The 576,716-nt window shown below is 39.9% G+C and overlaps 4 protein-coding genes and 1 pseudogene across 20 annotated transcripts; 2 read left to right on the forward strand and 3 right to left on the reverse strand.

The window, feature by feature from the left end:
- Positions 1 to 1,210: 1,210 nt before the first annotated feature.
- On the reverse strand, positions 1,211 to 278,355 carry NCOA2 (nuclear receptor coactivator 2). Of its 16 annotated transcripts, XM_081258059.1 has the most exons (25): positions 276,342 to 276,909; positions 275,581 to 275,680; positions 268,371 to 268,598; positions 175,963 to 176,019; positions 97,723 to 97,827; positions 94,934 to 95,106; positions 59,537 to 59,640; positions 55,365 to 55,542; positions 52,612 to 52,800; positions 50,171 to 50,272; positions 49,737 to 49,880; positions 46,162 to 46,309; positions 43,046 to 44,318; positions 35,576 to 35,786; positions 33,029 to 33,235; positions 30,113 to 30,328; positions 27,246 to 27,375; positions 17,806 to 17,971; positions 13,935 to 14,213; positions 12,974 to 13,051; positions 11,332 to 11,566; positions 9,152 to 9,329; positions 8,365 to 8,563; positions 6,512 to 6,601; positions 1,211 to 5,058 (listed from the first exon to the last, which is right to left on the reverse strand). In XM_081258059.1, exons 5-25 carry the CDS (start codon positions 97,806 to 97,808, stop codon positions 5,047 to 5,049), a joined length of 4,398 nt encoding a protein of 1,465 aa, XP_081114185.1. In that variant the 5' UTR covers positions 97,809 to 97,827; positions 175,963 to 176,019; positions 268,371 to 268,598; positions 275,581 to 275,680; positions 276,342 to 276,909; the 3' UTR covers positions 1,211 to 5,046. The 16 variants fall into 16 exon arrangements, with proteins under 16 accessions (XP_081114185.1, XP_081114175.1, XP_081114174.1 ...); XM_081258049.1 differs by lacking the exons at positions 268,371 to 268,598; positions 275,581 to 275,680; positions 276,342 to 276,909 and adding exons at positions 98,557 to 98,605; positions 277,893 to 278,355; XM_081258048.1 differs by lacking the exons at positions 268,371 to 268,598; positions 275,581 to 275,680; positions 276,342 to 276,909 and adding exons at positions 140,036 to 140,188; positions 277,893 to 278,355.
- On the forward strand, positions 20,105 to 24,822 carry LOC308604753 (vacuolar protein sorting-associated protein 29-like; annotated as a pseudogene). The gene is made up of 3 exons: positions 20,105 to 20,231; positions 22,478 to 22,563; positions 22,953 to 24,822. The product of its transcript is annotated as a vacuolar protein sorting-associated protein 29-like (transcript).
- Positions 278,356 to 398,785: 120,430 nt separating the features above from the next.
- Positions 398,786 to 429,083, reverse strand: TRAM1 (translocation associated membrane protein 1). Its single transcript, XM_081258750.1, has 11 exons — positions 428,762 to 429,083; positions 420,281 to 420,344; positions 418,669 to 418,790; positions 418,437 to 418,553; positions 416,980 to 417,038; positions 415,216 to 415,300; positions 408,815 to 408,885; positions 408,604 to 408,708; positions 407,425 to 407,568; positions 406,913 to 407,073; positions 398,786 to 400,359 (listed from the first exon to the last, which is right to left on the reverse strand). Exons 1-11 carry the CDS (start codon positions 428,882 to 428,884, stop codon positions 400,286 to 400,288), a joined length of 1,125 nt encoding a protein of 374 aa, XP_081114876.1. The 5' UTR covers positions 428,885 to 429,083; the 3' UTR covers positions 398,786 to 400,285.
- Positions 429,084 to 442,182: 13,099 nt separating this feature from the next.
- LACTB2 (lactamase beta 2) lies at positions 442,183 to 467,750 on the reverse strand. The gene is made up of 7 exons (XM_081258222.1): positions 467,559 to 467,750; positions 461,022 to 461,185; positions 455,704 to 455,830; positions 450,043 to 450,221; positions 447,743 to 447,891; positions 443,949 to 444,030; positions 442,183 to 443,283 (listed from the first exon to the last, which is right to left on the reverse strand). The coding sequence occupies exons 1-7, from the start codon at positions 467,678 to 467,680 to the stop codon at positions 443,240 to 443,242; spliced, it is 867 nt and encodes a 288-aa protein (XP_081114348.1). The 5' UTR covers positions 467,681 to 467,750; the 3' UTR covers positions 442,183 to 443,239.
- A 3,083-nt stretch (positions 467,751 to 470,833) lies between these two features.
- XKR9 (XK related 9) lies at positions 470,834 to 494,858 on the forward strand (the record flags this gene model as incomplete). Its single annotated transcript, XM_081258270.1, has 4 exons — positions 470,834 to 470,910; positions 475,932 to 476,473; positions 487,787 to 488,007; positions 494,230 to 494,858. The coding sequence occupies exons 2-4, from the start codon at positions 476,202 to 476,204 to the stop codon at positions 494,856 to 494,858; spliced, it is 1,122 nt and encodes a 373-aa protein (XP_081114396.1). The 5' UTR covers positions 470,834 to 470,910; positions 475,932 to 476,201.
- Between the last annotated feature and the right edge of the window lie 81,858 nt (positions 494,859 to 576,716).

Raw genomic sequence — 576,716 nt, forward strand, 5'->3', positions numbered from 1 at the left:
TTTCCATTATTGTACATCTTATCTTCCAAATGCATCCTACTTTTTGGATTTGCACTGGAATTGTAATAATGCGGGGGCAGGAATTGATGTATAATACTGGGCTTTCCTTTTCTAGGTTCATGGCATGCCTCCCCTTTTCCAGGTCTTTTATATCTTTTCGTAAAACTGCAGTTTCTTCACAAACGTCTTTCACACTTCATGTTAGGTATAATCTTACTTTATAATCATTGTTTATTGGTTATTGTAAATGGGGATTTAAAAAAAATTGGGTATTAGTGTGAATGGAAGTTACTGCTTTTTGTATGTTCCAGCCATCTGAGCTTCTTGACTCATTCCAAGAGCTGGGTGGTAGATTCATCTGGGCTTTCCCCATAGGTGGTCAAATTGGCTAAAAATGTTTTACCCCTTCTATTCCACTAGCGATGCCTAAATTCTTAGCACGGGTAGTGGGCCTCCTTAGTTTGTTCTGATTTTAATTCTTTTAATATTTCACCATGAAGTAAGATGTATCACAGTGGGATTGTATCCAATAACTTCAAATAACTTTGGGACGTTTACTCTGCCTAGAGGTTTTACTTTTCCTTGAGGTTTTCTCAAGAATGTGGGCTGAAATTTATCCTATGCAAATTTATCAAACAGCATCTATTAAGTTAATCATGTTTTTTTATTCTTTTACTTTGCTAATATAGTTAGTAGCACAGGTTTTTCTAATCACTCATTTTGTTTCTGGTATACTTTAAAAATTGTATAGTATTGTATTTACTGTAATATTTCATGTAGTTTATGACCTGGGTTTTAAGTATTATACTTGCATTGCTCATCAACTATTAACAAACCAATCTATTAAAACCATCATGATTATTCTAATGCAAAAAGTATAACCTTAATAAGCCAGTCAGGAGTCCACATTAGTCTCGTACATGTTTTTGGAGAAGTGGGGATGAGCAGTGGTGGCATCATTTAGGGCTCACTTAGATCTGGCCTGTGTTTGCCATGGAGTTTGTCAGATAACCTTAAGCAGGACAAACCCCTCTTGGCTTCAAACTGAAAATCTAGAAAATGGGTCATTGAGATGATAAATGTTAACAGGCTGGGAACAGTGTCAACTACTGTATAAACGTTGGAAATTATTAAATTACACATCAGGTAATTTTATATTTAACTGCAATTATGAATGAAGATACAATATAAACACATGAAAATCTCCAAAGCCATGTAAAACCCGAAGGCATTAAAATTTATTAAATGATGCAATAACAACAGAATTCTTTATTTACAATAGCATTATTTAACATCAAATAAGCAAATAGCATCAGCAAAGCAATATTAACTTGCATAAATGTATTTAAAATTTCTCTGAATATATCTACCTTTTGCATAAACTGCTCACACTAGAAATACAAACATCAATGCAGGTGAACAAAGTGATGTTTGGAGTCAACTCCATTTTGAAAATAAATCACAACCTGCAACACTGTAAGCTTTCTCCTGAAGAACCATAGTTAATATATTGCTTAATTTTACCATTGTATAATCTTTTCATATACACACATCTCAGATGCAAGTTCATGAGGAACTGTACAAATAAAACCCACAAATGGCATAAGAAAAAAAAAAGACAGTTAAATGTTTGAAGAAATGTATCATCATCACCATTCGACAACATAAAGGTTAAGTGATGATCCACCTATTCAAAAAATTGTACACAGTTCACTATACAAATATAATACATCGGACAGCTATGTAGGAATATACAAGACTTAAAAACAGATCTAAGGCATTATGCTAGATTTTAGCATTTTGAGGTTCTTGCACATAGCTTTTACCTGTAGTAAGAAACTTAAAAGATTTCGTTTTAGTCTATAAAGAAACACCAGGGAGAAAATTCTAATTAAAATCGAAGCCACTACAGTAATTTTCTTTTGTGCAGAGAATGCTTTGCTCTTAGGCAGCATACTACCATACAAATACTAGAAAATTTTAAATTCACACCAACAATTAATGGCTTAAGTTGCATTTCAAAATTGATTGTGTATCTTTGGGTTCTGCAAGGGGATCTGTGCCACCCATTTCATGTGTTAAGCCCATAGGAACTCCGTTTTTAAACACATTAAAAACTGCATTATATAAACTGCAAAAACATTGCTTTCAATTGTTACGGGCCGTAAGAGATACACGTGGGAGGGGGCATTTTCATCTTCGAGTTCAACGAATTCATTGCAGGAAAACAGCTCACTTCACTTTTTCAACTTACCACATCACATGAACACGTCGATGAGTTTCACAACCAAGTTAATGTATGTATACTTTTCACATTATGTGTTTTTCACATTTAGTAATATAAGTAAAACACTGATTATTTGTTCTATTAAACGAAAACCAGGTACTCAGTCTAACAAGTTTATTGTATACAGCATGAGAAATACTGATCGTGGAGGGACTGATTTGGCTTTTGCTTCTGTCATGATCAATGTGATCAGAGGGTTCCTTCACTGACTTTTCTTCTCTTAATTAGATGTGAAATCCACGACCTGATCTGAGCCATAAGAGAACCGATCATCTCTTTTCCTTCAAAACGGTAATGATCATGAATTATTCCAAATTACCAGTATCACAGGTTTGCAGATTTGTCTGAACTGGGACTGACAGTAGAACACAGTGGGCGGAGGAATAAACAAGAAAAGGTACACAGGTGTTTTTGGACAGTGTTCTAGTGAAAAGGGACTTAAAACTCAAAACGAACAAATCCAGTTTAAGCTCCATTTCCCTTCTGTGTGAAGTTAAAGTCATTCTAATTCACGCGTTTCTAAAGATCAACTTGGAACTGGTCACGTGACACCTTGTATGACATAAGCCTTGTGGTGCCAGTGAGGGCACGGAGTTCAGGGCCAACATCTGCCCGTGTTTTTCGGTCACAGTTGGGCGACCCAATGGTTCGGTTGAGAAAAGCAGAGCCTTTCAAGAGGGACATGTGAACTGGTGGCCCCCAAGAAGTGCTGTTCCTCGGCCACCTCCCTGTAGTGAGACCCCCTCAAGTGGAAAAAAGTAGCGAAATGCAAAATTTTCCAAAAATTTCTTTAGTATGGAGCCACACTTTCAGACTGTCTACTTACCATTCATCTTTGGGCTATACCTCTTTCTATACTTCCATAATCTGTACATATAGAGAGAGATATACGTATAAATAGGGGTAGTTTGTATATTTTTCACCCTGCCACAAATAAGGAATCAAATTTCAAGGAAAAATCTCTCTGTTCCTAAAAAGCCTGGCTAATGAGATATAAAACGCTTTGCTTTTTAGACATCAAAAAGACATCATTCTGAAATTAGGTAAGAAAGTATGTGTATTAGGGGTTGGGGAGAAATTGCTCAAAAAAGGTCACCAGTTTCTTGGTATTACAGTTTTCTGAAACTGATGCCAATTAAGAAAAGATTGTTCCCCTACCAGAGTGGGCAAGAAAAACAACCAGAAAAGTGGCCTGCTTAGTAACACGTAGTCTTCCTAAGGTTCATTAAGAAAGAATATAAACATATAAAAATCAAGAATCGGTTTCTATAGTGGCTGCGTATCCTATAGATTAGATAAATGACTTATGAGCAGAATCACAAGGTTTAGAAAATAAAAAGTCTTTAAGTCTACAAATTAGGTCTAATCGAGGCCGTGACAGCCTTTACAAAACACCTTTAGGAGACACTGCTATGAAGAGATCTAATTTTAATACTGAAGTACCTCATTTTGGAGTCAATTCCACAATATGTATACCTCACAAAAATTATACAATTAAAACACTTAAGTTCTCAACTTAAATTATTGCTTGTTTACATATAAATTGGATTTTATGTACCTTACAAAACGTCGGCTTAGTCAGCACTGCTAAAAAACAAAATAAAAAACACATGGTGGAGGTGAAATCTGTCGTGATGTCTGCTGTCAATTGTAAGCACACTATTGTTTTCTCCTGTTTGGTGGACCGGTGTTGCCGGGGGAGAGAATGAATATGCTTTCAAAGCACGTGTCCAAAGCCTGACGGGTGTCAAGTCCTAACTTGGCTCCTCTCCTTGCCAGTAAATGCTTTTTCCTGAAAGTTTAGAGTCAGCAGTTGGTAAGTGGCTGGCAAAACACGTAAGGAAATAGTAAAGGGCTTACCTGGTTTCTGTTGCTTTTATTTAAAAACAAACAAACAAACATGAGAGTGGGGAGAACTGGGGAAGGCGGAGGGGAAGGGACGAGGCGGGGCCCGATTCAAGAGGAGGTGCGGATTCTAAGTGAATCTGGAAATGAAAACTATTTCTTCTTGAGTCATGATTTGGGTGAACTAGTTTGGTTTGAATCAGAAAAAAAAAGAGGAAAAAGAAGTACTTGTTACTGTTAACAGCCCTCCCACAGGCTCCTTTTCATCCATTCAGTAACTGGAAACGCTTTCCAACATGGTCTTGAGAGCTTTCTACAAAGATACAACTACGATTTCTTGGGTGTCTCTGTACATAGGGTGCGGTCCATGGTCTCCCCTGCTTTTATCCCAAATGAAGGCTTAACTTAAAACATCTGTAGTTTGATTTTTTTTAATTCTTTTCTTCCCCCCAGAAGAAATCTTACTCTTTTGGACTGGACTGGTTAGCCAGGGAAAACAAAGCAAGAAACCAGTGTCTGGAACCAGACAGGAACAGAACAAGAGCATGGGTGTTTTCCTTAAATACATACATTTAGATACATTCAATCTGACACGGGTATGAAGTCTGCCTGTCAACATTTACTTTGCAGGAGAGATCTAAGTTGCACTAAGGTGAATGCAGTGAACAGACTGACAACTGTCCGGACGCGAGCTGCAGACCGTCTGTCAACACAAGAGGCAGCTCCTCCTGCAGCAGCCGAGGGGACTCCACCGGGGGAGCGGGGCCCAGGCCCGTCTGCCCATCTTGCTCTGGCGGGACTGGATGGCAGGTCGGTTGGGTAGAAACAAATAGACGCAGCTCTCCAGACTGGTAAGCATCTTGAGCAAGTGAGCCCAGTCAGCTGAAGAAAGAAGCAACCAGCTCCCTTCAGTGTCAGCAGTATTTCTGTAGGAAAACAGAGAGTGGTGTAATAGCGTGGGATTTTTGGTAAGATCATCATATAAGGCCCATCACAAAAACATCAGACCACCTGGCCGGTTTAAATAATGCCAGTCACAAAGGCTGCATCCGGATGAGTTACGCTTGATTTTGATGCAGATGGCACTGATGCTAACTGAACACAGAGAGTGGTTCCCACAGCTGGCAGATCCTGCACGCTACTCCGAAGGGCACAGACTGCAACGGATTTCCCATCCCTCCTTCTCAGTGACCGCTGCTCTCTTACCAGTGACGCCCGCCTCCGCAACAGAGATCATTGCGGTACCTGTGAGATACCCAGCTGCCGGACTGCCTGCTCTTTGTGTCCAATCCAGAAGGGGTCACTATTTTCTTCATCTCTCCTCAAATCATCCAGTACAAACCCACTTCCTATAAAACGTTCCTTCTTTTTTTTTTTTTGTGGTACACGGGCCTCTCACTGTTGTGGCCTCTCCCATTGCGGAGCACAGGCTCCAGACGCGCAGGCTCAGCGGCCATGGCTCACGGGTCCAGCCGCTCCGTGGCATGTGGGATCCTCCCGGACCGGGGCACGAACCCGTGTCCCCTGCATCGGCAGGCGGACTCCCAACCACTGCGCCACCAGGGAAGCCCCTATGCTTTTACTTTTTGAACTTGAATGCTAATAATACTAACAAAATGATCCAAGATCCACTGTTGTATAGGAAATTCCACATCATCCCTACCTTTTTCTCCACTGAGAGAGGACTTCCGCTTTAGAAGAGAATTACCTGCTGCTCAGGACCGTATCTAGCCCCCCTTCAGAGGGCCCCGTTCACCTGTGCCAGGTGGCTCAGAGCCCTCCCGGTCCCTCTGGCATACCTGCTGCCAGGCTCCCAAGTCAGGTGGCTTCTAAGCACTGATTGTTCTACTGTTTCAAGACTTGGCTGAACACGGTAATATCACTCTTCTTCGAATAAGTGTTTAAGGCAATAAGCAAATGGTGGCCTAACTAAAATGAAATATAGAAAAACACTTAGAGTAAACTTAGACTTAATTAAGGGAGAGAGCGCAACTATAAGTTAGTTCCTCTCCATCCTTCTGAAAAGGCAGACATTATGATTCAGAAAAAGCAAAACTGAATCAGTTTGCCCTCACACGACTAATTCCTTGCTACTTGATTTTCTGCTTGGCTATAATAATTTCACTCCGGGGCAGAATTAGTGTTCTTAATTCACACTCCACCGTCAGCTCAGCTGAAATGAGCTTAGAGAAAAAATTATTCACACAAAAACCACTGTATGTCCGATAAAATTAGAAGACATTAAAAAAAAAAATCACAAGTATTACACAACTCTCTTCAATCTGCTGGCGGACACCACATCCATGCCCATTTTAGTCTACAGAACATCACATTCGCTTTACTACCGCATTCATGGCTTACTTCTCTGCTGTCTCTTACCCGTGGTGCATCTCCCTCCTGCTTAATCATATCCATTCCAGGCAGCTGGCTTGGGAAAAGGCTGCCTCCTCTGAGAGCAGGATCATTAACCTGAGGGCGGCAGGACAGCACAGGGGCTTTATTCAGTGAGACATCCAGAAGCGTATGGGAAATAACCACCCACTAACCTGCTTCTTTGTTTCTTGGAGTAGAATTATGGGGAGAAAGGACTACATAAAAACGGCCACTTCCCTTATCTATTCTTCCATGCATACGTTCTGGGGGGAGTGTGAAGGAACATGAAAATAAATCCTTATAATACACTCGCTGCCTTCACAATTAAATTTTTTTGTGTGTGTTCTGTAGAGAAATTCAACAGAGATGGTTATATTAGAAACATTCTTATGCCTTAACGTGTTCACTTTTTTGAGTGCAAATTAGATCAATGATTCCTGATGTCTGTTACTTTAGGCAAGTTATTGATGAGCAAGAGCAGGTGTGAATACCCCAAACGGGGCAGGATCTTGTGAATCTTTTCTAAGTGAGCTATTCTTGGCATCTGTACATTTCTTTTACAAATTACACTTTCCCTAGAAAGCAAGGCAGGAACTGCTGGTGGTCCACTCTGGTAGAAAATTCAGCATCCACACTATATTTTCTCCATTGAAAAGATGAAAGTCTATTTTTCTTTATTTTGTGTTTAATTTATACACATAAGCATTTAGCCACCAGAGAAGTACAATCAATTCAACCAGAGAAGTGCAAATTATTATTTCACGCATGCATAAAGCCTTCTTACGTTGCAAAGTGCTTATATTTTCTCATGCATCACTTTGCATTTTTATTAATCTTCTTTTTACAGAATAGAACACTGAGGATTGTAAAATTTAGTAAATTTCCCCACAAATTGTCCTTTACCAACATCAGGATTCAGTAGACCTAATTAAACTTTCAATCTTTCACCAGTCTCACAATCATGATCTAATGGAAATTTATGGTGCTGTCAATGACACTTGATTAATTTGTTTAAACTTTCCATGCCTCTATTTCTCCAAATTTGAAATAAGATTCAGGGTCCTTGCCCCATTAACACTTTGCCTGAACTACTGAGGTGGTAGAATGCCCAGCAATTTGTACCCTTTAAAAATAAGGTCTTTAATACAGTTTAAAAATTATTAACCAATATCTTTACCCATCATAGATTTCTGAATCCCAGGCTGGCTACCTACGTATAAAGTGCTTTGAGTCTCTTTGCCAGCAAGTGAAGCTGGCAAGTAATTAGGGATGGCAGGATCATTTCAGTATTATTCAACGCAAAACGGAATTATTTAAAAAAAATACAGACCAAAAAAAAAAAAAAATCATGGTATCCACATCTCAGAGATGACGAAGAGTAGTTTTTGGATACTCTGTGTCAGTCTCCCTGCACACGTGAACTATCATTTAAAGCTAACTGGATGGCAGGTAGTTTGGCCTTTGCTTTTCATCTGGTTTTATGTTTAGGAAAAAAATCGGTTCTTAAAAATCCAAAAATAAAACTATTTAAAAAAACACCTTTCACCACTCCATTTTTCGAGATTCATTTTAGATAGCGCCAAATCCCTCAAATAAGAGAAAAATTCAGAAGACAAGAAAGATAAGAAATATTTTAAAAGATCTTTGAGCAGTCAGGGATCCTTTCATGTTTATTTCGTCATTATCAAGTATTTCTGTTAATCACACCAACACAAGTGACGGTAAGGTGAAAAAAACACTCAAAATCAATGTGGGAGTTGATGGCAGATGTTAAGCACATGGAAAGACACACTTGATGCAAAAAGAGACAAGAAGTTACGATCAGAAGCCCGTGGGGGGCTTCTCCTTGGGGTGCTCACCTGCTCGGGACCCATGGAGGACAGCCCTGACGTAGGCACGGAGGTCACTGAGGTCATGCTGATCTGTCCGGTCATCTGGTTCATGTTGCTCATCCCACCTGTGTTGGTCGCCATGGATACATTGATGTTCATATTGTTATTGTACATGCTGGTGTTTGCTTGCTGTCCGAAGTGTGGAGGGGACTGCTGCGAAAACATGCTAGAAACACAGTGAAAGATGAAAATGTTAGAGCCCTCGGGCAAACAGGCAGGCAGTTTTGAGCACTGGTTTCTCAGGCATTTCCTTCAGAATGAATACATCTAGGCTGAGAGAATCCGGGTGGGACACCAGGAGGTGGTGAGGTCAGAAACAGCGGGGGAAGAAGCCCTTGGCGAAGCTGCAGGGGCCACGGTTCTCTGTCCTTTCCCCCACATTACCGTGAAGGTCTGGAAGGACACGTCCCACTGTCATGTCTGTACCAGACAAGGCTTCTGTTCGCTTTTATTACCTGTACCGATAGAGGGTGGCTTCTAGGCCACTGCCTCCCACAGCGGTTTCTATCATCCATTGGTGGCGGTGCTACCTTCCCAGGGGAGCTCCTTTTTACTCCCAAGGAAAAAAACATTAAGCTAAGGTTTGGTAAATTCTGGTAACTTCTGCCCTAGGAAAAGTAGACTGGCTTACTTAGCAGTTTACTTGGTACTGCTTGCCTGAGCAAAGAAGAAAAATCCAGAAGAGAGACAGGTGGGCTATGGAAAGATTCCCTGGTGATCATTTCTATCAGAAAGACACAGACACGCGGCATACCTGTTTGCGCCCATGCTCCCCTGCGCCCACCCGTTCATGTCCGAGGAGGCCTGGTAGGGTGGGTTCGCCTGGGACTGCTGCAGCATGGGGCTCTGCGTGTGCGCCAGCCGGGGCGACATCAGAGGGCTTTGGGGCGCGGTGGCCCCAGCAAAGCCTGGATCAGGCTGCTGACTTATTCCTTAAAAAACAAAACAGAAATCCAAAGGAGATTGTTAGTTTTATCATTGAGACGGGGGACAGAAAACATTCAAATCAAATACACAAAGAAAATTACTATCAAATACCTGATCATGTGCTGGTAAATTATATACATTTAAAAAAGATTCCAAGATGGAATAAAATGCATGAAGAAAAACTCTCCATACCTTGGTTCTCTATAGTAATTAGAGGGGTGCCTAGGAACGATATTAACCATCACGGCTAGAGGTAGAGAGAGATACTATTCTTTCCCCATATCCCTTGCAAATCAAGAATGAGCCAAATGTGTATATTTCTCTTTGACTGGCAACAGTCTTTCGATGTTTATGTATCACTACAACTGGATTAAGGTTTACTTATATATAAAAAGCCAACACACTTGAATAATTTTTTATTAAATTAAGTTATTCTATGATGCCATAGATGCGTTTTTAAAAATAAGTGACTGTGGGAATTCCGTGGCGGTCCAGTGGTTAGGACTCCGCACTTTCACTGCCGAGGGCCTGGGTTCGATCCCTGGTTGGGGAACTGGGATCTCACAAGCTGTGCGACATGGCCAAAAAATAAAAAAAATTTAGAAAGTAACTGCATTCATGATTAGCTTGTTGTGTATTTATAAAGGGCTCTACCATGCTTTTGCGCGATACAAGATTAGCAAGAATAAGAAAAACAAATTCCATGTAAGCTTCTTGTTCAGTGCAAAGGCAAATGGTGTTTACACTAAAAGGAGAGAAAGAACTTTTAGCAGTCTTTCCTAAATGATCAAAAAGGAAAGAGAGGAAGAGTTGGGAAACAAAGGAGGCGGCTTCTTAGAAAATTTCAGGGATGACATTGAGGTAAGCCCATTTTTGCCTAGAAGATGTGTTAAACATGCATATTTAATTAATGCTTTAATGAGCTATAGAAGAAAAGCTTAAGATCACACAGGAAAAAGCTGCACATTATCTTTCTGTTTCTTTAAAGAAATAGGAGACGTGAGGCTAAGCACCACAAAGACTTGGTAGTTGTTTCTAGAGAACTCTGGCAGAAGATGGGGAAAGTCATTGTGAATATTAACCTTGATGTAAGCCCTTACTTTTATCAATAATTCAACTATTGGGCTTCCCTGGTGGCGCAGTGGTTGAGAGTCCGCCTGCCGATGCAGGGGACACGGGTTCGTGCCCCGGTCCGGGAAGATCCCACATGCCGTGGAGCGGCTGGGCCCGTGAGCCATGGCCGCTGAGCCTGCGCGTCTGGAGCCTGTGCTCCGCAACGGGAGAGGCCACAACAGTGAGAGGCCCACGTACCACACACACACAAAAATAAATAAATAAAATAATAATAATAATAATTCAACTATTAATCGAATATGACATGCACACAAATATTAATGTTTATGACATTGCACGCTTGTCTCTTAAGACTGACATTAAACAACAAATCAATACGAAGAAAATTAAGAGGTCGTCCGCTGTGGTTTCTGTGCAGCGCCCCTCAAGAATGATCAATTCGTTAAAGATCTGGTATAATATTGAGAGCTTTTATTTTTCAAAAGCTGTAGAAAGTCTGTAAAATACTTACAGTGATATATGTCTTTCAACATTTTCTATCTATCGTTTTTAGACTCAGAGGTTTTCAAGTATAAGCATATGCACATGCACCTGTGTTTACAGACACTGACATAAGTGCAGACATTCACACACACTCACACGCATGACTGGCAGAGGCACGCTACGCATGCACACCTACTCCGGTCATTCTTAAAGAAAGACCTGCACTCAGAGCAAAGGTGGCACCTGAGCTGAGAGACTGGAAGGTACCCTGCTGGACCTGGGGACTCCTGACGGGCCCCAGTGGTCCTCCCAGGTTTCCTAGCACCCCCCGGTTAGCCAGGTTCCTCTGGGAGCCATGCAAAGAGCTGCGAGAGAGGAGCTGTGACCCAGGACTGGGGGACACCGGGGAGAAAGGACCGGTGAAAGGCGGCGGCGGCGTAAGTCCCATACCGTAGCTCGGAGGGAAGGGAAACTGCTGTGCATTTGCCTGGGGGACCCGGGGGCTGCTCAGAGTTGCCGGCACACCACTAGGAGCCACCACGCTGGGCGTCATGGTCAGCCCCTGTCCTCTCATCATCAGAGCTCGCTGCTGAACTTGCTGTTGCTGATGCATCTGTCTCTGTCGAAGATGCTGGTTCAGGATTTCCCTCTGTCTCTGGGCCAGCATCTGTGCGTTAATAGGTGCCTGGAACGGGGGGGGGGCAAAACGCGGAGGAAGACATTGGGGGTGGAGACAGATCGAAGAACAACCCGTATGTTAGAAACAGGATAACAAAGGGTACTGTCTTGTGCGGAATTATTTGGCAAACAGAAGAGAACAGTTTAGAGCTGACCAACTGGTGGTTGAGAATGTGAGCTTCTGAATTCTGTAGAGATGATGATTCTGAAACCTTGCAATGACTGACATGCGTTAAGTTTGATGTCAGTATCAAGAAACTTGAGACTCACTGTGAGAGGGCCCAGGTGACGAGGGGAGCCCACGGTAACCCTGGTCCTGTCTGTGAGAGGACTCTGTGCAGAAACCTTGAGGACAGCAGTTCAGAGTCTCATTAAGGGACATTCAAGTCTAAAGGAAAACCAAGTCACTGTGCCAAAAGGTGGCTTTGAAGCACTTCAGAAAAGGCTGAACGGAGGCAGGCAGGCGCGTAGGGAGGCCAGGACAGGACGGGAGGGGCACCCGTGCTTGCTGTCAGTAAGTGGTACCAGGCTGGTTACGGGTCCTGGCAGTATACAGTCGACCTGATTATTCGTGGATTCTGCACTGGTGAGCTTGTCTACCTGCTGACATTTATTGGTCACCCCAGAACCAATACTCACGGCACTGTCATGATTTATGGACACGTGCAGAGCAGCAAAAAACGTGAGAAGACCAACGTGCAGCAAAAAACGTGAGAAGACCGACGTGCCCATTCCCACCTGAGGCTGAAACCAGGCGGCACTGCTTCTTGTTTCAGCTCTCGTACTGCGCGCAAGTGTCCTTTTTGTGGACTATTTAGTTCCACGTTTTTCACATTGTCGTGCTTTTTGTTGGTGACTCTGCTGTTTAAAATGACTCCTGAGAAGTACTGAAGTGCTGCCTAGTGTCCTAAATAGGCACGGGGGGCTGCGATGTGCCTTGTGGGGAAAATCTGGGAGTTCGATGAGCTTCATGCAGGCATGAGTTACAGTGCTGTTGGCTGTGAGTTCAATGTTAATGAATCAACAGTATATATTAAACAAGGTGTCTTCAAACAGAAACACACATTGATTCATGAAAATGTGACCAAGAGGCTCAAAGGAAACGAACCCTTTATTTCTCCTAGGTGCAACGGTTCAATATTCGCTAATTCAGTGTTTGCAGTAACTTTACTGAACACAGCCAGTGTGAATAACGATAATTGACTGTGCCTGGCAATAAACATGGCAGTGATGAGGAGGGAACCACAAAAGCGACACAGACCAGACAAGATAAGCGAACGACACGACATCCACTGTGTGGGTCTGGGTCTATGTGTGGCCTTCTGAGTTACTTTACGTGGGATGTCAAGGGGGAAGAAATGACAAGAGAAGTTAAGCGGATCTAGTAAAAGCTGACGGCTGGTCTGCCTCTTACCTGTGTGGGTACTCCAGGCCTCAGAGTCAGGTTCACGTTTGAAACGTTGCTGATTTGATTCATGAGTGGCTGGCGATTCTAAACGCATACACATGGCAATCAATGTATTTTTCATCAGAATATATTCTATTTCAAATCACTTCCTCAAGAAATTGCCCCTCTCCCCACCAACCCAACATCTGCTTGCTGCTGGACATTGAAACCACGTGGTCTGTACCTGGATCCCCTTGTAAAAGCTAGTTATCATTGAGGTTTCCCATTGCTTATAGCTGAGAAGTTATTCTGGACAGTTTGGAAAACACAGTGTTTGCAAAGGGGCAAGGGAGTAGAATGATCAGAAAAGGAGGCCATGAGGAAGATTAGGAAAAAAGCAGAGGGAAAAAAAGGAGAGGCGATTTAAAAGCCCGCAACACGATTATTTACTACATGAGAGAAATCTGTCCAGGCTTGTTTCAGTGAGAACACACTTTCTGGAGCTAAAATAGGTATTCCATAAGGCGGCACCCTCTGCCACCACTCCACTAAGAGTGATGATTCTGGCCACAAGACAGGACGAATGGCAGGAGCTACGGTTGTCCTGGGAGCTCCCTTTGGGCCAGAAACTGTGCCGGGCCCCACAGACACACACATACTGCCCGAGACTGTACAGCGACCCCATTGTACAGATGTAAACACTGAGGCTCACAGAGCTCAAGGTCAGCCCCTCAGTAAATAATAGAGCTAGGAAACCAAAGAGCTGCTCTACGCTGGAGTGGAGTTAGTGGAGGAGAGAGACAGAAGGGAAGGAGGTGCAGCAGAAGGGAGTCTGGACGTCGTACGGTAACGTGGCAACGCTTTCACCCTCTTGGAAAGGACAGAAGGAGCTTTTAGGGCCTCTAAAAGGACCCCCGGGCTCACGTCCACCTTCCCTGTGCCCCGCCCCCGCACCGCCCCGATGTTCCAGGCGTGGCCAAGAACGCACCTGCTGTGCTTGGAGGCGATGCTGCAGCTGAAGCCTCAGCTGGTTGGGCTGGGTCTGTGCCAGGCCCGTGGGCCTGAGGCCGGGTCTGGGCTGCACACGGAGCGTGGCGTAGCTTGGCCGCTGCCCCATGGTGTGGAAGCTTGGATCCTGCATGGCAGTGTAGCTGCCTTGGGCCATTTGTGCCTGAGATGCGTACGGCTGTGGGAACACGGGGGCCTTCGGCTCCAGCAGGATGTTGGAATCCTGACTCGGGAACTGCTCTGGATCCACCGCTTGGCTCTGAAGAGAAAGCCCCCGGATAACAAACAAATCAATAAAACCACTGAAAACTGCAGAGCGAACAGAAGGCTGTTTCCTCTCGCTGCCCTGTAGTTGAGGCTTCTGCTATTGTACTTACTACACAAAGGGACTTCTACCTCGACTCCACTTGTCTTCCTAGAAAATGCCTCTGTTCCAGAGATCCAGTTACTTGAGGTAAGAAGCAGGGGTCAGGCTTGACTCCCCGCAGCGCTCATTCCGAGGGAAGGGAGACAGGGGCTGTGACTACGGAATGCCTCCTACTCCTGCTGCCAGTTGGAAGAATGCGAACGTCCCCTAGACGCCTCAAGGGGCTTGTTTTTTTTTTTTTTGCCGGCTTGCGGGATCTTAGTTCCCCGAACAGGGGTTAAACCCGGGTCCTGGCAGGAAAGTGCAGAGTCCTAACCACTGGGCCACCAGGGAATTCCCTTGTGTTAAGTGTTCTGATTTGATTAGTCACACTTGTATTAATCACTTTAACTAGACAGCTGCCTTGGTACCTGGCTGGGTTCAGCAGTGCTGGGGTGCCCACCACTATTCGCATTTTGCAGATAACAAAACTGAGACTTGCAGACGTGCAGCAAATTCCAAGAAGCCTGTCTGGCTAGTGAGGAGTGGGTTCCAGTAGAGTCTGTGATGCAGGACCTGAGCTGCTCACCAGTGTGAAGCACCACCTGTATCTGGCTGTTTTCTGTGGTCGTCAGGATCCCCTACACGTCCCACATTCTGCCACCATCTTATTTCCTGCTAGCCGTATTTAACATGTTTGTTGTCCTCGACTTCTTAGGGCTACCCTATCTGGGTCAGAAGGAGACGGCTGCAGACAGTCCAGAACTTCTCCGAGGGGCGCACCCCCGATGTAGGTGGCCCTACAGGACCCTGCGTAGAGCAGGAAGGTGCCCCTGGTTCATTCTCCTCTTCCTTCTGCTACAAACCTCCCAACAGACAGGAGGGAAGGATGCAACAGCAAAATCATCTCTCAGGTTTGCTTTAGCCTAGTAACAGCCTAAGCTTTCCTCAAGCCAGTCTACCCATGTGAGAGCAGGGCTTGGGGCCACCCTGAATCCTGGGCTTAGGTCACACGGACCCGTGAGAACTGGGTCCACTGCCCTGTCCGTAGTAGTTTTAAAAATGTGGATGGAGCCCGCTTGGGGGAAACCATTCACTGTTGCATTACTGCTCTAACTACATCCACAAAACTATCTCAGATCTTTAAATATTTGCCCATCTTCAACAGAGAGAAAGTTTAATATCCATTTTTAAAGAAAACACACAACTCTGATGAGTACAAATAAAGTCCACGTGCATTCTACAGTTCCCGACTCCACCTAATCATTATTTCTATAATTCAGTTTAATATAAGGATGAGGGATTTGATGAGACAAAACAGAAATAACACAAATAAATGAGAAGAAAAAAAGAGACTGAAGATATTAATGAAATGATACCACTTTTGATAAAAACAATGCTCCGAGTCGCTCAGCAACCCCAAGAATCACATCTTTAAATGTCACTTAGACAACTCAGGGATAACAATACTGAATGCTAAATTCTCACCAGCACTAAAGGCAAAGCAAACCAGCCACACAGGAAATACTTCAGCTCCATTTTCCTTTCTCATTTCAGGTTATATCACGTAACCTCAAGTCACTTCTTTCCATTCTGCTGTTCTCAGTATGAACTATATCAAGTCTCAACTCCCACCTATGTCTGCTGAACGTGGGGATTATGACAGGGCTGTTTTGAATACTTCAGAGAGGTCTCCAATGGCTCTGTATCTCCCTTTCCACAGACCCTCACGATACACCCTACGTCCATGAAGCAGAGTGAACCCTGGAAGGTATTTCTTAGCGATAAGAAATAAAGACGATTCACGCTGAGAAAAGAGGAAGACAGCAGTGAGACTCATCGTTTTTTCCAGGTGACTCTACAGGAAACCAGGATGCCTGCTTCACACAAACTGGGCTGCGTAGCCTGATTCAGAAGAGTCCTAAGTTATTTCATGAGACTATGTTAGGTTATTTATTATATTGTTGCTATAAAGTACTCTTGATGTAGTTCATGACTTTATGTCACCAACTAATCACCAGGAGGGGAAGCCCACTAAGATCGGCTAACGTCTTTACATTCCCATCGATATTAAATAGCCCCCATTTGACTGTGGCTAAATCCACACAGAGGGCAAAATGATGAATGAACTGCAGCTACCTTTAAAATGACTTCTGCTGGGACTTCCCTGGTGGCGCAGTGGTTAAGAGTCCTCCTGCCAATGCAGGGGACACGGGTTCAAGCCCTGGTCCAGGAAGATCCCATATGCCATGGACCAACTAAGCCCGTGTGTCACAGCTACTGAGCCTGCACTCTAGAGCCCACGAGCCACAACTACTGAGCCCGTGAGCCACAGCTACTGAAGCCTGTGCGCCTAGAGCCCATGCTCCGCAACAAGAGAAGTCACTGCAATGAGAAGCCCGCCCGCCACAACGAAGAGTAGCCCCCGCTCGCCGCAACTAGAGAAAGCCCGCGTGCAGCAACGAAGACCCAACGCAGCCAAAAAAAAAAAAAGACTTCTGCTAACTTACGTGCAACATATTCTTTTAGCACAAGCAGCTTCCTATCACTAGCCCACAAATGTTAAGATGGAGAGTGACTGAGGATACTAGTTTCTTTTTTTGTGTGTGGTACGCGGGCCTCTCACTGTTGTGGCCTCTCCCGTTGCGGAGCACAGGCTCCGGACGCGCAGGCTCAGCGGCCATGGCTCATGGACCCAGCCGCTCTGCGGCATGTGGGATCTTCCCAGACCGAGGCACGAACCCGTGTCCCCTGCATCGGCAGGCGGACCCTCAACCACTGCGCCATCAGGGAAGCCCAGGATGCTAGTTTTTATTATTTTTTATTATTTTTAATTTTTCATCTTTATTGGAGTATAATTGCTTTACAATGTCGTTAGTTTCTGCTGCACAACAAAGTGAATCAGCTCTATGCATACATATATCCCCATATCCCCTCCCTCTTGCATCTCCCTCCCACCCTCCCTATCCCACCCCTCTAGGTGGACACAAAGCACCGAGCTGACCTCCCCATATTTTACCTTTGGTCATGTGTATATGTCCACGCCACTCTCTCACTTCGTCCCAGCTTCCCCTTCCCCCCACTGTGTCCTCGAGTCCATTCCCTACGTCTGCATCTTTATTCCTGTCCTGCCCCTAGGTTTGTCAGAACCATTTTAAGGATACTACTTTTTAGATGGAAGGTTCTGGATCGCTGGGGCAGCGATGTTCTGTTCTTGGCTTCTCTGCCCCTTGCATGTTCCTCCCTGTCAGTAGATGAGCTGGACTTGAGTTTCTGCCTTTCAGCTCAATTGACCCAAAGTACAGGTCAAACTCGTTCTCAGTATTTTCCATTCTTGATGTGAGAGTAACAAGGAGTGGGGGAGAGAGAAAACAGAGCTTGCTTGTTACGAGGTAGGAAAGCATATTCTAAAAAGCAGACTGCAGACTATCTGCCGACAAAAGAGAACAGATATCTCCGTGCCCACGCCAGTGCTCGGTCCCCACCAGCTTCACCCTGTGCCCACCTGGCTGACCAGCTCGGGTATCCCCAGAGCTCTGTCGATCTCCTCCAGGCCATCGAAGTTCCGCAAGGCCAAGTACAGCTGGTCCAGGAGAGCGCCTTCGTCACTTGGAGACTCCGCCGCAGGGTGTGGACATAGCAAGTCATCTGGAGAGTTGCCAAACGGCTGCCTGTAAAGAGACAAACTTCATCTCAGGCCCACGGAAAAGCGACTTGACTAGAGAACGTTTTTTTCCCCTTAAAGACAAAAGTAGTAAAATACTATACCAGCCAGACACAAACAACCACCCTGAATAATAGATATACTTTATCCAGTGCCTAACAGAGATAAGCCAGACGCACATCTAGGCATCAGATGTTGTGAGCTTTATTTTTATTGCCCCCGCTCTAACGCTGGCAACGCTGAGGCTTGGAGAGCTTGTCAGACAGACCCTGTGGTGGAGATCATACAGGCAGACACTGCAAAGCGGGGATTCAACACCGACCTAGGTGACCACTACATTCCCACAAGTCCACGCTGACTCTTCAAGCATGTATGTATTTACTCTGTACTGAAGTAGTCAAAGGAGTTTCCTGAGTTTTAGCAAGAAGGACCAGTTGCACAGTCTCATTTCACATGAGGTTCTGAAGACCCGTCTGAGGGACACTAGGAGCATAAAAGCTCCATTAACTTTTTGGAACTCAACTGCCATTAGACTGCACGTGGCTGGACTAAGAGGACATTTCTCTGTCATGCATAATTGGGACTTGTAAACATTTACTAAAATCCTCAAGAAGCGCGGTTGTTAGACCTCCTGAGTTAGTCAAGAAAAGTAGACCAGGAACATGCAGATTATGTTTGTTATTATATAAGGTGATGGGTGATAAAACCGTAATACTGTACTCCAAATTCTATGGTATATAAAACTCCTATAATTTAACTTAACTGACAAACTTGGGGAGTTTTAAAAAAGAGCTTCTGAGTTACTATAACACCAAAAGGGGAAATGATACTCTAATCTGTACTCTTAAAGTTACTATATGTTTTGGAGAAAATAAAGTTTACAGGTAAGTTCCCTTATGCTTAAGCAATGATAGATTCACCTAGGGATGAATGACCTATCTAACCGGTTTCATATGCTTTGTGCCACTTTGGCCCAGAATGCTGAAATGCTGAGGATTAAAGCCAAGAGTCAGCTGCAAACAGTTCTAACCCAGTGCGCTGGAAACACTATCCTCTCCATCTAGCCCATGTCACTTGTGAAGAAAATCACCCACTTAAGTGCGCCCTCGACGACCCTGCTCGCCGGCGGTCCGCGGCTCCGAGCCCACGTCCCACGGCCTGCGCGGCGCCGTGAGGGGCACCATCTTGAGCCCAGCGTGTGCGCTACGCTGCCCACCTGGCTCCACCCGAGCGCTCCCGTCGCTAGGGCGCTCGCCGGCGCTGGCAGAGGCCCGTGCTCCCGGCCGGGGCTCTCTCTGCACCTGCCTCCTCTCCCACCATGGCCTCGGTTCCCAGGAAGACGCCAGGCGCTGGAATGGTTCCCCCGATGCCCTCCGCGCTCCCACACTCTCCCAGAGTCAACTTTTTAAACACAGCTGTGACCAGATCACTGCACACTCAGGGAGCAGGAGGAAGGAGCGGACACAGAAAAGCGGCAACAGGGAGGAGGACAGCCACAGGTCTGCGTGTCACGGAAGCAAAGAGAGGAGGGGATTCCCCGAAGAGCGAGGACCCACGTTTAGATGCGGTCAATTTCACGAACGAAGGAGCTCAAGTCAGCCAAGAGTGGATGCTGTCTGTTTACCAAACTCTCTTAGGCCTGAGACCTCATTCCCCAAAGATGCTAGTTACTATTCTCTTCCTCTAGCTTTATTTCACAATTTTCGACTTCTGTTTCTTCCGAAGCTTTTATTCCCACACGACCACAACCCCCATCCCAGATCTCTCTGCTGATGACCGGCTAAGGCGAAGTCGACTCCCTTTTAACCCGAGCAAGGCTGCACGGGCTCCAGGGCAAGGCAGACTGCCCAGCGTGCACCTGCCTGAAACCGAGCGTCAGAAGGAAGAGGCCACTCCGTCTGGTACTCTGGACGACAGCTCCACCCCCGGGAAGAGACATCCACAGGCTTAAAGAACAAGACTACCGATGCGCATGTGCATCTGAACGATCGCATTTTTGTTACGTGCTTTTTCTTTTCTTACTTAAAACCGTTAAGCCGGTGCTTGACCCAGGTTCCCACCTGGGTCCAGGCCCTCCTCAACTCGAGCTGGGACCTTCAAGACACTTCCCGGCTTGCGGTCTCTCTCCGATTCGCCCGATATGATGCTGTTGGGTTCCTTCTCCCGTCACCGAGCTGACTCGCAACGTCTAAGGCCCTGGGACAGGGTGCTGGTGGTGGTGGAATTCAAGGACGCACACACTTTGCTAAAGCCTAACCTTTCCCAACGTAATGCCCACGACTTCCCTGTGGGTCCCAGCCACCCTGGGCAACTGGCCTTTTCCCAGAGGATGCCGCATACCCACCATAATGCCAAGGCTTCCCGTTCCACGTCTCCCGCCCTCTTCTCCAACTGCAACTCTACCTTCCCATCCGGGCTCGCCATGTCTCCTCCACAGCCACTCTGGACCACTCCCACTCTCCTCTCAACTCTATGTGCCACTCACTGCACTATGCTGGCTTGGTGTTGGCATTCATTTAGAAACCTCAACCCTAGACTGTGCCCAGTGAGGCCATCTTCAATCTCTTTGTTGGACCAGTGCTTGAACTGCATAGGTTCAGCAAGCTGGTGAAAATAAAAGGTTCTTGATCTAGCCAGGTTATCATACCTTATACTCAAAGAAATACATTTTTATACTCAAACATACACTGCATTGTGGCTTAGTATTACAAATTTGGGCATACCACGAGTTACATCACTTCCCTTAGAAACATCATAATACACTTGGCTTATAGAAAAAAATATTGACCCAGACTTCCAATCCCAACTTTATAAATGGCTGCCAACATGATGAAGAAATTATTTTCCTACATTTTGGGCAATTACAAATATAGTTACAATCTAGATGGTGGCTGACAAATATATTAAGTCAAGGATAAAATTCAGAGGAATAAAGGGAAGAACACACAGAGGCCCCAAGTTGGCAAGATGGTAGGTAATGAACTAGCAGAAGGTAGTTAATCCATCATCAATAAAAACCTTATTTCTTGAAATCTACACTTTCATTTATTTATAGACTAGCAGGACATTAAAGATGGTGATAAGAAGGGGAATAAGATCAATTCTGAGCTCTTGTTTGAGAAATCATACCATACGATCACTTTTCACGTGTTTTCAAAATTCTGCAAAAAAGTAGCAGCTACTACATGATGAGAAATAGTCAACCAAAGAACCTTTACTCTTAGACACATTACAAACAAGAGAAAACCAAATTACTCAGAGATTTTGAACTTAATGTGAAAGGAAGTCTTTCATGAAAGGCAGATACTTTTCACTTTTATAAATCCAATAGAAATCATCAAAAAATCATCCATAAATTTGGGGCTATATTTTAAACAACTCTTTTACATACCAAATGAATAAAGGAAGAAAAACCACAATGAAACTACAGAAAATGGAAATTCAGCTATAAATAAATGAGTAAGTGAATACATTAGAGATTAAAGGGCTAAACTACTGTCTTTCTGAAATGTGTATATAAACTAATGCTGGGTGCATAGAACATTTAAAAACCTATTCCTAAATAGGTAGGCAGTAAAAATACAAAATATTAATGGTGATACTTATAAAGGGGATTTTAAAAAGGCACTGCTTTTTGTTTATTTCAAAAGAGAGACGTGGTTAGAACTTTTGTTATCCATCATTTCTGGATTTCTATGACAATAAGACTACCATAAAGTTGGTTATAAACTTCTTCCAAATAGAATTATTTCAAATAAAAGAAGAGGGGTAAGTGGCTGGAATAACAGAAATAAATAACTTTAAAAGTGGTGGAAATATTTTGCTTTGTCCATAGCGCTCTTCTACAAAGAAAACTGACAGCAACAAGAGAACAGGGCGGGGCGAGTCACAGAAACGCCCCCAGCAAACTGAACCAGCTGACTCTGTAGCTGGCCTCAGTGTGTACTCGGAATTCTTCCATTTTATTATTATTTGATTTTTGGCTGCGCCGCGTGGCTTGCGGGATCCCAGTCCCCGACCAGGGGTGGAGCCCACGGCCCCTGCAGTGGAAGCGCGGAGCCCCAGTTGCTGGACAGCCGGGGAGGTCCTCATGTTTGCTTTAACAGAACCCTTCCTCTGCTTGGGCAACAGTGAAAATCCTAACGTTGGGCCCAGTTTTCCCTAGAAACTAATATTAGACATTTCATCCAAAACCAACTCTCAGGTGCTGGAGTTAATTGTTCGACTACCTTTTTACTGTGTGCAGGTTTCCATGGAAATGGGTGTGTTTTTTAACATATCCAATAAACATATTTAGAAAACGCGCAATACTCACTGACACCACGAAATCAGACTCAAAGAGCTGGGGGACCCCGAGAAAGTACCACCTCCAAGAAGGATCACAGCGGTTATTTACGCGACACTCTATCCCCAAGAATAGTACTCAGTGACGGAGGCCACACACCGCCCTTGGCAGCTAGTCCAGTAAGAGCCCCACTGGCTGACTGTGGTTCTTGTCTGTTCTTCCACATAGAGTGCGTCGGGGGAGCAGCAGTGCAGGCATCACCTGGGGCCTGTCAGGAACGCAGAATCCTGGGCTCCACCCAGACCTGCCTTTCAGTGAGATCCCAAAGATGGTTCATAGGCACAGCGGGGTTGGAAGACACGAGTTTCCCCCGCTAAGCAAATGGAATACAGCTGGCGAGCACCCTCTCCTCCTTATCTCCCTAAAACAGTTATTAAGCAATTGGCCTAATCATCTTTTCAGTGAAGTAACTAGTTCCCAACTTTTTCGCACACATCCGGTATTGCTGGTCTCATATTCATCTTCTGCTATTTCGATTTTTTAAAACTTCGTTGAATCCTCTGAATCCTTTACCACTCTCTTAAGACATACAAAGGGGTGACTGAGCGGAGCCCAGGGACAGGATGCTGCCCACGTTTACTATGTACTTCAATCCATCTCTGAAGGGATCCCCCTCTAAAGATGAAGATTGTCCTACCTCCAGCTGGCGTTGCTATTAGGAGACCTGCACATCCCACACCGGTGCAACAGTCTGCCAGCTAAATTTTAAAAAACTGCTGGTACCAGGAAAGATTCAGCACATTCTCTGCACTGGAAACCTTCGTACCAAAGAGAGCTATGACTGTCTCAAGACTCTGGCTGGTGATGTTCATACTGTGAGAGGAGACTTCGATGAGAATCTGAGTTATCCAGAACAGACAGTTGTAACTGTTGGGCAGTTCAAAACTGGTTTGATCCATGGACATCAAGTTATTCCATGGGGAGATATGGCCAGCTTAGCCCTGTTGCAGAGGCAGTTTGATATGCATGTCCTTATTTCAGGACACACACATAAATTGGAAGCATGTGAGCATGAAAATAAATTCTACATTAATCCAGGTTCTGCCACTGGAGCATATAATGCCTTGGAAACGAACATTATTCCTTCATGTGTGTTGATGGATATCCAGGCTTCTACAGTTGTCACTTACGTGTATCAGCTAATTGGAGACAACGTGAAAGTAGAACGAATCGAATACAAAAAATCGTAAAGTGAGGCGTGTCCTGATGATGTTTCTGTTGGGTTTTTTTTTTTTCTTCATTCCCCTGTTCAATTCAAGTAATTAAATGTTTAAGAGCCACAAAATTGTATCACTTTTATAATATTTTGCAGTAAAATATAATCTTGTCTTCTGTTAATACAATGTTCTAAGCTTCTTGTAAACTGTAAGATTATATCTAGTTTAAGTATATGATTTCTATGAAAAATGTCCACCACACAGTAAATGGTCGCATGTTAAGAAAGATTTATCCTTCTAAATATCTTCACAGTTGATATTTGGAACTTTATTACCAAAGTAGTGCATGAGGAGAAAGAACCTAGATTTTCTTGTATACATTCGTCTCTTCTCCAGTAATAAACAGTTACTTGTTATATATATATATAAAAAGAAGATATAGAAAGGAAAATGGGCACCACACCACAGTTCTGAGCTATGCAAAAGCATTTTATTCCAGGGTAATAAGAGTCACTATGAAATCTGTATTTTTGTTTTTAAACAAGAAGCTCTGGAAATATTCAACCCTTATAAAATTTCAGAAACCCTGCTTTCATCATTTGTGAATTTGATAAAAGTATTTCATAATTTTAGACTAGAATAATCCCCAAAGGACAAAACGATCTGTCTGGAAGGTCCTCACTGGGCCTCCAACCCAAACCTTCTACATGTGAGCCTCAAGGCCGAATTCCTCCAGTTTGTTTTCTAACATGGTGACTGCCCAGAAAACATCGCCTGCATCATTTAAGTGCCCACACTGACTCCTGCTTAGGCTCCCAACTATCTCTCTGCCTCGGGGCTCTTCGCCCACCCAACTGGCCAAGCAGCACCATCACATAGGCCTCAAGGTCGCCTGCGCAACGTCTGCTTCCAGTGCTTTGCTTAAAAACCATGGGATTATGCATATAACGCGACTGTGATACTGTCTTTGCAGGGAATAATGCAACAAGATCCATCTTTGAGCGAAAACTTGAGCAACACCTAAGCCCCCAGCAACAGGTGTGTTTTATCCTTGAGAGCTGGGGCACTGGGCCACAGCCAAGCGAAAGAGCTGAGCGGAGAGTGCTGGACTGCACTGAGGAGAGTGGTCAGCGGGGACCCTCACCTCCAGCAGAGACCAGTGAAAATTCCCTTGCAAGCAAAGTGTCTTCAACTTTAACCCCCGGCTGGATCATTGACAAAGATCAACTAGGAACTCCCAATGAAAGATTACCAAAATACTCAGGGAAACAGGCCACCACGAGCAAGAGTCAATCACTGGATTTAGAACTGCAAGAAATCCAGATATTGGAATTATCGAATCAAGAAATTTAGAAAGTAATGATGAATGTGATGTTTAATGATATAAAGATGGAATCACAAAAATAAGCAAACAGTAAGAGACTATGAAAAATAACCAGGCAAACAGAACTTTTAGAAATGAAAAATGTAATTGGTTTAAACATAGCCAAAGAGATAATTAATGAAATGAAATACAGATATGGATAAATTATCCCAAATGTAGTACAGAGAGACAGGGAGATGGAAAATACATGGGTTAAGAAGTAAGGAGGGTAGAAGTTTTAAAAAATCTGATGTAGAAAGAGACAGTTAACGTATGTCTTGCCAGAATCCCGGAAAGAAAGAATAGAGAAAATGGTGGAGGGGCAGTACATAAAGAGATAATGACTACAATTCCAGAGCTGATGAATCCACGATAAAATAAGCACAACATACACCAAATACCAAGCAGTATAAATAAATCAATCCACACCTAGACACACTATAGTAAGACTACTGTATAGCAATTCTAAAAATATTTCAAAAGCAATTAGAAAAGATTACCTACAAAGAAACGAAAATGATTAGACTGATAATCAGAATCAAAAAAATTCAATCAAACTTGATCATATACCACTTCCTTTTTCAAAAAACTTCTTCAACGGCTTAATGAAAAAAGGCTGAGGGCCTCCCTGGTGGCGCAGTGGTTGAGAGTCCGCCTGCCGATGCAGGGGATACGGGTTCGTGCCCCGGTCCGGGAGGATCCCATATGCCGCGGAGCGGCTGGGCCCGTGAGCCATGGCCGCTGAGCCTGCGCATCCGGAGCCTGTGCTCCGCAACGGGAGAGGCCACAACAGTGAGAGGCCCGCATACCGCAAAAAAAAAAAAAAAAAAAAAAAAAAAAAAAAAAGGCTGAGGGACTTCCCTGGTGGTCCAGTGGTTAAGACTCCACGCTCCCCATGCAGGGGGCCCGGGTTCCATCCCCGGTCAGGGAACTAGATCCCACATGCTGCAACTAAGAGTTCGTATACTGCAGCTAAAAAGATCCTGCGTGCCTCAGTGAAGATCTTGCACGCGGCAACGAAGATCCTGCATGCTTCAGCTAAGACCCTGCACAGCCAAGTAAATAAATAAATATTAAAAAAAAAAAAGAAAGAAAAAAGGCTGAAGAAGAGTTTGGTATTTAAGACCCTCTATAAATCTATTCCATTACTAATCTACTTTTCAAGCCAAATCTTCTTTTTTTTTTGGCTGCGCCCCGTGACATGCGGGATCTTAGTTCCCTGACCAGGGATCGAACCCAAGCCCTTTGCACTGGAAGCATGGAGTCTTTTTTTTTTTTTTTTTTTTGAATATATCAGTATAGTTTATTTCTTTTATAAGAGGGAAGAAAAATACAGGAGGAAAAAAGTCAACAGCTGTGAATTGAATTATTGAAGAAGAATCCGTGCAAAAATGACTGTCATCATCTCAGCTGCGAGCTATGGGAACACTTTGAAAAAAAATCTTTGGTTTAGTTTTCCTATTAAGCATTAAAAATTAGTAAGATTAAATGTTTATTAAATCATGAAAATTTAAGGTAAATACAGTATATTTTCTTAAGCTGGAAAAAGAGGATTTGTGACTCTACTTGATACAAAATGAATGTATGCAACAGTGTTTTTAAATACAGCAAATTTAAGACCCCAATAATTTTTTGAATGATTTTGGAAAGTATACACAGGTCAAAACATTTTCTTATCTGAATATATTTTAAAGGCTACTTTTTATGAAAATTTAAACATTCAGGCATTTATTTCACTGACACATTTTTGAATTATAGCACTTTGAATGCAACAGCTGAAATGTGCAGTTTTGCTCCATCATTTGCTAGTTTTCCTCCGGAAGCAGGGAGTCTTAACCACTGGACCACCAGGGAAGTCCCTGGCCAAATCTTCTGATACTTTTATTTATTTTTTAATGTGGTAAAATATATGTAACATAAAACTAGACTATTCTCTGTTACCCTAAACATACTGTGTTGCTTCTGTAACCTCCAGGACTCTGATTATTCTGCTTTTGCCAGATGGACTGGCTTCCTGCCATCTCTGCCTCCTGAAATGATACCTTTACTCAAGACTCTGAAGCTTTTCCCCAATCACCCCAATTGGATGATCCCTTGAAATATGGTTTATTTCTCTTAGGGCATATAGTACATACTAGCTCATATTACAGTTATTCATTAGTCTACATATTTTATTTTCCAACTAAATTATAACTTCTTTAAAGGCATGTGCTAGGTCAAACTGACTTTTGGATCCCCCGCCGGCCCCCCGAACCCCTGTACTCCCGGTCCAGTAAATGATATAGTTTGAATACATGAAAACTGGTCAGGCACCAACTGTTTGAAAGGACCAGACTAACTTGTGGCCTAGGTCTGAGATAACTCACGGCGCTCATGAACTCTACTCTCCGGGACCTCCTGAGTGCTCAAGACTCACCTGTTCTGGCTGGCAAACGGTGCCTGTTCTATCGGCAGGATGCTTTCAGGCCAGGGGGCGGTCTGATTTGGAGGCGCTTGTTGTTGGCTATACTGAGGTCCCCCCATGTTCATCTCTAATTCAGATGGCCCTGAAATGGGAGAAGGAAACAATTCCAAAATCTTACAACTTGTAATAAGGGAAGTCATCTGTTTTGGTTATAGAATAGAAAGAGAAATATACAATTTACAGAAAAAGACAGAAGCAATAATAATTAGGTGAAAATAATAAGAGAATTTTTGTTCTGAAATAGAAAAAAAGGCAAGAAATACCAAGGCTAGTCACCCACTTTAGAGACTCTCTAGATCAGCAGTTCCAAGCCCCTTGGACTTAGGAGTCTTTATATTCTTAAAGTACAGCTTTTGTGTATGTGGGTTATATCTCATTGATATTTACTATATTAAATTAAATTAAAACTGGAAAAAGAAAAAATGATTATTAATTCATTTAAAAGTCATCATAATAAATCCACTATGTTAACATAAACAAGATTTTTTTCTTCCAGTCGTATTGAGATGTAATTGACATACAGCACTACAGAAGTTTAAGGTGTACAGCACGATGATTTGACTTAACATACATCATGAAATAATTATCACAGCAAGTTTAGTGAACATCCATCACTTCAAATAGATACAAACTTTTCTTCCCTTGTGATGAGAACTCTCAAGATCTGCTCTCTTAACAGCTTTCATATATAACACACAGCAGTGTTAGTTACATTGACCTTGTTGTAACGTTATGTCCCTAGAACTTATAACTGGGAGTCTGTGCCTTTGGACCGCCTGCATCCAATTTCCCCTCCGCCCACCTCCCCTCTGGTAACCACAAATCTGATCTCTTTTTCTATGACGTTGTTTGTTTGCAACATAAACAAGATTTTTTTAGCCAACTCTATTGTGCATCCATGACAGAATGAGAGTGAAGAAGGTACATAATAATCTCTTAGTATTATTATGAAAATCGTTTTGGCCTGGCAGACGCCCTAAAAGGGCATCGAGGTCCTGGACATACTTTTGAGAAGTGCTGGTCTGAGTAAAGGAGGAGCAGACAGGTGGCCCAGACAACTTAGACGTGCTCTTTCTTAGAAGTTCTCTGTAGAGGATTAAAGCTAATGCATGATATGAGCTCTTTAATGATTTTATTATCACTATCTGTAGACCTGTTTTCCATTACAACAGGTACTTTTCTGTTGAGTTCAGGGCTTTTCGAGCTTATTAAAAATCAGAGAAATTCAGCTACACAGTGAAGCTCACAGAGCCATATTTCAAGCTCAAAAGCCAGGTGCCATTCAGAGAAGACTGAGGCTAAATGAAATTTCTGGATATAAGGGATTTATTATGATGAGTGTGTGTGTGTGTGTGTGCGTGCGCGCGCGCGCGGTACACGGGCCTCTCACTGCTGTGGTCTCTCCCATCGCGGAGCACAGGCTCCGGACGCACAGGCTCAGCGGCCATGGCTCACGGGCCCAGCCGCTCCGTGGCACGTGGGATTCCCCCCGGACCGGGGCACGAACCCGCATCCCCCGCATCGGCAGACAGACTCTCAACCACTGCGCCACCAGGGAAGCCCTATGATGATCTTTAAATGAATGAATTAGCATCTAAAAAATTTCCCAGTTTATTTTTGCATGGAAATCTGGCCATTCTTAGCATTTTCATGTAAGCCTCAAATTATGTGAATTTATGTTTGGGAATCACACGTTATTAGTTTGAAGTACATTCTCTGTAGAAAGGCAACGTGAATGTCATCTCAGAAACAATAGCCAAAATGTGCTGAGCAATTAAACAACTAGAAAAGAAAACCGATGCTGGGGTAGGATGAGCATTCTGCATCATCGTGTCAAAACAATCCTGGCATCTTTCCATTAACGATTTAGCGCTTACTCATCGTGCACCATATCCAAGTATATGAAAAAGTACATGAACGTCAACTTATCTGAATTATGCTAATGTACAAGGTAAGAGGAAGGTTAGTATGTCAATGATTAAGAAAGTCTTGAGGATGAGTTGCATTACTTTTTAAAAAAAATAATGGTTTTATTGAGATATAATTCACATACCATACAATTAGCCCGTGTAAAGTGTACGATTCCGTGGGTGTTAGTGTATCTGCAGAGTTGTAGAACCAGCACAATGATCAATTTTAGGACGTTGTCATTCCCCCCAAAGAAACACCATGACCATCAGGGGTCACCCCCCATTCCCCCCATAGAGCCCCAGCCCTAGGAAACCACTAATCTACTTTCCTTCTCTACAGATTTGCCCATTCTGGACATTTCATATAAATGGTATCAGACAGTGTATCAGATCATTAATTTTAATAACATGTGAACTGTATCCAAATAGAATTCTAGTGATCCCTACATTTTGTGAGATGCCCTCTAAGAGCCTGCACTTTCAGTGAGGAACTGGGAGAGTCTGGTTTAATAGTCTAGGGTAGTGGCCCAGGGATCTGCATTTTAAGGTCCTGATGACCATGCAGAGTTAGGAACCACTGGTGCATCACTGAAATACTTCTTCAAGATATCATCTGTGTAACATTTACAGTGTTACAGTGCAATTCACTCCCTGCAAAGGTTGAAATTAGATAATTTAACGAAAATAAAACATCATAAAGGTAGTGGGTTCTCTTAAGTAACCGGAAAGGCTGCAATTCTATGATCCTATACAGAGTTCCAGCAAATTCCCACTTATGACAGCTTGACACGGGGGGATTACCTAAACCGCAAATTAGCAGCATGTCCTGACAGAACTTATGGAGCTGTTCCCCCTCTTCTTCTAAGAAAGTATAAAAATGAAAAGCAGAGAGCACAGGAACTGCCTTACCTATATTCATGACCTGAGGCTGAAGCATCTGTCTTTGGCCAGGCTGGCTGTTGGGTCTCATGGGGATGCTGGCTGTCGGGTTCCGAATCATACCTCCTTGGATCGGCCGGTTCATGGCACTGGTGGTAGGAGCACAGGTGACTCTCACAGCAGAACTCTGAGGTGCCCATTCCCCAGATGGCAGGGTGGGCCGGGCAGCATTACTACCAATCATGCCTGCAGGCAAGCCAGAGAAAACGGAGGTGCAGTGAATGGAAACACAGTCAGCACGTATGAACACCAGATGATCTTACTCCGGTACGAGACGTTCATTCTCGGTACACGGTCAGCCCAACAGCTCAGGCCCTCACCGGGACAGACGTGGGCCCCTGGCTAAGAAATACGAGGTGGCGATTCCTACGAAGTTTTTCACAACGCAGACCTGCCACTGTTTACAGTTCGGAAAAGCTGTTAAAATTGTTCCCATATGTACTTAGAAACAGGTGCTGTGGCATGTGGATAACCCCAACTTCCTTCCTCAGGAAGTGAATCACATTAGCTGATATACACGTCAATGCTTTACTTTCCAAAAGAGAGGCGAGGCTAAGAGGAGCAAGGTAAAAACTGATAATCAATATTCTAATTAAAAACCCAAATCACAGAGAATATCCCATGAAGCCCCAGCCAGACTTTCCATCCCCAAATCCCTTTCTGAGCATTATAATTTGTTAAGCTTCCAAGCTGACCAAAGCAGCCTCGGAAGCTGGGGGAATGACAGTATCTTTCCACTCCAGTTCTTTCTGGACAAGGCAAGCGAGCGCCACCCACTTCGGTGGACCTGGACCACCACATTCCTGGCGACGTAGGTCTAGGCTGCGCTGGGACAGATTTGTAAAAACCCTTCTATACGTGAGACATTAACAGCTGTGTGACCACACACACCAGTGAGAAGAGCACAACATTGCTGGGCAGATCGTGTGTTTGCTCTCTCTGGCCTGCCCCCCGAGATGCTGGCAATGGCCAGACATGGGCTAAGACTTGATATCCTAAAGGGGAACAGCCCCAACTGAGGACCCTTCATTCTGAAGCGTTTAATAATGGATGTGTAACAGTTCTGCTTTCAGAGACATGGCTTGCTTTCATTTACTTTAATTATGATAAACAACTAAAAATAGGGTTATTATTTCAGAAATGGAGAGAACATGTACTGTGGATGGTTTTTCACTGGTGAAATGAGAATGTGCTACATTAGGATGATTTAGAGTAAAGGGTAATTAGACTGAACAAGTTAGAACAATATTATGTTAATACATATTTTAAAAACCGTTTTAAGGCTAGGTTTGAATTATACAAAGATGTGGGAGAAAAGGCATTTTCTTTTTCAAAAAAATCTATGATCTAATTAATATAACAAGATTATAGAAAGCATAGAAAGCAGGAGGGAAAATAATCCATACTTCGAAATATTAATGCAATTGTAGCCAGGGTAGTCTCTTTCAGGTTTTTTTCATTTTTCTTTTTGAAACAAAGCACAGGCATTGTAGGATCTTCACAGCCTGGATGCCAGTCATCTCCAGGCTGCCCAGATTTGAATATAGGTATATCCCCAAATTCCTAAAGATTCCTCCAAGAACCCAGATCTTCTTGTATTCCAATAAGAAGAAGCCACCTTTCATAAATCATTGGCTCCTTTTCTCTTACAGAATTTTACGTAAGTCAATATTTTACTTATATAAATCAATACTTTATTGTAAAAATAATGTAAAACTAATATGGCATTGTTTCTGCGAATAAATAAATAAGGGATGTAGTCAGTGCCTGGCACGTATAGTAGGCACCTAATAAATACCTGCTGAATGAATAAACTATTTTAATACAACATTCTTCACATTTCCCATGAATTGCTTACCAACAACAGAAAGTTAAAAAAGAAATCCATCTTTTCAACCCTTAGACTGAACTCTTATTTTCTGTTAACTATCTAAATGGCAATGTGTATACAGGGATTACAGATAAGAATTAAAACCCATGAATATAAGTTCTTTTTATAATATCTGTTTCTTTCAATGCCTTTGTCTCCAGCGGTAAACTGTGAGCAGTTCTCCATTAGAAAACCTAGCATCCTAAGGGTACAGAATAACACAGGGTACAGATACCATTGGGTACAGTATACCACAGGGTACAGGACGTGGTGGTAATAGCAATCAATGCTGCAGCAGTGATTCCTAGCCTGAACTGGGTGGAGGTTTGGGAGTACGGTTGCTGCTATGACGGTGACTACCACTTAGGAATATTCACGGGCAACTTGGCAGACACCTTAAGTTACAGCAGGTCAAGGGCCAAACCAGATCACAGGCAACTTCACAGGTCTTTAAAAACGGAGCCCCTGGATCAGCTACTCTTAGGCCAGGCATACTACTATGTAAATTTCATTATTATTATTTTTTAAGTTCGTTATTTTTAATTAATTTTTTTTTGGAATGAGAATTGCTATCGTTACGAGTATAAAAGGTTGGCTGAATTTTAAGCCTTCATTCTGAAATTCGCCCAACACAAGTCATCAACTAACAGGAAGTTCTGGGGTTATCAGCAGATTATCACGACAAGCTAGCAACCACCAAATTATTTTACACATATCACTACAATGTCTGGAATAGTAACTGGAGCAGAAGTGAAATAAGCCTATGCCACAGGATTAATGATTAGAACCCTTGTAAAAACAATGATCACAGAATAAAAGGGTCAGCTTACTCAAATGCTTTCCGATGTTTCATATACCACGGTCGCAGTGAAAATTTGCAGAATTTAGTTACATTCAAATGTTAGTTTCTAGCATAAAAAATTTCACTTGAAAAATTCTACTAGTTTGATGTGGATGAATACATCATTAAGTTAAATAACCCACCAATAAAGTTAACAGCACATTTGAGCCCTTACCTGTGCTACTGTTCCCTAAATTTCCTTGGTTTCCTATCATCCCTTGATTACCCATCATTCCTGGCTGAGGTATCACTGAGTAGGGACTACTGTTTCTGATTGGTGGGAAAGGTCCAGCACCAGTTGGGCTTTGCAATGTGATGTCAAGTGGTAAATTCTGGTTTGGCAATAACCTGCCCAGTTGCCCTGGTCGTGGGTTATTAAAAGCTAAGGAGAAAACAAATGAAAATTTAAGGTTAATATAGGATAATGGAAAATAACAACAGAAGTAGTGTTCAGGGAAAAGGTCGTTTGTAAAATAACAAAGATACGCACGTCAGGGACCAGCTGCCTACATAAAAGACAACTTCACAGACAAAAAAACATGTGGCACGAAAACACAGACTTGCAATCTAATCAACAAGTCTCTAATTTAAATTCCTGACAACCTTGCAAAACAAAAAAGAAGTAAAAGGAAAAAAAAGAACATGTCTATTATTTACCATATATTTTTCTCCCCAATATTAACTTCTAATATTCAACTGTATTTGTTAAGGAAACTACTGATATTTTTTTTTCATATATTATTTGAATTTAGCAATATCGCTTTGTCACAGCTGTGAAGCCATAAACATCTCCTGCATATAGCACCAAACCCAGATACATGTGGTTTGGACATGAGGCTAGCATTTTTTAATTGGACTTTCCTAGGACTAGAATTAGGTGAAAAATGTCTACTCTCATTGGAAGTTAAAATCTTTAAATGTGTGAACTCTGGTACCTGAAGTTAGTATTGAAGCTTTAGGGCCCTGTTAAGTCTTCTAAATACAGCTTCTTTAAATTCCAGATACCTTTATATTTGAAAGGATTCTTATGGTTAGTTCACAAGTTTATTGTGCAGTAAGTACTACACCAGTGCACTATACTATCACACAGACAACCACTGATTTGGTAACAATGTTTCTTCAAGAACAAAGATATTATAAATTACAATTCATAGAGCTAATATATTAAATAATATCAAGGACTTTATTTTCTCTGAATTATATAAACACAGTATGAAATAGAACATTTAAAACACGTTAACGTTCTTAACAATCAATAGCAGAAATAAAATATTTGGAAGAATTAGGGTTTAAATGAAAATGATGTACGTGCTTAAGCTGCCTTCCTCAGGTTTAGTTATCTGGTCAGCATTCAGTAGTCTGGATACCATCAGGAGGTACAGACAGAGGAGAAACCATGAGTTTTCAGGCAGTCCTCCATTAACTCCGCTGGGTCATGAGCATAAACCCGCTACTGTGTTTCTTACTCACTTCTCAACTCTCTGACTTTGTGATCTCTCATAGGCCATAAGCAACCCTCCATTCCCTAAGAAGCAGGCACGTTTGACAGATAACAAGCAAAAACTCTGTGTCGTTTTACCCTTTTCAGAATGATCACGAATCACTCTGAGAAAAGATCTATTAATCAAGGATATTTTGTGATTTGGTTGATGGTTGCCGCCATTTCTGATTTGAGAACAGATGCTAAGCTTTGGGTCAAACTGTATTTGAAGAGGGAAAAATCATTCTGTTCACCAATTTAACACTGAAGAGGTTCTCTGTCTTTCTACAGATCATGTCCCTAGCGCAGGAAAGATATTTTCTTCTGCGCAAAACTATTGGACAACTTTAGCTAACTATCAAGTTTGTAAACTAAGTGGAGAAAGACCTCATCTTAAACTTACAAAAATATAAAATAGGGAATTCCCTGGTGGTCCAGTGGTTAAGACTCTGAACTTCCACTGCAGGGGGCACAGGTTCGATCCCTGGCCGGGGAACTAAGATCCCGCATGCTGCACAGTGCGGCCAAAAAAACCCCCAAAAAACAAAAAAAGCAGGGAACTGAGATCCTGCAAGCCGCACAGTGTGGCCAAATAAATAAATAAATAAATAAATAAATAAAATTTAAAAAATAAAAGTAAGTGATAAAAAATGTCACTTATAAAACAGTCTAAGGTCTTCCAGCTGTATATCCTACTAATTAAACTTAAGATGCACTTAGAAAACATTTATATGATAAATTTCCATGTAAAATGGATATTTATATGAGGATTCCTAAGAGACAGGACAAGATATTTTTAATGTGTGTAGCCCTCTCATGTATGAGTATTTTGATAAAAAAATTTTAGTAGTATATTATTCCTGAAAAGTCAGCATAACTTTCTAAGTTTCTGTCTTTTAAGTATTCAGCCATATATTAAGACACAGAAAATCTATTGTAAACTCCATTTCTGAAGGCAGTAACTGAAATGAAGGGAACTATGACAATCATCCGAAGAACTTTATCAATGCAGGTCGGTCTCACCCCGTGTTGATTATATTAACCACAAGCGCCTGCAGAAAGGCCATGTTTACTCGAATCCACCCTGAATACTGTTTTGAAGGGCTGGGACGGTAGGTGGTGCTATCTGACCATAAAAACCTCGAAGTGACTAAGCTGTTTGCGTCAGATTTTAATAACCCCTGTTTCTGATGGTGATAACATGGGAATTTCTTGGCATAACCATCAATATCTCATACTCACTGCTCTGTGAAATTCGCAATGCTGTTTTCTGGGCTCCAACAGGTGTAACAGGGCTGCTCTCGGCTGTGAGTTGCATGAGGTCATTGATGATGGCTTGCTTGTCAACTGATCCAGCAGGGGCGCCTGGCCTCGTGTCTGGGAAAAGCTGTGGTAATTGACTATTCTGCAAATCATCCAAAATCTCCTCCAAGTTGTCCAGCTCACTGCCAGGCTGCGGTTAACAAACAGAAGAGTTTATCCAGTCCCACGCCAAGAGTGGGCGCCACAGGCCCGGTTTGCAATTACAGACCTAACCGGTGTAAGGCACCAGAGCCAAACAAGAGATGCAGACACACGCGAACCTCAGGCCTAACAAGTTAATTGATCATCTTTAAAAAAAATTAAATCAACAAAGGACAAACAATTTAATCTCTTGCTCCTCAGTTTCCTCATCTGTGAAAAGAGAGATGACTGAATTAGAAAGAAAGCTCTCTTCTAGCACTGTGATTCACTGGTGATTTATAAATTCCCCTTTGTTTTATGCTAATAATTCAATTAATTATGATTATGTGTATTTCTAATTAACCATGGGTGTACTATGACTTACAGTCCAGGCCTAGGTTTTGTGGTTACCTCTCCTGACGAAGTAACAACAACAAAAAATTGGTGGAAAATATGATCCAAATTTACATGAAATCAGTATTTAGTAAATGGTTATTTCCTTTTAGAACTTTGTTTTTCTTTCTTTCTTTTTTTTTTAAGAGCAAGGAGTGAAACGCACGAGGAGCTTGAAGTAACCATGAACAGCTCAGCCCTGCCTTTTCCATTTGAGTGGTGTTTTTTTCCTGCTTACACTTTCAGTTTCGAATGACACTGGCTTTCTCAGTCACTCACCAGCTTTGGTGACAAAGGGAAGCAGGATGAAAACACAGCAGATATTAATTTGACTTTACAGAAGCCACAAAAATATTTCTTACAGCTTTTCCCTTTATTAAAATAATTTCCTTTCAACTACCAACATTAAAATAATAAGGTACATATCACCACTATTTCACACCTAGTGCTTTTCTTCCAGAGAGCTCAACTGAATTTATATTCGTTTAAGTAGAACCTATCTGTGTGCCAAGTATTTAAAATCAGACAGCGCCAACCACGTAAGAAAATGGCTAAGTTAACTCCCAGGATTACTTTCTAGTGAAGAGCGTGGTAAGAATGATTCTCCTGATGTGTAGGTGGAAAAACACAAGTTAGGCAACTTCCCCAAAGTCACTCGATGGACTTTGCATCCTTGACCATGTGACTAACGCTTTTGTCTACACTGGCAATTCAAATGAAAGCATTTACATCTGACATGAGGTATACTTAAAGCAGAATGGCTTACAGTTTTATTCTATACACTAGAAGCTGCATTCACTAAGGTTTTTGCAATTTATGGCAAATGTAAATCTATATAGGAAGTCTTTTCACTGGACATAATTTCTCAAGTTAGGAAGGGTACAATGAAGTGATATTTTACTGGATTCTTTGTTCAGAGTCAACTAGCTTAGCGAGAACTTGCAGGTCCATTTTCCAGGGAATTCCTAATGCACTGTTTGCGCAATTACAAGACCATTTTCGAGTTTTTTAGTTTATCCACCCGTTTCTAACAAAAGAGGGAGGGATCAAACTTGGGAGAGCTACATCTTAGGTAAGGGTTAGGTTCCAAAGTTAGCATTCTAAAGTATAGACAGACACAGACAAGATGATCCTTAGAACGGCTCGGGAAGGAACCTGATTGTATGTCCCCTCCACCAAGGGCAACACAGCCAGTTTTCCCTCCAGAGTGAAAGCACGTCACTGCTTCTTTGGCTGAGTCCGAAATGACGAAGTTTACGTGGAGGCCATTCCGCACTTAAAAAGCCTGTAGCTACATTTCCACACTGCTGGAGCTTCAAGGGAACCAAAACCCAGTTAAGTCTCTTGAACGGTGGGCAAAACTGCTCACGTGACTTAACCATTTAATAGCTCTCTCTCCTTTTCTTTTTTCTTCTTCTGAATATGTATGGACAATTTTGGGTAAGTTAAACATGTGTAAAGTGACTCCGCTGGAAAGCTATCGTTACCATGTTTTGCTGAATATGTAAGATACAAACATCAGTGTAATAAGCACTTACTGCCCTCTGAGGACAGTGCCTGGAACATAGCAATGGACACTCAGTCAACCCGATGAGTTCCTTCAACTATTTTAACCGGTAATGTAAAACATTTCCCAGAATTAACTCAATTTGTCATAGAAATTCCTATCATTTCTATAATTTCTCAGAAAAAAAGTTTCATAAAGATGGATAGGGACTTCTCTGGTGGCACAGTGGTTAAGAATCCGCCTGTCAATGCAGGGGACACGGGTTCAAGCCCTGGTCCAGGAAGATCCCACATGCCGCGGAGCAACTAAGCCCGTGCGCCACAACTCCTGAGCTTGCGCTCTAGAGCCCACGAGCCACAGCTACTGAGCCCGAGAGCCACAACTACTGAAGCCCGCACGCCTAGAGACTGTGCTCCGCAACAAGAGAAGCCACCACAATGAGAAGCCCATGCACTGCAACGAAGAGTAGCCCCCGCTCGCTGCAACTAGAGAAAGCCCGTGCGCAGCAACAAAGACCCAGTGCAGCCGAAAATAAATTTATTTTTAAAAAAAAGATGGATAAATATCCTTATAGTTGTATCATGAAAATAGCTACAGAGGTATTAAGAGGTTCCAATAAACTGTGAAGTTTATTGCTGTCCTAGGAAACCAGGTTTCCCTACTACAGTAATGCTGCCTTGAGTATTTTAAAATTCATTGTTTGTGGAGGGGTGAGAGGGTGGGCCCTAATAATAAGCTACTTCTTGAGAAAGCTTTGCAGATGCCTTGAATGAGAAACGGCCCAAATAAATAGGTTCATATAAACGATAATAAAAATAAAGTATATTACTTTCCTCAATGGATGCTCTTGTATTTGCTCCCAATCCCAGACGTGTGTAAAAGCAAGCTTTTACAATATACATTAATAGTCTGGGTCCAGACTCCCACCTTTCCTTTTTACCTTTATTCTTTTCACACAAATAAAATGATACTTTAAACCATCTTGAATAGAAAAATAACTATCATAGTTTCAAAGAGTTCTAATGATAGGATTCATGATTCTTCCTTTGTGATCTACTCTTGTGTCGAATATGATGAGTTTAAAATATGTCTAGTTAATCTCTCTCTATATACATAGCTATATAAAACATTAATATATTTGGATGGTTTAAACCTGTTTATTAGTTCTTTATTTCAAATAATTAGATAATTTAAAATCCATGATATTCCTTGATTTTTATTTTTAAAAAGCATATATTAAAACTGATTTTCAAACTTTAATCTTTGCCATTTCTAAGAGCTGATCAAATTCAACTGTGTTTCAGTCTAGCTTTGACAAGTAACTAAACTCTTATTTGTCTTAAGAAAGTCATACAGGGACTTCTTGGCATTATATTCAGAAGGAACTGGTTCTTTGGAGAGAAAAAAAAAAAGGGCTTCCCTGGTGGTGCAGTGGTTGAGAGTCCACCTGCCGATGCAGGGGACACGGGTTCGTGCCCTGGTCCGGGAAGATCCCACATGCCGCAGAGCGGCTGGGCCTGTGAGCCATGGCCGCTGAGCCTGCGCGTCCGGAGCCTGTGCTCCGCGACGGGAGAGGCCACAGCAGTGAGAGGCCCACGTACCGCAAAAAAAAAAAAAAAAAAAAAAAAAAAAGGGCTTAACTATAGTGTTCTTAACTATGGACACTATAGTATATGAATTCATTCAGCTTACCATCAGAAAAACGCATTATGAAAATTTCCCCACTAGAGATAATATTGCTTTGCTTGTGTTTATTTCTTGTCAATATCTGGAGTGTGCATTTAAATTAATCTAACTGTCTCAACTTTACTTGAAATGTTCTTTTTCAAGGAGAATACCTCTACACCTTTGGTTGCCTAGGAATAAAATTTGACAACTAGGGGCATTTTCTTCGGTAGTCATGTAAGTCCTGGAAGGGGTGCGATTGATCACATGAAGTTTCTGATCAAACATTTCTGCCCCCTAAGTAAGCTTTATTTCTCATCAAAAGTTCTTCTAGTTCCTATCTAGTTCCTTTCTTAGGCATGATTTCTTCACAAAACAAAAAGATTAATGCCTTCCTTGAAAACGCTTTGCCAAGATACTTCGAAGTTTTGCTTAGGCATCTCTTCGAATGCTCAAATTAGCCACATCAATTTGAAGAGTTGGTTTAAACTATTTCAGGCAGAAAATGAGTCAGAAAGATTTTTGTAAAAGTTTTACAAAATGAAAATTGGACTTGATTTCTGCAATTTTTTCTGGTTTTATGAATTTTTCATGTGTCAAATCAATTTGTTTTCTGAAGGAAATATAAAGAACATATGTATTTTAATACATGTATTCTAATAAATTACAAAACAGTGTTTCAAAAAAATTTTTAAAAACTGTTATTTTACCACATTTGCCTAACATAAAATTGCTTTAAAAAATGGCAACACAATTCTACCACATTTGGAGGGAAATTTTCAGGACACTACCAGTTTAAAATATGGTTTGCTTTTCTAATGGAGCCAAATAACAAGAAGAAATTCTTTACAGACTATTTCTAAACCCTCATCATAAGTGGCCCAGTAGCATTAAGAAAGACCATAAGAGTACCATTTAGTTAGTATCATTTACACATGCTCCATTGTGTAAATAAGTATATAACTTAAAAGTCAGTGAACATATCGGAAATTTTTCTGTCATTGTTTCCTGCTGGTTATGAAACACTGTAGAAACAAATGTTTAAATACTCTACCTAGTGAAGAATGCTATTTTAGGTATAATGGCACCATCGAAGTACTTCCTGCCCTTAATAAGGTAGTGATAGGTTAAACACACACTGGGATAATGGCTCTTTTCTGAGTCAAAATAACAAGACAGTCAACTGTGCAATTCGGGCTCGCTAACAGTTTAACTTACTGAATAAAAATGTGTTGTGTTCCCCTGAAGTGAAAGAAAAACCTTTGATAAATTTGTACAGAAGTCAATAGGAGATACAATCAACCTGTATTTGGGAAAAGTGAAGGAGGGCGGGAAGTGAAAGAATCCCTGTTTTTTTTTTTTTTTTCTTAAAGTAAGTCATTCTAACTTTGATCTAAATTTAGGTAATGCATACTTCCTGTGGTAACCTTTCTTTTCAAGCTGCAATGTTTTTGATGTTAAAATTGCTCTGAAGCAGTACTTTTTTGGTGGAGTTTTAAAATGGGAATAGATGGAGGGTAAAACCAGGAACTGGGTTTCATTAAGAAAAAAATACTGCATGTATGGGTGAGTGTGAGTGTGTGTGTGTGTGTCCACCCAAAATGACAGGTTTGTGCTGACCACACTCTGTGCTTTAAGTTCCCAAAGTAAGATAATGTTGATCAGAAAAAACATTCTTTTAAATACCAATTAGAAACCTGCAAGTGACTCAAGGACTTTAAAAAAACAAATAGAACTTCTTCTGTGTCAGTTTCTCGTATGAAGTTAGTGGAATCGTACAGGTAAATACAGAAATGCCGAACAGCGCCCCCCTTCCCTGACCCTCTAAGTCCCTAGGGCCTCAGGCTTGGGATAGAAATAAATTCTGTTTATGGAGCGGGGGACCAGCCACTTAGCCACTAACCCAAGGGGGACCTCATGAGTCACCATCTTGCCCTCTAGCATGTGTCAAGAGACCTGAGTGACAGTGTCTCTGCCTGCCACTCTGAACGGCCACTAGCTCTGCGTATTCTAATCTAGTAAACCTCAAAAGATTAAAACATCTACAGCTGTCAATATGCTTTTACGCTACACTTTATCCAAGATATTGTTATTAACTTTCCGCTGAGCCCCTGGGTCCCCCATGCAATGATCTTTCAGCATCACAGAGTAGCTGGTGTAGAGAACTCAGCACTAACATCTAAGTTTAAGGATTCATCCTCACCAAAGGTGTTTACACAATTACGCTGTTTCCCTCATGAAGGGCACAGGGAATGGTAGCAGCTGTCCAGACATCAAAGTGAAAGACAGACAGGAAGCTGCGCGCTCAGGACCTGGGAGGAGGCCGGCTGTCCGAGCACGCCTGGCCTCGGCCCCGCCCCCTCCCCCGCCCCCCATCTGTGCTCTCCACCCCAGAGCTGCTGCTGGGTCAGCCTCCACCGGGGAGGTCCAGGGTGACAGGTGACGGCCAGGGGTGCTCCATTCTCGTCTCCCCATGCACACCTAGTCCCTGAAGACAGCGACACCTAAAATGTCCACTTGTAAAACAAGTTTCAAGGCCCTATCAGTGAACCATTTTAGGTAGAGAGGCCTGTGCGGCTTCTTCACTTCTTAACCCATCACAACTTAAGGCGGCGCTCAGGGATGGCAGGGTTGATGAAGCCTTGGACCTTTACCCCACCGGTCGTTGATTCCCCAGAAAACCCCTTATGCCAAGTCATTATTGTCAGCAGTAAATCATTTTTTTTTTTAAATAGGAAAATTTTAAACAGTCTTCCTTTTCCCTCTGTGATGTCACTACCTCAGAGTGTCATCAAGAATGACTCTGAATATCACTTTAGCTATCCTTGATTTTCTCAGGAAATTAATTTTTCACGTAAGAACAACAGATAACGCAACCTATTATTTCAGTTTTGCACTTATATTTGATGGTTCCGCTCTACCAACATCAAGGCCAACTTTACCTCCTCTCTACTCTCCATTTCCCCTTAAATACTTTTTATGCCGATGGTCGAAGAAATTCCTTAGCGTTAAGCAGAAGTCGTGATTGAGAATCAAGAGAGGTAGAATGATCTTCACTGAGTCTGAAAACCAGACAGACTCTGCTCTTAAAAAGGGAAAGGTAAGTAAAAAATAATTTAATTAAGTCTGTTCTGACAAAGCCCACTTTTGAGGAAGTGATTATCTCCAATTTAGGTATCTTCTAATAACAGGGGTCAGTAAACCCCAGCTGGCCTGCGGGCTAAATCCTGCCCACCACCTGTTTTTGTATGGCCCATGCACTAAGAATGGACTTACATTTTCCAATAATTGAAAAAAAAAATCAAAAGAAGAGTATCTTGTGACACGTGAAAATTGTATAAAATTCAAATATCAGTTTGACTGAAACCCAGCACGCTCGTTTGTTCCTGTGTAGTGTCTAGGGCTGTGTTTGCAAGCCAGGGGTGGAACTAAATAGCTGTGGCAGACAGTGTGTGGCCTGCAAAGCCTGAAATATCACCACTCGACCCTTTACAAGATAAAAGTCAGCTCTATAGCGACGTCACTCGTTGCTAGACAGAGTGTTTGGGACACGCGGCCTCGGTGAGAATGAACTCTGTTTCAAGGTAAGGACAAAGGAGAAGACTTATTTTTATCCAGTCACCTGAGGCCTCAGAAGGCCCCTGTGGAGAAACCCCCGATGGCTATGGATCGGTACACCTTGGGGGACACGTGACAAAACTTACCTGGTCGCTGGGCTCAAAGCTCATCCCCTCCTTCTCAGCTTTCATAGTGATTAATTTCGTGTTACTGGCAGGGTCTGTCTTACTGTCCAGTCGCTCCAGTTTGGGGGTGATTTCTGGTAAACCGGTATCTTTAGTATCATCCTTATCGAGCAGGTAGCGAAGCAGTGCATTCTCTTTCTTCTTGGGGCTCACTGGCTCCTGCTTAATAGTCACCTCGGACCCAGGAGCTGTGCTGCTGGCCTCCTGGTTCAGCTCTTTGCCCGTGGCTTCCGCTGTCAGCTTCGCCAAGTCCACGGGGGAACTGCTGTCCTGCAGGAGTCTGTGCAAAATCTTATGCTTCTCCTTGAGCGAGGTTCCGTGCGTCGACCCAGAGCCAGGCAAGCTGCCTGTGGAGTCCTTGTTGCTGTCCGACAGAGCGCCAGGCAAGGGCGAAGGCTCCATCTGGTCGGATTTGGTGGTTAGCAGCTGCAGGAGTTTGGTCTGCCCCTTGCCGTCGTGCAGTCTGCCCTGCCCGTCAGGCCTCTCGCCGCCGCTCCCGGCCTGGGGCAGGCCGGCCTCGCTGGCATCCTTCTGCTCGCCCGGGTGGCAGCTGCTCTCTGCTGGCCCGGCTGGACCTTCCGAGGGCTCCCCGTAAAGTCCGAAACAGTCTTTGGAGTCTAAGCTTCCCATCTTGCTGAGCGGGGGAGGATTCATATTCACCGGGGAGTTTTGCAAGTTGCCCATTTTGAGGTCCGGTGAAGCCAGCGACGACCCCAGTGAGACCCCGTGCCCCTCGCTGAGGGCCTGCAGCGCGTTGAGGGAACTGTTGGTGTAGCTATGGCTATTTCCTGTGCTGCTGCAAACTCCCACGGGGGAATGCAAGCTTCCTGCGGGGGAAAACTGACTGGGGGGGATTCGAGGGCTTCCGGCCACCCCAGGGCTCATGCGATGCCTCGGTGACAGCATGGAGCTGGGCTGTCCTGGATTCAGGCCCGGGCTGCTTTGTGAGGGGCTGTTCATTTTGAGTGCATAGTTACTACCCTGAGGAGCGGTTGCCTGCATGCTCGACACGTGGTTCATTCCCCCGGAACCACCAAACCTGCCCATGGGCATGCCCATTTGTTCCTTTGGGCCGTTCATGGGGAAATTTATATTGCTACTTAGGGTCATGTCCTGACCTGGGTTCCCACTGCACATGGCCTGATGGGCAGGGCTGCTCGAGCTAATTGGATTCAATGGCTTCCCCATCGCTTGTCCAGTCAGATCCGGATTCATTACACACACATTCTGCTCTCTGTAGGATGAGGAAAGAAATATACGATAAAAGGGAAGATACCGAGCAAGTTGTTACTAATTTTCGAAAATGAGGTCGCCTCATTTCTTTAAAAGAATGAACGACACGGAAGGAAAGGATAATACTCTGATGAAACAATCTGCAATTACGGGCAAGACTGAACATGCAGCGCTTTGGACCAAGAGGGATGTTTTTCAGCCCACTCATTAAGACGTCTGTGGTTCTACAGAGGAAGTTGTGTTTAAATTTGACTACTACTATACTGAAAGTATAGCTGCTAGACAAGACATTAGCGGGCTTCCAATTACATAACATACCTTTCTCATTAAACGGTACATTATCACGAATAAACTGAGAGCTTGTACCCTCTGAAAGAAACGACCCAAACGAGTATAGCCGCCTTCAATTATCTGCCCGATTACAATTCCTAACAACAGACCCATCTGTGAGCCTGGAGCTTGACGTGTGCTACTTGGCTCAAATGAAGAGTGAACTTAAGAGGGAAAAAAACTTGCCCCTACCTCTTTGAAACTCTGCAAGTTTTAGAGCCAATGAAGTCACCCAAACTGTTTAGAATTAGATTACCTGTCTAACAGATCCCCCGCCTGGGTCCCCCTGGAAGGCAAAGCAACAGCCTCTCAGCCACATGGAAGGAACTGCAGATCGTCCCGAGTCTGTGATCTTATTCCCCAGCTCGCAGGCAACCCTACTCCGCTCCTGGTCTCAAAGCAGGTTTGCTGAGCTGGATGATTTTCCAAACCCTATGAGCTTTAATTTACAGCTTGGCAGTCACTTGTGAGTTACCAAGCGTGTTCACAAATCCAAACAAAACAGGTTTCACAAATTGTCAAACACCAGCTTTCAGTTAGGGGGGTGAAATGTGGCACATCTGTAATCACTTTCAAATTGTTTCAGTTTGAGGTCGGATTTATTAACAGTTGGCAAACAGGGCTGCTTGGTTTTTTTATTCGTAATAAGAAAATAAATAATTGAGAAATGTAATAAAAGAGAACTCCAGAGCAACTTTAGATATCTGCTGATAGCACCTCATAAAGTTTTACGTAGCACACAGGTAAATATTTGCATAACTTGAAATACAATCATTTCCTTAAATTTGTGCTCTAAAACTATATGGTTATGACACTTTAAAATCAACATTCAATTTTCCTTACTTTTATTTTTTAGGGAAATGTTCACTACCCTTCAATTTAAAGTCTAATGTCAAAAAGTTAATTTAAACCCGAGAATAACAATCTAAAGTATTCCTTCTAAGTAGATGTATATTTGAAAGTTTTAGATTTAAACACACAGGAGCAGAAGTCATTCTATATTCCTGCCCTGCATGTATCACCGCTGGGAACTGATCGATTTTCTTCTCTGATGTAACAGGCAGTCAGTCATGTCAGAGCAAAGTTAGTGCTAGTCTATGTCCTTCCAGCTGGGTTTTAAGATTCACTAGTATTGGGAATTCCCTGGCAGTCCAGTGGTTAGGACTCTGCGGTCTCACTGCCGAGGGCCCAGGTTCGATCCCTGGTTGGGGAACTAAGATCCCACAAGCCACGTGGCACGGCCTAAATAAAATAAAATAAAACAAAATAAAATGAAATAAAATTCACTAATATTAAGGCTAAAATTCAAAGTGTAGCCCTACTTTGAATTTCAGTATCGGGAGTTGTCTTTTAGCCAACAGTTAATAACAATTTAATTTTAACTTAATTTATATTTTACATGCCTGGGGTTGGTCAACAGAAATGTCTACCACACCTGACAAGCTCTGGGATGATTTCCTGCTTTTGGAACCTTTCCTTGGGAAGGGCAGGTGGTGTCTCAGAACAAGGCTTACCTGTGCAGCATATGTAAAGATATCACAAGCTGAGGTTCGTTAGTAGTCTGAGAACGGATGAGCTTGCTCTTCGTTTGTGCAGCCACGAGAGTGCCGTCAGACAAGGAAAAACGATAGATCTGACTGAATGCCAATCCCTGTCTCAGCACTGCAGGCAAGCAAGGAAGCAGAACACATGTTTAGAAACAAAATCAGAAGGTGAGGGCCGGACAAGACATAATAACAGTAATAAACTTCGTTAAGTGTATTATTTTCCTACCAGCAGGTTAAACAGAGTTGTAAGTAATATTTCATGACATTAGAACATTATACATTTTTAGAAGCACATTTATCTTTCATTCAAAGTACCGATAAATTCAATATACTGTTTCCCCCCCACCCCGCACATGAAGCTTGGACCCTTAAACTATGTTCTTTTTAAAATCTTCAGTATCATGGCAAAACAGAGTATAAACAATTTATTAGCTCAAAACAAGCTTTACAATGATTTGTCTAAAATGTTAGGAAACAATGCAATGCATAAACATGATACCTCTACAGGGTACAATTTGCCTTTAATTTCTCTTCAAACTAATACAGTAGTAAATGTTACAGTAAAACTTAGGCCATTGAATATATTCTCCAAATATTCATCTTGAGGTGACGTACTGTTTACTCCATTATCTCACACTACTATTCCCCAATTCTGTTTCTTGGTGTGTAAGAAGTATTATTTCTGTGGTCAGGATAACAGGAAGTAAAAGATAAACAATCACAGGAATCTTTTCAGAGAAAAAAAGGCTAAACAGAAAACTGAAATAATAAAAGTACAAATCTTAGTGACATGGAATTGGTTTAATGTCTGGATAAAGAGTTGTTTTCATTTTCAAGACTAGAGCAGAAAATATAACACTAGGTTAAAATAATTTCTCTTAAAATTTCAGATTTATCTTTAAAACAACTGTATTTTAAAACTGTCAAATACTGCATATTAAAAAAGAACACTTCAATTCAGAAAAAAAGGAGCCATACAGTTTAGTTACCTTCTAAACCATTTTAAGAAGGCTACCATTTTCTACCACATAATCCTCAGCACAAATTTTGCGGGCTGACTAGTTAGTCCCAAAGTGGCCAAGCACATTCATCATTTCACAAAATTACCACGAGAGAGAGAGAGAGAGAGAGAGAGAGAGAGAGAGAGAGACAGACAGACAGACAGACAGACAGACAGACAGAGGTAGGTGCTGACACACAATGGGGATTCCGATTTTTTTGGTAAAATTTCACTTTGAGCAATTTCCCTGATGAACACCCCTGCAGTTCCAGGTACTTAGGGACATGCAGTATTTAGGTATTACTTTCTGCCACCAACTGCTGCATGATTACTCGGAAGTGGCAGTACTGGAAATGAGTTACTGTACATACATGTATCTTGCTTTGTACACCAAGTATGCCACTAAAAGGCGGCATAAATACCATTTTTATAATAGGACCAATATTTCCAATGGCTTATAATTTCAGAATTTTATCCGACCTTGGCTGTGATCCCTCAAGATTTTCCATTTCCATTTGGTCTATATCAAACACCTCTGTTGAGTAGATTTGTGTCAGCAAGCCCCTGAACGCATTCAGGAAGCTCCTCCATGTAAACAAAGCCTTCCAGCAGATTTTTATTCAATGCAGATGATTACCTTCAATCTGACTTACTTCACACATTTGGATGAAATGTATTTTATACACTGAGGAGCTTCCTTTCATTGGGTCCTAACATAGTGCCTAGTACATCTGCGTAAACCCTTTTGTAAGGAATCACGAAGCCACAGGATTAAATGTGGGGCATTGCTACTCAGGGCCCAAGGACACTGAACACGGCTGCTGATGGAGATTTCTTATTCTTTGTTACTATTCTTTTTATTTTAAACCAGATCTAGTGAAATGGCAGGTTAATTATTGAATTGTGTCAAATGTAGCATCTTTATTTCCTCTTACTCTTTCCCACTTACAGAAAAATGCTGGAAGACACAAATTGTTGGATTATGTGCTTATTTATTTCTACGAAATAAGGATGAAGAAGATAAACAGGATGAATAAGATGAGGGAAAAATAAGGGAATGGAAAGAGAGGTCATTTACCATGACTTGTACCTTTTCATAATCAGTCTTAAAAGCATAAAGTTTAAACATACAAACACTCTTGGTAAATGCCAAGGTCATGGATGCACGTTAAACGGAAGATGACCAACTAAAACTTGATTTTCAATAATGAGTTACAAATTTTTTCTGCAAAAATGCAGACGATTTGCCAAACTGAGTTATAAGGCACAGGGCCCCTGTCCCTCACAGGCAGCGTGGCCCCCATAGAATCCACGCCCATAACCAAGTGCCCCTGCCAGGACATGCAGGGTCCACGAGAGGAGAGTCAGAAGACCAGAAGGAAAAAGTGTCTCCCTCCCCCATGGAGTCCTGCTAAAGAAAGGATTTTTTTCTTTGTTCTCACCAATTTAACAAAAACCCAGAATGCACTTGAGAAAAAGTGATGCTGCAGAAAGAACCATGGGAGCAGCGCGGTGGTGAAGTGATGGCCAGGACGGGCCTCAGCTCCAGCTCCGGAGCTGACACTTAAAAAAAAAAAAAAAAAAAAAAATTATTTATTTATTTGGTTGCACTGGGTCTTAGTTGCGGCAGGTGGGCTGCTTAGTGGTGGCTCATGGGCTCCTGAGTTGCAGTACATGGGCCCCTTAGTTGTGGCATGCAAACTCTTAGTTGCGGCGTGCATGTGGGATCTAGTTCCGTGACCAGGGATCAAACCCGGGCCCCCTGCATTGGGAGCGCAGAGTCTTAACCACTGTGCCACCAGGGAAGCCCCAGGAGCTGACACTTTCTAATCGAAGGCTTCCGAGGTCATGTCACCTGTGTCAGCTCCCCACTGACAGCACAAGAGTCAAACGCCCACTTCCTAGGTGGGCTGTGGCGATCAAGGGGCTCACGGAAAGACGGACAATGCCAGGCAAAGGGCAGGTGCTCAAGGAGGGCTGAGTCTTGGGCTTAGTTCCAGGTGTCCTATTAACTAACTGTGCGACCTCAGGCAAGTCACTTCATCTCTTTCTGGAAACATCTGGGCAGTCTTCAGTGGTCGTCATCTGGAAGGAGGGCTTGGGATCCCACTGGTGCCTCTAACAGGAATTCACCTGCTCTTGCAAATTTCCTTTCATTATTATTTCCACAGTGTCCTTCTGATTCAGATGGTATTTCTTTTGCTATTAGAGGGGACCTCAGTACGTTGTTTTACACATCTAGAAGCCGTAGCATCAAAGACAATGATCTCTTTCCCTTTCCTTTCATCTGTCTTTGTGAGATTATCATGCCCAATTCGATTTCCTTCATCACACTCTTAGCCTTACAGGTTCTCCTATTCAATTTCCCTTCAGACGGCGACAATTCTGGGCAAGACGATGCGAGCACATATGAACCCAAAGAGTCACCGGATCCAGGTCCCCGGAGGTGGATTCAGGAATCACTGTTTCCGAGAAAGCTCTCATAAAAAGCAGTAATTTAGCAGGATGAACTTCAAGAAAAGTACCGTTTAGCGATGGTTACCTTCGTGGTGATGCCTCTTGGCGTAAGACACAGACTCCCCTTCGTGCTGCGCGTGGAACTTCTGGATGCACCTCCTCACCAGGTCCTCCCAGCCCGGCTTCATGGCTGCCCGCATGGTGCTCGTGTCCAGGGACGTGATCTTGCCTAGTAAATAACGGCAAGCATTATACCTACGCACTGATCTATTCTTTATAGAAATAAGTACATCTTAAAAAGGTAAAAATTTATTTATTTGGAATAGGGAGCACACGTGCATGGACCGAAAGGGTAGACAGTGAAAAGAAGTGTCCCCCCCGCCCCCGGGTCCAGCTCCTCCAGGCTTCTGCCCCAGCAGCAGCCACTACTGCCGGCTTCTTCATAGTTTTCTAGACCCATTCCTTGCATTTACAAACATGCAGGTATTCTAGAAGGATTTCTTTGGCAAGAAAATTTACCTTGGAGATCTTGGCGAGTAGTGAAACTTTCTGATGAGGGAAGAACTGGTCTCTCCTTCATGGGGACTCTTCTAGCCACACAAATCAAGCAGGACTGCAAATCTTCAATCACATACATTGATGGTTATCATATCAGGCTTTTTTAGTGTTTCAAACAAGATCAAATGCATTTCTGACAGCACAACCTTGTAGATCAATAAGGGAGAGAGCGACGAAACACTATGTACCTCCGCTCCTCCCTGAAGTGGGAAGCAGCTGGGGGCGGATGAGCTCGGGGAGCTGAGGATAAACCGCTGAGGCCACACGACACACGTGATAAAAGCACATCCACCATACTAGAGTCAACCATCTGAAACCATCTCCCCAGTGGTGGAAAAGAATGGAATCCTTTCTTATGAACTGGCTGATAGTAACAGCCAGCTGAATTCATAAAGAAAGCACACAAATGATGAAAACTAAAAGCTGATAGATACTCTGTCAAGGGTCTGTCTGCTCCTTGAGTTTTAGGTTCACCAAGATACAGGAAAACTAGATATACCTTCTACCCAACTATGTCAATGCTCCTACAGTGGCAATATGCAATTTTAAATGAAGTATATAAACAGAGTCTAGACTCAGATTTGGAGAACAAATCCTAGAAAATGCAGTGTGTGCCAAGTTTAGAGTCTCGGCCATGGCTAGGTTCTCACACAGCTCTAAGCATTTATTCCTTACCCCACTTCAACTGTTTTATGTATCTGTGTTCACTTCTGGAGAACAGGGAGGATGTGTTTTATCTTGTAACATGCAGAGCACACTGCAAGCCCTTTCAACTTCAAACATGCTGGGGAAAAGGTTGATTTAAAAAGTCTCTTCATATCTTATGTCGCTGATTTATGATTGTTCACCTTTAAATTCGGGAAAGAAGTTCTTTAAATATATCCAGTAATAGTGAGTATCACAAAAATAAATGTAATCCTTGTCCTCAACATTAATAAAAGCTAAATTTTTGAGCACTTACTATGAGACAGACACCTTTCTAGCTGCTTTATAGGCTACTGATTCATTTAATCCTCTTAACAACTCTATGAGGCAGATACTAGCATTATCTCCATTTAACAGAGGAGAAACCAAAGCACGGAGTTTCAGTAACTTGCCCAACATCACACAAAACTTTGGGGAAGCCAGGATTTGAACGTGAGCGCACCATGCCTCAGAAACCCTACTCTTAGGCTACACTGTGGAAACATGCGGAATCAGATATTAAATGTACAAAAATGTTTAAATAAATATATAGCACAAAATCATGAGTCAGCTCAGCTGTAGAATACGCCTTTAGAATATTATCACAGATGGATGTATTAGCAACACTTACTCTGTGGCATACAGGAGAATAAAATTGCTTGACATTCCATATCTATGTAAAAATTTAATTTTGAAAACTATGTATCATCTGTGACAGCTCTATTAACTTCCTTTCCAATAAAATTTAAATTAAAAATTACTTACATATTTTTTTTAAAGAGGATTAAATATCTAGTATTGAATGCCAATCATGGCTCAGGCATGTTCATTTAATCCTTATTACGCTGTGATACTGGAATGGTTGACTTCACTGGTTAAGAGAGTACACGGATGTTCAGAGTCGAGAAGGTTGCCCAAAGCCAGAGCTGATTTAGGGGCAGGCCTGCCTGATGACAAAGCCCACCATGTTTCCACGGACTGACGGGCCTCAGCTCTTCCCCGTCTGCTACACACGCAGAAGGCGCTCTTCAGCACTGTCCCATGTCACAGACAGTGACACTCAGCGGTGTGGAGTGGCTTGCTCGGAGGGCGTAGTGGGTGGACACTACACCAGCGTCTCTTTAAAGGGGAGAGCCTGTGCGCTTACAGTTTGGAGCCCTTCTCCCCACTCCCGTCTCCATCCTCTCCTACCCTGGACGCAGCATCCACAGACAAACCATATGAAATCCATTAATCCCTTGGAAGTATACGAAAGATGTTATTTGTACCACGTGTGTTTTTCTAAGGCGTGGCTTGGAGCTTGCTGTAGACATTCAGAGGAGCCTAGGATCCCTGAGAGGTTCAACGCTAGTGGACGTGCGCCAGCAGGGTAGCTACTGGCCACACGGGGCTATTTAAATGAAAACTTAATAAAACAGTTTGGTCCCCCAACTGCATTATTGATATTTCAAATGCTCAGTAGCCACATGTAACTAGTGGCGGCTGTGTTGGACACTGAAGACATGTAACACTGTCATCATCACAGCAAATTCTACTGGATCGTGCTGTTTTAAAGACTTAACAATTTTTGTGATAAATTCAATTATTAAGTAGGTGAAAAGAACAAAGAAACTGCCTCTACATTTTTCTTTGTGTGGCCTCTAATTTCAGATTATTAAGTGTGAAAGAAGTAGCACAGGAATACATGATGTAACATATCCCAGAGATGTGGCCCCTACCTTCTCCTTCTTCTTTGATGGACTTTGGTTGAGAGACAGCAAAGCACTGCATAGTTTCATATTTCTGATGTGCTTCCTGGTTTTCATGACCTTCCTCTTCTGAATCAGGTAAAGGTTTTACCAGCATCCGACAATTGAAAGTATGGCTGTTCCGCCTGGGAGGTTCGCCAGACCAAGCTCCCCCGTTCACTGAGCAAAAGGCAAAAGCAACCCGACAGTGTAAAGAAACTAGCGTCAGACTGGCTTCTGCCTAATTATCAGAACGATGTAGGAAACATATGGTTATCTTACTTTTATATATCTTGCTTTTACTTTTATACTTTTCTAAGTAATTTCAAAATCTAAAGGGGAAAAATTATTGGGTTAATTCTTGGGAATTCCAAATGTCTTTTACACACTTCTTACTCTTCACATGACTCTTTCCCTTCAAGTGCAGGCCCTGATTACTGCCCAGCCCCCTCTTACCCATCTAACCAGATCTTTCACGCTGCCCAGCACAAGCCTCCCCGCCATCACCTTCCATACCCAGTCCCACGTGGATATCCTTGCACCTGCTACCTTGTCTAAGAGGTCAGGCTGCCTCTATGTCTCCCATCCACATGTACTCTTGCTCTAAGGCTGAGATCCTTTAGATACTTAACCAACTGCTCTAGGCATCCCACACTGCCTCTTCTTACTGACCTTTCTTTCCTAAAACGTAACTGAAATTTTACTGTATACTCTGTAACTTGGCTGTAGGTTTTTTGTTTTTTTTTTGCTTCATGCATATTTCTTCATAAGACTGGGATGATCTTGAGGATACACTGCTAATGTCATTTCTTTTCAATGAAATACTACTTCACATGTCTTCTATTTTAGTATCAATACTTAGAAACATATATATTAATTCAAGAAAAAGATGAAAGAGAAGAAAGCCCTCTTTTTTGGGGGGAAAATGCATTAGAGAAATCAAAGAGAGAAATAAAATAATGACTAATTTTGAGAATTTAAGGGTGTTTACAGATCACCAGATCAGCCTCCTCATCTACAGACGAGAAAACTGATGTGCAAAGAAATATTCAGCTTCTAAAGAGCTGGAGTCAGAACCGACCCTACCTCTCACTTCGGTGCCCTTTTCTTTACTGTCGCTTGTGTTTTATCTAAAAGATATTAGGACCAGCAGGACGATGAAAGAGGGGACTCAGAAAAAAGGGCCAGCCGTAAGACAAGCAAATGCACTCTCAAAAAGTCACTAGTTAGAAAACGCTTAAAAGGACACCTAGGTGAACACAATGCTAACCCCACAAGCACTGGGCTGTAGAGGAAGAAAGAAGGAAACAAACCCTAGAGAGAAAAAGGAAATATCAAGTGAACTACAGGAGACTGTTTTACAAGGAGGAACCATAGCTAGCTTTATACAGACATTTGAGAAGTTTATTTTACCATCAGCATTCTTAAAAGCTTACTTACATAATGAAGACTACATAGGGTAATCAAAGAAAAAAGTTCTTATTAACTCAGGTTAATACGTAATTTGAAAGTATAAAAAAGTACAATATAAAGTAAGGCAAAGAGCTCTTTAGACAAATGAATTAATAATAGTGAACTAATAAGTATAGGTCTGCTGAGGAAATCATAAAATTACTGAAGAGATTTGAAAATACTAGTTACTTGAAATAAGACATCCCATTTTCTTGTTCATTTACTAGAGAATGTAATAGAAGAACCTCACAGGAATAGAGTAGTAGTTCACAGTCGTATACTTTGTATTACTGTTGCAGTCACTTTGAACAAAGGGCTATCCTATTAAAGAAAAGCTAGCCACAATGGAATATGAAAGGACCTTTTCCTATTTACCGTGGTAACAATGAGACCAGCTAGCATAAACAGTTTTAAGAAAAGGAACAGAAATACTTGCTAACTCAGGACTTGACCTTATTCTCTACTAAAATATGCACTTCTTTTTACCCATGAAGACGTTCTCAGCATCATCAGCTTAAGTGAGAATATAAAAAAAGAGCCACCTAGTAAGTGGGAACAGCAATGCTCCAGAGCAGCCACTGAGGTGGGCCCACGCTGTGCATCACCCGCTTTAAAGTATGGCCCTTCGGAACCACGGACACTACCGGATAGCATCTCCAGGTCGAGATGAGGAAGACAGGAAGGGGAAGCAGGGAGCGGGCGTGGAGGGGCGAGGTGGCGGGGGGGCCTTGCCACCCGCAGAGCCACTGAGGAGTCTGTGAAGCCCCAGAGCCCATTTTGGGCTCCCAGGCTGGGAGCATTCGAACCTCCACACGCCACTTGTTCCTCAGCACTTTATTTTTAGCCTGTCGTATACACCCACATCATACCCTTCACCAGCAGGACTCAAAATAAACTGAATCTCAAGCTCCGCGTGACCTTCTGCGTCTTAGGTTGTCACGGAAAAAGCAGAGCCAACGGGCACTGGATTGGGCGGGAGGCCATCGGCGGCTTCTTAAAAAACAACCAGATACATCCCAACAAAACAGTTGCCGTGTGCCTACTCTCCATCCGCATTATTTTTACTTTCTTGAAATATAGGGTCAAAACGATCATTCATTCAAGACCAGTATCTACAGATGTCCTCTTCTGCCTGACCTCGAAGCTTCCACAGTTAACACAAGCATCTCTAGAAAATTACCCAGTTACTCTTATCCCCAGCGGACAGAATATAGTTCTGCGTTCTGCCCTCTAGCCAAGACACTGTGCGTGTGGGCAGCGGCTGAGGAGAGACCCAGAAGACACTCATTTACCTATGGACTTTGGCAGCAGGTTTTTGACGAATTCAGTGTGGTCCCCAACATGCAGGATGCTATATACGCTTTTGTTCATCAGCTCTTCCTGGTTATACCTTAGGTACTGTGTCACATTCTCTGAAACAAACACAACGTTGCCTTCCAGGTTCACTACAAAGAAGAACCCATCAAGGGCCTAAGGGAAGAGGCACAAATTGTGTTAGAAAGGAGGCGGCATAAACTCACATCCGACTGCTAAGAAGGGAGTGGCCCCTTTAAGGGAGCCACAATTCACGTGTGGGGAGAAGGGTGCGCTCTCTTGCACCACTCCTATCATTCAGAAACAAGGAACACATTTTCTCTTGCTGAAATGAGTCCATCTTAGTAAGTGGGAGAGAGCCTACATCAGGGTTTCTTGTCACAAACTAAATGACACTCACTCTGCTAATTCATCAGGAGATAACTACTGCCGCGTAAAAGTATACGAGCATTTATCTGCATTTTCCAAATGAGACTGATGTACTCCGTAGGGCCGAGAACAACTTTTATGCCAGTGATCCAATACAGAGTCATTTTTTTGGTACAGTTCCTCATGGAATACAATGGGAAGGAGAGGTCACTGATAATTTTCCCTCAGTTTAAGGATAAATGCCAAGGAAAAAAATGAGAAAATTTTACTACCTTTAAAGCTTCCAAGGCTTAAGCGAAAAGAATCGAAGGTGATCTCAGACCTTTTAAGGAACGCCAATCCTTTACTGTTTGGTGTAAAGGGGGAAAGGGTCTGGGAGGTGTGACTCTGATGTGACAAACTAGTCTTCCTGGGGACCACAGGCTGAGATACAGCCGGCACTGCCCTGAGACTACACAGGGCCTTGAGGTTTAGGTCTGTAACAGTGAGGACTGGAAAGGTAACTGATCACGCCTGGCTCTATTACTTGTTCTCCAAGTTGTCAAGATGCAGGCTCCTAAATCACCCAGAGAGCAGTAGCATTTTTCCTGGGATGGGTGCATAGCTCACTTTGCTGTCATCCCAAAACAGATTAGGGAAGGAGATGAAGGACCTAGGATCATTTCAGGAAATAAAGAGGATAATAATAGACATAGACACGTTTACTGAGCCTTAAACACATAGTGTCGCTTTAATATTTACAATTCTGGAAGGCATGCTTTCCCTTTTCCAATTCACAGAGGAGGAAAAAAACTGAGACTCAAAGAGGTTAAGGGATTTGCCCAAGCTCTTGCAATGAGTCAGCTGGGATGCAAATCCAGGTGGATGTGACTCCAAAGCCCATGCTTTCAACTACCAAGCAGCACAGTGTTCTCCAGTATTTACCCAGCCCATCTTCCTATCATGGTCGCCTGGGTGATGCAAAGGCCGGGAACTCAGTGAGTTTCTCTTGGTTCCTCCTCCTTTTTCTTTTGGATCCTCACTTGTCAGAGCTGTTTCATGGATCAGGGGAGTGACAGGACTAGAAGAGCCTTGATACTGATCAGGCAGTCCTTGGACCAGGACCACCCAGTTCATGCCAGTTTCTTCATGCTGTGTAGTTACTACTATTTTAACACGAATGTTACATGGACACACCAGTATAACAAAGTGTATGAATGGGGCATAAAGTGTTTACTTTTTCTCCAGTTTGTTTTTTCCTTAAGTTATTATTTAGCAGGCTCCTATTTTGTGAGCTTTCTTTGAATATATTCCATCTTTAATTCTATTTTCATGACAAAACTAAGCGCTCTCTCAAATTAGAACTGACCATAAGGCACCAATGAAAAGCTCTTAAAAATATATATTAAAAAAAAAACACCATTTGGTTTTAAGTTTTTCTTAAATGTTCAGTCAGGTTTTCCCAATGGTGTAAACAATATGCAGGGCAAAGCAAGACTATGTGTAAACAGCCTTCCACGATAGGTTGGTATCAACTGTTGGAAACCCTGTGTGAGTGTGAGTGTGTGTGTGTGTGTGTGTGTGTAGGACAGGAAGTCAGTTGGTTAGTTATATACCGAATGTCCTTTTAAACGCACTGCTTAAATACACATTCAACAGGGATTGTCATAATTATATTACCTATTGTTCACTTTTGGAAGTGCATGTAGTTTCCTGCTGCTTTGTACCATGCTAAAAAGACTGACTGTGGCATAATAGAACTGAAAGATGAAATTCTTTCATCTTATAAAACTGTTTTTTTAAAGCTCACTATGATATGCTCTGATGAAAAAAGCTGACATTTGGTTTTGTTGCCTAGCAACCACTATGCTATGATGTAAGCATGAGTGTGCATCTATGCCTAGAACGGCTCAACGGGAACAAGTTTTCTCCGTTTAGATTATTACATGCAAACAGGGATAAAGATGCAAATTCAAACCTTAAGTCTCTAGATTCAAAGCGTTACCTCTCACACATTTAGCACTGAAGTCCTGCTGAACAGGTGCTCGCTCAATGCACTGAATTCTCAGAAGGCTATTTTGAAACAGTGAAAATGTGGATTTATTTGATCTTACGAGATAAGGTCCACTGATATCTAGCAATCTGATTTCTGCAATTAGCGAACTTACTCTCAAAAGGCTTGAGTCATAGCCTTGTGGTTACTGAAAGCATTTCTTTTTAGAAGCCTCAAAAATCTCCCCGAGAGTTTCCACCCTACTTTAATTTTCCCCCATATAAGGAATAAGCACAGATATATGGGCATTTCCTAATTATAAAAATTTAGATTACCATCATTTCCAAATGAATTTTGTTTCTAGTTCTTTCATCTAATTCTAAATAAACAGTCCACCTAGTTAAGAGTTTTCTCATCTGCTTCTAAGAACCAAGTGGGAAGTGGCACTCTCTGGCCTTCCACTGCCTTGTGAATTCTGGAAAATCAGGTTAAGTGTTTTTGCTTTTTCCTCTAAAAATTGTGGTTAAATGTTTTCAAGCCAGTGATAAAAGAGATATACGCAAGGGCCAATGTGGGGTCATTTAAAGTCTTTTGGCCAGCAAGGTCAGGCCCAAGGAATGAATTCTGTCATTTCTAAATGTAAAGACCGGGTCAGACAAGCTTTACATTTCTTCTGTGTCCCCCCACCCTCCGATTATATGGTAGATTTTCACAGAATTAGATTTTCTAAAAATAAAAATCATCTTACGCACCAACCACAAAAAAAGGGGCAATTATTGGTCCTCTCTGATTTAAAAATCCTAATTTCTTATATACGTGCAGCTGCTGCAAGTTAAGTGATTCTACAGTGGCAATGCTGCAGAGCTTCTGGCCATGCGGTAATTTCCAATCTCATCGTATCATCAGCAGAGTAAATCATCCTGAGAACTGACATAATTCATGGCTCAGAGTGCCTCTGCTTCTTGTTATATATTCACTGACAGTTTTTCCCTCCTCTTACCATAGCCTACATCTTAAATTTTAATTCTGGAATAGGTACAGCAAAGGACTTGGTGTTTAATACTGTACCGGTTAATAAAGTAAGGAAGCGGGACTTTACAAATTCTAGATAGTAGTCCGGTCATAAAACTTCCTAAAGTTGATAAAGAAAAGGCGGTTACGACAAACCATTACACTTACGAGTTCTGCCTATTCCTTCAATTTTCGTCTTTATGAAATCAATAAACTAGTTGAAGTAACATAAATAAAAAGCGTAAACCTCCTTTTTAAAAAAATTTTTGGCCGCACCATGGGGCACACGGGACCTTAGTTCCCTGACCAGGGATGGAACCTGTGCCCCCTGCGGTGGAAGCGCAGAGTCTTAACCAGTGGACTGCCGGGGAAGTCCCGAGTAAACCTCCTTTTGGTCCTCAAATTTTAACCTGTATATACAGGCATATGTACACGCATATATGAAAATCTGAGAATTCTGGGGACGTTTCAAACCACAACAATATCACAGAATTTAACAGGACTTGTGAACACAGTGTTCCAAAATGAATGCTCAACTGACAGTTAAAGTTGGTCAAATTTGTATTCCAATCCACTTAATTTAATTCTGTATTATCAATTTGAAACGTATTTAAGCTGGAGTCCGGAGTACAATCTAGATACATATTATTAATAGTAAGCTCAAGAGGTCAGCAGTGCTTCAACTTTAAGAGTGAAAATTAAGTGTGGATTCTCCTTAAATTACATTCACTTGAAAATTAAATGGAATAACGGATAAACAACATTGTAAAATACAGAACCAAAATGAGGGTGCACTACCTCAAGCATCATAGGCCCTAGTGCATCCTTGTCGATGACACCCTGCCCGGTAGATGACACGTCTGACTTCTGCACTTCATCTATGTTGGCGGCTGCTGCTTTCTCTGCAACAAACACAAGTGTGAATTCAACGGCAGTGCTATTTCAAGGACAGAGTGACACAGAAACATTTTTATTGTAACGGTTTCAAAAATCTCCAGTGGGATCAGAACCAGCTATAAAAAAGTTAGAGTACATCCCCACCACCACTGCACAGGAGAAGCTGCTGGAAGCCGGAGCCGGAACATTAACTTTTCCCCTCCAGAACCTGTGGCTCAGCCCCTTTCATGATGCCGATAAAATGAGTTTAGGGGTTTCATGCCAGTCCCTGACAAGCATTTTTTCTCTAGATTGCAAAACTGCTCTATACCGCGGCACAATTAGTGCCGCCTGCAGAGATTCCCCGAGCTGGGATGACCCGGGGCCTGTTGTTCAGGCTTTGGGAAAGAAATCAAAGATGCATTTGAAGAAGGAATAAAAACGCGTCCTGACCACTGCGGCTGCTCCCACGTGACACTCCCCTGGCTCTTGTACTGTCCCACCTCTTGTCGCCTTCACACTTAAAGTAACCAGAAAGACTGGCCCCTGTCTGGTGGAAGGTGCTTGACGAGGTAAGGCAGAGAGAGCGGCGCCCTATCAAGCACTCGGAGATTTCAACGGCTGCCCTTTTATCTAGTCCAGAGGTGTGGACTAAAACGTCTCTCTACGAGGCCTGGGAAGACGTTCCATCATGGAAAAGTCTCACGGAGGAAACAGATGCACAGTCATCAATATATATATGCAAACGGGTTATTTCAAGAACACCAAGAAAAGTTTAAAGCACAACAGATACATCCCAACAACTTGCTAGGAAACGACACAAAACAACGCGTCAGCTATTTGTCCTGAATAAATTATACCCTTGTTTACACTGCATGTTATCATTGTAATTAAATGCAAGTAAAGAAAAGTGTAAATCAATTTAGTACTCAGAGTCAACTTGCTTTCATGAACTTAGTAGACTCGGCTTCCTTTTTTTTCATAACAGAAGATTTTACACAGTATTTTGAAAACCTGTCACGTTTAATTTGTACCTGGGAACCTAGAAAGTACTTAGGAATTACACAGGCCCTCCAAATCTTGCTGCTCCCTGATGGAAAACGTCCACATGCATATTTATCAGCGGAAAAGGGAAGAAGGCCTGTGTAGTTCAAGTCTAAGCTCAGCCGCTTAGTACAAGTCAGAGCACGTCACTTCAACTTTTTAAGGCCTTAGGACCTGCTTTCTCGCATCACGGCGAGAGTAAATGGGATGATATGTAAAACACACTTTAAAAACCAGAAAGGAGTTTACAGATGTAACTTACTACTAGCATAGCTGTCTTTTTAAAAATAATCTTTTTTTAATTTTTAAAATTCATTTTTATTTTAAAAAATATTTATTTATTTATTTATTTAGTTGCTCTGGGTCTTAGCTGCGGCATGCGGGATCTTCATTGTGGCATGTGGGATCTAGTTCCCTGACCAGGGATGGAACCCGGGCCCTCCGCATTGGGAGCGCGAAGTCTTAGCCGCTGGACCACCAGGGAAGTCCCCCATCTGCCTTTTTTTTTTTTAAATTGGAGTACAGTTGCTTTACAAAGTTGTGTTAGTTTCTGCTGCACAGCAAAGTGAACCAGCTGTAAGTATACACATATCCCCTTTTCTGGATTTCCTTCCCATTTAGGTCACCACAGAGCACTGAGTAGAGTTCCCTGCGCTATGCAGTAGGTTCTCATTAGCTACCTATTTTATGCATAGTAGTGTCTGTATGTCATTTATTAGCTCTCCCTTACTTAGTTCCAAATGCAGAATTTAAAAGCAGAGAGTATCTGTTTTCTCAATGACTCTGCGACGTTCCTGATTCACCTGCTTAGATCTGAATAATTGTGACCAGCTATAAACAGAGATATAACTCGTCTGATAGCCATTATAACTCAGCACGTGAGGATCGGTTAGGCCTCACTTCGTTTCTTTCCTTGCTGCCCTCCCTAGCTCTTGACTGTAGGTCCCCTACCTTATCTGCTGGCTTGGTCTCAGCCCAGTTCCTCAGCCAGTCTTAACTGAGGCAGGCGGCACCTCAGGTTCTTCAGACAATTACCGCACATGTTCTCCCCATCCTCTCCCCACGCCCCATCTTCCCAGAACCTTTCTCACCACCAAGTAAATGCACATGGGGCAGACCCCCACGCCCCGACCCCCGCTTCTGCTAGTCACTCTGTAAAGCTGTAGATTTCTTTTCAGGGTCTGCTCACTTTCCCACACGAGTCCGGGGACAGGACTGGCACCATCAGCTGCTGCTTCATCTACTTTTCCTCTAATTTAACAGCCCTGCGCTGTCGGGGGTCTGTGCAGGCTTCAGGCCTAAGGATCCCTGAGTTTCCTTAATACTGAATCTTAAAACCCATGGAACAGATATTATAAATGTACGCGGTCCTACTGCATTCTCATTTATTTACTTTTTGTCTGCATTTGGGGTGTAGGAACCATGTGCTAACACGCTGCAGACTGAGTAATTCTCAGCCTTTCCTTGGCCTCCTAACCGTTCACAGGGGCATCGTGCTCCCATCAGCATCTTCGGTGGCAGCAGTGACTCTCAAAGTGGGATGGTGTGCCTGAGAAGACCTCCCCAGAGAAGGTCTATCAGAACCTGCAGATTGAAAGGCCTTCTTTGCACAAGATTCTGCTACATCTTCTTGGAAGGTATCATTTCTCCTCCCCTCCTGCAGTGAGAACCCCAGCCCAGGAAATAGTATACTGTCCCCACCAGGAGTTTCACGAAAGGGGTATCCTTGGTGTATCCTCAGTGGCCAGCACCATCCCTACGTCAGAGTAGGTTTTCACTGAATATTTGGTTGCTGACGGACGAGACCAGACCCACTGCTGGCACTGACCCCCGGGAATGCAGGGGCAACTAGAATCGAGGGTGGTGGGGAAAGGAACTGATTTTCCCTTTCAGGCCCACTGGCCCTCCAGGTGCAGGGGTCAGCAATATGGGGAAAGGGTCTCCTGAGGAGAACTGGGCTTAAATGATGAATCATCTTGTCTTGCCTCAGTCATTAACTTTCAAGGCATCTCACATTCTTGCAGGCTCCCAGGTCCTTCCAATCTTTCCACTGTAACAACAGGTGGTGTTATTCTTCTTAAAGAAAGGACTGGGACTTCCCTGGTGGTGCAGTGGTTAAGAACCCACCTGCCAATGCAGGGGACATGGGTTCGAGCCCTGGTCCGGGAAGATCCCACATGCCGCGGAGCAACTAAGCCCGTGAGCCACAACTACTGAGCCTGCGCTCTAGAGCCCGCAAGCCACAACCACTGAAGCCTGCATGCCTAGAGCCCGTGCTCCGCAACAAAGACAAGCCACTGCAATGAGAAGCCCGCGCACCGCAACGAAGAGTAGCCCCCACTCGCTGCAACTACAGAAAGCCCGCACGCAGCAACAAAGACCCAATGCAGCCAAAAATAAATAAAAATTTAAACAAAGAATGGACTTAATTTAAATTAAGGTGAGGTGGAGTGAGACAGGAGGCAAAAGCTAATCACAAAGGCAGCCCCATACCTATCACTGATCACCGGAAAACATTAGGCTATTTGTCATGTGAGATTCTGACATCACAATAGTAATAAATTATGGTTTTCTGTGGTGTCTATATTAATGCCTCATTTTATGGCAAAATAAATACAAAATAACAATGTATAACCCATTTCTGAGTCCTTTCGTTTTTGTTGGGTTTTTTTGTTGTTTTTTGCGGTACGCAGGCCTCTCACTGCTGTGGCCTCTCCCGTTAGGGAGCACAGGCTCCGGACGCGCAGGCTCAGCGGCCATGGCCCACGGGCCCAGCCACTCCACGGCATGTGGGATCTTCCCGGACTGGGGCACGAACCTGCGTCCCCTGTATCGGCAGGCAGACTCCCAACCACTGCGCCACCAGGGAAGCCCTGAGTCCTTTCTTGTTGTTGGTTTTTTTTTTTTGCGTTACGAGGGCCTCTCACTGCTGTGGCCTCTCCCGCCGCGGAGCACAGGCTCTGGACGCGCAGGCTCAGCGGCCATGGCTCACGGGCCCAGCCGCTCCGCGGCATGTGGGATCTTCCCAGACCGGGGCACGAACCCGTGTCCCCTGCATCGGCAGGTGGACTCTCAACCACTGCGCCACCAGGGAAGCCCTCTGAGTCCTTTCTTTTAAAAAAAAAAATTATAGCTGATTTACAATATTACATCACTTTCAGGTGTACAACATAGTGATTCAATATTTTTATAGATTACACTCCACTTAAAGTTATTATAAAATATTGGCCATACTCCTTGAGCTATACATTACATCCTTGTGTCGTATGTATATTTCCCAAGTCTTTAAAAGACAATCAATATACTTTGTGAGATGTTGGCAGTTTGAGGATCTGATCATCATTCTGAAGACCCCAAAGTTTCCTGAATTCATTAATTAATATTTTGTGGAATTAAAAAGATTCAAACTTGGAAAACTCCATCATGCAGGTTCCTAAACACTGATAAACTTTCAGGTCAGGGTATTCTAAATATTCTAGCGATGTGTTCAGGCACTGAATTTTTGACTTTTATTGGAAAATAAGAATGAGGGACTTCCCTGGTGGCCCAGTGGTTAGGACTCCGCGCTCCCAACGCAGGGGGTGTGGGTTTGATCCCTGGGCAGGGAAGTTCTGCATGCTGCGTGGTGCAGCCAAAAAAAAAAAAAAAAAAAAGAAAATATGAAGAATGAGATTGTATCCGCATAGCATTTTCTTTCATCTTTAGGAATCTACAGATCAGATATAATTTAGGGCAAGGGCCTAAAATTTAATGTAAGAGATGACTTAGAGGGGATAAAACATGTGTTCGGGCTCTACTGTAAAGCCTGGACAAAAATAATTATCATCCTGAAAAACTGTAATAATAAAACATGTCCTTTTTTCCTCTTTATAACATTCAGCTGAAAAATCTTCAAAAGGAGAAAAGCGGCAGCTAACAAGCAGTCACAGAGAATGCGGGGCTGGCATGGGGAAATCGCCCAGTTACACTGTCCACATGTCTGGATGTCTTGCTATGTGTCTCACTCATGTCTGTGGTGTGCAGATGGAGTGAAGGATCCTCGTGGGCTGAGAGCTTACATCCAGCTGCAGGGGCAAAGCACTGACAGCTGAGCCAATTGAGAAGTGAGGGCTGAACTGTGAGGAACTAAGTTCACAGAAGGGGTAAAAAAGGCTGGACGTGGCTGAAAATGCTTCACATCCATGGTAGTCGAATTGGATTCTGCAGGATTTGTGAGCACATGGCAAAAGCAATGGACGTGCGGCATCCCTCCCCGAGCAAATCTCAGCCTGGCCTTTGAAACTAGTATTATGGAATAATGGCAAAGAGATTGTCTAAACTGGAATTCTAGGAATCTGACTCAAAATGAAAACAAGAAAAATGTTTCCCAAGGTCAATCTGAAATTGTGGAACGTGTGCTGGAAAGAAAACTCCAGATGAGACCCATTGATTATTTGCAAGAGAACTTTTAAAATGTTCAATATTTATACAACACTATTCATAGATTTACTAAGAGACTGGGAAATGTTCACGACTCACAGAGTAAATAAATAAGACAACAGGGTGAAGAATTTAGGGCCCTTCACGGCCATCCTCACTAAGTGTTTGTATATATGCATTTTCCTGCTAATTTGTCATCTATTATTCAATTCTGTATTAGATTTGTGCTTTGGCTATTTCTCAGTATTAGAACATCAATAATATGAATTGATAGAAAATACCCAGAAATATGGCTTTACCAATGTAATTGGAATCTAAATTAAACTGGCCATGAATTTATATTATTTGGGTACTTTTCATGAAGTACTACCTCTGTACAATGTTCATTCGGGCTTTGAAATTAAATAGGAGGAAGAAAAGAACTCCTCTGAGATGTACTGTTATGTCAACCGGACATACATTGGTATTTTGATGGAGCATTTCAAGAATGAGTATGCTATTTTTATGTTCCAGATATAAATAAGCTTAAATCCTTAGATATATTTATACTTCTGTAAGAACAGCATTACTATACTAAAACATACTATTTAATATTTTTAAATTAGGCAGTTTTCTCAGCGGTCACAAATTATATTTACTTTTCTATATTTTGCATCCATTAACCATAAAAATATCCTTCAGTAAACTCAACAGTTTACTGAAAGATCATCCTGGAATTTCAAATGATCAAAACCTTATGAAATCTCATTATTACAGATGGAACTTTTAAATCGAAAAAAGAGATGATAAAATTTAATTTTCAGAGCCTACAAAAAGATTTCTCCCCCATGCCCTGACTTCCATTTCTTCCTCCTGCACTTTGACCATTAAAGTTATTCTTTTTAGATAAAAAATATGACCTAAGAGAATAACAATGAAAACAGTAATTCTGTCCTTTTCTTCCTCACTTCCCAAAAGACAAAAATACCAAGAAATAGCTCTGATCTTTTAAACAGCCCAGCTTTACAAATGCAAAGCTTTGACTGGAGAGACTGGCCAAGGATGCCCTGTCATCTCTCTCCTAGGGCCCCCTCCCTCCTGCTCGAGCAGTCCCATCTGGTCCCTTCCCCCATTTGCCTGTGCTCCAGAAATCCAATACCAATTAATTACATTTCCAGTTTCAGAGCAAAGAACAAACCCCATCTCTTCAGGGACCGTGTTAAGATGAATCATACCACAAACTGGGGGAAAATCGTTAATATTATAGGCCATATGCTTTTCTTTATAAGTAGTTATTATTTGTGTTTTCTCTCAGAACACAAGGAAAGGCAACTAGGGAAGTGTTTAATCTCTAGATATTTAAGTGATTTAAAAATACATAGAAAAGTAAAATGTAAGTTTCCTGGTGAGAACAGAAACAAATCAGAAACTGCGATTCTAGCCAAAAATTTATTTATTCTTTAAAAAAGTACACTTAGGGAATTCCCTGGTGGTCCAGTGGTTAGGACTTGGCGCTCTCACTGCTGTGGGCCCGGGGTCTATCGCTGGTCGGGGAAGTAAGATCCCACAGGCTGCGAAGTATGGCCAAAAAAAAAAAGTATACTTAGCTACTTTTAAAGTATAAAGTGTTTTGTTTTTTTTTTAAAGACCTTTACATGTTCTAGAAGAACACCATTTATTGATTTTTGGTAACTTAGTGAATCTTATAATATTAGAAGGTCTTATAATATTAGAAGGCAGGTGAACTGAGAACATACACTCACAGGGCCTTTCTGCCCTGTGACCAGAAACAAGAGTCCTGCATCCTCACAGGGATGCCAGTCGGGGCTCAGGGGGCAGCCACGTAATTGTTCTAATTTCAGCAGCAGTGGTGGCGACCGACCACCAATGACTTAGAAACCTAAATGCTGTTTAATGTCTGCCCGTTGGAGGGACAGGGTGATATGGCCATGATTAAAGAGGTTTATCTTCTTTCTTTTCCTTCTCTTTAAAACAATCATCTGGGGGCTTCCCTGGTGGCGCAGTGGTTGAGAATCCGCCTGCCGATGCAGGGGACACGGGTTCATGCCCCGGTCTGGGAAGATCCCACATGCCGCAGAGCGGCTAGGCCCGTGAGCCATGGCCGCTGAGCCTGAGCATCCGGAGCCTGTGCTCTGCAGCAGGAGAGGCCACAACGGTGAGAGGCCCGCGTACTGCAAAAAAAAAAAAAAAAAAAAAAAAAAAAAAAAAACAATCATCTGAAGAGGCCATGGAAAACTTGTGGAAATTAGTTTATCTTTAAAAAGTCAGAATTTGAACAAATATCAATCATTTACTCTGAAAAATACATCAACTGAAAGATAAAAAAAAAAAAAAGAAAGATAAGCCACAGGGTATTTACATCTATACGTGGAAAAAATTTTAACACTGCCCATGTTTAGACCTCCCTGACATGTAACAGGTAAGAGTTTAAAAGTTGTCTTGATGTTTGGTCAAGCATGAGGCGAGTTGCTTTTATGGACTAAAATGGAACTAAAATGGAACCTGAGACTTTATGCGGGTTTTATAATTAAGTCCACTGCTCCAAAATGAGTAAAATCACTCACCCAGATACCTATCAATTTTTCAGCAGACTGATGTCAAACACAAGTCTAATCACCTCCACAACAAATTTTAAGACGCTAGTGGGAATACATCCACAATTTCCACCCTTTCCTGCATTTAGGAGCTGGATGATTTCAGGTGAAGTGACTGTCAAACCCAGCAGCACTGGGACCCACGCAGAGCAAAGAAGTCACTGAGACGACGACAGGCAGTTTCTGGCCAAGCACTACAGATGAAATATTACAGGGAAAGTGATGCAGCATCTCAAAGGTTCTGGAAGGTAAGACCAGAGAATTATGCATCTGCACCCAACTAAAATTAGAAAAGCTGCCATCTGGCTCTGTGAAGCCAGCAGCACATTCTTATTCATTAGGAAGCATTCTGCTAACATAAAAACACAAGGCCCTTCCTGTGCTCTCCAAATGTGTTTATCTTTTCAACATTAATGCACTATATATCATCGGGCTGCTGAAATCTCCTGCCGTGCATATTAAAGATGCACAGCTGCACTTTCTTTGGGAGTGGGAGGAATCTCAGCTCCAAGGCACCTCCCTCTCTTTCTGACACTGAGCTTGGCATTACCACATCATGGTTTCCCTTCAGCACCAAGAAATGGCAAAATGAACCAGTCTCAAGGCTACCTCCACCCAGCAAAATCCCCACACTCTCTGCTTCGGAGAAAGCAGTGTGCCTGCTTTCGTTTTCATCAATGGTGAGGCATGACTGCTTACACAGAACCAACCACCATGCCACAAGTTTGAAATATGCAGGCCCTACTTTGAAAATTAATGTACTGCACGGATCAAGAGAGAAAACAGTAACCAGCAAAGATTCTGGGTATAACTGGCTAGAAGATGCTTTTGTCTGAAAGAACTATCACCGACTCTGCTATTACCAGTGTACCATTTTATTTAGTACTCCACTATAGTACTTACCTATCAATACTCAGTGTATTGATAGGTAAAACAGACAGTGGATAATGTTTCGTAGTAAGCCATGCATGTATGTAACAATTTGTCCAGAATCTCCTTCTTGTACATAATCTAAATATGTCTATGAGGTAGGAGCTTAAATTTGAAGACAGACCATGGAAGGAAAAAAAAAAAAAATCAGATACACAGTAAACCACATCAACAGTGAAAAGAATCTTGTTTAAATCCATGGAAATACGGCTTTGGAAGTACTGCAAGTGAATCAACCGAAAGGCAACAAGCACATGTCATTAAACCTCGGCTGTCAGGATTCATTCATTCTCCAGTGTGAGCACAGGGGTCTCTGCTTGCATCTTCTCTAGCAATGACTAGTAAGAGATGAGGGCAAAATAAAATATGCGAACTGCTTATTTCAAGTTAAATCTAATTCACTGGGTGCTGCTATCTAAGGTTTTAGGAGTTATCTGAATGAGGAAATGGAGGAATCATAATTTGCTTAGAAGGCTGAAAGGTAAGACTGAGACCACATGAAGGTAGAAAAAAAAATCAATAGGTGAGAGAAATGAGAAGTGAGGTGAAGTTCGAATTCAGCACTCATTCAGAAAATTTAAGGGCAGCCTCTCAAAGGACCAAACTAAAAATGTTTCATTTCTCTCAACTATGTATGTTAACTCAAGCAATGCCAACAAAATTATACCACAGAAGCATGTAAAGTTTCCAATAAACAGGTTAAAATATGGAAATTATATGAAAAGTTGTTTCTAAAATCCTTAAGAAGACTTTGGGCTAAGTCATGTAAATATTCTGTCTTGCAAATCATTATCCTGTTTACCAGCACAGCAGAACTCATCTCCCAACAGCCCTCCCTTACGCCCTGGCAATACTTATTCTCTCTCTCCCCGAATTTCAAGTATTAATAATTTCAAGTATTTTCTGACTGTTCCATCTGCACAAGATACCCTTCCACCCATTCTCTTTGAAAACCCCATCACTGTTCCAGAAGCTCACAACAATCAAGCTAAACCCCTTCCTCTGTTTCTGCGATGCCTGGTGCCTATCTCCCCCTGAACCTGGCGCTGTGAGATGACTGATCTGTTTCCACATCTGTCCCGTTCACAGCATTGCTGCCTTTGGCTACAGGAGAAGTCTTTTTACGCACTGGCTGGCACACAGTGGGTGCTCAGTCATGTCTGTGTTAACACTGAACAGTTTTACAGCTGGAGCTGAAATTCAGGATATGCACTATCTATAAAACCCACAAATGCCTCTTCAGAGGGATCGATCTGGAAGAGCTTCAGTGCACACTTAACTTAACAGAGGTCTAGTCTAAGACTCTGATTTTTGTAGTCAAAGTATGAAGTAGAAAAGGGATGAGAAAGAAGGTCAGACTGTAAGTGCTAAGGACATCAGGACAATTCCCATGGTGGTCAGGCCAATGGAGGCAGCATTAGGTGGGGAGAAAAGTCACTGATGCTCCTTCTACACCTGAGAGATGAAGAAAAGCAAAAAGAGAGCAACTTTATTCATCCAAGTTATCATCTAGGAAGTTTCAACCTGCTCCATAAAGAAAGGGTAGATTGGGCATCATAGGAGTTTTTAATCAGACTCTGGGATTTTCCCAGCCATTCTTAGCTCTTAAGAAACTATAAACCAATCCAGGTAGATGTCTCAGAATCACGTATTTGCCCAGGGATCCAGGATAGAAGGGTGCTTTCATCAGATTTCTTCTTCTTTTTAATTTATTATTTTTTTGGTTGCGTTGGGTCTTCATTGCTGTGCACAGGCTTTCTCTAGTTGCAGTGGGCAGGGGCTACTCTTCGTTGTGGTGCGTGGGCTTCTCATTGCGGTGGCTTCTCTTGTTGCAGAGCACAGGCTCTAGGTGCGCAGGCTTCGGTAGTTGTGGCACGTGGTCTCAGTAGCTATGGCTCGCAGGATCTAGAGCGCAGGCTCGGTAGTTGTGGCGCACGGGCTTAGCTGCTCCGCGACATGTGGGATCTTCCCGGACCAGGGCTTGAACCCGTGTCCCCTGCATCGGCAGGAGGATTCTTAACCACTGCGCCACCAGGGAAGTCCCTAAATACATCTTTAAAGTGAACCTTTAAATACTGTATGGCATGAAATCTCTCCAATTTAAGCAGGAGTGGCACTGAGTCAGCAATCAGCTTTCCACAACTATTTACTGCAGCAGGCAATTAAAAAGAAGATGAGGCTCAGCTTCACGCGGAAACTGACATGCTTCACCAGGCAGCAGGTGTGCAGTGAGGGTCTTAGAAACTTCAGAACGTGCATGTTTGAAAGCCCAGCAAAAGTGTGGACAAGAGGTGACCACAATTTGCATGATGAGGTCAAAGTGAAATGAACAAGGGCTGACATTTACAAAGACCCCTAAATGTGATATCCTGACTACCCTTTCTACAACGGAATCCTCTCCTTTCTTTGTGTATGGTCCTGTAATTCTCCAGTAAAAGTTGTAAGCCAAGGGAAAAAAATTTCGTGATACCGATGGTAATTTAGTAATTCTCTTGGATTTTATATGTTATGTACTCTCAAATACAAAGATTATTTAAAGCAGTCAAATCCACTTGCAAGAGATCTTTAAAAGCCATCTTATTTAAAGTCTTACAGGGATGGCAGTCCAGTGGTTAAGACTCAGCGCTTTTGCTGCTGTGGGCCTGGGTTCAATCCCTGGTCGGGGAGCTCAGATCCCAAAAGCCTCATGCAGCGTGCCCCGCCCCCCAAAAGAAGGAAAGTCTGATAATTTTGTTCTCTAATAAAAGTCATGGAAAAGTCTGAGCCACAACTGAAAGATATACACACAGCGAGTGCCACGGCTATCTCATGGATTAAGAAAAAAAAAACCTAGGAGGTTAATTATGACCATCCATACAGGCCACGGCATATATCAAAATTAACTATCTAATTATAAATATGAAGAAGACATAATAGTAATTAATAGTAATTAAGTTATCAAAGTAACTGGCTTAAATTAGCTTAAAATTACAGTTTTGTTTTACATATATTAGCCGTAAGAGATAAGTTTCCCCACCATTCTACAACCGCTCAAATGATGAACTAAAATCAAGATGTATCCTTCCTGTTTTCAGTTTTAATTATCCTGCTTAAGCTTTCACACGCTAGATGATTTCGTATTATGCCGTCACCAAGACTTCAGTAAAGTCCTACCCAATGGCATTTTGTAACAGGTTTATTAGTGTGAACACAGACGAACAGTTTGAATTCCAGCAATCTGTGTCTGGAAATCCTGCCTGCCGGGTGATGGCGTATAGTGAGGCAGACACATGACAACTGGGCAGGTCCAGTATTGAGAGCAGAGAGCAGAGGGAGCCTTCCTTCCGTAGACCGAAAGCCTGGATTGGAGGAGGATGCTGTACTCATGCCATATGTGATTCACCTGCCTCTGAACTGGCAGGGGCAAGATACTGTCTTGGATTCGCATTTTCAAAAAGTTTTTTAATTGCATCAACGGACAGTGGGTTTCCCAGAGACTAGAATGGTGGCAGTTGTTAGGTCTGTATTGCCAAGGAAAATATTTGGCTGCATGTGGGTTTTCCTGAGAGCAAGTTAGTACATGACCTCAATCTTTTCCAAGCTTATCATAATGCTGTGAGGCTGTGCTGATTCAGCAAAGCAATCCATAATCGCTTGCAAAATGCCCCTGCCTCCCAGGGATGTTATGAGGCTTAATAAGATAATGTATGTGAAGAACTCTGAGCGCCACAGAAGAAAGGTGCTAAGTAATATTATTACTCTGCATTTATAATTACAAGCAGTCTTACAAAGACAAGAATCCAATAAACCTGTTGACAAATTACAAATAAAAAAAGACATTGAATAATGTAATATAAATAACTGTATAACAAAAAGAATGTGAAATCATGCATGTTTAAAAAATGGAAAGGACGGACTTCGTCAGGCTAAGTCAAGTGAAAAGAAATAGAAATGGACAAGTTTCTACTAAAGGAAAGTTACACCCCTTTGTGATAAAACAGAACTGAATCAGAAACTTACAAGAGGGTATTTTATTGAAGTTATCTTGAGACATTGCTCGTTAATGAATTAAATTCAGTATCATTTCTATGGTTTTTCTACCAATAAATTTAAAATTTTTAAAAAATCAATGTCAGTATTAACAGTAATAAAATTTCTTCAGTTATCTATGGTAACAATGAAAACATAAATTTTCACTCTCATTGGGATAAAATATGAGTACTTTACCAAATGTAAATTTCTTTCCTTTTTAAATATTACAATAATGCTGCCTTTTTTTTTTTTTTGGCCAATAGTGTTTGTCTCTTAGAAGGGAAACACCAGTTTTCTGTCTCTCTGGACCAGCCCAAGCAGGGCAACATGACACACGGAAAATCTACTTCAACTGGGGTATTTTCAAAAGAGCAGGCCAGGCATTGCTGGGTTCTTGGGTGCCACTACCTGTACTGGACAGGATTGAGGCCTTCTTGGTCCTTGGTCCCAGGTGTCACTTCCTTCAGGAAATCTTCCTGGAATCTCAGGGGAGCCAAATTTTTACCCTCCGTTCCTCCAAAACACAACCATAATATATATCACTTACTACACCATATGGAAATCATCTGATTTGATCTGGAGCTCCTCAGAATTCCCTAGAGACTGTGGAGTCCTTGAGCCAGGGGCTGTGTTTTTCATTTCTGCATCCCCGTCATCTTTGCTTGGCCCATACTGACCCATGCAGACACTCAATAAGAGTTTAGCTGATCCGTACTCTGGAGAAAACAGTGGAAAGAGCCCTCAAGTGTTCTGGGCAGGTTATAGGGGATCAACTCCAAGCACACAGATGGTATAAGGGATTTTACTTTCTAATTTTTATTTGTAATTTTGTTTTCAAGAAGGTAGTATTTCATGTGTTTAAGGGAAACATAAACACGATATCAGATGGTGAGGATGCAAAGATAAAAAAGATTAGCCTCGCCCTCCTGTGTGTTGGAGGCACACTGCCATGGTGAAGCCGAGTGCTGAAATAGGGTGAGCAGATTGTTTCTTTAAAGTGTTGTGGATTTATGCAATAAAAGAAAAATGAAATTTATAAATCTGTAAGTATTAGGAGGTTTTTAATTTACTTGGCTGGAACACTCAGCTTATTTGGAGAGTAACGTTTAGGATACAGCATTGATCCAGATGCTGAATGAAGAGAGACTCTAATTATCTAAGATTTCACTAAGAATGCTTTCATCACAGACTGAACATGGCAAGAGCTGATTACTTAACTCAAAATAAACTTCCATCAACACACCAGGAACAATGCATACACCTCAGGATGCTAACAGGGCCAAATTAGTTCTCCAAAGTGTAGCAGCTCTAAAGAATTTTGGAAAATAAAAATGGGGAGGTTAACGATCTGTTATATTATCCTCTCAGGATAAACCCAACTGCCAAGGAAATTAGGACTTATAGGTCTCAAAAATTCAGGTTGAGAGCATACTCCACAGGAATAAAAATAAGTTGTCCAATTTTCCAAGTAAACCTGCTGGGTGAACTTAAAAGAGAAAATGCTACAGTCACTTAACCACAAAAGTATCTCTCTGTAAGATGGGTTATGTATCTGTCCTTCCTAAGAAAAGCACGAGTCACTGAGTTAAGGAGTGAAGCGAGAACACACGAGTGTCTAGACCTCTCCTCTTCCTTATCCTAATATGCAAACCAGGAACTCAGCTTTAAAATCTCAATTCCCAAAGGGGAGGATTAAGTCTATAGTACATGGAAAGAACCGAAGGGGCTCCTCAGATTGGTATACAGAAGAGAAGCATTACTAAGGGAGTTATCATAATCAACTATACCTATATAAATATTATAGTACTGTGACTCTGAACAAGAAAACCTGGTATCAGGTCTTTACAGATCCTGGCGCTGGATCCATAATCTTTCAGGTTCATGATGGCCACCTCCCCCTACCTCTACACGCTGAGGGTCAATTTGGAAAAAATATACTGTTCATAATTTGTATTTTTTAAAATATGAAAATAGCGTCATTGTGTCCTGTAGGCAACGGATGGGCAGTGAGTGTAGTCTTACAATTCTGAGTAACTGCTGTATTGAGAAGGTGGTTATTGAGGGTAAATCTGCTATTGCTTTGAAGCCACTAAGTAGGGACCAAAATCTCAGCTGTCCACCTGGTCAGCCAGGTAATGTCAGTCGACTTCAGTACTCACCTCTCCAACTGCACAGGTGGCCTGACCCCCATTTCTCAGCACCCCACTTAGAATATTTCCTCTGAAATACTGATGAGCCATACTTCAACTCTTCATGTAACTTAAGATCCACTGTTTATCTATGTGGTCTTTGTCTCTTCCAATAGAAATTAAGAAAAGGGAAAGAAGAGAGAGAGAGAAGGAGAGAAAGACAAACAGACACAAGCGGGATGGTATGGAAGTTCGGGAGACCCACAAGTACCTCCTGTGGGATCAAAAGAGATAAATTTAGGGCTTTCTAAGGACTGAAGAGGAAATTGGGAAGAAAGACAAAGCCTGAAATAGAGCTTCGTTTATATTTCAAAGAACATCTGGAGCACAATTTATTATGAGTTTTAAAGACCTCCTTGAAAGTTTGTGACTTTCCCTTTGTTACCTTCACTTTATCTGTTTCACTAGCTAAATAATTCCAGAATTGAACATTTGCTTCAAAGACAAGAAATGCACGTAAAAACCTGAATTTTGTGCTGCAGTAGATCAGGGGAAGAGAAAAAAAAAATCCCAGTAGAAATAAAGAGAGTGGTTAATTTAAAGGAAGACAGTGGAATGGGAGGCAGGTGAAGAGAAGGAAAGATAACCCTGGCCCAGCGCCTCCGCTTTACTCTGCCAGCTTGAGTGCCTAGCTTTCAGACTCTCACACACCCAGGCCTGACCCTCCCCATCACCACGGGCCTGCCCTTCTGGAACTCTCTCCTCTCATAAGCGTCTTGGCAAGTGGGGGCCTGGAGGGGGAAGGGTCCAGGAGAGCCTCCCAGGGCAGAAAGGAAGGAAGAGGCAACCATGCTCCAGGCCTCTGGAAGTCCAGGATCCTCCCAGGAAATACATGCGTGTGTTGACTGATTAGCCTCTACAGTACCCTTCACCCTGTAATAAATATCGGGTCAGTGGTTCCCACCTTTTGGGGTAAGAGAGTTCTTTTTTAATATTAATAATGTCCATGGAGCCTCACAGGACAGTTATCTATGCTTGAAATGACATATAACAGAAAGGAAAGGTTACAATAAATTTAGTAATGCTTCTAAAAAAATCTGTACCCTATTTATCACTACACCATCACTATAAATTTAAAACACAGCTGTATATACCTCTCATATATTAAGAACTATTCTAGTTAGAAGCATTATTGGTTACAATAGGCTTTATGGAACTGGTCCAGGAATCTCATCACCAAAACTGTACTGTTTTGATGGAAAATATCCTCCATTCCAAGCAATTAACTTACAAATAAATCTTAGGGGAAAAAAATGGTTTTTAAAGTTTAAAGTTCTGTGTTTCTTTCTTAAGAAACCATGGCAGTAGGGGAAAAAAAAAAGACTCACTAATTCAATCACAAGAGACATACATCCATATAATCAAAAAGACAAAAATAATTTCTTTCACTTCTGACAATTTTAGTTCTCTAATAATATTCCAAATAAAATGTACTATATGTTGGGCTTCCCTGGTGGCACAGTGGTTGAGAGTCCGCCTGCCGATGCAGGGGACACGGGTTCATGCCCCGGTCCGGGAAGGTCCCACGTGCCGTGGAGCGGCTGGGCCCGTGAGCCATGGCCGCTGAGCCTGCGCGTCCGGAGCCTGTGCTCCGCAATGGGAGAGGCCACAACAGTGAGAGGCCCGCGTATCGCAAAAAAATAAATAAATAAAAATAAAATGTACTATACGTTATTTTTTTTTCTAATCTGACAGAAAGGATCTACAAATTGAAGATAGCCTATCAAAAGAAAAAAAAGGTCTTAAGAAGGTGAACTTAATTTGGGCTGGTAAAGAAAACTCATGTCCGTTCCAACAGGGCTTGCTTTTTTGTTCTTCCTTTCCTTTTTCTCCCTCTATCACGTATAACACTTTGAATCTTACAGAATGGTGGTATGCATATACCCGTCTAATGTAGATAGTCTTAAATAAGGAATCACCAGTCTACTGAGAAGTACTTCGGGTCTCCAGAAATAGAAGCTACACACGCCACCAAACGACTCGGGGATTCTGCCACGTCCCCCACCTGGCTCTAATGGGAGTGAAAGGTACCTCGGTCATGAATGTAGTGGAAGAAGCACCACGCCAAATGTCAACATTATGCGTTTCACTTTTCTTCCACAAGGCAAAATGCCTTATTTCCAAAACGGACAGGCCCAAAAGGAGTCTAAGTCTATTACAGGTGATCAAGGTCCTAACACTGTAAGCGCAGAATCCCAGTCCATTTTAATGAACAGTTTTTCTCTCCTGGGTACAATCTTCTACGTGATTGTGTTTGAAAGGGGCTTTCTTTTGTTCAGATTGACAGAAATGAGAAACGTAAGGCTACCAACAGCTACGGATATCTAAAATATTAAGTCTAAATATCTGAAATCGAATAAAATTCATTTTCCAGGGGCAAGTTTGCATTGCACGTTCTTCCTTTTCAGAACCCAAGTTAAAACACACTCTATGTAGTCCTGTAATACAGCTGAGTTCCCTTGTGTGAAACACAGCCCCCGGATCCCGTTCCTTCACTTTCCTTCTGGTCACCAATGCAATGAGTATTGGGGTGGTCACAGTGACTGTCAGTAAGGTCTGTTTTGCTCCCAATACACTCCCTGAAATGGGAGTGGACACCTTAATAGGCCAGAAGTGCTGCTTCTCCAGAGGTTACACTGCACAAATGAGGTGGACAGAGAAAACGAGGAACATTCACTCTGGCACCACAACTCCTCATCTGCTCGCATCAGGGTACAAAATGGATGTTCTGAAACAAGCTTGGTATCCAATTTTCTGGCTAAATACCAGGAAGTCATTTTTGGTCTAGACAGCAACTTTCTATTTTCTTGGGATCTTTTATCATTTTTTTTTTCCTGATAGGAAAAGCAGAACTGCCTTGAACGTGTACATCTTCTTCTGAAATAGGGATGTACAAAAAATATTCTTCCCAGGAACTAAGCCCCGACGTCGCAGGATATCTTAAATTCAACGGATAACATGCTTACCCAATTCCCTCGTCACAACTTCTTCCAAATGGCACAAGAAAGCAAGAGTAAACAGTAGGGCAGCAACACGTTTATTCTATTTTTCAACTCCACTGGGAGACAATGGCTTTGGAGCTCAGTAGAAATCTGGATTTCAATTCTAGTCTCAACTCTTGCACTTAAACCCTAGGTTCCCCTTCTGTAAAATGGAGTTAATAAGTAAACCTACCCTACAGGGTGTTGTGTGGACGAAGTGGGATGATCGTGTATGTAAACAGTAGCTCCCAGCCCAGTCAGCACCCGACATGTGTGAGCCCGCATTTTCATTGTGGATGCTGACCCTTTTGCTTCTGACCTCATATATATTATAAACTTTGCTGGCATATAGGGATAGATCTGTTTTGTAGGACCAGAAGCTGATACAATCAGAGAGAAGGGATTCTCTTTAAGAATACAAAATTAAGTATAATTCTCTTTTTTTTTTTCCTGTGGTACGCAGGCCTCTCACTGTTGTGGCCTCTCCCATTGCGGAGCACAGGCTCTGGACGCGCAGGCTCAGCGGCCACGGCTCACGGGCCCAGTCGCTCCGCGGCATGCAGGATCCTCCCAGACCGGGGCACGGACCCGCGTCCCCTGCACCGGCAGGCGGACTCTCAACCACTGCGCCACCAGGGAAGCCCTCTCATTCTTTTTTATAGACAATGAGAAAAGAAACAGTAGATACTAGAGCTTTGAAGAAGCTTCAGATTTCTTCTTCTGAGATCTCTCTAGACAAATTATCTGAAATGCCTATGAAGAAGTGCTTCCTGACCCAAATGCAGTTTCCTCATCAAGAACGTGACTTCACAAAGGTCAGTGCAGGAAGAGGCCCTGAGTCTTAAGCTTCACTAGCTTAGTGGTAATTCTGCCTCTGAAAGTATACAATGTAAATTCACAACATATTTCCTATGTATTTTATGTTGGTCATCTGCCTCTTGGAAAAATGTGAATGCTCTGAATACAGAGCAACAGTATTCAGAAGAATTTCATGTCTATGAGAGATTCTTTTCTCTGGTCAACAACACCTTAGCATCTTTTTTTCTTTCTTTCTTTTTTTTTTTTTTGGCCGTGCTGCGCAGCCTGTGCGATCTTAGTTCCCCAACCAGGGATTGAACCCGTGCCCCCTGCAATGGAAGTGCAGAGTCCTAACCACTGGACCTCCAGGGAATTCCCAGCATCGTTTTCTTTTCATCCTTTGATGCTGAGATAACTAGAAAAAGACAATATTGAACATATTTATCCAGAATCAAAGAAGCCTGGTTGGAAACGCATAGTGTTTAGAACACACAGGAGCCTGGAGGAGAGGCACTCATAACCCAGAAGGGCCGTTTGTTGTTATAGTTTCTCAACCTACAACGCTTCATAGCCCTTGACTGCAGCCGCCATAAGGTTTAAGATGTTTAATGAAGTCACACCCAATCCCCAATCATCGAAAGCTCTTCTGAGAAGAATACGTGTTAAAACTACCCCTAATGACACAGCAGTACCTATTATAAATCTTTATTTTGGTTTTGAGTGTGCTGCTTTTGGAATCTCTCTGTAGATCAACATTTTCTCTCATAATAAACAAAGGTAAAGGTGAAGACTTGACCACCATTCTCAGAGGTAGGTATGGAACACAGTAGAAAGAGCACAGGCTTCAGAATCACCAGCTTGTCATTTGCTAGGTTTTTTTTTTTTTTTTTTTGCAGTACGCGGGCCTCTCACTATTGTGGCCTCTCCCGTTGCGGAGCACAGGCTCCGGACACGCAGGCCCAGCAGCCATGGCTCACAGGCCCAGCCGCTCCGTGGCATGTGGGATGTTCCCGGACCAGGGGCACAAACCCGTGTCCCCTGCATCGGCAGGCGGACTCTCAACCACTGTGCCACCAGGGAAGCCCCTCATTTGCTAGTTTTAAGGCCTCAACCTTGCTAACTGTTTCTGCAAAGCAGTTTCCTTATCTATAAAATAGACCATGGTATCAACCCTGAAGGAGTCTGGCAATTGGGTAAAGCAGGGATAGAGAAAAGAAAAGAGCAGGCTTCCAGAAGGGATGAAAAGGTAGCTGAAAATAGTATGTATGGATATATTTATATAACGTCTTTAATACTGCTAAAGAAAAAATACAGTAGCCTTCGATATAAAGAATCTGATTCTTAGTATCAACCTTTATCTATCGAAACATTACCTACATGGTAGACTTCAATATATTCTTAGAGATCAAAAAAGTTTTCTTTCCTACCTTCTCTGTTATCCCAGTTTCCCTTAGATCGACATCCATCTACCTGTCATAGTACTTACTGACTTGCTATAATCATTTCTTCTTTTTCTTAGACCCAAATGCCAGCTTTATCACTTATTAAACGTAGGCACAGGCCAGGCTGGATAGCCACAGGTCTCCCTCTAGGGTGAGTTCTCACACCAGGGAGAAGGGAATAAACCTTTGCTGAGGACAAGGTACTCTAAATAGGCCTTAATGATATTCATTAATGAGTCCCTGGATTTAGGGACAGTGTTTTGCTTCTCTTTATATCTCTGGTAACTCGCACAGTATGTGACACATAGTGGGCATCCAGATATAATCGTGAGTTAATAAGAAATCGTCATGTTTAAGTACAGTCGTGGCACGGTCCCTGGTCATTTCCAGACGACACCACTGGAATTTATTTCATGTGGTGCTGTTTCAAACAGACACAGTAGTTAATGATGGTCCTTAACTGCCTTCTATCTTTCTTCCCTCCACTATTCTATTCACACCTTCTTGAAGCATCCGAAGAAAATCTGAATTTCATGTTGCTTTGACATTTTCTCTAAACCCTAGTTTTTGGCAATTATTTTATATAAACACTTATTAAGCATCTCATATGTGCAAGGCTTAGGGGAAGGATATAAAAATGAACAAGCTGGGAATTCCCTGGTGGTCCAGTGGTTAGGACTAGGTGCTTTCACTGCTGAAGGCCTGGGCTCAGTCCCTGCTCAGGGAACTAAGATCTCTCAAGCTCTGCTGCGAGGCAAGAAGAGAAAAGAGAAGAAAAGAGAAGAAAAGGGAAGAAAAGGGAAGAAAAGGGAAGGGAAGGGAAGGAAAGGAAAGAAGGAAGGAAGGAAGGAAAGAGAGAGAGAGAGAGAGAAAGAAAGAAAGAAAGAAAGGAAGAAAGAACGAACAAGCTATGGTTCTTCCATCAAAGTGTTTACATGGTCACAGGGAGTTGTTTTTTTTTTAAGTTTAAACTATTGTATTACATGCCAAAATGAAATACGTATTTTACCGAACAATGAAAACACCAGCTGTGCAGCTTTGGGTTAAAGAGTAATTAAGGCTTCAGGTCTGCCTAGAAGAATGGCTAGACAGGTAATAGCAGGTGACAAACCCAAAATGGTTGAGACCAGATGGTGGAGGGTCTCGAACACCATGTGAAGACATTTTACTTTATTTTGTAGGCAGAAGAGGCTCACCGAAAGTTTTTGGAACAAGAGTTACATATCTAACACATTTTTAGGAAATCAATGTTGGTAGCAATGGGGATGAACTATAGAAGGTAGAGAAGCAGAGATGAGTTAAGGTAACAAAAGATGACTTAAAATAGGGTGCTGAGAATAAAAATGGGAAATATAAGGGGTGGAGATAATCACAGGACACGCTGAGGACCTGACAGAGCTGACTGGCTGGCTGCATATGGTGAAGAGGGAGAGGAGGTCGATGTGACCAGGACCCAGGTTTCTAGCCTAGATGAGCACAAAACAGGTGGTGCTGGCATGGCCTGAGACTGAGCACAGGGAACTGGACACACCATTCTGCTAAGGAGGCAGAGGAGAGACTGAGTTGTCTGGGATATGGGGCACCCAGGGGCGATGCCTACCAGGTGGCTGGAAATCTGGATGCGGGATGAAATGGCAAGGGCTGGGGAGAGGGGACTGGGGAAGGCCCTCACTGGGCATCTGTGCAATGAGAGGCATGGAAAGGCCTGAGATCTGAAGCTGACAGGATGTAGCACAGATGTGAAAGCTGAAGGGTGGAAACAGGTAAAACCGACGAAGGAGGGGATTTAGTTGGGGACAGAAAGAAGGTCAAGAGATAGATGAGGAAGGGAAGCCAGTGAACGAGCATGGAGAGAGTACAGACCAAAAGTAGCAGTGTTTTTGAGGACAGCTGGTCAACAGTGACACAGCTACTTAAGTGTACACTTGAAAGTGGTAACAATTTTATGTTATGTATATTTTACCACAATAAAAAATGGTTAAATTAAAATCAATTCTCAGGTTAAAGTTAATGGGTATCCAGAGTCTTTAATCAATAAGTTATTATAAGCACACCGGCAATTCTTATATTCTGTGACTTATCGTTCACTGTCACATTCTTAGTAAACAAAATAGGATTCAAGATCTGATGTGCTGATAAGATTAACTCTGGAATAAAAGCTAACTAACAACTGTAATAAGCCTCAAAACTGCAGAAGGCCAATTTTCACTCAACTCTGCACTTGAGGGAAAGCATAAGCTGTAAGGGTCTCCATTTCTTACCAACAAAGCTAAGAGGAAGAACATGATCATTCTTTTCCTGGAAGTATTACTTTGAAAACACCAGGCGGGGTGATAGAAAAGATGAGAGGATTAAAAATGGACTCCTACACTTATTAGGAGAGATAAATGACTCAGTAATTAGGAAAAGGTGAACATTTTCTAAGTAGAAATGAACTAAACTATTTCAGAGTGAACAGCAGTCATAAGAGGAGGAAAGAAGTGGGGATTGCCTCGATCTGCTCACCCCACGACTACAGACAACAGATAACAAGTCAGATGGATGAAGGCCATACTTCTTCTTCCTTGCCTGGAACCTATATAAAGAGGTTTAATGTAAAAGGCTTCAGGGAAAGAAACATTCTTTAGGGCAATGTGAGAGCTGGCTAAAGCGAGGGAAAATGTCTAAAAGGGAAATCTCAATGCCATTGTGTTATTTCTCATTTTCTTACTGATTTCAGATTTGCCTCAAGAGATCTTCCTTCTTGTACCTCAGAACCTCCTCCCCATATGCTCAGCTTTTATGGTCATGTTTGGTGCCCTAAACTATTCAGCAATTTATGATACTAAGACACTTGACTATAAAGGCATTCAGCGATGTCATATGGAATTAGATACTTATTCTTTTCAAAGTGTCTCCTTGCAAAAGATACTCAACATCGTTAATCATCAGGGAAATGTAAATCAAAACCACAGTGAGATATCACCTCACACCCATTAGGGTGGCCACTAGCAAAAAACCAGAAAATAACAAGTGCTGGTAAGGATGTGGAGAAATTAAAACACTTCTGCACTATTGGAAGGATTATAAAATGGTGCAGATACTATGGAAAACAGTATGGAAGTTCCTCAAAAATTTAAAAATAGAACTACTATATGACACAGCGACCACCCTGCTGGGTAAATATATTCAAAGGTATAGAAAACAAGATCTCCAAGAGATATTTGTGTATCTACATTCACTATGGCATTATTCACAATGGCCAAGATGTGGCAGGAATCTTAATGTCCATTGATGGATCAATAGGTAAAGAAAATGTGGTATACACATAAAATGGAATATTATTCAGCCTTTGGAAAGAAGAAAATCCTATCATATGGTATAGCATGGATGAACCTTGAGGATACTATGCTAAGTTAAATAAGCCAACCACAAAGACATAAATACTACATGATTCCACTTATTCATGAGGTATCTAAAGTCATCAGAGTTACAGAAACAGAAAGCAGAAGGTGGCTGCCAGCAGTTGTGGGGAGGGGAAATGGCAGCTGGTCAATAGGAATAGAGTTTCCATCACAGAAGACAAAAGATTTCTAAGTCTGTTGTACAACAGTGTGCACACAATTAACAATGCAACAATGTACGCTTAAAAATTGTTAAGAGGGTAAGATTATGTTATATACTTTTTGCCACAATTAAAAACTCATCAAACCAGAAAAAAAAAGTCTCCTTGGAAGGACCTATTAAAACAGTTGCCTGTATAATAATTTATTACTGTATAGTCCATCTCAGTCTGAAAATTAACTGGACCTGAAGCACACAAAGGCGGCCACATTTCCCGCTTCCTCGTGCTACCAGCGCAACAGGTTGGAGAAACAAAGAAAACCCAAAGAACAAAAAAACGAAGAAAAATCTACTTTAAAGCCTACATCAACCAGAGAATGGCAATAAAAAGAAGGGTCAAATAGTGGTATTTAGGCTCTATATTTTTAATCTATTCCTATATTAAAATCACTACACATAAATTTGATTGTATTCAGCCACTTCTAATCTTAAATAGTGAATTATACACACACACACACACACACACACAGAGTGAGTAAGTTATAATTGGAAACTCTTGTTATCTTCTCCTTACAACACTCCAAATATTTAATTCATTTCTCAAAAATTACATCATTATTGCACCCCAATGTTCACAGCAGCACTATTTACAACAGCCAAGACGTGGAAGCAACCTAAATGCCCACTGACAGATGAATGGAAAAAGAAGATACGGTACATATATACAATGGAATACTACTCAGCCATAAAAAAGAATGAAATAATGCCATTTGCAGCAACATGGATGTGCCTAGAGATTATCATACTAAGAGAAGTCAGAAAGAGAAAGACAAATATCATATGATATCACTTATATGTGGAATCTAAAAAAGTGATAAAAATGAACTTATTTACAAAACAGAAATAGACTCACAGACATAGAAAACAAATTTATGGTTAGCAAAGGGGAAGGGGAGGGGTAAATTAGGAGTTTGGGATTAACAAATACACACTACTATATATAAAATAGATAAACAGCAAAGACCTACTGTATAGCACAGGGAACTATATTCAATATCTTGTAATGACCTATAATGGAAAAGAATGTGAAAAAGAATGGATATATCTATCTGTATAACTGAATCACTTTGCTGTACACCTGAAACTAACACAACACTGTAAACTAACACAACAATGTAATTTACACCTGACACTAACACAAAACTGTAATATACTTCAATTTTTAAAATTACATCATTCTTCAAACTAAGAAGAATGAATAGATGTACACTTTAGCTCATGGAAATCTAAACGTATATGACAAAATCTTTAGATATAAGTTGTTTCAAAACCAATATATCCAGTATCTGCACAGCACTAGCATAAAGTGTGACTATGCTTTCTATGTTATATATTCTAGTCGGATACAATACGTCTATTTAAAATCGTTAGGGAACATATTCCACGTTAATTAAAGATCATAATAAAAATCATTATTAAAAAGTATAAAAAAACTCAGCACTCCCTCAGGATTTCAAAGTATACCCTAGGTGACAAGCCATGTAGATCTGTCATCCTTATCTTCTCTTAAGATAAGGAGCTAAACTTAACCAGAGTCTATGAAAGTTAAAAGTTCACCACCCAAATGTTCCTTAAGACACAAGTGCACTTTAAGGAGACAAGCTAAAATACTGTAAATACTATTCGTGGGCTTCCCTGGTGGCGCAGTGGTTAAGAATCCGCCTGCCAATGCAGGGCATACGGGTTCGAGCCCTGGTCCGGGAAGATTCCACATGCCGCGGAGCAACTAAGCCCGTGCACCACAACTACTGAGCCCACGAGCCACAACTACTGAAGCCCGCACGCCTAGAGCCCATGTTCCACAACAAGAGAAGCCACCGCAATGAGAAGCCCATGCACCACAATGAAGAGTAGCCCCCGCTCGCCGCAACTAGAGAAAGCCCGTGCACAGCAACGAAGACCCAACGCAGCCAAAAATAAATAAATAAATAAATTTGTTTAAAAAAATGTATAAAAAGATATTATTTGTTACAAGAGAAGTTGTAATTTATCAACCCTGTATAAGAGAATGTACTCACCCAATTGTTAGAATAAAAACTTCAAGTTCTTTAACTTAGGCTGCTCTTTCCCCCCAATATAAAGCCATTATACAAGGCTAGATGAAGGCTGGCATCAGAAAAATGTGACAGATATTTATTTTATATAAGACAAACACTGTGCTCAGAACTGCGGCAGGTGTGAGTGACGCGTTAGATACAATCTCTGCCATCAAGGAGTCTGTCATTCAACTGGGGAAGAAAAAGAAAAGCCCACAAAAAACCTCATCAGAATAAGATTAGATAGGACAAGAAATGATAGGAGATTCAAAGGACATGAGTCTTATACTGGTTGGGAATTAAGAAGTTCTTTGTTTAAAACAGCAGCCTTTGAGATGGGCCTTGAAGAAGGAACAGTAGGACTCTACTGGGAATAGACAGCAACAGGGAAAGGGAGGCATTCCAGAAAGGCAGGAAAGAGTCCCAGTGACACAAAAGAAGAAACACACAAGTCTGTGGTAGCAACAATTCGCAACAGGGTAGCAGTCTTAGGGTAGACACACTGAAGAGACGGGATACAGGAACACAGCACTGGGCCAGACGGTCAGACGTGGGGTGTTGGTGAAGGGCCCTGGCCACTGGAGGTTCTACCCTCATCCAGCCTGGATGCCTTCTCACGGTGCTCTATAAGCCTACCCCACCCCAGTGGCCTATTAAAGGTGGGTAGTGGTCAACCAGCTGAGGGGGACGAAGAGAGAAGCATTCCAGGCAGCAGGCATGGAGGCCAGGAAATGCGTGCAGTGCACTTGACGGCATACCCTGTAGGTGAGGGGATGGAAGTTCAGGGGGTTTGTAGGGTAGAGCAAGGGGGAGTATGGCACGACCAGAGACAGACCACACAGGGACTTGGATGCTGCGGTGAGGTTCTTCTTTGGGACTTTGTCACAGGCTCCCGGTAGGCAGTGAACCTGGGGCAGGAGGATCAGCTGGCGTCCTTTCAGGGGGGTTTCCTCGAGTATCTTCAGCCGATTCTCGCCGAGGAAAGGCCTGGTATCGCTCCCCCGGGCACAGTGGAAGATGCAGACACTCCCAAGCCCCCGAGCGGTAGCAGAGGCAGCAGGTTGGCAGCGGCGTACTGACGCACCTCCCGTGGACCACTCAGGGGAGGGTCAACGTGGGGGGCGGGCGGGGCGCGCTCAGCCCAAGGGCCCCTATCTACGTGCCCACAGCTGCCAAATGACTCTGCTTTTAAGTCATTAGTGAAAATGCCATAAGAAACTATAAAATTTTATATTTAAAACATGTCTCCACCTTTGTGTTTGGACTTGCACACGCATGCTTCTGAGGATGTTTACCAGCCTTCTCTATCTGCCAGGCTCTCTGTTGGTCTTTGCGGGTCTTACTGCCTTTTTATCTGTCGTTTTTCCCCTTCACTTCTTCCTGCTCCTTTTAAGTCCCCTCAACAAGTTATAAAAATAAATGAAAGGCTTTTAATTTTTTTAAAACATTTTTTGATGTGGACCAATTTTAAAGTCTTTACTGAATTTGTCACAACATTGCTTCTGTTTTATGTTTTGGCTTTTTGGCCCCAAGGCACGTGGGATCTCAGCTCCCCGACCGGGGATGGAACCCGCACCCCCTGCATTGGAAGGCGAAGTCTTAACCACTGGACCGCCAGGGAAGTCCCATGAAAGTCTTTTGAAATAAAGTATTGTTTCTTGTTACAGATGAATGAGACATTTTATTGTTCTCATGTTTTCACTTAGTTTTTCCTTCTTCTTCTTGTTTCTTTAGTTATGTGCCTTCCACTCCCCGCCCCCAGGAATCAGCCGCATTAAAAAAAAAAAAAAAAGTTTCCCCTTCCTAGTACAGGGTATCTCTAGAGTCTGGAGACCATAGTAGGTGACGTCAAGTGAATTCTGCTGTAGATAGTTAGGACTTTCTCATTTTACGTCACCTTCTCCAAATTTCAAAATTGCTTATGGTCCTGCGCTGACTGTCCCATTTGGCTCTGACCTGCCCTCTTCAGCCTCAAATCCAACCAAATGCTTCAAGCCATCTTACTACATCTTACTGTAGCTGAACAGTCCGACTTCGCACACACCGGGGGCCACGGAGGGCTCCTGGGGTTCTCTGCTCCCTGTTGGAAGGTCTCTCTCCTCCCCCCGGCCCCTGCTCTCTCATCTATTAGATCTTACACTTACAGCAAGGCCCACATCAACTTCACTGTCCTCCCTGAAGCCTGTACCAGCATCGGTAATTACACTTATTCCCACTGTCCCTGTGTTCCACAGCTGCCCGCGTACAAGCAGACTTCCCTCCAGATGAGTGAACGCTCCAAGGAAAAGAACCAAGTACTTACTGACTGCTGGATTCCTTCCCCCTTAGTGAATGCATAGTATGCCCTGCATACAGTATTTACTCAGTAAAAATTTTATGGAATGAATGTTTGCTCGAGTGAGATCAATACAGACAGCAGGGTGTCCGAATTTCTTTCCCTAACAGTACAAGGTGAGCAAGAAAACAAGCGATGCCTAACTTCCATTAGAGTGTGGAAGCCAGTTTAAGTCTTGAAATGAGAGCTCATGTCATAAATTGTTAAAATCCTAAAGCATTAGAGCACATTAAATTATTTAAATCCTCTTCATCTGAAAGCTGTTAAATACAAAAAAACTTCCATATACTTAGGGAAGAAAACCAAAAAACCCCAAACCAAGGGGCTCCTAGGAGGAACGAAAGTAAGAATTCCACCCTGCTCACTCATTTTAAGGATTTCATTAATAGTATGAGCCACTAAATCCACATGAAAATACGAAAGTGAACTATATGCATACCAGGGGGAAAGTATTTTATTTTCATTAAAAACTGCAATGTCAAGGACATACTGCTGATCACAGGTGATATTCTCAAACAAGGAAATAAAATTTGCTTTATCTCTAGATGCATGGAACCCTGTAACAGTTTCAAATCTTCAAGAGTAAGCTAGGGGGCTTCCCTGGTGGCGCAGTGGTTGAGAGTCCACCTGCCGATGCAACGGACGCGGGTTCGTGCCCTGGTCTGGGAAGATCCCACTGGGCCTGCGCGTCCGGAGCCTGTGCTCCGCAACGGGAGAGGCCACGACAGTGAGAGGCCCGCGTACCGCAAAAAAAAAAAGAAAAAAAAAAGAAGAATAAGCTAGGGCCGGATTCGTTCCTGTCTTGATGTAAGTAAGGATGAAATGAAAAGTGCCATGACTCCAGCCCTCTTTAGTTCTCCTTAAAGGTTCTTGAAAAATGTCACTCAGGTAACAGGGATGAGAAGGAGCCTACAAGGTGCAGCAGGGGCAACAGAGCCGGGGGAGGGGTGCAGCCAGGGTCACGCCAAGCACATTTTTTTTGGCCATGCCACCCAGCTTGCGGGATGATCTTAGTTACCCGACTGGGGACTGAACCCGGGCCCCGGCAGTGAAAGCACCAAGTTTTAACCACTGGACCACGAGGGAACTCCCCAAGCACTACATTTCTGAGTTCTGTCTCTGAATGGATAGTTTTGATAGCTCTGTTTACTTATTTCTGTATTACAATAAAAAGAATCAACATTGTCAGAATATTAAGGTTTACAACCATAACAGAGAAAACATCCGAAAACGACTTGTTTCCTTATCAATATTGAATCCTTAGCAAGAAAACCTAGATTCATTTGGATGAGGACTCCAAGTCCAGATGTCAGAAACCATGGTGAGAAGAGCAATAACTACTGCTAAGTCTCCTTACCTGCCAAGCACTAGACTAAACCCTCTATAAACACATTGATCACAGTCTCCACACGAGCAATGTGTAGTGGACGTTATCATCCCCTTTTTACAGATTAGGAAGTAAAGGCCCAGAGATGTTGGGCTATTTAGACACTGTGGTGAAGAGAGAGACCGCGTTCATCTGATTTTAAAGAACCCTCGTGCTCTTAATAAGCTCATTATATTGATTAACGTATTCTGCCAACTGAGTTTGGTGCTCGTGCTGGTCTATTACACAATCTACACTGCTGGCCCACTTTTACATCTGGCTGCCTGACTTTGTCCATTTAATTATCGTCAGCACCTTTAGAAGAACAGGATGAAAAAGAAGTTGACAGTTGAAATTTAAACTATATGGAGTGTATAAAGGGCCACTAATTTTTGTTTTTGTTTTTTTTAAACTTAGAACACATATGTCATCGGTCTCCTCCTATTCATTCTCCAACTGATCAAGAGTTAGTACTGTCATAAATACTTGACTGGTGATCCATGACACTGACTTCAGTATGACTGTGTCTACAAGGGCACGCCTACCCTTTCCAGGGCAATGGATGACTCTGCCATCACCCTAAGATTTCATCACATGGAACATAAACAATGTCTGGAAGCATCACCCCAAAGCCTGATTTGCAGACATCCTACCCCTGGAAGGGATCTGATATCGGAGCCCTTCTGCTCACTCTGCTTGGTGACAGCTATTAGTTCACACCTAGGCGTCAGCTTTGAGTAATTGAATTTCCCTCACAAGAACTTCATGTATTTAACATGGGGGGAAAAAAAACTGGAAGGAAAAATATAATCTTAACGGGCTCTACATTTTACTCTTATGTGCTAGAATTAGGTTGTTTCCATTGCTATTCCCTTGAATTTTAAAATAATGAGTTCATGAATTTGACGCACCTTCATTTACAATACAACCTCCTATGCCCACCAGTGGTATACTGGGAAATGCTTAAAAACCAGCTCCTTGGGGGAAAAAATAGTAATGTTGATTACATAATGTTGATTACAAATTTTACTAGTACAAAGTACGTGGAGTATATAATTTACAAATGATAATAAAATATACAACACCCTTTATTGTAAATTCCAGACAGCCAACTGATTCTAATAGAATGTTTGTTGATTTTTTGCCAAACTCTTATCTGTAGCTAACTTATAATTATAGCTGATGAAAGAATATAGTTCTGACATGAATGTTGTTTGAAATTTTCATTTAAGTTAATGAGACAAAAGTGAAATAATGAAAATACATGAAGAAGATATCGAACGTAGAAATTCAATTGTCAGTTTGTAAGTGACTTTTTTGCTGAAGTGGACAATATTTTTTATGTGTGCATGTAATGTCTATCTAATGTTAAAATGTTAGATGTTAATTAGAGATTCACAGTAACCACCACTACCTAGTGTTTCTATCATGTAGACACAAGACACAAAAGGCCGCTAGAGCATAGATAATAGTAAAATGCAGTACAATGATTAGGAAATGATGAGTTTTAGTTTTCCTTACCTTTGTGTTTTTAAATATAATTTAATTGTACGTCTAAACAATTTTTAATAATGGCTGTGCTTATCAAGTGGCTTATAAAGTTCTTGAAATTTAACAATTGGTTCTCGTTGCTTGATAACCAGCTGACTCCAGCACACCACTGCCCCACCCCCTCTCTTAAAATACTTATTTTTTTGATGCTATGTGCAATTGTAGGGGAAATTTACATGTATGAACCAATCCGTAATCCCAATGTTCTCATATGGGCACTACAATCTAAATTAAATCATTAGAATAATCACAATGAGAAACCAGACGATCTTTTAGGTTGCCTGATTCAACAAGGAACCCCGCCCCCCAATCTAGCCTGCACCAATGTGAATTTTTGAAATATACCTTTTCATTCTTATTGCTATTCACGGTCAGAAAAATAATAACAAAAGGGTGAAACCAGTTCTCCACTGACTGATAAGTACATCCTATACTCAAATATGCTGCACTGGGCTTCCCTGGTGGTGCAGCAGTTGGGAACCCGCCTGCCATTGCAGGGGACACGGGTTCGGGCCCTGGTCCGGGAGGATCCCACATGACGCGGAACAACTAAGCCCGTGCGTCACAGCTGCTGTGCCTGAGCTCTGGAGCCCGCGAGCCACCGCAGTGAGAAGCCCGCGCACCACGACGAAGAGTAGCCCCCGTTCGCTGCAACTAGAGAAAGCCCACGTGCAGCAACAAAGACCCAGTGCAGCCAAAAATAAATGATAATAAATAAAATACTATAAAGAAAAAAAATCTTATGAAAAAATATGCTGCACTAAAGAGGCTTTAAATGAAGTGACAAATGTTTTCCAAACAATACAACTCATTTTAGATTATTATTTTAGAAAAAAGAACAAAAAGCGTTGGGGTAATAGAGGAGATACTACCTCAAAGAGGGCAGTAGAAATGTATTAATCATTAGAACTCCCCTCACGTTTCAGTCACTTTATGCTTCAATTTTATTTTTTAAGAGCACAGGAGTCGCCAGGTATTTTCCATAGGAATTTTAAAATTTAAGTTTCTAGCTAAGGAGTGTGAAACTGGACTCACTAATCCATAATTAAATCATTTGTATTTTTCATATTACTTATTATTCTTCTGTGAAATAGAAGCAATATTAGTCTTCCCAGTTAGGAAAAAAGTTTATTCACTACTTATGACTATTCTTTGTAAGTTACAGACGCCAGATGTTTTCCACATTTACCAGCATCATATCACATAGGAAGAAACACCCCACTTCAATATCAAAAAGCTGGTGTCATGGTTGAAGTGCAGACTCTGTGTGCACTTGGTCTGCTACCAAGGTGCACTGCCACGTGACGCTCTTGGAGAGGTAGCGTCTACCAAACACAGGTCTCGGAAAGTGCTACAGACCAGGGAGGTTTCATCATTTAGATAGCTGGTAACCCCCTCCAAAACCCCATCCTTTAGGCCATTTAAAAATATCCATCATCCTCTGCCTTTGTTCCCAAGCCTACGGAAGCGTGAGTAGCAGCTGATGACCGAGCAGACTCGAGTGAAAAAGCCCATCCTGCCTGGCTGAGCTGCCTGAGCTTTGGACGCTGGCGGGTTCCTTTCACAGGAGCCCGCTTTCCCGACTGTGGAGCCTTTAGTTGCACCTCACGCAATCCAGCTTAACTCTTCAGGACAGTTAGGATTTTATTCAGCCTGATAGCTGCGACTGCAATACAAATTAAGTTTGGGTGACGCTGTAAAGATGATGGTTGGATTCTATTTACACTGATTGACAGTTGGGTGGGTGGACACACACAGAGGGAGAAGGAAGGGTTCCGATCCGACCTACGTGCTGCTCTTGAACCTTAGCTGGCTGCCAGCTGCTGAGAGAAACCAAGGTGGCCACACAGAGCTGTTGGTGGATGCGGAGTCCTCTGGCCCCAGAAAAAATGTGACTTTCTTCAAATGACCCTGTAGGGGAGCATATTCATAACCATTTCCCCACCTTTTTTCCCCCTGCTTTCCATCTGAAGGAAGAGCTCACTGTATGAAGATCTGAGCATAGGTGAAGAAAAAAGGTGCCTTCCCACTGAATGTGGGAAAGATATTTACTGAATACGTACTAAACGCTTACTGTGATGAGTACCTGCTGGGAGCATTTACGTAGCTCCTAATTTCTTCAACAGCCGTGCAACCTAGATATGATTGCTAAATTCTATGTGAGGAAACCGAGTCGCAGAGAGAGAAAATAATTTGTCCAGGTTCAAAAAGTCTGTAAGAGACAGAACCAGGATTCATACCCAGCCTCCACCCGATCTGATTCTAAGGTCCCTGTTCTCTCTAAAAAACAATTTATTAAACAAGCAATATTCTTAAAATATTAGATTGGTCGAGAAGTTAAAAGTATACTTGTACTTTCATTTGGGTTTTAACTGCTGCTTCCCTTTTCAAAACGCGTTACTTTTCAAATTAATGGAAACAATATTGTAAGAGGGAGATGGGACAGGGTTTTTATTGTCGCTGCTTCTTGGGTGGTCGTGGTATGGCGGCCTTGATTACACCCACAGAGAAGGTACGGCAGAGTCCCAGTGTGACACATCTTAACGTGTTTTATGGTTTGAAGGGGGGAATAACCAAGGTTTTGCAAAACTGTAAAACCTGTGCAAGATCTTGATAGTAAAATACATACACATATAACTGTTTTCAAGTGTGAAAGTTCTACCTAATGTGGGATGTTCACAAAATCGAATCATTCAAAATCCATAGAAAGGGGCAACAAGAAGCTTAATGATTTCTCCACTGCAACGATACCAGAACCTAGAAATGCAGCAACTTCAAAGCACTGTTACCTTGAACCAGTTATTTCTCCTAAAAATTTTAGGAATATGATTTTATCCATTTGCTGATACCAAATTGAGATTAGACTGAATTGTTAACTAGAGAACCTCAAAAGGAACAAAAGGAATACGAAAGAGATGAAGGCGACTGAGGCATGCAACTGAGAAGAAAGTCCATGAAAGCTGAATGTTACGATGATATAATTTTGATGGAGAAACCAGGAAATACTAATTTTCAGAGCGGGCTGGTGTTAGAAACTGCGTGGTAGATGCTATGTGTATATGTTTCAGTTCTTCGAAGACAGAACTGTACTTGCAAAGTTTTGGGCTCACACAGCTATAGGGACAAAGACATTATTTTTCTAAAATCTGCCTCTTTTAAATGTTATATAAAAGGCAGAGAAAAAAACCGATATGAACTCTAAGAGGACGCATTCAAAAACAGATTACAGGAGATTATTATCTCCTGAAGGAAAGCAGTGTATAAAGACTTCAGGAGCATATACTGGCCCTGGGCACCAAGACGCTGTTTGGACTTGCCTAATACAGATTTTTTTGGCACTACAAAGTCCAATGTGATTTTTAAAACATTATTTTCTTAAATTTTTTTTCTGTAGGCAAAAACATCAAAGAAGAGAGGCAGAAAATGATCTCAGGAAAAAAAAAAAAAAAAGAAAGAAAGAAAAGAAAACCCCAGGAAGAAAGCTGTCATGTTCTGTGTTTCAACTTCACAGAAGAATTCTATCTAGAGGTTGAGCCTTTCCAGTCTATCTCTTGTCACTCAGGATATGAAACTCTAATTTAATGGCATGGCCAGTTGAGGCTCACACTTCAATATGCTGACGAGCTGAAACAGGAGGTGCTTCACTCCCTTACGTCTGGTTTCCATCCTCGGTTGGCTCCTTACTTGCAAATTATGACAGTCGCTTGCTGTGTAAGCTGTAAAAATTCTAAGGCAGGGGAGGAGAATCAGCGGGCACCTAACTGAGTTTCACTAGGTGAAAAGTGACATCACCCTGCCTCACCTCGGCCCCCTCCGTCTTTAGGGAATTGTTGAATTTTATATAAAGCCTATTTATAAACCACTGCAAGTGATACCTGCATTCATCTTGCCCTGTGACATCACCTTCTCATCAATAATTTAAACCTAAGAAATGGATTAAAGGGACTCTGAAGGGATTTCTCACACATGGAAAAAGAGAAACCAACTAAACTCTCCAAAATATTCATTCACTCCTCTTACCTTGTTCTTTGATCTGACGAATTTGCTTCACAGTTTCTTTTAAGATTGCACATTTGTCAGGTTTGAAGTTAAAGTTGTCTATATCGTTAAAATTAGCAAAAATCAGCTCTGCAAGTTCTTCAATATATTTATTTTCCTGTTCACGATTACGTTTCTCAGTGCTCCTCTTGGGGCTATTATGAAAAAGAGAAGCATGTTAACCAAGTTCTAATATAAAGAGAGCAAACAAAAGTTACTTATAGAAACATGGAATACTCTGGTGGAAAAAAACCCTCGAATCTGCCCTAAATGTTGCATGGTTTTTCTTTTGAAATCAAACTTACCCCAGTTGGTAATTACATATTTACTTGTGTGATCATTTGTTCAATGTGTTTCATGTCTCCCACTGGACTTGTAAGCTTCACAATGACAAGGACAGGATGATTTGCTCACCAGTATGCTTAATGCAGTGCTTGGTAACAAAGAGGTATCAAATTCATTGTTGAATAAATAAAGAAGAGTTTTAGAAACATAAGGGAGCTCACGCTTATAAAAATTTATTTAAGACTAATAAAAGAGGGGAAGTTAACCTAGTTAAAATAGGAATAAATAAACTTCAATGATTTTTGATAAAGCACAGCAAAATGATGAAAATAAATCTTTATGATTTCATAGACTTCTTTAGGATGTTCATAATCAAACCTAACGGCCTTTTAAGATAACGTTAAAAACCACAGTACAGCTAGAAACAAAAGCGAAACTGGCCCCAGGGTCTTTGTTAACTGTCCAAGCTGAATGACATGCAAAACGTAAACAAGCGGTCCAAGTTCGACTTGAGTTTGAGAATGTTAATGGAAGGGAGGGAAAAAATAAAAATTGGCAAGATCTCCTCATCTGAATTTGAGGAAATAGCAAACTCAAAAGTTCCCTTTGGTAATTACAGCATACAATTTTTTTCTCAAGTACGGTAGAGTCCACTGGATGACATTCAAACAATACAATAAATAAGAAAAGCAAGTTGTTTAATGCAGCAGCTCTCTGTATCCTTAGTATATAATTATTTGTATGTGATGCCAATTTATAAAATCTTGTAATTTGTAGTAGACATTCATACGTTTGCCTCTAAATGTTAGCTTTATTCTCATGTACTAATAAACCTAAGATAGAACACAATCTCTCCACTTTACAGTGGTTGCATGAGTTGTCCAAGATCACCTAGTGAGTGACTGGTAGAGCAGCGACCGGAATTGGTTTTGCTAAGTCTCGTCTTCACTGCTGGCTTCCACCCTATTAATTCCAGGGAAAGGGAGACAGTGGCTGCCATGCGCAGAAGAGCTAAGTTCCCATTCTGAACCTCTCTACCCCCTTCACCTCCCTCCATCACCCCTGCCCCCCGAAGATGCCAACGAAATGACACATGGGTGGGAAGGAGGGGCTGTGCTCCAAGGCCCGGGGGAGGCAGGCGCTGTGCTCATCCCGAGAACCAGCAGAGCAGTGGTGAGAGAACAGGCTCCATTTACCAGCTGGCCTCCTCAGCCAGGACCGCCGGGCCCTGAAGGCGGTTTGACAGACAGAAGGCTGAGGCTGGCCAGGATGACCCAGGGAACCTAGAGGCCGCACACAGGAAGATGGGGGCTGCGGTGTGGACGGTGGCCATTTACGCGGCTTGTTTTGCTTGGCGACCAGATGGGGAAAATGGAATGGCTTTCTGCTCTTCCTCCTTCTTTCCCTAGTCCTCTTCCCTACTGCTCCTCGTAGGATCTTTCTACTGGCCACGGGACAGAAGTGGCTGTCTAACGTTTAAAAAGCATTTGCACAATTTAAATCATCAAAAGAATGAAGTCTCTCTTCTACCCCTGATTCCCCATTTGCCTAGTCCTCATCCTCCCAAATGAGTAACAACTCTTATGTTTCTTAATTATCCTAAAACAGTATATAGAATTCTTATTCTCCTCCTTTTCTATACAAATGGTAGGACTCCATCAAGATTTTCTGAACCTTGCTTTTTCTCCATAACAATATTCTCAAGAGATATTGATATTGTTAAAATCAATCCATAAAGAGTGTCCTCATCCTTTTTCAGAGCTGTATTGGGTGTATCACAGCTGTTTAGGTTTTTCCTAATCTTTTGTGCTTATAATCAACGCTGAAATGGGCAACCTCATTTTGCATGTGTCAAAGTATATTGTCGGAAAATTCCTAGGAATGGAACTACTAGTTCAAAAGAAGATATGCATTTATAATTTTAACAGAATCTGCTAAATTACCCTGCATGGAGGTTATAACAACTCATACTTCCACCCATAATGATATATGATATGATATGCAACTTGTTTTAAAGTTATTTGTTTTAGTCACTGAAGACGCACAGTCTTTATCACCAACTCAAAAGCAAGGGGATTCAATATTTCATTTCTTGCTCTTAAATATAAAAAAAAAGAAAGAAAGAATAAAAGCCAGTATAAATATAAAAGCAAACTTTTTTACTATGGGTTGTCTTGTCATGACATTCTAAAAGCAAACAGGAGTAAAAATGTGAAAAATTCAAGATTATATAGAATAAACTGGTGTTAAGAGTCAAAGTACACAGGGGACCCAGAAGTATGTAACTTTCCCCTTCTTGTAAAGAATAATAAAATCTGTAACCGATTAGCATATCTAAAATGGAAGCTAAATAATACATAACTGTCCAAAGACTTGACAGTTAGGGAGGAAAAAAAACCACAGAGCATTTGAATCAGGTGTGAAATCAATGTGATAAAATATCAAAGGCTCACACGTGTGGCTTTCATTCTCAGTGAGAATCTAACCTGGGTCCAAGCTGGTCAGGACATTCCTTACGCTTTCTTGTCTCTGCCCTGGATGGGTCAGAGGTATTTTCTCCCATCCCACTCATCGTGAACACATATCAGCAACTGAAACAGAAAACAAGGAGAAAACAAGTGAAGAGAGCTGATGATCAATTTACCAACAATAAAAAAAGCTATGGCTTTAATCAGAAATTTGACAACAGTAATTAACACATTGTTTTGATTTATGTGCATGTATATAATTCCCAATGAAAAGGCATGTATAATTTTTTTTTGTAACTGTGCTTAAGTTAAGCAAATGTAAAGGTAAACAATTAAAAAACAAACAAGCCTACCTGAATGGGCCCACCCTTTGAACAGCAGCACCCTGAACGATACGCTATCTGCTAGTCTTGCGTCTCTGCCGCCAGCCTCCAGTTTCAGGAGCACTCTCGCACCACGTGGGAGCTACAGGTGCCATAAGGGGCCCCTCCCAGACTCTGTTTGGGGTTGGCCAATGTCAAGTCTGTGCTGCAATCACTCACCCATGAAGAACAGCCCCGGGAAGAGGCAGTGCCTCGCCACCAAGCTGAATGTTTCCAAATCTGACCAGGGCGCTCTGACACCCCTGTCCTGGCGAGCAATGCCCCTCAAACAGAGGATCTTCCTGCCTCCCTGGCATCCCCCTGGGGTCTCCTCCTGCATCAGCTGCTCACTGCTCCCTCCTCAGGGCCCTCTCTCCTGGCAGCTCCCTCCCTGAGCAGTGGCTTCCTCTCACATCCTGCCACCCCTGACCCTCCCTCCCTCCCTCAGCTGGTCTTAAGATGCGCTCAAAAGATCAGAAACGTTACTGACCCTAATGGAGGAGGCCAATTACTGGTCCCTGCTCTCTGAGTCCCTTTCCCTAAGAAAATAAAAGGACATATAATAAGAGAATCAGCGTGTTCACGTTGGTCATCATGAGTGCCATCAAAATAACATTTAAATATGCAAATAACAAGAGTGACAGAGGTTTAAGTTCCAAAAGAACTAAGCAAAGGGACTAGAAAAGACTTTGAGGAAGTGGAAGGCAGTGTGACTGAAGGTGCTTAATAACTGCTCAGCAAGAGAAAAACGACGGCCCCAAAAGTTTAAGTCAGCACGTACAAGTCTCTCCCAGAGTTCTAATTCTATGCCATCTCCCCCTGTCTTCCGTCCCCCAGGCTTCAAGAACTGCCTTCGCCCTCCTTCTTTTCCTGCAGTGGCTTTTTATCCTTTCCAGACTGGAAAAATCCGAGGGACGTGCCTTAACAGTAGAAGGTCAAGAACTTATAGAAGATGCCAGAGAGTGACAGTTCATCCAGAGCGAGGACAAAGAGGAAGGTGGGCTAAGAGAGCACCACCCAGCTCCAATGGGCAGCACAGTCACACAGCCGTCCAACCGCCCGGCTGCTCCCCAGGCTGGGATCTGGGCGCTCAGGTGCACTACACTCATTTTTTCTGGCCTCAACTCTGATCCAAGGGGGGACGAGGAGTTAAACTTTTTTTTGAGGAATCCCGTGTAAGGAGGACGAAGAGACACTGTATCAGCTGAGGGAGGTGGTGCCAATCACATTCTATTCAAGAGGTCACATCAGGAGGGGACAATTCTGAAAGGTAGTGCCGGAGCTTCCTGCTGCTGGGAGCTATGTAACTAGTCCCAAGGTCCTGTGCTGTACTCACAAGTTTGGGTTGATAAGTATAATCTGTATCTAGTTACTCTCTGTGCATTTAGCATTTACTCCGCACCAAGCAATGTACAGATATAATTTAATCAGCAAAGACAGACTATGAGAAGCAGGAGAGCAAAGAAGCCAGGACACATATCCAAGCTCCACCAGTTGGTTCGCTGTGGGACCTTAAGAAGAAGTTACCTCTCGTGCCTCGATTACCTCGTCTGTAAAATGGGGATAATCATTAGCATCTATAGCACAAGGCTGTTGAGTGGGATTGACACACTGGCTTACGCACTCTTAACCACAAAGTTATGGCAAGGGGTCGCCTCATCAAAACAGCCATTCTCCCTCTACTCATGGAATCACGGGTCAGATGGGACAAGCAAGATCCGGACTGCCTGGCCCCCATGCTTGACTCCTTCCCCCTCACCTAAATATCATTTGTTCATTCAAAGACTGCCGGCCTGCCACTGTGCGTCAGGCTCAGCGTGTGAGGACCGTGAGAAGGGATGTCTCTCTCTAGAAGGAAACAAGGTGAGGGAGAGAAATTTATGTAGGAAAAACGCCAACAAGGAAAAATAGGTGTACTCTGTACTGTGAGATCCAAGAAGGAACGCTTTGCTGGCGGGGAGGGCACAGGGCCTGAGCGGGGCTGTGCGGCAGGCGTGTGAGTTACAAGGGCATTACAGGAAGTGTAAAAGGACAGATGGTGCAGCAAAAACCCCAACACCAGCGCCCTTCTCCGATGGTACCTCACCAACATTCACTTTCAGTATTTCTCTTGGAACTGCAATGCCCACAGCTTCACTCATGAGCATGTAAAAAAAAAAAACACTTTACTCATCCAATCTGAGTGAGTTCTCAACAAACAACCGAGGGGATTTTCACCCTGGAAGCAGCTTTCTATAAATCAAAAAAATTTAAGTAAATTTTTATCATCAAAATATAGCCCCCGATCTGTAACAAAATACCCTATATAGTAGGTATATGTGATAAGTCTGTTGATAAAAATGGCCACCCCCCCCAAAAAGTATTAAAAAGTATAGTACTGAATACTATCAGAAAGCTCAGAAAGCTACTCAACAGGCAACTAAAATAAGTGACTGTTTTCCTTAAAGTCGTATATACTCAGTTAGGAGTTTAACATGAGCATCAGCATCATCTACTTTTACTTTTCTCAAAGTATATATCTAATAATTGTAACTCTGCATGAAGGGACACCTCTGATGCATTTCAACAAGGGACTGGATGGAAGTGAGGCGTGAAGGCAGGAGCGCCTGGGTTCTGGTCCAAGCGCACTAAAACCATTTGAGCAGACTGTTTATGTTTTACTTGTATCTACCCAAGTCTGGTTCACAAACCACTCCATTTGTAGCTTTAAAACATCATTATTGGGCTTCCTTGGGGGCGTAGTGGTTAAGAACCCCCCTGACAATGCAGGGGACACGGGTTCGAGCCCTGGTCTGTGAAGCTCCCACATGCCGCAGAGCAACCAAGCCCATGCGCCACAACTACGGAGGCTGCGCTCTAGAGCCCGCGTGCCACAACTACTGAGCCCACGTGCCACAACTACTGAAGCCCGTGCGCCTAGAGCCCGTGCTCCGTAACAAGAGGAGCCACCGCAATGAGAAGCCGGCGCACCACAACGAAGAGTAGACCCTGCTCGCCGCAAGTACAGAAAGCCCGTGCACGGCAATGAAGACCCAATGCAGCCAAAAATAAAATAAATAATTTTTTTTTTTTTTTTTTTTTTGCGGTACGCGGGCCTCTCACTGTTGTGGCCTCTCCCGTTGTGGAGCACAGGCTCCGGACGTGCAGGCTCAGCGGCCATGGCTCACGGGCCCAGCCTCTCTGCGGCACGTGGGATCCTCCCAGACCAGGGCACGAACCCGTGTCCCCTGCATCGGCAGGTGGACTCTCAACCACTGAGCCACCGGGGAAGCCCTAAATATTTTTTTTAAAAAAACTATTATTTTCCGCTTGAACTAAGTTATTTAAATGCCAACTTTCCCCTTTTATTTTTATGTGATGGTACCTTAAACACACTTCCTCAAAGCCTAAAAATTTCAGCTTTTCAAACATTCTTGTTTGTTCTTCTGTGTCTGCCCCATATGTCCTCTTTTCTGAGCAACTTTCCTAGGCTATGGATGCCCAGGACACATTGCCAGCCAACCTTTAAACCACCAAAGGGAAGAAAAAGGACTGGGGTGGGGGTGTGGTCTGCAGCCACTGGCCAAGTTGGGGACAGGCGGATGCCCTCTGCCAGCCTCAGCCATCAGGCTGGGGATGCCCTGTCTGAATCACTGCTCATCTCCCAGGGGAAAAAAGGACAGACTCTCAGATGGAGAAAAAAAGGAAAAGGTGGGGGCTTCCCTGGTGGCGCAGTGGTTGAGAGTCTGCCTGCCGATGCAGGGGATACGGGTTCGTGCCCCGGTCTGGGAAGATCCCACATGCCGCGGAGCGGCTGGGCCCGTGAGCCATGGCCGCTGAGCCTGCGCATCCGGAGCCTGTGCTCCTCAACAGGAGAGGCCACAACAGTGAGAGGCCCGCGTACCGCAAAAAAAAAAAAAAAAAAAAAAAAAAGGAAAAGGTGAATTTAGTGCTGGAGCAGGGAGAGGAGGCGGCTGGGGAAGGTGGTGACAGGCAGTGGACGGCTCCTGGCGCCTCCCTCCTGCCTGCCACGGGGCCAGACGTAGATGTGATGTTACAGCAAACGCGTGGGTTTAAGCCCTGCTCCTCAGGGGATGAACCAAACAAATGACAGGAACCTCATCAGTGCGGTATTCAAAGAGAAGAACCGAGGGGCTCTAACCTAGATTGCTCTAACTGATGTTCTTAATGCCCTGTGGAGGCTTGGCTGGCAGCACGTGTTAGCATTTCACGCCCGAGTGTGTGTGTGTGCGCGTGTGCGCTAGGGGAGTCAATTGTTTTCCCACCCAAGTAACACATAAAAACCAGAGACAGATAGACAGATAGATCTGTGGCTTCCAGGGTGCATGTACACATAGAAAAATCATTGAAAATAAAATAAATTGGGGGGAGGGACAGACTGGGAGATTGGGATGGACATATACACACTACTATATATAAAATAGATAACTAATAAGGACCTGCTGTATAGCACAGGGGACTCTATTCTAGCCTCTGTAATGACTTATATGGGAAAAGAATCTAAAAAAGAGTGGATATAGGTATATGTATAACTGATTCACGTTGCTGTACACCTGAAACTAACACAACATTGTAAATCAACTATACTCCAATAAAAATTAATTAAAAAATAAACTGTATAGATAGATGAGTTTTAATGGATGTTTGTAGATCAAAGTTAAATATTAATTTCCAGTGAAGAGGAAGGAGATGGAGCATACAGAAGGGCAGAATTGAAGGCTCAGACATTTTTTTTAAAAATTTTTTTAGACATTTTATTTTGTGAGCAGGTCTAAACTAATGGTTTCTTAAAAGGGCTGCATGTTTTCAACATTCACATGAAATTAACGTTCTGGAGCATTTCACTCTGAATTCTGAAGAGTTCAAGGTAAATCACAAAAACTGAAAATGACACAAGGAAACTCCTGGGTCATATCTGATGGGAAATGACAGTCATGGAGAACGAGCCAGTTTCTACCAGATGCTGGGTGGAGTGGGAAGTGTGTGTGAAAGGACAAGACTGGAAAAGAAGTTCCAATCCGTCCATTCTTGTTATCTAGAACCAAACAACAGCCCTGCCTTCACTGGGACAGCACATCCTCCCTTACATCCTCTGATATCAACTTGTATGAACTAGACAGTTAGAGGAAAGATTTACAGCCACAAGAATTGATGTTTTGATTTTCTTAAAGTAGCAATATTCTGGGCGGGTACGTGTGTGAATAATGCCAGTTAAATCCTTAGCATAATGACAGAAAGCAAAACACAATGTTAACCCTCAATACAGCTAAAAAAGGCACTCCTCTTGCCTGAAATTCACCGAGGCAGCCTATAAGGTAACAAAGCTTTGCTCACAATACAGCCTCATGCCACTAAAACTAGTTAATCATCCAGAATTTATGTAAATGATAATGTGCATTTTATCTTTTATCAGTACTGGCCATCTTCCAAACAAGGCCCGTAAAGCTGTCAGGTTTTTTATATGCTGAACAAATTCAGTTCAAGAAGAAATAAGGATAATACTGTTGCTGAACTGCAACCATAATAAGTGATCAAACATCAGATCTCTATTGCCAGTTTCAAGAAATATTTTTAAAAAGTTAGGCCTGCTCTGAAATTCCTCACTTTGAGATGAAATTTATAATGAAATGACATACAAAGCTGTTGGAACAACTTTTCTTATCAACACCTACGTGAGGAGGAGCTGACTGATAAATCATCCAGCTCTTGATATGAGACCAGAAATGCTTCTATACTTTCTAAGGCCTTCCAGGCTCTTCCAGAACTCTCTTTACAAGAGACAGATGACACTGTGTGTACTCTGTGGTCTGATTCTTCACAAACTTTGCAAGGCTAAGAAATACTCAAGTAATATTAAAAGTGTACATACATCTTCACTTAAGCACTTTTCCATTTCTATTCTATTAAAGTGATTATGAAAGGATAATCTTTTAGGGTCCTCCATCGCTCAGAAGTCCACCTCAAAAGTAAGACGCATGCGTTATTTCTTTATCACAAGTAAAAACATCTGTTCATTCTAAACTGGAAACCATTTCTCCCTCAGAGTATACTGTGTTTCAGGAGGATCCCTTTATGTTACAGAAGCAAAATTTCTGGGTCAGACTCTGATAAGTCTAAAAAAACTCAGTATCTAATTTAAAAATATACACAATGTGCTTTTAGGATATAGATGCCCGAGAAAGGTAGAAAATAGGGAGTGGGCCAATCCTTGGACGTCAGTTAGATGATACAGCAGTGAAGACAAGGGAGGGGAAAAACCACTTTCTAAACAGCGTCAACTAAACAAAATTACCCAAAGCAAACAATATTTTGGCAAGACCCTAACTCTTGGCAAGAGTTAAAAAAATCTTCCATGTAGTAAGTATACAGATTGTATGCAAGGATGTATCGTTGATTCATCCAAACAAGCAAACAAAGAAAGCATCACACATACAAACACAACGTAAGCACAACTTTGAAGATTTACTGAATGCGGGATGAGAGCACACAGAAAAATCAAACTCTTTCTTCCCACTGGCAAGACAAGTAATGCATGAATACAGTGACAGAAGAGGCTATTCAATATTTCAAAAATAAACTTTAGTCAGTAAAACGATATATTATTTTCCCCAAAGTGTTACTTTTTACTGGATCACAGAAACACTTTTAACTTCATCTTTGCATGATATTATTTGGTTCCTTGCTTTTCATATGATAAAGTTTTAGTTTACCCCACACATTATAGTGTGTATTTTCATAAAACTGTACATTAATTCATACAGTGACAAGAGTTAAGTTGCAAAGTTTTAGGAGATTCCCTTCATACAAATCCAGAATAAAGGGCATCTTATGGAAACAAATTCTCAGTTAAACTTCACTACTTTTGAGCAACTTACTGTACACGTGATTTTTTAAATTAACTTCAGTAAGTCAAACACATACTATTATTAGGAGATGATTTTTCCAAAATAAAACACTAACAGTTTCCAGCTGGATACAGGATTTCAGAAAATACCACGGACTACAACTACATCTCTTCTTCTCCAAGTAAAATGGCTTCAACACCTACCTTCTCTTATGCTGTTTCTCACTCCACGGGAACATAATAACTGCGTAGAGACAAATGTTTAAGCTAAAAATTCCTTCCTTTTCAATATGCCCCACTCTCAGGTTTACTTTTGTATAATGGCCTTAAAGTGGTATATTAGACAGTAACTAGAAGACATATTCCATTTTCTGACTGAAAGCCAATAATCCTCATGAATTTTTTAGCTAAAAGACACTTCAGGATGCCATTGGGAAGACTGTAATAAACACATTAGGCTGCAAATGGGCGGCAGCCACTCTTTAACACACGCTGCAATAATCAAATAAATGGCTAAATTCATTTTCGCTGGTTACACAAATATTTTGCTGTAACATTTCCATAATCTCCATCTCTCCTAAAGAAGGAAAAATCCTCTCTGAAAGTCTTATCTTAGCAAAATTCGGTGCAGGATTTGTCAGTAGCAGAGAGCTGTTCTAAACTACCATTACCAACGGGGTGCGGTGGTGGGGGGTGGAGAACGGCTAGCCTGACATCAGTGGCATAAGATGGTTTCCACTTTCTGAATTCTCACAGGCTAAGTTCCTTAATATAGCCAGTCACTGGGCTGCTTCTACACCCAACGACGTCAGCCAGTGCTAATCCAGCCAGGAATAGCAAGACTAGGTTTTAACAAGGCCTCAGATGAGGAAACACCAGGGGAAGAACTGCATTCCTTGCATAATGTAAGCACTTCTCGCCCCTTCAAGTAGGGTGTACTTAGTCCCTATTTAATATCTGGAAAACCAGTTTTCACCAAAGGCTTGGCATTCTGGAAAGAAGTCATCCAACTAAGAACCACAATGTAGTGCTTGTGTTAGAGTTTCATAAACTTGCCCAGATTAAAACTCAATTCTCTTTCTTAATTCTGAAACCCATTTTAAACTTCTTTGAGATTTCAAAAAAACCTTCCTAATTTATGAGGAAAAACTTACAGAAATGTCCAGGGCAAGACAGTCTATACCTACGTAAAAAGTATTTTTGATTATTCCAGCTGTAAAAAGTTTTTAAATAAATAAATGAGAATCTTCTCCCACAGTATAATATGTTGTTTGCTTTTTTTTTTTGCTAACACTTATTGAGCACTTATTAAGTGTTAAGCACTTTTCCTGTTTAAAAACTTACATTTTAATGTTTTTTATATATGTGCATGTACACATTACATTCTCTCTCTCTCTCTCACAAACACACACACACACACACACACACACACACACACACACCCTCACCCCTTACAGATTATCTAACCTCTCTGACCTGTTTCCATAAGTAATTTGCTCAAATTGCTCAGATAATAAATGACAGGTCAGGAGTCACGCTCGAGTGTAATCATAACAGCTATCATTTACTGAGTGCTTACCATCTTGGCAGGTATTCTCTAGGTACTTTACACATAGGTAGACCTTTAGTTCCCATAACAATCTATGATTATCACCAATTTACAGATGAGGAAGCTGAGGTACACAAGAGCTACAGTAACCTGACTGAGGCCACATCGTTAGGAAGTTTTAGAGCTCATAAGTGAATCCAAACACCTCCTCAATTCTTAACCACTGCAACGTGAGCACTGAGGCTCCTATTCTTTAATTACTTTCACTGAAGTGAGAAACGTAAACTTATGTAAATTATAGAAAGCAGCATATTTTAACTTAATTTGATAAACACTGAATATGTAATTTAAAAGTACCTTTTGCCAAAAACATAGTAGTTTCATTGTAAAATGCAAAATACTATAAAAAATGTCTAGAATCATTCATCTATCCATTCAATAAATAATTAATGCACCAGGCACTGTTGTAGACATGGATAGAACCAGGAACAAAACAGACAAAGCCCCTGTCCTGCTGAAGCTCATGTTCTACTGCAGAAAGGAAATCCCACCTCAGCTCATAAGCAATTATTCCCCGAAGAAAAATGAAGCATTACCATTATTACTGAATTTATTATGGAGTTACTGAAGAAATAAAACCAGCTAGGAATTTTCTCTGGCACACCAAGAATGCTGAGTTTCATTCAAAATAGTAAAAGCCTTCTTTTTCCTACAGAATCAGAAGTAGTAACTGGTTAATTTTAAAAGGCAGTTATCAAGAGCAATTACAGAAAATGATACCTACTAGTTAAATCATTTCATTTTAACTTTAAACATCATATATTTGAGTATCAGTCTCCACTGGGGTTTCGTATTGTCTTTCTCACATAAATCAGACCTATCATTAAGGCACTGTCTACTATTTCCAATTTTTGTTTATTTAAAATAGAGCTAGGGGCTTCCCTGGTGGTGCAGTGGTTAAGAATCCGCCTGCCAATGCAGGGGACACAGGTTCGAGCCCTGGTCTGGGAAGATCCCACATGCCGCGGAGCAACTAAGCCCGTGAGCCACAACTACTGAAGCCCGCATGCCTAGAGCCCGTGAGCCACAACTACTGAAGCCCGTGTGCCTAGAGTCCATGCTCCACAACAAAGAGAAGCCACCGCAATGAAGAGTAGCCCCCGTTCGCTGCACCTAGAGAAAGCCTGCGCGCAGCAATGAAGACCCAACACAGCCAAAAATAAAAAATAAATAAATTAAAATAATAATAAAATAAAATAGAGCTAGAACTCACACTTAGAGTTCTTATAAGTGCTTATGAGGTATAGATTTTCATTATTTTTTCCCAGTCTTTTATAGATGTGTTGCGTATACCTATTTGGAAGCAATTTTGGTCCATCTGACTGAGTTTTTCAAAGCATTCATCTTAGTTTTTATAGAAACATATGTACCTTTTCACACTCACAATCAGTTACATAATATTTAATAAAATTATGTGATTACAATAACAAGCACAACTAGCATAAACCAGTCTGGACAAGAAGCCGGCTCTTGGTAGGCATGCAACGGCCCTGCTGAGCAGAAGTGTTGGGTGTTCTTCATTGCCCACCAGCCTGGGGCGCTTGGAGCCTAGCATTCTTGTGATTTACAGAGGGAAATGCAGATCACGTGGTCGTTCCAGCCTTTCAGCCCCAATGAAAGTTGATTATGAAAATAAGAATTTATACAAAGCTAACCTGAAAGCATAGATCATGAAATCCCTCAATAAGTTTAACTGAATATGTATTACATGTCATGCATGGTTCTAGGAATTGGGGGATACAGCAATGAACGAAACAGACCAAGTCTTTTGTCCATAAGAGAAACAGTGAAACAACTCAGGGCTAGGATAGTACAACGTGTCAATAGATGGGGGTGAGTAGTGCCATTTCACTTAGGTGGTCAGGAAAGTTCTCTCTTGATAGAGTGACACCTTTCTAACAGAGCTCTAAGATCCATAATAGAATTTCTTTATTATGCAACCATTAAAACAAAATTCAGGAAAAGTTGTACAACACAATGGCTAAGAGCACATCCTCTGGTGTCAACTCAGGTTTGGAATGCCTGGAATACCACGTATTAGTTGTGCTAATTATGCTAATTAACCCCACTGGACCTAAGTTTCCTCATTTCTAAAACTGTAGAAATCTAATACATACTTTTATAAGTTTGTTGAGAGCATGAAATGTAAAGAGCATAGAACAATGATTGGCACCTAGTAAGGGCTTATTTAATAAATGTAAGATGTTATAGGTTGAATTTAATACCATGTAAATGTTTATGAAACAATCTAAGCTGATGGTGAATTACAGTTAGAGAGAAAAATTAATTTATAGAAAAAAATTAGAAGAAAATTCACCAGTGTATTAGCAGTTAAATTGTTTCAACAAGCACTGTGGGTATAATTTAATGTTTGCATTTTCCAAATTTCCTTTCATTAACACATCAGATTTTGATGAGTTTACCAAAAGGCAAAAAGGAGGAAAGGGAGAGGGAGGGAGGGAGGGAGGGAGGGAAGGAGACCCGGCCGTGCCACTGGAGAAAAACAAAAACAACAAGCAAACCAGAGATTCTTTTAAACAACCAGGCTCTCCAGGATGCAAATTAAAACATACAAATTGTTAACATGCTTATTTTCAGGAAGCATATTGCATAAAATGAGGTAAAGCTACTCTATGGTAAGTGGCACAAAAAATGCCTCAAGTGAATGAAATAAGAAATTGGACCCCCTTTTCCAGGTAAGTATTTGCAATGAAATTTAAAGTATAAATTATTTCCTTTTGCCAATCAAAGGATATTCTGTAACAGTATTCTGTAACTACTGAAACTCTATTACAACCAAATTATATTTTCTCCACATCTACCCCAAGTTCTTCTAAATAAGAAAGATGGAGGCTCTTGGTCATTCTGGACTCCTTACTGTATCCTAGTCTTAACTTTTGTAACTTTCTCATGTTTTCTCTCCCACAGATGCGACTCTTCTAAAGCAAGAACAATGTCCAAATCACAAGAGCCTTCCAGCAAAGGTTACTCAAATCGCACTTCCTCAGGAAAATCTTCTCTTTCAAGTTCAGCTGAAAAGCCATCTTCTTTACGCAGGCCTCATGGATTCCACTAGGAAGAATTAGAGGTTCCCTTCTACTTGTTCCCTGGCCCATAGGACATGCGATTAAGATGACGCTTCTTTCTTCTGCATCCTCAGTTGCCTCCTTCCCAGGCAGGCCCACACTGCTGTCCCCTACACCAGGTTCTGGGCGCCAGAGATGCCACGGAAGACACTCTCTTTCCTTTTCTCGTTCACACTCATTTCACCCCAAGCTTTCCTATGCGTTCTTTGTCTCCAGTCAAACAGAACACAAAGCAGGGGCAAAACTTCTAAGCATGTCCCAGGGACAACGTTTAGGACCCAAATGAAATGTCTGGTTAGAGAAGAGAAAAGGATCACAGTTATACAGCTCCTTGGGGCAGTTTAAATTATGTCTCGCATATAAGAAGTCTTTTTCTGGAATACTTTTTTATGCTCTTTCTCTTTTCTCTTCCACAGAAGTGGAAAGTGAGCAAGGAGGAAAACCCTGGTTTGGTGGGAGGGCCTCTGATTCATTTTTTTCACCACACAAATTCTGACAAACTTTCTTTTCGTCAGATCGTTACAATAACTCCAAACAGTATTTGCTATGAGGCAATGGTTGCCATCAAAAATAGAAAAAGGCAGCTCTGGATCAACAGGTCCCCCTTCCCCCAATCCAATTTGTTCTTACAAAAACAAGCCAAATTAGGCATTTTTATTTGCAAATAACACATACCTACAGAATGATTTACTGAGAATTACTAGAATTTAGAAAGTTATTTACAAGAATTCATTATTTGAAAAGAATTTAAAAATTACCTTGGCACCTGAACTTATAAGCCGAAACACTTACTTTAACCATTTTCTCCACTCTCAAACATTGGATTTTAGTAATTATCGAAACTAACCAGACTTGAGTTTAGGCGGGATTTGTACTTCAGCTTAAGCTTCAAACTTGGAACGCATAAACAGCTCTCGGTGGAAGTGCAATCTTATTGTTAGTATTGCGATTGTACAACGGAGCCCAGTTCTCTGACCTCAGGATCGGGGCGTGGAGAATTAGGGAGCCCTCTCGATTTGCCAGATTTTGTAAGAGCAGAGCTGTCCTGGAGAGCTGTCAGTGGAGGGCTTTCTCCTTCCCACTCTAGATGCAGAGTTCCTGCATTTTGGGGAACTAAAGTTATAACTGGACTCAAGAATGGAGCTTCTTCTCATCACCCTTTGGGTAGTTAATACAACTTTAAACCCAAATGAGCTTAAAGGACGTTAAAAATAATAATTTAATGGACTAGATCAGGGTGGTCTCAAACAGGCACTGAAAAGATTAAAACAACTTCCTCCTATTGGAGAATGTGTCCTTCTGTACCTTTTTTTTTTTTCAATTAGTCCTAAAAATGTGTTTGCACTGAGAGAGTGAAGAATCATTGTTTTTGTAAAACCTACAGCTATGGATAAAGATCTGTAAGGCTGCTGCACCTTATTTAACCATAACTGGCAAGTTAATAAGCATGAAATGAAAACTTGAAAGAAATTAAGGTAATTGCTTGACACACCTCAGATACAGGTAACTATTATATTCCTTTTGCCTGGTATCAGGGAAAAAAAAGAGAACTCATTAAGCTGAAACTCAAACCCTGGCTCCAGTTAGGATAAATGATGTAGAAAAAACTAAGCTCTCAGAGAAATCACAACACATTATATATGTATGTTCATAACACAGGCATATGACTTCTTTAGCTTGGTGTTTTAAGGCAACGTTTCGAAATCCAGAGTAATGACTATTACTTAGGGCAAAAACATATTTGGACCCCGGACAATTAAATTTTATATAAGGTTACGTTCCTAATTAATAAAGATCTCTTCTTGGTATTAAAAATATAACCTAAATTATAGGATTTTAATTTAAAAGTCTATTTGCATTTCTTTCCTTCTGATGTTCAACTGCGCTGATAATTGAGTAGCTGCCGAGAGCAAATTCCTGGGCTCTCTGGACACTGTCATACAATCACGGAGTAAGAAACAGAACTTAACCTCAAGAAATCAAAGATTTAGGAAGAAGAAACAAGTATGGAGTAAACTAACGCGGGATCCAGCACACATGAAAAACACAAAGTGCTCGCGAAGAGAAATCACTTCTTGTCGTGGGGAGCCTCGGCGAAGGTCTGACGAATGGGCCGAGTTGGGTTTTGAAGAAGGGGTACTACATTTCAAAGGGAAGCCGGGGTGGTGGTGAGGGTGTCCGAGGACCCTAGGGTGCCAAAGCGGTGCACTTAACAGAGAGCACGGTCGGGCCAGAGATGCTGGGTGACCGCGCGGCCATGTGACTCGACAGCCGGGGGGCTCTGGGTCTTTCCATCCTCACCCAATCTCTTCTCCCCCCAGGATGCTGTCAGGCCCTGGTTATGGTGCTGGCTGCACCCTACCTCCCCCAGTGCCACCCGGGAGCTGCGGGGAAACGCACCCTCCGGCTCCACCCAGCCGGCCTGAAGGACGCACCCTGGCGGCAGGCGGGGTCTAACAAGCCCGGACGCTGAGGCCTGCTGAGCTTCGCCAACCACTGCCATCAGCTGCAGGGAGAAAGTTTCTTGCCCCATCGGTGACGTGAAATCTGACTAACTCATAGTATTAATAATCTGCTCTGACAAAAAGGGAAAGGGAGAGGTAAGGCAGAGTACATTTTATTCACTGAATTCACGTATTCACCACGTATTTAGTAAGCATCTACTTTGGAGCGTCAGAATATAGAAAACCCTAAACGTAGCAGTCCCTGTTGACTTACTAAACCACAGGCACAGTGGAAAGGTCTCAGCCAGAGGTGGTCAGACCACAGTTAGGGTAGCGGTACCCACCACAGGTTTGGAAGTGTAGGGAGGAGGGGCTGCTAACAGGATACTGCAAACAGCCACATATGGTACAACTGCATTTATAGGAAACATCCAGAATAAGCAAATCCACAGAAACAGAAAGCAGATTAGTGGTTGCCAGGGGCTAAGGGGAAAGGCAGAGGGGGAGTGACTGCTAACGAGCACAGGGTTTCTTTTCGGGTTGATGAAAATGTTCTGAAACTAGATAGTGGTGATGGCTGCACAGCTGGTGAATAAACTAAAAACCACGGAACTGGACACTTTCAAAGGGTGAATTTTACGTTACATGAGTTGTATCTCAAAAAAGCAGTTATTAAAAACAAAAAACCAGAAAACGACAACAAAAAGCCCCACAAGCTATTAGGCCTGATACTGATAACCTGCAGAGTTGTGGAACAGGTAAATGGATGGTTTACAAATATTTAGGAAACAAACTGGCGACTATTAGGAGCAAGAGTGACTTCTCTAATGATTCACCCCACATGAATTGTCCTCCTCCTTTCTGCTAAAGACATAAGAGCAAGAATTTTGTTTTTTAAAGTTTTATTATTTTTTCTTAATAAAAGTAATGCATGCTCGTAGTAGAAAATTTAGAATATAAAATGCTAAAGAATAAATTGCATGTATTCCTATCACACAGAGAATAATCATTAAATTAAAAAAATTTCTGCTCAGCATTGGGAGTTTCGGATTGACATGTACACACTGCTCTATTTAAAAAGGATAACCAGGGGTTCCCTGGTGGCACAGTGGTTGAGAGTCCGCCTGCCAATGCTGGGGACGCGGGTTCGTGCCCCGGTCCGGGAGGATCCCACATGCCGCGGAGCGGCTGGGCCCGTGAGCCATGGCCGCTGAGCCTGCACGTTGGGAGCCTGTGCTCCACAATGGGAGAGGCCACAACAGTGAGAGGCCCGCGTACCGCAAAAAAAAAAAAAAAAAAAAAAAGAAAAAAAAAGGATAACCAACAAGGACCTACTGTATAGCACAGGGAACTCTGCTCAATATTCTGTAATAACCTATATAGGAAAAGAATTTGAAAACTAATAGATACATGTATATGTATAACTGAATCACTTTGCTGTACACCTGAAACTAACACAATATTGTTAATCAACTATACTCCAATATAAAATAAAAATTTGAAAAAAAGTACTGTGTCTGTGTGTGTGTGCCACAAACTGCATGTACAATTTTATAGATGCCCCTATTATTTCTAAGATTTTTCCATGGTATTAAATATGTCTTTATAAACATAATTTTTAATGGCTCTATGATATTCCATCATATGAAAGTACCATAATATATTTAACCATTTTCTATAATCATTTAGTTTGCTTCCATTTTTTACCACCATAAATAACACTGTGATGAATATCTTTTATGTAAGTACTGATCCACATATCTGATTAATTAATAATCAACAGTCAATACAATAGAGTCTCAGAAATGTAATTACCGGATCAAACGGTGTGACCATATTTAAAGCTATTATATTTACTGTCAAATTATTTTCCAGAAAGGCTGTACTAATTTCTAATCACCTCAAGCAGGGTATGTGAGGTCCCATCTTACCAGAATTCACAACAATAATGAATATTATGATTTTAAAAAATGCTTTGCAAATTTGAAGACTATGGCACATTATTTTCTAATTTAAACTGATTACTAATAATTGAGTCTCTTTCAAATGTTTTATAAGCATTTCTTGTTTACTTTGATAAAAGAATGTGGAGTCAGGGATCTGGCATAGACACAGCATATTCAGGTTGGTGAGGCATCTGAGTTACTGCTGTTGTACAGATGAAAGCAGATGTGGCTCATAATGAATCACCTGAGGAACTTTTTAAAAACATGGCTTTCCAGGCTCTACCCCAGACCAACGAAATTAGAACCCCCCCTGCAGAACGACCCCAGGTGATCAGCTGAAGCCTGCCCAGCGCCGCCTGGAAAGGAAGAGCAGCGCTTAGAACTACTGGGCTGGGAGACAATGGCGAGTTAGTCTAGGCTGGTGGAATAACATGCCGGGTGTTAGTTAACTGGTTATTACAAACAAAGAGAGGCTCTCCAGTCTAGCTGATTTTTTAAATCAATGACTCGAAAAAAAAAATTAACCTGTTTATCAGATAGGCAGGTGACACAAAGCATACCTATCATGTTTGATAAGAGTACTTTTATGAACATCTTAACATTAGCAGACTAGAAGAGAATGTCCGACCAGCGCAATGACATTATTTACTCAATGTCTTTGTATTATTAAAACAATGTGAACACCTACAAAAACACAATTAAAAAAAAAGGAAAGGAAAATCCTTCATAATCTTCCTATTTTAATGTGTTCAGTATTTGAATTGGGGCAGAGATGAAACTTCTCTCGCATTTGGTCACCATCTAAACAGTTTTCTTTTTCTGTCTTGTGTTTCTTCCCAAATGCAACCCACAGAAGTTCTACGCCATCCTACCGGTCTTCCTGTGCCTCTCAAGTCTTACTCTGTAGGTAGAAATTCGCCCACATCCTTAACCCAGTAACAGCATAAGGAGCCTTTCGGGTCCCTCCTGACAGGCCCTCCCCACAGTCCATTCCCGTAGACGCTGCCTGTCCTCTCATCACACACGTCCCAGGAACAGGAGGGCGCGACACCCCCTCTGCCTTCCTCAGAGCTGCCACTAGGCCGCTGCTCAATCACAAGGGTGGCCTTGAATCGAAATCTCCGCTCCCTGGAAACCCATGTCTTAAAGCACCCTCTATCCACGATCCGGCCTGAGACGTACCAGTGTGCCACTTAACCTTCCACCTTTACTGAAGATATTGGTATTTGATTAGTTCTTCCTCTCTAGGCCACATCTGGTCGCCACCGGAGTGATCTCACAACCTCTGTGAAATCCTCACAGGCCCTCCTGTCTCGTCACCTCCGACACAGGTCACCTCCACTGAGCTTCGGCCACTGCCCCTACGATCACTCCCGAACCTTGCTGCCACCCAGAACTGGGGCCCCCCGAAAGCCACTTCTGGCCCACAGCTTCCTAGCACGCTAGCTTTCTTACTGTCTTCCTCCCCGGTAACCGGTCTTCATGGATCAAGAACTCTAGTCCCTTGCCCTCCTGCTCATCGCATGTCCCTCCCTACCTCGCTGGATTCACCACCGTCAGGTGGGTCTCACGCATCTCTTCTCACAGAGTTCCTTCCGCAAAACTTAATCCCCAGATTCCTCCACTCCTGTAAGTAGGAGCCCGAGCACCGACGGAGAAAATCCCACAGCTAAGGGCGGGACGGCCCCTCAAGACGTTTCAAGGTTTCGCAACCTGCCTTAGACTCACAGGCCTGCCCGCCCATCCTTTTATTTGTTCTCCAGTCAGCTCCTATTTACCCCAACAATTATTTCCAGCTTCTACCACTTGGGCAAATGGCTGATCAACCTGATTTCATGCGACTTCCCTTCCTTTCACTCACACAGAAATCCACTGCTCTCTTCAACTCACTCCTGGCTTCTCAGGGGATGTGTGATTCCTCCTCTTATCAACACTAACCGCTCCAACCCCATTTCCTATTTCCCTCCCCATCTTCTCTGAGACTTTGCTACAAAGCTTCTCTCTAGCAACTGTTCACGCTTTTTCTTTCTACTTTAACCTACAAGCACACTCAGGTCATTTCCATCCCTTGAGTCTGCATCTTTCTCCAGAGGCCATCCAGTCTCACATCTGTCCTTCACATCCGGACCTGCCCGAAGACTACAGGCCTGTGCTCCCTTACCCCAAACACTAGGGAGCCACAGAATTTAGAATTCAGAGAGATTGACATATTTTAATTTTAGAAAGAGAAAACGTGGCATACGCCATATTTCATAATAACCCCACAGAGCCCTGTGAGTGCATTCTGTAATCAAATTCCATATTATTTCTGCAGTGAAATGTATGAATATTCACACCAGGTGGGACAAGTGAAGATTATAAGCCATTCCATATCCATTCAGGTCAGGTTTTACCGCTAAATGAGTTATAAAAACCTTTCCAGTTCCAGAGTTTGTTGAATTCTGAGATTCAGATAAGGGAGTATAGGCCTGTGGTTTATGCCTGTTCCCTTCCACTCACTTCATGACCCCAAACAATTACACTTCTTCCCCCCTCGCTCCACTGACTCTCCCTCCCTCGTCTTCCGTGACCTTTGAATACCAAGCCTACATAAATTCTGGCAGCCCGTGTTATGTGACTTAGCCCTTCCACTGTGTCTGTCACTGTGATCACGTCCCCCCAGGGATTCCTCCCGGTGTATCTCTGTTCTGAGCCTTCCATGACACCACCCTCTATAGGGTCTCCCCTTAAACTGCATAATTCTTCTTCTTCCATCTCTTTTATGGGACCTTCCTCTTGGGAGTTCTCCAGGCCTCCTCCTCAGCCCAGCCCTCTCCTCGGTTCTCTTCCTTTTTTAAAATTATTTTTAACAGCTTTAGTGGGGTATAAGTCAGAAGCCATACAATTCACTCTTTTCACACATCCATTTCAGCGGTTTTAATCTAATCACAGGATTGTGCAACCATCACCGTATCTAATTCCACAACATTTCACCACCCCAACAGGAAACCCCATGCCCATGAGGCAATGCTTCCTCATTCCCTCCTCTCTCCCACCCTGAACTACTAACACTCTCTGACTTTATGTATGTGCCTAATCTGGACATGTCACATAAATGGAAACATATAACGTGTGGCCTTCTGTTTCTCACTTACGTCAATGAACGTAATGTTTTCAAGGTTCCACAATATTGTAGCATGTATGAGTGCTTCATTCCTTTCTATAGCCAAATATTGCAATGTATATAGGATAGACCACATTTTATTTATCTACTCGTCAGTCGATGGACATCTGGGCTGTTTCTACTTTCTGGCTCTTAGGAATGAATAATGCTGCTATGGACATCTGTGTACAAGTGTACAGATACGCTTTAGTTCTTTTGGATATAAATCTAGAAATGGAATTGGTGAGTCTATAGTACCTTTACATTTAATTTTTTGATGAACTGCCAGACTGCTTTCCAAAGTGAATATACCATTTTATTTTCCCACCAGCAATGTCTGAGGGTTCTGATTTCTCCATATCTTCATCAACACTTATTTAATTTTTTAAAAAAAATTATAGCCATCCTACTGGGCATGAAATGGTGTCTCGTTGGTTTGATCTGCTTTTCCCTAGTAACTATGTTGAGCATCTTTTCAAGTGCTTTTTTGGCCGCTGAATATCTTCTCTGGAGAAATGTCTATTCAAATCTCTGTCTATATTAAATTAGATTCTGCAGTGATTCTTAGCACCATTTTGGAGTTATGAATGGCTTTGAGAATCTGACCAAAGCCCAAAAGTAAAGCTACATAGATAACAAAAGAAGGCATACAATTCTCCTAATATGTCACTAACCCACTGTAAGACCACTTATGGACCTTCCAGATTAAGCAGCCTTGCTGTAAATCATAGGTTCTCAACCCTGGGGCATATCTGAAGATCACCTGGGGAGCTTTTAAAAAACATCACGTAACCATATGACTCAGCATTTCCACGTCTAGGTATAGACTGAAAAGAACCGAAAGCAGGGACTTCAGCAGATATACGGACCCCCGTATTCACAGCAGCATTACTCACAATAGCCAAAAGGTGGAGACAACCCATATGTCCATCAATACATGAATGAACCAAATGTGTATATACATACAACAGAATATTATTCAGCCTTAAACAGGAATGAAATACTGATACATGCTACAACACGGATAAACCTTGAAAACATGATGCTAAGTGAAAGAAGTCAGACACAAAAGGCCATATATTATGATTCTACTCATGTGAGGAACCTAGAGTAGCCAATTTCATAGAAACAGAAAGTAGAATTGTGGTTACCAGGGCCTTGTGGGAAGAGCGGTGAGTACTTATTGTTTAATAGGTTGAGAGTTTCTGTTTAGGATGATGAAAAAGTTCTGGAGATGCACAGCTGTGATAGATGCACAACAATGTGGAGGGGTACTTAATGCCACTTAACTGTACATTTAAAATGGTAAATTTTATGTTAGGTATATTTTACCACAATTATAAAAAAAACACGTTTGTGTACACACACACACACACACACACACACACACATGACCAGGACACCATCAGTATTTTGCTTAAAAGCTCTCCAAGTAATGCAAAGGTTCCAAAAGGCTTAAGAACTGCTGCTTCATGCTCTCCTTGGTGGTATCACCTGTTCCCAAGGCTTCCCAAATCTTTCTTTCCAGCCTTCACCTCTCAAAGCTTCTACCTCAAAAATCCAGCTAGGTTTCAATTCGCAGAATTGAGCTCATCCATTCCTCCTTCTCATCCCCAAACTGCCCCACCTGAAAGAGCGCCATCCACTGAGCATCATCCTTCAACTCCTATATTCTCGCCATAGAATCATCAGTGTGACTCTGCCTCTTAAGTATTCTCAAGCCTCCCCCCTTGTCTTTAAGATGATCATTACTGCTTCTAGCTCGGGCCTTCACCTTACCTGCAATAGCTAACGGAAGCTTCCTTACCTCCAGATAATTAATTTCCGGCTCAAACTCTTTAGTAGACTCCACTCCCTCTGAGATGACGTCACTGCTGCTTCAAATGTTACAGATGATGCCTTATGATCTAGCCCTTGCCTGTCTCTCCAGGCCCATCTGCTGCTGATTCTGCTTGCCCTGGTGATGTATAAACTGCACGGGGTTCCTTACCTACCACACACTAGTTCTCAGCTCTTTTTTTGTGCTTGTTACACATGGAACAAAAAATATATTTTCCCCCTTTTGGCTAATTCCCACTCATCTTTCAAAACCTAGCTCAGATGACCTTCTCCCCAAGGTTAAATTCCCTTCCTCTATCTTTTAATAGCCTATATATATATATAACTACCATTAACCACATATATCTTAATTATGTCTATTTCCTTAGCAAACTTTAAGCTCTGTGAGGGGCAGAAACTAAGCAGGTTTCGTCTTTTTATATTAAGCCCTTACCAGAATGCCTGTCACACAGTACTTAATTCATGTTCATGGAATAAATTGCTTTACAAACTACTATAGAGTTTGAAGCTATTTCATCAAAATAGGAAACATCATTTACTATGCTATATCTGTATTTTATTTGATCTTCACAAAAACCCTATGAAGTCATTACTATTATGAGTCCCTGAAGTACAGAAACATCAAATAACAGGTCCAAGGTCAAACACCACCAGCAGGTGGTAGAAGTGAGACTCCAGAGCCTGAGCCCTGCGTCTTCCCCTCCCCTAGTGGAGATACAGCTCTTCTTACCTGTGTAGGTCTCATCTTCTCAAGGAGCTATTTCCTGCCTTCCAGGATTTTTCTCTATAATTTTTGAAGTTATAATCTTAACATACTATTTTGTATCTTTTAAAAATTAAAAAAGTTTTAGCGTGTTACTACGTGGTCTTCATAACCAGCGTGACTACTCATGAAGACAAAGGTAGATTCTTACAAAGAGGTTGAAACAAACAAAAAAATCAACTGTATGAAGTTCTAAATAGGGGAAGCTGAGGTGATGGCCACTTAGGTGATAATAGCCAGGGGATTTTAGCTGATTGCCAGCTTAATATGAATCAAGCAAATGACTGGATGCTAAAAAATAAGAAATGTACTCTTAGAAATGCAAAAACAAAAGAAAAATTAGAAATCTGCAATTCGAATAGACACATGAAATTCCATGTTGCTCCGGAAGATAAGAGATAATAGGTGCCTGGGGAATTTAGTCAATGAACAGACACTAACCAAGAACTTGTTTAAATAAGCAGGAATATGTATGTATGTATGTATGTATGTATGTATGTATGTATGTATGTATGTGTGTGTGTGTGTTTATATGTGTGTGTACATGGATAAACTACTTGGGGAGATGAAACATACACAGGTACGCAAACACACTACATGTGTTGAAGGGATATTTCACGGAGAAGAAATATCTTAGGCACTTGGTAATTATTAAGTGTTGGACCCTACATTATTTTATCTAATTCTCAGAGCTCTACAAAGCAGATACTGTCCCCTGTTTTACAGAGGAAAAAACAGATTCAAAGACGTTAACTGACTTGTCCAAAGTCTCAAAGCTTACGCGCTATGCCGCTAGGCTTCAAACCAAGCTCTGACTGCTCTTTCTACAATCCTTAACTTTCTACTAAAAACCATTAAATAAGGACCTCAAAATATATAACAGGAGAGTTGTTGATGATGGTACAAGGAAAGGGTCTAGTTAAAACATTAGAAAACAATGAACATATCAGCCTCGAAGTTTGTGGAATGTCCATCCCTGGAGACCTTCAGCTGTAACGTCAAGGGAGGGACAGACAGTTGACACCAGAATTGCCAGGTAAGATCAACATCCCCACATGCAGTTAACCTCCCAATATGACCAGAGGAACCAGAAGCCACTACCTTACAATGCTGTCATATGAAAGCACCTGATTTTCCGTTCTCTCCTCTCAGCATCATCAAGGAAGGATGAGCTGTCCCTTCCCCTGAATTTCCTTTCGAGTCCTCATGTCACCGTTCCATGCTTATTTGTGCGTCATTTCCAGCCCTCAGACTGGTCCCACAACCTCCAGGTTCTGACTGTGACCAACAGTGAATACACTGCATCACTCACCTGAAGCACAAAATTACACTGAACTCAGGTGGCTTAGACGTTTAGGGCTGTACCAGGACCCCAGAAGCTCAATGGCGTCCCCGCTTATCTCCATACCTGCAGCCCAGACCCTCTGTACCAGTGAAACATCTGTTTTTAGTGTCTGGCAATAACTGGATTGATTTCTCTGCCCTTGGAACATTTGGCTCACAGTAACTCTTTGTACAAGAAGCAACTTCCCACTTACATCTGTTACTTTGTCTTTCTCCCTTCTTAATCCTAGGTGTCCTGATAACATTTCCAAGCAAGTACATTAGAAAATTATGCTCTAGAATCTAATTCCAACTGTCTTGAGGTTACCTGGCAATTGAAATAATCTGGAGGTGACAGGAGATCAAACCAGGGAGGACAGAAGAGGCCTCTGGAATGGGCCATTATAGAAACTCTATTTCAACCCTGGCAGAGGGAGCTGTACGTAACTCCACAACGGTTAGCTCTGCTAAACATGTATCCTGGCTTATTATCTAAATGAAAGACTAAACTCGACAAACAACCAAGCAGAAAAGTCAGGGAACTTAAATTGGTCTTCTGCTTTTAAAGGTGAAAAACACAAAAACACAAGAAGCCCCACAGATCTTCTTGGCAAATGCCACACAGTACGAGACTCCACTGCACTCTGTTCTGAACCCAACCATCCATGCCCACAGCCCTTCCTAAGGACCCTCGACGGGCTGTCACGAGGAAGCTTTCACCCAGCTCCTGACACTGAAGACTCCATAGCAATGCTCCCCTGACACCTGATCTAGGCACCCAATGGACAGGCTGCCCAGTGGTCTACTGGGGTGGCTCGGCACAGAAGTTCTATCCAGACACAGACAGAGGTGATGGCCTGAGTCCAGTGGATTCTCAGAGTCTGTGGAATATGTGAGAGAGAGCTGTTCTGTGTGCAGAGAGAGAAGGCGAAAAGACACAGAGGAAGAAACCACGAGAGGATAAGGGACAAGGAGCAATGAACGAGCCAGTTAGGAAGCAGAGAAAAGGTGTGCCCTGAGTGTGAGGGGTCTGCTGAGCTCGTGAGACAGAAGCAGCTGGTGCACACAGAGCACACCTCGGCCACTGCAGTCAACACGCACAGTGCCTCTGTGCCCTTCCTCCCAGTAAGTCAGAGCACATGCTCCCCTAGCCTAGATTTCAATGGTTAGGCTACCAAACAGACACGGAAGCTTTCAATGTGGTAAATGTGTGGCCCACGAGCTATAACCCCACCCCTTCCCAATAAAGGCAGACGTCCCATGGACACCACCGGACCTACTGAACACTACCCCTCACTCGGCCCTGAAGTCACGGAAAGCCTGGCTCAGCCCTTGCTCTCATCATTTACTAGCTGTGCAACATTGGGAAAGGTACTTAACCTTTCTGAGCTTCAGTTTCCATGTCTGTAAAATTCAGAAATAATATTCACTTCACAGGTTTGTGTGAAAATTAAATGAGATCGAGCATAAAAGTACATAGCTTGATATATATAGGCTTCATTCAGGCATGAGTAATAGAGCTTGGCCAAAAGTTCAGTTAATGAGTCAACAATACATATATTAAATAAGGTGTCTTTAAACAGAAACCTACTCAAAATAAGGCTATGTACTGATCCAAGAGCTAAAATGTTATGACCAGAGACTTGTAGGAATCTAACTCTGCATCTCCCCTAGAAGCAATGGCTCGGTATTTGCTAACTCAGCGTCTGCCTTGACTTTATGGCACATAACGCCTGCAAATAACAAGGATCAGCTGTAGTTCATTAAAGGTAGAACATGGGAGTAGGGGAGAATCTGGGGGGCAGGCAGCTAGAAGGGTAGAGCCAGGTCGTGAAAGGGCCTTTTATGTCCTACCAAGGGGTGTGGACTTCATACTGCTTCTAATCTGATTACTGATCAGAAGACTGTGGGCCTGGGAAAGGTCTACAGCTCCCTGCTCCTGAGTGGACCCCTGGTGTCTGGCACAGATGTCTCATCTGCAAGAAAGACTGCTACCCAGTGCCTTACACATGTTGTCCTCTCGGCTCAGAGCCGTAGACAACAGAAGATACTGGGAGCCACCAACCGTCTAGTGGCCACGGTGAATGTCAAAACAAACAGGTGAAATCAAATTTAGTAATGTATTTTAACACATCATATTCAATATAGTTATCTTTTCAACGTGTAATCAATATTCTAAAAATTATTAATGAGCTATTTTACTTTTCTTTGGGGAGGGGGGCACTCCGTCTTCAAAGTCTGAGTGTATTTTGCACTCAATTCAGATAGGCCACATTTCCAATGGTCAAAAGCGACTTGTGACTTGTGGCTCCTAGGCTGGACAGTAAAGGCCTAGGATACCCTATACACCCTCCAGGGCCTGCCAGTCACCTTCTGTTCTCTTTACTTTCTCTGCCAAGTGTCCCCTGATCGATCCTCTCCCCTCCCCAGGGACAGTCAGTTACTCTTCTCCTGTACTAGTGAAGCACCTGACAAAATTTTACAATAAACAGTTGTTAAATAAACAGGAGGATTTAAGTGCAAGAATGAAATTGGCTATCTTTCCATTTTAAAAATAAACCAACCCGTAGGAGGATCCATCACAGGAGACCAAAGATAGATGATAACGCTATATCCATACCTAACTTTCCCACTCATTAGCAAAAATCCAGTTATAAAAATCTCGTGAGGTAAAATTTTTTCCCACCGTGAATACTGACGAGAAAGAGTGACATCACCTAGGAAAAAATACGCTTGTTCACTACTAAAGCCTGAAGAAGTAGAAGGGATCCCTATGTGAAATATTATGTAGACATGAACTCCTCTCTAGGGAATTCGCGTGGCTGTAAAATGACTTACAACAAATCCTAAATCAGTGGCTGGTATTCCAGGGGTGCTCCCAGTGTCTGAAAACAAGCATCTTAATTTGGATTCTCTGTGGTTTTTATACCTGAATGCTCCATCATAGCAATGCAGCGAGTAAAGGACCTTGAAAACAGCAAGGTTTCCATTTGCCAAGAAAAAGGAGAAGGAGCTAAGTGAGAAAATATGTAACAAGCATCCTTCAGATCCCACGGCTTCAGAACTTCTCCCCACCCCATGAGTCTCACGCTAATTCAGGGTCCACTGCTCGCACCAATCTCCGCTCCACATAATAACGCGCTCGCTCCGCTCACCTTTCCCTAAAGCAGATTTCTGAATCAGCTGTGAGTTACTTTTCATGACTATGTTTCTTTTCAGTGCAGACTAAACCTCATTTAAACGAAGCTTTAAGAGGGACCCTGGAGGGGCCTCCCTGGTGGCGCAGTGGTTGAGAGTCCGCCTGCCGATGCAGGGGATACGGGTTCGTGCCCCGGTCTGGAAGGATCCCATATGCCGCGGAGCGGCTGGGCCCGTGAGCCATGGCCGCTGGGCCTGCGCATCCGGAGCCTGTGCTCCGCAACGGGAGAGGCCACAACAGTGAGAGGCCCGCATACCGCAAAAAGAAAAAAAAAAAAAAAAAAAAAAAGAGGGACCCTGGAAAATGTGCTATCTGTTTTGCACAAGTTTCTTTTTTTTTAAAACATCTTTATTGGAGTATAATTGCTTTACAATGGTGTGTTGGTTTCTGCTGTATAACAAAGTGAATCAGCTATACATATACATACATCCCCATATCTCCTCCCTCTTGCATCTCCCTCCCACCCTCCCTATCCCACCCCTCTAGGTGGTCACAGAGCACCGAGTTGATCTCCCTGTGCTATGCGGATGCTTCCCACTAGCTATTTCACGTTTGGTAGTGTATATATGTCAATGCTACTCTCTGACTTCGTCCCAGTTTACCCTTCCCCCTCCCCATGTCCTCAAGTCCATTCTCTATGTCTGCATCTGTATTCCTGTCCTGCCCCTAGGTTCATCAGAACCATTATTTTTTTAGAGTCCATATATATTGCACAAGTTTTTTCACTTCATGAATTTTATATCCCTTTGGTTTCCAAAGAACTAAACTGCATCTATTAAAATATAGCCTAGCACCTTAATCCAGCCTAAATCTTCCCAAACTGACTTTCTCAAAAAACCAAAAACCTCCTAAGAACGTATTTCACTGAGGTTTACAACACTGAGTACTAAGATCACCTTTAATTCCGTCTTTTCTTACCCTATCTTTCCTACAAATTAAAAATCTCTCCAAGAAGCAAACCCCCTCAGCCTGACAAGATCAGACCTGATTATAATTTCTGTGGTTAATTATTGTGGTTGGAATTCTGAAGTGTAGCAGGATTTGCAAGCTAGTCACCTGGCTTGTTTAGACACTACCCTGATGTCAAAATGTGTGTCTTTTAACTCTCATAGAAAGACTGGGGCTCTTCCTCACTCCCCAATCTCTGAAAGTTAAGATATTTTTAGATAACATAACAGATTAATCCTTTTATGAATGTACTTTAAAACTGTACAGGACTGACATTTGATGTCCCAGGAGAAAAACAGCACGATCTGGAACCAAACCTATTCTAGTTTTAAGAGAATGTAAATAAAAAGACTTTTTTTGTTGTTACAATACAAAGGAAATATGAACAGGCACAGATGGAGACCAGTTAAAACTACCATTCAAACATGCTCAGGGAGAAGTCGTTAACCAAGTCATCAGGAATACTCTCTGATTGGCCAAACAAGTTTTACAAAAACCTCTTGACGATATAAAATTCCTATAAGATATAAGATAATTACATTTATTGAGGCCGGGTTCCAGTGCCAGCTGTAAGTTATCTTGTAGGTTTAAATATCTTATTTGCCTTTGTTTTCCCAAAGTGTTTCATAGAGTGCCGTGTAATAATAGTAAGTGCTCAATAAAAACACCTTGAACTACCCCAGAATCCTTGGATCACTTCAAAAGCTTTAGATAAGGCGGCAAAATAAAATTTAAAAGCAAAAACAAAAAAAAACAAAGAAAGCCCAAACCATCTGGCTATAAGAGTTTCATTATTCAATATGATGCTAGTGACTTTTGGGCTGAAACCAGTATGTAATTGTCTTATATCCTACTTACAAGAATGTGGGGAGAGTCCTACAATTAAAAAAAAAAAAAAGATCCCAGAATGATTAAAACCACAGGTAATTAACTGTTTATTTGAAACAAGTTGTCTTTTTGTGTAGGTAGACTAAACGAAGGTGCCAGTTATTTTTTTTTTAAGAAAATCCCATTTAATAAGATTAATGATTTTATTAAACTATATTGTGCTAAAATATAGTTTGTAGATATTATAAGGAAGAGAATCTCTTGCACCTAGTATGATTATGTTTGAGCTGCTCTCACCGTATTTTCTTGGAGAAGATAATAAAAAGAATCAATTCTTTGTAAACTGTCGATACAGTACATAATGGCCAGACAGTTCTTACCTCCATCAGTGTCAATTTCAAAAGGGAGATACACACAATATAATAATACATGTGGTTTGAAACATACACACACCCCAAGTTGGGCACATCTGGTCTAGAAGTTAACTGAAAAACATATTAGTGAATTCACACCTCTGGTAAACACTGTATAATAGTTAACCCTTTTCAGATAAAGCTTATGATTATCTTTCCCCAATCTCAGATTTTTAAGTACTACCCCTTCCAAGGTTGAGAGAAAGGTACAGACTGCTAAGAGAATTAATAGCATTAGCATGAGCGAAAGTGGACAAGCACAGTCTAAAGATTAGCTGCATGTTTTCAGCTTTCTGCATACAGTAGCATAAGGATGTAATGAATCAGAAAAAGTTAGGTACTCTATACAACAAAAGATCATTCATTCAAGGCCTCAGCCAAAATAAGATTTATTACCTAACTAAAATTTAGATAATTTCAAATTCACTGCAAAGCCCTTTTTAAGGCTTGAATTACAAAAGGATATTAAAAATCTTAACAGATACAAATATAAAGCTTATATTTATTCCTTAATGAGTAAGATTTGCATTGGATTCTTCTTTGGAAATTTAGAAGATGCTTACCAATTCATTTCCCAAAACAAGCATGAGACTGTATTTGGCCACATAAAGAAACTGCAAGAAACCTTTAATCGCTAAAGAAACACATAAGAAATAGGGACCACGAAGGAATCAATTTGGATAGCACTGTATGTATCTGTCCCCGAGAACACTATCACTGCCTGGTTGTCATGCTCAGTTTTCCCTCGGCAACACGCACATCCAATCCAGAAGCACACAGAATTCCAAGAACACTGCCAAACGTTAAGTCAGAGCACTTGTGAAACACACCTTGTAATTGTCCACAGCCTTTGCAGTTCAAACCAGAGCTCAGCAGCTTGTCCTTATCTTCACCAGTGATGTACATAAAAATACCATACATCACTCTTCCAAAAGAAAAACCAAAAAACCCCCACAATTAGCAATAAATTTAATGCCTCAGAGATAAATCTCCTGTGTTAACCCAAACCAGCAATCTGCCTTGATGTAAACCTGAGCACATGCTGAGTGCCCTGCTGCTTGCCTCCTCTGTCACTTGCTTCTAACGACAGCTGACAAACTAGCCTCACAAATCCTTTTTTTAGCTGCTGATCAGACAGATCCCCCTTTGACAATCCAGCATGGTGGAACACTCGAAAATTCTTCCTGCTTCTATTCTATTGCTTGCTCTAAAAACCAGTTTCCTTTTCATTGAGATAATAGCCTTTTCTGCAGTCACATGACTCAGAAGCTACATTAGCAGAGCTTTATGATAACAGACTAAGCCTCCACCCCCTCCTGTTATTAAGGGCATGTCTTTCTCTTTCTCTTTCTCTTTCCCTCTCTCTCTCCCTCCCTCTCTCTCTCTCTCACACACACACACAGACACACACACACACGTGCCCATAATACACATGCACTCACATACACGGGTCTAAAATTATTTATTCTTCTTGGAATTATCATAATAAAGAAGTCTATGCTAACATGAAAATACGAAAAATTTCCAGATCTGCCTGCTAAAAATAACTGCTAAAAACAAACATCCTGATGCATGGTCTTCCTTTCAGCAGGATGCAGCACGCTGGCCATGAACACTCCCCAGTGAACAGTGTATGAAGTGGGACAGTCAGAGGGAAATGTGTATTCTCCTGTTCTCTAGAGCTTTGCCCCCAGAGATATAAAGCTGACAAATCTGGCATAACGAACACTGTGGAGACATGATAGTTACTCACACATTGGGAATTAATTAGTTTCACGTATTAGTAAAACACCATGTAAGCATACTTTTTTAACACCAAAATGTATTCTTATTAGGAATACACCCTATGTAATTTATAAGTTATTCCAAGAAGAAGAGATATTACCATGGCCAAAACAATCTTAAAATATAAAAATCAAAAGTTCTTTTGAGCCTGGCCAATTTGATTGATTTCTGATAAACCATCAACTTTCAAAACACGCATGTGGAAACACGAGGTCAGTGCCTGACACACAGTGGTTGCTCCACACTTTTTTTTTTTAATGTCCTTGGTAACAGGTCGAAGTACTAGGCAAAGAGAAAGCAGCGGATTACATTATCTTCTCACTTTGTTTTCGTATCAAAGAATCTTTTAAATCTACCAGACAAGCAATTTGGGGAAGGAGTTTAAGTGTAAGAATGTGCTGAGAAGTGGAAAATGGAGAAAAAGATGGGCTAAGGCGTTGCCCCAGAAGCAAAATCACACTGAAGCATAACACACAACTGGGAGAGCGCTGCCACCAGCAGACTGAAAGCAAGACAGACTGTTCAACTAAGTCAACAGATGAAGCTACAGATTACATGTGTGCGTTTTATTTATTGCCTTGGTTTTCTCATCTCAAAAAGGGAAAACATACCAGATATTTTCATTTTTTAACTTTTCACTGTGCTAAAATACACATAACATTAAAAGTTACCACTTTAAGTGTACAGTTCAGTAGAGATAAGTCTATTCACACTGTTTTGCAACAGCTCTCCCGACCTTTTTCATCTTGCAAAACTGAAACTCTGCACCCATTAAACAACAACTCCCATTTCCCCTTCCCTCCGGGCCCTGGCAAGCACCCATCTACTTTCTGTTTCTATGAATTTAACTACTTTAGATCCCTTGTATAAGTGGCATCAGACAGTACTTGGTGTGTGTGTGCGTGTGAGTGTGTAGATATTTTAAAGAATAATTATTTCAATATCTGGAGATCAAGACAAAATCATTTTACACAAACTGCATTATTCCTAAGTAAACCAAGCCAAAATTATATTCTTTAATACAGAAAACCCAAGAATTGTTATAGATACAACTAGACAGAAGGGATTATTATCATATAAAAGTTATCTACACAAAAACTCTGTAATTTCTCAGAATCCAAAAAATTTGATAATTCTAATTCTGAAACTCCTAGTTTACTCTAATTAACCACTCAACACATAAATAACTCGGGTAGGGTGGAGTGGGTGTTGAATAATTCTCCTCCAGTCACTGGAAGGGACTGTGGCCACTCTGCTGGAACATGGTACCAACACCTCACCAAGCCTCCAGTGACCACAAAGGGGTCCATGAGCACAGCTTCCATGAGGACCTGAGCAGAGAAATTCAGATACCAAGAAACTATACTTAAAACATTTAAATGCCAGCACATGGTGATACTTCATCACAAAAAGCCAAAGCACAAAGAACCTTTAAAAGTTATAATGATCTTAACAGCCACCTAACTATTTTCATTGTGTACTTAAAATCTAAAGTCAATCATCAGCCAGGGCATTATAGGAAATCAATGTGTCATAGGAAACCAATCTCACAGTAGATATGAGAGAACACTTTTTTAAAGAAATAGCCTAAAAACTGTAGGGGGCAGTTGTGTGAAATCCATCCACCTAAGTTTGTCCTTTTTCTGCTCACAACATCATCCGACCATTTCTACAGCGGTCAGGTGAGGTCACAGACACTCTAAAATTACCACCATGTTGTCCTTTATTAATTTCAATGGAGTTCTTACAAATTATTTCTCAGCCAGTCGTGGGCAGCGGCAAAATTTGCTGTGAATTCGCTGATCAAATCCATCACAGGAAGAAAACGTCTCCTGCCAAACACTTCCAAGTAAAATGTCTTACTCCAGATGCTGTGCTTACACGTCAAGATGGATTGCTGTTAGCAAAGCTGCCCCTCTCTCATGTTTTCTGCTGGCAAGCACAAGTAGGTGAAACTGTCTAACCCCCTCCCGAGGGCAGACTGGTGGCTGCAGCAGACTCTGTCATTGCCAACGTTAACCCTTTTTCTTCACTAGGGCAGCAGTGTTTACGACGGAATTAGGTTAGATGATTTGTAAAGATGTTTCTACCTATAAGGCTTCCTGAGAGTGGTGCTTATATATATATAATTGTGATTCATTTCTTAAACCAAAAGTCTGGTGAGAGGTAAAACAAGGATTCAACAGGGTGATGTTTCACTTTTTATAAGTCAAGGTGAAACTTACATTCAGTGCAGTACACAGACCTTAAGGGTAAAGTTTAAGAGTTCCGACCAATGAAAGCACCTACGCAATCCACGCTCCTGCCTAGATATACAGCACTGTCATTGCCCAGCAGAGCTCTCCTGTGCCTACCTGCCCCCCACCAACCATAACTCTTACTTTCTGGTATCGCAGATTAGTTCTGCTTTTTCTAGAACTTCAAACAACGGGAATCATACAGTAAGTACTCTTTATGCTTCTTTCAGCATAACGTTTTTGTGATTCATCTGTGTTATTGCATATATTAACAATTTGTCCCTTTTCAGTGCTAAGGGTAATTCCATTGTGTGAATATACTGCAGTTCATCTATTCTCCTTTGATGGGCATTTGGGTTGTTTCCAATGGGGGCTCGTGGTAAACAAAATTCTAAAATGGCTCTGCAAGATCTCCCCCCACCCCCCACCGTGTACACACCCTTCATAATCCCCAGCACTGTAAATATGGTGGATTTTCACTCTAATGATTAGGTTATGTTACATGGCACTATTGACCTTAAGGCAGGGAGATTATGGAGGTGGGCCTGGCCTAATCATAACGGATTTTCTCCATCTGGCAGCAGCAGAAGTCAAAAGTTTGAAGCCTGAGAAGGATTCTGTATGCCTTTGGTGACGTGAAGATGGGGGAAACCACATGTCGAGGAACGCAGGTGACCTCTAGGAGCTGAGAGTGGCACTCAGCTAACACCCAGCAAGGAGACAGGATCTCAGTTCCACCGCTGTAAGATCCTGAATTTTGCCAACAACGAGAATGAGCTGAAAGTGGACTCCCCCCCCCACCCAGAGCCTCCAGATGAGAACTCATTCTTGTTGACACCTGCATTTCAGCCTGGTGATGCCCTGAGCAGAGAATCACGCCAACATCATGCTCAATTTCTGATCTACAGGACGGTGAGCTAGTAATTGGGGGTTACTTGCGGTAATTTGTTACTCAGCAAAAGAAAACTAATGGGATGAGGGTTACGATATACAAGTTGCTACCGATACACATGTACAGGTCTCTTCACAGACATGAATTTTCATTTCGTGCAGTTAAATACCTAGGAGTGGAACTGGGGGCTCATGGATAAGTGTAAGAAACTGTCGCGGTGTTTTCCAAAGCAGCTTTACACTCCCACCAGCCATGCATGAGAGCTCTGGGTGTCGCACAGTCTCACCAATGTTTGGCGTTGTCAGTCTTTTAAAGTTTAGCTGAGATTCTACATGTGTTAGCAGCCTTCTCCACATATGGGGTGTGATCCCCGTCCACTTTCTTCTCTGTAGAGTTTCTATAACATTTACAGATAACACCACATAAAGCCCTGCTCCGTATTCTTCGTGTCTCTTAGAGGAGTTAGGCTCCTCTGCACTGGAGCATAAACACTGAAGGGCAGGGATCATGCCTTTATCCCTCTAAATCCATACCATCATCTATCCTAGTGCTGCTTCTATAGATTATGTGGTCAAATTTATGTACTGACATTTTTTTCTCCTTAAAAAGGTAATTATGTAGCAACATGAAAAACTGCTAATGAAGAGGCCACTTTGTAGGGAGGAAAGAGTGTGACCTTGGAATTACAGTTTTAGTTTGAATCCACTGCTAGATATACAACCTTGAGCAAGTTACTTAACCTCTCTGAGTCTTAGGTTCCTCATCTGTAAATGGGCGGGGGAAATGCCTACACTGCATTGTTCTGGTGAAGATCCTATGAATTATATGGAAAGCAACTAGCCCAGAGCCTGGCATAGGAGGACATCAATTGATGGCAGCTATTATTAGCTCTTAGTTTCTTACGATGTTCAGCAAAAAGAAGAGAAACAGTATCTTTCTGTGAAAACTCTACAGAAAGCACGGAAGAGAATACATAAAATGATACGAGTTGCATAAGGTGGATGAGACCATAGTTGATTTTAATTCTAATTTTTAAACCTTTAGTAATGTTTCCATAATTTTAAAATATAGCAAACTGTTGATAACTTCTAAAACCGGGTGAAGGGTATATGGCAGGAGGGTTATAAATACTATTCTAAATTTCCATTATATACAAACCTCAAGAACTAGAGTTCACTGTACCAAAAAAAGGGCAAATATTTACTCTACAAAGATTTCTTTCTTTTTTTTTTTTTTTTGCAGTACGCAGGCCTCTCACTGTTGTGGCCTCTCCCGTTGCGGAGCACAGGCTCCGGACGCGCAGGCTCAGCGGCCATGGCTCATGGGCCCAGCTGCTTTGTGGCATGTGGGATCTTCCCGGACCGGGGCATGAACCCGTGTCCCCTGTATCGGCAGGCGGACTCTCAACCACTGTGCCACCAGGGAAGCCCCTACAAAGATTTCTTTTTTTTTTTTTTTTTTGCGGTATGCGGGCCTCTCTGTTGCGGCCTCTCCCGTTGCAGAGCACAGGCTCCGGACGCGCAGGCTCAGCGGCCATGGCTCACGGGCCCAGCCGCTCCGCGGCACGTGGGATCTTCCCGGACCGGGGCACGAACCCGTGTCCCCAGCATCGGCAGGCGGACTCTCAACCACTGCGCCACCAGGGAAGCCCCAAAGATTTCTTGATACACTAAGACCATACAATTTATTAATTCAAATGATTAGAAATGACATAAACCCTGAAGGTGCCACATTTAACAAGTTGCAGAGTATGAACAAACTTTAGGTCGTTTATGAAATTAATTTTGTTAACCCATTAGCATTGTAATTCTATATTAAACCCAAATACCAAGTTTTGAAAACCTGATAAAATATCATGGAATAGTTCATCTATCTGTTAAATACATTTTTAATGCAATAAGGGATAAGTTGCATAAATGGTAAGTTAATAAAGTGAAAAGTAATAATACCCACTGAAGTGGCTGTTTTCATTAGGCACCCGTGTCCACAGAATTATGTCACTTGGACCCCTGGCCTCCTTCCTCAAGAGGTGAGCCAGGGATAGAAAGAAGGCCTATCTGGGAATATCCTGCCTGTGGATGTCAGCATGCTAACATTAACTAAAGATTTCATTCTTCTGATATGTAGGAAAATGTGCCTTCGAGAAGGCCCAACTGTGCTAAGCTAGCAGTGAGTGCTATTTTGTTGGGTTATTTCCAATAAAAGGCTTACGCAAACAGCAGTGCATAAACGTCTATGATACGACTGCAGGAGATTATACCCCCACAGAAGACAGCTGAGCAGAAGGACTAGAGAGCACAATCACTTCTAAACAGGACTTGGCCAAGTTGCCACTTCACGGAATGAAATAATATACAAACAGCTCACCACGTTTCCAACTCAGCATCTGCGCTTCATCCAAGGACTTGAGAAGCATCACCTACCGAATGTGATTCTCTTCCCAATCAGTGCACATGTGAACTACTCCAAAGAGTCGCACTGATGCTTTGAAGTCATCGAGTACCCCTGGGTTTCAACTAAAATTCCTAGGTGATCTGCTAACCAGAATGAATGAGAACCCTAGTGGTCTATCAGGGTTTATACCTTATATTCCTCAGGATTCTAAAAATGGCGAAGGCTCAGGGAGCAGATTAAATACCACAGGAACTTGACTCATTGATTAATCCAGCCCTCTGAAACTGGCATTATTCCCTAAAAGGCTCTGACAGGATCAACGACCATTTCGAATTATAAAATCACAAGGCTAAAAAGAACGTGAGAGCCATCTCACTCTGGGACCCCAGAAGTCTTCCATCTCAAATTCCCAACGTTGGATAACTCCACAGTCTCCAGTTAGACTTTTTCAATTCGTAACTTTAGTCATTTACATATTAATTAAGTACAAATCTTCCCCAACTGTTCTTAAGAGTTCAAAAAGTAACCAAAGGCTGAGACTATACCATACTGATTCTTTTTTTAAAATAAATTTATTTATTTTTGGCTGCGTTGGGTCTTCGTTGCTGCACGCAGGCTGTCTCTAGTTGTGGCGAGCAGGGGCTCCTCTTCGTTGCGGTGCACCGGCTTCTTCTCATTGCAGTGGCTTCTCCTGTTGCGGAGCACGGGCTCTAGGTGCATGGGCTTCAGTAGTTGTGGCACGCGGGCTCAGTAGTTGTGGCTTGCAGGCTTAGTTGCTCTGCGGCATGTGGGATCTTCCCAGACCAGGGCTCGAACCCATGTCCCCTGCATTGGCAGGTGGATTCGTAACCACTGCGCCACCAGGGAAGCTCTGCTTCTTTAAAATGCCGGGAAGGACGGAGGTTCTAGGGACAAAACAGAAGAGCTATACCCTTTGGCCATGATGGCTAATGGCCTCAAACACACCGTCTTGTCCTCCTTAAACTCTGGTGGAATAACCAGATTTGCTCTTCTGACTGCTATTCTCTGGACCCTCTGTGTATTAAGTGCTCCCAACTGAAGCCAAAAGGGAGTGACAGTCACACACACCAAGGACTGGAAGAGCCTGGCTCGCTGTGCTCACTGCATCATAAAGGAACGCTGGGCAGGTACTGATAGATAGTAAGACTTTTTTGTTTTTTCTTATTTTTTTTAAAGATTTGTTTATTCTTTCTTTCTTTATTTTACTTATTTTTGGCTGTGTCGGGTCTTGGTTTAGCAGCACGCGGGATCTTCGTTGAGACACGCGGGATCTTTCGTTGTGGCGCGTGGGCTTCTCTCTAGTTGTGGCGTGCAGGTTTTCTCTCCTCTAGCTGTGGCATGCAGCTCCAGGGCGCGTGGACTGTGTAGTTGTGGCGTGTGGGTTTCAGAGCACGTGGGCTCTGTAGTTAGTGGCCCACGGGCTCTAGTTGAGGCCAGAGAGCTCAGTAGTTGTGGCACACCAGCTTAGTTGCCCTGACCAGGGACTGAACCCGCGTCCCTTTCATTGTAAGGTGGATTCCTTACCACTGGACCACCAGGAAAGTCCCACTTTTTGTTTTTTCTTGACAACCTTTTTAAACTAAGATCTGACTGGAAGTCTTCATTTATTCACAAATCTGGCCATATAAACAGAAGAGACAAAAAAGCTTCTCTTTGTGAAGATGCTATATTCTTAGGCAAATAGCTAATTATTCATCTATTCTAAATTTCCAAAGGCATAAGAGGCACTTGTGACACAAGGTGCTGAGGAACGTGTGTTTTGTGTTTGTCTAGAGGACTGCATCTCGCACAGCACAGCACTGTATCTTAGCACCAGAGCCGATTCTGGCTCAGCTTCAAAGGTCCCTTGTTAAATGCTTCTGAATGAGGTGGATGATTTCTTCCTCCTTCCCCTCACCCCTGCTCTTTTTCTGCTTTCCCCTTAGTCGTTCCTTCCTTTCATAATATTAAGTCTACTTACCCTTGCTTGGAAGAGGGTATATCATAGTATTGATAGCAAGTACAAGAAAAGAGGAGAAATATCCTTAGAGGCAAAAAAGTAATCTTTCCTTAAAGCCCCACAGGCCACAGCAATAGTTTATAGCAAAGGAAAAACACGTCTGATTCCTGACCTGATGTCTTCCACTTCTTTCTCGCTCTTGTTTCTTTTGTAGCTTCAGACTTATTTGTTTCATTCAACAAATACTTATTCAGTACCAATGTCATGTAAGGCACTAAGTCAGGCACTGGGAACACAAAAGTGGACCGAAAAGCCCTGCCCTCTAGAGACCCATCATCAAGGAGGGCAAACAGAGAAGTAGGCAAAACTTACATGATCAGAAATGCCATCTCAAGACGGGCTGTGACCAGATGAAGAGAGACAATGCTTACCTTTGAAAGGGAAGGGCCAGGAAAGGCTTCAGAGACCAGGAGGACAAGCAGGACTCCATCAAGTGTGTGAGGAAGGGGAGAAAGAGGTGCAAAAGCAGGGAAGCGTGAGAGCACGTTTCTCACTCGGGCTCCAGTGACATTCCCAGGATCACAGCCAAAAGGTACCCAAAAGAAGGTGGTGGGAGAAGAGGCTGCAGAGGTGGGCGTGGGCCAGGCCAGGATGAGCTCTGTCTGCAGAGCTAAGGAGGATGAAATTCATCTTGTAGGGAGGAGGAACCCATAAAAGGTTCTGAGCAGATGAATAACTAACTGTTTTTCTAAAACAGAAAGATTTCCATAGGTAGGAAGTTTACGAAATGATTACCACTTGGGGAGACGCATTAGCAAGTTGTAACAATAAATCTGTGAGAAATGATGAGACTGTATGTAAAACAAGATACCTGCCCTTAAGTCTACTACAGCCCACAAATAAACCCTCACATATATGGTCAAATGATCTTTAACACAGGTGCCAAGATCAGTCAATGGGGCTTTTCATACTTGTCGTTTAAACAAATGGTTCTGTGAAAACTGGATAACCACATGCAAAAATAATGATGTTGGATTCTTACCTTACATATATAAAAACTAACTCAAAGTAGATCAAGGGCCTAAACGTAACGGCTAAAACTATAAAATTCTTACAAGAAAACATAGGGGGAAAGTTTCAGGACACTGGCTTTGGTAATGATTTCTCGGATATGACAACCAAAAGCACAGGTAACAAAAGAAAAAATAGATAAGTTGGCCTTCATCAAAATTAAAAAATCTTGTGCATCAAAGCATACCATCAACAGAATGAAAAGGCAACCTATGGGTTGGGAGAAAGCATTTACAAATCATATTTAGTTGATAAGGGGTTGATACCCACTGTAAATAAAGAACTCCTACAACAACCAAAACCCCAAACAATTTGATATTAAAAATGGGCAAAGACCTTGAAAAGACACTTTTCCAAAGATATACAAATGGCCAAAAAAGCACATGAAAAGATGCTCCAACATCACTAGTCATTATGAAGATGCAAATCAAAACTACAATAAGATACCACTTCACACCCACTAGGATGGTTATTATCAAAAAACTAGAAAGTAAATATTGGCAAGGAGAAATATTGGAGAAAATGGAACCCTTGTACATTGCTGGTGGCATGTAAAATGGCACAGCTGCTGTGGAAAACTGTGTGATGATTCCTCAAAAAAAAATAAACATAGAATTACCATGTAACTCAGCAATTCCACTTCTGGGTAAGTACCCAAAAGTACTGAAAGCAGAGACTTGAACAAATGTGTGTACATCTATGTTTATAGCAACATTATTCACTTGGTAGAAGCAACCCAAGTGTCCATTGACAGATGAATGGATAAATAAAATGTGGTATACACACACACACACACACACACACACACACACAATGGAGTATTATACAATTATAAAAAGGAAGAAAAATTTGACCTATGCTACAAGATGGATGGACGGATGGATGGATGGTGAAGACATGTTAAGTGTATGTAATAAGCAAGGCTCAAAAAGATTAGAACCTCTTATATGAGCTTCCCAGAGCAGTCCAATTCATAGAGGCAGAAAGTACAATGGTGGCTGCCAGGGGATGGCAGGGAGGAGGAAGGTGGAGTTAGTGTTTAGTAGGTACAGACTTTCAACTGTGGAAGATAAAAAAGTTCTGGAGATGGATACTGGTGATGGCTGTACAGCAGTGTGAATGTACTTAATGCCACAGACCTGGACACTTAAACGTGGTTAAAATGATAATTTTATTATGGATATTTTACGACAGTTTTCTTAAAATTCGATATAGTCATACTTTAGTTAGGCGATGTCAAAAGTGTCCTCATATTCAGAGCTTTGCTTATGTTTTCTACACTGTCATTACTGCCTCAATGAAAGGGTGTTCTTTGTCAGCTGCCAGGATAGTTAAAATTTACTTCAATTCATATGAAGTAATACATTTAGAACTCAGTGGTTAGACTGAAAATTCTCTCTAGCCTCTAAGAAGGGAAGCCAAAGCACAACAAACGCATGACCATTCCTCTGGGAAGGAGACATCTGGTCTCTTCTATACTGATCATAACCTCCACGCTAATGGAGACACCTGCCGTGTGCCCACGGTTTCGAGAGATTTGTGCTAGTTTATTAGTAGTCCATTAAGTAAAATTACCCCCAAATTTAGGAGTATTTTCTGCCAAACTTACAAAACAGAAGATAAAACCACGTGTCAACTAAGCAAGAGAAGCTCAACAAAAAGGTTAGAGAGCAGTGTACTTATCAGCTCAGAAGTGAGAGAAGTAAGAACAGCTTAGATATCTAAAATCTTCCTTAAGCAAGCCACGAAAAGCACACATAGGTAACTCTATATAATCCAAGCTAATAGATGATTTCTAATTTATTTCTATTTTACTGTGGAACAGAGTAACTGATGTACACTAATCCAAAGGCAAAAATACCGAGACACGAAACGAGACTAAGTCTCTCGAGGCTGGACCCTGTCATGGGATCAGGGAGGCCTGGCAAATGCACAACACACGTGCTGTGGTTGCCCCTTCTCCCCCGGCAGAGCAGATACCGCTCATGAATCGCTTGAGAGCCTGAGTGTGGCCTCTCCCTTCTTACGACCCAGCACCCTGGGCAGTCGCTATAATCAATGGGATCGGCACCAGAGGTGAAGGCTTGCGTGTCTCCCCAGCACCGGGGCGAGAGCGGAAGAGAGATTTGGGGTGGCCGTGAATCACACACAGAGACGGTCCAGAAGAACCTCTGCCAATGCAGGGAGGATGCCACCACCACAGGACAGATTTTGCAACACCAGTTGCTACGTGAGTGGAAACTGAATCTGTTGCTTTGAAGTAGCCACCTCTCTTTCCGGAAGCTTGTTTTAGACATGAATAAAGATCCAGGCAAGCCCTCGGTGATATCCTAAACGGTAGTTCTTTGAAGATAGAGCTTTTATCCTTGATAGGATTGAAGAATCAACGGGCAGGACTAGGGATATGCTCTTGGAGTTTTGTTAGAAAAGTGATTTGCTGGTAAAGAAAACCTTCCCCAGCAGCAGAGGAAGGTTTCTGCATTGGTCAGCCACTCACCCCGTCTCTCTGATTCTGCTGCTCCCTCCTGGGTTTTACTCAGACCACATCCCCACCCGTTCCTAGAAAGCAGCTGGCAGAAGGCAGGGTGCAGAGAAATGGAGGCAAATTGACAAAAAAGGTTTTCAGAGACAGACCTAAACCAGCCTGTCATGGCTACTGAGTGGATCTGGACAAGCAATGGGAACCGAAGCGCAGCTGTTTCACGGTTGTACACGGAGGTGCCGAGACCACGGCTACGTTACCCAGTCAGGCCACTCCATGAGAGGGTAGTTTTATTATTTTTGATGTTTTATTATACTTCCCCCTTAAACACGGCCCATTTCATAAAGAAGCCCCATTCTTTATAAGCAAGGCATCTTACTCAGATTACATCAGGTCAAAATTATTTAACAGACTAAAGGGAGGAAAAAAAGCAATAAAGACACATTAAAAAAAAGAATCAGGGCTCCCCTGGTGGCGCAGTGGTTGAGAGTCCGCCTGCCGATGCAGGGGACACGGGTTCGTGCCCCGGTCCGGGAAGATCCCACATGCTGCAGAGCGGCTGGGCCCGTGAGCCATGGCCGCTGAGCCTGCGCGTCCGGAGCCTGTGCTCCGCAATGGGAGAGGCCACGACAGTGAGAGGCCCTCGTACCGCAAAAAAAAAAAAAAAAAAAAAAAAAAAAAAACAAAAACAAAAAAAAGAATCAAACACGTTGAGCGCTTCCCATGTGTCAGATATTGGTAAAGCTGTTTATTGATATTCTTACCTCTTTTCCTCCCAGCAATATTATCCGGCTGGTACCATCATGTCTCCCAGTTTACTAAGGCACAGAGAGGTCAAGTAAAGCAGGTAAGGAAAAGGAGCAGGGCTTGAATTCATGCGGTCCGGTTCCAGGGTCTGTGCCCGTACCCGTTACACTCTACACAGAAAGAATAGAGGGTACTTATGCTTAATGATCCCCAAGGGTGCAGGCGTCATGCCAGCCAGGTGTTCTGCACGTGGGGTCCCACTGGTTCCTCCAAATACCATAGGACACTGGCTTAATCCTCCCCTTTTAGAGAAAAAACTGAGGCTCAGTGAAGTTAAATAACTTATTCAAGGTTACACACTAGAAAAATTGCAAACACCAGTTATTGATTAGGTACAAACTACATGCCAGCCAATCTGCCATGCATTCTCTCTTTAATCCTTTCTACAGCCCTGTAACGCAGGTATTAATTCATCCCTATTTTACAGCTAAGGAAAATGAGGCTTAGAGAGAGGTTCGGTAACCTCATCAGAGTCAGATCAGTAAGAACAACATTTTAACCTCAGACCAGTCGAGTCCCACATCCCCCGTTTTTCCCCTCTGATGCTGCTGTAAATAAAACTTTGTGCATAAGCTACGATATGCAAGGCATTATGAGGGGTACAAAGACGATTCAGCTCCGTTCAATATGTCTGCAGCATAAAAAAGGAGAAAGGGCTGCTGTGCAAATCACTATAACTTCCATTCATCTATCCCTCAACTATTCATTGAGGTCCTTACTATCTGTAGGCACTGCGGATATAGTAACCAACCAGATAAAAGTCTTTGCCCTCCTGGCCTTAACAACCTAGAGAGGGACAACAAACAGATAAATGAGTAAAAGATACAACATGCAAGCTAGTGGTAAGTGCTAAGGAGTAAAAAAGAAATGGAGGCTGGTGAGCAAAGAAGGGAAACTGGGGACATTTCAGCTAGGGCAGCCGGGGACTCTGCTGCTCTCTGCTGGACCTTTACACAAGGAGCCGGCCTCCATCACTGGGACAGCCAACACGGCCTCCTCACCTTCCCAAGCAGGCCACAGGGAAGGTCACTGGCCCTCCTGAGAGCCACGGATAAATCCATTTTCTCACCATTTCCTTCAAGGCTGGTACAATTGGGCTTCTGTCAGAACACCTTTTTCAATACTTCGCTTCAATGACACTGCACAACCATGCTTCTCTTCCTACCTCAGCTCCCTGACCTGTGCTGAGTCTACTTCTCCCTGCCCCCAAGCTAAACAAACAAACACACCCCAAAACCCTATGGCTAGCACTTGAACAACACCCTTGGTTTTGCTTCTGGCTATAAAGCCACTCCTTGCAGATCACATCTGCTGATGCAGGTCCTGTGATCACATCTGTAAAACGGGGACGTGATGCACACTTCAGCCTCACGGCATCACCTCAGCTCCAGTGCCCAACTTTCAGCCCCTTCCAGACCTCTTTCCTGGATGTGTCCGGAACTGAACCCCTCACCTCCCTGAGGACACGCCTCTTCCTCCACCTGCTGCTTCTCATTTTCTGTCACCCAGTGAGTTTTCTGTGACTCCTCCCTCTCTCTCAATCTTCAAACCCAATCAACTTCCAAGATCTTGAGATAATACTTTTACAGTTTCTCTTGATCACATCTCCTTCTTTCTATTCCTCTGCAATGGCCAGAATTTCCTCATCTCTAAAGTAGGCGTCCCCAGGAACGTATCCAACGTGTCAAGGTTCCCCCTTTCTCTACTTATCCTAGGATCAGTATCAAATGTCAGTGCCATGGTCCCTTCATGTTGAGCATGGGCGTAGAAATCACCATACAGTAAAATCCTCAAATCACTGAGGATTAAGCATGATGACCATTAACAACCATCTATCACAGTTCTTAACATGCAGTAGGGACTTAAAAAATGTCAGTTCTCTTATTCTTATTCCCTGTGAAATCAAATAGGGATCTGGCATTCAGAGGCCTGTGCAATCTACCTAGTTTTCTAGGTTTTCCAAGCAAATATTCCTCTAGCTCTGTGGTCTCAGTTCTGGCCAAACTAGAGTGCCCAGTGTTCTTAGACTTGACACATCACTCGTGTAGTCCGCCCCTTTCTGTTGAGAGTGAGGTGTCCCCCTGCCATTCTCTGCCTCTCTAAACCTTACTATCCTCCAAGGTTCATCACCTCAATAGCCACGTCCTTCTGAAGTCTCCCCTCAGCCGTTCATACAAGAGACCTTTCCCTATCCCAATCCCCCAAAACCACCAACTACTCTAATAGCACCTTACAGTCAATTTATAAATATGTATCGATCATTTGATATGTGCCAGGCAATGTATATCAGAACCTGGGGACACAAATGTAAAAAACGACTATATTCTTTGTATATCACGGTTATTATTATCTATGTACTTATTTTACCCTAAGTGTACCCTAAGAAAGTGGCCCAGCACTATGATTTTAAGCTCTTTGATGCCAGAGTCTGTGTATTACTCATCTTTGTATTCTCTATAGCAGTTATTATGATACCTTGGTAAATAACATAAGCTTAAATTGTTAAATTTGATGGCACCCATAACAATTCTGCAGTATTTCAAAAACGTTTTACTCCAGAGACAATTAAGGGGTTTAGAGCAAAAAATTAACTATTACCAAAACACATATGAGAAAAATTACTATTATTTGAAAATTTTAGACGAAGAAATAAGTATTACATAGTAATTGGGTGCATAACAGTTTACTGTCATTTAAATACAAAGCTAGGGGCTTCCCTGGTGGCGCAGTGGTTGAGAATCTGCCTGCCAATGCAGGGGACACGGGTTCGAGCCCTGGTCTGGGAAGATCCCACATCCCACATGCCACAGAGCAACTAGGCCTGTGAGCCACAACTACTGAGCTGAGCCTGCACGTCTGGAGCTTGTGCTCCGCAACAAGAGAGGCCACGACAGTGAGAGGCCTGCGCACTGCGATTTAGAGTGGCCCCCGCTTGCCGCAACTAGAGAAAGCCCACGCAAGAAACGAAGACCCAACAAGCCAAAAATAAATAAATTAATTAATTTAAAAAAAAACAAAGCTAGGATTAGAATGAAGAGTCTCAGACTATGCCCAATCTTCAAAGTCTAAAGAATATGTCAAAGCAACGAATAAATAAGAATAAGACAAACTCAGTAAAACCCTCAATCCTTGTACTAACTTTTATTACATACTTCAGTATTTTGTTATTCAGTGGAGATCCGCCATGTAAAAGTCTTATGACTGGTACAAACTATGCCATATGTAAATGAGAAATTAAAATGCCTGAATAAAGAACAAATTCACTGCACTGGGTTCCTGATTCGGGAGTTAAACACAAGACTTATTAGTCAGAGGGATAAGCCAAATATAAAGTGTGAAGAAAATCTGACAGAAGACATCTACTCTAAGTCATTCCTTTGTATTCAACACCTCTACTGAGAAACAGAGTTAGAACTATAGCCCTCCTTTTAAAAGCTATCTAAAACAAAAGCAAATAAAGTCAATTCTCCAGTAGCTTAGATATTATAAATGTGTGAATACATGCTCAGAGAGTGGAAATAAATCTTAATATTTTAAAAATATTTCTTGGCCCTGATACCTCCAAAGGGGTAAGAGTTTAGTGAGGATTAGGGGCCTATCTATGCTTGGTGCTGAGCTAGGCACCATACCTAATCATCTTCTTTAAACAAAATAATGAAGAAAAAAATCCATAGCTTAAATGTTCAACTTCTAGTGTTAAGTATCACAAGCACTATTATACAGTCAACCAAGAAAATGAATGAAAAGTACACTAACATGCATCTCCCACTTTTAAGATACTAAAGGCTGTCAATTTGTTTTCCATAAAAACATAGCCAATACCACTTATTTTGATAGAAAAAACTATTCTTTAGAAGTTCCTGGCTAAAAAATGATTAACAACTAAAAATATTTACAAAGAGCTTAACAAAAATGAAAAGAACCACTGTTACTATTGAAACATGAACTAGTGAATGGACATTTTTCTGGGAAAAGCCACATTATCTGGGTTCACATGATAGGTCATCATAAAGATAAAACAGCATATTACATTTTGCTAACATGACAATATGCTTTAACAGAAAAGATGAAGGAATGACAAAATCATGTGAAATGTTCTCATTTAGAGGAAAAAGCTTAGGATATGGCAAATAGTGAATATGATGGCAAAACACTGCAGTGAAATTTGAGTCCTAGTTTAGTAAAACATGTAAAGCTCAATTTAAAAAAACTTCGGTACATACAGCAGGTATTATGAAATAATTACAGCAAAAGAAATTAGCAAGCACATAAATATCAAAGCTTCAAATTAAAGTGACTTTAAGCACAGTTAATGTTTACTGAGTGCTTAGTAAGTGCTAAGCCCTTTACACCCATTATCTCATTTAACAACAACCCTAAGAAGCAGACATTTATCTTATCCCCATTTTACATTAAGTGTCACAGCTTGGATTCACACCCAGAATCTGACTTGGTTCTTTACCTACTACAATAATATACATTGTATTAACATATATGTATTAACATATGGTTCTTTAACCGTATAGTAATGGACACTGTATTAACTTTCATGTAAATTTAATGGTCAATCACATACACAGGATAATTAACACGCCCAATCCTCTTGTAATATGGGAGTACTCCTATGAATTGCTCAAATCTATACATGTTTAAGTACTTCTACATAAAGAAGAGGAGAGAGGCAAAGTAGTGACACTTGGTCCCTGACATGGAAAAAAGAAACCAGGGTCACTCTTTTTGCAGCTCCTTGAATCACAGCCCAGATAGGGGCATGGCTGGGATGCTCTGGGAGAAATACATCCTGACGAACAAACCATGGTCTCTCAACGCACTGAATACGCAACTTTAATAGGCTTATAACAGCTTGGGGAGAGAAGGAGGACACGAAGCCAGTGGATAAAAGCACAATCTAGCTAAGGCAGTTGGCAGCCAATGTGGGAAGAGAACGCCTAAGAAGGCTGCCTTAATTTCTGCTTTGATCCAAAAGAGACGGTATTTCTTTTTTATCTTTAAGGAAGTGGAGTAGTGAGCAAGGAGGGCATGCATTCTGCGGCACCATCATTTTTAGAACCATCGTTTTCACATATACGGTACCACCATTTTTAGAAAAAAGAAAAAGCCACATTTATGCCTCTTATTTTTTAAATCACTAGTTAAGGTAAGCCTATAGTTCCTACCACTAATTTTAGCATTTTCCTTTTGTTCTAAAAATCAAGGGTCAGTCAAATTATTATTTCTCATTTAGGGCAGTCGACCACACAGGAGTCTACCAAGGATTAGGTAAAGGTCTGAAAAATTTTAATAGTCTGTTAAAAATAATACAAATATACATACACGTATCTACCCAGAAGTCAAACTGAACAACTCTACCAACTGAACCAAAATATATTTGTTTACATTTTTAAATGGAATAAGGCAAAGTATACATCCCTCTGGCTCAAGATAAATATGTTCCTAAAATGTATATAAAATGTTTCTCACCTACCAAATACTATTTTCCTATTAAGTCACATGATTTAGTACGTTTCCTTCAAAAAGAAAAACCACACTGATGGGCTGAGCTAAAAATCTGGAGGGCTTCCCCTGGTGGCGCAGTGGTTGAGAGTCTGCCTGCTGATGCAGGGGACACGAGTTCGTGCCCCGGTCCGGGAAGATCCCACATGCCGTGGAGCGGCTGGGCCCGTGAGCCATGGCCACTGAGCCTGCGCGTCCGGAGCCTGTGCTCCGCAACGGGAGAGGCCACAGCAGTGAGAGGCCCGCATATCACAAAAAACAAAACAAAACAAACAAAAAAATAAATAAAAATCTGGAGAAATCTGACCACATGCCTAAGAAGTATGTATTCCAACAGGGGCCTGCAAGCCATCAGCTGAGTCCCATTGGTTTAGGTTGATTACTAGTGAAAATCAAAAAACAACTGAAAATGATCAGAACCTGGCAGGAAAACAACTGATGCTGACCCCTCTCCATTTTGACCAACTTAAACTCACGCAGCAGAACCACACAGACACAAATGATGATACCTCTCTCTTCCCTTAACAGAGCCCATTACTTAGGGTCAGGATTGCATAATCAAGATGCACAAATTATATTTTAAAATTCATTATGAGAAAATTAAAAATATTTCAAGGAGGTATATTTATCAGAAGCTAATTCTTTAACTTTCTTTCAGATAATTTTAAGTGCCAATATAGCTGCGACACTCACTAAAGGGTTTTCTTAGGTTCAATTAAATATTCACACTCAAAACGACCACAGGCAACATCTGGCATCAGTCTCCTGAGAAGGATACAGGCCAGAACAGGGCTTGCCAGCCAGGGAGCATTAGGCTCTACTCAGCTGTGGAAGTACTTCCACCAGACCAAGGATCAGTTCCACCCTGGATGGGTGCAGGAGCTGCCCCTTTAGACGTTTCCTGCTCCACAGAAGCCAGTATCTCTTTTAACAAGTTCACAGGCAAAGCTTCCAAAGTCCCTGTGGGGGAAATGTTTGTTTATAAGACTCACTGCACCCAGGGAATCTCAAAGCTAGGGCTCCCGCATCAGGTATTTGTATTTCATTTATCCTCCTATTCAAGATGCAGTTAACCAATCAGGGGTCATTTTTACTGAATATAATGTTGCTTAGGATCATAGTTGATATACAGTCTTATCAGACTACCAAAGGAACAGAGTTAACCAAAAGTTAAAAATGCCAACCTGAAGTACCTCGATTATATCAATAACTCTAAATCAATATAAAAGGGAATTCCATGGCGGTCCAGTGGTTAAGACTGCACTTCCACTGTAGGGGTCCCAGGTTCGCTCCCTGGTCGGGGACTAAGATCCCACAAGCCGCACAGCATGGGGGGGAAAATATATATATATATATATATTTATATTTAAAACATAGCCTAATAGAAAAATGGGCAAAATGTATTAACAGGCAGTTCAGAAGAACCAAAATGGCCAATGTGTAATCTCAATAGTAATCAGAGAATGTCTATTAAAAGTAAAATGAAATACCATTCCACACCCTTAACATTGTCAAAAATTAAATCTTAAATCGCATATTTTACAACCCAGCAATTACCCTCCTAGGTAATACCCCAGAGGAATTCTCACATGTACACAAGTTGGCATTCACAAAAACGTTTGCTGCTGGAATGCTTATAAGTGCAAAAAATTGGAAACAAGCTAACTGTTCATCAAGAGGAAAATGGACAAATTGTGACATGTTCATATAATGGAATGCTGTACACTGGACTGACTTGCAAATACATGGACATTATCTCAAAACAAAGTTACAGGAAGAAAGCAAGTTGCAAAACAAAATGGGCAGTGTGAGATATTTAATCAAGTTTTACAACATACAAAATGATACCAAATATTATAAACAATTAAAAACACAAAGAGTAAAGGTAAAAAGCAAAAATAAAAAGCATGGGTACAATAAACAACAAACTGTAGACAGCAGTTATCTTTGAGAAAAGAAAGAGAATGCCATAAATAATCCAAAGAAAAGGGGTCAAAAAAGTGTTTTTTAATTGGTAAAGAAGAATAAACATTTAAAAACCAAATAAGATTTTATCTTGGTAGTTCTCGATCAGAAGACACTATAAGACACTGGTTCTCTTTAACTTTAAGACGATCATTCTATTTGAGACTCTATTTTTTTTGTATTGAACTTCTCTCTTTCAATCTACTGACTGCCTTTTTGAGGCCAGGACCCTCGGTCCAGTTGGGACGCAGCACCCACTGTTCTAGACCGAGCCTTCGCCTCCCACTCTTCTCCTGGCCTCTGGCCTTCTCCTCTCCATTTCACCCCCAAACTCGCCCTGTGCACCAAGAGCAAATCAATCAACATAAAATGTCACTTTGGGAATCTCACTCATCAGATCCTGAGATGTAAATCTCTGATGGCAGCCACTGCCTGGAGAACGAAAGGAAAAGGCTTTTAACCCAGCGTTTAAAGGCCTCAGAGTTGGCGCAACGTGTGTCCTCTATTCCTCCTCTACACAAAGGGCTCTCTGGCTTTGCTCAGTCCCCTCTCCTGCTCTTTGTTCAAGCTGTATCTCTTGCCGAGAAGGCTACACCTTCACCACCTCTCTTCAGGTATCCAAATCTTAGTTGTCTTCCAAGGCTTTGCCGCGTGTTTTATCTCCCCCATAAACCCCTCCCTAACCAATGTGCCCTAATTTGGACTCATTTGTTCATTCAAATACTTATTGGATGTAGGCATGTGGCAGGAGACTTAGCTCTGGGGGTACTCGTGGAATGCCTATGTATACTACACATGAATTAAAAACTGGTGGTCCGAGGGCTAACACTCCGCACTCCCAATGCCAGGGGCCCGGGTTCGATCCCTGGTCAGGGAACTAGTTCCCACATGCCACAACCAGGGGTTCGCATGCTGCAACTAAAAGATCCTGCATGCTGCAACGAAGACCCAGCATAGCTAGCTAAATAAATAAATAAATATCTTTAAAAAAACCCCAAAACAAAAAACACCTTGATCTTTTTGTTAATGTTTGTATGTCAACCTCAACTATGCTATAAGCTTCTTAAAGGTAAGGGATTCATTTTTTTCCCACTGAGCAACTAACAGTACTTTGTGGTGGTCAGAGTTCAGTAAATTATCTCTGGTAAAATGAATTTTGAAATGATAAGGTTATATCACCTAATTTTTGGACCCAAAATAATTAACACTTATGCTTGGAGCTTTGAATAATGACAATGTTTTCTTGTGAAGTACGTATCTAGACACAAGAACAATGGACTTGGAGTCAGAAGGTCTTGTTTGAACTTAGGCTCCATGACTTACCACCTCTGGCCACAATACTCTCTCTCTCATTAATCTCCATAAAATGAAAGTATTCACACCTGTCTGAGAAGACTTTCACAACTGTTATGAGGAATAAGTAAACTAGGAAAAGACCTATGTTCTTTATTATGTAAGAAGAGAGTCTACCTGGTTTCTCAGAAGAATTATAAACCTCTGTTATAAATCCTTGCTCTCCTGCTTGGTAGAGTTGCCCATACGAGAAGCAGCTGGTCTTGAAATCAATTTCTACAATGTGGAGTAGTCTGCCCTTGTGACCTTCATTTGGAACCCATTCTTGGAACCACCATTTGCCCTCTGTCCTGTCTTAATATTTAAGGCCCATCTTCCCCTACGGCAGTGCCACAGACCCATTGCCCCACTATTTCCGCTACCGGGGAAGCTCACTGAGACCCACCCCTGCAAGCTAATTTCCAGTAGACCATCTAGTCTATAATATATCCTCTAAATTTACTGATACTCAATGTAGCAATTTTTATATGATACGGCAGCAAACAGAAATCTGTGCGTTCAGTTTGTAGGCAAAAATCTTACATTAGACATAGTTTGACGACTTCTTCCTAAATCTTTTCTTCCTGGGTCACGTTTCTGTACCACAATGCAACATCTAAGTAACCACCACATAATATCTAAGATTATGGGCTCCGGTGCCAGACTAGTTTAAACACTGGCTGCACTAGACGTGTTGCCTCAGAAAAATTATTTCACACCTCCGTGCCTCAGGTTCCTCTCCCGTGAAAGGGTACCACCAGCACCAACACCACCAGCACCACTACCTACCTCCTAAGGGCTTACCTACCTCCTAAGGGCTGCAGTATGAAATGAGTCAGCACAAGTAAAACAGAACAGCACCTGATACGAATGCTGTACAAGTTCCGTACTTTTCATAGGTGGTAACACCAGTTACTGGAGGAATAAGGTGTAAGTATAGTTTTAATGCTTTAACAGTAAGGTTGAGCAAGTATCTTTCTGGCGAGGAGGTCCTTTTAAGCTTAAAAAATTATAGGTATGATATTATCAGCTATCTACTCAGTTTATCTATAAGGATAAATTTATAAATAAATTTATTTATAATTTCATTCCTAACAGGTTCATTGTTTTTATAAGAAAAAATGTGCCCTAAGGAAAAAATGTGAAAAGGAGGGAAAAGTAAAGAAAGAAGGGAAACACTCATATTTCTACTATCTGAAGATACTATTTAACAAAGATTAACAATTTTTAACAAAACATAGTTTTTAAAAAGTTGTATAAAAATGAACCTTACCATTGTCACCTAACAGCATCACAGAAGTATTTTTCTTTATTATTTCAGCCTTTGAAAATATAATTTTTAATACTACCATAATATTCCAAGTTGAGTTCATATATTTCAAAGCAAACATGGGCAGGCTTTTCTTTTTTTTTTTTTTTTTTTTTCAGTACGCGGGCCTCTCACTGTTGTGGCCTCTCCCGTTGCGGAGCACAGGCTCCAGAGGTGCAGGCTCAGCGGCCATGACTCATGGGCCCAGCCGCTCCGCGGCACGTGGGATCTTCCCGGACCGGGGCACAAACCTGTGTCCCCTGCATCGGCAGGCGGACTCTCAACCACTGCGCCACCAGGGAAGCCCCCCAGGCTTTTCTTATAATAACTGCAACCAATATACAAAATACATATATTTACATTCTGTCAACCTAAATTCATCCTCAATAAAAAAAAATTCATAGATATGCCTAGGCTGAAACTTTAATTTTCAATCAAATAGCTTAGGGTGCCTTAGTTTATACATAAGGCATGCGTTACATATAACGCATATTCACTGAAACCCCAATTACTAATTCTACCACATTCAACATATACCACCTTTGATTGACTAACAGCAGCCAGTGAAAATGTTTCATTTACAAAAACAATCAGGGAAGCATCATGGTTTGATAACATGAGCCACTGAACTGTGAAGGTGAGAACGAGGATTCATGTCCCAGCACAGCCCATAAGTAACTATGCAACAGCCAGAAAATTGTTTACTAACTATAGGCCTTAACTTTGAAGGAATTACATGATTCCTAGGGCCTCTTCCAGCTCTAAAACAAAGATGCTCAGAAATAAAGATGATTACAGTTCCATCACCTACATGCAAATCATCTGTCCTAGTTGACAGATGATTCTTTTTTTTTTTTTTTTTTTTGTGCTACGCGGGCCTCTCACTGTTGTGGCCTCTCCCGTTGCGGAGCACAGGCTCCAGACGCGCAGGCTCAGCGGCCATGGCTCAAGGGCCCAGCCGCTCTGCGGCATGTGGGATCTTCCCGGACCAGGGCACGAACCCGTGTCCCCTGCATCGGCAGGCGGACTCTCGACCACTGCGCCACCAGGGAAGCCTGACAGATGATTCTTACTTACTTATGTTCAGTGCTGTCCCAGACAGCCTGCACTTCCTTGCTATGTAAATTTTCTTTAAAACTAAAAAATTACAATAAAAAATCTACTTTAGTCTTTCCTGCCAGCTTGGCACCCCTACCTCTTTTTACAACAACAACTAAAAATAAAAATTAAATATTTGTAGTTGCTCTTGCTGAAGAAACTTTTGCTTCTGTGGTGCACAAGAAAACTTACTTTGAAATCTGCCTAACCAACAGACGACAATATTGTCAGTTCAAATAAATATGCTTGCATGGTTAACAAAAAAGAACGCTGTATGAAATCATGCTTGAATTCATTTATTTTGAACACATACCTAAGAGCAATTAGTTTAAAGATAAAGACAACAATGATGGATTACCTACCCCATATTTATTTAAAACAGAGTACCTGCTTTGCAGGAGTTTTCAAAGCAGATTAAATTAGCAACTAAAAATCTATGAATGCACTCCAGAATGCTAATTTTGTTTATTTGTAATATGCAGTAAAAGGGAAGAAATATGTTGAAAAATATATCCTGGCCCATTAAAAAAAGCAACACAGGCACATGCTTTTTTAATTTTTAAAACATTTCCTTAAAGCAAGGAGGAACCCTCTCTTTGCCAGCTTTCAAATAAACACTCACTCCTGGTCTTAATTATAAACAAGATGCAGTACAGTAAATGACAGGTGTGCGGTGTCTTTCTCTTTAGTTAATAGAAAATAATACACTCAAAGAAATGGGGCAAAGTAAGCACCAGAGTACTGCCAAGGAGACTAAGCTTATTAATACCAATTTTTTACATTTCAACTGACTAAACATACCTGTAATTGGTACCCTGGTTGTAAATTTAAACTGCTATGCTTATGTAATAAGCAGTCATTATGCGCTTTCTTTTGTGTTCTCGAATGGGAAAACTGGGAAGGTCTTTCCCGTTTTTAAATTAAATGCTTTAATAAAGTAAGATTTTTAGGAGAACAAATACTCAATTTCTTACGTTGTAAATTAATAAAAGCTGCTCTCACTGGACTTGTCTGTGTAGAAACTACAGCGATTAAATGCTTTCCAGAGCTTACATGCTAGTGCTTTCAACATCAAGAACTAAAAGCAGGATCATGTCAGCGCTCTGTTCTGCTAAGCTTTAGACAAAGGGTGAGCCACGGCGCAGTGGGCAGGCTCTGGCCACGCCGAGATGTGCAGAAACGCCACAGCGGCCCGGAATGACCAAAGACGGTCTGCTTCTGACCCCATGTGCTTGCACACTAGCCCAGAACCCATGTGTTTGCCAACACGGCTTCTACACATTCAGCTAGCAGAACTTATCCTCACTCCTGAATCACTGCCTAGTCAAGGAAGTTCCTAGCTGAAAGCCCTCCACTCTCCACAGGAGAAAGAAATTTAGTTGTAAACAGCTGAAAAATAGAGTTGTGAAAACACTTTTTTTTCCCTGGTATTTCAAAATGTGTTCAAACTTGGTAGAATCTGCAGCATCTCTGAAACTTGAAGCTTTTTCACGTCTCTTCTCCCATCTTTAAATTGCCTCTAAAATTTCATCGCCAGTATTCTGCTACAGGTACAGACATGGCTAAAACACATTCATCCCAGAAGGAGGTCTGTTTACAGAAATTAAGCCACATTCAGTCAAAGCAAAGCACATGCTGCAACACGAAAAGCCTACCCACTCCTCCAAAACATCCTTAGTAGTGTCTGTCTGACTTATCTTCATGTCTCTTATACTCCTCCCTTAAGTTTTCTTTGTCATTTTTGTTTATATTACCCTGTGCTTTTCCTTTGATAACAGTAATTTTTAAAGGCTCAAGAAACTTTCTTCTGACCGTAGATTTAAGAGAGCGGTCTCGTAACCTGTGGGTCTAAAAGCAGAGAACCCCTTGCTCCACCTCTTAACATCTGTCACAAGAGTCAGATTACAAATCAACCCAAAGGAGGGGATCAGGAGGTGGAAGTGAAGAGGGAACACAAGAAAAGGAACAACGTGGTTACTGGTTAGGTCATCGGCAGAAACTATAATATAGTTTCGATTCCTTATCTGATACAATCCTACCAAGGGATCTCATGTTAGAAAACAGCATTAAACTGAATGTTTAATGTTGGAAAAAAAGAGACCATTCTACTTTCCTAAATAGGAATCCTCTTTGAAGATGTAAAATAATAATCCTCTTATTGGTCAATCTATGGAGATTTGTTAAAACACGTATGAAAAAATAAATATTTTCAGTGAAGAAAACTACTCTTTCATTCCCAGTTTTTAAAAAGAGACTTCTAATGTCGTCAGAAATATTAACAGAGAAATACATTAATTACAAACCAACGGATAACAATATATGTAAGCTACTTATGCATTTTACTAGAAAAATAACTTTATCTCTGATGCTTTCTATTTTAAAAACTGACCTGTGCATTGCTTTTAATAATTGTGTTTCTAAATCTTCTGAGATTACTGAAGTGGACAAAGAGATTAATCAGTACCTATTTATGGGCTGCCAAAATATACTTTTAATTTTTTAAATGATAAGAGAAGCCTAAGGCAGTTGGCAAACATCTCAGTAATCTGAGTCTAAACGGTTTTAACTTATAACTTTATGCCAAACAAACTTATTTCAAGGAAACATTTGACTAAAGCAACAATAAAAACTTGTAAAATGTTGAACTTTTTTTAGGTACTAGATGGTTCTCTAATATATACAAATACCCAGAGAGCAATTTAGATCCAACTTTTACCCCGTTAAAACACTGAAGTTTCCAGAGCACAGAGTGTAACCTGATCATAAAGTGCTGTGAAGGGTGAGAGTTGACTCTATGCTAAATCTTGCCATCTGTAGGTGTTTTACACAACTCCAGTTTTGTTTTTTGTTTTTTTTTCTTAAATAGGGTCGAAAGTTTATAGTACATTTTTCTACTCATTACCAGTCACAAAATTCTTTTATGTTATGTCATCCTTGAACAATTCTCTGAGCAATTTGGGTATACCCAATCATAAATTTGCACAACAAGAGCTCTATCCCCAAATCCATTCACATTCCTATTATGGATAGTCTTTAATGATAAAGCAAATAATATTTATTTATATATTTAGGAAAAGGATTAAACTTCCCACAAAGTAATTCTCCCAAAGACACCACTTTTAGAATATAACAATTATTCTTACTCTAAGACTCCTATACTAAAACACTGACGGCTTGCAACCCAACAGTTCACAAAGAATGTAAATTGAAAAGGTATTCATACTCAGGACCTCAATTTTGTTGTTACTAAATGAACTCTACTTATACTCAAGATGCTCACTAACCCCACTCATTTCACCTCTAATGTTCACAAGAGAAACACTGATGCACTGTGTCCCACGACTGGGATTCGGGACTGGAGAACTGTCACAGTGAGTTAGACCAAACAGATCTACACTACAATTAAACATATTAAAACGCCTGCATATAAAGAGCCCATACATGGCTAATAAAAAGGCCCTTTCACCCAACCAGTAGGTTGGTCTGTAGTTCTGACAATTTTAAATCAGCAACCACTTCAAAATTCAAAAAAGTACAAATACGCCACTTTCTAAAATTCTCTCATTTTCGGTTTATTTCTCTCATTTACAGTTATCAAACTTTACTTGCCAAACTCGATCCATAATTAATCACAGGAAATTTCCAGTAAATTGAAATCATCACCATGAATTCAGTAGGCGTAATGTGAAACCATCAAAGGGTAGAACGTAGTCTTTAAAAAGAAATAAGAAAAGCAATACATATAGCTACAGTTTACCTTCTAAAAGAAGGCCTAAAAATATTATGTAAAATCATGTACATTTGAATTCTGTTTTCAATATATAAGGAGAACTTAATAGTTAAAAAAACGCTTCTGAGTCCTATTTTTAAACTGAATAATTTGGCAGTACATACAATCAACTAGTTAAACTATTTTATATGTAGGAGTCTGATATATTAAAATGAGTTAAATCAATGTAGTGTTACTCTAATTTTAAAAACAAACAAACAAAAATCAGAGCCAACTGAAGAGGAACACGTTAAGCAAGGAAAATATGAAAGAAATTTTGAATTAATGTTTCTAATTAGCAAGGGCTTTCACATAGACTCAAAAGCAAATTTCCCTTTCCTAATTAATTAGAACAACAACACAAAGAACTAGACTCTAACTGACAATTCTTTCAGAGAACTAGGATGGGACAGATGTGACCAAACAGCAGAATACATGTTCTCTAATTTAAAAAAAATTGTGACAAAAATCCTGAGTTAGATAGATAGATAGATGTATGGATAGATGGATGGATGAATGGTGGTGCCTATGCTTAAATAAGAACGCCTTTGAAAAATCACAAAGGCTGTGTAGCTGGTAGTATGGCAGAAATATTTTGGCTAAAAAATAAGCTCACTCCGCTCAAAGTAACACTAGACTTTGCAAAGAGCTTTTTGTCAACTTACATATAATGTAAAATACTGACTGAAAAGACTTCTGAAAAAATCTAGAATTGTTCCTCTTCCTATTAATGATCCCATAATTATCACAGACATATTTCAGTGTTTGCCATTAACTTAAATAGGAGAATTTTACAATACACTCAGAGAATTCCAGTTGCTTCCTCCAAGATAAAAAGAGGCACAATACTAATGTGAAATGGATATGCCTAAATTAAATGAAAAGAGAGAAAAATTAAGAAAGAAATCTGGGACAGGACCCATAACAGCACTGCAATTAAAAAGATAAGGGAAGGAAATTCTCAGGAAAGACAAATAAATCCTCCAGTCTCTAAGATGAGGGACTTGCTCTTGGCGGGGAAAAAGATTAACATTAAAGAATAGCAAATTGAGGGGATTTAAGAAGCAAATTAAAAAACACTGCAGCAAAGCTTTCTGAGTGCCAAATTTTAAAGGTACGTACGTCTACAAGTTTTGAAACAATTCTCTAAACTCCTGATACACAGACCTTTTAAAAACAGACATCATCTACATATACATGGTATTTTAAAATTTCTGATAATTTTTCATTCTTTATTAGCTACTAAATTTTATCTACTATTTTCTGTCTCACTTTACAAGTAAAATAATTTTAGAATCAATAACAAAATGATAAAGTATAAATATACTAAAGCCAAAATACCTTGTCTTAAACAATTTCTAAGATTCTTTCTAGGCAAAACTTAGGGAGTTTCTCCGTTTACGCGTATTCCCCAATCCCAACCACGGGCAGTCCCTATAGGTTCTCATTTCCTTGGTTTCCTTATTAAAACAGTAAAGTTTTTATTTTTTCCTTACTAGTCCAGTGATCATATAAAAACAAAATAAGACAAAGGGGCCAAAATGGTTTGCAAAGTATTTCTGCAATAAAGTATAACTGACAGAAGTCATCTAAGGGTTGAGCGGCTCAACTACCCAATTTCCTTCTGAAACCCTACACATTGATCTGTGTTATTTTACCTCCCTAATTAGAGCATGCTTTCTACCATTCTACACTTTTGTTCTGCATCATCATCATCATCATTATCCCTTGCCTTTTCTGTTGTTCCAAGTAATAATCTTCTCTTTCCTTTTTAAAAAACTCAAAGTTAGGTAAGAAATTGTTTAATGATTCTTCTTTGAAGTTGTCCAATATGCTAAATTTTTCACTTAAATGAAACTGACTCTGAAAGTGTTTTAAAAGACCCCAAATCTCTGCATGTTAAAATAAAATCGTTCTAAACTATATTATATTGTTTCATTGCCTTGTTAAATGGTGTTCTTCGGTAATATATTAATAGTAGTATTAAGGGTTGGAGAGTTAAGTAAAGATATTTTACTCCTATGCTAAATGTTGTACAAATGCTAATTTTAGGTCACATCTCTGCGTTATTAATAGTTTTATGTGGATTTGTTAATTATCAGGATTCTTACTGTCATTTCTTTTTTGATGAATATATCATAATTTATCCATTCTCCTGTTGTCACACATTTAAGAGTTTTTTTTTTTCCAGTTTTATGCTATGTCCTCATTGTCATTTCTTGATGTATTTTAAATGCCTGTTTCTACCAGCTTGTCTTCTGTTTTCTAGATAAATTAAGGGTGACTTTACTCCCATATTCATATTTTTCATAATAGCTTTATTGAGGTATTCACATCCAATACAACTCAAATGGTTTAAATTTGTACAATTCAATGGTTTTCAACATATTCATAGAGTTGTACATCCAACACCACAGTCAGTTTTAGTACCTTTTTATCACTCTACAAAGAAGCCCCGTTAGCAGTCTCTCCCATTTCCCCCACTCCCAGTCCAGTCCCTGGCAACCACTAACCTTCTGCAACCACTAACCTTCTTTCTATCTCTAACGATTTGCTTATTCTATACAATATGTGGCCTATTATTACTGGCTTCTTTCACTAAACATAATATTTTCAAGGTTAATCCATTTTGTAACACATATCAGTACTTCATTTCTTTTTATTGCTAAACAATACAGTGTGTACATACCACATTTTATTTTTCTTGCTGATAGACATTTGGATTGTTTTCACTTTATGGCAGTTATGAATAAAGCTGCTATGAACCTTCTCATATTCATATTTTTATAAATATAGAAAATCTACTCAACAGTTTGTGCTGATAGCATGATGTAGATCACAGGGACCCTGGGTAACCAGAGAAGACAAAGCCAGGTCGTCTGTTGGACCTGGAATGGGTGCTCCATCCCTGAGCCTTCAATTACTACCTTCCTAACAAACTGCTCCAATACTGCTCGAATCTGCTTATGTAACCCCATCACCTCTGCCACTACCCCTGTGTTCGACTCATCATCTCACCATCGAAGGATTTACTTCGATGGCCTAAATGTGGCTCAGCCTCCAGTCCTGCCCAGTGCAGGGTATTCATTCCAAAATACAAATTTCATCATTTCATTTCCCTGCATCAAACCCTTCAATGGATCCCTGACGCACTTAAGGTTAAAGTAAAAATGGCTTCGTAAGTAAGATGCTTAGATGATCCGGCCCCACTAACCTCTGCAATCTTGACCTCTGACTATGTCTGTGGCATCTATAAGGAGTTATTTCAGTTCATTACTCTCTCTCACCACTGGACCTTTGTACATGCTGCCCCTCTGCCGGGAACGGCCCCCACCCCCCGCCCCATGGGTGCTTCCCTCAGCCACAGAACTGTTGACACTCTACCTTTTTATAACCAACATCTCCATGATAATATAAGCGCAAAATGAGAAAAGTTTGTGCTTTTCTCATAGTTAGTAGTTCTAGTACGATGAATGGCACAGAGTGGATTCTCAACACGTATTTGTGGTTTTGATGAGAGAATGCTGCTTACTGGCATACCTGAATAATTCCGGTGAGGAGGTAGGACTTTTCGAGGCTCCAGGCTTGAAAAAATATTGGTGAAAAAAACACAAAACACAAACCTGCGTCCTGGCTTAATCTCTCTGCGGTAGAGGCAAGTATCCCTCCACTGGCAGGCCATATGGTTCCCAATAGGATTGCCATCACTTCCACGCAGCCTCTAGTGTGACCAGGGACTCGGGAAGATGCCTGCTCTACCTCTAGTCCCCTGGCAGGACTGATCTATAAGTAGGCGGGTAGGACATGCTAGGCCAGCGAGAGTCATTCCTGTGGTTTCTGCTGGCACTATCAGGAAAGAAATGCTTTCTGTAAAGGGGAACACTGGCTGTTAAAGGGATGTAAGCCAGAGCTGCTGACGGCCTTCTCTGCCATCACATAAGGTCCTAATTGAACAAAGAAGCCAACACAGAAGAAAGTGGAGACAAAGGAAAGAGAGAAGTTTCTGATGGCATCATTTAAATCGTCCATCCACATGCACCCAGAGCTGGTTGTGGCCTTGGCTTTCCCAGACATGTGAGGAAATAAATTCCAGTACGGCTCACACTGGTTTGAGGTTTTTTTATGGCAGCCAGAAGAGTCCAGGGCTACACATCAGGAGTATCTACCTGTGTCAGCCTATAATTAGGCATCGAAATAAATGACTATCTATTTTTCATTGTTGGTGCCATTTTACACTATATACGCCAAACATGTATGAGCTCAGGCAAAGAATATGCCCTATTCTTAGGGATACGCTAGTGGAAGGCATGACTTCTGATAACAGAGCTGGACTCCGACTGCTTCCTTTGGTGGGTGAAACAATGCAAGAAGGTTGCCAGAGCCAGGGCAGAATCCTAAGCCCCCTGGAAACGGGGAGACCTGAAGCTTTCAGAATGATAAAAGCCAGCACCAGAACTAGACCAACGTAGAGCAGACCATGATTCTGTAGGAATCCACGTTACTTACTTTAAGTCTCAAACACTTTTTTTTTTTAACCTACACAACCATGGGTAAATCAAAATTCATTTGTTTTCCAGGGAAGCAATCTGGTGAAATTAAAGATCAGGTTTGGTTAGGCAGAATTCTTCCCAACTTCATGTAAGATGTAGGAATATTGAATTTTAAACACAGTCCGCCAATTACTTCCCTGTGGATGAATTAAGAAGGGCAGAGCCAGTTCACAAGGTGTCCATGAAACAAAACCGGGTGTTCATCTAAGCTAGATTTCTTTTCTTGAGGACAGGGCCAGATATGGAAATTAAGACATTATCTGTGTCCTCAGAGACAGAGAACAGCAGAAAGGACAATATGACGGAGGAAAATCAGAAAACTGGATGTGAGCACAGGCATCCCCACTGTGCAGGCTTGGGGCTTTTCCTGACCAGTTTTAGTTTTTCCTCACAGGAATCCATCCTATCCCTTACTACGGGGCCCTTTCTCCTAAAGAGTGGCTTTGCATTACATTGTTGGTGACTTCCCACTGCATGTGAAATATCAAAAATGGGAGGCCAGCGTGGGCTGTGTGGAAAGGACGTCGCACCAGATACAGCTAGCTGTCTGCGGGGGGAGTGAGGGTGACGAGGAGGGGCACGTGTGTCAGCCAGCCTGGTTGTGGAAGCTTCTGAGGAAGATGCTCACTAAGCATCATGAAGTCAGTCACTAAGTTTTAGGAAAAAATATATTAGAAATCCCAGGTATGAAAGATGCTTCTGTAATGGTGGTGACTTAAATCCCTCTCCCATTCAGGGAGCATAGCCTGTAATAGAGAAAACATGCATGCAGCTTCCAGCAGATCAGGGGAAAAGGTAAGGGAACTGAAGTTGGCTAGGAAGTATTCCCAGAAAAGCCCCTAAACTAGGAAATTCATCATCCCACTGAATTTTCGTGGATGGTAGCAGCCAAAGGAACAACACTGAACAGAATCAGCGGTCTCCCAGCAAAGGGAGATGCAGCGCCGGAGTCCTGCTTAATACCACATGGCAGGTGTGTTCGTAGCTACTTACAGTATCTGTTTAGAAAAAGCATTAAGCTTCAGAATTTCAGGCTTTCACGTCTGCGAGATAGAGAGTATACAATAAAACCACTATTAGGATGCTCGTGAGATGACAAATGCTACCTACCTACCACCACCAAACTTGGTTCATATTTATTATTTGAAGCCCTTCTAAAAATGTATGATGATAATCTCCTATTTTAGTAAATATAACAATCAAAAGATAATTTTACCTTTCTCTACGATTTAAGATCTTACAGTCCTTAGGACCAGCATTCTGAATATTTGATACCAATACAAAATAATGAAACTTTATAAGGGGTGGGAGGTAATACAGAATGTCCATGGACCCCAACAAATTATTAAGTGTGTACGTGCACGTGTTATTTTCTAATTTCCTTTTAGGAGAGTCTATTTAACAGGAATGTAAAGGAAAAATATTATTATTTAATTTAGCACCTCAGCATGGGGTTCATGTTAATGTAAGTTCATGATATCCAACTAGGTGCATACGGATTGATTATAAAGATTAATAAAGGGCTTCCCTGGTGGTGCTGTGGTTGACAGTCCGCCTGCCGACGCAGGGGACACGGGTTCGTGCCCCGGTCCGGGAAGATCCCACGTGCCGCAGAGCGGCTGGGCCCGTGAGCCATGGCCGCTGAGCCTGCGCGTCCAGAGCCTGTGCTCCGCAACGGGAGAGGCCACAACAGTGAGAGGCCCACATACTGCCAAAAAAAAAAAGTGGTGGGGGCTAGACAGGCAACAGGATAACTCTCCAATGGATCCCATCTTTACTACTAAGTAATTACTATGAAATGAGGCAGGTCACTGGATTTCTTTTTCCCAATTGTAAAATCTCCCTCACATAAATCCCATGATTCCTTCAAAATCAGTAATGACAGTGTCAGCTGGCTAGTGCTGAGTCTGGTATAATATTGAACCCAAGTGATAGGATCCACTTCTGATGTGCAGTGCTATCCAGAGTGATCCCAGGGTCCCAGTTTTCTAAAATACTCATGTCCTCACTTTGTGTGTGAACACTGTGTTTGTTCCCTTAAAACTGGATTTTCATTGTCACTCCAGAAGGCCCCACCAGCAGGGCTGGGCCCTGAGAATAACAGTGGCGAAAGGCAGAGCCTACCCTCCAGCACGCAGGTTCACACAGACTCAACTCCAGATCAACCAGTTCCTCCTCCAGTGAACACGTTCTGTGTCTCAATGCCAACTGTGAACTTACTAACCTAGATCATCCATGAAGTTGAGAAAAGGCTTCCACAGATGTTCTAGGCGAAGGTCAGAAAACTACTGGGGAATTTATGTCAAGTATCAGAGTCGCTGTTTCAGGGATACGCCACTCAAACTACTGCATCTCTTTTCCTCTACCCCCAAAGCATCTGTAACACCCAAATGATGTGCATTTTAAATGGTCATCACGTTTTTTTTTTTTTTGGATTAACTGCAGGGTCACAATGGATTTCTCTTTGTAATCTTCCAGATTCTGACACACTGAGTCCAGGAAAAAGAAACAACATGCCCAAGGTCTCACAGCCACCAGGCTGGGACCACCCCTGGGAGCTGCCCGCAGGCTCCTGCGCATGTTGGTTTTACTTGTGCCTTTTCTGAAGTAAGACACAGATCTGAGGACTGAGGCTTAACTTTTTATCTGCTGTAGCAACTGCTAGAGCAGTCAGTAAAAAAAAAAGCATTAAAAGTCTTTATGTGGGGACTTCCCTGATGGCGCAGTGGTTAAGAATCCACCTGCCAATGCAGTGGACACAGGTTCGAGCCCTGGTCCGGGAAGATCCCACATGCCGCGGAGCAACTAAGCCCGTGCGCCACAACTACTGAGCCTGAGCTCTAGAGCCCACGAGCCACAACTACTGAGCCCACGTGACACAACTACTGAGCCCGCGTGCCTAGATCCCGTGCTCCACAAAAAAAGAAGCCACTGCAACGAGAAGCCCATGCACTGCAATGAAGAGTAGCTCGCGTTTGCAGCAACTAGAGAAAGCCTGTGTGCAGCAATGAAGACCCAAAGCAGCCAAAAAAAAAGTCTTTATGTGGTCTACCTGGCAAACATTCAAAATTAAAGACAACACTGCTAAAATGACATTTCCTGATATTATGTCAAAGCATAATATTCGTTTAATTTGGTGATATTTTGAGTGATTTTTCTTTCTCTTTCTCCCAAGCCTACTCTAACAAATTTAGAAATATGAATGTTCAAAAAGGACTCCCCTGGAATAAATGAGTGACAGGCAGCCCCCCCTTTTTAAAAAAAATCACTCTCTCATCTCCTTAGTAGATGACTGCCAACAATGGCAACACCTCTTGACAACCGTAATGTACGCCAGAAATGTGATGAGAGGCTGAGCAAATGATTATTTGCTAGAGTCTAAAGGTAACGTGCTTAATCACTGTTCAAACCTCTTTTTGTGCTTTTCATCCTCAGAATCTCTAGACTGTGCTCCCAAGTAACAACTTGTACAAAGCCCTAGTTGGGAGCAAATTTTAAGAATAAATGCCTCCTCTTTCTCTTTCTTTTCTTTCTTCTCCCCCTAGAGGAGGCTTGACAGGATGTAAGCAGAGTAGGTGAAGAAGTAATCACAAAGGAAACATATATGAAGAGAAAATTTAGCAGAAATACTCAATGATTTTCAAGAGGGAGAAATCCTAGGAAATAGATTTTTCAGGTGTCGATGCATCATTTTTTAAAGGTTTCTGGCCCTCATCATATTTATTTCTTCTTAGAAGGCTGGAAAGGAAAGAACATAATGGGGAGGGACGTCTACTCCCTGGGCCACCCTATCCCATCTCCATTTTGTCTGTTACCAAATGCCTGATCAGATCATTTGTGGTTAACTTGTGAGTACCGTTTCCTAAGTGACTGTATGTATGTATGAATGTGTGTGTGTATGTGTGTGTGTATCTTAAATATTAAAGATGATTTCAACTGATTATTGGGCTGTTACTCAGGAAAGAGCCTTGCCTCTACCCTATGGCAGTATGAGTTAAGACTCTTAAGGCTTAAAATAGACAAGAAACATCAGCAGGGAAAAAAAGATAGAAAGGATAGAGTCTATGGCCTGGACAATAGGTAGAGCTCAGCTGGGAACTGCTATTGAGATGATGATCTGAAATTTTCAGAAATGTAACTCAACCTAGACTAGGAACAGGAATCAGAGAGATGAGGAAGAGAAGCAGATGATGAGGAGAGGGAGGAAAAGGAGGAAGATCAAAGCTAACTTTTAAATACAATGTTCTAAGTGCTAGGCATTGTTCTAAGCGCTTTATGTGAATAATCTCAATACAACAAAACTGAAAGAAAAAGAAACAGATGTCTTAGGGAGGTAAGCAGGTGGAATCTGAACAGGAAGAATACATTAGACCCAAGTTGGTATTAAGAATAAAGGGCCCTCAAGGTAGGCTTTACTGCTGTAACACTGGACCTTCTCTGTTCTCTCTGTCCAAGGTACCTGCAACTGACTACTTGTAAAAAGGACATAATATCCTTATATTAAAGCATTAACCATTAAGCATTTTTATACCTTTTATACCTCTTCAACAAGAGGTATTCTTCAGTTAGACAATACATCAGATATAATTTATTAAACTCTAATAGATAAATTAAAACCTAAGAATTTACTCAGTACTTTGTATAAACCCAAGTGTTATGGCTTCCTCCCAATCATCTAGAGCAGGGAAATTTACAATCTAGTTGGGTTAGGCCTGGAACGTGGTAGCCACCCGCATTCTCAGGACACTTTCAGCTAAGATTGTAACTAGCAGTTATTTTTCTGTCTTTGCGGCAATTGAGTCCCATCAACAAAAGATATCCTGTATCTGTTTCATTTCTAGCTACTCCTGTTGTAATGATCCAGAATACACAGGAGGGTTGTAAATGTCACAGCAAGATAACCACAAGGTCAAGAGTACCAAGAGAGGGACAGCGATGGGCCCAGTGTCCCTTACTTTCCCACACTGTGCACCTGCTACAATACCTTATTTTACATTTGTTGTTACATTGCTTTGTAATCCCATTTATGTAACTTAATGTTTGTTTTCCACTTCTCTTCCCACATAAAAGATGTAGGTGGAACAAAGACTATATATATCGCTTCTGTACACCTGAAACATTCCTACTTTACTCTGTGCACAATAACACTGTGCTCCAAAATGATTATAGACCAAACTGGAAAAGACCGTCGGTCAGCGGGGGAATAAAAAACAAACCAGATGCATCTCCCTCCCTCCCACCCTCCCCATCCCACCCCTCCAGGCGGTCACAAAGCACCGAGCTGATCTCCCTGTGCTCTGCGGCTGCTTCCCACTATCTATCTACCTTACGTTTGGTAGTGTATACACGTCCATGCCTCTCTTTCGCTTTGTCACAGCTTACCCTTCCCCCTCCCCATATCCTCAAGTCCATTCTCAAGTAGGTCTGTGTCTTTATTCCCGTTTTGCCCCTAGGTCCTTCATGACTTTTTTTTTTTAAATTCCGTATATATGTGTTAGCATACGGTATTTGTCTTTCTCTTTCTGACTAACTTCACTCTGTATGACAGACTCTAGGTCTATCCACCTCATTACAAATAGCTCGGGAGGGAGGGAGATGCATGAGGGAAGGGATGTGGGAACAGATGTATATGTATGACTGATTCACTTTGTTATAAAGCAGAAACTAATTTAAAAAATGAATAAATAAACTTAAAAAAAAATGGATAACCAGTGGACCTACTGTATAGCACAGGGGACTCTGCTCAATGTTATGTGGCAGCCTGGATGGGAGGGGAGTTTGGGGGAGAATGGGTACATGCATATGTATAGCCGAGTCCCTTTGCTGTGCATCTGAAACTATCACAACATTGTTAATCGGCTACACTCCAATATAAACTAAAAAGTAAAAAAAAAAAACTTTCCCCTATCAAAAAAAAAAAAAAAAAAAAACAAACCAGAGCTTCACCTAATCAGGAAGTTCCATTTGCATCACTAGAGGTGGCTATGCTACATGTGAAAGAGGACAGAGTGGGGAATATAAAGTCCCAGCTTCGAGGTCTGGAGCTACCTGCCTCCCTATATGGCGCTGAGTAATCTCCATGAGCCTCAGTGATTTCGCGGATAAAATGCAGATAAATTCTCTCACCAAGTCGACAGTAGTAAGAATTTGATGAAATAATATATATATTAAGGTATAAGGTATATTAATATATATATAAATGTAGGTATGCAAGAAAAGATTCCTTCTTAAAATTCCTTTATATTCTGATCTATAAAAATATTTCTACATTTTATTTTTAAAAGATGTGGTCAAGTCGTTACTAGAGGGTATATGAAGAAAAAATTTTAAGAGACTACTAATAACTATGAGTTACAATAGAATAAAGACTCAGAATAAAAATTTTAAGGGGAGATTTAATCAGTGCTTTAAGAAACAGCATGAATTATTAAAACACTGAAACCATATGTCAAAGTATTAATTAAATTATTTTGTATTTGCTTAAAAAACAGCTTGAAAAGAAAAGAGAAAAAGGAAACTGGCAGTTGTGAATAAAGTAAATTTGAGGTGGTAAGTAATTAAAACTTCTTTCTGTGTTCATGGTGAATACTGTTAATTATATCACAAAAACTCATAAGCACCTAAAAACACTAAGCACAGATCCTACTGGGAACCTGTGTAAAAAAAAACTGGGAGAAATCTGAGAGGGAGGGTAGCCTAATTTTTAGACATTTTATAAAATGTAAATGCCACATCTGTTCATTTAGATCATGATTATCTAAAATATAATACAGTCAACATGAAATAGAAACTGTTCTTCAATATAAATTAAGCTTTTGGTAAAGTAATTGAAAGAATTCTCTAGTCACTCTTAGAAATATAATTTTTTCTAAATAACAACTGAAATTTGGTTTTGAATGGAACATCTTCTCTTTGTGTGAAAAGATCATAGGATTTCCTTTTTTTTTTTTTTTTTTTTGCGGTAAGTGGGCCTCTCACTGTTGTGGCCTCTCCCGTTGCGGAGCACAGGCTCCGGACGCGCAGGCTCAGCGGCCATGGCTCACGGGCCCAGCCGCTCCGCGGCATGTGGGATCTTCCCAGACCGGGGCACGAACCCGTGTCCCCTGCATTGGCAGGCGGACTCTCAACCACTGCGCCACCAGGGAAGCCCTAAGGTTATTTTTAAAGAGAAGAACATGTAAAAGAAAGTGAGGTAGCCCTTTCCCCATCCATTAAAACAGAATAACCCATGTTAATAAAACATCTAAATCCAAATCCCACTGAATGAATTATCTGTGTAAACTCATTTGAAGCCAGCTTCAAAGAACAGCTTAACATAATTTCTGTGACCTGCATTTCCCTTTATTAATTAATGTCAGATAATCATTTCTGATATAGTATACAATTTAGCAACTTTGTGGGCCTGCAGACCCTCAGTGGGAGGAAGGGGACAGCACGTACAACGCTAAGCCTTGTCATATTCTTTCCCATACTCAGAAGGTTAGCTCGAAACTTTATTTTGAAATTACTATCTCTTTTTGTTGTATGATTGGTCCGTTTATTTGTTCTTTATTTTTTAAGAGAACAAATGTTCACAGGCAAAAGACTACCAATGACAGACTGGGTTTGATTTCCAATTCTGCCTCTAACTAGCTAGTTAAACCAGGTGCACATCAATGGGTAAGTCACTGGACTTCTCAGTGGCTTCTTTCCCCATCTCTAAAGTGAGATCATAATGGCAGCTACTTACTAGGCTTCATCTGAGGGTTATGTGGATCATTATGGGAAGAGCTTAGAACACTACCTGGCACATGATAAGAAGAATATGTACACTAGCAATTATAAACGATCTTTCAGTTCCAAGAACTTCCTATTACATTAGTACTAGGATTAAAACAGGATCTGTGTTGATAATACTTGGTTCCACATTTATGTCTCTGTACTGAAACCCACATTGCTGACTGGCTTATAACTATGACATCTAATCAAATATAAGTAAACTGTACATTCAATTAAATAGATGACTTAAACATTTAAGCCTTAATTTGTGTTCATGTCCTACTTTCTACCTGTTTGGGGTCCCCTCATAATTATCAGTCTTTGGTAATATAGTAATGTTCTTTTAAATAAAACAAATTTATATATCTAATGACACACTGACACGGAAAAGCTACATGCCCATATATGGGCAGCAGTAACGTTAAAAATGTTCTATGAACAAAAAATGAAAAAAAAAGAAACACTGACATGTTCTATATAATGAAAAAAATATTAATGACGTAGGATGAGTCTAACTCAATTTCCTTCATATTCCTGATTCTCATCTTTTGAGCACTTCTGACAAAATTCATTCTGTAGTATCTGATGGGATCAGTTAATCAAGTTTCCTTTTCTGAGATAAGAATCATTTTCCTCAACTAATATAGAAGGTGGCACAAAATGTCTTTGCAATTGTTACAAGATTCAATTAAAAGCAGATGAGTTGAAAGACACAAAGTTCTGTTTCACTACAGACATTACGGCCCAGGATATAAAATTTAAATGCTTTGAAAATAAAAAGTGGTTTAGTCTTGACTTCAATCAAAGAGAATTTAGACATGATCAAAACATACTTCAATTCCTGACACAAAGAATTTATCCAGAGTTTAAATGGATACAAAACATGTAAAGGCCAAGAACCATGTCTTGCCAAAAGTAATAGTAAATGTTTGTTTTTCCTTTTCTCTCTACCTCACGGTAACCTACATTTCTCTCTACTTCAAAACACTGTGAAAACTTTACCTCATGAAACCTCATTGTAGTATATAAACAAATGATCAGGTATATTATTTTCATAATCAGCACTTGAAATTTAGTAGGAAACAGGACCCTTAATCAACAGAGACCTCAGGAAAAGTAATGATGACAATAAAAAAGCACTGAAGTAGAAATACTATAAGCCAAAGATATCAAATTTATAGGAATAAACAGATAATACGTAAATGCCTCTTATTTTCTATCCCTAGGGTCAGGAACGGTCAAGAAGTAAGTAAGCTCCTTGGTGTGGCATTCCTGGGCCCCTCAGGACTCGAGGACAGCCACCTCGAATATCCGTGGGGACTGCTGCTAGCGCTGCAGGCAGCATTTGGCTCTGGGGCTAAACGGCTTTGATGACAGCCACTGTGCTGTGAAAGAAGAAAGGTTTCGGAGGAAAAAAATTAAAAGATGGGAAACATAAATATAGTGAGCACACATTATGGTTTAAAGCAATAGGCACTGGCATTTAAGATATGCTAAAATCAAAATACATTTAAAAGATAACAGCACTGGGCTTCGCTGGTGGCGCAGTGGTTGAGAGTCCGCCTGCCGATGCAGGGGACACGGGTTCGTGCCCCGGTCCGGGAAGATCCCATATGCCGCGGAGCGGCTGGGCCCGTGAGCCATGGCCGCTGAGCCTGCGCATCCGGAGCCTGTGCTCCGCAACGGGAGAGGCCACAACAGTGAGAGGCCTGAATACCACAAAAAAAAAAAAAAAAAAAAAAGGTAACAGCACTATGTTACAAAGGCTAAGATTTTATGTTTTCAAAAGACACTTTAAAGAGAAAGTTTGAACCAGATCTTGACATACAATATAAATATGTCAGTGAACGAGTTCAAAGAAGTAATAACTTACCTGTTAGACCATAAAGATTTTATGAAACGTTGGGAATATTTTGAAGCAGCATCAACAATAAACATCTAACTTCTACATTAGAGAAAAATGTTAATGCTCCAAAGCATCTGGCTTCAAAGAAAATCGAAAATCAAGATCCCACTGGGTTAATAAAACAAAGTCTACTACTGTATATAAATAAAACTCATAAAACCAACCTAATTTGTCTAGCAGATGTTTTAAGTCAAAGGAATTTTCCATTTCCATTCCATTCAAATATAAGAGCATAAGTAACCACCAAGTAGTTTTCAAAATACATTAGTTCAAAACTATCTTCTATTTTCACACTCTATCTTATAACCTAGGAAACAGTTTATTTTCTGGACTGTAATAAAACCGCCACATCAAAGGCAGAATTAGAAATCTAGATCAAATCGTCTTCTTAGTGACAAAGAACTGAAAGAAACTGCGAAATAAACTGTTTCCTACGGCCCCGGCTTTCTCTATTCTAACTTAAGCTACCAATTCAACAATTATGACACAGTTGTTTCTTCAAAGGTATTCTCTTATAGTTTAGGTAAAGACTTCCAAGTCTCAGTATTCATAGAAGGCACTGGCAGGTCTTTTATAAGCTCCCGCACTCATCTGTCTGCTGAAGTTTACCCCAGCTCATCACACTCCTGCTTTTTCAGTCCTCTTCTCTTCTCAAGGAGGTACAGTAAAAACTGGGCTCCAATTCTGTGACACTGACAGCGAACAGACCTCCGGTCCTTCAGGTGGAGACCACAAAATTTTAAATGTATGATTTCTGCTTACGAAATTCATGTAACTGGCACCAGAAAGGTCAAAACTGTGGTTTAAAGAAAGCAAAGTCTTCAAATTAATCCATTCTAAATTAATTCAATATTTTTGAATACTTCCAAAAGTGGTGAAGGCAAACAAGTCTACAGACTATGGCACCACAGTCTCAAACTTGCATGGAGACATGCACTTAAGAGATCCTCCAAAATTGGAATACATACATCTCTAGAATATGGTTAAATTCCTATTTAGCCATTATTAAATGCTATATATTTCTTCCTCTCTCTTGGCTCTTTTTGGATGGGAAGGGAGAAGTGTAGCTGTGACTAGAACAAAAAATATATTTCCACTGATTGTAGACACCCATGAATCATTCATGAAGTAGCAAACAAGGCTTAGACAACCTAATGCATGGAATTAGGTTAAAATCACAAGTTGCAACATTTACTGTTAAATTCTCTGGTTATGTCTTATTTTTCTGAGTCTCAAGCTAGCAAGAGAAGTCTCAGTGGAAATCTCTATATCTTAATGGCAAAGAATCACAGAAAAGAAGAAAAGAAAGGGAGGGAGGGAGGAAGGAAAGGAGGGAGGGAGGGAGGGAAGGAGGAAATGTAATTAATTTTATAGATATGGATAATTTTATAAATAAATGTTTAATTTATCCCTTACATCTAGATGTTATGAACAGTGGAGAATGACATAAATGCTCTGTGCTTCAGAAATAAACTATGAGGGCTTCCCTGGTGGCGCAGTGGTTGAGAGTCCGCCTGCCCATGCAGGGGACACGGGTTCGTGCCCCGGTCTGGGAAGATCCCACATGCCGCGGAGCGGCTGGGCCCGTGAGCCATGGCCGCTGAGCCTGCGCGTCCGGAGCCTGTGCTCCGCAATGGGAGAGGCCACAGCAGTGAGAGGCCCGCATACCGCAAAAAAAACAAAAAAACAAAAAAACAAAAAAAACCATCACAACAACAACAAAAAACTATGAGGTGTTTAATGAAAGCAGCCTGATTTTATTCACTATTGTCTCTTTAAAGGAAATTCTGGCAAGGTCAGCTGACTCAAATTCAACACCTGTCTAGAAAATAACATGTATCTGTCACTTTCTTCCAAAATGAAAACGAAGGGCATAGCTAAGACACCTAATAACTGACCCCAAATCAAATGCCGTGTATTTGTTACTATGGTGGCACAAATAGGAAATTCTGCTTATCACACACCTTCTCCCTAAAGCTAACAACTCTACTATCCAGGTAAGTAGGATATACAAGTTTGAAATGAAATCTAAAGGCCAATAACAACAACAAAAAACAAGGCAGGAGAATGTACGTTTTATTAACAATCTGCAGCCCCTTCTCCCCACTCCTGGGCACGCACACACCTGTACTACAGCACAGAAGAGCACAGCTGAGAAACCAGAGTCCACTTGTTTCTCAGAAGATTCTGGCTCCAGTGCTACTTCCTCTAAGACATGCTAACTCGAAAGATCTACACAAGGTACAGGCTGGCAATATTCTTAATTATAATTATTTCCAAAGAATACCAGCGATGCTGATAGGAGTCACACTTAGAATTTTTCAATTAAAAAAACAAGTGCTCTCACAGTGAAATCTCCCTACACTGAATCCCAATTTACGATCCAAGAAACATCCTTATGAATTTTCTAAAAAAATGATGCTTGAAAATTGCTATAATTCTAAATCTTGCAATTCTAGCATTTGGATGAGCCAGAGAAACCAGGTTCTGCCGTATTTCTGGTAAATCTTTCAGCAACGCGCTACGCTTACATCACTTGGCCTGGCTGTGCCTGTGGAAATCGCAGTGCCGCTGTTCTACGTGGAGACTGCCTGGACTCTGGGACTGTCTCAACCTCACCTGTCCCAACAACACACCTACCTCACGAGGTGTGTACCTGCCCAGGAGCACACTTTGAAAGCGCAGGTAACGCCATGCGAACAAAACATTTGCTTAGGAGGGACGGCTTTTGTTGCTGTTGCTGTTGCTTTGACCGCTACTCCCATGGATAGATTAAGGCTTTCAGTAGAAACAGACATATAATTCAGAAAACAAGGCTCAGTTTTTTCTTTAAGAGAAAAATCAGAACACCAAAATTCAACGTAAAAAGAACGAGCAAGGAAATATGGCGTTAAATTTGCATAGATACTCCTTTTCCAGTTTAACAATCTTTGGTAGTTATTCTTTATATTTCCCATAGCACTCAGCACAGACTAATACGAAATAAATAATTAATATTCTGAACGAACAGAGAGTCAAAAGGAAGGAGGATGGGTAAAGGAAAAGAGGGAAGAGAGAAAGGAGAGTTAATGGTGCTGAATGAATGTAGTTTATGGGGAAAACTAAGCCAATCTGTTTACATGAATGTGTGCATAAAAAGAGGAAACTGGAAGCGTAAAAATGCTTTAAAAACTGGCCTGTCATACAGTTTCCAACTGTGGCCTGGTATTAATAACACCCACTGGAAGATGATTTCAACCCACCAGTAAGCCGGTTTTGTCCTGAGTTCAGCAGAGTCCATTCTACATACAAGGAACAGAGGCCTCCATCCAGGGGGGCTGGGATTAGGATCCTCATCTGAATAGCTAAATGACTGAGGGCATTCTGTCAACTGTCAAAGTGTTTATTTTCCCAATCACAGTGCCTACCATGCTGACATCTGAAGGAAATGGCACAAAAATAGCAACACAATTAAATGCCGGCAGATTTCTGCCTAAAGCACAAGAGATATAGTTAAATCTACTAAATTTTGTTTAGAATAATACTGATTTTCAGGGGACACTGCTCAAAATCTCAGATTTTAGCTCCAATCAAGCTGCCCGTCTTCATGGGAATTTATACACTCTCAGTTAAATCAGACACCTAATCACAAATCTTCTCACATCTATGAACAAAGAGGGAATTCAAAATCCAACAAATATTCATTTGAAATGTACTTTCAACCATGCCATATCCAATATGGACATAACTTCTTTTATGTCTTGATACGTTTAATATAATGTTTAGTATTTAACAACAAAATGTATTAGTATCACAAGAAGTATACGATGCTTTATTGTACTTTGGAGAACCCTCTCTACATGTTCGTATTGAAGAGTTGAGCTCTACCTAGTATGTGTGAACAATTCTTCACTCACCCATGTCACCCTGTCCTCTCACCCCAGATACCTCTAACATAGAGAAAATGTACTTATAAATAAATCCAAAATATATATGAATCCACAGTGAGTTCAGGTTTCCATGGCAAAGGGAAAATTACATTTCAAGGCTACACTGTCAAATAGATTTATCTAACACTTGCTCCTGTTTTGACTATCAATTCTGAGAAAATTTTATTGGCCAACTTTAAAAATGCTTAAAATGTGAGACCGCAATGGAAACACTGATATAGCTATAGATTAGGAAGCACAGTTCAGTCTGTTAAATAAATTTTGTCTTTTTAAATTCAAACTACAGAATTCCATTTCCCTATACTCAAACCTGGAATTTGCATTGACACTCACAGATATAATCCCTAGGAAAGTGTGACGAAGCATACTTAATCATGTTTTCAAATCAAAATTTTAAGCTATATTCAACAACACTGCCTTCAAGAACATTTTGTCCACAATATTGTACATTTAAGATTCAAAATATTTCTATATAACATCTCCTACTCAGCCTTGAAAATAAACTAAACAAGGAAAGCTGAAATTACATTTGAACCAACCCTGCTTTACCTCAAAGCTATGTCACTTCGTTTCTTAAATAATTAAAATATTTCCCACAGAGACATAAATTATTACACCTTCCAAGATAAGGGTTCTAAGTAATTCTATAGTCACAATATTTCACACAACCTGTTCTCTGTAGGAAAAGTGATTCATCCAGCAAACCACAGATGCCACTCATAACCTGAAGTTTCTAATATTGCAAGGGAGAAGGAATGCTGATTCATAGCATACCATGTTTGTAACAAAAAAAGGAATCCAAATGGCTGTCTGCCATGTACCTGCCCCCAGAAGTGAGTATGAAATTAAAGTGCCAAGGTAGAACTTTAAATTGTTTAGGTCATCATTAAATTTCAAATGAGTCAGCATGTTTCAGTTTGAAATAAAGGTTAGAAGTTAAGACCTACTAATGAAATATAAGCAAAATAATCTTTGATTTTAAAATTAATTTTTAAGTCCTCAAATATGAATATGATTTTCCTATACTACATTTATTGCCACAAATATGCTCGTATGCAGGGCTATTTAGGCAGAAAATGGAGCTCAGGGGTTAAGATCAAAGTCTTCAGAGTGGCAAACTGCCACTTACTTGATATGACCTTGGGAAAGTCACTTAACCTCTCTCAGCTTCAATTTCCTTATCTGTTATTCTGAAGATAATGAAAAGCACTTATATAATGTGTGGCTCACAGTGAGGGAGCAATAAGCAGTAGCTGCTGTTATTAGTGTTATGGAAGGAGTCTCTGCAAATTGCACTTGTAAATTAGATGTGAATAAGAAATGGCTGTGTAACTCCTAAAATTTTACTTAAAAAAAAAAAAAAAAGCCTAAAGTTCAGACTTAGTTCTTTTTATAAATGAAAAACCATGATAGCAGAAGGAGAGACCAATGCCTGAAGAAGGTGAAACAGATCAAAAAACAACACATACGAAAAACAAAAGACAAGAACCCAACAGTAGCGACTAACATCCTGGAACACTTAAAGAAAACTGCCAAAGACACAAGGAAATGGGTGGTTCCTTCGATAATGAATCCAAACCTCAATACAGAGGGCAGAAAAATGACCAAAAATTTCCCCCAATCTACAAAAATAAAATAACCTAAGTAAATTACATTTGGTATGAAGTGACAGGTAGTGGGAAATTTTTAACTTATTTGGCTTTCAGAGATTAAAACTGGACAACTAATGTCAAATATGTTGATACTTTGCTCTCCATAAAGATAACACAAAACATTTCCAACACAGTAGCATGACGGAGTAAGGAGGTGAGAAGCTCCCACTTGTGCTTCAGGTTTACCCGTCACTTGATCCTAAGACCCTACTAGGGCGGTGACAAAATTAAATACAAAATTGGAAGCATTATCCTCTGAATTCTACCCTGATTAATCATACTTGAGTACATAAAATATGTAACACAGTTAATTTCTCTGAACATTTATGAGCGATATACTCAAAGTATCTGATATAGATTAATTTCATATTTAGAAATAAGTATAAGGAGCTATTTCTATTTTGTATTTACAGATGCAGAGTTCAATTACTCTGAATATAAATAAATTCTTAATATGTATTACCCAATAATTACTGTAACAAACGCTTATTCAGTCTTTCCCATACAATGAGCACTATCCTAAGGGTTATGGATACTGTTTTCAACAAGACAAAAATGGCCCCAATGTTCATGGAGCTTATATTCCAGTAGAGGAAACTAAAAATAAGAATACATCACATGATCATAAACATTCTGATAAAAATAAATCAGGGTTGTGTGATAAGGAGTGATTGAGAAGCTATTTGAGACTGGTTGGACCAGAAAAGTCTGCTCATTGAATCTACCCACATAAGACTGAAATTTGCTGCCAAAATCTATAGCAAGCAATTTTTTATTTACATATAAAAATAAATGCAAACATTTTGCTAGGCTATGAAATGATAATTCACCCCATCCAATGGGTAAATGTAAACTCTTCCCAAATACACACAGTAAACACTGATAAACAGATACGGTCATTTTACCTCCAAATACCATTTCCAACACATTCATAGTGAATTTTCATAATAAAACAAATGTAGACAAATATACAACACTTTTAAAATTTATATTCATTTTACTTATGTATTGTTTTGCTAAACTATAAATAGTATAATTTTAAATGTTTGATTTTACTTAAAAATCAAAATATACCAACAGAAAAGCTTACTTTTAAACTCACCTGTGCCTGTACACAGTGCAGAAGATCTATAAATTTGTAGCCAAATCCAAGAGAAATCTGCAATATAAAGAAACAAACAAATATGAATAAAAAATGCAGAATCCTGTTAGACTCATTAGAGTGGATGTGATTTTTTTTACAACCAATATATAAATAATACTCATTAATAACATCTCTCCATTAAATTGCATGGTAAATCGAGAAGACGACTTGCTGCCTTACTTCTATTTGTACAAACTAATATAAGACACATAAGGTTACATTTCAGTGTGAATTATGAGGTGTCTACCCAAAAAATTTTGAGCGCCCACCATATACTTATTACACTTCTCAGTAGCTGCCTGTCTAATCACTAGCACTGAAAGCTGAACAAAAGCAGAGGACGCCTGAGTACCCATTTCCACACTGCACTCCTAGCCCAATGCCCAGCCCACAGTAACACAGTACACAGGAAATGTTTGCTGAATGAATGAATGAACAAGTTAATTAATTCATTTGTTAATTAATTAAGTTAATTAATTAACTTAAGTTCACATACTGATCTTAATTTGCTGTGATTTATAGTTTGCTTATATGGAATAGAAAGGCTTGAGATTATTGAAATAAAAACCTATGTCATGATTGCTTAAACAAAGATGTTTAAAAGTGAATAATTTATCTAAAAAAAAAAAATCGTGTGTAAAATGATGTAAAAATGATGCTGTAGGGAATTCCCTGGCAGTCCAGCAGTTAGGGCTTGCTGCTCTCACTGCCAGGGGCCCGGGTTTGACCACGGGTCAGGGAACTAGGATCCTGCAAGTCACGTGGTACGGCCAAAAAAAAAAAAAATGATGCTATATACGACCATTTGCATGAGTAAGAGTGGATAAGAAAAGGAAGAACTGAACATTTTCAATAATGAGGGCAACCAAGATTCATCTGGGTGTGTATCTTTGAGCACAAAGAACTTAGCCATGAAGGACTGTGCAGCAGTTTCTCTGATCCACACAAGGATCACTTCCACTGTACCAAAGAAGTTTATTTATTTCCAAGATGCACAGTCAGTAATCGAACACAACCAGTATGTGCCTGTCATAGTTTATGTGGATTAATGTTTACCACTCTTGTGTATATTATGGACCTAAGAAAAACTGCCTGACTGCTACTAGTAGTAGTGTCTTTATTTTAACTAGTATGTACTACTAGATTTAATCAGCTTCAAGGAATGTTTTTACAACTGCATTTTTTTCCTTCAGGTGACACCAATCAGTAATAATTCATACTTTGATTCATTATCAGACTTAAGAGTATTAACTTTCTGATGTGCCCTTTACTCTTTAGAATAATAAATAGAACCTAATAGTAGAAAAAAGCTAATGTTAATTTAATACCCCAAATTGCCATTTTTTCTAGGGCATTAGCAACATCTGATTTCATAAAGGGGAAAGCAATGGGAAAAAAATGCATTTTGGTTTTTGCCAGGACCTCATCAATCTGGAGACCGTCACAGGTAAAGAAATGCAGCTAGGGTATTAGGCAGAGATGATTCATGAAAAACAAAAGGAAATCTGTATGCAAGTGAGAGGTTATCGCAGTAAATAAAACAAATGGGTTCTCCTCAAGTGGCAGCCTGTGAGTGGTGAGCAGTAAACTGTTACGTAACAGGGGTCATCAATTCTTTCCAGCTCTGCTGGCCTACTTAAGCCCATTCTAATTCTCTACCAACAACTAATGTGCTCGAGGACATCACACTATGCAACAGTCAAGAGTTAAAACTTGTGATGTGAGTACGAATGATGATATTAAACAATTACTGCTTGATCTATACCACTCAGAAGGTTTTTATGAATGTGCTAATATAATGAGGAAAAAGTGCTAATGAATCCAAACTAAAGTAAGATACATATGGACATGAAGATAGAAGATGTGAATAATTTCCACAGTACAGTATGATACCTCGGTGTAACATTTTAAACCAGAAGAATTAACAAAATACTTATAAACATAGAATTATAAAATGTTTTCTAAGTCACTAAAGGGAAAAAAAAAGCTATTTAAAGCAAAAGTGCGGGCACTGACGACCTATAATAAACCGGCATCCCCCTTTTCATCTTCGAGTCCAGACAGCTTTCAGGAAGCTACTTCAGGAGTTTCAAGGGATGGAGAGGGGAAGACCGCACTGGGCCTTCCGTCAGCGGCAGACTGACAGAAGGAAAGACAGGAACATTGCAAGAAAAGGCAGGGATACACGCACGTCGTCCTCTTCTCTCTTACTACCACTACTATTTCCACTGTATAAACTAAAAAGATAAACCTCCTCTCCATGAAGAAGGCCGCCTGGAGCAGTTGAGAGAACCTAGGGTTAAGATCATCGAACAGGTGAGGTTTCAAAACCTGGCTTTCTCTTGTGAATACTGCTGCTGTTAATATTGTTCCATCACTAGCAGCTGCTTAGGTGTGTGACCTAGGAAATGTTATTGTGGGCTCAACTATAAAATGAGGATGATGATGTCCTCTTTGCAGCACCTTGGAAGTATCAAATGAGATGATTACATAAAGCACTTGGTACATGGTAGGCATTACACATAATTATGATTATGGCAAGTGTGATCCTGCTAAATGCTGCTAGCTGTGACAGGTAACTCAATAAAGTGACAGGTAATGTCAGGCCTACCCTACCCGAAGGAAAACTGATTTTCCCTGAGATGTCTTAATAGTGTTATCTGCCCATAACCACCCAGACGATGTATAAACAATGAGCCTGCTGGGAAAGTTTTGAATGGGGACCACTTTAAGACTACACCAAAAGCTGAAAGATACTACCCGACTTCAAATTTTATAGTAAAGTTATAATAATCAAAGCAGTAGGGTACTGGCGTAAGGATAAACAACGGAAGAGAACAGAGTCCAAAAACAGGCCCATACATTTATATCAATTCATATTCAACAAAGGTGGTAAGGTAATTCAATGAGGAAAGGGCAGTCTTTTCAATAAATGGTACCAAAAACTGATTATACATATGGGGGAGGGGGAAAGAACCCCAACCTTTACCTTGCACCTTGTACAAAAATTAACATAAAACAGACAGATGATACATCTAAAAGTAAGAACTAAAACTACAAAGCTCGTGGAAGAAAGCACTTGGAGAAAATTATTGTGGATTAGGCAAAAAAATTTTAGGTATGACACCTAAAGGCATAAAGGAAAAAAAATTTTTTTAAGACCATAAAAGAAAAAAACAAAACTGAATTCCTTTAAAATTAAAACTTCTGCTCTTCAAAAGAAATAATTTAACAAATGAAAACAAGCTAACACAACACTGTAAAGCAATTATACTCCAATAAAGACGTATTAAAAAACAACAACAGGGGCTTCCCTGGTGGCGCAGTGGTTGAGAGTCTGCCTGCCGATGCAGGGGACATGGGTTCGTGCCCCGGTCCGGGAGGATCCCACGTGCCGCGGAGAGGCTGGGCGAGCCTGCGCTCCGCAGTGGGAGAGGCCACAACAGTGAGAGGCCCGCGTACCACAAAAAAAAAAAAAAAAAAAAAAAAAAAACAACAACAGAATAGAGAGCAAAAAAAAAAAAAAACAAAACAAGCCACAGACTGAAAGAAAATATTGGCAAAATAATTATCTGATAACATACATGTATTTAGAAAATATAAAGAGCTAAATAACTATCTAATAAAGGATGTATATAGAATATATAAAGGACTTACAATAATAAAACAGGTAATTCAACTTTTTTAAGTGAGCAAAATATGTGAAGACATCCAATGTACACAAAGAAGTACTGAACACCATTAGTCATTAGGAAAATGGAAATTAAAACCAAAACAAAATACCACAGCCTATCCAATAAAATATCTAAAGTGCTGCCAAGGATATGCAGAAACTAGAACCCTCACAACTCATCCTTTGCTGGTGGGAAAGTGCAATGGTACAGCCATTTTGGAAAACAGTTTGGAAGTTTTTCATTATATATAGCCCAACAATTTCACACCAAGGTGTGTCTTCATTCCTCTTGGGGACAGATGACGATACAAAGAGTTGTACTTGAACGTTCCTAACAGTTAGATCCAGAATAGCCAAAAACTGGAAACGATTCAAAAGTTTATCAATTGGAGAATGAATTTTTCAGAATGTGGTACATTCATACAATGAAATACCACTCAACAATAAAAAGGAATGGATTACTGATGTATGCTACAACATGAACGGGTCTCAAAAAACATTTTGCTAAAGAAAGAAGCCAGACACAAAGACAGCATACTGCATGATTCCATTTATTTGAAATTTCTAGAAAAAGCAAAACTACAGAGACAGAAAACAGATCCATGGTATCCTGGGTCAGGGAATACAAGTGGGGACTTGACCGAAAATGGACACATTTGGGGATGATAGAGTTATTCTAAAACTGGATTGTGGTGATGCTAAAGAAAGATGTATAAGAAACATGAGACACACAAAACCGTAAGAATTTACTAAAACTCTTCTTTTAATACACTTAAAATGGGTGCATTTTATGGTATGCAAATTATACCTCAATTATTTTAATGGTTAAAATTTTTTAATTACTTTTTAAAATGTACCTCTGCGTCCCTGCTCTTTCTTCCTATGTGGTAGCTAACTGTGTGAGTAAAGGGATCTAAGGATTAAAAGTAGTTCTAGTAGCAAATGGTGGTGTGAGCATTTGTCAAGTAGAGTATCAACTAGCACCAGTTACACATCATTACTTTGAGGCAAAAAAAAAAAAAAAAAAAGAGAGAGAGAGAAAGAAATCGGGATTGAGCCTACATCACTCATAAAAAGATTGCTGGCAGCATTAAAGCTACAGGTTGATGATTTCTTTAAAAGCAGGAGAGGGACTTCCCTGGTGGCGCAGCAGTTAAGAATCCGCATGCCAGGGGCTTCCCTGGTGGCACAGTGGTTGAGAATCTGCCTGCTAATCCAGGGGACACGGGTTCGAGCCCTGGCCTGGGAGGATCCCACATGCCGCGGAGCAACTAGGCCCGTGAGCCACCACTACTGAGCCTCCAAGTCTGGAGCCTGTGCTCCGCAACAAGAGAGGCCGCGATAGTGAGAGGACCGCGCACCGCGATGAAGAGTGGCCCCCGCTTGCCACAACTAGAGAAAGCCCTCGCACAGAAACGAAGACCCAACACAGCAAAAATTAATTAATTAATTAATTAATAATTAAAAAAAAAAGAATCCACCTGCCAATGCAGGGGACACGGGTTCGAGCCCTGGTCGGGAAGATGCCACATGTCGTGGAGCAACTAAGCCTGTGCACCACAACTACAGAGCCTGCACTCTAGAGCCCGCGAGCCACAACTACTGAGCCCACGTGCCACAACTACTGAAGCCCGCTCCCCTAGAGCCTGTGCTCCACAACAAGAGAAGCCACCGCAATGAGAAGCCCACGCACCGCAGTGAAGAGCAGCCCCCGCTCGCTGCAACTAGAGAAAGACTGCACCCAGCAACGAAGACCCAATGCAGCCAGAAATAAAATAAATAAAAGCAGGAGAGGGTTAGGAAGAGATGTGCTCAATGTTTTATTTTATTATTATTTTTCATGAATAGTTATGAACAGAGCCAGAGGAAGGAAAGTAAGCCGGGAAGAAAATGAAGTGACATCTGCAATACTAGCTAAGAGAGCACTTTCTGACTACTAGGATGAGGAAGGACCATATCTCGCTGTTTTGGTTTAACACAACCACGAATAACAACAATAGCTATCATTCAATGAATGCTTATTTCATGAGAGCTCTGGGCAGAGGGCTTGAGACGTGTTACCTCATTTAATTTCCCTAACAACCCTATGAGGCAGGTACTGCCACTCTCATCACTATTTTGTAGGTTCAGAAACTTAACTGAGACGTGAAATACTTTGTCCAAGGTCACAGAGCTGATGTGGCGGCAAAGCCTGGAATTGAACACAGAGTCTGACTGCTGAGTTCATGCGTGCTCTTACCCACTAGGCTATTACGGAAAATTTGATAATGTTATCACTGTCGCCAACTTGATTTGAAAAAGATGGCCCAAAATGTGATCAGCCTAAAAACCGCCTCCTTGAGTTTTTGGTGTAGTGCCAATAAGAGCAGCATATTCCCCACGTCACTCACCCCTGGCTGACACTGTTAATAAATCATGATCTTATTTTTTCCTGACTCAAATGTAGCCTCACTATTTTCTCAAAGTTGTCACTCCAGTTAAAGGAAGTCATCAACATCAGTGTGGGTAAGCAAATGAAAATATATTTGCCAACCGTAACAACTAACTTGATTTTTTGTTTTTTGGGTTTTTTTTTTTGGCGATACACGGGCCTCTCACTGTTGTGGCCTCTCCCGTTGCGGAGCACAGGCTCCGGACGCGCAGGCTCAGCGGCCATGGCTCACGGGCCCAGCCGCTCCACGGCATGTGGGATCTTCCCAGACCGGGGCACGAACCCGTGTCCCTGCATCAGCAGGCAGTCTCAACCACCGTGCCACCAGGGAAGCCCCTAACTTGATTTTTGATGGACAACATAGTACATGGCACGTGCTACTGGAAAGAGATGACTAGCCAAAGGGGAGCCATACAGCCACCATACACCATGTTCCAACAGAGGTCCTATTATTGGTCTTTGTTATTTAGCCAGCATCACCCCAGTCATCAAGCCAGTCAGACAGGTTGATAGAAATGAAGAGGACACATGGGGAAAGGAAGAAAAAAGCTGGAAGTACTGATCAAATTACGTGAGATTTTTCAACAGTCCCAGCCAAGCATATCTGAACATATACCCACCACAAGCGTATACCCCAAATGTATGATTAATACAATAATTTATTTTTCCACTTTTTGCTTAAAAGCACAAAAACTCCCAAACTGAACAGAAAACATACCCTTAACTCAGCATGTTTCAAATCATATAACATCAAGAGGAAAGCTATACCTTCAAAACTTAACTATGAGAACTACTTCGGATTACTGAACAGGACATGGTATTTGATATATATAACATATATTTTATATGATATAAAATGTCTTAAAAAGTTTTAATAATGTAAAGAATGTGTACCACACATGCAAGGTAAAATTCTTTCCCAATTATTAAGTTAATGGTGCTAAAAATAACATCTAATCTACAGAAGAATAATTTATAAGTTAACTGATTAACTTCGATATATACTTCACACAAGCTTATGTTTTCTTTCTTTGTTTAAAGAGTTCAGACAATGACTCCTAACCAATGAAATTCTTTATACGAGGAATCTAAAACAATAAAACATATAACAAAAAAGATACAGATATAGAGAACAGACTGGTGGTTACCAAGGGGGGGGGAGGGAAGGTGAGAAGGGGCAAGATAGGGGTAAGGGACTTGGGCATATATCCAGAGAAAAACATGGTTTGAAAGGATACATGCACCCCAGTGTTCACTGCAGCACTGTTTACAATAGCCAAGACATGGGAGCAACCTAAATGCCCATCGACAGACGAACGGATAAAGAAGATGTGGTACATATATAAAATGGAATATTACTCAGCCATTAAAAATAATGAAATAACGCCATTTGCAGCAACATGAATGGACCTGGAGATTATCATACAAAGTGAAGTAAACCAGACAGACAAAGACAAACATGACATTGCTTATATGCAGAATCTTAAAAAAAATGATACAAGTGAACTTATTTACAAAACAGAAACAGACTCACAAGCTCATGGTTACCAGGAGGAAGGTGGGGGGAGGAGGGATAGACTGGGAGTTTGTGATTGACATGTACACACTGCTACGTTTAAAATAAAATGCCTGGGATTTCCCTGGTGGCACAGTGGTTAAGAATCTGCCTGCCCATGCAAGGGACACGGGTTCGGTCCCTGGTCCGGGAAGATCCCACATGCCACGGAGCAACTAAAACTGTGAGCCACAACTACTGAGCCTGCGCTCTACAGCCGGTGAGCCACAACTACTGAGCCCGCATGCCGCAACTACTGAAGCCTGCACGCTCTAGGGCAGGCGTGCTGCAACTACTGAGCCCGCGTGCTGTAACTACTGAAGCCTGCTCACCTAGAGCCCATGCTCTGCAACGAGAAGCCACCGCAATGAGAAGCCCACGCACCGCAACGAACAGTAGCCCCCGCTCGCCGCAACTAGAGAAAGCCCGCGCGCAGCAATGAAGACCCAATGCAGCCAAAAATTTATAAATAAATAAATAAATAAATAAATAAATAAATAAATAAATAATACTTTAAAAAAATAAAATGCCTTTCTATGAAACAAACAAGGGGTGGGTAAGGGATTCAGAAGTATGAACTACTTACATATAAAATAAATAAGGATATACTGTACAGCACAGGGAATATAGCCAATATTTTAGAATAACTCTAAGTGGAGTGTAATATTTAAATATTGTGAATCGCTGTTATACACATGAAACTTAATATTGTAAATCAACTATACCTCAATTTTAAGCGTAGAGATTTAATTTATGACTTCATAACTTTTCATCCATACTAAATGTAAAAAATTCATAAGCCATAATTAAAATAGATATATAGAAAAGGATATATCCTCTATTTAAAAACTAAGCTACAGGTAGGTCGACATACACAGTTGATATGTATGATATAATGACATCAATTTCACACATCTCCTACAACCATTCCTTTCAATTTTGTCTCTCACCGACTACGATCAGAGCCAATATAGTAATGCAGCATCATAAAACAGTAACTCTCCAAAGAGTAATAATAACAGTGACTCTCCAAAGAGCAATATTCTTGCACAGAGAAAGACCTAGAAGAAAAATTCACCTCACATGTAGTTGAATATACATGGCTCCAATGTGGGAGAGGGCTAAAGATACTAAATTTGAAGTCACTAACCTGAAGACAGCATTTAAATCCATAGATATGGTTTAAAGGACAAAGAGCTGGGAATCTGGAATTCAGACACCCTAAGGAACTCCTTTTAAAAATTATGTGGGAAAGGAATTAGTGGAGGAGAATGAGAAGAAATTACCTAAGAGACAGGAGGGAGAGCAGCACAGAATCTGAGAGAGGGCGTTCCCAGAAGGAGAGAGTGGACAACACCGGTCAATACTCAGCAGTGAGAACGGCACAGTTTCTATTCGGGTCCGCAAGCAGAAATTGCCCATGACCTTCCTAAGGAGAGTTTCGTCAGAATGATAAAGACGTAAAGCAGACTGGAGAAACTTAGAGTGTTGACAAGTGAATAGGAAATAAGGATTTGGACACAGTGTGTGCAAATGATCACTATCATGATTACCTTATGCTAGAATTTCTCTTCCCCTCTAGGCTGTGAGCATCTTGAGAGCAAGGGGTAAGGCTTCCTCCACCTCTGAGTAAGAAGATGACCTGAGGCTGGACTGGTGCCTTTTAAACAACTCTCCTGCAGAAGTCCTGGGTCTTTAATTACGGTGCTCAGCCCCCAAATTCACACAATAATCATCTTGAATAGAATTAGAGGGGAGAAGAGACACAATAATGTATTGGGCAGAAATTAATCTTCCTTCAGCAAAAATAAAAGCCTCAGGGATGACTCCCACCAAGACTAGAACATGCCAACCAGACAACCAACCAGTCGCCCCAAAATAAAAGGCTCCCAAAAACTGTGAGTAGAATTTTAACTGTTTTTCTCCCAATAGCGTAGATCATTTTGCCTTGAATGCTCCCTATCATTCTCAGTGAAACAAGAACAGGTACTGAAGCCTACTGTATACACCAGAATAGTAGAAGATGCCCACAGATTATCAATTTATTTTTTTACAATCAACCAGCTTGAGAGGAAACGTCTACCTTCCTTAATAAAATAAAATATATACCCTGCAAATATTAACAACAGAGGAAAAAAAATCTACTCCGGGGGAGGGAATAAGACTGTGAACTCCTCTCAGAAACTCACCTTCTCCTTGGATTTTCCCCCTAATTGATGATGCAAGGACTACTCTGACTGCTACAAAATGAGCCAAGAAGCTTCCCCTCATATCCCCAAGTGCAACACAGACAAGGTGGTATATTACCTCAGGATTGCAGGGTAACAAAAAGAAGTGAATCAGAAGTAACATTAAAACTATATGATCTGTCTATAGTTTAACCCCCAATACCCAGCAGTACCCTCAAAAATCACGTCACAGGGACCAGCACAAACCTTCTGTCCACCAAAGCCCGTCTTCTGAGTTTGTTCCCTGAGAACCAGCCTCTCCCCCAAACGACCGTCACTGTCAATTCCCACCACGTCCAGGGAGGCCGTGGCTTTCAACACTGTAGGACCACATTAAGATAATCATCATTTCAACATAATGAAGGGAGTATTCTTTAAAACAAAACAAAAAAACCATACTCAGTATGAAGGAGGGTAGGAGAATGTCTTTTTAAAAGGAAGGTGTTATATAATACCCATTTTATAGACAAGAAGAGGTAAGACAATTTGTCTAAAATCAAAGAATGTGTGACAGAGCTGGACATCAAACCAGTGGCACCTGACTCCAGGCCCTATGTTCCTATCACTCTGACTAGGCAGCTCTAATCCACTAAAGACGAAAAAAAGTAGCAAGCACCGAAACAATGGTATTTTTTTTTCAAACTGAAAACAGCTCACGTGTGTATAATATGTGTTTACAGCTATAATTTTACACCACAGATATGTTTTTCCCCTTTGAGTAAAATTCCAATTTTATGTGCTATCATTAAATGTAGCGATATTTTACAGAGTTCTAGAAAGAATATGGTATTCCAGAAATGAGCGCTAGACTACTAGGAGAAAAGCACCGCAACTTAGAGCAAAATGGACAGCTTATCCTTGGAGTACCGTTAGTATTTGTCTCTCTGTCTGTATGATTTCAGAGTCAATCTATGGTTCCAACAGTCACTCAGAAGAAATATTATCAAAAAAGACACTTCATCAGAAATTTGATTCATTGTGTGGGCCGATAAAGAGTTTCCCATTTTGTTAAAAAACTTAAAATGCAATTTTTCATTTTGCTATGTGTCTGGGTTTTGACAAAAACATTGAGGAACAAATGGAGAAAACTGAATCCTGTGGCAATAGCACAATTTTGCCTCAAAATTTAGGTCTGGAAGAAGCTTGGAAATAATCTATTGTAATTACTCAGTTTTACAGATGGAAAACTGAGGCTCAAAGAGCTTAGTGCCTCTCCTGACAATGACAGTACTCCCTTTGACTAATGGAATTTCTATGAACCCAGAAACAAATATTATCCTAAAAACGCTGGGCTTGCCACCACGTCTGAACTGTGTGCTGTGGAAATCATCAAATAGGTGTCCCCCTTCCCACCAAAGAAGGGCATTATGTACCCAAAAAGGTATGTGAGAAGCCCGTTAATTAGCTGTGAATCTAGAATTTTCAGGTAAAACATCTAACAATACAAAATACACATAAAACTTGAAAGATCTGGAGAGGAGCGGTCTAACATGCTAAACACAGAACAGCAAGGAGGGCCACCTTGTGTTAAATATCAGGTGTCAGCGACGCTGATACAAATTTCACAAGCATTACTTTTAATATTTTCCATAAATAGGCATCTATCAACTGCACTCTGCAGAGGTGGAAGGTGAAAGTCAGGGAAGTTAAGTGATTTCCTCAGTTTAAAGCAAGAGGAAGACCTGCTAGGGGCATCTAGGTCTCTGTGAGCTCAAGACCGCCATTCTCCCTCCACACACCACCCCCCTGCCGCCCCCGCTGCTTCCATCCTGGTTCCTTCAGCCAGGTTCCACTCCTCTGCATTTCTTGGTTCACCCACTTCCTCATTCTCCCCAGAAGAACAGATCTGATATCAAGAAGGTGCTTTCTAACAGCCAGCTACTACAAAAACAGCCCCAAGCATCAATTCACCCAGCGAATTCACCCAACGAATTGCCCTAAAATGTTTCACTAACAAGATTATTCAATTATTGGCTTGTTGTGCTCATATAAGCAAAGAAAGTGGAAGAAATACTATGATGTTGTAGCATAAAAGAGAGTGAAGGAAAAAACTTAAAGGCTATGACAAATTGAGGACTTTATCTGACACGAGGAACCGCATTTAAAAAAGAAAATACAACGATTCTAGAAGCTAAGGTGGGAGACAGCTAGGAAAACAGCTATTGTAGCTGAATTTTCCCTCAAACTAGGAGCTCCAAAGACTACGAATGCATATAAATGTCCATGAAGTTTTCTCATGTCGTATTTTCTTTCCGATGACAATCTAAATTATTCAACATAGGGGTCTGCTAATTCATATGGATGACCATTATACAGCTGACAGCTTACTGTCACTTAATATCAGTACTTGGATTTGTCCTTACAATTGGATTAGAGACTAGTATTATTTTAATGTCTTTGATATCAAGTGTTGAGGGACAAAGTTTTCTATAAGTTCAAGGAAAGGAAAATAAGGGGGGGAGGGGAGATGTGAAATACTGTCGCACAACCAATAGTAGTATACGCTGAACTCAAAGGTACCTGACCTCAGCAGGTTGTAAACAGCAGGCTTGTCACAGCCAGACAACACTGCATGGTACTGATAATTTAAACCTTACTGATTTGGTGGTTTTATTTATATTTAGTAAGTAAATCTGATTTTGTGTTATAGGTCCTAATGAAACGAAAATCTTTCTGCATTGAAAAGGAATCTAAGTAACATATACTGAAACGGGTGCTTTTCATAAGGGCCATTACACCAGTTAATTTTCCTCATTACTTACGTAACAAATATGGCCATAAAATGTGATTTAAAAAATCATTTGTGTACAGCTTTAAAAAAAAAACTCTCACAAATCAAAATAAGGCTCTACCAGTGGTTCCCAAAATGTGTCTCTGCGTGTAGCTTAAAAACAAACCTTTTCCAGGTTTAAACCTAAGTGGAAAAAAAAAATTTAGTGCTTTAATTTTCTATTAAAATTGTTTTCCATAAAACTAAGTTTTATTAAATTTGAGGATTCTCCTTTATTAGATTATGAGCTTATTATTTTGTGGCATTAAATTTTCCTTTTATTTTCTTAAAAGGTGGTGGTAGTAGATGGCTTTTTTTTTTTTCCATGTAATGACTTGACAAAATTCAAAATTTGGCAATCCTATGTCAATTCCCTAAATTGGGGGCAAATTTTTTAATAGTATATGAAACCAAAATCTCTAGGTACCACACTGGCCTACCTATTATGAAATTTTACACACACACACACACACACACACACACACACACACACACACACAAACTCAATTCAAGAAGTTCTTGTTTCTACCCAAAGAAATGTAACACTTTTCTCTCTGTCTGTCTGTCTGTCTGCCTGCCTGCCTGCCTGCCTGCCTGTCTCTCTGGTCTGGGACTAAGGGTACTCAGGCAGACAAGTCACAACTACAGCATGGAGACAGGAAGAGAGGAGCTATCATCAGGTCCCCAAGTACTTAGAAGCAGACATTTTGCTGAACATCCTAGAATAAACCACAGCCTGATAAGGTTAATAATAATGGTGACAAATAGTACATCAAGAACAGAACTATGGAAGGCTAATGATAGCAATAAACTCTTTGATACTCCTCTCATTGAGAAATGAAGTTTAACTGCCTTTCCCTTGAAACTAGAGTTGCCTTAGTGATTGGCTGGACCAACAGACTGCGGCAGAAGAAGTGATATTCCGGGACTTCAGAGCCTTGAAGCTCCAGCCTGGAACACTGGAACCCCCTATCGCACAGTCCTGAGCTGCTAAACATGCCTGACTACCTTGAAGCCACCGTACTGTGAGGAAGCCAAACCTCGCCACGTGGAGAGGTCGTCTAAAAAAGAGAATGAGATGCCCAGCCAGCCGCCCACTGTTCTCTAGCCCCTAACAGTTTTTTGTCATTCCAGCTGAGATTCCAGACACCATGAAGCAGAGACAAGCCATCCGGGCTATACCCTGTCCAAATTCCTAATCCACATGATGATGAGATGACAATAATAAGTTGTTATTTTAAGCAACAGATAACCAGAATAAAAGCTAATCCCTTTTTATAAATACTAATAAAGACTTTAAAACAAAAATGAAATGTCTCAGTCAGACTAGCTGGAAACTAAGAATGGCATCCGACACAAAAGAGGATTATGATGCATAAAGATAAATCCATTCATTCATTTATCCAGCAAATATGTATACTACCAAGACCTATAAACAAGGAAATATACAGGCTCTGGAGATGGTTTAAAAGGAGGGAAAAAAAAAAAAAAAAGACCTGACTTCAAGGAACTTATAAAGTATTATGTATCTCAGTGTCTTCGTGCATACTTTTTAATGTTTTTCACAAAGGTAACAGAGTCAACAATCAGATCAAATCAAAATGCAGACCAATCTCATAAAGTGACCCCAGGTTTGAGTTCTTCTGTGAGAAGGAAGTGAAGATTGAATCAAAATCCCACAAAAGGGCATTTGTAGTTTGTAGTAACAAAACATGCTTCAGTTAACTGTAGTATAATCAAATGTTTAGATTCTCATTTAGACTATAAATTCAAGGCATGCGTAACTAATCCTTTTTATTTTTTCTTCAAAAAGTATCAGGTTAAAGAACCTTTTAAAGATATTATTACAAACAGGCCGAGTAGAACTTTCCTACTTTACTGCAGTCAAGGTTTGGGGAACCCAGAATGAGCAAAGCAAGTAAGGTCCGAAGTGAGCTGCTGTTTTAACAAGATTTATTTCTGTCTAGGTGTGCGGCTAGAGTTTAAACAGAAACACTTACTATTCCAGTGACTAAAGTAATTTTAACTGCTTCTTTTATTAAAGCATAGACAATTTAACCTTTCATAATATTATTCTCAGAGTTCTAAAATTATTCACTCTTTTTCTATTTGCAGTATTTCTCTATTCAAATTTCACATGAAGCAAAAAAGAACACAAATAGAGAGAATTCTTCTCTCAGGTATTTTTAAATACAGGAAAATGTTTGATCTCACATTGTAAAAGAATAAAATGGTAAATAAGTGTGTGTGGGGCCTCTTGGGCCAAAGACCATACATAGCATGTCTTAAAAATCATCAGCACCGAGCACAATGCCTCTGTACAAAGTACTCCGCAAATGTGCGCTGACTGATAAGACATTTATTTCTCACTTATTTTTTAAGTGTGGCCAATAAAAATAAGCAATGCTACTTTCTGTCTTAGTAAGCACTTGAGGCAAAGAAAAAAGGACAACGTTTTCAAGAGCGGTCACGGAGAAACATATCTTCCCATTTTCTTCTTCCTAACATTAGAGGAGGTATGGTAGTGGGTATGTTAACAAATTCTACATGTTCTAAACGTCAAAATAGTAAAGGTAAGTAATAGTAAAACAGTAACCTAACTTATAAACTGCCTTGTGTTTATCTTTTCTCTCGGTTTTAGCACATTACATGGTAATGTGTCAGAATTTCTTTTTTAAAACATGACACGGAAGAATAAAAATTCTCATGGCTAAAAAGTAATTCATTAATATTTTATCCAATATACTGTAAAAGTCAAAACGGAGTACTGAACAAGAACATAATTAGGAACTTAAAAATAATACTAACATTCCATTATAAAAAGTAAAACAATATCTGGGAGGAAGATACACAGCAGGAATATCTGATTTAACAGTTCACTGTTCCCTCTCCTAGACTGGTCTGAAGGCCAGGATTGCCGTGTGAGTGCGTCAGGAGACCTGGCCGTCTTCCTGGGTCCCTCAATGAGATTCAAGGCCAATCATTTACCATCCCAAGGCCTCAGTTTCCTCAATGACAAGAAGAGAGAGGGGCACAATTGTCTCCAAAGTCTGCTTCAACTCTAACAAAGTCTACCAACCTCAGATAAAGAGCCGTTCCTCTAAACAAACAGCGTTTTTTTAAAAAACATCTTTATTGGAGTATAATTGCTTTACAATGGTGTGTTAGTTTCTGCTTTATAACAAAGAGAATCAGTTATACATATATCCCCATATCTCTTAACAAATAGGGTTTTAAGACACTCCCAACTTCCACTTCCTTAATTAAAGCACAATTATTTCCCTAATCTTACAGATAATCTACAGATAGATTCCTTTTCCCTTACTTTATCTTTACAACAATTCCCGGAGGTAGCCCGTGTCTGTAAATATTACGTGCATTAAGCAAATGTCAAAAGGGAGTCTAGGTGAGGTTATGTGATTTGATTAAAGTCTCAGCCAAAAAAGGACTAGAAATCAGATCTACTGACTTCTGGCTCAGTGCTCATATTTCCAGAAAAGCTGCTTTTAAATCCACGAGAACTACAAAATAAATTACATACTAGTAAAAAAGGAAGAAAATACGGTGCTACTTTTAAATGGCTAGATTGCTTCTTTAAATCGCAATGTCATGTGTCTTAAATATCCTTAAGATAACACAATTTTAGGCCTTTATGTTTCAGAATTATTTTCAAGATTACTGGAATTGAAAAATCCAGTAGCTTAAACACTTAATAAAAATATTACCATATGTCAAAGTTTCCTAAACTGATGTATATTCCTTGACAAAAAGGGGCCCAAAGTAAAACAAGTGTTGGAATATTTGTGAACTTAACAACACATATAAGCTTTTTAGTTTAATGTGGCATTTCACAAAGTTGTTGATCGACACACATTTCAGACTTTTTAAAAAATAACAATTGAGATTCTAATGCACTTTTGTTCCAATGAACCCCTCTTGGAAAATACTTCCGTACATTTAAAAAATACAATCATTTGCTAAATAAAACACAAAATTACTATAGTTTGTCCTTACTTCCCAAGTAAGGAAACATACATATTTCCCATACATATTTTCATATTTTCTGAAAAAATGAAGTATCTTACAACTTGTTACTTTCAATGTGACAGTGCTTCTTTTTATTTTTTCCTGAAAAGTTGCTAATCTGATATTGTATTTAGAATCAATAGCAACTCAGGATAGAGAACTATGGCAAAAAATCTTCTCATAATCTTAAAATATACTCTCGGTGACACAAATGACCTCATATTAACAGGTTTCCTCCAGTTATCACACTAAATCAAATACCCAGAACTGATGCTTAAAGAATCTGAGGGAAGCTCTCAATTCAGATGGAAGTGTATTAGCAAAGACAGGTAATCGGGGGAAAATGTTCATTAGAGAAATAACAGTTGAACCAATCTTAAACCCTTATAGGGATCTGTGTCCAAAATGCGGAGCAAATGTTTACAGTAAAGGTTAAGACTAATCACCTTATCACTGATGTCCAGCTCACCTAACAGCAGCATGAAAGTAACTCTAAGTGTAGGTTTTGCCCTATTTATAAAATAGTAAACTCTGAGGCAAAGGCTAATTAGCTAATCTGAATTTATCTTGTGCTCATGATTTTATGACACTAGATGAGTTTATTTAAGTCCCAAAGGAATTAGACATTTCTAACCCTTCCTCCAGACAACTCTGAGTTCCCTAATACAAATTAACCGAACACACTTCCTTTTCACTTCCAACTAATACTGTTTAGCACGTCCAAAAACACTTTCAAATGCTTCTGAAAATGTAATAAGGCAGCTTAGTAACTTGAGCTAAGTTTTTAGTAATGGTATTTTAAAAGTGGTGTAACTTAACACTCCAAGCAAAGAGGCATGACCTGTCACTGGTAATGGTAACACGGGACGCTGAAAAGAGCTGTTTTGAAAAAATAAGAGATTGTGGGTTCTAGTCTCAAACCTCACCCTTCCCCTCACATATATGAAACTTAATGCTTATGTCACACACAAATCAAATTTTGGTTTAAAATGAAAGAAATTATAGCAGAATAAGTTATGTATTTGCTTTTAAAGGTGGATCAAAACAACTTTTTTTTTTTTAGAAATAGAAGCAGTCTGCAGTGTTGCCTAGAAGATTTTAGATATTTCAGTTCTTTCTAACCCTTAAATGTTTACACAAGTCTCCCCACCTCCTCTCTCTTATATCAATTTTAGAATTTAGAAAGTCATTCTGTTAACCAGGCCATAAACAGTTCTCAGATACAGAGTAAATTTCAAAAGCCACTTGCTTGTCCATAAATACATGAACAAGTCATGTTTTAAGCACAGAATACCACAAAAAGACTCACAAAAAGGTATCAAAGTATGGTATGTTCACCAACCTACAGTTATCCTATTTTCTGCTACAGAGTGAATAAAAGTCACCTTTGCACAAGTGAATTGAGACTTCAAGTGCTCGATTAAGGAGTACTACACATCTAAAACCACTTAAGAAATAATACCAAACAACAATTTTCTGGAAAGTCACATTAAAAAGATGAAAGTACCCAAACTCCATGGCATAAAAAGCCTCTATGAGAGAAATAACTGAAGAAACCTGCACTCTGCAGATTGCTAAACTGGAACCAAAACCCGGAAACATGTTCATCTCAAGTAAAACACTGGGAAGTGAGGGTCTTGAAATGCTCTTCATATTTGAACCCATATGGAACCCAGCGGCATTTATTTCCTAAATGTAAAATATTAATTTTTAAAAATTAAGTCTAGTGGAAAAGATTGACATTTAAACATTCTGAAACTATTTTTCATCACTTGTTAAGCTTCTTTTTTTAGAATATTATAACTGCATTGTTATAGGTGGGAAGAAGACCACTGTCCTTCTGGGCAGCCTTCTAACTTTGAGAACGTAGCCATCTCCCATGGACACGCTCTCCCTGGGCAGACGACAGAAATTGCAGCTCTGGCCTGTAATCAGTGTTCTCCAGAGGACACTTCCTTCAAGTCATCTTTCCTTTTATCTGGAAGCAGCACACAAATGATAAACCCTGTGGACTGACGCTACTCATTCCTAGCCACTGGAGCCTTTCCATTCATTTCAATGCCCTAAATCTCCAACAAGGGCAATAAAATACTGGTAGGTGAAGAAGTTGTGGAGAGCTAATGAAGACAACGCACTGTGCCTCACCGATCACTTCTTGATTATGTATCCTTTAGAAATTGGGTAAGATATTTAATACTGGTTATAAAGGATGGATCATCTAGTTTGTTGATAATACAAAAGTCCATCCATCTGGGATTTTTTCCTCTTTTATTTCGGCTATTTCTTTGGGCATTCAACACCTCTAAGGAAAAGAAAGGGTTGAGAAAATGAGGTAAAATTCCAATCTATGAATTTCACTCCCAGTAAAAGCACTTAAAATACAAAACAAATAGAATAACCTCTTAGAGATGTAAAAGAAAATACACTAAAACTCTAAAAGTGGTTATGTAAGGATGGTGCCATTTGTGGGAAAATTCTTTAATGTCCACACCTTCTCAATTATAACCATATTTAAACCAAAACAGTGAAAGAACTGTTGAGAAGGCAAGTTAAAACTAATGATTTCAAATATTTTCACTATCCTGAGTTTATTTTCTATAAGACAAAGGGGAAGTTGCCTATACAGCTTGACAGTGTAAACAAACATTAAAAATATCTCATAATTATTCCCTTCTTCACTGTCTATGTGAAGGTGGGGAAAGGAATAAAGGAAATGAAAGCCATGAGTTCACACTCACAGACCAAAACCACAAGAAAAATAATCTAAAACCAGACTATAGGAGGCAGGAGAAAAGCAAGAATCTCTACACAAGAAGTGATTTTGCAACACTAATAGGGTAAAGCCACATTCCTGCCACAAGCTTCATGCTTTCAAACAGGCCAGCTTCATGCTTTCAAACAGGCCACACAGCTGGCGGTCTTAAAAGCTCTCCAGACAGGAACCAAGATTGTAGGAAAAATCAGTAGGCCTCAGACCTAAACTGAGTTCTAATCTGATTCTGATGACACACTGCCCTGCTGGGGCATAATATGATGGCAGCCAAAAACTCAGTTCAGTAGATGATTATAACCTCCACAGAAAAATCCTGAAGAACCACTGCTTTGAATGTGGGCCCCTTTAGTTAATAATGATCTGTCCAAAGTATTGAAAAAATGCTTTCTAGAGAGAGTCATCCACATGATGCATAGCACAGGGTGAATGCTGCAGAAAGCATCCAGAGGTAAACTATGTTTGTGTGACTATTTAAGAAACAAGTTTCCTCTGGAAGTCAAAGCACCATGTGGTTGAAAAGAAAGACTTATTAGATTTGGAGACTGAACTTGGTTTACAAGGGCTCAGGGGTTGTTTAATGAGATGTTTTAAAGGGACCACGTTTTCACCAAGCCCTCAGAGAGTCCCCTATGAAACTACTGTGACCAACTCCAAGAAGCTAGACCCCTTCCTACACGAATCCCAAACACTTCACCTCAACTGCCAGAGGACACTCTAAAGCAGCACTCTGGTTCTGTTTTCAGAACATTCAAGAAATTACTCATCCAAAAGAGATTTGAGGAGATACCTGAAGAGCTGGCTGTGCTACATACATTTTCTTCCTCACAGAGGAAGTAGTCTCACTAAGACATTCTTCACCAAACAGGAAGAAAAAACAGCATTCTTTCCTATGAGGCTTGACATTTTCTATTGTTGTATCAGGAATTTTTTTTTAAGCTAGAATGTATTTTATAAATTCGATTCTTAGATAATGCTTTCCTCTAAGTTAAAAAATATAAGCTTTGAAAAGTGCACAAAATGAGCAAGTGAATAATCTATCCACAAACTGTCAATAAGTTATTTATTTCATCACATCACCTAAATATAATCCTAAGAAAATTATCACACTGTCCATTAAATCTAGGTACACTGATACCAGTTCTTACCGAAATCTCCTTCTTTCAACAAAGCCATTACGACTCTAGGTCTTAGTCAAGACCATTAATATGAGTTGATTCCTATTATAAAGATTTACTGGGCTTCCTTGGTGGCGTAGTGGTTAAGAATCTGCCTGCCAATGCAGGGAACACGGGTTCAAGCCCTGGTCGGGGAAGATCCCACATGCCGCGGAGCAACTAAGCCCGTGCGCCACAACTACTGAGCCCGAGTGCCTAGAACCCGTGCTCCGCAACAAGAGAAGCCACTGCAATGAGAAGCCCACACCCTACAACAAAGAGTAGCCCCTGCTCGCCACAACTAAAGAAAGCCCGTGCACAGCAACGAAGACCCAACGCAGCCAAAAATAAATAAATTAATTAAATAAATTTATTTAAAAAAAAAGATTTACTGATATTTAAGATAAACAGTAGTGATTACAACACACATGGCACTGATAAATGTTATGAGCTTCCTTTTCACTTAGAAAGTAGTATTCATTCCAAGTACAAAAAACTGATTTCAATAAGCATGACATCAATTATTGTATGATAATAAGCAATATTATAAGAGCAATATGAGCATTTACTAGTATTCAAAATGTTTACAGTTACAACCAATATTTGAATTTAAGTAGTTTTTCCTCTAGTATCTTCATCCCTGAGATGTATTAAAAAATAGTAAATGTGTGCAAGGTTTGGAAATAGGCCATAATTCAAATACTGACTTCTGTCATTTACCATATGTATGATTCTGAATAACTTAATTAACCTTAGTTTCTTCATCTGTAAAATGGGAATAATATAGACCATGTTGAGTTGTTAAGAGTGTAAATAAGAAAACATCTGTAAAGCACATACAGACGGGTTTGGCCCACAGGAGGCACCTAATACAGTAATTACTATAATCATTATTGAAGTTGCAGAGATCAACCAACTAATCCCTAGTAATAGCCACAAAAGTGAAGTGTTCAGGACCTTCAGAAATATTTCAAAGAATTTGTTTTAAAGATGTTTTTAGACTTGAACTTCTAGGTGCCACAAAGTCCAGATAGCATCTCTCATTAGGCTGTGTGCTAAGACTCTTCTATTAGGTACTTTCTTGATGTTAGTGAGAGACAAGCAGGTATTCCATCTCTACTTGAAACACTAGGACTGCCAACTACTGAGTCAGATTTAACTAACACATACACTACTCCGACTGTGCTACACACTTGGGGAGGCTGCATCGACTTTTTCAACAGCTGGTCAGTGAGTATTGTGTGTACAGCTGTGCACTGGAAACGTGGCACACACATCACGGATCAACAGAATCCCTGCCCTCAAAGAGCTTTCCATCTAAAGGAAACAAACAAAAAGAAATCAAAGAAAAATGCAGGAAAGTATATTAATTCTTAGTATTCTTAGTAGTAGGCTAAAGATGGTTATGGAGAATGGTGGACAACTGATGTTAACTAGAAAAGTTGCTTTGAGTCAGTCAGCTTTGCTGTGCTTTAAAAACAGGAGAGAAAACAATGGATGACTAATAGATGAAAGGCAGTTATAAATATAAATTACAGGCTTCCCTGGTGGCGCAGTGGTTGGGAGTACACCTGCCGATGCAGGGGACACGGGTTCGTGCCCTGGTCCGGGAGGATCCCACATGCTGTGGAGCGGCTGGGCCCGTGAGCCATGGCCGCTGAGCCTGCGCGTCCGGAGCCTGTGCTCCGCAACGGGAGAGGCCACAACAGTGAGAGGCCCGCGTACCGCAAAAAAAAGAAAAAAAAAAGAAAAAAATATATATATAAATTACAATTTGGACACAATGTAGCCAACAGTAAGAATGCACATCAAAGTAGGATAAAACGTTAAGTAATAATCACAGTGGAAACAAAATCATCTGGAGAAGGCAAAGAATAAAATCAGCAAACTTTGAAAAAGTTATTGTTGGGGAGAATAATAGCCTAACCTGGAAATTTAATAAAATTCTAAAAGTATTTGATACATTAATTCCTTTGCTAGTTATTCAACCTAGGGTAAGAAAAATCATTGCCTAGGGATACTCCATTTATTACCAGGAACAAGTTTCTATAAAACAATGGGCAAATCAAATTGCTGATTATATGGTTTATAATGTCTAACTCCACAGTGCCTACCAAACTATCTTTAAACTTTCTGTTATTTGGTGTGAGCCTATGAGTTTAACTGTCAAATTTTCCAGGAAAAGATAAAATAAATAAATAAAACTAACCTCAAAAAGGGTCAAATTTTAAAAAATAATATGTATATGTACACACAACTCTTCAGGTATTATACAGCAAGTTAACAGTTATTCCCAGAGCAATCCTGATCTTCAGTGGGGATGAGCAAGCTTCCGTTAGCAATGCAGGGTCCCATTCCCCAGGCCTAGACCCTCACTACCCCTATGACTGGTCCTATACACCACCGTAATTAGCTCTGCAACTTTTTCTTCTCTCTCTCCAAATCTGTCTTAATATAGCATTCCGTTTTTCAAGACTGACATACATATGACTAAGATACACACTCTTAGGACAAAATATACCAAGTAAGCTAGTGATTATTCCACTTCAAAATTCTCTATCTTCTCTATCGTATATTGATAAGATATATGCTACCTAACTCCAAAAGCATATGCTGAGGTTTATTGGGTCGATTTGTTTCCAAAATCTAGTGCAAACTTTCATTTCCTTATTCCCTATGAACTGATCAAGCAACAGGTGCCAGAGGTAGGAGAAGCAGTGTTAATATTATCCTTATCCTTACAGGATGTATTTGATAGATAAACAATCTCTGAAACAAAATTAATACCCTTCCTCACTCATTCCAAGAAGAGTCTGCTGTCCCTAGAACCTGCTCCATAGAGATGTTAGAACAGGTCTTCTGTTTCCAAACTTGGCCTCATATCTGGAGCAGCTCTTTCAAATGATATCTATTCTTTCTCCCTTTAATGAAACTATTATTCACTCTGTTCTTTTTAGATTTTCCTTTATAAGATTGTAAGATAAACAAATGTTCATTTTGGAAAACAGAAAAGTAGAAAAGAGAGGGAAATAATGTTCACTACCATCCCATACCCCTGCAGTACCTTTTGTTAATAGTTTAGCTAATATTTTCACTTTGTTTACTTCTTTCAGGTGTTTTTCTAACCATATCTTTAAATATGATTAAATATAATTCTCTATAACAATTCACTACTCTGTTTTCCCTTACCATAAATGCTGTTGCTATCATAAGAACATCATTTACGTAACCATTTCTTCCCTGTTTAACAGCACTGTTTCACTGCTTAGAAACTGTATGATGGGAATCTTTGCACATAAATCGTCATCTGGATGTACAACTACTTCCTTGAAACAGAATATCAGGAGTAGCATTCCTGTGTCAAAAAATATGATCAATTGTAAGGCTCCTGATATATGAAGCCAAAGTGATTTTCAGAAAATACCAATTTATACCACAAACCAGTAGTTCATGAAAACACTCTTTAATCACAACCTAATTAACAAAGGCCAGACTCTCGTTCATTTTGCTAATTTGATACACAGAAAATGGCATCTTATTGCAGTTTTCATTTGTATTTTTTATTTAAGAATACAATCCAGGGGACTTCCCTGGTGGTCCAGTGGTTAAGACTCTGTGCTTCCGATGCAGGGGGTGGCCCTTCGACCCCTGGTTGGGGAACTAAGATCCTATGTGCCATGTGGTGTGGCCAATTTAAAAAAAAAACAACAATATAATCTATTCTTTATAGAGGCTAAAATGAGACTTAGCTTTCCCCCAGGATCTCTGACATGGGTGGCCCCATGAACTTGGTCTGGTCTTTCTGGCCAAAGCTTAGTCACCTCTACTTCATCACCTCATAAATGGAAGCCATTAGCACCTAAGCAGTAGACTGCTCTCCCTGGGACACACCTACCATCCCGGTGGCAGACAGCTCAAATGGAGCCACCAGAAAGCCAGGCTGGACTAGTCTTTCCCTCCCCATAACTAGCAAGAGAAGCCAAAAACACTGGGCTAAGGTTTCACAGATTTCCGCAGAAACTTCAACTGTTCTTAGTAATACTTTTCTCAATCCTCCCGGCACCCATGATACAGTTCAACGCAGTACGATTTCTGAGTTGCCTAGTACTTATAACACAAACTCTAAGTCTGTGTATATTATGCATATGAACTACTCATGTTCTTACCCTTAATAATTAAGTTACTACCAGGTACATATCAGTCTGTGTATGTGTGTGTATGAAGGACACATTCTCTTAACCTTATTATCTAAGTTTTCCCACATACACGTGAAAGGATAAAGGCATTTCACTGCTATTAGTTCAAACTAGTGACAGCAATAAAACTAATACAAATAAAATCACGGAAAACTGACCCTTCCACTCTTCACATACAGAGAAAGGGGGAGGGACAGTTCAAGTGTTTTGATTCTAGAATCATACAGAGAACTTAAAGTAACTTGAAGGGCATGTGTTTTATAAAATTATCTGTAACATGGAAGGTTCAGATGAGGAAAACTGAGAGCAGGTTTTTCTTTTCTTATGTTACTTACATATGATGAATGATAAAGATTGTTGGTCATAGCCTCGGTGATCTAATATTGAAGATATTAAGCCCAAAAGCTAGTGCCCTTGTCCCTTATGCAGAGTAAATGCACTGGTAGCTCTAAGCTATCCTCCCAACAGCCAGGATCTTCCAGGTACATAAAGGTGGAAGAGGAGAGGTGATGAAGTATTTAGTCTTCGATGGTTTTAAACTTTAAAATAAATTTATTGGTGGTAGTCCATAAACTCAACACTGACTTACAAAAGGCAGAAATGGCCTTAAAAAAATTAAAAGGCCTCAGCTGCCTTACTGTGGTTCTAATAAATAACTCATTTACTGGGTTTCTCTAGAGACGGCCCTCCTGCGTAGGACAATCAGTAACTCAGTCCTGTCCTGATAGCTCTTTACTAGCGACTACCCACTTCACAGCCTTTGCTTAAGCTTTCCTTGCCTAACTTCAAACTTTTCCATTTCTATTACAAGATTACAGATTTTCTTGAAGTTTGCTCAAGGAGATTAATTCATTCTGCTTTGTGTCATCTCTTTCCATACAACACAAGCACACGCGAACAGTCTTCAAATGAACAACAATCTTGCCAGCTATTCATTTACATTTTGAATACTATACTCGAAATAAGTGGAGTAAAGTATGCCTGTTAAAAGACTCATCAGAAAGCAAGACTCCTGTGTGTCTCCTCTCCTCATAAATATACACCTACCTTCCCCTGAAATTCTTAAAAGATCCATTCAAACATTGTCCAGAAGATACTTCAAAGCTTGTTAAGCACCAAACTGCCTTAACTGATTGTATTTCAAAGATATTTACTTTAAAAATTCTTCAACCCATTCTCTATAGTTAAAAAAAAAAAATAGTGGCATCAGTCACAACACTGACTAAGTTAATTCAGTTAAAAGCCAACCAGTTAAATACAGCAGCAGCATGAGCTGACAATATGACGGTGTTCGCGACTAACCAAAACCCTCCCGCTAAAACAAACGTATTGAACGATAGAAAGAAATTTACCTGACTTTCCAAAGTCATTTTTAATCTTACTAGAGAAAGCAATCATACAGTAGATAATATAATTAAACACGATGTATTAAAAGAGTCTAAGGAACAGAACAAAGATAGATAGATAGATAAATAGATAGGTTTTAAAAGCTGCATTACCTACCAAGTGCTTCCAACAATCCCCAGTGCTTTGGGAGACGGCATTTTAATGAACCAGCCTATGTATCCCATAGGCTCAACCCACATTTCCTGACTTCTATGACAAAGATTGTCATTAACCTACCAAGATCACCAGGAATGCAGTACCAGCGTGGCCATACTTAAACCTTTCATCTATTTGAGCAAAACAAAAACACTGTGAAACTGGAATGGCAGGTCATACAACTTAGCACTATTATACATTGGTTTCAGGTGAGACCGCCTGACTAATCAGCATACCTGAGACTCATACAGGAACGGCAAACACATGTAACTTGCACAAACTTGGAAAAACAAGAACTAATCAATTCAAGTAATTTTTAGCAGAATAACTTACTGTAAGATTATGTAAACCATACTCTGAATAAATGTCTAAAGTCCCATAGATCATATGTTATTGCTATATTTTGATGCAAAAAAAGACCTAGATTTTCTATTCATAAAGGTCTTTACTGAGCTCTTCTATAAGACAATTAGTAAGTTTGTGACATTCCTGGATACAAGTTTTCTCGTTCTCACCAATTCTCCTTTGTAGACATCACTTGTAAATTTGATTTCTTCAATAAAGATATTTATATTTTAAATTCTTTTAAAATTTCCCTTAAATAAAATTCTAAATGAAACAAGTGGTTTCTAGAATATTTCATTGTCCTTATTATAAGAAAAACTTTATTAATATCAGTGATTAAAAAAGCAATCAAAGCTTGCTTACAAAGATAGGAATTAGGGGGAAAAAAACCCTCAGTAATATTCAAGTATTCAAGACCATGCACATGACCATTAATCTTTAAATATGAATAGGAATATATATTTCATGTTAAATATCTTTTCATTCTAAAACACAAGTTTTAATTTTCATTTCCCTGATATCAAACTCGATACCCTACCAGAATAAATAAAATTTAAAAGGGGAAAAGATTAATAACACCAACAATGTTGGATGTGAAGCAACTAGAACCCCATACATTGCTGACGGGAATGAAAACTTGTACAAACACTTGAAAAACCAGTTGGCAGTACCTACTAAAGCTCAACTTACGATTATTCTCAAGACCCTGGATTTCAATCTTGGGTGTATACCCAAGAGAAGTGAGCATAAAACATGTATAAGGGTCTTCCCTGGTGGTGCAGTGGTTGAGAGTCCGCCTGCTGATGCAGGGGACACGGGTTCGTGCCCCGGTCCAGGAAGACCCCACATGCCACGGAGCAGCTGGGCCCATGAGCCATGGCCACTGAGCCTGCGCGTCCGGAGCCTGTGCTCCGCAACGGGAGAGACCACAATGGTGAGAGGCCCGCATACCGTAAAAACAAACAAACAAGCAAAAATGTATAAAACTAAAAACATGTAAAAGAATGTTCATAGCTGCTATATTCTTAAAAGTCAAAAATGGAAATGACCCAGATGTCCATCAATAAGATGAATACAAAAATGTTAATACAGTCACACAATGGAACGTCATACAGCAATGAAAAAGAAGAAACAAACACTGTGCTACAACATTGATGAATCTCACAGATGTAATGCTGGGGAAAAGAAGCCTGGTACCAGAGAGTATGTTCTATATGACTCTATTTTTATAAAGTTCAAGACTAGGTAAAACTACTCAAGGAGGAATCAATATCTATAGGGATAGACAGCAGAATAGTGGTTATCTTTGGGAGGATACGGATGAGAGGGGGCACACAGAGAGTCTCCTGGGGTGATGGAAATGTTTTCTGTAGGGATCTGGGTAGTATTCGCAAAGGTGTATATGTATTTACACATATATACAAACTCATCTTCGTCATCGTCTGTCTTACCCCTTACTGGCTTCCTGACCTTTGTAAGTTACTTAACCCTCTACTCCTAACCTTTTCCTGTATAGGATGGGGATGATACCTTTGATACAGGGTTGATATTTAGATTATAAGACATTCAAAAAATGGCAATTACTATTATTACCTGTTTTTTTATTTGCATCATCAGAGGAACATGGTGACAGAATTTACGAAAGTCAATAGTAAAAAGAAATAACCTTGGGCTTCCCTGGTGGCGCAGTGGTTGAGAGTCCGCCTGCTGATGCAGGGGACACGGGTTCGTGCCCCGGTCTGGGAGGATCCCACATGCCGCGGAGAGGCTGGGCCTGTGAGCCATGGCCGCTGAGCCTGCGCGTCCGGAGCCTGTGCCCCGCAACGGGAGAGGCCACAACAGTGAGAGGCCCGCGTACCGCAAAAAAAAAAAAAAAAAAAAAAAAGAAATAACCTGCAGTCATGGGAAAAAATCAGACACAGGTTTTCAAAATCTGGACAGGTCTGATGCCATATAGTATAAAAGCAAAAACACAACTCAACAAACATTCATGTGCAGTCACAAGAAAAGGAGAAATTTTGTTTATGTAATCTTAAAAGGCGTGAATGTGTACAATACACTTTTGAAAGATTTCAGTTGAAGTGGTTAGGTAAAAGCAAAGCAATTCTAACACCTAAGGCTTACCTGGAAAAGGCAGTTATATAAAGCAAATAGATAAGAAATTAATAATTTCTTATTAATTTTAGTACTTTTCTCTCCTAAATAAAAGCTTTTAATTAGCTAATTTGTTTTAAAGCCTCTCATACTCCCATTTACTTAAGAATGGTCAGCATAGAAAATAGTTCTAACACTAAGGAGGGATTTATTTAATCCCCAATTGCTCATAACAGCATAGCTTTTAATTATAAAAAGCAAATTCTATGTTTAAATTACAACTTTAGCAAAAGTGTTATATTTTTAACATTTTTTCCTGGATTTTTTTCTTATAATAACGGTCAAAAGTAAAGTTATTACTTATAAATTGTTTCTGCATATAGAAACAACAGCATAAAGCTTTCTTACTAAAACAAAACAAAATAGAATTCTAACTTGACCAAAGCAATGCCAGAATGCTAAATTTAAAAGCTTAAAATAACCTAACACAATACAGTACAGCACATAAGTAACTGCAAATGGTCATTTCAATATTCCAACTTTTACTACAGCTTGCACGAGTCTCTGAATTTATTCTGATTCAAAATTCTAGCTTGCTCAAATATAAAATGCTACTAAAAATGTTAAACTAATTTGAAAAACTACTACAACTGTATAAATTATACACAGAGATGTTTTCCTTTTTACAGTTCTCTTCAGTTCACTAAGAAAATTTATAGCTAAAAGTAAATGAGATAATCCTGCTTTAAGCTAGTATGTCTAAAATTACTGCTATGTATTAATTTGTGTCAACTTTTTAAAAGCCTAACACTTTGATGTTATTTTCATAGCTACATTTTTTTCTGGCATTAAACTGCATACTAGCTACATTTTTTTCTGGCATTAAACTGCATACTAGCAGAAAAACCAAAGTAAAAATCAGACTTTATCCAAGTTCATTTTAAGCTAAGCTTTAATTTCCATTTAAGCTTTATCTTTCAAGGCTCACATTTAAACTTTCAAAACAAACCTCATATTCCATAAGGTAGCAATCAAATATATTGTTAACAAAATCATTACGATGTTACAGTCCCGGCAAAGGCAGTATGAAAAAATGCATTTTCACACGCAGAAACAAGTTACAGTTTTAAACAATAAACCATGACTTACATCATGAAATGAATAGATGCTGAAAAGGTTAGAATGAAAGTCCCCTTCAGGTCAACAGGATTTACTTTTATATTCGTGTTTCATGAATTCCTTTACTAAGGTTTGAAGAAACACCACTTATGAAAAGCAGTCACTATGTGATGATGGAGGCCATTTTAAGACTTGTAAATCAACTCTTTTACTAAAAGCACGAGTATATAGTAAACGGTAACTGGAATTCAAAGAGGTCGGGGATGAAGCCAGAACAATTGCTTGTAGCTACAACTGGACAAAGTAAATACTCCAAAATTTTTCAGATCTCTAGCAGTTTTTTTAAAAAGCTAGTCAAATTTTTTTTTTCAGTTAAAAACACAACTACACTTGTATCTGAGCACAGAATATCTGTGCCGAGTTTAACCTACTATGAGCTCAAATGGCTAGATTTGTAAGCAGGTTTAAAACTATGCTCAATAATTAAAAGAAAACCACCTACACGTAAATATGTTCCACAATACCACGATATACTACAATATGACTGAGTCTATTTCAAGAATGCTGGTCTGACTAAAACTTTTTCCCAACTTATTCCTAATTCTAGATATAAAGATGAGTCTTTTTCTGTGGAAATTGATAGAAAATTCTACCAAAATCCCCCTTGACTGCTTTAGTCATAATTTTGTTGTTGATACTACCGTTTTCTGGGGAGGGTGGCAAGTACTTAAAAAAAACCCACAAAACTTATAATGTGTATTAAGGTATATGACATAAGATATATTGCTATTTAAATAGATTTTAACATCAAATGTCATGCTTCAATCAAAGTAATATTTTTTTCCACTTTAAATAAATCACAAGTGACCAGTGCTTGCTTTGGTGCTCTGAATACTCTAAGTCTATTTAATCTTTAAAGATCAAGCTCCGGGAGTCCATAGTTCAGAGAAACACATGCTTTACAAAACCTGGGAAGTGGTTGCTTAATACAGAGAGGAGTAAAAAGCACTGAAATCATCACATATTGGAGGTGGGAAATACATTATTCTTCTTCGCAGAGGACAGTGCCTATATTTTAGTCATTACCTTGAGGCATCAAAGCAGGCTTGAAAGGAAAATGTTATTACCTTCATTTGACAAAAAGAAACGGAGGAAACCGAGTTTAAATAACTTGCCTAAGGTCTCACTGCTGGTGGCAAAGCAAGGATTCAAACCTAAGACTTCACATTCCAAATTCCACCTCTTTCCACTCTACCTTTACCCACTGCAATATTTGCTTGTCGCGTTTACCAAAGAGCTTGGCAGGACCAGTCTTTGCCAGCTGCTTGCAAGGCACGTTCAGAGACTGGACTCGTTTCTTAGCCGACGCCGATGAATGAATGAAAAGACTCAAAAGCAAATTGAACAAACTCAAGGATAGTCGCAAGCGTGCACTATTACATCGATGTGTATCCGGCCGTATACAGCGCCGGTGCTGTAAAATCCCCGCGGGGCTGCATCCTTCCCAGATCCCCCAGCTCTCCACTGCTACTGGATAGAAGGGTCTCCAGAACCCTCGGGGGCAAGTGTGAGGCAGTGAACTCTGCTCTGTCCTCAGCACTGGCCTGAGAGGTTAAGCCTCTCGCTTAGTCAAAGCAATTATTTCCCTTATAACCTGCTCAGCTGGGTTCTCTTTTGCAGACTGCCAGGCGATGTGAATGTCCACTCGCAGCAAAAATGTCACAGCGCGTTTCTGAAGCATCTGCAGTTCGCCAGTGTGCCGAGGCATGGAGGTTTGAGAACCACCGGCCTGGGCGCCTCTGAGGACATAGCCAACCAAGCCGGGACAATGACAGTGAGCTCGGCAGTCCTGAAAGCCACCAGGCCCTCCATCAGCTTGTTCAGCCAGGCCATTTCACAACTACGTGCCCCTTGCCTGACCAACATGGCATACCTATTTTCTAAGAGTGGGCATTACTGGTCAGTTATCCTGTCATGCAATAAATTCTTTTTCACACATATGCTTATTAATTGTGAATTTCACTTCTTCCTTCCTTCTTTTCACCATTTCCTCTACTTCTTATCAATCCTCTCCTTTTTCTTTCTGCTACGACCCTCCTCCAGCTCTTCGAAATTCCACCATTCAATAACCTCTTCACTAACTAGTCTCTCTCTCTATAAACAGTCTCTCTCTCTATAAACAGTCTCTTCTATATACTGCTGCCTAACTGGTCTTTAAAAGGAGCTTTCACACGGGGAGGGGTAGTGTTTGGGATTAGCAGATGCAAACCACTACATATAGAACGGGTAAACAACAAGGTCCTACTGTAAAGCACAGGGAACCATATTCAATAGCCAGTAATAAACCATAAAGGAAAAGAATATGAAAAAGTATATATAAAAAAATAAAATAGCTTTCATCATGTCAAACTCTTTCAATAGCTCTACACTGTGAACTAAATCCATTCTTAACACCTCTGACTAACTTTTAATGCCTCATTTGTATCCTCCCTAATTATTTATCCAACCTCATTTCCTACTTCAGATGGACACCAAAGAACCAAGTCGGCCTCTATAATTAAAAAATCACAAATTGGCCAAGCCAGCCCTCCTGCTTCCTAACCCTACATTTGCCAACTTGACCTCTGAGGGTATCATTCCCACATTGGAAACTTTCAACAACTCCCCACAGCTTATGTAAATTCAAACTCTTCAATTAGACATGGAAAACTCCAAAGTATCTTTCCCATCTTCTTCTTCCTACAACCAAGGGACATCCCGTTCTCTAATGATACGGGGTTCTCAGCCTTTCCTGGCAGAGATCAATCACCCCGGCCTTCCCTGTATCTATGTGTCACGATGCTCAGCTTGGATCCAGACCCCTGTTCCTCTGCCTGGTAACATCCTTCCCGTCTTTCGAGGCTCCGCTCCTACTCAGGACCCGTGATCTCACTTCTGAAAATTAGATCTCTCTAGTCTGTTTCAAAAAAACTTTCTTTATACAGCTTATGAGGCTCTGTCTTGTATTTCAGTTATACTGGTCCACATGTTTCATCTCCTCTTTTAGAGCATGAAGCTCTTAAGGGCAGGGGGCTCCGGCTAGATCTTTACATCAATCCTAATAACTCATCGTATGTAGCTCAGGACCTTTCTTGAAATACCTGTTAGACCTAATAAATGCCGATAAATGGAGTGTATCTGGATCCCTGGCAAAGCCATCATATACTCCAGCTGGTAGACATGGTAGGAAATAAAATATAAGCAAAATGACCAGAAATTATCAAAAAGTCTCAAAATTATCAAAAAGTCAAAACTTTTAAACATGGAGACTGCGGACAGCACTTAATATTTTCATCCTGCTCTGGTGGCACCAGGTATCTCTGCCCACATAAACCACGGTCACTTCCTCACTCGCCCTGAACACGGTCCCCTCATTCCTGCCTCCATGGGCTCTGCACACACGGCCCCCCATACCTGCTTACCCCTTCCTTCAACGTCCACAGTAAGCTTTTTCGGGAACCATGTAACACATTCACATTTGTGTCGCAACGTCTACTCCCTAGAGAGTAGTGCTGAGGCCGTTGCTCTCAACCACGGCAGAGCCAGCTGCTACCAGAGAGTGTCTGTCTGCCAGTGAAACCACTGCACTAAAACAGCTGAACAGATTTTACACAGAATCTGTTGTCGTCGTTGTTTTAATTGTGGTAAAATACACGTAACATAGAATTTACCATCTTAACCATTTTTATGTGTACAGTTCAGTAGTGATAAGGGCATTCACACTATTGTGCAACCAATCTCCAGAATTCTTGGCGCCTTGCAAGACTGAAACTCTGTAGTCATTAAACAGTAACTCCCTGTTTCCATTCCTCCCTACCCCCTGTCCCTGGCAATCACCATTCCACTTTCTATCTCTATGAATTTACCCTAGGTACCTCAGGGGAGAAGAATCATGCAGTACTTGTCTTGTTGTGACTGGCTTATTTCACTCAACACGCTGTTCTCAAGGTTCATCCATGTTGTCAGAATTTCCTTCCTTTTCAAGGCTGAATCATATTCCATTTTAGGTAGAGACCACTATTTATTTACCCATTCACCTCTCCATAAACACTGAGCTGCTTTCACCTTTTGGCTGTTATGAATAATGTTGCTATGAGCACAGGTGCACAACATAGGGTTTATTTTGTGAAAACCCAGGAGTCACCCCTGAGGGGCTGTGTGAAAAGAGGACAAAGGTACCTCCAGAGGGGGAAAAAAAGTCACCTTACAAAGCAGCCAAAACTTAGAGACAAGTGTCCCTTACAGATACTGACGGAGACAAATACTGATGCCCATACGCATGAAGGTGCCATGGACCAGGAGCTGCTCACAAATTAGCCCTCAGCGCTAACATAAACTCATTACTATTTTTTAATACGTGGTATGGACCGAATATTGACAAGTTTAAAAGTAATCCTATGTACACACACACACACACACACACCATGGCACCCCAGCCTTGCCGAGGAGAATCACTCATCAGAAACAAGCAAGTCCCCGCTATTGCTGGTCTGGAGCACGCTAGGAAAGCTGTCCTTGCGAAAAGGAGCTCCTCTGACACTGGCCCCTGTGATACTCAGTGTGGGGCTCACATTTCCCATCAGGCAACAATACTGTCTCTCTCCTCCTCTTCCACATTCCCAGCTTCAACCGTGAACTTGGACGCAGCTCTCACTCTTAGCCCCAGATCTCCAGGATGAGAGGGCAGAATTCGTTCTTGATCCAGAAAAGTTTCTTCTGCAGGACTACTCACAAAGCCGGAAGAGGGCCACTCGCAGCCAGACGCTGTCACACTGCACGCCTCCCAAACAGCTAGAAGAGCAAGATGGTGAGAATTCCTGCCAGCACACCCCTCCCAGGGCTCCGTGTCTGGGCAGCAAGAGCATGGGAGGAAGGGGTCTGACAAAGAAAAGAATCCCGACTCAACTTTCCACGAAAGATCTTTATGGATAGGAGCAGAGGAAACTGATTAAGAACACAATTGGTGGGGCTTCCCTGGTGGCGCAGTGGTTAAGAATCCGCCTGCCGATGCAGGGGACACGGGTTCAAGCCCTGGTCTGGGAAGATCCCACATGCCGCGGAGCAGCTAAGCCCATGCACCACAACTACTGAGTCTGTGCTCTAGCGCCCATGAGCCAGAACTACTGAGCTGGCGTGCCACAACTACTGAAGCCTGCGTGCCTGGAGCCCTTGCTCCGCAACGGGAGGGGCTGCTACAGTGAGGGGCCTGCGCTCGCCGCAGCTGGAGGGGGCCCGCATGCAGCAGTGGAGACCCAATGCAGCCAAAAATAAATAAACAAAATACATAAATTTAAAAAAAAAAAAAAAAAGCACAAGTGGTGGAAGCAGACCGCTGAGATCCGCACACCAGCCGAGGGACCTGACTCCTTTGTGCCATCTGCAAAACGGGGGTAATGATCGTACCCACTTCAAACTGGGGTTGCTATCAGGTTTTAAGTAAACGAGTTAGTTGTGGGGTTTTTTGTTTTATTTTTGTTTTGGTCACGTGGCGCTGGCATTGTGGGATATGGGATCTTATTGCCCCAACCAGGGATCAAACAGTCGCACCCTGCAGTGAAAGGGCGGAGTCTTAACCACCGGACCGCTGGGTAAGTCCCAATGAGTTGGTATTACTGAAGCACTTAGAACAATCAACACTTGTCCCGTGGTAAGCACTATACAGGCGTTTGTAAAATAAGCAGGTGGCTGAAGTTCTGTGAAAATGACCAATACTGCAAAGGTACAATGAAGTCCAGGTACCTCAACCAATTTTTCAATGTGTACATTTCTCAGCATACACATGCAGAAACACGAATCAAAGTATCCATCACTAAAAAGTCAGTAAAACTGATTGTGATGATGCATGCATGGGGAAAAAAAGTGTCTTCATTGATTTGTTAATTACTAATAAATATTATTTAGACAAAGACAAGAAAATAGATATTACTCATGAATATTTCTGTTTAGTATTTATAATATTACTTGTTAGCTTCATACTTGTTTATATTCTTTTAATTAGTGAATTCTAACCTCTGGTAAAATAGAGCCTGGGGATTAAGCTACAAGATTTTTCACAACCTTGGCAGATACATAGAGAAAGGACAAAAGAAAGACCTTAGGCCAAATTTTCCAATACTCAGATGCATTCCATTTAATAATACAGTCAATACCGTGTTGTCTCCTCTATGTATTCTGTGCAAATGTTACATTTCAAGTATACACCGACTTTCCATTCCGTACAGATCTCTTTTTTTTCTATGACAGTAACTTCCAAGGTACAGTTGATAAAACCTCCTAGGATTCTTTTCTCTCAAAAAGAAAATAAGGACTTTCTGGAATCACGCTAAGATTTTAAGTTTTTGTTTTGTTTTGTTTTTGTGGTACGCGGGCCTCTCACTGTTGTGGCCTCTCCCGTTGCGGAGCACAGGCTCCGGACAAGCAGGCTCAGCAACCATGGCTCACAGGCCCAGCCATGTGGGATCTTTCCGGACCGGGGCACGAACCCGTGTCCCCTGCATCGGCAGGCGGACTCTCAACCACTGCGCCACAAGGAAAGCGCTGAAGCTGTTTTTTAAGTCTGTTGTTAACTACTACAGAACTCAGTAATACACCTGATGCTTCATATGAAACAGTATCACATACAGAAGTAGTTATTCAACCAGCCAACCTCTTCTAAATGATTTGTCTGTTTTGACAAACCAATGACAGTTAAATTAAGTTCCTTGTAATTTTAAAATTCAAAATATCTGAATTTTTAAAAATTAACCACACTAATGCAGTCATTTTCTGGATCGTGAAAATTAAATAGAAAGCAAAACAAAACAAAAAACCATCAAACAGTCCCTTAGGGCTTGTAGAAAATCAGAGCTTCTCTTATCATCTTTGTAAGTCAGTTTTGAAGATCTAAGTTTTCAGAAAATTCAAAATAATTCTATAAATTACTTCCCTTAAAGTTTAAAACTTGCAAATACTGCTTTATGTTCTTCACAATGTTTATACCAATTCAAATAAAACTACTTTTGTGTTAAGACATTTTTAGTTTAATATTGCATTTTCCTTACTTTGAAGGAAACCTAAGTTAGCTTCTTTCTCTGATTCTACACCTACAAATACATTCTTATTTAATCATCCTAACACTAACATGATTGCTAGATTTTCATATGTTGAATTACTGCCAACCTGACAACATTCTGGAATACATTAGATACTGCAGGTATGCCAGAACACACACACAGTAATATTAATCCATTATTATTTCATGCTATTTGTTCTTTTTCAATGATAGATTTCTCCCTATCCCACAACTTAACATATTTTTCTCCCTTTGCAATTACTTACTTACACACACACACACACACACACACACACACACACACCCTACAGAGTTAAAAATCTCTTCTGGAATATTGTTTGGCTAAGCAGCAAAATTTATAGGTAAGGTAGATTCCAAATATGCTTTTTAACACATATAATATATAAGTAATGTCACTGAATAAAGTACATGAAGATAGTATTTAAGAAATAACAGCCTATAAGCCACTAACCATTAAATTATATTCTATTTCACTACAGGCACTAAGCAGCAAAGATAAATATTTAATATCCTCCTATGGTCAATAAATTTGAATTATTTCAGCAGTCACTGCAAATACATTAGCAAATGCCTCTAGTTATGATCCATAGGTTAGTAAACAATTTTCAAGGGACAAAGTCACTAGTAGAACTGAAGTTTATTCAATGTCTCAGATCAAATGTTCCTTTAAATTTTATGTTTTTAACAGTGAAATTGGTGCAAAGTTTCTACTTCTGCCCTTTCTGGTCCTTATCATTGTGCCACACATAACACACTTCTAGAATGTCACAACTAAAATAATGGATGAATCTTCCCATACCATTACCATATTTTTTTTTTTTTTTTTTTTTTGCGGTACGCGGGCCTCTCACTGTTGTGGCCTCTCCCGCTGCGGAGCACAGGCTCCGGACGCGCAGGCTCAGCGGCCATGGCTCACGAGCCTAGCCGCTCCGCGGCATGTGGGATCCTCCCGGACCGGGGCACGAACCCGCGTCCCCTGCATGGGCAGGCGGACTCTCAACCACTGCGCCACCAGGGAAGCCCACCATTACCATATTAAAGATAATCAAAATACTCAAAAAATCAGTGATGATTTACACTGGCACATTAACATAGGTGACCAGTGTAAAACGCTGAGAACAAACAAGCCCTAACTTCTCTTTCATTAAGAATCTGAGTCTTGGGAACTCCTTGGCGGTCCAGTGGTTAGCACTCGGCGCTCTCACTGCGGGGCCTGCATTAAGATACCGCAAGCCTCACGGTGCAGTCAAAAAAAAAAAAAAAAGAATCTGAGTCTTATTTGAAGCTTCCACTCTCATTCAGGGTTAAAAAAAAAAAAAGTGAAAGCAGATATCCAACATGAGTTTCACAAAGAAAATAATCTTCCTAGAAAAAAGTGTTTCCAAAATCCATTTTAGGGTTGACTGTTTGGAACTCGGGGCACTCTCTCCCATGAACAGTGTTATAAATGGTTATGAGGTGGCCTCAGACTAGCAACAAAGGACTTTTTAATCCACAAATTCTATTTGTACAGTACTAGCACACATTTACAGTTCTGTAAAAGCTAACCGCCATGAGTAAAAACATTCCAATAAGAAAACTCAGAATCCCCATCAGGGGTGTCAGGAAGCTCCTACGCCCCAACCTGGCTGCAGTGGGCGAGAGGCCATGACCTGCCTCCGCACCCCGGGACCCTGAAAGGAGAATGCCGGGCCTCCTCCCCCCGCCACCCCGGGAGTAGGCAGGGGTTCCCGCAGGGCCAGAGGGCAGGCATGCTGGGGACAGGAGATTGTCTGGGAAAGATGATGGCGCAGGAAGTGGTGGTGAACGTTTGAGAGTGGCCGACGACCGGGTCGAGGACAGGAAGTTTTGAGCTTGAGGGGAGACGGCCACGGGTAAGAACGGTGGGTCCAGTGGGGCTCACCAGTGGACAACCAGTGGCCTGGGCCAGCTTGCTGCCTCTTTCAACTCTCTTCACTGGTCACCTCTGCCCAGAATGCCACTCCTCTGGCCGGCTACAAAACAGACACAGCCTTCTCTCTGTCTTCCTTAACTACAAACCCTCCAGATCGCTAAGGATTTCTGCTGCTAATAACAACAACAGCTAGAGTGTTAAATGGGCCCTCTTATGCCTTGACCGGTGCTGAGTCTTTTTTGGAGGCAAATGAGACAGACTTCATTCCAGGAACTGGGACCAGGCGGGAGTGGAGGAAAGAGGATGGCTGCCCTCTGGACCAGGGCAGGGAGAAAAGTGAGACTGAGGGGAGAAAAGGTTCCAACACGGGGCCACAGAGCAGGGTAGAGGGCTCCGAAACTGCTGGAAGGCTCACAAAACAAACCCAGATTACGTAAATCAAGGCCTGTTTTTATTAACAAAACTTCAGCTATTCAAAAGACAAAACGGAGTTCTAAATAGTATTATAAAAAATAAGCACTTAACTGTCTCAAGAAGGCAGTTAGTTTATTTCTTGTAAAATGTGTCTCAAGTGGAGTTAATGTTAACATGCTCTTTCCAACTGCTGATGTCAAAGCGGCAGTTTTGTAGTAAATTACAGTGGCCGAGATCATCTACAAGTAATTTACCGTCCAAGTTCTCCAATCACACCTGGAAACAGTTATGGCTGTCATGCCATGTATGTTAATAGTTAGGAAGCCGGGCCTGTGGATTAACCACATCTGAAAAGTTAAATTATCATTTCATATAACTCCAAAGGATCACAAATAACGCAATATGGTTACTCCCCAGGGGTAAAAAGGCAATGTGTGACATATGGGGATATAGGGATAAATAATCACTCCAAATCACAGACAGTTTTTTCAAAGAATTTATAAATGTGCCATGCATGCTTTATAAACTTTTCTCTGCTCAGAAGTTGTCTTCAAATTCAGAAATATGATTTTTCAGCCAGATAAAATTTCAAAGCATTTTTTAAGAAGGATACTTGGATTAACAGTACGTGCACCCAAACACTACCCTAATGTGTGCTTTCTTCCCTCTACGAGGGCAGGCAGGGGGCCACAGAAACCAGTCAGCACAAAAAACAATGAACAGCAGCCGTCTGATAGCAACTAAACCTTAACTTACAGAAATACATATAATGCTTGGACCCATTCCAAGTACCTTGTAAAATCCTATTAAAATGATGAATTGCTCATAATTTAGATTTGTTTTAGCTGTAAACTTCTAAATGTAGCACAAGCATTAAATCCCTCTCTCAAAGAATCTATGATAAATGTCAACTTATTTTGCATAGTATTTTCTGCTACTGCTCTCCAAATCACAGATTTTTTTTTTAATTAATATTCACCCACAGGAGCTCCCTGGTGGTCTAGTGGTTAGGATTCGGTGCTTTCACTGCCGTGGCCCAGGTTCAATCCTTGATCAGGGAACTGAGATCTCACAAGCTGCGAGGCGTGACCAAACTTTACAAAAATAAATAAATAAAATTAATTTTCACCCAGACTCAAAAGAGATCTTCTCCAATACCCTCAAAATGTTTTGAGTGAGTGAGGCCAAAAAAAAAAAATCCAGGTGATTTACCTAAGGTCAAACAGTGCCAAAGCCTGGAGCAAAAAGTGACTTCGGGTTCACACAGCCAGCTAGCAGCAGCAGGGCCAGGGCTGGCAGGGGGTTAGAACCAAGGCTCCTGAGTCCAGGCACCCTCCCCCGACACCAAACTGCAACTCCCACCCCACCCCTGCTACTCCTGTCCAAATACAAAGAACTGCGGCGCCTGCTGTCTTTTCATGAAATGACACTTCCTTCGAAGAGAGTTACCTTTACTATGGGAAATGAGAATCCATGCTATTGCATATTCAAGAAATAATCAACTTATGTGTGTTCATCAACAGAACATAGGTGGTTTCTTGTGACATTTTGAAATGTCTACCGATGGATTCCTGACTGTAGGTGGAATCTTCACTGTAAACGTTTAATAATAAAATGTTTAAATCAGGAGTAGAACGTTTTCACGTGCATCTCCTTCTCCGAAGCTGCAAAGATCCTGCTTTTCTGGCCCTTGCTCTGGCAGCGCCACTGCACCTGCCATTCTGACCTGTTCAATGACTTTTTAATAACTGTTCACAGCCACTGGGCATAAATATCCAAGTGTTTGCTAAACAGTAATTACTTCTCCTTCTCCTAACATCCCTATTTACAGAGATGAAGAAACTGAGACTCAGATCAAGGCCTGTGTCTGCACTGAGGGCAGTATTTTTATGTTGCTAGAGCTTAAAATGCTGATTATTGTTGAAATGATTATCAATCTGAACATGAGCTGCCTGCCTTTCTCCGTTAAAAAGAAATTGTTTTTTTTTGCAAAATAAGGAACTTTGCTTATCATATATATCTACACCCAAAAGCCTCACTAGACGAGACACGCCAAGCAGGCAGCTGGCCCAGTGCCTAGATCATACTAAGAACTCAAAACATACCTAGAATAGGACTGGGCTGGCGAGTCCATCTCTACGCTCAAGCTGTTAGGTTGAATAGAAACCTAACTTTTATAAATGGTAGCAGGTTAATGCTTAATATAATTCCTATGTACATCTGTTCACTGTATTACTGAATCTTTTATCACGATGGAATGTCATAAATTTAATTTGCTGACAGGCTGGTGGACAGTTTAATTATGATTTTTCAACTACAAAAGCATGATTTTAATCTTTACCAATACCACCCATGTAAAATATACTGGCAGATTCACATTAAATTTTATTCACGTTAAAGAAAACCATTTAGACCAATTTAATCTCCCCTTTTTAATCATCTTCATTCTGCAGACTAGTGGGACAAAGACAGTGGGATTTACTTCTTACATTTATAAATCCATACTGAATTCACATGCATTAACTTCGATCTTAAACTTTCAAGCATCATCATGAGTTGTTGAAATCTTTTATTTAAAAGAAATAACCACAAGAGGGGGTGAGGGCCAACCCAGTCCTGCTACTGCAACAGAAGTCAATCAACATCGCTATTGCGACACCTCAGGACTCACTGCCAGCAGAGCTTCATTATGCTATAAAGACAGCACTTGTTAGAAAGGCAGCGCCGGGAATTCCCTGGTGGCCTAGTAGTTAGGATTCGGCACTTTCACTGCGGAGACCTGGGTTCGATCCCTGGTCAGGGAACCAGCCTGCATGCTGTGCAGCGTGGCCAAAATACAAAAACTACATAATTTGAAAAGAAAAGAAAAACAAAGAAAGCCAGCGCCAATCACCCCAGGAGCCTGACTTGTACACCTGCAGCTACATCTCTAGAAAGGCTAATTTTATGGCACTTCTATACTGTTAACTCATTCTGGAGTAAACTTCTTAGGAAGAGAGTGTAAGTAGTTTCACTGAAGGAAACTATAAACAACGGTAGGACTTCCCTGGAGGCGCAGTGGTTAAGAATCCGCCTGCCAATGCAGGGGACACGGGTTCGAGCCCTGGCCTGGGAAGATCCCACATGCCGCAGAGCAACTAGCCCTGTGTGCCACAACTACCGAGCCTGCGCTCTAGAGACCGCGAGCCACAATTACTGAAGCCCGTGTGCCTAGAGCCCATGTGCCTAGAGCCTGTGCTCCGCAAAAAGAGAAGCCACCTGCACACCGCAATGAAGATTAGCCCCCGCTCGCCACAACCAGAGAAAGCCCGTGCACAGCAACAAAGACCCAACGCAGCCAATAAATAAATAAAATTTAAAAAAAGCAACAACAACGGTAATCATTTAATTATTTTCAATCAGTATTTGCTGAGTCTCTGTGCTAAATGCTGAGGCAGGGAAAAAGAAAAAGCAGCGTCAGAAACAGTTCCTACCTACTAGGAGCTTATAATCTAGTAGGCGGTATTAAGCAAGTACCCAAATGGCTAAAATACAAAGTGAGATAAGTACCCTAGAAAGAACAAAGAAAAGCATTCTGCAGGTCACCAAACCTAGTCAAGAATGTCAAGATTATCCTTGACAAGCTTCCTTTCAACTGGCAGACATGAGGGAAAGGGTATCCACTGAAGGGCAAACACCTGGACAACAACTCAAGTACACAGAACAGAGATAAAACTCTCAGGCTGGATACAAGCGTGGGTAAAGCAGTGAGGGGGAGACAAACCAAGGAAGGAACGTTTGGGGGCACTATTCTGGAAGACCTAGAAAGCTAAGGAGTTTGGACCTATTTGAGGAGGCTGGGGGACAACCAAGTAACCTGAAGCTAAAGAGTGGTCTGACCGCAGTGCGTTAGCAAGTGTAATCCTATTTCAACATGGAAGATGAACTGGACTCGGCCAAAAAGCCCAGGAGGTATTACAATCGTCTGGTACGAAGCAAGGAGGGTCTGGGTGCAGGTGGTGACAGAGGGAATGACGGGGTCGTCATGTTATACACGTGGGGCGGGCAACACTGTGAAGGCAGGCTGCACAGAGCTTGGAAGTGAGAGTCAAAATGACTGGGGTTTTGAGCCTGGATGAGTAGCAGTGCCAATTAATAGAAACCAGGAAATCTGGAGGAAGAACTGGTTTGGGCGGAGGGAAGTCAGGAGTTTCCCGTTGGTTGTGCTGCACTGAAGGTGTAAGCAAGACACCCGGGGAGAAATGCCAAGCGAGCAGTTAGAGCTTAGAAGAAAGGTCAGGTTCGGGTTATAAATTTGGGAGCCATCGAAAATAAAGGCAATGGCAAAAGGTTGGATTGGATGAGATCACTAATAAAAAGAGCATTCTGGCTTGGAAGAGAGGAAAGAATGTTTGAAAATTCCTACCTGTGGGGGATGGACGGAAAAGGGGAAGAAAAGCTAGCAATGGACACTCAGCATTGGCCAGAGAGCGAAGGAATGAAGCCAAGCTCAGCTCAGTCCAACAGGAGTCAACGGGGCCTGTCACATGCAAGCATTAGCTGAGAGGTAAAATGATGAACGGTGAAGTCCCTACTTTAAAAATGTGATGTCGGGCTTCCCTGGTGGCGCAGTGGTTAAGAGTCTGCCTGCCGATGCAGGGGACACGCGTTCGTGTCCAAGTCCGGGAAGATCCCACACGCCGCGGAGCGGCTGGGCCCGTGAGCCATGGCCGCTGAGCCTGCGCGTCCGGAGCCTGTGCTCCGCAACGGGAAAGGCCACAACAGTGAGAGGCCCGCGTACCGCAAAAAAATAAATAAATAAAACAAAATAAAAACGTGATGTCAAGAAAATCAAGCCAAAAAACAGTTGCAAAAAGAACTCAGGAGGACATAATTATAGCTACAGATACAGCAGAGACTTTTAATAATCATAGAAGAAAACTATGAGCAACTTTATGCCAACAGTTGAAAACAATGTAGAATGGATAATATTCTAGAAAAATATGCATTATCAAAATTGCCTCAAGAATAAATTAAAAGGGACTTCCCTGGTAGTCCCGTGGTTAAGACTCCACACTCCCAATGCAGGGGGCCCGGGTTCAATCCCTGGTCAGGGAACTATTAGGTCCCGCACGCTGCAGCAGAGATCCCACAAGTGGCAACTAAGCCACGGCGCAGCCAAATAAATAAATAATTAAATATTTTTTTAAAAGAATAAATTAAGAAATAAATTACTTACAAAACAGAAATAGAGGGCTTCCCTGGTGGCGCAGTGGTTGAGAGTCCGCCTGCCGATTCAGGGGACACGGGTTCGTGCCCCGGTCTGGGAAGATCCCACATGCCGCGGAGCGGCTGGGCCCGTGAGCCATGGCCGTTGAGCCTGCGCGTCCGGAGCCTGTGCTCCGCAACGGGAGAGGCCACAACAGTGAGAGGCCCGCGTACCGCAAAATAAAAAACAAAAACAAAAAACAGAGATAGATTCACAGACCTAGAAAATGAACTTACAGTTACCAAAGGGGAAAGTCAGGGGGAAGGGATAAATTAGGACTTTGGGATTAACAGACACACACTACTATGTATAAAATAGATAAGCAACAAGGACCTACTGTACAGCACAGGGAAGTGTACTCAATATCTTGTAATAACCAATAATGGAAAACAATATGTAAAAGGACACACACACACACACACACACACACGTGTGTGTGTATAACTGAATCACTTTGCTGTATACCTGAAACTAACACAACATTGTAAATCAACTATACTTCAATTAAAAAAAGGATAAATTACAAGCCTGTAATAACCATTAAAAATGAATTTTATGATATCACTAAATGCAAACTAGAAAAAAAAACTATTTGGCTGACGAGGGGGCAGAGGGGGACCTCCGTAACCTGATAAAGGCCATTCAGAGGCCCACCATCACTCTGGGTGGTCTCCTCAGGCCAACTCTGCTTCCCAAGTTTTAACAGGAAAGGTGACTGCATGTGCAGTCAGGTCAGCATTCCATCAAATCCTAGTTCCATCTGACACTAAGGAAGAGCTTCATGTCATTTTTCAAGTGGAAAAAACAGATTCTAACTACCTCAAATTTTCTTTAATATTATTCTATTTTGCATACATCTCCTGTGACTCTAATTTTCAAGAATTTTTCAATCTATACTCCATCTCGTAGTACTAATCTCCACAAGTTTACTCTCTACTGTATAAGAGAGCTCTTTATTATCCTAAAACTGACTCACAAAATTTCTAGAAGCACTCGTACCCCACCCTCAATTCTAGGGTGATGGAATTTGAGCAATTTATCCAAGACCATATTTTAATAACCTCAATTACATCCTCCTCCTCAGTATTATGCTCTAAGGAACAAGTATTTGTAGTATACTGCGTTAAGTCCAGACACTTCATATATTTAATTAACAGAACATAGAGCACTTACCTCAGGTATGTACAAAGCGTGGTTTTGCACAATGGCAAGACAACACGCTGTTCCCACACTCTTCCAAAGAATGCCTGGCGTATCACGGATGTATTATTGATGCTCTTAGCACAATATTTAGAGAGAATCATCTACAACAGCTTATAGATAGTTATATCCGGGTTAGAACTAAATTCAGGACTCCTCAATTAATAAATGTAATCCATCTGATTTTCCCCTAAACAGACCACTGAAAACTATCACACGCTCAGTTTACTCCATTTCTGCTCACTCATTATCTGCAATTAGGTTTTTTCCTGGGGTATTTCATCATCCTAAAAAGCTAAAATTTGACTGTACACACACCCCTTTACACCATTTATACAAATATGAAATGAGATTAGTCCTGGCACCATTAATTCCTTGGAAACCCATACAAAATTGGGAAAAAAAACCTCTTCCAGTGAAGTGACACCAACACTTACTTCCTGTTTCTAAGCCAAGGTGACTTCATGAATAACCATTTCTTTTTCTTTTTTTTTTTTTTTTTTCTTTTTGCGGTACGCGGGCCTCTCACTGTTGTGGCCTCTCCCGTTGCGGAGCACAGGCTCCGGACGCGCAGGCTCAGCGGCCATGGCTCACGGGCCCAGCCGCTCCGCGGCATATGGGATCCTCCCAGACCGGGGCACGAACCCGTATCCCCTGCATCGGCAGGCGGACTCTCAACCACTGCGCCACCAGGGAGGCCCTTGAATAACCATTTCTTCACCGTCTTACAGGAACCAAAAAATTTTTATTCCTTTTGGATTAGAACCTTGAAAGGTTTTATAAAGTTTACATAAATTAGCTTCACTGTTTCTCTCTCACCAACGTACTCCAATAATCCCCTAAAATAACACCAGTTTACCAATCAGGCAGGCTTTTCTTTCACAAAACCAGACTCAGTTAAGTTTTTGTTCCAAATGCCAGAATATTAAAATATAGCAAGACTAGCTGACAGGTGCTTTTCTGTGACTCTTCTGCAAGCTTTCTTATAATGGGACATATATTGACAACCTATCTTTATAGTAACATAATTGGTATAAAGGGTGACAGGTTGCACATTCAAGCCAACAACTCCAGAACTGTACCCATTCTTTTTCTCCAAACTATTGAGTGAACCACTTTAGCAAGTGACTGACTGTATTTGTTTGCTAATTAAGCCAAGAATATTCTATCCTTTCAACAGTTCTGTCTGCTTCTGATTTTAAACAAAATTTTAGATAAAGATTCCATTTAAACAAATCCCTATTTTTTCATCCCTGAGTATATAATTTACACATAAATATCAACCAGTTCCAAGAATTACTAATGCATCTTTACCTGGGCTTTTTGACTTGAGAGGGTTTATTTGCATTCATTTTTAATCATTACAAGTAACTCTTTGATTTGATTTTGGCCCACTACTTTTCTTTTTTTTTTTAACATCTTTATTCGAGTATAACTGCTTTACAGTGGTGTGTTAGTTTATGCTTTATAACAAAGTGAATCAGCTATACGTATACATATATCCCCATGTCTCCACCCTCTTGCGTCTCCCTTCCACCCTCCCTATTCCACCCCTCTAGGTGGTCACAAAGCACTGAGCTGATCTCCCTGTGCTATGCGGCTGCTTCCCACTAGCTATCTATTTTACGTTTAGTAGTGTATATATAAGTCCATGCCACTCTCTCACTTCGTCCCAGTTTACCCTTCCCCCTCCCCGTGTCCTCAAGTCCATTCTCTACGTCTGCATCTTTATTCCTGTCCTGCCCCTATGTTCTTCAGAACTTTTTTTTTTTTTTTAGATTCCATATATATGTGTTAGCATATGGTATTTGTTTTTCTCTTTCTGACTTACTTCACTCTGTAATGACAGACTCTAGGTCCATCCACCTCACTACAAATAACTCAATTTTGTTTCTTTTTACATTGGCCCACTACATTTCTAATTTACATCTTGCACATTACACTTTCTTAATTGGGCAATGTTTGCTTTTTGTAAAAAAAAAAAAAAAAGAAAAGAAAGCTATCTTCTATAATCAGGGCTCCTTCCAATTTTTCAGGAGGTCGTGAGAAATTTCTACCCTTGCACGTGATCCAATTAACCTTATATTTCATTCTTTTTCAACATACTCGAACAACAGATTTTTAAAATAAGCTCTAGTATCCATTATGTTTTTATATCCTTTTAATTAACTTAATAAATATTTATTAAGCATCTACTATAGTCCAGGCAAAGTACTTGGAATACTTGGTGTTTACAGTACAGTGATAACTCTCTTAATCATGAGATTAGCACTATTCTTCTTCCTTTTAAATGAGGAAGGTGAAGCTCAGAGTGCAGGAAAAAATTACCCAATATCCCGAAGTTTATATGTGGCAAGAGTCAAAATTGGAACTCAGGTCTTTCTGACTCTAAGAATTAGGTTCTTCCCACCCTACACACTGATATAAAGCTAAATGACACACAGTCCCTACATCCAAGAAGGTCACAGGCAAGCAACAAAACAATCCCAACACAAAACGTAAGTCTTATAAGTTTTCCTAACATCATTTTGTATTAGAAGTTTTTCTGAACTTACTTTGAGGTTTTTCCTATCTAGATTTATTAAATTAAACTATGTGCAGTTAGGCAGTTATTGACTGCCTATTACACTGAATGCAATATATACTATGTTAAGTGCTCAGGATGGAGGGCAGTTAAGAAATACATTTTATATCATGAACCAATACACAGAATAACAGAAACCAAAGTTTCAGTATTTACCATTACTACACGTGATATACTCTCATCTATCACACTTTTCTTAATGCTGGTCACGGCCCACTAAATCCATTTAGAGGTCACACTCCCCAATTTGCAAAACACTGTCCTATAAAACAGGCTGACCAGACCACATCTCCACTTTTGCTTCCTACTCAACCTGGTCATCCTTTATAGAGCATTTACAGCAGATAACACCCAATAAGGCTTATTTTGCTACTATGCCTAGTAGTGTTATAAGAGATCATTCAAACCACCCTACACTTTAATATGTTCTCATATTTAATGATCTACTACTTTTAAGAGCTTCAAACTTCCCTAATTTGAAAATATTAGGTTGTTAGATCAAACTATTAATGCAAATTAAATTTTACTTTACAAATACTTTTTAACAAATTAACTACAGAAATCTAGCTTAAAGTTATCACAGTGACAGTCTATTACCATCAAAGAAAACATATTTAGAAAACCCAACCAACTTGGGTGTTTAACACACAGTCAGCTAAAGCAGTCCTTCCTGATTTAATGCCACGCGACTTACTGGCCACCCCCAACAGATTCCAATCTCTTTCTACTGCCTAATTTTTTGACAAATTTTAGAAAAATCATTAAAATTTTATGAGTCTCTTACTATAGGTAGAGTGTATAATAAGCGAATTTGGAAAAAATCAATGCTCTGTCCTTAAGAGTGTCTAAGCATTGGCAATAGCAGTTTGTTTGTGTTTTTCAACACTGATACTTAAATGCAAACCTAGCACTTAGGGTTTAGCGGCTAACACCGTTTTCTGCTAGAAGAAAGCGGAAGTTCTTTGTAAAGTAGTGAATTCTATGCCTTGGGGCAAGGAAAACTCAGGTCTAAAATGTCTTACTGCCAGACAACGAGGATACCTTCAAGGATGGTAGGGCTAGTGCTGAAAGGAAAGAGAAGCCAGTTTAAAGCAGGTCCTACTAGACAAGTTGTGATATCAATTGTGATGTCGGAACTTCAATAGCAATAAACGGTATGACAATGAAGAGGATAATAATTTTATATAACTTAGTGGAAGCCATAACTTTTTAATGCTGAGTTAATAAAAAATGTACAAAAATGAAGTTGAAATCCAAAATAAGAATAACTATCATTGGATGCTTAATTTATTTTACTGACTTTAATAAGTAAGGATTATTAAAATACTTGGATATTTGATTTCTTCTATGTATTTATCTCTATATAAAAGTATTATTTGTATCTATCTGTACCAATAGCATTGGGTAAATACAGGAAACTATGAGTAAGCCAAAAGAACAGAAACTCTTCCAGAAAGGACTGATGGGTGTCAATTGTCAATGCATTCTTCTCTTTAGAAATCTGGCTATCTGTTCAGATCACATCTGCTAGGAGAAGAAACCGCTGGATAACTTGACAGATTACGATAAGATAGTAATGAGGCATCTGTATGTTTCCCAATATACCAGATCAGTGTATAATAATGACATGGTGGAGGACTATGTAATGCCGGCCAAGCAAAGCAGAGGGTAGCCTGATCTGGAGGAAAACTCATCATTAACCAGATGGACTCATGTAAAAACCGTGGGCTTAACAGTGCTGCTGATGTGAAACATCAAGTCCAATTACAAAAAGGGACCCAATGAGATATCCAGGGACTCAGGTTTGAATCACTTTGTGAGAAGAAGTCAGGCTGTGCCCTGTCCAAAAACCAACTGTTTGCCAACCCAATTCCTCTAGACTCAGGAAACATGAAAATAAGCATTTCAATTACATTTAGAAGATCTATGAAGAAGTAAAGAAATAATGAAGACGTATATTAAACTCATGGTGTTGCTAGTTCATAACAGGCTTAAATATAATATTCTTTTAAGCACTGTAATTGTTATTTTTGCATATGTCTTATCTGTTTAAAGTATCTAAAATATTCAAAATAATGTCCCATTAAATTGCAATAAACAATGTTTAAAAGGGTAAAAAAAAAAAAAAAAAAGGACCTAAACCATCCTTAAAACAGAGTTTAGATAAGCCAACTTTTTCTTTAAATTTTTTTTTTAGTCTGGTAAATCTTTTTTTAGCGTAATGAATGGGAGAGAACTTAGAAATAAAAATGATGTTACACATTTCAAAAACTGTCTAGGTTTAGAGACGTAAGTGATTTGACCAAAGTCATAAATGTCCTTAATCTCAGAACTTGCGCTAGTACTCAACTGCTGGTCTGTCAGTGGGATCTCTTTCCACTATGCTACACGTTGTCCACATCTTACAAAAAATCACTACCAACAATAACAGCAGCTAACCTTGATATCTGCCTTGTCTAAAATTCTAAGGTAATTATGCTTTGACCTACACAACTGAAGTATAGTTGGTTATGCAACCCTGCACACTGTCCTCTAATTAATTCCTCTGTATACGTCTTAACTCGTCAGTAAGACCTTTAGATATGTCTTATAAATAAACTAACCCTTATAAACTATTAAAATGGTAAATATAATTTAACCATAGGACTACTTTAAAGTCAGTTTCATTTTTAATCTCCTTAATTGCACACAATGACTGCCAAGACCTTAGCTCTGGATTCCATCATGTTGCTGCAAACGCTGAAAGAAAACCATTTCTCCTCTAAAAAAAGGAATCACTCTCTTTATTTGCACAATCTACCCTCTCCCAAGGGCATGACAAAGGTTTCGATTGTAATTTCAAACCCATTACAAAGCATCACAAATAATAGGGAAACATATGTCATTTCCATCTTTTCTCAGACTGTAAGAGCACTGTTTTTATAAAAATGATTTAAATAGTTATTTTTAAATATCATCACCATATAATCATGTGATATCTTCAAACACCAAATTGTAAATCTAATTGAATTTTATAACTATTTATTTTCATGTTTTGTCAATATGGCTTTAGTTTAAGTTATTCTCAAAGGCTAGAAAGAACAAAATTCACTTTCAATTATAAATCAATTAGAAAGAAGCCTGTGCCTTCTCATATGGATTCTCCCAAAGGCAGTTATTGTACAAAATTCAGAGGTGACCTGTGTGCATTCTTCTCCTTTGTAGGCAGTAATAAACATACTCCTCAAAAGACATATGCTTTGTAAATATTCTGTTTTAGCACAGGACAGCTGTATTCTACTATACAGTCAACTGAAATGCATTCAAAAAGGCGACATAAAAAAAAAAAAGAAAAGAAGAAAGAAAAAAAAATGTGACATAACCCTAGTATACCAGTTCAAGGACTTGGGACACTTTGCCTCCATCTTTGATGAAATTTAAAACAATATGTTTCTAAATCCAGTTATAAAATCACTTGACAATGGATCCACAAAAAAAATACTGCAATCTCTTAGATGAATAATATTAAGACTTTAAAATTAGTAATAATTAAAACAAGCACCTACTTAATGCTAAAGGTCTCTATGAAAAATACGTTTGCCTAACAGCAATCTTAGAAAATAACAAAACTAGCCAAAGCAATCTTGGGGGAACAAAACGGAGCTGGAGGAATCACACTCCCTGACTTCAGACTATACTACAAAGCTACAGTAATCAAGACAATATGGTACTGGCACAAAAACAGAAATATAGATCAATGGAACAGGATAAAAAGCCCAGAGATAAACCCACGGACCTATGGTCAACTAATCTATGACAAAGGAGGCAAGGATATACAATGGAGAAAAGACAGTCTCTTCAATAGGTGGTGCTGGGAAAACTGGACAACTATATGTAAAAGAATGAAATTAAAACACTCCCTAACACCATACACAAAAATAAACTCAAAATGGATTAAAGACCTAAATGTAAGACTGGACACTATAAAACTCTTAGAGAAAGACACAGGAAGAACACTCTTTGACATAAATCACAGCAAGATCTTTTTTGACCCACCTCCTAGAGTAATGGAAATAAAAACAAAAATAAACAAATAGGACCTAATGAAACTTAAAAGCTTTTGCACAGCAAAGGAAACAACAAACAAGATGAAAAGACAACCCTCAGAATGGGAGAAAATATTTGCAATTGAAAAAACTGACAGGGGATTAATCTCCAAAATATATAAACAGCTCATGCAGCTCAATGTTAAAAAACAAACAACCCAATCAAAAAATGGGCAGAAGACCTAAATAGACATTTCTCCAAAGAAGACATACAGATGGCCAAGAGGCACATGAAAAGCTGCTCAACAGCACTAATTATTAGAGAAATGCAAATCAAAACTACAATGAGGTATCACCTCACACCAGTTAGAATGGGCATCATCAGAAAATCTACAAACAACAAATGCTGGAGAGGGTGTGGAGAAAAGGGAACCCTCTTGCACTGTTGCTGGGAATGTAAATTGATACAGCCATTTTGGAGAACAGTATGGAGGTTCCTTAAAAAACTAAAAACAGAACTACCATATGACCCAGCAATCCCACTACTGGGCATATACCCAGAGAAAACCATAATTCAAAAAGACACATGCACCCCAATGTTCACTGCAGCACTATTTACAATAGCCAGGTCATGGAAGCAACCTAAATGCCCATTGGCAGACGAATGGATAAAGAAGATGTGGTACATATATACAATGGATATTACTCAGCCATAAAAAGGAATGGAATTGGGTCATTTGTAGAGACGTGGATGGACCTAGAGACTGTCATACAGAGTGAAGTAAGTCAGATAGAGAAACACAAATAACATATATTAACGCATATATGTGGAACCTAGAAAAATGGTACAGATGAACCGGTTTGCAAGGCAGAAATAGAGACACAGATGTAGAGAACAAACGCATGGACACCAAGGGGGGAAGTGGGTGGTGGTGGTGGTGGGATGAATTGGGAGATTGGGATTGACATGTATACACTAACAGGTATAAAATAGATAACTAATGAGAACCTGCTGTATTAAAAAAATAAATAAATTCAAAAAAAATAACAGAACTTTACTTACACAAGAGTAAAATAAGACGTTTGTCCTTCATGTAGCACAGATTTTGAAAAAGAACTTGATGGCTTATTATACTCAGAGATTTGAACTGTTCCAATATAATGAATTTATTTATGGGAAAAATTAGGCCGATCAAAGCCTACTGTAATTAAAGGTGTTTTGGCACAGATGTTGGTCCTCAAATGTTTGCTTTGTCAGCTGTCTAAATCCACACTGACATAACAGTAATTAGCACACTGTCTATAATGTTTTAAATGCAAATTCAACAAAATTAAGCTATTATATATTGGGAAATGAATACTGATCAAGCTATCAAATGTACTTCTCTATTACTATAAAATGTCAACCATATGTGTGGCACGTGTCCAGATCAGCCACGCTCCGTATGAAGAACATGCAAGAATATTCAAAACCAGAAGAGAGACTGTGCTGATCTAAGCTAATAAAAACACATAAACATCCACCTAAAGGGGAACAGATTGTGATGCTTAAACAAAGGAATCAAAGATAGAGTCTTCAAGCCTGCCTGTCTCACAAACACTTTCTAAGACAGATACTCGTCCTTTTTTTTTTTTTTGAAAATTTTTATTCGAGTCTAATTGATTTAGTGTTGTGTTAGTTTCAGGTGCACAGCAAAGTGAATCAGTTATACATATACATATATCCACTCTTTTTTAGATCCTTTTCCCATATAGGTCATTACAGAGTACTGAGTAGAGTTCCCTCAGATATCTGTCCTTTGTTTATTTGTTTTGACATTTATTGAGCCTCTGCTTTGTGTCAGGCACTGTTTTAGGCACTGGGGACAGATGAATGGATAAAATGAAGAAGGAGCCAACTACCCTCTTGAAACTTTCATTCGATGAAAGGTGCAAACAGGTTTTCTGTCACATACTAACTCTGAAATCCTGCCTGAAGCAGGAAGCTGAGAGGGCTTCTAAGGCCATGTCCAAAATTCAACAGAAAAGTTAGGAGCCAAGTCAGCAGCAATACGTGGTACAGACACAAGGAACAGTGAAAGACGGTGGGAACTTAAAGTTGCTGTCCCCATCCTAAAGAAATTTTTTTTCATCCTTCTCTCCTACATATACAGCACAAAAACATTAATCTCATAGTATGAAGTTTCTCAAACTGAGCTGACCTCTTTTGTGATTCTGACTGCGACTGAGGGGTTACCTCCACTTCAGTAGAAGGAGAGGAATACCGTATTTAAACGAAACTATTTCTACACAGGAGCTAAATGTTTTCATGCTTCTCTGACTAAACATATAATTACAAGAATAATTTTTACCTGCCTTCTTAGAATTTAGAGAGACAAAGGGAGAGAATGATTTCATGGCCTTTGTCTCTCTTTAAAAGTTGATCTCTTATTTCCTCTCAATAAATGTTCCCGTAGCGAGCACAAACAAAAACGTTAAACTAACCATTCTTACAGCAGCAAGGAGCAGTAACACAGCCCTAACAGCTGTCCTTCTAAGAAACTGTGAATTACAAAAAATTCTGTTATAGAAACTATTGTTCCAATGATTTAAAATGTGAAAAGGGGAAGGACAAAGGCTAGAGAATTTCATACACTACATATTTCAATACTAAAAGCATGTTTAATGATTATAATAACTTTGTTCCCAAAAGCAAGTAAGTCACACTTTCCTGCTGATTAACCCTTTAAAGCCAAAGTCCCTGAAAACAAACTGATTTCCCTGTTAGTCAACTATTACACAAATTGATGTAAAACCAACAGCACAGGAGTAATAATTTCTCCTTACATTTCTATAATGCTTTGCCAGTTTTTGAGGTATTTTCACATTCATTACTCTAAATGAAGTAATGATGGCATGACTAAAATGGCTAGTTGTTTTCACAAAACAGGGAACATCATTAAATCTGGATCAGAGTCTTCTTTTCTTTGCCCTCTCCCTACATTTTGCTGTCTCATATGTTTTCTTTTAGAGTTATTATATATGGTTTTTCCCCAATAGAGCTCTTTTTTCCCCCTACCGCCCAAAAGTGAAAGTAGTTTAATAAATCCTTGCTCAATGAGTTCCTTGTGCTTGGACTATACTTCTCCCACATTATTTTGGCTATCAAATTCTATCATTCAAAATTTATTTTAAATATTCCTTCTGCCAGGGTCCAAGATCAATGTACAAAAAACAACTCTGTTTCTATATACCAGCAATGAACAATCTGAAAATAAAATTAAGAAAACAATTCCATTGCATCTAAAATAATAAGCATCTAAATAATAATAATCATCTAAAATAATAAGCATCTAACATAATCTAAAATAAATAAGCATCTAAAGTAAAATACCTAGGAATAAATTTAACCAACCAGGTGAAAGATTTGTACAATGAAAAACTACAAAACACTCCTTAAAGAAATTATAGAATTAAATAAATGGAAAGACATCCTATGTTCATGGATTGGAAGCTTAATATTATTAAAATGGCAATATTAACCCAAAGTGGTCCAATGATTTGATGCAATTCCTATCAAAATTCCAATAGGTTTTTTTGACACTGGAGAACCAATCCTCAACTTACATGAAATCCCAAGGTTCTCCAAACAGCCAAAACAATATTGAAAAAGAAGAACAAAAGTTGAAAAGCTCACACTTCCCAACTTCAAAAGAAAGAACAGTCTATTCAACAAATAGTGCTGGGACAATAGGCAATAGGATACCCACATACAAAACAATGAAGCTGAACACCTACTTCACACCATATACAAAGATTAACTAAAACGAATCAACAACCTAAATATAAGAACTAAAACCATAAAACTCTAGAAGGAAGCAGAGTAGTAAATCTTTGTGGCCTCAGATTTGGCACCAAAAATAAAAGCAAAAATAGATAAACTGGACTTCATCAAAATTTTAAATGTTTGTGCATCAAAGGTTATTATCAAGAAAATGAAAAGACAACCTACAGAATTGGAGGAAAATATCTGCAAATCATATATTTGATGAGGACTTAGTATCTAGAATATATAAAGAACCATTACAATTCAACAACAAAAAGACAAACAATCCAATTAAAAAATGAGCAAAGGACCTGAACAGACATTTCTTCCAAGAAGCTATACAAAAGGCCAACAAGCACATGAAAAGATGCTCACTACCACTGGTCATTAGGGAAATTCAAATCAAAACCACTATGGGGTATCACTTCACACCCACTAATACGGCTATAATCACGAAAACAGATACGCATATTGGTAAGGTTGTAGAGAAATAGGAAACCCCATACATTGCTAGTGGGAATGTAAAACGGTGCAGCCACTGTGAAAAACACTGGGCAGTTCCTCAAAAAGTTAAACACAGAATTACCAAAGGACCTGTCAATCCCACTCCTAGGTATTTATCCCAAAGAAGTGAAAACAGGTACTCAAACAAATACATGCACACACATATGTTCATAGCAGCACTATTCAAAATAGACAAAAGGTGAAAATAGCCCAATTGTCTATAGATGGAAGAATGGGTAAGCAAACTGTGGTGTATTCATATGATGGAATATTACTGAGCTATGAAAAGTAAACTACTGATACATGCTACAACATGGAAGAAGCTTGAAAATACTGTGCTAAGTAAAAGAAACCAGACATAAAAGATCACATACTGTCTGATTCCTTTTACATTGAAATGTCCAGACTAGGTAAATTCACAGAGACAGAACACCGACCGGTGTTTGCAGGGGCTATAGGGACAGGGAAATGGGGAGCAGCTGTTTAATGGACAAAGGGTTTCCTTTTGGGCTAACGAAATGTTCTGGAACTAGACAGAGGTAATCTAGTTCCTCTATCAACACTGCGCTTGGGGCTTCCCTGGTGGTCCAGTGGTTAAGAATCCGCCTTCCAATGCAAGGGACGTGGGTTCGATACCTGCTCAGGGAAAGATCCCACATGCCACGGGGCAACTAAACCCGAGCACCGCATCTACTGAGCCCACGTGCTCTGGAGCTCACGTACCACAGCTAGAGAGAAGCCCACGCACCACAACTAGAGAGAAGCCCACGCAATGCAATGAGGAGTCCACACACCACGATGAAAGATCCCATGTGCCGCAACTAAGACTCCATGCAGCCATAAATAAATAAATATTAAAAAAAAGAAAAAAACCCAAACATTGTGCTTATCATTCTGAGTTTTATTTGCATTTCAAATACATATACCCGCCCTAAAACTTTATTTTGTGCGTGGATCATTTTATCTTGCCTAATTCTGTAGTCCTCTCCTCTCCCCATTCCATCATTGTTATGCCTCTTTCTCTTCCTAGACTAACCTTTATTTTGCAGGAATAAACTTTGCTATAATCTTTTAGGAAAGAAAAGTGGACACAAAAACTTTAAGACACATAGGTTGAAGTTATCCCTACTCTGAATTAACTATAATGAACACAGTTAAATTATTTTTTATTTGGAGTGTATCAGCATTCTACACTACATAAACAAATCTACTTGATGTAATTAAGCAAATTTTAGTACATTTTAAATGTCTCTAAAGTCAAATCAGTGTCAATGGGTAAATTACAGAGCCTAAAGTAAAACAGTAATGACAGACAGGGAAATAAGGAGTTTTGAGTTGTCACTTTTACCCATGTGTTTAGTTTTTAGACAAGTTATTAGCTGAGAATGTAGCAACGCACGTTTCTTCTAGCACATTTTAATGAAAATTCACTATTTATACCTTCAGGTTATTAAAGTCAAGACAAAACAACACATAAATTAAATGCTGCCCTACAAGTCTTAACTGAATTTAATTAGCAGTACAAACAGAACCCTTATATTTAAAGCGTAGTTCATTACAGTACATGAGACTTAAGAGAGGTCATTGGAAGATTTTATGTTCATGGTTATTTCATCCCACCAAAAGGTTTTCTCGAAACACACCTGTTTGAAAGCCACAGTTAACACTAAACCATTTATTTCCACATAATCAGAGGACTGAAATATCTCTATTATTAAAAATGTTATTTTAAAAATACTGATTCTAGTATGGCCTTTGGCCAAACACATCGCTTAAATAACAAAAACTTTTCAAAGGCCAAATTTTAAAAAAACTTTAAAAGATGAAATTCAAATTCTATGCCCAAAGCCAAAGGCCAAAGCCACCCTTGCTAATAACTCTGCATTGTTAAATAAAAGTATGCTGATCCCCATCTCTTATCAGCTTTTAACAATAGCTTCTCCATAACAAAACTATGTCTCTACAGAGCATGCATTTGCAATGAAAACTTTAGCTCTAGGAAAAATGAATGGGGAAAATTAAATTATGTGTGTGAAATTCTAATTCATTTTAGATGTGTGTATATAAATTCTAGCTCTTTAATGAGGAAAAATGAGGACCTTCTGACACATATTATCACCTATCATTGATGCAAAAAGAACAGAAAATGCTGTTATCTTTAGCTTTCCCTAAAACTCTATTTTTACAGAACTTAGAACTAACCTATTCCATTAATAGAGAAATCCAGAATAATCCAATTATACGTAAATACATTTCTAAATGTCTATCATTTGCGAATGGAAGGCCAATACTTCCAAGAAGTTCAATCATTTAGATAAATGGACTACATATTTTAACTCTATTGAGCGGCAGTGTAACAGTGAAGTAGGGGTTAACTGTAATCAGAAACCAAGCCCTCCTTAGGAAGGATCAAGAGGAAATGGTAACTTTTGGAAAATCCCAAACATTTTAAACACAGGAACATATCCAGTTTTGACAAGCTGTATGACCATGGCATAAATGCTTCCATCTTCAGTAGCTGTTAAAACAAGCAGTCCTTTCCAGCTTTGACAGAGAACAGAATTCATTTCCCCTATACAGCTGCATTGTTTCAAAGTCTGTTAAACATAAGTGTGACAGGATTGACTTTTTGGAGCATAGATATTTACTGTGTTGTCCTAAAGGACCTAGTTTAAAAATAAATAAGGAAAGTGTGTGTGTGTGTGTGTGTGTGTTGGGAGAGATGAAGGGAGGAAGGGCAAAGTTAAAGAAAAGAAGGAAAACAACAGGATAATCAAAACCACACGTGGACATTAATGCACACAGGCATATTTAGATGCTCTTTTTAAGAAGGTTTTTTTTTTGGTATAGTATTAAAATCAATGCTCAGAACAATATATCAAAGAAAAATTGATCAATGAAAAGATAAATCACATCCTGGGAGAAAATATTTACAAATCAACACATCTGATAAAAGACTTCTGACCAGAATATGTAAAGAACTCTTGAAACTCAAAAAAAAAAAAAAAAGAAAGAAAGAAAACAAACCAATTTTTTTTAATGAGCAAAAGATTTCAACAGGCTCTTCACCAAAGAATATATACACGGTAAATAAGCTCACCAAAGCATGCTCACCATGATTAGTCATCAGGAAAATGCAAACTCAAACCACAACTTAACAGACCACTACAGACCTGTTAGAAGGGTTGGAAGAAGAAAAAAACTGACAATAATACCAAGTGCTGCTGAGGCAACAGAACAACCAGGCCTCTCACACGCTACACTGCTGGTGGGAGTGCAAAATGGGACAGCCACTCTGGAAAACCACTTGGCAGTTTCTTATCAAGTTTAACAAGCTAAGTGTACAAATAAACAAGTTAAGTTTAAACTTACCTCACAACCTGGCAAGCTCCTCCTGGATATTTATCAGTGTGAAATGAAAATTTATGTTCATATAATCTGTAGGCAAAAGTTTACAGCAGCTTTATTCATTAACTGCCAGAACCTGGAACAACGCTTTTGTCCTTTAACTGGTAAGGGGATAAATAAATTGTGGTACAACCATACTATGGAATATTATCAGCAATAAAAAGGCACAAAATGATATGCACAACAGCCAGACCCACAAGGCTGTGTGACTGCATTTGTATGACATTCTAGAAAAGGCGAAAACTATAGAAATAGATCAGTGCTTGTGAGGGGCTAAGGGTGACGGCTGAAGTTGACTAAAAAGAAGCACAGTAAAATTGGGGAGTAGTAGAATTGTTCTATATATAGTAGTTATGTGACTATATATTTGTCTGTATATATTTGTCAAAACACACACAATTGTACATTTTTAAAATGGACTCTACTGTGTGTTAATTTATAAATTTTTTAAATGCTCAATATAGGGTCAAGAAAATGTTGGCCATCATCAGGAGTGTACTGGAAAAAAAATACACTCTTTACTTTATTATAAAACATTTTCCCATCACTTGAATACTATATGCAGTACTGTTGGGTCCAGCAATGGAAAAACATAAATAGAGAAGACTCAAAGATTGGTACAAAAATGATAAAGGGAAAGGGTGTTGCTATACGGGACTCATTACAGATGGAAAGACAAGGACTGAAAGCAGATGTAACTCAAGTCTATTACCAGGAAAAATCTGGATGGAGAGAACATTATTCCAGTTGCCAATCCCAGAATACTGGGGGAAAGACATCATTTAAAGCTTTCGAGTTTTACATTTAAGACTGAGAGCAAACTTAAAAACTCATTCATCAAATACAGTATACGGAGTGGGGAGGGGAGGGGAGAGAAGAAAGAGTATAAGCAAAAAAATACTTGGGGAAAACGTCTAATCAACTTTAATTTGAAGGTAACAGCAATTCTGACTTTTTAAGGAAAATTACAATTTTTTTGGAGCGAAAATGTGGCGAACTGGAAACAGCAAAAAAAATAGAGTCAAGGGACCTTGGAGAACTAAAGCAGATGATATATACTTAAGTCCATAAATGCTGAAGTGTAAAAATGCTAATAATAGTTGTTATCATACTCTGAGCTATAAACAATAAGCATGTGAATTTTCAAGCCCGTATGCTAATCCCACAGATGATTATTGTCACAGGGCCATAAATCAAAGAGCTAAGCCTTGAAACCCAATTTGTCCAACACCACAGTCTAAGCTCTTTTGACCACTCTATTATTCCATTTCCCCACAATACTTAAAGAACAATTTTACACCAATAGACATAAGGAGCAAAGCAATATTCAGCAACTACCAGAAGGTTCTACAAAGTGAATAGAGTTTTGCTTTGGAGTCTGTGCACATCAGCATAGGAATTCTGTGGTAGGGATGGCCCTTTCTCTTTGTATGCTCTGATGTAGTAGTCACAAGTGCTGGATGCACATCTAGGAGGGTTTCAGTACCAATGGCTGAGGACGTGGTTCTTCACCAATACCTTGTGCTGGTCTAATACTTTCTAGTTTTTTCCCATTTTAACATATCTCATTTGAGGCAAACAATTATCCAATAGGGATAGATAAAACTGACACAGAAAAACGTTCACTTCCATCAAATGAACGCTTATGGAACATCAACTTATATCATAGATGACTTTATAAAACAGATACAACACTGAAGGAGTAAGCCCAAAGAATGAAGTCCTGTTCTGGTTGAAAACAAGGAATCTCTACATAGAGCCAATCCTATTTTTTCCTTTCTCTGAACATCTGTAGAGTTTCTAAATCACCTAATTCAGGACCAGATTATATAGCACACTATTCTTTTTCAGCACAGAGAGTATTCTTTCACAGGAAACCACCCTCATCTTATGGACTTCTGGAATGTTAACAATTGAATCCCATATCTTCCCATGGTGCCCATTTTCAGTTCCAGACAAAAATTTGTTTTAAATTTTATTGACATACAGTTGATTTACAATGTTGTGTTAATTTCTGCTGTACAGCAAAGTTATTCAGTTATACATGTATATTCTTTGTCATATTATTTTCCATTATGGTCAGACATAAATGTTTTTAAAATGCCTTTCAAGCGTTTCACACTACAGATACCAATGTTATTTCTGCCTACAGAAACCACTGTTGGTGGCAGAAGAACAGGACAGTTCTCTAAATTTTCTTTCGAAACAGAAAGGAAGAAAAGCAAAGAGGAAAATTAGTAAAGATGACAATAAAAGAAGATAAATAAAGACATAGAAAGATATTAATTACCCAACAAAATCATTAGGTAAAAGGCCCCTTAACCATCACCATTCATTTCAGTGGAAGACGGAGGCGAGGCACAGCTGGGGGGAGGAATGAAATGAGCAAATACTGAACTGAATTATGCAAGTCTGCACCTGGGGAGTACGGGGTGGGGGAGATCTTCAAACAGCAGCTACCCAAGCCGGAGCCAAGGGCCTCCCTACCAGCGCCAGAACTCTCCACGCTGCCTCCCCTCAAAAGCCGCAAGATCCATTCCGGGTCTGCACACTGAATCTGTGCAGATTCCAAAGACCCCATGAAAGCCCTCGTACCACCACAGTGCTCTTGTGACCACATTGGAAGAAGTAGTATTTGAAAAGTGAGGTACGTGGATCAGAGAAGACAGAGGTTGGTGAATGTATGCTGTTCTAAAGCAGTGAAAGGGGAGGGGGAAAGATTTAGGGTACGGGTTCACAGAGCTGCTACAGCAGGAGCTGCGTAACATCTAATGCAAACTGTGAATCTAAGAAATAACAATATTAAGCATATTAAATGTTTCCATGTGAACTGCCTCTAATATGGCCTTAGTCACAACTGACTATTCAGAAAGGGCTCAAGACTAAAATGTTTAGTCCAATACTCAAGGGCTTTGGTGAAGAAAAAGAACTGTGTTTTAATTCTCTATTACGGGCTTTTTTCCTAAGCAGTCGATTCAGACTTATATTTCACTTACCTGCACGAGTACATGTATGTAAATAAGATTCAGAAAACAAGAAAAACCACTCTACAAAATTAAGCAGCCATCGTTTTGGGGTCTTTTTAAAATAAATAATTAATTAATTTGTTTGTTTTTGGCTGTGTTGGGTCTTCGTTGCTCTGCTCGGGCTTTCCCCAGTTGCGGCAAGCGGGGGCTACTCTGCATTGCGGTGCGCGGGCTTCTCGTTGCGGTGGCTTCTGTTGTTGTGGAGCCCGGGCTCTAGGCACGCAGGCTTCAGTAGTGGCAGCTCGCGGGCTCTAGAGTGCAGGCTCAGTAGTTGTGGCACACAGGCTTCAGTAGTTGCAGCTCGCGGGCTCTAGAGCGCAGGCTCAGTAGTTGTGGCGCACGGGCTTAGTTGCTCCTCAGCATGTGGGATCTTCATGTCCCCTGCATTGGCAGGCGGATTCTTAACCGCTGCACCACCAGGGAAGTCCCAGCCATTGGTTTTTTCAAAACGTTACTTGGAAGCTTGAGGTACTTACTGAATGCTTGCTGTTCTTTCCTAGAATTCTGATTTTAGCAAAGATGAGATCCCAGGAGAACTCCAGCGGCTACAATCCACACACTTGAGCAAAATACAAATTAAAACTCTGACCTTGAACTCTTAGAACAGAGACACCCTTTACCCCTAAATGTGATAAAGGTTCATAAAGGCAAAACAAAAGTGCAGAATATTAGTGGTCAGTATACTCCAAACCTGTACACAACCACCTGTAACTGATATGGCAAAGCAGAAACCTATAGTTCTACAGAAAAAGAAAAGCAACCCAATCATGGCTGATTGTGTGTACGACCTTCAAAACACCATACCAACCACGGGTGACGAGGGAAGATTCTTTCTTAGAAATAAATGCAAGTTACTAGTAGCCCAGATTTTTCCCTTCAACCATTGCTATTCCTTTAATACAATCTCCTAAACCCATTCTCGTTTCCCTCTTCTATAACGTTGACCTTGTTTCAGCTTCTGTGTTTCATTATAAGATACTGAATACTGTTTTGAAATGAAATAAATTCAAAATAACAGCATTTGTGAAATTAACATGAAAACTTTTGTACCGATTTCTGAAGCTCTGTGGGAATAATGGTATTAAGTGCTACTATTTTTTCCTTTTTTTCCTCAGGAGGTGGACTGCACTTTCAGATACAGCGAAAAGACTACCAACAGAGTAATAGTTACACCAATAACATATATAAGTAGGACTGCTGGGAGTATAACATAGATTTTGGAGTTACCGCACAGAGGGACCAATAATCACAGTACTCCAGCTTTTAGTAAAAACCAGTTCACAGGTACAAACAGTTTCAATTTAAATGTCTGATAATCAGAATCCATGTATTAAGTAGTACCATTCAAAGTGTTTGAAAATCCTCCGTAAAATAATCTCATATCTAAAATGTTAAGGATTTTTTAAAAGCTATTTTTAAAAAGGAACTAAAGTGAAAACTAACATACAGACCCTGCTGAAATAAAAATAACAGAGGTAACAATAAAACATACCCCAGCCATACCATGATTTCAAGAAGGTACTATTCCCCCAAAATTAACATGTATAAGACTGTATTCTCAACTATAAATAACATTTGATCAACATTTCTAGCTCTAAAAATCTGACTTTATGAATTCTGTGTTTTTTGCAGTTTCATTATGTGCAAAATACTGTTAAATAGAAGTAGATGCTATAGAAATGAACTCAGTATAGATTCAGAAGTAGAATCTCTCTGCTCCCAGGAAGTAATAAGACAAATAATAAAAGAGTTTACTGATGTTCTCAGACAGTGCAAGGTACGCAGCTTATATACCAAGTGGGAGCCGTAGAGAACGACAGCCACGATTTTATCAAAACATAAAACAAAAGCGTGCTGGCCTGTGCTAGAAAGCTAAATGAGGCTTAAGCTCCTAAGCTGTAAAGCACAAATAGGATTTGGACAGGCAGAAAGACTGCCAGAAGCAAGGATCAGTCAATGCTGGCTAAAGAAGTCTGGCTGAAGTACAAGGCTTGCGTTCATGGCAATGGGGCTATAAAATACGCTGGACCAGGACTTCAATCTGGCCCAGTGGCAATTATAAGACATTGAAAACTTCAGGGAGGAATGAGAGGTACAGTTTTAGAAAGCATCATCACCAAGGGATTTGAGGAGCAGATCAAAGACCAAAAAAGTAAAATGGTACCTCATCAAATAAGGTAGAGAAACACAAGCCATTATTTAGGTTTTCAAGTCAAAGAAAATCTACTACTGAGGCTAAAGCAACTGATTATCTGTATCAATGAAATTTATCAACTCTCCACTTTATTTTTCATATAAAACAGCTTACGTATAGTTTAGATGGTTTATTTGATGAAAACCTTCCGCTATATTTCTAATGTGTCACATAACTACATTTATGTAAAAATCTACTTTAATTTAGAAAAATTAGGACAGTTGTTATTATTGGTCCTAAGCCTTTCTCAAAAGGACATAAATGATGCTTTACAGTTTCGTTGATTCTGACAGGCCGTAAGGGTGCCATTTGAGCACCAGAAGAAATTATGTATCGGTTGGTCAATATAACCAACCCCTCCTAAGACTGAGCAATTTACTTTGTCATTCCCCGTGGGAAAGTCTAGTTTGTAATGTACCTAGTTTGTTTATATTAGGTAAATATACTGTATAAAAGCAAAATTAACATCTTTGACATAATGGCTACTAAACTGAAATAGTAAATGTCATTAAACATTTTCCAAAAATAACCATAAAGTCTAAAAAGAGAAAAAAAGAGGGTTTAAGATGTTCTTCATACTTTCCATTTCTGTCCCATTAACTACATTATACATTTGCTAATTTCTTTATATTTATCAGTGTACCTAATAAATTTCAGTAACATTTTAAATTCTTTGTAATTTTTTACCTATTCTCAAAATGAATAAATTTCACTTGAAATTCACAGTTCATTTGACACACTCATTTATTCTGAAATATTACACACAAGTTCAATTTTTGTAAATCATATAGTTTAAGCATACTTTGGAAGACGTCCGTTTAAGGAAGCCCGTAGTACAAGTGGTTCTTTTTTTTTTGCAGTACGCGGGCCTCTCACTGCTGTGGCCTCTCCCGTTGAGGATCACAGGCTCCGGATGCGCAGGCTCAGCGGCCATGGCTCACGGGCCCCGCCGCTCCGTGGCATGTGGGATCTTCCCGGACCGGAGCACGAACCCGTGTCCCCTGCATCGTCGGGCGGACTCTCAACCACTGCGCCACCAGGGAAGCCCACAAGTGGTCCTTTTGTAAAATTGAGATACACCAATGTAAAAGTGAGTATCAGCCCTGATAAATGTGCTGTTCTAAATTGGGATTTGGTATTTCTTAAAGTTTGTAGATGGTGCTATAAAAACTGGTTTATTGGGCTTCCCTGGTGGCGCAGTGGTTGAGAGTCTGCCTGCTGATGCAGGGGACGCGGGTTCGTGCCCCGGTCCGGGAAGATCCCACATGCCGCGGAGCGGCTGGGCCCGTGAGCCATGGCCGCTGAGCCTGCGCGTCCGGAGCCTGTGCTCCACAACGGGAGAGGCCACAGCAGTGAGAGGCCCGCGTACCGAGAAAACAAAACAAAACAAAAAAAAACTGGCTCATAAACACGGTACTGAAAATACTTCCATCATAATAGGTCAGAGCAGTATTATATATTCGAATTTAGTTTTCTAATCAGTGAATAAACACATGATGCTGAGTAGCATGGACCCAATTAATCCACAACAAGTTTCACTGCTTGTTCCCCGGCAGCATGAGGCAGCAAGACACAGCAGAAGGCACACAATCTTTAAAACCATCCTTCAGTTTGAATCCTGCTTCTGTCAATGATTAGTCTGAGATATCGCCAAACATTCCAAATGGTGAATGCACATATACTGGGGACGGACGGGGGCTGCTATTACTTACCTCCTGGGAATATCATGAGGTCTCAAAAAGACAACTTGAGCAGGGTTCCATCCCTTCTGTGCTTGCCTAAGGAGTACAACTAGAAGCTACCAAGTGTGAAAGGCAGACAGTGCCTCATTCACCCTTTTTTTTCCTCAGAATTGTAAGAATTATTTCAAAATATTTCAGAATTGAATTATTTTAAAACACACACAATGAAAAGGTGACAGCTAGGAAAACAGACAAGTGAATTTTACATCGGAAAATTTTAGACTTTCTTTCACGAAATTCTCTAGAAATTATTTCCTACTTACGTGTGGAAATTATACTTTAAACAGTAGCAACTATGAAATAAAAACTTACTGTATTTCCATAAATATATATCCTACTTCAAAAGACCCTTGTATATGAGACTCACACATATGTGAGTGTGTTTGTTTACATCCTTTCCACAACAGATTTCTGGCAGTTAATAAAATGACTGGGGCAGTAGGAGAATCGGCACACTGGGTCTTATTTAACCCCTGCTCTTCCAAATGCCTTCATTTAATTATGACTGTGGTTCTCAGCCACAACTGCTACACTTGGACACATCCTAAGAGAATGTTTCGTATGCAAAAAGATCAACTCCTCTGGAAAAAAAAAATCCAAACTTGTGTCAGAAAATAATGGATTTAAGGTGAACACATCTGCTTCCTCCACTTGTGTTACTTATTCTTTGTTTCTAAGAAATAATATTGTAAAGAGGCGAGAAAAAGAAAAAATGAGAATGACAAAGTGGGGGGAATACCCTAAAGGAACAGAGACTACAATTAGAAGCTCATGATAGAAAATGCAAGACAATATTAAAAACAAAACAAAACTGAAGTTTACCAAGAATAGTGTTGGGATCAACATTTTAAAATTCTAGACTAGTGATTTAAAAATTAAATCAAAATCTCACATGATCTTTATTAATGTGCGGGGTAATAATGATACATGTGCATTTAAATTAAGTTACCTTAAAAATAAAAGGGAAGCACAACAATGTAATATATTTAACAATACTAAACTGAACACTTAAAAACGGTTAAGATGGTAAATTTTATGTGTTTTTTACCACAATAATAAAAAAATATAAACTAAAGGTAAGGATTGCATAGACCAATATAGGATTCTTATACACTTAAAACAGAGGCATCACATTTGCAGCAACACGGATGGACCTAGAGATTACCTTATTAAGTGAGGTCAGACAGAGAAAGACAAATATCATATGATATCGCTTGTACGTGGAATCTAAAATATATAAAAAGGAACTTATTTACAAAACAGAAAGAGACTCATGGACATAGAAAACAAACTATGGTTGCCAGGAGGAAAGGAGGGGGAGGGATAAATTAGGAGTTTGGGATCAGCAGATACAAACTACTACATATAAAACAGATAAACAACAAGGTCCTACTGCATGGCATAGGGAACTATATTCAATATCTTATAATAATCTATAATGAAAAAGAATATATATGTATAACTGAATCACTCTTCTATACACCAGAAACTAACACAACATTGTAAATCAACTATACTTCAATTAAAAAAAAATTAGAGGCATCAAATGGTTAGGGGTTCTTGTTCAAAATATACAGCTTGATTTTGTGGAAAAATACAAAAAAGAAATTTCACTTATAAAGATACTAAAAAGGTAAGTGGGGCCTCCCTGGTGGCGCAGTGGTTGAGAGTCCGCCTGCCGATGCAGGGGATACGGGTTCGTGCCCCGGTCTGGGAGGATCCCATATGCCGCGGAGCGGCTGGGCCCGTGAGCCATGGCCGCTGGGCCTGCGCATCCGGAGCCTGTGCTCCGCAACGGGAGAGGCCACAAGAGTGAGAGGCCCGCATACCGCAAAAAGAAAAAAAAAAAAAAAAAAAAAAAAAAAAGGTAAGTGATTTATAGAAATTCCTGATATTCTAATAAAAAGATATTTTATTATCATGGCTATCAACAGAAACCTTGATTCTGTGAGTACTAATCTGTAGAGTTGGGTTTTTTGATTTTTTTTTTTAAACCACGTAAACACAAATCTACTACACTTGGGGAAATACATCAGTCCCAAGAGGACATAAGGACTACTGCAGCTTTTAAAATACATTCACTTCACTGGTTTCCTCAAAACCCTGAAAAGGAAATTCCCTGTCACTTCGGGCCAGCATGAGAGGACATCATGAGTGAGCTAGTCTAAAAACTGTTAAGTTTTTAAAAGTTCATTATTAGATAATATAATAAAGTAGATTCCTTTAATGTTAAATTATTAAGCAAAACCCATTAGATTAAAAAAATAATAAATTTTCACAAATGTAGATTGTATATACATGTAATATTTTTTATGGCATTGGGAAGAAAATTGTACCGGGCTAAAAATTATCTTAACTATTTTATGTTATGTAATCCATTAAGCCAAAGAAAAGTGGAAAAATTAGTGAGCTAGATTACTGAGTTAATGGAAGGAAAATAAAACAAGGAGAGAAAAAAAAAAGACAGACATAAGGGTACATTCATTTTGAAACCCTACAGACAAAAAAAAAAAAATTCCAAGCAGAATTTTAAACAGCATTTCTGGAAACCAAATTCTGTTCTAACACTCTAAAAGAACTCAAAGGTCATCCACCCATATAAAAACCACTACTAAAGTTTTCTCAGTTACTGGAAAAGAAGGAAAAGGAACACTGTATTTAATACAGAAATTAGAATTTAGTATTTTAATATGTGTTATGAAGTGTTAAGAATTAATTAGGGGCTCTGAAGAACTAAGCAACTGAGGAGCAATTCACAAGTAGAACCAACCCCCCACCCCCAAAATCCTACTCTTTTTCACAAGTGCCACATATGCTCATTTTAAATCATTTTATGATTTAGCCTATGCCGCTTCTGTGTCCTGGGAAGGGGGGAGAACAGTGGAATTCACACTCTTCTCATTGGCACTACCTCCATCATTTAAAGAAAGCATCCAAAACCATGGCTGTCCCAAAGCTTGTATTGTATGAACTGTACTAATGTGCACAAATGCGTACACAGCAGGTGTGAACGGTTTGCTGAGCTTTAACAAGTAAACGTGCATTGCTACCAAAATTAACGTATACGTTTTCATCATTCCAGAAAGTTCCTTCATGACCCTGTATAGTCAATTCCTCACCCCGACCCCAGTCAACCTGTTGTCTGATTTCCATCACTATACCTTAGTTTTTCCTTTTCTAAATATATAACGGGGGCTTCCCTGGTGGCGCAGTGGTTGAGAGTCTGCCTGCCGATGCAGGGGACACGAGTTCATGCCCTGGTCCGGGAAGATCCCACATGCTGCGGAGCGGCTAGGCCCATGAGCCATGGCTGCTGAGCCTGCACGTCTGGAGCCTGTGCTCCACAACGGGAGAGGCCACAACAGTGAGAGGCCCGCATACCACCAAAAAATTTTTAAAAATTTAAAAATAAAATAAATAAATATATAACGGAAACATACAGTACTCAACTGTCTTCTTTTAATCAGCATTAACCTTTGTGAGCTCCACCCATGTGGTTGTTATGTTTATCACTATTTTGTACTTTATTATTGCTGAATAGTATCCCATTGTATGAATACTACAATTTATTCAACCATTTACTCTGTTGATAGACATTTGGGTTTTTCCCAGTTTGGGGCTGTTATGAATAAAGCCCCTAAGAACACTCACATCTAAATCTTTTTGTGGACATGTGTTTACATTCCTCCTAGGTAAATGGTAATACAGTAAGTACACATTAAATAAACTTCACAAGAAACTTTCTAAGAAACTGCCAATCTGTTTTCCGAAGTGGTAGTGCAGCTGACACTCCCACCAGCAAAGAATGAGAGATCAGATTTGCTTCACATTCTCCCCTATACGTGTTGTCCGGTTGTTTTTAATTGAGCTAGTCTATTTCATTGTGGTTTTAATTTGCATTTCCCTGATGATTTATCATATTGAGCAGCTTTCCATGTGCTTATTGGCCATTTGCATATCTATTTTTTGTGAAGTATCTGTCTAAATCTTTCAAACATTTTAAAAATTTGGTTTCTTATTGTTAAGTTATAACTGGAGTTTTTCACATATTCTAGACACAAGTCTTCTGTATTATGAATATTTTCTTCCAGTCTGTGGCTTGCCTTTTTCATTTTCTTAACAGTTTCTTTAGAAGAGCAGATGGCTTTGATTTTGATGAAGTCCAATTTATCAATTTTTTTCTTTCGTAGTTAGTGCTTTTTGTGTTCTGAGAAATACTCGCCTATCCCAAAGTTGGTATGATTTTGTCCTGTTTTCTTCTAAAGCTTTTGTAGTTTCAGCTTTTATATTTAGGCCTGTGAGCCATTTCAAATGAAATTTTACGCAGATTATGAGGAAAAGGTCAAGAGGACAAAGTTCATTTTTTCTCATACAAATATTTATTGTTTTAACATCATCTGTTGATCAGAAAGCAACTGACCATATATGTATGGGTATATTTGCAAGTTCTATTCTGTTCCATTGATCTATATGTCTGTCATTATGCCAACACCATGCTGTCTTTATAATAAAACCTGGAATCAGGTAGTGTAAGACCTCCTAGGTTGTTCTTCATTTTCAAAATAAATTCTAGCTATCCTAGGTCTTCTCATTTCCACAGCTTGTCAATTTATATATTTTTTTACTCACTGCTGAGTGGGGAAAAAGTAGCTTGGCAAACAATATTAAAAACAGAATCTCATTTTAGTTCAACCAAATCTATAAATAAAGGTACATAAAAGAAACTCAACGCATATATAAAAGAACGCATATGTAAAAGAATTCTCTCTAAAGGGTGAGTACAAGAGATTTTTTTCTTTTTACTGATCTGTATTTTCCAAAATTGGCAATTTTAAGGGAAAAGTTATAGGTAGCTAATGGACAGAAGCCCATCAATGACTTAAGTAGGGGGAAAAAAGACCTGATGCTCAGTCATCCTATTTCTTCGCCCTTTATCTCACATATGATCTGTAAATGCAAAGAAAGGTACGAAATGATAAACTACAAGCTATAGCTCTCCTTAGGAGAGAGGATTGTTGTGATAAGAATGAAAGAAAGACTTTCGCTTTTCATTTTATATACTTCTCTAATGTTTGTATTGTTACAATGACCATAATTTATATATCTAAGAAAAATTAAAATATTCATCAATAAAGATAAAATGTATGTATTTATTAGTTGAGCTGAAGCACTGATGAAAATATTATCCTAGAGAATGACTACCCAACTCTATGTCATTTAAATGATCAGTTAAAGAAAAGCCTTTTCTATATGTATAACTGAATCACTTTGCTGTACACCTGAAACTAACACAACACGCTCCACTATAAAATAAAAATTAAAAAATAAAAAAAAGAAGAAGAAGAAGAAGAAAAGAAAAGCCTTTGCTTGGCTAGGAATTGGCCTCTGGCATCAGGTGAGATAGCTGCTTTGGCAAATCCAAAATGAATTCATCATATGTCCTTTGGAATCAGAAGCACCGGTAAATACTATTTCACTAACCCCCCTAGGATAGCTAGAAATTAATGCTGAAGGCAAAACTAATGAGATTTAGAAGATAAAGGGCAGTAATTCGACGTTGGAGATCGTATTGTTAAACATAAACATCATCACAGGTGAGTGCGCCATCGCTATTGGTTCTCAGCCCACATTTTGTAATACTGATTCAGACTTAGGGACTGATCAGCAAATCAAGGTGAATCACTAACAGTAGTGATTCTTACACACCCAGGACGGTTCACAAACCTGCTCAAGTGTCAAACTACTTGAAGGTCATAGTACTCTCTGAGGAACTCTGCCCTTACAGAACAGCAGTAAATGTCAATCCAGGTGACCCTTGAATGACACGGGGATTGTGGGCGCAGATCCTCCACAGTAGAAATTCCACGTATAACTTACAGTCAGCCCTCCCTGCACACCGCTGGGTTTCTCGAGATCCACGGTTCCGCATCCACAGATGCAACCAACCACCGACCCCCGCAGTACTGAAATCCGCATAAAAATGGACATGCACAGTTCAAACTCGAGTTGTTCAGGGCAACTGTATATCTAATTCCATCCTATAAACAAACCTTTGACTAAGAGAAGATAAAACCATATTACATACATGAAACATAGAAGCTCCTGTGTTCATGAAGGAGCACTAGTGAATTAAGCATGAATTCGCCTACTAATACCCATTTGCTCTTTTCACTTTCACTTTATCACCTGCCGAGTATTGAGAGTCGCCAAAAGCTTAAGGAAAAATCATGGGAGAAGAAATTCAAGATGAGAACGTTCTACACATTCACTTATTTGGGGGAAAAAAAAAAAACCCTTCCACTCAGTTATAGCAATGAAATATCTGAGGCCACAAGTACGCTGTCTGAACGCCACCATTCCTTAACATAACAATAGTGAAGAGGGTGTATGAGCAGGAACAGGGCAGGAGCAGAATAAGTATTTCCAAACACAGGATGCAGAGACAGTTTTCCAATGCTCATCAGAAGGCACACTACCACTTCCTATTTTAGGAATAAACACCCTCAAAATTTAAATAGGCCGTTAGTTGGTCTCCTTCAGGGAGAGTAACTAATATTATCTAATATTTCTAACCTTTCTGAGTAGAACCCACAGTAAAAATATATTTTACACAGTGACTCAGTACATTCACACACACACACGAGCATGTGTGCACAAGCGCCTACCTTTGTACTCACCTATACTTTGTGCAAATGCACTCTGAAATTTTTCTATTATAGTCTCTAGTTTTGTTTTTACTCTGGTTATAACCCACTAAAGTGATAACCCACTTATGGGTCATTAACCTACGGTCTGAAAAAACCCTAATATAGAAGCAAGAAGGAAGGACATGCATAGATTTAACATCTTTGAATTGTTAGATTAGGAAATAAATACAAATGCAACACTATTTTAAAGTTCTATGGATGGATGGTACTTTATACTAAACTTCTATAAAAAAATAAACCAATGAAATTCAATTTTCATAGACACAGGTAAAATCTACTCGCCTTAGCCCAAGGTAGCAGTGCTACAGATAAACACAGCACTTATTTAACACTATTTCCCATCAAAATGTTATTCAGGTATATCTTTCATCTTCAGTTAATGAACTCGAGGCCCAGGCTGGGAAAGAGCTGCCAGAAAAAGTCAATCTCAGAGTCACTGATTATGCAAGAGCTCAGCTGGCCTGTTCCTGACCCCTGAGCATCCCCCAAGCCTCAGCTAACATGGATGGCATGTCACCATCAGTCTAAATTTTGAAAAATATATATTGATTTTCCACAAATGATGATAATGGGTTTTTCTGCAATAAATGTGCTTATACAATGTTTTCTTCTATACACCAAGACTGTGATCAACACAAAGAACAAAAAAGTGCTTTATGTATTTTTTTAAGACCTATTAGTTAATCCAGCTCCCTAATGAGTCAAAATTCATACCAAGACATAACAAAAATGTTAAGGAAGCACCTCTAATAATTCTTACGTTGTGAATAACATGTACTCTTAAAGTCCTGATTACATGAAAATTTTAAAAAATATCTTTTTTAAAGAAAACCTTATTTCCCACATATTAGAAATCTCCTACAATTTTAACACATTTCTTTGACATAACTTAATTTAAAAAGGAATAGTCTCATAGAGTTAATTTAATTAGGCATAAATAAGTAAAACTTAAATACCTAGTGTGTTACATTTATTAGTAGTATCCAAAGTATCCACTAAAAAGGATTAAAATCTCTTAACAGTTGGAGCTTCCCTGGTGGCGCAGTGGTTGAGAATCTGCCTGCTAATGCAGGGCACACGGGTTTGAGCCCTGGTCTGGGAGGATCCCACATGCCGCAGAGCAACTAGGCCCGTGAGCCACAACTACTGAGCCTGAGCGTCTGGAGCCTGTGCTCTGCAACAGGAGAGGCCGCGATAGTGAGAGGCCCGCACACCGCGATGAAGAGTGGCGCCCGCTTGCCACACTAGAGAAAGCCCTCGCACAGAAACGAAGACCCCACACAGCAAAAATAAATAAATTAATTACTAAAACTCCTACCCCCAACATCTTCAAAAACAAACAAAATCTAACATTTTGCTTATCTTTGATCTGTTTGGCAATTTAAGCCATCTTTATAATCGAAGTAGGTTGAACAGCTTTAAAAAAATAAAAACCCTTTACCACATATTTTCAAATAAAACTATCTTTCATGCTATTGCCTGATGAACTAAAATTTTTAGCCTAAAATTCCAGGCACTGAATTGCAAAGAATGTTTCCCATTTCCACAGTACTGCAAGTAGAAATATGTAAATTGGTTCATGGGCAGAATCATTAATTTAGATAAAAAGTAAAAACACATTAACGGAACACCAAAAATGTGACAGTTCTTGCACAAAATCTAAGATGAGACAGCTGCTACCACTGGAGCTTATAAATCCAAATTAAATGGGCAAAATGGCAGAGAATTTTAATTCTTCTGTTTTCCAAGGAAATAACAAGTCTGATAGTCAGTGCACCAATCTCTAAACTAACAATGATAAGTCTGACTCTCATTTCGCTGATATTGGCCTAATTATCAGAGCCAAAATCATAGCTGGGGTTTGGGTAGGAAGCAAAAATTCTGACCCAACTGAGAACCACAAGAGATCAAGTGAAATGGATTACCTCTGGTTATCTATTTCCTGGAAGATTTGGGTCAGTAACAACAGCCTTAACAGATACTGCTTACACCCTTTACCAACAGCCTTGAATAAAATAACCACAAACTAATTCTAAATAAGATCTAAATAATTACTTAGCAATGATTAAATATGCAGACCGTCAAACATTCTTAAATATTATTTTAAATATTTTATATATCAGTTGTTGAAAATTTGACAGGGAAATCTGGCTCTAAGTTGTAAGAAACAGAATCATGTGTAAAAATGAGAAGGGACACCAGCATTTTTGAACACCTACCCAACGCCATTATAATGCAGCAGATCAATGCATGTCTCTGCATAGTTGGCTGAAGTATCAATTGCATGCAAAATGAAATGGGGCGGGGCTGGAAGAAGTCCATCTTTTCAAGGGAGAGAGTTCAAAGCTTTCAGTAGACTCTCAAAGGGATCTGGCAACACAAAAAATAATTTCACTGATTTCTTACATAATCCTGAGGAGTTTACTATTACTTCAAAAATGAGGAAATGGAGACTCAACTAATTTAAAAAGCTTTCCCAAGGTCAACTTTTATTTCCCCAGTAAAATAAAAGCATATGATGCAAGTTATTCTGGTTCCAAAGTCCCAGCTCTTTACCTCCTATGCTAAAAAATGACAACATAAGATGAAGAAACTGTTATTCAATCAACATTGCAAAGAACAACCTGATGATGCTGACTTATAATAATAACAACAACAATAATAGAGAACATCTATTAACCCTAACTCTGTACTAGGCACGGTTGTTCGTGCCCCATTTAGTCTTCTCAATAAGAGAAGCAGATGGCAGACACATTACTATGACCCCACATAGCTCCCAGGTGGCAGAGGTGGGTCCTCAGACTCTGCCCTTAACCTCTATGTGAGTGACCTTCGTCTCAGTGAGGACCCGAGATTGAAGAATAAGGGTAGAAAATGGAAGAAGGCTTTCCTAAATAAATTTCTTTCTAAGTAGTATTTTAGAAGATAATTATTATATGGTAATTCCTCCTTATTTTAGCTAAAATGCAATAGCATGTAAGCCTTAGTTAAATCAAAAATAGTTTTGGGGGCTTCCCTGGTGGCACAGTGGTTGAGAGTCCGCCTGCCGATGCAGGGGACACAGGTTCGTGCCCCGGTCCGGGAGGATCTCACATGCCGTGGAGCGGCTGGGCCCGTGAGCCATGGCCGCTGGGCCTGCGCATCCGGAGCCTGTGCTCTGCAATGGGAGAGGCCACAACAGTGAGAGGCCCGCGTACCGCAAAAAAGTAAAAATAAAAAAATATATATAGTTTTAGGAACAATTTTCTGGTTCCTAAGATTTGCATAAACTCAAAGCATTATCCCCATCTCCTATCTAGGAAATCTATCGTCTTTCATTATAATACTTAACTTGATGAGTACAGGAGAAATCCTATGTTTAGAAATGTTTATTCAACAGGTACAGCCTACGACAGGAGAATCAACGTTCTCAAAAATCCCTAAAAAAGACTTGTCAAGTGCTTTCACTCAACCTTTGTAAAGCCCTAGCAGAAGTATCCCTTTTCTATGAATGGGTCTGGACAAAAGCATTATTGCTTGATGGAGTCATCAGACCACCTATCCTCTACATAGCTGTAGTTCATGTTATCACTGGTATTTTATCTGTTTCCACCACAATTTTACTTTATTGGGGACAGTCACTGGGAAGAGTGAACCCCAAGGAAAAACGTCTTCTTCATGCCAACTAAACATCTTTAAAAGTTACGTATTAAAATCAGCAACAAAACAGAGTAATTTGTCTTTATCCTCTACATCATACACTGAGCAACTTAACTTCTGATTCTATCAATTATTTCCCTGTGATGCTTTAGTTATTAGCTTGCACATCAACTAAAACTTGAATAAAGATGACCAACTGCTGGTTACAGATTGAAATGCTGCCTTCTCACGTTAAATTCCCCATCGAAGGATATAAAAGTGTCAATAATTATGAAGTTTGTATATAACTCACCAAGGTTCAAAAAAAGGCAGTTGGATTAGTTCTGTTTTGAATATGCAAACATGATTACTCACCATATAGTTTGTGCCTTCTATACATAAGATAGGAAACAAATGTCAAGCAGCTTCTTAACGTGAGGAAAAAAAATGAAAAGTATCAGTAATGCCGTGAGTCAAGTGCAGCCTAAACTGAGCCATAACTCATTACACATGCAAAAGCTTTAAAATTATCTTTCGGTCTCAGTTTCTTTAGTAAAGTCACATGAATTACTTACCATTTACCTATACACTTCACATAACTTATTAAAATGAGATCCTACTAGGTTCCACTAGGAATCAGTTTTAGGACAAGTTTACTTCTCTCTGTCCCTCAAGACAAATTCTAATTCATTCTCTGCTCTCCTCCTCTTCAACTCCTCCCCCAAGTGCCCCCCCAATACACACACACTTTAAGTTCCAAACGACACAACGCAAATAAGACTGATTTTCACAAGAATTCCACTTTCAAACTAATTTTTTTCATTCACTCAACAAATTTGTTACCATCTACGATGTGCCAGGCACTGTGCTGAGCCAAAAAGACAAGGTCTCTGCCATCTAGAGCTTAGACTACAGCGTGATTATTAACCTAATGTCCACCTTCCCTGGACTACACGTCTGCTATTGGCACCCCTTTAGTAGCAAGGGGTTCACTCTGTGAGCCTAACAGCAATGTTCTACGATTATTCCACCACGAAGCAAAACATTTAGAAAACTGAAGAGCCCAAGATTTTGTTCCTTCAGTCAGCATTGGTTAATTCATATATTAACACATGAAATTCTGTTCTTTATAAAACTGCTTTATAGGATGGAATGATATGATCTGGGATTTGCTTCAAAATGGGGGAGGGGAGAGGGAAAGGTAATAGAGGAGTTGGTTCATAGGAGATCGTTATATATTATGATTCTGTCCACTTTTACATAGGTTTAAACTTTTCCATAGTAAATTTTTTAACTGTAAAAGACCTTTAGCCAATACCAAAAAGAATTAATTTCAGGAATTTCAGGAAGCTGCACAGAAAGACAGCACGTGAACAATGGGGGTATTTCAATGTACTTTATTTCATCCACCATGGGATCCTGAATCATAATCCTAATTATAAATAACAAGTTTCCACTGTTTCAAACTGTTCATTTGTTAAACTGAAGGCAGTACTGCTAAGCTCTCTCACTGAAAATATCCTAAGAGCCTGTGACAATGGAGAACCCTACAAAGGTACCAAGTTGGTGCTACAGAGACACTAATACTAATCATGGAAAAGTATTTTCATAGTTTCTTTTCCCCCAGCCTCATGGATGATGAAATGGGGTTGTTATTGCAACACCATACAATTACCAAATGTAAAATAGTATTGTTTAAGTTATTCAAGCTTATAGAGGTAATAGCAGAAATGAAAAACTGAAGCTGAGTAATGAAGTATGTAGTATAGGGATCAAAGCTAGATGATTTTTTAAATATAACACAGTTTACTTGACATTTCTCAACCTCTGAAGCTCTCGTTCAGAGTCAACAGCTGGTCCAAATACCATACCGTTTAAGAGCTCATGGCTATATTTAAATGTGACCATAACCACAACAAATAATACATGTAATGGCATTGTACAGGCTGTAAGGCATTTAATCCATATTTTCTCATTTGGTCTTCACAAAATCCTGTGAATTAGGTGAGTTACATGGGAATGTTTCTGAAAACTAAGAATCTGCCTATGCCTCCAACTATGGGAAGAGGAGCCAAAAGTGGTCCCAAAACATCTAAATCCAAATTCGTTTCACTTTCCATTATCCCAAGCTGCTACAGATGAAGGAGTTTATTATTTCCTTAAAGACACAAGACCTAAATACATACCAAAACATTAGAACATGAGATAAGCTATCAGTAGCCAAATGTGTGGTCTGGCTAGTAAGTACTGATGAAGATCGGGAAGGGAGAAAATCATCAATGCGCCAAGATACTGGTAAAGGGGTCTTAGAGTCAATGTCATGTAAGCCATAAAGAAGCCCACCTGACATGAGTAGCTCTATCTGCATAGAGCACTTTCACAAACAAGAAACTTTCAAGTTTGTAACTGGGTTGAAATAGTAAGTTAACTGGCCAGAATAAAGGGCTGTAAAAGCATACGGTGAGGCTTACATTTAAAATACATTTTTTTTGCACAGCAAAGGAAACCATTAACAAAATGAAAAGGCAACCTACAGAATGGGAGAAAATATTTACAAATCGTACATCTGATAAAGGATTAATATCCAAATATATAATGAACTCACAACTCAACAGAAAAACAATCTGACTAAAAACTGGGCAGGGGAACTGAATAGACATTTTTCCAAAGAAGACATACAAATGGCCAAAAGGTACATGAAAAGGTGCTCAACGTCACTAATCATCAGGGAAATGCAAATTAAAACCACAATGAGATGTTACTTCACACCTGTTAGAATGGCTGTCATCAAAAATACAAGAGATAACAAGTGTTGGAATGAACGTGGAGAAGAGAGAACCAACCCTTGTGCACTACTGGTGGGAATGTAAATTGGTGTAGCCACTACGGAAAACAGCATGAAGATTCCCCAAAAAATTAAAAACGGAACTACCATATGACCTAGCAATTCCACTTGTGGGTGTACATCTGAAGGAAGTGAAATCACTATCTCAAAGAGATTATCTGCGCCCTCACGTTCACTGCAGCATTATTTACAAAAGCCAAAACGTGCAAACAACCTAAGGGCTCATGGACGGGGTAAATGAATTTTTAAAATGTGAGATAGACTGATAGGTAGGTAGATAGATAGAGAGACCCAATGGAATATTATATATTCCATTATCACATATATATATCATATATATATCATATATATATAATTAAGCCATAAAAAAGAAGGAATTCCTGCCATTTACAACAACAATGATGGACCCTGAGGGCATTATGCTAAGTGCAATAAGTCAGACAAAGACAAATACTGTATGATCTCACTTATATGTAGAATCTAAAAAACATGAACTCATAGAAATAGAGAACAGCCTGGTGGTTCTTGGTGGAGGGGCAGCGAGGGGTGCCGCCACAGGGGGAAATGGGTGAAGGTGGTCAAAAGATACAAACTTCCAGTTATAAGATAAAGTCTGGGGATGTTATGTCTAGCATACTGACTATAGTTAACATTACTATAGGGGCTTCCCTGGTGGCACAATGGTTGAGAGTGCGCCTGCCGATGCAGGGGACACGGGTTTGTGCCCCGGTCCGGGAGGATCCCACATGCCGCGGAGCGGCTGGGCCCGTGAGCCATGGCCGCTGAGCCTGCGCGTCCGGAGCCTGTGCTCCGCAACGAGAGAGGCCACAGCAGTGAGAGGCCTGCGTACTGCAAAAAAAACCCAAACCAAACCAAAACAAACCAAAAAAACATTACTATATATTTGAAAGTTGCTGAGAATAAATCTTAAAAGTTCTCACCACAAGAAAAAAAATTGCAAGTATGTGTGGTGATGGACATTAATGAAACTAATTATAGTGATCATTTTGCAATATAGGCATATATCAAATCATTATGTTGTACACCTTAAATACCATAGTATGTGTCAATTATATCTCAATAAAACTGGAAAAAAATTTTAAATACACATTTTTTTTTTATTTCAACAAGGAAGGAAAGGAACAAAGAAAGAGGTCTTGGTCCCGATGTGATAAAAGTCATGGAAGACCAGGGAACACAAATACTCCATGTTGGGAAGGCTTGAGTATTTGTCGCTCCAAGCCCACCAACAATATCTAGAACACACATGCAGCTCCTTAGATATTGTTGCTCATGAATTTGAGAATATGAAACAGGGAAGGAAGTTAACACGTTATCTATTCTGAATGAAAATTACAGTTTATCTGTAGAAGTGGGTCTGAGCCAAGTCAAAGCATGGACGAATTCTTTCTCAACATACCAAGTTAGCAAATTGGTGCCCACCAACTGCACCAATTTAGTAAATTACTAAATGATATCACATGCTCCAGAAGGGTTAATACAACTGATTCAAAAAAGCAGTGTGTCCCCCAGAGACTCATTTTCCCACCTTGATTCACTGTAGAATCAGCTGTGTTAATAATAATGCTTTGCAATTTTATATCACTTTTCCTGCTAAAAGCTCAAGTATGAGTTGATATGGCACATCACAAACTACACAGATGGTACTCCACAGTTTCCACAGCTCTGACTGAATAGCTCATTTGACTTACTAATAAATGTTCCTATTTCAAGATTAAAAACAAATATGAAAAATTAAGGAAAATGGGAGAAAGAGAGTAAATTTTCATATCCAGTTCAGTGGCATCTAGCTGAAAAGGTAAACACTAAACAGATTACCCAGAGCATAAGGCAGTTCCTTCAGATGACAGTGCACCCAGGTGTCTGCTTCCAGAAAAGTCCTGCCAAGCCACCAAGCTACTGGGAAATGAAGCGAGGACTAGGCAGTAAAGAGGTTGTGCTATTTCCTATATGAGTGTGCAACAATCACACCTAAAAGGAAAAATTCTCTCCAAGGAGGAGCTAGACCTGCAATTATCTTGTCCTTCTGTTTTAGCCTGAACGTAGACACATGGTCAGAAGCTTGACAAGAAGTGAAGTGACATATCAGCCTAAAGCATAACGGTTACTGAGACTTACAAAGCATTTTTTTTTTTGGTATGCAGGCCTCTCACTGTTGCGGCCTCTCCCATTGCGGAGCACAGGCTCCGGATGCACAGGCTCAACAGCCATGGCTCACGGGCCCAGCCACTCCACGGCACGTGGGATCTTCCCGGACCGGGGCACGAACCCGTGTCCCCTGCATCGGTAGGCGGACTCTCAACCACTGCACCACCAGGGAAGCCCATAAAGCATATTTAATTGGACTCCTTCAAACCAAACATTTGTAAATAGCTATACTCTATATGGAGAGGTAGACTACAATCATCCTAGAACTTTCCTTTATGCTGTTCACAAATGCTCTGCTCATACTCTACTAATAAGAGAAAGCGTTTATTCCTTTGAACTTCATGAACAGAGCTTCTAAGTGTTCTTCACTGGCAACTATATCTAACTACTTCATCTCTCCCTGTGGATCTGGAAATTCCCCATTAGGGAATTTAGCTATATAAAGTTTTACATCATCTCTGGGTAAGTCATTGTACTCCACTTGTGTAGTAAATGTGGGCAAACACAACTAAATACAGGCATCCTCCATTATGATTTGAGAAATGTGAATTGATCCATGGAACAGACCAGATCTTGAAAAATTCTGAGGCAGCTTATCCCTATGAAAAACAAAACTATTACCAATGATCAGATTTAATGAAACTGTAAAATGGAGACCACTGAGGTAGAGAGAGGCTACAGAGTCTTGCTTTCCTTGGTGACTGAAGTGGTTTTGCAGCACCTACTTACAGAATTATATTCAAGCTCCAAGAAAAACAAACACCTGATTTTGGTGAATTATGTCCAACCATTCTTAGCAAGAGCTTCTTTTTTTTTCTGATAAAACTACTGTATTTGAAGCCACAGTCTGAACTGGTCAAAAGTGACATTCAAGTCTTACGTAGTAATTTTCTCAAAAGAAAAGGGGTTTTAAATTATAATCAAAACCAGTCAAGTGATTCCAATATTGAGCTCCCATTAGATATTCCTGAGAAATCTAAGTTATCCCTTTGCAGAGAATACCATTGTCCACTTACTTCTAAGACCAGCACTTAGATATGTCAAGCAAACATTCAATTTCCCATGTTAATGAAATGTGAATTTTATGTATTTTATATTTCTGATACTTTCAATATGATCATTAAAATGTTCTACCACCTCTGAGTAGTTTTAGAAATACTGCCCAAAATTTCTCCAAAACATAAGGAGCTTTACCTCTCTTGATTTAAATCACCCTCCTCTCAATCTCCTGCATAAAGTAGCACTACCAGCTTGGAACCACATGGATTTAAACAAGGACAAGAAAGTTGGCAGACCGACATTCAACTAGTCTTTGTCCTCTCTCCCCACCCCCGCCTGTTGAGCACCACTGAATTAGAACTACTAGGGGCTAAAATGCTTTGTGATTATATCAATAATAATAATCATTCTGTCATCAGAGTAGTAGCCCATTTACCCTAAACAGTTGATAATGACAACACAGTTTATAACGTATCCTTACAAACTCTATAACACAGAGTGCTGTGTGACCCTTTGGGTTTCTGGAACACGCATTAATTAATAAAGAAAGATGGTTTAAAAAAAACTTGACCACAGATAATCTTGAATACCTAGGTGGTTCCAGTCTTCAGGATTAACTTCCTAAATAGCTCCTTGAATCATCCTCAATTTGCATTTAAAATAATCTGCTCTGAACCACAATCCCAACTAACTAATCAAGATCTATCAAACACCGATTACGGTCAAATACTGATCACTGAAGGAGACTCAGAGTCATCATAACAACAACAGTGGACATTTAAGGAAACTGGGGCACAAGGTCACACTTGTTCAAGCGATGAAGGCAGACCACAATCCAGGCAGTGTGGCTCTTAAGTGCTAGTCCCAGCTGACCTCACAGAATGAAATAAATAAGTAAGGAAACCTCCTGCATTCAAGGAACTCCTGAGTTTGCTGGCACGTAATATTAACAACCTCCAACAGAACATTCCACACATTTTTAGTGGATTCTCTAAGAAAGATTTTACAACCTTTCTTTCAAGACCATGGAAGATTTTATTTTATCCTTAAAACTGAAATGCCTTTTTCAAAAGACAAGTCCGTGGCTGGTGCTACATAAAATGTCATTAGTTACTTCAGCGTGTGGTTTTCTTATCTTTCTGCTACTGAGAAAGTTCTTAATGCATAAGAGTGTGCTCAAATAGTACACACAGACTGACAAGGGACAGTCCTGCCTGGCCGTCTCCACACTGACTGTCACTAACACCCTACTTCTTCTCAGGTTACTGAGACGCCTACTGGGAAGGAGGGTTCCCCACCTGTCTCAGGACCTAGAACTGGACCTTCAAGTCTGGCTCCCCACCTTATCTATCAGGGTCACCTGAACAGTCTCTTTAAAAAAGCAGACAGGGCTTCCCTGGTGGCGCAGTGGTTGAGAGTCTGCCTGCTAATGCAGGGGACACGGGTTCGAGCCTTGGTCTGGGAGGATCCCACATGCTGCGGAGCGGCTGGGCCCGTGAGCCATGGCCACTGAGCCTGCGCGTCCGGAGTCTGTGCTCCGCAACGGGAGAGGCCCGCGCACCGCGATGAGGAGTGGCCCCAGCTCGCCACAACTAGAGAAAGCCCTCGCACAGAAACGAAGACCCAACACAGCCAAAAATAAATAAATTAATTAATAAACTCCTATCCCCAATATCTTCTTAAAAAAAAAAAAGACACCCACCCACCCATACTTTTGAACATCACAATAAGACCTTGGAATTTCCATTTTGATAAGCGAGGTAGACTATTTGTGCACTCTGAAATTTGGACTAGAGACTTAGACTAAAAACTCTATCATCAGTGCTTCCAGCATATGAAAAGCAACACCTTTTAACAAAAAGCTGCCTTAATCTATAAAATGATCTGCTGAAGCAGCACCATTCTGGTGCTTTCAGACAGAACTGTGTTAATTATTACCCATATCATGAGCAGCTTTCAGGGCTAACTCCCTAGAAATGTTTCTGGTAAAACAAACAGTCCAAAAATATATGTCATTATCATTTAATCAAGAGTTCTACTCAGTAAATACATGAATAGCAAAGAAAATAACAGAAAGAGGCCACATTTTTTTCTCTATTTGGTAAAAAAATAATTCTAGAATTTAAAGAAAAATTTTAGAAAGATTAACTAATGCCCTGCAATCCTCCTTAGTGATAAACAGAGAATCCTTTACCAGAAGATTTCTTTAAAATCACCTAATTCATTTTGACTTCATTAATAATTAAACCTTCTATTTGATCCTCACCACTCTTTGAGGCAAACAAGTATAATCCCCATTCGACAAAAACGGAAATTGGCACTCACACACATTAAATCACTTGCTCAAGGTGACAGGTCCAGCCACAGGCAGTATGTACTTAATCATTATTAAACTTATTTTTAAATCATACAAGATTTCCTCTGCTTTTAAAAAAAGAGTCTGTAAATTTTTATCAAAAAGTTCTTCTAAACATCTCACTAAAATCCCATCAGATACAGTTTAGGAACCATACCTTTTGTGGAACTAAAGAACTGCCGCTCATTATATCTCATATTGAATCACTTCATGTATCTCGGAAACAATAAATCCTCCTTCCCTTCTTCTTTTAAAGGAAAGAACAGCAACACTTCAACTTAGCCTGTGACAGACGATGGTTGCCAAAGATGACCACATTTCTCATCCCACATGCTCTTCTTCTAATTCAACTTTTTTTTTTTAATTCAACTTTTAACATACCTCCCAGGCTTCCCTGGTGGCACAGTGGTTGAGAATCCGCCTGCCAATGCAGGGGACACAGGTTCGGGCCCTGGTCTGGGAAGATCCCACATGCCGTAGAACAGCTAAGCCCGTGCGCCACAACTACTGAGCCTGCACTCTAGAGCCCACGAGCCATGACTACTGAAGCCTGCGTGCCTAGAGACTGTGCTCCGCAACAAGAGAAGCCACCGCAATGAGAAGCCCACGCACTGCAACAAAGAGTAGCCCCCACTCACCGCAACTAGAGAAAGCCTGCACAGTAACAAAGATCCAACACAGTCAAAAATAAATTAAAAAAAAAAATTCCTCCCAAGGAGAGCTCGGATCTGGGGAGGCTGGTGACTAAAGCCTAAGTGACTCTACATGACTTCTGAGGTTAAGTCATCAGAGGAGATACAGCTTCCTTGGAACTCACTCTTTGAACCCCAGCCGCCATGTTGTTAGGAAGCCCAAGCAGATGCAAAGAGGCCATAAGTAGGTGTTCTAGCCTATAACTTAGCTGAGGTCCCAGCTAACAGCCTACATCAAACACCAGGCATGTAAGCGAGCAAGGTTTCAACTGATTCCAGTGCTGAGCCATTGACTCAGTCCTGGATCTGAGTCTTCCAAGCTGAGACACAGGACATCACGCAGTAGATAAACTGTGTCCATCATGCCTTTTCCCAACTTGACCACAACATTTGTGAGCAGAATGCCACCAATTTTCAGCTGGTATATTATGCAGCAACAGCAAACAAAACTCTCTAATTCAGAACACAAGCAAGAAGTGAAAAGGAGACAAAGAATAAAAAAGTTTTTTTTCTGACGGCTCAAAATAAATATCCCCAGTTCTGTGCTCTAAAGATTACTCACTTTACTGATAAGAGTCTGTCGGATTCTCACACAGATCTTACTAAAAGTGCATGTAAAATAAGAGGAATTAGAAACATACTATATAATATTTTCTATCTTCACCCTAAGCACGTCTCTCTTTAGAATGCCTTTTCTCCTCTGATGAAATCTCCATGAGCCCTTGAGGCTCAAATCAAACAGTACAGCAGCTTTCCTCATCTCACAAGATGAACTGTTTGCTTCTATAAAATGTCTGTCCAGCCCTTCTAATACAATTTTCTATTCTAAAGCACATATTGTACTGTAATTACTTGTCCACATGCCTCTTTCCTTCCCTAAACTGTGAGACGTTGGAGGATAGGGCCTATTTCTTTTTTAACCTTTGTGTTCCCAACTCCAAACCCACGGCAGGTGAAGTGCAGAAAATCAGTAAGGAGAAAATGGACTGTTATTTAAATTAAATAAAAAATTTTAAAGATACACAAAAAGTAACATCCAGTGAACAGACAGAAAAAGGCAAGTCTAGTAGTTAAGCTAGAGCTTGGTAGTGAGAGGTCTATGGTTTACAGTGACTTAGTGGCGAGACAAACAGATCAATATCTTAAAAGATCTCATGGACACTGAGTGAATTTTAGCCCAAGTCAGTTTAGTAAATAAGGAAATACTACACATTTTTAAAGTATCTTCTCCTAAATGACTAATGTTAAATTTTGAGGTGCTCAAAGGAATAAAAACCAGAACCAGAAAAATTAGACACACGAGGCCTCATGTGCTGAATGTTTTGTATAGCCACTCTTTTACAGTAATACGACTTTCTTTGTATTATTTTTGCCCACTCCCACCCCCTACCCCGGCCACCTGTCCTTAATGCCCCTGTTTGGTTACATTTCAGAACTCCGAAGTACTTTCCTCCCAGTTGACCCAAACTGCTACCGTATCTGTTTGGGACATAGCACAGAGCCACTGAGAAACAACCACAGTACTGTCTGTCCAACCCTCTCCAACAGGCCAATGTTTTTTTTCCTTTTGTTTTTAATTTAGTTTGGTTTATTTTAATAAGCTCTTCAAGCACCTTCTGCAAGCTTGAGCAAAGACATTCATGAATATATTTCTTTTAAACCACACTAATGTATTATTTATCTTTTTTATTAATTGAAGTACAGTTGATTTACAATGTTTCCACCACCAACACTGGTTTTAAAAAAAAGCAGTGCAATACTCATAAAAGGGCAAGAACAAGGAGGATATCCCTTAGTACGCCTGTAAGACATTTCAGAAAAGTTTTGCAAAACACCAAAAATCAGAAAACGGGATTTCTGAGTCATTTAAATTATAGTCCCCTCAAAACTGCCCTGATTTGTTAATTTAAAAGGCCTACGTACAGTCCCACTTTTCTTCCCATTGTTGACATCTCTCATGTGTCTCCTAAGCTGCCACACTCCAAAAAACCCCAGGAAACTATTGTCTCTATAATGTCACTCCAAAGAAGTGTTTGATATAAAAGCTTTCTATTTAGCCAAGGGTGCTATGAAATGAATGTCTCAATCTCAACCCCCGTCCTGTTCCTAAAACAGAAATCTACTGCTTCCTAGGAGGAAAAAAGTCCTCAAACTCTCTGACTCTAAGCGTTCTCATAGACGGGCATTACCTCTGTGTTTGCACGTCTCACGGCGTTACTTTTATGAATCTCCTTGTGATGTGTTTGGAGAAAGTATGTCTTGGCCCCAACCTACAGAGACTTCAGAAGGGACCATGCCGAGGAAACACCCTAAGATGCAGTAAGTTCTCAACAGTTATGCTCTTCTTTAGCCCCGATCAAATCCATTAACGTATTTAACAATTTAATTTCTTAGCACTTCTGGAGAAACTGAAGTCTAAAAACTGAAGGCTGGTTGCACAACAATGTGAATGCACTTAACATTACTGAACTGTACACTTAAAAATGGGTAAGATGGTGAATTTTATCACAATTAAAATGTTTAATTAAAAAAAATAAACACTTTTTAAAAAGCCAACATCTAAAGAACCACAAAACCAACCAACAAAAACTAGGGGAATTACTGAGTATTAACAGAGACTACAGAACCAAATGCAATGGAGGAGCTTGATTAGATCCTGGTTTGAAACCCACAGCTGTAACAGTTTGGAGGTAACAGGGAAAATCAAAAGAAGACAGTTGATACTTGATGATATAAGTTTTCTTAGGTTTAAAACAAAGTTTTATTAGGTTTAATAGTTGTATTGTATGCTATTACCTAAGTGATGCCTTTATTTTACAGCAACGTGCTTTACGAATAAAGGGTCATCTGTAACTTACTTCCAAATAGTTCACGCCACACACAAACATACACACACACACATACACAAACACACACACACACACAGAGCGGGGAAAGAGGGAGAAAGAAAAAGCACACACAACACTGAAATAGCTGTTATTTAACCACTTGTTCTACCACATTATGGAAGTATCACAGGAGCTAAGAAAAAGAGAGACATATGACACTGCCCATCTCAAAGCCCCGCCCTGCTTTTCCACTGGGGTTGTATACCATTTCTACTACTTAATATATAACTGGTTGATGAAAGAATCTGAACAGATGACAGACAGATCACGTTCTGACTTATTCTGCAAATAAAATGACCCCACAAAGTAAAAAAATTGCTGTTTAAATAGAGATTTGGGAAGAAAGTTGAGAATACTTTTCCAGGTCTTGTCACAAGTATTTATTAATGTATGGCCTGTAGAGGCTTCGTTCTTTTGATAGTTGTGGAATTTCATTACTTACCTATTGAGACATCAACCCTTCAAGTGATGCTTTCATTCTCTTTTTGATCACTTCTTCAATGGAAGTATTTAAGTGCCGACCCTACACTTTGCGTTTGGTTTTGTTTTATTACCTTTCCAGAACTACTGAATTTCCCCAAGGTTTTCTTTACCTTTTTTCTCCTCTTTCCACTATAAACTGAGATTATTAATCCCTCTTCCCATTACAGTGTCAAAATATTCTGCAGGGGAAAAGTTAATAAGTCTGGGTGCAGAAAATGTTCAGTTTTACTGAGGCAACACCACCAAAAATGTAAGTCTTTACTGTCTCTGATTCAAAGGTAAGTGGACTTCCTTCTTGTTCTACAGAAAATTTTTTTGTAAAATCTGTAATCAATGTAATAAGCAACTGACTAATAACCTCTAGATAATGTTGGATTCCATCTCTCTTTTTGTTTTGATTGTACACTTTGCTGTGAACTGAGGTCAATAATATAAACTCCCAGCAAATTCAGTTTTATATCAAAGAACTGCTTCTTAAATTTTAGACTAACTCATTAGTTTTCTCTAGGCAAATCAAAGAGCATGAGCTTCGTGATCAACACATGTTCACAGCAGGCCAGGAAGAAGAGACTAACAGGTACAAAGGCTCATGCAAAGAGTAGAAATGGGGGAAACGGCTTTGTGACAGACCCATCTAGTAAGCGTCTGGGAATGTCTTTCTGTAGTGAGTGGGGGGACTTATATTATTATAAAAGGGATATTTTGGAAAGATCAGTCTATTAATGACTTACAGTACAGAAGGAGAATTTAAGTCAGCCCAAACTAGTTTAAAAAGGAAAGACTTTAAGCTGCTCTGTATACTAATTGGGAGGAGAGGGAAAATGAATGAAAAAACACATATATGTGGCCTTCCCTGGTGGCCCAGTGGTTAAGAATCCGCCTGCCAATGCAGGGGACACGGGTTCGAGCCCTGGTCCGGGAAGATCCCACATGCCGCGGAGCAACTAACCCCATGCACCGCAACTACTGAGCCTGTGCTCTAGAGCCCGCGAGCCACAACTACTGAGCCCGAGTGCCACAGCTACTGAAGCCCGAGTGCCTACAGCCCGTGCTCCGCAACAAGAGAAGCCACCACAGTGAGAAGCCCGTGCACCTCCATGAAGACCCAATGCAGCCAAAGATAAATAAATAAAACAAATTTATTTTAAAAAATACATATATGTGTATACATATACACACACACAAACATATAGACTCCATCCTTACTATTTCCCCCAATTTTAGCAAACCCATAAGAAAACAGGTACCATTCCCTGTTGTACCTGTATCATTCAGACAATAAGCCAGTGCATATAGTCATTTTAAGCATATTTATAGAACACAACAGACATTTTAATGCCAGATTTGTCAAAGCATTTTATGTGATGGTTTTTCTCCTTGATGTTAAACTCCAAACAATGTGCATCAAAACTTGTAATGTGTTTTACTAACATGTTATGGCCCTCCGTTTATTCATTTAAACCTTCCCCAAAAAGTCTGTGTAAGTTGCCTATTCCACTTAAAGTAACAAGTACTGTAAGTTGACTACTTGGTTTGATCAAGCTGATAAACTAATATAATAGTCCATCCTTAAAAATCTTTCAAGCTGCAAGGGCATGTATTTGCTACTCTGGATTTACTCTATATATACCTTCATTAATTTACAAATTTCAAGCAAGGCTACTCTTTTGCATTGATATTTTCCACCTGCGTGGTCCTAACCTCTTTAGCCTGGACTCAGTGCAGCAACTCCTCTATGGGCCGCCCCCAGTTTCTTTTTGGACGCCTTTCCTTTTCTTTTTCCTCATTATACACTCAATCCCTTTCTCCAAGAGAGTAAACACCTATGAACCATTGAGGCAGGCCCAGAAAGCCTGGGATGAGGCTGCTAGAGACACCTGAACCTCACCGGGAAGTTTCTTGAGTAGGGAATGAAGAGGGCCTCCATAACCAGGAAACCCGTCTCTATCCCTTGGTGCAAAGGCACTGGCTTCCCTCACTCATCTGAGGGCCAGGCCAGGTGAGGGCAAGGAGCTCAGCCTCTGAAAATCACAAGCCCCAGAAGGCCTTCCCTTGCCCTACCTGGTCTTTACCTGCTATTGGGTGGAGCAGTCCCCTCACTTCTCACCTGAAAAGGGGAAGAGAATCCCCCAGATGCTCAGTCTGGTAATACAGAGCATTGGGGTGGAAGGGCTGCGGGGCTCCGTGGTGCCTGAAGGGAGCGGGCCATCAGCACCACCGACCTGGTCCAGAACTAAGGATGCAGCTCATCAGAAGACTCTACACATGGGAGCCGGCCAGCTCCCGGTGCGAGATCAGGATGCAGACAGCTACCGTGAAGGAGAGCTTCTGGGGCCTCAATGCCCTGGGACCAGCTCTACCTACCACAGGCTCTCCCTTCTCTCCACACCACAGGGTCCGGGCCCGCCTCCAGTGACCATGAGAAGAGGCAGGGAGCAGCCGAGGACCTCTCCTACAGGGGTCCCAGCTGGCCCTATGGCCTGCACTGCACACAGGGCCGGGCCATATGCGCCCAGTCCAGCTCCATCCTGCCCCAGCCTTCACTCACCTCGAGCCAGCAAACCTGGGCTTCCCTCCGTCTCCTGACTCTTTTCTCCTGAATGCTTTTTCTCAAAGTGAGATATTTACTATCACGATGAGGTCATCAATGATTACAAGGATGCTGTTCTTACGATGTGAGTGCCCTTTACCCAGAGAAGGCAAACACTCCAGTTTTGTTTTCTAATGTCCTTCAATGTCCAGGCATTCTGTTGACTTTTGTTGCTGTCAGTTGTCACTGTCAATATGTTCAGGACACAGTGAATATCACGTCATTTTCTTGTGTTATACTTAACAGCTTAAAGCCTTTAATTTATTAAAATTCTTAACTGTCCACACCTCTTGTTTAAAATACAAGGTAGTACAGTATAAATAGATCTTTATATAACTTCCAGTCCCATCACTAGATTTTACTTATACTTACTATCTGTTTATTTAGAAAAGACTCTGGTGGTGCTAGAATACAATAAAATGACATTTCTTAATGGAATAAATATTTCTATACCAAACTTTTACAGAAAATCTTAAGGAATCAAGATATTCATTCATCTTACTTAAAACAGCAAGAAGAACACTACACGAGTCTCAAAACAGAAATACAGAAATTGAAAACACAATACACTACCAGAAACTCCAAAGAGGTGGGCATTCCTAAGGCTTTAGGGATTGGTTAAAATTTTCACCCGTCTTAAATCATCTTAATATTTCCAACTTATAACCATTTTGACCACTTGAATCTAATGAACATTTTCAAGACGTCTAACATGATAGAGCCTGTAACAATATCCTTAAACAGGGAAGAAATAGAATACAGCAAAGCTAGGGAATGTAATCCTCAATACCGTTAGACAACAGAGGCTCAGTACCCCCGGTCAACTGGACCACTACCTTGTGCAGCAACTAACTTCGAACAACAAGTCAGCCAGTTACTGCGCCAGCCTGTTACGTGATCTGTCCTCAACCTAACGGCTTCCTTAACAAATAGCCAGCTCCTTCACCAAGTGCTGTGAGCAGAGATAAAGAGGGAAACTGCAGATCATGATCAGACACGAAATACTTAACGAAAAACTAATGATAGTAACACACCCCCCCATAATCTTGATTGTGTTCCTTCACTGCCACCCATCTTCCATCTTCAACTTTGGGGGGCGGGAAACAACCCAGCAACAACAACCGAGGAAGCCAGGGAAGAAGGAGAACAGGAGGCAGAGAAAAGTCTACAAAGATTTATACCCAACTGAGGCAGTCCAAAGCTGTGCTATTGTTTATCACTCCACTCTCACGTCGAAGGCCCGGTCTCCGAGCACAGCACACCAGACCCGATGTCCACAACGGGCCGCAGGCACAAGGTGACAGGTACAGGACACAGAATCGCCTCCAGGACCCGCAGGTCCCCACTGCCCAGCTCCCTAACTATCACAACCAGCTTCTGTAATGTCAAGAAACGCTATTATGTTAAACTGGTAGAAATTCATACACTTCTGACACTGAGATTTTTTTAGTCAGGAACTTCCATATTCCTTATTTAGGAATCAAAAATACCTGTGAAAGAATTCGCCACCTATGTTCCAACAATAACCAGAGGTCATTACCTAACAAACATATATATGAAAAAAAAAATCTATTTTTAAATATATGTATACAAGCACATTAAAAATGTATGTTTAAAAATGTGTTTTCCAAGTAACTATCTAAATTTTCCATTTAGTTTGACTCTAGAAATGACTCAAGTAAAGCTGTAGGTTCCTCTAAAATATGCAATTCAATGTTCAATTTACATTTTGACAATAACTGAAAAGCTTTTCATTATTAAGCATATTAACAGGAGAATTAGAAATGTTAAGCTAAATGAATATTAAATATTCCTACAAGTGCTACTGTACCACCGAAGGTAAGGAAAGTCATTTCATCTTTGATCCCTGAGCTGATTTTATAAGTGGGAACAACCTGCCAGAAAAGACCATCCTCGTTCAGACGGGTGCTTCCAGGGACAGAAATCAGTCAGCAACGACAGGAACTCCCAGAGCCCCCTCACACCCTGCAAGCCTTGGAAGATGTGGCATCACATTTCCTGTGGACCCACTAAATGAATAATAGAAAATACCATGCCTTATATTTTCATCTCGGACAACAGGGCTTCAGACCCGGCAGCTGGAACGCTAAAAGCAGTGCACTGCTGAGCCCCACACGTGCACAGGTGAGAGAGTTCCCTGAAAGCTCTCCCTGCTCCCAGCAAACAATTGAGCAGACAGAAGAATTCCACAAATAGCAGAGCAGAAGTCAGATGACTGAATATATTACCAGCCTCCTTTGGGGACTACAATATCTCAACACCGAGTCACCCATGCTACACGGGTTGCAAAAAACCCTGCAAAACATACATCACACAATTACCACCTAACGGTTAAGCGTGCTAGAATTCAATATACATTAAAGGAACAAGAAGCCGAATATCTATACCAGTGCTTCATTGGTCCCAAAGCTCTATCTAGAGGGCTCTCTCCATCTCTTTTCTACCTCTCACCCACAATGGAGTTTTCTCAAGCTTATTTTCTGAGCTTCTGATTGTGAGAAACAATAGGCAACTTGAATGTGCTTTTGCAAAATACACTCCTACCCCTTTTTCCCTTTCCCTTTCCCTAGTGGAGAATGACGGATCTGTGTTATCTCCACAAAGCACTGGATGGGACACATCCACACGAGGCTGCGAGGAAGTGCGGCCGACCGACCAGCTAACAAGAACACAAGTTAAGAAGGCAGGGCTAAGGGGCAACGTTGGCCTGGATGCGAATTCCTCTCCAGCACTCGGGCTGTGTGACCTTTGGCGAGTTATGTGACAGGTCTGCGCCCCCACTTCCTGAACTGTGAAAGAGGAATGACAAGAGCGCCTCCCTCACTGTCTTCCAGTGAGAACCAGACAGGAGCCTATAGCAAGGGCGCCTCATTAGCAGGGCACCAGGTTTTGAGTGCGCACTCAGGAAAGGTTACCTGTTTTGACTTCATCCATTACCATTCTTACTTTTTGAAAATTAAAAGACAAGAAAGAATCCTGCAATTTAGGAACTGTGAAATTCTGGGCTGATGACTAAAAAATCTGGAGACTGCTTATAGATCTTAAGATAAGTATCGACTGTCCAGGTATAGGCTTGCCTTGAGGCAAGGGTTTGGGAGACACAGGCTTACAGAATTTGCAGGACTGGATCTATTCAAACCTGTTCATCCTTTTTACAAACCAAACAACCAGACTGAGAGCCTTCTAACGACCTGCAAACATTTGCTTTATCAGATCCTGACCAGGAAGACTGTCCTCAGACTCACTATTCCCTCTGATATTTATGATTTGTTTCCCCACTCATTGGTCAAGGTTAATTTTTTCCCCGAAGTTTTGCTCAGAGGCACGACTTAATCCCCTCTGGGCTTCATCTCCTCCTGGAAAATGAAGGTAACCTCTACTTCACAGGACTGTGGCACGAATGGAGGAATGGAGCACGCCTCAAAAAGCCCCTAACAGGTTGCTGGCGCTCAGTGACAGCTGCTCTTAGCATTTCAGTTGTTCTGGTGCTGCTCGCCCAGTGCTGACATTTTAGTCAAGAGCAAGAATGAGTTACGTCTAGAAAAACTGACAACCACAGCAGAAGACCTGTGAAAGGCCGTGCAAGGGAGTTTTCCATCCTTTAGAAACCTACAGTGGTAAGTAAGGCCCAGGATACGTTAGCCTTAAAAGCAGCAACAAGGCACAGACAATCCATAGAAATCGGAGGTCACTGACTGCCCTGTCACCTTCACCCAAACTATAGGTTGCCACCCGGACCACACATAACATGATTTCAGGGGAAATAAAAACAAAACTAATTATAAATATTCATACCTTCATCAAACGAAATCTATTTAATCATAAGCTAATCAGTCAGGGGAACATTTAACAACCTTTTTGTTATAAACATTACAATCCTATTTTCAGGGGGGAAAAAAACCCAAATCCAAATCAAAGCAGAATTATCTAGCTTATATAATTAAAATTAACACATTAAAAGAATAGATCTTTAGTATGAAAGCAAATTGAAAATTAAGGTGAGCACATCCCTTTCCACCCTTCCCCCACCAAAAAAAATCATCACCCACTGTGTGTTCCCCCTTTAATCACAGGATTTGCAATGGATGGTTTATACTATAAAAGTAAACTGCCAAAGCTGAGACACTCAAAACTCAACAAATAACTGAACACACAAATGAAACAACGGTTAAACGAGACAAGGATGCAAAAACAAGATCTAAAAAGCCCAAAATGAGAGTTAACCTGGCCATGGGGAACTCCATCAGGAACTCTTAACAGTGCACAATTGGCTGCCTAAAAAAACATAAATTCTGACAGAATTAACATGCTAACTTCAATTCTCCATGCATCTATCAATTGACACCCAAAGTAAAAATTGTTTTTTCTTTCAGAACCTTTAAGTATTAATAACTATTTAATTACTGCTAATAATGTCTACCTATAAGTAGCTCTCCTCGCTTACTTTCTTAAAATTAAGATTCTATGGCCAAAAGCCTCAAAAGCAGGTAAGTCAAACACTGCCATAGGTTCCCTGCTTATTTAATTCTTCTCTAGAAATTTCCAACTAGAGAAACAAATGAAAAGTGTCCTAGAGTCAATGTTTCCACAATTGCATTATGTCATCATAGCCACTGGAAGCCAGAAATGTGGTCACTGATGAATATTTCATAGGATAAACACATAAAATCTTTGCCCTAACAGCCAAGAGTATTATGATTTAACTGCAGATCATGTAGTCGTTTAATTTCAGATACCTTCATAGCACAACCTTTAAGATTTCCACTTTTTCATAATCACCCTCGCCTCAGTTTTGTAACAGCTAGGAAAACTACATACGTTTCTAAAATATCCACAAAAGTCACATTCTCACCTCTGTTTAGATATTAGTATCTAGAATCCATAAAGTATGTGTTTTCTTTATACTGTCTGAATTGAGGGCCTGTGACACTAAAACCGTATTGTACGGCTTTTCCAGACATTACTTTCAATAGACTTTAAAGAGTAATATGACATAATATTCTTTCTACAGTTAACGATTCATAAACCCTTCTACAAGCCGGTATAAAACAAAAAAGGAAATAAACACAAATGTCAAAATCTTTTTTCTTTAGGAAACAAGGCATAGAGGTAAAATTAGCCTGCAATACGAAAGTGTATTAAAAAACTGAGTAAGGGGTTCGTTCTGCTTCCCTTAAATGGTTTTCGTTATTAGTATGTAAACATAGTCTGATTATTTCATTGGGGGAAAGATCCTGATTCGCTGCTCATTTTATGATTTACTGCAATAAAAGACCAACGCCTTAAAGCAACTGACTTATTTTCTCCCTCCTATTCTCTTAATTTAAAATTGATAGAGCATGTAATAACATAAATTACCAAACAAAACTATAAACACAAAATATTGAAAAGCTAACAATTTCTTAAATAGCAATTTTGCTATAAAAACAGTGAAGCATTAATTATGCATTTAAATAATTTCAATCGTGACATAATAATGGTCAAAATATCAAATAAGGTCACACTGTGCATTTCAGAAAACTAATCTTCTAGAAAAATTGTTTAAAGGGCCCCCCCTTTGTTTTGGTACCCAACATCCTAATGACTGCTTAAAAGCATCCCTTTTACACTCAATTCAACACAAACAATTTTTCCTAAGAAATCCAAGCTGTCAACTTATGGGTCACATTTCAACCTGATGTGATTTGAAACAGCTAAGGTACTGAATCCTTAAATATAGGGTGTGTAACGAAAGCACTGTTCATAGGTCCTTGCTTCTGAGGCTTGCAAAGCTTTAATAAGACACAACTAAAGATAAAGCCAACCAAGGAGCACTGCCCCTTTATGCGCTCACACCGCAGCCCAAGTTGCCCTCTGATCTTTACATTTTAGGTTTCTAGTAAAATGCGTCTCTAACACTGAGCAAAGGTCATGTAAATTACATTTAACCAATGAAGGGTTAAAATCAGAGCTAAACTATCTAAAAAATATTAAATTCATAATTGGTAAGCTCTTTTCTAACCTCTGCTTCAGTATCCTGACATCTAAAACTCCTCTGTTAAGACTGAAATTCCCTGGAGGAAGAAGGCTCAGATCCAGTCTGAGAGCACACAATGGAATCACAGCTGACGATGCACATCTTTTTCTAGATGTCTCCATATGCTTGAGAGGTTTTTTTTCCCCCTAGCAGGCATTAGGGGACTTGCTACTCACTGCCACCAAGAATCTGAGAACATTCTCAAGGATTATTGTAGAGAAGGAGCAAAATAATGTGCTGCTCTTGTGCATACAAAAGACACATGTCAGAGTGGCCTTCAGTAGCTAAATTAACTAATGACGGGGCAGTTTTGAATGTTGTCAAATTCTGAACGTTGTTTAATTTATAACACTCCCTACTTCTAGCAGCTAAATGTTTGTTTTAACTTCACAGTTTTTACTATTTTATCACTAAAATAACACCTCAAGGGCTAGAGCAAAATGCAATTAATTTTTGTCTATACGAACACTTACAATTATACTGGATTGGGAATTCATGGTAAATACTGTTCCCTAAAACTACAGACCCCTCAATTCTTTCTTAGTAACCCAGTTTTATTAAAAGCTCAAGAAACCAGTATACATAAGTATCATGCACATAAAATGCCTCAAAAAATAAAACAAAACAAATCCCTCCCAAGATTAAATTCATGGGATACTCATCACAAAATGAACAGATGTATTCTCAAGCTAATATTATTCATTCTTTGAACTCCCAAAGATTCTACAAATTCCAGTTGGAAAAAGGAGCCTTGCTGCTATCAATGTGCACTAACCTCCCCAACAAAGAACAGGAGCGCACACACGCACACACACACACACACACACACACACACACAAAGCATCGCAGCAGCAGCTGCTGTCTTTTTAAAACACTGCTATTCCTGCAGAGCAACCTGTGATCTTTACAGAGAACCGAAGACCTATCCTCCCTATTCTGAAAAGTCAAGAGTTGAGGAAGTCACTAGACTGTAGCCAACAGTGTAAAATAACCAAAGATGTCTCCTAACCTTGCAAAAACCAAAAAAGTACCCACACACTGTACCATTCAGGAGTGTTTAAGCAAACTAAAATAATTTATTTTTAAGAATCTTTTGTGTAGGAGTAATCTGACAAACTACATTTTACTCACTTTCTTTCTGTAGACAAATATTCTTTGGCCAGCTTGTTCCTTAAATACCAACGCTTTAGGTTTCAAAGTGATGCTTTGGTTCTTAACTTCATTTTGTTTACTTAAAAAAGAGCAAAAAAAACAGAAAACAAAAAATGCATACCATAAACCACAACTTTTTTTTTTAATGTCATCCCAAACACCGAACTTCCAAGTGTACTTTGGAAACTAGCGCTCTAATTAATCAAGGAACCAGTGAAGCCATTCCGAACAATGATGCTTTACACTCCCAATAATCAACTGACGTGAGTTTTTCCCGATGCCTTCGTTTTCAGAGAACCCTTTCAAATTTCATTGTCCCCACGCTGGAGTAGCTGGGTGAAACTGAGATAGAGATAAACATATAACTCCTATGATCCTCAGCACGTAAACCGAGCGCTGAGGTCCAGAACGCGATCACTACAATATATGCCATTTTAGAAACGGGCCTCGGACAGTTACTGCCACATCTTAAGTGCCTTTTAGACTTCGTCGTGTCTAAGACAACGTCTCTGGTGGTACCAGAGATACACAGTATCTCGTGCAAACTACGTTGCCTCCCCCGGTCAGAGCCCCCGTAAGTGACGCTACCCCACAGATCTAGGAGCGGGTGACCAGGGATGTGCAAGAGTGGAGAGCTCTTGGCGTCTCCATGACTCCCCCGCCCCGCGCGCAACTCCTCTCTAACTGGTCCGGAAGAAGCCCCGCCCCCTCCCTTCCTCCAGCCCCCGCGATTGGCTTACCGACACCCGGCAGGTCAGTTCCCTGCCTTCGATTGGCTCACTGTCCCATCAGTCACACGCAACGAGATTCGGGTCGGTGGGAGGGGAAGGCTTTGGAAGAGGTGGAGTGGGAGTGGGATTAGAGGACGAGGTGGCGGAGGAGGGCGTTCAGGCTCGGTCCCCGGTTTAGGAAAGTTTCCCCTACCAGTGACAGACCCGGACGGCGTTAGGCCCGGTCCAGCTCCGGGCCGGTGCAGGGCGCTCGGACCCCGATTCCCGCCCCTCGGTCCCGCAGGCCCCGGAAACCACTAGGGGGAGGGGGAAGAGGGAGGGACCAGTTAACCAGGGACCGACCCACCCCCGGTCTCGGAAGAGGCGCCTCCGGGACTCCCCGGAGGGGCGGGGGGCGGGGAGCTCCTGCGCGCAGCGAAGACCCTGACCCCCTCCCCCAGCAGCCCCCGGAGGCCCGAGAGAGAAGTGTCCCCCGGCCCGGGGCGTGACCGTCGCGAGCCAGCCGGGAGGGCCCCTCCCGCTTCCCGCCTGGGGGCCCTGAGGGCCTGTCCCTTCAGGGGCGGGGAGATGGGGGAGAGAAAAGGGGGCGCTGGCGAGCCAACCCGGAACCTCCCGGACCGCCTCCCGCCCCCAGCCCCGGCCCCTGCGCGCCTCCTGCACACACGCCCGCACCCAGAAAGTTAAGTCAGGGGCGAGCCGGGCTCGGCGCCGCCGCGGTCCGGCCCCCGGCTCCCCGCCCCCACCGCGGCCCGGCCTGCTCGGCCCGAGCGCGCCGCCCGCCCCGCCCGCCACAGCTCCTTCCCGTCCGCCCGCGGCGCGCGGCGCCCCTCGCCCCCCACCCCCGGCGCTGACACGGGCCCGGCCCGGCTGCCGGGCCGCGGATCCCCTCCTCCCGGCGTCTCACCCAGTCGGCCGCCCCTGACACGGCGCTTCACCTTCACACACCCCCGAGCACTTCCCAAGTCCTGCCTCCCCTCGCCCGGCTCCCACCCTGCGCAGCAGTCGCTCCGCGTTTCCATGAAAGAATGCACCTTCGGCTTCACCTTTCCGTCCCTGCCTCGCGTCCCCCGAGGGCGCAGGAGACGCGCTCCTCGCCGGCCCGCACCGGGCAGGGCGGCGGGCGCCTCGCTCCTCGGGCGGGGGCCGCGCCCGCGCCCCCGGCCTCCCCGCCGCGCCTCGGCTCTCACCTCTCGCCGGCGCCGCGGGCTGCAGCCTCCGCCCGCCTCGCGCTCCGGGACTCGTCTCCCGAGCTCTGGCAAAGCGCTGGAGCGCCTCCTTTCTCTCCCAGGGACTCCGCGTCTCCCTGCCGCTTCCCGCCCTCCCCACCCCCCAAGCCCCAACTCCCCAGCCTCGCGGCGCCTCCGGGATGCAACTCGCGTTTTCCGCGCACCGGGGCAGCGGTCGCCGCACACAAAACAGCCCTCTCGGCGGCGCGCGGCTCTGCCCGGCTCGGCGCAGGAAGGGCAGACGCGGCCGGGGGTGGGGACGCGGCGCCCCCCGCCCGCCGCCCGCCTCCCGCCTCCCGCCCGCCCTCGCGGCCCCCAGGGAAGGCGCGGTTACCGGCTCGGGTCGGTCACGCCGTCAGGTGCCGGCTGCCGTCGGCGCTGACCTTCGCCGCCGAAGCCGTGGCTGAGGCTGCGGCCGCCATGTTCCCGTGTTAATAACTGCTGCCTGGTTGTTTATTTCAATGGAGATCCTCCCCCAACTCCCTCCTCCTCCTCCTCCTCCGCGTCTCCGCACTTGCCGAGAGACACACAGACCGCGCAGAGCTCGCGATCAGGGGAGGGGGCTCGGGAGCCAGGCAGTCCCTCCCCCCGCCTCCCTGGCCGTGGCCGCAGCCAAGTCCTGTCACTGGGAAAAGGACGGAAGGGAAACTTGCGTCCCGCACCCCCGGGGAGGGGGCAAAGGTGGACGGAGGGTTCTCCGGGGAGCAGACCCTGGCCGCGGGGTCCGCAGCATCTCCGTCGGCGGAGTCCTCTAAGAAGGCGACCTGGGGAGAGGTGAAGAGTGAGGAGAGAAAGGAGAGGGGACAAAATGGGTGACTGTGGTAGGGGGAGGGTGACCTATGGGTGACTGGAAGTGAAGGGAGAGTAAACAGATGACTCCATGGGAGGGCAAAGGGCAGTGCCAAAAAGAACGAGTGGATGGGACAGGCCGGGGCTGCAGAGTGGAGGCAGTGGGATCTTGGGGCTGCAGACGGCGGGGCAGATGCCCCCGCACGAAGATCGGAGAGAGCCCAGTGCCAGGTTCGCCCCGGGAGGGACCTCTCGCCCGCACTCCGCCCGGGCCCCTCGGCCAGCAGCCTGCACCCCTAGGGCGCACCTCGCACGCCCGCGTCTGCTGCTGCGCCCTGGAGGCGCCCGTCGTCCATCAATTCAACCTCGGCCCCTAAGACGATAGGCTTCTCCAGTTGCAGCCGCATCTGAAGAGGGGATGGAGTGGCGCGACCGTGCGAGGCGAGCTTAAAAGGGTGCCACCCAGCAATTGCATGATAAAGCAAAAGGACACACAGCGTAAAGCCTGACCTGGTTGAGCATTCTTGTCACGACATGAGTCACAGAAGTTTTTTAGTGGAAAGTCTACTTTCTAGACAGAAAGTGATGTTGGGGGGATGCAGGAGAGTTGCACTGAAAATTAGAAGAGAAGCCTCATAAAGGTTACTTGGATCAGTTTTATGCTTTGGAAAAGCAAGTTCTTCACAACCCAGATACATTTCGTCCGAAGAAATGAGCAACATTTGTTCAACAAATTTCCTTATTTTTAGTCTTAAAATGAGAAAGGTCACTTGCCATAGACAATAATAGTGTTTATTGAACACTTACTATGTGTCTGGCACTGTGCTAAGTGATTTATACATTTTGATTATCAAGCCTTACAAAGTAATTACCATTTTTAGCCTTCACAAAAAAATGAAGCTTAGGGCTTCCCTGGTGGCGCAGTGGTTGAGAGTCCGCCTGCCGATGCAGGGGACACGGGTTCGTGCCCCAGTCCGGGAAGATCCCACATGCCATGGAGCGGCTGGGCCCGTGAGGCATGGCCTCTAAGCCTGCGCGTCCGGAGCCTGTGCTCCACAACGGGAGAGGCCACAACAGTGAGAAGCCCGCGTACCGCAAAAAAAAAAAAAAAAAAAAAGAAGCTTAAAGAAGTAAAGTAATTTGCCTAGGGTCATACAGCTGGGAAGCTGGAGAAGATTTGAGCCCAGTTCTGGCAGACTCCAGAGCCCACACTTTTAATGGCGTCTTCAACCTCAAATTTGTGGGAGTACCACCAATTTTCTTTCGGGAAAGAAAAAAAACGTGTGTATGCGTGACTATGGATAGAAAATGTTTGGAAGGCTATAACATTGTTAGCACTGGGGAGTATGAGTGGGTGTGTAATGGAGTAGTACTTCCACTTTTATTTTGTACACTATAGTGTTTGAAATGTTTGCATTCACCATGTATTAATTTAATAAATTTTTGTAGATCATTTTAATTACATGGCGTAAGAGAATAAGGTTTCCTGAAAACCCAAAACTCTCCAAAACACTGGGTAAGAAATGGGAAATGGAGGGTTTTTTAATGACCTGTTTTCTTCCACAAATCCTCATCCATAGTATTCCTACAATGAGGTAGTAGTCGCCTGAGGTCTGTCGCATTGCTGGACTCCAAGTTCCTTTCCTGTCATCACCCCCAACTCTGAGTTGTGATAAAGAAAAGATTCTCCTTCTGGCTTTCTACTCCTCTTTTGGCAGAAGTCCAGAGTTCATCAATACTCTGCAACAGTAGATTTCACACTTTCAAAAACCACCCATGATATCTGTGCAAATTAATGACTCCCATTGCATTTCCATGTTACTCAATAAAACTTACTCAAGATACATGACTGTCTATAAAAATAAAACAAATAAAAAAATCTGACAGCTTAGCATAATGAGTTGCCTCCAGCTGCTAATTGGTTGCCTCAAGCCTTGAGGAATCCTATAACTTCTGCTCTCTTCTACAGCCTCTGGTCTCCCTCAACACTTCATGCTGTAGTTATAACAATATTCTGTCTTGCACTCGAGTTGTTTATATATTGTCTTTCTCTTTCACTAGATCGTAAGCTATTCAGGGCCCGGAACCATGTCTTGTTCTTGTTTTTACATGCTATAGCTCCTAACAAGATCTCATATAATGTTTGCTGTTTATGTGAATCTGTAAAATGTGAACAACCGTATCCAATCGGTCTTCATGTCCGTTTCCCCAAGTCACCCTCCAATACCTTGCTCTTAAAACGTATTTATAAAAAATGTTTTCAGTATTTTGAAAGAATTTAGATTTCTGTAAGACCTCAGAATAATTGTTTAGGAAAACCAGCCGTAAGTATTGGTGAATTATCATGTGATAATGTAACATAAAAAGGAAGAAAAGTAAATAAGTTGACTTAATTATTCAGTCAAAGAAAAAATAAATAAAAGCAAAGATATAGGAAGTGGATATATTACCAACAGAGAACAACCCAATAAGGAAAAAAATGTGGGTGCAAATTGTAAAGGGGAAGGAAATTATTGAAATTTAGTAGAAGTAGAAACGACACACCATGGATGGATGAGACAAGTAGACAAAAACCAAAAAGAAATGTCAGCCAAATCACAAATGCAACTTAAAGTAGTAAAGAAAAATGATAATTTATATAGTTAATAACACACCTAAGAAAATCAGGACAATGTGAATACCATAGGACAAGAAATTCTATTTTGTCTGTCTTCTCTTCCTCATTCAACTTCAAGTTACTTTCTTCATACATAAACTATATAAAAATGGAAGATTCAATATGATTTTTTTTATTATTACTACTAGCATGCTTCATGATATAATGAGAGGTAACACAGTATGGTAAGAAGAGCTAGAAAAGATAGGCAAACAGATGAACTGCGCTTTGCTACTTAATGTGTGACTAAATATCTCAGTTTGCTCATCTGTATAATTGTTGCAAGACTCAAACAAAATGGTATAAATAAATGTGCTTTGTTAACTCTTAAGTTCTTTATACTAATGGAATATTATTATGTTGATTAGATCCGCGCATAGCACAGTTATCTCTATTTCGGTGTTCCTTTCAAGTTATAAAAACAAAAAAATTATCGTTCATTCTATTAAAAATGTAATCACTGGATGGGGGGAACCAGTTAAGACATTTGTCTGACAATTTGATTATTGAAAAAAACAACTGTTTGACCAAATGTTTCATTCTTATCGTCTGCTCTCTCCAAATCCCTTAAATATTATAGCTACCATAAATGTGTCTGATAACAGGTCAAGCGTCCTATATATATTTTTATTTCTAATCAAAGTAGGCATTATATGTATTATTATTCTCATTTTACATATAAAAAAAATGAGGTTCAGAGAAGTTAATTTATGCAAGATCATAGAGCTGCCTTTGCAGCATGGCTAACAGATTGGCTAAAATTCTTTTCTTCATCACTGAAAATCTCTACTACTCTAAGCAACACATTGTCTTCATCTTTATTTCCTTAGTACCTATAACAACTCCTATAACATAATGCAAGCTCAATAAATGATTGTGAAATGAATAAATCAATGAATGAGGGGTTCCATTCAAACCACACTACACACTGTCACAAGATTAATATTCCCACTTCTATTCTATTTGTTTCCCACTTGAAAACTCTTAATAATCCTTAATTGCCTACAGAATGCAATTCAAATCCTTTACCTTATATTCAAGACCATCTTCAGTAGGACCCCACCTGCTTTTTCTAGCAGTAACAGCAACAAAATACTTAATACACCCTCACTCATTCCAGGGTGTTCTGGAAACAGACTGACATGAGTTTCAATCTTGGCTCTTACTAACTGTGTGAACTTCGGCAAGTTATTTAGCCTCTCTGCAAATTCTATCCCGTGCAACAAGGTAAGAAAATGAAAAGGAAAGAAGTAAAACCATCTTTATTCATTGATGATGTGAGTGTATACATAAAAAATTCAAAAGAGCCTATAAACTATTAAAATGAATGTAAGATCACAAGATACAAGGCCAACAGTCAGAAATTATATTTCTATATACTAGGAAGAAACAACTGGAAAATGACATTTTTTTAAATGTCATTTACAAAACGTAAAAAACATCAAATACTTAGGAATATATTTAACCAAATTACTATTGGCATTTTTTTTTAATGGAATAAAAGAGAAGTTCCTGGGCTTCCCTCATGGTGCAGTGGTTAAGAATCTGCCTGCCAATGCAGGGGATACAGGTTCAAGCCCTGGTCTGGGAAGATACCACATGCCGTGGAGCAACTAAGCCCACGCACCACAAGTACTGAGCCTGCGCTCTAGAGCCCGCGAGCCACAACTACTGAGCCCATGTGCCACAACTACTGATCCTGCGCACCTAGAGCCCGTGCTCCACAACAAGAGAAGCCATGGCAATGAGAAGCCCACGCACCGCCACAAAGAGTAGCCCCCGCTCGCCGCAACTAGAGAAAGCCCGCACGCAGCAACAAAGAGCCAATGCAGCCAAAAAAAATAATAATAATAATAAATAAATTTTAAAAAACAAAGTTTATAAAAAAAAAGAGAGAAGTTCCTCAATATAATGAACTGTATGTACAAAAAGCCTATAACAAATGTCGTACTCAATGGTGAAACATTTACACCTGCTCCTAGAGATTGGGAAAGAGAATTGGAAATAGAATGTCCACTATTACCATCTGTATTCAATATTGTACAGGAGATTCTAGTCAATGCAATGAAGAAAAAAATGATATAACTATCACTAAGGAAGAAATAAAACTGTCATTATTTGCAGATGGCATGAACGTTTATGTAGAAAATCCAAAAGAAGCAACAAATGATTAGAATTAAATTTTAGAAGATCTCTGGAATGGAAGGTTAATATACAAAATACAGTTGTATTTTTATATATTAGAAACAGAAAATGAAAACTTGAAATGTAAATTGAAAAGCTTTTTGGCAATATCCATTAAAGCTGAGCATTTCTGCTTTATGACCCAATAATTCCACTCCTAAGTATATATCCAATAGAATTCATTGACTGAAGAACGAATAAATTACAGTGTTTTTGCTCAATGGAATACTATATTGAAATTTAAATGAATACACTATAGCTCCATGCAGTAAAGTGGATAAATCATATAAAAATAATCTTGAGCAAATGGAGCTGGATATAAAAGAATACTACTGTATAATGTCATTACATAAGATGGAAGATGGATAAAACTAATCTATAGTGATAGATACCAGGACAGTCATTACCTTTTTTGGAGTAGATGGTACCTGGGAGAGCACATGAGGGAGATTTGGAGATGATGAGAATATCCTATTCCTAATCTGAGTGGAGGTTACTTGGACGTGTTCATTTCCTGAAACATTGTGTGCACAGCTCATTCAAGGTATAAACATGACCTGTGTACCTACCTATATATATTAGACTTCAATTAAAAAGGTGTTATTGTTGTATGCACTTACTGATGTTTCCCTAACTCAACTGCTAGTGCCTTAAAGACAGGGATAATATTTTAGATTTCTTAATATCCCACACAGATTTTAGCACATCAACTTCCTAAAATGTTACTTTACTTAGCATAAGTAGGTACAGGCGCCAATAAAGTTTATTTAGTTTTAGTAAAAGTATAAATAATAGTAAAACAACATGCATATATACACATATATATACAAATATAATCAATTTAAGAAGTGTTGACAGGGGACTTGGTGGTCCAGCAGTTAAGAATCCGCCTTCCAATGCAGGGGACGCGGGTTTGATCCCTGGTTAGGGAACTAAGGTCGCATATGCTGCCGGGCAACTAAGCCCACGTGCTGCCACCACTGAGCCTGTGTGCTCTGGAGCCCAAGGGCCACAACTAGAGAGAAGCCCGCATGCCACAACAAATGGCCCGCACACCACAACTAAAAACCAACACAGCCAAATAAATAATTTTTTTAAATTAATGTGTTTATAAAAAGAAAAGTATTGACATATTTTCTACAATTCTTTCTCTTATGTTTACCTTGACTAACTCGAAAATAAAGATGTCTATTAAAAATAGAAACTCATAAAAATTAAATGTACTCTAATAAGTTAAGAGTTGGTCAGCTGTTGATCTCATCTCACTTAACATAAAGGTTTATGCAGGTAGGCTGAGAGGAGTCTTAGAATAAGAAGTAGGTTCTAGATCAGAATCTAAGCCCATAAACAGGGTGACTTAAACACTTGGTTAGTTGGTTGGTTGGTTGGTGGTACCTTTGTATTGTGGTGAAATATATATAACCTAAAAATTAACCTTTTTTTTTTTTTTTTTTTGCGGTACGCGGGCCTCTCACTGTTGTGGCCTCTCCCGTTGCGGAGCACAGGCTCCGGACGCGCAGGCTCAGCGGCCATGGCTCACGGGCCCAGCCGCTCCATGGCATGTGGGATCTTCCCGGACTGGGGCACGAATCCGTGTCCCCTGCATCGGCAGGCGGACTCTCAACCACTGCGCCACCAGGGAAGCCCATCTGAACCATTTTTAAGTGTACAATTCGGTGGCATTAAGTACATGCACACTGCTGTGCAACCACTATCCATCTCCAGAATGTTCTCATGAAAATGTTCTGGACGTGATATCAAGGACTCAAGTTTCCTACTTGAGGACTTTTTAAGATCCCATTCAGTTTGGAAATACTGTATCAGGGAGCTAAAGCTCACTCAGAGGAAAAAAGATGCCTTTGGTTAAAATGCAAGATTGTTATAAAATCCTGGGTGTGAAGGGGAATGACTGTGTTCAATTTTAGCTAGGACAGAAAAAATATCTTCGTGAAAAAGAGTGCATCTGAATAACAGCTCTTCTTCCTTAGGAGAACCATCTTCTTGCTTCTTTTGAAATAGGCTTCTATAAATGTGGACCACTTGACAAATAGTCCTACTCACCACAGAACCCTCATTCTAGCAATATTTCTTGGGCTTTAAAATATAAAACTCTGTTTTTATTCAAAACATTTACAGGGTCAATCAATGTTATATTTTAATTAGTCTATTATTTATGGATGTCAGTTTTTGACATCCTTGATGAAATGCCTAGGCTCCTGGCTTGTTTTGTTTTTAGGTTTTCCCCAAGATGATTATGAAGTTTCAGACACACAACTACCTGAAAGATTGCAGTTGTTCTCTTGCCCCATCCTCTAACCCTTTTAGATGATTAATGTCCTAGTTCTCACACTGAGTGGCAGGCATGTGGATATTTATTGTTCTTTATATCTGTTATACATGTTAGAAATATTATTTTGTGTATATTCAGTATTTAATAAAAACAACTTTAAAAATTCCTTCTATGGTATAAATTTTACTTAAGCACATTCCTTTGTTACAAAATAAGAAAAGCTAGTACTTAGATCCTGTATTTCTTTTAGACTAAGTTTTAAAATAAACTACTAATACTGGATACTTTCTAATACACTCAATCCCTGATTTATACATGGCCAACGAACCACCTAAGACTGGCAAGGTTTTTACTTGACTGGAACTCTCTTCTCTTTTTGCCTCTGCCTAGAGGTTTCCCAACTCATGTTTCCTCCTCCCTCTCTCTACCATGAGCTGCATAGACAGCTTTTCCTTTCCCCTGCGTACTAGTGGTTTCAGTTACGTCACCATTTCCTCGTATCTGAGCCCTCTGCCTCTCAAGAGTTTTGCTGTTTGTTTGAACCCCTGCTGCCATCCCTAAGATGAAACACCAAACACAGTTGAGTTTGAAGACTCTTCTGCACTGTAACCACATAACTCCAAGGCTCACCATTTGAATCTAGACACGCTTAACAGAGTCCCTTTCCAAAAGCAGCTTATTAAGTTCTAGTTTTCCACAGAAACACACACATGATGGTTATGTTCTGTTACTACTATGGTGCTATTTTGGATTTCACAGGTTTTAGCAGGGCAGCTCTGAGAATCTAAACCCCTTGCGAAACCTTGTTTCCATAGAAAAATATGTTCTGCCTCACAACCAATCAGTGAACAACTAAACTTTTGAAATAAATCCATGAGGACTGCCTGTACTTTTCATCTGAGACTTCAAAGCCTTTCACAAAAACATCATTTAAAAAAAAAAGCCATTTTGCCATAGCTAATAGTTATTAAAGGACTTATGTTCACAACTAAGAAGCGTGTGTTAACAACCCTTGGACACGAAATGCTGGAGATAATGTACAAATTATTACCAGGGGTATTGGACATGCTTCTTTCCAGTTATTAATTCAACACAAAGTTATTGAGCTCCTATTCTGTGCAAAGCATTATTCTCAGTACTGGAGACCAAGTAATGAACAAGACAGGAAACAGCCTTATCTTAATGGAATTTACAAGTGATGTGCCTCATACTGGCACTTAATGAATACCTGTTGAATGAATGATTGAATGTGGCTAAGAAAACCATGCGAATATGATAAATATTTGTTTTATAAAAATTAAGTGAGGGCTTCCCTGGTGGCACTGTGGTTGAGAGTCCACCTGCCGATTCAGGGGACACGGGTTCGTGCCCTGGTCCGGGAAGATCCCACATGCCGCGGAGCGGCTGGGCCTGTGAGCCATGGCCGCTGAGCCTGCGCGTCCAGAGCCTGTGCTCCGCAACGGGAGAGGCCACAACAGTGAGAGGCCCGCGTACCGCAAAAAAAAAAAAAAAAAAATTAAGTGACATCAGTGAACGGAGGGGTTGCAGAATGCAGAACATAAATTAGACAGGAATTTGTTCCAGCAGTCAAGGTTAAAATATTTCCTTATTATAACAAAGCAATACCGGGTAGGAGTGTTGGGTGATCATAACCAGAAGGCTAGTACCTCTACCATCCACATGGCCTTGACTTTGCAGAACACTGGTTAGAAGACAAGCGCCACCCCACCACCACCTCTATACCTTTCTGCAAAGTATAACTCTGAGACCAGAGTATATTTTATCTACAAGTAATTTTGACGTATCATCTTAACCGCAAGGACTCAGTCTCAGTTTATGGTGGCATTGTAACAATGAACCCAATGTTACTAAATGGAACAGAGGCTTTAGTCTAGAACAACGCGGTTGCATTTTAAATCCCATCTTCATAGATATTTGTAATATACTTCTTCTTTATGATATCACGTATGATTGCAATCCCCCAACAGGAAATACTGAGAGAGAGAGAGAGATTTCAAGGAATTGGCTCATGCAATTATGGGTGCTGGCAAATCCAAAACTTGCAGGGCAGGCCAGAAGGCTGGAAACTCCAGCAGGAGTTGACGTCTCAGACTTGGGTCTGAAGGCAGCCTGGAGACAGCTCCTTCCTTCGTGGGAAGCTCAGTCTTTTCTCTTAATGCCTTCAACTGATTAGGTGTGGACCACCTACATTATGGATAGTAATCTGCTTTACTCAAAGCCTACTGACTTAAATGTTAATCACATCTAAAAAAATACTTTCACAGCAACATCTAGACTGGTGTCTGGCCAGACAGTTGGGCATAATAGCCTAGACCACTTGACACATAAAATAGCTTTCTACTATTCTATCAAACTAACTGCTTTGGGATGGTTGGAGAACATGAAAATCTATGAGGGTGGACCATTGCCCCAATTCATTTGCCATGAAGTGAGTTCCTTGATCAGAAGCAATGCTGTGTGTGATACCATGACGGTGGATAGGACAGCCTGTTCTGTGGCTACCAGTCCACCTCTTTCCCCAGAGACTCTTGTCATCACCCAGTGGTCTCATGAACAATGTAGTCATGGTGGCAACATAGACTTCCATTCACCAAGGCCGACCTGGCTGTGGCCACCACTGAGTGCCCAATCAGCCAGCAGCAGAGACTAACACTGAGTCCCCAAAATGGCACCATTCCCAGGGGATCAGTCAGCTCTCTGGTGGCAGGTTGATTACATCGGATTACTTCCATCATGGGAGGGCAGCGTTTTGTTTTTAATGGAATAGACGCTCTGGATAGGGATGCGCTTTCCCTGCATGCCGAACTTCTGTCAAAACTACCAGTATCCGTGCTTTGTGACCACCTAGAGGGGTGGGACAGGGAGGGTGGGAGGGAGACGCAAGAGGGAGGGGATATGGGGATATATGTATACGTATAGCTAATTCACTTTGTTATACAGCAGAAACTAACACAACATTGAAAAGCAATTATACTCCAATAAAGATGTTAAAAAAAAAAAAAAATTCAGGGCTTCCCTGGTGGCGCAGTGGTTGAGAGTCCGCCTGCCGATGCAGGGGACACGGGTTCGTGCCCCGGTCCAGGAAGATCCCACATGCCGTGGAGCGGCTGCGCCCGTGAGCCATGGCCGCTGAGCCTGCACATCTGGAGCCTGTGCTCCGCAACGGGAGAGGCCCGCGTACCGCAAAAAAAAAAAATTCACCAAAACAAAACAAACTATCATCATGGACTACTTTGCTAAGGAACACTATCTCTTTGCAATATTTTGTAAAAGAATATGCATAGCACTGAAACAGCAGTTACGACAGTCTCACTCAACTTTCTTTTGTGACCAAAAATCTATGACTCTATTAACAATGTAGTAGTTTTAATAACCTAAAATGAAAAGAAAGCCTTACTCATAAATTACTATTGGCTATAAACATACTATCAGCAATGAGGTACATCTGTAGTACTAAATTGAGTGCTATATGCAGTATGCTTTCCATCAGTGTATATAATGGGTTGTCAGTGCCAAGCTGAGAAGTTTTGGATCCCCACAGGAATAATTTCAAGATTTCTTTATAGTATGGTGGAATTTTGTAGGATTTTATAAAGAACAAGATACCCAGATTTTTTACTGAGCAAATTCTCCCGGTGCATTTGGCTTGATTTCACTGTTGGCTTTCCCTTGATTTTTACTAGGTTATTCATATGCTAAATTTTAAGTAGGGACATTTTTGCAATTCTTTAAGAAGCTTTATTCTCAGTCTGCTCCCTCCTAAAATAATGTTTTTTAAATGAACCAAAATGATATTATTTTATATAGCATATTTTAAATAAATAGTAAGCAAATTTTTTGTAATAGCATGTATTTTCCAGTACTGTGCTATTATAGATACTACTCTGTTTTCTTTAAATTTGTTGGGGTTTTTTTTTCTTCCTTTTAATATACCATTAACTTGTGATATTCTTAAATACACTTGAATTCTATTTTGAAATGCTTATGCTGTCTTCATGAGACATTCTTTTGCTTTCTTTTTTCCTGCTCTTTTCCCTTCCCTACAAATTGTTTCTATTCTACTCTTTGTCCCATTGGTCCTTTCTCGCATATTTTTATTGCTTATTTACTTTTAATCTAACTCTGTAACTATCTTTTCCTCCAATTCTGAATGATTTAAGCAAAATCTATCAAAATGAGTTTTTCTCTTTTACACCAATGTTTAACCAGTCTTTGTCATTTCAAGGTGCCCTCAAATTTGACCTCAATTTCAAACAACTTTCCACTTGCTATTGATACAACTGTGGTGTTCATCTACATTTCACTTATAACTTCTAATTAAACAAGAATTATTATATTTTTTATCTTGGTTTAGATATAATGCAATAAAATACATTCTATTAATATGCTTGAAATTCGATTTCAACATATTCCTTATTCAGAGGAAGCCTGTACATGTCTCTATCCCAGCACAGATGGCACTTCATATTTACTGGAGTACTTTTTTTCCTACTACTAGATTGTAAACCCCTTGAAAACAAGGAGTATATGTAAATCTCTAGCGTCTGGCACAGTGTAGGTTTTGAATGAATGAAGAACAAATGGATAAACAAATGAATGAGAACTGTTAGCTGTTTAATTTCAGTGGTCTCTTCCAAAAAAATACTTCCCCTGCCAGCACCAAATGACACCAAATAAAATTTCTTTCGCGAAGGTCAGATCTTTTTATTTCCCAACTGGACTTATTTTACAACAAAAATATCCTTAGAAAAACACACTCGTTTTAACCTATTCATCCAAGGCAGAAGTTGTCAACCCTGGTTGAAGAAGAAAATCACATACCCATCCCAGTAAAAATAAATTAGGAGCCCCCAGGTGATTCTCAAGTGCAGGCAAGGTTGAGAACAGCTAGGCTGAGATAGAAGTAACTGGTGGCAGGTTCCAAGGTGCAAGGAAAGCAGAAAAATAAGATCCTAATGACTTGTGGCAGAGAAGTTCTTTGTTGGAGGTGGGGTTTGGGGGGCAGGGAGTTTGAGATGAGCCTGGCTCTTCCTTCAAGAGGCTGGGGGTGGCTGGAGAGAGAAGTATTTTTAAAACTATCTATTGTTTTGAAAAATTAAGAGGAAAGTTTATACGTCGTTTCTAAAGAGGCAAACTTTGAAGAGGAAAGAATTTAAAATTTAAATTTAAAAATGAGGTCAGAGATTCCAACAATTGCTAATAAAAGGGCCCTTTGAGTTTCTTGGGCTTTTTACAAAAATACTCCCCAGGCTCGCAAATACCGCAAGCAGATTGGGTATACAGACGAAGAGAAAAGCATAAAGAAGAATAAATGTTGACATAGCAGAACTTGAGAGAAGAAAAACTGTTTTAAAGAATTAGTCATCCCCCAACTTGTGTCTATACTATAATTGCAACAACATATAAACTATATGTGAATATGTTTTATTTTATTTTATTAATCTATTTATTTATTTTGGCCGCAGCGGCTTGCAGGATCTTAGTTCCCTGACCAGTGATTGAACCTGGGCCCACAGCAGTGAAAGTACCGAGTCCTAAGCACTGGACTGCCAGGGAACTCCCAACTATATGTGAATATGGATTGAACAAGAAGAGTGAAGATGTTAGACAACTGGCATGTTTAGGTGTATTGAACTTGAAGCCTGAGGTTCTAGTTCCTACGTTGCTGCTAATATGCTGTGTTTCCTTAGGCAGGTATGCTCACTTCTCTGGGGCTCAGTTTCCTTACCTGCAAAATGAGGGAGTTGAAAGCTTGAACTAAATCAGTGCTTCTTGCAAGGTTTCTCTAAAAGAGTAGCCTGAAGCCCCCAGTGTAAGTCCAAATCTTTTCGAAGTCTCCTGTTTTGCCTTAAAAGTTCATATCCTGGAATGTGAATTATATCTCAGTAAAACAGTTTTTTTCAAAAAGTTCACGTACTTTTTACTCCTTACTCTTCTTGTTTGTGTTTTTTTTTCCTTTTAAATACAGTTTACCTTATATTGCATATAAAATTTTATATTGTGTTTTTCACTAAGTATTATATGGTTCACATTTTATATATGTCATTTAAAATGTTGTTACTTTCCTTCTTATAGCTTTCCAATATTCCATCCTATGGCCGTACTATAATGTATTAGCCATCTCCTAATTTGGGATGTTCATATTACAGCACAGTGTGTTTTTGCCAACACACTGCCTTAATCCCGTCTGCTTGGATCCGTGCAAAGGCTGAGATTTCTTCATAGTTTCTAATTGAATCCTCTGAAGTGCAGAGATTGTAAAATGAAAAAAATTTTTTCTCGTATTGCTGCCATGTGTTAAGTGGTCTCTTGGTGACGTAAGTTGTAATTCATTCTTTCTTGAGACCTCACTGCCAAGAGTGGGGGAAGAAACTAACATTTACTGAATTCGGAGTCTTTTATAAAGGTTATTACAGGTCATCCACCCAGTGAGGTAATGACTATCCCACTTCATGTAATAATAAGCTGAGGGGCTTCCCTGGTGGCGCAGTGGTTGAGAGTCCGCCTGCCGATGCAGGGGACATGGGTTCGTGCCCCGGTTCGGGAGGATCCCACATGCCGCAGACCCGCTGGGCCCGTGAGCTATGGCCGCTGAGCCTGCGCGTCCGGAACCCGTGCTCCGCAACGGGAGAGGCCGCAACAGTGAGAGGCCCGCATACCGCCAAAAAATAAAATAAAATTAATAATAATAATAATAAAAATAATAATAATAAGCTGAGACTCGGAGGAACTGGGTGGCTGACTAACGACGTGCAGTACCTGGGTTTCAATGGCATCTGATCTCCCCCAGATCTGTCCCAGGCCATCCTGTTCAGCGTACTCGGACCCCACTGCAGCAAGAGAGGGAGCGCACGGCCACCCCTGCCCCTCCCTCAGCTTGCTTTTCATTTTTTTAAATTGAAGTATAGTTGATGTTCAATGTTATATTTGTTTCAGGTGTACAACATAGTGATTGAATATTTTCATAGGTTATATTCCATTTAAAGTTATTACAAAATAACAGCTATATTCCTTGTGTTGTACAATATGTCCTTATTGCTTAATTATTTTATACATAGGAGTTTGTACCTCTTAATCCCCTCCCCCATCCAGCCCCTCCCCCCTTCCCTCTCCCCACCTTGTAACCACTAGTTTGTTCTCTACATCTGTGAGTCTGTTTCTGTTTTGTCATATACATTTGTTTGTTTTATTTTTTAGATTCCACATATAAGTGATAGCATAGAGCATTTGTCATTCTCCGTCTGACATTTCACTGAGCACAGTACCCTTCAGGTCCATCTGCCTTGTCACATCCTTCAGTTTGCCCATTTGCCAATCTCTTTCCTTGGCAGTGCCATGGTTTCTCCTGCAACTAACATTTCATTGTTTGATGAGAGTTCTTTGACGCACAGCAGATAGTTCGTTTTCCAAAGGATAAATAAATGAAGGATTATTTTAATGCTTAGAGCAAGGGTCAGTAAACTTTTTCTGTAAAAGGCCAGATAGTGACTATTCTAGACTTTCTGGAACATACGGTCCCATACATATGAGATCATATATGGCAGTCCCAACTACTCAACCCTGCCTTTGTAGTGGAAGAGTAGTTACCCACCTTGCACAACAATGGATGTGGCTGTGTTCCAATGAAACGCTATTTAGGGGACTTCCCTGGTGGCGCAGTGGTTATGAATCCGCCTGCCAATGCAGGGGACACGGGTTCAAGCCCTGGTCCGGGAATATCCCACATGCCGCGGAGCAACTAAGCCTGTGCGCCACAACTACTGAGCCTGCGCTCTAGAGCCCATGAGCCACAGCTACTGAGCCCGTGTGTCACAACTACTGAAGCCCACGCACCTAGAGCCCGTGCTCCGCAACAAGAGAAGCCACCGCAATGAGGAGCCTGCGCACCGCAGCAAAGAGTAGCCCCTGCTCGCCCCAACTACAGAAAGCCCACACACAGTAACGAAGACCCAACACAGACAAAAATAAATAAATAAATTTATTTTTAAAAAAACACGTTATTTAGGGACACTGAAATTTGAATTTCACGTAATGTTCGTTTCTCTCAAAATTATTCTTTTTGGGTTTTTTTCATCCATTTAAAAATGTACAAATCATTCCTAGCTCATGGGCAATTAAAAAAAAAAAAAAAAAAAACAACGCCTTGTGGGCCTGTTTGCCAACCTCCCTCTCCCAATGTGGGCCTGTTATTCATACATAAGGCTTGCTGTGGTCACAGCGCTAGGAGGGAGAGTGGTGGGTAGATGTGGGTCACGTGCACTCGATCCATTACGGCAATTCTTTTTTTAGCCGCTCGTGCAGCATGCGGGATCTTAGTTCCCGGACCAGGGATCAGACCTGGGCCTCCCGAAATGAAAGCACCAAATTCTAACGACTGGACTGCCAGGGATCCCTAACTGGGTGGTGTCTTTTCTGGTTTGTTCGTTTTATAATAAACAATGGTCGGTAAGTGGTTTGTTTACATGCTAATTTTATTTGTTATTTGATCGACTGTAAATATCTGGTAGAATTAGAATCAGCCCATATATATATATATTTTTTAAATTGATTTATTTATTTATTTTTGGCTGGGTTGGGTCTTCATTGCTGCCTGTGGGCTTTCTCTAGTTGCGGCGAGCGGGGGCTACTCTTCGTTGCAGTGCACGGGCTTCTCATTGCGGTGGCTTCTCTTGTGTGGAGCGTGGGCTCTAGGCACGAGGGCTCAGTAGGTGTGGCACGCAGGCTCTAGAGCGCAAGCTCGGTAGTTGTGGCACACGGGCTTAGTTGCTCTGCAGCATGTGGGATCTTCCCGGACCAGGGCTTGAACCCGTGTCCCCTGCACTGGCAGGTGGATTCTTAACCACTGAGCCACCACGGAAGTCCTGGGTGATATCTTTAACTCAGGAAACAATGGTGAGGTTGCATGGGGAGAGGTGGGGGAAAGGTGGAAAAATATGAGGAGTTAAACCCAATACCCTCCCCCAGGGTTGTGCTGGCCCTGAGGGCAGACCCTCCACCATAGCCAAGCTCTGGCCTGGTGACGCCTTCAGTCTAGGGGATTTGTGTGTCACTCCGACCTAGAGCATTTCTCCAAGGACTGCCTGCTCCCTGGCCTAAACCTGGGTCCACAACTCACCTGCTCTTCCAAGCATCAGGCCCAAGGCACAGTCAGAGGAAGGAGTGAGAATGGAGCTGAATTTTCCAGAATTATCTGGGCCACGGTCTCCATTTCCCTCAGCTCTTCAGGTACATTTTTCATGGAATAAATCCAGGCAGAGAAAAAAATTAGATACCAAGTACACAGCAAAACCTCTTCTCTGTCTGTAATTGGATAATTTGGGCTTTCTGAGCTGAGAAAAGAGATGACCTAATACTTCCTACTGGGAAATAACAGGTTTGGGAAATAGACAGGTAATTCTCATCTTATTGCAACTGATAAGCTGAGCTAAGATGCTCTTAAAAATACCGAACATATGTCAGAGCAAGCCCAAGGTATAAATCATATAACACAATTTTGATGACCAATAAAAGCATTCATACTAAAAGAAAACTAATCTCAGAAAAAAATTAATGGCTTTTAAACAGAACTGTAAGATTAATAGAGAAAGAGAAGATATTATGTTTTATTATGTTTGATTTTTATAAGGTATTCATATAGTTACATGAAATCGTACTTGATAAACCAATTCAAATTGACTTAGTTATGGGCACTAGTAAATAAACTAAGAACTGGCTAATGTAAAGCTACAATACTCTGGGACTTCCCTGAGGGTCCAGTGGTTAAAACTCCGAGCTTTCACTGCAGGGGATCCCTGGTTGGGGAACTAAGATCCTGCATGCTGTGTGGCAAAATATATATATATATATAATAAAAACAATTAAAAAAATTTTTTTAAAGCAACTATACTCCAATAAAAATAATTTAAAAATAAATAACTGGCTAAAAGGTCAGCAGATAATATGGTCTTGCTTCAAGTTGATGATATGTAGTGTGAACTCTCCAAAACTCAGCGTGCTGGAAACTGGGAAGCTTCAGTGTGCAGCTCTGTTATCTACCCAGTTATTATTATTTGATACAAATTCCTGGAGGGCAGGTCCATGATTGTGCATGTGTTTGTCTTTTCATTTCTTATGCCGAGTCAGGTGCCTGGCATGTCATAAGCTCCCTAAATACAACTGGAATGAACGATGAATGAACATGGTCATGAGGATGAGACACTGCAAGATTCTCAATTGGTTCCTAAACCATTAAAGAAAGCCTAAATTACTTTCATTGTGTCTTGTATTCTAATTATTTGACTATTGCTAATCTGATATCATGTCAAATGGAAAATTCTCAGTTAAATGTGATACTCTTGTTTCCCACCAAACTGAAAATAGAGTTTATTGACATGTTATTAGATAGCAGATCCAGTGTTAATATTTTTATAGGTGGCCTTGAGAGTAATAAATACATTCAGTTTTCAGAGTTTAAGGCTCTAGAGCGCAGGCTCAGTAGTTGTGGCTCACGGGCTCAGTAGTTGTGGCTCACGGGCTCTAGAGCACAGGATCGGTAGCTGTGGCGCACGGGCTTAGTTGCTCCGCGGCATGTGGCATCTTCCCGGACCAGGGCTCAAACCCATGTCCCCTGCCTTGGCAGGCGGATTCTTAACCACTACACCACCAGGGAAGTCTTTTTTTATAGCTTCATTAGCGATATTGACATACAAGAAAACCCATGTGATTAAAGTGTACAATTCAATAAGCTGTGACATGTGTATAACCTTGAAACCACCTCCTCGATGAAGACTGAACAGATCTTTCACCTCCAAAAGTTTCCTTGTGCCCCTTGGTAATTCCTCCCTCAGCTTCCTCCCCAGCCACCATCTTTCCTCCAGACAACCATTGATGTGCGTGTTGTCATGGTTGCACGGTAGGCTAGTCCGTTTCCACCAGCAATTTTTCCCAGGACCCCAGTGGATTTTCCCTCGTATAAAATGGTATAGCATGATCAGCCGCCCTTGTCCGCAGGTCCTGCATCCATGCATACCTAGGGCTGACTGTACTTTTAATAATGTATAACTGAACTAAAATCTTTTTCACTCAATTTAAAAAAAAGATTTGTTTCCCAACTGGAAGAAACAAGTAATAATGCCAGAGTGAGGTGGATGATACACAGGTCATTAGAAAGCACTCTTAACTGAGTAATGATTTTGCAAATTATTTTTCATATTCCAGAGCCTAATGCTAATTGGATTAAAGAGTCAAGAATCCAGGAAATGAAGTAAAGGAGGAGGTATGTTGATTTTAATAAATAGGGTTTTTTTTTCCTGTCTCATCTGTCTGCTTATTTCTAATTAATAAATGGATTTTCAAAACCTGGCCAAAAATGGAGATCTCCAATGACAAATGTTCAAATAAACTGTATGTTTCTTTAAAAAAAAACAAAAAAACAGCTATATATTGGAGTTGTGTCAATAATAAAACAAAGTGAATTGTGGAAATGACATTACAACACCACCTAAACTCTCTCTTATTAAAATACAAGTTTATTCTAACCTATTATGACCACATGTCAAAATTATGTTTGCATACAAGTAAAGACTGGGTGAGGATGCTAAAAACGATAGCAGTTCAATTTTGGTGGTTTGTAGACTTTCGTGTATATTTTGCATTTTGTTTTTAATTAAATAAATATTTTTGTAATGAATGTGTAATAAATAATTTATTTCTATTCCTTTCCAATTTACATTATTCAGTTCAACTTGAAGCTATGCTTCCGTATTTTGCATGTTTTTGAAAGATGTGATATCTCAAATAAACTCAACACTTAATTTTATAAACAACACATTTTTCATTCTCTTGACATCACCAAATGAAAATGCTGTACATTGGAACATAAAACAAAAAGAGACCCAACTTAGTTGGAATTATAATACATGTAAGCACTAATGCTACTTATTGATTACCACAATAAGTGCTGCTTTTTGCTTACTGCAGCTCTTCCAGCTCTTTCTGCAAGAAGCAAAATACAGTATTTGTGAAAAGTGGTTGGGCTAAAATGTTTTCATGTGGTGAATGCCTGTTCCACATTCTCATAAAGCAAATTAATTCTTTTTCATCCAAATGAAGTATTAGTTATTTTGGCTATGTGTATTTCCATTCTTGAAAATGTTTAGATAATTTTAATACCCATAAATCTATGTAGACTACATGGCCTAATGTACATTTTATTCATTGACTTGTATGTGAATTTTAATTAAAATATGTTCCAAGTAGACTATTAGTTCCAACCACTGTTTTCGTAGGTTTGAGAGATATAGCGGTGACCAACCTGATTTACTAAAATATTTTTATTCATATATTTCTGATTTAAAAGATATAGATGTCTTCCCAAATTTATTCACATATTTCAGCACATTTTTGAGCACTCTGGACATAGCACCAGACTAGAAATGAAGGTGTATTCAAAGGAAACAGTAAATGGCCAATGGGAGTGTGCCCTGAAGGTGAACACACACAGTTAGGGAGGAAGTAAACAGCAACCAGGGGTTGATAAACATGAGTGTAGATGGGTAGATGGATAAGACCTGTATCAGTACTGCATTTACACCACTTGCTAATACTGATAATTGAAAGAATGCAGCAAGTCCAATTTTATCACTAGTTTCAAATTTGCTAACAATCTTCCTGACAGATGAGACCAAGGTAGATAGTTTTGATTTACAAATAAAATATTTCTGTGGATCTGGTACAATGGGAAGTACAGGATTTTGATTAAAGAAAAAAAAGAAGAGCAAATATGATGTATTTCTCTACAGGATTTTAGAAGACAGGGCCTTCATTCCAGACTGGCACCAGGCCAGGCAAAGGTCACACCTCTGAACTCAGAAAATCCTGGGACTCACTCATAAAAACAAAAGAAATGCTGGACTCTCAAGAGTTACAATTATAATGGAAATTCTTTTAAACAATAATTTCAGATTTATATGTATTTGTATCTCCTGTAATGAGTTTAGATTTGGCAAATGTGCTTCAGACTAATAGGTACCTACCTACAATTCAGTGTACTTTTTTTTCTTCTGAAATTAAATCCTGTGTTTTAGGTAAAGCCCCAAATTTTTAACAAAAACAGTTTCTTTGCAACAATTTCTTTGAGAGATTTATGTGTTGCTTGGGAATTCTGCTGTTTATCTATTGATTACAAGCTATAATTCCATTAAGTAAACTGAGAAAGCATGTCACAAACTGATTTTAGCAATAGCTATATTTTTACATATCTGTCTTTTGAAAAAGCTGGACTGGGTATCTATATTTTACTTAGTAATATCTCAATTTCCTCAATAAGTAAGTCAGTAAATTGAATTTATAGTTTATTTTGTCTTTCCTCCCATCAAATTATATGAATAAGAAATACTGTGGTCTCATAACATAATTCTATTTCCAAGAGAAAGAACATACAAGTCTGTAAAATAATAGTCAATAGTATTTTGTCAAAATATATTTTTTGAGCACTTACAGTATGCTGGACACTGTGGAAGCGATAGAAACATATTTTGTCTCATGTCCTTGCTTCAAGAAGAGCATAATTTATTTTTATTTTTTTTAACATCTTTATTGGAGTATAATTGCTTTACAATGGTGTGTTAGTTTCTGCTTTATAACAAAGTGAATCAGTTATACATATACATATGTCCCCATATCTCTTCCCTCAGAGCATATTTTAAAGAGAAAGAGACAAGTAGACTTTAGGTACGGGTGCATGTTTCGTTAAAACAAATAAAGACTGTGTTTTCTGATCTATATATCAGAAGTAGCTTTGGGGCTTCCCTGGTGGCACAGTGGTTGGGAGTCCGCCTGCCGATGCAGGGGACACGGGTTCGTGTCCCGGTTCGGGAGGATCTCACATGCTGCGGAGTGGCTGGGCCCGTGAGCCATGGCTGCTGACTCTGTGCGTCCGGAGCCTGTGCTCCGCGGCGGGAGAGGCCACAATGGTGAGAGGCCCGCGTACCGCAAAAAAAAAAAAAAAAAAAAAAGTAGCTTTGGTGGATCCATATATGTCAACAGAGGGCCTCTGGATTTAGACATTTTCAAAATCACAATGTTAAAAATGTTATGGGGCTTCCCTGGTGGCGCAGTGGTTGAGAGTCTGCCTGCCGATGCAGGGGACACGGGTTCGTGCCCCGGTCTGGGAAGATCCCACATGCCGCGGAGCAACTGGGCCCGTGAGCCAAAATTACTGAGCCTGCGCATCTGGAGCCTGTGCTCCTCAACAAGAGAGGCCGCGATAGTGAGAGGCCCGCGCACCGTGATGAAGAGTGGCCCCCGCTCGCCACAACTAGAGAAAGCCCTCGCACAGAAACGAAGACCCAACACAGCCAAAAATAAATAAATAAATAAATAAAGCAAACTGTCAACAAGTAAAAATAAACACTATTATAAAAAAAAAAAAATGTTATGAGCCTCAAAAGCTTAGGATGTGAGCTGTGATGGGATGGCATGTCCAATGTGGACAGGTAGGTGGAGGCCAGATCACAGAGGGTCTACATTCTTTAAGCAATGGACAGCTATTTCAGGATTTCAAAGCAGGGAGCAATTTTCCAGGCACACTGATAAGAATCTGAACTTAGGGACAGTAATTTGACTAGAGAGAGAGAGTCTGAGATGGGAAGGGAGCATAATTGTCAAAAGTCTGGATCAGTGACTGAATGTGACTGGTGATAAAAGGTTTCCAGGTTTCTGGCTTGGGTGATGAGATGGATGGAGTTTCCGGCCCCTAAAGAAAGAGGCTAGAAGGCTAGGAAGAGAAGCACATACCCAAGAGAAGATTATTCCCTTTTGGCTTTTTCTGTTTTTTTTTTTTTTTTTTTGCCACAAGGCTTATGGGATCTTAGTTTCCCGACCCAGGCTCTCAGCAGTGAAAGTGCAGAGTCCTAACCACTGGATGGCCAGGAAATTCATGGATATGTTGAATCCATATATGGATATGTTGAGTTTGAAGCAATTTGGGGGACTTTTAAGACAAAAGGTCCGTTAGGCAGTCTCGTCCTTTGGAACTGCAGGGGAGAAATCTTTGCCAGGATTAAAGATTTCAGATTCATTAAATAAATGAGACTCATTAGCATATATGTTGTCATTAAAATCATAGGAGTGGATGAAGTGGCACAGGGTACTCAGTAAATGTTTATGGGCCTAATGAATAAATGAATAAGAAGGGGGCGATGGAAAGAGAGAACTAAGAGGGAGAGTGAGGAGTTCCAAGATAACAGGGGGAGTGCCAGGATCAACCGTACCTACTCCACAAGCTTCCCTAGAATTATCTTTGGCCATAGAAACACATAGCTATGTAGCTAAAAGAAGAATACCAAGAGAAGTAAAATGTGTATACAGTACATTAAGTTTTATTTGGTAAGTGCATAATTGATTAATTGGGGATACCTAAACTAGCTGTTTCAGAACTGGTACATTTTAGCAGATTATGAATCTACATTGTTGTGCAGCTCATGAATCCACATTACTGATGACATGTGTTACCCCTTCAATTTGTTCTCAGAGGAAAAAAACATAACATGGGAATTGAGAGTCATCGTTAACTGGTGGTTAAGAGCACAAGCTCTCGAGTAGCATCCTTTTTTTCATCGTTGGCCCTACTAAGGACTTTTAAGACATATTTTTTGGAGTTTCCTGGCAGTCCAGTGGTTAGGACTCGGCGATCTCACTCCCCTGGCTGGGGTTCAATCCCTGGTCAGGGAACTAAGATCCACTAAGTGGCGTGGCCAAAAAGACATATTTTTCCTAACCGATCCCCTTCCTCTGTGAAATTTTAATACTATTGATTTACTATATGTCTCTGTGCTGTGGCCCTTTGGAGGGTCACATACTATGGTGAGGTCTACTTTTTCACCCCGTGGGAACCCATTTTCACCCCCTTGAGAAGGCAGGCTACGGAGAGCCATACTGCCTGGCTTCAAATCCTAGCCATACTGCTCATTAGCTGTGTGATCTTGTGCAAACCATTTAACCTCTGTGCCTCAGTTTTCTCTCTGTAAGATGGAAATAACAATAGTACTGTCCTCATAGAAATGCTGTGAAGATTCAACAAATTTATACATATAAAGTACACAGCAAGCCTAGCATAGAAATACAAGTCCTTTCCTACTTTGCATACATCTTTCTTTCTTCTATCTCTTTGGTCTATTTTCATTTTACCTTGTTACATTGATCTTTGTGAACTGTCTCTTGGTGTTTAAATTTTTTTCTGCTTATAATTCAGAGAATATTTTATTATTAATATTATCCCTGATAGTTTTCCTCTCTTTGGTATATAAAAATGACTTGACTTCATAGCAATGTCACTGAATGGTGTTTAATAAAGCCCTATTCTAAAAGGGGGAAAAAAAACAGTAATTCTTTTTTCAAAAACAAAGTACCAGTCTTCAGAGACTCTGATTTTTATTTCTGTGCCTCATATTATTTTTCTGTTTTAGCGCAATGCCTAGACATTGGTTATTTAAAACTCTTATCAAAATTCTGAACGAGGACTTCCCTGGTGGCGCAATGGTTAAGAATCCGCCTGCCAACGCAGGGGACACAAAGATCCCACATGCTGAAGAGCAACTGAGCCCGTGCACCACAACTACTGAGCCTGTGCTCTAGAGCCCGCGAGCCACAGCTACTAAGCCTGCGAGCCACAACTACTGAGCCCACGTGCCGCAACTACTGAAGCCCATGTGCCACAACAAGTGAAGCCACTGCAATGAGAAGCCCGTGCACCACCAGGAAGAGTAGTCCCCGCTCTCTGCAACTAGAAAAAGCCCACGGGCAGCAACGAAGACCCAACACAGACAAAAATAAATAAATTAAATAAATAAATTAAAAAAAAATTCTGCACAAAACCAGAATTATTTGGTAGACTCTTTGTTTCACTAAAATTTAAAAATTTTGTCCAGATGTTTAATGTTATGTAGCTATTGTTGATTAAAGGTGTGGAAGTTGGTCAGAGATAAAGTGAACACCTGCCTTTGGAGGTCACCTGCACTTCAGGCCCACATAGTGTTCCAGGAAATTTCACACACTGGTGAAAGCTAGGAGGCCCCATACAATGGGGAAGGTGGACACTGAGCTGTAGGTTATTTCATGTTCCCCACATCTCTGAGCCGTATCTCTAGGTACGTCACCTCCCCAGTCTGCTTTAGAGGCGTAACAATGTTTTGCCACGCATCTCACAGTTTATCTGAGATTGTCAACCCTTTATGCACACTCTACAACGACTGTCCCCTTGAACTATCAGTTTTGATAATGAAGAAGCAGGAGCACGAACTGCTGAACCTAATCAGAACCAGAAGCACTGGCTGAATTCAATTCCCTCAAAACATTTATTGAGCCTTTATTGTGTATGTGTGGACTACAAAGGTGAATAAGTTCAAATCCCTGAAAATGCATAGCACACAAGGGAGAGAGACATGTACAAAAACCCGAATACAAGGCGGAGAGAGGTAGATGAGACGACACAGACATGATCAGAGTGCCTCAGGGCACAGGGGAGGGGACAACATATTTGACTGAAAGAATCCGGAAGGGCATTTTGGAGGAGGTGGCATTTGAAAAAGGCCATCTAGGATTTTGAAGACATCTGTTGGAGGGTTGGGAGGAACATGTTAGGATATGATGAAACTCTTTAACTTGGTTCACAAGGCCCTCTCAAGGGGGTGGACTGGCCCCTACTTTCTCTCTGGACTCCCGTCTGAACACTTCCTGTCTTCTCTCCGGTCCAGCCATGCTGGCCGTCTCAGTTCCCGCTACCCTCTCTCCAGCCCTATGATTTCTACATAGGCTGTTCTCTATGCCTGGAATACAATTTCCACCACCTATTCACCTAGTAACTCCTAATTATCCTTCAGACCCCAGCTCAAGCACCACTTCCTCAGGGAAGCCTTGTCTGATCTCCCTGATGAGATCAAACCGTTCAACACAGGCCCCATCCCATTCATTCATATGATCAGTTGATCAGTGTCTGTCTGTTCCAGTGGATCAAAAGCTCCATGAGGGCACCGACTGTGTGTGTTTTTTCACCTTTGCATTACCTGCATGTAGCGTGGGTGTCCAATACCTATGAGGTGCTTGAGGTGCTTAATAACTAGTCGTTGAATGAGTAAATGAATTATTATGAGCCAAGGGAAAAAACAGAGAAGTGAAAAACCATGAAGTGTTCAAAAATTGGTAAAAAAAAATCTGGTTTGACTGAAGAATCTATCCTCAAATTTATGCTCTGAGACCATAATGATGAACAAGGTGTACATAGGGGTATTTGCGGGGGGCTATTAAATAATGTCTGTCTTTCCTCAACAGATAAAAAATCATATATTAGTGGATAGGTTTCTCTATTTAAAAATTTTCTCTGATATGTGTTTCTTAAACTGTTAGAGTGTTTTTCCCCCTGCTAATAAGAAGTAGTGAACAGCAAAATAAATAAATGTGCAGCAAATAATATTAGAAGAAAAAAGTTAATCATGGTTAAATGGACAGCATGATCATTATGGACATGTGCTCAGAGATACTGCATTGTGCATACATGTAACAGTTATATTTTTCATGAGTTAAGTTGTTCCTAATTGCTACGACTCCTGTTCTACTACAAAGATGTAGAAAGGGTTGGCCAGAATCAAACACTCATAGGAAAAAATGTAAGTTCATTAAAGCACCCAGATAGCTTGAAATAGTATAATTTTGCAACTGTGTAGATAAAACATCTGGGTGATTAGATGAATTTTTCATTTTCTACCTAATTGTGTTAGAGTTACATACTCTTTCAATAGTCTGATATCACCATGGTAACTTTATATTTCACAACACACACACACACACACACACACACACACACACACTTACTTTGCTTTTGCTACATCTGAATTATCTGAAAGTCATTTAGGACTTAAAAATCACAATTACAGGAATTCCCTGGTGATCCAGTGGTTAGGACTCCATGCTTTCACCGCCGAGGGCCTGAGTTCGATCCCTGGTCGGGGAACTAAGATCCCACAAGCTGTGCGGCACAGCCAAAAAAAAATTTTTTTTAATAAAAATCATAATTACAACACTACTTTCTATTCGTTCAGAGAATTTCACTGTGTTTTCATATTGTTACCAGAGCTTCTGAGTTTTCCTATTTTCTAATTCAGGATTTTTTGTTAAGAGTAATTTGTAATTCAAAACTCTCATTTGTTCTAGGATTTTTTAATCCATTGTATTTTCCTAAAGTATTCATTTTATTCTTTTTTCTTCCTCTCTTTTATTTAATCATTAAATTATCTTATTTTATTTAGCTTTATACTAAAATAACCCAATACATTATACTGACCTCACCAAAGCTAGCCATATGTACAGCATTTACTTAATTGAACCTTTCTGGCTTGTCTTGTTCTATATTTAAGCCTCCATTATGCAATGCTATTTACTTGATTTATTGGATTTGGCTTGCATGTTTTATAAATTGTGACTGTTGGGAAAATTTTTAAAGAGATTGATTTGGCCTGATTGGGGAGTTTCATAGTGAGGACTCATTGCCATTGAAGTTACATTCGTTTGAAAAAAATATCCATTTTAATAAGGACCTTGATCTAGGAGTAAATAACACAGGCTTCTAGAAGCTAGGACAAAGGGTTTCTTCCAGTTTTCGATTTTTTCCAATATTAGGATTTGTTTAAAATCTCCACTTAAGACTAAGCACATGAGATACCAAAAACCAGGGTAAGGGGTTAGAAATTCTGTCACTGAGATGTTTCAGAATATCTGAAGAGAGGGCATTGTGCACGTCCTAAATTTAAATAGTTTTTTACATTGCCCTCTTTCCATCCAGCAATTTGGGCTTCTGCCTAAGTCCTTTTCTAAGGGCTTATACTCCTTTTCTAAGGCTACCTTTATGTAAAATAGGTAGCGTAATCATTACCATGTTAACAAAGTTTAATGAGCATTACTCCTTAAATAATTTAATATCCTTTAATATCCACTGATGAAAGGGACTAATTCAATATATAAAAAAATACTGCTTTTGCCTTTACCTGTGGTTTGAATTCCTAATTTTGTATGGTTTTTGCTCTACTTAGTAGTACACGGGACGCTACAATACTATGTGCCAGGCACTGTGCTAAGTGCTAAGGAGTCAAAACTAAGGTAAACACAGTCCCTGCCCTTAGGGAGCTCACAGACACATGATGAAGTAATGGTGACATGCACAAGGTGTAGTGGTGATATTCAGGAAGGTCGGTGGAAAGGAGGATCAGGGAAAACTGCAGAGAAGTGGTCACTCAAACTGACGGTTGTAAGAAATTTGGATCTATTCCATCAGACTGATGGGGAAGGCATTCTGGGAGAGGAAACAGCACAAGTGGAGATGTGGTGCCTCATCATTCATTCAATCATTTAACAAATGATTTGAGCAAATTTACTTGCTGAGCAAGTTCTTCAGGCTGTGAATGGAAGACAGGGCTCTGTATCCAGAAGTGTAGTGAATGTTCAGTGGGGTGGAAGACCCAATCAGCAAATGATGGCAATACAGCACTGTAAGTGTAATAATAGAGGGACGCACAAGGTCAGATGGAGCTCAGAGGAAGGGCTGCCAATCCCAATTCATCACCCAGCTTAACTGAAGCCATCACTCCATGTGGAGACTCCTGCTGTCCTTCTCCAAGGCAGAGCCTCCTCCATCCAGTCTGAGTTGACTCCATTCATTCTGACACTGTATTTGGTTGTCAGCAGTACCTTCCGGAGTGCCTGCCCTATGCTATGTTACTCCCCAGCCCTGACTCTGTCTATCCCAGCTGTCCCTGGGGTCACATGTGTTGTGCTAAGGACCTCAGATTTAAGACAACATGTAAAGAGAGAAATCTTGCCAAAGACTCAATGACACAGGAGTGACTAAGAGACCGACTGGTTGTGGAGATACTTGTCTCCAAACCAGCAGCATCGTCTCATCTGGAAGCCTGTTAGAAATGCAACATCTCAGACCCCTTCTCAGACCCAACAATTTTAATGGAATCCCCAGTTGATTAATATTCCCATTAAAGTTGAGACCCACTGGTCTCGCTCACACCTTCAGGTACAGTTCCATTTAAGCCATTCTAAATGGATGGAGGTCTATTCCTAGGGCTGAACACAACGTTTATCAACTTTCTTAGGTATCTTATTCCTCACTTGGATGTATATAGACGTAAATCCCTCAAGCAACATATCTGAAACCTCATTTTCCCTTCTGTTCTAAACTCAGTAGAGATGAAAACACATAGTCATCATACTTTTTTTTTTTTTTTTGCCTTTTGGCCACACAGCATGTGGGATGTGGGATCTTAGTTCTCTGACCAGGGATCAAACCTGGGCCCGGGGCAGTGAGAACGCGGAGTCCTAACCACTGGACCACCAGGGAATTCCCTCATCACTCTTGTATATTAACCTTTCATATATTTTTTAGGTGCTTAGTTTCCTTAGCTCATAATTAATTTGAAAAAGCCTTCATTTGCACAAAAAGGGAAATTTCCTGGGTTAGGAAATATTGCTAACTTCGATAGCACATGCCTCATTGTGAAACGCAGGGTCAAATTTTTCCTCTAAGTAGTATTTATTTTCTTGTAATACTGCTTTGTCAACGGCTATTGACTTCTGTTTTGCATAAAGTGTCCTAGAATGTTGCAGGCCTGACATACTAAGGCTTTTTCCTTTCCCTTGGAGTCTTTGATAACCACTATGACCAGTCACTTCTGTGGAATGATTCCATCTTGCCCTGTGGTAGGGAATGACTTGCCTTATACCTGTCCAAGCCACCACTAGGTCTAGCATAGTGATACCAAGATGATCAGAGATAGGATTCCAATGACCCACATTTTATTATCTTGGAGTCCCCCCAATAAAAGCAGTGGTATTGACTCAAGATGGGGCATTTATGGATGAGCATCTATATGTGGTACATTTTTACTAGTAAAATTTTTTTTACTAGTAAAAACATAGTAAATGTAAAACTTTTAGGCTTCCCTCAAAGACTACTACTATAATAGTAGGCATATTACATCCTTCTCTTTCTTCTGTACCTTCAAGGGATCACTGTCTTTAGACAGCAATGATTTTCTGCAGACTTGTACACATTTTTGTAACTTCTTCAAGGACATAAATACTCTGCCTCAGGCAAACTGATCTGTTCACAGCTCCCTGGATCTGTCCTACTCATGCCCACTCTGTACCTTTGGTTTACAGTTCCTCCTGCCTGGAGGGCTTTGCCCCATCCTCTCCGTTTGTGTATGTATATGTGCTTCTTTCAAGGTTCAGTTCAAGTCTTAACACCTCCAAGAAATCCCTGTTCAGTTACCTGAACTCTTGGTAATTCATCCTTTTCCTGGCTTCCATACCTTTTTACTAGTTTAGCCCTTAGTCTGTGCTATTATTGTTTAGTGAAACTGTTACTTCTTCAGGGCATCCCCCTGTGTGGTGGAAAGGATGATGAGGTAAGTCTACCTTAAGAGTCCCAGAAGCTCTTTATTTCCCACCAAAAAGTTTTTCTTTCATGGACAAGATTAAATTTCTTAAAACTAAGGGTTTTGAATTCTTTATCTTTAACATAAACTTCACAGTGCCAGGTTAATTACTCTAAAGCAAAGTGCTCATCATATTAGCCTCATATTCAAAAGGCTTCCTCAGCTTTTCATTACCGAAACTCCAAAGGCCAAAGGCAGGCCTGGCATTGAAGGCCATCACATCTGATCAAAGCTACTTTCTGGTGTTACCATTCACTAATTCCCCACACAAACTCCTGTTCCAGTTGATAAAATCTTTTTCCTGCTTACTAAATTTAAAATGGAGATATATTGCCTTTGCTTTTCCCTTTGCCAATGATGCTTTCCCTCTAACCCTCTGCTATTCAAATCCTCATCACTTCAAGATTCAGCTTGAGCCTAGGTCTCTTGGAAGTCTACCTCCTACAAGACCTTCTTGTGCTACTTACTCAGTGTCCAGTACGTAACAAAACTGTAAATTCCTTGAAGGCAGAATCAATCTTATATTCCTTTACTGGACTTTGAGCCCCTTGAGGACAGGACTGGTATTCTAGTCATCTATGAGTTTCCAATACCTAGTGCCATTCCTGGTAAACAGTAGGTGCTTAAAATAAATGTTTTAAATGAATGAATGAATGAACTCCTCTACAGGGATACAAGGCTCAATATATATGGCTATTTCTTTGAGTAGCCTTACATTGAAAGCAGGAGGAAATGCTACAGAAGTGCATCCTACAGCCTGAGACTTGGGGAAAGGGGTCATTGCTGTCAGGCAGCCAACCCTGGCTCCAGGGGGTCTTTATACTCTGGGTCATTTTTAGCAACACCATAGGGTGTTAAGCAGCAATTGCTCCAGTTTACCACCCTTGGCGGGGCAGCTCTGCTCTGCCCTTTGCACCTGGCCTAGTGCCTGGCATAGTATTAACACTGTAGTGGACGCTTCAAAAATATGAGACTTAAGGGCAAATATTGAATTATTAGGTCAAACAAGTTGCTCTTGAGATGCGTAGTACTATGTATATTTTTACTGCTAAAAAATAATATACATCTTGACCTTGTGGTGGACACACTAATCTTAATGGGATACAATTGCACAAAACTAAGTACACACAAACGCGCACACACACACACACACACACACAGAGCGATTTTCTTTCTCGGACATATATCCCAGAAAATGAGAACTTAGATTCACACAAAATCTGTCTACAAACAGATTCATAGTAGTTTTATTTTTAATATCCCTCGAGGGGAAGCAACCCAAATGTCTTTCAGCGGGTGAATAGTTAAACAAATTATGTGTCTCCATACCACAGAATATCACTCAGCAAGACAAAGAAGCAAACTGTTGACACACAACAACTTGGATGGATCTCAATGGAACTATGCTTAGTGAAAAAGCCCATCTCAAAAGTTCACTTACGATATGATTCCATCTATACAACATTCTTGAAATGACAAAATTATAGAGATAGAGAACAGATTAGCGGTTGCCAGGGTTTAGAAAGTGGGGTAGGAGGGGGATGGCCGGGGCTGTGAAATGGTAGCACGAAGGACCTTTGTTATGGAACTATGCTAACTATGCTGTATCTCAACTGGTGGTGCTCACAAAAATCTACACGTGTGATAGAATTGTGTGGAACTAAGTACACACACACAAACACACAAAGGAGTGCACGTAAAACTGAATAAGTTTGCTGGATTGCATCAATGTTAATTTCCTGGCTGTGACATTGTACTATAATTATGTAAGAAGTTACCATGGAATGAAACTGGGCAACGGGTATGTGGACTTTCTTACAATTATGTGAGAATTTACAATTCTCTCGAAATAAAAAGTCTTAAAAAAACAGTAATTTCTCTGAATCTGGGGCTGTTTTCAGAATTAATAAGACAAAATATACAATGCAGATCTTTAAAAAGCCTTCTTTATGTGTGTAAATCTTTAATATTATTTTTAATTCTGAAGGGGGACCTCAGCATCAGGTTTTATAATTCAAAATTACACCAACCGATGTACCTAACCTCGATTCTACCTTTTCCATTTGGAGTTTAGGGCTTTATTCATTTCTGTCGCTTATTAGTGTTCACTAGTTTTGCTAGCAACTTCAGTAAATGTTTCTACTACTTAAGAGATTTTGTGTGAGACAGTGAATGCTGTATTATGTATGGGTGCTCTCTATAAATACTGTTTAAAATTAGATGGCAAAGACTTTTAATTCACATCCTGCCAACTGTTTTACCACATTTTTTCCCCCTTGCCTGTTGGCCTGCTATGTTATCCTCTATAATGAGTGAGTTACAGTAATTGTAGCTGGAAACATCATCATGCAAGGGGGAAAAAAAAGCTCAAAACCTGCCTTATTTTTAAATCAGTAAAGCTTCTGTCATTTTTTGGCCAAGTTACAGCTTCAGAGCAAAGTCAAAGAACCAGTAGAGCAAATGCCACGTGGGGAAAGGCTCCGTTGAAGCATAAATTAACTGTATTTCATTTTCCCTTAATAAAGAATTTCAGTTTTTCCACAGTTAACTGTATAATCAATTTGCTCCCCTGCTGGTTTGCTAACTTGCTGTTGGCTTTACTTCAATAATATTGAGCCCAGGCTGGAATGAGTGAAGGAGGAGGAGCTGATTTCGCTGAGAATATGCCTCGGTGATAGAATATAGATTTGCCTTCTGGAATTCTGCTGGGCCTTTTATCCTTAAAGAGCCTAAACGTACTGCCCCAAGGCCCCACACTCCTCTGGTCACCCAGCTCTCTATTATAATGCCTGGTATATTCATAGAGCTTCTTTAATCATGCTTTGGTGATTGGATGAGATTATAATTTTAAACCCTTCTTAGTCTTCTGCAGCCTTGGGCTTCCTAAGCCCCCTAGTGCCTCTGGAAGACGTTTTGCTTTATTTTATTATTAAAAAAGAAAATCTATTAAGGGGACTTCCCTGGTGGTCCAGTGGTTAAGAATCTGCCTTCCAATGCAGGGGACGTGGGTTTGATCCCTGGTCCGGGAACTAAGATCCCACATGCCTCTGGGCAACTAAGCTCATGCGCTGCAACTACTGAGCCCGCATGAGCGAGCCACAACTACAGAGCCCACGTGCTCTGGAGCCTGCACGCCACAGCTAACAAGAAGCCCACATGCTGCAACGAATGATCCACCACGCTGCACCAAAGATCCCGCGTGCCGCAACTAAGACCCAATGCAGCCAAAAATAAATAAATAAATAAATAAATATTTAAAAAAATCATTTACACAAGAACTGAGAGTTCTAAGTAAGAAAGTATTTCAAGTCAAGTTGCTTCCATGAGTAATGCAAGGTAACTTTATATCAACTGCTGCTGTGCAATCAGGACTTGAATTGTAAAATTATCCTACTGGAAGGGCTGGAGAAAGCACAGAAAAAATACATTCTATCCTAACTGCTGATTTTGTTCTTCCTGCCCTTCCCATGCCTAGAAATTATACCCTATACTATGGGTTTGTTCACTAACTCACTTGTAATTCCACATTTTTTTCCAGCTCTCTGGATTACAAGACACAAGTTAAACATACAAGATAAACAAATATTATCTTTAGTCACAGAATCACCAGACAAAAAGCTCTTCAGAGCAAAGCCATCTCCACCCTCTGCAGGGCTATGTGTGCTCTTCATTCCCAAAGCAGCTCTTCAGTGTGAGGACAGTACACTTGGTAGAACTGGGGGAAGCGGTTAGGCACCAAAGTCAAACCACTGACCCCTCCTCTATCGGCCTAAAATTTCATTTGTCCCTCAAATAGCTTCATAGTTACATAAACTCCTAAGGTGCCTTCCAGAAGGCTGTGGAAGAGTGTGGGGTTACAAAGACTTCTTGGTATTCTTGGTTGAGAAACACACAAAGAACCTCCCGTTCTCAACTTTGGTTATTTCCTTTGTTATCCTTATGGTTTTAGCTTTTACTGTATAGCGTTGACGTATATTTCTCATGGCTCTCATTCCTGGCTCATCATTACATAATGGGTTGGGATGAGGTTTTGCTTTTGTTCTCTTCCCCAAATCTACTGTAAATTTCAGGGTTTTTTTTTTCTTCTCCTGCTTTTCCCCAGAGAGTACCCAGGAAGTATTCTAATTAACTGAACTAGTTTTCTCTATTTCACTCAGTTTTTCCATCTGAAGGGAGGGTCCATTTAAATTGACTTTTTTCCTGAAAGAAATAGTTCTTTTTCTGCAAGTTATGTGAGAACGGTAAAAAGAAGTTAAAGGATAAGGAAATATGCCATTTAACATGAACTTTGCCCCTCGGGAATCTCTAAGGTTTGATGTACACCCTAAACTATGCCTAAAAGGCAAGAAAGCGTTCATTACGGTCCTGTCATCGGAACATAAATCTGAGGCTGATAAGCAATGCTGGGCTTCCTGAAACTTTTTCAGTGAACTGACCAAATCAAAAATTGAGCTTAATTGGCTTGACATCAGGGCAATAGTGGAAATTCAAACGTACCAGAGTGACAATTCATCTCTGTTTGACAGAATCCACAGGAAAATTAATATAAAGATAATTATGATTGAATCTCTCTTTGGCAATCTTTGAGAATTATTTTTTGAGAAAAACTGTAATTGAGAATGGCAATATTTATTTAAGGAAAGCAACCTAACACAGTGTCACTGAAGCAGGATGTTCTGGTTAAAGCCTCTCCTGCCATGTCCCCTCAAGATCTAGACCAGATTAGGGGTATGGTCAGTCTCATCAAGCTGGACTGGGCCAAAAAGCACTTTGAAGACAGTTGTTTGACTGCTTTGGGACAAGCCATGACAAGTCTAGGCAATAATTTGAAAGAAACTTCCAAAAAGATCATGTTCCAAGCTCCCAATTTAGAAAGCAGTAGGAATCGTGACCAGTCAAATAATGGTGGCCACACCCACTGTGCCCATTCAGAGAACCGTCCAAGAGCTCTATGGTGTGACTCACTTCAAATCCACAGAGAAGATGTTCTGCAAATGTTTTCTTCGAGACTGAAGTTTTTTATCTTCTAATCCCTGCTTGAGAGTGAATCTAAATTCCCACTTTCCCTTTTCTTTTCAGCATTTGCTGAGACGGTCACTGTTTCTTTGGTCTTTGGTCTATGAATTCACCATTACTGATTTTTAATCAACTTTCATATTCTCATTCTCAACTAATTTCTTGGTAAAGAGAATCTGCATGGGCATATCTGTTATTTCTAATAGATATTTTTCTTCGAGTTTATAGAGGCTGTGATACAAAGGGATAAAATGGAGACTAATGCTCTTTTTCTCTTTTCTGGCCCTTAAGAAAATGAGAGGACTGAGGGAATCATTTATGAAAGCAAAAGAAAGTTTTATTGGTCTTTGTAGGGCAGGTAGCTATGAATATCTTGCTTCTGTGAGAAAGCTGATAGTCTAAAAGGAATGTCTTTGAATAAGTATGCTTGAAGGCAAGAAATTCCTCTCTTTAGCATGGCCATGCAGAAAACATACACACACACACACACACACACACACACACACACACCCCGTAAACAAATCAAAACAGAAGATCAGAGTGAAGAAAGTGAAGGCAAAATTGAAAGAGGTAAGAAGACTAAAGTTAAAATTCAGTGTATGACACACCAGGTTTTTTTTTTTTCTTTTCTGCCCTGTGATTAGAAGCATTCAGTGTAACAACTGGCCAAGACGGGGATCAAAATAACAGCTAAGAAAGAAATTGCAAGAAAAAGTATAAGAAGTTTTTGAAGTAAGAGAAAAACTACTTTTTCTCTTCTTCCTTTGATATTAAACTCACACAGTGTCTCTCTCTCTTTCTCTCTCTCTCTCACACACACACACACACACACACACACACACATCACTTATATAACTTAGAAAAAAAAATGTTCCTTGTTTCCAGCTATACATGCTTTTGAGGGATGTATAGAAAACAATTAACTATTGTTGTGATACAATAAAGGAAATTTATCAGACAAGGTTACCTGGCCTTTTTAAGTTAAAAATTAGAGAAATTTGGATTTCTCAAATGAGTCAACTTATACATGAAGTGGAAACTGAAAATTTACTAGTGCCATGGTCTTTATCAAAAATCTCACCTCTGCCCAAATAACTGTCAGGGGAAAGAAACAAGATGAAACCGAAGCATCTGCTTCCCATTTATTCATTTATTAATTATTTAACAAATATTTGTTATACACCTGCTTAAGCACTGGGTACCATGAGGGACTGTATCCGTTGGGGTCCCAAGAGTAAACAGATGGCACATTCACATTAGGATCATCCAAAGGGAGTTTATTTACAAAAGGGATTTGTCGCACAGGTTTGGATAAGGAGGAACTGTGCAGGAACCCAAGGCCAGCACCAACACGGCTGTCGCCACCCCTGGGCTCTGAAGGGACCAGAAGAGGAGAGCGCGAAGGAAGCAGCCGGAGATAAGACTTGCGAGGAGCCGAGGACCTCAGAGGGAAGGAGTCGGGGGACCCAGTATCCTGCTCTCACTCTCCCACCGCCCTCTGACCTCCCCCTGGGGCTCCCCACCCCCTGAACCCGGACGGCTCAGCGCCTGTGGACAGAACCCTTACCCACGGGCCTCTGAGAGGCAGAACAGAGGGGAGCAAAGGAGACCAGGAGGGGCAGGTTCAGAGAAGCAGGTAAGGAAGCTTCTGTCCTCACAGAGTCTACTTTGCTTTTAGAAAGTGGATATGTTCACACGTCACAATAAGAGCCTGGAGTGCTATGAGGCAAGGCCAAACCAAGGGCGAATTTCCAGTGGGGGCGGTAGGAAATGCAGGGCAGGAGCCATGACAGTGAGCTACTGCGTTCTGAATGGCCGCAGCGCTTCTTCAAAAGGAGCATTTTAATGGCATTCCAGGCAGGATTGCAGAATAATGCACACCTTTCTCACTTTTAGAGAACTTTCTCCTTACAGGACGCTAATATAAGAAGTCGGAACGGGGAGAACAGAACCATTATGTGAAACACATACCCTATTTTCAATTTTTTTCTCTCACCACAGAAGCATATGAGGTTGCCTATGCTTCTGGACTCTCCAGCACAGGTCTTATACATAAACTACATCTCACATACTTTTTAAAATAAAATTTCTCTTGTTTACAGTGCTGACTGTCCTTCACGGCTGAACCTTCTCTTAGTTCTCCAACACTAATGTCTCCTTCTTCTAAGTCACCAGAGCACCTAAGTCCTTAACTTCATTAGTTATTTGTTTATGTGTGTTTCTTCTGTCCTTTCATCTTGACCTTAAGTTGCTTCAAGGCTTATGGATTTTTAAATATTTCTTTAGATTCTTTTTCACAGTATCTATCACTCTGGGTAGTACAGGAAGGTTACTGAGTTTGATTATTTATATCTGATTGTCTGGATAGGTAAATTGTCCCACTGAAATTAACACAACATTTATCCTTCAACCTGCTGGATCAAGAGCCTCCCCGTATGTGGGTCAATCATATGCCTTGTTGTGCCTGGTATAGTCTCAGTTTATGCCTGTATTATCTGAGTAAGTAGTAATAGCTCTCTCCCCTCACTTATCAATATACTCTGAAGAGAATATTTGTAATGCACATACCAGGTAAGGGCCTGGTATTTGTAATATACAAAGAACTCTTTTTTTTTTAATTTAAGTATACTTAATTTACAATGTTGTGTTAGTTTCAGGTGTACAGCAAAGTGATTCAGTTATACATATACATATATCTATTCTTTTTCAGATTCTTTTCTATTACAGGTTATTACAAGATATTGAATATAGTTCCCTGTGCTATATAGTAGGACCTTGTTGTTTATCTATTTTACATAGAGTAGTGTGTATCTGTTAACCCCAAACTCCTAATTTATCCCTTCTCCCACCTTATAAAGAACTCTTACAACTCAAAAATAAAAAGACAAATAAATCTATTTAAAAATGGGCAGGGCTTCCCTGGGGCGCAGTGGTTGGGAGTCCGCCTGCTGATGCAGGGGACGCGGGTTCGTGCCCTGGTCTGGGAGGATCCCACCTGCCGCGGAGCGGCTGGGCCCGTGAACCATGGCCGCTGAGCCTGCGCGTCCAGAGCCTGTGCTCTGCAACGGGAGAGGCCACAGCAGTGATAGGCCCGCGTACCACAAAAAAAAAAAAAAAATGGGCAAAGGACTTAAGCAGACTTTTCTCCAGAGAAGATATATAAATAGCCAATAAGCACATGAAAAGATGCTCAACATCACTAATCATTAGGGAAATGCAAACAAAACCACAGTGAGATATCATGTCACACTCACGAGGATGGCTATAATAAAAAAGAGAAAAATAACAAGTGTTGGTGAGGATGTAGAGAAATCGGCACCCTCATAAATGGTTGGTGGAAATGTAAAATTGTGCAGCCGCTGTGGAAAACAGTATGCTGGTTCCTCAAAAAATTAAACATGAATTCACATATGACCCAGTCATTTCATTTCTAGGTGTATACTCAAGAGAAATGAAAAAGAGATATCCATACAGAAACTTGTACATGGATGTTCATAGCTGCATTATTCATAATAACTGAAAGGTGGAAACAACCCAAATGTCCATCAACTGATGAACGGATAAACAGATTTGGTACAACCATAAGATGGAAATCATTCAGCCATGAAAAGGAATGAAGCACTGATTCATGTACAACAGAGATGAACCTTGAAAATATTATACTCACTAAAAGAAGCCAGATACAAAAGGCCAAATACACAGGTTCGTGCCCCGGTCCGGGAAGATCCCACATGCCGCGGAGCGGCTGGGCCCATGAGCCATGGCCGCTGAGCCTGCGCGTCCGGAGCCTGTGCTCCGCAATGGGAGAGGCCACAACAGTGAGAGGCCCGCGTACCGCAAAAAAAAAAAAAAAAAGGCCAAATATTATGTGATTCCATCTATATGAATTGTCCAGAAGAGGCAAATCCATAGAGACCAAAAATAAGTTAGTGGTTGCTAAGGCCTGGGGGAAAGATGGCCAAGGAGCCACTGCTTAGTTTGTATGGGGTCTCCTTTAGGGGAGATGAAAATGTTTGGGAACCATATAGAGGTGATGGCTGTACAATACTGAATATACTAAAACCCACTGAATTGTACACTTCAAAATAGTGAATTTTATGTTATGTGAATTAAATCTCAATTTCAAAAATTGCAAAAAAATCTGTAACAGAACAAAATCCCAATGTGTCCTGGTTTGGACAGTTAATTATACGATCATTCTATGCATAGGGCAATTATTAGGGAGTAAATGGAAAAAAGGAAAGATTACAGAGATTGCGAGGAGCTGGGAGCTAAGGGACTGAATAAAGATCTTTCTTCAAGACCCAGTTCTCAAAGAGATAGACAATTAACATTACAGGAAGAAAGCCCTGGGTTTGTGTTTTCAATCTGATATTATTCAGGATCAAGGCCAGACTGAAATTCCAAAGATTTTCTTGAAGAGTAGAGGTTAATATTCCTTAGTACAGAAGTTCCCCTAGCTGACAAACTTTAACTTACAACTTTCAGATGGACGAGCAAAACTGGATACCTATAGACGTAGTGTTAATTCAGCAGAGGTAGGAGCTTAAGAACTTCAGTGCACAGCCAAAGTGCTGCTGCTGAAACTTTTGGGTCAGGATCCCACCAGCACCCTAGTTTTCATGGCACATTTCAATGAGCCCAAAGCCAAAGTCAGTGGCAGTTGACAGCAAGGAAGATCCTATAGCTGCTAAAGGGGTTCCCTGGGCTCTTGGCAAACTCATCAAGGAGAAGAGTTGCCTCCTTCCCACATGTGCGGTGGAGATGAAACTAACCCATTTTACACAAAGATGACTGACAGAATGTGTATTAGCCTGACTCTAAAGCTTAAAAGATGAACTCACACTCCTGTTTAGGAGAAATGCATTTGAGACGTATGAGTTTATAAACCTAGCCTGTTTGGAAGTAGAAAGCTATACTGAATCTATTCCCTGCCTTTGTTTTATTTTTTTTATTTTTTAAATTAGTTAATTAATTAATATTTGGCTGCATTGGGTCTTCGTTGCTGCGCGCTGGCTTTCTCTAGCTGCGGCGGGCAGGAGCTACTCTTCGTTGCAGTTCACAGGCTTCTCATTGCGGTGGCTTCTCTTGTTGCAGAGTACAGGCTCTAGGAGTGCGAGCTTCAGTAGTTGTGGCATGAGGGCTCAGTACTTGTGGCACACGGGCTTAGTTGCTAAGTGGCATGTGGGATCTTCCTGGACCAGGGCTCGAACCTTTGTCCCCTGCATTGGCATGCGGATTCTTTTTTTTTTCTTTTAATAAATTAATTAATTTATTTATTTTTGGCTGTGTTGGGTCTTCGTTTCTGTGCGAGGGCTTTCTCTAGTTGCGGCGAGCGGGGGCCACTCCTCATCGTGGTGCGCGGGCCTCTCACCATTTCGACCTCTCTTGCTGCGGAGCACAGGCTCCAGATGCGCAAGCTCAGCAGTTGTGGCTCACGGGCCCAGTTGCTCCGCGGCATGTGGGATCTTCCCAGACCAGGGCTCGAACCCGTGGCCCCTGCACTGGCAGGCAGACTCTCAACCACTGCGCCACCAGGGAAGCCCGGCATGCGGATTCTTAACCACTGCTCCACCGGGGAAGTCCCCCTGCCCTTATTTTAAATCAGGTGTTAAGAGGTCTCCTTATGAACTAAACTCCCCTGAACTCTCAACAAGGCCCTCTCAGGGGGGCACTGACCCTGCCTCAGTTTGCCACACCATCTTCTTGTCCTTCCTTTTATTCCTTTCTCCCTCCCTTTTACTGAAGACTTTGTCTAGACTTAGCACTATAAAGGACACACAAAAGTAGACCCTGGAGATTTGCCCTCAGAGACCTCATCATCAAGTTGAAGAGACAAACAGAAATACATAGAAAATGGTAGATATTCTTATGCTTTAAACAATGTATGAGCACGCCACACAGTGATAAATGAACAAATTCGAAATGAGCAGAACAGGAGTACATACTACGGGTTTCGGAGGAAGATCATCATGGGATGAAAAAGACTGAGAATAGTTCTTTCGTTTAAGGGAACTCTCATTTTGAAGAACTGAAATATTTTCTACTGACAGTTGAAAATATGTTGCCTATTGACTAGGGCTTGAAAATAGTTTTGTTTTACATAGTTGTAATCAGATTTGAGGTGTACCATAAAATTCTAATACAGTCTCCTTTCCTAACGCCAAATTGGAGAGCCTCTTAGCATTTGTGCTAACAGGATTTGACCTATAATACATTGTGTTTATATAATACCCTATATTTAGCATCAAATGGAAAAGTTTTCCAATAATGAGGTTTTGGAACACAGTCAATTCATGGCATCAAGTCATGCTCATGACAGCTCAGCAGCTCTGAACTGTTCTGGAGAAGAAAGTGAGTGACAGAATGCAAAACTAGCAATTGTGCAGAGAACTGAGCTGTGCCCTCCATCAAAACTTGACTGTAAACCTTCTTTATAATGGACCACTTGGCTGTTTGACCTTTCTCTGGGGAAACGGTCCTTCATCCTCCCGTCCCCTCACTCCCAAAAACCTTTCATTCTATCTCAGTGGTAGTACTAGACCATCAGCTAAATTAGAACACTGGCAGGGTCCAATTTTTAGTTTGACAATTACTTCACTTAACCATATATATATTTTTTCCCTTTCTGAAAAACCTGCCCAACCCACAACACAACAAAACAAAACAGATGGACCAAAACACCACTATCACCGCCAACAGCAAACAAAAATCCCCCAACTAACAATAACAACAAAAACTATGCCATGAGACAAAATTCCCCCACTGATTTCACTTTGCGAAGATTTTAGGGACCTATTTTGTGAGCCCGCCATACTGAGAACGTTCTGGCACAAAGAAATGAGAAATTTGCCTGTTTCAGGTGTGGCTTTTAGGAACAGAATTTTCCATACTGGATTAGATCATTTTTCCATCAAGTCCAATATCCTGCTTAGCTGACATGAAGTTAATGATGGTGAAAGGCTTTGAAAACATACATACCACATATATATGTAAGCAATAATAAGCCTGCATGCTAGTAACTTTATGGCCCCAATCCCTGGTTCATGAAAGAATTTTTGAAAAGAACCTTAAATGAATAGAAGAGACCAAAGTGTTAAAAAGATTAGCTTCTTGCTTCTTTTCACATTTTTCATGTCTTGAGCAAATAAATAATTAAAAAAAAAAAACAAAAACCTAGAAGTGTTAACAATTAGGGGTGTTTCCAGAACCAGCTAAGCATGTGTTTGGTGATATTCTTTACAATGTGGACGTGTTTCTTGGGTCTGGCTGTGAAAAACTGAGTTCAGCAGGTTGCATGTAACCATAGGGCTCACAGCCTAGAAGTGATTCTCTTTGTTCTTTCTTCTCTCCTATTGGGCAGGAAATAGGAGGGACAGAAGCTTTACCAACCAGTATTTCTTCAGTTGTTTCGCTTTAAATTTGCTCACAGAGTGGGAGCCATTTTCTTTCAGATCTGTTTACTTGGTATTTTTTTCAGGTTAGTTTAATTTGTACTTGAACTATGGGAAGAACATTAAAATAAACTATAGTGCTTGCTTTTTTACTTTAAGTATGTTTACTGAACAGCTTTTTAAAATTAACAACGACTGAAGACTGTATGGGATTCATCAGTGAATTATGGTTGCTTTGCTCTCTACAAAGGCTGAAAAAGACAAGAAATCACACTACAGAGTCCTGCATTCTTTGTGTTACTTTTTAAAAGGCATCTCAAATTTTCCATTTCGAAAGTTTCCAGATAACTTCACCATTTGGTCTTTATTTAATTTGGAGCTGTTTAGATCATTTCCCAAGAACACTTGGCTTCTTAAAAATTTCAGAATGATTAAGATATTGATGCTTCAGGAGCTTATATTTTTATTGGGATGTTATTTGAAATTCTATCTAGATTTTATCTAAGTTTTCTAAACATTACTGAATAACAGAGTTTATAAAATACAGAAGAAAAGGTGCCAAAATAACACAATATTTGTATGTAGTTTCTATCTCAAATAGCCCAAAGCACTTTGCATGCAAATATTTATTCTATTTTATAGATGAGAAAATTTAGGGACTAGAATAACCATCATAGCGTTGCATAGTGAAAAATGCCCTGAGCTGGAAACAGACTGTTTATAGGTTTGAATGTATCATCAGAGGCCTGGCATTTAACCTCCCTGGGCCTCAGCCTCTCCACTCATAAAATGAGGGATTTGGACTAAATCTACTGAGAATCCTAACATTCTGCATGTCTAACCCTGGAGGAACTTTTCAACACTAAGAAAAGGAATGAGAACTAAATTTAATTTGCCAACCCTAGTGAGGAAAGGGGACTGGGGGTGAGATGGTATAAAGACACTGGAACAGGGAATTCCCTGGTGGTCCAGTGGTTAGAATTCTACCCTTTCACTGCTGAGGGCTGGGGTTCGAACCCTGGTCAGGGAACTAAGATCCCCCCCCCACACACACACAAAAAGGCACTGGGACACGGTGGCCTTGAGAGGAGGTATTGCTGGGATCAACCTCAGTGCTTTCACTGTCATGGACCCGGGTTCGATCCCCCGTCAGGGAACTAAGTCACACAAGCCTTGTGGCCAAAAAAAAAAAAAAAAAAAAAAGGTTCCAGTCAATTCAGTGAGGAAAAACCAGTCAGGCCCATTGTTTCCAGCCAGGCATGCCTAGTAACCCTTAGATTCCCAGACCTTTTATATCTTTGCTAACTTACTTTTAACTTGCTTTTCCAAAACCAGCCTATCTTACCAGTAGGTTCATAGCTGCAATTGTATGTACACAATGCCAAGCACTAAATTAAATTCTTTTAGTTTCCAAATTAACTGACACCACCTAATCACACAACTAAAATGCTCTTCTGGTTATAAAAGCAATACATGTTTTACTGAAGAACATTAGGAAAAATTTTAAAAACTACAAGGAAGATGAAGATCGGCAATAAGCCCACTACCCAGAGAGTAAATGAAACATTTTAGTATGTTTCCGCCTGAGTTCTCTTCTGTGGGCGTATCTACAATTTCTGTTTTGAAAACTGGGATCGCCCTGTATACATGACTTTAAACCCCTTTTTAATATTAAGGGTGTATTGTGAGCACTTTCACAACACAAATGCTCTTACATTGTAAGATGGTATTTCATTCTGATGCCAAACATCTGGATGAAAAGTTAAAAAATCAGTCAATTATCTGGATATCTTCAAATATCCAGATGTTTGGCACCAGGTCGACAAAACATTAAAATCCTCGACCAGAATTTGCAGCTTTTGCGCAGATGTCTGGCATTAGGTAGGCAAACTCTCTCTGAACTGACTGGCCCCTTTGGCAGCAGAGGGACAGGGCATTTACTACATGCTTTAGGTCCAAAGTGTTTCAAAGTGTAGCTCATGTGTGCGTGGGTAACTTTTTCACTGTTTCATCATGAGTCGGCAGCACAAAGAATATGTATATATTTTAGGAACCTTCAATCGTTATGAAGAAAGTCTGCCATCTATATCTTTAGTCACTTCTCAGCCAATTTGACTGTTTGTTGACCTCGAGAGCTTAGCATAAAGGTGTCATTTCACTCGAGTCTTGGTGTTGAAGATTCGTATCCTAGTCAGGGATTTGTTTTGTCTTTTTTGCTATAATGAAGACAGTTCTTTCTGGCTGATAGTTTTATTAACAGATTGCTCTGAATATTTAAAAGTCCTGTTAATACGCCAACATCCCTGACAACAGTCTCACTTAAAATACATTAAGATTGCTCTAAAAGGTAATTTTATGATTTTCTAATTACCTTGTTCCTTGGGTCATCGTCCTCCTTTTAGTGCTGTATTAGTGTCTGCATTTTCACTCGTACGCTTTTTTTTGATTCCTAAAGGCATTGTTTATATAAGTTCAGTGAAGTTCAATGTCATCCACAATTGTGTCACGCCAAATTTTATGTACGTTAATACATATTTATAGTTATCTTTGAAATTTCCACCCTTAGTATATTTTTCTACTTCTTGACATGCTCAAGAATGCCTTTCATAGCTGTCTTTCATCTTCCATCCTATCTGGTTTTCTTTTCATTAGTGTTACTTTGATTATGTCTATTACACGTCTATTAGCATAAAAATATTTCTACTTCTGTTGCTGAAATAGGAAAAAAAAAAAGAAAGAATCTATCCAAGTTATGCCAAAGAGAGCAATGTAGATGAATAATGCAATGCACGAGTCAGTGAGTAACGTGAACTAAGTCCACGGCTTGCCTTTCACCCACGCAGCACTGCTCCTCTTGTCCCCTATGTTCTCTTCCTGGCTCCGTCGCCTCGTTGCTCAGCTGCCACAGGCAGGACATTAGCTGGGCCTTTGCCTCGGGTTCTTCATCCTTCAGCCATAAAAAATTAGATATTCCCACAGTGGTATGTCTTGTGAAATAATTTGTAAAGGTTCCTTGTCATCATCAACGTCAATATTAAATGTTACTGTTGAGTAGCTTGATTTATCTGAACAAGTTGCATTGAAAAACCAGGTGGATATAAATTTTTGATTTTTAAAAAGAATATATAAATCACCCCACATCTGTTGACTATGGCTTCGTTTCTTGCAAGGCATTGTAATCTCATTTTCAGTTTTACCATTTGGGTCTATGTGTATAATTTGCTCTTGTGAATATTTTCTTCAGATTTATTGAGTGGTGTTCATGCCCAATAGCAAATTACTTACGATTTTATATTCTGGTTACTTTTCTGGGGTCTGAATGGGTCTAAGTAGAGCAATCATTAATGAGGTGTATGCCACTGCTATTCTGGGATGATATCGTTCCACAATTGCTATGTTTTATATGACAGCAAATCTTTGGATAAAAATGAGAAATTATAGCTACTTAGCTAGATACTTGGAAATCTCTAGACAGTTGTATTCTTTCATGCAAAATACTAGACTGCTGGGCTATAAAAACAGTAACCTTAGACTTTTGACCTAGTGTCCTTCAGATGTAGATTTCTGCGTGGCCGTATAGGTTGTACATATAAATAATAAGTAGAAATATAGACGTGCACATACATGCAAAAACTGTTGAAAGAAATGGCAGAATCATTTCAGTTGTTTATTTGGCAACTGACAGTTGTATTCCGTTGCTAATTGGTTGCTTTAAGGTTAAGCAGTTGGTTGACAAACTTAACTCTTTCACCTTAGTATTGGCATAGTCATATCGTGGTGCACATATTTCTCTGCGGCTGAATTTCAGTGACTATTTCCTGATATCTATCAATGATGAGAGAGGTAAGATTCCTCTGTTTCTTTCACTTCCCTCCTCCAATCCATCAGCAAGTCCTACAGCACTACCTTCAATGTATATTCTGAATCTAACCGATTCTCGCCGTCTCTACGGCCTCCCCCTTGGCCCAGACCACTGTCACCACTTGCCTGGACTATGTAATCACCTCTGGACTGGTCTCTGTCCTTCTGATCTTGTCTCTCCTAGGATCTCTTTGCTCCCCTCCAGGTGCCAGAATAATCTTTTAAAAATATAACCTGGATCATGTTACTTTTCTGCTCCTAAGCCTCCAAAAGCTTCCGAAAATATTCAGAATATAAGCTGATCTCTGAGATCCAACATGATCTGCATCCTGTTCATCACTCTTCCTTTCTCTCACCAGCCACACAAGGCTTCTTACGGTTCCTCCCATATACGAAGCCAGCTTGTGTCTCAGGGCTATTGTGACCACTACATCCATGCCTGGAAGCTTCTTGCCTTGTAGACTCATACATCTCAGGTTCCTTCAACATTACCACCTCAGAGAGACCTTCCCAGTCTGTTTTCTAAATGAGGTTGTCTACCCCTTGTCATTCTCAATACCCTTGACCTGCTTTATTTTGCTTCATGATACTTTTCACTATCTAAATTTGTTGAAAGATATTAAAGACAATATAAATAACTGGAGAGATCTATTTCTTCCATTCCTGGATATTCCTGGATAGGAATGTTCAATATCATAAAGATATAAATTCTACCCCAAATGAATGAATCTATAAATTTAAAGCAATTTCAACCAAAATTCCAACTACCTTTTTAATTTGACAAAACAATACAAAATTAACCTATAAGAACAAGTGCAATGTGTACTTATTTTAGGATAGAGTAACGGAACAGAACAGAATCAGAAATTGACCTTTGTATACATAGGATTTTAGCAATATGATAAAGATGATTTTTATACAATTTTTAAAGGTTACTCCCCATTTACAGTTATTACAAAATATTGGCTATATTCCCTGTGTTGTACAATACATCTTGTAGCTTATTTTATACCCAACAGTTTGTACCTCCCACTCCCTCACCCCTGCCACTCCCTGCCCAGATATACTTCTGTTTATGGATTGTTATTTCTCTCAGCTACCAGCATATAATCTTCTTGAAAGAAGGAATGTTGTTCATTTTTTGCATTGATGTATCCCAGCACCTAAATTTGTCTGGCACATAGTATGTGCTCAGTAAATATCTTTTCACTGAAAAAAATGACTCACGGTTGACTAATAAAGAAGCTTTGTTCTCTAGATTTATATCGTTCTATCGTACAGCTCTGGGCTTGCAAAATTATCATGGAAACATTTCTTGGAGGCACAATTATCAGCAAATAATGTCTCCTAGACAACCTACTTAAAGAAATCTAGATAATATTAGGAGACAGTTGGATTCGAGCATCACCAGTTGATCAATTACATGATTTGTTTGCTCAGCTGTGCTGATCATTTCTGCCAGGTGACCCAGACATGGGTCCTGTTGGCTTACAGCCTGAGTGGGGTGAGATGTGCCATTCTCACATGCCTCATGAGTGGAATGGGACTTACACCCTCAATCTCTGTGTTATTAGGGTTGGTTTTCTTTTCCACCTTGGTTCACTTCAGAAATCATTGAATATTCGATGTTGTGGTAATTTCCCATGCTCTTAAAACTATTTTCTTCCACATTATTGAAGGATAAAAATGACAAAAGTTGACCCCAAAGGCCTAGCCACCTAAGCAGAAACTTCTCTTCTGTGCATACTTGTGGTTAGTCCATAACAAGTATAGGCTGAATTCTTTCCATGTGTCAAACTATGCAGTAAGCATTAAGAAAACGCAAAAACACAACTGCCCTTTCATTTGATCATGCTTTTTTAGAGCTTTCACAGATATTCTCATTTATCTCATTCATAGTCCCTGCTCTCAAGAAGTTTGTAATCTATTTGTGGGCTTTTAAAAAAATGTAAAATAATTTGAGACTAACGTGAAAGTATATAAAGCCTAAATTGCTTGGTTGGAATAAATATCACAGGAATTGAGGGCTTGGTAGGCTTGGACTGGAATGGACTTTTTTGGTTGTTTTAATTTATTTATTTTTGGCTGCGTTGGGTCTTCGTTGCTGCGTGCAGGCTTTCTCTAATTGCAGCGAGCGGGGGCTACTCTTCGTTGCGATGCTCAGGCTTCTCATTGTGGTGGCTTCTCTTGTTGCGGAACACGGGCTCTAGGAGTGCAGGCTTCAGTAGTTGTGGCGCACTGCCTCAGTAGTTGTGGCTCGCGGGCTCTAGAGCGCAGGCTCAATAGTTGTGGCGCAGGGGCTTAGTTGCTCCGCGGCATGTGGGATCCTCCCGGACCAGGGCTCGAACCCGTGTTCCCTGCATTGGCAGGTGGATTCCTAACCACTGCGCCAGCAGGGAAGCCCCTGGATTGGACTTTTCAGAGAAGGTTTCAGAGAGGTTAGGGTTGATCCAAACCTTTGGCCAATTTGTCCACTGGACCATTGCTTATATTAATTTAAAATATATTTCATGTTCTCTAAGATCTTATATTCTAGTGGGAAAGTTATAAAGCTAACATTAAAACAAAGCTGAATTGGGTACTATAAGCAAAACAGAACAGGACACCAGAGGAAAAAGAGAGAGCTTTGGATCAGGCTATCAAGGAAAGCTTCATAGAGAAGGGCCCACAGGACCTGCTTTTCAAGGATGAGGAACACTACTGCAGTCACAATAAATTTATTCAACTGGCCATGACTCAGCATCGATTTGGTCAGCATTACCAAAGCATTTTTAATATGTAGCTACAAGGTAAGTAACTTCCCAGAGGTAAATGCATCTTTCAGGTTTACAGGGAGCAGTATTATGCAGGCAGTCTATCTCAGGAAGCTATTCCAGAATGGGATTCAAACCTACACACAATTAAGCAGAAAGGATGAATCACCCTCAAAATAGAGGAAATAACTACGCAAAACTTAACTGATTACTGATCGTTAGCCAAGAAACTCTTCTCTACTCCCCAAATCCAATAAAACAATACTACTTGCTCCTGTAAGTACAAGACTTAGTGCCACAGAAAATAATCAGTACATTATATTGCTATGTAAATTAATGCAGAATTGATAAAAGGAGATGCATCAGATAATGTGCTCTTTACACAAATCTTCTTCTTGTGTAAAGAAGATGTATCAGAAAATGTGCTCTTTATAGTAATCTTCGTTTTCAAAAAGGTGTAATCAATCCCATTTTGAGATGGCAAAACTGAGGCTCGGGAAGGTCAAGTACCCAAACTTCCACAGCTCCTAAATGGCACCACTACCAGGATTTGGAGTCTGGTCTGTCTGGCTCCATTACTACACTGTAAGTTGCCATAAAGAAAACAAGTGGGTGGGGTAGGGAGGAAGAGATAAGTTAGGAGTTTGAGATCAACATATACACACTACTATATACAAAACAGATAAACAACAAGGACCCACTGTATAGCACAGGGAACTATATTCAATATCTTATAATAACCTATAATGGAAAAGAATCTGAAAAGGAATATATATATATACATATAACTGAATCTCTTCACTGTACACCTGAAACTGAAACTAACACAATATTGTAAATTAACTATACTTCAATTTTTAAAAATGATTATAAAAAAAAGTCTATTTTGTCTGTGAAAAAAAAAAAAGTGGGAAAGCAGGCTAGGTAGGAGCCAGCCTGTGTAATCCACAAAGTGAAGTGAGGCTCCCGCATAATAATCTGCTGGGTGCACAAACAGGTGCCGTCCACTGTCAATCCAGGGTGCATCATCTGCACCAAACCTTGCTTTTAACAGCACTTTCATTGTTCTCAATAAGAACTTACTTTGACTTTTCAGTTTCCTATATTTACACTGATTTTTACATGAAATTTACCCACTAGCCAAGGAAGCCCGTTTGAAGCAATCCCAAACAAAGCACAAAATAAAGGTCTCCGAGTCAAGAGAGGTTCAGGAGGCAGAAGTTTGGGCTGGTGCATTAACATCCATCAGGAAAGTTAGCAGACTTTGCCCGGCAGCGCTGGTAGGCAGAGGCCGGGAGCAGACTTCAGGGAAAGGAGGCAAGACAGCGTCCCAACTCTCGAGTTATGCCTCCATTTAATTTTGCTTGAATTTTGAGATCAAATCTGCCCATATGTAAGTATGTCTTAACGAAAGCACATTTTAAAGCCAAATCTAAATACTCTGTACATCAGCCACCATTTTACAGGACTCAAGCGGTGTTCTCATCCATGAATGCTATTTACTGAATGTTGGTTAGTGCTTAGAATGCAAACAAAAAGATAACATTTCATGGTTATTACCCTTGACATATTTCAAAAGAGAAGTGGTACTGGATGTGACAATTCAAAGAAATTCTAATAGAGAACACTACTTCTGCCCCCAGTTTTTCCGGTATCTTCAAACAGAGGGGCTGAGTTTTATTTCTCATGTCACTTATTTGTTGGTTCTTGCTCACAGGACTGGGATGAGTTCAGCAGATGGCCCTGGTGGTATTAGGGGAACAGGAGAAACAAGACTTGTGAACTTGTTCTGGAGGGAAAATTGGGGAGACAGAATTGGCAGACAGGATGGGATGAGGCCCTAGAGTGGGCTGGGGCAACAGGTTCAGCACTAATGGTACCCCTTTTATGTGGCGCCTTGGTGACATAAGACCAGGTTCTAGTTCTTGATGTTGGTACCCATCTAGTCTACCCGCTCAGCAGGAGTCACTGTATTAAGACTTACTTACAGCAGCGACATGGATGGACCTAGAGATCGTCATACTGAGTGAAGTCAGACAGAGAAAGACAAATATATGATATCACTTATATGTGGAACCCCAAAAAAGGGTACAAATGAACTTATTTACAAAACAGAAGTAGAGTCACCAAAGTAGAAGACAAACTTATGGTTATCAGGGGGTAAGGGGGGGAGGGATAAATTGGGAGATTGGGATCGACATACACACATGACTATATATATATTGATAAAACAGATAACTAATAAGGACCTACTGTATAGCATAACGAACTCTACTCAATCCTCTGTAATGGCCTAGATGGGAAAAGAATCTAAAAAAGGAGTGGATATATGTGTATGTATAACTGATTCACCTTGCTGGACACCTGAAACTAACAAAACATTGTAAATCAACTATGCTCCAATAAAAATTTTTTAAAAAAAAGACACTTATATAGACCTAGATAGACTTATCATAAGAGAGTTTTCAAAATCTTAGTAGTACTGTAATATTCTTTCTATCTGGTCTTGGACCTCTCCTGTCAGTTTTAAAAACCAGAATACAAACCTTAGGTCCTAAGACATACTCTATTTTTTACTATTTTTTCTCATTTATTATTTTAACTCGAAATCACAAAAGAAGACAGAAAACCCTCATTCGAATGCCATGGGAATATGACAGTGGGTTGCACTTGGGAAACACAAGCACCTTTTCCTGTGGATTATATTACTAGGAAATTTACTATAAGTGGAAATAAAGTGTATCAAATATGATTTTCTCATAAAAACAGTGCTATAACCGAAGGGTAAAGTTCCTGACCTAGGGCCTTATGCCAATTTTTACCAAATGCAAGACTTAATAAACTATAAATGATATATTTTATGTTTCATAGCATAAACCTTTCTAAAGCAGACATAAATCAATTAAGTAGCGCTACAAGTAGTCAATAAACATAAAATCCATTTAATATGATGCAGTCTGTTTGACCGCGTTTTCCTGCCAAATATTTTACCGAAGCAAAACAGCTCTAAGAAGCGCGTTTATTAGTTTTATGGATTTCAGGATGATTTTCTTGAGGACATTTTGAAGAGCACGTTGAAGGAAAGTTTGGGGCAGTGAGCTGATGCCATTTTGGAAAAGAGAAAACTAACTCAGTTTTCTGTGGTTCCCTCACTTTCTTATAGTCAATTTTCCTATCATAAAACCTAAGGATTAGAACTAATCACGGCCTGCTAGTGTGCTTGAGGTTGGGATTCATTTCCTCAAAAGGGGAGCATAACATATGTTCATGTGAGAAACTGCTGTTTAAGTGTCGGGAGTTGCAATGCGGGTGTAGTTGGCAGAGGGCTGTAAGTGTGAATTGCTATGAGTACAAATCACCACAATGATTGCTTGCATGACTTTTCCCCCCTTCCAATTTATCACTGAGCAGAAGAAACATTAACTGGAAAACTTTGGTGCTTATAATCCTAGTTAATAAATTCAGGGCAAAAAAATGAGCAGATCCTGAGAAAGCTGAGAATTCTGGACTAGACCTGAAAACCATCCCAAATGTTATCATTTTGACTACAATTTCACAATAAGAAATCACCAGTTATCCTTTAAGAAGCCAATCAATGTCAAGGGAAAATGGATCTCTGATAATAATTCTCCAAATCTTGCAATAAAATCCTGAATTTTCTATCAAGTCAGTCTGTGTAACAGGACACAGAGAACAGTGCAATTTGTTCTGATTTGTGTTAGGGGGGAAAAAAAGGGAAACTGTTCATTTAATCTTGTATTATATCAAAATTGATTTGAGAAAAAGTCACAAATTAGTTCCGCCATTTCTGACAACATGATTTTTATCAGCTTGGCTAAATCGTGCAGGGAAGGGCGGGTGGGAGAAGAGATTTTATTACAAATATCGGGAAAAAGACCTTTCCATCAACATGATTCAACTTTCATTTGCAGATATCAGCGTTCAGAATAACTCTCCTATAGCTGTGTTTACTTTCTGCAGAACTTGCCCTTTGTCAGGTCCATTTATCTTAAAAGGCCCAGTTATTCCTTTCCTTAGTGCACAACCAACTCCACTAAAGCTGTGTTTATCTCTGCTTGTTTTCTAATCTAGTGGAACTGAGGCGGCTAGATGGTCAAGTATGATTTCCCCTTGAAACAGAAACTGCTGTTTACCTAGCATGTTGCAAAGCAGTAGTCTTGTTTTCTAAAAATCACCTGAAACATACTAGAAAGCAAGAAGGTCACAAACCAACCTTTCTGGGATAAAGGCACTGGTGTTGTCCAGATCTTGTCCTTCAGGGACAGGAAAAATGATGTCCTCAGATTCTGAAAGTGGAGGAGGGTCACCAGGCTGTTAGGCTCTTCTAAGTACAGAAAAAAAAAAAAAAAAGGAAGCAAAGTAGGGACTGGTGATTGGTTTTGCCTCGTTAGCAAGTCCAGTTTTCTCCAGACTATTTCTGTTTTGCCTTCATAACAGTGAGTGAATTCCTTTGAAACAAAAAGGCATTTCTTTTAAGAATACCTTTCTCCTCAGCTCCTGTTTTCTGATCCCCTAAACCAACCCTCTGTTTGACTTGACAACTAAGGGAATAAACCCAGGAACATTGTGTACAAGCTGCAGATTGGGGGAAAAAAACAGCGTTAAAAGAAGGAAAACCAGGCTTCCCCAGTGGCATAGTGGTTAAGAATCCACCTGCCAATGCAGGGGACACAGGTTCAAGCCCTGGTCCAGGAAGAGCCCACATGCCGCGGAGCAGCTAAGCCCGTGTGCCAAAACTACTGAGCCCGAGTGCCACAACTACTGAAGCCTGCGTGCCTGGAGCCCGTGCTCCGCCACAAGAGAAGCCACCGCAATGAGAAGCCTGCACACCACAATGAAGAGTAGCCCCCGCTCGCTGCAACTAGAGAAAGCCCGTGCATAGCAACGATGACCCAACTCAGCCAAAAATAATAAGACAAATAAATTTATTTTTTTAAAAAAAGGAAAATCAGTATGTGTAGAGCTTGAAACCCTGGAGGGGAAGGACCACTGTAGCCGCCAAGAGCAAAGGCGTGAGCTAACGCCAGCCTTTAAATGGAACAGGCCTCAGCTCAATTCAAAACCTGTTTAAAAGTCAACACATCTTGAACAGGAGATAAGTCCTTTAGGCAAAATGGGGAAACTCATTAAGAGGTACTTGTAAGGCTTAAACTGAGAGGTCTCTCAGGTGACTCGTGGCCGGGGGTGGGGGGCAATCATCAGCCTTATAGGAAGAGCTTAGCAATGATTGTAAAATAACACTATCCGCGGAGCACTGTCTTATGCCAGGTGCTTTACATCTTATTTGACTTGCAAAGCAGCCCTATTCATTATTGTCATTGCCTCCTCTGTGGCTACCTCTTTAGTGACAAGACTGGGCTTTGAACCTAGAACTTTATGCTTTTTCTGCTACACAAAGTGGCTTCCCTCAAAAGAAGTAACCAGCGTAACTGCTTTGTAAGCAGTCAGGTTCTGTAATATTTTATAGTTAAAGCTTTCCCACTCTGCAAAGTCTAGCCAAAATTCAAAACAGAGCTCTCCTCTGTAAAGTGGCACGAGCCTGGGTTTAGCTGTCACTCTCTGCCTGCCTTCTTTACCCCAGCTGGAACCCCAATGTTTTTAGTTTGGAAAACAGTGATGATAATAGCTCCTTAAAAACTTTTTTGAGGGAATTCCCTGGCGGTCCAGTGGTTAGGACTCGGCGCTTTCACTGCCGAGAGCGTGGGTTCGATCCCTGGTCTGGGAACTAAGATCCCACAAGCCATGCGGTTCGGTCAGAAAAAAACAAAACGAAACAAAACTGTTTTGAGGAACAAATGAGGTAACATATGTAAAATAGTGCCCGGCACATAGTAGGCAAAGCTGGCACTCAATAAACATCCCTTTATCCTCTTTCCTCATAACTGCTCAAAAACGATAAAATGTGTTCTCTGTCTTGACGAATACCGTTCCTCATCTATTCAGTCACCTAAGCTGTCAACTTTGAAAGAATCACTCATGCCTCCATTCAAAAAATGCTTTCTGAGGGCTTCCCTGGTGGCGCAGTGGTTGAGAGTCCGCCTGCCGATGCAGGGGACACGGGTTTGTGCCCCTGGTCCGGGAGGATCCCACATGCTGCGGAGCGGCTGGGCCCGTGAACCATGGCCGCTGAGCCTGCGCGTCCGGAGCCTGTGCTCCGCGACGGGAGAGGCCGCTACAGCGAGAGGCCCGCGTACTGAAAAAAAAAAAACAACTTTCTGAGCACTTACCAGTGTTCTAGGTGAAACAGGAGGAAAGGTAGCAGGGAACCATCTGTAAAAGAATGACATACTCATTGAGGATTCACATGAACTGGTTACAAGTGATTAGTCCCAAGATGGCGGAAGATTCAACTCCCGGTAGAACTTGAGCCTCGTTATGCGCTCATTGTAATATATTAGCATATGCGAAATGACACACCCAAAAGCGCCGTGACAGTTCCGAGGCTGACCATAAAAGGCCAAAAAGTGGGCAGTGGCCCAATTCCTGGAAATCCCCGCTCCTTCCCCAAAATAGTTGCAATAATCCTCCCACTCATTAGCATATGAAATTACCCAGTCCATAAAAACTAACCACCCCATATTTTGGGGTCCCTCTCACTTTCCAAGACGATCCCCATGCCCTGGGGCCACGCTGAGATGGATCACATTCTGCCTATGGAATGTATATCTCTCTAAATAAACCTGCTTTCACTTTACTATGTCTCCTGAATTCTTTCCGGCACAAAGCCAAGGATCCTCACTTGGCAGCTCATCCCAGGGATTCACCCGAGACCTGGGACATGACCATCCTCTCACATCCCATTTTCCTGCAACATAGGCACTGGGGATCAGGAAGTGAACAAAACAGATAAAGATAATTTAACTACACCTGTCTACCTCCCCAGCTTCCCACCCAAATAACCACCAAAGTCCTATCCATTGTATATATATCACTGTGTTAGAAAGTGAGATCCTGTCTATCTAGAACATCTTAAATCTATCCCATCCTCTTCTTTCTACTGCCCCTCCAAAATGTGGAAATTCATTCTCTTCCAACTGTCTTAGATCAGTGGGTCTCAAACTTTAGCAGAATCACCCAGAGAACCAAGCAAAAGAGGCTGCCCAGAAAGCAGTTAACAGCGCCACTGGGGTTCCAACTGTTTCAAATGATCAGGGACCACGGAAAGAAATTCGTGCTTCACCAAAGAAAAATACCTAAACATCAAAAAACTTAAATATTATGGAAAATAACATTGCAAAATATAAAATAAATTAAAATAAAGGAAAGGAAACTTTGAAACTTAGGTACCAAGCAAATGCCAGGTCTAGCAAACATAATGCTAGTCCTAGATTACTTATTGATTTAAAAACACCAAAAAAAATAGTAAAGTATAGAAACAAATTAATGTTTTATAGAGCCTGGGTAAAAGAATTTTCAGCAAAGTACAAAAATTTAAAGCATTCCTTTCCCTAATTTTGTAATTCTTTACTGTGGCTCAGAATGTCACTTCTGTTTTAAATAACAGAATTGATAACTGAGCAAGGAAACGTAATTTGGATTATAAAATTCTTGCCTTAGTAAAAATTCCTTAAACAGTGAAAAAAGAAAAAAGAATCACCTGGAGAGCTTGTTCACACCCAAAGTGCTGGGACCCACCCCCAGGTAATAGTGATACTGCTGCTCCAGGAACAACACTTTGAAAACCACTGACATAGGTGGTTTTCACCTAGATTACCTAGATTACTATTGCTTGCTCCACCAGTCACCTCACCATCTTCTAATCCAGTGGTCAGCAAACTCTGGCTCCACAGCTTGTTTTTGTAAATAAAGTTTTACTGGAATACAACCATGCCCATTTGGTTACATATTGTCTATGGCTGCTTTTGTGCTACAAGGCAGATATAAGTGCTTGTGACAAAGACATATGCCTTATGACATATGACCCACAGAGCCTAAAATATTGATGATCTGGCCTTTTACAGGAAAAAATGTGTTGACCTCATCCTCGCCTGCTACAAAAATGGTCCTTCCAAAAATAAGGCCCATCCTGTGACCTCCTGTTTTTTTTTTTTTTTTTTTTTTTTTTTTTTTGTGGTACGCGGGCCTCTCACTGTTGTGGCCTCTCCCGTTGCGGAGCACAGGCTCCGGATGCGCAGGCCCAGCGGCCATGGCTCACGGGCCCAGCCGCTCCGCGGCATATGGGATCCTCCCAGACCGGGGCACGAACCCGTATCCCCTGCATCGGCAGGCGGACTCTCAACCACTGCGCCACCAGGGAGGCCCAACCTCCTGTTTTAAAAATACCAGTGGAATCCAAAGTCTCCTATGATACGACAAGCTGTCCCACCCTAGTTGGCCAATCTCCTTGTACCCTATCCTGTAATTTTGCCATCCTGGACTTCTTAATTTTCTCTGATCATGCCAAGATCATCTCCCATTTCCCTGTCATCCCACATCTTGTCCATCTATCTACACTACGATTCTCCTTTCCTTCACAGGATGAGCAACTGTATCATCTGTGAGTTTAATGTTTGAGAATTCAACTATACGCTCTGCAGAGACAGGGAGAAAGAGGACAGTCTGCCCGCCCATTCTGCTTCATGGGTTTGTGTTTCTGAATGAATGTGAGATGGGAGGCTTGAATCTACTGCTTCCTCAGTCTGCTCAGACCCAGTGTGACTCTCATATGTTCGTGCGAGTATCTCACCACAGAGGGTGTAATCCCAGTGTTTAAAGATAAGTGTTTTTCATACAACAGAGCCAATAAACACAAGCCAACTCTTCATCTGGTGCTCAAAGGAGAAGAAACAATCTGTTCCTAAACTGGAGGAAAATCTGGCTGTGTTGGGATTACTAGACACTGGATCTCTAGATACTGTATATGTAGATATTGTACCTTATGGGTAATTTAAGGGTTCACTTTAAACATCATCATTTAGAACCCAATCCCTAAATAAGACCTGACTCATTCTTTAAGCCTTAGCACAAATGTCCTTTCTTCTCATTTTCTCTGTCCTGGAGTCAGTCTTCCTCTGTGCTCCCATAAATACCTTCTGTTCCCTAAGTAATTTGTTTTACTTATTTATTTATTTTTATTTTATTTTATTTTATTTTATTTTTCGTTTTGGCCATGCTGCATAGCATGTGGGATCTTAGTTCCCTGACGAGGTTTGGAACCTGGGCCCTCATCAGTGGAAGCATGGAGTCCTAATTCCCTGGACCTCCAGGGAATTCCCTCCCTAAGTAATTTGTATGTATCTGTATTATAACACTGAACTGTAATTATTTATATAATTTTCAGGCTCTCTCCATTAGGCAATGAGCCATTCAAGGATAAAGGCATATTTTAGTGATCCAGCATCTGTGTCTTTCCCACTACCGAGCCTAAGTATAAACATTTAACAAGAGTTTACTGATGGAATGGATAAAGTCCCACCTCCCACTTTAGACCACTCTCTTTTCTTTGAAATGATCAGTGAACTGCCACTGAAACTTTCAGTTAATGCCTATGGTTTAACATTTCAATGAATTTTAATTCTTCCGGTACTCATTTTCTTTTTTCAACTTGATTTAAGCTTGTTCAGGGCAGGATCTATATGCTTACCCCATTCTGACAACAAAATAATATTTGCTAGCGGATTGATTGCAAATTTGAGTGTGATGTGTTAAGAACAGAGAGAAATTAATCAAATTAATTTTTTCTTGGTCAGAGATTTTTTATGCCTGCTTGTCCAAAGTTATAAAGGCACTGCTATAGAGTGAATGTTTCTATCCCTCTCAAATTCATATGTTGAAACCTAATCCCCAATGTAATGGTATTTGGAGGTGTGGCCTCTGGGAGGCGATCAGGTCATGAGGGTGGAGTGCTCATGAATGGAATTAGTGCCCTTATAAAAGAGACCCCAGAGTGTTCCCTCAACCCTTCCATCATATGAAGACACAGTGAGAAGATGGCCATCTATGAACCAGGGAATGACCCATACAAGACACCAGATCTGCCAGTGCCTTGATCTTGGATTTCCCAGTTTCCAGAACTTGAGACATAAATTTCTGTTGTTTATAAGCCACCTGGTCTATGGTATTATGCTATAGCAGTCTGAAAAGTTTAAGACAAGCTCCAAATATGGCTCCACTTTGAATAGGAATCATCTCTCCTTATTTCAACAGAGCTCGTATTCAAAAATGAGCTACACCAATCTTGATATTATTGTCTGGAGTTGCCTAATCTGTGTCCTTTGCCTAGAACGTCCTTTCTTGCTGGTTGGTTGCTTTCTCACCAGCTGTGCCCTGTGCTGCTCCCTACCCCTTCATCATTTGCTCTTTCTTCCATGATCTAGTTTACTTTTTTCTTGCTAAGAAATTTTTCATTTGTTAAGAATGTAAGTTAAAAGTTCCAAATACATACTTGTCCAATGAATGAATGTCAAGGTACCACAGGTATAACTCAAAAAGTGGAAAATAGCTAAGCTAATCTGATCCTGTATTCAATTGCTCTATCTGTGGTGAAAAACATTAAGGAGGAAGTAATAGATACTTGGTTACTTAAAAGTTAACCAAACTTAAGTAAGTCCAGTATTCAAGATATTGATTATTCTGGGGCCTATGAAAGGCATTTGGGTCTTATTTACCAGGAATTTTCTGAAGACCTCAATTTCTTAGAATTCTAAGCAACAGTTCTTTTAAAAACAATTGTAGTTTATCACACACCTTTGAAACTTTACTCCACGTAACTCTAAGAAATTTAGAAAATATTTTATTTTCCCTTCTCCTACATTTTTGAAAGTGAAATAGAAAGTTTAACCAATAAAATTGTGCTAAGAAGTTTGAGACCAAGCAAGAGGAAGGTCTCTATCCTGGTGAGTGTCACGGTGAGATGGATGGGAATGTTGGTGGGTGGATGTGTATTTGTTCCTTAGTTTTGGGCCTGAACACTCAAGGCTGAGTCCATTTAGAGATACCAGGGAACCCAGATGTTTGCCTAAAAGCCAAGGAAGAATTGAGGGGAGGGGATTGAAGGACTGAAGTAGGAGGTATGGGTTTCTCTCTCTGTGTCCCTCTTTCTGTTTCCCTTGTTTTGTTTTGATAGATTTTTTTTTTGTCCATCCCTTAATCCCTCCACATTTCCTTTCTTTCACCCACAAACCACCAAGATTTCGAACCTAAAATGAGACTTCAAAAAATTACTAGCTATAGTAATTTTTTAAAACAGTTTATATTTTCTGATACACTTTTTCATTTATTCCTCTAATATAATATTTTGTTGCTCAGCTTGATTTTAAAGAAAAATTATTCTGACCTTCTTTGCTTACTATTTTTAAATGGTCTAAATGAATCAATAGCCTGAAAATGTGCTTTTCTTTGACCTAGAAACCTTGCTTCCCAGAATTTATATTAAGGAAATAATTAAACAGGTGTGTAAGAACAGTTGTATAAGGCTGTTTATTCTAGAACTGTTCACCATACTGAAAAATTTGTACACAACCTATATGTCAATAATAATGCTGATTAAATAAATTTAGGTATATTCATGCAATTAAAGGTTATGCAGCCATTGAAATTCATTATGTAGATAAATATTTATTTCCATAGAATATATTTATGTTATATAGTTAAGTGATCAAAGCAGTTTATCAAATGATGTGTATCATGGTCTCTGTTTTACATAAATATATGTACACACACATACATGAAGAAAACACTGGAAGAAAACATGATAGAAATTTAATACATTGTATGGTGGTTATCTCTGGTGATGTGATTGTGAGTGATTTTTCTTTTTTGCTCACATGTAATTTCTAATTTTTCTAGAACTAGAAAAACTGTTACTTCTATAATGAAAATACCATAACCAAAAAAATTAGGTGCTTATTATAGGTGATAGTTGACTAAGCTGTACAGAAAATAGCATCCATTTTTGTTCTCATTACTTTTATAAGCCTGTTCTCTTACTCCCTTTCTTTATCCCTTCTTTGTCTCTTCTCAATTAAAGAAGTTCTCATGTACTGGGGAAACCACTGGAGAGTCACTTGTTGAGGCCTCTGGAGCCCAAACGTGCCTTAAAGTAAAAAGCAGATAAAATGAAAAATTCACTGCTCCAGGGATCTGTTCTCTGATGGAAATGTTCCTTAGACTGCCACGATTTTCTTTCACTCTGTTTGATTTTAATGGTTTTCAGCTTCAAGATGGCTGGCGAGGATAGACTTCCAAAGGATTTAATGCCATGTAGCCTCCCACCTGGACACTCAGTGACTAGGAGAGTGGGCATTTTTGAGGCGGTGTGCACAGAAGCAAAGTCAACCGGAAGTTGAGACAGTTTCCCAGTGTCTCCAATGATCTTCCCCTGACCTCTTCGTTTTTTCCAGACAGACAACACCTTGCCCTGAATCATCCTGATAATTCTGTATTTGGCACTTTACATATTTCCAGAATGCATGCTCAGAATTCCTGCGTCCTGCTCTTTGTCAGTGGCAATGCCAGGGTCTGGCTTGGACGGTGGTAGCTATAGGCTCCACCGCAGGAGAGAAGCCATCACTCCACGAGACAAGTGAACTTCTCATATCTTCTAATATCCCGAGTCTGAACGTGAGGTTAAAGGAGTCCCGGAGAGGATCAGGGCCTGGTAATTGCACGTGCTATTTTTAGCTCCTGTGTTTGGTCCCGGTGATCTGGGGGAACACTCGTCCTCTCTGTGCATTGGTTTGCGATGGACAAAATGAACGGTGTGATATTGTAGGCAGGGGAGCTGCTAAAGGCCAAGGAAAGAATGCCACAAACAGTATTCTCAGCACAGCTAACAATGATGGGGGTGGGATGCCAGAATTCTTTCCTAGATCTTATCTCTGACTTGGTGTGCGTCCCTGAGCACTTAAGCTGTTTCTGTGGCCTTAGCTTTCTCATGCAGAGACAGGTAATAATACTCTGTTCTCTCTCCTTTCATTAGATGGGCACTGTGAGGGTAAAATAGCAAGTTAATGAGATTTAAAATAGGAAGAAAATGTTTTTGAAGCCTTTAATGTACTCTGAGATTTTCAGATCCTGATTAAATAGAAGTTATTGTTTCGAGAAAAATGTGTGCCGTTCATATTGTGTCCATACTCTTTCCTCGAATGCTATAGTTATTTGACAATTTCTTTTCCCTTTCTGCACAAATTTGGAGGAAAAATGGAGGCAAAGTAAGAAAAATAAGTACAAGAAAGCCTGAAATGAAAGTTTGGGCAGTCACGTTAAGCCTCGGACCCATATTCTGATTGGAACTAGCATGAAAACCCCCCTCTGACAGATTTGGAACAGTGCATTTAATAGGGTGACTAAAACGTCCACCCTGGCAAGGATGTTTCTCACATGGAGACATAGTGTAATTTTATCTTGGGAAAGCACTAAGAACATACTTCTTGAACAGTTACGATACTGAAGACATTTCCTGGAAAACCACTGGCCTTTGCCTGGGACAGTTGCATCACACAGAAATGTTTGTGGTTCACGTTTATAAGCAACACAGGATCTGAAGCCAATGGACAACTTCTGCTCAGTACAACCAGGTGCCAGATCTAAAATATTAGGCATTTTCCAATTTGTACTTTAGAAAAAAGTTGTCCAAGTTGTGCAGGATTCCTACCTCCCTAATAAGCCAACCAATCAAAACAATAAACTACCTTCTGAAGAAAACAAATTTATTTCGTTGATTTAGACTTCTGACGACATACTCTCTAGTGTGCCTTTTTTTTTTGGCCGTGCCTCACGGCTTGAGGGATCTTAGTCCCCTGACCAGGGATTGAACCAGCGCCACCCTTGGCACTGGAAGCAGGGAGCCTTAACCACTAGACCGCCAGGGAATACCCTCTTGTGTACATTTCTTTTCTTTTGCCCTAAAACTACATCTAGAAAGGAGGGAAATGGCCAACAAATGTTCACGTATGTTCACATATTTGGCTTAGAGCGTGGACTCTGAGGAAAAGTGTTCTTTTCTAAATATTATAAAACTATGTTCATTCTGGAAGAGCAAACAAGACTAATAATGATTACCTGCTGCAGAGGAAGGGGAAGTGGGAGGGAGACTTCACCTTTTCATAGTTTGTGACGTTTGCACAAATGTTAATCACCCACCCCCAAATTAAAATACTACTTTAAAAAAAATGTTTACCTATGGGGAAAGAAATTGGCAGTGAAGAGTGAGTAGCTGGAGATTCTTTTGTTTAACGGAACCATTCTGATGTTTCTGCATTTTTGCCATGCATATAAATATGTAAGTAAATAAAAATGAATGTATATTCATAATTAAAAAGAACAAACAACAGGAAAAAACAAAAACCTCTGTATTTCTTACTCCCGGAAGAAGAATGGATGTTACTTCTTGGTACTTCCTTACACACTGGAGAGCTTTTTTGCCTGTGCCACAGAGCTACTCCAGGATTATGGGATGAAGAGAGAGGCCAAAGTTTGTTTAAAGTCCAAGCCAAATGGTGATTTCCCTGGACAGCTTTCTCTGTACAGACATAACAGGGTTACACATTCCCTGTGAAAAAGCTACAGACCGATTACACCAGTCAACAGATCACCCTGCACGGAAACTGTAAAACCATTTTAACACTTACTTCAGATATTATTACATGTGACAAAGTATTTGAAAGATCAACCAAATAAACTGTTCCTAGGAAATGTTTCCAATAGAATACTTCTTGAATAATGTTCCTTTTCTTAGGTCACAGGGAACTGAAGTAAGATACTGAAACATAAAGTAAGGAGTGAAAACCTACATTCTTAGCTGAATATGTTTGTAGAAACCTCTAGCTACGATAATATTTCTCAATCTTTTTTTGGCATATAGAAAAACTGAAATACATTGTCTACTTTACATGGCAGAGAATACATATGTGGGTTTTATAAATGTGACAAGATTCCAAATTCGACAGTATGTATCTGTGTAACATGAATCCATTTGTTCAGTCATCAGTCATTTCTTTTACTATGCATGAGCTCTGTATGAGATGCTCTGAAGATCTAGAAATAATAAGACCCCATTGGACATGGGGAGGCCAATGGGAAAATCAGAGACCACAGGCTGGTGTGACAAGGAACGCATAAGTACTGTAAGTAGAGGTGTCCTCTAGAGCAGCGGTCCCCAACCTTTTTGGCACCAGGGACCGGTTTGGTGGAAGACAATTTTTCCACGAACTGGGTTGGGGTGGGAGTGGGGGTTGGTTCAGGCAGTAATGCCAGCGATGGGGAGTGATAGGGAGCGGCAGATGGAGCTTCACTCGCTCCCCCCGCCTCTCACTTCCTGCTGTGCCGCCCAGTCCCATACTGGGCTGTGGCCCAGGGGTTGGGGACCCCTGCTCTAGAGTCAGGAAGGAAAATAACACCTCTCCTGGAGCAATGCATACAAAGCCCTTAACCCAAACCTGACACATCATAAAGGATTACTAGGTATTAGCTATTGTAAAGAAGGTAGCAGAGTTATAGAGTATTTTGGGAGCATCTCAGAAGAGTATGTAACTCAGTCTGAAACTGGCGGAGAGAGAAAGAGAGAGAGGGGGAGAGAGGAAATACTAAAAAGATGTACTTTAAAAGCTAGTTGAGGGCTTCCCTGGTGGCGCAGTGGTTGGGAGTCCGCCTGCTGATGCAGGGGACACAGGTTCGTGTCCCGGTCCGGGAAGATCCCACATGCCGCGGAGCGGCTGGGTCCGTGAGCCATGGCCACTGAGCCTGCGCATCCGGAGCCTGTGCTCTGCAACGGGAGAGGCCACAACAGTGAGAGGCCTGCGTACCGCAAAAAAAAAAAAAAAAAAGCTAGTTGATAGTTTGTAGAACTGCATTAAGTCCGTAAACAATAAGTTGATGATCTTCAATCAAAGGAAGGCTGGATTTTGTCACGAGCTTGAGTTAAAGCAGGGATGCACCACCTACTATACTAGAACAAAAGGAACCAAGGCTTCCCGCTTTTGTCCCCTATCGACATTTTAGACTGGATAGTTCTTTGTTGTGAGGGCCGTGCTGTGTATTGTAGAATGTTTAGCAGCCTCCCTTGCCTCTACCCACTAGACGCCAGAGTCAGCCTCCTGGTTGTGATGACCAAAAACGCGTCCAGCCATTGCCAAATGTTCCCTGGGGGTCAAAATCGCCCCCGATTAAGAACCGCGGCCTTAGACCAAGATAATTTCATTAAGTGTTTAAAAAGTTTCTTAAGCTATGCAGCTGCAGATGGAAGATTAAGATGGATAGAGAATCAACTTAAATATTTTGCTCTTATTTCGATTGCTGCTAAATGTATTGTGACGAAAACGATCAAATTAACTTGGCTAGAGACTGGTTTATTCTCATGTCCATTTGCCAGTCATAACAGGGTCTCAGACATAATCCAGGAAAATGGCTCAAATTTGACATGGGCACCACTTACTCAGAAAAGTGAGAGCCATACTAGTTTCTCAATACCTCTATTAACTTAAGCTTTCTTGGCAGAAACTATAAAATAGGGGTTTTCAGCCATCAAGGCCATTAACAAATTATATACCATAGAGGCTATGCCAATTTATTTTCTCACATTGTATGAGAGTGATTCCTTCCCTATTTCTCTGATGGGTTAAAAATAACTCCGTGTTTTTAAAATTTGCTTTTCTTTTCCTACAAGTGAAGATGAGTACGTTTTCCTATGTTTAAATCAACGACGTTTTGGCCAACCCAATGTCTTTCTCTGTGAACAACTTTTTCACAACTTGAGGGATCTGCTTTTCCTTCCTCCCTCCCCTCCTTTCTTCCTTCCTCACTTATTTTTCTGTCTCTGTTTCTCCTTTCTAAAATTAGCCTTTTTTTCTATCATATCTGCTGCAAATATTTTTTTCTAAGTTTGTTTTTGCTTTTCAACTTTGCTTATGGTAACTTTCCACATAGAAATGTTTAATTTATGTAGTCAAATGTATTCTCTTTTTTTCTCTATGGCTTTTGTCTTATGTTTAGAAAGCCCACCCTTACTTTGAGATTAAAAAGAAAAAAATTCTTCCATGTTTTCTTCTAGTACTGTCTTATTTTCATCTTTAAATCTTTGAGCTAGTTGGATTTTGTTTTTGAATAAGGAGCGAGGTAGGAATCCAAGTTTTATTTTTTTCCATATGGTTAGCCAAGTGTTCCAACACCATTTATTTTCCCTCCAAATAAAACTATTACCTTTACTTACACTAAATATTCATATTTAGGATTATCTCAGAAGTCTTAATTCTTTCCCATTTATCTCTGTCTGTTCACATACTGGTAACAAACTATTCATAACAGGTTTTAATATATGCTTTTTTATTTATTAATATTTTCTTTTTATGTATTTATCAATATCTCCTTCTAAGTATACGTGATTTTTTTTGGGTGGCTGCACTGGGTCTTCGTTGCTGCGTGCAGGATTTCTCTAGTTGCAGAGAGCAGGGGCTACTTTTCTTTGCAGTAGGTGGGCTTCTCACTGCGGTGGCTTCTCTTGTTGCAAAACACAGGCTCTAGGCACACGGGCTTCAGTAGTTGCGGCTCACGGGCTCTAGAACGCAGGCTCAGTAGTTGTGGCACATGGGCTTTGTTGCTCTGCGGCATGTGGGATCTTCCCGGACCAGGGATCGAACCCGTGTCCCCTGCATTGGCAGGCGGATTCTTAACCACTGCACCACCAGGGGAGCCCTATATATGATTTTATGTATATACACATTCCTTCAGATATAGTAATAGAGGTACAGCATGTTAGGATACAACCATTTTTGTAGTGGGAAAATTTTGACCCATTATTTTGAGAATCCCAACTTAAGCCATTGAATGTTCACCTAGTTTCTTATTTATTTATTTATTTTAAAATATTTATTTATTTATTTGGTTGCGCTGGGTGTTAGTTGCGGCAGGCAGGCTCCTTAGTTGCGGCACACGGGCTCCTTAGTTGTGGCATGCGAACTCTTAGTTGTGGCATGTGTGTGGGATCTAGTTCCTTGACCAGGGATCAAACCCAGGCCCCCTGCATTGGGAGCACGGAGTCCTATCCACTGCGCCACCAGGGAAGTCCCCAGCTAGTTTCTTATTTTCTTTCAAACTCTGAACACGATTTAACCCTTAACACTCAATGTATCTTCATATATCACTTCACGTGTCACCTCAAGAGCTTGACACAAATGGCAGTTTACTGACTACAGTGGGGATGAGTCCAGCTGTGACGAGTCCAGATAGTGACAGTAAGGAGACGGAAGCCAAGTGGGGTGTGTTGCCCAGGGAGCTGCACTGGCGAAGCTTTTGTAGCAAGTGGTCTTGGAAGAGGCCCAATCCCCCAAGCCTGTTGATTATGGGGACCACAGGAACAAAACTGTCAGGTAACGCAAAGGTTGTTTGATTGCATCAGAAGAAAAACTCCAGACCTGACAAACAGGATCCTGGACCCAATTCAAACTCAACAGAGCAAGGAGTACCGGGCCCTCAGGCAAGTGCCAGACTTGAGTTCATTGAATAATCCAAGGCACTCTTAACAAAAGGAGAGGCTGGTTGCCTTTAAGGAAGGCTGCTAGAAAACCACAAATGTATGCCATGAATCTTCCTCCTCTTCCCAAAAGAGACCTATTCAGAAACACTTGCCACTGGTCTCATGAGTTTAGAGGCCTTTGTAGATCTGGATACTGTGTGGAACCTGTAGGAAATCTATGTGGATGATCCTGGAAATTTTGAAGCAAGTCCATGCCTCCTGAAACCATTCCCTTTTTCATATGAGAGAGCTCCGGACTTGCTACGAGGCTCACAGGTTGCTTGTAGTGAGGGCGTGACCTGCCAGGGTCCATTTTTGCGTGTGCTAACATCAATGGATTCCAGATCTGCCACTTACTAGCCATGTTATGATGAGCAGTCCCTTAATTTCTCTAAACCCCAGTTTCCTTGTTTTGTAAATGGGGTTTACAAAATCCATAGGTATATCTCCTAGGATTGTTGTGAGGATTAAATGAACAAGGACATATTATGTACTTAAACTTGAACAGGCACATAGTAACTTCTCAATAAATGTTAAGGGCTGTTATTGCTATTATCGTTATTACTGCAACCATTTTGCTTAAAGACCGGGATGCTACAGGGTACAAGCAGAACACAACTCTTTCTTTCCCCTACTGCCCATTCAAATGCACTCTGTAGGGCTAGCCTTCCTTTGTCCCTTGGGTGAAATCTACAGTAAGTCTGAGGATGCCCCTCATCACTCTCAGATACTATAATCTGTCATGCGTAGTTGCAGAATAGCCATACTTCAGTTTCATGAACAAGCTGTTTGAATGTAAAGTTTGACTTCATCTAATTGAGTTGCTATCCCTTTCTAGATCAGAGCCAGTGGCTTGTTTGGTTTCTCCCAGTGACGTACTGACAGATAATGAATACATATGGATCTGGTTAATAGACAGCTGTGTTCAGTATTACAGCACATCCCAGAAATTGATTTCAGCATTATGGATCCTGAAAAATAGTGTGGATTTTCCTGAACAACAAACAGCAACGCTAGGATTTCTCCTTTACATTTCCCTCATACTAAAAGGAGGGTTGGCCTGGATCAGGATTTACAAACACTTTGGTTTGTCCTGATGAGCAGGAACTTGGAACGAGCAAGTTGGTTTACAAAGAAGAGACATATAGATTCTGTCAGTGAGTTAATTATAGCAGAAATAGGAGATCAATCGATCAATCACCTTCATGGTGTAGCACAGGGGTAAAGAACAAGGGACACCTGTCATCAGATGATTATATTTGTGTGCCCTGAGCAACATCCCACTCAGTGTGGCTGACTCTTATCCTCTAGGCTTCCTGTGTATCTTCATAATCAATTGGTATAACTAATATAACTTGAGCATGCTTCTGTGTCTTGCAATCAAAAGAAATTAATACAATCATATTGTCCTCAAATAACAATGATTTAATCTTTCTCATTCCTAATAGTTATGCCTCTTTGTTCTGTTTCTTGTCTTAAGGCATTAGCCAGCAATCCCAGAATTTTATTAAATAATATAGGTAATAGCAAGAATCCTTTTCTTGTTCCTGATATTAATGGTAGTGCCTCTGGAGCATTTTTGGCATGCTCTATCCCTTTGAGACTCTGATAAAAGTTAACTATAAAAATGCACATACCTATAATTTTTTCTTTCTTACAGTTTTTGGAGGCTAAAGCACTATAGACTACAAGGAAATTTTGGGGAATTTCATTATTAAGTATGAGGTTGGCTCTGGGTTTAAAATAATTTCTTTTTACTGTATTAATAAAGATTCTTTTTTTTTTTAATGTTTTACTTTTCTGTTTTTCTTTTTCTTTTGGCCATGCTGTGCGGCTTGTGGGATCTTAGTTCCCCGACCAGGGATTGAACCCAGGCCCTCAGCAGTGAAAGCTCAGAGTCCTAACCACTGGACCACCAGGGAATTCCCAGTAAAGATTCTTTATAGTGTTAATTTAGAAATAAGAACAAATATGAATTTCATCAAATATCTTTCATCATCAATCAATATATTTATATATTCTTTCTCTTTAGTCTTGCTGGTGCTGAATTATATTAATATGCTTATTAGTATCAAACCATCCTTGCACTCTTGTAATAAATTTCAGTTGGATTTGATATACGATATTTTTAATATTCTGTCAGGGGTTTCCCTGGTGGCACAGTGGTTGAGAGTCCGCCTGCCGACGCAGGGGACGCGGGTTCGTGCCCCGGTCCGGGAAGATCCCACATGCCGCGCAGCGGCTGGGCCCGTGAGCCATGGCCGCTGAGCCTGCGCGTCCGGAGCCTGTGCTCCGCAACGGGAGAGGCCATGGCGGTGAGAGGCCCGCGTATCGCAAAAAAAAAAAAAAAAAGAATCCTTCTGCCAATGCAGGGGACACGGGTTCGAGCCCTGGTGCAGGAAGATCCCACATGCCGCGGAGCAACTAAGCCTGTGTGCCACAACTACTGCGCCCGCGTGCTGCAACTACTGAAGCCCGCGTGCCTAGAGCCCGTGCTCCGCAACAAGAGAAGCCACTGACCGCAATGAGAAGCCCGCGCACCGCAACGAAGAGTAGCCCCCACTCGCCACAACGAGAGAAAGCCCGCGTGCAGCAGTGAAGACCCAACACAGCCAAAAATAAAATAAATAAATAAATTTAAAAAAAAAAATATATATATATATATATATTCTGTCAGATTTAATTTACTAGTGTTATACTAATGATCTAGCATTTGAATTTACTAAAAGATTATAGTGCATGTTAGACATATTTTCAAATAAAAAGCATTTTAAGAAAATTATTTGTTGGGTAAATCTCAGTTGGCAAGAAAATAATATCAATCAATTCGTCTCTTTTGTAAGCATTCTGGTAGGCATCAAAGAATACAGAAGTTCAGAAAATTACCGATCTGAAAGGAGCAACTGATCAAACCCACTCATTTTACAGATTAGGAAGGCGGTTGCTCAGAGAGGTTAAGGGACTTGTGCAAGATCACACTGCTTCATAGTGGCAACATCGGTTGTATAAACAAGTTGTATAAGCAAGTTGTTGAGGCTGAAAGAGAAAATCAGGGGAAAGCCTTGTCTCATTTCCAATGGAACATTAATTCCATGGGAGAGTGAAAAGAGTCACTAGATCTGTTTCTGAAACAATGAAGGTTTCACAAAGAAATGATGTAAGCGTTTTAATAAATTAAAGATGACTGTCATCTTTAAGGGATTAAAAATATTACTGGGCTTGATATTCCCATAGCTTTCAGTTCCAACTCTCTCACTTTCTCTGTATGTGTACTTGGACAGTTCTCCCCAGCACACACCAGGGAAGACTTCCTGCCAAGAATGGGCTAAATGTATTACCAATAGGGATGAAAGAAACACAGAACAAATGAAAGAGGCTTTGAGGACAGATATTTCGGAAAGTCTCTAACTTTTAAAAGTATCTGGAAATATACCAACACATATGAAGGGCCCAGGCAAAGTAGAGGCTTCGCTTGCTTGCTGTTTGTGCATGTTCAGGCTGCATGTCTTTTAACGTCTCAAACAGGGTCGTCTGTATCCCCATCAGCTTTGGGCTGAACCTATCCTCCTAACTGTTCTCTCCCTTTAACCTCATTAACAGAGGGTCAGCTGGAGCTTGCAGAGCTGCTCAACACGTGGTGCCCAGCCAGTGCCTGACTTCACGTGTGGCCAAGGGCTGACTTTTGAGGACTGTGACAATAGGACTGAAACATCTTCTTTGTTTGGATAAGCCAGTGAGAAACTCAGCCAAACTGGTTGTTTGGTGTCACATAGCAGAACAATCAGTTAGATGACTGAATTTTTTCTCCCAACTGCTGTGTTGACAGACCTCAGATTCTAATCTAAAGGTACATTTTATTGAAGGCTTTCTACAAAGAGCACCGTTTAAAAAACTTTTTTTTAACGATTAAGGGGCTGTTATATTTACTATTTGTTTGAATCTCCAAACATTCTGCAGCAGATAGAGCAGTTAATATTATCGTAATTTAATAAAAGATGGACTTGATTGATTTGCTCCATCTCATAACTTTTTGTTTGTTTTCCTTTCTTTCTTTTTTGCTTGTGTGTTTGTTTATTCATAGCTTTTTAGTGGTGGAGCTAGACCTCACCTGCCTGTCTCTCCCACAGTGCAGCACTATCCCTGCTTTGTTAGCATTTCTTTTCTAAAAATGTATACTTTCTGGAGAGAAAGTTGTATTTGTTAGGGTTTTACAGTTTTAAATACTTCCAAGTATTTGTGGACTACAGAAGCTTTCAATAAATAAATGCTATATAAATTGTAAATACATTTTGGTGAGGAAATTTACTTACATGTATATTTGGAGGAACAGTGAAGAGAATTGAAATCTGTTTTTAAAATAATTTAATGGATATATGGAGTGTCTGTAGAAATATTAATATGTAAATAGAAACCTAATCACTCAGAATTTAGGACATTTAAAAACTTTTTTCACTGTGGGAATTTTAAAACATATACAGAAGTAGAGAGAAGAGTATAATGAACCCATCACCCCACTTCAGCAATTATCAACACATGACCAATCTTTTATCACCACCCTCTATGCCCCCCATCCCTTCCTTGGATTATCTTAAACTAAATCCCAGACATTATATCATTTCATTCATAATATTTCACTATGTGTCTCTAAAAGATAAGGACCCGGGGCTTCCCTGGTGTTGCAGTGGTTGAGAGTCCGCCTGCCGATGCAGGGGACACGGGTTCGTGCCCCGGTCCGGGAAGATCCCACATGCCGCGGAGCGGCTGGGCCTGTGAGCCATGGCCGCTGAGCCTGCACATCCGGAGCCTGTGCTCTGCAACGGGAGAGGCCACAACAGTGAGAGGCCCGCGTACCGGAAAAAAAAAAACAAAAAAACAAAAAACGATAAGGACCCTTTTCCTTTTTTTTTTTTCCTTGGGTGCACTGCACAGCATGCAGGATCTTAGTTCCCCCCCCCCCCCAATCAGGGATCAAACCCATACCCCCTGTGGTGGAAGCATGGAGTCCTAACTACTGGACCGCCAGGGAATTCCCAAGGAGCCTTTTCTTAAATCACAATATTAACACATTTTCATAATTCATCTAATACCCAGTTAGTTCTCAAATTTTTCTGATTGCCCCCAAAATGTCCTTTATGGTTGGTTTGTTCAAATCAGCATTCAAACAAGATTCACACGTCAAATTTGCCTAGTATATCTTTAAATCTCTTTTAATCTAATTTCTGTCAAGAAAAATATTTAAATAACTGCCCCTGTCAGAATTCTCTGGCATTCGAGGGACTAGTTTCATTTATATATACCATAGTTGATTTATTCTAAGGCAGGGTTAATTGTAAGATGCATTATTATTTTACGTAGCACTAAGAAATTTTAAATGCTGACAATTGTAATTGTTGGATGTCACCAACTGTAAAATATATTCCAATTTCAGAGATATAAAAATGGGGAAAATATGTCTTAAAATCAATGAAACATGGCAGTTGGAACACAGAGAGTTCACATGCCATTTTTAATTTCAAATGAGGTGTGGAATAAGGCATATGGGATGCGCAAAAAGTTCCTTAGATGGGAATGGTTCACTTCTATCCCAGAGCAGACACAGAATGAAGAGTGATTTCTGTCCCTTGTTTTCCCGGCTAATCATCTTGAACTCTTTTCTCCTCTGTGTGCTTTGATTTCAAGTTTGACATAGAACCTGAATTTCTTAGAGTGTTTATACCACATTTACTGTACATCAGGGCTTTAACTTGTTACACAAATCATGGTCTCTGAGAAGGCAACAAAATGCTTATTCTTTTGATTACACTGACTTTAGGATGTTAGGTGAGCCCAATTTGAAAAGTACATATTCATAATGCCACTCTGGCCTTCAAAATGCTGGGCAAAATGCAGCTGCAGAAATCCTTTCTTCTTGGTTTGTGCCATCCTAGATGAGTGCTTAATGGACAGTAAGGTTCTTTACATCAGCTGGATGACACAAGGAGGAAAACTGGCCAAACTGTCCTCAAACATGGTAGTTTTGGTTTTTATGCCTTAACCATGTTGATGTCACAGATTAGTTCCTGATAAGATGAGTGTCCACTTCAAAGACTTTGGGCTTCAACCTGTTCTCTTCTGGTTAACAGAAGCCTCTTGATAAGGAAAGGCTAGGAGGGTAGGAAGGTGTATAATTGTAGCACAGGTCCTAGTATCGATGAAAACTTGTTTCTAAACTTTTTTGCCTCAGGTCACTGACAATTTTTGAAAGGCAAAAGACTTTGATTTCTCCCCGGAGAGATTCTAACCCATGCTGAAGAATTTTGCTTCTAGCTATCTGTGCTTATAAGAAGAATCTGAGTTGTTTATTTACCAGATCTGAAGTTGCCCAAAGGCAACTTACTCCTAAGGCTCTCAGAAACCTGGGATATAGAAATTTTTTAAAAAGTAGAAATGTACTGTCCAATTCTTTGTTGTACAGGTGCCCTCTGAGGTATAGAAATAGGCTTGTTGTAGAATTAACTTTCTAAATATCCAGGAAGTTCTAACATGGAGAATGTAAAACCAGGGTTCCAGGTAAACCTGCAATTTACTGTTGCTCTTGTGTTTCTGCCTTGATTATTGAAAGGAATAAAATCTTTGAATTTCATCATAAGAACTTTGACTTAGCAGATTATTAATCAGTTTTTTCTTTCCACCATTTAAATTTCAATGATAGTGTGTTTGCAATGTATTTGGAATGCTTCCCTAAACTTATCAATTTTTCATAGGTGACAAGAGAGAAAGACTTAACTGTAGTTTGCAGTAGCCTGGTATCCTGAGAATTTACATCAGCTACTTTCAGTTTGAACCTCGCTACTTACCAGTGAGAATTGTTAGTTAAGGGGAAAGAAAAAAATAATGTAAATAAAGTTCAAAGAATACATGAGACGGGAGCATTAGAAATTTGACAACAGACATTCTGGAAATGAATAAATGTAAAAAGGGAGAATTACATATAATATTCAGAAGCAGAAAGAATATAGTAGTGGATATACCTGAAACTAACACAACATTGTAAATCAACTATACTCCAATATAAAATAAAAATTAAATAAAGAGTATAGGAGTGGGTATATTTTCTTAGTAAAGTCAACAATAAACACTATTCTTTGTCACAGTAGTAAAATAAAGTTCTGATCTTACATTGTTAATTAAAAAGAAAAAATTCAAACCCCATGTATCTTTTTTCTCTTCCAGTACTTGTAATGTCATAGTCATCATTTCAACAGGGTCCTCAAGAATTTCCTGAAGAACAATTATGTTTATATCCTCTGTTTGTTCCCACCCATAAATTTCCATAGACCTATGAACCTAGAAGTGAACTTCTTTTTCAGTAAATGTTTTATTGAAGTATATCTACAGAAAGGTTCAGCCAAATAATTTTTGTAAAGTGAACATATCCATAGAACCACCACTCAGATCAAGAAATAGATTATGACCAATACCGTAGAAAGCCCCCTGGCACCGCCACTTAGTCATGCCTCACTCCAAAGCTAACTACTATTCTAACTTCTTTCATCATTGCTTTGCCTGTTTCTGATCTTTATAAAAATGTTATCAGGGCTTCCCTGGTGGCGCAGTGGTTGAGAGTCCGCCTGCCGATGCAGGGGACGCGGGTTCGTGCCCCGGTCTGGGAGGATCCCACATGCCGCGGAGCGGCTGGGCACGTGAGCCATGGCCGCTGAGCCTGCGCGTCCGGAGCCTGTGCTCCGCAACGGGAGAGGCCACGACAGTGAGAGGCCCGCGTACCGCAAAAAAAAAAAAAAAAAGTTATCAAAAGTATGTATTATTATGAATCTTATTTTCATTCAACATTAATATTTGTGAAAATCAGTCCTATTGTTGTAGGCTGTCCATCCTCATTGTTGTATAGTATTCTACTGTATGAAAATACTATAATATATGTATCCATCCATAATATACATATCCATCAAATATTAATGAACATTTGAATTGTTTTGAGTTTTGAGCTATTATGAAGGGTCCTGCTATGAACATTTGTGTATGTGACTTTTAGTGCATGTGGGTAAGTTTTCCTTGGATATACAGTGAAAAATGGAGGATTTGAGAAGTTCAACTTTAGTAGATATTGTCAAACAGCTTTTCAAATTTGTTATACACATTTACATTTGCACCGGCGATGTATGAAAATTGAAATTACTTCACATCTTGCCAACATTTGGTATTGTCAGTCTTACTAATTTTAGCTATTTTGGTCGGTGTGCAGTGGTTTAAATTTGCATTTTCCTGGTGATTACTAAAATTGAGCATCTTGTCATGTGTTTATTGACTGGGTATCCTTTTTATAATGCCAGTGTAAGTCTTTTGCCCAAATTGTTGTATTGAGTAGTCTGCTTTTTTCTACTGACTAGTTGGAATGCTTCATATATACAGATATGATTCTTTGGTTGAATATTTGTATTACAAATAGCTTTTTCACTTGGTAGTTTTCCTTTTCACTCTTTTAATATCTTTTGATGAACATAAATTCTTATTTTAATATAGTCCAACTTATAGACTCTTTATGGTTAGTGCTTTTTATGTGCTGTTTAGGAAATTGTTGCCTGCCTTAAACTCATGAAAATATTCTCATCTATCTTCTTTCTAGGAGTGTTATTGTTTCATGTTTGGAATTAAAATTCATCTGCTATTAATTTTGTGTATGGTGAGAGATAAGATTCAATTTTCGTTTTTTTCCCATATGGATATCAATTAACTTGGCATTATTTGAAAAGACCACTTCTTTTCCCATGACACTGCAGTGGTTCTGTTTCTAACCTCTGTTCTGTTCCACTGGTCTATTTGTCTATTTTTGTACCAAAGACACACTAATCAATTATTGCAGTTTTACAAGTCCATTATCCATTAACTCTGTTCTTCTGCATAATTATCTTTGCTATTCTTGGTCCTTTGACTTTCCAAATACATTTTAGAATCAAGTAATAAATTTCCATTTAAAAAAAACCTGCTGCAATTTGTATTGGATTTACATTGAATATCTTGGATCAGTTTGGGAAGAACTACATCTTTACAATATTGTCTTCCAATCCACAAATATGGCATATTTCTCTGTGTACTTAGATTTTATTTATTTTTCTTTCAATACAGTTCTGTGGTTCTGTATGAAGGTGTTTTGTATTTCATTAGATTTATTCCTAGGTAGCAAGATTTTTTAAATGCTAAGTGATATTTTTGTATTGAAATATAATTGACATATTATATTAGTTTCAGGTGGACAATGCGATGGTCCAATATTTGTATATACTGCAAAATGATCGCCTCACTGAATACAGTTAACATCCATCACCATATATAGTTACAAAATTTTTTTTCTGTGATGAGAACTTTCCAGATTCACTCTGCTAGTTATTTTTAAATATGCAATACAGATTATCAACTATAGTCACCCATGTTGTGTATTACATCCCTATGACTTGTTCATTTTATAACTGGAAATTTGTGCATTTTGACCCCATTCACCCATTTTTCTCACCTTCCCCTCATGTCTCAGGCAACCACCAGTCTGTTCCCTATATCCATGAGCTCATTTTTTCTTCTTAAAATTCCACATATAAGTGAGATCACATGGTATTTATCTTTTTCTGTGTGACTTACTTCACTTAGCATAATGCCCTCAAGGTCCATCCATATTGTCACAAATGGCAAGATTTCATTCTTTTTTATGGCTGAATAATATTCCCTTGTATATATGTATCACATTTTCTTTATTCATTCATCAATTGATGGACATTTAGGTTGTTGCCATGTCTTGGCTATTGTAAATAATGCTGTAATAAATATGGGGGTGCATATATCTTTTTTTTTAATTAAGATTATGTTTTATTTGTACATGGTACTTGATCAACATGATTCTTTGTGCCTCACTTCAAGTGAACAACAGTTTCCAATCATAATTGTCATTTGAACATTTTTTTAACATCTTTATTGGAGTATAATTGCTTTACAATGGTGTGTTCGTTTCTGCTGTATAACAAAGTGAATCAGCTATATGCATACATATATCCTCATATCCCCTCCCTTTTGCGTCTCCCTCCCACCCTCCCTATCCCACTCCTCTAGGTGGTCACAAAGCACCGAGCTGATCTCCCTGTGCTATGCGGCTCCTTCCCACTAGCTATCTGTTTTACATTTGGTAGTGTATGTATGTCAGTGCTACTCTCTCACTTGGTCCCAGCTTACCCTTCCCCCTCCCCATGTCCTCAAGGTCATTCTCTACGTCTGTCTTTATTCCTGTCCGGACCCTAGATTCATCAGAACCATTTATTTTTTAGATTCCATATATATGTGTTAGCATACGGTATTTGTTTTTCCTGACTTACTTCACTCTGTATGACAGACTCTAGGTCCATCCACCTCACTGCAAATAACTCAGTTTCATTTCTTTTTATGGCTGAGTAATATTCCATTGTATAGATGTGCCACATCTTCTTTATCCATTCATCTGTCGATGGACAGGTAGGTTGCTTCCATGTCTTGGCTATTGTAAATAGCACTGCAATGAACATTGTGGTACATGTCTCTCTTTTTTTTTTTATAAATTTATTTATTTATTTATTTGGCTGCATTGGGTCTTTGTTGCTACTCACGAGGGCGAACAGGGGCTACTCTTTGTTGTGGTGCACGAGTTTCTCATTGTGGTGGCTTCTCTCATTGTGGAGCACGGGTTCTAGGCACGCAGGCTTTAGTAGTTGTGGCACGCAGGCTCTAGAGCGCAGGCTCAGTAGTTGTGGCACATGGGCTTAGTTGATCCACGGCATGTGGGATCTTCCCAGACCAGGGCTCGAACCTGTGTCCCCTGCAATGGCAGGTGGATTCTTAACCACTGCACCACCAGGGAAGTCCCTACCTGTCTCTTATTGAATTATGGTTTTCTCAGGGTGTATGCCCAGTAGTGGGATTGCTGGGTCATATGGTAGATCTATTTTCAGTCTTTTAAGGAACCTCCATATTGGCTGTATCAACTTACATTCCCACCAACAGTGCAAGAGTGTTCCCTTTTCTCCACACCCTCTCCAGCATTTATTGTTTGTAGATTTTTTGATGATGGCCATTTTGACTGGTGTGAGGTGATACCTCATTGTAGTTTTGATTTGCATTTCTCTAATGATTAGTGATGTTGAGCATCCTTTCATGTGTTTGTTGGCAATCTGTATATTTTCTTTGGAGAAATGTTGATTTAGGTCTTCTGCCCACATTTGGATTGGGTTGTTTTATTGATATTGAGCTGCATGAGCTGCTTGTATATTTTGGAGGTTAATCCTTTGTCAGTTGCTTCATTTGCAAATATTTTCTCCCATTCTGAGGGTTGTCTTTTTGTCTTGTTTATGGTTTCCTTTGCTGTGCAAAAGCTTTTAAGTTTCATCAGGTCCCATTTGTTTATTTTTGTTTTTATTTCCATTTCTCTAGGAGGTGGGTCAGAAAGGATCTTGCTGTGATTTATGTTATACAGTGTTCTGCCTATGTTTTCCTCTAAGAGTTGTATACTGTCTGGCCTTACGTGTAGGTCTTTAATCCATTTTGAGTTTATTTTTGTGTATGGTGTTAGGGGATTTTTTAATTTCATTCTTTTACATGTAGCTGTCCAGTTTTCCCAGCACCACTTATTGAAGAGGTTGCATTTTCTTCATTGTATATTCTTGCCTCCTTTATCAAAGATAAAGTGACCGTATGTGCATGGGTTTATCTCTGGGCTTTCTATCTCTTTCCATTGGTCTATATTTCTGTTTCTGTGTCAGTACCATACTGTCTTGGTTACTGTAGCTTTGAAGTGACTCTGAAGTCCGGGAGCCTGATTCCCCCAGCTCCATTTTTCTTTCTCAGGATTGCTTTGGCTGAGCAAATCCTGGGGTCTTTTGTGTTTCCATACAAATTGTGAAATTTTTTGTTCTAGTTCTGTGAAAAATGCCATTGGTAGTTTGATAGGGATTGCATTGAATCTGTAGATTGCTTTGCATAGTAGAGTCATTTTTCACAATGTTGATTCTTCCAATCCAAGAACATGGTATATCTCTCCATCTGTTTGTATCATCTTTAATTTCTTTCATCAGTGTCTTATAGTTTTCTGCATACAGGTCTTTTGTCTCCTTAGGTAGGTTTATTCCTAGGTATTTTATTCTTTTTGTTGCAATGGTAAATGGGAGTGTTTCCTTAATTTCTCTTTCAGATTTTTCATCATTAGTGTATAGGAATGCAAGAGATTTCTGTGCATTAATTTTGTATCCTGCTACTTTACCAAATTCATTGATTAGCTCTAGTAGTTTTCTGGTAGCATCTTTAGGATTCTCTATGTATAGTATCATGTCATCTGCAAACAGTGACAGTTTTACTTCTTCTTTTCTGATTTAGATTCCTTTTATTTCTTTTTCTTCTCTGATTGCTGTGGCTAAAACTTCCAAAACTATGGTGAATAATAGTGGTGAGAGTGGGCAACCTTGTCTTGTTCCTATCTTAGAGGAAATGGTTTCAGTTTTTCACCATTGAGAAATGATGTTGGCTGTGGGTTTGTCATATATGGCCTTTACTGTGTTGAGGTAGGTTCCCTCTATGCCTACTTTCTGGAGAGTTTTCATCATAAATGGGTGTTGAATTATGTTGAAAGCTTTTTCTGCATCTATTGAGATGATCATATGGTTTTTATCCTTCAATTTGTTAATATGGTGTATCACACTGATTGATTTGCGTATATTGAAGAATCCTTGCATTCCTGGGATAAACCCCACTTGATCATGGTGTGTGATGATCCTTTTAATGTGCTGTTGGATTCTGTTTGCTAGAATTTTGTTGAGGATTTTTACATCTATGTTCATCAGAGATATTGGCCTGTAGTTTTCTTTTTTGTGACATCTTTGTCTGGTTTTGGTATCAGGGTGATGGTGGCCTCAGAGAATGAGTTTGGGAGTGTTCCTCCCTCTGCTATATTTTGGAAGAGTTTGGGAAGGATAGGTGTCAGCTCTTCTCTAAATGTTTGATAAAATTCGCCTGTGAAGCCATCCATATATCTTTTTGAGTTAGTGTTTTCATTTGCCTTGGATAAATACTCAAGTAGAATTGATGGATCATACGGTAGCTCTATTTTTACTTTTTTGAGGAATCTCCATACTGTTTTCCATAGTGGCTGTACCAATTTACATTCCCACCAACAGTGCACAAGTGTTTCCTTTTCTCCACATCCTTGACAACACCTGTTATTTCTAAGTGATGTTATTTTAAATTTTTCATTTTTAATTGTTGTCATTATATAGAAATAACATTGATTTTTAAAATATTGACGTTGTATCTAGTGACCTTGCTACATTCACAGCAGATTCTTTTATATTTTCTACATACACAGTCACATCATCAGTGAATAATGACAGTTTTATTTCTTCCTTTGCCATTCTTATAACTTTTATTTCTTTTATTTTTTTTGACTTATTGCATTGGCTAAGTACTGTAGTTCAGTGTTTTTAAAAATAGTGATAATGAGTATACATGTTCTGTTCTTGATTTCAGGGAGGAATACTTTTAGTATTTCACCATCAAGCATAATATTTGTTGCATGCTTTTTATAGATTCTTTTTATCAAATTAAGAACATATCCATCAGGGACTTCCCTGGTGGCGTGGTGGTTAAGTATCTGCTTGCCAGTGCAGGGGACATGGGTTCAAGCCCTGGTCTGGGAAGATCCCACGTGCCACCTCTTATGGGAGGTCTGTTATGTTTTATTATCACCATTCAATTTACTATAAAATGGGGACAATAATAGTATCTACTACAGGTTGTTTTGGAGAGACGAAATAATTATATATAAACTGTTTTAACAGTGCCTGAGAAGTAGCAAGAATTTTATAAACATTAGTTACTGTTACTTTATACTTCTTTTCACACGTGAAGGAAGCAAGGTTGAGAAAGAGTGAGTGACAACCAGTGGTGTACTTGGTCCTGAAAACTAGAGATCTTTCTTTTTTTGGACTGTGCAGCTTGTGGGATCTTAGTTCCCTGACCAGGGATTGAACTGCAGCGAAAGCCACTTCAGTGATAGCACCAAGTCCTAACCCCTGGACTTCCAGGGAACACCCAGAAAACTAGATATCTTGACTCTCATCTCCTGGCTCTTTCCCTTACCTCATTTTCCTTCAAGAGAGGATTCAGCGGCCTTTGACTAGTTTTACATTAGTAAGTCTCTTCATCATATTAAATGTTTTCAAAAGATGATAAAATAATGCTTCCAAACTGTACTGACTGGAAAGGTCCTTCTATAGATAATTCTAGGTAGTCAGTGCACTTAGTGTACATGCTTCCTAAGTATGTCTCAGAATAGCAGAAGTATTTGAGAAAGAATTTTTTTGTCAAGTTCTTTCTTATATAGACTCTTCTTACAAGTTAAGACAACCACATCACTCATGGCTGCCATGCAAAGAATCTTGTCTTCAGTCAGCTCATTAAGGTATCTTTGTAAAGATAGTGTTTTTTTAAAGGCACTTTGCCAGCTCCCTCAAACATAACTTTGTAAATGGACAGCAAGAAAAACATGGCAAATCACTTCCATATGGCTCAAGGCAATGAGAAATTTTTTTGATTAATAACACATTCAGTACAACAAAATAACTTCCAAATCTGCCAGAGGGACACTAACTTATCTGCTACATTTATTTTCTGCTTGATTTTTTCAATGTTTTGACTCTTTAAAAACCCTCCTAAAGTCCCAATTGGTTCATTTTTAAACAACAGCCTCTTCCAAGATGATCACCTGTTCGTATTTGTCAGCCCTATCAAGCAAATAGCTGGTCTTAAACTTATTTTAGACCCAGCTGCTTTAAACATATGCTTCAGTATTCAAGGGATGTTTTTTACAGACTCATCAGTTGATAAAATCATTAACATGTCATCTGCATATGCAAGTACTAGTTTGAACATCTAAACCACTCTGCTTCCTTCCACACCTGTCTAAATTGTAAACCAAGCAAGTTAGTTCACATCATAAATTCTCATCAAAGCGTTTTTAATTAATACAAAAAGGACCAAATGGGCACCTACTCTTAATGTTTTCATTATCTGGATCTCACCATTCCTCCCAGACAGAAACTAATCACATCATTTTCACACTCTTGACAAATTGGAAAGGTATGATGTAAGCCTGTGCAACTTTAAACGTGTCATCTCCCATAAAGAGCTATTTTTTTCTTTTTCAAATAAAATAGGGTAAAAACTCAACTGTCTTTTATTCTGTATGTTTTACAGTTTCTCTTGGTATAATGAAACCATCTGCCACCTCTGTCCCTAACGCCTGGAATGAATCAAATCATCTTCCTTGCAAACATTGTTAATCTCACAGTAAGCCTTCCTAATCGCTGTAATCAGCACTCAAAGGGGCTAAAGTTCCTTGACTCTTAATCACGATATTTTAATCATCATTCTCGTGAGACAGCAGTTAGTAGTCCCTGAATCTTGGGCTTATTTCTTCCCAACGTCCTAATTATTCCCTAGAACAAAGAACAGAAGCTCTCTAGATATGAGAAACCAGGTCTCTCTGGCTAGAACTGGTTGGGAGAACATGACAGTCTCAGGGTGGTGTTTCTGATGACTGTTTGACTATTATTTTCAATTTTGGATACTGAAGACAGCTCCTTACTTTTATTTTACTTCCCAATTTTCCGTTGTTTTCTTTTATTTCCTTATTTTTTTCCCCTTAATCTCTTTTTCCTTCATTGCACTTTTTACCTTAGCAAAATTTTGCATGAGTAACAACTTATTTTTCTGCTTTGCATCCTTAAAAGGCTTTGGTTTCTGGATGTATAATTCCCTTTTGGGTTTTTTTGTTTTAGTTTTTTTTGTTTTTTTTTCGGTACGTGGGCCTCTCACTGTTGGGGCCTCTCCCGTTGCGGAGCACAGGCTCTGGACGCGCAGGCTCAGCGGCCATGGCTCACAGGCCCAGCCGCTCCGCGGCATGTGGGATCTTCCCGGACGGGGGCACGAACCCGTGTCCCCTGCATCGGCAGGCGGACTCTCAACACTGCGCCACCAGGGAAGCCCATAATTCCCTTTTTGATTCTTTCTCAAACTGAGAAAATTTCCCTCTATTCCTAGTTTGCTGAGAGCTTTTATCATGGATCAGTATTGGATTTGATCAATTGCTTTTTATGCATCTATCAATATGATCATATAATTTTTCTCCTTGGGACTGTTGATGTGATGGATTACATTAATTGATTTTTGTCTCTATATTTTTAAGGTGCAATATTCTTACTCTTTTATATAACTTTACAATTTATTATTTCTTTTTCTTTCCAATTTTTTTTTCCCTGAAAGGGATGAAAGGAACTCATGACATATTTTATAGGCTTCATGTCTTTTTTTTTTGAGTTTTGTTTTATTTATTTTTTATACAGCAGGTTCTCATTAGTTATCTATTTTATACATATTAGTGTATATATGTCAATCCCAATCTCCCAGTTCATCCCACCACCACCACCACCCCCCCCGCCACTTCCCCCACTTAGTGTCCCTACGTTTGTTTAGAGGCTTCATGTCTTGTTAAGTAATTGAATATTCCTTTCTCTTCATTCTTAATTTTTCTCCATCATCAAGTTTAAGATTATGTGTTATTTCCTCATCTCACAATGTCTTTCATGGCCGTGTTTATATAACACTTATCATAAAATCTTTTTTTTTTTTTTTTTTTTGTGCTGCACGCAGGCGTCTCACTATTGTGGCCTCTCCCGTTGTGGAGCACAGGCTCCGGACGCGCAGGCCCAGCGGCCATGGCTCACGGGCCCAGCCGCTCCGTGGCATGTGGGATCCTCCCGGACCGGGGCACGAACCCGTGTCCTCTGTATCGGCAGGTGGACTCTCAACCACTGCGCCACCAGGGAAGCCCATAAAATCTATTTTTATTCTTTAAATTCGTTCATTTATTTTAAAAATATTATGGGGGACTACTATGGGCCAGGCACAAAGCAGAAACTCATTCACCATTTAGTATGAGGCTCTACATCAGCTAAATACCTCTTACCTAGAATCTAAGTTGAAATTCTTGACCTTTAAGTAATCAATTGAGAAATGGGCCTTTTCCCTTGGTTACTTAAATAATAAAAATGATCACCAAAGAGTTGGGTGCTCCTTTTATGATCTCCTCTTCCAAGCCCCATCCTGTAGCATATTTATCAATTTATCAAGCATAGATTTGATAACTAAGAGTGTTTTAATTGCATTGGAAGGGAATGAGTCTGGAGAGTGAAGGAAGAAAGGACCTGAGAAATCTTCTCTCTAAGAGTTTAGATTAGAAAAGTAATCACCTCATAACTTGTCTCAGTGCTTTTTGTTTCTCTCCACTCCCAACAGAGTAATCTCCCTCAAACATAGCACTGATTTTGTTTCAAAACAATTCAGTGGTTTTTAGTATGTCTACAGAGTTGTGCAATCTTCACCACAATCAATTTTAGGACATATTTATCATCCCCCAGAGGAACCCATACCCCTTAAGTATCATGTCCCAACCCTCCCTTCTCTCCATCCAGCACTAGGCAACCACAAAAGTGCTTTCTGTCTCTATAGATTTCCCTATCTTGGACATTTCATATAAATGGAATCATATGCTATGTGGTCTTTTGTGACTGGCTTCTTTCCCTTAGCATATTGTTCTCAAGGACCATCCGTGTTGTAGTGTGTAGAGATACCACGTTTTGTTTGTCCATTCACCAGTTGATGGACATTTGGATTGTGTCTACCTTTTGACTGTTATGAATATTGCTGTAAGGACATTCATTTACAAGTTTTTGTGTGAGCATATATTTTCATTTCTCTTGGCTATAAACTTAGGAATGGAATTTGTGGGTCATAATATAACCCTATGTTTAACTCTTTAAGGAACTGCCACACTGTTTTCCAAAATGGCTGCACTATTTTACATTTCCACCAGCAGTCTGTGGTGGTTCCAATTTCTGCACATACTCGCCAACTCTCATTACTGTCTGTCTTTTCTATTATAGCTAAACTAGTGGGTGTAAAGAGGTATCCCTTGTGGTTTTGATTTGCATTTCCCTTATGACTAATGGTGTTGAGCATCTTTTCATATGCTTATTGGCAATCTGTATATATTCTTTGGAGATATATCTATTCAGATCCTTTGCCCATTTTTAAATTAAATTGTTTGTTTGCTATTGACTAATTTTCTTTTCTTGTGATGTCTTTGCCTGGTTTTATTATCAGGGTAATACTGGTCTCATAGAACAAGTTGGGACGTGCTCTCTCACCTTCAAAGTTTTGGAAGAATTCATAAAGAATTGGTATTAACTCTTCTGTAAATGTTTAGTAGAATTCACCCAGTGAAGTCAGCACTGATTTTTTTAACCTTTCTGTTAAAAACCCTTTAATGGTTACCAATTACTAATGAATTAGATACAACATCCCACATTGCACCCCTTATAAAGTCTCAATCTGCATTCCCAGCTGTATGTCCTACTATTCCCAACTAGTATCCCACTGGCCACTAGTGATAGGCAACTTGACCACAGGCTGTCCCACTTCTTGCCTTGACTTAGGCTTCTCATGTACTTGTGTATCTCACTAGTAAGACTGCCATCCATCCTTAAGATATTTCAAATCTACTTCCACCTTGAAACCTTTTCTTGACTCTCCTGTTATATTAGTTTGGGTTTTCTTGGAATATTCCAACTAACTTCCTCTAATACCCTTTTTTTTATTTTATTTTTAAAATTTTTGGCCACACCACACTGCTTGTGGGATCTCAGTCCTCCAACCAGGGATTAAACCCGGGCCATGGCAGTGAAAGCCCCAAATCCTAACAACTAGGCCACCAGGGGACTCCCTCTAATAGCCATTAAAAAAAAAAAAAATCTTGATCTCCACAGCATAGGACTTATTAAAGTCTTCATAATAGGTTTCCATAATTAATTAGTTTTAAAAGCCACCTTAATGGGGGAAGTCCCATTCCAGTTAAATTGGGACCTGTTAGTTACTCTGGTAATAACACTTAACTACCAAATGCTGTATGGAATCCACCGTGAACAGTATTTCTCTGTGAGTTCTTTTTCCAGTGTTCGAATAATTAACAAGAATTTTTGCTTGAGGAACTCATTATGAATGACTTCTCTGTGTTTCACCATATTTCTGAGGAAAATTCGTCTTAAAAAATAGATTCAGTACTGGGGGAGGTTCTGCATGCCTTTTTGCTGACTTTCCAAGTCTCAAAATAATGATCTTCACAGTAGGGAATACCAAAGAAGCTAATGGCAGAGTTACAATGGTAAACATTTTCTAAAAACTATTTCTTCTTCCAATAGCTAAAAAAAAGTTTTTCAGTATTTTAGAGCTGTGGTATAATTTTCTTTTAAGAAAATGTGTGGCCTTAGTAAATGTAGTATTTTATATATATAACATTGCTTTTCAAGTACATATGAAAATTGCATTTTCTTAATATAGTTTTGAAATGTTTATGAGGGGGAAAAATGCTAAAAACCTTCTCCTGTTTTGCCATATTTTGAGGGGATTTCTACATGAGTGAGTTAAAATTTATGACAAAGTGAATGCTGTACTAACATTACTCATGTATATCTGTTTCCTAAATTTCATTAAGATAAAAAACTTTTTTTTTTAGTGAGGAGTGAGTTAAGAAGGAAACTCTTTAAGATAACATTATCAAAAAACATGTCATAGATCTATGCTATTATGTAAATGTTGTGACTACAGCCAGATCTTTAGCTGACTTCAACAATATTGCCAGTTTTATCTCAACATTAGCTGTGGAGGTATGTTGGTATTGCCTCTATTATTACTATCAATCAAAAAATAATAAGAGCTATATTCATTTATCATCACTTACTGTATACTAGGCAGGATGTCAGGCATTTATATTATCACTTAACTCACAACAAACCAGCAAGGAAGGTATTTAGATTAGCTAGGGTTAGGTTCAATTGTGAGTAACAGAAACCTAAAATAACGATGTCTTAAACAGGGAGAATTTTATTTCTCTCACGTAAAAGTCCAGAGCTAGGCGGTCTAGGGCTGGTTTCACAGTTCTGCGCTTGTTGTAGTCTGTAGGGACCCAAACTCTTTCTCCCTGTTAAGTGACCACTAGCTGCAAGGCCAACAGAGGGGAAAGGGATGAAGAAAAAGGGGGCAAAGGAAATGTACCAGCTTCCTTAGGAAGGTTTCTACAACATGATATTTCACTTAGAGCTCACTGGCCAGAATTTAGTCACATAAACACACCGAGGTGGGTGGCCAGGTGCCCAACTAAAAGTTGGGGGATCTAAAACATAGAGAAAGGAAGATAAGATATCGGGGGACAACTAGATTCCTTCTCTGAGACAACATTATTAGCTCTATTTTATAGATAAGAAATCTAACCCTTAGAACTATCAATTAACTTGTCCAAATTCATGGGTTTAATACATGCTTCAGAGAAGATTTATAACTCGATTTGTCTACCTGAAAGTTCTATGCTATTGGAGCAGGAGAAAAGGGGATGTCGTAATAGTAATTTCTTTTAGAAGCCTAGTACTATTGACTTAAATGACGACTCAGTTAGTTATTGCTATGTAACAAATCACTCCAAACCTAAACAATATGTATTTGTTTTGCTCAGGAATCTATAGGTTGGCTGAGCAGTTCTGTTGATCTGAGGCCATCTCGGCTGATCTCTGCCTGAAGGTTGGCAGGGGGCTAATCTGGAACTGCCTTTGCTCTGATAACTCGACATTGCTCCACGCTGCCTCTCACCCTCCCGCAGGCTAGCCTGGGCTTGGTCTTGTAGTATAGCAGCAGTCCAAGAACAGAAGCATGCAAGGCTTCTTGAGGCACTGGTTCATAATCGGCTTCATGTCATTTCCACTGCAGTCCATTAGCAAAGTAAATAACAAGACCAGCCCAGATTCAAGGGTTGGGGAAATAGTCTAAATCTCTTGATGAACTGCAAGTCACATTGGAAAGAGCATGGATCCAGGAGACCACTTACAAATACAATATTTTCATCTGCTACACTGAACCTGGATTAAGTCTAGGAAGCGATACAGAGGAAAAGAATCTGTGGCTAAAGATTTCATCATTGTCCTGTGAAACTGTAATTAATCCTGAAGTGCATTTTTCTCTAAAATAAAATGTCCATGTTAAATCTTAATTAAAAGTGTGTGGATAGCTTCAGGTTCTTGAGAAAGAGAATGGAAAGAGTTAGCTCTGTTTTCTTGATTGTTTGGACCAGTTGGTTTATTCATTCACTTAACAAAAAAGCACTGAGTCCCTACCATGGACTGAGCACCTTGCTAGGCACTGAGATATAATGATTAACAAATCTAAAAATGGTGCCAGCTTTCATGGAGTTTACCCCTGGGGTTGGGGAGATGAGATATTAATTAATTTCACAAATAAATGCATTATGACAAAATGCAAAGAGTGACATGAAGTAAAGGTGTATGATGACATGACACTTTCTAAAACAAAGCTGATCTGGCCTGGGGCATCCAGGAAGGCTTTCTTGAAGAAGAGATGTTCAAGTTGAGATGCGAAAGATAAGTTAGAATCAAGAGTGTAGGGGTAGGGGCTTCCCTGGTGGCGCAGTGGTTAGGGGTCCACCTGCCAATGCAGGGGACGCAGATTTGTGCCCCGGTCCGGGAAGATCCCACATGCCGCAGAGCGGCTGCGCCCGTGAGCCATGACCGCTGAGCCTGCGCGACCGGAGCCTGCGCGACCGGAGCCTGTGCTCTGCAGCGGGAGAGGCCACAACAGTGAGAGGCCTGCGTACTGCAAAAAAAAAAAAAAAAAAGAGTGTAGGGGTAGAGAACAGGGTTCAGGTAAAGAAACCGCACACTAAAGGTTCTAAAGCGGCAGTGAGCCTGGCACTTATGAGGACTGAAATGAAGCCACTGCGGCTGAAAAACAGAGTGAGAGGAAGCAGGTTGTAAGATGACATGGAAGGGCTAATGGCTGTCAGATTATGTTGGGCCTTAGGTGATTATGAGAAACCTTGTCTTAAGTCAGACACAGAAAGACAAATATCATATAATACTGCTTATATGTGGAATCTAAAAAAAGGGTACAAATGAACTTATTTACAAAACAGAAGAAGAGCCACAGATGTAGAAAACAAACTTATGGCTACCAGGGGATGGGGGGCGGAAAAATTGGGAGACTGGAATTGACATATGCACACTACTATATATAAAATAGATAACTAATAGGGACCTATTGTAGAGCACAGGGAACTCTACTCTGTACTCTGTGGTGACCTAAATGGGAAGGAAATCCAAAAAAGGGGGATATATGTATATGTATAACTGATTCACTTTGCTGTACACCTGAAACTAATACAACATTGTAAATCAACTGTACTCCAATAAAAATTTTAAAAAAACAAAGAAACCTTGTCTTTATCTTCAGAACAAAAAAGAGTCATAGGAAATGACATTGTTCTTTGCTGTCAAAGAATTTCATACCAATAACTATTGGGAAGCTTAAGTGTCAAGCCAAAAGAGGGGCTTTGCCCTGACACGGCTCTGATTGAGTGAGTTCCATTTGTGGAGTGCATGTGTGTGTGTGTGTGTGTGTGTGTGTGTGTGTGTGTATGCGAGAGAGAGAGAGAGAGAGAGAAAGAGAGAGAGAGAGAGATGGAGGCAGAAACAGAGAGAGACTGAGACGCAGAAGGAGAGACACAGAGGACGGGGTGTGGTGGCCCATTCCTCTGGCTGAACTGTGGGCTGGTCTGGTTTTCGTTCAACAGTTCTGTGACTGACATCTGACTCTGCAGCCTCTTTAGAATAAGGTCTTTTACAATTTCCTCCCATTTCTCTGCATGATTTCTGCCCATCACTGGGTAAAGCAGAATTATTCCTAATGGGTTTTTGATTTGTTCTTTGGAGCCCCCATTTTCAGTAAGCACACAAAAAAACTATTCATCCACATTGCCACCTTATACGTAACGTTCTTTGTTAAGTTAAATTCTACAGGCTGGGCAGCAGCATAAACAGTCAAGAAAAAAAAGTTCACTGTACGCCATTTCTAAGAATCTGGCACCAAACAGTCCTCTAAGGTTTGTTTAAACAAGAAATGTAGTAAAAGAGAGAGATTTTTCACAGTGATGATGGCCTGGACCACAGAAATCACATATTTGAGTCCTGGTCACTGCAGGAGCATTAGAGAGGCTGTCAGTGAAGCTTCCCTCTAGGGGAGAGCCAATGGGAAGATTTCTTCACTTTGGAAATTCTGCATCTTTCCGTTTTTCTAAGGATAGTTTCAGCTTTTTTTAGGCTTAGCACATGTCAATACTTGAGAAGAGGGTCGGAGAAAAGCAGCTGGAAGTGAAAAGAATTTGCTTTAAGCAGTTAAACGGTTCTTCTGTGACTTTATGCTATTCAGTGGCTTTCGGTCAAGTTGATCTTAATTTTCTAGCCACTTCGCTTCTAATTCGATCTCGTAAAACAACCTCGCAACTTCGGCGTTAAGGACAGCACTGGGCTGGGCTGCCGTCAGGACGTTGTTTTTCTCTGCCGCCTGCCCAGGACTTTATTTTATCCGCCTGCCCAGGACTTTATTTTTTTTGGCGGGGTGGGGCAGTGTGGCTTCTGGGATCTTAGTTCCCAGACCAGGGATCGAACCCATGCCCGCAGCAGTGGAAGTGGGGAGTCCTAACCACTGGACCACCAGGGAAGTCCCCTGCCTGACCACAGTTGCGTCAGTCTTCTTTCCCCCATCTTAGCTGCCCACTCCCTGCTCAGAGCTCTCTGTAATTTCCCACCTGGCTGCAAATTATTGCTCAGGTGTTAATTTAATCACAGAATTTAATATTATACCTCATATTTTGTTCTGAAGCATTCCTAGACTCATAGGATGTTTAGAGCTGAGAGGGTCATTCATTCATTCATTCATAGTCAGCACGTATTTGTGCTTTGTACCAGGCGTTGCTCCAGGCCCTCCAAAGCTTCCATTCCAATAGAGGGGGTGGATATGCAGAAAAGCCATTTTCACCCAATCAAATAAATGCTATTACGGAAGTGTGAGTGTGTAATAGTCAAGAACAGATCTGACTCCATACTGGATCTGTTTCTTTTACTTTAACCTTTGTATTCTATTGCTTCGGCTACAAGTTAAGAATGTTGCCTGTAGCCTGAAATATATAGGATAGCCCATTTTCAAGGCTCTGACCTTTAAAGGTATAAAACTTTTCCATTCACATAGAGATAAAAAGTTGCAGAACAGAGAATAACATTTGTCTCGCTGGAGGTTTACAGGAACATCAGCACCTGACCTACACGGACAGCTGCAGGGACAAGGGATTCCAGCACCAAGAAGTCTGCAGCCACCAGCCACACCCCCTCCCCTTTTAGAATAAAAGAAGCCTGCATTCTAACTCACGTAAGATGGTTCTTTGGGACACGAGTCCACCATCTTCTCGGTCTGCTGATTTTCTGAATAAAGCCACTATTCCTTGCCCCAAGAACTCGTCTCTCAATTTATTGGCCCGTCGTGTGGTGAGCAGTATGAGCTTAGACTCGGTAACAAGCAGAGTACAAGGGGGGCAAAGGAGAAGTAGTTTGTCAGTCTGTCGGGAGAAGACTGTGAAGGCTTCCCAGAGCTGGCAGTGGGCAGATAATACTCAGAAAACAGATGTAGGAATAGTGTTTCCATGGGAGAGCAACGTGCACAAAGACATGGAGAAGCTGAGGGATCACTAGTGGCTGAAGAGTGCTTTGAGTAGACTGCAAGCAGGAAAGCCACTGCCAATGGCCTTGAAATGCTGGGGGAACATCTTATTTATTTATTTACTTACTTACTTTTGGCTGCGTTGGGTCTTCGTTGCTGCCCGCGGGCTTTCTTTAGTTGCGACGAGCGGGGGCTACTCTTCGTTGAGGTACGAGGGCTTCTCATTGCTGTGGTTCTCTTGTTGTAGAGCACGGACTCTAGGCACATGAGCTTCAGTAGTTGTGGCGTGTGGGCTCAGTAGTTGTGGCTCATGGGCTCTAGAGAGCAGGCTCAGTAGCTGTGGTGCACGGGCAGGGAAGTCCCTGGGGTAACATCTTGAAGGACCTTGAATGTCTGGGTCTAAATGGAAGAGAATTTAGATTTTAAATAGTAGCAATGGGAAAATCATTGAAGATTTTTTAGCAGATATTTTATGTTAGAATGTTCACTCTGGAACTGAGGGATATGGATGGGGTGGAAGGTGGAATCAGTGAGATTCGAGTCAGGGAAGCAAGAAAGAGGCTGTTGCAATAGTCCAGGCAACACATGAAGGCCTGAGCTAGGGCAGTGACTCTGGGAATAAAGGGGAAAGATGTTTAGGACAGAAAGATTAACTGGGTGGGACAGTGGGGAATATAAAATGAATCCAGGCTTTTCTGGCTTCACTGATTGGAGGGAAGTTTGTACCATTCATCAATACAAAATCTAGATATTTTCAGAACAGTTTAGGGCTGAAAGAAATGATGAATTCAGTTTTGTGCTTTCTAGGTTCGGACTGAAGACATGGAAACCTGGAAATATGACGTGAGAAAAGTCTGAGAAAGGGTCAAGGACAGCACTGTGGGGTACTCCACACTTAAAGATGAGAGATGACCTCAACTCTAATAGATTCCAGGTCCCACCCTAGATGATTTAGAAGGTCTAGGTGAGCTTTGAGAATCTGTTTATAATAAGCTCCTCAGGGGATTCTGATTGACAGCTAGAGCTGAGGACCACAGATCAAGTCCCACCCTACTCCAAGAAAGAGCCAGAGCCTGAGGTCAAGAGGGTGGAATGACTTTCCCAAGGTCACAGAACTCCCTAGAGGCAGAGTGCAGCTCAGATTCCCAATATACAATCCTTCCTCTACAGCATTCACTTCTCCATTTAGATTTTATTGTCTTTGTCTTATTTAGATTTTAAAACCACAGTGGGGTTTCCCTCATGGTGCAGTTGTTAAGAATCCACCTGCCAATGCAGGGGACACAGGTTTGAGCCCTGGTCGGGGAAGATCCCACATGCCACAGAGCAACTAAGCCCGTGAGCCACAACTACTGAGCCTGCGTTCTAGAGCCCACAAGCCACAACTACTGAAGTCCGCGCGCCTAGAGCCCGTGCTCTGCAACAAGAGAAGCCACCGCAACGAGAAGCCTGTGCACCTCAACAAAGAGTAGCCCCGCTCGCCGCAACTAGAGAAAGCCCGTGAGCAGCAACGAAGACCCAACGCAGCCAAAAATAATAAATTAAAAAAAAAAAATCCACAGCGGATGGTCTGCACCTCCATCCTCTGTTTGTAAAATGCAATCAGTTATAATAGCAAGTCTGGCTGAGTGGTAGATTTGTGGACTGAGGGAGAAATGTCCCTCACGAGCTCATGCCACGAGTTTCCTAACAATTCTATCTTGTACAGCACTCCCATTTGTAGAGAGAAAACATATTATCAGTGGCTCAGTTTTAACGTTCTGCTAGCAGCTTTTTGTTGAATCTGGACTGGGACCTAACATATTTGTATATAATCTAGACCACGGAAGAGAAAAATTGCCCCTCTTTTTGTGGGAGATGCTCAGGGGGAGAAAAGTAGACCCAGAATCTACAAGATTTTAAGTATTTATGGTTGATGCAGAAATAAAAGACAAGATAGTGGTGTTTAGAAAAGTTGGGATCTCATGGGTTGTGGGAAACCTTATTGTGAATACCAGGACTTCTCTCCAGTTCTTCTCTCCTTTGGGGCACGTATGGCCCTTGGAATGAGTCACAATAACGTGACTTGCTTTAGCCAAAGAAATGTTAGCATAAGCAATGTGCATCACTTCTAGATGGAATAAACATCTGAAACTTCTCCATTCTCCATGATTTGTGCCTCTGAGAATTGGGGATGATTCGTTTACAGCAGCATAGTTTAGTGTAATCTGACTAATGCACTGATCAACAGAAAATATGCACAGGAAGCAGGCAACTAATAACCCAGACCTTGAAGTGTCACAAAAGGGAAAGATCTCTGCAGGCTACAGTAGTCATAGAAGGCAATGCTGGTCAACTGGAATAATGGGACATAGACCGGATGCAGTTCAGCAGAGAAAAATTCAGGATTATGCACTTGGAGTTGAAAAGAGAACATGTTCAAAGGCAAGGTGCCAGCCACTCAAAGGCAGTTGGCTGGAAAATTAAAAGTATAGCTTTAGTGGGTAGCCAGTTGACCGGGAGAAATTGTCACAGCCCTGCAGTTCTGCTGATTGAAAAAAGTGCAAGCAGAGAACTGTGGCGAATGAAAAGCATGTCTGTATCATGAGGTAATTGCTACACTGCTCTGCACAGACCAGAACTGTAACAGAGCTGGGCTGGCTCTGGTCTCCATCGTTCAATGGGATTGAGAGAATGTGGAGAGAGTTCAGAGCAAGAGCAAAATAGTCATTCAGTGACCAGCAAAGAAGGGCTAAAGACCTGGGATTATTTAGCCTAGAGAGAAAAAGCTTCAGGGTCACTTGAGAAGCATCAGCACTGAACATAAACTTCAGAAGAGCCACGGCAAAGCGGAGGATGGCTGTTTTTTCTCTGTTGCCAAGAACACAAAAAGAAGGGGCTTATTACAGTTAAACAAAAGGAAGAATTTCCTGACCCCAAGGGTGGTTTGACACCGGATAGGATGGGAGATTTCTCTCTGGAGGACTTTACAAAGATCAATGTTCTTTTGAACGTAATGGATTCACTGGGTCCTTCCTGAAGCCAAGGGATGGAAGGTTCTCAGTCTCTTTTCTGCCATGACCCAGGTGATGGATGATGTCTGCTGTGGGACACACTCCCATGGGCAGGCTGATGTTTTACACAACCCCCAGTATGCTACTGGCAGTTGCATTCTTTTCCTTCCTCTCAAGAAAACGTATCAGAAAGTAAGGGAGAACCGTGTTGTGACCAGGATCACCACAGATCCTCTTTTTGAAAAAAGGTAAATGTGTGTAAGTGTCAATATTTTAAATTCTTGTTTGTAGAAATAACCTGTGATAGGATGACTCAACGTTGATTTGACAAATGGTAATGAGTGAGGGGTGTGTGTGTGTGTATTGTGTGTGGGATATCTAAGGCTACATCAACCTGCAGCAACGATTCAGTGTGAGAAATGCAGTTATGTGGGAAATGTGATCTGCTGTGAGACCATGGGGAAGGGCTGATTAGCTGGTCCTTGGAGGTCCAGGGAGGCCTCCAAAGGAAGATGTGTATGAGCTGAGGTTCACAGGGTGAGGAGAAGAAAGTTGGTCAATAGAAAAGGAAAGGCAAGAAAGTAGGGAGCGCTGGTGTGTGAAGGCTTGGAGGCTGGAAGCATCTGGAGGAATAGAGAAATGGGAAAATATCTGAACACAGACCTGGGTCTGAGGGCAGTGGGTGATGACAGAAGACAAGGTAGCTATGCAGGACGCAGGGCTCTCAGGGTCCTGCCAGCCATATTGAGAAGCTTGCGTTCCATCCTAGGAGCATTGTGGGGTCAGAGGGCTGTGTTATGCAGGGACAGACATGATCAGGTGGATATTTCAGAAAGTCTGTGCAGTATTCTGACTGCCATGTGGAAAACTGGTTATTAGAGAGGCTTTGAAATTAATCTGGCCTGGATTTGAATCTATGTTCTGTATGACTAGCTGTAAGATATTTGACAAATTAATCTCACTGACTCTCAGTTTCCTCATCTGTAAAATAGATAGCATACCGCCTGTCTGACAGGGTGCCTCTGAGGATAAACTTAAACATTGTATGGAAAAGGCCTGTCTGATTCCCTGATGTGGGTGCTCAGCAAACACTGGCTCCCTGCTCTACGAATTCATCATCAATTAGCAAATGATAAAGACACTTGACACAGTACAGAGTCAAACAATTCTTTTTCATTTGAGAGTGATTATCGCATGAGTAGTTTCTACAATCCTCTGAAAACTATCGAGACCAAACTAGATTTTTCTGCAGCTCTTTAATCATCTTTGTGGTTCTTTGCTGAGCCCTCTCCAATTTTTCAAAACTCCTTTTCAATTGTGGAGACCACAGCTAGATTAGTCACCAGAGAGAATTTGTGATAATGAGATCCGCATAGTGCAGTCACTCGCGCTGCTGCCTTAGCCACGAAAACCCAGTCAGCTGGTCCCTGTCGCCGAATAGGTTGTGTTCCAGAAGTTCATTAGTAAGTCCGTTGTTTGGAACACAGAAAGCCTTTCCCCATAGAAACAGAATTATAGATGGTGGCTTGTTTCCCAGGCCAGTGCATAAAAATCTATTTAATGCACATGCAGCTGAGCCAGGGCCTGGCAATAATAGTCACTCAAGCCCTTGACTTGCCTAAGCCCCAGTGGGATTCCCAGTCCCATGGAGCCCTGAGAACCTCTGAACCTTGGGCTTGCAAACTTGAGCCCTCTGAGGGAGATGCGAAGTGGGCTGACAGCCTTTGGGGAGACCATTATTTGCAGCATAATTGCAAAGAACACTTCCTTGAACCCTTACCTGAAATTGGACCTATTAGCACATAAGCAAGTAATCAAGAGCTATCCGATGATAAACACACCTACAATATGCCGGGTACTTTTCCTAAGTCTACCTAAGTTATCTTTAATCCTCATGAGCATCTTGGAAGAAAAATATTCTTCTTATTCTTCCCGTTTTGCTGGTGTCTTGAGAAGACTTTGTGTGGCCCAGAAACAGTCAGGTAGAAGGTGGGGGGAGTGATGCAGGGAGCCCGGGCATTGGTCTTGCAAAGCTGAGAGCTTTCCCACTGCACAACACTGCCTCCCAGTGGACTGTGCTAGACACATACCCTAGCGTCACTAAACCAACTATGTATGATCTCCCAGTGAAGTAACAAGTTCTTCATTCATACACCCAACAAAGAATCTTTGAGAGCTTCCAATGAGTGAGGCCTTGGGAACACAAAATCATATTAGACTTGGTGTTCTCACAGAGTAGTTGAGAAAAGGAACAAGTAAATCAAGGGTTGGAAAAAAAAAGAGAGAGATTACACAGAAACCCAGAAGAGAGAGAGATTAATCAGCCTAGGGCGTTGGTGATGGTAAGCCAGGAAGGCTTCCTGGAGAAGGCGAGATGAGCTGAGTTTTGAAGGATGAGTTGGAGTTAGGTAAATCTATATGACAAAGGGTCAAAAGATATTCTTTCTGTCCAGAAGGAAGAGCATGTTTAAATGCATTGGGACAACAAACACATTAAAAATAGGTTAAGCATTTCTTTGACCCATCTGCTTTTGTGATATGTCAGCAACATGCCAAGATGCAGTAGCTGATAACTTACTTTGTGGGACAGTAGACAAGTGAAAATAGTATTCATTGTAGCTTTAATGTACCTTTCTTTCATAGTGATATTTTTAGATTCTTTATATATTTAAATATATATATTTGTATTTTTTCTGTGAACTGTCTATATTTTATTGATTTCTCAATTGGGTGTTTTGGTCATTCAAAGATTGATTTGTAAAGAAATGAAAACACTAATTCGAAATGATATCTGTACCCATGTTCATTGCAGCATTATTGACAATAGCCAAGATATGGAAACAACCTAAGGGTCTGTCAATGGATGAATGCATAAAGAAGCTGTCACACACACACACACACACACACACACAGGAAAATTACTCAACCATAAAAAGAGAAGGAAATCTTGCCATTTGTGACAACATGAATGGAACTTGAAGGCATAATATTAAGTGAAGTAAGTGAGACAGAGAAAGACAAAGACTATATGATCTCACTTATATGTGGAATCTAAAACAAAAACAAAAATACAAACACCTTGAACTCATAGACACAGAAACAGATTGGTGGTCGCCAGAGGCAGGGGCTGCGGAGTGGGCAAAATGGGTGAAGGGGGTCAAGAGCTACAAACTTCCAGTTACAAGATTAATAAGTCATGGGGATGTAATGTACAGCATAGTGACTATGGTTAATAATACTGTGTTGTGGGCTTCCCTGGTGGCACAGTGGTTGAGAGTCTGCCTGCCGATGCAGGGGACACGGGTTCGTGCCCCGGTCCAGGAAGATCCCACATGCTGTGGAGCGGCTGGGCCCGTGAGCCATGGCTGCTGAGCCTGCGCATCCGGAGCCTGTGCTCCGCAACGGGAGAGGCCACAACAGTGAAAGGCCCGCGTACCACCAAAAAAATAATAAATAAATAAATAATAATAATACTGTGTTGTATATTTGAAAGTTGTTGAAAGAATAGATCTTAAAAGTTCTCATCACAAGAAAACAACTTGTATCGATGTACGGCGATGGATATCAACTAGGCTTATTGTGGTGACCATTTTGCAATATGTACAAATACTGCCACTAATATAATGTTACATGTCAATCATGCCTCAACTAAAAAAATTGATTTGTAAGAGCTCCTAATTCATTGTGTGCTTTTTTTATCTTTTGATTTAAAAAAAAAATCTTTTTCTAAAAACCTTCCCCAACTTGGATTATTTTTTTTAAATTAAGTTTTCGCTTTTTTCACGAAGATGGCGCCGAAGGCGAAGGAAGTCCCTGCCCCTCCCAAAGCCGAAGCCAAAGCAAAGGCTTTGAAGGCTAAGAAAGCAGTGTTGAAAGGCATACACAGCCACACAAAAAAAGAAGATCCATACGTCACCCACCTTCCGACGGCCCAAAACACTGCGGGTCAGGAGGCAGCCCAAATATCCTCGGAAGAGCGCCTCTAGGAGAAACAAGCTTGACCACTATGCCATCATCAAGTTCCCCCTCCTCACCACCGAGTCAGCCATGAAGAAAATAGAAGACAGCAACACACTGGTGTTCATTGTGGATGTCAAGGCCAACAAGCACCAAATTAAAGTCCAGCTGACTCATTCTAAATATAAAAGTTTTCACTATAAAAAAAAAATTAGGTTCTCTTTTTACCTTTAAATCTTTGATCTGGCAGAAATATGGTCCAGTTGGTGTAAGGAGTCTTGCAGCAATGCCAGTACATTTCCCAGCCTGCCTTGTAGCTTTTCAGCCTCAAGGCTGGGAAGCCGGGAGCCAGGCTCCACAGGTGAAACTGGGGCAGAGATGGGCTTCCCCACATGTGAAAGGAGTCTTAAGAAAGCTGGGGCCGCCACACAGGCTGCAGCTGGGAGGAAGGTACCCGTTCACACTGGCAGGATGGAGCAATGAGCAGCTCGGACAGAACCAAGTCTAAGCCGCCTGGTGTCCCTTCACCACGTGGCCCTCCCCCCGATTTCTGTTGAATGAGAAAATGTGGTCCTTGATGCAGGCAGCAACAAACCTGCCGCAGGAGAGTGAGCTCACACAAAGCCAGCCACACACGCAAACGTGGGCACATGCACACACCCTACAGCAAGAGAAAATAAACAAAACAAAAAGTTTGAAGCACAAGAAGAAAACTAGCACTAAGAAAACCAACACATGGAAGGGGAGAGGGAGAAATTGGGAGAATGGGACTGGCATATACACACTACTGTATAAAAAACAGATAACTAATAAGGACCTACTGTAGATAGAGCACAGGGAACTCTAGTCAGTACTCTGTAATGGCCTATATGGGAATAGAATCTAAAAAAAGAGTGGATATATATATAACTGATTCACTTTGCTGTACATCTGAAACTAACACAAGATTGTAAATCAACTATACTCCAATAAAAATTAATTAAAAAATAATGATTCAATAGGGGTTTAGACAGGAAAATCAAAACGTGTTTTGAAAGTCAGTAATTCTATATTTCCAAAGCAAGTGACATTTAAAGTTAAAAAAAAAAGAAAACCAACACACTAAACAGAAGATAATTTAACTACTAATAAAAAACCACTGGCAGCGTCCCCACCAAAATCTCTTTTCAGTCTCTGAGGACTAATCTCATTACACCTTCAGCTGTGCTCAATCACTCCCTGGACATCCAGGTCACTCCTCCGCTCCTACCCTCCTCATCTCCATATGGCTTCACCCTTCCCTTATCCTGTCCACGTCTCCCATCCCTCCTCAACCCCCAAAACACTTACCCCCAGCCCCTGGCCATTAGAACACCCCCTACATCCTCTACCTCGTTTCTGAATGCTCCCCTCAGCTTCTTGCTCTAAACTAAACGTGGACCTCCCCTGAGGTCACTGCTTCCCCTGTTGTCCTCTTCCCAACCGCCCCACCCCACCCTGCACCCTGGTACCGCTGGGCCTGAAGCTGTCCTTCCTTCTCCTCATTGATGCTTCCAGGCCATTCCCTTTGTCTTTCCTCGATTCACTCAGCTTTAACCTCATGTCATCACACTATGTCACCCACTATTCATAACACCTTATTGCTGCATTATCATCTGACCCAGGGTTACTCCTGCCATGGTTCAGTAACTGCAGCTCCTACTTCACTGTCAGTCTCTCCAAGTTCACTCCTGCCTTAATTCTTGGTGATTTTTTTTTTTCTTTTTTGGTCTCGCGGCTTGCCAGATCTTAGTTCCCTGACCAGGAATTGAACCCGCGCCCCCTGCAGTGGAAGCACGAAGTTTTAACCACTGGACCGCCGGGGAGGTCCCTTGGTGATGTTTAATATACACATTGATGGTCGTTTCCATACCCAGGCTTCTCAGTACCTTGAACCCCCTTTGTCATCTCCTCTTCCCCATCTCCACTTACCTCAGTGGTCGTTCTCTAGACTTTGTCACTACCAGTCACTGCATCCCCTCCGTCAAGTCCAAGTACCTCACTCTCTGAGCAAGACCTCCTGTCTCTCCAGCTCACTTTTTAAAACATTGAGGTATAACTGATGTATATTATATTAGTGACAGGTATACAACATAAAGATTTGATATTTGTATATATTGCAAAATGTTTGCCACAATAAATCTATTTAACATCCATCACCACACAGTTACAAGTATTTTTCTTGTGATGAGAACTTTTAAGATCCATCCTTGGGACTTCCCTGGTGGCACAGTGGTTAAGAATCTGGCTGCCAATGCACAGGACACGGGTTCAAGCCCTGGTCTGGGAAGATCCCACATGCCGCGGAGCAACTAAGCCTGTGCGCCACAATTACTGAGCCTGCGTTCTAGAGCTCACGAGCCACAACTACTGAGTCCACGTGCTGCAACTACTGAAGCCCAGGCACCTAGAGCCCATGCTCTGCAACAAGAGAAGCCACCGCAATGAGAAGCCCACGCACGGCAACAAAGAGTAGCCCCTGCTCGCCACAACTCGAGAAAGCCCGTGCGCAGCAAGGAAGACCCGACGTAGCCAAAATAAATAAATAAATTTATTTAAAAAAAAAAGATCTATTCTTTTAGCAACTTTCAAATATACAACACAGTATTGTTAACCATAGTCACAGTGCCGTACATGACATCATGAGGACATTTGTTTTATAACCAGAAGTTTGTGCCTTTTGACCCCTTTCACCCATTTCACCCACACCCCACCCCTCACCTCTGGCAACCACCCATCTGCTCTCTGCATCTATGAGCTTGTTTTTTTTTCCCTCAAGATTCCACATGTAAGTGAGATCATACTGTCTTTGTCTTCCTCTGACTTATTTCACTCAGCATAATACCCTCAAGTTCTATCCATGTTATCCCCAAATGGCAAGATTTCATTCTTTTGTTATGAGTGAATAATATTCCATAATATATATATATATATATATATATATATATGTCACATTTTCTTTATTCACTCACTGATGGACACTTAGGCTGTTTCTGTATCTTGGCTACTGTAAATACTGCAGCAATGTACATGGAGGTTCCAGCTCACTTTTTCTAGAAGCACAACGCTAATCTTTTCACCACCCCTCTCCCCCATGCCCTCTCTCTCTCCTTCCCAAGTTAAATTCCATGGTCAAATAGTGTAATTATTCCTTTGCATGTACCCTCAATTACCAAGGCCCTTTCTCACCTTATACTAGAAATTTAATCATACATTAAATATTCTTTTGTGTCTGGCTTCTTTGCTCAACATTGTGTTTATGAAATTTCTCTTTTTTGTTGAGTGTAGCTGCAGTTTACTTATTCTCATTGGTGTATAGTGCCCTATAATACGAATACCCCACAACTTATTTCTTCATTATGCTGTTGATGGACATTTGCTTCCAGCTTTTTGCTAGTGCTGCTGTGAACAACCTCGTACCTCTCTTCTGTGCATGCATTTCTGCATTGGAGTGGAATTGCTGAGTCACAGGGAATGTACTTCCTCAGCTTTAATAGGTGATGCTAAACTGCTTCACGGTGGTTGTTGTACCAACGTATAATCCCAGCTGCAGTGTATGAAAGTTTCAGTGGCTGGCATCGTTTCTCACATTTGTATTGTCAGTCCTTTTAAAGTTAGCCATCCTGGTGAGATTGTAATTGTATAACACTGGGATTTTAAATTTGTACTTCTCTGATTAAGGAAGTAAAGCACTTTTGTGTATATTTATTGGCCATTTGGATAACACTTTTGCACAGTGTCTTGCGCATTTCACTAATGGGTTGTATTTTCGTGTTGATTTCTACAAATTCTTTATAGGACTGTGATTTAAATGTGTTGCACGTAACCTCTCCCATTCTGTTGCTTGCCTTTAATTCGCTTGTTTTTTTTGATGAAAGGAAGTCTTAATTTTAGGGAAATCTCATTTATCAATCTTTTCCTCTATGGTTAAGAGTCTATGGTTTTGAGTCCTATTTAAGAAATCTTTTTCTATCCTGAGGTTATGAAGTTAATTTAGATTCTCCTCTAGATTTATTTTGTTGCCTTTCACATTTAAATCTACAAATATTCTGGAATTTTGGTGTGAGGTAGTATTCAAGTTTATTTGATTTTTTCCTTATTTGGAAATTGTCAAGAACTATTTAATGAAAAGACTATTCTTTCCCTATTACTCTGTGTGATGTATTACATCTCTGTCATGAATTGCAAGTCCATACATGTGAGGGTCTGTTTCTGTTTATTTAATAAAATTTACTGTTATAAGAATGTATTCATCTCATCCAAATTTTCAAATGTACTGCCATAAAATTGTTCATAATATCCTTCTACTGTCTTTTCAATGTCTGAAAGATCTGTAGTGATGTTTCCTTTTCCAATTTTGACATTGGTAATTTGTGCCTTTTTTCTTTTTAAAATCGATCTTACTAGAGATTTATCAATTTTATAAGTATTTTCAAAGACCAATTTTTGGCTTTTCCATTCTTTTACTTTAACCTTTCTGTATTCTTATGTTGTAAACATACAACTGAGCATATGTGTATCTATGTGTGTGTCTATGTATCCATACCTAATAGCATAAGATCAAATTATATGAAGAAGAAAATATGCTCATATATTCATTTCTAATATATACATGCAAATTAAATGCCTCAGTGGGGGAAAAAAAACGTTCAGTACTACACAATCCATGGTTGGTTGAAACTTGTGTTGTTCAAGGGTCAACTGTAAAATAATATAGGGAAAGCACTTAGAATAGGACACTGGCACATAACAAGTGCTAAATAAAGGATAGCTGATCTTTTAAAATTCTCTTATTTTGGGTTTTTTTTTTTTTTTTTTTTTTTTTTTGCTAATTGTGTTGTCTTGTAAATAGCAAGTCACTGAATGTTGTTTTAAAGATGTGTTTTGGGAATTGCCTGGTGGTCCAGTGGTTAGGACTCAGTGTTTTCACTGCCGTGGCCCGGGTTCAATCCCTCGTCGGTGTTTTTATTGAAAATAAACGTTCAGAAAGTGCACAGATTTTAAATGAATGAATATTTATAAAGGGAACAAAACTGTGAAATCAGCCTTCAGATCAAAAACACCCAGAAGCTCTCCTTTTGCCTCCTTCCAGGAACTGGCCTCACCAATGAACCACTTCTAACAGCACAGATAGTTTCACATCATTTTGAATTTTATTTGAACAGATTCATACAGTGTGTGGTGCACCTTCATGTCTGGGCCCTTTTGCTCAACATTATGTTTGTGAGATTCATCCATATGGTGGGTGCAGCTGTAGTTGTTCATTCTTATTGGTGAATAATATTCCACTGGGTGACGTATCACAACTTCTCTTTGTATTTATTGCTGATGGGCTTTTGGGCACTGTCTTGTTTATAGGACTATCTCAAACGGTGCTGCTGTGCACACTCTTATGCCTGTATTTCAGTGAACATCATATGCATTTTGGTTGGCAATATGCCTTGGGGTGGAATTACTGGGTCACAGGATATGCATTTTTCAGTTTTATAAGATGCTGTTAAACAGTTCTACAAAGGGGTTGTTCCAATTTACACTTCCACAAACCTTGCCTTTTACTAAGAGTTTTTAATTGTAACTGTTATGACCAATGTCATGTTATTTTGTGGTTTTGTTTTTGGTTTCCTTGCTGTTCTTTTATATTCAGTTCTCTTTTCAGTATAAACAGAACTTTGTCTTTTGAAATAATTTGGAGGATAAAGAACCTGTTTTTAATTTTACTTTTATACAGCAGTTCACAATCATTGTCATAAGTTGAATTGTCAAAATTACAATAAAAACAATTCTGTTGACTCACTTTTCATGAAAGGCAAAGATTGCAGTGCTTTTACTTTTGCTCCCTTCCCTGATTCTCGTCTTCAAGAAATTAATGTTGTGTCATAAATTCTATCATCCAAAATTTAGCCTATCAGAGAGGTGCTAGTCTGTAGGCTTGATATTGTCCTATATTAAATTGATCCAATGGCATGATGCCATTGACCTTGAGCACTGTTGTAAGCTATAAACTCCTGATTGTGATTATGAGGATCTTGTTCATTGCATTACCATGTTTCCCAGCAAGACATTGTTCTCAGATCTCAGAATGAGAAATTGTGCTTTTCGTGAGCATGTGGTTTATTTTTACCTTATGAACCCGGATACTTTCCTTTCTATAATACTGACTCATAGGAAATTTAGAATATATTTTAGTTCTCTATGTTTATATCTTTGAATATAATAGTAAACCCTTTTGGAAATGAGATAAAATATGAATCAGTGTGGCAGGGCAAAGATGGCTTCCAGTCGATGGTGGTTATCTCCAAGGAGAGAAGTGAGATTGAGAAGAATAAAAAGTGAAAATAACTTTTACCATCTACTTATTTGCATTATTTAAGTATGACTTTGTGTGTTATTGGTATAATTTAAAAAACAAATATGTATACATTGAAAAGAAAGAAAATAAAGGCAAATACATTTAGGATCTGGGACAGAACTTCCTAAGAAATGTGACCCAGAAACCATACAGAAATGATGGACAGATCTTACTCAAAAATTCAAAATCTTCTCTCCAGCAAAAACACTAAAAACAAAATACAAAAATCAGTAAACTACTGAGAGACAACATTTATGACAAATGTTTTAGACAAAGATGAATAACTCCCAAATATAATGAGCTCCTACTAATCAATAAGCAAAAGAGAAAAAGACAACAAAAATGAGCAAGACAGGGCTTCCCTGGTGGTCCAGTGGGTAAGACTCCACGCTCCCAGTGCAGGGGGCCCATGTTCGATCCCTGGCCAGGGAGCCAGATCCCGCATACGTGCCGCAACTGAGAGCCCGTGTGCCTCAACTGAAGAGCCTGCATGCCGCGGCTGAGACCCAGAGCAGCCAAATTAAATAAATAAATATTTTTTTAAAAAATGAGCAAGGAATATAAACAAGCAATTCACTAAGAAGAATTATAAGGGACCTATAGACATATATTAATTAAACTAATAATTTAAGAAATGAAGAAATGCAAATTAGAAATAGATTTTCTATTTCAATCTGATAAATTTTTCATCAGTCAGATTGGCAAAAATTCAAAGAATGCATATAATGTAGGTCCAACTGGTGTAGGTTAGGGAGAAAAGGGCATGCTACTGATGGTTATATAAAATAGCAAATAGCATTTGGGAAGGATAAGTGTATACTATATGAACTAACAATCCCATTTCTTAAACTCTATTCTACAAATACACAAAGATGTATGAATATATATACATATATACATACTTACAGCAGACACACATGTGCGCTGTAGTATGATTTGGAGGAATACAAGTAATGGAAATGATTTTTTTTTTTTTTTCGGTACGCGGGCCTCTCACTGTTGTGGCCTCTCCCGTTGTGGAGCACAGGCTCCGGATGCGCAGGCTCAGCGCCCATGGCTCATGGGCCCAGCCGCTCCGCGGCATGTGGGATCTTCCCGGACGGGGGCACGAACCCGTGTCCCCTGCATCGGCAGGCGGACTCTCAACCACTGCGCCACCAGGGAAGCCCAATGGAAATGATTTAAATGATCACTTTGGGAGGAATTTATTAATGGAACACTAAGCATCTAATAAGAAAAGTATGGTAGCTTTATCTATACTGACTTGAAACAATGCCTACAATACATTAATGGTGGTTGAACGAAAGAACGAGTGGATGGGAAGACACTTTTATAATCTGAACGGAAGCTCAAATACTGAGCTCTGTGGGTCAAAACTAGATATTAATCAACCTATGGGCACAGAGGGCACCAGAGGGGTTTCTGGCTTCTTCTGCTTGCCTTGGGGCTTGATGTGAGGTTGTTGTCTTAAAGGGCACTGGCCCTTCAAGATTAGCTTGGGGCTAGTTTGCCTGAGGGAATTATAGTGCACCAGGGTGTGTGTGTGTGTGTGTGTGTGTGTGTGTGTGTGTGTGTGTGTGTGTGTGTGTGTGTGTGTGTGTGTGTGTGTGTGTGTGTGTGTGTGTGTGTGTGTGTGTGTGTGTGTGTGTGTGTGTGTGTGTGTGTAAGAACTTGGTTGCCTGAATCTTTGTTTGGGGTCAGGGAGTGGTGCACAGCAGGCTTGGAATAGGGTTCCGTTTCACTCATTACCCCATCCCTTCTGGAGAGTGGAGCCCAACCCAGGGTCTTTGAAGAAGAGCAAAAACTCTCCAAAAACAGTAAGCCTGCATCTCTTCATAAAGACTGCATCCACACTTCTATTACCATTTAGAGGTAAGTAGTACAAAATGGGTTTTAGGATCTTGTTACAATCTTTTCCATTTTGGATCTGCTTCCAAATCCCCAGCTGTGATGACATAGGAGTACAGGTCCTTGGCGGGGAAGATGTGAGGGAGCTGCAGCCTTTTCTAAGAAAGGAAACAGGTGTCTGCTTCTGCGCTTTGGCACAATCTAAACCTCTCATGGTCTGTGTGGTTGCATTGCTTTGTCTCCACTTCTCGTTGCAAATGCTCCCCTAGCTAGCGTGTAGGGTGGTTCTAAGAGGTGAATGGAGGAAGCTTATGAAAGACTTCGGGAAGCATCATCTCTCTCTCCTTGCCCCCTGCACCCTCCAAACACCTATTAACAAGACACACGTCACCGCACAAGTGACTGGGCCTCACTTTAGCAGGAATTAGTTTGTTCCCCTTCAGATTTGGCAATTTTTTTCTAGCTCTTTTTTTCTCTGTTCTTCCTTCCCTTCCTGTTTCTTTTTTTAAAAAATAATCTTTTTTTTCTATATCCTAGAAAATAACCAATATAACCTATGTGATTGCACCACAGGTATCGAAGTTCTGACTTCAAAAGGAATTGTTGAATCAAGTCCTGCACATGAATGAAGGAGTTAGAGTGCAAGCTTCTGCTTACAGCACACGCCAAAATCAGGCTACAAAATGCATTTCGCAGAAAACCAAACAAAGGAAACAGGAAGAAACAGGCAAAGTCCATCCCCCCTCACCAACCCCAATTCTCAGTTTTCATAAAAACTTTGAAAAAGGGCAGGATTCTGGAGACTTGGCTCTCTACTTATTTGATCCTATTTTTCATGGTTCCCTTTTCCCTCTTTAGCTTCTCTCTCATGGCCGGGGCTCACTTATTACATGAACAACATTGTTACCAAATGGCATTACAGTGACATCACCAAATATGCCTTTTCTGGAATAAGTTGTTTCAAGAGTCTAAAAGTGACTTGTGTTGGACAATACCTGACAAGGCAACTTGTCAAACCCAGGCCTGTGATTCTGGACCCGGGGGACCTTACAGGAAACGTTGGTGGTGGAGACCGATATGGCTGGCAGTGGCTGGCACAAGAGGCTAGAACCTGGCTGAGTTACCCGCGCTTTAAGAAATGGGATGGGTCTCCAGTAGGCTCCTGGGATGTGTCGCCCCAAGAACATTGTGACCTGACGTACAAGACCTATGATTTTAGACAGCACTGTGGAACCTCTCCGACACTCACTCCAGGGACGGGCCCCGCCCCAGGTGGAAGAGAACTGGACATGCGCCATCCTCTGAACGCCAGAATATCTTAAAGAGGGCATTTGCCCACAGCCCCTCCCCACCGGAGCCTGTTCTCTGACAATATCCTCTGAGAGACAGCGGGAGAGACTCAGACAAAAGAGCGGAATCCCAGCCTTCACGTTCTTCTCTGTACCCGGTAGGAGGGTTGTGGTCCAGTTTATTGTCAATAACAATAAAACTGGTAGCAAAAAAAAAAAAAGGGACGTGATTCTCAAAGGGTTTCGTTAGTATCCATGCACTCGTCCTCAGGGAGGTTGAGACTTACTGTGTTTGAAGAGTTTGGGGTCTTTCTCAAAGGAATTGTGGTTCCACTTGCTAGGTTGGCAGGGTGATTACAGAGGCAATGGGGTAACAAGTAAAAATGAAACCCTCGAGTCAAAACACAACGGGGGCCACTCCCCACACCCCAGCCAAACAAGTGCCCCTCTTCTATGAGAAGGGAAGTGGGTTTGGCTAAGCAAAGATGGGAGTGTGGTGGGCGAATGCGGGGGAGAAGGAGACAAGGGGATGAGGGAACATGGAAGGAAATTGCTATGCCCTTGGGGCTGCTGATTCTCTGCAGCCTGGAGCTTGTGTCCACCGTGGTGGCTTGTGGTTCCCCCATCGACTGGGCTGTGCTTTCTCGGCCCTGTCACCCTTGCTCCCTCCAGGCCTCCTCATACCCTCATAGATGGGCTCCCAATCACTGGATGGTGTGGCCAAGAAAGAACACACAGAGCCTTTCTGGATAATTTTCAGGAAATTCAAGAAGAGATGAGAAAACGGAATGTAAAAAACCAGGGCTTTAGTTTCAGTTCTTAATTCCCCTTCAAGATATCTCATCGGTGGAGGCTTCCTCCGATGGGTGGATGGCTTGGATTTTGCCTGAGCTAATTAGGGATTGACTATATTTGCCAAGTTCTCTGAGTGGGCGTGATACCTGAGCACGTGAGATCCAAATGAACTAAATTTTGTATTATTTTTTTCTATGTTCTTTCATTTTCAAAATTTTAAATCAAATTCATGGAGCCTGGAATACAATGGTATACCAGCAAGGAAAAATAAATGTACTTCGAAAGTGGGAAAAAGGAACCTGCCGTTTGATTTACATCATTTTATTAACGGGTTAGTCAACATTTACTCAGAACCTACTGGGTACAGAATGTAATAGGCATGTGGGAAAATTACAAAAATATGGGAAGATATTTTTTTCTCCCTGCAAAAATCCAACTAATTTAGTCTAATGGAAGACACCAGCTAAGATATATGAGAACAGCTAAGAATACAAATAATGGGAATTGGCCATGTCCACTAAGGACACGTTAGTTTCAACTGCCCATGAGTGCTGAAGGCTGGCTCAGACCCACTGGCAATGAAGCATCCCAGTTGGGGATTTTGTGGCATTTCCCTGGCGAAATCTATCCAACAGCAGGCCTCACCTTTCTTAGTTACTCCACACAGGTAATTGCGGTGAACTTGAAGGGCTGGTTTCCTAACCATAATACTTGATTTTGTTAAACTAATGGTATCATGGTGGCCATCTGGGGATTTATGCCACAGGCTTTGTGACCATATCAGCTCAGGACTCTTCAATCTCCCTTAGAGTCAGAAGAAGCAGACGTGACACTTGGCTCTGAAGATACGAATGGTACCACCCAAACCTTCTGTGCCTCCATCTGGCCAGCTCCTGTTTTATGGACTTCACGTAAAATCAAGCATCCACTCTGGATAAATGGGACTTTTGCAGAGAGTGTGCTCAACTTTCAAAGCCTCCTTATCTGTGCTTCCTGCTGGCAGAAATCTGGAAACCTGCCAAGAACCCGGTCAAAGCCTCTATTTTGAATGAGAAAGTCTACAGGGTGGGTCCAAGCTCCCTTCTGACTTGTCAAGAGTGTTTCTGGGTCCTTTTGTGAACTGTCAAGTTTAACTGCCTGTGCTTTTGAGCGAAGTGCCTTTGAGGCCCACTTAGTGGCTCAGAACAAAGCGTCTCAGAGCACCTGTGGGGAAGGACTGATTTTTGTTTTAAATCCATTGTGGATCAATATTTTGGAAAATAATAAACTACTAGGAAAATTCAACTAAAAAAATCCCAAAGACTACAAGACACAAGCTTAATTTTTTTCTTTAGATTCAACACACATAAAACTATTCTGGGGCTTCCCTGGTGGCGAAGTGGTTGAGAGTCCGCCTGCCGATGCAGGGGACGCAGGTTCGTGCCCCGTTCCGGGAAGATCCCACATGCCGCGGAGCGGCTGGGCCCGTGAGCCATAGCCGCTGAGCCTGCGCGTCCGGAGCCTGTGCTCCGCAACGGGAGAGGCCACAGCAGTGAGAGGCCCGCGTACCGCAAAAACAACAACAACAAAAAACTATTCTGTCAAACTGGCATAAAAGTTCTAAATGCTTTTACTCTGTTTCTGTACTTATCTCATTGCAGATTGGTTACAAACAATTTGCAGAATGGAATAGAAACTACTCCCTGGACTGAAGTTTGAGTGGCCCTGGCTTAAAAGGTGATGGGGGGAAAAAAGGTAATGGGGCTGTGAATTATTTTCAAAGTAGGAGCCTTCCAACTAATTGTTAGACAGCCAGAGAGCAGACTCCTTAAGTTGATTCCATAGAGTTTTTGTTCTGACTTCAATCAGAACTTGAACATTTGAAATCAGCAATGTTTCTCCCTAAAAGCCAGTTGCCATGTCTCCTGGCCTCCCAGCTGAGACGCAAGCTCTTCTGCCCACTTGCATAGAACTGTTTAGTACATTGTCTTAGTTCTTTTACTAACCTGCAAGGTCCAGTTTAACAGTGCTCAATAAATGTGGGCAGGAAGAGTGAAATAATCAAATAATACCAATTACATGTGCTAGAAAGTAAGCAGGCACCTTACCCATCAGATTTACCAGTGTTGCTGAGTGTCCCAAGGTATTTCACGTTCCCTGGCATCTTCACAGGAGAAAGACTTGCTGAGAAAACCAGAGGGAAAACAATAGATGAGTATACTCCTTCCCTGGAACCTGCAGGCCACACTTTCCCATGGAGATGGCAGGAACAGAAAGATATGGAGATACCTTGGTGCCAAGGAAAATGGGTGGACCTGGAGGCCCAAGGCCTGGCGCCAGCGTCCTGGAGAGACAGCCGCGCCGGCCTCCCGACCCAATGGCACGTTTGTCCTGGGTGGGCTGTTCTAACTAACGCTTCCCTCACTCTTGGCCTTAATGGTACTCATCCTGGGCTTCTCAGCTTACAGACAGTTTTCTCAGAGAGGCCTTTCCTCCTCTCCCCTCCATCCTTCTCTCTCTCTCTCTTTCTCTCAAGCATTCGGTGGTCCCCCTTTATAGCACTTGCATGTCCTATTTTTGTACATGGTTACTTGTCTTCACACTTTAAGCTTGGTGAGGGCAGGAATCGTGCCTGTGAGGTTGGTCCCTGTGGATTCCGAGCCTTGGCATAGTGTTTGGAACCGGGGCACTCATTGCTGTGTTAGCGACAGCCCGGCCACAGCACCCATGCTGCTTGTACAGGCTCACCTCGCTTTATTGTGCTTCGCAGATACTATGTTTTCATGACTTGAACGTTTGCGGCAACGCTGTGTTGAACAAGTCTTGTTGGGGCCATTTTCCCAACAGCCTTTGCTCGCTTCCTGTCTCTTTGTCGCACTTTGTTAATTCTCGCGATATTTCAAGCTTTTCCTTATTATTATATTTGTTTAGGTGATCTAAGATCAGAGATCTTTTTTTTTTTTTTTTTTTTTTTTTGCGGTACGCGGACCTCTCACTGTTGTGGCCTCTCCCGTTGCGGAGCACAGGCTCTGGACGCGCAGGCTCAGCGGCCATGGCTCACGGGCCCAGCTGCTCCGCGGCACGTGGGATCCTCCCGGACCGGGGCACGGACCCGCGTCCCCTGCATCGGCAGGCGGACTCTCAACCACTGCGCCACCAGGGAAGCCCAGATCAGTGACCTTTGATGTTACTGCTACGACTCGCTGAAGGCTCAGGTAGATGGTTAGCATTTTTTAGCAATAAAGTATTTTTTAACTAAGATATGTACATTTTTTTTAGACATAATGCTATTGAACACTTAGTAGGCTACCGTATAGTGGAAACATAACTTTTATGTGCACTGGGAAACCGAAAACTTCATGTGACTCTTTTTACTGCGATACTCCCTTTACTGTGGTAATCCGGACCCCAACCCTGAAATCCCTCCGAGGTCTGCCTGTAATCGATTTTCTTCTCTCCCATTTTTGCTTGTAATCTTTTTAGCCAATGAACTGGGTTTGACAGGGTGGAATCATAAAGCAACTTCATTTTATTTGTCTCACTGTCCCTTCAACCCCCCTCTGTGGGCTCCTTCTCTTCCTGCCGGCGGGGATGCTCTCAGGCAGGACTTACAGCTTGTAAAATCCGCTGTAGGTCACTTGCAGTTGCGAGAACTGACTTATGTTAGTAGTTGGAGCCTTACCAGGGCCACGATGAAATCTTCGAACGTTTGCCCACCCCGGCCCCCGGGTCTCTGGGCTGCAGGCCTCGCCCCGGTCCTGGCAGTTGGGGGTCCCATCACTCCCATCAGTCCTGGCGGTTGGGGTCCTTAGTGGGGGTGGCAGCCCTGCCCCTGGAGCCCTGTGCGCAGAGCCGTCCCGGGAAGGCCCTCACCCCACTCCCAGTGAAGGGGGCTGGGGCAGTGGCCCAGCACTCCGACCCTCCCCTGCATTTTCCCCCTGTGGATCTTCTGCAGGCTGGGCTTGGGCGGTGGACAGCGTCTCTTCCCTCATGCTGGGAGGGGTCTAGCACCTACCCTGCTGTGGGATCCCACCAGATCCTTCCAGGCCTTCAGTCCATCAGTGGAAAGGAGGCAGAGGGAATCCTTGGTAATGTTACCGAGCCCAAGCCCGCCCTGCTCGCCACAGGACAGGCCAATAACTCAGGAGATGAATTGTTGGGGCAAGGAATAACGACTTTAATTGGAACGCTAGCAGACCGAGAAGATGGCAGACCAGTGTCTAGAAAAAGCGTCTTCCACATTCGGGCTCCTTTTATACAGAGGAAGGGGAAGGGGCGGGGCCCACTGCGTTGCCAGCCAATGGCTGAGCAGCACTGCTAATGGTCGCTCGCTGACTGTTGCTCCCTAATCAGTCACTTGCTTGGGGGAGGGGCCCACTGCGAGGCAGACTGAGCGGGACCGCTCACAGCTGTGCCCCTGCGCCACCCCTATCACAGTAACATCTGTTGCTCTTCTTACCAGGACACCGAAGACTTCCTAGGAGACACATTGGAGGAACTCTTTCCAGTCTTTATTTTCTCTTTTGCAACTTTTTTTTTTTTTTTTTTTTTTTCTTTTTGCGGTATGCGGGCCTCTCACTGTTGTGGCCTCTCCCGTCGCGGAGCACAGGCTCCGGATGCGCAGGCCCAGCGGCCATGGCTCACGGGCCCAGCCGCTCCGCGGCACGTGGGATCCTCCCAGACCGGGGCACGAACCCGTATCCCCTGCATCGGCAGGCGGACTCTCAACCACTGCGCCACCAGGGAGGCCCTCTCTTTTGCAACTTTTGACACCGCTGACCACTTCCCCCTTGAAGCCCTTTTGCTTGGTTTCCATGACTTCTAGCCTCTCTTCACCTCTTTCCCTTCCCTCTCAGGCTCCCTCAAAGATCTGTGTTTCCGGGCTTCCCTGGTGGCGCAGTGGTTGGGAGTCCACCTGCCGATGCAGGGGACACGGGTTCGTGCCCCGGTCCGAGAGGATCCCACATGCCACGGAGCGGCTGGGCCCGTGAGCCATGGCCGCTGAGCCTGCGCGTCCGGAGCCTGTGCTCCGCAACGGGAGAGGCCACAACAGTGAGAGGCCCGTGTACCGCAAAAAAAAAAAAAAAAAAAAAAAAAAAAGATTTGTGTTTCCTTGGTTGCTCCTTACCCATCAGTGTCTCCATTCACAGGCGCAGTTTCTCTCCAGCCTTAGGTGATTCCTTCCTTCACTGATGGATTGATTCATTCACTCCCTTCCTTCATCGTCGGGCCCTGAGCACCAAGCCCTGAAGCAAGTTCTTCTGATTCAAAACGCAGCTTCAGGTCGTTCCTCGGGAAAGCCTCCTCTCAGCTCCCAGACAGAGTCAGCTCGAGTTCAGCCTTGTACATGAGGCACCTTGTACTTGAGGTGCCTGGTACTTATCCCCACTCTGGAACTTTCCCCATTGTTGTAATTATTGTTTGGGATGTCTGTCTCCTCCACTAGACTGTGAGCCTTTAAAGGCAGGGACTGTGTTTAGTAAATTTTGTATCCCTGTCATATCCAGAAAAAGTCTATCAGTGTTTACTGAATAAATTAAAATGCTGTGTCTGATTAGTATTCTACAATTAGAAATAACTTTATCGGGCTTCCCTGGTGGAGCAGTGGTTAAGAATCCACCTGCCAATGCAGGGGACACGGGTTCGAGCCCTGGTCCGGGAAGATCCCACATGCCGCGGAGCAACTAAGCCCCTGCGCCACAACTACTGAGCCTGCGCTCTAGAGCCCGCGAGCCACAACTACTGAGCCCACGCGCCACAACTACTGAAGCCCACGCACCTAGAGCCCATGCTCTGCAACAAGAGAAGCCACCGCAGTGAGGGGCCTGCGCACTGCAACGAAGAGTAGCCCCCGCTCGCCGCAACTAGAGAAAGCCCGTGCGCAGCAATGACGACCCACACAGGCCAAAAAAAAAAAAAAGAAGATAATATAAAAATTTATAAAAAAAAAGAAAGAAATAACTTTATCTTCACAAAACTCCCTGGAAGTAAGAACAGTGAACATCAGATCTAATGATCCTCTTGTAAGGACAGGCTTGGGTGGAGGAGGGGTGGGTGGAGGAACAGGTCAAACACACCTGTGTCCAAAGCCTGGCTTTGCCACTTATGTCACGTCATACCGCTGAGATTCAGTTTCTGTAAAACAGGGCTAAGAATGGTCCCTACCTATTCATATGCTTCTTAGGAAGAGTAAAAATGAGTGGAGGAGCACTTAATAATTACAACTTAGTAAGCCTTTAACAAATGCCAGCAGTTTTTACTGAACTTTATGCAATCAAAGAATTCACCATTAAAAAAATCCTTATTTTATGTACACTAAGAAAAAATGCTGCCAGTTATTGCATGCCATTGATTGAAAGACCCATTCTTATTTGAGAGGCTGAAGTATGGGGGTGGGAGAGTGCATTTAGCATCAATAAAGTACAGTATTATTGTGTCTTATGGAAAAAAAGATTGTGGAGGGTAAAGAATGGGCTGCGGGAGGGTATTTTGGGGACTGAGGTGGGAGAGGCTGGTCCTTTGCTCTACCAGGATGTAAAAATGCACATATCCCTTCCCCATTTCTTTCATTTCAGATGCAAGATGCTAGACATTGGGACCCTGCTGCATGCAGGGAAAGATAAAGATGCCGTGGAATGAATGGAAACTATGGAGAGCAGACATTTGCAGAGCTCAAGGGGAGGCAAAGCAGGATAGGAACCCATTAAAACTAAGCATCTCTGCAGTGAGAATCACTGAATATAAAATACCCTACAAAACTGGTAACTTCAGTTCTTTTAGGCAATGGGAAATATCAGAAAGAAACTTTTAAAGCCAGACTTCCAGATCAGTGAGTGAAGTTCTGGACCTGCGTTCAGCTTAGTTCCTCCCATTGGCCATTCTGTTACATCAAATCATAGTAATACGTAGGGCTTGTATTTGGAATTTTGAAGCCCAGTGTGTGAAATGGAAGAGGACTCTTTTAGTTGGAAGTGTAGCTCCTGCATAAAGAGACAGCTGAAATAATCAATGCAAAAAACAAATAAATAAAATCACAGGCCGAAAGTGTTTCCTTTTGTAGAGAATTTGTGACATTAGTTAAAAAAAAAAAAAGGTACAAACGTCAAGGGCAGCTGGGTTAATGAGTACAGCAAGTACAGCTGCTCTTCCCAGTGGAGACTAGAGCACTGACGTGGATGGAACGTGAGCGGGAAATGAGGGTGGTGATTGCAGCAGCCCCTAACGGGTACTTACTCCATGTCAATGCATAATGGGGATGATTGGCACTGCCGGCTGAACAAGAGATGCTGGGCTGTAATTAGAATGTTGGCGCTCATCAAAATACAGTAAAACAAGGAGAGCCGTGATTACTTAAACCTGAAGCTACGTTCTGCAAGATGGCTTTGCTTTTCAAATTCTTTATTGTTTTAGTGTTCATTGAAAAAAAAAAAAACCCACAGGCCATGCAAAATTAGGATGCTGTATCATAGAATAAATGAGATGAGCCTGCTTTCTGTATAATGGCCAATATTTAGAGATGTGCTCCATAAATGTCAATGACAATCAGTGCAGAATATTTCTCTCTTCAGAAAGAGATTTCTTTTTGCTAAATGGCTATTTCCCCATCCCCCTCTCATTCCTCTGTACCATTGTTTCTGCACTGAGACCGAGTTGACCCACTATGCCATGATATCAACAGAGAAATAACTTCTAGGTTTGAACTGCGCTTTCTATTCACTGAGAATGACTGATGTTGTGTAGTAATGCAAGTTCTTTTTGAAGATAAAGTTGAACCAAGCCTCGAGGATTTTCTTTTGAACTTTTCCAAGCTTCCTATGTGTATTAGGATTTAGGTAAATCACCAGTCTTCTAATGTATTCCTGGTAGTCTTCTAGATCTTAATCCTACAGAATTGAATTCACTTTTTAAAAGCCACATTTCATCTTTCATTTTTCATTTATTAGCGTAAATACAGTATAGACATTTCTCCCTTCTGCCCTGAGTTACAAATAACCTGTGTCTTACTCTTTTGTTTGTTGTGAAGGAAGTCAGCAAGAAATAGAAAAGGACCACTCTAACTGGTCAGAAGATCACTAATAACCTAAATTAGTTTGGTAAAGTTGTACTTTTGAAACATTAATCTCTCATTGTTCTCATAAGGAGTTTTATTATAGTTTCTCATATTTGAGGGAGGAAAAAGCTGTTAGTCCAGAAGTCAATCAACCAATATACAACAGAGTAACAACCTCAGTCTTAAGATTTTGGTCTGTTTCATATATTATCCACACTTAGGTGTATATTCCCACCCCCTGCCCCACCTGCCTCCACTGCCATATCCAGGCCTTCCAGTCCACTTGTAATTTCTAGGACATTTTATGAGATCTGTTCAAATTTCTTGATAAACTGTCTTGTAATACACACTTTTCCTGTCCCAGGTAAATATGCTCATTTACCTGATGGCGTTTGATTCTTTCCATTAGAAGGTAAGGCAACCCTAAGCAGCTAATAGTTCTCTAGAAGTTGTACAAGCCATCTGAATGAAAGTATAGTTTCATAAACCATGGGTATCTAATTTAAAAAAAAATCACTCTTTAGGGACTTCCCTGGTGGTCCAGTGGGTAAGACTCCACGTTCCCAATGCAGGGGGCCTGGGTTCAATCCCTGGCCGGGGAACTAGATCCCGTATGCATGCCACAACTAAGAGTTCGCATGCCACAATGAAACATGCCACAGTGAAGATCCCGCATGCTGCAACTAAGACCCAGCGCAGCCAAAATAAATTACTTAATTAAAAAAAAAAAAGACACTAATGTTTGCTGTGCAAAGGGCCGGAATACCTTTAAAGAAAAAATCGTTCTTTAGAAACTATACACACGATTTGCTTTTATGATTGTGTCACACAAGTATAAATGATTCAGTACAGACTTGGAAGTTTGCTTTATGAAATTTCATGCTGGGTAAGCATGCCTGCAGTCTTCCAGTGATTAAATGGCTGTGATGGTGGCTTGAAGAGCTCTTGCAGCATCTTTGGCCCCCCTGCTCAGCAACCATGGAGCACTGTCCTTGTACTGTGGGCATGAGTGCTCATCAACCTTGCTCATCAATGGGGTCTTACAGGGAAAAGTAGTAACAACTAAAACTACTTAATGCTTACTATGAGCCACTCAGTCCCTGTGCTGTTTGTCACAAACTCATGAGCTAACAACTAATATTTAACAAGCATCAGGCGTGGAGCTATGCACAATCCGTTCTTAGAACTACCTTGTGGGGTAAGTGCTAACATTATCTCAGGAAACTGAGGTACAGACATTAATTAGCTCACACAGAGCTTATCGGTAGAGGAGTCAAGATTTGAACTCTGGCCTGCTAGTCTTACTACTAGGTACTTATTAATAGCTGCAGAAATCAACAAGGTTATTTATCACTTGAAGTTTGGATCTTCAAAATAAGAAATTTCTTTCTTTGGCCGACGCAAAGTCAAAGTTAGGTTACTAGTAGTTATGTGATGGAACCTAACTAAGCCTCTTAAGTTTCTTTTCTGATTTGCTTGTTTTCAGAACACAAAATGTTTGATTTCAGCTTTAAGCAAATATAGTAATAATTTAAAAAACTTAAAAATAGTTAAGCTAGACAAAGTGGCTTAGCCTTTCTTTGAATGGTATTGGATAAAACTGGTTGACATGTGACACACAGATACCTAGTGCAGCTTTTTGTAAAGCAAGTCATGCTTAAACTAGTTGTCTTTGTAAATACTGAGCTCTGTGCTGTCTTCACAGGATAGAGCTGTGCCATAGCGGATGCTGCCTTCTGTAGATGGCTAACAGCTTTACACAGGGCTCAATAACCAGATGGACCTATTATTGGAGTTTTACAATGTCGTGTTCGTTTCTGGTGTACAGCAAAGTGATTCAGTTATACATAGATATATAGAGATTTTTTAATTTTAATTTTTAAAATTTTTTGGCCAGACCACCCGGCATGTGGGATCTTGGTTCCCAGACTAAGGGATCGAACCCACACCCCCTTCAGTGGAAATGCACTCTTAACCACTGGACCGCCAGGGAAGTCCCTATATTCTTTTTCATATACTTTCCATTATGGTTTATTGCAGGATATTGAATATAGTTCCCTGTGCTATACAGTAGACTTGCCTTTTGCCTCTCCTTTCATCCTAGTGTGTTGGTCTGTATACCCAGGGCTTCTAAAACACACACTCGGTCCAACCCCGTTTACTCTCTTCAGGCCCTAGGTTACTAGTCTTTAATTCTTCCAACACTCGCCAATGTCTACTCTGCAACTCCCAAACCTGTCTTGTGTTGAAGTTTTAAAGCAGATGATGCTTCTTAACTGAATTACCTATCACACCTAGGGTGATCTTTGGGAAAAAAACATCTGTTTGAGCATTACCATTGAATTTCCTCCAGGGTTACTTTTAAGGCCACTCTTTAAAAAATGCAAACAGGTCGTATCAATCCATTCTTATAGGTGTCCACGTGTAGACAGGCAGCAGAACCAGATTTCTCTGAAAACATCTGGCAACATCTTGGAGACATAGGGTGTCCATGGCTATTGCCAACATCTGCGCAACACAACATTTCTCTTCCATTTCCTCATCTATACAAGCTTGGCTCCAGGATTAATTCTGAATTTAAGGACTGTGTACGATTAATTTTAGAAGAATGTAGTTAATACATTTGTTCCAGAATAGTCCACCTGGACTACTCACAGCCATATCCCCCCTTTTATGGAGGGAAGGAAAACCCCCGAAGGGCAAAGCAACTAGTTCAAGGTCACTCAGTGAGACAGCTGTCCTGGCTCATGGTCCTACCATGATGCTTCCCCTCAGGCTTCCCAGTCTGACCAGAGGCCGGGAGACAGCAGCCTCTGCAGCATCTGGGGGGCCCGTGGAGACTCTCCTCGGAGGAGGGGGTCCAGGGCGTGCTAGTGACACGTACACTTGCGTATATGTGTGTTTTGTAAAGTTTTAACTACATACCAAGGGCTTCCCCCACCCCCCAAACCCACAGCGTATGCTGTAGAACACAAGAACACACAGCATATGCTGTATGTAATTTCATAGAAAGAAGGTTCCTCAAACGAGTGTGGAGACACTGCATGCTGTGTCCCCGCTGTCGTCATTCCAGGTGCCTCAGGAAGCACCTGTGCATATAAAGGATGGCTAGTCCTGCAGTAAAAAAGACACCTTTAAGTTTGTTTAACTCAATAGCCCCTGAACTTGGTTATAAACCACTTTTTCACACAGTTGCCCTCATGAATAATATATGAAACGAATCATCTTTTTTGGTAGAACACACTTTTTAGGAAAGGCTGTTCTAAATGTTTATCAGAAGTACACTCTTTCAATGTGTACATTTTAATGAGATTAGACACTAAAAAATAGCATAAAATTTGCTAACAACAAAGAAAACATCCAAGATACAGCTTGTGAAAGTAAAAATTTTTATTCTGATTGATTTCTCAATGTATAGTTCAATATAATGCCAGTTTTTAATGGCAGAGATTTGGTTCCACTGAAACTCCATGATGCTACAGAGAGCTACTACTTTTTCCAGGAAGTGGGTAAACAGCTGGAAACAGAAAGCACGACTTCCTAGCAGCATGGCAACTGATTAAACTGCAGACCTATCAGGTCTGCAACTTTTATACTAAAAATGGTGCAAACATTAGCTGGTGACAAAAGTGAGAAGTGGGGAGCGAAATGTGAACATTGAAAGGAGTGACATATGTCCTGTAAAGACGACAAAAACCCAAATAGAGCTATAAAGATTTTAAAGGATAATTATAGAAAAGGGAACCAAATACTTTACTCAAATGTTTTTTAGAGCCTTTCTATAGAGATACAAATATATATATATATATTTATCCAAAAATATGTTTTATACAGATAAATGTTTCTCAAATAAGGATAGGACCAAAGCTACAGTTATAACATAAAGCATTGTCTTTTTTAAGACTATTTATCCACCTGAATTTTCAATTTGAGGCTAGTGCATTAAATGTTTTCCAAATATTGACATCTTCTTATATATATAAATCAAGTAGGCATTATTTCTTAAAAGGGTTTTCAGGTTAAACAGTATTGTTCTAAGCTGCTGTGCGTATCAAACTTATGACAAGCCCCATTAAGAGTTATTATTAATAAACATATCAAAAAGGGCTATGGTCAAATTTCTTCTTTATAGTAAATATTTAATTTTCTGATTTCCAGTTTACAAGTGTTGAAAATGCACAAGAAAAATTTTACTTCACAAGTACTTTTATGTTAATATATTTTGATTCAATATATATGGCAATAAATCTTCACACGCCATAACCAAAAGTATGTTTTTTCTCCCTTAAAAAAATGGGGATGTAAATAACATTAACAACCACTATAAAATAAAGCACACAAGTATTTTGGTGAATTTACAAATCTTTTTTCCCAAGTGTAAAGGCTACAAAAATTCCTAAAAATTAGAGAACACTGAAAACATATTAAAGTTTGACATCCAACTTTATATTATTTCCATTTTGCCCTGAAAGATAACTTAAAAAATATGGCCTTGCTGGAATAGGCCATCTTGCTAATATAAAAAATTGGTGAGAGCAAGAAATTCTATCACTGATATGTAGAATTTTTGTAAATAGTTCTCTCTTCAAATCATTAGAAAAATGCTGAAAGATAAAAAACAAAATAAAATAAAATATGGTGGTGGTCCCTAAACTATTTGAAGGCAGGTAGCTTAGTCTAAGCTGAAGTATTTTTTTCACTCATAGTAATCATCCTCCCCTCAAATGCCCTTTAAAAAATGCATGGAACAATAGTGGCAAGAATCAAAGAGCACAAACTGTATTTTCAAGAACAGAAAAAAATCTCTAGTGCTGAAAGATATAGTAAAAAGCAGATTTCTTTGGGGACACTAATCAATTAGATTGTAATTCATTATGAAGATTTCTCTTTTCTATTACGGGGAGGGTCTGCTCCATTTGAAGTTACTGTTCCATTTACACCATTTTCTGAAAAGAGAAAAAAATCAGGATTACTTTCTAAGTAAGTGCAAATAATATTATCTTTTACACATAAAGGTACCCTCAGAAAAGAAAATTTAAAACCTAATATATACTCTTATGCCCTTAGGTGAAACTTACTTACTAGTGCTTAATCTTTACTAGTATTTAACCAACCATAAAACCTGATAACATGTCAAACGCAATGAACTGAAAGCAGCAAATTAAAAGTAATTACAGGGCTTCCCTGGTGGCGCAGTGGTTGAGAGTCCGCCTGCTGATGCAGGGGACACGGGTTCGTGCCCCGGTCTGGGAAGATCCCACATGCCGCGGAGCGGCTGGGCGTGTGAGCCATGGCCGCTGAGCCTGCGCGTCCGGAGCCTGTGCTCCGCAACGGGAGAGGCCACAACAGTGAGAAGCCCGCGTACCGCAAAAAAAAAAAAAAAAAAAAAAAAAAAAAAAAAAGTAATTACATATGTCAACTACATCTCAACTAAAAAACAGTTAAAAAAGGAAAGTAACTACTACTGAAGGTAGGAAAAAAAGAGAAGGCAGAAACTCTAAAAACAGTTAGAAGAACTATAAAATAGTCTGCAGAGCAATACTTTGGGTAGAAAAAAAGGAACATTTTCACACGGGACAGCAGACAAGGGAAGTTCTTGGGGATATGTTTCTTTCCAACATATTAAAAAATTGCTGTTTAGTATGATAACTCTTATGTTTAAGAGTGTTATAACCGCCTTCTTCAAGCTATGATGGAATAACTGATGCCAGACCAACCCTCCCTCCAAAAATATCCACAAAAGGCAAATACAAAAATGGCTATTTGAAGGCACTGGGAAAAACACCAAGTCAGCTAAGTACATTTCTCCCCCAAGGTATTTGCCAACTACTAAACGTGCACGCACCAAGCAAGACTGAGAAAAATCAAGCAGAAAGTAACTCCTAACAAAGAATAAAGCTACAGAGAGAACTGGGAAGTCTCACAATGATAGGGAGACAAAAATATGAATTTGGGGCCCACCAGAGAAGAAAGCCCTTAGAAATAGTTGATGTCCTCGGAATGAGGACAAACTGGAAATACATCAGCTTCAGTGACACAGAATGATCCAGAGCTTCTACTAATTCATCCAGAGCCTCTGCATGCTTTTACACAAAATATTCAGTATTCAACCTGATCTTAGGGGCATTGGCTTCTGCCTGGCTTTGCTGGAGACCAGTCGGCCTCCCTGTGGCCTCAGTAACCGCCTTATGTGCCAACAACACAGGATTACATCGCGTGAAAGCCCCAAGTGGCTTTCTATATTGTTAGCACAGTATTTAGTGTATAAAGGCAGAATTCTTACAATAATTTTTTTTTTAAGTATGAGGATACATGCAGTACTGACTTTTTAAATTTTAAAAAATTGGTATAATGTTGCTTATTTAAAAATAATGTTTCGATGCACTGGCAAATTATTTTTGTTTACAAAGTGCTTTGTTTAAAAATTGTCAGTCTTGTTTGTTTTACTTTTAGTGTGATACTTTTAGTGTGACTTTTTTTTTTTTTTTTTTTTTTTTTTTTTGTGGTACGCGGGCCTCTCACTGTTGTGGCCTCTCCCGTTGCGGAGCACAGGCTCCAGACGCGCAGGCTCAGTGGCCATGGCTCACAGCCCCAGCTGCTCCGCGGCATGTGGGATCTTCCCGGACCGGGGCACGAACCCGTGTCCCCTGCATCGGCAGGCGGACTCTCAACCACTGCGCCACCAGGGAAGCCCCTAGTGTGACTTTTTAAATGTCTCAGAAATTAAAGTTTTACAAAAAGTGATTTCATAAAACAAACAAACAAACAAACAAACAAAAAACAGGTGTGCCAGAAAACAAGACAAAATGACTGAAAACTAAGAGAAAAAAAAAATCAGAAATAGATCCTCAGGTGATCCAGATCTGGAGTTATCACACATGGATATTAAAAGAACAATGATTAATAAAAATAAATGAAAAGACAGATAATTTCATCCAAGGACTCAAAAATCTTTAATCCCAGGACAGGATAATACAGTAACTAAAAATATAAATTTAATAGCAGATTAGGCACAACAGAAGAGATGAGTGAACTAGAAAAAAATGCTCAGATTGAAACTCAGAGAAAAAAGGGTGGAAAATGCAGAAAGCATGAAAAGATATAAAAGGACGGGGTAAAAGGGTTTAACACATGTACTGGAATCCCTGAAGGACAGGAGAAAGAATGGGGCAGAAGCAGTATCTGAAGAAATAATGGTGAAGGATTTTCCAAAAATGGCAAAAGAAACCAAGCCAAGATTCAGGAAGCTCTACACAACAGTGAGCAGGATAAATGCAAAGAAAACCAAACCCAGGCACATCATAGTATAAGTGTCAAAAAAACAAAGATTATTTCATCAGACTGGATGAAAAAAATTAAAATCCAATTACATGCTGCTTACAAGAGACACAACGTATATTTAAGGACAAAGAAAGGTTTAAAGTAGAAAAACACAGGAAAAGATAGAGCATGCTAACACTTTACCACAAGATAGTTGGTGAACTGGAGTAAATTCAGACAAGCTAGAGATGAAGAGGGACATGTGACAATGAAAAAGGACAAATCCCACAGGGATTTATATAACAACCCTGAATTTTGATATACCTGTAACATATCTTCACAATACTTAAAGCAAAAACTTACAAGCTACCGGGAGAAATGGGTCAATACCTTTTGCAGTAACTGACTGAACAAGCAGAACTCCTTCCACCAAGTCAGTAAAGATACAAACCTGGACATCACAAATGGACCTGCCACCTACCTACAGAACAGAATACTCAACAAACACACGATACACATCCTTCTGAAGTCCAAGTGGAACATTCATCAATATTGAACACATGATGAGACATAATGAAAGTATCAACAAATTTCAAAGAATTGAAATCATTCAGAGTACGTTCTTTAACCACAGTGGAATTAAGCTAGAAATCAGTAGGAAAAAACCCCCCAAAACCTAGAAAATGCCCAAATACAGTGTCTGTAAACTACACAATTTACTTATAAATAATCCATGGGTCAAAGAAGAAACCACAACTGGAATTATAAAATATTTGAAACTGAATGATAATGAAAGAGATATATCAAAACCTGTGAAATAAGGGTAAAGCACTGCTGAAAGGGAAGTTTGACCTTAACTGCAAGTAATTCATGAGAAGGGATGAAAAATCAATGATTTATTTCCACAAGGTAAACCACAAATAACAAAACAGCAAATTAAACCCAAAGAAAGGGAAACAAGAACAGAAATCAATGACACAACTGAGACAATCAGCAAAAGAAGACAAATGTTGGTTCTTGGCTGATGGAAGAAGAAAAGAGAAAGGCATAAACTACTTACATGAAATGTAAGTATGAAAAATGGGAATCACTGCTGTTCTACAGGCATTAATAAGATAAGTGGATATTATGAATAGTTTTACATCAATACATTTTGCAAATTTAAATGAAATGGATAAATCCTTGAAAAACACAATTTACCAAAAGAGAAACAATAAGAAATGGAAAATCTGAATAATCCTATTATCTACTAAAGAATGTGAACATGCAGTTAAAAATCTTCCCATAAAGAAGAGTCTAGGTTGGATAGCTTCACTGGTGAATCCTTCCAAACATTTAAATAAGAAATAATGTTGGCATTATAAGAAGGACACAACTGCCCAATACTTTTATAAAGCCAACATAACTCGTATCAAAACCTGACAAGGATATTACCCCAGAAAAGGGCTAACTATAGCCCAATATTTTACATGAACACAGATGCAAAAAATCCTATTTTTACAAAATATTGAAAAAACCCATCCAGCAAAAGTGATATATTGTCATCATCAACTTGGGTTTATGCAGGAATGCAAGACTGGATTTACATTTGAAAATTAATACATTACCAAAAAATACATATCAATATTCTTTATGGATACAGATGTAAAAATCCTCAACCAAATACTAGCAAGCCAAATCAAGCATCATCTAAAGAGGATTATATACATGACCAAGTGAGATTTATCCCAGGACTGCATTGTTGGCTTAACATTAAAAAATCAATTAATATAATCCATCATATCAATAGAAAAAAGGACACAAATCATTTGACGATCTCAATCGTTGCAGAAAAAGCACGTGACAAAATCTAACATCCTTTCATGATAAAAATGACAAACAAAGTAGGAATAGAAGGAAACTTTCTCAACCTGAAAAAGCCCATTTAGGAAAAACTCACAGGTAACATCATACTTAATGGTGAAAGGCTAGATGTTTTCCTGCTAAGATCAGGAACAATATGAGGATATCTGTTCTCACTAATTCTATTCAAAATTGTTCTGGAGGTTCTAGCCAGGATAATTTGACAAGAAAATGAAATAAAAGGCATCCAGACTGGAGAGGAAAAAGTAAAACTATCTCTACCTGTCAACGACATGATCCTGTATACTGAAAATGCAAAGGAATCCACAAAAGTACTAGAATTAAATAGTAAAGTAAAATTTAAAAACCCTAATAAGCACAACAATGTTGTGGGATACAAGATCATTATGCAAAAATCAACTGTGTTTCTATACACTGGCAATGAACAATCCAGAAATGAAATTAAGAAGACAATTCTATTTACAACAGCATTGAAAAGAATAAAATATTTAGGAATAAATTTAATGAAGAAGTGCAAGACTTATACACTGATAACTATAAAATTTAATTGGAAGAAATTAAAGAAGACCCTAAAAGATGGAAGGACATCTATGTTCATACTCCCCAAAGCAATCTACAGATTCAAGATAATCCATATCAAAGGCCAGCTGGCTTTTCTGCAGGAATTGACAAGCTGATCCTAAAATTCGTATGGAAATGCAAGGCACCCAGAATAACCAAAACATGAAAAAAAAGAAATGGTAGACTCACATTTCCTGATTTCAAAACTTACTACAAAGCTATAGCAATCAAGACAAGGGCATAAGAATAGACATAGAGATGAAGAGACTAGAATAGAGAGTCCAGAAATATTAAATTCTTACTTTTATGATCAACTGATTTTCAACAAGAGTATCAAGACACTTCAATAAAGATTAGTCTTTCCAACAAATGGTGCAGGGACAACTGGATATCAACACGCAAAACAATGGGTGTACAATGGTGCACTTTGGAAAACAGTTTAGCAGTTCCCACCGGATATTAAACATACAGCTATCATATGACCCAGCAATTCCACTCCTAGTTATATATCCCAACAGCAAAAAACAGGCGTTCAAACAAAAACTTGTGCGTGAATGTTAACAGCATCATTCACAGTAGCCAAAAAAGTGGAAACAACCCAACTGTCAGTCAACTTACAGATAAACAAAACATAGTACATCCATACGCTGGTATATTATTTGGCCATAAAGAGGAATGAAGTATCGGTACATGCTACGTACGACATGTATGAATCTTAAAAATATGCTATGTGAAAGAAACAGCTGCAAAAGATCACACACTGTATGATTCCACTGATAGGAAATATCCAGAAAAGGCTAATCTACAGAGACAGAAAACAGGTAAGAAGAGGCTGGCAGGGGCAGGGGAACGGAGGGAATGGAAAATGACTGCTAATGGTGAATATACTTAAGAACCACTGAAACGTGCACTTCAAAGGATGAACTTATGGTGTGTGAATTATATTCCAATAAAGCAGTTATTAAAAAATATTACTGAGAGAAATTAAAGAAAATCTAGATAAGTGGGAGGTATACATCATGTTCATGGGTTGATATACTCAATTCTCCCTCAACTGATCTACAGATTCAATGTAATATCAATCCAATACCCCAGTGAAGCTATTTGTGCATGTGAAAACTGACCAAGATGCACTAAAATTTATATGACATGCAAAGGGTCAAGAGTTGCTGATACAAGCCTGAATAAGGATAGGACTGGAGGACATAAACTACCAGCTATAAAGACTTATAAGGAGCAAACCACAGTTGATATATATTTTAAAATGGAACTCCTTGTGTTACAGTTCCAACTATTAACACTCGATGTTGAAAAAAAATTACTCCACTGTCAATGCATTTTCAATCAAAAGCCAGAAGGAGAAGAGAGGTTAGATGCAGACTCAAAGATGAAGGATCAAACAATCAGAAGTTATTTAAAAAAAAGGTGTTCCACCTGGGACTAAAGGGCAGATGGGAAGGGGCTGAAAAAAGGTTTTGCTTTTTAAATATGAGTAAGATGCTTGAAAGTACAATCACGCTCCAGGTTAGTTATTCACTAAAACTGCCCATGTCCACATTGGTCTATAGTGGCTCAAAGTCATCAAGTCTGGAAAACTTGTCAGAGAGAACTTAGCGGACAGCTTTTGAGGAGAATAACTGACCAACAAACTGTAGGATGGGGCAAAATGATTTTGTTTCTAATTTTGCTAATAAGTAGAATAAACTTTCCTTTATAAGATTTTAAATCTTAACAAGATTATAAGTAAGACCCCAAAACATTAAAAAAAAAAAAAGTTTCCTACTTGAAGGTTTTCATTGCTTACTGAATACAAACCTGTTCCTTTTCTAGAAGCCCTGCCTTTAGTCACTGTTGGCTTCTTCTTCACAGTTGGTGCCTGAAAAGTAGAATGTTCTCTCCACCTCCGAAGCTGAAAATTAATGAACTTCCACATCATGAATGCTTGGGTAATGCAAATGGATGCCAGAACAGCAATTCTGAGAATATGAAGGAATAAACAGAAAATTAGAGTGCACCCCAACAATGCCATTGAATAAAGCCAAAGTCTATCCTGCTTTGACAGGATTAACTTAGCGCTAAATTCCCACTAAATTGACAAGATTATGTTAATAAATAATTATCCTGCTAATGATTAATCCCAGAAGTTAAATAAACGCTTTAGTACTTCAGTTTGGACATGAGATCGTTAACAGGTATGAAATCAAATCAAATGAATATTTACCCTAACCCCTGTATTTATCCCTTTATTTTTAGATGATTCATATTGTAAACTGATAATACATACTATATAGTAGTGCAAAGTGAGAAAAATATTAAATCAACTCTACCTAACAGCCAACACATTGAAGTTTCCAGTACTGAAATCCAGCTTCTGATTCTCTGCTCTTGCAAGGCCAAAGCCAACAGTGAGTACCGAAAGAATTAAAGTCAGAAGTCTTCCCAACACAAACAGAACTGCCCACAGAGAAAATCTGAGAAAAATGTCACAAGTCAGATTCACAGAATTGCAAAGATAAGAAAAGATCCTAGTAGAAATCAGATTCCTGTTAAGTAAGTGCATATCAAAACAGCATTTCTTATTGTTCTGCAAAAAGGATTCTGAAATAAAATGTTAGGGAAATGCTTCATATTATATCACATTTTTTTTTTTTTTTTTTTTGCGGTACGGTGGCCTCTCATTGTTGTGGCCTCTCCCGTTGCGGAGCACAGGCTCCAGACGCGCAGGCTCAGCGGCCATGGCTCACGGGCCCAGCCGCTCCGCGGCATGTGGGACCTTCCCGGACCGGGGCACGAACCCGTGTCCCCTGCATCGGCAGGCGGACTCGCAACCACTGCGCCACCAGGGAAGCCCTTATATCACATTCTTGAAGATATATAACATATCAGCATTATTTCAGGTTCTAGAAGTCCAGTAAAGAAATGTTTGATATTTTTTGTTTAGCTGATCTTTTTTGTGTGTGTGTAACAACTATTAATGATTCTCGGAACTACTGGTATATAGAACAAGTTTGGAAAATGCTGGATAAAACAAAAGCCATGTACTCAATTCTCATGAGAGTCCCAGTTTTACTTTGTTGTTGTTGTTGTTGTTGTTAAAGGCTTCACACTCTTTATAAGTCATATCACTCCAATTCTGTTCCAGTTCAATTTTCCCATCAAAATATTTTAATATCTTTAAGGCTCTATAAGCTATTATTTCAATTTCTTCTGAAAGTTCATTCTTCCTTCTCCAAAAGAAAAACGTGCACTTAAACGAGATAGGAGAAGTTATATCAGAAAAGTAAACCCTCAACCCTCAAAATTACAAGTTCCAATACAGTATCTCTCTAGCTAAGAAAGACTCTATTTTAGAGAACAAAATACCAACATCAACAGCTAAACAGGGTCATTTTATTTAAAGCTGCTACTAACAGGTTATAAAACAATATAATCGCCAATAGTATGGTCCTTGACAACACAGGCACTGACTTTAATTACACAAGAAATAGAACGGCTCTACAACTTACCCTTTCTGATACTTTTCATCACTAAAATAAAACAGGCGGGAAATGTGGAAAAGAAACTCAACAAAACAGTGCAGCACCAAAAGAACAAGTCCTAGATGATTCAAGCTGTTAAAAAAACACATTTAAAATGAAAAGATTAATTATGAATTAAGACAGATTAGCATACGATCTGCCCAGTCCATATACACACCCAAGAAAAATCCCAACTCACTTCAAAAGATAAGCTCCAGCAATGTGAAAGAGGTAAAGACCAATGTAGACGAGCTGACGAGGAATATCTTCCTGTAAACAGAAAATTGCACAGTAGATTAAAACATGGGGAAGCAGTCCTGTTCTTGGGAGCACTGTGGCAGAGTGAAAATGCACTGTCACAGAGGAAGACTTGAAGGCCACTCTGCCCAGCACCCTTCCTGAATGCTCACCCCAATTAGCCGCAGTTCTTTAACCTCTCCTGGCTTCAGCTACTCATCTAAATGTGAGTAACAGCTGGGTTTGCCTGAATCAGATGAACTCCAAATCCCTTTCAGTACTGAGTGGTTCCTTTTATAATAAACATTTATTAAATGACACAATATTAATAACCATAATGTCCTTGTACTATTAAAATTGCTATGTTTATACCAGCAGAGGTGCTTTTGTTTACCTAAATAGTATTCACATTGTTTAGCTCATGCTTTTAGTCCCTTTCATTGCATTGTCAGTCAAGTCATTAAAATCGAAGGTTAAAATTTATCTTCTCACTTAGGATACCATCTATTTGTATATTCTTTCTCCTCTTAATAACCTGTAAGCCAGGTATTCGGATTTTACTTTTGCTTCTCTTTTTTTCTTCCATAGTCCCTAGTGACCTAGTTATCTTAGAAACAGTGGTTTTCAAAGACATAAGTCAAGTGAATCATGAAATCAATTTAGGGGGTCACTCTAACATGTTCTGAAATACGAAATAGAATAAAAAATGCTAGAGTGTATAGCACATTGCATTGTTTCATGAAAACCTTAATCCAGATTTTACACACACACACACACACACACACACACAGAGAATTATGATATAAACTCTGGTTTTTCATCTTGGGTTGCAGTAAAAAATGTTTGCAAAATATGAACAGTGATAGGCCCAATGAACGCTTGTTAATTTATGAAATGCCTGTACCTCTCATTTCTGCTCTCTCTTTTTTTGGCAGTTTACCACATATATTGATATACGTATGTCTCTATTAGCTTGGCACATATATATTACAAGGCTCTATTAGCCTGGTTAGTACTATTCATGTACTGCAGCTCTAATTAAAATCACTAAAATGGTGGTTGATGTTGGCTGACTGAGCTGCATTCATCTGGAACCTCACTAGACTCATCTCTGGCATATAATAGAGTTGAGCACAGCTCTCTATTGGTCTTCTTTTTGCCACTTACATTTCAAGTAGGGAGTTACTTGACCAAATCTTCTGAGAAAGAGTAGAGTTTACAAGTATAGTTTTGAAACTAAAAACTCTTTTCTAGTAAGAATGCTACAAAGATCAAGTGCTAGAAAGGTAGAACATACAACAGTTGACTAGAACTATATAGAGTCCTACACTTTGGGTCTCTCGGGGAAAACTCCCAAGACATAATACCTAGTTTACAGTGGAATTTCCAACTGGAGAGAGAAGTATCTCTGAAAATAGGCTGTCTGAAGATTCTCTCCACATAATTTTCAAACTTCCAGTGAACTACTTCTCCTTACCAAAGGAGAGAGGGAGAAAGGTGTGGAGACAACATGGTGAAGTTCAACCACAAGAAAGCCTCTTCATTCTCTTATAGTCATTTCAGACCAGCTCAGCTGTAGGGTTATAACGGCAATTTGATATGCTACGTGGTGTGTATATCACTGGCACCGCACAAAATGATTTTAGATAGTATACAAGAAAACAAACTTTCATTATAATTTTAAATAAAACATTTTAAGTTGCAGCAAGGTGGCATATAAGTGACTACGTATGGGAAATACTGCCATATTCCTTCTTTCAGATGTGTTAAACAATGCTCCAAATTTCTGAGGGGAAAACAAACACTAGGGGCACCCCCAATACTTATAATAAAAGCTTTTTTGTTTTTTAATTGCTGATTGAACACTAAACTCATTTTACTACATAATAGCTTGTGTAAATCGATGTAAAAAACTAATTTGCTGGAATAACTGCTGGAAAAACCAGAGCAGTGTAACTGCTTGGGAAGATTAAAAAAATATATATATATATTTTAAGAAGAAACACAAATAAGTTTTAAAAATACGCCATTTAGCAGAGAACATAAGATGCCTATCTTTTCTCCTCTGACAAAAAAAACCCACTATTATGAATTACAAACACACTACATTTCAAAAAGCCATTCCATTTCTTTTATATTTCTTGTCCTTAAATCTCAATCTAATTAAGTGAGGCAAGGCTGTGCTTGCCATTAGGTAAAGAAAAATCCAGAGCTTCTTCCCTAAATTCAGGTTCAACTTTGCATTTCAGCCCTGCCTTTCTGATAGCAGACCAGATGAGTCAATAATGGAAAGTAAACTACCATCACAGCTTCCATCTTCACAACCATCAAATGCCTGGCAAGAGCTTTTACAATAGTCTCTTCAACTTTCAAAAGGATGGAGTATTAAGAATCCTTTTTCTAAGTAACAGCAACTTCAGCCTTATACAAACTAACCAGTGTCTCTGAAGCAATGTTTGCATACTCAAAGCCTAACCAGAGACAGTGTGTCAAAATAAACGAGTGACAGGGAAGAGCCCACAAGAAGTGGTGGAGAACGTGAGCTAAAGGCATTCCCATAGTAACAATACAAAGGTAATGTGCATGATGTAGCGTGACTTTTAAAATGAGAAATTTTATCTAGATTTCATTCAGAAAATGGCTGCTTTCAGCAGTCCTGTTCTAGGCCAGACTCTTCTTTCTGATATTCTTCAATCCTCATGGGGTTACAGCCCCTCTGGGACTTACATGTCTATGGCCAACAGTAAAGACCGTGCCCAGCACCAGGGTCTCTGGGGCCTACACGTTTCCCTGGGGCTCAGGGAGAACAGAGAAGGCTGGGTGAAATGCTGGCACATATCAGTTCACTGGCCACGTCAGATTTCAATTAGGGAGTCAGTAAGCCATCCACGGGCAGTTCATCACTGTTCTAGAATCTAGAGTCTAGATGAATATAAACATGGCTGAGAAAAGGCGATTTTGGTTTTTCAAGACATTTTCACACATCCTTCTATGATTTTGTTACCAGGAGCCAGAAATGAGGTTTTGTGTGTTTGTCTGTTTAAAGATTAGCAAACTTTTTTTATACTTGAATGAAAAAGATATATAATGAAACTGAATTATTAGAAAAGCATTGCCAAGTTCATATCTATCTTTAATGCTAACGTTCAAGTAACTTATATAAGGATGAAGTCATAGAGTGATGACTTAAAACTCTGATAGCTTCATTTTTCATGGAAAATCTAATAAACATAGTACACTTAAATCAAAACAAATTCTAAAATTATAAATAACTTCAGGTGACATTTTCAGTTGTTATTCCAACATGTTTTTATTAAAAAGGTCAGCCATATGCTTTAGTAAACTTCTGTTTTTTAAAGAAAATGCTTTTCTTAACTACACTGTACTGAAAAATTAACTTTAAACTGAATATCACATATATGCCCAAATATAAGGCACAGATTTGCCCCTAAACAACAGATGCAGCTGTCTCATATGTAAATTTTTCCAAAGCTCTCACACTACAGGGATCTGTATCAATTACTTTATTCTGAACAACAGATAAATGTTTGGGTAAGATACATAGCCTGAGAAACCTCAATCAATGTCACTTCTAAATGCTTAGAGAGGTCTAGGGGAGGAATAAGTAAGACAGAGGTAATGATGTACTCTGGAAAAACTGACTTAGATGAGTCAAAGAGTAGCTCGAGGGATGAAGGACAGATGTTAACAACAAAGTCGAAGGGCGAACATAACCCTCATGAAGTAGGAGAAAGCATTTTTCTAATTTAATATACTTTATATGATATACAATTATATGTACGGATAATTAAACCAAAAAAACTGATATTAGAAATAAAACACTTGGCTATTTCATCCACACTTCCTTGCAACTTCATATATTCAAGTTGGCTAAAAAATTACATTTTGAATCCTCTTATGGGCAGAAAGAGAGGACTATTTGTATTGAAACATACATATTACATATAGTTATAATATCCTTCTTAAAAGAAACTGAGTTATCTGTGACTACACATATCTTGAACTGCTACTGTGTTCCTTTCTTCATTTCTCTGTAGGATCGGTTCAAAACAATCAATGTACTGGTTTTTTCCAGTAAAGAGTTCTTCCAAAAACAATTTTTATAGAGTAAATTTTAAAAACTGTTTAACACATATGCAGCTGTTACTTTCAAATTATGTTAATTACTTGCAACAGTTACTTTCGACTGTCATATGTAGGTGTTAAAAATAGTTTCAGTTAAATTCTAAGTTATGCAAATTATTCCATAAAAATTAGATTGCATTTCTGGAGAAATGCCATCTGGCAGGAATTGATAAGAAAAGAGCTTTGAGAATGAAAATGAACAATTACTTTGAAATGTCCCTCTCTACTTACATGGTCAATGAACAAGATATAGACATATGAATTAATAATGAAACCCAGAGGTATTATGTCCACAGGTATAAAAAGTACAGGAAGAAAGCTTTAACTATTGGAACCATGGTACTAAGACATCCAGGAACTATGAGAGTCTCAGCAGTGCTTTGCAGAACCTTCTGTAATGATGGACATGTTCTCTGTCTCTGATCCAAGATGGCAGACAGTGAAGCAACATGTGGTGAATGGGCACTTGTAATCGGGCTAGTGTGACCAAGAAAGTGAATTTTGAGGGCTTCCCTGGTGGTGCAGTGGTTGAGAGTCCACCTGCCGATGCAGGGGACACGGGTTTGTGCCCTGGTCTGGGAAGATCCCACATGCTGCGGAGCGGCTGGGCCCGTGAGCCATGGCCGCTGAGCCTGCGCGTCCGGAGCCTGTGCTCTGCAACGGGAGAGGCCCCAACAGTGAGAGGCCCGCGTACCGCAAAAAAAAGAGAAGAAAGTGAATTTTGTTTTTGCTTAGTTAATTTAAATGTGCCTTGTGGCTACTAATTTGGACAGTGCAGCTATGGGACATGTATGGTTCCCAGTAGGTGCTTACTGAATATGCAAGCGTTACTGGAAGCTGTGAGCCTAAGAATTTTACCTTAAGACAGTTCTAAGTCAAAGGTTTTATGCACCTTCATCCTAATCCTTACAATCAACTTAACTAGAAAAACACTGTACTTTACATGGCCTAATTTGGTGGTGTTTTCTAATCATGGCAGACAACGACATCAATGATGACAGACACGCGATACGAAAAGTCACAGACAACACAATAATAAATCAAGTGCCTATACTCATGAATTAACTATTTAGAGTATATATAGAAATAAGTGTTTGTGGCTTTTGAGAAGGCACAGGAAAGATGGTTGCTGGATGGGTTGGTTGCTCTGCTATTTTGGAAAGCTTCTCAAAGTAAGGGGATTTTAACAAGTGTTTTAAACGTGGAAAAATGTGAAATACATACAACACACAGACAGTATAACGAATCCCCAGGTACCTATCGCCCAACTTCGTGGTTGTTAACTCACGATCAGACTTCTTTTATCCACAGCCCCACCCACGTATCAGTTCATATATCGGAATATTTAAACAATCTCGCCCCAAAAAAGAGAACTAAAGTGCCTGATTAATTTATCAGAGGGAAAAGGTATTCCAGAAAAAAGAACTGATGTGTTGGGATTATAAAACTAGAGAATGTCAGTGTGAATGAGGCCTAAGGAGAGAGTGGAAGAAAAAGGGACCAGGGGAGGGGGCACAGACAGGAGAAACCCTCAGAGCACAGGTGAGCAGCTTTATTTTAGTTTAAAGCAACAGGGAGCTAGTAGAGCTCTTAGAAGAGAAAGAGTTAAATAAAGGAAATAAAGTTGACTTTGTGACATCACAGAAGCCTGGCTTCCGAAGTACTGAGGGCAAAACTACACAGGAGGCTACTGTAGTGCTCCAGTGGTTTACTCATCGTTCAAACAAAACAAACCAACATCTTTCCCACCTAGTTCACCAGGAAAAAATTCAAGGTGAATATTTAACTATGGTTTACTTTTCTCGATACTGAGTTTTTCTTTGGGACTTATACACAGTACCATTTGGTTGTACAATAATCTAATTAATCCTTTTGATCTCGCTTGTGAAACTGCTAAGGATATCAGTAACACAAAACTAACATTACATTGCAAAATTGGTTTAAATTATTTTAAATTACCACTAACATAATTTTAAAATGAGAAACTAACATGTCAAATGTAAAATCCCCCTCTAAGTTAAAATGACTGACGCTTTCTTCAATAAATACTTAAGGATACTTAGTCTCTGTGGAAAGGAGAGAGGTGAGAGAATAGTGGGGGGAGATTTGAGGTGAGAGGGAGGTTAGAGACATGAGGAAATCATTTTAAAAAGACTTCCAAAAAAGGCAAAAAAAAAAAGGCAAAAGAATTTTTAAAATTATAAAACCCCTGCTTACTTTTTTGGTTTTCTGGAAGTAGAGTTCAGGAAAAGCATGAAACCAGTATGCCAACTGTGATACGTAGAAAAACTTCATTTGAAATCTGTACCAACACAAGAAAGTAAAAAATACCTCTTAAAGCATACCATTTGTAAAGAATAAAGTACAAACAAACGCTGGAAATCAGGATGTACTAAGCAGCCACCTTTGTGTTATCACTTCAGGTCCCCTCACGATACTCCACGGACCGTACTCTCCAACAGCCACTTCCCCCGGCCCCCCGGCCCCCCGGCATCAGTCAGCTCCTCTGGATTAAACAGCAGAAGCAGAGACATCATCTGCAGAACACTGTGAACATGCAAGCGAGCTGCGAGGAAACAGAGCCCCTTGTCTAGTAGTTACTTAATACTGAGGAGTATGCCTGTCAGCTACTGAAGACATACGGACCATGACTCTAAGGGAATCAAATCACAGATCGGTAAGGTTTCGTCAAAAGGGAAGTGGGAAGGGCAAACAAGATGGATAGAAAAGTGAAGGTGCACAGATCAACCAGCACCTGAAACCAGGATAATCCCAATCTCAAACAATCCCTGGATTTTTTCTTAGGGAAATATGGTAACTCTACCAGGTTGCGACACTGAGAGCCCCCAATAAATGGAGGCAAACCAGGATTCCAGAGAAGAATGAGGCCCTGACGGACTCGCCAGGAGACGAATCACATTCAGTCTAGAATCCAGTCTCCTCCTCACATCACACCCCTCCAGATCTTGCGCTTTCTCTCTGCTCTCCCTCCCCCTCTCCTCCAGAGGTCTAAAGCAGAAAACACAAAGCCAATCTGAATAATTCCAGGGGGGTGGGGAGGGGGAGAAGATACAGTCCCACATAAATATGATGTTTATATCTCCAGTTTACAAAAGTGCATCGGATTAACAACTTTTAAAAGTCAGAATGGCTCAGCAGAGTATGGTAATATTGCAGGGTCATGTTATTCCCTTCATACTTTTTCACCAATCCTCACATCACAACACATTTATTGACTACTTTCTACCTGATGAGCACCTACAGCCTGGCACAGCGAAGGATATAAAAAGAGACAGTTCTTCTTGCTGTCAAGGTACATATAGCCTTGGTAGGCATGGGCACAAATTAAGACTTACATAAATGAGACAACTACAGAACAGCCAAGACAATGCATAGATAAACATAAAATACTGCATGCCAAAAAGACAAATTCAGGAGAGCAGAAGCCAATATAGGCTAAAGGAGCAAGGAAAATATGGAACAGATGTTCTAGAGCTGGGCTTGAAGAATGAATAACTTAGCTGGCTGACTTTGCAACCCCTGAGCTTCTTACAGCACTGTACAGAAACCCTGGGGGCCAGAAAAATAAAAAAGAAACAGTCCCTACCCTCAAGCTTATAGTGTAAGAGGGTAAGAAATGGAAGGAGTGAAGAGAGACTGGGGCAAAGAAAAGGAGCCAAAGAATGTAGAAGATGGAGCAGTGACGAGGAGAAGGGTTAGGGAAAAGGAAGGGAAGACAGAGGACTAAATTAGGATTACTGTTAAAAATCAGTTTTCTCAAGGTAACAAACATGCTGAAAAGATTATATACATGAAAAAAGCACACAGGAATTTTTTGTCCTTATGGCAGTGAGACTGCCAAAGACATACCTATTGTACGAATTTCCCTAAGGTCCTAAAGAGAATAACAGGAACAAATCCTGCTTAAAAGTGACATGACCACGGTCCTTAACTAAGACAAACCTGCTGAAAATGACTTACGTCATCAGGTTATGGGGATAAGCTCTCCACAAGATAGTTGGGTCTGAGATATAGTTTTCCTAAGAGAGAAGATACAAAAATTAGCTTAATGAGCATGGAAACGTCTTAGAAAATAAGACAGTATTTTCATTCCTTGCACATTTACATCTCTCCACCTCAAGTTCCACTGAATTCCAACCTTTTAGATGTTTTAGTTATTTTCCATTCAGTCGAACTGCTTACTTTAGTGAAGTGAAAATCAATATGAGTAACTTGACGTCAAATAAGACACAATTCCTGGCTTTCGAAATTCCTTCAGTCTAGTAGAGTAAAAAAGACACGTATGCAAAAAAACATAACACAACCAAAAAACAGTGATGGCACATAACAGAGTTACAACAGCCACTGGAGGGGTGAATTCTGTCCTGGGTAATCAAGCAAAAGGTTCAGAAAGAGGTGGCACCTGACAGGAGACAGAAGATCAAGGTGTTGCCAAGTTTTACAGGGTTATGTCCACATAAGAACCACGTCTTTTTCTTAGATAACCAGATCTATTTAGTGAGAATTACTGCATATGTATATAAAAAAAAAAACCTGAGGAAACTTATCCTTAATATTTTCCCACGGAAGTTTAACACCTTTACGTTTTTTAAAAAATGTATAAGATGGAACTTTTGTACATCAACAATAAAAAAAGTTTTTAATGTGTAAGAAAGATTTTAAGCTGAACTTTAATGTATCTATAAAGTATCATTAAAGCAGCAGTTTACAAAGGAACAAGCACTGGACTGAAAGGCTGAGTTTTAGTCTATCTCCAACCATAAGTGTCATACCCTGGAAAATTCACTTTACCTATTTATTCATCTCTAACATAGCGATTAAAAAAAACCACTGTGTCCTGACAAACTCAAAATATGTAAACTCTGGGGTTCATATCAACTTAAAGGACTAATATTACTAATATTAGATATTCTCTTCCCCCTCATTAGTTAGAATGGTACACTTAAAGGTGTAGATAGCCTTAATAAAAAGTTAATCAATATTTTAATTTGCTCAGAAAATACCTGGACTGTTTTTAAAGAACGAAATGACTGGAAACACTACAACTCATGTAACCCAGTGAAAGTATCACTGATAACTTACCCTTTTTGCTAATACAGAGATACCTGCAAATGACTACAAGATATGAAGACAACACTCAGATCGACTAAAAATGAGTACGGCTTTCTGAAACATTAAACATAGTTGGCAATTTTTGCTGTATAAAAACTAACTAAAAGAGAAGCTTACTGATGAAACTTGATTTATACTAGTTCAATAGCAGAACTCCTAATCTTAGATAAGAAGAACAAGAGACGAGGAATTTTTCTAAGGTTCAGGGTTTGCTTATGAGCATTAAAAATAGGACATCAATTTCTGTTCTGGGTATATAATTAAATACTTTGAGAGAGAAGAATTTCAGCACAGTACATACTTACAGATATGAGAATGAATGTGCCCCAAACACAAGAAAATAGGTAGAAGGCACTCAGCTGACCAGATTCATTAAACTTGCTGTGTTTCGTTTTGGAAAAGTGCATCCGCCTGTTAATTTTCTAAAAATATAAACAATCGTTAATAATTAAGATTATAAAATATATTTAATATGACTATCATAGTATGGAGAGCTAGTATTTTACAAAGTATAGATTTCTAAGATTGCATACTTACATCCAACACATATTCTTGAATTATGGCATGAATAATTATCGCCACTAGCATGTAGAAGAAAACTGTAGCCAAATCTTTGATACCATAGTAATAAAGGAACGCTGATTCAGTAGCTTGTTCTTCTGAAGGTCAAAAAGGACAGGACACACATACACAAAAATATACATAAGATTATAAAAACAGCACTTAAGTACAACATAGTTATGGAAACAAACAAGAGAAGACTAACCTCATAAGTAAGTTTACAGAAACATCATGGTAATTTGCTTTTGGACACCTTCAGTCTTAGGAACAATGAAAACTGCGGAGACTATCTAGAAGTCTAAAGCTTCAGAAATTATTTACAAAGACTTGACACATGTTAGTTACAGCCATTAAAGACCAGAGAACAGGGAAGCGGAGGCCACATTAAGATCCTTGAGGACTGTAAAATTGATATTACCCCAGGGATAGGGGTTAGATTATACTTAGGTTGTATTAAAGTTATACTTAGCCCATTTGCCTGTCTTTTCAAAGAACTTTTGAAACTTTCTGCTTTCTAGCTCTACTTTCAAACTAGACACCACATTTATGATTCTGCTGGAAAAGCTGACTTAACTTTAATTTGATTTAGTTTTGAATTCTAAGCAGGAGACACAGAGGCAACTGCTTCAATTGTTTTCAATCTTCAAAATTGCTAAGATTTTTTCAGAACAAGACTTAATCAAATACTTGTGAATTGATAAAAGAGCTTTGTTTTTTTTCTGGCACACTCAAATTTCAAAACAACTTTGTGGTTCTGAGTACTGTGATATCTAAGTTACTACATCAAATATTTACAAAATGATATAACTGAACAAAAACCCAACTCCATGTTGTATAATTGATCTTACATTCTAAATAGAGAGACTCCGGGCTCACGGCAAGTTTACCACCTGAATATGGTAATATTTTGTTAACTGAATACCCCACTCCTCACCCATGCTAGTTAATTATATTACTGTATTTAACTACAATCAACTTCCAATAACAACTTGATTTTCACATAGCATCATTCAGAAAAACTTTTCGAAATAAAACCTAGAAGTGTAGTTTGGATGTTTTTACCAGATGCTTATTGACATTCTCTCTAATCAAGTAACTGATAGGATGGTACAGTACAACCAAAAAGTGGAAAATAAAATGGGCTTAAGAGGGTTGTTATTACAGGTCCAAAACAGAACCCATACAAGTCAGAAAAACTGAACCTGAACATTGGGCCTTTAGAAACCTTGACTGAACAAAGACACTTCAGACAAATGTAAAATATCTATTCTTAGGATTTTCTTATGAAAAGATCAGAGGGAAGAGAAGGCAAAAAAAAAAAAAAAAGTTCTTCATTGGAATTTTAAGCCCATTTACAAAAATACACAATAAACATTAAACACATAAAAACTGATTTTCATACAATATACAGGGTGAAGTCAACGAAAAACATTAAATTTTGCATTACAAAATCATCAAAATAATATTCAGTCTAATCACGAATGAGACCCGTGAAAATAATGAAGAACCTAGTGTTCATGGAAATTTCCACGTCTGTCCTACTGAACTCTTCTACTTAACCAGAAAATTCCAAAAGAAAACTACCTACCTGTTGCAGGGATGGTAACATTGTACTGAAGAGTAACAAAAATTATGGAAGCTTTTGCTGTTATCTAGAAAGAAAAAAAAAGAAGATCAAGTCAATTTGTGACCCTCGCCCAAACAGCAAATCGGGGGGAAAAACATTCCAAGTTCTGGCCCCACATCTAAGAACCAAGGGCACCCTAGTTCCAGCTGCACCCTGACAGGCACGACTGGATTCCCGATCACCAGGGAGTTGAGCTTGAAAGTTAACATAATTCACCAGTGAAGTCTGCGGTTTAGATGGGATTGTGTAATTCACTCCTAACTTTAAGATTTCAAAAGAGATACTGCAGTTCCAGTAAACGGTGTTTCGACAAATGTTTCTCTACTCTAGACCTGTACAATGAACACAAAATTTCCATCAAGAAAAATTTTAAATGTAAATTAATGAAAGAAAAGGAAGCACAGGTACCATGACAAAAGGTAGATCAAAGGTAGCATCTGTGGTGTGTGTGTTAATCTCCCACACACCTGGCATAGTTACATGGTCGGTAAATATTTAACTGACCTGACTACTAGTAAAAGCAAAGTGGTCAGAACAGAAAAATGGAGCGCTTACTCAATATTTATAGGCACCAGGCGCTGTGCTAGACAAGAAAGGATAACAAAGGAATGATATAATCCTGATGACTAGCAAGTGAGTCCAGTCTGGAAGACAGGTAAACAAATTGCTATAAGACCACAGAATCTGGGGCTTCCCTGGTGGCGCAGTGGTTGAGAGTCCGCCTGCCGATGCAGGGGACACGGGTTCGTGCCCCGGTCTGGGAAGATCCCACATGCCGCGGAGCAGCTGGGCCCGTGAGCCATGGCTGTTGAGCCTGTGCGTCCGGAGCCTGTGCTCCGCAACGGGAGAGGCCACAACAGTGAGAGGCCCGCGTACCACAAAAAAAAAAAAAAAAAAAAAAAAAAGAACACAGAATCAATGCCAGTGTGAACTGAGGATAAACGACCAAAGCATATTTTTCGTTCTTGTTTTCCTCCTGGGGTGAGGAACGGGGCATGCTCTGGAAAGGCTTCGCAGGGGATGTGGTGCAGAAGCTGTCTCCTGTTGGAAAAGAAAAGTTCCCTAGGCTCCCGCAGTGGGACCCAGAGGGCAGCACGGGTAGGAGAAATGGAAGCACAAAGGTCAAGGAGCGGTAAACAGGAGGTCAGGCTCGGGCACACATCAGGAGGGGGTAGAAAGGCCTAGAAAAGTTACCAAGTGCTAGAAAGGGCCTAGTTTGCTGAGCTTAGTAGTTTAGATTTTATTTTAGCCCGACCAGACAGTTTTGGGAGGGGGAAGTTATGGGTGCTTTTCAGAAAGATCGCTGACTGGGGCGCAGCGCTGGCCTCTCCAGACCCCTCGGGGCCACGCTCCACCCTGCAATCAGCTTCCCCTCCTGGTCGTGTTAACGCCGCTCCCCACACCCATCCTCCCTCCACCGCGCCCCAAAGGTCCTTCACCGATTCCCACTCTCTCCAGGATAAGAACCAACCCTGCGGTCTGGCCCCTGCTTCTCCAGCACCCCCCCGCCCCCCGCCGCCCGGCCACTTCGGCCCCACCCCTTGCCTCCTGCACTCCTCCCACCATAGCTCCCTGCATCCGCGGTGTTATCTAGAACACGGCTGGAAAACTTCTCCACTGCAGATCTCAGGTCACCTACACCCTTTCAAGGGAGCCTTCCCCGTCTCCTAGGACAGGTCATTTCCTTTGTTAGATGACCTCAGAGACCTGTGCCCCTTGCTCACAAGATGCACACTCACACTCTTGGCGTGATTGTGTTAATCACTGCTGTCTCGCCCATTAGACAGACAGTAGTCTCCGTAAGAGCTGGGGGCACGTCTGTTCCTGCTCACCACTATATGCTTAGAGCCCAGCATGGCGTGTGGCACTTATTAGGCGATTGCTCAATATTACTGAACAGATACTAGATAAAATATAAATTGGAGTCAGGATGCAAGTCAAGTACGAGTTTTGCAAGAGACCCTGTGAAAAATTATAAGGTCTGAACGAAGGCAGTAGTAGTGGGTAGAGGTGGAACTTTTGAGGCAGAATAAGGCTTGGTGAGCAGGAGAGAATCAGATCATGTACTGATGCTGCAACAGCTGGGTGAAAAGCAATACTTTTAATAAAAATGTGGAATATACAGGAGGAACCGCAGGTCTGAGGGAAAGAAGAAATTGCGCTTTATATAAACTTAGATTTCTGTGAGATATGCAGGTGGCAAGACCAACAGGTAGGTAAGGCCCACGCCTGGAGCTCTGCAGGGAGACGCGGGCTTAAGGATTTGCAAGTCTCTGTTAACAGACAGTACACGGTACATAGTCGAGACTGTGCAAGTATATAAATGGTCTACAGAGAGTGTACAGGATTCGATGAGAAGTAGGACAACATCAGAACCGCGGAGAGGGCAGCGAAAGAGGCTGGTGGCAAAATAAGAAGAAATGATCAGAGAGGAGAGGCAGAGAGAGAAGGAAGAGAGCTAAATGCCCTCAAAGCCAAAGGGGAAACATTTCAAAAAGGTGTGGTTAATAAAGTCAAAGTTTCAATAGAGATGTGTCAGGACAAGAGCGCAATGGACCGGACAACTTATGAAGTCATCAGTGGTTGCAGCTTGAGTGATTCCAATGCAGAAGTGAAAGCAAAAGCCACCTCACAGTGGAGTGCAGAGCACAGGGGGAACAAAGGGGTTCCCAGCGACAGATGCCAGGTCAAGGTTTGTGTCGTTTCGTGACGGGAGGCACTGAGCTGGTGCGGGGGCAGTCGGCAAAGGCACCAGGGAACAGGGAGAAGTTAACATGTAAGGGCATAATGGATGGAAAGGTCTGGTAGGGGTGAAATATAAGGATAGAGCTAAAGGATGATCTTGAGCAGCTTTCCTCTTAGATCAGGCAGGCAGAAGGTAAAAATGATGAGATAGATAAGTTCAAAAAAAGGCAAGAAACTGAAGAAATCCCCTGTAGGGGGGCGGGGGGGAGGCAATGTCATCTGTTAAGCATAGTTGGGGACTCAAACGATGAGTATTTTTATAGTTCCTTTAGGGAAAGGAGCTGGCCAGGGAAAAGTAAAAAGATTCCCGGGTATTACTTTTGTCTGAGGTCAGAAACCTTTGACTTGTAATATTATCTATCAGCAAGAGTGCATGACTTTCTCTGACAACACTGAGCAATCCACAAATGGGAAGGCACGGAAAAGGCAGATGGCAGGCTGGATCCACGGTTGGCTATGTGCAGGCCAAGGAGGGAGAAAGACCAAGAGGGAAAGGGAGCTGAGGGCCTGGGGAGAGTGTGGACAGTAGTTAAAGTCTACAGGAAGGAAAGCAAAGCAAAGCAACGAGGGGCTAATATACTGGAGAAAAGGAAAGGGGACCAGGCCCCACAAAAGCCTGGACTAGGTGGAGAGCTGGCATACGAGCAGCAGACGTGGGGAGGTGAACACCATGCCGGGTGCAGCTGAGTTCTGCTGTTCTGGAATTCAGGACCTGGAAATATGGCAGGCTTGTGAGATAATGTCAGGGTATGGCCACCACAGTGAGTTGTTTCACTGGGTATACACATAAAGATCACTGCCCTAGAAAAGGCAAGTAAGGCTTTTCTGTATTATATTTTGGGTCATTCACACGGATACGTGAGGCCACAACAATGACATGGATTTCCAGGGTGACACTGCTTTCCTGTGATTCTTTTTAATGAAGTTGACTGATTACTAAATTTTATGTTTTAATATCTTTGTTTAGATTTCATATATCAACGCACACACACGCCACATCCCTGTTTCTTAAAATATGAGGTCACCACTACCATAGCTAAAAAAACTTTTTAAGTCTTTTTACAAATGACAAGTAAAATTCTTCAAAGATAAATTTAATATCAAATTCCCAAAGCAACAAAAATTAGATTATTCTTTAATGCTAGGCTTCCAAAGAAAATTAAAATCTGGCTTCCAGCTAGCTTAGCATGGGACAGCAAGCAGAATAAGAAGAAAAATACAAACTACATACCCTAAAAATGTTTACAGAAAAATTTTTTAAAAAGAAGAAAAATTAAACCAGTAATCATGCTCTTAGCCATTTCTAGGGGCCCTAAGCCTCATACCACGGCCAGCACTGCTTTAGTTAAACTAATATTACAGTTAATCAATAGTAAGACAAATTAGTTTGGAATAAAATATGCTACAGAAATATACAATGCACTCAAAAGTAAAAATGAGTTTATGACGATTTTGGACATTTAAAGCACTTCTCTCCATTTATAAGAAAAATATGAGACTTATTCGGATACATCTTAAACACGTTACCACGACTCTAATGAATTATTTAATTCTGCATTGTATAGAGTATCATGAATATCATAATATTTCTTTAGTGGTCACCAGCTGGGGCTTGGTATCTTTTCTTGTCATACAGAGATGTTAACTATTTTGTACTTGTCAGAGGGAAGTGTCACTACTACATTGACTGGGTGTCTCAAAGATAAAGGCAATTTCTGAATATCAAATCCCACTTTCTCACCAGCTTATATAAAATTAAGTTCTTAAAAAAAAAAGGAGGAAAGAAAATGTTGGCATTAAGATAAGCCATGCTTAAAAATAAAACAAACCCCCAAGACTGTTCTACATAGTTGAAATTGTAAAGGTCCCCCAAACCTGGCATGGCACAAACAACCTGGACTCCTGAGTCTCTGAAAAGTAAATCCCTCCCAGAAGAAAATATTCCTCATGGAAACCCGTAACTCCTCTTTTGTATCCTCACTTTCAGAAAGCTTCCCAAGTATCTTTACATCTTTCAACTGTTAAATTTTCCTAACTCCAATATGAAGTCATTCATTATAGACCATGATGTGCAGTATGTGGACAGAAACTGTCTGTACTAAAAACATGATTTCAAAATTCACAGCAATTTTTGATAACACAAACTTCCCTGGAAATTAAACTCTTCCATATCTCCCAAACAAACTATTGCTTTATCAACCTTATCAGTATATATAATCTCTTTAGATGCTAACTGTTAGAACATTTTCTCACATAAAAATGCTGTCTTCGGGCTTCCCTGGTGGCGCAGTGGTTGAGAATCTGCCTGCCAACGCAGGGGACACGGGTTCGAGCCCTGGTCTGGGAAGATCCCACATGCCGCGGAGCAACTAGGCCCGTGAGCCACAATTACTGAGCCTGCGCGTCTGGAACCTGTGCTCCGCAACAAGAGAGGCCGGAATAGTGAGAGGCCCGCGCACCGCGATGAAGAGTGGCCCCCGCTCTCCGCAACTGGAGAAAGCCCTCACACAGAAACAAAGACCCAACGCAGCCAAAAATTAAAAAAAAAAAAATTCTGTCTTCTGTTTTTCGACTTTGATAAATACCTAAGGAATAATGAGCTACCATGTACGGTATGCCTCCTGTAAGCCACACTTCGAACTAGCCATTATAAAACTAGTTTAATTCTCAGAGTAATCTGATGAGCCCCATTTTACAGAAAAAGAAACAAGTTCTAAGAAGTTATATGACATGCCCTAGGCCACCCAGTTAGCAAGCAGTAGAGCCCTAACTCCCTTTAGCTTCAGCGTCTATATTGATTCTTCATTTTGGCTAGTAATACAGTATGTTATTGCTTTGTCAATTTCACCATAAATCCTCTGACATTTCCTCAATGTCGGAAAGCCTTTCCTTTACACAAAAGGCTGAACACTTCTGTTGCAAAAACGTTAACTTCTCTATTATTCTGGCACAAATACTGTCATTCTATAACTACGTTAACGTTGAGATTCAGCAATTACTTTATTATCATTTTTTAATTAATTAATTATTTTTAAAAATTATTGGCTGTGTTGGGTCTTCGTTGCTGCACACAGGCTTCTCATTGGAGTGGCTTCTCTTGTGTTGCAGAGCACGGGCTCTAGGCGCGGTGGCTTCAGCAGTTGTGGCACGTGGGCTCAGTTGCTCTGCGACCTGGGGGATCTTCCTGGACCAGGGCTTGAACCCGTGTCCCCTGCATTGGCAGGCGGATTCTTAACCACTGCGCCACCAGGCAAGTCCCACGGCAATTACTTCAGAGGTCAAGTAGCAAAACTAATCCAGTGAATTTTTTCCCATATGTAGATAACATGCTTTCGACTCCTAAAACTTGAACATATGGTAAGAAAAATGTAGTACAACCTGCACAAACTTCCTTCTGTCTACTACTTCAACATTCTTTTTTGAACTGACTTTAAAAACTTCTATTTAGATCTTTGTTGTGTCTATTTAAATTGATAAATTTTACGGATGTAAAGGTGAAAATCCACTCACTGTTAAAAAATCATTGACATGTGAGGCAAGGTATAGGTGGTGAACTTCTCTAGAAATGTGGTAAGAGAACATGAAATATTTTACATAAAAGCAACGTTATAACATTTCTGAGTGTCAGCACTTCTGATTTATATTCCATTTCATTCAACGCATTGCAAATACACCTTGCAGGTAATATTACTCCTAAATTATATCTTTAAACACAGGGATTCTTACCACGTGGAGACGGGTATATGGCAAGCTTTACGGAACTGTTCAGTATATTGTACACACAAAAGTATTACTTCTAACACCAAAGCAGAAAGTATATACAAGTATAAAATTCAGAAAAAGAGTACAAATGTTTAGCATTGCATTTCTAATATCATATACATTCATGTAGTTCTGTATAAACCGTGAGATGCCTTCTCACCATATCATCTGATCTCTGCAAACAATGGCTTTGAGAACAGCACAGGTGATGTTATTTCCTTATACAGAACAGAAAAACTGAGGCTTAGCCTTGGGTCATTCAGTAGGTAAGTAGCACAGGCCCAGCCTAAATCGAACGATGTGACATATGTTAGTTCCCTTCTACCCTCCCTTTCAGGATACCTACTATCTCCTTAGCAGTGGACTAAGTGGACGTAAATGACACTATCAAGAATCAAAAAATCTGTATCCGGGCTTCCCTGGTGGCGCAGTGGTTGAGAGTCCGCCTGCCGATGCAGGGGACACGGGTTCGTGCCCCCGTCCGGGAAGATCCCACATGCCGCGGAGCGGCTGGGCCCGTGAGCCATGGCCGCTGAGCCTGTGCGTCCGGAGCCTGTGCTCTGCAACGGGAGAGGCCACAACAGTGAGAGGCCCGCGTATCGCCAAAAAAAAAAAAAAAAAAAAAATCTGTATCTAGATCCAGAAAAGCCTATTTGAAGAGAAGCAAAAAATTATTAAAATATTAAGTTACCTAATCATAACATTTTAAAAACCCACATGGGCTCCATTTAAACTATTTATTCAACTTTCGGTCACTGGCAGTCTCATTACACCAGCTTTTCTCAAGAATTCTTAATGTCACTCATTAAGCAAATACTTTTTAAGCATCTCCTAAATTTAGGCTTTGGAAATAGATTAGAAAACCCCCAAAATTTCTGCCCTCACTGAGGTTACATTCCAGGAGCGGGGAGACAATAAGTAAGTAAAATAATTAGTGTGAAAAAAAAATAATTAGTGTGTTTGGTGGGGCACAGGAGCTACAGAGAAAAATTAAAAAGGGAAAGAAGATAAGGAATGGGGGTGTGTATTGGGGAGCGAGGGAAAGGAAGCCGTAGGATGTTACACGTTCACCTTGCAAAGTTTATTACCCACATTCAACAGCTGTTAAGTAAGTCATCACAATACTCGCTACGTGGGATGAGAATTTACACACTCTTGACATTTCCATCCTCTCCTATTTCAAGAAACAAAAAGAAAATTATCCGACGCCTCGGCACTGCTGTTCAGAACCCCGATTTCTGTATCAGACCTTGTTTCCTTAAGGAAAGAGCAAGCGCTGGGGCAAAAAGTTCGATCACTGGTAACAATACCAGCTTGGGAGACAGGAGTTAAAACAATCGGGTGGGTGCGACTCGGAGCTCCGATCCCGCGGAGATCACTCGCTGCCCCGCGGCCACCGCCCTTCCAGTGGGCAGCGGACGCCGGGTTCCGTCGGTTTCACCCCAGACTCGGTGCCGCCGCAGCCCCCACCCCCGTGCGCTCTCCGGCCCCCACGGCCTGGCCAGCCGGGCGCGCCGGCCATTGCCCAGCCCACCCACCGCCCGCAGCCAGCTCGGCGTGCAGGGGCCGCCCCCGCCGACCGCCGGCCCCTCGCCGGCTGCCACGTAACCCTTCCCGGGAACCAGGAACTGCGCGGCGCGGCCGGCGGGAGGGGGCGGCGGCGGGAGGGCGGCGTGCGTGACGGCCGAGGGGGCGACGCGGCGGCCCCGGCCCCTGCGGGCGCACGGCGGCCAGGCTCCCGGGGCTCCGCAGTCCCAGGCCGGCTCGGCGCGGGGCGGGGCAGGCCCGCTCCTCCGGGCTGGGCGGCCGGCACCTCCCCCCGCCCCCCCACCGCCCGCCAGGGTCCCCCGCGGTCCCGGGCCGAGGGGCTGAGCTGGCAGCCGGTACCCGGGGAGGGGACGGCGGGCGGGCGATTGCGGCGCGGGCAGGGCTCACCTCGAACATGAGCCCCAGCAAGAAGACCATCGCCACACAGGAGACGATGTCCGCGTGATTCTGCAGGACGAATTCGTGGCTCAGGACCGGAGGGCTCTTGGTGCTCTTCTTGCGAATCGCCATGGTGAAGCCGTCGCCCGTGCCTGCAGGTGCTCCGCCCCGGCTCCGCTCTTCCCAGCTGCTCACCAACTCGCCGCCGCCGCCGCCGCCGCCTCCCCCTGGCTGCTCCTCACAGCCCCGCCGCTGCCGCTCGCTGGGGCTTCACTTCCCATCCCACAGCCAGTACGCAGCCGCCGGGGCCGCCCGGAAAAAAAAAAAAAAAAAAAAAAAGAAAGGCAAGCCCACAGAGGAGGCGAGCATGCGCACTGGGGAGACGGCGCTCTCTCGTGCCGCGGCCGCCCCTGCGAGCCCACAGCGCCGCCTAGGGAGCGGAGGCCGTCCGCCCGGGGCCGGGCGAGTGTAAGAAACCTGACCTGAGCGGTGCCTCCCCTGCCCCGCGCCAGGGCGGGGCGGGGTGGGGGGTTGGGAGTCGTTTGAGGCGCGAGCTTCCTGCGGTTACTAAACAGGCTGAGTCCGCGCCGCGGTCACAGGGCGGCCACGTGCTACGGCGTGCACGGGTGCAAGCGTGCTTTCCGCCCTCTGTGCCACCCTGGCCTTGGGTGTCAGTGCCTGCTTCCACATTGATTGTCACTTCTTGAAAGCCACTGCCACCAGCAAAATAATCTAAACGTATGAGTACAGCTTAACTACATAAGGGTAGGGGCATTCTTCGGTTTTCGCAGCTGCCTTAAAAGTTAACTTCAGAGTTATTTTAAACACGCCTGAGGACTTGTTTCCTGTTCTTTGTAGCCTTGAGCTAGTTTTCAAAAAGAACAATTCCTATTTGGTCTCACCTACCCCTTCCCCAATGGGCATGGGACTGGAGTAAGTTCATCAGTCTGGGTTTACTGGCTTCATACTTATTATTAACGACACTTCTTGGTAATCTAGGGAGATGATTTTTAAAAGTTTGTGGATTAGACACGTCTTCCTCTTTCACATTTCTGCCCAAACCAAGACTCCCTGTATTCTTTCTCCAGATGAATTGTACCACTGTTTACCCATTTGCCAGATCTAGAAACCAGAGTCATCCTGGACTGATCCCTTTCAGCATCCTTCCGTATCCAAACTATTACCAAACAAACCTAAGGCCTTTCAGTCCCCCCTTCCCTTTCCCACTGCTGCACCCTCAGGAGGGGACTCACCGCTCGCCTACAATATTACAAGTCTGGTGAATGCCTCAGTGGTTTAAGAACATGGGTTTTTAAGTCAGAATTCTGTTACTCATTATCTGTATGATCATGGTTACTTATCTCCATGAGATTCGATTTCTTCATTTATTTATGTATTCATGCATTCAAAAAACTATTTATTGGGCAGCTACCATATGCTAAGCACTGGGGATACAGAACTGAAGGAAAAGTACAATTGAACCTATTCTTATGGGGTTTCATTTTAGTATGGGAAGAGGATCTTTACACAAGATTTAAAACGTTAAACATGTCTTAAATTGAGATGAGGGTCCTGGAGAAAAATAAAGCAAGGGGAATAGGGAAAGTGTGGGAAATTGCATTTGCCTGAAGACTTGAAGAGGTGAGGGAGCAAACCATATCATCAATAAAAAGGAGATATTTGTAGTACCTGTAGCCTACTTTAGCAATTAAATGAGATGATTCAAGGAAAGTGCTTAGTAGAGAGTTAGGTATAAATGTTAGCTATTATTGTTATTATTTTTTCTTTTTGGTCACGCTGCTTGCGGGATCTTAGTTCCCTGACCAGGGATTGAGCCGGTGCCCCCTGCGGTGGGAGCAAGGAGTCCTAACTGCTGGACTACCAGGGAGGTCCCAAATGTTAGCTATTATTATTTTCCTACTTTCTGATCAAACAATTACTAGTTTAACCTACCTCCAAATACCTTCCAATTTCATATTAGAATGATGCTTCTAACAAAATTTTTCAAAAATTTTTGGTGGCTTCCCTTTTCCTTTATGGGAAGATAGCACGACTAAATAGTGCTTTACGGTTTGGCTTCTGCCTACCCAGACATGCTCAAACGCTACCTCTACAGGCCCCAATCTCTTAGTACCAGCACTACTGGCTTCCCACTCTATACACATGATAGTCTGCTCTCTTCCCACGCTCTCCCTGGCTTTGTGCTTGCTGCTGCTTCTGTCTGGGATGTTTTCTCCTCTCCCCTCATCTACGCAGCCCACGCCTACTGTTCCTTCAAATCTCATTCACAGGTGACTTCACTGAAACCTTTACTGACTTCTGTGGCCATCTCTAACTACTCAATTGCATTTTTTTTTTTTTTTTTTTTTGCGGTACACGGGCCTCTCACTGTTGTGGCCTCTCCCGTTGTGGAGCACAGGCTCCGGATGCGCAGGCTCAACGGCCATAGCTCAGGGGCCCAGCAGCTCCGTGGCATGTGGGATCTTCCCGGACCGGGGCACGAACCTGTGTCCCCTGCATCGGCAGGAGGACTCTCAACCATGCGCCACCAGAGAAGCCCTCAACTGCATTTTAAAAAATAGCTTTAATGAGATATAATTTATATCACGTAGTTCACCTATTTCAAGAGTACAATTTGATGATTTTTAGTATATTTACAAAATTGGGCAACCACCGCCATAATTTAACTTTAGAACATTTTTATTATTCCCCAAAGAAAGACTTAGTTTTTATTCTTGAGACTCATATACCTGGAATGGAAGGCAATAAACAAGTCATTACCAATGTGATGGGTATTTTCAAGACTTGTTTGGTGAAGGGTGATGTGGAAATATTCTAGGTCATTTGGAAATTAATTGTTCCACTAAAGTGAGTTTTTAAACTGAAATGGACTCTTTCAAACCTTAAAATTTAATTATTTTTCACTCTTTTGTGAGAAAATACCCCCACTGGTGTTCTTTTAGTTACATGAAACCTACCATACTCTGGACAGCTGTAGGACTTGGGATGACCACTGGATTTGGCAAGACAGAGGATGTGAGTTTGTGGCAGTGTGGGTTATCCAGGAAATAGATGCCAAGACAAAGTTAGTATCGTAAGGGATTCGTCGTCAATAACATTTGTGAGAAATAAATGGGAGAGGAGTCGGTAGGGAAAGCCTGCAGACCATGATACCTGTCTGACACCGGTGAAAGGAAGGAGGGAGGACCCGCCAGGAAGACCTCACGCCGAGGTGCAGCCTGAGAACAACTCGGCCAGCCCAGCGGGGCGCTCCAGCACACTGGGCAGAAATGGTGGGTCCTTGTAGTACTGCTCTGCTTAGTCAGGGGCTGGGGGCTCCCGCCCTGCACTCTTGCCATCTTCCAGAGAAAGTCACAGCGTTTGCCAGGAGGTCCTCTCCCTCTTGGGCTCAGTTACCTACCTGCTCCTTCCTCTGGCCCCTTGAATCACTCCATGGTTACAGCCAGTATCCCTTGTGGTTTCCTTACTCTCTGCCCATACCTCTGAAGAGTGCTTTTGTGAAAATTTCCTCAAATTACCCACTTTGAATGTGCCATTTGCTCCTGCTAGGACCCTATCTTACTATGAAGATCATTAGTGACCTTCAAGAGGGTGTTTTCTTCAGAATGATAGGAATAAGTAGCCGATTGGAGTGGGTTTCGAGAGAGTGGGAGATGGAAACATGGAGGCCTGTGTATAAGCAACTCATCTGAGGAGTTTTTCCTATAAGATGAGACAGAAATGGGCAAGTAGGTAGAGAGGGGCTGAAGGGTCTAGGGAAAGTTTTTGTTTTCTTTTTGGATATGATCCCTTTTTAAAAATTTTATTGAAGTATAGTTGATTTACAATGTTGTGTTAATTTCTGCTGTACGGCCAAGTGATTCAGTTATACATATATACATTCTTTTTCATATGCTTTTCCATTACGGTTTATCACAGGATATTGAATATAGTTCCCTGTGCTCTACAGTAGGACCTTGTTGTTTATCCATTCTGTATATAATAGTTTGTGTCCACTAATCCCAAACTCCAAACCCGTCCTTCCCCATGGATATGATCTATTCTGTGTTAGCACACAGAGAGAATGACCCATTAGAGCAAGAAGTTTCTTCTGCAGGAGATACCTGCAGGTCTGTAAGAGGTGATGGCATCTTGTGTACAAGTAGAGGCACCCACTGTAACAGGGATGGGGTTCCCACAGTAACCAGAGGACAGCAGAGTTTGTGGATAGGTTAAGAATGGCCAGATGAAGTTGTCTTCTTGTTGCTTCCATTTTCTCAGTAACATATGAAATCATCAGGAGTGGGGATACTATACTGGAGACTGAGGAGAAAAAGGGGTAAAATTGTGGGAGGGTGAATGGATTAGAGGAGTATAATCAGACATCAGTGCTTCCTCCTTGAGGACCTGCATTTAAAGTGAGGCTAGTAAGCAGAGCCCCCTAATTGTCTTTGGTCCCATCCCCCTGCTTGGATACAGCTCTGGAGAAGGCAGAGAGTTGGGGTCTGCCAGGCCAGCATGACAGAGAGGCAAGGATGTTGAGGGGAATTGCAGACTAGGCCAGGGCTGGGAGGAGGTGGCTGTGCCTCTCCTACCTGGTCACCCTCCACCCTCAATCCACCCTGTTTTGCTGCGAAAGGCAAACCTCTTCAGATCGCATCACTGAGGCTCCCTGGCCCTCTGACTTCAGCCAATGGAAGGCACTGGCCAAAAACCAGAAGTGAGTTTTGGGGGTTTATTTTCCCTTGACCCCTCCTGGCCTTATGATGGTTCTGGCCGGGCCTGTGTTCTCCGGTGGCCACAGCCCCTGTCAGCCTTTCTCTCCCGTTCCAGCTCTTGCTGGACTCAGTACCTCTTTCTCTCCCCTGCGTCTTCAGGCTGCCCGGGAGCTCCCCTGTCTCTGCTTGGCTCTCTCAGCCTGCCCGCTCCTCTGTCCATAGGCCTTTCATGAAATTCTCTCCAGCTCAGCCCTTCCGAGGGTGCCATCTGTTCCTTGCCAGTTCTGTATCCCCAGATACAGAGTGCTGGGGCCTCGGAATTGGGGGCGCCCACGGGGTGGAAGATGGTTGGAGTGGGGCTAGCTGGCCAAAGAGCAAGTGGTCAGAGGGTGGGGTGCTGGGGATGAGTCCTGAGGTCGTGCGGTCCTGGCAATGAGACGGGAAGGGCGTGATGGAGGGCGCACGTCGGAAGCGAGGGGTCGGGGCAGTAGAAGGGGAGAGCGCCCTCCACGCGCCATATGGATGGTCTGTCGCCCGGAGGGACTCAGGGAGCAGAAGGGGAAGCGCGCGGGCGCAGACATCCGGCCCGAGTGAAGAGGATGAAGAGGGGTCAGGAGCCTGGCGAGCGGGTGATGGTCGCGGGGCCGCGGGTAGTGAGTGGGTGGTGTAGTTGGAGGGCATGGGCTTCCAGAAGAGCGCGGGTTTTGGGGCGAGGGGGGAGAGCGCTCTGTCCGGCAGCTGGGAGGGGCGTGGGCACACCCACTCCTCCCCTCGGCTCCGCGGCTGTGCTGGGGTGGGAGGGAGAGCGGCGGCCTCTTGATGCTCCGGGGGAAGCAGGTTTCAGTTTCCACTGGGAGCTGCCCCAGGTTTCTGTGCAAGAGGGTGAAGGAACTATGCAGAAAAGGGTGGAGGCTGTGGAGGGCTTGGCCGATGACACAGCTGCGGTTCTAGGGGATGCAGTGGAAGGGTGGGGGGAGGTTAGCTTAAGTCAAATCAGGGGAGGAGGAGCCACGAGGGGGAGAGAATGTGGTGATGGTGGACGACCTGGAGGTTCGCCTCCAAGGGGACTAAGGTGGAAAGGGTCCTGCCGCATGGGGCAACTATGCAGATGGTCTTCTAGGGAAAGTGGGGAATCCATTCTAATTTTAGCTTCCTTTTTAGGATGGGCTGCTTCAGAAGCTTATAGGGAGGGAGGACTGCCGTTAAATCCTCTGAAGGTGGGTCATGGTGGTGGGGAAAGTGGTCTAAGGAGGCCCTCAGGACTCTGGAGGTCTCTCTTAAGCAGACTGATTGCTCAGGTGTGTCCAGCTCTGGAGGCTATTGTGTGTCCAGCGTGGTGCTGGCTCCTATGTGTACAGACACTGTCTTGTGGGTAAGTGATGTTTCCGCAAATGTAGCTTGGATCCTGAAATGTTGGGATTCTCAGGATATTTTTAATAATTTAAAAACGGATGAAAAGCAGACTGTTTGAAATTGGGTCTATCCAGGAAAATCTGTGGCATAGGTTTGCTGTAATTATGAGAAATATAAAAGAAATGGAGAGACAATCTTTGCCCTCAAAGAGGTTATCTCTAGTTGGTGGCACAAGGCATATATGAAAAGGAAAAAAACAGTTCTGAGATGATGCAAAAGTAAGTGCAACAAGCATGTGCCTAATAAAAGGAAGAACTAAAATGGGACTGTTGGATTTCAACAGCTCCTAGGGGACAAAAGAACGGAAAAGAAGAAACTAATGTTTGTTGTATGACTGCTGTGTTCCAGGTATTGATATTTTGCTTTCACATAAGTTACATCATTTAGTTTTCACAGAAACCCTATGAATAGTTGTTATTCTAATTTAAAAATGGGGAAACGGAGGCTCAGAGAGGTTAAGTAATTTGCCCAAAGTCCCAGGGCTGGCAACCTGTTTGTCCGACAAACCCATTCTGTTTCAGTATAAATAGTGCTCCAGGAGCTTCACTTACCAGGATGACCCTGAACTTCCAGAGAGCAATGATTCTCAACCTGATCCATTGAAGAGACCGGCTCCTCCTCTGATGGAAACACAAAGCCCATTAAAACAAAACAAAACAAAAACAGGTCATTTATCTGTTTACATGCTGTGGTTAAATCATTTGTAGTAAATTTTAAGAATATAAAATTGCACTCGTCTTGTGAGGAAGAAGTTGTATTTCTATGAGGAAGCGAAATCATTGCTTTAATAGTTGGAAATGATATAATTTTGAGTATAAATTTTACTGCTATGGAAACTATAAGCCAAATTTATAATGCAGTGTTGTTACTCTTAGGAAAGATTGGCAAGAGAGGACACGTCACCCTTGGAGGCAGAGCCAACTGGTGAGGAAAAGGCTGTGACCCAGCCAGATCACTCTTGGGTCCCCCTAGGGGCAGGACTGTGATCTTCTGACCTCTAGAAGCTTAAGGAACCCAAGATGGAGTGTCTATCCTTATTTAAACTATAACTTAGTTCACTTTATTTAGGCTCCCTTTGTTTAGCACACCAAGGGCCTGAGTTGATGCTTCTCTGATAGATAAGAGATCAGTTTCAGAAAGTGGTGAATGCAAACTGTAAAAATGGAAACAGGAAGTGTAAGTGATTTCAAGAAGTTTAGCTTCAGAGGGGAGGAGAGAGCAGGGTAGGTCAGTCAAGACGAATCAGGGAGTTAAGGTCGGTTTTGTGTTTGCTGTTGCATGACGACAGTTGATCATGTTTAGATACGAGAAAAGGGAAAAGAGGAAGAGGCTGAAGACACTGGGGCGATGGGGAGGGGTGGGAAAACCGAAGGACTGAGGTCTTGAAGGTTTGGGTGCTCCAGAACATAGGTAGAGGATTAACTTTACCTAGGAGGGGACACCTCTTTTCACATGGAAACGAAGGAGGGACAAGGCAAGGTCAGCAGAGACAAAGCAGTCATGGACCTGAGTGGAGGGTCTTCCCCGCTGTGATGAGATCAGGAAGGGCAGTGCCAGGAAGACTGTGAGGCACAATCCTGTTTTGAAGGAATGAGAGGGGAGTGACAGCCACAAGGGTGGAGGGAAAGATGGCCACAGGAACAGGGTGGCCCTGGAGGGGTTTGGACAGGAGGAGACTGTCAGCCCCGCTAAAGGGGCTTGGTGGTTTGAGGGGAGGGCTAGGATACAGTTTAAGCAGCTGGTCAAGGGAATGCTTGGTGCAGGGTTGGAGGATGTAGGGGGTTTCTTTAGACTGGAGTGGATTACCTTATTATAACTCTCCTAGTTGCAAGGGGCTGAAAAGAAGATTCACAAGATTCAGCAGATTCAAAAGAAAAGCTTTGGGGAACTGGGACGCTCTGTGGATCTTGGGAGCTAGAACCAGGTACCTGACCTCATCCGGACTCTCTTTCAATGTATCTTTTTTCTGTCTTTTGTTTCAGGTTGGCTTCATTTTCCCCTGTAGTCAATGGACTTTATTTACATGGCAGAGAACATCGTCACTTGCAAGTTTGATCAGAACAATCCCAAAGGAAGACCTAGACAAAGCTGGCTTGGTTGTATGATCATTTCTGGGTCACGTGGCCTATCTTGGTCACATGCATTTCCCATGGGTAGGGTAAGTGAGTCTATTATTAGAAGGTGCAGAGAAAGGGGTGATGGGCAAATAAGAACATGAACCGACATAGGTGTCCCAGGGACCATGGTGGGAAGGTTCTAGAGGAACAGCAGGAGGTGGTTGGATCAGGGGAGAAAAATCCAACAGTAGTATGAGCATGAGTGAATGAGAAGACTAGATGGACGGGATAGAATAGATGGCTTGTATTTCAGGCAACAGCCAAGGACTCTGAAGATGTGTAGTAGGACGGATTTCTGAATTAAACTCAGCAGACACAGGTAGAGGAGTGGTCTTACTTTGAATTTGTTTCGCCTGCAAGAGGGTCTTAGTTCTCATGAACAGACAGGAAAATGGTGGCAGGTAAGTGGTTCCTGGGGAGATGGGTACATGAGGACACAGCAGCAGCAGATTGGGGGTGTGCTTCGCAGAGTAACAGGAGACTCACCTCTGCCAGGGAGGTCACCCAGTAGATCACTTTCACCTGAGGAGAATGAAATAATGAGAGCATCATTCTGTGCAAAATGCTTTGCTCAACTGCTTCTAAAATTAGAAGGTCTTATACCTCAGGGGATTTGTGACTGGTGGAGCTGACATGATGTCTTGTAGCCATCAGAAAAATGGTGTATGGCTCGGTGCCTAGTAGAACCAAGGTCTTGGGGTGGTGGCCAGGGATTCTTTGGAGCTGTTTCCTTGTTTGCATCAGCCCTTGCGGTCAAAGACAAAGCTTACAGCACGAGTGAAAACAGGTAAAATGTGTACAGTTCTTTGCACTCCCCCAAACACTGTTGATATATACATTATTAATTTTAATCTCATATCAACCAGGAACATAATGTTTTCCCCACTTCAAATAAGGAAGCAGAGGCTCAGTAAAATAACTTGTTTAAGATTTTACAACTATTAAATGTTAACTCCCAAGATGAAGACTGTGAATTTTTAAAAGTTATGGTAAGATTTTACTATAAAGTAAATATGGTGCTTTATGGAGCTTAATTGGTGTTAAGTCCAAGTGAAATAATCATAAGGGAATATGTGAATGTGTTCTGTTAACAACAACAACAAAATAATAGCAACTAATATTTATTGGGTGCCAAGCACTGTGATAAACACAAAGAACATTTAATACAGCCACTCATTGAGTTAGGTACCATTATCATTCTTTTTCTATAGATGAGGAATTGATTGGACAAATAATATTACTAAAGCATCACCACCACCACCATGAGGAATGGAAACAGGAATAGGCCACATACTGGGAAATCAATTAGTAGTAGTTTATTTTAACTCAGGAAATGAGCGCTAGGCCAGGGAAGAAAAGAGAAAGGGATAAACCCCTGAGACTATGTGAGAGAAACGATAGGTTTCATTCCTGTGAAGCAAGCCCGTTTCATTTCCTAGGCAGTTCATCACTCCTGGGCATCTCTCACACCCACCAGCATTTTCTTTGGTCTTCAGATCGCATCTGCATCCTCCAACTATAGCATACATATTGCCTTGCTAAATGGTGTGGGGCTTGAAAGACATAGGAGTGACCAAGGACAGATTCAGCTGGGCCCATGGGGGAGTGGTGATGCTATTTACCCAAATGGTGAGTTGGGAAGGAGAGGTAATCAGGAATATGAGATTGTGGAGTAAGCAGAAGAGTTCAGTTTTAGATATACTGAGTTACTTCACATTGATGTCTGGACTTTGGGAGACAGCTACATGAAGAGTCCCTGCAGACAGCAAAAGATTCAAGCTCAGGTATACATTTGGTGATGATGGTTAACACGACTAAAATGGATTAGCTCTTTGAGGTGGTGAATAAGAAAAAAGAAGAGCAACGAATTTAGTCTTGGGGGTGCCCATAGCGAAGAGACTAAAGGGGATCAGGATCTTAATTTTATATATACAGCATTTAATAACAGTGGTTTTCAGAGTATTTTTCTAACAGTAATTTCCAACGAAGCCTCCATAAACTCTGGCTGATGAAACTTTTAAAAGCTCACAACATTCTTTCACTCTTTAATCCTAATAATGGATTTATTTTAGGCTTAAATGCTATTGCAAGGAATGTGCTGGTCCAAAGACAGTATTATTAGAAATTATTTCCTCTGAAGTTGAAATTCTTTAAAAACATACTATATAAGACAAGTAATAAAATGGGGGAAGAAAAGGACAATGATTATATTAAAAATTGAATTCCAAGAAAAATTGCTATAAGACTAGCTTCCAGGAAGTCAAGGCAAAATGTGAACATGTTGAATTAACTAGATGTTTGTCCCATGCAGAGTGTATGAAACATGGTTAATTATCAGTATCACATGGATCCTCCCTAACCTGGAGATTCTGGTGAGTGTGTCTGGCTTGGGGTCTGGGAAGCCGTGCATGTTGTCAAAGTTCCCCAGGTGATTCTAATAGTCAAATTTGACAAGCCCTAGTCTCCTAAAGGAGATAGACCAGTTCATATAGGAGAGAAAAGCTTTTTTTCTAGCTCTGAAATCTGAAAGAGGTTTCGTTCCGTGAACACTGAAGAACACTGAATAATAAAATACACAATGCCTTCAATAGCATTAAAAAAAAAACAGGTAGAGATTTTATATGTGTGGATCTCACACTGACCTTTGATAAAATAAAAACCAACAACATAATACTAAATTATAATTCTGTTCGTGTGAATAAAGAACTGTCTGGGTCAATGGGAAAAATGATATTCCTTGGTCCTTTTCAGGAATTCTGTTTCAGTAAATCTGGTTAGGGACCAGAAATTTGCTTATTTGTAATAAGTACCCCCACTTGACAGTGATGGAAGTGGTTCAAGGCCATAGTTTTGCACCAAGAGAATGGATGGTTAACAATATTCCTTAGAGTTTCAGGTTTAGATATAAAATCTTGAGATACACCATTTGTGGTCAGCATGTTCACCATTTTTGAAAACTGAAGCAGGGGAAAGAAGCAGGATTAATCTACTTCCACAAAGTAGGCTGGGAACACTTCTGTGGTATAAAACCAGAGGGCTTCTTTCAGTGAAAAATTTTCTTCAACCCTTGGGAAAATATTAAAAGCATGGGCTGCATCATATGCCATTAGAATAGATGTTGGTCTCACTAAAAGGAAGAAATGGGTAATAGAATTGACATTCTATTATCACAGGTGATGATTTAGCATTCTCCACCTCCCATTTCCTTTCCTCCATTATCCTGTAACGCAATTTTTAATCAGTGTTTACGTTATTGCCTATGTAAAATTGAAGAGTCAGATAGTATTTCATACTTCTTTCCTAGCATCATTCTTATTTTTTGGAATCAATAATTGCCTCATTTCCCCCCTCCGCCACCAGTATAGTTTTCTATTAACTGATTGTCGTTTCAGTTGCTCAATTAGAGTTGTTGTCTGACTACCAGCAGTTTTTTTCCCCCAAAGCCTCAACCATCCCAGATAACGTTTCATTTCCTCCACCCTAGAGATTGCTCTCTGAAGCCTCCGCTTCCTCATACTCCAATATGGAGCAGGCTTTGGAGACCCCTTTGTCTTAGAACTCACTTTTTTTGTTTTTGGCCATGCTGTGCAGCTTGTGGGATCTCAGTTCCCCAACCAGGGATTGAACCTGGGCCCTTGGCAGTGAAAGTGCGAAGTCCTCACCACTGGACCACCAGGGAATTCCCTTAGAACTCACTCTTGACAATTTTCTGTATTGGATTTGCTGTTGCACCTGTGGGCCTTCCTTTTTCTTGTTTCTCTGGAGTGCATTATCCAGCAGTTCCCTAAAGAGAGGTGCATGGCAGATACACTTTTTGAGTCCTTACCTGCACACATGACTGATAATTCGGTTGGTTATAAACTTCTAGGACACAAATAATTTTTCCCTCAGATAGGTGAAGGCATTATGTCCTAAAACCCCTTGTTACATTTAAAAAGCCAGTGCCATTTTGAGTCATGCTCCCTTCTAAGTGATTCTAACCACCAATCCTACCACCACACCCATAGCCTGAAAGCTTCTAAGTGCTTCTCTTTATTTCTGATGTTCTGAAATTTTGAAATGGTATGACTTGGTATGGATTGTTTTATCTTTTCTTACACTGTTGAGCACTAAGTAGACCCTTTCAATGGAAAGACTCATGTCCTTCGGTTCTGGGAAATCTTCGTGTATTTCTTCTTTGATAATTTCTGCCTATTTTCAGTTCTTTTCTTTCTGGACCCGTTACTTTGATTTTGTACCTCCTGGTTTCCTTTTAAAGTCCTCTGTCTTTTTTCTTCTATTTTCCATCTTTGTTGTTGTTTTCCAAGAACTTTCTCAACTTTGTTTTCCAACTGTTCTATTTACTTTGGTTATATATATTTAGTTTCCAAGACTTTTTCACAGTTACTTTACATAGTAATCTTTCTTATTTTATAAATTCTACTTTCCCTTCTCTCTCTAAAGATACTATTAAAAATTTTTTTCTCTACATTGACTTTTTTCTTTACTTTTGCTTGTTTTGCTCCATCATTTCTGATATTTCTGTTTATATTAAGAGATACTGATTGGAAACTATATGTGGGTGAGTGTATGAGAGGATTTGTCAAATTGTAGGGCGATATGGCCATTGTGTTGGAGAACCCACATATAACTGTATGTGCAGGTTTTTTCTTTTTTTTTTCCCCCCAACCTGGGAGGATTTGATGAGGGGTTTTATAACAATGGTTCAAAGTGAGGTCTCTGACGAGATTAGGGTCTTGTGAGCAGGGCTTGTGCAGGTTTTTTCTCTAGATCATTCTCTCTCTTGAGATGAAATTTCCAATCTTCTACCTGGCATTCATCTATTTGGAAGCTGCTGTTCTGGGGACAGGTGAGGAAAGGGGAATGGAGGTCTACTGTTCTGACTTTTGCTTAACTTTTTTCTGCCTTTCACCTCCAAGAATAAACTTCAGTCTCTTTTTTGGGGTGGTGGTTGGCTGGCTGTGTAGCACTGGGGTCTGTTGCACATAATAAGCTTTCACTATGGGGACTTACCTGGTGGTCCAGTGGTTAAGACACTGCGCTTCCAATGCAGGAGGTGTGAGTTCAATCCCTGGTCAGGGAACTAAGATCCCACATGCTACGTGTGAAGCCAAAAAAAAAAAAAGCTTTCACCAATCCCAGTTTTTTAAAAAAACTTATTTATTTATTTATTTATGGCTGTGTTGGGTCTTTGTTGCTGTGCGTGGGGTTTCTCTAGTTGTGGTGAGCAGGGGCTGCTCTTCGTTGTGGTGTGTGACTTTCTCATTGCAGTGGCTTCTCTTGTTGCAGAGCATGGGCTCTAGGCATGCGGGCTTCAGTGGTTGTGGCACGTGGGCTCAGCAGTTGTGGCTCATGGGCTCTAAGAGTGCAGGCTCAGTAGTCATGGCGCACAGGCTTAGCTGCTCCATGGCACATAGGATCTTCCTGGACCAGAGCTCGAACTCATGTGCCCTACACTGGCAGGTGGATTCTTAACCACTGAGCCACCAGGGAAGTCCCCTAACCACTATTTAAAAACACTTCTTATAAAAAATTTCTTATAATATTCTAATTTTAAAAACTTTGGTATATAATTCATATATGTGTTGATGACTATATATGAAAACCTGAATTTGGAAAGTAAGTTGGTTGTACTAATGGATTACAGAAATAATTATTTATATACAATGACTTTAATTGGGAATTTAATATTTTTCTATTACCAGAAGTTGATTTACATGAATCATTTGTGGGATGCCACTATGAGAAAATATACATGATACAGAGGTATAGAACTGATACATAAACATGATATAATTGATAGAAACATGAAAACAAGCCTGTAATCTACAGATATAGACAAAGGTTGCAGAAAAGGAAGGATTACACTGAAATCTGTGCTGTTAATTGAAGCAGCTAGAAAAAACAGTATTACTGACCACTGGTAATAGATAAATAACCTCTAAGAATAATATCCAGTTTAAATGACATAAATTATTTTAAAAGAAACTTATTTTATGTATTGAAAATGGATAAACTGTTGGATTTTGAATTTTTCGTAAAATGTTATAAGACCTAGGTGAGACAAATAGCTAATATTATAGGTGTAAAATGTAATTTCATATTTTAGAATAAGTATGATGTTATTTTAAAGTATATTTTCAATGTTCCACATGCTATATTCTCTGTAAATAATTAATAGTTAAGAAAACATACCATTCTCTAAAAATAAAACAACAAAATCTTTCTTTAAGCTGAAACTAAAGATGAGCTTTCCATTTCTTCTCAGGATCCATGTTGCTAACTGTGGAAAGAAAATTACAGAGTAAAAATTTAACAAAAGATGAGCAAATCACTAGATTTTAAGTTATCTTATAACTAGAAAAAGCATTAATTCCTAAAATAATTTTGTTGCTCAATATAAAGTTGGGTTTTTTCTTGGGGGAGTACATATAAAGATGTTGCTGAAGCTTCTACACAAAGTCCAACTTTGCACCTCTTGCTTTTTAAGGCTCAAACTTCTAAGATTATTAACTTGACAAATTAACTTAACACTAGGGAACAATTATAGAGTTACTGCTTTAATATCTTCGAGTTTGCCACCTTTACTGCTGCTAGACCTTTGGATTTTCCAAAATCTTCTAATCGATACATGTAAAATTCTTTGTGGTCGTGTGGTCTGCGAGAGGAGAAGCTCTCTTCCTGCTACATGCCCGTGACTGTCATTCTGGTGGGTGAGGACTGGAACCCCCATGCGAGATTCTCATTCCTGTGGAACCTTTTGTTCTAACTTGTGATCCCCTGGCCTTTTGCTACTGACCCTTCCTAGTGACTGTCTCTCCAACTTGCAGTGACCTTCAAGGGAGAACTCTGGTGGGTGGTGTTTTTCCTCAAAGGAAACTAGTTCATTTGTTAACAAATATTTTAAGTGCTGGTAATAAAAGAACTCAAATTTGGAAGAATACTTACATATCTTTCCTTCCTTTTCTAATTTTTTCAAATGAACTATGATGTTATGTTCGGCCATTTTATGTAAATGCTCAGGAGTATCCTAAAAGAAAAATGAGAGTGAAAGTAAAGCATTTCTTTTTTAAAAAAGAACAGAGTTAATCTTTTTGAAACTTTTAAAGAAAAAAGGCAAAATAATACAGTCTTAATTCAAATACAGTTTTACAGAGTAATAACACTGTTTCATCTTATATATGTCTTGCTTTGAGTCACTATATTATTAGAAATATACTTATAGGCAAAACAGACTGTAAGCTCCATAAAGACAGTACAGTAGTAGCATCTGTTCACTACTGAATACCCAGTGCTTAGCAAAATGGCACATAGTGGGAACTCAGTATTTTATAAATGAATGAAGAAATAAACATAAAAGTCATTCTAGGTAGTTTTGATGATTCTACAGACAGTTGGCCCTATGGTCTATTTATTAGGTTACATGATAATGTCTTTGCACATTTTTATTAAAAGTATGTATGTTTCCAACTTAAAACTTACAATTTTACCTTTATTTTTGTCAAGCTAGTAATGTAATACTGACAACTATTATCTGAATGGTAAACAAAATAAATATTCCTTTTATTCTTTTTTCTAAGTATATATTTTTAATTTTATTGGAGTTTACTTGATATACAATATTAATGTTAAGTACAATATGGTGCTTCACAGTTCTTAAAGGTTATATTCCATGTAGTTATTATAAAATATTGGCTTTATTCCCTATGTTGTACAATATATTTATCTTCGTAGCTTATTTTATACATAACAGTTTATACTCCCCTACCCTTTTATTGCTCCTCCCCCTTCCCTCTCCCCACCGGTAACCACTAATTTGTTCTCTATAGCTGTGAGTCTGTTTCTTTTTTTGTTATATTCACTAGTTTGTTGTATTTTTTAGATTCCACATTACAAGTGGCAACATACAGTATTTGTCTCCTTATATTCTTTAAATAAGAATTTTCCTGAAGTCAAGCTTCTTTTTTCTCTCACTGTTGTGGCCTCTCCCGTTGCGGAGCACAGGCTCCAGACGCGCAGGCTCAGCGGCCATGGCTCACGGGCCCAGCCACTCCGCGGCATGTGGGATCTTCCCGGACCGGGGCACGAACCCGCGTCCCCTGCATCGGCAGGCGGGCTCTCAACCACTGTGCCACCAGGGAAGCCCCAATCTTCTTGACTATGTTTACTATCTCCATTTCTCAGCTCCCTGAAAATGTTTTGCAAAGATCATTGAATTATATTTTAATCAAAATTCAAGGAATTCTTTTCAGTCCTCATTTTACCTGAAAACAACTGGCTAGTCTCTCTGTTTGGAAGAACTCTTCTCTTTTCCCTTGGTTATTCTACCTCTTATGATTTCATCTTCATCCTGGATATTCTTCCCTGATTTCTCTTCAATACTGATGTTCATGATGAATTGTATCATTGATTCTCTTCTCTTTTTACTTGATCAACTTGTCACCGCAACGTCATGTGTTAATGATTCCCAAGCAGAAACCTCCCAGCCCAAACTCCCTGAAGCTCCAGTACCATATATTATATCCACCAGTGTGATTTTCTAGGTCTAATTATGTGACTCCCTGCCTAAGATCCTTGGGTGGTCATTCCCAGCTTATTATTGGCTGAAGCCCAAATTATTTTAGCATGGCAACCAAGGGCTTCCCCTGACCTGCCATGCCTGCCTTTCTTGCCTCATTTCCTGGGACCCCCTCCCTGCCCATCTACAATATACATTCTGGGCTCCAGTCAGATGCGTTTTCTTTGTGGCTTTTCAAACACACACGATGCTTTTGTGACTCCCAGTGTTTGAACACATCTTTCCTTCTGTCTAGAATGACTTCTCTTCTCCTGTACTCTGGCCTTACTCCTTCTTCAAGATCCGATTCAATAATTAAGTTTCTGAAGCTTTTCTGGACAAGCCTCATCACCCTGCATCTTCACTAGGCAGAAACGACTCCTCTTTCCTTTATGCCCTGACGTACTATGTATGGGCCTTGCAGGAAGCTTGGTGTGATAGAAAAACACAAGATTTGAGTATCTGACTTCTGACATCTGAGTGTGTGACATCTGCTAGTTTTGTGCCCTTGGAGAACTTACTTAACTCACACTTTTTAAGTCTATTTTTAATCTGTTAAGTTGGAATAACAATACCTTTATGCAGTGAAAATTCAAGGTACTTGAAATTAAGTACTTCAAATTACAATTGTAAATGTGAAGCATTTAGAACACTGTCTAACACATAGTAATGTGCTCAAAAATGGGAGCTATTATGATACAGCCAGAATTACAAGAATCTATTTAACATGTCTGTCTTCGCTAAACCACGAGTCCTTTGAGGGCAGGGATCTGTCGTCATCTCTGTGTCTCTGCACCTAGTCCAGTGTGTGGCACATGAAGGCATTCAGTAAACATGTGTGGAATGAATAAATGTCTCTGCAACACCTAATGCTGTTCTATATGTGACAGGTGCTTCACACATGTGTGCAGTGAACACATCTCTGAACACGTCTCTGAAAGCAGAACCAGCATTTCTGAGGCCTGCATAGTCACTGGATGACCCATCTGTGAGGGTTATCAGAGAGTTCTGCTGTCTGCACTTGGGTTAGAAAAAACCACCCATGTTTCAATGTATAGTCTGGAGCAGCTAAACTTTAGTATTATGAGGAAATGAACTCTTTTGCAGAATTTAAACATTTACATTATTACCCTTTTGCTCCTGGCACTTATTACTGTCAGCCCTTTTAATCATTCATTCCTCCCTTTTTTTTTTTTTTTTTTTTTTGCGGTACGCTGGCCTCTCACTGTTGCGGCCTCTCCCGTTGCGGAGCACAGGCTCCGGACGCGCAGGCCCAGCGGCCATGGCTCACGGGCCCAGCCCGTGGCATGTAGGATCTTCCCGGACTGGGGCACGAACCCGTGTCCCCTGCATCGGCAGGCGGACTCTCAACCACTGCGCCACCAGGGAAGCCCATTCCTCCCTTTTAAAACAAAGCACATTGAGATACCTGGTTTTTGATAAATTAGGCCCATGGGACATTATGGTCCTTTGCTAATTGAAACCAGGTTCCTTTTCAAGCTCATCTTTAGTTATACTCTCAGGTATCTTAATGCCATACAGGTTATGGTAGTGGGAATTTTAAAACCCAGATAATCTTATTCCATTCTTAACGCCGAAGCAGGTTATCTAATAAACACTTGCTGAAAAACTGAATTATACTGACGGATTGCCACACAGCGCTGTCATACAGTGACGTGCTCAGAGGCCACTGAGTGAGGGGCCCTTTCTCTCTGTACTAAGTGACTCTACTCGTGCTCTTCTTCATGGCCTTTCTCCTTTTAATCTATTGTTAGCATTGCTGCTACTTCTCACTGCTATTATCCCAGCAGCTGTCTCTAGCAGGTCGCCCCTTACTTGCTGCCGGTCAGGACACCGGATCATCAAGATGGCTAGAATAATACACGAATCATAACAAAGATTAACCGCCAGGCTGTTGGCAATGGTCTCCCCTACAGAGTGGAGTATAAAAGGCTTAATAATAGCTCAGGATGGTTATTTCTGTTCTGTGGGCCAGTGTTTGTCTAACTTCTGTGTTCTAGAAAGTTGAGATTGATGGTCTCAAATCCATACGAGTGACATTACTTAAAAAATTAACAGACTCATTCTGCTCTGGGATGTGATGAGTTTACCACATCTATAGTCAACTGAATAGATTATTCTATTAAAATTGTGGCTTTGAACAAATAAGATAAATGAAAATTACCTTGTAAATAACTTTTACAAGATCCCTTGCTGTGAATGACTTTTCAAAGTTCTCATGAAATAATGTAAGAATTTGCTGTTCTCGGATATTCCTGTGAGAGATGTATTGTAGAATTTTAGCTTCGGCATTATGGATTACTGGGCCATGTCCTGCATCAGAATAATTACAAAAATGATTTCAACCAGATAAAAAATTTTAAGTACAACTGAAGTTACTTTACTCTATTTAAAAATATTTCATATAGTATATTGAAAAGGCATACTAAATACATGACAAATAAGAATTATCTGGAAAACTATACAGGTAATAAGAGATTTAAAAGTTACATATAATGCCAAAAAACATTAGAGAATTATATCAAAATCTATATATTATTGTGTTCATTAAAAGTTAGAAAATAAAAATTTAACAATAAAAATACAGCAATAAAAACAGTAACCACAACAGTATCAATAGGTAATATTTACAGAGTGTTCATTATTTGCCAGACATTGCTCTAAATGCTTAACATACATTATTCTTACAAGAATCCCATGAAGGAGGGACTGATACTTTAATTATCCTCTTTGTACAGCAGAAACTGAGGCATAGGGAGGGTAAATAATCTGCCCACAGTTACACAGCTAAGAAGGGGTGGAGCTGGGATTCTGATTCAGGAGCTTTTAACCACTCTGTGCTCTTAACCACTATGCTATCAAAGATTGAAAAGGGGAATGTAAAAGGTAGCTTCATGTAAGTGACCAAGAGCTATTAAAAATTCACAAGAGGGCCTCCCTGGTGGCGCAGTGGTTGAGAGTCCGCCTGCGGATGCAGGGGATACGGGTTCGTGCCCCGGTCTGGGAGGATCCCATATGCCGCGGAGTGGCTGGGCCCGTGAGCCATGGCCGCTGGGCCTGCGCGTCCGGAGCCTGTGCTCCGCAACGGGAGAGGCCACGACAGTGAGAGGCCCGCATACCGCAAAAAGAAAAAAAAAAAAAAAAAAAAAATTCACAAGAACCACAGGAGAACTTTAAGAATCTTATGTATAGGCCAGCAATTCAGAAAAGTTGATAACCTGGAAAAGTTATATTGGAATTTACTCACTCTTTAAGGCAGTGACAATGAATATATTACACAAATCTGCAAGAGGGTTGAGAACAAAATACCAGAAGCAGACAAACCTGTTAGGTAAAGAGCATGGGCTTTAGGATACCGACTATCATTTACTAGCTGTGTGGCTGGGATAGTCTATGAATCTCCGAGTTTATTTCTTCAGCTACCTGCTTCTCTGGTTTTTTGTGAGGACAGCTCTGTGAAGGTCCCTGCACAGCACCTGGCGGGTAGGGTAGCAGGCTTTAATATATGGTAGCTATGGCTATAGACCGTCATTGACATATGAGCTCCTGCTGTGCCAATAAGCCAGTTCACTGGATTTACTGAAGCCAACACTCCAAGAACCTGCACCGGGCAGGCTCTCATTAGCTTTGCTCCAATGTGGGTGCATCAAATGTCTACTGTCTTCTCTTTCAAAATAGCTGTCATCCTCCACTCCTTTTATGTCACAATATTAATCCAAATGCCCAGCCTCACTGTATGTTTTCTATCCCCTCAGCAGTGGGAACTCATGAGAGAATATGAAGGTACTGAAGACACTGTATTTACAGATCTTTCCATGGCTCTTCGGTTAGGAACAAGTTGGAAGGACTTAAAAAATTAAGTAATCGAGTCTCTTTTTCCTTCTGGGGGCCTCTTGTTAGGTACTGTATCTTTCTTAGCTTTCAGGATGGAGGAGAGATTCGTATTGTAAAGCAGGGCAGTGATAGCTAATATACTAACAACAGGTTTCTTTTTCTGGAGAACGGAAATAAATACACAATTTTACAGTTGATATAGAAGCTATTGATATTTCCATACAGTGAGTTAAAAAACTAAAGCTCAGACATCAAATGTTACCCAAGGTTGGTTACATGGCTAAAATGTAGTCCACAACAGAAATCAAGTTAACAAAACTAAAGATAGCTTACGGAATGAAAAAAATTTTCTTGTTCCAGTAAGTTTATTTCATTTGTTTAATAGTTCTATTAATAGCTGTGCAGATGTTAAAAAATAACCCTCATATCTTTTAAAAAAGTTATTAATACAACTCTCGGTCTTCTTTTTAATTGTATTTCTAGACAAGACTTAGGGGTGTAATTTAGAAAGAAGCAATTTATATGTATCTCTTCAAGGCTGAAACCACAAAGAACACACACAGACAAACCAAAATGAATCTTCCTCATCATTTGACACAAATGGTTTGCTAGATTAATAATATTACCCACCTGGATATATAACTTTAGCTTTGATTTTTAATAACTCTTTCAGGGAGCTCATATAATCATAGAGGTCTTCAAATATGGTTGTTCCTTCCCCTAGGATGCAATCTCCAGAGAAGAGAGCATTTTCCTCTTCTAAAAGTAGGGCCATATGATCATCAGTGTGGCCAGGTGTGTATATAACTCTGGTTGAAAGAAGAAAGAAGAAATAGTAACAATTATGAACTCTTAGGCTTAGAAGAAATTTTGAGAAGTAAATTGTTTTCTGTCTTTATCTCTGGACAAGACACGAATAAATGATGTCAGTAAGTTTTTAAAATAGCTCCTTTTTCTCTTGTGGCCCACTGCAAATTATCATCAGAAAATTCTCTCCTTTAGCAAAATCAAATTTCTCACTCTGAAGTGCAAATTTAATACTTTTGCCACGTCTTCTTTCTTATTTTCTATGTAGTAAGTACTGATTACAACAAATTTGGAAAACAGAAAAGGAAAGTACTTGAAGGAGATAAAAATCACCAATCATTCCACTACTCAGATAGTGTGCTCTTATTATTTAAGAACACATTTTCTTCAAATCGATATATGTATGTATATATGTGTATATACATACACACACACTTTATGGTAAGACTATGAGAAGAAAGTGCTTTCATATGTTGCTGGTGGGAGTGAAAAAATGGTATAGCCCATATGGAGGGGAATCTGGCATTTTCTAGCAAAATTACATATGCATTAATCCTTTGACCTATCAATCCCACTGCTAAAATTTACCCTGGAAAATACACCTTTACAAATACAAAAAAATGCATACAACTTATTCATTATATTATTTGTAATGACAAAATATTAGGAACAACACAGATGTCCACCCATAGGGCACTATGGATAAAGTATGGTACATCCACACAATGGGATACTATGCAGCCATCAAAGAGAATGAAAAGATCTCTATGAATTGAGATGAAGTAATTTGCAGGATATACTGCACCAGACATTGCACCTTCAGATTTCCATTTATTTCAGTCTTTATAATGGCAGAAGGTAGTAGAACAAAATGGTGAATACGTTGTTCAGTAAAGTTCTTGGTGAGGGGAGAAGGAACTGGAGGAAAGGAGTCAAAAGGTACAAATTTCCAATTATAATGTAAGTACCAGGCATATAATGTACAACATGATGACTATAATTAACACTGCTGTATGATATGTAAAAAAGTTAAGAGATTAAATCCTAAGAGTTCTCATCACAAGGAGAAAATTTTTCTTTTCTTCTTCTTTTTATTGTATCTATATGAGATGACAGATATTAGCTGAATCATATTACATGTAAATCAAACCATCATGGAAAAAAATATGTAGGTGTGGGTGTATATCCTATCTTATAGCCAATCCTATGAACAATCATACATAGAATGCATTTATGGGCGGAACCCAATCTTTTTCAGGGTCTGCAAATTGCCTTATCCGTCAATGTGCCTGCAACACCTCCTTTATTATTCCCCTCCCACTCTCCACGCCAGAGCTCAGTTATGGCTTTCTTTGATATTTTCCAGGCTGAAGGCAATTAAGATTTCTTAAATCAGGGGATCAGAAATTCCAGTTCTTCAGTCACCTGCGTGGCTAATGCTTTAACTTGCATTAAAAAACTGTGTTAAAATTCTCTTCACATAGGCAGGAGGGGAAAAGGAACTGACATCAGAGGTGCTTTAGGAAAGATCCGAGGAACTGCAGCGGTGGCCTTCCCATGCATCAGGTAGAGCACGGATCTAGCTCCGCCACTTCTGTGACAGACAGACTTTGTGACAATGGCTGTCTTAGAAGATTTAGAACAGTCAACAAAAGCTGTTGGACTGATTGTTCTCTGAGAAATTAAACTTAGTTCACTAGAAAATTCCTGAAAGTTACATCCAGAATCAAATCCTTACTGAAAAACCTTGCTAACTTTCTACTAGTTACTAAAGGGTTCATGGTGGATATTATCTCTCTGTTTTTTTTTTTTTTTTTTTCAAAATTGGCAAGCAGAAAAGATCAACTGGTCATCGACTACTTGGAGACTTAGTAAATTTTAACCTTCTTCTTATAGAACTTTTGCTTAACAATGAGTCTTCTTGTTAATATTTAAAATAATTGGGTTTTACTGACTTGATAAAAATGGAAATTGGAAGCCACGGTCATCAGTAAATTAAATGTTTTATTCAGATTTTAGCGTAATCAGAATTCATATTTTGGGGCTTCCCTGGTGGCGCAGTGGTTGAGAGTCCGCCTGCCGATGCAGGGGACGCGGGTTCGTGCCCCAGTCCAGGAAGATCCCACATGCCGTGGAGCAGCTGGGCCCGTGAGCCATGGCCGCTGGGCCTGCCCATCTGGAGCATGTGCTCCACAACAGGAGAGACCACAACAGTGAGAGGCCCGCCTACCACAAAAAAAAAAAAAAAAAAAAAAAAAAAAAAAAAAGAATTCGTATTTTGGGAAAATATTATTTACAAAGTCTTCTTAAAAAAGTGAGTTTACTTTTTTTATTCTCTGTATTAGTTTTCCTCTCAAATCTTAAAATAGATAGGTTCTCATACTTTATCTTCATCAGAATGCAGTAAAACAAAACTTAAATAGAATTCAGATAATATGGAGCTCCTTGGCATCAATTCACTCCATGAATGTGAGACAGTATTCCACTGAGAGGGGGCGGTGACAGGAAGCAAGATGTGGGAGGCTTTGGGGCACTGATACTGTTTCCTACTTCTTTTTAGGTTAAGAAAAATCTTTTTTTTCTTTAATTGAGGTAACATTGATTTATAACATTACATATGTTTCATGTGTACAACATTATATTTCTACTTCAATATACCTTACAATATGCTCACCACCAACAATTTATTTTCCATCGTCACGGTACAGTTGATACCCTTTACCCATTTCACCCCCCCACTTCCCCTCTGGTAACCACTACTCTGTTCTCTGTATCTACACCATATTGTCGTTTCTTGATCTGCATGCTGCTCATAGGATTTGTTCAGTTTGTAGCAACTCACCGTTGCACACGGATGATAGGTACGCTTTTCTGTTTGAATACTCTAATAAAAAGCTTAAAGTATGTGGTCTGTTCATGGCAGATGGGTGGCAGTAACTTCCAAGGACTGAATATTCTCTCTTTTTTTTTTTTTTTTGCGATACGCAGTCCTCTCACTGTTTTGGCCTCTCCCGTGGTGGAGCACAGGCTCCGGACGCGCAGGCTCAGCGGCCATGGCTCACGGGCCCAGCCGCTCTGCGGCACGTGGGATCTTCCCGGACCAGGGCACGAACCCATGTCCCCTGCATTGGCAGGTGGACTCTCAACCACTGCGCCACCAGGGAAGCCCAGGACTGAATATTCTCAATCTGCAATTAGGTATAGATCTAATATCCGTAATTCTGTGATAACCGATAAACCAGTACTGTGATACCCACGCCTGTGAGACAGGAGACTCAAGGAACCACCTACTGTCTCGACCCCTTTCATTTTCACTAGGGCTGGTGTGTGATGGGAGAAATTCTGTATTGTCCGAGAATACCAAATACTTTTTGAAGTAGCAGCTATATGATGTTTGTTTTCCTTTGGTACCATGAGCAAATTATACGAGATACTATCATATTTTCAACAAGAGCATTTAAAGAACATTCCCAGAAATTAGTTGGTTTATAAATTAAATTCTGTTAAAATCACTGCATACTGAGAAAAAGGGAACGCTGGTTTGAAAGGTGGCATGGATACCCATGACTTCATTTTCTCTTTCTCATTCTTCTGTTCATTTACTCGCCTCTTTGGAGCTAGTAAATTTACTATGTGTAGGATAAATACCCATTACCTCCTAAGTGCCAGGGACTGAGGATCTTAAGATGAATCTGGGACCTGCCTGTGTCAGAGTGGCTAGCTTGTCATCAAACCTATTCCCTCTTTTTCCTGGGCACGAAGTTAAGCTCTATTTCCCGGTCTCTGCACAGTCAGGAGTGGCGCGTGACTGAATTTATAGCCAATGCAAGAGATGGCCGGGTCTGTGAAAACCTTCCAGGTAAGATCCCTTTCATGCTCTTTCTCCACCCGCTGGGTTGATGGAGGTGAGCACGGCGACCTCGGAAGCCAAGGAGTGAGGTTAATGGAATCACAAGATGCACGGAGCCTGAAACCTCACTTACAGGAGGGTCACTCACTAGTCAGCACCCCGTTTTGGACTTTACGTGACTGAGAAGTAAACTTCTTTCACGTTTGAGCCGTTATGCATTTCTGGGTTGGTTGACCATAGCGACTAGAATTAACTAATATTGTGAAGCTAAGGAGTTGATTACCTTTGCAGGTACTTACATACAAAAAAACTTACAATACAGTTTAATACAAAGTAATAAAGGTTATAGGAAAGTTAGTGGAGGGAATAGTGAGTTATGCCTGGAAAGGGTTCTTGAAGTAAGTAACGTGGATTAGGTCTGAAGCATGAACAGATAAGAGCCTGTCAGGGAGACGAGTTGCGGGGAAGGGGCAATGCGTAGTCCAGGGGAAGGCACGAGCAACAGCACGGCCGCACAGAGTGTCCTTGCTAACTGTGCCTGTGAGGGGAGTGATGAGAGCGAAGACCAGAGAAGTCTGGGGCCAGACTGTGACACGGTGAGGAGAACAAACATTACCTTGTGTGCAGGGAGGGTTGTTCCAGGTTTCAACTGACCCGGGGAACGAAGGTCAGATTGGAAAGCGGGGAGCCTGCAGACAGGAAGACTGAGCAAGAAGTAGTGGTCGTGGACGTGGAGAAAGGCGACATTGCCAAATATTTCTGAGGTGAAGAACTAACCTGATTAGATGGGGAGGGCCGCGGGGAGGGACGCAGGGGAGTACGTGGGTGAAGAGGAGTCAGCTTCTATCTTAGAAGGAAAAAAACGTCTTAAGTACTGAGAGAGTAGATGTTCTGAAGTCAAAAAACAAGTACAGATTGTGGGGGAGAGAGAACCAGAATTAGTTCAGCTTCAAAGCTAACGAGTTTGAAACACCCTTTTGAATCCTTCAGATAGGTCACGGGGTTTATGGGTCTGGCTGGAAACGTGCTGACTTTAGGGATGGGTCACCTTTCGGAAGTGAGAGCATGAGAGAACCCTGAACTTGACTGATGGGCAGAAATCCCGAAATCACCCGAGCAGGAAATGCTCATCTATTTTTTTTTAATTTAAATTTTATTTATTAAATGAAGGTAATCAGGGCTTCCCTGGTGGCGCAGTGGTTGAGAGTCCGCCTGCCGATGCAGGGGACGCGGGTTCGTGCCCCGGTCCGGGAAGATCCCACATGCCGCGGAGCGGCTGGGCCCGTGAGCCACGGCCGCTGAGCCTGCGCGTCCGGAGCCTGTGCTCTACAATGGGAGAGGCCACAACAGTGAGAGGCCCGCGTACCGCAAAAAAAAAAAAAAAAAAAAGAAGGTAAACAAAGAATTTTAAAAAGGCAGATAGAGTGAAAACTCCTTCTCTTTTCCCCTGTTTCTCAAGCCACCCAATGTCTCTTCCCAGAGAAACCAGTGTCAGCAGGTCTTCTGGATCTGCTGAGGTATCCTCCTGAGGTATTTTCACTCAGACAAGCAAGTATGTCTTGTCTTTTTACAACACGTATACACAGACCCCTCCCCCCAGCCCTGCCTTCCCTGTCTCAAGCACGTTCATGTACCTTAGCGTGGCGCCTTCAGTCTTAATCACATCTCCATCTTTCACATAAACATACCGTTGCTCTCCATCTCCTACAGTTTCTTTTCTCTCGGGATTCCGTGGGAGTTTTTTAATGCAGTAGGTACTGTCTAGTCACAAAACATGTAAAATATATTAAGTCACACTTTAAATGATAATTTAGCCTTTTACGAGATCAACTTCCAGAGAGCGAACACTTGAGATTGGCTGCACAAAGTCTTAACGGTAAGAGGCAACAGAAAATGGGATGCATTGTGGCAGCGTATCTCTGGGACGGTAACTATTTCCTCCACCTTAACAAAAGAGTTTTTTATTCTCTCATGTCCTTCCAGGTCTACATAAAAGCCTTTGTTTTTTTCTAGTCACTCCTCTTTTATATAAAAATTTGGAAGTAGCACTTCACAGTCTCAGCTAGGTTTGAGATCAAGATGGGTGTTGAATACTGTATAGCACTGGGAACTTTACTCAATACTCTATAGTAACCTATATAGGAAAAGAATCTGAAAAAGAATAGATACATGTGCATCTATAAGTGAATTACTTTGCTGTACACCTGAACATTGTAAATCAACTAGACTCCAATAAAAAATAAAGATTAAAAAAAAAAAGATGGGTGTTGAAGAGGCAGTGATACCAAAACTGGGAACTTTTCCCTATCTAGGTGCCTAACATAGAATAAAAGAGGTTATGGCATCATGGCAGTACTTAATAATAAAAGGCTAATAGTATAAAGTTCTTCCTGTGAAAGCTGAAAGGAAGCCCCAAACCCGGGGCTAAGATACGAAACCATTAAAATAAATGTAACCCATAGTACTCTCACTGACACAAAGAAAATCAGTTACTTAACCAATCAATAGCTGAGTGGCAATCATCTAACCAGTATACTATGTACAGTGAATACAAGGACCATGACACCAAAATGCTTAAAAACTGTCATAGTTGGGGGAAATAAAACACAAACAGGCAACAATTAGAGAACTATACTCAGGCCCACTTAAGGGATACTAAATGGACAATTCAGCTAATAAAAGCAGCAGGTGTTTAGAGAAAGGAGAAACAATTAGAAAGGGATTCATAGATAGGATAGAACTTGAGGTGTGACTTACAGGATGAGTAGGATGGCAAAAGGTTCAGAGAAAGACCTGTAGGTAAGGGAAACAGTGTTAGTAAAGGCCCAGAAAGGAGGATGAGCATGGCATAGGTGCCAAACAGTGCTACCAACCTGCCTAGAGCAAAACCCTGGCTGGAAAGAGTGGGACAGTAAGGTGAGCTCAGATCATGGAGGGCCTTGAAGTGCCTTGCAGAGAACAGGGGGATTTAAACTTTACAGGATGTGGCTACCATACACTCTTTAGTAAGAAACTGAAATAGTGTTAATAGGTGGATTAGTATGGCAGCTGTAGGTGGGGAGACTGGAGAGGGAGAGATCAGAAAGACCGGGACAGGGTGACTGCAATAACCCTGCTGGAAGGTAATGAGCATCAGGGCTACAGTGGTATCAATGGAAATGCGGAGGGAGAAAAAGACATGCAAAGGAAAACTGACAAGATATAGAAATCTGGCTAGCAGGAAGGATCAAGGATAGAAATATCGCAAATATAATAAAAATAAAACAACAGCAACTAGACCTTCCCTCTCCAGCGCCAAATTCCATTGCTTTGCATCTTGAGAGGCTGAAGCAAAAAATAATACGCTATTCTGGGAACTGACGTTACACAGTAAGGCTGTCTTCATTTTAGAGTGAGATAGCAACGTGTTTTTGTTTGTTTTTATTTGTAATCTGCATAATTTTGTTTTTCAGTAAAGAAGTGGAGATACTACAACTCTAGTTGTGAGGCAGATGATCCTTCCAAAAAACTCACAACTATCTCAAAATTACAAAACAAATGTCACACTATAAAATAACTCCGTGCCAGTTTTTAAAATTATGTGCAAATTTGAAAACACATATCTTATTCACAATAGCAATCTACACAGGCAAGATGGAGAAGGGCATGCTGAAATCAATCATATGATAGTAATTATTATTTTAAATAAAAGCTTATTGAGATGTAATTCACATACTATAAAATTCACCCTTTTGAAATGTACAATTCACTGTTGTTGTTGGTTTTTTTTTTAGTGTATTCAAAGAATTGTACAACCATAACCACTATAAAATTTTAGAACATTCCGAAACCCTATACCCAGTGGTACTCACTCCCTATTCTCTCCTTCACCCAGCCCTTGGCAACCACTTATCTGCTTTCTGTCTCTATCATGTAATTATTTTAACAGGAGGAAACCCTCAGTCATTTGTTAAGGTTTATGGATTATAATATCATTGCCAATGCTAATTATTTAAGCTGATACAAACGTGATATTGCTCATGTATAATACTTTCTAACATTCTAATTGAATAGCAAGAAGCAAACATCTGACTCCTAGGACTCGGATGTTAAATACATGGCAAAGGCCCAACTTCAGCTGCAAAGTAATAATTATTAGATAACAAAATATATTTTACAAGATTTACCCAAAACCAAGCCAAAACAAAAAACTTGAGCACCCTGGGCCTATACAGTTCTCATGTCTGGTAAAATTCTGGCTCCCCATAAGCCACTGGGAGTTCCCAAATCACACACTGATCATATTTTTAATTTTTGCAGGCAGATTACTTCAGAGCTACCGTAACTTCCCATAGAAATCTTATAAATGGCATTCATAATTTTGGTGTGGCCTGTAAAAACACAGGAAGTCAGCATTGTAAAGTACTTGAAAAATTATGCCATACTAATAGTTAAACAAAATTATAAAAAATTTAGAGCCATGGCCGCGGAGCCTGTGTGTCCGGAGCCTGTGCTCCGCAACGGGAGAGGCCACAGCAGTGAGAGGCCCGCGTACAGCAAAAAAAAAAAAAAAAAAAAAAAAAAAAAAAAAAAAAATTTAAACTATTAAAATATGGAATACAAAGAAATTAAAAAGCAAAATGGAACAAGAATGCTAGTGATTAAGGATTTAGAGAATGAAGAAATACATGGAACTTTTGGGGGGAGATCCTAAAAGGTCCCCCTGAACAATTTCAGTGCTGAGGAACTCAAGGTCTGCATGTAGCTGGTCTAGCTTCAATAAAGTTCAGAACGAAACACAACAAGCCACTTCTCAAACAAGTATTAAAGTTTTCATGGCTATAAAGCAGTGTCAAATTTCTTTCTGATTTTCTTTAAATCAACACAATAGGTAATCTATCATATAAATATTCATTATTTGTAGGGAACCCCAAACTATTTTAATTTTTAATTTAAAGAAAGTGGGTCAGATGGCCAGTAACAGGTGAATGGATACACAAATGGTGGTATATTCCTACCATGGATGACTACTTGGCAACAAGGAACAAGCTACTGATGATGAAACGGGTGAATCTCAAAAACAAGATGCTAACGTGCAAGAAGCCAAAGAGTGATGCCGTATTCTTCCATTCTAGGAAACTTTAGAACACTGGCAAGACTAATCTACGGTGATATAAAGCAGATGAGTGGTTGCTGGAGCTGGAGGGGGAATCACTGCAGAGTGGCACGAGGGGACCTCTTTTTGGGGCAGTGGGAGCGTTCTTTATCTTGTCTGGAGTGGTCACATAGGTGTTTGCCAAACTATACATTTTATGGGTACATTTTATGTATGTAAATTCAAGCTCAATAAAGCTGACTTATGAAGGAGAGAAAGGGGGCCATAAACATTTCAATTTTTCAAGCTGACCTGCATGCTAAAAGAGCTGCCCAAAGCTAATTAAGGATCCTTGGCATAGTTTTTTAATTCACAAAATTTAATGATGGACAAGAGAAAGAAAGGTGAGGACAGGTCAGACTAAGACAGAATGACTTCCTGCAGAGGGCAGTCCCTTCGGATTGGAAGAAAGGAGGTTAGAGGGTAAGAGAGTGAGGGGAGACAGGTCTTTACAGTGGGCCGCCTGGTGATATTGGGGGCTGTGCCTGAGAATATCTTGGTGTCCCAATTATAGTCTCAAGGCCTAAAAAGATAATTACAAACATTAAAAAATACGAGTCGAATGTCTACATGCATCCCTTTTGTGAATGAATGTTCTTGACCTCCTTGTCTTTCCTGTGCCTTGGACACACACAAAGTCCCACTCCAGTGTCTCTGCCCCGGCAATGCCCTCTGCTGGGTGTGCCCTCCTCTCAGACACCGTATAGCTCACCCCCTCTCCCTCCACCCCAGACACCACTGCTACCACCCTCCTCTGCTTTTTTTTTTTTTTTTTTTTTTTGCGGTACGCGGGCCTCTCACTGTTGTGGCCTCTCCCGCTGCAGAGCACAGGCTCCAGACGCGCAGGCTCAGCGGCCATGGCTCACGGGCCCAGCCGCTCCATGGCATGTGGGATCTTCCCAGACCGGGGCACGAACCCGCGTCCCCTGCATCGGCAGGCGGACCCTCAAACACTGTGCCACCAGGGAAGCCCTCACCCTCCTCTGCTTTACTCTCTCCCCTCTTGCCTTCATGTAGCTTCATTTTTCTTCATAGCACCTGTCACCATCTGACCTAAGATTCATTTACCATTTACCTTCCCAACTAGAACGAAGCTCCATGAAGGCGGTCTTTGTTTTGCTCACTGCTAGGTCCCATGTGCCAAGAATGGCACCTGGATTTAGCAGTGCCTCCAGTATTCACTAAAGGAAAGGATGGATGGATGGATGGATGGATGGATGGATGGATGGATGAATGGATGGATGAATGGATGGATGGATGGATGGATGGATGAATCTATGTGTGTGATGGTGGGATGAGGGAATAAAGGAGATGGTAAGGTGTCAGTACTGAATAGGTTTCAGAGAATTATCAATACAATGATCTTTCCCCAGTATTTCAGTTTATTGTGGTAACTGCCTTATGTTATGGAAGACATGAGGTCCCATTTAGAATGTGGACAAGAACATACCACCTCACAGTACTCAGGCCAAATGTCAGCACAGTGCCTGGCACACAGTAAATGCTCAACAGTAGTTAGTTATTATAAAATCTGAAATAGTAATTGTCATACAAACTAAATTAAAACTGATCTTCATCACTGGGCAAAGGGGAAAAATAAGAGGGAAAAGAGATCTGAAATAGAAAATAGGACCTTTCCTTTCCTCTTCTGTTAAAACTGGGGATAGTGTTCAAGTTACAGTAATTTCTGAAAGTACCAGTTAAATATGTAAGTAAGCTAGTAAATGGTTTACTAGCTTACTTAGCTCTGTTAACCGAAGTAAATTATTCCGAAGATGCAGTTTTCTTCAATGAGCTTAATGAATGTTTTCTGTTTACCATTATTGATGTTTTTACAAATATCTCCTATGCCTCCGGTATGATCACGGTGCCAGTGGGTCACTATGATTTCCTGGATTGCTGTGTTAAATTCTGTCAGAGCCTGCTTTAAACAGATGATATATTCTGGAATTGCTGGTTCTCCAGTGTCAATGAGGATTCTCCTGAAAATTAAATGGAAGATAATCATACAGTCAGAACACAGAGTCTGTATCAGCATATTTCTCACACAGATGATTTACATTAAAGAAACTGCACAAATTGCCTTGCTTCCAACGTGCTTGAAAACCAGCTGCATGTTATTTCAGCTTAACTATAATCATCTCACCTTCAGAAAGTTCTCTGAAAAAAACTCATAGATAAATGTGAGTCTGAACAAGGAATAAGAGCAATGGTATTCAACACTTACACAGCACTTAAAAGAAATAAGGCACTGTTCCAAGGACCTGACATATTTTAACAATTGTATTTCTCGTAACACCGCTTTGAAGTAGGCATTTCATTATTATATCCAGAAATCAAGTAACTTGCCCAAGGTTACTCTGCAAAGACAGGGCAGAAGCAGCATTTGCACCCAGGTATTCTGGCGCCAGAAGACACGCTTTTATCCACGCGGCCTTTGAGGTCTTTTACAACATCCTCAAATGTCTCGGAGATATGAAAGCATCTGATTCGATGGTACCCGAAGGAAACCTAGTCTTCTGCACGAAACACAAAACGGATCACCGAAGTTTTACACGGGCTGCCTTATGTGAAAGTGCAGGCAGCAGGGAAGTGTCGGGGAGTGTCTGAGCTGCTTCCTTTCTCTACTCAGACCACCTCATTAGTTATCTTTTTCTGCTTGTGGTTCTGAACCCACCTTCCACTTTGTTTGCCCTTTCTCACTATTTTATGGGATGATGGTCTTTCTCTCTGAAGTTTTCTGGAAGAAATCGGGGTGACATTTTCCTCCTCCAGAACCAATTCACTGACTTCTTAAATTCACGCTGTTTCACAGGAATCCCTCCCGAATTCAGGCTGGGGGAGAGATGATTCATCTTGATGCAAAGTTTCAGTCATTCTATTTGTGTATTAATTCATCAATAACTGTTTACGAATGATCTGCTACGTGCCATGCCTTTCTTGCAAGACAAAAACCCATCTTGCCCTGGAGAAACAACCTGATTTTGTATGTTAATGACGACATGTGTAACAGCAATTTTAGTACATGAACGATGCTGCTGACAACAGCAGTTTTAGTCATCTGACTCTGGTGGATGAATATTTAGGTAGCACAGGACTGAGGGCAGAGGGGGACAAGAAAGGGAATAAAGTTCTGGATAGAGAGATTAGTCGTAAACTCGGTAAGGAAACGTGGCTTTAGGGGGACTCGGTTTCACAGTCACTTGTCCATTCAAGATACACTGTGCGTCTCTGGAGGAAGTGGACTACATGGGAAGCACCTAGAATCATTCTTCATGTGGCTTAAGTACAACCTCAGTTGTAAACTGGAAAAAAAGGTTGTTCCCTCCTTAACAAACAGCAAGTCTATCAACGATGTCTGTGAAGAGTTAGTGCAGAGGACCGGACACTGTCATCTCCAGGTGGGCTGTGTCCTTCACAGCCCAGACAATACCCCGTCTTAGGATGTCATTTTGCAAATGCGAGTTATGCTAATCCAGGGGACAAGAGAAGAGTGCAGAAGCATCTGTACAGGTCTGTGACCAATTTATTCACCAGAGCACAGGGCCTGGCATGCAGTAACAATCTGCTACGTGAACGGAGAAAACAATTCTTCAACTAATGGGAGTTAGTGGCATCAACTTCCTCAATTAGGTATTTTCTATCAACACTGAGATAGCTATTAAATGGTCTCTGTCAATTTGCTGTCCCTCTTACAAAATCAGTAAGTACTTTCTGAGCACCTACTATAAACCCAGTATTGTCTGGATGCTATAAGGGAGGAAAAAGTGAGTAAAGTAATAGCTGACGTGCTTTCCCCGTGCTAGAATTTAAGTACTTTAGATATGAATCTTCACTTAAATTTCACTGAATCCTCATAACATCCGTCTGAGGTGGGTATGATACAACTCTCACTGTATAGATAAGGAATCTGACCCTTAGCGAATCAACTGTCTTGTCCACAGCCATGAGCCAGGTACTGGGACCTGATAATCAGAGCCCAGCTTCTTAACCCCAACGAGTCCACTAGACTGCCTTTTCCTATTAAGAAGAAATAGTATACTCACCCTCAAGGTATTTACAATTTTAATAGTAAAGATTAAAACTCCGTCTTTTAGAGGTTCTAGGCAGAGGAGGAATGTGGAAATACTCTTTGGAAGATCTGGCTATTATTGGTCCATTCAAATGTTTACTGAATCCCTCTGTACTAGGCATCACAGTAAGTGTGAGCGCTTTAGGGAAATTCATTTGGCGTCTATGGGCTGATCAGAAAGAGGAAGGAAGACTGGTTAAAACTGCAGTTATCCAGCAGTAATAGAATCCTAACAGAGCAAATGAAGGGAAAAAGAGAATGCTCATTCATTCAGCAAATATTTACTGTACTATGTACAAGGCTCTGTGCTAGGTGCCAGAGATATAGTAATAAATAAGCCTTCACTGAATTTATAGTCTAGTGGGGAGTGGAGTTGGGGAAATACATTAAGCTTCTTCCTAAACACAAAAAATCATTTTATTATTGACATAAGGGCCATGACAAGTATGGAATGCTAAGGCAGTGTATTACATTAACCTAACACAGTGTGAGGCGTCAGGGAAGGCATTACTGAGGAAATGTTATTTTACCAGAGCTCTAAAGGATGCGTGAGGTTGGCTGGGTGAAGAGAAGGATAAGTGGGAGACAGAGAGGAAAGTAGGCATGAAAGCTCTGAGGCCGGGTGGGTAGAACCCATGCGGCCGGATGGGAGAGGAGCTTGACTCAGGGTGAGGACAGATCGGAGATCAGAATAGCACAAGGCCTTCTAGTTTCCATTTCCCAAAAAATCCAACTCTGTTATCTTGGTGAATCACAAAGTTTTCAGTGCAGCCAGACACATCTCCTCTGTGACTTCCGATGTCAACTGAATTGCCACACCCTTACGAAACCTCTCGACAGGGACTAGATTAAAATCTTTAATTATACGGTTCCAGAACTCTAGACTTACTCTTCATCGGCCTCATCAAATGGTAAATTATATATCCATTTTGGGGGCTATATGTTTTTTGTTTTGGGGGGATTTTTTTGGCCACACTGAGGCTAGTGGGATCTTAGTTCCCCAACCAGGGATTGAACCCAGACCCTCGGCAGTGAGAGCATGGAGTCCTAACCACTGGACCACCAGGGAATTCCCTGGGGGCTATTTGATTTATGGTATCTACAATTCGCCAAGCCAAGTGAAAGCAAAACTATTGTTAAGTGTGTATTTTTTCTACCAAGTCCATAGGAGACTCCTAGTATATTGCCTGAGACACAGTAGGCACTTAGAAATGTTTCTACTATGAATGAAGGCTTTCTTTTTTTTATCAAATAACATTTAAAAGAGTCAGTACGAAATATTATGTCTCCAAAAACTTTAAAAAAATACCAGAGGTGTTTTATTAAAGGGCAACTTAAGATAAGACCAAGTCGTATTACTACTTTACAAACAGACCTCATTTTAAGTATACTGCAAGGAAAAAAAAGTTTCACGTTTCACCTACGTATAATAATGTCCCTTGAAATGTCACTTTGAAGCTCCTCCCATCAAGGATGGCAGTCTGTTTCCTCATCCTCTGAGTGTGGACTTACACTGGGTTTTCCTACTGAAAACAGACTGACGTGAAAGTGACGGCTTGCCATTCGTAAGCCTCAGCCTCCAGGTCTTTCCGTGCTTCCTCTCACTCCACTGGAACCCTGAAACTAGCCAGTGAATAAGCTAGGCTACCCTGCTGCAGGATAAGAGACCAGAACACAAAAAACAAGAACCCCACAATACTCCTTTGGCTACGTCGGGGAGAATGAATTGAACAGGGACAAAAGTAGATGCAGAGAAGCCTGACTATTTCAAAAGCCTAAGCAAGAGTTGTACTGGCTTGGACTGGGTGACAGCGGTGAAAATGCTGAGATCTTCTTAATGGCTTGGATGTGTGTATGCAGGAAGCAAAGCAAAATGTCAAGGAGGGTACGGAAGTATTTGCCTCGATCAAACGTGGGGATGGGTCTCTTCACCAAGATTTGGATGACTGGAAGAAGACCAGTAGGAAACAGTGAGTTTCAAGTGGCTGTGAGGCTCCAACTAGAGATTTAAGAAACCAGTTGGCTATCCTAATCTGAAGATGAAGCTTGGATTTGTCTACACTGGAGCTATAAATTTGGGAGTTATTAATGAATAAAACAGGTGAAGCCAAGGAAGTAGACAAGATCCCCTAGGTAAAGAACATAACAATGGGAACAGAAGAAAGAGTAGGATTGCCTTGTGAAGGGCTCAAACACTTAAAATACTTGGTAGAGAGCATGATTCTATAAAGGACATTGTATAAGAGTAGCTAGAGAGGTGAGAGGAAACCAGGAGAATGCGGTGTTAAGCAAATCAAGGAGGGAGTGGTCAACAGCATCAATAGATATTGAAGTTCAAATAAGATGGAAATGGAAAAATGCCATTGGGTTTAGTGATACAGGAGGCACCTGTGATCTTAGTGGAACAGATGGATACCATTATCAGAACCACTTACTTGGACCCAACTAATATTCATTACTAGCCACCTAACATCTACTTTATACAGCAGAGCAGCAGCATCTGTACATTAACTTATTCTAGTTCAACTACATGGGTTCATCATCACCCCTCTCTCACCTATGAGTGATTCCACTGGCCGTTCCACTCCCTAAGCTTATGTGGCTAGTAGTCTAAGCAGTGTAAGATGGAAGGCCGTGAATCTGCTCTTCCCTCAATCAGTTTCAGGTTCCTCGTGTCTTTTAGCACCAGCACCTTGCCACGCAGTGTGTGATTCTAGTGTTTAAAGACACAGTATGGATTTTTCATACAACATGGCGCCTAAACCTAAGCCGACTTCTTCATCTGGTTTTCAAACAGAACCCGCCATCTGTTTCACCACTGGAAGAAAAGCAGGCTGTGCTGAACTTACTGAGAGAGTACACTGATCTCCAATATAGTGTTTTCCTGAGAGACTTTCTAGGGTAATTTTGACTACATGCAATTTTCATATTAGGTACTGTCTTTTAGAGCTCATTTAAGATGACACACTGAAAAATGAAGAGCATACCTATGGATTTCCTAGGGTGAGGGAGTCTCAGCTAACCCAGACTCTACGTCAGATATCAGGTATTTTTTCTGCTTAATTTTCTGTTCTCCTCGATTCCGGAGGCAGCTTAAAGCTCTGACCCTGCCTTGTTTACCCTGGACTCAACTTGTTGCTTTCTGCTTAATGTGCAGTACTTCCAGACCCTCCATCCTGCTGCTTCTAAAATTGTGATTTACTGGAAAAAGGCAAATACAGTGGATACTTCAAATGAAAGCCCAATACACTATACTTATTAAACCGTTTTTAGTAATCAACTATATTTTACTAATTGTAACACGTCCGGACTGAACAATTAAATTCTGGGCTCAAGCGGAACTATATCTTATTTTCATTTTCTATTATCTAGAGTATACTAAAGACTAAGTACTACACAAAAATTGCTCAATGCACTTATGGTGCAGTAAATCACATGTTCCCATTTCTGCATAATTCCACTAAAACAGAGTGCATCTGAACAAGAGAAAAATCTTAGAAATACAGAGAGGTTATTCCCTCCGCGGAGTAATTTAAATAAGGCCACACAACAGCAACAAAAACAAAGTTAGTCAGCTTCTCTTTCCCAAGAGCTAGGGGGCTCTTCAACAGACTCGAGCAATTTGAAGCAAGAAAATCCTGCCCTCTGCTGCTGAGTTAAGAAAAAGGCCTCAGCACAACGAATCGCTTTTGCGAACCGAAGTTAAACTCCGGGCCAAACACCAGCGAAAGTCAGGTGTGGAAAGTAAACGCTTTCCAGGATTAACTCCAGGCGATTTTAGTTTCTCAACAGCTTAAACACGCGCATCCTGGCATTCAATATCATGCAAAGTAAATTAGGTCTCAAAACCACGAAGTGGTTTTTTTCATTAGCCAGCTGTAAGCTAGAGGGTTGACTACCCAGGGTGGTCTTTTTTTTTTGTTTTTTTTTTTTTTTGAGGTACCCGGGCCTCTCACTGTTGTGGCCTCTTCCGTTGCAGAGCACAGGCTCCGGACGCGCAGGCTCCGCGGCCATGGCTCAGGGGCCCGGCCACTCCGCGGCATGTGGGATCTTCCCAGACCGGGACACGAACCTGCGTCCCCTGCATCGGCAGGTGGACTCTCAACCACTGCGCCACCAGGGAAGCCCCCCAGGGTGGTCTTGATCTGGGGGTGGCAGGACACCGTGGTGCCGGCTGCGGGCGCACAGCCTCTCCGCCCGCGGCGAGCAGCCCTCGCAGCCCCAGCTCCGGGCGTCCCGCGGGTCGGTGTGTAGGATGCGGGGTGCGGGAGGGAAACGTTTACCTGGGACCGGTCCCCACCAGGTAGGTGTTGGTGCCCTGCAAGGTCATGGGGCCCGGGTTACAGCCCAGGACGCGAATCACCCGACTGGACAGCCGTTCGACGCGCTGCAGGGCGGCTGCCATCTCCACCTCTGCCGCTCACCCGCGCTGAGCGAGAAGAGCCGCCGGAGCGCGGAACAAGCAACCAGGCCGGTGGGGGGGGGGGCGGGGGGGGCAGCTGTCACGTGACGCCGCGCGTGCGGAGCGGGGCGTGGCTCCGCTACTGGGCCAGGGGCAGTGGTCACGTGAGGCGCAAGGAAGGGCAGGGGAAATCAGCCTCTGTGCCGCGGGCGGGGCCCGCGAGCACGTGACGACGCGCGAGCGGCGCGGGAAGGGAGGGGAGTCGGTTGCTGCGCGAGGGGCGGGGCCAGCAGTCACGTGACGCTGCCCGGGTTTCGCGGGCGTGTGGTGTGAGGCGGCCCGAGGCCAGGCTGGGTTCCCGGCCTTCGGGCGCTGCCGCCTGTCATAGAAAGTGGTGCCTTCGCAGTAGTTTGTGTCCAGGCAGGCGAGTTCATTCAAGTGCACGAGAGACCTTTTAACCGGGGAAGTCTTGTGATGGAGCGAGGGGTTTGGGGTTAGTTACTGAGGACGAAATCCCCGGAAGGATCGCTCGTCGGGTTCTCAGGCGAGGGTGAGGGGTGTGTGTGTGTGTGTGTGTCATGTGTGTGTCGTGTGCCCTGTGTGTGTGTCCTGTGTGTGTCGTGTGTCCGTCCTGTGTCGTGTGTCCTGAGTGTGCCCTGTGTCCTGTGTGTGCTGTGTCCTGTGTGTCCTGTGTGTCTTGTGTCATGTGTGTCCTGTGTGTCGTGTCCCCTGTGTGTGTGTGTCCTGTGTGTCCTGTGTGCCCTGTGTCCTGTGTGTGCCCTGTGTCCTGTGTGTGTCCTGTGTGTGCTGTGTCCTGTGTGTCCTGTGTGTCTTGTGTCCTGTGTGTGTCCTGTGTGTCGTGTGTCCTGTGTGTCCTGTGTGGTGTCTGTGTGTCCTGTGTATCGTGTGTGTGTGTGTCCTTTTACAATGAACAGCAGTAACGAAAGTTTATTTAGCGCTTACTGCTGTGCTGAGTGCCGCTCTCTCATTTAAGCTTCCCAACGTGAAGAGGAAGGCACTATTTTTATGCCCAATTTACAAACGCACGACGGAGACTTGGGGACTTGCCCAGGTGAGCGTTCTGGGAGCCCAGCCCTGCGTCTGAAGCCTTGTTGTCCCGCTGCCCTGCGCCAGCACCTGCCCCGTGCCCGCGGGTTCAGGGAGCTCCTCTCCCGCCTCCTGCCGCTCACCCGCCCAGAGAAGCAGGGCGGCCTGCGTGTTGGGAGCTTGGGTCCAGGACGTGAAGGAGGCCTTTTCTCATCCGCTGAGCGTTAACTACCCCAGTGTTAACTAACCCTCCCCATTAAAAAAAAAAATCGAGTTACAGTGTACTTAAAAGGAAATGCACGGATCCCATGATCACTTGTATCCAGTTACAGCAATTATGTAACCGGCACCCCAGACCCCTTTTTCAAAACAAGTGAGAACTTGACACATGAGATGCCTGTGGTTCTACAATTTGGACGTGCATTATTTTAATATACAAAGATTAATTTTATTTTTATTTACTAGCAATAAACATGGACATGCATTTTTAACATCTTTTTTTGTCAGGAATTCCTGAAGAAAGGACTCTTGCTATTTATACAGTAGTTATTTTACAAATCATCAGTTTAATACTCCAGATTTCTTGAAAACACACCTGGATTATGTGTGACAGATTTCTTTGCCTGTGTCTCAAAGGTCTATTCTTCATGTGTTTCAAAAACCTTCATTGAAATAATCACGTAAATTATCCCCTTTGCAATGGGAAGGCAAGCAATAAGTCCTTTAAAAATTGCTTGGAATAACCATCAAAATTCCTGACATCAGGTATTTTCAGTTTACCAATATTTATTTATTTGTCTGTTAACAGTTAATAGCTCTTCAGGCAAGAAGCTATTTTCCCTTTCTAAAAATTCTCTGCTGGAAAGTCAGCAAACCTTTGAAAAGAGGGTGGAACTAATTACATGGGCAGCTCCATTCTCTTGTCCCTTAGCTTTTTTTTTTTTTTTTAATTAAAATTTCCCTTGTGCCTTCCATCAAGATTTCATTGAATTCATTGTCAAGCTCCTCACTGGATAGATGAAGAAATGGGCCCAACAAATAATTTAAAAGTTAAGTGACTTGAGTAGAGTCATAGAAGGAGAGATTAGACACTAGCAGAAGAGGAGCAACAGAGGGTAGGTAATGAACTTGCTTTAGACTAGTTTAAATTGAGGTGATTGTGGGATATCCCCATAAAGAAATCTACAGACAGATATATGGGTTGAGCTCAGAAGAAAGATACAGGCTACAGAGAGAAAATTGAGTCTTTGTGAATATGTTTAGCAATGAGACTTGAAGTTTAAGTTCCTCCCCAAGAAATAAGACCAGTGATTTTTACATTCTGTTCAGTTACATTTACAATAATTTATCCTCTACCTATAACATGTAAAGTACAGTTGTGGATGTGTGGGTGTGTGTTAAAATGAATAAGATAGCTTTCTAGGGGTGTATTACCAGGAAGGAGATGTATATGATCTTATTTTAAAGCATATGTGGGTAAATCCTAGAGAAGTATAGCTGAAGTGATGGGATTTCAAGGAGGAAGGAGAGAATCAAATTGATAGGGAAGATCTCGGAAAACTTAGAGGGGGTGGGTTTTGAGCTGATTCTTAAAGACTGATAGAACTTCAGGAAGATGGAGGGAGAAGTAAATAGTAAATAACCTTGAGCAAAGGCTTGGAAATAGAAAAACTATAGTGTTTATTTTCAAAATAGAAACCAACAATCATATGTTCTTGAGGCATAGGGTTTGAGGAGGTATATACAGTTTGAAGAAATAGGTAGGCTCTGTTAATGATAAGTTCTTTGAGTATTTCAGATTCAAAAATCTCTCTCTCCCTTTCAAACATGAATTGTCCACTTAGATATACTGTGAGGCAAATTGTATCTTCTTAAAACTTAATTGATAATACAATAAAGGCTTGTAACCTAGTCAACCTGTAAAAGGAGCCATGTAATTCCTTCCCCCAAGGTGATGGTTAAAAAGGAGTGTACTGTGGTCACAATGATACAGACTCTGTTATCACTGGATTAGAAAATCCCACATATGACTACCAGGTGATTTCAGTTTCATTTTAGTTTCGATGTTCAAGGTTTACACACCCCTTAATTATGCTTATTTTCAGTGAAGAAGAAATGAAAGATTCCCAGGATGAAGATTTTCCAGAAGGGACTTTGAGTTAAAGAAGACTTCTTATATGTAACAAGTAAGTCCGTATTTTACGTGTTAAGTTTGATTGATAAACGAAAGTTTGCTTGTTTGTATTTCTTTCAGGTATCTTCTTTATTGTGAAGAGATCATCTACAGTGGGCAAAGGTTATGTATTTTGGCTGGCAGCCAGATAGCCACACAGCTAGGTTGACCTCTGAATCAAATTGTATTGAAACTGCTATTACGTCAGTAAGTGTCCTGAATTCTCTAAGTGAAGTCAAATTTTGTAGGTGGCATTATTTCTGCTAAGGTGGTATTGGGACAGTGATCAAGTGTAGGGATAAAGGTGAACTATCCTTCATACAAGTTATACAACTATGTGGTTACTGAGGGAGCTGCAGGCCCTTTTTTATGAGAGCTGCTATGTTTATTATGTACTTTGCTGTGTAGTTTTCTTTCTAGTTGGCGTTATGTTCTGTTTCACTAAATTAGGAATTTAGAAGTTGCCAGATCAAATTACTTTATTGAGTCTGATGTTCTGCCAGTAATGCAATTTCTAAGTTTCTTAGAAATTATTTTTTCCCATCTTGTAAATCTTGTCTCAAAATGGCTAGTGTTTTCCCTATCCATGCCAGGTAAAGGAAGCTGTCTTTGTGGGGAGAGGGATTAAGAAATGCACACATGGAGGTCTACCTCGTTTTATTGCACTTTGCTTTATTGTGTTTCTCAGATATTGTGGTTTTTACAAATTGGAGATTTTGGCAACCCTGCATTGAGCAAGTCGACCAGCACCATTTTTACAGCAGCATTTGCTCCCTTTGTGTCACTGTCACATTTTGGTAATTCCCACAATATTTCAAACTTTTTCATTATTGTTATATTTGTTATATATTGTTATGGTGTTCTGTGATTAGTGATCTTTTACTCTTTTTTTAAAAAAAATATTTATTTATTTATTTATTTGGCTGCGCTGGGTCTTAGTTGCGGCACGTGGGATCTTTTAGTTGCAGCATGCAAACTCTTAGTTGTGGCCTGTGGGATCCAGTTCCCCGACCAGGGATCGAACCCAGGCCCCTGCATTGGTAGCATGGGGTTTCACCCACTGGACCACCAGGGAAGTCCCAGTGATCTTTTACTTTTGCAAAAAGATTTTGACTTGCTGAAGGCTCAGATCATGGTTAGCATTTTTTATCAATAAAGTATTTTTTAATTAATGTATATACATTTTTTAGACACTGCACACTTAATGCACAGGCTTTTAGACAGAATTGCACACTTAATAGACTACAGTATAGTGTAAACATAACTTTTATATGCAGCCAAAAAATGCGTGTGACTCACTTCTTGTGATATTTGCTATATTGTGGTGGTCTGGAATCAAACCCGCAATATCTCCGAGGTGTGCCTGTATATTGAAATCAGTTTACTCATTAGAGATAACTCACCTAAATACCAACATCTCTAAGCCTCAGCTCCATGATCTGTAAAATGGGACCAATGATACCCTTCTTATAGAAATTTGTGAGAATTAAATAAAATAAAGTTTGTAAAATACTTCACACATAGTAAATACTCAGCAGTGGTAGCTACTATTCTTACTATCTATTCTTCCACTATATATGGCAATATTTTTTTTCCTAGATAGTAAAGCTTAGGAAAGTACATTTTTTAAAATGATGTTAAAACAGGGCTTGGGTACACATCAAACACATCCAATGTAACCATGTTAAGGCATCTGCCAATATTCTGTGGAATTTTGTTCCACATGCTTAAAATCTAGTACATTAGACTTCCGAACTCACTATTCCTTCCACCTGGCAATCTTTTTCATATGACAGCCACATGGCTAATTTCATTACTCAAATGCCACCTTCTTAGCGAGGCCTGCTCTGACCATTCTAATTCAAATTGCAGCCTGTGGTGCACCTGCCTCTACTCCAGCTCCTGATTTCCCTTAACATGGCTCTGTTCTTTCTGTAGTGCTTATCACCTTCTAATATGATCCCTAATCGACTTATTATTTTTATCGTTGATTGACTTTCTTTCTCTGCTAGGATGTAAGTTCCATAATGGCAGGGATTTTGTCTTTTTTGTCACATGATCTAGCTCAAGAGCTTAAAATAGCACATGGTAGGTTTAAGTAAATATTCAATTAAACAGAACCTTTTGATTAAATCTCATCCTCCTAAGCTCCATGCTTATACTGGGCATGATGTCTTTCATTTTGAGATTAGAAACTTATTGCAGGGAAAGCTGTGGCCTGCTAGATTGGAAATACTCAGATTTTAAAATTATTTTTCCATCCTGTTTGGCCACAACATTCTTGACAGGAAAAGTAGTGATAATGAGCTTTTGTTTTTTTCTGTAAGAAGAGTGAAATATCTTTTAATATTATTCTGAAGACTTTTAAACAAAATACTTAAAAGTGCTAAAATGACAAGAACACTGTTAAGTATTAGGTTGTGTGTGTTTTTTAAGTAACACTTTCTCCTCCTAATTTTTAAAGTAATAAATGTTCTTTATAGGACACAGGGTGTTAGTCTACTCAGGCTGCCTTAACAGAATACAACAGACTGGGTGGCTTAAATGACAGAAATTAATTTTTCTCACAGTTCTGGAGACTGGAAGTCCAACATCGAGGTGCCAGCAAGATTGGTTTCTGGTGAGGCCTCTTTCTTTGGGTTGCAGATGGCTCCTTTCTTGCTGTGTCCTTTCTTATAAGGACATCAGTCCTATTGGATTAGGGACCCATCCTTGTGACTTCTTTTAACCTTATTACCTCCGTAAAGACCTATCTCTAGATACAGTCACATTGAGGGTTAGCACTTCAACATATGAGTTTTGGGGGGAAACTATTCAGCCCATAAATATAGAAAAGAATGAAGAAGAAAAAAATCATCTATAATACCATTAATTCCCCAGATAAAATCACTGCTAACATGTTTTGTATTTCTCCAGTCATATTTCCTTTGCATTTTCAAAGCTTTGAGATTATAACATAGTATTTTTTCACTTAACATTCCTTAAAATGAAGTCAAAGATTGCAAATGCAGATGCTTACAGATATCAGGCAGACAGGCAAGATAATAATGATAACTAACATTTATTAAGCCCTGACCATGCCAGGTACTTTTCTAGAGGTTTGTATGTATTATATATATTATCTTTCTTAACCTTCACAGTAACCCTCTGTGGTATATACCATTATTATCTCCATACTTCAGAGGAAGAAAATAAGACAAAGGGAGGTAAAGGAGCATATTTAAGGACACACAGCTGTTAGGTAGGTGAATTGGCATTGAGACCCAGCTGTTGAAATGACTGAAGTGCGGTGGCTGGCTACTGTGGTGAACTTGAGAGAGCCTATGCCATTAGGGGGGTGCCCACTGCTCATGAAGGAATGATAGTCTACTGTAGCAGATCTTTGAGTTTTTCAGTAGCAGGGAAAAATCTAGATTTTTGTATGAAATGTTAGCAATTAATTAGGGACTTCCCTGGTGGTCCAGTGGTTAGGACTCTGCGATTCCACTGCAGGGGGCATGGGTTTGATCCCAGGCTGCACAGCATGGCCAAAAAAAAAAAAAAAAAAAAAAAAATTAGGACAGTTAAAGAAACCACTGTTGAGTCAGACAGATCTCATCTGCAGATTGCTTTCAGCTTATGTTTATAAAATAGGGTTCATAATAGTAATACCTACCTCCTAAGTTTGATGTAAGAATTAAATGAGGACATTTTATGTACAGCATTTAGCTCAATGCCTGGCACGGAGTGGTAAGTAAATGTTAGCTATTATTAGTAGAATAAATACTTTCCCCAGTCATCAAAATTCTTTATAAATATCATTTGCTATTGTTTTTATTTTAAGAAATTATATAATACATTAGTACATGTCTGTTGTAAAAAACTCAAACAATATGAAAGAATATTTAAAGGATTAAAATTGCATTTGCTTCCTACTCCCAACTCCTTTCTCCTCTCCATGTATAATTAGGAAGCATATATTGCAATATGCTATATTTATCTTTTTGGTACTTGCTTTTTTCACTTAATGTTCTTGAGATCTTCCAAAGTAGGTTATATAAAGCTACTTCATTCTTTTTAAAGGTTGCATGGTATATTCTTTAGTACGGATGTACCATAATTTATTGAATTAGGCTTCTCAATTGTCATTTGGGTTGTTTTCAATTTTTTGCTGTTTTAAAAAAGGTTCTGCAAAGAGCATATATCTTTGTGTACATTTGTAAGCATTTCCCTATGCTTGATTCTTAGATGGAATTGCTGTATCAAAGCATATTAAGAATTTTCGGGACTTCCCTGGTGGCGCAGTGGTTAAGAATCCGCCTGCCAATGCAGGGGACACGGGTTCGAGCCCTGGTCCGGGAAGATCCCACATGCCACGGAGCAACTAAGCCCGTGTGCCACAACTACTGAGCCTGTGCCCTAGAGCCCGCACGCCACAACTACTGAGCCCGCGTGCCACAACTACTGAAGCCCATGTGCCTAGAGCCCGTGCTCCACAACAAGAGAAGCCACCGCAATGAGAAGCCCGCGCACTGCAACGAAGAGTAGCCCTCGCTCGCTGCAACTAGAGAAAGCTCGCATGCAGCAACGAAGACCCAATGCAGCCAAAACTAACTAACTAACTAACTAACTAACTAAATAAATAAATAAATGCTTTAAAAAAAGCATATTAAGAATTTTCACAGCTACTGTACCTTTGTTAAATATATTTTTAGTAGCTTTGTAATATTCCATTTTATGACTCTACCATTATTTATTAATTCCTTTTGTTGACACATTTAGATGATTTCCAGTTTTTTGCCACTATAAATGGTCCTGTGGTAAATGTCTTTGTGAGCAAGTTATGTGTTTTAAAAGTTAAGTAGTCTGAGAGGAAGTTGTCAACTATTAAGTATATCTCTGACACTTTACTTTCCCAAAGGTATATATTATAACAAGTATATTTAGTGGTAATATATTATTTTTAGAAAAAGTAGGGCTTTGATAAAGTCATGGCCTAGGGTTTTTAATACTATACTCAAGATTTTTAGAATCTTTTATGATGTTTCATTTTAGGTGTTGTCAGCTGTAATGAAGAACACTGTGAGACAGAAGATTGAATAAAGCCTTGTAACAACTGGATTAGAGGTTTAGAAAAGAAAGTTAAAATTAGTCACTTTGGTTTTAGTGTTCCAATTTCATAATATTTATCCTTTCTTTTAAATAGATTTAGGGAGTAGAAATTAAAATTCATTGCTACACGAAAGGATGCACTAATATTTGTTCTTTTTTTTTCTTTTTGTATGAGAGAAGGAGGTAGATAACCAAGAGATATAGTGATTCATAATGAAATATACTAAGTTAAATTTTATGATGTCGGTTCTTGGCTTTATAATCTATGTAACTGATTTAATTGTGGATATCTGGGTGTCTGTCAGGTTTTTCTATGAGGGACAGTATGTTTTCGGTATTTTAACAGTGAGCTTTATGCTCTTTGGAACACTTGTGGTCCAGTGTTTTAGTTATTCTTGGTTCAAGGACGATTTAAAGGAATCAGGCCAAGAAAGTCAGCATTGTTTACTTCTACTTCATTGCTTGCAAGGAGGAGTTTTTACAAGGTGAGCATATACTTTTGATCATTAACACTATTATTCTGTTTTTCAGACAGAAGCTACCTTTATGTATCTGGGTAGTCAAATGTACAAAGGTTCCCTATTTGCGTGTAGCACAAGGGTTACTTGCTTCTCACTAGCAGTGCTTGTGTGAGTCATTGAACTGTCAGAATTTTCCAGGTTCATTAACATAATGTTTTAACTTACCTAATTAAGTTACTTTTTCTAATATGTTATCACTTTTTTATGAGAAGGAAAAGGACTCATTTCTATGTCTTGTGAATCTTTTCTCATCTATTTTATATTTTAAGACTGATTATGTAAATATAGCCTTTCACTTGCAACTCTGATAGAGCACTTAATTTTTTAAGTTACTTGTACCATTGATTTAATGAAGTGAAATTTTTACTGCAATAACGCAGTGACCATGTGGTTAGCTTGGTACAGAATCATCCACAGAACTAAACACAACCTTAAGAATCATGTTGTTTAAAGCCTGTTTTCTGGTTAAAGAAAATAGAATCTAAATAAGCCCTGAGAATTCTGTGATTCTCCATATACCTAATTTCACATGACCTTTTCTTCATTATCTTAAGGGATTTAATTCTGTTCAAAGCAATATGTATATTAAAGGTAAAGAGAAGAATTAAAGACAGATATAAAATCACTGTTTTTCATAGTAAATTTTATCTGTATAAACAGTTGAATTAAAGCCTAGCTGTTATGGCATCGTGGTAATTCAGCTTTTGAAAATGGACAGTTACAATGTATAAATGTAAAATTGCAGCTTATAGCTGTTTTAATGTGTTATAATTGACCTTGCATGGTGTGAAATAAAAGTTTAAACACTGGTGTTTAAAAAAAAAAGACATATTAAGAGGATAACGTACTATTTTGCTACAGTTAGGTTTTGAAGTTGGGCCATTTTAGTAGCCATCTTTCCTGAGAAAGATTTTAGTGGCAGTAGAATTCTAGATGAGTAGTTATTTTCTCTCTGTATATTATATTCTCTCATCTTTTTGTTTCCATTGTCACTATTGAAGAGTTAAATGTCAATCTTACTGTTGCTCTTTAAAAGTATTTTGTCTTCTTTTTTTCCCTCTGGCTGCTCTTATGATTTTTCTCTTTATCTTTGGGTTTCTAAAGTTTATGATATATCCAGGTATATATTTACTTTTATTTCTCCTGCTGGGGATTTGCTGGTTCTCTTGATACTATAGATTATTATCTTCCATGAATTCTGCACAATTCTCAGCCATTATCTTTTCTAACATTTTCTTTACCATATTTCTGTCTCTTTTCCTTCTGGGACTCCAAACAAATTTAAGGTAGACCTTCTTGCTGTATCTAACATGACTGTTACATGTTAGATTGTTGATCTGAGATTTTTCTTGTTTCCTGAGGTAAGCTTGTATCACTATAAACTTCCTTCATAGAACTGCTTTTGCTGTGTCCCACAGATTGAGTATCATTGTGTTTTCATGTTCATTTGTCTCCAGGTATTTTTTGTTCCTCTTTGATTTTGTCAGTGATCCATTGATTGTTTAGTCGCACATTGTTTTTGTTTTTTGCATTCTTTTCTCGTAGTTGATTTCTAGTCTCATGCCATTGTGGTCAGAACAGATGCTTGATATAATTTCAATATTCTTAAATTTATTGAGACTTGTTTTATGGCTTGTCATGTGATCTATCCTGGAGAATGTTCCATGTGCACTTGAAAAGAATGTATATCTTGCTGCTTTTGGATGGCATGTTCTATATATAATCTGTTAAGACCATCAGGTTTAATGTCATTTAAGCCCAGTGCTTCCTTACTCATTTTCTGTCTGTATCTTATGTCTCTCCACCGATGTAAGTGGGTTGTTAAAGTCTCCTACTATTGTTGTGTTACTGTCAATTTCTCTCTTTATGTTTGTTAATATTTGCTTTATGTATTTAGGTGCTCCTATGTTGGGTACATATGTATACCCATATTGTTATATCTTCTTCTTTGATTGATCCCCTATCATTATGTAAGTCCTTTTTGTCTCTTGTTACAGTCTTTGTTTTAAAGTCTATCTTGTCTGATATAAGTATTGCTACCCCAGCTTTCTTATGATTTACAGTTGCACGGAATACCTTTTCCTATACTCTCTCTTTCAGTCTGTATGTCTTTAGATCTGAAGTGAGTCTCGTGTAGGCAGCATATATACAGGTCTTGTTTTTGTGTCCTTTCAGCCACTCTATGTCTTTTGACTGGAGCATTCAGTCCATTTACATTTAAAGTAATTATTGTTAGATATGTCTTATTGCCATTTTGTTAACTGTTTTGGGGTTGTTTTGTAGTTCTTTTTGGCTTCTTTCTTCTTCTTTTGCTCTCTTCCCTTGTGATTTGATGACTATCTTTAGTGTTATGTTTGGGTTTCTTTCTCTTCTTTTGTGTGTGTATCTATTATAGCTATTTGGTTAGTTATTACCATGAGGTTCATGTATAACAATCTGATCATTATACTGATATGTGATTATTTTAAGGTGATGATGGTTTAAGTTCAAACACTTTCTAACAACCATGCATTTTTGCTTCCTACCACCCATGTTTACTGTTTTGACACCATATTTTACATCCTTCTGTTTTGTGTATCCCTTAACTACTTATTGTGAATATAGATGATTTTACTACTTCTATCTTTTAACCTTCCTACTAGCTTTATGAGTGGTTGATCTACTACCTTTACTGTATATTTGCCTTTACCAATGAGATTTTTCCTTTCGTAATTTTCATATTTCTAGTTGCGGTCTCTTTTCCTTAGAGAAGTTCCTTTAACGTTTCTTGTAAAGCTGGTTTAGTGGTTCTGAACTCTTTTAGCTTTTGCTTGTCTGTAAAACTTTATATTTCTCCTTCAAATCTGAATGATATCCTTGCTGGGTAGAGTATTCTTGCTTGTAGGTTTTTTCCTTTCATCACTTTGACTGTATAGTGCCACTCCCTCTGGCCTGCAAAATTTCTATGGAAAAGTCAGCTGATAGTCTTATGGGAGTTCCCTTGTACATACAGAGATTCTTCATTCTTACTGATTTCTTTGCTTAGTAGTTAGGGATGTGGGGACAAGTAGGTAGCCATTTGGAAAAAAAATATGTGAATTATAACTGGACCTTCACACAAAGTTCAGGGTTAGCCCATGCTCTAACATGGCACGTGATCTTGAAAAGAGTTTAGCCTGTTCTGTGGTGAAGGTAAAATCTTTAGAAGTATATTGGTAGAAACATAGAGATGAGTACAGTATTGGGAGAGTCTTAAAATGTTGTAGTTTATGTCTTCAGCTTCCCAGCCTTTGATATGACAGAACATGTGCTCTAACTCCTTCAGAAGAAAATCTGAAAGGATAAACTGGCAGAGTTTGTTTCTGGAGTAGCACTAGGCACCCCCCCTCCCCAACCCCCAACACTAAATCCCAAACCACAAGGACAAGAAAATAGTTTTTTCCCCTGTTTGCCATTCAAACGGACAGACCACAGATTGTAGAAATTGACCAGAATGGAAGTGAGAGGAAGCAATAGCCAGTATATGCAGCATAAGAACAGTAATGGTTTTGATTCACTTTAGAGTTGGGATAATTTCAGATTGCATGTTATGGACTATACATCTAGGTAAAATACCAGACACCAGGATAAATTTCAAATGAATCAAATATTTAATGTAAAAATATTTATATTATAAGAAAACATGGGAAAATTCCTTTATAGCCTTGAAATGGGGAAATCCTTTCTAACCATAACTTAAAATCCCTAAGCTATAAAAATTATAGATTTGAAAATAAAAAATACATGCCAATATGGGCTTCCCTGGTGGCGCGTTGGTTGAGAATCTGCCTGCCGATGCAGGGGACACGGGTTCGTGCCCCGGTCCGGGAAGATCCCACATGCCGCGGAGCAGCTGGGCCCGTGAGCCATGGCCACTGAGCCTGCGCGTCCGGAGCCTGTGCTCTGCAACGGGACAGGCCACAACAGTGAGAGGCCCACGTACCGCAAAAAAAAAAAAAAAAAAAAAAAAAGCATGCCAATAAACAAAAGCAAAAATCTCCCGAACAAACAAAAGCAAAGCAAAAAGGAAAACAGCTTTAACAGGAGAAAATATTTGCAATTTTGAATAGAAAAAGGGCTAGTCTTTTAGTATTTAAAGAGCTTCTGAAGTCAAAAAGAAAAAGGTCATCCACCCAATTGAAACATGGGAAAACAGTGAGGATAGTTCAGAGGAGAGGAAATGCAAATGGCTCTTAAGTTGTCTGAAGGATGCTAAGCCTTGTTCATAATTTAAAAATTGCCAATTAAAACTTCGCTGAGATATTCTTCACCTACCAGACTGGCAAAAATCCAAATGATAATACACTCTCTTGGTAAGGCATGGGAAAACAGGTAGTCTCATACTTTGTTGATGGGAGTATGGATTGGTTATGGGAGTATGGATTGCCCACCATCCCTGTGGAGGGCAGTTTGACCATATTTCAAATGCACATACCTTTAGGCCAGAGGTTCCTCTTCTGGGAATTTATCGTACTTGCAGACATGTAAAATGACATATGCACAGCTTTTCAATTGTAGTATTCTTTGTAACAGCAAAATATTAGAAACAATTGAAATGTCTGTTGGTAGAGTTTATGGTATACCTATGCAATGACACACTTCATAGCTATTACAAAGAATGATAAAGTACTTTATGTACTGAAATGGAAAGATCTCCAATATGTACTTTTAAGTGAAAAGACAAGGTGCAGACAGCAGATATGATATGCTACAGTCTGTGTAAAACAAAGTGGTGAAAAGGCATATATACTTATGCTTGCTTGTATATGCATAAAGAAACTCTAGAAGGGTACACATGAAAGTAGTAACCGTGAATTCTTATGGTCATAGGGGAGGGTGAAAACTGGGTAGTTAGGTCATAGGAGTGGCATGGAGTTTTCTCAGTGAATAACTTTAAAAAATTTTTTTGAATTATTTGAATATTTTGCCTATTCAAACAAAAAAAGAAGAAAAGGAAAAATTGAATTAGGTTTGCTATTAGTGATAAACAGATACTTGATAAACAGACACTTCCCTCCTTTTGTTTTTCTTTTTCTTTGTATTTTCTTAGTGCAGGAAGTGGCAGAATACTGAGATGAATAGTGAGAAATAAGCAAAAATTAAAACATAATTAATTTAAAACATAAGTTCATAAAAATGGGCAAATTATCCAAGGGTCTGTCTAAACTAAGTACGGAAAAACGTGAGATTTACTGAACTACAGATTCATTTCCCTACACAATAGATAAATTGAGTTTGTGTTGGTAGATGAAAGACAAGGAATGTCAACATGAATTATTTATTAGGTGTAAGTGCCTGTTGCTACTAAGTATGTTCTCATTGCTCAGGGGTCTGTGGAGTAGAACATTTCATTTTCCAGAATATAAATTAGATGACACTTCTGTATTTCCATTTTATGTACTATTTGTGATAAAACCTTTCTCCTTGCCAAAGGAGACTTTTCCTTTGATGGGTATATGAAAGGCATTTGTATTGTTTAAAATATGGAAGTTATTGTTGCTCTTTTAAAATAACTGGTAGAAAAAGTTCAAATCATGTGAAAGAAAGTACAATGGAGATGAGTCTCCTTCCTTCCACAGGTCCCTAGGCCCTTCTTTATGGAGTTTCTTAAATGGGCATTAAATAGTTGAACATTTTTTCTTACCTATTCTTCTATTTAAAATACTTCAGAGAGAGGTCATCTGGTAATGTTCAAATTTCCTAGGGTGCAATATTTATGAAACTTGAGGATCTGGGCCCTTTACTTAAATCTCTAAATATTTGAGGATTTTCCTAGGTATCTTATTGTTGTTGATTTCTCATTAAATATTGTTTTGATCAGACAACATAATTTGTGTGATTATAGTCTTTTTACATTTATTGACTTGTTTTATGGACCAACATATAGTCTAACTTGGTGAATATTCCATGTGCATTTGAAAAGAATTTGTAAATTGCTGTTGTTAAGTGTAGTGTTCTATAAATGTATAAATTAGGGCAATATGTTGATAACGTTATTAAAATCTGCTATATTCTTACTGATTTTTTTCTTTTGGCCTACCTTTTTCAATTACTGAGAGATGAGTGTTAAAACACTCTGATATTGTGGACTTATCTTTTTCTCCTTGTACTTTGACAATTTTTGCTTCGTGTATCTTCAAACTCTATTATTAGGTACATTCAGATGTCTTCTTGGAAAATTGATTCTTATATCATTATGACATGACTCTCTTTATCTGTGTTAATACTTCTTGATTTGAAATCTGTTTTGTCTGGGATACTAATATAGCCATACTAACTATTTTTTTGTGATTTCCTTTCAAACTATTTGTGTCATTTTTAAAAAAATTTAATTTTATTATTTATTTTTGGCTGCATTGGGTCTTCATTGCTGCACGCAGGCTTTCTCTAGTTGCGGTGAGTGGGGGCTACACTTTGTTGTGTGCGCGGGCTCCTCATTGCTGTGGCTTGTCTTTGTTGTGGAGCATGGGCTGTAGGTGCGTGGGCTTCAGTAGTTGTGGCATGTGGGCTCAGTAGTTGCAGCTTGCAGGCTCTAAAGTGTAGTCTCAGTAGTTGTAGCACATTGGCTTTGTTGCTCCGCGGCATGTGGGATCTTCCCCTACCAGGCCTTGAACCTGTGGCCCTTGCATTGTCAGGCGGGTTCTTAACTACTGCGCCACCAGGGAAGTCCCTCAAACTATCCGTGTCTTTATGTTTAAAGAGAGTCTCTTCCAAATCATATAGAGTTGAATCTTGATTTTTTTATCCAGTTTGGCAATCTTTTATCGAAATGTTTAATCCATTTACATTTCATATATTACTGTAATTATTGATATAGTTGTCTTCTGGGCCTACATATTGTTTTGTTTTCTTTTTTCTTTCTTTTTTTTTTTTTTTGCGGTACGCGGGCCTCTCACTGTTGTGGCCTCTCCCGTTGCGGAGGCTCCGGACGCGCAGGCCCAGCGGCCATGGCTCACGGGCCCAACCGCTCCGCGGCATGTGGGATCCTCCCAGACCGGGGCACGAACCCGTGTCCCCTGCATCGGTAGGCAGACTCTCAACCACTGCGCCACCAGGGAAACCCCTTGTTTTATTTTTTCTGTTTGGGTTCGTTGAGCTTTATGTTGTTATTTTTGATCAAATTTGGAAAATATTTTTCATCAGTATGTTGTCAAGTTTTTTTTTTTCCTGCCCCATTCTCTCTCTCTGTTTCTTTTGGGACTTCAATTACACTTTTGTTATTGAGGTTCTGTTAATTTTTTTCCCTAATTTTTTCTCTCTGTGTTTTGTTTGCTAATTTCAATATCTGGGTCATCTGTGGGTATGTTCCTATTAACTGATATGTTTCTATGAACTGATTATGCTCTTTAGCATAAGTTACATTTTCCTCTTAATTTGCATATCATTTAATTTTTTATTGTGTAGTGGACATTGCGATTGATACCTTGTAGAGACTCTGGTTTCTGTTATCTTCCACTGAAGAGAAAGCAGATAGTTAAATTATTGGCAAATTACCCTGACATGATACAGAGGCTTGGTTTAGGCTTTGCTAGGGAAGGTCTATTTTGCTTTTGTCCTTAGTCCTAGGGGAAGTCTTACAGACGTGAAGTATGGTCTTTACTCCTAAAGCATTACCCTTTTGGCGTTTCAATGGGATGCTTGAAGTATTTACCAAGCCCCTCCAGTTTGGTGGAACTTAAACTCCAAACTCTTCCCTGTGGTAGACAGCTGCCAAAATCTCTGCTCATTCTTGCCATTTTTCCTCAGTTCCTTGGAACCTCACCCTAGATATACATAGTAAGGGGTTGGCCAAGGATTTAAGGAGGGTATATGCAGATTTGGGAGTTTTTTTACTCTGTGGCTCCCTCTTTTCTAGGATCACTCTTAATTTCTAACCACTCTGGCAGATTCAACCTTAGTCCTCTCACTCTTTGAGCCAGTAATAATTCGACTTTCTGCTTGAGCTGTATCTACTTTTTGCCATTTGGACTGTGGGATGCTGGTAGAGGAAAAGCCAAATAAATGCATCTCATGCAGTGTGGTTCCCTTCCTTCAAGGGTTAAGTGCCCTCATCCTTCTTCCTACTTTTGGTTGCTCTTTAGTGCCTTGTTTTCTTTAATATTTTGTCTGTAATTTATCATTGTCATCAGTAGGAAGGTGAGCTTGATACAAGGGAATCCATCATTACTGGAAGCTGTTTCCTCTTTATCTCAAATAAAAGAATACATTGTGATAAAATATGCTAAAAAAGCTCCTTCTGTTTCTTTTTCTTTGGCCTCTTCATCATTTCTCCCATAAAACTGAAACAATATCCTATTGATTAAAAAATTATATTCATACTCCCCTTCTCATGAAATTATCCTCAGATAAGCAGAACTTTGTATAGGTTTGCTATTAATTGCTACAAAATTGGAAAATATTCCTCTCTAAAGTCACTGGAAATATTAATATGCACCTCTGTAAACAGCTCCATCTTTTTTGTTATTGTTGTTGTTTGTTTAACAGGCACTGATATACCACTTAACATGTGCCAGTTACTGGTCTAAACATTTTACATGTATTAACTCCTTTAATCCTCATATCAACCCAATGAGGTAGATATGATGATTACCCCCGTTTTCAGATGAGGAAACTGAGGCATCACTAGGAAGTGATGGAGCAAGGATTTGAATCCAGGCATCCTGGCTTTTTTAGAGTCTGTACACTTAATCACTGTACTCTGCTGGCTTTCCCACTCTATGCTGTCTGTACTGATTTTGTTCTAGGTATGTACTTGTTAATGTTTGTGAATTTTTCAAGTTTTTCAATTAGCAGTATCTATCCTCCTGCTTTAAAAGGATAGATACCTTTAAGAACATACTGTATTACATATTAGTCTTACATAATATACATACAGGAACTCCCTGTTGTGCCAAATACCCAGAAAAGACTCAAACATAAATTCACTTATAAATCTCACCTATAAATCCTAGAGTGTTAATCATTTTTTTCCCTATATTTTTACAACATAGTATTTACATTTCTGTTGAGTGGTTATTTCTTCTGCCTTGTATTGCAGCTAGCAGTTTATAGGCTTGACCTTCCGATTAGGTTGTAAGGTCATTGAAAGTAGAGGTCATGTCTTCATCATTTTTGTAGACATTCTACCCTGGCATCTAGTCCACATTGAATATAATGGACCATGTTATTCTAAAACTGTGATGGTAAAAATATACTTTTATTTGCTAGGTGAAGAATCTTTGCATATCCATATATGTATACATCTTGTTTAAAATGAGAATATCTTATATTTGTGTTTTACTTTCAACTTTTCAAAGTCCTTTCACATCTACTGTCTCTTTATCTTTATGGAAAGATTATCATGAGCTCTCACTTATTCATTCATTCAGTAAATATTTTCTGAGAGCGGCTATGTACCAGGTACTATTTTAGTTTCTCAGGATATAGCAATGAACAAAACAAAGTCCCTGCTTTCATGCAGATTTCATTCTTGTGAGAAGGTACAGATAAGCAAAAATAATGTGTCAAGTGATGATAAAGAAAATGATGTAGGATAAAGAGATAGAATGCGATGGATGGTGTGATCTGCAAAGACCTCTGTGAGGAACTGGTACTTGAATAGAGACCTGAATGAAGTTAAGGAGTAAACTTGCAAAATCTCTGGGGTTTAGGAGAGTTCCAGGAAGAGGGAGTAGCAAAGACAAAGGCCTTTAACTTGGGAAAAACAGTAAGAAAGGTACACTGAAATCGTGGGAGAAATGAGAGGGAAAGGCACATTATGGAGGGCCTTGTAAGATGGGGTAAAGACTTTGTGTTTTATTCTAAGTATGATGGAAGTCATTGGAACATTTCGAGTGGAGGGATAACATCTAAATTATGGTTAACAGGTTCAATTTAGATGCTGTGTAGAGAAGAGGATGTATAGGAAGCAGGAGTAGAATCAGAGAGAGCAATTATGAGGCTATCAAAGTAATCCAGGCCAGAGGTGTTGGCTGCTGAAACTAGGATGGAGGCAGTGGTGAGTGATAAGATGTGTTTAGATCTGGATATATTTGAAGTTAGAGCTAAGAACCAACAGAACCCGCTGAGGAATTTTTATAGGGTATGAGAAAAAGAAAGAAGTTGGAAATTATTCCCACATTTTTGGTCTGAGCAACATGGTGCACCTTAGTGCCATTTACTGAAATGGGAAACATTGACAGAAGGAGCAAGTTGAAACAGGATATACATCACTGCCCTCATTTTATATATGGGGAAACTGAGATGTAGATAAAGAGTTCTGATAAGCTTTGGGCTAGAGTCCTGGTTGTCTTATTGCTAGCCTCAGATATTTTTGAAATAAATGTTTCAGTTATTTTTGTTATTAATTTTACTTGGATGATGATAAGTCATGTTCATTTAAAAATTCTTTGTAAAGAAGAGCCTGAGCAAGGATGTTTTAGGAGTCTTTGAAATTTTATGTTTTCCAGGGTGGTAATGGTCACAGAGCCTAGCACCCTGTAGATTATGGAGTACAGTTGACCCTTGAACAACATGGGTTTGAGCTGTGTGGGTCCACTTATATGTAGATTTTTTTCAGTAGTAAAGACCACAGTACTACACGATCTGAGGTTGGTTGAATCCACGGATGTGGAACTGAGTATACAAAGGGCCCGCTATCAGTTATGCGTGGATTTTTTGACTGCACAGAGGGTTGGCATCCCTAACTCCACGTGTTCAAGGGTCAACAGTAATTATTTGCTAGATTAAATTGAAAGAAGATTCAATCTCATCTTCAACCTTGACATTATCATAAGGGCATGTATTTATCTTTTAGTTAAGATAAATTGCATGAAGTGGAAATTGCAGTTTGTCTTTCAGAAAATAGTGGTTAAGACTTGGAGTGATAAGATATAGGTTTGGACTCTAGGTCTGCCCCTTACTCTCTGCATAACTTTCAGCAAATCACTCTTCTGTTCTCAGCCTGACTCTTCCTATCTGTGATTTGGGAATCATACCTCCTCATCTCTCATAATAACTGTGAAGATGAAAGAAGAGCATGTATGCTACACACTGCTAGCACACACTGGCACATCAGACATGCAATAAAAATTGTCGAGCCTTGAACCTGAATAAAGCTACCATGAAATATTTACGAAGTTGAGAGAAATTTGTAGTAGAGAAAGTTTGTGGGAAAATTCTACTCTTAAACACATGTTGCTTTTTTTTCAAAATTACTATGTAAATTAACACACATGTTATAAAGAATATATTACTGAAGATAAATCTTCATGTTTACAGGTATTGGTTTGCCTTGAAAAAGGGTTATCATGTGGCTTTCAAGTACACCAGCAAAACGGATGACTTCGTGGAAGAACAAATCGATCCTCATAAAGAAGTTATAGATAGGGTGACAGATTTGAGCATGCTCAGGCTGTTTGAGACCTACCTGGAAGGCTGCCCACAACTTGCTCTTCAGCTCTACATCCTTCTGGAACATAGTCAAGGAAACTTCACTCAGTGTAGGTCTTTCTTAATAGCCTGTGTTAGATGGATGCCACTGGTATTTTATGTCAACTGTGTAACTCTTTGGCAGGTTTTAGAATTATTTTTATTGTTTTTCTTTTTAGAATTATTATTTTTTTTTGAAAAAGAAGTACATGGTTCAAAGGTACTTTGAGGTATATAAAGGTATATAAAGGTACACTGTCTTCCTCTCCCTTCCCTTCTCTGCCCAGAAAACAAACTATTTTTTTTGAACATTTTATTTATTTTTTATTTATTTTAATTTTCTTAATAGATCTTTATTGGAGTATAGTTGCTTCACAACACTGTGTTAGTTTCTGTTGCACAACAAAGCGAATCAGCCATATGCATACACATGTCCCCATATCCCCTCCCTCTTGAGCCTCCCTCCCATCCTCCCTATCCCACCCCCGTAGGTCATCGCAAAGCACCCAGCTGATCTCCCTGTGCTACGCTGCTGCTTCCCACCAGCCAACTATTTTACATTCAGTAGTAAAGCAAACTATTATTGTCAGCTTTTTGATGATTCTTTCAGAAAAAAAAAATTTAAAGCCTATCTTTCTCTTTCCTTCTCTCTCTCTTTTTCTTTTTATAGAAATGGTAACATAAAAACCATCTTTGTTTTTTGCACTTAACATATCTTGGAGATCTAAACATATCAGTACAGATAGAGCACCCTCATTTATTTTTCTTATCTGCATAGTATTACAAATTATGGATGTATCATGAATTATTTAACAGGCTCCTTCTTTATGTTAATTTAGGTTGTTTCTAATATTTTACTATTGCAAAAAAGCTGCAGTGAATAGTCTTATGTATGTATTCTTTTGCATGTGTGAAGTTTAGCCATAGGGTAAATTCCCAGAATCGCAATCATTGGGTGAAAGTGCAAGTGCTACAAAACTAATGAAAGTTTTGCAAATTGGCCGATGTGTTGCTCTTTTATAGCATATTTCCTCATTAGGGATAAATGTACATTTTTAAAGGACAATTTGGTATTTCCATTAAGAAAATCTTTTAATAGGTGTTTAATTTGAGATGTTAAAAAAACTATTTATTTGCTAAAAATAGTCCCAGTTTTCATTAGAGACTAGGATTCCATGCAGACTTGGATTCACCTCAGAGTAGCAGATTGTCCTTTCCCCTGGAGTTCCCTCTATGCTAGACTCACCTGTGAGAACACTTCACTTCCCCAAACAGTCTTCTTGTTCCCAGTTTCCCATAAACCTCTAGATTGTAGTCCCTTCTAATATTTTTACCTTTACTTTGATTGTGAGTGCACCACTGAAATGAACCTACTGTGTATGAGACCTCTTTTTCCTTCTGATGCAAAGAATTTGTGGGTTGGGACTTATTAGTCCCTGAAGCTAAAGTTCAGCATATAGAGCTTACAACCTGTATTACGGTCGATCTGCTGATGTTAACTGTGGCTGCTTCTGTGTGGTGGAATTGTGAATGATTTTATCTATTTCATCTTCCTTAGACTTTTCTGAACTTCCAAATTTTCTACAGCAACCATGTATTGTTTTGATAATCAGGAAGAATAATTCAAAATGTAAAAATCAGTTTATATATAGAACTACTTCAGAAGACTGAACAAATTCTTTTATCTTTGTTCCTTCTGAAATCATGCTAAAGAGGAGAGTAACAAGGAAAAACAGTATAAACCCATAAGGACAAAGAGAATGCAGAGTAGAATAGCAGATTAGAAATGTCAACAAATATTTAGAAGATGGAAAACAGATAGAAAACTTGGGTTATTCAAATCAGTTCCACCACCACTAAAAGGCTAGATTATTTGAATCAACTCTCCCCCTGAAATTATCTAAAACGGTTGGTTAAGTATTTTCAAAAGTCTTCATAAAAGCTTAAAACAATCTGATACAACAGGCCAAAATATGCATGAAAGTGGGAATGCAGCAGGGTTGAGTAGGACTGTGAAGGCTTTATACCCTGAGGGTTTTTACTGAACCTTATAAACAAGCAGATTCAGTTTTGATGGCTTCCCAGGGTGTGGAGGACTAGAGAGAAAACTCAGGGTCTTCACAAGGGAGGGACATCTGGTAGAAAATCCTAATCCATAAAACTGGCACTCCAAAAGTCACCCTCCTCAGGGTAAAAGTGAAGTTACCTACCTCTAAATGAAACTTGACTGCATAAACAAAAATAATACAATGTGGCTAAGAAAAAGATAGGATGAAGACAAGCAGTAGCGTGCAAGTCAGGTGGAAGATGGATGGAGTTAAACTGTTTTAAATTCTTTGTATAGTTGAGGAGAAAGGTAAAGCAAAAGTGGATCTGCGGTTTTTTGAGGTGTAAAACAAAAACAATTAGAGAGACCCTATTTTTGAAAAGAAGCATGTAATATTAGGAAAATAGAATTATGTTAGTCTGCTTGGGCTGCCGTAACAGAATACTATAGATTGGGCAGCTTAATCAACAGAAATATATTTTCTTACAGTACTGGAGACTGGAAATCCAAAATCAAGGTGCCAGTAGGGTTGGTTTCTGGTGAGGACTCTCTTTGGGTTACAGATGACCACCTTCTTGCTGTGTCCTCACATGTCTTTCCTCTGTGTATGGAGAGAAAGATCTCTGGTATCTCTTTCTATTCTTACAAGGATACCGGTCCTATTAGATTTGGGCTCCACCTTTACGAACTTGCTTAACCTTAATTATCTCCCTAAAGGCCCTGTCTCAAAGTATAGTCACATTGGGGGTTAGGGCTTTAACGTATGAATTTTGGAAGAATACAGTTCAATTCATAAAAGACATGAAAGTAAGCATTTTTTTAAAATAAAATAAAGAACAGTAAATTACAGGGAGAAGAAAGCTGACCAATACCACAAATTTCACAAGAGAAAGAAAAGTAATATGTTTTTATTATTTTAATACTCTTTTATCTAATTTTTTTGGCTGTGTACTCTGATTGGCTTTTGATTTGATACAGATTTTATGATATAATTTCCACAGAGAGAAAGGAAAAATTCAATCTTTTTTTCTAGCATAATTAATAGAAATTAGTTTTTTGTTTATTTTTAAGTTAGAGAAGTTTCACCTTAACAAAGTATTGATAACATTTTAAGTATATTTTTTGATTGTCACACTTGGGGAAAACTCTGCCAGTGTCTTCAGTAACGTGGTATAAGATCCGAGTATATCAAGATTTTTTTTCGATGAAGTAACTAATTTTAAATACTGTTAGACTTGACAACACTTGTTTATTGTCAGTGTCTCCTTCAGTGAATAGTGGGAGAGTCTTTTGGTTTCTTTACTGGTGTCAATAATGTCAAATCAGAAGAAATGAATAAGAATCTGTATAGATGTGATTGGGCAGGGTCATTTCACATCGGGAGAAATGCATAAGCAAGGGCGTGGTTTGGCAAAGACAAGGAATTCCGTTTGGATAGAGTGTAATGTACAGATGAGATGAGCAAAATGAGCAGGAAAAAATGTATTGGAAACAGGTAGGTAAGTGGGAAATGGGAAATAGTGTCAAACTAATAGTGCCAACTGGATGAGGATAGACCATCATGCCTTAATATTAAGGAATCAAAGGCCTGTTGACAGCAGGATAGTGAAGTGTTAAGATCAGGCAAACTGCTTGAGAATCCTAGATCTGTTACTTACTAATCATAATTATTCAAGCAAATCTTGTAAACATATCCCCCTAAACCTAAACTATTCTCAACTCAATTTCCCTTTAGCCATATCCCCCAAATGACCACAGCTTGCTTCAATACACCTAGGGAAAATGTGAGAGAGGAAAAGTAGGAGACAGGGAATTTTAGCAACTGCAATGAAAATACCTTATTTTTCCAAATTTTATAAAATATATATGACAAAGTGAACACATTGCCAGGGCTTTGCCAGGCTTGGAGTGAGTCTGGGCAAGTGTGGGTCCCTGAAATTTAGGCTTCACTACCTTCATGATAAATCTACCTGTGAGGTAAAAATACTGATTAACTTTAAACTTTGATATGTTTAATATGCATGTTGTGATTTCTAGGGAAGCCATCAAAGAATAAAAACAGCATATCTCTGAAGGATGTGGGTTACTAGATTGAAAGGTTGATAAAAATGGCCCATACCAAGCCCATCATTATAACATTTCAGAGACACAAAGATGAAGATAAGATTCTAGAAGATTTGAGAGAAAATAAAGATCATTTAAGGATAGGGAAATTGAATGGCTTTGAAATTCTTAACCATAACACTTGAGATTAGAATTTAATAGGTCAATGACTTCAAAGTTTCAATGGAAAACATTTTTAAACTTTGAATTCTATTTCTGTTGAAACTGTGTATCAAACATGAGGGTAGAATAAAGACATTTTGAGACGTACATGGTCTCAAAAGTTTAGCTTAGGTACACCTTTTCTCAGGAATGTCTGGAGAATGCTTGATCAAACCATGAGAACGAAGCAAGAAGGAAATATTGGAACAGGAAACAGGAAGTCAGCACTGAAGAGAGGTGAAGGGAAGTTCTGGGAAGACAGGAAGCAAACCTTGACAGCAACCACCTTTAAGCAGAAGGATCATATTCTTAAAAAACCAAAAACAAACAAAAAAACCCCCTAATAGATGTATATAGGGGAGTTTAATTAATTAATTTGAAGAATTTGCTGAGAAATACTGATAAGAGTCATGAAAAACTAAGCAAAGTAACAATGAAAAGTTTTAAAAGAAAGGAAATATGATCAGAATGTAGTGCTTGGCTGAGCAGTCAAAGAGGCTGTACTTATGTAGTCATAATAAGGTAAACACTGAATATTGATTTTGCCAAAAATTGTGATGTTACTCTTTTGGGCAGAAGGAAGGAGAGGAAAATGGAAGGAGGGTGTATATATATGTGTGCATGTGCAAAAATTTCCCCTTCCCATGTAGGAAATTAATAATCAGTGTCTAAAGTAGATAAATTAAGAAATAGCACGGTATGTGTTTTATTTAGAAATATGGCAATACATGTCAGAAGTAAAGGTAAAAGTGTTGACAGTGATTTTTTCTGAGGGTCATGGCTAAGAGGTGAGAAGGGGGAGAGCAATCTCCTGCTATTTTCTTATACGTTCTTTAGCACTTACCAACTTTTAAAAACGATGTATATGTACTGGTTTGGTAGAAATGAAAACCAATTATAAAAAAGATATCACAGGGAGATTTAGGGGAAAGTGATGTTTTAATTCAAATATTTTTGAATTAAAGAAGAAAGAAAAGAAGCCCAACTAATTGTGCAGTTCAGAGTGGTATATGCTAAAACCAGGAGAGTGGACAAAGACATTTATAATCGTCTTCACTAGAGGATCTATCTTAAGTCTGCCTTCCTATCCTAATATATAGCCCTCCAGTGAGGCTAAATGGGAATGATGAGCATTCTCTATTTTACTCTAAATTATTTCCTTCTAATTCTCTAATATCTTTGCTTTCAGTTTTATAAGTCCCCAGCTTTGAGTTCACGTCCTTCTACTCTACCATCTTGAGCTAATCTCAGTCTCCAGCTTTGAGGCTGGGGCTAATGACATGCCTTTCCAAAGTAGTAATGAACTTACTTTTCTATTATTTGTTGGGGGAAAAATGGGATAAAGATGCCAAGCCTACAGAAATTTGTAAGTTTTAGATCGTGTTTGTTCATTTGATCCATCATCTTAAAGATATGGGAAATTGAGCTATTGATACCTCATACTTACGTTAAATTTTCTGTTTAACCTCTCTCCCTCCCTTTCTTCCTGCCCGCTTCTCTCTTGAGATGTCATTTCTTACTGAATTAGGTATATGCCCAAGGTCAAAGCCAAAAAGACTGGAAAAGCTAGGACTATAACTGTAGTCTCTTAGAGAACTTCCAGACTATGCAGTTTCCATTGTACCAGTTGCTCAGTAAAATTTGTCCAGTGAATTTATTCACAATCTTATAAAGCAGTCTAATGTAGTGTTTAAGCACACCAACTTTGGAATCAGGCAGATTTCAGTTCAAATCTCATCTCTCTGAAACTTGCTGGCTGTGTGACTTGGGCCAAGAAATGTATATATATTCTCTAAGCATTAATTCCCTCACATGTAATAAAGGAATATTAATATCTATTTCAAAGGATTAAATGAGATGAGTATATAAAGTACCTGACGTGTTTATGGGTGTGTATATACAGATGAAGCATGTATGGCATATAGTAATTTAATATTGCTATTATTATTCCTATATCTTAAAAAATTTTTTTGTTTTGTAGATGCAGCCATCATGGTCTCTTGCTGTGCTATTTCTTGGTCGACTGTTGACTATCAAGTAGCTTTAAGAAAATCCTTACCTGATAAAAACCTCCTTAATGGACCCTGTCCTAAACTCGTATATCTCTTTTACAAGTTGTTTACATTATTATCTTGGATGTTAAGTGTTGTGCTTCTTTTATTCTTAAATATTAAGATTGCTTTACTCCTGTTGTTATTTCTTTGGTTTTTAGGTATATTGTGGGCATTTAAAGAACAAACTGATTTTTGTGCCTCCATAAGTATGGAATTCATATACAGGATTGTTGTTGGATTCATTCTTGTGTTTACATTTTTTAATATTAAGGGACAGAATACCAAATGTCCAATGTCTTGTTATTATATTGTAAGGGTATTGGCCACATTGGGGATATTGATTGTGTTCTGGTTTTACCCACTTTCTATTTTTAATTCAGACTATTTTATACCTGTCAGCATCACTATAGCTCTTACTCTTCTCCTGGGAATTATTTTTCTTATTGTTTATTACGGGACTTTGCACCCAAACAGAAGTGAAGAAACAAAACTGGATGAAGTTGATGGAAAACCAGTTCAAAGAGATTGTAGATTGAAGTATTTCCTAATGGAATAAGTTATTCACTTAAGAGATATGTTTTCTTATTTTTTTGTTTCATTGGTTAGTAAAGAAAAAGTTTGTATATATGTGTGTTATGTCTTATTTTTGCCTTCTTTAATTTGAGGGCAGTTCTAGTACATTAATTATGACTGTTAGAGAGTATAATAATGTTTTTACTATCTAAGTTAATTTCTCACTTGGTTTTGAAGATCTTGGGTACTTAGATATATTTGCCTATGGCCTGGTAGAGTTGCCATCTTGAGCCTGAACTGAAAGAAATGGTCTCATTCCCATAATTAGAAGGCTGGAATTGAACTTCCCTCCAACTTTTCCCTCATTGTTTCTGAGCTAAAACTGACGTACTCGTAGTGGGGAAATAAAAGGAAGAGAAGAGCAGGATACTCATTCTTCTTTACTCTATTTTCTTGATTCAGTGAATATATTTTGAGTTGGGGACAGGTTGAGTAGAGGAAAAGGGAAAGGAGGGAAGAAGAAGAAAAAACAAAATTGACCGTTTTAACCCATCTTAACCATTTTTAAGTATACAGTTTGGAAGTGTTAACTATATTCACTTTGTTGTGCTGCTCTATTAACATTTTTATCTTGCAAAACTGAGACTCTGTTCCCATTGAACAATTCCCCATTCCTTTCTTTCTCCAGCCTCTGGCAACCCCAACTCTATTTTCTATTTCTATAAAGTTGGCTACTGTAGATACTGCATATAAGTTTAATCATACAGTCTTTTTGTGACTGGCTTATTTCACTTAGCATAATGTCCTCACAGGTCATCTATGTTGTAGCCTGTGACAGGATTTCCTTCTTTTTAAAGGATGGATAATATTCCATTGTGTATATATATGCCACATTTTCTTTATTTATCCATCATTGGGTTGCTTCCACCTCTTGGCTTTTGTGAATAATGCTATAATGAACATGGATTTGCAAATGTTTTTCCAACAACCTGCATTCAACTCTTTGGGATATATACCCAGAAGTGGGATTGGTGGATCATATGGTTTTCCTATTTTTAATCCTTTGAGGAATATCCATACAGTTTTAGTATAATGTCTGCACCATTTTACAATCCCACTAACAGTGCACAAAGATGACAATTTCTCCACATCTCACCATCACTTATTTTCTGTTGTTGTATTTTTTTTGTGTGGCGATAGTGGCTATCCTAATGGGTATGAGGTGATACCTCATTATAGTTTTGAATTGCATTTCTCTAATTATTAATGATGTTGAGCAACTTTTCGTATACCTGTTAGCCATTTGTGTATCTTCCTTGGGGAAATGTCTATATTTGATAAGGGATTAATATCCAGAATATAGAAATAACTACAACTCAACAACAAAACACCCAAAAACTTGACTAAAAAATGGGGAAACCACTTGAAGTAACCAAATCATATTTAAATAGTTTTCTGCATTATTCCTTCTAGTAAGAACTAAATTTTGGTCCTAGGGGTAATACGTAAGACAGTTGGGTTAAGTTGAACTTCTGGAAATAATGACACATTTTCCATCAAATTATCCTTTCTTTTTCAGTTCTTTACCCTTTCTTTTCCTTGGGTCAGCTCTTAATGAGTGAGTCCCCCAAACAATAGCCTTCTCTATCACCAAGATAAAAAAATGTCCGTTTCTATATTTAGTCTTGTAACTTAATATAAAATTGCTGTATAGCTTTTGGGAAGAAGGGTTCAACTACCAAAGCTATTGGAAAATAATAAGTATGTTAAGCATTAACTCTGTGCCTAGGATTCTGTTAGGTACTGTTGTGGATACAAAACAAGTGTCGAGTAGAGTTACGTTCCTTGAGAAGGTTACGTACTGAGCATTTATAGAAACTGACTTTCTGAATGTTTACTGTTTGCAATTTTGATTTTATAGTAAATGAAACAAATAAATACTGAATAACAGAAGTGGTTATATTTATCTACCTACATAGAGTATATAAAACTCAATCAGATGTCCCCTGCACTACTCTTTGAGAAAGTTAGGCAATGTGGAAGAACCATTTATTCTTGCAGGAGCTAGAGAATCTAGAGTTTACTTTGGGCACATGATCTTTGTATGTGTGAACCCCACTTACTGTATTTCTCCCTCTCTCTGCATGTTTTAGTGTGTATGTATACATGTATATTTGAGAGAGTGAAGATGGGAAAAGTTAGGCTCATTTAGCAGCACTTGAGTCAGAACCTTTGAGTCATAAAAGACCAAAAGACTTTGAGTCATAAAATGAAAGTGCTCTTTATTCCTTCCTAAAGATTTAGATGTCCATGTGTTATTTCCCTTCAGCCACGAGAAATTCTTTTAGCAGTTTCTGTTGAGGTTTGTTGATGATGAATTCTTTTTTCTTTTTCCTTTATCTGAACATGTCTTTATTTCTCCTTCATTCTTACAGGGTTATTTTTGCTGGATATAGGGTTCTGGGTTGACAGTATTTTTTTCATTTAAGCATTTTTAAAAATACATTTATTTATTTTATTTATTTTTGGCTGTGTTGGGTCTTTGTTGCTGCACACAGGCTTTCTCTGGTTGCAGTGAGCGGGGGCTACTCTTTGTTGTGGTGTGCGGACTTCTCATTGCAGTGGCTTCTCTTGTTGTGGAGCACGGGCTCTAGGCACACAGGCTTCAGTAGTTGTGGCACGCAGGCTCAGTAGTTGTGGCTCGCGGGCTCTAGAGCGCAGGCTCAGTAATTGTGGCACACGGGATTAGTTGCTCCACAGCGTGTGGGATCTTCCCGGACCAGGGCTCAAACCTGTGTCCCCTGCATTGGCAGGTGGATTCGTAACCACTGTGCCACCAGGGAAGCCCCTTTTCCTTTAAGCATTTTAAAGATAATTCAACTAATTTCTAGTATCCATTGTTTTTGTTGAGAAGTTAGTAATAATTCAAATCATTGTTGCTCGATATGTAATTTGTTATTTTTCTTTGGCTGTTTTGAGATTTTACCTTTAGTTTTTGGTTTGCAGTAGTTTCACTACTATGTTTATGGGTATAGCTTGTACTTATCCTACTTGGGGTTCTCTGAGATTCTTGAAGCTGTACATTTTGCCATATTTAAAGTTTCTGGTATTCTTCACATATTCTTTCTATCACTTTATCTCTCTTCTTGGACTTAACTAACACGTGGTAGACCTACTGATATTATCCCATAGACCCCGAAGGCTCTGTTCATTTTTTTCCAGTTTATTTTCTCAGTCCTTCATATTAGATTTGTCTTCAAGTTCACTGACTTTTTCATTCATTCATTTAATCTGTTAAGCTCTTCCAATGAATTTTTAAAAAAAAATTCAGATATTTTTATGTTCTAGAATTTTCATTTGGTTCTTTTTTATGGCTTCTATTTCTCTGCTAAGATTTTATATTTTTCCTCATTAAGAGCATGTTTTCCTTTATATCTTTGATAATACTTATAATAGATGCTTTAAATCCCTGTGTGTTGATTCCAATATCTGGGTCATCTCAGGATTGGTCTCCATTAATCACCTTTTCTCTTGAGTATGGGTTACATTTTCCTGTTCCCTCATATGTCCACTAATTTTGAATTGTGTCCTGGATACTATGAGTGATGCACTTTAAATCCTCTTGATTGTTTGTTTTTTAGAGGAGTATTTATTTATTTATTTTTTTAGCAGGCATTTAACTTGAACTTTAAACTCTGAACTCTAAACAACCTTTATTTGTTTAACCTTCAGTGTACTACTTGGAGCCTACTCCTCATGTATATATAGTTCAGAGTCAGTCAGAGATTGGGGAAGAGTTAATATATGGAATGAGGCTGTCTCTGTGTTAGCTGTCTCCTTTCTAGAATTTTCACCATCACTTTTCAGTTAATGTGGTCATTCCATACTCTGTTCTCTGGGACTTTAAACCATTAAGACTGCAGCTTTTCTATCTGGGTTTGTGTATGCAGTGTACTGACTGGGGTCTATCTTCACTCAGTGCCATTCCTTCTCCCCAGTGTTGACCGCTTTCCAATGTCTGCCTGCTTTTTTGCTGTCAAGTGTTTTCAGGTAGTTTTTTTCATATTTTTTCCAGAGTTTACAGTGGTTGTTTGTGAGAGAGTTTAAACAGTGGGAGTTATACCCATCTTTTTTATTAATCAGTAACATTTTCAGCAATCTTTCTGTAATGTTTGTATTATTTCTGTGATATTTGCTTAAAATGATGTGTAAATTCCTTTTATTTAACATTTAATCCTCTCATATCCTTACTTATTTGACCCTCACAAAAAACTGGACAATATAGTTATTATTATTATCACTACCCTTTAGCTGGGAAAAGCAAGCCTCAAAGAATTTAAGTAAGTCACCAAAGTTCACACAGATCAAATCTCATACTTTTGACATCATCTAGTTTACTTTCATTCTGTTCTTTATTTGATAAATAGATGAACTGACCATCAGCAGCCTAGAGCTGTACTAAATTAAACATGATTTTAAAACTATTATTAAATTACTTATTTGCCCACAAAACAATTTTTTTTGTGTGTGTGTGGTATGTGGGCCTCTCCCGTTGTGGAGCACAGGCTCTGGACGCGCAGGCTCAGCGGCCATGGCTCACGGGCCCAGCCACTCCGCGGCATGTGGGATCTTCCCGGACCGGGGCACGAACCCGTGTCCCCTGCGTCGGCAGGCGGACCCTCAACCACTGCGCCACCAGGGAAGCCCTGCCCACAAAACAATTTTTTAAAAATCTGGCCCCAATATCTTTTGGCCTTAGTTCAACATGGGGCTGAGGTTGTGTCACTGATAGTTTGAATAATTCAACTAACAATATATGTAATGGGAACTAGCAATTCATGTAATGGAAAAATGGGTAGAAAATAATATACATCTACTAAAGAGTCTGAATATTAAATGCCCCATCCAAACCTGGATTGAATATTCATTCCATTCAACAAACATTTTTCCATTGATTTTTTTTTTTTTTTTTTTTTTTTTTTTTGTGGTACATGGGCCTCTCACTGTTGTGGCCTCTCCCGTTGCGGAGCACAGGCTCCGGATGCGCAGGCTCAGCGGCCATGGCTCACGGGCCCAGCCGCTCCACGGCATGTGGGATCCTCCCAGACCGGGGCACGAACCCACGTCCCCTGCATCGGCAGGCGGACTCTCAACCACTGCGCCACCAGGGAAGCCCTCCATTGATTTTATATCAAAGAAACAAATGGGTGGATCCTGGATCCTGATCAGATGTTTTGGCTAGTTAGCAAGCTCTTAAAATGAATTTTTAATATCGAATTAATTTACCTTTATTCATTTTATCCTATTTTCTATATCATTCAGTCATAGATTTATAGCACTTTAAAATCCCCCGCCAACTAAGTGTCAGCTTTTTCTAGATTATTCTGCACATATGAAGGGCCTTTGAAAATTTAGAAAAAGCATAGGAATAATTATGAGCAATAGTCTCATAAAAGAGCACTCATATGCACTGTCCTAGTCAGGGTTCTCCAGAGAAACAGAACCAATAAGATATATATGGATACCTGTAAGAGGGGATTTATTATAAGAAGTAGCTCACGTGGTTATGGAGGCTGAAAAGCCCCACCATCTGCTATCTGCAAGCTGGAGAACCATGAAAACCTGTGGTGTAATTCTGTCCAAGTCTGAAGGCCTAAGAATCATGGGGCTAATGATGTAAATAATGATCTGACTCCAAAAGCTTGAGAACCAGGAGCACCAATGTCTGAGGACAAGCGAAGATAGATGTTGTAGTTTGAGCAGAGAGAGCGAATTTGCCCTTCTTCTGACATTTTGTTCTATTTAGGCCCTCAACAGATTGGATGACACCCACGCACACTGGGTAAGGCATTTGCTTTACTCAGTTCACCAAATCAAATGCTGATCTCTTCAAGAAACACCCTGACAGATACTCCCAGGAGCAATGTTTTACCATCTATCTGGGCATCTCTTAGCCCAGTCAAGTTAACCCATAAAATTAACCATTACATGCACCTATATACTTTCACATTTACTTCAAATACAAATAGAATGCTTCCCTTAGACTAGTGGTTCTCAAATGTTAGCGTGCATCAGAATCACATGGAGGGGCCATTAAAACAGGTTACTGTACACCATCCACCGAGCTTCTTTTCAGTAGGTCTTAGGTGGGGCTTGAACTTTGTTACGTCTAAGAAGTTCCTGGATGTTGCTAATGCTGCTGATCTGCCCGTCCAGCTTTGAGAACTGTTGCTGACTTTTGAAGGCAACAGTTATATATCACTGTTAATAACTAGTTCTAAAATAGCCACTAGAGGGCAATGGAACCACAGACAAATTGGATGTGCAGCTTAATAGGTTCCCTGGTTTATGCTATCAGTTACAGTATTGGCACAAGCCATAAGAAAACCGAAGCCAAACATTAATTTCCTATACAATATCTTGAGGCTCATTCTCAACTGTAATATAAATCAAAGCTTTTCTTTATGATTGTGGGGGTCATAGAAGTATAATGCAGTTCTAACGCTGGCTGATGCCTGTTTTGTGATCACAATAAATTAAAAGTTGGACTTTTCCAAGTGGGTATTTGCATATATACCTAGTAGTTTGGGGGGTTAACATGAACAATTTGTGGTTTCCCAAAGAGACCACATTTTGATAATAGGTTTAGTTTGTTATGGAGATAATTCTATACTTAAGTGGTATTCATTGTTTTAAGACATGCACTTTTTATTGTGTGAAAATGAGACCTAAGTACTTTTTAAAAAATATTAAACCTAGTATACACTAACCTCAATTCACAGAACATAAAGATTCACAGAGTATAGGGAATTTGTAATTCTTTTCTCCTAGATACATTGATGGTACAAAAGGACTAGAGAAAAATCAGAAGATGTAGTTTGCACGGTGTTGTTATGTTTTCTTTTTCCTCTTTGCTTTGAAAGCCCAAAGACCTGAGTTTGATTCCGTGCCTTGACATTATTACCTGGATGACCTTGATGATTTAATCTCTCTAAGTCTCAGTCTCTATATATGTAGAGCGAGAATTATATAATAGAACTATCTCTCTGGGATGCTGTGAAAAATCAGTGAGATACTATATATGATAGTATTTTATAGATTGTAACTATCTCTGAAATTTTCTATTTTTGACATACTTCCACCAGCATGCAGTATATTTTGAACTTGGTTTTGATGCCATTATTATACCTTTGTAAAATTGCTTCCACACATATAAAATAGTAATACTCATATAAAAAGTTTGGAATTATATGGCAAAGAAGTTTAATTTTTTTGCATGTAACATCTTAGTTTTTCATTAGCTTTTTCTTGTGTGGTAAGTATTGTTCCTGATATGTAGAAAATATAATCTACAGGGACTGGTAAATACAATTAGTTAGTACTGAAATCAGGATGAAGCTTAAATTGCAAATCATTTTCTGGCCTTTGGAAGTATGCGTGAATATGTGTGTGTGGGGTGTAGATGTGTGCATGCACTTAATGAATGGTAGGATTTCATTAACTATTTGTTGGTAAGTATTATTTCTCTTATTTTTCTGGACCACAGAACCTCTTAGTTATGGTTGCTTTAAGATTAAACATTAGTTTTACTTATAGTTTTTGTTATGTGTCTAACAGTATGCTTGCTAACTAGACTATAAGCTTGTATAGATCGGGGATTGTATTTCTGTGCCCCCTTGGAGGACTTTGCATAGAGTTTTCAGGAGTTTCCAATAGCAACAAAGTACTGTTACTTTTTGTGAACCCCTGGAAAAGTGAATATATCTCATTCCATAGACTACTAGGAAAGTCATCTTATTCCTCTTTGGAGCAATTAATCAATCCAGCAGTTTGTACTTCTGAGCACTGTCTGTGTATTCAGCACGGTGGGAGGATAAGGCATAGTAAATACCTGTTTCTTAATTGATTGATCACCACTCCAGAGAGTGATTTGTGTGTTTTGGTGGTCTATGGATAAAAAGCACTTTTTAAAAAATTGTGGGAAAATTACTGTGGTAGTCTGTTCTTTTTTTTTTTTTTAAGAGCTTTATTGAGATATGTCACATGCAACTCACCTACTTAAAGTGTACAATTCAGTGTTTTTTAGTATATTTACAGACATGTTCAACCATTACCACAGTCAATTTTAGAACATTTTTATCACCTCAAAAAGAACTTCAGTACCTTTATCACACCTGTGATGGTTAATTGGTATGTAGATTTGGCTGTGCCAGAGTACCCTGATATGTGGTCAAACATTATTTTGGGTTTTCTATGAAGATGTTTTTAGATAAGATTAACATTTAAATAGGTAGACTTTGAGTAAAGCAGATTGTTCTCCATAACATGGGTGGGCCTCATCCAACCAGTTGAAGGCCCGAATAGAGCAAAGGACTGACCTCTTCTGGAGCAAAAGGGAATTCCGGCCTTTGGACTTGAACTACAGCATGAGCTCATCTTGCTTCTCCAGCCTGTTGGCCACCCTTCAGATTTTGGACTTATCAGCTTCTATAATTGCATGAGTAAATCCCTTAAATCTTTTTCTATATATACACATCCTATTGGTTTCATTTCTCTGGAGAACACTAATAATAACCCACCCTCCCCAATCCCAGCCTCCCCATCTTCCCTTCCACTGCTCCCAGCCCTAGGCAACCACTAATCTACGTTCTATAGATTTTCCTATTCTGGAATTCCATGTGAATGGAATCATATGTGGTCTTTTGTGATTGGCTTCTTTCATTTAACATAACATTTTCCAGGGTCATTTATGTTGTAGCATGTATCAGTGCTTCATTCCTTTCTATGTATAATAATATTCCATTGTATGAATATACTACATTTTGTTTATCTGGTTGTCCATTAATAGATGTTTAGATTGTTTCCACTATTTGGCTATTATGAATGCTTCTATAAACATTTGGTACAAGTTTCTGTGTAGATGTATGTTTTCATTTCTCTTGGGTATATACCTAGAAGTGTAATTGCTGGGTCATATGTTTCATTATTTGAAGAACTGCCAGACTGTTTTTCAAAGCCGCTGCACCATTTTACATTCCTGTCAGTAGTGTATGAGAGTTCCAGTTCCTCCACGTCTTTGCCAACAATTGTTATCTGACTTTTTGATTTTAGCTATCCTAGTGGGTAGAAATAGTATCTCATTGAGGTTTTGATTTGTATTTCCCTGAAGATGAATAATGTCAGGCATCTTTTCATAAAGGTATTATTGGCCATTTGTATATCTTTGGGGAAATGTCTATTCAGATCTTTGCTCAATCTTTAACTGGGTTATTTGTCCTTTTATTATTGACGTGTGAGGTTTCTTTATATATTCTAGATTCAAATCTCTTATCAAATATATGATTTGAAAATATTTGCTCCCATTCCTTGATGGTGTCTTTTGCAGCACAAAAGTTTTGAATTTTGATAATGTGCAATTCATCAGTGTTTCCTTTTGCTACTCATATTTTTGGTGTCATACCTAAGAATCCTTTGCCAAATCCAAGGTCATGAATATTTGCCATTATGTTTTCTCCTAAGAGTTTTATAGTTTTTGTTCTTACCTTTATGTCTTCAATCTATTTGAGTTATTATTTGTGTATGGTGTGAAGTAAGAATCCAATGCCATTCTTTTGTATGTGGCTATCCATTTGTCTCAGCACCATTTATTGAGAAGACTAGTCTTTACCCATTGACTGGTCTTGGCACCCTTGTTGAAAATTAGTTGGCCAAAGAGGTATCAGATTATTTCTGGACTCTCAATTCTATTCTATTGGTCTGTATGTCTGTCCTTGTGCTAGTACCACACTGTTGTGATTACTGTTGCTTTGTAGTAAGTTTTAAAATTGGGAAATGTGAGTCCTTCTAGTTATTTCTTCTTTTTCAGGGTTGTTTTGACTATTCTGGGTCCTTTGCAATTCCATATGAATTTTAGAATCAGCTTGTCAAAGAAGTCAGCTGGGATTCTGATAGGGATTGTGTTGAATCTATAGATTAGTTTGGGAACTATTGCCATCTTAACAATGTTAAATCTTCCAGTCCTTGAATGTAGGATGTTTTTCCACTTATTTAGATCTTTAATTTCTTTGAACAATTTTTTTATAGTTTTCAGAGTGTAAATTTTATGCATTTGTTAAATTTACTCCTAAGTATTTTATGCTTTTTGATGCTATTGTGAATGGAATTGTTTTCTTGATTTCATTTTCAGATTGTTCATTGCCAATGTATGGAAATACAGCTGATTTTTGTGTATTGATCTGGAATTCTGCAACCTTTTTAAACTCATTTATTCTAATAGCTTTTTAGTGGTAGGATTTTTTAGGATTTTCTATATACAAGAGCATGTCAGCTACAAATAGAGATAGTTTTACTCCTTCCCTTCAAGTTTGGATGCCTTTTCTTTTTCATGCTTAATTCCCTTGGCTAGAACTTCCAGTACAGTGTTGAATAGAAATGGTAAGAGCAGACATCCTTGTCTTGCTCCTCATTTTAGGGGGTAAGAGTTCAGTCTGTCACCATTAATTATGATATTAGCTGTGGGTTTTTCATAGATGCTCTTTATCAGTTTGAAGAAGTTCCCTTCTATGCCTGGTTTGTTTAATGTTTTTATCATGAAGGGGTGACGTATTTTTTTCAAATTCTTTTGAGATGATTATGTGGTTGAGATGATTATGTGATTTTTGTTTTTTGTTCTGTTGATATGATGTACTACCTTAATTGATTTCAAATGCTAAACCAACCTTGAATCCTTGGAATAAATCCTACTTGGTCATGGATCTTCTTTCTCCTCTCCTTCTGGTACTGCCTGTATCTGTATGTTGGTGTGCTTAGTGGTTTCTCACATTTCTCTGAAGCTCTGTTTATTTTTCTTCCTTCTTTTTCCTCTCTGTTCTTTAGCTTATATAATCTCTATCAATCTGTCTTCAAGTTTACCATTTTTTTCTTCTGGTAGTTCAAATCTATTGTTGATCCCTTCTAGCAAATTTTTTATTTCAGTTATTGTACTTTTAACTCCAGAATCCCATTTGGTTCTTTTTTAAAAAAATTTCTCTCTCTTTATTGGTATTCTCCATTTGGTACAACACTGTCAGTATTCTTTCCTTTATTTCTTTAAATATGGTTTCCTTTAGTTCTATGAACATATTTATAATAGTTACTTTGAAAAGTTTTTACATTGAATCAGGCATCTGGTTGCTCTCATAGGAAGTTTCTGTTGCCTTTTATCTTTTTTGGAGTAGGGGGTTATAATTTCTTGTTTCTTTGCATGCCTCATAATTTTTATTGGTAACTAGACATTTTAGATAATATGTTGTAGCAACTCCGGGCACTGGTCCCTTCATTCTGGGGCTTGTTATTGTTATTTGCTTGCTTATTTGTTTAGTGATTGGCTGGATTATTTTAGTGAAGTCTATCCTTCCCCCACCCTCCACCCGCAGTATTAAGCCTCTGATGCTGCTAGGCACAGCTTTGGTTTGCCCACAGTCACCTTGGGATGACTGCAGCACTCGTAGGGGTCTTTTCCACTCTGTCCCTGACCACACTCAGCTGTTAAAACTCTACTAATTGTTGGCTGGTTGCTCTACTTTTTACAAAAATGCCCTGGAGCATAAATTGTTCTACAAATGAATCCAATCAAATTATGGCTTTTTGGACAGAAAAGTTTCTGAGATCAGTGTTTGATATTTGCTCTGACCCCAGAAAGACTCCTCCTAGCTGTCTTATTCCCCAGTTCTCTCCTGCAAATTAGCCAGCCTACAGTCTAAGCTTTTTCTTTATTACACACAGAAATCTCCTCCCAGGCGCCTTTCATCACAGCCTCAACTGTTCTTGAGAGTGCTCTTAGGTTAATTTCTCCAAGCTCTGTTGCAAATGAAGTCAGTTTCTATGGGAAGAGATCAGGAGCTATCTGTTGATGACTGCTTCTCCCCCAGGTAAAATCTCTGAGCCAGGGCCCTGGAGCTGAGGGGGGAGGGACAATGGCAAGCCCCTCTCTGTGTGATATCCGCACTGCCTCAGTTCCATAAGTGGGAGTGGGGTGAAAGTAGGGAGACCCCACTTCTTGACTGCGCTTGCCTGAGACTTATCCCCAGCAACAGGCAGCTGGGTGCAAGATGAGGAACACTGAAGTCTTGCTAACTCTCAGGAAGAAAGAGCTAAGAGGGAGCCCTGTGCTCCTGGCTGCAGGAGTCTTGAGTGGAGTGTCTGCTTCATTGTGCCGGGTGTGGAGTGGGGAGAGTGGTCTTGATTCAAATACCACAGATTCTCACCTTTCTTCTAGAAACTTTCTTAGGTTTTCTTGAATAGATGTTTATTCATTTGCTGTTTACACTTAGGACCACTTCCAGAGGCTTTAATTGCTTGCTTTTTAATAATTCTCACAGTTTCACTAGGAAGTGATTCGGTGGAGCTCTTCATGCCGACGTGCCACTATTCACAGCAGTGTGTTGTTCCTGACAGCTGTCCACTAGCCTGACATTATGAAGATTCATAAAACTCAAGCCAATAAGAGAGTCCCTTGATCCACTGTGGGAATTCAGGGCCCTTCAGGCACCCATTTAAAAGTAACTCTTCTTCATAATGGAGCTGCTCAGGTAATTTGAATCCAGGATGCTCTAGGTGACCCAGCTCCCACTTCGGTTCTTTCTATCTTTCTAAACACTTTTCTGTGATACAATGGTAACATTTTTTGTCTTTCACAAATAACAGCTGTATTTATACAGTGTCCTTTTTAAGTCAGTCAGTCTTGATGACATAATTTCTTGGGCGTAAGATTAGAGTAGTTCAACAGTTAGCATTTTAAGTTGTCGCTCACCCTCTTGTTTATATTATCAGCAATAGCCAAGCCAGCAGGCTTGGGCAGTGCAGTTAGAGTAACAGCAGAGCACTGCATGTGTGGCCTTACCCTACTGGCACTGCACATGGAGCTGCCTGGCTAGTCAAGAGGCAAATCCCTGATGTTCTGGCCTGTGGTACTTGTGATTGTTAGGGATGAATTAGGTAGAGGTCTGTCTAGCAGTTTGTGACAGGCAGAGATCTTTGAGTTTCCACTGCTAAATAGTGATGTGTAAACAAAAAGGGCAGAAGCCCTTTTTAACTGTGTTGTATAGGGGAACATAAAATTTCTATTTCCGTCACGGAATATACTCAAATATCTTAAATCATATGTATCATTCTCTCTATAAAGGAAAAGATACTTTGCCTACCTAGAAAGCAAAACTGGGTCAGTTAAGGACTTATATAACAAGGAAAGATTTAAAATAGTTAGAGATAGTTTTAACAAATTTGGCAGTATTGGTAAGAGACAGAATTCTTAGGTTTATGCTAATCACTCAGGTCTGATTTTTCTACATCTTTCACTGGGATTTGAAAATCAAACGTCAAGAAAATTTCCCACTCTTGGTTATAATATGCAAATGCCTGCTTTCATTAAATACTTCATCCCCTCCCTTTTCATGATTAGTACATTTGGGCTATATAGGGACTTCTAAAAGTCTTTAGAGTTAAAAGTCTTTCCAATTTTCAGTTGAAATGGGTTTGTTGTTCTGCCAGAATTGTCTTGCCAACTGTTTTCTTTTTGGTAATGAAGAATATAAGCTTTTATCACGGAATTTTTCATCCAGCTCAGGTCCATGCAATATACAGCTGAATGTGTATTGGCCCAGGTACACTAAGCGTTGTTAACAGGACTCACTTCTTCAGGAAATAACAGCTATTTTAAAAGCGGAGTGGAGGACAAGGAAGGGAAGGAAAAAAAGAAAAAGGAATCACTTTTCTAAGGACATAGTTCAGTCATGGGGTATATGCAGATGAGATTTTTTTCCCTTTTTATTATGAGGAATGTTTGAAAATCATCTGTCTGACAGATCGTACATCATTCTTAACCTTGTCCTTTTAATCCAACAGTAAATAGAAAACAAATGTTTTTTTTCCCCTGGAAGGTATGATCATGACATCTTGCAACTTACATTTTTAGTAAGTTAAATTAAAGATAATAAGCTATTTTTCCTTCTGTCATTGTGTAGGAGCGGGACAGCATTCCAAGGAGTTGTTTTAATTACCCTATTGGTATGTACTGTGACATCTGGTGGCATTGGTGAGCTTACCTGATGGACCACAAAGAACCCTGATTTATGAACCCATAATTGGGTTTCCAATAAACATTTGTCAAAATAATGTATTAGTTCAAACCAAAGCCTTCTCTATTTATTCATATAAAAGAGCACTTAACTTTCAACAAAGAATTGCCTATCATCAAAAACACTCTATAAAGGAATCAGATTTATGAAGACACGATTCTAGAGGGTGACTGCTCAAAGAATACAGCTTATTTTAACTCTTTAGAGGACAGTGTTCTAACTTGCTTGTTCTCACCATATTCCTTCATATTTTTAAGTTCAAATAAAGTAGATTTTAGTATTCACTTGTTAAGGTACTTGTTACAAAATGAATCTAGTGACTTAAAAATACTTATTCAGTTACGAATCTTTAGCAGGTATCATAGCTGTTTCAAATTCTGTTATGACAACATATATCCATTCTTATTCAATTTACTTCTAAGTAAGAGCAAAACATACACTGCCCACATACTAGTTTGTAAATTGCTAAGACTTCTGATAAGGGAATCATCATTGATCTTTATTTTAAATTTTACTTGTTTACTCTTGAACAGGTTAGTCTTTGTTCCTGTTGGAGTTTCACATCAATAAGTAAGATATGTTATTTACACAGCATGTATGCCTTGGAGCCTTCACTTTGTACATTATTATAAAGCACCTTATGAAGCATTATTCTAGTATTTAAAAGTTATTATCCTCTTTTTTGTTATGGTATACATAACATAAAATTTACCATTGTAACCAGTTTTGAGTATACAATTCAGTGGCATTAAGTACTTCACAATGTTGTGCAACCATCATCACTATCTATTTCCAGAACTTTCTCATCATCTCAAACAGAAAGTCTGTACCCATTAAACAGTAATTCTTCATTCCTCCCTCACCCTGCCCTGGTAACCTCTATTCTATTTTCTTTATGAATTTGACCATTCTAGGTATCTCATGTAGTTGAATCATACAATATTTGTTCTCTTGTATCTGGCTTCACTTGTAATGTTTTCAAGGTTCATCCATATTGTAGCATACATCAGAATTTTATTTCTTTTTATGGCTGAATAATATCCCATCATATATATAGACCACATTTTGTTTATCCATTCGTCTGTCAATGGACACTTGGGTTGTTTCCACCTTTTGACTATTGTGAATAATGCTACTATGAACATTCATGTACAAGTATCTGTTCGAGTCCCTGCCTTCAACTTTTTTGGAGTGGAATTCCTGGATCATATGATAATTCTGTGTTTAACTTTTTGAGGAACCTCACTATCCCCTTTAAAAATTTATTAAAAGTGTCATTCCTTATGCTAAGTATTGGAGTCATCCTAAGTCATGATATTATTTGAAAAAGTTAATTTATAAACAGGTTGAGTTCAGCTGTTCACATCAATAAGTATTTAAAGAACATTGATCATGTTCCAAGTAGAGTTCTAGCCATTGAGGTCACAAAAATAAATAAGATAAGGTCCCTGATCTTAAGGGGTCCTTATAGTCCCCGAGTCTTAGGAAATTCAGTCACTAGTAATATTCTCAAGTCTGCTGTACTTTATTTATTTGAGTTACGAACCAGAAATAAGTTTTTCATGTTCTTGTTATCCTTTTAAGAAAACATACAGAGTCACTACTGAAATTATGAACCACATGTGGTGGATTTTGGGTAAAGAAAGGTTGATTCTGAATAATCTTGTGATCAGATCCAGAATAATTTTGTGATTGGAGGATGTAAAAAGGGATTTACATGAAGGAATCTCAGCTTGGGGTCTGGGAGAAAAAGATTAGAGAGGGAAAACTGTGGGATGTAAGGTAAATGAAGGGATTCCCACTGGTATATTCTCTACCTATAATTTTGGGGAAAGCTTAATACATGTAGGGGTGGAATATGGTTCACCACTGCTTCTGAAGAATGGTGATTAATTTTGAAAAATGTCCTGAGGCAGTGGTCTTGCTTACTTATACTTGGTCCTGGGACCTTCTGGGCCTTTGTAGGATAGAGCAGGGATCATTCAGCTGAAGATCTTTAAGAACCTATGGGTATCCTGTCAGTTTGTGCTCCGCTACTTTTTCAGCATTTCTAGAGATTTGGGTTTGAAGTCAGAATCCCCCTGTAGGCTTCACCTGAAATAGAATTTGAGAATTCATGGTTGGCTGCTCTGGCCCTTGGGAGGTCCCAGTAATGTCTTCCTTCTATTTATAATAAATAATTTTCATAAACAGTACATGCATTCAATTTATAGGTGTTTGAACTTTTTAGCCTACATGGAAATTTCAGATTAGAAATTAGGAAAAAAGCAGATCTAGAGCTTATTGAAAAAAAAAAAAGAAATTCTTTTTCTCCTGCCATCTTATAGTATCAATAAGTATAAGGCCAGTGAGCTGTCTCCGTCTCCTATTTGAAGCACAAATGCAAACGGTGGTGTTGCTTCCATTCAAATTAGTCTTCACGTGTGTTGGGGGAGGGGAACTTATGCCCTAGTCTTGTGTTGATCTTGAGTATACACTGGCTGATAACTGGTGAGCTGGATTTAGTGGACTCCATTTCTGGATAATATACTGGCATTTGCTTCCAAAGTCTGCAGTGGATCCAACTTCTGTAAATTTAGACTCAGCTTTGTCAGGACCTGTTGGTTCATCCTATCAGTCATGGCTTTACCTTAGCTCTCACTGATGCTGCCTTTGTCTCAAGTCTCTTGCCATGAACTGCAGAGAACACTGACTGCCTCCTTGAGCTGCTTCTGTGGGTCTCTTGGCTCCACAGCATAGAAAGCGCCATCATAACTGCTATCCTGTTAACTTCTTCTTTCCTCAGGCGCATGTGGAAATCTTTGAGTTTACTCTGCTAAATGAGAGATTAGGAATGATAATTAGGCTTCTTTCTGCCTGACTATCCTTTTCTGCCTTCTTTACTCTGCTGGGGCTGTGCCGTGTCAGCGTAGTGTTGCCTTTGGCGCAGTGGTTTTGTTCCCGAGACCCAAAGGGCAAAGAACCCCTTTGCCTTCAACTTTCCCTTTATCTCACCTAAAGGTTCTTTTCCCCCCTCTGAGACTTCAGCTTGGAGAGGGTGAGTCAGGAGATACTTTTCTTTTGCTGCTTCCCTTCCCTCTGTCTTCCTTCCTCTTCCCAAAAGCCACTTGCAAAAGAAGGAATAGGCTTTCACACTTCTTGCTGTCTTATCTGGACTTCTGTTATGTAAAAACCTCTGATCAAGTCAGCCAGATCTGCCTCTTCACCCGTAAAAGAACCTTAAAAATCCTTTTCTCTCATACAAAGCCTGACTTGCCAGATTATTTCCTCTCTCTGTTGACTTGAAAATTCTATTTGGTGGCCCAAATGATTACAAACTTTTATTTCTCTTTATATTAATGCTGCAATAATTCTGATCTCCTCACCTCACTTCTCAAGGAAGATGGATACTTCAGGATGCCTAAATGGTACGTAAAAGAAGAAAGCCTGGTAATATATTTCAAAAAATATTATGTGTGCTATCTATGGATCAAGTGACTGTTTTAGTTCATCTGTCTTGCATGTGACATTAACCTGTAAGTAAAGATAGGGTTAGACTAGCTCAGAAGAAAATGTGGCCTGTACTGATTGATTCGTAGGCTGGTAGTACCTAAAATGTCCCTCAACTGTATCCACTAATGACAGCTTATACATTGATCTTCAGATGATCCATTCTCACTTGTCAAGCCCCGTTTCCTAAGATTTGGGTAAAGCAAATGGCCCAATCCTGCTGTAGAATGAATCTTTTAGGACCTGGCAAAAAGAGAATTTTGAATATTGACAAATCTTTGCAAGATAACGTTTTAAAAATAAATAAAAATTGGCTTATGAAAAAAAAAACCCTAAGAAAATACTCTAAGGTTTTAAATAAACAAAATAAAATATACAAAATAAAAATGTTTTGCTTCCCATGTGTAATGTTGAACACTTTTTTTTGGAAGGAATTTTAATTTTATTTTTTAGAAGTTATTAGTATATTGTGTAAGAGGTGAGAATGACATTTTAAAAGTCTTTATTCTTGTTGGGATTGAACTTCCATTATTTTCGGCCTTATGACTTCTCAAAATTTAAACAGTTTGTCTATAACAGGTATTTCTTTTGTAAATCTCATGGATAATAAGGTTCTTCCTACAGGAGAATAAAGAAATTCCAAGTTCTCCAAATATGTATATGTATATGAGAATATGGAAACTGTATAAGATGATGATTTTGTCAGAACTACCTTCAGTATGCATCCAATTATGTTTTTTTAAATTTTATTTTATTTATTTTTTTACACAGTAGGTTGTTATTAGTTATCCATTTTATACATATTAGTGTATACATGTCAATCCCAATCTCCCAATTCATCCCACTACCACCCCCTCCCCCGCCACTTTCCCCCCTTGGATCTAGAGACTGTCATACAGAGTGAAGTAAGTCAGAAAGAGAAAAACAAATATCGTATATTAACGCATATATGTGGAACCTAGAAAAATGGTACAGATGAACCGCTTTGCAGGGCAGAAATAGAGACACAGATGTAGAGAACAAACGTATGGACACCAGTGTTGAACACTTTTATAGTTAGACTTTATTTAAGATGGTCCAGCCAAGCACCAAACTTATATTATACATGGCAAGTTAATGCCATAATCATGAGAATACCTCTTTCTTTGCATCATTACAGTATGTTTTCTCTACCAGACTATAAGCAACTTGAGACCAAGACTGTGTCTTATTCACTTTTGTAATCCTAGACTCTAAGGTGATAACTGGAACAATGTAAATATTAACACGTATTTGCTGTCTGTTTAGATCTTTGCTGATCTCTAAACAAAAGGCATGTGAAAGAGAACTGAAAGGAAATGATGTATATCTCTTTTTAATGTTGTATGCTTGGGACAATACTCCATGACAAAGGAAACTAATAATTTGAGTTTTAACTTGTGTTGACCCCAAAATGAATTTGAATGGCCCAACTTAATAATAGGCAGGGCTTTGGGTGAAAAACAGATTTCTTGGCAATCTAATCTAGTTTATAACAGCATGAAATGCCTTGGTTATCACAGTCTTCGCAAGCTAACAAAGCCAGGAGTTCTATAACGTTTATGATACTGATAGGAGTGTAAAAATGTATAAGGTTTCATTTGATGTACTACAAGTACTCTGGATTGTGATATCTCCTGGTCATAACATCATACTGAAATACCATGGCAACTTAAAAAATATATGCAAATGTTGAAAAAATAAAATTAAAAAAACCTTTTGAGATGAACAGCAAAACAGTCCTTTGATTTTTAATTTATGAGTTGCAAGTCTTTGCTTTTTAGGACTTGAAAATGTTTCAGATTTCCCCATTTCTAAGGGGAATATTTTGGTATTGAAAGTTTAAAGAATTTTAATGGCAAGAATAAAGCATTGTTAGTTCCAACTGAATAAGTGTTTTGAGAATTGTTATTGTTATTGTTTTATATAAAAAGGTTATTTGTGCATGTAAGGGGAACATATTTTTGTGATAAACCTGTCACATAGTCATTGTGCTATAACAGAAGTCTTGTTACTTTGTAAAAAGCCCGAATATTATGATTACTGAGTGCTCAGAAATGTTCCTTGAGTGGTTATAAACAGATCTGACCAATAGATATGGTGAGGTAAGCAGTTCATAACTGTCTTTGAGGGATTCTTAGTTTGGGTTGCCCAACTGAAAAAGGAGTATTATTTGACATGTCTATGGATATAATGGTATGCTGGGCAGCAGGTCTGTGGCCTAATTCATCCAGAGAACGTGCATTAACAAATTGGCTCTGTCAATGATGGATTATGCCTGAAAGAAGTTAACTGAATGCAGTCTACTGGTGTGGTCAAAGAGCAGCTCAGCTTTTTTTCTTCTTCCCATCAGGCTGACTTTTGGCTCAGCACTTAACAAGCTCCACATGCAAAACTGGATGATCCTGGTTGTCATAAAGCGCCCTCAACGTGTGCGTTTGGGGAAAGTGAAGAAATACTTGGATTAAATTTTGTGTGTTAATCTTTTGGAATGTGTGTGGATCAGACTCTGGGAAGGAAATTGATAGCTTCATGGTGAAATGTTGGCATACAATTTCTAACTTCCATTTGTCAGCTAAAATGGGAAGTGTTCAGGGTCAGAAACATTTATTTGCTACCTACAAAAATAATGAACGGACAGAAATGAGTGTGTTATTGTAATATTTGGAATTAAAGCCCAGCATAAAGTCAAGCCATTTAATTAGTCCTTAAGCCAGTTGGTTGCAATGGACTCTTCATTTGTTTGTAATTTTTGTTAGATTTAGTAAGAAGGCAGAGCATGGCTGTTAGTACGGGGCTGCCTTTATGCAGAATAAAAATATGGAGCTTTAAAATTTAGAGCAGTGGTTCATTAGAAATAACTCCATGCCATTCTTTTGGACTCTTTAATAGCACTTTTCAATTTTTCTTTGCACTGCCCAGAAGATGAACACATGTCACCTTTAATAGCACATTTCTTCATTGAGGTTATACTTCTAATTTCATGCTTGATGGAAGTTCTCAACTGATGATATGCCAGCTTTCTATATGAAAAGTGTCAGTAAGTCTTTACATTTCTAAGAAAAATAGCATTTGAATTGTGTAACCAATCCATTTATTACTGATCAGTCTAGAATATGCTTTAGTAATAAAGAATGCTCAAATCTCAGTGGCTTAACAAAACAAAGGTTTAACCCTCACTCATGCTTCATGTCCACAAATGATTGGCAGGATCTCTGACAGAGGTTCCATTTGGACAGATTCTTTCTTGATTACATGGAAAAGGGAGCATGTTAAATCATATCCTGTCTGTTAAAGCTTCCTCCTCATATCCATTCACATTTTATTGGCCAAAGCAAATCAGTATTTGCCTACCCCAAAGTCTCAAAGATTTTTCTCCTATGTTTTCTTCTAGAAGCTCTGTAATTTTTACATTTAGTTTTGTGAGCCATTTTGGGTTATTTTTGTGTGTGATATGAGGTAAGGATTGAATTTCATTTCTCCCCATATGGATTTCCAGTTGTTCCAGAATAATCTGTTGAAAAGATTGTCCTTTCCCCATATAATTATCTTAGCACATTTGTAAATAGCAAATTAACTATCTATCTGTGTGCCTATCTATCTATCTATCATCCATCTGTCTATCTATTTATCTATCTATCTATCTATCTATCATCTTTATATATCCATTACTGGGCTGTCTGCCCTGGTCCATTGCTATATATGTTTATCCTTAGGCCAGTGCATACTGTTCTGATTACTGTAGCTCTAAGTTTGAAATAAGTAGTGTAATTCCTATAGCTTTGTTCTTTTTCAAAATTGTTCTCACTGTTCTAGGTCTTTTACAGTTCCATATAAATATTGTAATTAACTTGTCAGCCTTTGCAAAGAAGCCTCCTGAGATTTTGATTAGGATTGCTTTGAATCTTTGGGCCAATTTAGGGAGGGAGAATTTATATCTTAACCCAGTTGAGTTTTCCAATATGTCCTTATCTATCTAGGTCTTTAATTTTTTCTCAACAATATTTTATAATTTTCAGTGTATACTATTAAATTTATCCCTAAGTATTTCATTTTTCATACTAATGCAAATGGAATTATTTTCTAAATTTCATCTTCTATTTTTCATGCTAGGATATATAAATACAACTGATTTGTGTATATTGGCCTTGCATCCCATAAACTTGCTAAATTCACTTATTAAATTCTAGTAGCTTTTGGGGGCAGATTTCTCAGTATCTTCTATATATATAATAATTTCTTTTGCATGGTAAGATAATTTACTTCTTCTTTTTCAAATAGTATGCCTTTTATTTCTTTTCTTGCATTATTTCACTAGTAGGACCTCAAGCACAATGTTGAACAGAAGTTGTTAGAGCAGATATCTTTGCCTTGTTTCTGATCTCTGGGGGAAAGATATTGTCTTCACTATTAAGCGTGATGTTAGCTGTAGGTTTTTAGTAGCTGTAGGTTTTCAGTAGATGCTTTTTATCAAGTTGAGGAAGTTTTCTTCCAGTCCCAGGTTTCTGAGACTTAAAAGTTAAGGATGGGTGTTGAAGTTTGTCAAATGTTTTTATGCATTTATTGAGCTGCTCAGATGTCTTTTCTCCTTCATTCTGCTAATATGGTGAATTACATTGATTTATTTTCAAATGTTATACCAATCTTGTATTCTTGGGAAAAACCCACTTGGTCATAATGTATTAGACTTTTTATGTATTACTGGATTTAATTTGTTTATATTTTGTTAAGGTTTTTGCTTCTGTGTGTATGAGACATATTAGTCTTAAATTTTCTTTTCTTGTAATGTCTTTGCCTCTTATTGTTTTTTTCCTTTTACAATAGACATTCAAAAAACTTTACTTGTATGAAATAGACATTTCAATAGACATTGTGTAGTGTTCAAAGTATATACAATGACTCAGACTTACCACTCAAATAGGATTTGATCAGCCTGCTCTATGGACTATGTAAGGTATACTCAAGTTTAGTACAATTGTTGAAGCCCTCAGTATTTTCTTTTTTCTTTAATTTTTTTCTTTTTTTTTAATTAAAAAAAATTTTTTTTTGGCTGCCTTGGGTCTTTGTTGCTGCACGGGGGCTTTCGCTAGTTGAGGTGAGCAGGGGCTACTCTTCATAGCGGTGTGCAGGCTTCTTATTGTGGTGGCATCTCTTGTTGTGGAGCACAGGCTCTAGGCATGTGGGCTTCAGTATTTCTGGCACGTGGACTCAGTAGTTGTGGCTCCTGGGCTCTAGAGTGCAGGCTCAGTAGTTGTGGCGCACAGGCTTAGTTGCTCCGCAGCATGCGAGATCTTCCCGGACCGGGGCTCGAACCCGTGTCCCCTGCATTGGCAGGCGGATTCCTAACCACTGCGCCACGAGGGAAGTCCCAGGCCTCAGTATTTTCTTCCAGTTTAAAGATTTTTTTTTTAAAGATCTTTATTGGAGTATAATTTCTTTACAATGGTGTGTTAGTTTCTGCTGTAAACAAATTGGATCAGCTATACATATACATACAACCTCATATCCCCTCCCTCTTGCATCTCCCTCCTACCCTCCCTATACCACCCCCTAGGTGGTCATGAAGCACTGAGCTGATCTCCCTGTGCTATGTGGCTGCTTCCCACTAGCTAGCTATTTTATATTTGGTAGTGTACATATGTCCATGTCACTCTCTCACTTCATCCCAGCTTACCCTTCCCCTTCCCCATGTCCTCAAGTCCATTCTCTAAGTCTGCATCTTTATTCCTGTCCTGCTCCTAGGTTCTTCAGAACCATTTTTATTTTTTTAGATTCCATATATATGTGTTTGCTTATGGTATTTGTTTTTCTCTTTCTGACTTACTTCACTCTGTATGACAGACTCTAGGTCCATCCACCTCACTACAAATAACTCAATTTCGTTCCGTTTTATGGCTGAGTAATATTCCATTGTATATATGTGCCACATCTTCTTTATCCATTCATCTGTCGATGTACACTTAGGTTGCTTCCATGTTCTGGCTATTGTAAATAGTGCTGCAATGAATATTGTGGTACATGACTCTTACTGAATTACGGTTTTCTCAGAGTTTATTCCCATTAGTGGGATTGCTGGGTCATATGGTAGTTCTATTTTTAGTTTTTTGAGGAACCTCCATACTGTTCTCCATAGTGGCTGTATCAATTTACATTTCCCACCAATAGTGCAAGAGGCTTCCCTTTTCTCCACACCCTCTCCAGTGTTTATTGTTTATAGATTTTTTGATGATGGCCATTCTGACTGGTGTGAGGTGATACCTCATAGTAGTTTTGATTTGCTTTTCTCTAATGATTAATGATGTTGAGCATCCTTTCATGTGTTTGTTGGCAATCTGTCTATCTTCTTTGGAGAAATGTCTGTTTAGCTCTTCTGCCCATTTTTGGATTGGGTTGTTTTTTTGATATTGAGTGGCATGAGCTGCTTGTATGTTTTGGAGGTTAATCCTTTGTCAATTGCTTCGTTTGCAAATATTTTCTCCCATTCTGAGAGTTGTCTTTTCATGTTGTTTATGATTTCCTTTGCTGTGCAAAAGTTTTTAAGTTTCATTAGGTCCATTTGTTTATTTTTGTTTTTATTTCCGTTTCTCTAGGAAGTGGGTCAAAAAGGATCTTGCTGTGATTTATGTCATGGAGTGTTCCGCCTATGTTTTCCTCTAAGAGTTTTATAGTGTCTGGCCTTACATTTAGGTTTTTAATCCATTTTGAGTTTGTTTTTGTGTATGGTGTTAGGGAGTGTTCTGAGTTCATTCTTTTACGTGTAGCTTTTACGTGTCTAGTTTTCCCAGAACCACTTGTTGAAGAGGCTGTCTTTTCCCTATTGTATATTCTTGCTTCCTTTATCAAAGATAAGGTGACCATATGTGTGTGGGTTTATCTCTGGGCTTTCTATCCTGTTCCATTGATCTATATTTCTGTTTTAGTGCCAGTACCATACTGTCTTGATTACTGTAGCTTTGTAGTATAGTCTGAAGTCAGGGAGCCTGATTCCCCAGCTCCGTTTTTCTTTCTCAAGATTGCTTTGGCTACTTGGGGTCTTTTGTGTTTCCATACAAATTGTGAAATTTTTTGTTCTAGTTCTGTGAAAAATGCCATTGGTGTTTGATAGGGATTGCATTGAATCTGTAGATTGCTTTGGGTAGTAGAGTCATTTTCACAATGTTGATTCTTCCAATCCAAGAGCATGGTGTATTTCTCCATCTGTTTGTATCATCTTTAATTTCTTTCATCAGTTTCTTATAGTTTTCTGCATACAGGTCTTTTGTCTCCTTAGGTAGGTTTATTCTTAGGTATTTTATTCTTTTTGTTGCAGTGATAAATGGGAGTGTTTCCTTACTTTCCCTTCCAGATTTTTCACCATTAGTATATAGGAATGCCAGAGATTTCTGTGCATTAATTTTGTATCCTGCTACTTTACCAAATTCATTGATTAGCTGTCATAGTTTTCTGGTAGCATCTTTAGGATTCTTTATGTATAGTATCATGTCATCTGCAAACAGTGACAGTTTTACTTCTTATTTTCCAATTTGGATTCCTTTTATTTCTTTTTCTTCTCTGATTGCTGTGGCTAAAACTTCCAAAACTATGTTGAATAATAGTGGTGAGAGTGGGCAACCTTGTCTTGTTCCTGATCTTAGAGGAAATGGTTTCAGTTTTTCACCATTGAGAATGATGTTTATGCCTCTTACTGTTATTGGGTAAGACTTGTGTCATAAAATCAGCTGAGAAAATGTCCTTCCTCTTCTATTTTCTAAGAATTCTTTTTAAAGAACTAATATTTCTTTCTCAAGTATTTAAAATAATTCACCAGTGAAGTCATCTGGGCCTGGAATTTTATTTATGAGAAGAGTTTATTCTAATTCAGTTTGTGTAATTGATATGAGGGCTATTCAGATTATCTATTTATTCTAGAATCAGTTTTTGTAATTTGTGTCTTTAAGGAATTTGTCTATTTCATCTAATTGATCAAAAATATTTTGCTAAAATTATTTTAAAATAGTCTCTTCTTTTAAGTATCTGTAGGATCTTAGTGATTTTCCTTCTTTTAATGCTAGCATTAGTAACTGAGTTTTCTTTTTTTTTTTAAACTAGAGATTCTTTTCAATTTTATCAGACTTTTCAAATAACTGGCTTATATTTCATTGATTTTTCTCTTTTGTTTGTCTTCTGTTTTATTGTGTTTCACTCTTATCTTTATTATGGTATATCTTTTTACATGTTTTAAATTTGAATCTGTCAGTGTTTTTAATTTGATGTGAACTTATTGTAGATAGCATATAGTTGGGTCTTGGTATTTATTCAGTCTGACAATTCCTGCCTTTTAATTGGAGTGCTTAGACCATTTACATTTAATGTATTTATCAATATATTTGGGCTTAATTCTAACAATATAGTTTGTTTTCTGTTTGTTCTATCTGTTCTTTGTTCCTTTATTGTTTATTTATTCGTAAATAATTAATAAACTTTATTGTTTTAGTACAGTTTTAAATTTACAGAATAATTGAACTCATACATAGAGTTCCATATACTCACTACCTCTGTCCCCACAGTTTCCCTTATTATTAACATCTTACATTAGTGTGGAACATTTGTTACAATTAATGAGTCAATATTATTATGAACAATGGTTTATAGTTTACATTAAGGTTTATTTTTTGCGTTGTATAGTTCTGTGGGTTTTAACAAATGCATAATGAAATGTATTATTATTACAATTTCATGCATAATAGTTTTGTTACCCTAAAAATACCCTGCATTTCACCCATTCATCCCTTTCTTCGTTCCCCCAGAACCCTTGGCAGCTACTGATTTTTTTCTGTTCCTTTTAAAAAATGTCATGTAATTGATGCAGGATCCAATCAAGGTTTATGCATTACATTTTCTTATTATGTCTCTCTAGCCTATTTAAATCCGAAGAGAACTTCTGCTTTCCCCCACCCCTGCCCCACCATGACATTGACATTTCAAAAGAGTTTGAGCCACAGATATAGAAAACAAACCAGTGGGGAGGGGGAATGGGTAACATAGGGGTTGGGGAGTGGGGGGTACAAACTATTGGGTGTAAGATAGGCTACAAGGATGTATTGTACAACATGGGGATATAACCAATATTTTGTAATAACTGTAAATGGAGTGTAACGTTTAAAAATTGTATAAAATATTAAAAAAATAAAAGGGAATCTCAAAAAGAAAAACGTCCTAGAAGAAAACATAGGTAGTATGGTCTTTGACATTGGTCTTAGAAATGTTTTTTTGGATCTGTATTCTCAGGCAAGGCAACAAAATTGAAAATAAGCAAATTGGACCTATTCAAACTACAAAGCTTTTGCACAGTGAAGGAAACTACCAACAAAATGAAAAAGGAACCTACTGAATGGGAGAAACTATTTGAAAATGATATGACTGAGAAGAGTTTAATTCCAAAATATATGAAGAACTCATACAACTCAAAATCAAAAAAATAAACAACCCAATTAAAAAATGAGCATAGGACATGGATAGGCATTTTCCCAAAGAAGACATACAGATAGCCAACAGGCATATGTAAAGATACTCAACATCACCGATCATCAGGCAAATGCAAATCAAAACCACAATGAGGTATCACCTCACACCTTTCAGAATGGCTATTGTCAAAAGACAACAAATAAAAACTGTTGGCGAGGATGTAGAGAAAAGGGAACCTTAGTACACCATTGGTAAGAATGTAAATTTGTGCAGCCACTATGGAAAACAGTATAGAGGTTCCTCAAAAAATTAAAAATAGAACTACCATTCAGTCCAGCAGTCCCACTCCTGGGTATCCATCTGAAGAAAATGAAGACAGTAATTTGAAATGATACATGCACCCCGATGTTCATAGCAGCATTATTTTCAATAGCCAAGATATGAAAGCAATGTAAGTGCCTATTGACGAATGGATAAAGAAGATGTAGTATACATATGTACAATGGAATATTACTTAAAAGATTGTATCATAATATTATATAATATATACTTTAAAAGACATTATAATATAATATTATATATAATATTCTAAAAAAGAATGAAATCTTGGCCATTTGTGACAACGTGGATGGACCTGGAGGGTATTAAGCTTAGTGAAATAAGAGAAAGACAGAGAAAGACAAATAACAGTATGTTTTCACTTATATGTGGAATCTAAAAATAAAAGAAATGAATAAATGTAACAAATCAGAAACAGATTCATATATAAAGAACAAACTAATGGTTACCACATAAGGAGGAGTAAGGGGAGGGGGAAATGGAAGGGGATTAAGAGGTACAAACTACCAGTTATAAAATAAATAAGTCACAGGGAATGTAATGTACAGCACAAGGAATACAGTCAACATTTTATAATGACTGTATGGTTTGTAAGCATATTGAATCCCTATGTTGTAAACCTGAAACTAATATAGTGTAGCAAGTCAACTATATTTCAAAAAAACTGTCTTCTTTCACTCATCATAATCATTTGAGTCTTATTCATGTATCAGTAATTTATTATTTTTAATGCTGAGTAGTATTTTATTGCATGGATATACCACACTATGCTTATCCGTTTGTGCACTGATGGACATTTGAGTTGTGTCCAGTTTTTGGCTTTTCAAATAAAGCTGTTTTGAACATTTGTGTACAAGTCTTTGTATAAACATATATTTCCTTTCTCTTGAGTAAATACCTATGGGTGAAATGGCTGGTTATATGTTTAAAATTTTAAGAAACTGACAAACTGTTTTCCAAAATGATTGTATCATTTTATATTTCTAACAGCAGTGCATAAGATTTTCAGTTGTTCCATATCTTTGCCAACACTTGGTATGTTCATTTTGTTAATATTAGACATTCTAATTGATGTACAGTGATCTCTCAGTGTGATTTAAATTTGGGTTTTACTAGTGATGAATGATGATAAGCCACTTTTTATATGCTTATTTGCCATCTATATATCTTCTTTGTTGATGTGTTCAAATCTTCTGTCCATTTAAAATATAGATTTTTTTTTATGTTGAATTTTGAGAGCCCTTTATGTCTTCTGGATACAAGTCCCTTATCAGATATGTGTTTTGTAAAGGTTTTTTTCCCTGTCTATGTCTTGTTTTGTAGTTCTCTTAACAGGGTCATTTGAAGAGTAGAAGTTTTTAATTTGTTGAAGTCCAATTAATCAATTTATTCTTTTATGGATTATTCTTTTTGTTTCATATCTAAGAAATCTTAGCCTAATCCAGAGGTCAGCAAACTATGACCTGTAGTCCAAATCTGCCCTGCTGATTGTTTTACATGGTCTGTGGGCTAAGAATTTTTTTAAAAATTTGTTTATTTTGTTTATTTATTTTTGGCTGCGTTGGGTCTTCATTGCTGCATGCGGGCTTTCTCTGGTTGCGGCGAGCAGGGGCTACTCTTCGCTGCGGTGCACGGGCTTCTCTTTGCAGTGGCCTCTACTGTTGTGGAGCACAGGCTCTAGGCATGCGGGCTTCAGTAGTTGTGGCTCACAGGCTCTAGAGCACAGGCTTAGTAGTTGTGGTGCACAGGCTTAGCCGCTCCATGGCATGTGGGATCCTCCCGGACTGGGGCCCGAACCCGTGTCCCCTGCATTGGCAGGCGGACTCTCAACCACTGCGCCACCAGGGAAGACCTGTGGGAAGATTTTTAGTCACAGTCTCAATTTCAGTGCTTGTGACTGGTCTGTTTATATTTTCTATTTCTTCCTGGTTCAGTCTTGGAAGGTTGTGCTTTTCTAAGAATTTGTCCATTTCTTCCAGGTTGTCCATTTTATTGGCATATAGTTGCTTGTAGTAATCTCTCATGATCCTTTGTATTTCTGCAGTGGCAGTTGTTACTTTTTCATTTCTAATTCTATTGATTTGAGTCTCCTCCCTTTTTTTCTTGATAAGTCTGGCTAATGGTTTATCAATTTTTTCATCTTCTCAAAGAATTAGCTTTTAGTTTTATTGATCTTGACTATTGTTTCCCTCATTTCTTTTTCATTTATTTCTGATCTGATCTTTATATTTCTTTCCTTCTGCTAACTTTGGGGGTTTTTTTGTTCTTCTTTCTCTAATTACTTTAGGTGTAAGGTTAGATTGTTTATTTGAGGTGTTTCTTGTTTCCTGACGTAGGATTGTATTGCTATAAACTTCCTTCCTAGAACTGCTTTTTGCTGCATCCCATAGGTTTTGGGTTGTCATATTTTCATTATCATTTGTTTCTAGGTAGTTTTTTGTTTCGTTTTTTATTTCTTCAGTGATCTCTTGGTTATTTAGTAGTGTATTATTTAGCTTCCATGTGTTTGTATTTTTTGCAGATTTTTTCCTGTAATTGATATCTAGTCTCAGCCTTGTGGTCAGAAAAGATACTTGATATGATTTCAATTTTCTTAAATTTACCAAGGCTTGATTTTTGACCCAAGATATGATCTATCCTGGGGAATGTTCCATGAGCACTTGAGAAGAAAGTGTATTCTGTTGTTTGGGGATGGAATGTCCTGTAAATATCAATTAAGTCCACTTTGTTTAATGCATCTTTTAAACTTGTGTTTCCTTATTTATTTTCATTTTGGGTGATCTGTCCATTGGTGAAAGTGGGGTGTTAAAGTCCCCTGCTGTGATTGTGTTACTGTTGATTTCCCCTTTTATGGCTGTTAGCACTTGCCTTATGTATTGAGGTGCTCCTGTGTTGGGTGCATAAATATTTACAATTGTTATGTCTTCTTCTTGGATTGATTTCTTGATCATTATGTACTGTCCTTCTTTGTCTCTGGAAATAGTCTAAATTTTAAAGTCTATTTGGTCTGATATGAGAATTCCTACTCCAGCTTTCTTCTGATTTCCATTTGCATGGAATATCTTTTTCCATCCCCTCACTTTCAGTCTGTATGTGTCCCTCGGTCTGAAGTGGATCTCCTGTCAACAGCATATATACAGGTCTTGTTTTTGTTTCCATTCATCTGGTCTGTGTCTTTTGGTTGGAGCATTTAATCCATTTACATTTAAGGGAGTTATCGATATGTATGTTCCTATTACCATTTTCTTAATTGTTTTGGGTTTTTTATTGTAGGTCTTCTCCTTCTCTTGTGTTTCTTGCCTAGAGAAGTCCCTTTAGCATTTGTTGTAAAGCTGGTTTGGTGGTGCTGAATTCTCTTAGCTTTTGCTTGTCTGTAAAGATTTTAAATTCTCCATCAAATCTGAATGAGATCCTTGCTGTGTAGAGTAATCTTGATTGTAGGTTTTGCCCTTTCATCACTTTAATTATGTCCTGCCACCCCCTTCTGGCTTGCAGTGTTTCTGCTGAAAGATCAGCTGTTAACCTTATGGGGATTCCCTTGTATGTTTTTTGTTTTTTTTTCCTTTACTGCTTTTAATATTTTTTCTTCGTATTTAATTTTTGATAGTTTGATTAATATGTGTCTTGGCGTGTTTCTCCTTGGATTTATCCTGTATGGGACTCTCTACACTTCCTGGATTTGATTGACTATTTCCTTTCCCATATTAGGGAAGTTTTCAACTATAATCTCTTCAAATATTTTCTCAGTCCCTTTGTTTTTTTCTTCTTCTCCTGGGATCCCTATAATTCAAATGTTGGTGCATTTAATGTTGTCCCAGGAGTCTCTGAGACTCCTCATTATTAACCCTAAGGGTAATAATGAAATTATTTTCATTCTTTTTTCTTTATTCTGCTCTGCAGTAGTTATTTTCACTATTTTATCTTCCAGGTCACTTATCCATTCTTCTGCCTCTGTTGTTCTGCTATTGATTCCTTCTAGAGAATTTTAAATTTCATTTATTGTGTTGTTCATCATTGTTTGTTTGCTCTTTACTTCTTGTAGGTCCTTGTTAAATGTTTCTTGTATTTTCTACATTTTATTTCTAAGATTTTGGATCATCTTTACTATCGTTACTCTGAATTCTTTTTCAGGTAGACTGCCTATTTCCTCTTCATTTGTTTGGTCTGGTGGGTTTTTACCTTGCTCCTTCATCTGCTGGTTATCTCTCTGTCTTCTCATTTTGCTTACCTCACTGTGTTTGGGGTCTCCTTTTCGCAGGCTGCAGGTTCATAGTTCCCATTGTTTTTGGTGTCTGTCCCCAGTGGCTAAAGTTGGTTCAGTGTGTTGTGTAGCCTCCTGTTGGAGGGGATTGGTGCCTGTGTTCTGGTGGATGAGGCTGGATCTTGTCTTTCTGGTGGGCAGGACTGCCTCTGGTGGTGTGTTTTGGGGTGTCTGTGACCTTATTATGATTTTAGGCAGCCTCTCTGCTAATGGGTGGGGTTATGTTCCTGTCTTGCTAGTTGTTTGGCATAGGGTGTCCAGCACTGCTGCTTGCTGGTCGTTGAGTGGAGCTGGGTCTTAGAGTTGAGATGGAGATCTCTGGGAGAGCTTTCACCATTTGATATTACGTGGACCAATGTCCTGAACTTGGCTCTCCCACCTCAGAGGCACAGGCCTGACAACCAGCTGGAGCACAAAGACCCTGTCAGCCACATGGCTCAGAAGAAAAGGGAGAAAAAAAAAAGAAAGAAAGAAAAATAAAATAAAAAAGTCATTAAAATAAAAAATAGAAAATTTAGAAAGTAATAAAAAAACAAAGAAAGAAAGAAAGAAGAGAGCAACCAAACCAAAAAACAATTCTACCAATAGTAACAAGTGCTAAAAACTATACAAAAAAGAAAAACAAAAACGGACAGACTGAATCCTAGGACAAATGGTAAAAGCGAAGCTATACAGACAAAATCACGCAAAGAAGCATACACATACACACAGAAAGAGAAAAAGGAAGAAATATATATATATATCTGTATATAAAAAAAGAGAGCAACCAAATCAATAAACAAATCTACCAATTATAATAAACTCTAAATACTAAACTAAGATAAACATAAAACCAGAAACAAATTAGATGCAGAAAGCAAACCCCAAGTCTACAGTTGCTCCCAAAGTCTGCCTCCTCAATTTTGGGATGATTCGTTGCCTATTCAGGTATTCCACAGATGCAGGGTACATCAAGTAGTTTGTGGAGATTTAATCTGCTGCTCCTGAGGCTGCTGGGAGAGATTTACCTTTCTCTTCTTTGTTCACACAGCTCCTGGGGTTCAGCTTTGGATTTGGCCCCGCCTTTGTGTGTAGGTCCCCTGAGGACCTCTGTTCTTTGCTCACACAGGAGGGGGTTAAAGGAACAGCTGATTAGGGGGCTCTGGCTCATTCAGGCTGGGGGGGAGGGAGGGGTAAGGATGTGGGGTGAGCCTCTGGTGGCAGTGGCCAGCGAGATGTTGCACCAGCCTGAGGTATGCCGTGAGTTCTCCTGGGGAAGTTGTCCCTGGATCATGGGACCCTGGCATTGGCGGGCTGCACAGGTTCCCAGGAAGGGAGGTGTGGATAGTGACCTGTGCTTGCACACAGGCTTCTTGGTGGCTGTAGCAGCAGCCTTAGCATCTCATGCCCGTCTCTTGGGTCTGTGCTGTTAGCCACGGCTTGCGCCCATCTCTGGAGCTCATTTAGGCGGTGCTCCGAATCCCCTTTCCTTGTGCACCCCAATACAATGGTCTCTTGCCCCTTAGGCAGTTCCAGACTTTTTCCCGGACTCCCTCCCGGCTAGCTGTGGCGCACTAGCCCCCTTCAGGCTGTGTTCACGCATCCAACCCCAGTCCTCTCCCTGGGATCCGACCGAAACTCGAGCCTCAGCTCCCAGCCCCAACACATCCCGGCGGGTGAGCAGACAAGCCTCTCAGGCTGGTGAGTGCTGGTCGGCACCGATCCTCCGTGTGGGAATCTCCCTGCTTTAGCCTCTGAACCCCTGTTGCTGTGCTGCCCTCCATGGCTCCAAAGCTCCCTCACCCCGCCACCCCCACCTCTGTCGGTGAAGGCACTTCCTAGTGTGTGGAAACTTTTCCTCCTTCACAGCTCCCTCCCAGAGGTTCACGTCCTGTCCCTATTCTTTTGTCTCTGTTTTTTCTTTTTTCTTTTGCCTTACCCAGTGTGTGGGGAGTTTCTTGCCTTTCGGGAAGTCTGAGGTCTTCTGCCAGCGTTCAGTAGGTGTTCTGTAGGAGTTGTTCCACATGTAGATGTATTTTTGATGTATTTGTGGGGAGGAAGGTGATCTCCACATCTTACTCCTCCGCCACTTTGAAGGTCTCCCCGCATTTATTTATTGTGGAATGAGTCAATATCTGTGCTGAAAGAATGCAATATACATTGATTATACATTACCAGACTATTCATCACAATATTCTCAACTCATAGGAAAGAATAGTCAGGAAAAATTAGAAATTTTGATATGAAATATCTCATCATGGCAAAATTTCTTTCCAAAGATAAAAAAATGAGGCTGTAACAAAAGTAAGTTTTCAAGTGGTCCATCAGTTAGCCAAGCAGAGATTTCTGATGGTGAGTTAATTAAATCTTGTTTGTAGCAGCTGAAGAAGAAATGTGTCCAGAGAAAACATTTGTTTAAAATAATTAGTTGTTTGGCAAAATCTGTTGCTCAAAGAGTTGAGGACATTAGGAGGAACATCAGTAGTTAAAAAAGGCAAATGATTTCAAGCAGGTTTCCTTGGCTCTTGACGAGTTGAAAAATGTTACTGATATTCCTTAATTGTTAGTGTTTTTTCAAAGAATCAATACCAAGTTTGAAGTGATAAAGTATTAGCCCTATGGAGAGTCTGCATGGAACAACTACAGGTGAGAATATTTTCAAATAATTTATGAAAACACTAATTTAGTACAAGCTGAAGGGTGGTATTTGCTAAAATGTGTTACATCTGATGGTGGTAAAAACATGAGTGAAGCAGGAAAGGTTTGGTTGAACAAATTAACAAAGCTTTTGAAAATAAAAGTTGTTTAAAGCCTTTGGTTATTCAGCGGTACTTTCCAGAAAATATTTGAACCTGTTATTTGTTTTCGAAACAGTAGTTTTAACAGTGAACTTCATTCACTCTCATGGGCTTAATGGTTGTGAGTTCTGTGAATTTTTGTCAGAAACAGAAGCAGAGTATCCTAGCTTGGCCTTCCACATGATGGTTCAATAATTTAGCAGTGGTAGAGTTCTACTGTGATTTTTCTGAGTTCAGGGCTAAGATTGCAATTTTTCTGAAAGCGAAGAACCTCTTTGAATTGTTATTATCAAACACTGAATGGCTTTGGAAATTAGCTTTTGCTGCAACTTAACAAAGTTTATTAATGAATTTAATTCAATATTACAAGGAAAACAGTGCTTACATGAGTAACTTATAATGAGGCAAAGTCATTTTGATTTTTGTTGTTTAAATCTCAAGTAATGTCAAACTGCTTTATCCACTTCCTATACTGTCCAATGTTAAAACAAGAAATGAGACCTTCATTCATACACAGATTTGTGGCAGGTATCTTTTCCAGAAGAATTTTAAGACTATAATGCAAATGCAAGAGAAATTCCATGTTTCAAAATCCATTTAACTGTGCAACTGAGGAGCTTCCATCTAACCTTCATTTGGAAGTAATTAATCTGCAATGTAATGACATGCTGAAAGGAAAATACCAAGAAAAGAATCTAACAGAATTCTGTAAATGCCTTTCAAGTGATGAATATACTCAAAATCACATGATTTTGGATTGCTATCAGTATTTGGTACTACCTATCAGTGTGAAAGACACTTTCAAAGATAAAAATGTGTAAAATCTCATTACAGATTAGCATTAAAAATGTACTATTGCAATTAATTTTTTAAATTTATTTTTATATTGAGATAGAATTCACATATCATAAAATTCATCATTTTAAAGTGTATATTTTAGTAGTTTTTAGTTTTTTCACAAGGTTGTACAATTACTATCTGTTCCAGAACATTTACATCAGCACCGAAAGAAACCCCATACCCATCAGCAGTTACTAATTCCCCCTTCCTCTAACTGCTATTTACTTACTCTCTCTATGGATTTGCTTATTCTGAACATTTAATGTAAATGAAATTGTTTATGTGGCCATTTGTCTGGCTTCTTTCCCTTAGCATATGTTTTCAAGGTTCTTCCAGTTGTAGCATATTTCAGGACTTCATTCATTTTATGGCTGAATAACATTCTATTATATGGATATACCACATTTGTTTATCCACTTATTAATTGATAGAAACTTGGGCTATTTCTACTCTTTTTGCTGTTATGAATAATGCTCCTATGAGTATTCATGTACAAAATTTTGTTTGTACACCTATTTTCAATTATCCTGGGTATATACCTAGTAGTGGAATTGCTGGTTGTCATGGGTTGAATTGCATCCCCCCAAAGGATGCGTTATAGTTCTAATGTTTGGTGCCTTTGCTATGGTCTTGTTTGGAAATAATGATTTTTGCAGATGTAATAAAATTAAGATGAGATCATACTGGGTTAAGGTGGATGCTAATTCTGTAATGGATGGCCTTATAAGAAGTGGGGAATTAGGCCACATGGAGACAGACATACACAGAGGGAAAACAGCAGCAGAAATTGGAGTGATACAGCGACAAGCTGAGGAATGCTAAGGATACTGGTAACCACCAGAAGCTAGAAGAACCAAGGAAGAATTCTTCCCTAAAATCTTCAGAGGGAGCATGGCCTGAAGTCACAGCCTGATTTTGGATTTATAGCTTCCAGAACTGTGAGAGAATACATTTCTATTGTTTTAAGTCACTCTGTTTATGTTAATTTGTTATGGAAGCCCTAGAAATCTAATATACTGGATCATATGATAATTCTATGTTTAACTTTTTTAGGAAATGTCAAACTGATTCAACAGCAGCTGTGCCATTTTACAATCTCACCAGCAGGATATGAGGACTCCAGTTTCTCCACATTTTCCCCAACAATTTTTTTTTTTTAAATTGAAGCCATCCCAGTGGGTGTGAGGTGGTAGCTCGTGGTTTTGATTTGCATTTTCCTAATGACCAACAATGTTGAGCATCTTTTCATGTGCTTGTTGGCCACTTGTATATCTTCTTTGGAAAAATATCTATTGAAATTCTTTGCCCATTTTAAATTGGGTTATTTGTCTTTTTATTGTTGATGTGTAAGTGTTCTTTATATAATCTGGATATTAGATCCTAATCAGATATATAATTTGCAATATTTTCTCCCATTCTGTGTATTGTCTCTTCACTTTCTTGATAGTGTCCTTTGATGTACAAAAGTTTTAAGTTTTGATGAAGTCAATGTAATACTTTTTTGTGTGATTGCTTTTCCTTCTGTTGTCATATCTGAGAAAACCATGCCTAATGCAATGTTGTGATGACTTACACCTATGTTTTTTCCTAAGAGTTTTATAGTTTCAACTCTTATGTTTAGGTCTTTGATTCATTTTTTAGCTAATTTTTGTGTACGGTGTGAGGTATGGATCTAAATTCATTCTTCTGCCTGTGGATATGCAGCTGTATCAGCACCATTTGTTGAAAAATTATTTTTTCCCCTTTGAATGGTCTTGGCATCCTCATCTGAAACCAGTTGACCATAGATGTACGGGTTTACTTTTTTTTTTTAATTGAAGTATAGTTGATTTACAAAGTGATTCAGTTATACATGATCTATCTATCTATCTATCTATCTATCTATCTATTCTTTTTCAGCTTCTTCTCCATTATAGGTAATTACAAGATATTGAATATAGTTCCCTGTGCTATACAGTAGGTCATTATTGTTTGTCTATTTTAATTATAGTGATGTATATCTGTTAATTGCAAATTCCTTATTTAACACCCCCCACCCTGCTTTCCCCTTTGATAACCATAAGTTTGTTTTCTATGTTTGTGAGTCTGTTTCTGTTTTGTAAATAAGCTCATTTGTATCATTTTTTTAGATTCCACATATAAGTGATATCATTGATATTTGTCTTTCTTTTTCTGACTTACTTCACATAATATGATATGGTTTACTTCTTGAATCTCACTTCTATTTCATTGATCTATATGTCTATCTTTATGCCAAGACTACATTATTGTAGCTTTGTAGTAGAATTTTTTTTTTTTGCGGTATGTGGGCCTCTCACTGTTGTGGCCTCTCCCATTACGAAGCACCGGCTCCGGACGCGCAGGCTCAGCGGCCATGGCTCACGGGCCCAGCCGCTCTGCAGCATGTGGGATCTTCCCGGACCCGGGCATGAACCCGTGTCCCCTGCATCGGCAGGCGGACTCTCAACCACGGCACCACCAGGGAAGCCCTGTAGTAGAATTTGAAATCAGGAAGTGTGAATCCCCAAACTTTGCTCTTATTTTTCTAGATTGTCTTGTCTTTTCTGGATCCCTTGTAATTCCATATTAACTTTAGGATAAGCTTTCCATTTCTGTGAAATAAGGCAGTTGGAATTTTAAAAGGGATTTTGTTGAATCTCTGGATCAATTTGGGGGGTATTGCTATCTTAATAATATTAAGTCTTCCAATCAATGAACACAGAATATCTGTATCCACCATTGATATATTTAATTTCTTTCAATGAGACTTTGTAGTTTTCAGTGTACAATTCTTATACTTCTTATGTTAAATGATACGTATTTTATTTTTGTTTCATGCTTTTTTTAGATTAATTTGCTTTATAAATTTCATTTTCAGATTGTTCATTGCCAGGGTATAACTAATTTTTGCATATTGATCTTGTATCTTGCAACTGTGCTGAACTCATTTATTAGTTCCAATAGTTTTTTAGTGGTACCTTAGGATTTTCTGTATACAAGATAATGCCATTTTCAAATAGAGATAGCTTTACTCCTTCCCTTCCTATCTGATGCCTTTTATTTCTTTTTTTCTGTCTGATTGCTTTGGCTAGAACTTCCAGTACATTTTGAATAGAAGTCTTCTATTGTCTTGTTCTTCATCTTAGGGGGGAAGCTTTCAGTCTTTCACCATTAATTATTATGTTAGCTGTGGATTTTTCACAGATACCCTTGATTAAGTTGATTAAGTTCCCTTCTATTCTTAGTTTGTTGAATGTTTTTATCATGAGAGGTGATGAATTTTGTTAAATGCTTTTTCTTTTTGTACTGTCTTTTAAAAACCTGTATTCTATTATATGGTGTATTATATTGATTGATTTTTGTATATTGAACCAACCCTCATTCCCAGGATGAATCCCTCTTGGTTGTGGTGTCTAATCTACTTCTGTTAAATGTTTTTGTGTATATATTCATAAGAAATAGTGGTCTGTAGTTTTCTTTCTCTTTCCTTATTTTTTTGCAATGTTTTTGTCTGATTTTGGTATCAATCAGGGTAATACTGGCATCATAGAATGAATTAGGAAGTGTACCCTTCTTTTTTTTTTAGAAGAGTTTATAAAGAGTTCATATTAATTCTTCATTAAATGTTTAATAGAATTTATCAGTGAAGCCATTTGATCTGGGTATTCCTTTGTGGGAAGGTTTTTGATTACTAACTCTATCTCTTTATGTGTTATAGGTCTATACAGCTTTTGAATTTCTTCTTGAATTAGTTTTGGTAATTTGTGTCTTTTTAGGAAAATTTCTACTTTACTTATCTAATTTGTTCACGTACAATTGTTCATTGTTCATTGTATTCCCTTATAATTCTTTATATTTGTGTATGGTTAGTAGTAATGTTTCCCCTTTCATTCATGTTTTTAGTATATGAATCTTCTCTCTTTTTCCCTTTGTTAAAGTTCTGTCAATATTGTTTACCTTTTCAAAGAACCAACTTTCCTTTTCAACTCTAGAATCTCTATTTGATTCCTTTTTATAATTCATATTTCTTTATTGATAATCTTCTGTTTAATGAAACATCATTTTAATACTTTCCTTTATTTCTTTAGGCATGATTTCCTTACTCTTTGAACATTTTCAGAATAACTGATTTAAAGCCTTTTTCTAGTTTGTCCGATGTCTGACTTCCTCAGGGACAGAATATATTGATTACTTTATTCCTGAGTTTGTATAAATCTTTCTTGTTATTTGCCTGTCTTGTAATTTTTTTGTTGAAAACTGGACATTTCAAGTACTATATGTGGCACTCAGGAAATTAGATTCTGTCACATTTTCAGGATTTGTTATAACTGCTACTTGTTGTAGTAGTTTTTTGTTTGTTTCGTGGCTTTTCTGAGACCTAATTTTGTAAAGTTTCTATCTTTTGTGTGTGGCCACTGAATTATCCATTGGTTAGCTTAGTGGTCAGCTAATGATTAAACAGAGATTCCTTAAATGTCTGGAATCATTAAGTCTCCCAGTATTTTTCAAGAGATGATGGGTGCTTTTTGAGGTATGCCTTCAATACTCAGCCAAGAAGTTTACAACTCTATACTTCGCTTCTTTTCTTAGCATATTTACAGCCCTGGGTATTCGTATGGCCTTCTGTATTCTCAGGAATATGCCAGATCTTTTTTTCAAAGCACATATGGACAACTTAATCAAGCTTTCCTCCAGGTAAACCTTTTTGTTAGTCTATTGTTTGCCCTGACTGTTATCCATTGCCTCAGGCATCTATGATGTTAAACATTTGACAAATACTCTTCAGGGTGAGGCATTTAGTACTGGGTCAGTTCAAGTGAGATTAAACACAGCTGTGCTTTGGTATATGCAGGGGTTGGTACCAGGAGCTGCTGCAGATAGCAAAATCCAAGGATGCTCAAGTCCCATAGTTGGTCCTCTATATCTGTGAATTCTGTATGTGTGGATTCAACCAACTGGGGATTGTAAACCTGTTAGTATATGTATTAAAATATATCCACAGGGGCTTCCCTAGTGGCACAGTGGTTGAGAATCCACCTGCCAATGCAGGGGACATGGGTTTGAGCCTTGTGGGAAGATCGCACATGCTGCGGAGCAACTAAGCCCATGTGCCACAACTACTGAACCTGTGTGCTGCAACCACTGAAGACCACGTGCCTAGAGCCCATGCTTCACAACAAGAGAAGCCACCACAATGAGAAGCTTGCGCACTGCATCGAAGAGTAGCCCCTGCTCACCGCAAGTAGAGAAAGCCCATGCGCAGCAATGAAGACCCAACTCAGCCAAAAATAAATAAATTAAATAAATAAATTTATATAAATATATATATATATATATCCATGTATAAGTGGACTTGTGCAGTTCAAAGCTGTGTTTGAGGGTCAACTATAAATACAAGCATTTTGAATGGGGAGCTACCAGACGTCAAATAATAATTCTTTGAGAATGTAATCTGTTCTGCTCCCTCTCGTACTGGGAATGTGAGCTGTGATTTTTCAAGACTGCTGCTGGGCTGGGTATAGGACATGTGCAAGTTAAGACAAAGCTTAGTTTCTTACTGAGATTTAGATTTTTTTTTTTTTTGATTAAATGCTTCCTGGATTGCTGCAAGCCTTTGGTTAATTTCCAGAGTTAAGAAAAAGTTTATTTTGACATTTTTTGCTACTTTTTTGCTGCTTTTCTGGAGGGGCAAACTTTTGGAGGTCCTTACTCTGCCAGTTTTCCTGATGTTGCTCTGCAATTAATTTTGTTTTTAGGAAAAACTAACTTTGACCTCCAGTTAAGTGAAATATTATCCTCCTCAAAGAATTCCATTATTCATATTCTTATCACTATTGTGGACCTGTATTAAAAATAAGTTGCACTTGGGGGCTTCCCTGGTGGCGCAGTGGTTGAGAGTCCGCCTGCCGATGCAGGGGACATGGGTTCGTGCCCAGGTCCGGGAGGATCCCACATGCTGCGGAGCGGCTGGGCCAGTGAGCCATGGCCGCTGAGCCTGTGCGTCCGGAGCCTGTGCTCCGCAATGGGAGAGGCCACAACAGTGAGAGGCCCGCCTACTGCAAAAAAAAAAAAAAAAAAGTTGCACTTCGTTATTTAGTTCCACTAAATTTGTGGAAATATTTTTCTTTCTTATTATGTATGTACCTATAGACTATCCTCATTTTTTCTTCTTGGTCCAAAGCTTAAAATATTTACTCTCTGACCCTTTACAGAAAAATTTTGCTGACCTCTGGTCTAATCCAAGGTACAGAGATTTTCTCCTATGTTTCTTTGAGAATTTTATAGTTTTAGGTTTTAAATTTAGGTCTATGATCCATTTTGAGTTAATTTTTGTATACATTGCAAAGTATGGATCCAAATACATTTTTTCCTATATTGATATGCAATCATTCTATCACAATTTGTTGTAAAGGCTGCTTTTCTCCACTATTTTGCCTTTGAATATTTGTCAAAAGTCAGTTGTCTGTACATGTGTGGGTTTACTTCTGGAATTTTACTCTTTTCCATTAATCTATTTGTCTTGTCTTTATGCCAATACCATGCTGTTTTGATTACTATAGATTTATATTAATTCTTGAAATCAAGGAGTGTATGTTCTTCAACTTTATTATCAGTTTTTTCAGAATTGTTTGGCTATTATAGGTCTTTAACATTTTTATACATAATTTAGAATTAACTTGTCAATTTCTACAAGAAAGTCTTGCTGAGATTTTGATTGGAAGAATTGACATCTTAACAATATTGGGCTTTTGGAACTATGACCAAGGTATATCTCTTCATTTGTTTAGGTCTTCTTTGATTCTCTCATAAATATATTGTTTCTAATCCCAGGGCCTTGGAATTTAAGGACCGCACCTATTACAGTGCTAAGTGGGAGCATACAAGTTCTTGACTCTTAGGCCAGGTTGCCTGCTTTTTCATTCTGGCTAGCTGTGTGATCTTGGGGAACTCACTGACCCCACTTTGCTTCAGCTTACCATTTATAAGACAGGAAGGGGGACGATAGTACTTATTCATAGGATTAATATGAGTTAATATATAAAAATTGTTTAGAACACTTTCTGGCAGAGTACTATGTAAAGGTCAGCTTTCAAATGCCGTGATAAGAAACTCATGTATACATAATTTAACTAATACTCTTAATACTGAGGGATGAGTATGCCTAAAACCTTCTTACTGTATAAGGGTAAGTAAAAATGAATTATATATAGCAAGTGGCAATAACTGCAAAAACTTTTTTTATGTCAGCACAATCTTTAAATTCACAGGGTGGTAATGAGCCTAAGTGACAGTAAAGTCCTTTGAGGCTTGTGAATAAAAACAGTTTTATAATAATTATAGTTTACATTTGTAAAGAGCTTTTAGCCTTTAACTACTTTCATGTGTATTATTTGAGCACATGATGACTGTGAACAGCTTTTAAACTACAGAAGAGAAACTCTAGATTGCTAGCCAAAAAATATGAGTTAGACTATTTCTTATTTTGATTTTAAAATAAGCACACAAAAATCCTTAACTTTAATGAATGAATTCTTTGTATATAACAATAGACAAACAGACTGTGATTTATAGTATATGTAGCATGATGGTTAAGAGTATAAGATGCTGAAGCCTGACTGACTGGGTTCAAATATCTGCCTCATCACTTTCTAGATGTATATGTACAGGCAAGTTACTTAACTGCTTCATGTCTTGGTTTCCTCATCTGAAACTAAGGATAAATAATAGTACTAACTTCCTAAGGTTGATGATTAAGTGAATTAATATATGTAAGATATGTTTATTTACTCATAGTTACATACTGTTATTTATTATTAGTATAGTAGTAGCAACCATAGTAGCATTTTGTTGTTATTGCTGTTTATTATTTTTTAAATATTTTTTTTTGCCCAACCCTGTCCCCACTGGTTACAGATTTTGCTGCTTCCGTTGTATAGGATCCTATGAAGTTGTCATCTTTGTAAATGAGAAATGGTTGAATATCAGAAATTTCAAAAGGTTCAACCTCATACATAATAACAACTAACACTGTAGGACAGCTACAGTTGTAAAGAGGGTTGTGTGTGTGTGTGTGAAAGGTGGGAGAGAGAAAATGGAAATTTGTGAGCATTTTATACTCCTTGGGGAACCCCAGCTGAAAAGCTTTAGTCTAGCCTGTGGTTTTAGGCATTCAAAATCAAATACAATTGCCCTAGTGTGCTTTCCTACTTCCAATTAATGCAGAAAATAACATTTTTTTCTGATTATAAAAGTGATGCCTGTACTGATGGAAAACATAAACAGTTCTCAAAAAGGAAAAGAAAATAATTTATAGTCCTATCTTCTGAGATAATTGCAACTAACCCATTAGTATATATGCATCCAAACTTTTTTCATTATTATAGTAGGGTTTACTTTCTTAAAAATAAAATATGTGGGATCGCACTATATATTTTCATTTTATATTATTTTTTTATTCAGGTTTAAACTTTTGGGAGAAAATAAATTTTGGTCTCCTGAGGTTCTCAGCTTCATAGGTTAGTAATTACATAGCCAAAGGCAAGTTTCCTACCTTTCTATGCCTCAGTTTCCACATGTGCAAAATAGGGTAATCATTAAAAGAAATTAAATGATATTGTGCATGTAAGGTCTTAGCATACACCTGGCATAGCATACACCTGGTATATTGCTGATATCATTAGATAAAAACTGGGAAATAACTTGGAAATATAAGGTGTAGTAAAGGCTGGTGGTAGACACGTTTTCCATGGATAACAAACATGGCCAAGGAATTACAAAACATACCTTTTTCTCTAAAAATGAGACTTTTACCCTAAATGGGAAAGGAATTTGAAAAAGAATAGATACTTGTATATGTATAACTGAATCACTTTGCTGTACACCTGAAACTAACACAACATTGTTAATCAACTATACTCCATTATAAAATAAAAATAAATAAATTGGAAACATAAAAAATCAATAAAATGAGAGTTTTTATATAGTAGCTGAACTTAACATGTTACCTAGCAAATTATACCGGTATAGAAGCTAAGTCCATCGGTTAGTCAAATAACAGGCATTAGTTATTTCAATTTGAGCAACTAGAGAATAGTGACAGAGATACTCCTTTAAAAGCCTTTGGTGAAGGAAAAGTATAGGAGTAAAGTCTATTGGGACACCCTTGAAATGGAATTGAAAATGTGACTGGGAGGTCTGTACCAGGTGATCACAGTGGTGAGGGAGGCTGCATGTTGAGAGGAAGGAAGGAGGCGTGTGGATGGGACAGATCTTTCTCAAGATATCAATAGATTCAGAGGCCTTTGTTTCTCTCAAAGGGTGGATACAAGTCTGGTTCTATGCAAGGATATCTTCTGTACATTCAAATCCCAGGCCAGATATTTGGGTAGAGGAGAGGTGTTTGTGATAGAAAGGTAGAGGGTTAATAGATAACCACCCTAGAAACCAGTTGGTCTTAAAAAACATGAAGAATTTCTAAGAGAATAATAATGACCAGTATTTACTGAGTGCTTCCTTTGTATAATGCACCATTCTAACTCATTAGAATATGCTTAAGAAGTATTACTTTATTTAATCTTCACTTCAATCCTATGAGATAGCTATTATTGTTGTCCTTATTTTCAGATGAAACTAAAGCACATATAGGTTAATCCACTTGCCCAAAGACACACAGAAATTTTAAAAGCTTCAGTAGAAACCATGTAGTTTGGCTCCTTAACACATTCCTTCTATTTTCAGGGTCACCTCATGGTGCAAGATACTTATTGGAGCTCCAGCCATCTCATGTATTTCAAGAGAGCAGTAAGAGGAAAGGGAGAAAGACACTAAGAGCACACCCCTTCCCTTTTAATGACTCTTCTCACAAGTCTCATACAAGACTTCCACTTGTACTTATTTGGCTTAGAAGCTAGTCAACATGGCCACACCTAGCTTCAAGGTAAGGATTTTTTATTTTGTTCTGTTTTTTACATCTGGGCAGAAAAAGGCTCAAGTTAATAATGGCTTACTATTACTGAGGAAAAAGAGAAGGGCTGGGCAACTAGTAGAGTCTGTAATACCCATCATCCTCAAACCATATTGAAACATATCTTCCCTATATCCTCCTTTAGAGGACCCCTGAAACTCTTGAAAGGCAGTGTGCACAATGGTTAGGAGTGTGGCTCTGGAGCCAAACTACCACAGTGGCATCAGACGGGTGTTTTTCTTCTTGTCTCCTTCCTTCCAATCCATTTCCACATACCAATGAGGAGAGCAAGTGGTCTTTTTAAAAAAAATGTAAATAGATTTATGTTAGTCTTCAGCTTAAAATACTTGACCTATTTCCCATTGGGTTTATAAATAAAATCAAAACTTTGTGTTGTGGATTATGAGGTCTAAAATGTTCTACTTACCTTTCTAATCTCAATGTTCTTCTCTTTGCTTATTATACTCCATCCACAGCGGTCTCCTCTCAGGTCTTTAGATACCATTCTGTTTTATGCTTTAGTACTTTTATTCAGATCATCTGCTTGGAATGTTTTTAATGTAATTTTTACATGATTATCTCTTTTTCAGCTTAAATCCTCAGAAAGTCCTTCCCTGGTCAACCTAAAAATCATTCCCCATCCAGGCACTGTTACTTCTTGTTACAGTGCCTTATTTATTTATTTATTTATCTTTTGGAGCACTTTTCTTACCTTATAATTACATTCTTTTAATTTAACAATGTACCTGTTTATTGAATATCTCTTACCTAGACCATAACCTTCATGATTGTAGAGATTATGACTTTTATTTATTGTGATAAACCAACACAAACTATGACTGTTTACCACAGTATAACTAGTGTCTGGCACTGTTTGTTAAATGAATGAATGAATCTATCTGGAGATCCTCAGAGATTCTGGAGAAATCTATAAAATCTGGAGGCAAATGGCCATATGTATTGGTAGCATTAGACAACATTTGTGCTGGGTCGTGCAGAATACATTTGATGGTCTGGGACTTCTGTGTGCACTAAATTGCTATAGGGAAATGTAAATGGGGCTTGAGTGGTCTTAGAGGCTGTGCCATTTTGACATACCTCTACTAAGTCATTAAGAGAGAATTGGGTTACACACTGGTGTATTGACAGTGTGGTTGCAGTTTGGCAAGGCCAAGTCCATGGCTGGCCATCTGTGTCTTAGGTCCTTCTTTAGCTCTGGAATGGTGAGACAAAAACACTCCTGTCTTTCTGAAGCTGATGAAGAACAGACTTCTTCCCTGGCATGGGGCCGAATGGTAATGTGCCTCTAAGGACTGCACTGAGTAAACCTTTAGAGCAAGGTACAGTCAAAACTGATTAAAATCACACTATTTCATAACACTGCTCACAGGCAAAGACATACACCAGGAAGCTGTGAAGAAAGAGAGCTGACTGCCCAATCAACAGCAGCCTGGATCTGTTCTCTCACCCCTTGAGCAGTTTGTTTAGCACTGCATGGAAACAGATTTCCTGGTTTGTCTATTACACCTCCAGCTTCCCTCCCTGTCTGACTTATTGGTAAGATGCCTGTAGATGTCTAAGAGTTTTCTACCTTGAGATTGAAAGTTGAGATAACACTCTTGTTTCTCTGTTGCTTCCTTGAAAGAAAATATTTAGTGATATCTTAGGAAAATTGAGAAAAAGAATCATACCGCTTAGAAGTCTTCAGTATGTTACTAATATATAAAGAGTTTCCATTCTTTCTTTGAGAAACTGGACTATGTTTCCAGGAAGCCATCCACTGGTTTTCTAGTATTCAGTCTTTTTCTGAGTGGTGATGAAAAGAGTGTTGTTCCTGGAATTTAAAGAAAGGTTCAAATTATGGCTCTGTCACTTAACAATTTGAGGACTTTAGGAAAGTCTCTTAACATCTCTGAGCCTTAATTTCCTTTAGGTAAAATAGAAATAACAGCTGCTCTACCTAGCTCATAGAGTTGTTTTAAGAATCAAAATAATGAATGTGAAGGTACTTTGTATCCTGTAAAGCTCTTTGCAAATGTAAAGTACCATTGTCCTTGCCAAGGCTTTTTTTCTCTCCGTTCATTAAAGAGAATGTTGACATTCTCCAACCATTAGTTAATCATTCCTCTAGGGCCCCACTTTTTTGCAGACAGAACAGGTGTCAGGCTCTATGATGAGATTTGGAGGAAAGTAGAGAAGAAACCTTAGAGTCTTTTAAGTGACCTTCCAGCCTTCAAAGAAAGGAAGGCTGGTTCGTATAAAACCCTTTTCCTTGTCATGTCTCTTTACCGAGGCCCCTAAGGAAATACAAATTCCAATAGAAACCATACACTTGGAAGAATATCGTTAGTATGTATTTATTAAAGGGGAATTATAAATGCATTAATTTAATTGACTTAACCCATGACTTCATTGTAAAGGAAAACATATATCAACCTGATTAAAAATCAGTTTAATTCACTGTATTGTGTAACATTTTAATGTTTTTTTCCCCAAGCAACAGTATTTTGATTAAAAGCAATCTTATTTTCCTTCTCTAAATTTCATCAGGACAGTTTTAATGGTTTAATTATAAGTCTTGTCCCTTTATCATAACTGTCATAGAAGATCTTGTCAAAATTATTTCATATAGTTTGGGAAGAACAGGAATACTTGTGGCCATGAGTAATACAAGTAGGAGATGAAGGACTCTTTTCTTTATATTTGAATCTGCTAGTTTCCCCCAAGCTATTACACTATTTAAATTTGCCTCAAAAGTTAGGAACATAGGGCTTCCCTGGTGGCGCAGTCGTTGAGAGTCCGCCTGCCGATACAGGTGACACAGGTTCGTGCACCGGCCCGGGAAGATCCCACGTGCCGCGGAGCGGCTGGGCCCGTGAGCCATGGCCGCTGAGCCTGCGCGTCCGGAACCTGTGCTCTGCAATGGGGGAGGCCACAGCAGTGAGAGGCCCGTGTACTGCAAAAAAACAAAACAAAACAAAAAAAACAAAAAAAAAAGTTAGGAACATAATTTAGTGATTATATTTTTATAATAATTAATTTAGTAATAAATAATATAATAATTTATATTAAGAAAAGAAAAGAGGAATAGATTAAAATTCTGGCAGCAGGAATATAGGTTAGATAATCACTTTAACTTCAGGACCACCCAGGACAGTGAAATGAGCACTTTCAGTACTTAGTGGTTGGTTCTGAGTAGGAAGTTTAGCTTTAGCAGCAAACATGACTTGTTTCCATCCATCCCTGCTCCCCACCCCAGACTTAAGATTTTACGTACTCTTAAAATGCAAACAGAGTAGACCCTCCATCCACCCCACAGCCCCAAAACACACACACACACTCCCACACACACACCCCACACACACACACACTGAGAGGGCCAAGTTCCTGAAAATCTCTTTGACAGGAAAATTCACACTTAAAGAACATAAGGCATTATCAGATAAATTGAATTAGAAAGATTGAAGTTTTTAGTACATGAAATAAAGAGAACAGTCAGTAGCGTTTCAACCCTTTGATATGAATAATAATGGATACTTTACAATTAATTCCATCAGTCACTGCTTGCTGCTGGAATATTTTCAGGATCTCTATCTGCTAGAGTTTCAATGAGAGGTAAAAAAATATTCAATTTGCCTTATAGGAGATAACACATATACTAAAGGGCTGTTTCTTTTGTGTCTGATGCCCTGTCTGGATCCAGAATTGTTGACTCCAGTTTCCCAGACAGTGGTCCCAGAAATGCAGCATAACATAGAGACTTGGCATAGCCTTTATCTTACATATTTGACCCAACTAAATAGATATTTCATAAATTATGGATCAAATTAAAGATTCTGTACCTTGGCTCTAATCACTGCAATTTGCATGAAAACACACCACCAGCTCTTATGTGTAACTCAAATTCCTCCCTCCTTACAGAAGTAGAGTGCAGTTTCAAAGCTCAAGGGTACTTTTCCTCAGCTGCCTTTATCTCTGGAGAGGGGTCAGTGTAAAAAGTTCTATACCTGCTCTGCCATCCACTCTGTCTTTTCTATTCCTAATCACTAGTTCCTTCTTTTTCTACTTATCACTAATGGGAATGATTTATAATCTAAGTATTCAGGAAATCCAATTCTAAAAAATGGTTGCTAATAAAAAGTATACAGGAGACTAGAATTTCTTGTAAGAGAAGATTGCTGCTGGGAAAAGATTCTTGTGCTTGGGTGAAGATATTTTTATTTAGTATTTAAAAATATTTTCGTAGCTCAGTGAGGTAGGTTTATGAGATTGTCCCTTGAAAGAAGTTTTGGACGGCGATGGGAAGAAAGGTTGAGTCCTTGGCCAAGTGGACAGAGGTTTATATGAAGGACTTGGGGTGATGCTGAAGGAAGGGCACTAGCGATGCTGAAGGTCAACTTTGCCCATCTCACTACTTTGCCTAAAGTAGAAGTAAAGTCTCCATTCTCCAAGAACTTGAAATCCGGTTTCTATAGCAAGAATTTCTTGCCATGGAATTGTGAATTACTAGAATCTATTATCAAAATAATTTGTAGTCGTTTGAAAAATTTTTTAATGAAAAAAGTTAGAGCACACTATTTTTAGAGGTAGATTGGATTAAATATAATACTGCAGAGAATACTGGAAAAAATGAGCTTATATAGACTATGACTCTGAGATAGTGACTAAGGAAATACAAAAGATCATTTTCATTTAGGAAAAAAGAGACCATTTTCAGCCATGGTGTATTTTAGAGAAGGAATATCTGAATACTTGGTTAACTTTATCCCCTATTTTTTTCCTGTTTTAAATGTCAGCATGGTGTCTGGCACATAGAAAGTACACAACACTTATATGTTGTTTTTAGCCAACTATAAGGACAAGATTATTGTTTTCAGTCTAGAATCTAGAGAAGTTAAGGCCTATGTCTGCTTTTCTCTTTTTTTCATTAGGTTTTATAGCTCTGTCCTTTATTTAGGGCTAACCCTTCTTATTTAGCTCTCTGTTTCCTAGCTTAATAATTCTATTCTCAAGTTTTTTCATTAGCATTGTATTAGTTTGTTAAGGCTGCCATAACAAAATACCACAAACTGAGTGGTTTAAACGACAGAAATTTATTTTCTCACAGCTCTGAAGGCTAGAAATCCACTATTCAGGTGTCAGCATATTTGGTTTCTTCTGAAGCTTGTCTCCTTGCCTTGCAGATGGCTGCCTTCTGGCTGTGTCCTCACATGGTCCTCCCTTGGTGTGCATGTATGTTGTTTGTATGCTAATCTTTCCTTCTTATAAGGACACCAGTCATATTGGATTAGTGCCCACTTCTATGATCTCATTTTACCTTAGCTACCTCTTTAAAGGCCCAATACAGTTTTGGGTATGGGGGATGAGGACTTAAACATATGAATTTTGGGAGGACATAATTTGGTCCATAACAACCACCTTGAGCAATGCCTTTTATTGCTTCAGGAGTTCAGATAGACCACCCCCCAACCCAAATTGGCCTATGTAAAAGACCAAGATGAGGACTATATAGATTTGAAAATCTTCTGTTAAGATGATCATATCCTCTTGCCAACTACATACCAAGAACCAAAAGAAATTGAGCACCAAGTCTAAATAAAGTTATATATTCTCATTTTCTCTCTCATTCTATATAGTAGCCATGGGCAGACATTTATACCCTAGAATATTAGGAAGGACAAAAAATGGTGTCTGGTGAGTATCTATGATTACATGAAGAAAGCTATTTTATAGTCTTGAATTGTGGTATGTGGTCTTAGATTTTGGTGCGCTTGATTTAAATGAAAGAAGCACTTCTTGAGAGATGTAACTCTCAGGTACAAGGACTCATTAGGGCAACAAATACTAACTAGTATTAATAGAGATGTTAATCATAATTACAGAGGTCCTGCAAGATATCATTGCTTTCTCAACGCTCAAAGGAAGATTAAAATGTTCAGTATGCATGGTTTCAGTGGCAAGAGGATTTAATTTTGAGTTGACTCAAGTTCCACATTCATCATGATTCTCTGGGTTCTTCTTTTTGTGGCTCTCTGAAACATGGAGTTCTGATCTTTGAAGTTTTTCTAAGAAGTTCTCTTTCCTCTGTTTGAGTTATTTGGTAAATGATAAATTGTTAATCTATAGCTCTTCCCGTGTACCCCTCCCACCTTGGCCCACTCCATTACTGATCATAACCTCAGGCTTTTTCCTGCTGGAGTTCTCAGCTGGACTTGGTCGACTATCTTATCCTTACCTCATTGAGTGGCCTGCTCAGATACCTTGAAAATTTGTTAGCTGGCATTCTTCTCTGAGTCCCTTGCCTGGGAGATTTATTTCTTCCTTTTATGCCTTCCCTCAAAGTTTTCTTGGAATAGAATGTTTTAAACTCATACAAGTCTCTCACAGAATCCTGACAAGATATCTTACCTTGAAAAAAATTATCTGCAGGTTCTAGTAAAAAGGACATTTCCTTGAAGACTGACTTACTGGTTCTGTCTTCAGTTCCTGAAAATACCAAGTTTCTATAGTTCTTTCATGGGACCACCCTGAAGAGCTTCTTTTGTTGAAGATTCAGTCACTTCTGTGTCTCCCAAAGAAATTGCACAGCCATGTCTGTGAATGTCATTGCTGTCCTCTAGAATTTTAATAGATAAGCCATGGGGAAATCTACTAGACACCTGGAAAGTTAAGGATCCTTTGAAAATTGATCATTCATTTGTGGGATCTATGGACATGCTCTATTAACTATCCACTTCCTTCCTCTTTCCTCCTCTCCTGCAATGACCATGCTAGAAAATGGAATTTGCTGCAAAGAGATTTAAAAATGAATTATACTTCCTTCAGAAAGGTCCAGTTTGTTCTTTTGGAGATACATATATATAATTTACCTTGTAATTGACTTTTAAATTAGGGGATTTAGTAGAATAAATAATTCATCAGGAAAAAATTGACCTCAGAATGGTAGATAAAGGTATGTTGATAAAAGTGAGTTTCTATTACAGCTTGTTTTGGTCTTTGTTTTCTAAGGGAAGACTATTAGCTGTGTGTTGGGCTAGGCATTTGTATAATAAATGCTCAGATGTTAAATTTTATTCTCATTTCCCAAGTTTTGACTGGGTCTTGAGTCAAAACTGAGTGTGGACTGCAGAAATCAGATGAAATTTGGACTCATCAGTTTTGTGTTGTGTCAGAGCTTTGTAAAAGGTCTATTTGTCTTCTATTATTAGCAGAATCAAACACTGACTTCTTTTGGTTTGTTTACTATTTGTTTTTCATTGTTGAGCATTCGTCATCCAACGACATAATTAGATAACAAAAATTTTGCCTTTTTTGGGGGGGGATAGAAGACATCAGTTTAGCCTAACTTAAGTCAGACAAAATGGCTTAAATGGTTCTTACACTTAAATGATGAGAAATTTAGAGGCATGGAAACTTGCTTTCTTCTACCCATATAAAGTCTTTTATATTGATTTATGTTATTTCCTTTAAGAATTATGATAGCTCAGGCTGGTTGGTTTTGCAGGCTTTCCATTGCCCATACATATAGAGAAGATCTTATTCTGTTATAGCTAATTTGATAAACTCTTCAGGTAATGTTGCTGTTCTAGTCTCAAATATTTTATAAGTAGAAATGGAACTTAGCTGTTTAATATGTTGATATAAATAAAGGATTATTAACTTCTTTTAAAATAAAAGTGCTCATGTTGTAACATTAAAATGAATAAGTTTGTAGTGATACATTTGTATCCTATTCTAAGTGTAGTTTAAGAAGAAAAAGAATTCCTTGTAGCTCTTTTTTGAGACCATTAAAAAAAAAGAGGTTAACAAGTAAAACACAGTGCAGGCTACAGGCTCATAATATGTAGCTTCTCTAATGATCCCTCAACTTTTAAAATTTGTTGGACATAAAAGCGGTGCTAATCTGATTAGTAACTGTGATTGAGTAAATCTACTGTAAAAATGGACCGTGTTCTGGTTTTTAACATGATACCATGAAAGTCATTTGAGAACTGCCTCTGTGGAACATAAAAGTCTCTTTGATGGAATATTTATTCCATGATTAAAAACTATATTTATACATACATATACACATATATACATATATGTGTGTATATATATGATTTGTGTTGTTTATGTGCATAAATAGTTATAAAATTTAGTTCTTAGAAACTGATAGAAAAGAAAAATAGTATAACACAAACAAACATCAGTCAAGTCTGGATGTGAACGTGGTTACCAAAAATTAAGACCTAAGATTATCCAGATTATCCAGTACTCTTTTTAACTTCCATCCTGCCCTTCTCCAGACATGTGTAGAGAGAAGTGAACTAATATCTGAAAGACAGTTGTGTGTAGGCATTTTACATATGGTAACTCATTTAATTAGAAGAGTAAGAAGGACATTTGGAGATCCTGTGATATTGAAAAAAATCTGTTAGCTATATTGTGAGACCTTGGAAATATTCCTCAGGCCATCTATCTAGTTTGTAGCATATTTCACATGTCACTTTAGCAGTCATGGATACTTCTTTTAAAGCAAAGAAGTTCATTCCTTGGCCTCCACATACACTACAATTAGACCTTTTGCAAAATGCCAAAAATCTCTGACAGTTTAAGCAAAGTCCACAGAAATGCCAGCACTGCTTATTAATGTATTTAGTGGAAAAAAAGGCGTTCATTTTCAAATTGTTAATATGTATGAAAATATACCAAGAGAGGAAGGTTTTAAGGAAGTAAAATAAAATTGCTTAATTCATAGTTAATCTGGAATTTAAACTGAACCTTCCATTTTTATCACAGTAGATTATCTATTAAGATGTCAAATTCTGTGATCCCATTTTAATATATTTTATAAATCCAGTGAATACCTTATTTATAAATAAAATCACTTATGCTTTTATAAGACTTTTTGCACAAGAATTTTGTTATTAACGATGTTATAAAACATGAGTGCAGACATCATGAAAGACACTTTATAATATGTGAGATGGGAGCAATTGGCTGAACAAAGTTAGGGTTTTGTTTCAACTTGGCCATTTGGCATTTTTCCTTAGTTGTGTGGCAATTTTTAAAAGAATTGACCAAGTTTGCTCCTATTTTAAGGATTGCAAACAGCACATCACTTTGTTTTGTGCTGGAGTCTTCCATCTTCAAAGAAGAAGATTAATGAAAAGTTTTCTGAGAATAAAAAAGTAAATTCCAAGAAGACTTGCATTTTTAGATGCATTTTACTGTGAAATCAGCAATTTCTATATCCCTTAGTTCACAGTTATACTAACACATGAATTGTCTCTGTTCTGTAGCTTATGTATATATAAGGAAGAAGGTAGTAGTGGGGACACTGTATGGAGATTGGGACAAGAGCTTTCAAAGTTTGGGTGGGACCTTTGGGTTGACTACCTAAACATTTGATTTAATGTGTAGGGAGGACTGGTGGTGGCTGGAGATAGTGGTTAGGAGAATAGAGTATATAACAACCATCATGGTTAAATTATCCTTAATTATATTACCCATTGGGTCACTGAAGAGTCCTGAGCGTGAAGTCCAAGTTCCTATTCTAAGATCTTTACATGCATTAATTTTTCCATCTCTACCTGTTACTTCCCCGAGGAAGGATAATTTTCAGTTATCACCTTTTAGAAGAAATAAACTGTATTCACTGCCAATGAAATTCAATCTGTTTCTATCCAAGAAGGAGAAATTCTCCTATTGAAGACCACCAAACTTTTACCAACAAAATAAATGGCACATATGATATTTCTTTGGCATTTATTGTCACAAATTCTTGAGTTGTGGTTTATCTTTTAAATAAAAAGAGCGGAATTTATTGTCCAAGTGTGAACTAAATCCTAGCTCTTCTACTTACCAAATGTGTGACCTTTCGTAAATTACTTAATCTTACTCTGCCTCAATATCTTATTTGGGATAAGAAAATAATAAGGCTTCTGTATAGATTAAACAAGAAAATACAAGTAAGTCACTTCAAACAGTGAGAACTAGTTAAGTGCTGGCTACAACTACTATTGTTGTTGTTTGTTATTGCATACTTTACTTTCCAGGAATTTCTGGGGGTCCTTAGGACTGATCTCTGGGTTAGGAAGTAGAATTTTTGGACCAAGGAGTTTATTTCTAAGCCTCTTCATAGGTATTATTGAACTGTTTTTCTAAAAAGATTCTACTAATTTATGTTCCCAAAGTACCTGTGCAAGTTTCCATTTCACCTGTACCAACACACCATTATATGTAATTTTGAATCTTTGCTACATAATGCTCAAACATAATACCACATTATAGCTTTAATTTTCATTTCCTTGATGATTAAATAGGTTGAATTTAAAATGAGTTTATTTATTTGTAAAAGGTTGTTGTTCTGTTTTTCTTTGCAGTCTGATTGTTTTGCTCATCTATTTTTATGAGGCCTTTGTTTAAGGATATTAGCCCTTTGTCATATTTGTTGTAAATATTTCTTTCTTTTAATTTTATATTTCAGGTATATGGAAATCTTGTGCTTATATTGTGAAATCTGTTGTTCTTTATCATTTGTGATTTCTTCCACTGAAAATCTACCATTCTTAAGATTTATGAAAACTGCTGGTTCAGACTAAGTCCTGATTAGAGTAGTATAGAGAATTGTTTGCTCATCAGTTTCAAGGACTTGGAGTCATTTATTTGTGTGAGCTTAGGAAGTCACTTACTCTTACTGTAATTAAAACTTATCATCAGTCATCATAGCAAACATTTCCTACTAAATATAAATTTATATTTATATAAACCAATTAGATACCCAGTTTATGTTGATATAACACATTATAGTTTACAAAACACTTCTAACATGCATTTTGTAATTTTATTTCACTCTTCATGACAACTTTATGAAATAGAATAAGATGGGTATTATTACATTATTATATTTCCATATCTCAGAAATGGTTGGCTTTTCTGAGGTTATGCAACTAATAAACGGCAGAGTTTGGACTTGAATAATCTACCGAGTAACTTTTTAAGGACTTAACTTCTTTGGATTTTAAAATTCCAAATTCTTGCTGTTCCAGATACCTTGCTAGAGAAGAGGAAAGGAAACATTTGTTGAGCTAATATTTATATTTAAAATATTTACATTTGAGCCTCTACCTTGATTAAAGTAACCTTTAATTTGTTTTAATATTCCCGTTGGCATGAACTATATAATTTCCTATTAGAAAAGACTTCTTTTCATTAATCTCATTTCCATGTTAGAAACTGTCTTTTTTTTCTCTTAAATCATCTTTTGGTAAGGCTCTGCATTTTTACTTCTGTAGCAATTAGTGCTCATTTTTGCCAAATTAATCAGACTTCTTTTCCTTTCTTTCCAAAGATGAAACTGATTTTTGGCTCTCATAAATGTTTAGTCACAGGATGCTTTACATAATCATTATCTCCTTTAATTTTCAAAATAGTATATAAGGTTGATATTATTATTAAGTTTTCCACTTTACTGGTAATGAACAAACTTAGACAGATTACCTAACTTGCCCAAGGCCTCACACCTAGGAAATATCCATGCTTGAAACCCAGGTATTTCCCTGCTGCATCCTACCACCTCCCTGGCAGGGATGACTGAAATTCTTTTCACCTGTTATGATCCTAGAAGCAGTTTTTCTTATGTGAATGAGCAGCTGTAAATGCACTTCTTGGTTCCCATCCCATAAACCTAATTCCATCTCAGGGTCATTCTGCACAGCTTGACTTACACATAAAAGTTAACTTTTAAGAGGTTTACTTTAGCTTGATAGCCATCTATTCACTGATCTAGAAAGCAGGTATCCTGAGTGCAATTTCCTTTCTATAAATGAATACATTGCCCCACTCTTCTGTGAGCTCATTCTTATAGAGTATCACATTTGCATTATTGTTCCAGACTAGATGAGGGCATACAGACCTACAGTTCTCAAACCCTCTTGGTCTTCAAATTTCCACAAACAACTGGGCCTGGACATTCCTGGGACCCGGATATTGAATTTTTTTCTCTTTTGGAGAAAAGTAAAAGAAAAGAGAAATGGAAAGTACTTGGCAAAAATAGCCACAAATTGATCTTGGAGTGGAAGAAAAGATTTATAGAAAAAGATGAAAAAGCCTGAATTCCCACAACACAGACAAAAGATGATTGAGGGGGGAAGTCTTTACTTACATGGTTGACATTAAAAAAGAATTCTGCTGAGGAAGTTTAGTTGTAGCAGCGTGTTTAATGTAAAACATACATATTTATATATATATAAACTTGGAATGCTGTGTAATCACTGGATTATTCATATTAATATTACTAGATAACCCCTATACAGCGTTCCTGTGTGCTAGACAGTTAACTTATTTAATCCTCAAAATCATCTTGTAAGGTATACTTTTATCTCTGCTTTATAAATGAGATTTAGAGAGGTTAATAACTTGCTCAAGGTTACAGAACTGGGAAGTTGTGGAACTGCTGAACAAACCCTTAGTAGCACTTGCCATGCTCTGTAATTATTTATGTGCTTACTGTTCATCTCCTCCACTAGAATGTAAGCCCCATGAGGGGAATCCAATGTTTATCTGTTCACTGCTTCTCAAAGTGCAATCTAAATATAAGAAAAAAATCATATAATACTTAAGACATACAAACTATTCAAAGAATAATGCAGTGGGTATCTGCAGACTCACCACCAGATTAAAAATATGACATGTCACCAAATTATAGTTGAAACTCTCTGCATAGTTCCCCCAAGTGAGCTCACTTCCCCAAAGTAATCATGTATTTCTGTCTTTTTAAAAATTATATACTTATGTAATTCTAAGCAATATATAATATCATTTTGCATTAAAAGTTTTGAACTTTTATAAAAATGTTCATATGTATATATTGTTCTGCAACTCACTGTTATGTTTGTGAGATTCAACTAGGTTGATATATGACACTTTAGTTCATTCATTTTCACTGTTACATTGTATTCTATTATAATAACTGTAACTGTTTATCATTTCTCTGCTGGTGGACATTTAGGTTGCTTCCATTTATTTTAATGTAGTCCAAATTCATATTAGCTTTTGAATAACCAACTCATACTGTTAATTTTTATATGTGCTGTTGCTAATCTATGATTTTCCTATCTTGTTTCAGTTCATTTTCTGAAAAATTTTAGAGCAAGACCTTGTATTTTGCCCCATTATATTTTACATTTAAATTTTTGAGGTAAATTTTTCACTTAAAAATCGATCTTGTTAGCTTCACATAATTTTTCAGCTTGTTAATTTTGGGGGGATTGTGGTTTGATCACCTAGTTATTTTAACTCTCCTTCCATCTGAATGTTATTCACAAATTTGATAAGAAATCCTTCTATATTCAAGCCATTGATAAGAATTATGTTGAGTAGGATAGGAACTGTTACAAAATGAAGTAGAGTCTATAATTTACCATGCTATGGTCTGGATTTAGCACAGATCAAAGCAAAGCAAAACTGGTGAATTTATTGTTTAGGACTCAATTTGAGGAAGTAAAACATATGCTACTTTAAACTACCACAGATTCAAGAAAGATCCTGAGACAATATTGTGCTCTGGATTCTCTCCCAAGTATGATCATTGAGTTGGATTAATTGATCAGATGAATGAGTGAGAAATGGAGTTAAACAAAGTCAGGCTGTTGTTTTTCACCTAAGAGCTAATCCTAATATGATCACATCATTTTGTTTTTTCTTTTTTAACTGTTTCTGCGGTTTGAATTTAAGGCTCTTACAGCTGTCAACCACGAGGAGGAGCTATGGTCTAATAAGGAAGACGCTTGCTTCTTCAGGTTGGGAGGGGCAGCACAAAAGATGATTTTTCAGAAAAGAGGCCATAGCTTGGAAAATTATCTTTATCAAAAATGATGTTTATATAAGAAAATCTAAATGTGTAATCTAGTCTTTATTTTCAAAAGGAAAAGAAACGACAATTATATATGATTAAAATAAAGCCCCTTCCACTAAGAAATAAGTGTTTTCTTTTCTTTTTCAATTGGTTAGATATATGGGACAGATCAATTGGCTCATTCTTTGATTCTTCACCCAGAACCATAGGCTTTAGAGTGGACAGGGATCTCAGCGTCACCTGGTTCAATTCTTTGCTTTCAGGCATTCAGGTATTAAGGTTTTAAGAAATATAGTATGGGCTCAATAATCGTTTATTGAATGAATGAATGACCGTTTATTGAATGAATGAGTGACCATTCATTAATGTAGGCCAGGTAGGTTAATTAAGTCGACCATGGGCAAACAAGTAGTAGTCAGACAACGGGATAAGGATTTAGGAAGAGGAGAGATATCACACCAAATCCCAGGTTTCTAATTCCTTGGATTATACTTCATATACAAAACTATGCTATCCCTTCTCCATTCCCTGCTTAAATATAGTCTAAATGTAAGTTAACAAACTATTTTTAGCCATGTTCAAAGATGCAGTAGTCTGCTTTGGGATACAGTGATCTTCCAGCCACTGTGCATAAACAAATGGAGGCTGGCACAATCTACTTGTTTTGGGAGCTTGTAGAGGAGATTCTTGCATTAGATGTAACTTTAGAATAGCTGACCTCAAAGATTCTTTTCACTTCTAATATTTTATTTTATTTCATTCTATTTTATGCATTAATTTAAAGAAAACATTTTATTATGGATAATTTAAACATACAGAAAAGTAGAAAGAATTTTACAGTGAATACCCATGTACTTACCATGCAGATTCTACCATTAACATTTTGCTACAGTTGTCCTGTATCTATTCATTTCTTTATCCATCTTATTTTTTGGTACATTTCAAAGTAAATTGTTGACATCAGTATACTTCTCCTTAACCACTTCAGCATGTATAATTTATAAGTAGAGTTCAATATTTGTTTCATGTTTTTAGGTAAAATTTTCACCAAAAAAGGCAGAAATCTTAATTGAACATTTGCTGAATTTTGACAAGTGAATACACCAGTGTAACCTAAACTCCCCTCAGATATAGAGCATTACCATCACTCTAGAAGTTTCTGTCCTGTCCCTTCCCAGTGAATCCCTGTTCCTCACCAAGAGGTAACCACTGTTCCTTTTTTTTTAAGATTAGTTTTCCTGTTGTAGAACTTCATATAAATGGAAGTACACTATGTACTTTTTTGTGACTGGTTTCTTTTACTCAGCATACTATTTTGAGATTCATCAGTCTTGTTGCCTGATAGTTGCCGGTAGTTTTTTCCTTTTATTTCCTTTTATTCTGACCAGTATTCCATTGTATAAATACACTACAGGTTTTTTTTTTTAAATGCATTCTCCTATTGATGGATATTTGGCTTTTTCCAGCCCTTAGTTATTACAAATAAAGTTGCTATAAACTTTTTTTGTACCAGTATTTTTTATTCAGGAAACAAGCACTTACTGAATACCTTGTATCAGTCATTCTGTTAAATGTATTCCCATCATTGTTCCATTTCATAGCCTCAGGACAACCTGCCAGATAGTTATGATTATCCCTACATTACAAATGAGAACACTGAGGTTCAGGGACTTTAAGTAATTTGTTCCAATTCATACATTCAGTGAACAAAACCAAAACAAAACCAGGAGTCAAAAGCAGTCACATCTTTCCTTGAAGCCCATGTGACCTCAAAGATATGGTGTTCTCTCTCTGATATTAATTTGTCCAGGTCACATAGTTAGAAGTAGAGTGAAGTTTCTGACTCTAAGTTTGGCTGTTCTTTCTGCTACATCCTGCTGCTGCCGCTGTGTGGTTTTAGTTTGTCTCTTCATTATGTCCTCTGCAAAGGTAGAGAAAACAGCTGAAGGGTTTGCTCTTTTTTTTTTTTTTTTCTTTTTTTTCTTTTTGTGGTATGCGGGCCTCTCACTGTTGTGGCCTCTCCCGTTGCGGAGCACAGGCTCCGGACGCGCAGGCCCAGCGGCCACGGCTCACGGGCCCAGCCGCTCCGCGGCATATGGGATCCTCCCAGACCGGGACACGAACCCGTATCCCCTGCATCGGCAGGCGGACTCTCAACCACTGCGCCACCAGGGAGGCCCTAGGGTTTGCTCTTTATGAGACATTTTCAAATCCATGTGATTAAGCGACCTTGTATACTCCTTGCTGCTAGACTAAATACCGTGACAGCAAATCCTTTAACCTTCACTTTATAGATCATATTTTCAGCATCTAATATTTTTGCTTATCCTTTTTTATGGTGATAAAATAAAACATATGACATAAAATTTACCAGTTTAACCATTTTAAGTGTACAGTTCAATAATATTAAGTATATTCACATTGTTGTGAAAAAGATCTCCAGAATTCTTTCATCTTGTAAAACTGAAAGTCTATACCCATTAAATTCTAATTCCCCCTGCCCCCAAGCTCTTGGCCACCACCTTTCTACTTTCTGTTTCTATGAATTTGACTATACATTAGAAACCTCATACAAGTGGAATCATACAGTATTTGCATTGTTATAACTGACTTATTTCACTCAGCATAATGCCCTTAAGGTTTATCCATGTTGTAGCATGTGTCAGGAGTTCCTCCCTTTTAAAGGCTGCTTATTATTTAATTTTTTCACCTCCTGTTACTGTACATTAAAGAAAAAAAGCACAAACTGGTATATTCTGAAAGGCTATTTCCAGATATAGAGGTCCTGCAATATTCTCAAAGAGAAGAGTGTTGCTCTGAAGAATGAAATGTGGGTGAAAAAATATGACCTAATTCCATATTCATTAAATCCTATGACTTGAAGATATACTGGACAGATAGTGAGAGAAATTTCATAGTCTAAAACCCATATTCTATGTCCTGAAGGAATAAATTTTACCTGCACAGCTCTACCTACAATATAAAGAAGTATGCTTCCAAGGAATTTCACTAAAAAAGGGAATTTTAACCTCTGTTTTGAAGGCTAAATTTACAGCTTTGTTCTTGGAAGCTAGTGTTGCTTTCTCTTTTCTTTTTATATACCACATGGAAAATATATTCCCTGAGAGATTAGGGCTCTCAGGAGATTTTAGGACTTGGTCTTTAAATATATGCTCAGATGAACCAACATACTGCATTTATGTCTACTTTTCCCAGGAATAGGAGTCATCATCCCTTTAATAAAATTTTGTTAGTACTTGCTTAAACATGAAGACTATTTTATCTGTAGGATTTTAGTGTGACCACTTGGACAAAAACTGATATTCCTGCAAAATGTGTTTGTCATCTATTTTGTTTCTTTTCTATTTGTTTTTTGAGATACCCTGTTCAGCTTCCTCTGGAGAATTTTATATCTGTCTAATCAACAGAGAAGACAGTCTATAATCATGAAAAAGAAACTACCACTTGCTGAATAATTGCGTGTGGGTGGGGGGTAAGGCACAGTCCCTAAATTTCAAGGGTCTCTGTCCCTAAGAAGAGAGCCACCAGCAGATGGCAATCCCCCTACATGGAATCTCCTTCCAGACAAATGGCAAGTACCTAAGTAATTTAATACTCCAGTGAAGTCACATGCCATTTCAGAGAAACCTGATAGCTTTGGCTGGGTTGGAACCCATTTAAAATTTTCTCTCAGCTATTATCTCATCTCTTCCTTCCTTCTGACAGTTCTCCAACTCAGCATTTTTTGTATACCATCCCAAAGGTCAAGCATGGCTACTAGGATGGGTGCTTTGAACGTGGTCCCTGGGTTTCATACTCGGAGCAGACATTTTTAATCGGCATCTTATGTTGAGTGCTCTCCACTGCGACCTTGATGGGGCTATTTGCTGTACTCACTTCTGTGATCTCCTGGGCTTGGCTAACCCATGTTTGGGGTTGCTAAGCATTGAAATACAGGAACTTCTGAGCAAACCCTGAGGCAGAGAATGTTGTTGATATTTTATTTAAATAAGAAATGCGGAGCTTCCCCCGCTCTCCCCAAGAAAAGCTGTGCTTTTGAATTTGACTTGTTGGTTTAGCTCTTTCTATGCCCCTCCTTTCCTCTGTGGATTGGGTCTGCTGGTGAGCTTCTACAATAATTCCCCACTCTTTTGCTTACAAAAATCCACCTGCACCATACTGTAACCTTCCAGAAACTGGTTGAGATCTGGAAACTCTTAAGAAATTTGAGGCCTATGGCTGATAACTTTATTTTATTTTTATGCATATTTTAAGATTTATTCTATTTGCAGGAAATTTTCTCTGATCTTATACCTTTTCATTGATGTATATGTAAGAAGATGCTTTTGGCTGCAACAGAAAACCCATCTTAAATGGATTTAAATATTAAGGGTATTTGTTGTTTTCTATAATAGAAAATCCTGAGATAAAGCAGTCTGCAGGGTTGGTTAATTCAGTGGATAAACAATGTTATTGGACACTGAGATTCTTCTATATCTCCACTTTGTCACTCTTCACTTTGGCTGCATCCTTAGGCTGCTTCTTATGAACATAATATGGTTTCTAGCAGTTCAGCATCATCCAGGAGAATAAGACTCACTCTTTTTTTAATTTTAATTTTTTGTTGGGGTATAGTTGTTTTACAATGTTGTGTTAGTTTCTAATGTACAGTGAAGTGGAGTTCCCTGTGCTATACAGCAGGTTCTCATTAGTTTCCTATTTTATACATATTAGTGTATATATGTCAACCCCAATCTCCCAATTCATCCCACCCCTCCTTCCCCCTCTTGGTATCTATAGTTTGTTCTCTACATCTGTGTCTCTATTTCTGCCTTGCAAACTAATTCATCTGTACCATTTTTCTAGATTCCACATATATGTGTCAATATGTGATATTTGTTTTTCTCTTTCTGAGTTACTTCACTCTGTATGACAGTCTCTAGGTCCATCCACATCTCTACAAAAATGACCCAATTTCGTTCCTTTTTATGGCTGAGTAATATTCCATGATATATGTGTACCACATCTTCTTTATCCATTCATCTGTTAATGGACATTTAGGTTGCTTCCATGACCTGGTTATTGTAAACAGTGCTGCAATGACCATTGGGGTGCAAGTGTCTTTTTGAATTATGGTTTTGTCTGGGTATATGCCCAGTAGTGGGATTGCTGGATCATATGGTAATTCTATTTTTAGTTTTTTCAGGAACCTCCATACTGTTCTCCATAGTGTCTGTATCATCTATGACAAAGGAGGCAAGGATATACAATGGAGAAAAGACAGCCTCTTCAATAAGTGGTGCTGGGAAAACTGGACAGCTACATGTAAAAGAATGAAATTAGAACATGCCCTAACACCATACACAAAAATAAACTCAAAATGGATTAAAGACCTAAATGTAAGACTGGACACTATAAAACTCTTAGAGGAAAACATAGGAAGTACACTCTTTGACCTAAATCACAGCAAGATCTTTTTTGACCCACCTCCTAGAGAAATGGAAATAAAAACAAATGGGACCTAATGAAACTGAAAAAAGACTCACTTCTCTACCCCAAACTCTGAGAGGCCTATGCATCTTTGAACCAACTACTGGCAAGGGTATAGGAATCAATATGCTTGACTGGAATCATTTAGACTGGAATGAAGGTTAAGGAGAAATTCCCAGTATTTACTGTAGTATCTATGGAACCCAATTGTACCTCAAATCTGTTTTTAAGTTCATCTATAAGCTGTTTCAATCTCTGTGAAATTTGAGGAACAAAGTCTTAAAAGAACAGTCATTTCTAATGAAAGATTAATTAAAGACTTTTATATGAGTAAAAAAATTTGAGTCTAAATTCACAGAGTTTTGGGCAGGTCAGTAACTGAAAAATGTGTATCATTATGTCTATCCTTTACAAAAATTACTCAAGGTATTATTAGATCTGTGAAAAGCAGGCTTTTACTTTAATAATCTTAAGATATAAAAGAACAACCTCAGATTTTTTAAAAAGGAAATGTTATCTAGGTATAATATTCTATAAGCTTGATAAAATCGTATCATTCAATCTTTATTTTCTGGGCCTTAGTTTCCAGCTGTGTAAGGAAGGACTGGGTGATTTTTCAACTTTTTATTTATTTATTATGTGAGAAAAGTGGCATTGTTTTACATTAAATTATTTTTACATAAATTTACATCACTTTTTTTTATTCAAACAGAAAGTCACAATAATTATAATCATCCTCATCAGTTCGCTCACTCGATTTTTCAACTTTTAATAAGGATATAATTAAAAATAAATATTTTTGCATATTGAAGCATTTACTTTTTAAAAAAATTAAGTATAGTTGATTTGCAATATTTCAATATATGTATATTCTTTTTCAGATTCTTTTCCATTATAGGTTATTAAGCATTTATTTTAATAAAGAAATACTTCATCAGATTTCCATGAACTTCCTGGTTAAAGTACAAATCACAATATGGTTTTATGCTGTATCATATTCAACATTATTTCATCATCTATTTGAGATTTTTAAGAAACAATTTATTTGGTAATAATTTCAAACTTAAAGAAAAATTGCAAGAAAAGCACAAAAATCTCCTGTATACTCTTCACCTTGGGACCCCATTCAAGTATCACCAACTGTCCCCTTGACATCCTTTATAGCATAAGGATCCAGGATCACTCCCTGCAACCAGTGGTCACCTCTCTCTAGATTCTTTCAGTCTGAAACAGTTCCTCAGTCTTCCTTTGAGTTTCATATCCTTGACTATTTTATGGTCACAGATCAGTCACTTTGTAGACTGTCCCTGAATTTCAGTTTTTCAAAAGTTTCCCCATGGTCAGATTATGCAGTTTTTGGCAATGATATTACAGAAGTGATGATGTGTTTTATCACTGCATTCCAATTGGATGGCGCACGATGTTGATTTGCCCTCTTGCTGGTGGTGTAAACTCTGATCTCTTGATTGTCATAGTATCTCCACTGTAAAGTTGTTTTGTTATCTTTGCAATTAAGTGTTTTATGTGAAAATACTTCAAAACTATATAAATACCAGGACCTGCTGTATAGCACAGGGAACTATACTCAATATTTTGTAATAACCTATAAGGGAAAAGAATCTGAAAAAGTATACATATATGTGTATATAACTGGATCACTCTGCTGTACAACTGAAACTAACACAACATTGTAAATCAACTATACTTCAATAAAACATAAATAAAAAAGATACTATATAAATACCCATTCCTCACCTCACCTTCACTCACTAGTTTTAGCATGCACTGATGTATCATGCTTGATATAATTATTACTATGATGGTTCCTAAGTGATGTTTTTTCTAATTCCGTCATTTTTCTACATTTATTAGTCAGTGGTATACTATAAGCAGAGCTTCCTTTCTCCCATTTATTTATGTCAGTGTAGACTCATTGATTCCTATTTTATTCAATGGTTTATAATCTGTTATTGTCATTATTATTATTATTATTTTTGGCCACACCACGTGGCTTGTGGGATCTTAGTTCCCCAACCAGGGGTGGAACCCACACTCCCTGCAGTGGAAGCATGGAGTCTTAACCACTAGACTGCCAGAGAGGTCCCTGTAATTATTTTGATGTTCAAATTGCCCAGATTTGGCCTAAGGTGCCCCTTCAAGCTAACTTCCGTGTCTTTTTGAAGTGTCTTTTTTGCTGTTTTAGCATTTCCTTATCTCTTGGTGCCAAAATATGTTTCAGGCCCATCTTGTACTTTCCTTGCCCAGCCCTGGATTCTGCCATTACTTCAAGAATCCCTAGTTCCTTTTCGTATACAGTAGAATTTAGAAACCAAGAACTGGGTGCTAGGTGTGCTCATTGCTATTGGGATACTGCTGATCCTAGGCCAGAGCTAAAAAAAATATCCAGAAGTACACACATTCCTTTACATCTATATTTATGTATTCTGAAACTATATTTTCACACTGTTAACACCAATTCCAATCCAATACCATAGGGTTCTTCTCAATCATTGAGAAAAATGGCTCCCATTGTCATGAATATATTACTCATTTGCTCAGTCTTTTGTATGTAGCCAGCTACTGACCTTGTAAGACTATCCCTGCTTCTCTTCCCCAATACCATCTTCACATGGGCTGTCATTGCCAGGTGTAACCAGACTGTCCCTGCCACCTGGTTCTAATACCATCTTCAAGGGGCACCTTTTCTGAGCTGCTCAGGCTGCCTTTTCTCCCCAGCTCTGATATCATCCTTCTACAGGCCACTATTACTGTCCTCGCGGGGTCTGCCCCATGAGTTTTGGACTAAAGAAGGAGAGCAAAAAGGAAGGAAGAAGGAAAGAAGAATGGAGAGCTAAGAAATTGTGAGTTAAAGTAAATAACAGGGATTTGAACTATCATTAGAGTTAGGACCTATGCCCATGGTTTGCTATTTATTCTTCACTAGTTTTTTAAAGTTTCATGTTAAAATGTACTTTAACAGAAAATTAGCATAATCCCTTCTTCAAAAAGATATATACAGATTTAAAATACTATTAAAAAAGCACAGTGAAAATGATTGCATATAACCTGAATTTGGCATATGGTGTCACAAATACAAGTCATACACACACCTAATACAACAGATTAATTCAGGCTTACACTATGAATATAGTGGAATTATAGTAAGTATAGTAAGTATAGCATGGGTTCTGGCTTAAATTGCCTGAGTTGCTTGATATATGACTTTGGTTAAGTTACTTAAACATTTTGCTCCTTAGCTTCCTCACCTGTAATATGTGAATCATAATAGTACTTATCTTTCAGAATGATTTTGAGGATTAAATGAGTTGACAAATGTAAAGTCCTTAGGTTAGTATCTGATACTTAGTACACAGTATCATAACTGGCGCTGCTATTATTTTATTATCATTATCTGTATTGCTATATCCCTTTTTTTCCCACAAATATTTGTCTTTTGAGTGTTTACTATCACATCTCTAACTTCTTTAAAAGTTGCCCTTGGGGCTTCCCTGGTGGCGCAGTGGTTGGGAGTCCGCCTGCCGATGCAGGGGACGCGGGTTCGTGCCCCGGCCTGGGAGGATCCCACGTGCCGCGGAGCGGCTGGGCCCGTGGGCCATGGCCGCTGGGCCTGCACGTCCGGAGCCTGTGCTCCGCGACGGGAGAGGCCACAACAGTGAGAGGCCCGCGTACCGCAAAAAAAAAAAAAAAAAAAAAAGTTGCCCTAACTAACCTTTTGTAGACTTTATTTACAATATTTCCCTTTTCCTATGAGCTGGTGATCAAAATTTTCTCCTCCTTTTCCTCTTCCTGCATAGGCATTCTCTTGACAGTTACTCAATCTAGCCTCCTCACCTCTATAACTCTGCTTTGTTTTCACCTTTTTTTCCCTCCTGCTTGTGAATAAATGCCTTACCCAAGTTCTGAGGGCTTTGCAGAACTTTAGAAGATCAAATTGTTCTTTTGTTGTGGGTCCTGGACTTGGCTGTGTGACCTTGTGAAAATTGCTCAACTATCCTGAGCTCCAGGTTTCTTCAACTATAAAATGAAACTACAGTTTTGCCTCACTGGGCTACTGTATGGTTGGTTGGTTGGTTGATTGATTGATTTAAAAAATTAGATCCAATTGATATATAACATTATATTAGTTTCAGGTATAAAACATAATGGTTCAATATTTGTATATATTGTGAAATGATCACTACAATAAGTCTAGTTAACATCCACACCATACATTGTTACAAAGATTTTTCTTGTGATAAAAACTTTCAAGACTTATTCTCTTAGCAACTTTCAAAGGTTCAATACAGTATTATTAACTGTAGTCACCATGCTGTACATTATATCTCCATGACTTATTTATTTTATAACTGAAAGTTTGTACCTTTTGACCCCCTTCACCTATTTCACCCACCCCCCATCCCCACGTCTGGCTATCTTTTCTCTATGTCCATGAGCTCTGTTTCTGTTTGTTTGTTTGTTTTTAGATTCCATATAATTGAGATCATATGGTATTTGTCTTTCTCTGTCTGACTTATTTCACTTAGCATAGTGCCCTCCAGTTCTAACCATGTTGTTGCAATAGCAATATTTCATTCTTTTTTATGGCTGAATAATATCCCATTGAAAATATATACCACATTTTCTTTATCCATTCTTTCATCAATGGACATTTAGGTTGGCTCCATATCTTGGCTATTATAAATAATGCTGCAAATTAGTGTTTCATTTTCTTTGGATAAGTAGCCAGGAGTAGAATTGCTGGATTGTATGGTAGTTCTACTTTTAATTTTTTGAGGAATCTCTGTACTGTTTTCTACAGTTTACATTCCCACCAACAGTGCATAGGGTTCGATTTTCTCCCAACACTTGCTGTTTCTTGACTTTTTTTTTTTTTTTTTTTTGCGGTACGCGGGCCTCTCACTGTTGTGGCCTCTCCCGCTGTGGAGCACAGGCTCCAAACGCGCAGGCTCAGCGGCCATGGCTCACGGGCCCAGCCGCTCCACGGCATGTGGGATCTTCCCGGACTGGGGCACGAACCCGTGTCCCCTGCATCGGCAGGCGGACTCTCAACCACTGCGCCACCAGGGAAGCCCTATTTCTTGACCTTTTGATAATAGACATTCTAACAGGTGTGAAGTGATATCTCATTGTGGTTTTGATTTGCACTTCTCTGATGATTAGTGCTGTTGAATACTTTCCATGTTGGCCATCTGTATGTTTTCTTTGCAAAAATGTCTACTCAGATTCTCTGCCCATTTTTTAATTGGATTTTTTCTTTTGGCTATTGAGTTGTATGAGTTCTCTATATACTTTGAATATTATCCCCTTATCAGATATATGATTTACACATATTTTCTCCCATTCAGTAGGTTGCCTTTTCATTTGTTGATTGTTTCCTTTGCTGTGCATAAGCTTTTTAGTTTGATGTAGTCTCACTTATTAATTTTTGTTTTTTTATTGCCTTTGCTTCTGGTGTCAAATCCAAAAAATCATTGCTAAGTCTAATGTCAAGGAGCTTACTGCCTATGTTTTCTTCCAGGAGGTTTATGGCTTCACATCTTACATTCAAGTCTTTAATCCATTTTGAGTTACTTTTTGTGTATGCTGTAAGATAAGCATCCAATTTCATTCTTTTGCATGTGGCTGTCTAGTTTTCCCAGCGCCATTTATTGAAGAGATACACATTCCTGTTTTTTTTGACAAATTATTCTTTATTGATTAGAAATGAATGAAACAAACACATATATATGGAATTTAAGAAAAAAAAATGTCATGAAGAACCTAGGGGTAAAACAGGAATAAAGACACAGACCTACTTGAGAATGGACTTGAGGATATGGGGAGGGGGAAGGGTAAGCTGTGACAAAGCGAGAGAGAGGCATGGACATATATACACTACCAAATGTAAAATAGACAGCTAGTGGGAAGCAGCCACATAGCACAGGGAGATCAGATCGGTGCTTTGTGACCACCTGGAGGGGTGGGATAGGGAGGGTGGGAGGGAGGGAGATGCAAGAGGGAAGGGATATGGGAACAGATGTGTATGTATAACAGACTCACTTTGTTTTAGAGCAGAAACTAACACACCATTGTAAAGCAATTATACTCCAATAAAGTTGTAAAAAAAAAAAGAAATGAATGAAACATGCAGCAAAGTACAAAGTCATAAAAAGGGGAGGGGGGATGTCAAATGTTTTTACATCTTTCCTAATCTAACATACGTCATAAGGAGGAACCTCCATTTATTGATATGCCATGATTCTGTCCTCCAGATTATTAGGGTATCAGCTGGCTCTAGGATTTGATTCAAAACTTAAGCAAAAACTCAGACAAATCCATTAGTCATTTAGAAAGACCATACATTTCACAAATAGCCTTGGCACATATTACCTTGTGCTAAGTCAGTCCTTACCCCAGGGACCAGGGGTATATCCCCATTATATATTCTTGGCTCGTTTGTCATAAATTAATTAACCATATGTATGTGAGTTTATTTCTGGGCTGAATATTCTGTTCTGTTGATCTATGTGTGTTACTGTGTGGTTTAAATGTGACAATTTGATAAAGCACTTAGCACAGTGCTCAAAATATGTTAGCTATGATTATGATTATGATACTAAATTGGAGGAGTTAATTCTGGTCTTCTCCATTTTGGCTTTCTTCTCTTTTCTTGGATGCCTTTCTTCCACATCTTAAATATTTGCTGTAATGCTGAGAAAAATGGATATATATGCAGCTTCAAACAGTTGTTGGTTAGTTGTATCTGAATAAACCTGAAATTTTGGATATTTTAGAGTGATATGATGAATTTAGGATTGTGGAATCCAAGATGAACAACTACTGAGAGGCAGTTTAATGATTTTAAGGGCATCGACTCTGGAGCCAGGTGGCCTGGGTTTCAATACTAGTTCTTCCACTCACTAGTTGTGTCATCTCGGGCAAGTTACTTAACCTCCCTGTGCATCAGTTTCTTCACCTGTAAAGCGGGGTTGATAATAAAATACTTATTTCATAAGACTGTTGTGAGGATTCGCCAAGTTAAAATATATGAAAGTACTTAGACTGGTGTCTAGCACTTAGTAAGCACTGTAAACACGTAAGCCATTCAACTACTGATCGATCTGTAATGGCCTTTCCAGGAGCATGGGTGGTTTCCTGGGACCAAAATCAAATCATTCTTATTTCCCATTGTTTAGATGTTGTTTTCCTTTGTATGTAGGAAGTTGAATTCTTGTAGTAATCATAGGACATATATATTACAATTACATACAGATTGCAACTATATTAGGTATATAATTTAGTTTTCTTACTTATCCATTCTACTGATACGATGTGATGGATTGATTATGGTGTGGGAGAGATATTTTCTCTTTAGCCTCTATCCACATGACCAAGTGAGAAGGGAGTGGAGGCAAAGCACGTCAATGATGTGTTTCACTGGAGGATGTCTGGATGGCTGAGAAGCAGTGATGGATGCCTCTCCTTTCTTCCATGAGACTCAGTTGCTTATAGAGCCGTGGAGAACCGAGTCAGCTGAACGTTTTGGCTCAGTCCATCCTGTTTGTGGCATAAAACCCCATAAAGTCTCTTAAATGCCTGGTGCTTTTTTTCCTGCCTAGCTGATTAGTGCACCTGAGGTTAAAGTTTTGTATTTTAGACTTGAAGTCACTAGCAAAAGAGATTTTTTTTTGAAGGGGTATTGCAATATTTTGGTATAATACCTGTTTTTTGAAAAAAAATTTTTTCTTGGTTTATTTGTTTCAGATAAATTGGATCAGTACAGATTAGGCTTTGAATATGATTGTTCTTTAAAATATAGATTGTGATTAATATCTGTTCAGATTTTTCTTAAAGGCAGCCTATGATAAAAAGGACATTCATTCATTAAACAAATATCCATTAAGCTTCTAATAAATGCAGCCGACTGCTAACTGGTATTGTGAAACTGTTTTGTGTATGTTATAGGATAAAGCAAATAAGTTCAGTGTAAGAAGTAATAAAACTGTAAAATTAAATATGTTAAAAAAACAAATAAATGCAGCCAGCTGTGCTGGGTGAAGAGAAAATATGTATACGCACACACATTGCCTCCCCCACTCACCAGATGAAAAGATATTTCTTCTCTTACAATTTCCATCTGGTGGGGAGACAGATATTAATCTAAGAATCATGTAAATAAAAGAATAACTGTAACTGATGTAAGAACATGGTCTTGAGAATATGTGTATTAGGAGAAATCTATCTACTAAGAGAAGCCACGGAAGCCTTCTTGGAGGCAGTGGCACTTGAGCTGTGATCTGAAGGATGAGCAGGAGATAACACTGCAGGGGCATTGGGGAGTGAAGGAAGGTGAATATTCCAGTCAGGGGCATAGAGGATGCAAAGGCAGGTAGCAGGAGGGAGCATGGATTTTCTGAAGAGCATAAGGAAGGTCAGAGTTGCCTGAATTCAGAGGCAAGGAGGAGTGTGGTTGGGTCTTGTGGGCCGTGTTAAGTACTGTGTTATCCCAAGTTTGTTGGAAAGGACCTCTCAGCTGTTGAGAGAAGCTTAAGCCAGGGCTTATGGTATATGAATAAAAGAAGAAATGCGAAAAAAAGCTAATAATTAGGGATCTCATTTTAATACTCTCAGTATATAAAAATACAATTTAGTATAAGTAGGCTGTTCACAAGATAATTACAGAGCTTACAAAAGATCAGTTGAAAGCATACTGTAGGTGGTAGAGGGTGGTAATGGGACACCACTTTGAAGTGGTATGATGAGTACCTTCTCCCAACCCTGGCAGTGTGTCTCTGTGACTGTATATACATATGTCCTCATTTGGAGGTAGGGTCAAACTTGAAGTTTGTGGCTTTTCATGAATATGAGGCTGTGCGGCCTGCCTTTATTCAGACATGGTCTGCATAAGGAACTATTGAAATGTTGCAAGCAGGGGAAAGTGATGTAGTCAGACCTGCATACTGGGAAGAAAACCCAACAACACTCAGTGTAAACTGAGCAGATTTTAAAGGGGACAGTGAGAATTTGGAAAGATCAGTTAGGAGACTACTGCAGGAGTCCTGAGAGGAAGTGCTAGAGGCAGGTACTAGGGTGATAGCTGTGGAGCTGGAAAAAAAAAAAGGATTGTTTTAGTCTTTGTTTAGTTTGAAATGTATGGAACAACCATAATTTTGGACTTTATAGAATAATGGGCCCATATTGGTGCTAGAATTAGGTAACGAGTAAAAATTAAGCAGAAATCTCTAAATTACACCAATACAGTGATTCTTTATTTTCACAGAATAATGTCTTATCATGTTCACGTATCTAGATGTACTTTTCACTTTCCAAACAGCTATTTGCATCTATAAACAGTCACTTGGGTATGGAAATAACACAATTTGCCCATGTTAATACTTACACTTTGGCTTTGTTTTTAATGCAGAAATGCCAAACAACATTTATTGAGCACCTACTATGTTTCAGGTAATAAAGGATTTTAGTTTATGATCTGTAAATTTGTATTTTTCCCCTACACTCTTATGACATTTTGACAATTACATAAAAATTTTAAACTAGTTCAACTTAGTTTTAAATAGCTTGGAGGTTAATAGTATGAAAATGTAAAAAGAAAAAGAAGTTAAGTTCTTTAGTTTTAAATAGCTTGGAGGTTAATAGTATGAAAATGTAAAAGGAAAAAGAAGTTAAGTTCTTTAGTTCTTGAATATTGTGTGGAAAATGCCCTGTTTTAAGAATCCTCTTAGCCTTTTCACCCCGCTTTCCCACTGTGTGCCCAGAATAATTGATTATCCATGAGTGATCCTACAAGCATTGCAGCAAAAAAGGCAGAAAACAATGGACAAAGATAATGAAATTTCACATTTTGCCTTGCCTACCTTTTCTTTCCAACTAACCTAAGTTAATAAAACTTCACATAAAAGCCTTTGAAATTTCATCATGGGTTTTGTGAAAGAGGTGAAAGTTGACCTAGAAGCCTTGACCTATAACTTGGCGGCTACTGAAAGTCTAGCCTCATAATTCAGAGGTCCAGTGACAGCTTTGCCTATAAACTCCAGTCTTCATTTCACTGACATTTTCAGGTTTAGTCTCCTTGAAAATGCTAACAAAAGTGAAGCATATCATTCCTCTGCTTGGGATAGCAATGGTGATGTTTATGGAACCATTTGCTGTCTCAGGGGTAATCTCCCGGATAATTTGGATTAACCTTATCGGGTCTCCAGATACCACATTACCCAGGGTGGATGATCTCCAGAATAACCTTTCCAGATCTTAAAGTTTTAACCCCAGCACCATGTTTTATCAAAAAACTTTCAACAGAAATTCATTGAAAACTATCCAAGTAGACTTAATTATTTCAACCCTTCTGGTCTGAAGTGGCCTTCATCCAGTCAAGAAAACTTAGCTCTGTGATTAATTCAAATTAGAAAGCGGGACATCCTGACATCTTCTTCTGTAGTTTTTTCCCAAGACAGTTGTTATGTATCAGAGTGTCTCGCTCCTGGTATTTGTTTAGGTTTTGAAACTGATTACCTGGACTAAAGGGAGGAGTGCTTTTAGTTTATTTGCTGGTAGAAAGAGTTTGCTTAAAGGAGTGAAGAATTTTCCCCAAGGAAGAATTTGTCTTTTGGGCTGACAGCAGAAAGAATGTTTCATTTGTATTGATCGAAAGTCCTTCTGTGTTTGTGTGTGTGTATCTGTTGTGTGTGTGTGAGTGTGTGTGTACGTGTGTGTGTTTGTAGGAAAGAGGGAAGTCAAATGCCCTCCCAAACTGGGATCAACCCTGAAATTCTGTCCCACTCAAGATGTCTACATCCTAATAAAGATTGCTCTTTTTTTTTATATAAAGCTTGCTCTTTTTAAATCTAATTTTAATTAGATTAATAAATCTAATAATAAATTAATAATAATAAATTGTTAATAATAAATTACTTCTTAGTACTATAAGGCTAGAGCTTACAGTTCAGTGTAAGGCTATGAATTTCACTTTCTCAAAACTAAAAAGTAGAAAAATGAAATAAATTAGCAGTTGTGATTGTAATGGGGTGAGAAGGTGAGCCCAGGTGGTTCACTGCAGTTTATGTGGAAAATCTTCATCCGATTTGAATGAGTTTAAAGTGGTGGAGCAGCATGGGGTGGTTGATAAATCTAATGTCCTATCTGTAAAGGTCGGGATACTTCATGGTGTCAATCAAAAAGGATAATAGAAGAAAAATTCACTTTTCATTCTTCATCTTGAAACCTGGCCTGTGCTTCTGAAAGTGAGCTGTCTGTAAACTTTTACCCAACGTGCATCCATTTGTTTCTAAAAATGAGAGTCTGAAAGTAAGCACTTGAGACTGACCGTGAGAAAATGTTGGCTGCAGTTAAAGTTCTGTGAAGTTAGTGACGCTAGTTAGGGTATTTTTTACATGTATGGTCAAGTCAAAGAAAGTGTTGAGGTTGTCTTGTTCAAAAAACAAGATTCTATTGTTGATTTACTTTATAAAATAGCCTCAAAGTAGCTGTGTGGTTTTAGACAAGTCATGTAACTTCGCTGGCCTCCAATATTCATGTTTTTCTTATTTTATCCTCAGGTACTAGTGCAGTGTTTGGCAGATAATAGGAATAAAAATGATATATGATATAAATGAGGAAGCTCGGATTGCTAATTTTTAGAATTAGCATTTAGAGTTCTAATTTTTAGAATTTCTTTTCAGTTCTAAATTCTGTGATTCAGGCATAGTAATTTTGGTTTCTTTATTCTTTCAATGAGGAAAATCATGCCAATATCTTTGGCAAGGCTATCATGAGAAGTAACTAATATGACATTTTCCAAGATATGGAGGTCCTACAGAAAAAGATAACAAGACCACATCCTCTTTCCTTTCAAATAGTTATACTTTTTATTAATATTTTGCAAAGAAATAAGAAAAATATTTTGCATTTATCAAATGCCACAATTATGTCAGGTACCACAGAGAAAATAGAACCTTCTTAGCAAGTTCATAATCTGAATACAATTTCAAGGCACTAGTATTAGTCACTGAGCTTAGAAATGACTGCATGCCAATGTCTGAGAGAGTCTGGTCACAAATATCGTAGCACAGGAAAGAATCAGACTGTCATGAGCACAGACATGGCCAGAGGGTAGAGAGTCCTCTAAAAACCTATTCTATTAGTGGTGCTTTTGCACTGCTTTTTATCTTTGTGGTTTGGAATGGCAGCCACCATTTTGTGGTCTCAAAAAATATGGAAGCCAGTTGCTTTGTGCTCCAGGCCATGAGTGGGTTAATCATCCATCTTGGTTCTTGGTTAATCCACTTTTGAAAAGTTGATAGTAGCATTTACACCATCAGTTTATTGTGGATTCATAATGAATGGCTGTAGAATAATCTGAGAAAGTTCTATTTCTATGACAACTATGTAGATATTACCTATTTTCCAAGTCTGTGAAAAGATCGAAATAATTTAGAAGCTCATATTTACTAAAATATTCCAAGTTGAACTTGGGCCCTGTGATTTTGTCACTCACTTTCCTTTGCTAAAAGCCTTACTAACAAAAGAAAAGAAAAGAAAAGGAAAATAAGGGGGAGACAGTCTGTTTATCTACTGGCAGTGAGAAGTGTATCATTTGCAAAATCTCCCAAAATCATGGTATTTTCTTCAGCCATAAAAGGGGCTATCTGAAAAAGTGTTAGTATATGTCCCAGATTTGTACTAATTACACATAGGGATTCCAAATAGCAATTTATACCTTACACTTTACTTATAGAGAAACTGAATCAACAAAGAAATAGTGTTATATGGGAAAAATCCAAGAGTCAGATGTTGGGTAATGGTTTACATTAATTTTTTTTCATTCATTTATTCATCTCCTTATTCATTCAACCAATATTATTAAGTTCCAGGTACTGAGCTGGGTGATGAGGATAAAAAGATAACTAGTCTCATGTTTTAAAATTTAATTTCTTCCTTATTAATATTTATAACTTTACTTCAGTAAATAACTTAGGGTTTATAATGGGTTATTCTGATATTTCTGTTAATATGTACATTTCTCTTTATATATGAAGAAGTTTATTCTCTACCAGAAATTCCTGTGAATGGGGAAGGCCTTGAATACTCTAATATATCTATAACTAGTAGAACTATAAACACATTAAGAAATAAACATAAGATATTAACACAAAGCATGGTGCTTGCAGGAGACTCTCCCTACTGCAAACAGAAGAATTTTTAATATTGAAACAGAAGCTATGTGACTGTAGTACTGACTCTTCTCGAATATTTAAAAGTGTGAACCATGAGTGTACCTTAGACTAATCCTTTAGAGAGTATTTTCTTTTCTTTGATAACTGGCCTAAGGAAAAAAAAAAAGGAATGTATTGATTCCATATCTGAAAAGCCTAGGGCTTCAGGCATTGTCTAATCCAGGGACTCAAATTATATCAACAAGGTTAAGTCTCTCTTGGCTCTGCTCTTCTCTGTATTGGCTCCAGTTTTTGAGCAGGCTCTTACCTCATGGTGATAAAATGACTGTTAGTAGTTCTAGAATTATGTCCTATTTTGCCAAGAATTCAAGTGGAAGAGCATGCCTTTTTCCCGATAGTTCCAACCAAAATATAAAATTGAGTTTCATTGACTCTGGTTGGTGTGCCTTGGATCACATACTCAGTCTTGGAGCTGTGTTGGTTCTAGTCTCACCCAAACCACATAGACTGGGAATGAGGAAAATCAGGCTTCTATTAGAAAGAGAGGGTGTGAATACAGCTGTCCATTACATTACTTTTAGCAACATCTAATATCTAGAAAGGTCCTGTCTGTCCTCTGGCTTATATCGTAGTGGATGGCTCCATTTCGACCTCCTCTCTCTTACCCCAGAGTACACATATTTTCCTCTATCTCACACATTTAGTTTTGCCCATTAGTCTCTTTATGAGAGCACAGTTTACAACCAGGGATTTTTAGGACTGTGAAATCCTTAAGTGGAGAATGTTTCCCTTTATAGCAGAAGAATTGCTCTGTGCCTTGGTGTGAAGACATGTATTCTTATGTCATCAAAATCTCTTGATATTAAAATAAAATCCAATTTTATAGAGCAGGATATGTATTTTGTGTCCTCTTCACAGGAATTTTTAATACTGCATGTCTCCTCAAAGAAAAAGCAACATGAATTTACATAAATTATATTAGAAATCCTTTTTCCTTTGAAAATTAAACTTTGCATCCAACTGGATGGTTATACTTAATCTAACGGATTTCTGAGTGTTCAAAAATAGTTAACATCTGCCGATGAGCCCATAAGGGAATCAGTACATCATAACAATCGGAAAAAGTATGAAACTTTTAAACATAACTTTCCATGAGGATGCAAGATCAGTATACTCCATTAAAAACATCTATGGGGTTATTTAGTAAAGTTTCATTGTATTGCTGCCCACCCTTCAGTAATTTATTTCTGTATGAGATTCTGCATTCCCAAAGACTAAAACTCTTTGGCTAAACTAGCCCTTGTCATAGTTTGAGATAATTAAGATAAAAAATTCATTATTTAATTTTAACTTAAAAACTCTTATTGGGGGGGGTGATCGAACTTGAGCTAGATTTCTAGTATATCAGTAAACCATAAATGTAAGGGAAGAAAGACTCAGAAGGTCTTAAGTAGAACAAAACAGGCACACAAATACCCAAAAATATTTAACACAAATAATTACAACACAGTATAAAGATAATACTCTTAGAGCTGTATGAATTCCATACTCTGAAATAAAGCATAAAGTATCAGAAGTGTTCATGCTATCTGGACTTTTAGAATCACTGAGAAGTCTATTAAGTCTTGGATGAAAGAAGTAGGAACCTCAGAAAGTTTACTTTTATTTATCAGAAGATTTATTCTTAGCAAGTGGGTGTGTGGGCAAGCACCCCTTGTCTTCCTCGACTCTCACATAGATTTGGCTCTTGGTTTAATCTCTCCAGCGTGAAAAATGGTCCCTAGTTTATATCAGTAAAAATCCTTGCTTTGAAAAAATCTGGACAATCTTACTACATAAACTCCCTAAAGGAAATAAATCCATAAATAACACAAATTCCAAGACTGGTTGAAACTTTCATGAATGAGAACTCTGATTTGAGAAAAACCACAAGAGTAACACCTTCACTAAGAAACTCTGATTTTTTGAGTCTTAACTGTGAGTTGTGCATTGGATTCTCTTACAAGGACAACTGTGCGAGCACGTTTCTTCTCAAATCCATTGCAATGGTTTCCATTTTGTTTTTCAGTTGAGTCGATTTTAGGAATTGACTGCTAATACTTGTTACTATAGGATATTATTTTCCTTTTCCATTTTCATTTCCTTTCTGTTTGATTTGTTTTTTTTAAATCACTTTATGTTTTTTACAACTTGTGCTTTTTTTGTAATAAATACTGGAGGCATTTTGAGATCTGGATTACGCAACATTCCAACTAATAATGCAGTACCGATGTGTGATGAACACAAATTTTATTATTATTGCACATATAATGAGTTACCATTTTCACTGTTTTAATGTGCTAGGCATAATGCTAACAACTTTATCTTTCATAACAAGTCCAAGAGGCGAATAGTTCTATCCTCATTTTACAGATTAGATGACTAAGGTTTAGGTAATTTAAACATTTTGATGTTAGCTACAGATTTTTTGTAGATGCCCTTTATCAGGTTAAGGAAGTTCTCTTCTATTCTTACTTTGCAGAGATATTTTTATCACGAATGTTGAGATTTATCAAAGGCATTTTTCCTTCATCAGTTGACATAATCTGTGATATAAAAATTTTCTTAATGGCAAATTATACAAATATTTGATTTATTCTCAAATATTGAACCAGCTTTACATTCCTTGGATAAGCCCCAGTTTGCTCATAGTGTTATTTTCTATGTTGCTGGATACAAGTTGCTAATATTTTGTTGAGGATTTATGCATCTGTGATCATAAAGGCACTGGTTTGTAGTTTCCTTATAATGTCTTATTTCTATTTTTGTTATCAGTGTTATCCTAACTCATAAAATGAATTGAGAAGTGTTATTTCAACTCATTTTCTGGAAGAGATGGTGTAGAATTGATATTATTTCTTCCTAAAATATTTGGTAGAAATCTCTAGTGGAACCATCTGGGCCTGGAGTTTTCTTTGTGGGAAGGTTTTCAACTTCTTTCATAGGCATTTTGTTAATTTCTGTCTTTCAAAGTACTGGCCCATTTGATCTCAGTTGTTCAATTTATGGGCATAGAATTATTTGTAGTAGTTCCTTATTATCCTTTTAACATCTGTAATCTCTCATTCCTGCTAGAGGTAATTTATGTCTTTTCTTTTTTCTTGATCAGTCTGTCTAGACGTTTAGAAATATTATTGATCTCTTCAAAAAACCAACTTTTGCTTTCACCAAATTTCTTTAAAAATTTTATTGATTTCTTTTCTTAGATTTGTCTTTTCCTTCCTTCTGTTTGGTTTGGGTGTACTTTGCTCTTCCTCTTCTACTTTCTTTCCTTATTTCTTTCTTTTCTAACATAAACATTAACTGCTATGATTTACCCTTTAAGAACTCTTTTAGCTGCATTCTGCAAATTTTGATATATTGTATTTTCATTTTTATTCAGTCAAAATATTTTCTACTTTTCCCTGAGACTTCCTCTTTGACCCATTTGGAAGTGTTTTGCCTGCATTTCAAATATTTGATGGATTTTCCATATATATATATATATATATATATATATATATGTATATATATATATGAAGGATATTTTCACTGGATGTAGAACTCAACAGTACTTTTCTTTCAACACTTTAAAGAGGTCCCAGTCTGCTGGCTTCCATGTTTTCTGATGAGAATTCTGCAAAGTTTTGTTCTCCTATATGTAATATGTTATTTTTCTGTGGCTGCTTTCAAGATTTATAAAATTTATCTTTGTTGCACAGCAATTTGGTTGTTATATGTCTGTGCATGCTTTTCTTTGAGTTTATCCTGTTTGGAGTTTGCTGAGCTTCATGAATCTCTGAATTTATGACAATTTTCTTCAAATATTTCTTTCTGCATCAGTCTTTCTTCTACCCTTTAGGGATTTCAATGACAAAAAACAACAGGAGAAACAAACAAGAAAAAGTGGGTGTCTTTCATTCTCTTTAGCTCACTGGGATCTCTTTCCTCAGTCCTCTCCCCAGAAAGCCAGGGTTTTTTCAGAGGTTTTGCTTCCTGTATCCACTGCTCAGTTTTGCATTGGGGTCACACTTGGGTCCAAGCTGGATGATATTGGAGAAAATAAAACAGCAAAACTCACTTTTATTATAGATCGTTCTTTAAGTTGGCTCCCTTG

The sequence above is a fragment of the Mesoplodon bidens genome (genome assembly GCF_964165515.1).
Source record: "Mesoplodon bidens genome assembly, chromosome: 16".
In the NCBI taxonomy this organism is placed as follows: domain Eukaryota; kingdom Metazoa; phylum Chordata; class Mammalia; order Artiodactyla; family Ziphiidae; genus Mesoplodon; species Mesoplodon bidens.

What these genes read in the sequence shown, in the direction of transcription:
- NCOA2 (XM_081258051.1), bottom strand. Translation starts at nt 97,808, where the DNA reads ATGAGTGGGATGGGAGAAAATACCTCTGACCCATCCAGGGCAGAGACA. An exon ending in CCTGACCAGCTTGGACCCAG is followed by an intron (nt 95,107 to 97,722) that starts GTTAGATTCTCA and finishes TTTTCATAATAG; the next exon opens with CCCCAAGAGGAGCACTGAGA. An exon ending in GCTTTGAGCCCAGCGACCAG is followed by an intron (nt 35,787 to 43,045) that starts GTAAGTTTTGTC and finishes TGTTAACCGCAG; the next exon opens with CCTGGCAGTGAGCTGGACAA.
- TRAM1 (XM_081258750.1), bottom strand. Translation starts at nt 428,884, where the DNA reads ATGGCGATTCGCAAGAAGAGCACCAAGAGCCCTCCGGTCCTGAGCCAC. An exon ending in GATGAAAAGTATCAGAAAGG is followed by an intron (nt 407,569 to 408,603) that starts GTAAGTTGTAGA and finishes CATTTTTCTCAG; the next exon opens with ATTTTCTCTGTGGGCAGTTC. An exon ending in TTCAATGTGTTGGCTGTTAG is followed by an intron (nt 407,074 to 407,424) that starts GTAGAGTTGATT and finishes TCATATTCTCAG; the next exon opens with AATTGCTGTTCTGGCATCCA.
- LACTB2 (XM_081258222.1), bottom strand. Translation starts at nt 467,680, where the DNA reads ATGGCAGCCGCCCTGCAGCGCGTCGAACGGCTGTCCAGTCGGGTGATT. An exon ending in CTGGTGGGGACCGGTCCCAG is followed by an intron (nt 461,186 to 467,558) that starts GTAAACGTTTCC and finishes TTTAATTTTCAG; the next exon opens with GAGAATCCTCATTGACACTG. An exon ending in TTGTAAAAACATCAATAATG is followed by an intron (nt 455,831 to 461,021) that starts GTAAACAGAAAA and finishes TTTTGTGACTAG; the next exon opens with ACAGTACCTACTGCATTAAA.